Consider the following 576,716-nt stretch of genomic DNA (forward strand, 5'->3'; position numbering starts at 1 on the left):
ACAAGCAAAGTCCATAAGAGATGATTAATTAGTATTTATCATGATTAACATCGGAATGTAATATTATACATACACTGTAGAAGATAAAATGGCTTGCAGTAGGAACCAAATAGTGTTGCATATTGAGTCGCAACCCAACAGTTCCCATGAAACCAACGTCGTTCAAACAGCTCAGTACCAAAACTCACAAGATCCAAAATGGTGATTGTCAAAACTTACATGTTCCATGGCCCATTAACAAAACTCACATGATCCATAATATAACCTTAAATACTTGTAATTTCTCAATAAGCAAACATAATCTGAAATATACATAATGATTTATAGCCATTGTTCTTGCACATACTGATGTCAATATATGGGACATGTGCATGACGCATGTAAAACACGGTTTTAATCATTTGTGAAAATTTATGTTTTTGGAGCATGTGAGTTATGCTTCTAACCTACCCTTTTCATGTTTATACTTCTCTCCTTGTTCACTCCCTCCCCCACCCTCCCCCACTCCCCTCTCCATCTAACCTTCTGGCTGCACCTAGCTGCCATACCCTCTCCCCAAGACATCTCTTAACACTCCCACAAGAAGCACTTTACCATCTATAACCCCCATCCTGCTACACCTCCCCCTCTTGCCCGAGCCCCTTCCATAACCATAGCTTACTTGTTTAGCAGTATTTTCATTATGCCTGTGTGTGTGTGTGTGTGTGTGTGTGTGTGTGTGTGTGTGTGTATTTTCGTTATGCCTGTCTGCAACACATCATCTCCAATATATGGAGAGTAACAACCTATCATTTCCATAGTACTGTCATTATGATTATGCAAATACTTTATTATGAACCAAGATTGATCTAACTTTGCTCACAGCTGCCCACAGTTTCCCATGTCAGGATTAGCCCAAATAGGGAAGCTTATAGCAAATCTAATCCCCAGTAGCACTAGCTGCTAATTAGTAATGAGTAAAAATTACTGTACCAGCATCCAATAAAAAATAGTGTCTAATTGTAACTCAGGTGAGAGGAAAGAAAAGTCATTATTGTGATATGCTGCCCCTACCCCATACTCCCACTCACCATTAATTTCCATTAATTTATCAGGAGTTCCTTGACACCCTCTTACCCATTGCACCTGAAATTCTCTGGGATTTTTTTTCCAAATTTGAGTAATCATCCTGATGAACATTTACATGAATTTTACATAGATGAACATTTAAAAGACTTTAGAACAGATATTCTGCCAGTGTCTGTAAGGTTCTGTAACTTCAGTCAGTTTTGATGGGATATTTTCCATACAATTTAACCCTAGCAGGCATTAATAAATAATTTAGCAGAAATATTAATACCTTAACCCTCCATCCATGGGCAATATTGATGGGTGCATTTAGCTCTTTCCAGACAATTTTACAGGGCCCATTATTATTGTGTCAAATCTTATATCTGCTCTGTCTGCACATCTCAAATTGTGATTTTTCCATCAATTACTTTTCTGTTGTACTGGAACATAAGAGGCTGCTATTTTCCCATAAAATCTTTTTCTTTTGCTCTGGCACACTTGAGGTTACTGTTTTCCTATCTGTAATATTGTTAGTCACATTTTTTATGTTCTCTAGTCTCATACATATACTTACACATATACCTCCTGGTGGCAGCAGTTTTGTATTCATATTCCCAAGCTTGTGCATAGAACCTTCCTTTAAGAAATGAACTACACAGAAAACTTATCAATAAGTTTACTCAATTTTTATAACACTAAATGGATTTTCATATTTTCCTGATTATTTATGTTAAAAGTCAATTAAAAATCAACTCAAACACAAATTTTTGGTTTAGTTGTTATATTCATATAATTCTATCCTTGCAGCTATTCTATTGTTGAAAAAAAGACATGCTATTTTGCATAAATAAATAGGAAAATATACCTAGGGTCAGCAGGTTAAGATACTGCTCTCCTAGGGGGAGGGACACTGTGGTACAACTTTTTATATTTTGTTAATTATGCTTGAACTGTGTGTTCCTCACAGTTCGATTCCTCTCCCTCTTAATGTCACTTGCAGCATTAATTTCAATTCCCGCCATGCACCATCTTTTGTTTACTAGTGATTCCAAGGAAGCACTGTGTGATCTGCATGGGGCAGTTCCTTGTGGCACTTGCAGCATGGGGGAGCAGAGGGCCACAGTGTGGCGATTGGTTGTGAGTAGTGCAACGATTGTCGATGCTTGATGCCCAGTGTGGATGTGGCCTTGATAAGGTTGTAATAGAGGTGTCTGATTCAAGACGTTATGGAAATTCAATCAGTCTATCAGTTCTGTTTCCTCTATGTTCCTGGTGTGGAAGCAAGATTGTGTCTCGGTACTGGCAGTTATTTGTTGGAGTGTGCATCAATCAAAGTGAGACCTATCAGGCAAGATTGCATCCCGGTACCAGTAGCTATTCATTGGAGTGTGCACCAATCAAAGCAAGACCTATCATACACCTTTGTTCAGTGGTGATTGACATTCACATTCCACTAAAATGGTGATTCAGTAACCCAGCCGTATTGCTTAAGTTATTTGTTGTGACTACTGTTGACTGTTCCTATCAGATGCTTTAGTATTCTCATCCATTTCTTCTGCTGTGTGCTGTTGGGCTCATTTCAGTGTTAATATTCAGCCCAATGTATTAGAAATGAATTCTTGTTGTCTTGTGATTGAGTCCTGGGTTTGTTTGAATTGATAACTAGGATGCCCCATCACTCATGATACACATCAAGCAACCAAGATAAATATGACTTAAATTTGCATTTGTATAACTTGTTTATCCAGTTTTCTATGAGATTATAGTTAAGTAGTTAAATGACTATTTTATACTTTAAATTATGTAAAACTTGTCCCGCCTGTGAAATGGATTTTTGACATGCGATGTTCTTCTTTTTTGGGTTCTGGTCAAGTCTACATTATGTTGTCTTAATGGTCTGCTAAGTGCCTCAACACTCACAACAGTCATATGGGGTATATCTAATTCATTACTTCTAGGTTTGATGCCAAGTTGTTCCTCGAGTTAGGTTAATTAATAGTAATTTCATTCGGTTGATTCCAGTCCTCTGATTTCTTGAGTGACAACAGGATCTTGTATTTTCTACCCTTATTCTGGAAGTGTGAATGCTTGTAATCTGCAAAGATTTAATGGCGGGTCTCTACCTATATGCCATTACAGTTGCCCCGCTCCTGGTGGCTGTTACAGTTTCTATCGTGACCTGTTTGTTCTTCAGCCAGTGGCATCAGTTAATGAGTTTAGCACCATGTGGAGGTCAGTATTACCCTTTCCTTACCTGCCTCAGCGTTAGGCAGGGGTTTAATTCCTCAAGCTAGCTTTAGGCCAGCACTGGTCCATTAGGATTCCTTTGATCTTATATACAGTTTTATATAGCTCTAGAGAGTAACTTATTGTGGTAGAGTTTATTCAGTTTGTTTTATATGGATAATGTGATCCCAAAGTGATGGTTTTTAAGTCATTTGTAGCCCCTTTTATATCTGAATTGTTCAGGCTGAAACAGCGTTGTGTTAGAAGCTGGTTTATATATATTTATAATATCTTTAAATTTGTTGTGCTGTTTCCATGATTTAATGTATGTGCCCCCTTTAATGGGTGCTAGATTTATCCTCTCTTATTTAGTGTTTAAGTAAGCCCACTGAAATATCACTCTTAAATAAAACTAACTGGTTCGGCGGCTTTCTGTAACACGTGAATTTGCTTAGTTCTCTGTGTTCTACAATTTACCTCATCAAAAAGTGTTTCAGTGCTATAATGTATACCAGGCAAATCTGAAACAAGTTGTTCTCCAGTTTAACTGCTTATTCCCTAATGTTCGTGGAATTTAAAATTTCTAAATTTGCGAGCCTTAATCTGTTTTCTGTAAATTGTTGTCAGTATAGCTGTGACATACCTAATCAATTGCAACACATAACTGTTGGTGTTTTAACTGGTTGTGTTGCAATAAATGCAAACTTAATGTGAAGCTTGTGAGTGATTCATATTCCCCAGTTCCTCATCCTCAGTAATGCTAGAATAAATATTTTTTATTAAAGCTTGTGCTAAGATTTTTTGGTGAGTTACTGGGACAGTAACGGATATAGATAGATAGACTGGGAGGAAAGAAAAGAGGCACTACAATGCTAATACTGCATGCCAGAGATAGCAGCTCATGTTCCCTTCATACATGCATACAAAGTGCTTGGAATTCTGAGACCTGTTGCTATCCTTTTCTGCCATGGCTCTGAGGATAAAGAAAAGAATTTGCTCTCGATTTGCTTAATCATCTTGTGAGACAGACAAAGAAGTAAGTTGTTTATTGTAATATTGCATGGTTCCAAGTTGTAATCATACTAAACTGTCCAGATTGTGGATGATACTGACATCATTAACAATTGCAGTGGGCAAGGGAATAGGATTATTGCATTTCATCAGAAATAAAACTCAAGATGAGATCTTTATCTTTAAGACTTCATTACCATTATCTTTACCCATGTTCATAGGTATATGCAGATTGTGGATTGGAGGGATCACTGGACAGTGGATCAGCAACAATAATTTGCACTTTGGATCAAGCGCTGTTTGGGAAAATTTTCATTTAGCTTCTTAAAGTACAATACAATATTTGCTGGCCATTAGTCAATGATAATGCTGACTCTTGGACAAGGCTTCTCTAGTTTTCTTTCTTTTCTTTGTTACTCTGGCCTCCTTTGTCATGAATTCAGCAGCTTTTTCACCTTCACTAAAACATTGCGTGTCCACCTCTGGAAGCTCATTTTTCATATTGTCTACAGTTTTGATGCTTAGTCTGCTCATGGTTTTGAATCTGCTTGTTACTCCATCATTAAAAATATATTATGACATCCATCACACCAATCTGAAAGGCTGACATGTCAACAAATGCAGTTGGAGGCAAGTGCTTCCAAATGCAACTACTGAAAGCTTTTTTGGATTCTGCATTTTGACATGTAAACATTTTTCCAGGAATTTATAATTTGAAAGACCTCTGTATTTTGGCATGAATTCTACCATAACAGTTTCCGGCATGGGTTGTGCATGTGCATGTTTTCATCCTTTTGCTTCATATCTATTATACTGGCGTCATTAAGTATTATTCCTAACCTCACTTCACTGTGACATAACAATTTCTACAGTTTTAATATGATTTCCAACAATACACTTGTGAAGATTACGATAAAATGTATGACTGCAATTCAGTTTATTAGTTTTTGACATTTTGTCATGCAAAATCTTTGAAATACATCTAAAACAATCACAACAACATGTTGCCAACGTAACTGCATGCAAAAAGCACAAATAAACTGAAGGAAGCTACTTGTATTGACAGAAAGGTCAATTTCAGTAAATCCCTGCTGACAGTAAAATGTTGGCACCATAATTAAATAATGAGACATTTTAAGCAAGATTTTGTGTTTTTCACCTCACAGTAGCACTTGCAGCCTCTGTCCTCACTTATTTGTTGTATATATTCTGGTCTCCATCTTCCTCTACAATTTTTAATCTCTGCAGCTCCCTCTAACACCGTGGAAGTTACTCCCTGATATATTAAGGTATGTTCTATCATCCTGTCCATTCTTGTTTCCATTGAGTCTTTTCTATATATCTTTTCCATCACTAACTCTGCAGAGAATCTCATCATTCCTCCCTTCTCTCTATAGTCCATGTTTCACTACCACACAATGCTGTGCTCCAAACATACATTCTGAGATGTTTCCTCCTCAAATTAAGGCCTATGTTTGATTGTAGCAGACATCTTGTGCCCTTCTAGACACTTAAAAAACACTCATCACATCTGCTTCAAAAAGGCGCTTAAACACAAAAATATGAGTTGTATATTGCACATAAAGTACGTATTTGGAGAATGAGGAAGATACACAGAATTTTATTAAATAAAACAGAAAATTTTCATTTTTTGAACCCTCATGATGTCCAGGTCCCTTAAAACAATTAACAGAAAACAGTACTTTTATTTTGACAATTGCCATCCTTTCCATGTCAAACGTTTCCTCTCATACAGCATTGGCATTCAAGGCAAACACATTTGTTCAGATACAGAGATACATCACCTTTCTCACCTCAGTCTTCACTGGACATAATTACAGCATCACCTCAGCTCAAAAGCATATTTCCTCAGTCATCACATCCAATTCTGGTACTGCTGATCCCTTCAAAAACCAGCTTAGGAATACATCTGTTGTCACAGTTTCCGGCATGGGTTGTGCATGTGCATGTTTTCGTCCTTTTGCTTCATATCTATTATACTGGCGTCATTAAGTATTATTCCTAACCTCACTTCACTGTGACATAACAATTTCTACAGTTTTAATATGATTTCCAACAATACACTTGTGAAGATTACGATAAAATGTATGACTGCAATTCATACTTGAAAGTATTTATCAGCTACTTTGACAAGCCTATATCTCCCTAAAATCATACTGTGAAATGATGTCCATTCCATCAAACATTTTGTCCATGACATTTAGAATAGCTTGTCATGTCCCTGTCAACATCCACAACTTCCTTCTCAGACCTCATGCTCCTTCCCCATGTAATTGCCTTCTCTGTGGTTCCTAATCCTGTGACCACCTCCACTGTAAGGCTTAACCTGTGCACCCTCCTGCCATCATGTATACCAGCTATGTAGATGGCAAAACATATTCTATCAAAGGGAGAGCTACCTGTGAAATGACGCATCTCCTGTATCATCTGTTACATAAACACTGTCCAGCTTTTTTTTACATTGGTACGACTACCACCAAATTATCAGTTTGAATGAATTTTCATAGGCACAGTGTGTATGCTGGCAACACACAAGTATCCTGTTGCAGAATTTGTTCTGCAACATGACAGTCTTAACCTCAGTGCCTGTTTCACCACACCTGCATTGGGTTACCCCAAAATACCATTCCATACCTTATTACTGACTCAAAGCAGCTGTGATATACTACTTTTCTTATGGCCATACTGGTAGCATTGTACAATATCCTCATTATAAAGCTAGGCTATTTAATTTATTTGCAAGGTTCTGTATATGTGATCCCCATTATAGATTTTTATCTGGTTGTATTCCTAGGAATTTCACACAGTTAGCTTCCTGCAAATCCTGGTTTCTGCGACTGACCTGAATATGATTTAATTTTGCTTGTTTTGTTTTAAACTGTATTAACTGAGTTTTTCCCATGTTTAATTTTAACCCATTTACATCAAACCAGGTATCTAATTTTTCTAAAGTATTTAATACGGCTTGTGGAATTTGGTCAGTACTGTTACTTTCAATGATTACAGCTGCCATCTGCAAATAAAGCTGAGTGACACTCAGTATTAAGTGGCAGATCATTTATGTAAAACAGAAACAAAGAGACCTTAGACAGAACCTTGGGGCACTCCATGTGAAATGGTTTCCCATTTTGATGTATAAGTTTCTGTCTCTGATTATATAACCACTCTTTGTTTTTCGTTGGTTAGATAGGACTTAACCATTCTAATACTGTGCCCCTGCATCCACACTTTTCCAGTTTCCAGAGTAGCAAGGAGTGATTCTCACTATCAAAGGTCTTTGAATGGCCACAAAATATTCCTGTGGCATGCAGTGAGTTGTTTAGAGACAAGCTAATTTTATCAGCTAAATTATTTATAGCAGATACTGTGATTTTGCCTTTTTGAAATCCATGCTGATTTTTTGAGATTATTTTAAATTTTTCTATGAAGTTTTGAATGACTACCTTTTCAAATATTTTTGATAGTGAAACTTCCTGTGAGATTAAAACTGTGTGCCGGACTGAGACTCAAACCCAGGACCTTCGCCTTTCGCGGGCAAGTGCTCTACCAACTGAGCTACCCAATACGACTCATGCCCCGTCCTCACAGCTTCAATTCCGCCTGTACCTCGTCTCCTACCTTCCAAACTTCACAGAAGCTTGATAGTGATGGAAGAAGAGAGACTGGGCAATAGTTTCCCATATATTCTTTTGTGCATTTTTTGAATAGTGGCTTAATTACTGTTTACTTCAGTGTGTCTGGAAAATAACCTTATTGAAGGAACTGGTTAACAGTTATAGTTAGTGGCTGCACAAGTATTTAAGAGACTGTTTTTAACACTTTTGTTGGTATCCCATCCCACCCTGCTGATGTTTTACATTTTCTATATCTTTTGCAGTAGATGTGGTAAATGTACTGAAAAATACACCTTCAAATTGCTCACAGTTGAAGAAATTTACGTTACCTGGGTAATCTTCTACATTGATGTCAGATTTGTTTTCATTTATAAAGAATTCCTTAAATAATTCAGAAATTTGAGCAGGATTTACAATACTTTTACCCTTTGTCTTGATCTCACTGAAAAAATTCTTCAACACCTCACTGCCCAGCAGCAAGATTTCACAGAAAGACAGCAGGCTCCTGTGACCATTTTCAGTCAAGAAATGAAATTATATGGAGACAGAATGCTGCCAACAGATACATTTAAAACAGAGATGCATGAAATGTGGTTAATACTGAATTGTGAAGAGAAAAAGCAATAAAATTCAAAGTCATCATCACAAGATCTCTGTTGAGACCCAAATTCAATTACATCATCTGCTTATTTTTATCAATCACAAAGTCAGTTTTCAGACAATATGGATTCTGAACGAAGTTGGATGCTGCAGATAAGCCTGTAGCCTGATCAGCATTATTTCACACCTACATTATGAGATCTGTCCAATTCAGTATTTGAGACAATGTTGTACATTGTGGAGCCCTTCTGACTGTAAATTAGTCTTGTTTACAGTTTCTACTGCTACAGCTGGAGATTCTGTGGTGCATTATAGACTGGATTAGAAACTAAGTCTAATATTCATAACAGGAAACATACTAAGAGGTAATTCAAAGGGACTTGAAAACAGTGCAGGCCAATTTAAGTCCTCATTCACAAGCAAAGTCCAGTCCATTATGTCTCAAAGTTCTGTCTCAGATAGTATAACCAAAGACTAAGTGGTAACACACTCACCACACATTATGAAGATTGCATCTCAAGTAACTCATACCAGCTGTGGGCCAGCTTATGTGCTGGACTCTGTTTTAGACCCATCAGAGGGCACTCCTGATGAACAGTGCCCTCTGCCTAATGCTGCCACATGAGTTGCCAATAATGCTACGCCATTTATTAGGATGGAAGATTAGGGGTTAACATCCTGTCAAGCATGAGGTCATTAGAGATAGAGCACAAGTTTAGATTATGGAAGGATGGAAAAGAAAACTTGCTATGCTCTTTTCAAACAAACCATCTCGGCATTTGCCTCAAGTGATTTTAGGAAGATCATGGAAAACCTAAATCTGGATGGTTGAATGGGGACTTGAACCAGCATCCTCAGATTATCACATCTACATTATGTTTAATAGCATTAAAAAAACCAAGGACTCTGAAAGGTGCCAAAAGTAAGGGTGTTCAAGAGATCTTGTTTATTTATTTTATTTATTTATGTCATGTTCCGTAGATCTTATATTGTGAGCACGTCACATGAGATGTGGAACAAGTCAAACATACAAAACAACAAACATACAAAAAGATAAAAAACAGTCTTCATTAAATATATAAAAAATGTTCTTCCTAACTGCATATAGTTATTACAAAGTTTAGAGGAAAAACAGATATTTTACATATAACAGCAGATTTCTTTGAGTGTTAATACAAAATTTCATGTTTTAATTTGGAGAAAAATTGCAAGCACATTTCTTTGTTAACAAGGTGGATAATTCTATCTAAATGCTATTTCCCTTTTTGCATCATAAAACTCTTCTAATATATAAACAGACATATTTAACAAATATTCCTTTAGTTTTGGTTTAAAAAGAGATACATTTTCTCTTAAACATTTTATCTGGTCAGGGAGATGGTTAAAAATTTTTGTTCCTGACCATTTGACACCTCTCTGAACAACTGTCAGGTTCTTAAGTTCACAATGAGGATTTTCTTTCCTGCTTGTATTATATTTGTGATAGTTCTTATTTGATGGAAATTGTGCAGGGTTCTTAATTACAAAACACATCTGCGAATATATGTACTGGGATACAGTGATCATTATTTGCAGCTTTTTGAAAAGGTTACAGCATGATGTCCTAGGGGGTACTCTGCACATAATCCTAATAGCCCTTTTCTGGGCCACAAAAATTTTCTTTGCCGAACCTAAATTTCCCCAGAAGATAATTCCATAACACACAATGGAGTGAAAATACCCATAACTTCATAGTGGTTAAATCTCGAATGGAAGACATCATTCTGATAGCATACATAGCCAAGCTCAATTTTTTTAGGGTCTGTTGTACATGGAAGGACCAGTTCATTTTGCTATCAATATGTACTCCAAGAAATTTAGACACATCCATTCTTTCTATTGGTTGATTTCCACATGGTACATTTATTTCTCTCACTTTTTTTATTTTTGTATGTAACTGGATAAAATTTGTCTTACTTGAGTTTAGAGAGAGACCATTAACACTGAACCAGTTAATCTCTTCAGAGAGTATGTTATTAACTGACTCCTCGAAATTAACATCTGATTTTCCACTCATGAAGATGGTGGTATCATTAGCAAAAAGAGTAAATTTGCAAGGTAGGCTTGCACACAATGGTATATCATTTATAAACATAAAAAAAAAAAACAGTGGCCTCAGAATTGAGCCTTGAGGCACACCACAACTAATAGAAGTCCATTCAGACTAAGTGGAGGTATCCCTTGACTCATCTGAACTGTTTAAAATTACTTTCTGTTTTCTTTCCTGAAGATAAGATTGCAGCCAGTTATCTGTGACCCCTTATTCCAAGTAGTCTGGCTTTCTGAATGAGAATGTGGTGATCTACACAATCAAATGCCTTTGATAAGTCACAGAAAACACCAATTCCTACCATTTTTTGATTTAGACATTCAAGTACTTCACTTGTAAGTGCATACACTGCATCCTCAGTTGAACAGCCTCTTTGAAAGCCAAACTGGCTCTTGTTGATATGTCTGTTCATTATGAGGTGTTCAGTAATTTTATTGTGCATTAATTTTTCTAGAATTTTAGAGAAGGCTGTTAACAGTGAAATAGGGTGGTAGTTAGTGAGCTCATCTCTCTCACCCTTCTTGTGTAGGGGCTTCACAGTGGCATACTTGAGTCTTTCAGGAAAAATGCCTTGTTGAAATGAAGCATCAAAAATATGGCACAGAATATCACTACTCCATATACCTGAAAATTTCAATAAATTATTGGATACATGATCTACTCCTGCAGAGTTCTTACACTTTAAAGACCAGATGACTGTTTGAATTTCCTCTACAGTGATAGGATTAATGTACATTTCTGGTATTATGTATCCTGACATAAAGTCATAGCTTCCTCAACAGAGGGCCTACAGCCAATTTGTTGGGTTACTGACAAGAAATGTTTGTTAAAAATTTCAGCCACACTTTTTGGATTTTCTATTAAGTTACCCCATGCTTGATTTTTAGGTCATCTGTGTCGCTTGTGTTTCTCTTTGTCTCACTTTTTATAATGTGCCAAATTGTTTTCATTTTATTATTAGATTTATCTATTTTCTGCTTATAGAAAAGGGCTTTTGACTTCTGTATTACTTTCCTTAAAATTTTGCAGTACAATCTATAACGATTCCATTTTTGTGTATCATTAGTTGTTCTGATTTTAGCATAAATTTCTCTCTTAGTTCTGCATGACTGTTTAATACCTTCTGTGATCCAAGGCTTACTTACGGAGTTTAGATTAATATTTTTGACTCATTTCTTTGGAAAAGATTCTTCGAAAAGGGCAGAAAAATCATTTATAAAATAGTTAAATTTGTCAGTAGCATTATCAATGTTGTAAATAAAGGACCAGTCCATTAGCTGCAACTTACAGCTGAAGGATTCTTTTGCCTCTTTGTTCATTATTCTTATACATTTCCACTGGGGAGATAGTTTAACAAGAGGGTTAACACTGTAAAGAGTGATTAATTGGCCATCATGGTCTGTGAGACCATTTATAACCTGGTTTACATTAATGTTCTGGTATCAACTTATATTTAAAAATAAATTGTCTATCATAGTTTGGGAATCTGGTGTGATTCTAGTGGGAAAATTGATTACCGAATTCAGATTATAAGGGGACATCACATTCTGGAAGTTACTTCTATTGTTATTATCAGTCAGACAGTCTACATTAAAATCACCTAAGGCTACAATATCCTTTGTTTTTGAAAATAAAACTGACAATACCTGGTCCATGAGACTAAAAAACATTTTTATATTTCCTGATGGTGCCCTGTAAACACCCAGGACTATTAATGAATTGAGATTAGTTTTATTTCAGTAGCACATGCTTCAAAATGTTGGTCCATACAGTATTTTGTAATGTCAGTTACTTTGTAATCAAAATTTTCCTTAACATATATTGCCACTCCCCCCATTTCTTTATTTACTCTACAGTATTGGGCTGCTAAGCTGTAACTTGGTAAAAAGGGCATGATGCAGTTGCTAGTGACATGGTGCTCAGTGAAGCACAATATCTGGGCATTATTTATACAGTCTTTCTCATTAATGTTGATAAGCAATTGGTCTAATTTTTAGGGAGGCTTCTCACATTTTGATGAAAATTTGATAACCCTACCTTCTTTACTTTGTCAGTGCCGTTATTTCTTGACTGAGATTCCAGAGGACTCTGCCTAAAGTCATGTGGTAGTAAACACATTGGCCATAGACAAGGTTGGAAAGTCTACATGGAAAATACAGTTATGCTTTCTGTTGTGGTTACATAAAATATGATTCAACTGAATTGTATTGTTATTACTAACCATTAAAGAATAAATTTATTGTAAGTGAGAATAAGAACTGCAAGAACTTTAAAGAGGCCTCTACAAGATGTTTGTTTACCTAATTCTCGTAGCAAGCCTCCTCTGTCCACTTCTGCTAAATGAATGTATTTTATTTTCTTAAGCTAGACAGCCACAACTTCTTTTAATTTCAATTTGAATTTATTATCATCCATTTTATCGTATACGTGGTATAGGAATTGTCATATGGAGAGAGAGAGAGAGAGAGAGAGAGAGAGAGAGATTACAAGTTATATTTTTAGCAATTAAAGGAAATGTCATTTTCTTAATTACACTTTAACATTTTCTTAATTACACTTTAACATTTTCTTAATTACACTTTACATATTTTGTGTTCTTTTTACATGCAAAATGAAAAAAAAACCAAGGTTTATATAAACGTTCATACAACAAAAAGAATCGATAAAGGGAAATAACATTTTTGTAGTTACACTTAAACACTTTCTTAATGACACTTTACATACACTCCTGGAAATTGAAATAAGAACACCGTGAATTCATTGTCCCAGGAAGGGGAAACTTTATTGACACATTCCTGGGGTCAGATACATCACATGATCACACTGACAGAACCACAGGCACATAGACACAGGCAACAGAGCATGCACAATGTCGGCACTAATACAGTGTATATCCACCTTTCGCAGCAATGCAGGCTGCTATTCTCCCATGGAGACGATCGTAGAGATGCTGGATGTAGTCCTGTGGAACGGCTTGCCATGCCATTTCCACCTGGCGCCTCAGTTGGACCAGCATTCGTGCTGGACATGCAGACCGCGTGAGACGACGCTTCATCCAGTCCCAAACATGCTCAATGGGGGACAGATCCGGAGATCTTGCTGGCCAGGGTAGTTGACTTACACCTTCTAGAGCACGTTGGGTGGCACGGGATACATGCGGACGTGCATTGTCCTGTTGGAACAGCAAGTTCCCTTGCCGGTCTAGGAATGGTAGAACGATGGGTTCGATGACGGTTTGGATGTACCGTGCATTATTCAGTGTCCCCTCGACGATCACCAGTGGTGTACGGCCAGTGTAGGGGATCGCTCCCCACACCATGACGCCGGGTGTTGGCCCTGTGTGCCTCGGTCGTATGCAGTCCTGATTGTGGCGCTCACCTGCACGGCGCCAAACACGCATATGACCATCATTGGCACCAAGGCACAAGCGACTCTCATCGCTGAAGACAACAGGTGTCCATTCGTCCCTCCATTCACGCCTGTTGCGACACCACTGGAGGCGGGCTGCACGATGTTGGGGCGTGAGCGGAAGACGGCCTAACGGTGTGCGGGACTGTAGCCCAGCTTCATGGAGACGGTTGCGAATGGTCCTCGCCGATACCCCAGGAGCAACAGTGTCCCTAATTTGCTGGGAAGTGGCGGTGCGGTCCCCTACGGCACTGCGTAGGATCCTACGGTCTTGGCGTGCATCCGTGCGTCGCTGTGGTCCGGTCCCAGGTTGACGGGCACGTGCACCTTCCACCGACCACTGGCAACAACATCAATGTACTGTGGAGACCTCACGCCCCACGTGTTGAGCAATTTGGCGGTACGTCCACCCGGCCTCCCGCATGCCCACTATACGCCCTCGCTCAAAGTCCGTCAACTGCACATACGGTTCACGTCCACGCTGTCGCGGCATGCTACCAGTGTTAAAGACTGCGATGGAGCTCCGTATGCCACGGCAAACTGGCTGACACTGACGGCGGCGGTGCACAAATGCTGCGCAGCTAGCGCCATTCGACGGCCAACACCGTGGTTCCTGGTGTGTCCGCTGTGCCGTGCGTGTGATCATTGCTTGTACAGCCCTCTCGCAGTGTCCGGAGCAAGTATGGTGGGTCTGAGACACCGGTGTCAATGTGTTCCTTTTTCCATTTCCAGGAGTGTATTTAGTCATCTTTTTACAAGCAAGATGAAAAAAGACAAAGGTTTGTAGAAAAAAATCAAAAGATGAGCATGATCTGTTTAGATAGCAAAAAAATTTATCAGTATTATATAAACCTTGACCTAATAGTACCCTCGTTAATTCTTTTTTAAATATATGTAAACTTTGTGTGTTTTTTTTATTTCTTTTGGTAAGGCATTGACCATTATTTTGGGTAAATACATCACATTATTTTGGAACAGGGCTTTTGAATGTATGTTTCTGTGGAAATCATGTCTGTTTCTGGTTTCATAATGTGTACTTCACTGTTTAGAGTAGAGAATTCTTGAATTGACTTGAGGATACATACTGATTCATAGATGAATAAACTAGGGAAGGATAAAATTTTCAACTCCTTAAAGATCCCTCTACATGGATCTCTGCAGGCAACAGCCTTCAGAATACAAGTAGCTTTTCTTTTGGAGCTTAAAACAAGAAGCTTCATTTTATTTCCATGAACTGTCTGACTACTGTACCATCTTCAGATAGCTTCACTTGTTTTATTACAGTAGTAGATTCATCAGCAGCATGTCAGCCACTTCTGCATTTCATAAGAATATTTCAGCAGTTAGTGCTATTTTATATGCTAGATGGATGACTTGTGAAATATAGAAAATTATGTTAATGTGCATGAAATACTATATGAAGTGAGTGAGTTTTTATTTATTTATTTATTTATTTAGTGTCCATATTATCACATTCATGATACTCAACTTATCAAAGTACAGAACCGTATAAAATATTACATATTTACATCATGTACAAAATCTTATCATTGGTATCGACACATTTGTATAACAAAAACATTATTATGCTTACGTACATACAGACAGAAGAAAAGCTTGAGAAACCCATTGGTTGGTTTTATTAAAACTATTAAATACCAGTACTTTAGTTAACTAGACATAGTAACATACAGCACAAAATCTAGGTACATATTTACACACATACATGGATGAAAGAAGTTTGGTTATATCTAGGTATGATTGATAATAATGAATTTTTGTTTAGAGACTTATGAAGTAGATCTACAGGTTTGAGCAAAATTCCAGGTATTCGTTAATGCTGTAGAAGCTGTTGTTTATTAGTAGAATTTTTAGTTCTTTTTGAATGTATTACTGTATGTTATTTTTTTATGCTATCTGGCAATGCAGTGTACAGAATTTTTGGTTTGTAAACAGCACTGTCGTGATACATTGTGCACTTACATTTGTTCTCACTTAACAGCATCTAATCTCTTATGGTCCTTGTACATTTCTGGGAGGATGCACCAACATTTCATTTCATAATATTCTTCATGTCTTTTGCAGTTCCTTATATGCACTTCACATTTAATATTTTAGTTTACAATGCAAAGATCATCCATTAACCAAATATATCACTCATCTACTAATGAGTAAAGACCTCAACTACCTTTTGTTAATAAGAGAATGTCTGTAGGAAATGCAAAATCTTAATAACAGAACGAATAATTTGCCTGTAAGAGTGTGTGTTCAATTTGGTCTCTGTCCATTTTATTCCATGGTAGGTATTAAGATGTTAAGGAGTGCAAGTTTATAGGGGTAAGAGTAACTGTTCATAGTTCTGCCATGTCATGTTTAACCTGTGAGAATATCTCAAGGAGAACCTGCAGATGTTGTTTTTAGAACGAATTTTCACTTTTCAGCAGAGTGTATGCTGATTTAAAACTTCCTGGCAGATTAAACTGTGTGCCAAACTTGGGCTTGAACCTGGGGCTTTTGCCTTTTGCGGGCAAGTACTCTACTGACTGAGCTGTCCAAGCATGACTCACAACCTACCCTTATAGCTTTATTTCCATGAGTACTGCATCTCCTACTTTCCAAACTTCACAGAAATCCTCCTACATACCTTGTGGCACTAGCGCACCTGGAATAAAGGATACTGCAGAGACATGGATTAGTCACAGCCTGGGGAATTGTTTCCAGGATTCATTTTTATTTTGCACTGATTTCAGACCTTGTGGCAGATTAAAACTGTGTTCCAGACTTGAACTCGTACCTGGGACCTTTGCCTTTCATGGTAGAGCACTTTCCCACTAAAGGCAAAGATCAGGGTTCAAGTCCAAGTTTGGCACATAGTTTTAATCTGCCACAAAGTTTGAAATCAGTGCAGACTGTACTGCAGGGTAGAAATTCATTCTGAAAACAACTTCCAGGCTGTGACTAAGCCACATCTCTGCAGTACCTTATCTTCCAGGAGCACTAGTGCCACAAGGTATGCAGGAGAGTTTCTGTGAAGTTTGGCAAGTAGCAGATGAAGTACTGGTGGAATTAAAGCTGTGAGGGCAGGTTCTGAGTCATGATTGAATAGCTCAGTCATCAGAGCTAGTCCCCAGATTCAAGTTCCAGTCTGACAAACAGTTTTACTCTGCTAAGAAGTTTACAAGCTGCAGAAATTGTGTTGTTCATCAAGAATGTATTGAGGGAAGTTCAAAATGGTTCAAATGGCTCTGAGCACTATGCAACTTAACTTCTTAGGTCATCAGTCACCTAGAACTTAGAACTACTTAAACCTAATTAACCTAAGGACATCACACACATCCATGCCTGAGGCAGGATTCGAACCTGCGACAGTAGCGGTCGCTCGGGTCCACACTGTAGCGACTAGAACCGCACGGCTACTCTGGCCGGCATTGAGGGAAGTGAAGATGTGAATGTATATTTCTAGTTCAATGAGTTGGTCTATTTCCTTGTCTTTGTCAGTTGTACGTCAAATCTGTAACTTACGTTTTACAGCACAGTATCCATTTTGTCCATATGGCTGGCAAATGTAAGTTTACTTAAGTCTTTTAATGTGAAAGCATCCATGTTCTCGTAATGCCTTGCATTAAAGTTTTTACCTGTCTGGCCGAGATAAAAACTGGGTCAGTTATCACTAATAATTTGATGTATTTTTTAAGATCTAAGTTGGTTGTTTTGATGCTGAGTTATGTGCTGTGTTAAACCTTGTCATTGATGGGAAAGATTATTTGAATGCCTGTCCCATGGAAAATACATTGGTTGGATAAAAAGTAGTGGCACACTCCCATTACATGAAGGACGTGTGTCAAATGGAATGCACAATCTATGTAGCTGATAGCAGAAGGACAGTTGAAGCAGTGCATCAAACAGTGAAGACCTTGTTGGAGCCATTTGTAATGTGTACCATCTGAAAGTGTAGAAGACCAATTTGAGTGCCCTGACAAATGGTCACTGCAGACTCAGGTTCTCCACACTGAGAAGAAAGTGGCAACAACTTATGGCATTGCATCCCATCATCTTTAATGTCAATCCATGATGTCACATGGCAAACCCCACACAGGCACTCATGCATACATGGGGGTTACCATCAATTCAACTGTCACCCTCTCCAATATATGATGAATCATCTGAAGATTGGGACTCCTATGAGACAAGGTTATGACAGCATTTCCAGGTTTTTCATGTGGACAATACAAATGTGTGTTGGGCTTTCTTTCTCTTCTGGTTTTCACTGAGAATTTATCAGTCATTGTGCCATTTTGCGCCTTTGTAAGAACCAGCCAGATTAGCATTTTATGAAATGTGCAAGCTTCTCTCAACCTATTACTGTGACAGAGCACATGTCATTGTGACATTGTAGAATTTTACCATTGTCAGAAATGCCCAAACCAATCTTACAAAAAAGCCTGGGCTTGCAGAACTACATGGGTTGAGCTATCATTGTAAATTTGTCACTAGTAGCCATCATGAATCCTATGCTGATCACATGGTGCATGATGTTATTATTTGTATGGCCCCAAATAGGGAATTCCACAAAAAAGTGCTTCAATGTGAGAATCCGATACTTATGGATGCACCCAATATGGTACAGTTCTTAGATTTCTGCATGGGGGAAGATATTGAAAGGTACTCAGACAGCCCCTGTTAGGCACAGTGCAAGCGTTCAAGATGATGAGGAAGCCACTGGACTAGCACAATCTTCAACTCAGTGGGACTTGGGGCAGCATCAGCTACAGGCACAGCAGCACCAGGCCACATCACATCAGCAGCCGCGTGGCCCCCTTCCATCTTGCTCATACTGCTTCATCCAGCATGAGTGTGTTGCATGCCCTAAGCATTCGGCTGTTTGCAACAAGTGTCAAAAGAAAGGCCACATTGCATCAGTGTTTAACTCTTGAAACATGGCGAATCAGTAGTACTGATGGACATAAACTGTATCTCTTCAATGGCTGTTTCACTGAACAAATTGTTTATTGACTTGTGTTCATTTAATAAATCACTAAAAATGCAAGTGGACACGGGAGCTGCAGTGACTTTACTAAATACACAAACATACACCGCTTGAGCTCATCTCCCTCACACAGGTTTCATGAAAGTTGGTTAGCTACAGTAAATGGCAGATTCCTATCCTAGGTCAGTTCTCCACTCCTGTCTCTTAAAAATCTGCTGTTTGCCCTCTCACCTTCCTTGTTGTGGACTGTTCACATGCTGCAGACCTGTGTGTGTTAGATGCATTTAATTCTTTCAGTTTCTCCATTGCCAATGAGTTAAATTTATTGTCTGATCAAGTTCGGTTTCAGCAATTAGAGTCCCTCTGGTCTGAGTTTCTGCCTCTGTTTTCCCGTGCCCTCAGTTACAATGTAAGAGTCCACCTGCCCTCTTTTTTTTTTTTTTTTTTTTTTTTTTTTTTTTTTTTTTTTTTTTTTTTTTTTGTCTCAGCAGGTGCATTTCACATTGCGTGACTCCATCATGGCCAAATTAGACCATTTGACATTGCTTGATGTCATTCAGTCTATTTCTTCCAGAGAATCAGCTACACCCCTGGTCATCATTAAGAATCTGTTGGATAAGCTCTGCAGCGACTTCAGCATCACAATTAATGCACAGTCAGTGTATGTCCTGACATTTCAAAACTTTTTTAGACTGACAGTCTCTGTGCCTGTCTACATCAATTACATCAATGGTATTGTTGTTTCAGGTACTTCCACTGAAGACCACATTAGAAATCTCTGATTGCTCTTTTCTGTTTTGCGGTCTGTGGTTCTCAATTGCACCCTTACCAAATATCAATTTTTTCACCAGTCAATTGAGTACCTAGGTTTTGAAGTTTCTCACACAGGTTTCAAGCCATTGCATCACTATGTTGACACAAATGTGGCTTTGCCATAGCCGACCTCTGTTAAGGAAACTGCAGGTGTTTCTAGGTAAAGCAGTGTACTATTATATGTTTCTACCAGGTGTGTCCACTGTTCCTCATCCCGTGTCTGTCAAGCAGCACATTGTTTGCAGCAGTGGGCTCTTCCTCTCCCATTATTGACATCAGATCCATTACTGGCTGACAGCACAACACACCAATGCAGATGCCTTATCTCACCTTCCGACTGCAGTAGACCCAACATTTGATCAGGATGAGGTGCTTTGTTTCTATTTAGATTTTGAGAACCAGAACACAGTCGAGGGTTTTTCCCATCACTGGTGTCATGACATTATCTGCCATCACTATGGATTCTGCACTTAGTTAGGTCTTCTCCTTTGTGCAGCATGGTTGCCCAGAAAAACCCTAGGCTGTTTCTCAGATCCCTTGCATAATTACTTACTCCACCATTTATTTTCTGTGTTTGATTATGTTCTTTTGTTAGGTACAGAGGACACTGCTCTCTAGGTTGCAATTCCTGCTTCCTTACACTGTAATGTACTGCAGCTTCTGCATATTGGTCATTGGGGGACCTCTCACATCAAAGTTTTGGCCCAGAGGCATGTGTATTGGCCAGTCATAGATGGGGACATTACACGACTTGTTGCTGCTTGCATTCACAGTGTTTAGGAACAGGTGGCCCCATTGACATCATTTTCCACTTGGTCAATGCCACAGAACCCATGGGAGCATCTACACATCAGTTTTACTGGGCTCTTCCTGAATCAGTATTGGCTCATTGTACTGGATGCCTATTCCAAGTTTTCCTATGTGGCACATTGTTGTGGGACTTCCATAAGCCATGGTTACCAATAACATCTGTGTGTTGTCCGCACTTCTGATGGATAGGTGTCCCGTCACTTCAACCAGCTGCAGCCACACACAATGGGGCCTGCTCTGAAGGGCCCACTGCCTCCCCCACTGCCACCACTTCTGATGCCTGTTCCTCTGTCACAGACTCTCCAGCTCACACTGCAGTGGGAGCTGCTGCCTGGCAGATCATTGTGTGGGGTTACTCCTCGGCCCCCAGTCCTCGACTGCCATCACTGGTGTCACTTCCACTACACCTAATGCCATGGCCAGTGCCACTGCCTCCATTGCTGAGTCCTGTCTGGCCATCATCTCCAACATAACAGCTGAGGCTTCCAGTGCTGAATTCTGAGCTCGATTAGGATGTCACTATGGAGATGCCACCCCTGGTCCTGCCCTATGGTCTCTCATCAGCAGGGGGACAATGTGCTAACCTGTCCCCTCATCACTTCTGCCCCTACACACTGGTGGCCGCCCACCACATGCTGTAGCAGCCACCATCATCAAGTGATGACATGATCATCAGCATCATGAGTGTCAGTGCTTTTTCAGTATCAGTACTTTTTTTTCTGCACCATACACTTCTCCGTGTGTAGTGTTTTTTATGCATGTAAGTATGTGGTTTTTCCACCCCCTAGATGGGAAGGGTGATGAACCTTCATTCACAACACACACAATTTCAGAGATCAAATTTCCACACAGATCACAGTCCCACTTATAGATACTGCATGTGTCACTCCCTGGCACACTCTGGTGGGCAGCCAAAGAAACAGCATTATTTAAGTGACCACAAACAAGTGCTCACCTATTCTGTGCCCTGTATTACTCTTGTCCAGCCAACACATTCAGTTCTATGCACAACCTGTACCTTACCTGCTGCTCCATAAAGTACTATGTCCTATAAATTGTGTTTCTTCTTGCTTTAGCAAAATGTATTTTCCAGTGTTTACTTCTTTCATATTGTTTTCTCACTATTTGTTTTAGGAATGAGTTTCGATATGCCTTCTAGATTAAACATAAAAATTCCAGTTTCCTTAAATCTTGCTATCAAATTGTGACTTCTTTAGTCACTGGAAAGCATTAGGTCGAACATCTTCTTGAGTTTGGCAGAAAATCTGTCCTTCATAACAGCTTCCATTCTTCTAAAACTTTTCACCACTCATCCTTCAGCAGATGGAAGTAAGTCATGTCAAGGGGCTGGTATAGATGTGTTGAATTAGGTGGTAGTAATATAAATTTAATGCTATGCTTTGTCCATTCTGCAGAACATTTGTAGTGATATGGGTTGAAAAATATCTCCTTTCATAGTTTGGTGTCTCCTTGGTCAGCTTTCAGGCCAGTCCCAAAACATGTTGTTGTTGTTGTTGTTGTTTTTGTGATCTTCAGACCAAAGACTGGTTTGATGCAGCTCTCCATACTACTCTATCTTGTGCAAGCCTCTCCATCTCTGAGTAACTACTGCAACCTACATCCCTCTGAATCTGTTTATTGTATTCATCTCTTGGTCTCCTCTATGAATTTTACCCCCCATGTTTCCCTCCACTACTAAACTGGTGATCCCTTGCTGCCTCAGAATGTGTCCTACCAACTGATCCTATCTTTTTGCTCCATTTTTTTCCCACAAAAAAACCTGTTTAAACAATTTAAAAACAAATGCCTGATCGTTATCGTTCACCACAGCCTTAGGAATGCCAAACAAGTAGAAGATGTTGGTGAGATGTCTGAGAGTAATAGCAGCAGTAACCCCATGGCTAGGAACGAGCCAAGCAAATCTTGAAAACACGTCAACGGCTACAAAGAAGTAATGGTTACCTTTCTTAGTCCAGGGAAGGGATCCCACAAAATTAATAAATATGTGATCCATAGGGTAATGTTCGCGCTTGGATTGTAACAACCCACTTCGTGGGTTGTTATTGGGTTTTCCCCTTCTACAACAATCACATTCGCCAGTCAAACGCTGGATATCCCTGTTCAATGATGGCCAGGTGAGAAGAGCTCGTATTTTTGCCAAGGACTTCCACAGGCCTAAATGCTCACCCGCCAAAGAACTATGGAAGTAATGAAAGATGAATCACAGTAACTCAAGAGGCAAGCAAATTCTGAATTCTCTGGGTTCTCCCACTTGTTTACACAATACACCATTCTTTAACGAAAAACTCGACACCTCCTTTCTGGATACCAATTGTCTCATAATGGGTCCCCACAGTGGATCCTATTTCTGCTTAATTTTAAGGTCAGCAAATAATTGAGACACTTCATGCAGAACAGTACAAATTACATCAAAGCAGCCACTGGTTTGATCGCCCTCAGTGCCATCTTCTTGTTCAAACATATGACTGACCTCATCAGCTACCTGGTTTTTGGAGCCTTTATCGTGGTGCACCTTAAAATGAAACGCCAAAATCCAGACCTCCCACCTGGTGATTCTACCAGTTGCCCTGGGCCTGGCCAGGATCCAACTTAACATCTTATTATTGGTCTCTAAATCGAACTCCCTATGTTCCAGATAAAACTAGAACTTTTCTAGGGTGAAGAAAACAACCAGTGCCTCACTTGTGCACAGAATAATTCAGCTCAAGGCTGGCTAACCTTCTTGATGCAAAAGTTAAAGGACGTCTGTGACCATGGTCCTCCTGGAGGAGAACTGCAGCAGTCCCTGCATTGGACACGTCAGTCTGGACAATAAATCTTTTGCTGGAGTAGGGTACAGCCAACGCCAGGGAGTTGGCAATGGTGGTATTAATAGCTTCATAGGCACACTGTTGGCTTTCACCCTATACAAAATTTTCCCCTTTCCTGCACAAATTATTAAGAGGGGCAGCAAGCTGAGCAAAATTGAGGATGAACCTATAGAAATAGTTGGCCATTCCATTAAATTTAGCTACCTCTTTCTTAGTCCTCCGTTTGGGGAACCTCTTCAAACCCTTTGTTCATTATTGGCCAATGCTAATACCATCCCCAGAAACCAGATGACTCAAAAATGAAACCTGACACCCTGAAAGAGTAATCTTTAACCCAGCATCCCGAAGCTTCTAAAGCACCTGTTTAAAAAGGACTAGGTGCTCCTCAAATGAACCTCTGTAAATGAGCACATCGTCAAGGTAGTTAAATACACAGAGGAACTTCAAATCAACTAAGATATGATACAATGAACGAGAGAGAACAGCAGCTTCCTTGGCCAAGTCAAAGGGCACCCAGTTGAACTCATATAGGTTTCACTCGGTGCAAAAGGCCGTGATGTTCTTCGATTTTTTGATAAGAGGGATCTGATAAAAGGTTTGATTCAAGTCAAGCATAGTGAACCACTTAGCCACAGAGAACCATGTAAAACAGTTGTGAAGGTCAGGCAAGGGGACTGATTCTAAGCCATCCCTTTTATTCAGCAGCCTATAACCTATGACCAGCATATAGTCCTGATCTTGAGCCTTGGGGACAAGAAAAATGGGTGAGGCATAGGGAGAAGTAAAACGACTGATTAGCTCGTCCTGCCACATATTAGTTAACTTAAGCCTCGAGATTTTCACTTTAGGGTGCGAAAGTCGACAGGGAGACTGCCGAACGGGAATGTCATCAATCAGATATATATCATACTGGATCAGACTAGTTACTCCTAGCCTATTAGACAAAACATCAGGAAACTCGACCAACAAATACAACAAATGCTTAGCCTACTCTGACTGAAGATGAGCCACATCAAATTCGCCAGGCTCGCAGCTTACTGAGTTAGTCACACTTGGACGGCGACGGGAATAGAGGGCTATCTTTTCGCCTGGCGAGAATTTAAAGAAGACGCCACAACTAGCAAAATCGAGGACCGGTTTGATTCTTTGAATAAAATCGTACCCAGCAACAAATTAAAAGCTATTAAATTACCTATAACGACATTCAGACCTTTAGCTGCTTACTGGCGTTGATAAATATCAACAGGGACAGTTGAAAAATGTGTGCCTCAACTGAGACTTGAACCCAGGACCTCCTGCTTACATGGCAGGAGCTCCATCCGACCTTTATTTTTTTTATTTTTTATTATCACTTTGTTCGCTTTCGTTCGTTGCATCTGCTCGGAGTGGACGTCGTAAGACACCCATTTTAGTTCGTCGTTGATCGATTAACTCAGTTTTTTTATTACAGAGGGCAGCTAATCCTCTGACCAAACACGCTGAGCTACCGTGCCGGCGACGACTGAGTCACTGAGCGACTGCAGGGTCTTATCTCTGGCATGCTTCCCATGAGACCCACGCTCCCAACTTTCTGTCCAAACGTTACATTTGCAGTGCCCCTGCCCACCATACACATTACTCGCGGCAGTCAATCAACCAGTTCCCGTAAGAGTTTGGGCAATGTGAGTGCATCTGCACTGAAGAAGATCATTGGCCAGTAAGCCTTGCAATATGAAGATGGTATCTGTTCTTTCAGGAATCGATAGATTGACTGCCGCGAGTACTGAGTATGTTGGGCAGGGGCACTACAAATGTAGTGTGTGGACAGAAAATTGGAAGTGTGGGTCTCACGGGGAGTGTGTCAGATATAAGTCTCTGCAGTCGCACTCTCCTCTGTGTCCTTGGTGGCTCTGTCAATAGAGTGTCTGCCATGTAAGCGTGAGGTCCCAGGTTTGAGTCCCCGTTGGTGGACACATTTTTCAACTGTCCCCGTTGATATTTATCAACGCCTGTAAGCAGCTAAAGGTCTGGATTTCATTATAATTTAATTCTTCGAGAGCTGCAAGATCACCAATGGCATCTGTACAGATACCAGCTTCATATATTCATATAATTAATAGCTAAGTTCTTAACAACTAAGAGAGTAACTGGCTAAGAGGAACTGCAAATGGACAAGCTGCCAAGCACCTCGCCAACCAGAGGAAAATCTTGCCCATTGCCTACACGACATCTCTGAGGGCCGCGGCACACAGAAGGTAATCTACACAAATTGCCAAGCTCTAAATACCACTTATAGCCAGGTAACAAGACACATTCCAATAATGCACACAGAGGTTCCTGTCTGAGACGGATGCAAATGTAAGGGAGGGATGATCTTCTCGCACTATGGATACGTGCACACCAAGGAGTTGACTTTCTCTGACACATACGAGCTCGCCTGCACCACAGGGTCATCTGTTAAGCCTCAGGCCTCACACCACTGGACATTCACATACAAGGTGGTCATGCATGCCACAACAATGCCTATGCCTGACAGAATCAAATTTGGGACAAAGGTTTGTTGCCAAACTGACACCTACGTTTAGCTGCTAACCAGCAAAAGTGAGGGACTCAATAGAATCTGCGAGAATCATCGAAGTTGGTGGCATAGTGAGAATTAATCAAACATCAACAATCTGCGGGATGTGTGCCCGCTAAGATGTTAGAAATACTATCAGATTCAGTAACATACATATCAAGGGCCAACATCGCTCTTCGCATCTGCTCCATGTTTTGGATCAATGGCTCCAATGATGCTTGGATCTGCAATAATATTGATGCATACACACTGACAACTTTCTGTGTATAATAAGAGCCCCCACCTTCCCTATAGTTTCCTGACGTCTCAAGGTTTCTGACACCATGGTACCCAATATCCCTTTAGCTAAAGTATAACGCAAAGACAGGACCACATGACATGGTATGCATAAGGAATCTGCATGAGATTCAAATCGCACAAGTAACCAGAAAATCTCTGCACTTGATTTAAACTATCAACAGACCGTTCTGAAATACTGATCGGGAGACACATAATAGGACTGGGTAACTCAGATAAGTGATCAGAGGGCAAACTACCTAGACTTCACTATGGGACTTAACATCTATGGTCACCAGTCCCCTAGAACTTAGAGCTACTTAAACCTAACTAACCTAAGGACATCACACAACACCCAGTCATCACGAGGCAGAGAAAATCCCTGACCCCGCCAGGAACTGAACCAGGGAACCTGGGCGCGGGAAGCGAGAACGCTACCGCACGACCACGAGCTGCGGACTCACTAACCATGACTGAGTTGATTACGACTTGAAATTTCCTGCCCCGAGCCTACATCCTAGGTTTCTAAACCCAGGGATGTTGCCCTAACCTACAAATCTCTTATCCAGTCACTCAATTGCTTAAGTCTCTCATGATCGTTCAGCTCAACATGGCGCAAGTATAACAAGCAATTCCCTAAATGCGGCATATGCGCTTGAATCCTATCGACCTTCCTAGTTGTAGGTTGGCTGTCTTACAGAAAGGAAAGAGTTTGCTGTACCTCATCCAATGCAGCTGAAACAATAAGAAGAGGGGCACCTGCCTCCCCAATGATATCTGCTAAAAGATGGAGTGTCCTGTCCGACCCTGCACACAAGCTAGCCATCAGTTCTGGTGTGTTATCTTCAGCTAGAAGTTGACAAGCCTTCAACTCATATTGTAAAAATTCTTTGTTTAAATGTGAGACTCTGGGACATCCTCTGGAATCAATGCTAAGCAATGACTCCCTGAAAACAACTAGGTATGAATACAATACCTTAATGGAGAAATATGTTCTTGCAATAATCACACAAAACAACAAATGACATAAAAGAGTGTGCTCTGCGTATGCAAGTTGATTTATACCTCTTAACTAGGCTTGGGATAGTTTAAGGAACACCATGGAAGTTGGACCCCCACATTTGTCATCTGTTATTTCGTGTAATACATTTTTAACATTACAATTTACAAACTTATTAACCTACTTTAAAGAACACTTCAAAAATTATAGCATTAAAAACAGGATATGAAAAATGGAAGTACAGAGATCCCAAAAACAAAACTGTTATATCAACTGAGTGTGCGTGTAAGCAGGTTCAACAAACAATCTTACCAATCAGATAAACGGCAGTAACAGACATTAAATGTACTAACAGTTACACAATTCATTAAAAATAATTTTAACAATTGTAGCGTTAAGAACATGACTTTAAAATCAGAAGTACAGTGTTCCCAAAAACAAAGGTTACATCAACTGAACGTGGCTTCAAAGAGGTTCACCAAACAGTTCTATCAACCAAATGATTTACAATAACAGCTGTTGAATACACTAACAAATTCAAGCCTAGCTGACTGTTACACACTTGAACAACATTCATCCAGACCCCTCGGTTGCTCACAAGAGCAACTAAGGTCTTTGGTCGAAGTGTGTGTCTTGTTGGTTTGGTGGGGCCTGTGGGGGCCAGTTGGCTGAGGGGTACGGGGCCGGCAAGTTGTGGCTTTTCGGGGACTTCGGCTGTCTGGCGCAAGTCCCGAAGAACAGCGTAAGGTTAAATCCGTTGGGGCAAGACTGACCGGCTCTCTTAAGAATTCGTAGCGACGGGCGGCGCTATTCCTTCTCACCTAAGTGGAGTCAAGTGTTCTTTTCTTATTTTGACCACTCGATACTGTAAGGCCATGCCTGCGTTATATGGAATGTGGTCTGTTATATTAATGCACCTACCAGTGTTCAAGTGTATGACCATTGGTCAGTGTTACTGATCTCGCTTTTTGATCTGGGCCATATTTCGTGCAAGTGTAAGAGTACTCTCTGTGGTGGGTTTCGTGATGGGAATAATTTGTGGCTAATTCTGTGCGGGAGGCAAGGTGGTACATGCGTATATTTGTGTTATTGAAGTGGGTGCTGAAATGACTTGAGAGGGAGTATTATTAGTTTTAAGGAGTGTTAAATTTAACCTATTGGTACCTGTTTGCTATTAATCTACATAAGTCCTTTCACTCCCCGGTCAGTCTTGTGTGAAGTTTTATTTCCACATATTACTGTTCCCATTTCATCGGTGTTGGCAGGACAGCTTTAGCGCCAAACAGCACGTTCCTGTTCCCTGAGCGCAGAGCAGAGGCACGTTTGTTTGTTGGTGCGGCGCAGTCCAATCGTCGCATGGTGTCCGGGTTGGTCGCCCCTACTAGCTGCCTCTGTGTGGCTCAAGATAAGTAAAGTCGATACTTCCATGTGTGCCGTGGCGGAGTGCCGCCGTTCGTGCAGGAACCGGTAGTTACATCTGTTTGGCGAATTTAAGGAGCTCAGGAGCTTAAGGCGTGTTTGGCGAGCCTGAGTGTTTGGTCGTTATACCTCTGTAGTTGTTAACGTTTAATTTTTATATTTTTAAATGCCGTAAGTTTGGAAATAAAAGAAGGTAACATCAACTAATATAAAATAGCTTTTTCTTGCTTTCAGTTTTGCAAACTTTGTTATTACATCTTTTGAATTTTTGATCAGCAGTTTCATGCTCAGTTCCAAAACAGCCAAATAATGAAAATGACTTTCTGTAATCGAACGTAAAAAGTTTTCAACTTAAATTTAGAGAAACCCTTTTCACCACTCGTTAGCAATATTCTCAGAGACTAATAAGATTTAGGGCAAGATTTGACTTTGTAATTAAACTGAGTACATTGTTTAGGCCACCTTTTTTGCTCAAAAGTGCGAATAATGTAGAAATTTTCTCTGATAATCCTACCCCATTTATGTCAACAGATCACCATCACTTAAAATACATTCTAAATTCTTACAGTATCTTAACTGCATTTTCTTGGATATGGTGTTTAAATCTTATACATTTTATAAGAATTGAAAATGATTACTATGCTTACTACGATTACTAAGTTGTTCATACCTATCAGCTAGTGTATGTAATGACTGATCGATTACAAAATTTAAAAAAAAATATTTTATATCGTTCCTATGGATTTTTGATCGGTTTCTCTCGTGCTTTATAAGAGAACTTTCTTTTTATTCTTACAGCAATTTCTTATGTGGATGGTGCCTGACTGCCGCTCGTCTTACCGTGAGCCACATAACAAATCAGACAAACGTGCGACAATGCTGCGGAGTATTCTGGCCATCATAGCGAAAAGCGCAGATCAAACATAAGCTCTCGATCGCGCGGCGACAGACGTCATCACAACAATGAAAATTTACGTAACCGAGGCGACGGAAACCAGTTGCATGTCTACAACTTACATTTTCTGCTTGCATGCAATAATATTTTTCTATTGCTTAATATTTAACACATCAATATTTTTCTCACTCTGACAGCCACAATGGCGCTCCTAAATTTTGGCGCCCCGGACATGTGTCCATATTGGCCGCCCCTAGGGCGACCTTTTTGGGACTGATATCTTCGGAGTTGTAGTATTTTATTAGATTCATCACTTAAAGTTCTTGAAACTTTATAAGGAGGCTCTCACAGGACAGTTGACGACTACACTGAAGAGTCAAGGAAATTGGTACACTCGCCTAATATCGTGTAGGGTCCCTGTGAGCACGTAGAAGTGCCACGACACGACGTGGCATGGACGCGACTAATGTCTGAAGTAGTACTGGAGGGGACTGACACAATGAATCCTTCAGGGCTGTCCATAAATCCGTAAGAATACGAGGGGGGTGGAGATCTCTTCTGGACAGCACGTTGCAAGACACCCCAGATATACGCAATAACGTTCATGTCTGGGGAGTTCGGTGTCCAGCGAAAGTGTTTAAACTGAGAAGAGTGTTCCTGGAGCCACTCTGTAGGAATTCTGGAAGTGTGGGTGCCGCATTGTCCTGCTGGAACTGCCCAAGTCCTTTGGAATACGCAATGGACATGAGTGGACATGACAGTATGCTAACGTACGTGTCATCTGTCAGAATCGTATCTAGACATATGAGTGATCCCATATCACTCCAACTGCACACGCCCTACATCATTACAGAGCCTCCACCAGCTTGAACAGTCCCCTGCTGTTATATAGGGTCCACGGATTCATGAGGTTGTCTCTATACCCCTACACACCCATTCGCTCGATACAATTTGAAACGAGTCTCGTCTGACCAGCCAGCAAGTTTCCAGTCATCAACAGTCCAATGTCGGTGTTGACGGGCGCAGGCGAGTCGTAAAGCTTTGTGTCGTGCAGTCATCAAGGGTACACGAGTGGGCCTTCAGCTCCGAAAGCCTATTTCGATGACGTTTCGTTGAATACTTCGCACGCTGACACTCGTTGATGGCCCAGCACTAAAATATGCAGGAATTTGCGAAACGCCTGCATTTCTGTCACGTTGAACGATTCTCTCCAGTCGTTGTTGATCCCGTTCTTGCGGGACCTTTTTCCGGCCGCAGCGATGTCGGAGATTTGAATGTATTTTAAGTGATGGTGATATGTTGACATAAATGGGGTAGGATTATCAGAGAAAATTTCTACATTATTCGCACTTCTGAGCAAAAAAGAAGGCCTAAACAATGTACTCAGTTTAATTACAAAGTCAAATCTTGCCCTAAATCTTACTAGTCCCTGAGAATATTGCTAACGAGTGGTGAAAAGAGTTTCTCTAAATTTAAATTAATGAAGTTGAAAACTTTTTACGTTCGATTACAGAAAGTCAACTTCATTATTTGGCTGTTTTGGAACTGAGCATGAAACTGCTGATCAAAAAATTCAAAAGATGTAATAACAAAGTTTGCAAAACTGAAAGCATGAAAAAGCTATTTTTTATTAGTTGATGTTACCTTCTTTTATTTCCAAACTTACGGCATTTAAAAATATGAAAATTAAACGTTAACAATTTCTGCTGTTTTGCACTGGTTGATTATCAAAGTTATGTTATATGCTTCTTTCTAAAAATATGCTTGTATTAAAATTTAAGTAAAATGACTTGATTTTCATTGAAAATAAAATTATTATATATATATATATATATATATATATATATATATATATATATATATATATATATACAATAGGGGGCAATTTATCTTTTCGTCTGGGGCGACGTAAGCGCTAGAGGGGGCCCTGAATGGCTGAATGGTGTTTAGGCATTCATTCTTCCTGCACTCTGTATGTGAATGGAGCAGGAAGAAGCCCTAATGACTGGTACAAAGGAAAGTACCGTGTGCCATGTGCTTCACAGTGATTTCTAGAATGTGAACTTAGATGTAGAAACGAGGATGAAACCTAGTGTCAGTACATGATTCACTCCTCTCGAATAGATCTGAGGTGGACACTGGACTCAAAATGTACGAATAACAGACACTGGTCACCATCAACTTTACCACATATCATCACTCCAACAGAACTGAGGCGTGTTTTGAGTCTTGAGATACAGCGTTGGCTATTAAAATTGCAAGAGTGGGCAGGATATCAAATAATGAAATTTTACTTATTGTATGAGGGACGTTCAATAAGTAATCAACACATTTTTTTCTCCTCCAATTTCTGTTGAAGAAGGGCAGAATTTATTTGGGACATGGTGAAAGTTTCCCGCTTCAGCCCCTATAGTTTCATTAAGTTCCGAGAGGAGGCGACCCTATGCATTAAACTGGCGTCTGCAGTGGAGGTGCGTTCCAGTCACAGAGCTGCCATTGAGTTTCTTCTGGCGGAAAACAAGAGTAATACAAATTTTCATAGGTGCTTGCACAATGTCTATGGAGAGCTGGAAATGAACAGGGGCACAGTTAGTCGCTGGGCAACGGATCTGTCATCATCACTGCATAGTCGCGCAAACTTGTACGATCCTCCTTGTGCAGGCCAGATGCACGCAGCTCTCACTCTTGCAATGTTGAAACGTGCGGACCCTCTTACTCGTCCTCCCTCATGGTGCGATGGTCAACTCTGAAGTGTACTGCGTTACACCCAAGAAATTGAAGAAATGACTTCAGCGTGATAATCGCTACTAAAAAACAAACGAAGTTCTCCTTCTCCATGACAACGCAACAAGGCATCACACAAGTCTGTGCACCTGAGAGCTCGCAAAACTTTATTGGACTGTCGTTCCTCATCCACCTCACAGCCCAGATCGTGCACCTTCCGACTTCCATCTGTCTGGCCAATAAAGGATGCACTCAGCGGGAAGCAGTATGAGGATGATGGGAAGGTTATTGATGTAGCGAGATGTTGGTTCTGACCTCGACCTGTAGAGTGGTGCCATGCTGGCAGACAGGCCCTCCAAGTAAGGTGACATAAGGCTGTTGCACTGAACAGATATTATGTTGAAAAATATGATTTTGTTGCCAAAAGAATGTACTATAATCCTGAATAAAACTAACCTGCATTACTCTTTGAACACCCCTCGTATGTATACATGATTCCTTTTGTATGTCACTGGGGACACGGAGGATGTGAAATTTAGAACACAGGGTTGCCACCTCCGGCAGCTAACTCGAACAAGGCTCAACATTGAGTCAAACTGAGTTTGGATGACAGATACAGGCATGTAATTGGATGCTGCTTCATCTCTGCTACTCGCAATCCATGAGCAGACGTTTTCATTGGATGAGAGATCTGAACAAGGTGCTAGCCAGGGAAACAGTCTGAGATGCTCTGTATCAACGCATTGCAGAACAGTATGGGCAACATGCAGTCTCGTGTTATCTTGTTGAAAGATAACGTCATGGACACCTTGAGGACAGGGTAGAGCCACCATTCTTAACACATTAGAAATGTATCAGCAGCTGTCCAAAGTACCAGTTGTGTGAACAGCAGCTGAACATGCTATGTACCCAGAGGCACACAATACCATCACACTAGGGCCTGGGTCCATATGATGATAGTGAAGAATGCAATCAGGCAATGTCCATTCTCCACTGAGGTACTATGTGAAACACCAGTACTTGTCTGAAAAGTCAATATGGTGCCAGTCCCCATAGCCAGTATTGTTGTCAGGCACAACATTATGGTTGCACCACTCCATGATGCTGCTGAAAAGGCACCCCCAACAGTGGTCAGTTGGCCACCCTGCTGATGTGGTGCTTTCAACATTGTTGTACTGTCCATGTGATGCTGTATGTGCAAAAGATGCCATGGGATCAGCTCATATCATAAAGCCCAGAATATACGTAACTGATACCTTTCAACTTGCCTTGGGATAGTTTAAGGGAAAACATGGAAGGTGGACCGACACAATTGTCATCTGTTATTTCGGGTAATGCATTTTATTACTTAATGACAATATTAACATTACAATTTACAAATTTATTAACCTACTTTAAAGAACACTTCAATAATTATACCATTAATAATGAGCCTATGGCATTGGTGGCCGGGAGACCCCTCGCGGGGCGGTTGGGCCGCCGCTCCACAAGTTCTTTAACGCCACTACGGCGACTAGCGAGTGAATGAGGATGAAATGATGATGAAAGACACAGGCAGAGAAAATCCCTGACCCCGCCGGGAAGCGAGAACCCTACCGCAAGATCACTAGCCGCGGACAATTATACCATTAAAAACAGGATACGAAAAATGGAAGTACAGACATCCCGAAAAAAAAAATGCTGTCACATCAACTCAGCGTGTGTGTAAGCAGGTTCAACAAACAACCTTACCAGTCAGATGAATGACAGTAACAGACGTTAAATGTGCTAACAATTGCACAATTCATTTAAAAAACAACTTTAACAATTGTAGCGTTAAAAACAGGACTTTAAAATCGGAAGTATATAGTTCCCAAAAACAAAGGTTTCATCAACTGAGCGTGGCTGTAAGCAGGTTCAACAAACAATTCTATCAACCAAATGAATTACAATAATAGCTGTCAAACATATCAACAAATTTCAAGCCTAGCTGACTGTTCCACACCTGAACAACTTTCATCCAGACCCCGGGTTGCTACCAAGACACAGCACTGGTTGAAGCTGTTGGGAGGCCGCTGAATAATGCACAAAATTCCCTACACAATAAACTACACAGTGCTTCAAACAGACAAACCAGAAAGGTATAAAATTAAAACATAAATTGCCATCCATATATTGCAACCAAATATTAACAACAAGGCGTAATTAATACACATTTTCCCAAAATAGAAGATAAGTTGAAGTACATGCAACTGAAATCCACTTGAATTTGATGCAGACCGGCAGAGACTTTGACACAATCCTTCATAACTTAACAAGTGCGCAAAATAAAAAAAAAAATGTAAGCCAGCCGGTGTGGCCGAGCGGTTCTAGGCGCTACAGTCTGGAACCGCGCGACCGCTACGGTCGCAGGTTCGAATCCTGCCTTGGGCATAGATGCTGCACCAGATACTTTTTGTCTTATATAGCTGTTGTCACGGCAGCGCCGTATTCTGCCTGTTTACATATCTCTGTATTTGAATACGCATGCCTACACCTGTTTGTTTGGCGCTTCGTGTATTTTCAGGTGTCTGCCGTTCAGTTTTTTGGGCATCTCTATGACGCTCTCCCGCTGGTCAAACAAACCTGTGATCTTTCTTGCTGCCCTTCTTTGTAAATGTTTAATCTCTCAAAATGGCGCAAATGGCTCTGAGCACTATGTGACTTAACATCTGAGGTCATCAGTCCCCTAGAACTTAGAACTACTTAAACCTAACCAACCTAAGGACATCACACACATCCATGCCCGAGTCCCCTAGAATTTAGAACTACTTAAACCTAACTAACCTAACGACATCACACACATCCATGCCCGAGGCAGGATTCGAACCTGCGACCTTAGCGGTCGCGCGGTGCCAGACTGAAGCGCCTAGAACCGCTCGGCCACATCGGCCGGCTTCAATCTCTCTGTTAGTCCTATCTGGTATCTCTGAGCGTGAGATTAAGTTCTTGCTCTCACAACTAGCAGCGCCACATCCCTGCAGCAGGCAGCGAGTCTACAGCAACGGGTAGAGGTACGCACTCTCTCGCAATTTCACGTCACCTCCAGTGATCACATTTTCCCTGGAGCTGAATAAAGAACAATTCACACTGTCCATCACGTCACGTCCCGTCAAAACATTCTACAACGCATTTCAAATAGCAGCATCCACTGCGACCCTCCTGTCCTTCAAATCATGTCACACGCTGTCAAGACTTCTCGGGAAGAAAGTTTTGACAGCTGACGTCATCCGTCTGTTGTTGATCACATGACCCCCAAGTTCATTTCCTCATAATACACGGCCATGCTCAGATCTCCAGATTTCGTTTTGACATGGGCCTGTTGTTGATATAAGTTGTATGTTGTTTATTATTTGTTACAAATTGTTTCGTTTCTTTACTTCTTTTGTTGAAATTTGTAATAAGTGATGGAAGATTAATTGAAGCAGCGAGGCAGCAGCCTGAATTTTACGACATGAGCGTACTAAATTACTTTCCCTCCATTACATTTATAAAGTGGATTTTTATTCATACCGGTACCATATTTAATATTTTGCATTGTAATGGATAGAAATATGACTGCAACATAATTGAAAAAAGTGCTGTGGGTAGAAAGTGATAAACGTAAATGTCGTGTGACTAGGGCCTCCCGTCGTGAAGACCGTTCGTCGGGTGCAAGTCTTTCCATTTGACACCACTTCGGTGACTTGCGCGTCGATGGGGATGAAATGATGGTGATTAGGACAACATAACACGCAGTTCCTGAGCGGAGAAAATCTCAGATCAACTTGCGAATCGAACCCGTGCCCTTAGGATTGACAGTCTGTCGCGCTGACCACGCAGCTACCGGGGGCGGACGGAGTGTGATAAGTAAGTAAAACTTATTTCTATTTTGTCAGGCATTACTAATGCTTCGTAAAGAAATGGAATGAAACCTGTAGGCATTGCAACAGTGACAAAATGCCTTTTTTTGCAAAGTGTACATCAAGAAATGTTTATTATTATTCTGGATTTACAATGTGAGTACATTTTTCCAGCACCTATTCTAGATTACAGTAAGTTACTAATTATTGTTCTCCACTCTTCTCTATTTGTCCATAAATCTTCAGTAATGTTGTTCTTCCTCATTGCTGACTGAACTCCCTGTTTCCATGTATCAGGTGGTCGTCCCCTTTTTCTTCTTCCAATTGGTACCCAGTCGATTATGCATTTTGGTAGCCTTTCCTGTTCCATTCGTCTGATGTGTCCATACCATTTAAGTTGTTTGTGCTCGATGAAATCAATAATTGAATTTTTACATTTCATCTTGTCTCTCAAGAAATGTATTAAAGTTGTTTGTTTATGTATGTGTTAGTGACAAGCTCATTGATTGTTAAGTGACTCTCTGGATTGTGTGTGAAACAGTTTTGCAAGGATAAGTGGTCAATATTTATGTGGTTTCGATAGCTAACCCCACTACAAATAACTCACTTGAGCTAGAAAAAGGCAAATACAAGATACAAAGAAAACCTATGCATCTTGAAGGAGAAGGTATTGAGGCAGATATAACTATTACACAAAAATTTGCACGGGACTGGCAACTAAACTTAACCTAAAACAGACCAATTTTTCCAAGAGATGTGATACTGTGTTCTTTTTAGTAATTCCGCGGCAATTTGACGTAACGAATGAAAAAACTGGTGCTTCAACTTTCTAAAATATAAAATGCAAATTCTTCTTCCTCGAGCTTATAGTTGTGTAATTTCCCTTCTGTACCATGTAATGACATTTTTCGGATCCACACACTGTTTTGCATTGTAAAATGGAACTGCTGATAGCGAAGAAGCCAGCGTGGTACGGGATGTGTACAATATGAATTGCTGATAATTAAAATATTTGCAGACTTACAAAAGTTTGAAGATTAAGCCAAAAGTTTTGCGGTCACAATAAAAACGTGAGCCGCAAGAATTTAAAAAATGAGCCTCCACCAGCTGAGATGCAACTATCTCATCAAACTGACTGAACTGAAAAATGTAGAACTGTTCATTAATCTAGAAATGAAATGTTGTTACCAAAAATGTTTATGAAATTTACATATCTTGTCGATCTTCATTCTTAAAGTGTAGCTTCGCTGCAAATACTACTGAGCTCTTCTGCAGTGCTAGTGTACAAAACTCATCCAGTGATGTACGAAATAAATTTCAGCTGAAGATTTTCCACAAAATTACTTCATCATCACTTGAGATGTTCGGCGGTGCAAAATATACAAGCAAGTTTCTATATGCTGTACTGTTTATGGTTGGTAACAAACTGTCCTCCTACTGTAGGCAAACCGTTGGTATTTATATGATTTACAACAAACACTGACAGTCAGAATTTACAAATTTTAAGAGATGACAATTAGAAATGTGTAACAAAATTAATCCATAGAAAAATAATTCTTTATAATTTTGTGTGGATATGGACATAATTTCGTTAAGAATTCCGAAGTAATTTACAAGCTTCCAGAAAATAACAATACATACCGCATTTTAGTTAATTACAGTCGAAAGAAAGAACGGAAAATATTCCTGCCGTGTGTATGAACTCCAGATAATATGTGTATCAAAAATAGCTAGGCGACTTACCGAAAAAAAGTTTAATTTGCAAAATACCCTTTCTACCCATCGGCATAACAAGCTTAGATCAATTACTTAGTAATTATTGAAAACACAGTATTTCTAGCGTGTTCACGAACTTGTTACTGAGTGCAGAGTACAATAGCAAATTCAGATTTTGCGTTAGTTGCCTCAAACAGGTTAATTGCTGGTATATGGGCATTGTAGCATTGTGATTTAAACAATTAATTAACATAAAATAAATGTACACTCTGTTCAGGAGGTGGCAAAGGGTACCCAAGGTGCTGTTTTATTACAGTTGTTTTGCACTTCTGTCTTCCTTCTCTGCAAACCATTTGATTTCCATAAATGTCATTTTCGCACAAATATTGGCTACAGTATCCACGTATATATGATACCACATTTGGTATTTGGCTATGTCCTCTTTGCTTATAAAAATAGTTGAAAGTTATCTTGCGAATCTCGCAAGTCCCGCGAAAAACAGTTGAGAAAATCCACGCGACTTAAGATCACGTGACCTGAACTGACTTGACGTGCCCTGCCGTGACGGACGTGATGGCGGCCTGACGAACAGTATGAATTGGCCTCATAGCTCCCCAGCAAGTGACAACAATTCAGTCTTGTATCGATCCCTATCTGCTTACCAGGTACGCACCTGCTACCATTCTGTTGGCAATCTATGCTGTGAACTCGGACTAGCGCAAATTTGTCTGGCTGGATTTCTCATAGCATTACAATGGACTTGGACGTCGGTGCTTCACAGATCTCATCCTTTGCGTAATCATCGCCAACCAGAATCCTTTTTTATGCACCACACTTATAACTGAAACATAATTGGTAATTAGTGTTTATGTTCAAACAAAGAGCATGAAATACTGTTCCAACAGTGACGACGTTTCGCGATAGTTCCTAAAATTCATCAAATCTCAGGAGGAATGGCACCAAAAACAGTTAACATTACAGAAAGAATGACACCAACAACAGATCATAATGCAACAGAAACCCATCTTTGATTCAGCAACTGCTAATGGCATCTCTAGTGCCGACCTCGGTATTGCCAGTTATGCCCTTGTTCCTTTCTTTTTGTCTGGTTCCTTTCAAGAGTTTTATCTTTGCTTCTAAGCTCCTCCAGTTAGACGACACATATACACTGTCATTTCCCAGAATGTGTCAGTTGTTGCCAGATTATTACCATCACAATGCTCACGCAATATTCACTAAGCTTGAGTTATTTGGGTCCTGCATGGATCACGGAACGAAATGGGTTAGGACAACCCTCCTACGCAGATTCCCTCATTCAGGACTGATTTATCTGTTATGCCCCATATACAGTAGGCAATTTCACACATAGGGCTAAGTTGAGATCCATCTTTAGAAGAAGTCCTCAAAGTTGCACAAAGTTTCTATTCAAAGGAACCTTGTGTGGGACCATTCTGCAGTTTCTTCATTGAATTCGGCAGGACAGACAAACAACTGACTCACTCGACGAGAGTTTACTAGTAAACAACACTGGCCGTGCCATGACTTTCACTGGTACAAACAAACAGAATCCGAGCGCTGAGGACCGAAATCAGTCATTCTCTTCTGATTCTAGCACTCTCCGCACTTCAACCTACCGAAATCTGCAGCTGCCATCCTGCCCTGGTTGTTTTAGACAACACGGTCACCACAGATGCCTTAGGTGTGATGAAATGTGCCTCATTGCCAGAAATATGTCCATATAGTTCTGGAATTATTCGTTCCATAAAATCACTGCAAGCGGTCACGAGCAGGATTCGGTAAATAAAATGGGAACTGTCGTAAACCACGAGACAGGCACATGACAAAAGTTAATAACTGAAATACAAATTTTGAACAATCTGATAGTGTTCCAAGTTGATACAGGAACTTCAGATTCACTATTAAACTGGACGACATACGTCAAGTTGAGTTCAACTTGTTCGAAAAAAGTTCCATTCTACAATAGACACTAACCTCATATCTGATGCGACATGCAAGTGCATGCCACGATACATCACCTTCATTGTTATTAGTTCCATTGCAACAGACAATATCAGTATACCATCGATGAGAGTACACCTTACTTCCGCCAAAATTCTCTTCCAAGCTTACATCAGCATCTACCTTCATTGTCAGAGTTTTTTTTCTCTGGAGCTAGGATTTGCCAGTGAGAAACGGGTCAAGATATACCTCCAACCCAATACAGTCCCCCATTTTGCACGGTCATGTCCTTCACGCTACGTTTTGTATGAGGACATTAAAATCAAGCTCGACTGCGTCCAACAACAACAACAAATACTCATACCTATCTCATTTAGTTCGTGCATGTCCACTTTTGTAGTGGTACAAAAAGCAAATGGCTCCCTCAGACTGCATGGAGATTTTAGATGGTTAATTCCCAGGTGGTGGTTGACGCCTATCCTATTCCTTGGTTTAAGGATTGCTTATTACTATTAAAAGGCGGCGAATGTTACCGTAAAATCAATCTTCAGAAGGATTCTTGCAACTGCCTTTGCATCCAGACTCTAACCAGCTCCTCATTTTGGAAGCCCTATTTGACCTCCACTAATAGCAACAGCTACCTTATGGCATTCCTATCGTCCCTGCCATTTTCCAGAGATACTTTGAACAACTGAATTGAGAAAATTCACTGGGTGGTAACTACCTCAAAAACGTGATCGTTACAGAGTTTAACACCTGCGAGCATCTCGAAACGTACACTTACTTTCTTCCACCTTACAGAAAGCCGGTCTCAAGTGAAATCTGAAGAGGTATAATTTTTTCAACATTTTGTCAAGTATCTATGTCCCATCATAAATAACAAGTGGGTACTTCCAGATAAAGACCATGTATCGATACGGATGACATGCCCTCACACTGCAACTTAAAGTAACTACAGTCTTTCGTGCCGAAAGGTCAACTAATACGGAAAATTTGTAGCTCAATGTAGTACAGGCTGCAAAACATCTCAGCGCCCTTAAACGAAAAAGGTTGAGCTTGTTTTGTCATTCCCGTGTGACAACGTGTTCTGCAATCTTAAACGATCCCTGAAAAGGGCGTCTTCTTTGGTGCCTTATTCCCCTAGAAACAGCGCCACGCGTTCATAGTAATAAATCGATTAGTCAGAACACCTGACAACGGTCATTTTGAATACGAAAAATATGGCAAGTAGCATGGCTACCAGTCGGCAGTGCAGTTGCTGAAAAATCCATGATGGTGCTTACGGAAAATTAAAAAATGCGAGATAGCGCTAATGGGAAATTTGAAAATGCAAGATGGTGACAGTGGGAAATTTAAAAATGTAAGATGGCAGTGGTAGGAAATTTGAAAATCAATGATAGCGAAATTAGCTCAGTTGAACTTTGTATCCTCTCCCCTCCCCTCCTCTTCACCTTCCCCTTCAGCTGCCCTCTCCTCCATTTAGAGCATAGTATTTTAGCAGTCAAAAAACCGAAAGAGCCAAAAAATGTAGCCTAAGAGCAGCCATCTTGGCCATGCTCAGAAGTATCCAAATAATTTTAATTTTTTGCCCCAATGTTCTAACTGCAAAAACAGGTCAGCAATACAAAAATACATTGCCACAATATTATTTTCACATAGATATTTGTCAAAATTTGTGGTTAAAAATTACTGTGGACTCTTAGAGCAAGAGCTTCAATGCAGTTACCATGTTTAAATAGTTACAAAAGACATGTGGTTAAAAAACATCCTAAGCGGGTAGCTGATATCCCAATTTTAGGCCTAGGCATTATATGAGCCATTAAAGTAAAACAAACAATCACAGCACAGTATATTACCAGCCATTAAAACGAACAATTAAGATGTGGAAATATTTAATTTGCGGGTCGATTGTGCCTTATATTAAATGTAGGCCTAAGAATGGAACATCATCCACATGCTTAGGATTGTGACGAAGCAGTTAGTCAAAGACTATCACGAATAAAGTGAAGTGTAGAGTATCTTTGTTTTCTGAACTCATGTTTTCTTCATGTGTTTGTTCTTCCCGCCAGTGCAATGTATGTTCTGTTTAGTAATTATCTTCTTTGTAGTTTCTCATGTTTTCACATGGTAATTTAATAAAGTGAGTGATTTTAATATCGTTAATGCCTTATCGCTGATTTACATACCCGAAGTGGTGACTCTGAAGGAGGCCACAGAAGAACAAAAACATATTAAATGTGAGGGTACTCAGCCATCTTGTTAGGGCAGTCGTTGTGCAATTCAGACGATGTGACTTCCTTTCCTCCAGTGGCAACAAATGTTGTACAAGTGCCGGATACTTTGCGTGATATGCAGCCCAAGGGCAATTCACATTTTCGACGTTAACATCCAATAACTTTTGAACAGTGAAGTTATTGGCTATAGAGTCTGCTGAATTCTGACGTCACTGCATATCTCTGGTGACTGAGTGTGAAGCATCTGAGGCAACGTCAATTGCCTATCGCTATCAAAAGTGCTGTGATTTCAAATGATAAAATGAACTCGGACTCCCACTTACTCATTGCTGATCAGCTGCATATTTTGTTGCATGACAATGCGCGTGGGGCCCCACTAACTGGCATGGTGTTACGAATGTGGTTACAGTGGTGCCATTAGAGAGGACCAGCTTCCACTGCCTGAACAACTTAACTCGCTCCAGCGCAACTTGAGAACTCCAGCGGCAATTCTGGCAAACCACAGCGAGTTCCAGCACCACACAGTACGCCAACCATCGCAGATGTCGCCACGACCTCTGCAAGCAATTACGCAACTGGTGTTGGTATTGTTTCCATTTCATATGACTGGCTAGAAAATGCTCTCCTTCGTGCAACTTTCCAAACGACACCAGCGACCGGGTACAGGTACGACTGGTCACTCTAATGTGAAGTGCCTATGCTCCAACATCACAACAAATAATGGATCTACTGTTTCATATTGTAACGTATCTTTCCTTATTGGCAGGTAAAAGTGAGATAAATATTTAAATTAATAAAAAATACCTGTGCATGAGTATGAGTTTGTCTGAGAAAAGACACATTACAAATACGATGGCATGAGGTCATTGGTGACCTCACGCACAAACACACACACACACACGCACGTATAAAATTATTTTAACACATTGAACCGTTACATTTTTTTTTTTTTTGAACATGTAGGGCATCGCTGTTACATTCTTGCGATGTATCAGACCCTGATGCTTATTGACCAATACTATCGTGACTTCCACGTAAAAATCAGTAATGGAAAACAGATTTGCACGTTAGGCTTGTGGAAAATAGACTATTAAAACGACACAATGCGATAAGCGATCGTTTGCTTTTCCGAGAAATAAAGTGAGCACAATTTCCTTGTATATTTGCCTGAAACATCAAAAATCATAAAAGAAGTTCAATAAGTGATATTAACAGGTTCGTTACAATAACTGCGGATATCGATATCTATGAATAAAAATATTATTATTCCATAAAAATCTATAACGCAAGGATTTGAACAACGTACCTTTTAGTACGCCGAATGTCAGAACAGAAGTGAACCATAAGAGGAGAAAGTCTTCCCTTCCTTACAAACTCATTTGTTTCTTCAGAAAAATAAATGCAGTTTATTTGCAGAGGTTTCCTTTTTCCGTTCCATACATTCAGTCGTTGAATTCTTCTTAGATTTGTTAGTCAGTCAGTGATATTATATATTACTCATGGTACATGAGTTTTTACAATTTGAAAGTTTCTTCGTAAAAATGTATAAATAACGAATGAAACGTTTTTAAGACGATCCAGAGTCAGTTCGTGACAATCAAACTCATGAAGACGCGTTCTTTCCTAATATCAGAAATGACTCTACACGGTGTGTTAATTCCACATTCTGCTGTTAACAAATGGTTCAAAGGGCTCTGTGACCGTAGCAGCAGCGCGGTTCCAGACTGAAGAGCCTAGAACCACTCGGCCACAGCGGCCGGCCTGCACGTACCGAGCGCCAGTTAGTTTCCCCTCCAGAAACACCAAAGGTGAACGGAAGTTGTAGCTTATCGCTGCCCAGACCATAAGGTATGGTGTGGGGCCAGTTTGTCTTGGATGAACGCATTCTGTGACATGGCTCTTACCAGGTCCACACTATATGTGTTAAGGACCATCACTTGAGTCCCGTTCCTAATAACCAGTTGGAAACAGTTTTTGTTGACATGTCTGGGCTCACAACCGCTCTTATCTCTGCTGTGGTAGCTGTACGACCTGCCACTGCTGCGCTTACATTATGATGATCCTGCTGGCGTCTATGCGGCATGGACATTCAGAATCTCACATACAATGTGTGAATGCCCACCCGATTACTGATACTAGCTTCGTTGCTCATCTGAGACAGCCTACCCAACTTGTGTGGCAGTTCTCTGAAAGGACCATCTGCCACTTGGAACGCTACAATCTGACCTCTTTCAAACTCGCTCAGCTGACTGTAGGGAGCACGAATGCCTCTCCATGGCATGGCTTCCTGCTTGCTTCACACGTTTGCTTCACACTGAGCCTTATGGCTGTGAGCATTCCCTATTAAAGGGTATACACATATGGCGCTCTGGCAGCTATGCCAATACGCTATCTGTTGGTGCACACGTTGAAACCATTATCAGTTCATCCACTGTCCCCCAGGGTGGCATATGCCGTCGTTGGATCAAAATCGATATCGTCTTTCCAGGTGTACTAATTTTTTTTCGGTTATAGCCTTGAGAGACAGTTCAAGAGTCCACAGTAATGTTTTGGGCAACAGTTTTGATGGATATATGAAGCACCTAGCATCAAAATCGCCCAAATCACAAAATATACAAAAATCTGTTAGTGTTACCAATTTAAAGTAGAAGTATATCACTGTCAGGTGAAACAAGAAAATACTAAAATCGGCAATTTATTCGTTTTACAAAGCATTGAATTCTTTGTCTTGCAACAGAGTGTGCCGAGTTTTGCTAATTTTCTTTCAAACGTCGACTTTCAGTTCAGAACAGGATCTTTCTAATTGATATAGACAGCAAGTCCCTTCAGTTGGACCGATGACCTCAGCAGTTTGATCCCTTAGGAATTTACACACATTTCCTTCAAGTTGGTTGCCCCACAGTCACTCTACACTCGGGTTCTAGCCCTGCTTCACGTGTCACTGGGGCAGGTTGTGGATGAAAATCTTGGCCCAACGCTATACTTACTGGTCAGCCATTGACAAATAAATCGAGGCGCTTGTCTGCTCAAATGCTGAATATAGGTCCCAGCTGACATTCCCTCCAAATTTGGTTTCATATTGGCTCCAGCCCCCTCTTCCTTGTGTCCAAGTTCATTAAACAATGTGGCTCATTTTCCCAATTCGATGTGGCTACTTATCGTTTACTCTTTCTCACAGTGTCTATGTTCAGGATATGTTCCATGATGAAGCTATCAACATTTAAAGTACTCATGCAGGTGTTCATGATCAACATCCCCCATAGGCCATGATGACTAGTAACTCAGTTTATATCTACCCTCTTTGTGTTTTATTCTCAATATGACATTCTGCATCACTGTACTAATCCTTTTCATCCTCAGTGAAACAACTAGGTGCAGCAGATGGTTCAAAGTTTTAAGTAAAAGATGAAGGCAGTAATACAGTCTTCTCCCAGCAAAGGAAATTTAACCATTTTTTGAGCAGTTACAGGGTCATGCGTTTCACAGACAAGAGCCCAGTGGAACTTCTGCACAGCAGTGACCCCATACCATCCTCCATCTCCTCTGGCCACTAAAACATTAGCACCCTGTTCACAGTATGAAGGCTTTCACGACCGGATGACATATCTTCTGGTAAACCTTCCGGGATGTAAGGTCGTGGTCCATGAAACTCTTCAGCTCCTAACGTTTCGTCCAGAGCTGCGCTGGACATCTTCAGAGGGGTGTTTCTCCTCCGGTGAGTCTTGCCGACTCACCGGCAAGACTCACCGGAGGAGAAACACCCCTCTGAAGATGTCCAGCGCAGCTCTGGACGAAACGTTAGGAGCTGAAGAGTTTCATGGACCACGACCTTACATCCCGGAAGGTTTACCAGAAGATATTAGCACCCTGTACCACAACAATATAGGTTCCATAAGGGAGACCAAGTATGGGTATGAAAGTTAGGGCTGTCTCTGGGATGGGTCACTACCACCATCATCAGTGGCCAGGGCCGCCACCATTACGATACGGGTGCCACCAGGCTCCACTGGTGGCGTTATAAAACCAGCTGTGGCACAGTCCTTCATATGGACCGTCCAACCCTTATGCACAGTGGCCAAACCATGAATGTGGCATTCACTTCTCCTCCTCCCCAGCTACCACCTTAGCAGCAGCAACCATGGTAGAGCCATCATAGTTACTGTCATTGCTCTGTGAGGACCACGGAGTGGTTTCACACTCTGCCTCCAAAACAGCTAACCCCCCGCCCCCCAACGTATCCTAGTGGCACTCCACACATCCTGCCTGGCCTGATGACAGGGCTATCGAGCAGATCCACATAGATCTCCTGTTCTCATCCTGCCACTCATCCAGGACATCAAAAGGATGGACACCCACATATAATGAAGGTATTGCCCCTACCTCCTCGCTGCAACAGGTACAAGTTAAATCTTTCTGAACCTAGATAGCTTCTTGGTTGGGTGGGAGGAGGGGGGGGGGGTCGAGGGATGCTGTACCTGATCTCATAGTACGAGGCTTGTATTCACTCTCACAACTGACAGGAGGTCTCTCTATAGAGTCTGAGGCAGCCAACCATGGCTTTCCACCCTCCAGTGTGGAGTTCAGCATGTTGGATCAGACCACAGAAGATGCTGCATGAGGCCTGCTATGGGCTTGGTTACATGAGAGGTCCACAGCGTCCAGAAACAGCATCAGCAAACCCTCAATATATGCTGCCGCTCAGAGACTTGCGGAGGCATATCTGTCACACTCGTCTGGTTCCAGATATCAACACTTATTGCCAAGAAGATTGAATGTAAATAAAAAATAATAAAGGACACTTACATCGATGGGCTGCCTTCTTTTGTTGCACTCAAACTGATCTCTGGTAAAGAATCACTTGAGCATTTCATGCCATCCCAACATCCCATCACATTCTGGAACAGAAAAAACTACCCACACATTGACAGCAGCTCAGTCTTGTATTCATACCTGCACACTAGCCAGATATTCCCCTGCTACCATCCTACTGATGGTCTATGCTGTGAACCTGGACTATGTTTGATGTTTTTCTTGCTGGATTTCTCATAGCATTACAAATGTCTTGGACTTTTCGCATAGACTTTCAGTACTTCACAGTGTTCATTCTTTGTATAGTTGCCATCAGCTAAACATTTGTATTATAGTCCGCAGCTCGTGGTCGAGCAGTAGCGTTCTCGCTTCCAGAGCCTGGGTTCCCGGGTTCGATTCCCAGCGGGGTCAGGGATTTTCTCTGCCTCGTGATGACTGGGTGTTGTGTGATGTCCTTAGGTTAGTTAGGTTTAAGTAGTTCTAAGTTCTATGGGACTGATGACCATAGATGTTAAGTCCCATAGTGCTCAGAGCCATTTGAACCATTTGTGTTATATGCTGAGCTCATAACTAGCGTGTAATTAGTGTTGTGTTTGGGTTCAAATGAAAGAGACAGCAACCCTGACCCAACACCCACACACCTTTGGGCAATAGTCAAGGATACTGGGTTCCACAAGTGTTTTGCAGACAATGTCGTTTGTAGACTAACTGCATTTTCCGTCATTCTGTCAACGACTCGAAATCTACCACCTACTTTATCTACGACTAACACGAGTGGTGATTCCATTTCATATCTCTACAAAATATTCCTGACAGTTATTTGTGTGAGATAAATGAAGTCCTGTTGTGTCTCATTGATATTGACAGTTGTAGGATGCTAGGATTTGTAATTTTGTGAAGTACACAATTTTATGTTTCTGTATATTTAATGGAAGCTGCCAATCTTCAGAACACTTGGAAACCTTATCAATACCTGACTGAATATTGGCGCGCCTTTTGCAGACATTGCTCCTATGTAGATAACCTCATCATCTGCGAAAAGTCTGAAGTTACTATCAATTTAGTTAATAAGATCATTAATATACAACGTGATCAGCTAGGACCGCAACACACATCCCTGAAGTTACTTCTACAACTGTTGATGACTCTCTATCCAAGATAATATGCTGCATCCTCACAACCAAGAAATTATCAATCTAGTCACAAATTTCGCTTGTTACCCTGTATTATCGTACTTTCGATAATAAGTTTATGTCTGGCAGTACCTACTTGCCTTGACCCATGACTTTCAGTATGTTTCTTTGTGAAACGCACAAGTTGGGTTTCACTTGATAAATGTTTTAGGAATCCATGCTAGTAGACAAGGAAAGCGTCATTCTGTTCATGATACCTTATTATGTAGTACGTCATAATATGTTCTAATAGCGTACAACAAATGAATATCTCAGTATTCTGGACGATAATTTTGTGGATCACAAAAAAACCCTTCTTGTAGACGGTCGTAACCTGCACCGTACAGAGGGTCGAGTGGAGACACCTCTGGGTGAAGTGAGGATAGCTATTAGGAACGTGTGAAGCGTCAACGACGCTAGTAAAATACTATTAGAGTTCAATATTTTATTTTCAGTGTTTGCAAGTCGTCGTTCCTTCGCACCAGACTTGGCTGTTGCTCATTCAGCTGCGTATTGGATTGTAGGTGATGTCTGTCGAGCCAACTCAGCGGCTGCATGCCCAGATGTCAGGGAGCCTAGAGCCAGTAGTGGAAGCGCTCTATGGTGCGGTGTTGTCAGAAGACAGTCAATTACTCCATCAGCAGATGGTAGGTGGTGAGTAGCGTGAAGTTCATCAGGTGAAGGCCGTCTTTTTGAGTACATCTTTGGCTAGTTCATAGACTGTGCTGGAGCATCTAGGACATATAATCACTACAGTATTGTAATCATTGAAAGGAGTACTATTAAAGTGAGTGCCATCAATCCCTGTGATCAAGTCATGACGAGAGCTGGAGGACTGGAGTATTTAAATAGAGCTAGCATGAGGCTATGACCCAAGGCTTTGTTCGCAGTGACTACATGTGTCCACAGCTGTCTTCCAACTACTAAGCATAATTTTTTGTTTAAGGGTCTATGGTGGTGGTTCACGGTGTGGGTTCCTGTAGTCATGTCCTAGTTCATGAACCACGGGCAACGTATGAGTGGCCAGGTAAGTGGTCCCGACAGTTGGGATACCAGTTACTTTGGAATAAGGCTGGGCATCTCAGACATATTCTGAGGCGTGGTCACCTTTGTGCTCATACGGCAAAGACTACCAAATCCACCGGTTAGTCCCTCAACCGTTAGGGATAAAACCCAATGGGACTCGGGGCAAGTAAGGCTTCCCTGGTACTTTAAATATGATGCTGGCAACAATCAGAGCAAAATGCCTCGGACTTTTGGAGGTGACGGAGTCCCACCTCTAACTGACAAACCAGGGACTCCTAAGATACGACTTGGCAAACAAATGGTAATGAGATGGGGAGCTATTAATGTCAATGGGGGCTACTCTGGGAAGAAGGTAGAGCTGGCAGAGGCTGCAAGTAAGATGGGGCTGGACGTTTTAGCTGTTAGTGACATTCGGGTAAGGGGTGAGAAAGAAGAGGAAGTGGGAGAATACAAGGTCTACCTGTCAGGAGTCAAAGCAGGAATAGCACAATGGGGTGTAGGGCTTTACATCAGGAAAGAAATGGAACCCAGCGTAGTTGCAATAAGGTATGTAAACGAACGACTGATGTGGATAGATTTGACAGTGTCTAGCAAGAAAATTAGGATTGTGTCAGTATATTCGCATTTTGAAGGGACAGCTCAAGATAAGATGGATAGTTTTTATGACACACTCAGTGATGTAGTTGTTAGAGTAAAGGACAAGGACAGTGTTCAGCTCATGGGTGATTTTAATGCCAGGCTTGGAAATCGAACAGAAGGGTATGAAAAGGTTATGGGTAAATTTGGAGAGGATATGGAGGCCAACAGGAACGGGAAACAACTCTTGGATTTCTGTGCCAGTATGGGCTTAGTAATCACAAACTCCTTTTTTAAACATAAGAACATTCGCCGGTATACTTGGGAAGGCAGGGGAACCAAATCTGTCATTGACTATATAATAACAGATCAGGAATTCAGGAAGGCTGTGAGGGACACACGTGTATTCAGGGGCTTCTTTGATGACACTGATCATTATTTAATCTGCAGTGAAATTGGGATTGTGAGGCCGAAAGTGCAGGAGGTCAGGTCCATATGTAGGAGGATAAGAGTGGAGAAACTTCAGGATAAGGAAATCAGGCAAAAGTACATAACAGCGATCTCAGAAAGGTACCAGTTAGTTGAATGCAGTCAATTACAGTCATTGGAAAAGGAATGGACAAGGTACAGGGACACAGTACTAGAAGTGGCTAAAGAATGTCTTGGAACAGAAGTGTGTAAAAGTAGGATGAAGCAAACAGCTTGGTGGAATGACACAGTCAAGGCAGCCTGTAAAAGGAAAAAGAAGGCGTATAAAAAATGGCTACATACTAGAACTCAGGTAGACAGAGAAAGTATGTTGAAGAAAGAAACAAAGCCAAGCAGATAATTGCAGCATCCAAGAAGAAATCGTGGGAAGACTTTGGAAACAGGTTGGAGACTATGGGTCAAGTTGCTGGAAAACCATTCTGGAGTGTAATTAGCAGTCTTCGAAAGGGAGGTAAGAAGGAAATGACAAGTATTTTGGACAGGTCAGGAAAACTGCTGGTGAATCCTGTGGATGCCTTGGACAGATGGAGGGAATATTTTGAAGAGTTGCTCAATGTAGTTGAAAATACGATCAGTAATGTTTCAGATTTCGAGGTAGAATGGGACAGGAATGATGGAAATAGGATCACATTTGAGGAACTGGAGAAAATGGTTAGTAGATTGCAGTGCAATAAAGCAGCTGGGGTGGATGAAATTAAGTCGGAACTCATCAAATACAGTGGAATGTCAGGTCTTAAATGGCTACACAGGATAATTGAAATGGCCTGGGAGTCGGGACAGGTTCCATCAGACTGGACAAAAGCAGTAATCACACCAATCTTTAAACATGGAAACAGAAAAGATTGTAACAACTACAGAGGTATCTCTTTAATCAGCGTTGTGGGTAAAATCTTCTCAGGTATTGTTGAAAGGAAAGTGCGCGTATTAGTTGAGGACCAATTGGATGAATATCAGTGTAGGTTTAGGCCTCTTAGAGGTTGCCAGGACCAGATATTTAGCTTACGGCAAATAATGGAGAAATGTTATGAGTGGAACAGGGAATTGTATCTAAGCTTTATAGATCTAGAAAAGGCATATGACCGGGTTCCTAGGAGGAAGTTATTGTCTGTTCTACGAGATTATGGAATAGGAGGCAAACTTTTGCAAGTAATTAAAGGTCTTTACATGGATAGTCAGGCAGCAGTTAGAGTTGACGGTAAATTGAGCTCATGGTTCAGAGTAGTTTCAGAGGTAAGACAAGGCTGCAACCTGTCTCCACTGTTGTTCATATTATTTATGGATCATATGTTGAAAACAATAGACTGGCTGGGTGAGATTAAGATATGTGAACACAAAATAAGCAGTCTTGCATATGCGGATGACTTAGTTGTGATGGCAGATTCGACTGAAAGTTTGCAAAGTAATATTTCAGAGCTGGATCAGAAATGTAAGGACTATGGTATGAAGATTAGCATCTCCAAAACGAAAGTAATGTCAGTGGGAAAGAAATAGTATAAACGGATTGAGTGCCAAATAGGAGGAACAAAGTTAGAACAGGTGGACGGTTTCAAGAACTTAGGATGCATATTCTCACAGGATGGCAACATAGTGAAAGAACTGGAAGCGAGGTGTAGCAAAGCTAATGCAGTGAGCGCTCAGCTACGATCTACTCTCTTCTGCAAGAAGGAAGTCAGTACCAAGACTAAGTTATCTGTGCACCGTTCAATCTTTCGACCAACTTTGTTGTTTGGGAGCGAAAGCTGGGTGGATTCAGGTTACCTTATCAACAAGGTTGAGGTTACAGATATGAAAGTAGCTAGGATGACTGCAGGTACTAGTAGATGGGAACAATGGCAGGAGGGTGTCCACAATGAGGAAATCAAAGAAAAACTGGGAATGAACTCTATAGATGTAGCAGTCAGGGCGAACAGGCTTAGATGGTGGGGTCATGTTACACGCATGGGAGAAGCAAGGTTACCCAAGAGACTCATGAGTTCAGCAGTGGGTAGGAGGAGTCGGGGCAGACCAAGGAGAAGGTACCTGGATTCGGTTGAGAATGATTTTGAAGTAATAGGCTTAACATCAGAAGAGGCACCAATGTTAGCACTGAATAGGTGATCATGGAGGAATTTTATAAGGGGGCTATGCTCCAGACTGAACGCTGAAAGGCATAATCAGTCTTAAATGATGATGATGATGATGATGATGATGATGAGGGTCTATGGTATATTATTATTAAAAGACAGATTAATTCAGCCATGAATTAAGTATACTCTCGGTTATGGAGTCCACCAGAGCCTGGAGCTTTGTACAATTTTAATAATTTTGGCTGTTTCTCAACGCCACTGCCATTAATATCTAGTCATTCACCTTTGTATTGAGGCGAGAATTAAATTAGGGTCATACTCCTAGATTTAATACTCCTAGATTTTGTTTTATAAAGGAACATTTGAAGAGCAGAGTTCATCATTTATGCTTTTGATTTGCTGCCTCCAACTTCAGGCGCTGTCACATCCATGGAAGTTTGGACACTAACTCCAGTTCCACTAACAGCCTTCGTATGCGTCCAAAATTATTTTGGGTTTCTTGCAGGATCTTTCAACAGTATTTTTCTGTGGGAAATGTTGAAGATTTCACGCACTGATCTGTTGTTAGTAACACATATTTCAGTCAGAGTTCTATATCTATAGCCCAACAGTTTGTTTGATACCTTTTGTTAAGATATCTACTTGGTGTGGCCGAGTGGTTGTCTGGTGGAGGCAGTGGGTTGGTACAGAAGATGCAGGCAGCCAGTAGTGACAATTTATTGGCTGCTAGACTAGAAAGGCGTAGATGCAGCGTCCACTGAAGGCGGGCAGTGGCACAGTTGGCAGCCAGACTGTGACGGCAGGCGAAGAGACTCTGGTGTCAACGTATCCCTCAATGTGGCATGGTGGTGACCTCGCTAACAGTGCATAGTTTCGCACCATGCAGTGTCGGAGAGCACGCTTCTGCACTCGTAACTGTGGTTGGTACAGGCCGACGTGTGGCTCCAGAAATGGAAGGTGGTGGCTCAGGATCAGACTCAGGACCTATGACTTGGAGATGACGGCAGATGCTGGCGGCCACGGTGGCTGGAGCTGAGACGACGTCTGCTCGACGTCTGGCCCATCCAGACTGCGACTGGACCCCACAGATGTTGCCAGCGAGATGATGGGTGGACATTAGCGGACAGGCCCAGCAGTGTCGACGTACCCTGCTTGGGCAGACAGATGGCTTTTATACATGTCCAAGTAGGACTCGTTGCATCTGTCACGTATGTGCCTGATAAGCGCAGTCGAAATGTCTCGAAACGCATGTCATTACCCCAGCATGTGAAGCATGATTACAGAGTCGCTGCTTGGCACAACTGCTGAGCTCACAGATGTCGGCAAGTGGCTTGATTTCGGCAACAGACCTCTATTTTGCCCGCACCACTATACTCCTCCCTTCCTGGAGTAATTCGGCCCACCAAATTCTTGAATGGCTGAAGTCTGACTATGGCAAAGATGCTGTTTCTACAGGTCATATTTTACAAAACACTAGTTCGGTTACAAGTTCTAAATTAGATACCGTATTTCTGCATGCTGTATTCTTCGTTCCCCTACTCATATCTACTTTACTGTCAGAGTTACACATTCTTAGGTTCAGACACTGAGTCTTTGTTCCTTGTTTCTCCACTTTTTCTCTTCACTTCGTCGATATTTCAGTCGTTTCCTCACTCATGCCCATGTTCCCAACACAGACATGCAGGTCAAAGAGTGGTAAGGTTAGGATTTGGGCTACGCTATGCTTAGGGTTGCAATAAACTATGCATATTGTCATCAACATGATGAATGCGACCAACGTGTTTGTTCCAACTACAATGAGCTGATACTCGATAAGGTACTCCTTTACGTGTTCCAACAGATGTTCCACTGATACGCAGCCATTCTGGGGATGAAGCATCTGGTACAGGGAGGCTAGAAGGCTTAGGTCTAGGGTGTTATTTAGAAAAGCAATGTTTCGCTTAGGCAGAATTTCGACGGGAAAGTCTGGTAGGTACAGAAGCGAGTTGACGTGTTCAGTGTTGTGACTCTGGAGATGGTAGTGAGCAGTAGGAAGGTAGGTGCAGAAATATCTCAACTCGTATCACTACATTGATCAGCAACCCTCACTCTTGCACCTCTAAGTCCTGTCTGCTACCAAGGCGTCCTTGGTTGTAACAGGTTCAATGACGACCGCAGTATATGCTACTGCAAAGAACCAATGCTACCCGATATTTGGAAGAACTCGTGTACCCTGCATTGAATCCTTATTTAACGAGTCCCCGCTAGCTATAATTTACTAGTTAATTTCTCTCTTTACCACACACAGACGTCACACTATTGAATCGCCATGTAATAAACTTGTACAATAGAATTACCAAAATCTTCCTTCTGAGCAGACCCCTTTAACAAATCTTTTTTTCGCTGCAAATGGCCCTGTTCAATTGCTCTCTTATGCTCGGCATTTCCTCTCTTATGTTAAGCGACTTCTTCACTCGCCGCTTTGGCGCATCATTCGGAACTTTGTCTTTGCAACAACAGTTCGCCTTACGTTGTCCCAGAAAACACCCTTAAAACTATGCTCACATAAAAGCCGCATACGCTACTACCACACACAATATGTTGATAGGTAGTTCCACTTACTTCCCTCACTTTAGCTCTAATCAGATATTGAATCCTTCTACTACTGGCTATAGTACATCACGCAAATCGAACCTCAGAGATTTTTTCTGCACTTTAATTGCTTTGTCCTTCGTGACAGAAGAACCTTGTGGCTCTTTGTCACTGGCGATAGTTTCCGCTAGCTGGAACAATGTCCCACCAAGTTTCACCGCGCATTGCCTTAGGTCAATTTGTCACTACGTTCTCTCACACCTCCAGGGCGTATTATGTAGCAAGTGCCATAACTTCTGTGAACCTCCCGATCCTTAGGCACACATTCCCCAGAGTATTCAGCCTTGTCGGCCCGTTCATTAACATTACAGACACGTTTCTTCTTCCTCCCCTCTCCTCCCCCTTCTAAGGCGGCGGCGCTATCACATGGGGTGACGAGTCTGCGCCCTCTGGAAATAAATGCTTCAATGACCTGTCACTTAATAGTCAATAAGGTTCAAATGGCTCTGAGCATTATGGGACTTAACTTCTGAGGTCATCAGTCCCCTAGAACTTAGAACTACTTAAACCTAACTAACCTAAGGACATCACACATATCCATGCCCGAGGCAGGATTCGAACCTGCGACCGTAGCGGTCGCGCGGTTCCAGACTGTAGCGCCTAGAACCGCTCGGCCACTCCGGCCGGCAATAGTCAATAAGGAAAACTGGTACTTTTGCAGACGATACTAATGTTATAATAAACTCCACTGGAGAGAAAGCAGTTGAAGAGTTGGTAAATGATATTTTCCAAAGAGTTATTAAGTGGTTCTCTGAAAAATGGACTCTCCTTCAGTTTTCAAAAAGCACACTACATTCAGTTCTGTACAACAAATAGTCGTAACACATGAACAGTAGTCTGTAAATAGGGTAGAATGTTTCAAATTTTTGGGTGTATATCTTGATGATAACATGAACTGGATGAAGTATATTACTGAACTTCTCAATTAATTATGTTCAACTACTTTTTCTCTTCGTCTAATTTCTAATCTTGGAAACAAACGCACGAAACTTCTGACACATTCTTGCACATTTCCACTCAGTAATGTCTTATGGAATAACTTTCTGGGGTAACTCATCACATGTGTCAACAGCAGTCTTCCAACTATTGAGATAGATTTTTGTTTGATGGTCTATGGTACACTATTTTTCAAAGAGAGACTAATTCAGCCATGAATTAAGTATACTATCGGATATGGAGTCCACCAGAGCCTGGAGCTTTGTACAATTTTAATAAATTCAGCTGTTTCTCAATGTCACTGACATCAATATCTACGGTCATTCACCTTTGTATTGATGCGAGAATTAAATTGGGGTAATTCTCCTAGATTTTGTTTTTTAAAGGAACATTTGAGAAACAGAGTTCAGCATTTATGCTTTTGATTTGCTGCCTCCAACTGCAGTCCCTGTCACATCCATGTAAGTTTGAACACTAACTTCGCCTCAACTAGCAGCCTTCACATGCGTCCAAAGTATCCGACAGTACACTTAATTCCTGTGACCACTGTGAACCAAGGGAAGTACTGATAGCAAGAAAAGCGAGCAGTAAAAATAAAATGTGGTGTTCATCTACGGACATCATGTACGTACGTATTCAAGGAGCTAGGCATTTTATACTGCGCCGTCACAATACATATATTCGCTTATGAAATTCATCATAAATGATCCACCAAAATTTGAGAATAACAGTGATGTCCATACCTATAACAACAGGGGGAAAAATGACCTTCATTATCCATTGTTAAAGCTGTCAGCGGCTCAGAAAGGAGTTCAATATGCAGCAATAAAAATTGTTGATCATTTGCCCAATAACATAAAACGTCTTACAGGTAGCGATGCAAGTTTTAAATGTAATTTAAAATCAGTTCTCCTGGACAACTTCTTGTATTCTATTGACAAATTTCTGCTTAAAAATTGGAAGAAAGTAAAAAAAAAAGTTGTTGCATCAGTAGGACTAAAAACAATGTGTTCATTAATGTTAACGCTAACCCTATATACATGTCCTGTAAACTGACTCCTTCCACATCATTTCCTTAAAATGATCGTTCAAACGATCTATGGAACGTGTAACTAACTGACTCACTAACCTGTACTACTTCAATACCCACATCTGCAATACAGTCAACTTTGTCGATAGCTTCCTGTGCACGTTATGCTGTATCTGCGACGAACTTACTGTCGGCAGTTCCACTCCACACAACAAAAATCATCGACTTACGCAGCTCGCTGTACAGGCTCAGGTTCCACGGCCTCTAAACAACACTCTTTAATCACCCAGGACCGTAAATACTACAACACCTGAATCACCCACGTCGCTGTCCACACGCTTATTTACTTCAATACAGCACACACTTCGTCTGGCACTACAGACGATTCAGATTCCGCATTTTTACAAGATATTGGAGCTGATAATTCTACATTTTTCGCCTTAACTTCTACAACACTACTACTTTCCGCATCCATGCAAGTACTGCCCTTATTCCTTCATTCAGTCCTCTTCAAAATCCTCATATTCCTTATCGCCGTAGAAACATACGAGTCCCCGTTTCTATCCCACCACTCGTCATATTATTTGCCTCTCATCCACATACTCCGGAGTAAGTCCACTGCCCAAACCTTTCTTTTCTCCACCATAATTGCATGGTCTGTTCGCATAGCCTTTATTTCCCTCGTTATACACGAAGTGTTTCCTTGCAACCGAGCTATCTCAGCTGCTTAAATGTGGCACTGTAACGACATGATTAGCCTCTTACGAAGGTCCGCCTCGGCAGCAGCGCCGTCATGGAGCTGGGTTCGATTCCCAGCCGAATCGGATATTTTATCCACTCGTGGACTGGGTATTGTGTTGTCTTTGCGCTCGACTCTTCGTAGTTGACATTCCACTATTGCGATGGCTGTGTGAGCACGTCCCGAAAGCCAAGACATAAAAAAATTTAAAAAATCTTTACAAACCACACAAACAACAACAAACGACGAGTACAAAACGGAACGACGACAACACTCAAACGTAAGACTATCCTAACACTCAATTTCACCTCCTGAATCGCTACAAACGATTAACATCTTACACGCTTTTAGACAATGAGCCGCACCCTTTGCTCATCATAACGCACAATGAGCGTAGGCGAAAACTACCTTTCATATTCAAACTTCCTTGGAACACTGTCTTGAGTTTATTCACTGCCATTGTGCCCATCTATTACTATCACAACCGTAAAATAAACTCCAGAAAAGGAAAAAAGGAAAGACAGAAAATTACCGTACAGGCCCATACAAATAAAGAAAAGAACAAAAAGAACCGTAAGTCGACAGTTGCTTTCTGCACCCCGGGGAAGTGTTGTAAGACCGCTCTTATTGTTTGTATACATAATGATCTAATGGACAGGGTGAGCAGCGATCTGCAGCTGTTTGCTGATGATGCTGTGGTGTTCGGGAAGGTGTCTTCTCTGAGTGACTCTGGAGGATACAAGATCACTTAGATGAAACTCGAAGCTGGTGTGATGAATAGCAGCTTGCTCTAAATGTAGAAAAATGTAAGTTAATGCAGGTGAGTAGGATGAACAATACCGTAATTTTCGAATACAGCATTGATAGAGTACTGCTTGAAACAGTCATGTGGGCAAAGCGATATGAAGTGGAACGAGCATGTGAGAAATGTGATAGGGATGGCGAGTGGTCGACTTCAGGTTATTGGAACAATTCTGGAAACGTGTGGTTCACCTGTAAAGGAGACTGCATGTAGGACGCTAGTGCAACCTGTTCTTGAGTGCGATCCCCACCAGTCAGGAAGGCACTGAAGCAGTTCGGAGGCTTGTTCCTAAATTTGTTACCCGTAGATTCGATGAACATGCGAGTATTACTGACTTTGTGAACTCAAGGGCGAATCCATTAACGGGAGACATTATTGAGAAAATTTAAAGAAACGGCATTTGAGGTTGACTGCAGAACGATTCTAATGTCGCCATCGTACATTTTCCTTAAGGACCACGAAGATAAGATCAGAGAGATGTGGGCTCGTGCGTAGACATATAGGCAGTAGTTTTTTCTCGCTCTCGGTCGCAGGTTCCAATCCTGCCTCGGGCATGGATGTGTGTGATGTCCTTAGGTTAGTTAGGTTTAAGTATTTCTAAGTTCTAGGGGACTGATGACCACAGATGTTAAGTCCCATAGTGCTCAGAGCCATTTGAACCATTTTTTTTCTCGCTCTAATTGAGTGGAATAGGAAAAGAAGCGGCTACTAATGGTACAAGTTACCTTCTGTCACGCACCATACTATGGTTTATGGAATGTATACGTAAAAGTAGATGCAGATGTATTTGCACTGTTTCTTAGTAGATGTAGATGTATTTGCACTGTTTCCCAGAACGCCACTACTGTACCGCCAATGTCATCGTCATTGTTCGAAGCCTCCAACAGATCTTCTGACACCACTTGTAAAGGTTTAGAAGATAATTAAGCACTTGTGACAAACAATTTATTAATGTCTATGTAGGACAAGCGTATGTGCAATGTCCACAGAAAGCGGGCGGCGGCAGGGTCGAGATGGCTGGGGAAGAGACGACGATTAGTTAGTTAGTTAAATGAATGCTCCATAGATCATTTTTCATGACAAATCGTAATGATGTGGAATGAGTCATTTTACACTCACATCGCAAACTAATTTGTACATACCGTACATGTAACCATATGTACAAATTAGTTTGCGATATTAATGTAAAATGACTCGTTCCACATCATTACGTCTCTTCCCCAGCCATCCCGACCCTGCCGCCGTCCGCTTCCTGTGGACATTGCACATACGGCACATACGCTTCTCCAACCTAGAAGTTAATAAATTGTTTGTCACAAGTGCTAAACTAAATTCTCGTCCAAAGTAGTGTCAAATCTCTTCTAAAGTAGTGTCAGATCTGTTGGAGGCTTTGAAATATATATTCTTCTACGGAACAGGAGTTGACAAGGAGAAACTTTCTCAGTTTATTTTCAGATTTTACTTTGCTATGTCTCTGGGTAAGCGATCAAAAATTTTTATTGCAGCGTTGTGCGTCCCTTTTTGTGCTAAAGACAACCTTAACGTGGAGTAATGAATGTTATTTTTCCTTCTGGTATTACGTGCGTAACTGTTCATTTTTAACTGTAGTGGATTATTTACAATAAAATTCATAAGGGAATAAATGTATCGTAGAGTGAAGCTGTAGTCAGAAAGCCCAACTCCTTAAACAGAAGTTTACAAGATGATCGTGGGTGAGCACCACATGTTATTCTTATAGCACGTTTTTGAGCAATGAAGACTTTCTTTCTTAAAGATGAGTAACCCCAGGACGTTATTCAATATGACATTATTGAATCAAAATATGAAAAATATGTCAACTTATTAATTTGTCTCTCTCCAAAATTTGCAATGATTCTAAGTACAAATGTGGCTGAAGTAAGTTGTTTTAGGCATTCCAAATTGTGATTTTTCCAGCTCAAATTCTCATCGATATGGACATCTAAAAATTTTGAAATTTCCACCCTATTTATTATTTCCTCACTATGTGTTACATTTGTCAATGGTGTAGTACCCTGAGATGTGCAAACTGAATATTGTGTCTTTTTAAAATTGAGACTGAGACCATTCCCAGAAAACCAGTCAATGATGCTTTTAAGATCTCTGTTAACCATTTCTTCTGTTTCCGTTTGTATACTTGGACTGATTGCAATACTAGTGTCATCTTCAAAAATAACTAATTCTGCTTGTTGTATATTGGACACAAGATCGTTTACATTATATGAGGTACAATAGTGGTAATAAGACTGAGATTTGGGGAACCCCGTACGTAGTTCCTCCCCAGTCGAAATTATGTCCCCAGCCTATTTTGGCTCACTTACGAAGTTCGACGTTATGCATTCTTTTGGTAAGATATAACATCATCCGTTGGTTGTCTACGCCATCAGTCCCATAAAACTTCAATTTTTCTAGGAGAATACTGCGATTCACGCAGTGAAATGGCGTAGATAGGTCACAGAAAATACCAGCTGCCGCTATTTTATTATTTAATGTTTGTAAAATATGGTGAGCGAAAGTGTAAATGGTGTTCTCAGTAGGGCAACTTGAGAGTTTGTTGTTAAACTTCTACTCGTGTTTGTAAGTTTCAGGTTGGTATCTAAGAAGATGTGTAAAACTTATTTTGACATTCAAATACGTAAATCTCAGAGCAGGACGGCAGAACTGTGTTAAAACTAACGTCTGATCGGAAATACAGTATGTGAAGCTCACGGTACACGATGCGATATCCACACTAGCCAGTACATTAAACAATTCGTCTACGAGAAAGTAATCCGTTTTAATGAGATTTACATATTCCAGCTGACTGCGAAACAAATGATGCAGATTAAAATGCTGCCCCTGAATATTGCTAATCTTTATCTTTAATGTTGTAAACAGTCAACGTATCGGAAATGTTATTCTAATTACACAGCAAATGAGCATAAAATGTAACGCATCCGACTTTCTGATAAACTGCTCGAAAACTTACAAGAGAGCACTTTTCTGAAATATTTTACTGATAAGAATCCTCAGAACTGGTACGATATTTTCATATATACATTCCGACAATCATTTACCTTACAGTGGACATGAATTTTGATGATAATTAAATTTACTGGCCTACCAGCGAGCACGGAACGCTCACTGTAGTGCCATCTGTTACCATTAAAATAACGATGAAACTGTTCAAATATCAAATTTCATTTACCGTATTTGCGATGTGCAATGCAAGAAACTATCTTATCACTTTTCATAAAAATGCTTCTGCAGCATACAATTCACGATCTGCAATTCAAGAGTACAGACCCACTCATAAATGAGGAACTAATTTAACAATTGATAAATGAACACAAAGTCTCCAAGTTAAACTATGCTTCATTAAGCCATAACAACAGTACATCCTTTCATAAAGTTCACAGAACTACACAATTAGCAGAATATTTCTTAATAACTTTCTTGCGCATAATTGCCTTCCTTGACACTTATTTGAACTATCAGACAAGTCCATGTGCTTCACTATAAAAGTTCTACAGCAAACTTTAACCACACCCAGTGTCCCAAAAATAATAAATTACACAGTTACAAATATATATTTTAAAAAAATTATAAATTACCTTAAAAATTCCTCTTTTAAAATTCCTTCATACAATCTCATTTCCACAAAAATTTTCTCAGAACATATTACTACAAACTCCTTTTCAAATACTGCTGCCTCCACTGCACGGCTAGTCAGCTTCCCTCCTTCTCAAAGCAAGTACACAGCCAGACTGTCTAACACACACTGACTCACTGTTACTCTACAAAATGAAGTAAAATCTCTGCCAACACCTGTGGTCTCAGGAACAGACTGACAAAGAATATGTTACATCGATACTATGGAGGTTGAGTACATTATCAAATTCACAATTTCATTCACATTTGTGGCCGAAACTTCTTGAAAATTTTTTGTGGAAATGAGATTGTATGAAGGAATTTTAAAAGAGGAATTTTTAAGGTAATTTATAATTTTTTTAAAAATATATATTTGTAACTGTGTAATTTATTATTGTTGGGACACTGGGTGTGGTTAAAGTTTGCTGTAGAACTTTTATAGTGAAGCACATGGACTTGTCTGATAGTTCAAATAAGTGTCAAGGAAGGCAATTATCCGCAAGAAAGTTATTAAGAAATATTCTGCTAATTGTGTACGGCACGGTGGCGATCTTGCTAGCGGTGCGTAGTTCGACTTCGTGCAGCGTCGGCAGGCATGTTTCTGCTTTCGTAACTGTGGTCGGCACTGGCTGGCGTGCGGCCCCAGCGTTGGAAGGCTGTGGCCGAGGCCCAGACTCAGTAACTCGAGGCGGCGGTAGGCGGTGTCAGGCCGCGGTCGCTGGCGCTGAGGCGACGTTAGCACGATCTGGCTATGGCTGGTTCCCGCAGATGGTCCAGACCTTGAAGACGCACGGATGTTGGCGGAAGACAGCTCACAGAGGACGCCGATTCGAAACGCAGCGGTGTTGGATGACTTCTATACACGGCAGGACAGGATCTGTTGTTGCGGGTCACGCATTCGCCCATAAGCTCCGTCGAAATGTCCGCCAGTCGTTACCCCAAGTGCTGAGCTCGCATGTGTTGGCGAGTGGCTTGGTTTCAGCCAAAGGCGCTGCTTGTGACCGTGCCACTACACTATTATGCAGTAGTCTCCGTTTCCTTAGAAGTTTATTTACAGTGGCTACATTCCATGGAGGGACAACCCACTCCCCCCCCACCCCCACCCCCCAACAAAAAAAATCATGAACTGTCTTACTAGGTACGTAACTGTCCATTGTATTGTCAATAATTCTTTTAAATTTGAGCCACAGTTCTGCATGCTTCGCTCTTAAGGTAAATTTTCAAGTTCCTGATTGAGATGCTGTCTCTCTATCTAGTTTGCTGAAATTACAAATCTCTCTACTCGGTTTAGTTGCCCTTCGTACTTTGGCAATCACTGTTGCTGCAGCTCTCTCGTAATCTCTGACACCAATCTCAACACTGACATCCCCAAAGAGATGTGCTCTATTTCTTGCCACTAGACCCAATCAACTTCCATCCTGCGAGCATCTTTCTAATTATCTGTACTAGATAGTTTTCAGAAAAGGCTTTTAGTAACATTTTTTCAGGATGTCTTGTCTAATCACCAGTTAATGAACTGTAACTATCCAATTTGATTATTGGATGATTAACGTCTCCATCCATAATGACTATATGACTTGGGAATATATGTACTAGCTATCTCAAGCTTTCTCTAAAGTTTTTAGTTACTTCTGGGGGCCAGTCTGGTGGTCAACAGAAAGATCCAGTTACAAGATTATGTCCACTGTTGATACTGAGGCTTACCCTGATAATCTCACAAGCAGCTGCTGTTTCTATCTTGTATCTTGGTAGCTTTGAGTTTCTTATTTACTACAGTAAAAATATGAATTCCACTTCCCATTACCCTGTCATTTCAAATACACTTAAATTTGCCCCATAAATCTCAATGTTATCAATTTTTAGTTTTAGCAGCTTTCTGGACCTTCTGTTATGCGAGCTCCACTACTTTTCAGGAACACTTCAGATTTTGTTGCTAACGTTTTTGCAACTGATCATTAGCATTTTCATACTCTTGGCTGTTGGAGGGGAGGGGTATTTCTTTGGATATAATGCTGATATTGTGTGGTCTCCTACAGCTGTTGTTATCTGAACTGGATGGACAGTCACCTAATCTAAAAATGCCTTGTGTGCATCCCACACACATCAGCCACCTAGGTACGCAGAGACTAGTTTAAGGAAGCGCTACACTTCTTGTTGCGCAAGTAGAGGAAGCTGCAGCCTAGCTTGTCGCAGAGCCTTCAAAACCTCTAATTCAAACGTTCCATTTACCTCAGAAGTAGGGGATCACAATCAGATCTGCAGAGTGTGAACTTTGGTGAAACTCCGTGAGCAAGGCTAGTCTTCTCTGCCAGTTACTAGAATGATCTACATATGACCTGGGAGCTTAGACAGTAGGCATAGTTTGTCGAGTTTACAACACAGTCTGCAGTTGAGCACACCTCGTTCCCTCAGTGGCTACTGGAAAAGCCTCTTGACGCGTTGAAAGAGGTCTCCAGTGCACCTTTCGATGCAATCGAGTCCAACAACATACACTCCTGGAAATGGAAAAAAGAACACATTGACACCGGTGTGTCAGACCCACCATACTTGCTCCGGACACTGCGAGAGGGCTGTACAAGCAATGATCACACGCACGGCACAGCGGACACACCAGGAACCGCGGTGTTGGCCGTCGAATGGCGCTGGCTGCGCAGCATTTGTGCACCGCCGCCGTCAGTGTCAGCCAGTTTGCCGTGGCATACGGAGCTCCATCGCAGTCTTTAACACTGGTAGCATGCCGCGACAGCGTGGACGTGAACCGTATGTGCAGTTGACGACTTTGAGCGAGGGCGTATAGTGGGCATGCGGGAGGCCGGGTGGACGTACCGCCGAATTGCTCAACACGTGGGGCGTGAGGTCTCCACAGTACATCGATGTTGTCGCCAGTGGTCGGCGGAACGTGCACGTGCCCGTCGACCTGGGACCGGACCGCAGCGACGCACGGATGCACGCCAAGACCGTAGGATCCTACGCAGTGCCGTAGGGGACCGCACCGCCACTTCCCAGCAAATTAGGGACACTGTTGCTCCTGGGGTATCGGCGAGGACCATTCACAACCGTCTCCATGAAGCTGGGCTACGGTCCCGCACACCGTTAGGCCGTCTTCCGCTCACGCCCCAACATCGTGCAGCCCGCCTCCAGTGGTGTCGCGACAGGCGTGAATGGAGGGATGAATGGAGATGTGTCGTCTTCAGCGATGAGAGTCGCTTCTGCCTTGGTGCCAATGATGGTCGTATGCGTGTTTGGCGCCGTGCAGGTGAGCGCCACAATCAGGACTGCATACGACCGAGGCACACAGGGCCAACACCCGGCATCATGGTGTGGGGAGCGATCTCCTACACTGGCCGTACACCACTGGTGATCGTCGAGGGGACACTGAATAGTGCACGGTACATCCAAACCGTCATCGAACCCATCGTTCTACCATTCATAGACCGGCAAGGGAACTTGCTGTTCCAACAGGACAATGCACGGCCGCATGTATCCCGTGCCACCTAACGTGCTCTAGAAGGTGTAAGTCAACTACCCTGGCCAGCAAGATCTCCGGATCTGTCCCCCATTGAGCATGTTTGGGACTGGATGAAGCGTCGTCTCACGCGGTCTGCACGTCCAGAACGAACGCTGGTCCAACTGAGGCGCCAGGTGGAAATGGCATGGCAAGCCGTTCCACAGGACTACATCCAGCACCTCTACGACGTCTCCATGGGAGAATAGCAGCCTGCATTGCTGCGAAAGGTGGATATACACTGTACTAGTGCCGACATTGTGCATGCTCTGTTGCCTGTGTCTATGTGCCTGTGGTTCTGTCAGTATGATCATGTGATGTATCTGACCCCAGGAATGTGTCAATAAAGTTTCCCCTTCCTGGGACAATGAATTCACGGTGTTCTTATTTCAATTTCCAGGAGTGTATATGTGGCTACAGATACGATTGGTTGTCAACATCTTCAGTTTGTGGTGTAATCGAGTCCAATACCCTATATGTAGCTGCCGAAACCACTGATTATTGGAAACTACAGCATGTGATGTAATCAAGTTCAACACTTTATACCTAACGCCAACATTGGGTGCTGATAACCGCAGCAGGGAAATCAGAAGTAATGTTAATTCACTTTTAACTATAACTAATATAAATTTGAGCTTTTAGATTCGTATCTTACGTAGTAACTATTTTGAAGACGATTAATTTGAAAATGTAGTTGTATAAAACATATGCTACAACTTGTACCGAGCGTGGTGGCGCAGTGGTTAGAACACTCGACTCGCATTCGTGAGGACGACGGTTCAATCCCGCGTCCGGCCATCCTGATTTAGGTTTTCCGTGATTTCCCTAAATCGCTCCAGGAAAATCCCGTGATGGTTCCTTTGAAAGGGCACGGCAGAATTCCTTCCCCGTCCTTCCCTAATCCGATGAGACCGATGACCTCGTAGTTTGGTCTCTTCCCGCAAAACAACCCAACCCAACGGCTTGTAATAATATGTAATTCAGCTTTTACGTATCTTTCTAAAATTTACAGAAAAGTAAATCAACTAATTTGTTTACTAATAACATGAATCCTGTCTTTGTCATAACGGTAAAATGTACTGTAACAATTATTGTAAAGGAAACCATTGTTCGGGTGATATTTGTGACCGCGACGTGCTTGGTTTAAGGGCGGTTCGAACTCGTTGTTTGGCAGAAGGAAACTGCAGATTTATTTTATTGCAAGGAGGTTGTAATGTACTTGTGAAGACGAAACGTCCTGTCGCTTTGAAGATTTTTAAGGCAAAATGCAGAACAGAGAATTCAAAAGAATATTATGTAAGCGAACCACACAGATTTCTGAAGAGAATTGCAGGTTCTTCTTAATTCAAAACCTGGCACAACGTTGGTCACCATTGAAAAAGACAACAAAATCATTATATAATGAGATAAATATTAGATTATAAAATTATTATAGTGAACATGTTCTCTTATGATCTGCATTGAAACATGAATATTGAAGATACATGACTAACTTCTGTACTTTGACTACTCATTACATCCTACTACGAGGAGTGCTACAACCTGAAGTCCCGTCCCACTCCTTATGGTTCAAATGGCTCTGAGCACTATGGAACTTAACTTCTGAGGTCATCAGTCCCCTAGAACTTAGAACTACTTAAACCTAACTAACCTAAGGACATCACACACATCCATGCCCGAGGCAGGATTCGAACCTGCGACCGTAGTGGTCGCTCGGTTCCAGACTGTAGCGCCTAGAACCACTCGGTCACCTCGGTTGGCCCCATTCCTTACTGCCTGTTCCCTATGGCAGGCTGTTCCAGTACTGTCGCATGCGGCTATGACCCCCACGAACATCCGTCAGCTTTCCCTTGGACAGACGCAGTTACATACACTTCGTAACAGAATTGAACGGTCACTTTTTCGAATCCCCGTAATTCCCTCCCATTGCGACCCAGGAGTTTGAAATTTGCCCCAGAGGTGTCTGCAACCTTCCTCTGGAATGACGCAAGAGCGGCCTGCAACGTCACTCTCTGGCTCGGCAATGCTTCAAACTGCTAGGTGTCGACACGTGCGAAGAAAACGCCACTGCTCAGAAGGCCATGTTGGCTGTATGGTGGGTCAGTGATGTCACATTGGAAGCAATGCTCACCATAATTCTACCCAACGCCAACGTGGACGTGTCAGACGATGAGAATGTCGTCACAGCCCCTCGTAGCCAAGTTTCACTCCTTCGTTCGATGTCTCAGCGATGGAGGTCAGAAAGGCGACACCCAGCGTTCAAATCCCGCGGTTTCTTATGAGCGGCCGAGGAAAACGTTTCAGACAGACCGCCGCTCAGAACCGACTCGAAAAGGCCTGAGGGTGTGGCATAAAGGGCGTCAATGAAACTACCCCTTCCCTTAGGACGTTGATCCCCATACATCTCGCGGTTGAAAACGACAGTCCGCATTGCAGTGAGCAACGGGAAGATGTTCTTCACAACCTTTGACACTGCTGATACCCTCCGACATTTCAACCATTCTCTAAGGATACTGTGGGGCTGCATACTGACTGAACGTGATCGCACCTCTTTGGAGAGGTGCGTGTCCGCAATTTTTGCTCTTGTGTACAGTTTTGAACCACTTGGGATCGTTCAAAAGTATTCGAAAAAATTTGAACGTGATCCGAAGTACCAAAGGGCTATGCTTTTTCAGCGCCCCCTGTTTTACGACTTCCTGTGGCGTGATACGAGCGAGTGCAACATTAAAATGTGTGTGAATAAAACAGAAAAGGGTCCCTCTATGACCCCAGAGATCGACTACACCCTCGGTCCTACTCGCACAACTTTTTTGAGCATTTGTAAATGTACTTTCAGAAATTTCGACACCAAATGAGACAGACTGCTACTCCAGGCAACCCCCTCGACACCTCTTTGGTGCGATTCGCCTGTCTTCAGGCGCTAGGGTAGCCGCGAGGCTGAATTTCTGTCGAAGTTTCTGAAGATATACAGGGTGTTTCAAAAATGACCGGTTTATTTGAAACGGCAATAAAAACTAAACGAGCAGCGATAGAACTACACTGTTTGTTGCAATATGCTTGGGGCAACAGTACATTTTCAAGCGGACAAACTTTCGAAATTACAGTAGTTACAATTTTCAACAACAGATGGCGCTGCAAGTGATGTGAAAGATATAGAAGACAACGCAGTCTGTGGGTGCGCCATTCTGTACGTCGTCTTTCTGCTGTAAGCGTGTGCTGTTCACAACGTGCAAGTGTGCTGTAGTCAACATGGTTTATTCCTTAGAACAGAGGATTTTTCTGGTGTTGGAATTCCACCGCCTAGAACACAGTGTTGTTGCAACAAGACGAAGTTTTCAACGGAGGTTTAATGTAACCAAAGGACCGAAAAGCGATACAATAAAGGATCTGTTTGAAAAATTTCAACGGACTGGGAACGTGACGGATGAACGTGCTGGAAAGGTAGGGCGACCGCGTACGGCAACCACAGAGGGCAACGCGCAGCTAGTGCAGCAGGTGATCCAACAGCGGCCTCGGGTTTCCGTTCGCCGTGTTGCAGCTGCGGTCCAAATGACGCCAACGTCCACGTATCGTCTCATGCGCCAGAGTTTACACCTCTATCCATACAAAATTCAAACGCGGCAACCCCTCAGCGCCGCTCCCATTGCTGCACGAGAGACATTCGCTAACGATATAGTGCACAGGATTGATGACGGCGATATGCATGTGGGCAGCATTTGGTTTACTGACGAAGCTTATTTTTACCTGGACGGCTTCGTCAATAAACAGAACTGGCGCATATGGGGAACCGAAAAGCCCCATGTTGCAGTCCCATCGTCCCTGCATCCTCAAAAAGTACTGGTCTGGGCCGCCATTTCTTCCAAGGGAATCATTGGCCCATTTTTCAGATCCGAAACGATTACTGCATCACGCTATCTGGACATTCTTCGTGAATTTTTGGCGGTACAAACTGCCTTAGACGACACTGAGAACACCTCGTGGTTTATGCAAGATGGTGCCCGGCCACATCGCACGGCCGACGTCTTTAATTTCCTGAATGAATATTTCGATGATCGTGTGATTGCTTTGGGCTATCCGAAACATACAGGAGGCGGCGTGGATTGGCCTCCCTATTCGCCAGACATGAACCCCTGTGACTTCTTTCTGTGGGGACACTTGAAAGACCAGGTGTACCGCCAGAATCCAGAAACAATTGAACAGCTGAAGCAGTACATATCATCTGCATGTGAAGCCATTCCGCCAGACACGTTGTCAAAGGTTTCGGGTAATTTCATTCAGAGACTATGCCATATTATTGCTACGCATGGTGGATATGTGGAAAATATCGTACTATAGAGTTTCCCAGACCGCAGCGCCATCTGTTGTTGAAAATTGTAACTACTGTAATTTCGAAAGTTTGTCTGCCTGAAAATGTACTGTTGTCCCAAGCATATTGCAACAAACGGTGTATTTCTATCGCTGCTCGTTTAGTTTGTATTGCCGTTTCAAATGTACCGGTCATTTTTGAAACACCCTGTATGTGTAATGTGCTCACAACACTTCGTGGCGGAACTAAGGGGCCATAGAGGGACCCATTCCCATTATATTCGCCCGCATGTCAATGTTGCATCCCTGTCCCCCGTGATCACGCCACAGGATGGCGTGAAACAGGAGGGGGTGAAAAAGCAGAAAGCTCTTTGCTGTTCCGGATCACGTTCAAATTTCGTCCAATGTTTTGAACAGTCCCTAGTGATTCCAACGAGTGCAAGAGAGCAAACGCATTGCTGTCACGCTGCACTCCAAAGGGGTGCTTCGGTGGGGATGTAGCCACACAATATCCTCTGACAAATGTCTGAAATGTCCGACGGTGTCAGCAGGGTTAAAGGTTGCCAAAACACCGTCCTATTGCTCATCGCACTTCGAACTGTCGTTTTCAACCGGGAGATGTGTGGGGATCAACGTCCCAAGGAAGGGGTGGTTTCATTGACGCCCTTTATGCCACACCCTTAGGGCCTTTTCGAGTCGGCTTATGTCTCAATTTTGTAAGTCTTCATGTAGCACAGGCAAATATTATTTAAGTGGTACAATGCAACAGCAGGCAAGGTGATTTCCAGCTGCTGTGTGATGATTTTGGCACAGAGAAAGGTGCAGCCCACACAGCACGTGGCTCGGTATCGAGAGTGAAGCCAGACCGATGCCGCCCAGAATCAATCTAACAACTGCAAGCGATTAGAAGTCAATGTGATGGGGAGCAAAAGAACAGCCAGTACCTGATGAGTCCATCTATGAAGTCGAGTGGTGAGTGGCGCTAATGGCATAAGAGAGGCCCCAAAGACAAGGTCGATGGGCTTGCTGTTGTTGCCTTGTGTCCTGAAAGTTTGTTTCTGGCTGTATGGAGAGAGTGCAGACATTGATGGCAGCACGTGCTGCGCAAGGTGTCTGGCATACAGTGCTTTATTGCTGCGTGTCTACTGACACCAAATAGAACAGTGCTATGGTGCTTACAGTGGCTATGATTCTGTACTTACGGATGACGTATTATTACTGCCCCTAGCTGACTTGTGTGTAGTTGACTCTGCTTGGTTAGTTAAACATGACGGCTGTGCTGTTGGACCAAGTTATTATTTCAATGTTTCATATTGTTTGGAAGGGACTTAGACCGTATGAAACTAGAGTGTGATTTCGGAGGTTTCTGTGGTCTATGACCTACACTATTTTTTCTGCTGGTTATGGTATCATTAGTAAGGCCTTTTTACTCATAAATGTTGTTCATTCATTGTGGATTTTAATTGCTGTCATGTGGATCATAGGCATTTTCCGAGTATAATTGACTACTACTGCTTTTCATATCACTAGTATTGGATTTCCACTCGTAAGATGCGCTATTCCCTGTGGGTTTAACAGCTTTTACGTGAATAATACACAGTTACCTCTATTACTAATCAAAATAGTTGCAATTATTCTGCATTTATTCAGCAAATCTTTCTATGCTGTTCTTGAATATAAGCTATACGTGTATCGGACTGACCCGACAGCCAATCCACTGTGACTTGTAGCCGAATAGCACGAGTTTAAGCTCACGCAGACTGGCGTGAGGTCTGGAACAGATTAAGGAGTTGAGTCTAATAAATAAAGTACGGAGTTGATGTAATACTTAACTTTAATCCATAATTGGAGAACATCGGTCTGACTGTACAGGCTTTATAATCTCAATATAAACTGGTAATGGCGCCTTGCTAGGTCGTAGCAATTGACGTAGCAGAACGATATGCTAACTATCGTCTCGGCAAATGAGAGCGTATTTATCAGTGTAGCTTCGCTAGCAAAGTCGGCTGTACAACTGGGGCGAGTGCTAGGACGTCTCTCTAGACCTGCCGTGTGGCGGCGCTCGGTCTGCAATCACTGACAGTGGCGACACGCGGGTCCGACGTATACTAGCGGACCGCGGCCGATTTAAAGGCTACCACCTAGCAAGTGTGGTGTCTGGCGGTGACACCACAATACGCATCACTTTGAATAATATTTCTGTTGCCAGCTAGTGTGGCTGTGCGGTTCTAGGCGCTTCAGTCTGGAACCGCGTGACCGCTACGGTCGCAGGTTCGAATCCTGCCTCGGGCATGGATGTGTGTGATGTCCTTAGGTTAGTTAGGTTTAAGTAGTTCTAAGTTCTAGGGGACTGATGACTATTGATGTTAAGTCCCATAGTGCTCAGAGCCATTTGAACCAATATTTCTGTTACTTTCATTGTGCATTATTTAAGAGATTTTTCATCAAGGTACTGACGTTTCTGAGTATATTTTAATAGAAGATTGGTCATTTCTCTTGAACTGTCTTGATGATCATGTTGTTAATAAATTGTGTTTGTCTGTATAATGACAAGAAACATATCTGTCCGCATAACTCCATCACTTCCTCGCCTCAGTCTATGCTGCTGCTAAACCTGCCTTACCAAATGGTGACAGAGTATGGCTGTGTATTGTGAGGACCTATAGCTATTGTACAAAGTAAGTTTTGGAACTGTTTCTGTTTGCTTCTTTGCTGTTGCAGTATGGCTATCAGAGATGTTCTTAGGAAGGGGTCGCTGTGGATGGATGAATTGGCCTACGAGGTCACCATTAATGGACAGTTCCCTGCAGTTACAGTACACAAGTTGACCCAGAAGTTTTGGCAGGTATTGGGAGAACCAGTTTACTTAACTTCTGAGGCAGAGCATGACGTAAGTGCAGGTAGTGCAAGAGTGCAGCTAGCTTTGGCCACGACTGTTTCCTTTATTACGTCTCTGAATAGGGAAGTCTCTTTGCAGCCCCAATTGAAGCGTTTGGAGACCAGGATAGTTGAGGAACTTTGAATTTCTATGTAAGGAAGGGAAGAGCAGTGATGTGGTGGACTGTCTACAGATAAAGGTTGCCCAAACAGAGTTAACCTTAAACAACAGCTCGTCGGCAGTGTCGATACTGGATAATAGAGTTGTGGTAAACATAGAGCAGGGCAGTGAAAGTTATCATGGTCAGGAATTAGAGGTTGCACATATTGATATGAGCAACTGGGCTGCACAATTTTCAATTGGGAATGGCAAAAGAAGGTTAAGTGTTTTTGGTTGACAGAATTTGTGATACTGTTCAATTTTTTTGTTACTTGCTGTCATTCAGTGAGAAGAAAGATGCGTTTAGGCTCTGAGATACCTAAATTCTGCAGATGTTGTATCTTACTCAGTGAGTGGCCAGCGCTTTAGTACCGCGCGAAACTGTTGAAGATTTTCATAGACAGATTTTCCAACAAGTAATCTCTGCTAGGCCAATACAATGTTTAATTGATATGCATTTTTATTTGAGAACAAGGTGATGTGGAACTGTTGGTCTGGGAGGATGTACATGAATAGAGTAAAAAATGCATCAAGAGCCTTGTGTCTTTTGTACACTGAAAAGGAAGTGCTATCAAATACTGTAGAGGGAATTAATCCTTTGCACAATTCATGGATCATATTAGCACAATCACCCATGAACTTCAATGACTTGGAAACTTTGGTTCATAAAATCAAAGAAATTAGACATGTTGATAATTGTCAGAGAGCCAGTAGAGAATTGGAGACAGTAGGTAGGGAGCCTGAAAGACAGTGTCCACAGCGCATTAACCAGGTTGGCTGTTTTGTTTGTGGGGGTTAGTGACATTTTATGTGTGATTGTCCACTAGCGAAATGAGGTAATGAAGAACCGGAGTGATGGTATCATAAGGGTGCAACTTGGGTGCGCTGATTGGTTGCAGCTTTGGGTGAGGGTAAATGTGTACAGGTCCTACAGAGGCTTCAGACTCCATTTTTATGCTGTGAAGTTAATAATGAGCCAATCTGTTCCCTTTTAGACACATGTTATTCTGTAACTGTTTTGGAAGAGAGATGGTTTAAATACCACCAGTCAGCATGTGAATGATTGGAGATGTACCAGCATCCATTCTCATATGCCACTGTTAATTTTACTTCATTGTGTGTGTTAGGATGGATGAAGGCCAAATTGTACGAGGGTCAGTCCAAAATAAATGCACACTATTTTTGTAAAAATACAGTTTTCATTCTGCATATGTGAAAGTTTTACAGTGTGTAGATACATCCTTCCCACTTGTTTTCAAACTTAGTTCAACCTGTTCCCATGAGTGGCGCCGTCACACCATTTTTTCAAGATGGCTGCTACACTTGACATTCGTCAGAAGCAACGTATTGTCATAGAATTCCTGTGCTATGAAAACGAGACAGTGGGAAACATCCACAAGAGGTTGAAAAAGGTTTATGGAGATGCTGCTGTTGATCACAGTACAGTTAGTCAGTAGGCAAGCAGGTTACGTGTTGAAAGTGGGCATGGCAATATTGAGGACTGTCCTCGCAGTGGTAGGCCTTGTACTGCACACACTCCAGACAGTGTGCAAAGAGGTAACGAATTGGTGACTGCTGACAGACACATGACAGTGAACGAATTGTCACACTACGTTGGGTAGGGGAAGGAAGTGTTTGCAGAATACTGAAAGTGTTGGCATTTAAAAAGGTTTGTGCCATGTGGGTTCCCAGGATGTTGAAAGTCAAGAAACCATGGAAGCGATCATAAAACTTGGATTGACAACACTGAAACACCCACCTTACAGTCCTGACCTGACTCCATGTGACTATTATCTCTTTGGGAAACTGAAAGACTCTCTTCATGGAACAAGGTTTGAAGATGATGACTCCCTTGTGCACACTGCCAAACAGAGGGTCCAACAGGTTGGTCCAGAATATTACCGTGCAGGTATATAGGCGCTGGTTCAAAGATGGTTTAAAGCAGTTGAGAGGGATGGAAATTATGTGGAGAATTGAAAATATTGTTCCTAAATGATGTATCTACACACTGTAAAACTTTCAAACATGTAGAATAAAAGATGGATTTAAAAAAGAAATAGTGTGCATTTCTTCTGGAGTGACCCTCATATATGTACCATGATCATTGAATTACTAATAGGTCAGAGATTGTTTGCTGAATTTATGTTAGGTTAAGATGTTATCTGTAGTACCAGGCCAATCCTGATCTGGAGAAAATACTATTATACACCTAAATTTCATAAAAATCTTACATTTTCATTTTATAAACATGTGGAGTTTCTGTCAGCCTCTATACAGAGAAAGGAAGCTGTTGATAACAACGTATATTTAGATCGCTTACTGTGGCATCAGAAGGAATGAGCGCATCCTGTAACAAGCTCACTGGTGTATTGACTGATAAATTGGGGTTTAACTAATCTCATTCAGTACAGGATTAAGCTCATGAGTACAGTTCTACAACCTTATCATTTGTCCCTTCTGTACATAAAGGAACTCAAGAGTCTCATACAGGAAAAAATGCTAGAACACAACATGATCTGCCCCTCCACATCTCATTCCACAACTATTCTCTTGGTGTACAAACCTTCTGGCAAATGTAGGCTGGATGTGGATTATTATGAGTTAAATAAAAAGGTTGTCCTTATTTCTATTCCATTGCTGAATTTGCACACTAGGTTTGCTTGGTTTGCGGATACCAAACTTTAACAACATTGGATCCCAGATTCTATTTGGTGGGGGTTCTTAACATATTACTTCAGTCACATTCTATTGAAATCTGTTCAAGTTCAGTCAAATACCATTCGGATTTTAGCTGGAGCCAACATTCTCTCCCAGTTGCTGGTTTCGATATTTTCAGATATCAAATTTAAGTATGTGTATCACTACCTAGATTATTTGATTATTATGTATATCACATGAAGGAAGGATTTGCTTATTTAAGGAGAGCAGGTTTAACCATGAAAAATCACAAGGTTAAGCTTGCATTTCTGAAGGTGGTCTTTCTGGAATATGTAGTCTTCTCAGGGGGAAGGTTGACCCAAGTTGAACACAGGTTTTTAGGGAATGTTCCCTCCTGTACAAGCCTAAGGAGGTGTCAAGGTTTATTAGGTTGCTTAATTTTTCAGAAAATTCATTCCCAATTAAACACAGCAATTTGTGCCCCTGAATGCATTGAGGAGACAGGAGGTATGTCTGAATGCAGGGATTCCCAATAAGCTTAAAAAGTGTTGGTGTGTGCTCTTGTATTGCCAATCCTGTGTTCTGATAAGCAATGTATTGTCCAGACTGATGCTTCATCGGCTCGTGAGGGAGCTGTTCTTCACAAAGAAGATCAAGACGGTTGGTAGCCTATATCATATGCCCCCCTTGGTTTGCTGCTTACTGAGAAAAAGTATTCCATATACAAGCTCAAGGCTCTGGCTGTGTTATTTGCATGTGAGAAGTTTCTTTTATATGTGAAGCCAAGGCCATTGTTAATCCGCCTCAAGATGGGTCTTGGCATGCTTTAAATGTATGGGTGGGATAGCAAGAAGCGTTACTTGTATAACTGCTTTTCAGTTTGAAGCCAAACATGTAAGAGGTGCATACAATATTAATGCTGGTGCTTAAGTAGAATGTTTCAGATTCATACTGAATGAGACAGAAGTGAGAGAGTGGGTGAGTGGCTCCCAAGTCTGAATATGTTATCTTTATTTTGAAGGAATTTCCAGCTGTATTTAAAGGTACCAGTAGATACCATTAATGGGATGAAACACAAGGACAGATAAGAGAAAGGGATGGGACTCTTTATTGTAAGGCCAGGAACAATCATCACCTTAAGATCATGGTTCTCACACCAGTCGCCATTGGGCAGACAGCTGGATTTATACAAAACTTGCACCAAGCATAGTGAGGAGTTTATTTGGAAGGGTATGGAGTCCAACATAAGAAAAATGGTATGGCCTTGTAGGTTGTGTTCAATCAGCAAGCTGTCACAGGTTTCACGTCCTGTGAAAAAACAATTGCAAAAAGTATGTATGAATTTTGTGGGCCATTTTCACAGTCATGTCTGGGAAACAAGTACACATATGTTTGCATGAATACCTTTTTAAGGTTTTCTTGGCTGTTCTGACTTGCACAACCACATCACAGGTGGCTACTAGTTGTGTGAAATTTTTGTTTGGTAGTTTTGGTCCACGTCAGGTTCTTGTATCAGATATCACTACAGTGTACACTTTTAGAGGTATCAGGCAGTTTCGTCTTGGTCTGGGTGGGGAGACACTCTACTACCACCCTCTATAACTCAAATCCCTCATTCACTGAAAAGGTCAACTGGACTCTTCATGCTGCATTAATAGGGTAACACCATCATGACACACCATACTCAGCGGAATAAAAGTTCAAATAAAAGCAATTTATCTGTATCAGTCACTTTTTATTTTCTCCCACTTCAATAGCTTATAATCTCATCTTCAGGTGGAAAACAGTGATATCTTGTTATACGTGTACCAACTGGATGCTGCTAGTTGTTTGTTTTGGGTTCATTTTGCTACAGAAAGTACAACAATCATTGTTATCATCATGTGGCACTAAGATTACATATTTGAAATGGTGGAGCTACTTACAATCTGTTCCAGTATACAGTGTAGGGTTTAATATGCTGGACCAAATTTTAAATAATTCCATGCCATTTCAAATGTATAATATTAGTGCCACATGATGATAACAACTGCTTGTTATACTTTTTGTAGCAAAATGAAACCAAAACAAACAGCTAACTGCATCCAGCTTGTAGACATGCAAGAAGATATCACTGTCTTCCACTTGAAGAGGAGAATATGAACTCTCAAAATGAATCATGGGAGAAAATCAAAAGTGACTGATGCAGATAAATTGTTTTTATCAGAACTTTTACTTTCAAAAGAGTCACCGTTTCCTTAAAAATCAGTTCAGCATGTCAATATAAGGTCATACCCAGTGGGACGAGACCTTGGAGTGATTAACGTATCATTTCATTGCTGCCAAACATTAGGCACATACAGATACTCCACCAAGGCTTGTGTTCGTCTCTTGGCCAAATTCACCACTATCTACTGGCTGGTAGGACATCTCCTGAAGATATTCAAGAGAAGTGGTAGCCAGGAAAAACATTAAAGCAGCACAGAGGCAGGAAGCTGAACACTATAATAAGCGGAGATGGCATTAGAAGCTCAAATAGGGGATCAGCTTCACCTGAGGAATTTTGCCAGAATTAGTAAGGTGGAGCAGAAGCTGTTGGAAAGTTATAGCCACAGTTTCAGGGGCTTTGCCAAATTCTTAAATTTCTTACTTCTGCATCAGTTCTTTTAAAGGATATGGCAACAGTAAGGGAGTGTAATGCTCATATTTCTTGGCCTAAAGTAGCTTGTGGCATGGTTGGTGTATAAAATGTATTTTTAGAATTATTGACCCTTGCTGTGGAATGTTTTGTAAAATGCAGCTACATCTAAAAGATGAACTAAAATTCTGCTTTGTTTGGACTGCAGTGAGACGTTCTTCCCTCAAAGAGTGAAAGAGAGGGTGCTAACCAGCTTCAGCAGGGGAGATTTCATGGTGTGAAGCAAGTTCTAGCAGGTGGTGCCATGGCTGCAACATTTCTTACCTTGCCAGGAGGGTGCTGCTATCAAAAGCAGAGCTGCACCAATGCCACCCAGGAAGCAGCCACAGTGATGTGAAGTTGGTCACTTGGGGATAATCAGAATCACCTGCATTTAAAGTCTGCTACTTTGTACTCAATTGGTGGTTGGTGGCTGATGACACAAGAGGTCCCAAAAGCAAGAAGGACAGACACGTCAGTATTGCCTTGGCATGCTGAAGTCTACTCCTATTTATTCAGAGAGAGTACAGACAGTGAAGGTGGCATGTGCTGTATGTTCCATCTAGCACATTACTTCCCAAGGGCCTGTGAAAGTTTGTTTTTAAGTCTGCCCAGTAAGCAGCAGACAGGGACCAAAATGCAATAGTGCTATATAGCTTACAGGTGTAGTGATTCTATATCAACTGGCCACATAATACTGTCTTTTAACTGATTTATGTGTAACTGGTTCCAATTGCACCAAGTTATTACTTAATAGTTTCATGTTCCCCCCCCCCCCCCCCCCCATGAACCATAGACCTTGCCACTGGTTGGGAAGCTTGCGTGCCACAACGATACAGATAGCCATACCATAGGTGCAACCACAACAGAGGGGTATCTGTTGGAGGCCAGACAAACATGTGGTTCCTGAAGAGGGGCAGCAGCCTTTTCAGTAGTTGCAGGGGCAACAGTCTGGATGATTGACTGATCTGGCCCTGTAACACTAACCAAAATGGCCTTGCTGTTTTGGTACTGCGAACGGCTGAAAGCAAGGGGAAACTACAGCAGTAATTTTTCCCGAGGGCATGCAGCTTTACTGTATGATTAAATGATGATGGCGTCCTCTTGGGTAAAAAATTCCGGAGGTAAAATAGTCCCCCATTCGGATCTCCGGGTGGGGACTACTCAAGAGGACATGGTTATCAGGAGTTAGAAAACTGGCATTCTATGGATCGGAGCATGGAATGTCAGATACCTTAATCGAGCAGGTAGGTTAGAAAATTTAAAAAGGGAAATGGATAGGTTAAAGTTAGATATAGTGGGAATTAGTGAAGTTCGGTGGCAGGAGGAACAAGACTTTTGGTCAGGTGAATACAGGGTTATAAATACAAAATCAAATAGGAGTAATGCAGGAATAGGTTTAATAATGAATAAAAAAATAGGAGTGCAGGTAAGCTACTACAAACATGATAGTGAATGCATTATTGTGGCCAAGATAGACACAAAGCCCACGCCTACTACAGTAGTACAAGTTTATATGCCAACTAGCTATGCAGATGATGAAGAAGTTGATGAAGTGTATGATGAGATAAAAGAAATTATTCAGGTAGTGAAGGGAGATGAAAATTTAATAGTTATAGGTGACTGGAAAAGGAAGAGAAGGAAACGTAGTAGGTGAATATGGATTGGGACTAAGAAATGAAAGAGGAAGCCGCCTGGTAGAATTTTGCACAGAGCATAACTTAATCATAGCTAACACTTGGTTCAAGAATCATGAAAGGAGGTTGTATACATGTAAGAACCCTGGAGATACTAAAAGATTTCAGATAGATTATATAATGGTAAGACAGAGATTTAGGAACCAGATTTTAAATTGTAAGACATTTCCAGGGGCAGATGTGGACTCTGACCACAATCTATTGGTTATGAACTGGAGATTAAAACTGAAGAAACTGCAAAAAGGTGGGAGTTTAAGGAGATGGGACCTGGAGAAACTTAAAGAACCAGAGGTTGTACAGAGTTTCAGGGAGAGCTTAAGGGAACAATTGACAGGAATGAGGGAAAGAAATACAGTAGAAGAAGAATGGGTAGCTCTGAGGAATGAAATAGTGAAGGCAGCAGAGGATCAAGTAGGTAAAAAAACGAGGGCTAGTAGAAATCCTTGGGTAACAGAAGAGATACTGAATTTAATTGATGAAAGGAGAAAATACAAAAATGCAGCAAGTGAAGCAGGCAAAAAGGAATACAAACATCTGAAAAATGAGATCGACAGGAAGTGCAAAATGGCTAAGCAGAGATGGCTAAGAGGACAAATGTAAGGATGTAGAGGCTTATCTCATGAGGGGTAAGATAGATACTGCCTACAGGAAAATTAAAGAGACCTTTAAAGAAAAGAGAACCACTTGCATGAATATCAAGAGCTCAGATGGAAACCCAGTTCTAAGCAAAGAAGGGAAAGCAGAAAGGTGGAAGGAGTATATAGAGGGTCTATACAGGGGCGATGTTCTTGAGGACAATATTATGGAAATGGAAGAGGAGATAGATGAAGATGAAAAGGGAGATATGATACTGTGTGAAGAGTTTGACAGAGCACGGAAAGACCTAGTAGAAACAAGGCCCCGGGAGTAGACAGCATTCCATTAGAACTACTGACAGCCTTGGGAGAGCCAGTCCTGACAAAACTCTACCATCTGGTGAGCAAGATGTATGATACCGATGTAATTCCCTCAGACTTCAAGAAGAATATAATAATTCCAATCCCAAAGAAAGCAGGTGTTGACAGATGTGAAAATTACTGAACTATCAGCTTAATAAGTCACAGCTGCAAAATACTAACGCGAATTCTTTACAGACAAATGGGAAAACTGGTAGAAGCCGACCTCGAGGAAGATCAGTTTGGATTCCATAGAAATGTTGGAACACGTGAGGCAATACTGACCTTACGACTTATCTTAGCAGAAAGATTAAGGAAAGGCAAACCTACGTTTCTAGCATTTGTAGACTTAGAGAAAGCTTTTGACAATGTTGACTGGAATACTCTCTTTCAAATTCTGAAGGTGGAAGGGGTAAAATACAGGGAGCGAAAGGCTATTTACAATTTGTACAGAAAGCAGATGGCAGTTATAAGAATCGAGGGACATGAAAGGGAAGCAGTGTTTCGGAAGGGAGTGAGACAGGGTTGTAACCTCTCCCCGATGCTATTCAATCTGTATATTTGGCAAGCAGTAAACGAAACGAAAGAAAAGTTCAGAGTAGGTATTAAAATCCATGGAGAAGAAATAAAAACTTTGAGGTTCGCCGATGACATTGTAATTCTGTCAGAGACAGCAAAGGACTAGGAAGAGCAGTTGAACAGAATGGACAGTGTCTTGAAAGGAGGATATAAGATGAACATCAACAACAGCAAAACGAGGATAATGGAATATAGTCGAATTAAGTCTGGTGATGCTGTGGGAATTATATTAGGAAATGAGACACTTAAAGTAGTAAAGGAGTTTTGCTATTTGGGGAGGAAAATAACTGATGATGGTCAAAGTAGAGAGGATATAAAATGCAGACTGGCAATGGCAAGGAAAGCTTTTCTGAAGAAGAGAAATTTGTTAACATCGAGTATACACTCCTGGAAATTGAAATAAGAACACTGTGAATTCATTGTCCCAGGAAGGGGGAAACTTTATGGACACATTCCTGGGGTCAGATACATCACATGATCACACTGACAGAACCACAGGCACATAGACACAGGCAACAATGTCGGCACTAGTACAGTGTATATCCACCTTTCGCAGCAATGCAGGCTGCTATTCTCCCATGGAGACGATCGTAGAGATGCTGGATGTAGTCCTGTGGAACGGCTTGCCATGGCATTTCCACCTGGTGCCTCAGTTGGACCAGCGTTCGTGCTGCACGTGCAGACCGCGTGAGACGACGCTTCATCCAGTCCCAAACATGCTCAATGGGGGACAGATCCGGAGATCTTGCTGGCCAGGGTAGTTGACTTACACCTTCTAGAGCACGTTGGGTGGCACGGGATACATGCGGACGTGCATTGTCCTGTTGGAACAGCAAGTTCCCTTGCCGGTCTAGGAATGGTAGAACGATGGGTTCGATGACGGTTTGGATGTACCGTGCACTATTCAGTGTCCCCTCGATGATCACCAGTGGTGTACGGCCAGTGTAGGAGATCGCTCCCCACACCATGATGCCGGGTGTTGGCCCTGTGTGCCTCGGTCGTATGCAGTCCTGATTGTGGCGCTCACCTGCACGGCGCCAAACACGCATACGACCATCATTGGCACCAAGGCAGAAGCGACTCTCATCGCTGAAGACGACACGTCTCCATTCGTCCCTCCATTCACGCCTGTCGCGACACCACTGGAGGCGGGCTGCACGATGTTGGGGCGTGAGCGGAAGACGGCCTAACGGTGTGCGGGACCGTAGCCCAGCTTCATGGAGACAGTTGCGAATGGTCCTCGCCGATACCCCAGGAGCAACAGTGTCCCTAATTTGCTGGGAAGTGGCGGTGCGGTCCCCTACGGCACTGCGTAGGATCCTACGGTCTTGGCGTGCATCCGTGCGTCGCTGCGGTCCGGTCCCAGGTCGACGGGCATGTGCACCTTCCGCTGACCACTGGCAACAACATCGATGTACTATGGAGACCTCACACCCCACGTGTTGAGCAATTCGGCGGTACGTCCACCCGGCCTCCCGCATGCCCACTATACGCCCTCGCTCAAAGTCCGTCAACTGCACATACGGTTCACGTCCACGCTGCCGCGGCATGCTACCAGTGTTAAAGACTGCGATGGAGCTCCATATGCCATGGCAAACTGGCTGACACTGACGGCAATGGTGCACAAATGCTGCGCAGCTAGCGCCATTCGACGGCCAACACCGCGGTTCCTGGTGTGTCCGCTGTGCCGTGCGTGTGATCATTGCTTGTACAGCCCTCTCGCAGTGTCCGGAGCAAGTATGGTGGGTCTGACACACCGGTGTCAATGTGTTCTTTTTTCCATTTCCAGGAGTGTAGATTTAAGGGTCAGGAGGTCGTTTCTGAAAGTATTTGTATGGAGTGTAGCCATGTATGGAAGTGAAACATGGACGATAAATAGTTTAGACAAGAAGAGAATAGAAGCTTTCGAAATGTGGTGCTACAGAAGAATGCTGAAGATTAGATGGGTAGATCATATAACTAATGAGGAGGTATTGAATAGAACTGGGGAGAAGAGGAGTTTGTGGCACTACTTGACTAGATGAAGGTATTGGTTGGTAGGACATGTTCTGAGGCATCAAGGGATCACCAATTTAGTACTGGAGGGCAGCGTGGAGGGTAAAAATCGTAGAGGGAGACCAAGAGATGAATACACTAAGCAGATTCCGAAGGATGTAGGCTGCAGTAGGTACTGGGAGATGAAGAGGCTTGCACAGGATAGAGTAGCGTGGAGAGCTGCATCAAACCACTCTCAGGACTGAAGACCACAACATCAACAACAGTTTCATGTTGTCCCTGAGGGATTTTGAACATATCAATCTAGGATGCAGTTTCTCAGCCATTTGTGGTCTAGGATGCAGTATTATTTTGTCTGCTTTTTTTGCATTAACTAGACAGACCTTTTTACTGATAAGGTTTTGTTTTTTTTCTTTCTTCGTTGCATATCTTAGTAGCTGTTATGTGAATCATAGACATTGACCTTTGTTACTCACAGAAATGAACAGTTGTACTTCTACATTTTTTTTAACATGCCATTACATGATGCTCCTCAATATAAGCCTTAGAATATTCACTATCTAAGGGTTCTGCTATATTCATTGTGTATTATTTAAAATACTTTCTGTTAAGATTCTGTAACTACTATGCTCATTGTTACAGAATAATTGTTACTTGTTTTGAATTATGACTGTGTCACTTCCACTGAGTCTATGCTGCTGCTAAAGCTGCTATACAACAGCTTACCAACAGCAATCCTGTTCTTGAGAACAGCATTTACAGTGGAGCCACATTGAGGTTGGTACTGTATTTCATGGAACAGTAAACATATATCTTTAAAGTAAGCTTGCCAATTCTACTTTATTTTCTGGATCTGTTATACTGTAAGTATTACCAGTTCTCTTGAAGAATTGTTGTGATTAACTACAGCAAAGTCCTAGTTATTGTCACAAATCAGAAACTTGGGATAAGAGTTACTACTTCCCTGAAAATAGTTGGAACTGAATTAATACTAGTCATATGTACAAGTTAAGTTCTGATAGTATTTGTGTTGTCAGTATTAAAGGGAGTTGGAATGCCCTATCCCGAAATTGTTAAATTTAGTGACTTGGCTTCCCTGTATTTCAGGACATGAAACTCTTACAGGACATTAAACTGTAGTTCTGAGGCTACTGAACTTTAATAATGCATTCCAGCCATTTCTTTTGGAAATACAATTTTTTAATTACATAGTTAAAATTTTGTGTACTTTCTTTGTACATTATCAAAAATAATTTTAATTATATGTAACATTATGTTCTTCTTTGGTTCAGTAGACTCAGGATATCTATGTTATTACTCTAAGAAAATTTGTGTAGTCTACTCAAAATAGTTTCTGAGATTCAGGGAAAAATGCAACAGAAAACTTAAATTTTCAGGAATGGCTTTTAAAGTTCCAAATGACTGTAACTCACTTAATATATGCTTAATTTTTTTTTATTTTTAATTGCTCCTAAACACCCTGCACCATACTGTATATCATCCTCTTGATCTTTTTCAGAGTGTTTCCTTCTTTTCTTCTTTCTGGACTCCTTAGTGGCCAACAGTGCTTCATACTCTGCTTTATCAATGCGAACCTTGTCCATCTGTTCAAGTTCTCTGATGCAGTTTGCTCCAGGGTTAGTTTCCATATGCTATTTCACCCTAACAATGTTTCCATCATTAAAAGCAATAACAGCATCACTGATTCCCCACTTTAGTGTCTTCATTCCAACAAAAACATTTTTTGGTAAATGAGTCCATATAAAATTATTGAACAAATCATTGGGATTTTGAGCCTGACTACGCAGACACTTCTTCAGTAATTCAGGATTTGCCAGGTCTCTGTAAATAGGTTTTATGACATCCATGACTGCTGCTGAGATGGAATATTTATGTTTGAGTGCTGGGTTTTGCGGTAATTGCACCATGAATCGGGTCCAGGAGGGCAAAGGTAGTGTACTGGTTTTTCATCTGTTGACAGTCTGTGGAGGAAGGTAGTCCATACTGCCTGCTTCATTTTCAACAAATCCTCAATATTATTTCTAATGGCCATTCCATAATACTGCTGTAGTTCATCAATCATTTTGTCTGTCAGCCTGCCTCTTATGGTCTTCCCATCAGAAAGATTCTTGTCTCTGAAACTTTGTTTCATCTTCCTCAACCTGGTGCCTATCCTCTTCTGGACATGACTAACACTGTTAACCTTTATAACACAGCAATCCACAGCCTTCTGTATAAAAAATAACCAATTTTATTAGATCTTGAAGTAATGGACGTAAAAATTTTAACATTTCAAATAGTGTAGATTATATTTTAAAAAATAAAATAAAATATTTCCCATGTGAGTTTATAAGTGATATATGTATCATTTTATTCATAAAATTTCAAATTTTATAATGAGATAAAAATCCAAAAATGTGAAAAAAAATTCCATTCTAACTCCCCTTAAAGGACATAAATTTAATATATGGGAGACTGTACTTCTTACACAGTTTTATTAAATCATTTGTAGTTTTTAACTCAGTTGTCCTTCATTTTAATTATTAATGCAAGTACGCAATGCTACAGCAAGGTAACATTGAAGGAATCCAGCGCTTGTATCATACACCACCTCAAGGTCATGTATTTCCATCATTAACAGTATAAATGATGATGACACAACCCTAACTGCCTTTCCTCCCACCACTGTGTCCAGTACTACTAATGCTACTGAATGTCTGGGATGTGTGCTCGTTCATACAGAGGACAGTTGGTGTTTAACACAGTGCCTGCTGCCAGTTGCAAATGGTCAGTGTCAATGTCCACTTGGTAGTACATGTCAAATGCAAGCAGTGATAGTAAGACACAGACAGTTTTTACAAATGACATGGCAACAAGGCTTAACCCTTTTTTCTACTTCAGTGATTTTACTTTGTAATCTCTTTTGCAAAGGTAAAACTTGTACTTATGACAATAAGTAAAAACATAAATGGTAAAACATGCTGTTCATATTAATTTTACTGAAACTGGTTTCAGCAAATTAAGTAGATGATGCAACAGCTTTTGGCAGAATACGATAAGGTTTTTCTGCACATTGAAACTGCAGAAGATTGCTCATACAAAGTGTCTTCCCTAAGTATTCTCTTATTGTCTGTCAAATATGACTTCTGCCTTTTTTCGTTCACTTACCTGATTTATTTTTCATTTGTTTACCCTAGACTAGATCTCATTCTTTGCCAATCCTCGCTTAATTTCCTAAGCACTTCATCCTTAATTTCCTCTACCATAGATATTAACAAGAATTACAAGTAATTTCACAGTTGCAGCAGGACATGTTATTCGGGTTTCCCCAAGTCCCAAAAAATAATTACACAGTAAGTGATCTAAGTAACTTTCAGCACTTGGTTGTATACTGCACTTTTTGACTCTTTTAACTGCTCTGAAAGTCGATTGATGATCTTATATTTCCAGATTTTTTCCCACATTTAATACCTGACACTAATTTTTAATAATAATTACATGCTTACTGTTGCAAATTGATGATGCAAGTAAAATTACAATTTAAAATTATGTATATAAAGTGGACAGAAGCAATCTGAAAATGTTGTAAGGATGCTGCAGAGGAGGCTGTGCTGAGAATTAATTGTTAAGACAAATATTTGATATATTGGCCATTTCCAAAATATTTAGCATTGAAGTTAGCCAAGCAGCTCATTGAGCATGCAATTTCAAGCAGCCTGTCAGGGACAGTGTCACCAAACTTGTTCTTCATTTGGTTTCCTCATATTGAACAAATGTAGCTTTTGTTCACCTAGCTCAAATTTATCACTTCATAAAAAGGCACATTTTAACTGGTACTGAGCACCTGAACAAGTGGTAATTCACAGACCCACAGATATTTGTCCATCTGCAAAAAGTTTTAGCTCTTACAAGTGCTTGAATTCACATGCACAACAGCCCCAATATTAGAAATATGTTCTTGGAATTCCTTCTGCAGAATGATAAAATGTGTTATTGGCTTGCAAATTTTGAAGCAAAACACTAAAATAAAATTGCTCTTTGACTCTTTAAATTGTTGGTTATCCATCATAGTTTGGCAACAACACTTGTTATTATCTCCTGAGAAGACTATATCATAGTTCATGACATCAAGGCACAGGTTTCCTTAGTATTCCTGAAGTGAATGTCCAGATATGCTACAACTGGCCCAGTGTGGCTTAGTTTCTTTCAAACCTCACAATGAGATTACTGGCTAGCATTTTTTTCTATTTGTGTCTCTGAATTTAGTATTAGAATCTGCTGCATAGATGAAAGAGTATTACTTGGCAAAGCAAACCAAAGACCTCATAATGGCAGCACCACTGTGTTTATACAAGAGAAATAGTGGAGCAATGTCACGCACTACATGTCTGCATCTGCCACTGAATTAAATGCGCACACAGAACAAGAGCACAAACAGGAAGAAGACTGTATTCATCTTATTTTTGCTAATCATAATGCTTTATTAGCAGTATCCATAAGACTACCTTCTATGGTGATATCGCTACCTTTCTCAATTGTTTGTTGGTTCATCACCTGTAATTTCAGTCATGGACAATTATGACAACTCTTTGTTTGAATCCATGCTGACTGGTATTATATTGTCAGTTTCTCCATTCATCAAAGCATCACTCTTCCAATAGTATCCAAGCTATTTTTAACATGGCATACCACTTTTCTAAAGCCTTCTAATGTCACTGCATCAAAAGCACGCACTATTTTTTTTTTCCAACTCTGAGAGTGATATGCTTCAAATATTGCAACTATGGATCTTACTCTTTGCAAGATTCCAGATTAGTTGCATCAGATTTAGGTCTGGATGGTATGGTTCACAGTCAGAGAGGACCAAACCAATTTTACTGCAAAATTGTGTCAATGGAATGAATAGGCGCAGGTTGGTTTTCTTTAATTAATATGAAAAATTCAGCTTTTCATAGATCTTAATCATAAAATATGTTATTACTGACCAGTGCAGGCTGAATTATGTTTTTTTGGCAAACCAGCTTTATTCTTCTGCTTCTTGTGATATAGAGTTTTGTAAAATAAATAAATGAAAAAAACACTGCACTTCTAGGAGGTAAAGCTGGGTCTCTATATATCTTTTTAAATTTTTGCTATCCATTTCAGTATGTCACTGAAATTCATTTCATTACCTGGCATGGGCAATGATTAAATGTTGGCTGGCACTTTTGGTTGGCAGCACTCTTCACACATGGTCAATGAGCCAACATGTATTCACTGTGTAATGTATATGATTCCACATTTTGTTTAAATAAACCACTGGTCACCCAAATTCAATAGCTTTATCTAAATAAATAAAAATCAATTGTCATATGTTTGAAAGATTGTCACTTGAGAATGGCTTTACTAATTTGGCTGATTTTTTAAAAATTTTGTTTGTAATTGGCAGGACAATATTTTTTTTAAAGAAAATTTTTGTAAAATCCACTGTAAAAGTCAGAAATTAAGATGGTATTTTTGGGTGAAAGTGCCAATGAAAGAAATGCGATGGTCATTTTGACACTTCTGCTGTCACATGTTTTCATAACAAAATAATTGTAACATTCAGTTTGACAGTTCTGCTGTTGCATATTTTCATAACAATTGCAAAAAAAGAATACAACTGAAAGTGAAAGAATTTTCAGCAACCTGCCAGTGGTGATCATGTCTTTGGCATGTTGCAAAGATTGAATTCATGTCAATTGTTGGTAATTTAGGTTTCCCAAACATCCAATTGATTTCAGTTTGCAGTTCATTTCTTTGGAAAAAATGCCAGCAGTTGGGCATACATGCAACACACACCAACTACAAGATCGTCACGTCAATGAGACTGGCAAAGAGTATAGACAGTGTTTGGAGGCAAACTGAATAAGAATTTCTAAAGCATGGTCCATTATGACTCCCGAACAAAGAATTCTTATCTATTTTAAATTCATCATCATACTGAAATGGTTGTGTTTCAATTAACACAAAGTCAAGGAAAGATTCAGTTGATGAATCTGTTCTCAACAAACTGACAACAAGCCTTATCTATTAAAAATATAGACATGTTATACAATAAACACTTTCTGTGAAACTGGTCACAGGAAAGAAAATGTGTGGTTTGGTTTCCTTTGCATAGTCATTTTTAACAGAAAACAGGAAAGTTGTGTCTCAGGCTAAAACCATGCAAAACACTGTTGTTTAAAACTACTATCCTCACAGATCCAGCAGCTGGAAAAGTCTCTCTCATACCTCGTGTATTAATGAATGCAACTGATTTACCCATTCATTTTGACTTCTCTTCTCGAACAAGATTCTGTTTGAAAAAAAAAAAAAGAAAAAAAAAAACAGAGAGAGAGTGGATGAGGAGATGGACAGAGAAGGGGGAGGAAATGAATATAAAGAAGGGGGAGGAAGATATGGACAGAGAGATGAGGGAGGAGGAGATGGATAGAAAGAGTGTGGGATGAGAGATGTACAGGGAGTGGAGAGAAGGTGACGGACAGAGACAGAGGGGGGGGAGAAGGAGAGGGACAGAGAGGGGGGGAAAGAAGGAGATTAGGATGTATATCTGAATCACACACACATTTTGCAACTGCAAAGCATTGCTGGATTTATTAGTTATTTCATAGAAACTGTATGACATATACCCTTTTTGGAACTACTGTACCTTCTCTTGAGCACATGTGATTCATTTATTCTGCCAACTAAAACTAAACCCCATAGATAGAGCAGCAAACCTTTTTACTCACATGCAAAGACATTTTTCATGACCACCTTCCATAGTTTCACAGTGAGGTAACAATATGCAACAGTTTCAACTGGTATATGTCTGAACCTAGTCATAGAGCTAAGATGGTTCCTGCTACATCCAGGTCTACAGATTGCTTCATTGATTAGTACATTCTGATGATGACAATTATTATTATTATTATTATTATCATTTTCTTTCACTACAGTTGTACCAACCTGTGACATGGTTGGCTGAGAATGTTTCATAGGAATTTACTTGCATCAACGTTTTATAATATGTCTTGGTTGTCATCTGTTATATCATCACACATTCTGAATGTTAGAACTTTAAGTAATTTCCCAGTCATTCATAATGTTGCTGTCTGTTATCTTAAAACCACACTTAAAAATCAGTAGGATATGTAATGACCTTCAGAAATTTGTTTCATTGCTTTGTCACCAGGCTGTATTCATGATGCTGCTGAACTGTATCATTCTTTGTGTTTTCTTGTAATAACTATTAGTCTCTAGTAAAAAATAGATAAAACTAATTTGGATGTATCCTCTGCCCAGACTAAAATGTAAGCAACTTTCTTCTTAACAAAGCTCACATGTCTCAAGGTGCTCCTGCAATTTTGCAGTTGTGTAACTCATTAATGGGAATAGCTGTCTAGTGTATTTCAAGTGTGGCCCAAGGAATATAAGTTTCATATGAAGCTGTTTTCAGGAAGTTTTTTGAGAAATGAGTCTTCTAACAGAAAATATGTTCAGGAATTTAATTTGTTTCTGGTTTTCTGCCATCACTGAATTCTTGTGGACTGGTATACCATCAATCTCTGTAAATGTAATTTGTTGAATGAACATACCATTCTGAACACTACCAGTGAAGGTATGATATGCACATCTAGGAATTTTTGCCCCTTTTGACATGGGACTGAGTAAATCATAAATTGTAGACATGTACATCACTGTTTAATAAGTACACACCTGTTATTTGTAACTTTTTTAATGTCTGCTGATAAGATCCTGTACAATGTACACTGTAAATGGCAAAATTTCAGTACAAAATCAGTATGAGGCATAAAACACCAATATTTACACATATGAACAAATAAAAGTTCTCTTAATCATTTCAAAGTATTCAATATTACAGAGTAATTTGCTCACATTTCTTCATACTTACATGATTTGAAATTCAGTGCAAGAGAAATGCAGTTCTACTTGAGCAAGTGAAGGAATTATCTATTATTATTTCATTGCAGGTGATAAATTATTCCTGATCCTATAAGAGAAGGCAATGTGGTGAAACCAAAGACCCTACATATTTCAGTTGTTCATTATTATGTGCAATTTGAAGAGCTTCAGCTTTAGTAGCAGTCTCTACCACTTTACTGTCAGTCACAGAAGGAAACAGGGAAGGTTTTAATACTAGCTTGGGAATTTATATTTGATAGGTTATTCATGAAAGTCAGTCGGTGTAAAGGGCTGAATGAGTATCATGAAACCCAATATATAGCAACTACTCTACTTCTTACACACAATACATTTCCATACATCAACTGTGCTTATGTTTCAATTTCTTTGTGTTTGTAATATATAAATACTTTGAAAAAATTATTATGGAGTAAAATAAGTCTGCAGCAATTCAAAAAGTGAAAGAATTTTTCTGAAATATGATAATTACACATATTGAGTACCACAGGTAGACATGAACATATTAATTTAGCTTCACTATGTACAAGTGACGGAGATCAGCTGGTTTTTTTTCCCCTTCATGCTGCAGACAAACAACTGTTTATTGTGCAAAGACATTTTCTCACTCAAACAGAACAGTAAGCTAACATTATTTATCAGTGCATAAGCTCATTTCATTATGTTTATTAAACAAATAATTATTGGTCTCAGTTACAACTCAACTTGATTTACCAACACAGGTAAATTCACCTTTTAATCTGTACAGAAAATTGTGACTAGACAGAGTGACTTACAAGCAATGACAAAAATACTGAACCCTATTTATGTATATACACATGACACATTTGGCACATTAAATTTAATATTTAAAAAACTGGAGCTGCTGCTGAAATGTCAATGTTAACTTGTTTTCTCTCATTCAGACAACAATCCACATAAAAAAGCACCACTCGGAACAACACACGTAAGTATTTTCTCACATTTACAATGTCTCTTCCACATGCATTCAAACACTTAAGGAAAATATTCATTCTTCTACACTTAAAGAATACTGACCTATATAAAATATATACATATGATATGTTATAGGGTAATGTCATTTTCTTAAAAATCAAGTCAGACTCTCAGTGCGCCAGTGTGCAACACTCACTGTCACACACTCTTCACTAAACCATAGTGACATTTCGTTTCTTCCTGTCTCCGCTGCTGACAGAGCTTAAAGAGCCCTGCAAGCTAGGATTGAAAGGAACCAGAGATCCATTTCTGTGGTAACCTGCCGAAGTTGAGAACGTACCAGGATGGACACCATAAATAGGGCCAGATGAATATACAGCATTATTACTTGCAGTATATGCTGGAAGTGGTGGAACTGGGGGTGGCATTTGGTTACCACCATTGCCTGATGTTACTTCTTCATCAGCTCGTCCTCCGTATGGGCTGTGCCTTCTCTCATGTTCATGCAGCAGCTGTGATGCAGTCCAGGACTGGTAGGGGCTGAGCGTTCTGCCACCGCGAGTGATCGTGTTGCTTCCACCATTGGATATTGTACTGATGCCACTGACGCTGTTGGTTGATGGAAGAGCGACTACATGTGGTGTCATGTCTCGCTGTTGCTGAAGAAGCTGTTCATGCTGTTGCTGCAACATCTGCTCCTCCTGCTGCAACTGTGACACACTGAATCTCTTCTTTTCTTCAGATATGGTTGCTTCATACTGAGGAGGCATGCTGTCTGGCTGGGGTGGAGGGGCTATTGAATTGTTGCTGTTGCCATTGCTTATGTTGCCTGGTGATGATGGCATAATGGTGACAGGAGTGCTAGGAGAAGTCACTTGCTGTTTACCATTGCTAGTGTGTTTGTCTTTCCCCTTCTGCTTCTTGTCAGAATTGCCATGGCGACGTCGTAGGATGCAAATGTAGCAGTATACAATGAGACAGATGGTCAGCAAAGCCAACCCTCCAACAATGGGCAATATCAGTTCCAGTCCAAAATTTTCTGCTTGGGCTATACCTGGTAACACTGATGCAGCATCTGTATTCTCATTTGGCCATGATGAAATGTCAAAAGTGGAAGTCGGAAGGGTTGTTGGAGGAGGTGGAGGTGGAGGGGGCGATGGAACCATCACATAAACCCAATTTGAAATTGGTCCACTTGCTGGTCCATCAATACTCTCTGCAAATGCTCTCATGCGAATGTACAGTGGCAAATCAAGGAGAGAAGGATTTCGAGTGAAGTCCAATGTGAACGTTGTTTCTGATCCTGGAGTTAATGGAAATGGTGTACCGTAGTTCCATATCTGGCCAACACTATCATAGTGTTCTATGATATCAGAGAGGCTGTGTGCATAACGAATTTCATAGTGTGATACAGGGGTAGAGCCAACGTCTGGTGCCGTCCATGTGAGCCGTGCCTTTAGATCAGTTGGTATTATTCTTGCTCTGAGGTCTCCAATACGCCCCAAAATTGGATCGATACTGATGTCTTCTGGTCCAAACACAGCAGAGATTGGTGGCAGGATCCTCTGGAATGGAGATAGTGGTTGCACAGCAGGGGTGGGCACCACACTGCCACAGCACTCTGAATCTGAAACAAAACAATATATTCAGAGTGATGTGTGAACTTCATATTAAAACAAGATAATTAATGTGATTTCATCAGTGTCTAGTTTCTGTCTGTCCTTCTTTTATCTTCTTATTAACTATTGTCTTTGCCACTCATAATTACTGATGGTTTACAATCACATCTGCTCCTAGTATTACATTACTGAGTATCTTCTTATCCTCCGCTGGCACTGCCATCCATAATTTAAATCTTTTGTGATTTTCTTATTAATCCTCAGATAGTCCTCTTTCCTCCAACTGTTTCTTCTGTTCACGTGGATAAAGGAATTTCTGGTTCCAGAAGCTAGGATTTTTACTAATCTTTTGTTTTACATCAATGCATGCAGCTACCTATTAAGCAGAAGGTTTTTCTGTCCCTATTTGACTTACTGTTACTTACATGTTTGCTCACTCTATTTCTTCCAAGTCTTCCATAACCTCTATACCACAGTTTCCCTCATCTAGCCTCCTTCACCACAGACAGACTTGCTTCCTCTTATCTTTATTTCTCACCCTAATGGTTTTCTTTTTATTAATAACTGAATTATATTATCTTTCTTGAGATATTCACTCTTCCTTCTCTTCATAGTTTATCATCTCTCATCTCATTTTGAATGATCATTGTTGTCCTGATTCTCTGCTGCTCCAGCTTATGGATGTCTATGGCCATTTTGCCACCCATTTAGCCACAACTAAGTTTCTAACTATGTTCTCTCACAACTTTTTATCCCCTTCTTTTTTTAAATTTTTTTCTTTACCGCAACACCACTAACTATGATCCTTCCTGAATCTTTGCTCTGAGTTGTTCTGTTTACAACTTTTTTTACATCTGAGTTAGTAGTAAATTATTTTTGCTATCCGCTAAGTTTCATTCATCAAAGGTAGAAGGCACAGACAAATATTTTGTCTCATTTACAAAAAATGAGACACACACAGTGGATGTAATAAAATTTAGGAAAACCTGTTGCACAAAGAAACAACGTTCCAACTTTTGGCATCAACCTCAACAGTCAATGTGGAAGACATTCAAGAAGTCAGCATTTCAGAGTTAAAATTTAAAAATTCATTGTACCTAAAGGGAAAGTACAAGTAGTTAATAGTTAAATGTAAAAGCAACTAATTTCACACTATATTTAGACAACACTGGGATATAGGAGACATGCATGAAGGTGCCAGTATTTCAGAGGGAACATTTAAAAATTTAGCAGAGGTGTAGGGAAGGCACAAAACATCAGTAGTAAAAGGTACAAAGAACCACTTTCAAAATGTATTTAGATAACGCTGGAAGGTATGAAATATAGGTCTGAAGGAAGATGTCAGATAATTTTTCACAATAAGACATCATTAAAATATTTCCGACAAACCAATTTTTAACGTTCGAAAGAACATTTTACATCAGCTTAATGTTAAAATTTTGATCAGTTACTACATTTGACACTATAGTTGATGTAATTAAGCAGTACTCACATGGTTCAGAAACTGCTATATCTTGCCAGGAATAAGCTGTGTTGCCATTATCCATCACAGAAATTTCAAATGTGTACATTCCCTCTGCCTGTGCAGTAAAGTACCTCGAATATACACCATCACCTTTCGTAATGTCAGGATCTGAAAACATAAAAATTATAAGTATAAATAAAAATTTTAAAAAACTGATCTACTTTCACACATAAAATATGGCTGCGAGATATTGCTTATCACTATGAACTTGAGTTTCTCATTCATTCTGCAGGTACAAGACATGGCAGTTCAGTTGTCTTCCAGTACTACAACTAAGAAAAGTGGAAGTCCAATATTCCCCTTCCATGCACATCCCAATATTCTTAATAAAGTTTCAAACATGAATTTTAAACCCACCTCCACTTCCAGTATCCAAGAGCTCAAATTTATCTCTGTGAGCACCAGAACCATTTTTACCAGGATAAGTTGCAATGACTTCTACTCTGGCTCCAAGCACTGGGTAGTCACCTCGTTTGACCTTTAACATAAACAGAAAACTTATAATTTTGATACACAGAAAATAATATACATTTACAAACACAAATAATTTTTGTTACTTAAATTTCTAAGAACAAGACCTTATTTCAGAAGGGAAAACTGTAAACATTCCTAAATGCAACTTGCTACAATTGGATACTTCAAAAAATGCTTATAATGGGGCAAGCATTTTGCTCCTTTCACAGACAAACTTTTAAGATTTTTGTGGAATTCCATTCCTTTGCACAATTCTACTCCAACGTATGTTTAGTCATAGTTATTGTAAATGTTGTCCTAAAGAATTTTGTAAATACATATGTAGCTGTGTCCAAATTGTGACTCTTCAGGCTTTCCCAATGGATCTGTTGCAAATATGTTTATTGGGTTTGCTGCCAGAATGTATTGTGTAAATCCCAAAATATTTCATCGTTGCACTGCTAGACATCTTCAGGTTGTGGTAATTATCAAAATTGTCAACAGAGACAACTTTTATACTTTACGTCAAGAGCTGGTGGATTAAGAAGTTGAGATGCTTATCTTTGCTTGGTTCTCATGTTTGAGATAAATCATGTACTAAAGAATGGGCTTATAACTCAAAACCTAGGTCATACAAGAATAACAAAGTTTCTGAAACAAAGCTAAAAAACAGTATTATGTAAAATAAGTGTTTCTTACTTGACAGGGCTACAGCTACAATTTCAAACAACAGAATAAAAAAGGTTCTCCTTTTGTGAATCCCATACTACACAGCCAGACTGAACATATCATTTTATGAGAGAAATATAGAAGTATAGGACAGATAACACAAGTATTTGTAAAGTATAAGAGCAGGAGCATAGTTTTATTCAGCACCTCAGGGGACACCAGTTAACACTACCTTTTGAAACACCAGTTAACAATTCTATTTTCTTATATTTAGTATTCAACAGATTAGTGTATGTATATGTTAACTAATTGGACTAGTGCAATATTTGTCTTATCATTGTGAATTAACAAGGATTGTAAAATATGAAGAATAACCAGCTCTTCAGCAGCAACTGAGCAGCAGTGCTGCTGCATAGTGGTAGCAGTCAGCATGGGCCAATGCGGTGGTGTCACTGCCACAGTACAGGTTGTTCTTCATATTTCAGTGTCCCTCTTAATTCATAGTGATTAAGTAATGCTCTATCAAATGAGTAGGTAAAATTCTGCTATAAAAATAATTTCATTTGTAAAGTGAAACAAACTGGCATTTTGCTACGATACCAGGCATCACATGAAAGATGTGAGCAGTATTCATTGCGGCGACAACAGCTACACACTACAAAAATTAAATTGCAAATATCTGCCAAAATATCACCAAAAATACACATGACAGGTCTTATGTGAGACATGCCATACATATGGTACTAAGATCAGCAGTTTTATTTTTATTTATTTAAAATCTTTTAGTACTTGTAAGGAAACTGCTGTAGAACAGTGTGTACTGGTGTCCTCATTTCTGAATTTCCCTACATCTAGGCCTTACTAAAGTAATATATTCAACAGAAAAAGCAACGAAGTTACATTTAGCGATATGAAATTTCATACACAATGAACTGCCAGTTTTCAGATGGTTCAAGTGCCTATTACTATCTGTGATGCTTTGGTTTTCTGACAAAAGAAAACTCATTGACAGCTCTCTGCTTGGAATCTCCTATACAGACGCCATTTTGGGAGCTACGTATAGCACCACCACCTACTGGAACTTCAATAAAATTATAGGGGCTCATGCAGAAATATTCCATGATGTTCCACAACAGATTCCTCTTTTTTAACTGGAAAAAACTTTTAAATGAGAAAAAAGTGTTTCCTTTCTCACTGAACGCCCTTAAATTTACTTGTTTGCATCTCCTGATATGGCATACCTAATCAGTATGCAGTTTAATATACAAATTTATTCTTATGACAAATATAATAATAAAAATAACTAAAAATTATGAATTAAAAATCTGTGAACAAATTCCATAGTCCAGTGGCCTTCACCCTCAACTCACCTCAGTGTATAAAATTAGTGGAGTTTTTCCTTCACTAGTCCACGCCCGAGCTCGCACAACAAGTGAAGATCGTGTCCTTGGTGTTGCCATGACTTGAACAAAATGTGGTTGAGGATTTCCAGGAAATCTTTCTATTTCATATGTCCAGGTTCCAGTCTGTTCAAACAAAAGATAATGCTATATTTCTTGTTTACATTAATTTCTGCAAGCATTGTTCAATCATTTATCATATGATTTAAATGTAGTGCTTTGCTGAAAATTTGTCTTATGTCATGACAAAATACTTTTCTTATTCATTATCTTTTATTCATAACTTGATGTTAAGTATCTACAAACAGTTCAGTTTTTTTTTCCTGGTGAAAAATGATGTATAGGGACTTATATCATAAGAGACACATATTGAGAGTAGCTATGTTAGGGAAATTTACTAACTTTGGATGTGTCAGACACCAGTGACTGGGATGAGCCTAGCAGAACTATCTGGTACATTTTAAAACCTGTGAGGACATTTCTTGTGTTCAATAGCATTTAGAAATGAGCAGTGAACCCACAGCTTTGAAAATGAACCAAGAGGAACTAAAGAATGAATAACAGTGTTGATTGTCTTGTCCATATAGCTCCAGAAAATGCAGTTGCCATGGCTCCAAAAGTTTTGATACCTCACGGAATGTCTCTTCTGTCATTATACAGTTACTGTAGAAGTGAAGGGTGGACCCATTTGCTAGGAATATTTCATTGTAACTGTGTGAGTGGTATAAATAGTGCATAACAGGTACACAAAGAAAGAGAGACTTCACAGCAAGAATGTGAATTATGTTTGTTAATTTACAGTCTGCTATGCATCGCTCTGTGACTTATCCACAAGTACACTGTCAGGAAAAATGGTCTGCATGAGAAAAATACATCTGAAACAGTGAAATCTTTGACCCAGGATGATGGTTCACTTTTATGTAAAATACCATAACCAATCCTTTTTGTTGATTACAGTGGTTACTCTGAGATCAAATGATAATTGCAGACTATAACACAGAAAACTCTAAAATAGAAAAAAAGGTGTGCAAGAATTTCAGGAGCTGAATGGTACATATTCCATTAGCTAAAATAATAATAATAATAATAATAATAATAATAATAATAATAATAATAATAATAATAATAATAATAATGATGATTATAATCATAATAATAATAATAATACAAGATTTCTATTGTCATTATCTATAACTATCATCTTAATCTGGAATGTTTGCTTTATGCAATCATTGTTTGAGAGAATCTTCCTGGCAGATTAAGACAGTGTATCGGACCGAGACCCAAACTCGGCACCTTTGCCTTTTGTGGACAAGTGCTCTAGCAACTGAGCTACTCAAATTGTTTGAGAGCTTCATATGTAACATCACTTACTTAAATATACAAACAGGTCATAAAGTCTTAAATGTGGAAGCTTCATTGTTATCCTGGTCTCTTTTTTCTGAACTACTGCCCATTCCCTATCGCCCCCCATACTTTTATTGTTTTAGTTATCTCTTAAATATATGCAATTAAATATGTACTAATTTTGTTCCAATAATCTCACTCTAAAAATCTTCAAGTAAGTTTTATAAAATTTTCATTAGCTAGTAAATTTACAATGAGTTATTATAAACCCGAACTAATGTTAAAGTTAAAGTAACCTAATTTTTTAACATGTAATTGTTTGATGCATCAAAAAAGAAACACTGAGACAGCATATTATTTTACAGAAATGACAATTCACTGACCTCATTTAGATTTGCTGGAAGTGTAAGCATTTTGAAAGACAATAATGAATCTGATCTCCTTGAATAAACTATCTGTGAAGGACTTGTGAGGGACATTCTTCTTATTAAAGGCATTTCTGAGTTGTGGGTATACACATTAAACTGTGCAGGCTCGCCAAGCGATTCTTCCAAAACGAAACTGCCAGTCACACTGCTACGGCCGTCATCAGAAAGTTCACGGCGATGAACCTGTAAAGTACATAATTATGTTTCATTTTAACTGCTGGAAACTACTTTTAGATCCATGTCTGCAAATGCAACCAACTGATGCATAACCATATTTATTCCATGAACAACAGCATATATCATAATTTATTATGTTAAATTGTCATACTTTTTATCTGAGACTAACTTGTAAGATACGACTTGAAAAAACAGACTAACAAGCATAGAAAAAATCATATTATCAACATTTTAGACAGGAGAAGAGTGTGTACACATCAGCTAGGGAAGAAGGAATAGTGGGGATGAGGCATGCCATTTAGGAAACACTCATGTGAATCTCTTGCTATCAGAATTTTAAAAGTATTCCTTCATCAGTTGAAGAAAAGGGAACAGAGAATAGCAAAGGTATAATGTGCAAGTACTAGAGGGAAGTGAAAGTCACTCCAAATACTTCATTAGGAGAAACAAGCAAGAAAGTTGCTTTCTCAGGAGGAAATTTCCAAAAGCTAGAGACTCAACTGAGATTTTTCCAATAGTGGCTCGTGAGCTGTGCTCCAAAAGTTACTGTTTTGCCTCTTCTATATTGAAATTTAATTGAAATCAAAATTTGGTATTATCAGAAGGCATGGTCCTTACTAAGAACATAAAATACTCACCTCAATTGGCATTACACCTGGTCTGCCTTCATAGTATTGAGAAGCAATGCTGAATAGGATATTAGCCAATTTGAAGTACGTTGTAACATAAGAAGTGGCCATATTATAACGTTGTTCCTGAACTGTAAAAGCTTCCCCTCCTGTAGCATGAGCAAGTGAATTCAAGGGGGCTGATCTTGCTATGTTTGGATAATTTATTGTAACCAGCCTCACACCAAAACTGACAGCACGAGGCAGTAAAGCATTGAGTTCTGTGACGTGATCCATGCCAGGTGCAATAATTATGACAACAGAACTTGCAGGTCCTGCTATAGTAGCTCTGTCCTTCAGCATCTAGAACGAAAGTACACACATAAATGATTAGCTGCTGATACAGTAAGTACTGTAGCTTGGTGCTACAGTGAATCACATTTTTGCTTTAAAATAATCATAAAAATAATAATAGTAATAATAACAATTATCTTTGTTGATTTTAAAAAGGTCTTTGATTCTGTTGACAGAGAAACACAGACAAAATAATTCTAGAATTTGGTGTAAAGTCTAAATTAGCAAATCTAATTCATGAAACATACAGATACAGGGGATAGAATGAAATTTGCAAGAAAAACAATTGTCTTTCAAAACACATGCAGGTGTAAGCAAGGTCCCCAATTCTTTTTCACTGTGTTCTAGAAAAAATATTGAGAATTTTGAATACAAAAGTGAATGAATATAAGATTACACAAATAGGGTTGGGAAATGAAAACAAAAATATTACAACAATGTCTCACAATTACAGATGACTTTGCTATACTTTCTGACAATGTGACATCTGCAGTAATACAAATTAAGCTTTTAGGTGAAATAGATAGTATATAAAATATGTGGCATAACTGAAGATCTTTACAATAAAAAGTTTTTTCTAAAAATTCAAAAATAATACAGTAAAATACCATAGTGAAGCAAGAACATCTATTTGCAAGTGACTGTCTAGCATTAACTACAATTTAGGTAACTTGGAAATGCCAGAATTTCTGTATACAAACCAATGTATAGCATTAAACTACAATCTAGTAAACGAGAAATACCAGTTAAGTGAATCACGAGGAACATATAGGCCCACGGAAAACTATGGTATGTTGGAAATTACAATTTAACAAAGAAATTTATCAAAACATAGGGAACATCTCAGAAGTAATGAGAAAAGGAAAACTGGAATTATTTGGACATTTATATCAAGTGCAAGACAGTAGATTAACAAAAAAAAAATTTCAAATATTTGTCCAATAAAAAGTCAACATCAGGTTGGATCCACAAAATAAAAAAGGATTTCAGAAAAAGTAATATTAAAGCCATAGAAGCAAATGACAGAAGTGCTTAGAGAGTAAGTATTGAATAAGGAAGAATTCCTTGATAGAAGGTTGGAAAAAAAAAGAAAGAAAGAAAGAAAAGCTAGTCTGAAGCGGTCAGAAGACAGGAAGAAAAAGTATGGTTAGTCAATGGAAGAGTACTGGGAGAAAACAAAGAACAAGGGACTGAAATCAGCACGTGGTTTTTAGTTGGTCCACCCAAGAAATTAATAATAATATAGTGATAACAACATACCAGTTTTGCAATTGCAATTGCTTTCATTCATCTTTTATATTCTTAAACAAATCGTAGTAGAAAAGCATCAGTATGCAATTCAAGGCAATTACAGTAAAAGTTACAGCAAGGGAATAAACAGTAGCGCAAAGAATATACACTAAAGATACTAAAATTTCCTTTTATCTCTACTGTATCTGCAATGACAGTCTATCAATAAATTCTGGTGTATCATAGAAGACATCATCCAGAGCAATCAGATACTGGGAAAATTAAGACAAATAAGTGTTTTTTGGAGACTAGCAGTAACATCGCTGGGGTGTGGGGAGGGAAGGTGGGAGAAGAATTTAGACAGGCAAAAGCAGAGGAACGACATACATTCCATAAGGGACAGAAAACTGGCAGATGGGTGGCTTCTCTGTCTTTCACTGTGTCATTTCTTTAGCATCTCATCTATCCTCATACATTCAGCCTCCCTTGAGAAGAGATGCCATTTCCTTTTCGAACCAGCTCTGGATGTCACAATTCTGGTGACAGCTACGTTAGTAACCTTCTCCATGCCAACATGTGTTCACATTTATATTTTACTTTTTTAATTATTTCGCTCTAAAATCACTTGCAAGTCATGTATAAAGAGGTACTATTTCAGTATGGGAGTACTTACATCGAGAGCCTCTCGGACACCACAATGCAGGCAACCTGCCGAATGGGATTCTCCTGGTGTGTAAGGAATGGTTGCAGCTAGAAAATCCCTCGTAGTCACACTGGTTAGCTCAGATAGCCGATGTACTCGATTTGATGCAGTTTCATTGCAAAGAACGAGACCAACTTCTGTGTTAGCTGGGAGATCGTATACCAGCCATTTACGAACTGCTGTACGTAGGAACACCCAAGATTCCCTGACGTGCATGGCCATTGTCTCCTCGACAACCAGAACATATCTGGTCAGTTTCCTCTTTTTGTACAAGACAGATGGAGTTGTATTTGTCATGACGGATGCATCACCAACACTGTAAATATTAAGACATGTAATTTAATGATCCTAGAATGTGGTAAAATTGTACGTTTCTGATATCTGCAGCTTCCATTTACAAAAAGTTTCTGCATACGTAATAACAACATTAAATGCTATTTCTGTGAACTGCAGAAGAAACGCAGTTTTTCTTGTGTTATATACACAGCCGCGCGGGATTAGCCGAGCAGTCTGTGGCACTGCAGTCATGGACTGTGCGGTTGATCCCGGCAGAGGTTCGAGTCCTCCCTTGGGCATGGGTGTGTGTGTTTGACCTTAGGATAATTTAGGTTAAGTAGTATGTAAGCTTAGGGACTGATGACCTTAGCAGTTAAGTCCCATAAGATTTCACACACATTTGAACATTTTGTTATATACACATACAAAATTCGCCTTATACTGACCTGTTGATAAAATCTGGGTGTTGAAGGATGACATCCATCACACTTCTCCTTTCGCATATGAGATTGTGTTTTGTCGGAGCATGTTTATTGTGCGTCTGGGAGTCACAGAATTTTGTGATGTGTGGAGATTCAGAAGCGAACATAATTGATGATTTTGCATCAGCATGAACCATGTTGCTTGTATTGTATACAAGATTAGGATCATCACATATCCTGAAATAAAAACCAAATTTGTTATTCGAGTCATTGAAGTTTTCATGAAACCTGAGTTTGTATTGAGTATTAATTTCGAATCCAGAAAATACGATGTACCGGTATTTATGTGACAGAGGTGCACAGAGTATATTATTAACGTATAACTGTAACATATGTATTTGCACCATTCATCTACTGTACTTAATAACTGACGAGAAAATTCTCAGACACAAATTATATTTTTCAATCTATGCCAGTCTGAAACAATGCACATTGCACGTTGATCATTAAAGTAACATAGTGGATATTTACCCCATGTCTGCTATTGGCAAGTCAGAACAGCCGGTCACTTTACTCTTATTCTGATCGCCGTAGTAGCAAGTGGGGTAGACTGAGTCGCCGTGATATCCAGTTTCATCGAACACTCCATACCTGTACTTGGTCCACTCTCTCACCAGAGAGCGGGCTGTTGAGAGAATAAAAACAAAGTATATTAGTCATCATTTTTTTGCGTTCGTGAGTTTGGGAAAAAGAAAATTAATGAAATTTACATGTAGAGAGAATGTAATGCTACGCTGTATCCATTGGCGTCCGCAGAAATTTGTTCGGGAGGGTGCGGGCAAGGTTCTAAAATTGGCATTTTATATTATACGGTTGTTTCCAAAAGCGACAGTACGGTCTCACTGCGATCATCCAGGTAATACTAGCGCACATTTGGTTAAAAAAAGGATGTAGCGGAATCACTGTAAATCACTTGTAAAAATGTATGAGAATTATGTGACGAATAATAATTGTGCTCCAGATTTGAGGAGCAACTAACCCTCACCCTCCCTCTTGCGGACGCCTATGGCCAAATCATGTGCAAGACGTAATATTGCAATGAAAGAAGTTGCTAAGTTAAGTGTGCTAGTTAAAAATCAATCATAAGTCTCTGTACAGAAGTGAATCCAGTAACGGTTATTATTGGTGTCTTCACTGTCGAGAAATTACGGCTTTGGCGGAAATCTGACAACAGGTACAGACTTGCCCCAAAATTCAGAACTCATATATAAGAATCCAAAAAGTTTTATATTGTTGCAGCCGCATTTCATATTTCTGTAATACGAGAGCGGCAGTGAGCAAACAGGCAAATTGGCGACATGTGCCGGAAAAGCATATGTGGTGCGTAAAACTCATTCGCACAGTTGGCCGTAATAAAGAGTATAACGACACTTCAGAACGAAGTTCGACATAGGTCCACCAAGTGTCAACCCCATTCGGCGATGGAATACAAAGTTGAAAGCTTCAGGATGCCTCAGCAAGGGGAAATCAATGGGTCGAGCTGCAGTGAATGAAGAAACGATTGACAGCGTGTGGGCAACTCAGGCATATAGCCCACAGAAGTCGACAACAGAGACAGAGAGAGCGACAGACAATGCATTTACATGCGACACGTCTTCCGCAAGACTAAAACCGAATTGCGGAAACCGTTTTTCGCTGTCGCGTTTACCTGTGAAGCCCTGAAGCGGATTAGCTAGCCCTGTTAAATATGGCGCCTGGAAAACAGCTCTTACAGTTTGTGATTTAGCCAGCACAATCGCTATTTATCTTCAATTAGACGAGATATAAACAGCTTCAGTCTAATATTTCTACTTATCCTTCACCGTACAAGAAGCCACTCCGTCCATATTAGCCGAAAATTTGTAAAAACAAGACGAACTCTGACAGCCCAAGCACGTTTCAAAACCAGCTGCTTTTACATAGGAGCGAAAATCGATTGCGAAATTGTAAAACCGGCAACCAGAAGCGGATTTCCAGAATCGATTTGTATACCCACCCAGAAGCGGTATTGGGAAATCGGTTAACGAAATCCTGTTTTGGGAGCCCCACATAAACGGGTAAGTGTGGACTTAATCTACCAACAGGGATGGTGCTCCATCCCACTTCCATCATGATGATACTGAATCCTTAAACAGGAAACTGAGAAGCCGACGGGTCGGTCGTAGTGTGGTTGATAATCAACAATTCATGTCATGGCCTTCACCTTCTTTCAACTAAACCCCGTGCGATTTTTTGTGCGGAAGTAAATGAAAGATTCGGTGTTTACGCCTCCTGTACAAACAAACCTACCAGAACTACAAGTTCGCATCAACAGTGCTTTTGAACAGACTGATAGGGACATACTGCGCCGAACATGGGAAGAACGTGATTATCCACTAACCTGCAGAATCAGTAGGGGACACATATGGAATACTTGTAATATGCCAAAACAAAAACTTTTTAGTTTTTCTATGTATATGTAAAGTCCTGTGACAGTACGAGAAGTTGTATAGCTACAGCAAATCTGTAAAATCGTTTCAGTCATTTACAGTAAGTTAATAACCTTGTATTTTAATTCGTTGTTGGCCACCGCAATAACAGCCGCCACAAGGCGAATACAGATGTTTTTGATATCCATTAGTAGATTTCGCTATTGGACTTAAAAAGTTTCTCTCTCTCTCTCTAAGAACCTTGCTAATAAAGACTGTGTCCACTGAGCGAGGTAGCTCATTGGTAGTATACTGAAATGGCATCTGGGAAGACCATTATTCAAATCTCCTTTCGGCCATCTACATTTAATTTTTTCCTTTGATTCATTAAATCACTTAAGGCAGCCGCTGGGATGGCTTCGTTGAAAAATGACACGGCCGATTTCTTTCGCCATTCTTACTCAATGCGGACTTCTACTCTGCATGTACTGGGCTCGTCGTCACTGGCACTATTGGTTGTTTGATTGATTTGGGGGGGGGGGGGGGGGAGAGGAACAAACAGCGAGATCATCGGTCACTGGCACTACTGTAGTGTCTGAGGATAGGAATAGAATGCCTTACATGTTATTGTGTATAAAGCTGATGACATGCTTCCCTTCATGGGTATTCTACCACGGAATTGCCTCCGCAGTTACAATAGCCAAATAACTGTTTTACCTATACGATAACAGCGTACATGCTTGAGGGTAAAGTACGCTGTCTAAAACCTGATTGATGGCAAAGCATCTTTGTTAAAGAGACCTTAGCATCCCATTTCAGCTTCTTCCAGTCTGTTCCTACAATTTCCTTTCTGCAGCCCACCTTTCATTTCTCACTTCAGAAATGTTCTTGTAATGATATCAAAATCTGATACCGGCAGACATATTTTACAAAAAACAACTCTCTTCTACTACAACTGTTATTTCAGCTTGTTTTATCCATACCGTGTAATTTCGCTTCCTAGACTACACAGCTGGATAAATGTGTAGTGTGTTATTATCCTCCCATCTACCATTATTACTTTTGTCTTTCGCAGATGAATGTGGAAAAGGAATGAACCCACCACAATACAAACTGCCTACAAGTATTGTTACCTATTTGTCTAATTAATCGGAATGAAAAAGTGTAGAATGTCATAATAATAGGAGAGTGTATTGGAAAATTTTGCGTTTTCGGCTCGGGTATGCAGACTAATAACAGATAGGAATATACGAAAAGTAACTATATCTTCCTTTATTTCTTAATAAAAGACTTCTCATGGAATATAATTTAAGATCCAAACAATTCGTTTGTCTGTAACCAACGGTATAGGCAAAAACGTATACATCACGCAATCAATATTCATTTCTCGTGAATGCCTCTCGACAATCGCTCCGCCAGTACACAAGAGTGTAACAAGTGCTGAAGACAGTTTAATGACACCTCGCAGAACTACTGCTAAGGAGTCAAGATTAGCGAAGTGAGTTACATATCCGACTCACTTGTCTTCTTTTTATGTCGCCTCATCAGATTCTTCTTCATTGACACTGACGCGTTTCGCAGTCATTATTTACAGAATGTTAGGAAGAAATGGAATGTTGGTGATCTTATCTTGAAGAATTAAACATTGTATATTAAATCAGAATATAGATTTGTGTAATCGTATTTCATGTCCTTGAGAGAATTAGTGGACTGTATTTGTATCTGAATAGGTTTAGGAACTTTTAATTTGTTACGAACCTAAGTTCTTTCCTTCTAATAGCTGACGGTAACTCAAATAGATGAAGTCTCCGGGCTGCCCACATCCTTGTGATTGCTGTGTCCAAGTACTGTCTCCGAACACGGGATGCGGGACGCTGACCCGGACATCTGCTGTTTCGCCGCTAGAAGTTGTCACGTAGCGGGGTGAGCAACTGTCGGCCCAGGCGTCAGGGAGCAGCACCGTCACTGTCCTCAGGTAAGCTCTGCCCTCTAGCGCCGCGTGGAGGAACTGCGAGGCGCCGGCCAGTGAAATCTGGAAATAACACAAGCGCAATACGTTAATGGAAATGTTAACTACTATTATGAAGTACGCTTATCTTTCAAATTCGAAACTTGATGATCATATGGATACTGTAACAATGAGCTTCAAAGGAAATCATGTTTTGTTTGAAATATTCTGACTGAAATGAACAAAAGATATCGTTCGAATTCGGATAATTGCTAAGATACATAACATCAAAAATTGGTGAAGAGTTCTGGTTTGAAGACACTGCCACCCCGCTGGAAGCCTGAGAACTCGTCACCAGCTGTATACGCCGGGAAAGCATACATCCATATTTAACATCAATAACGCCAAACACATTTTAGGTCCACTTACGGGCAGTGGTAACAATAAAGAGGAATTGAGATTACTTTTCGCAGATGACGTGGTGTAATTAATACTGGCAGCGGAAAATTAGCTGATAAATGAGAATTTATTCTGATGAGACAAAAAGCTCTGAATGAAGTGGCTAACGAACGATTTGTGCGATGTGCGTATACGGTGAGTTCACAATAAATACATTATCGAATGTAGGCAATGAAAAAGCCACGTAACTCAATTTTGTTAAATTTTACAGAAAAGCAAAAACTGGTTTTTTAAAAATATGTTAAGTTGTATAATGTTACTATACGTGTAACTGTACAGTAGAATCTTAGTTGTTGACAGATTAGAGAAATCCGGGCACTTTCAAATCTCTCTTTGATATTGGCGTTACGGGTTACCGATGTCACGAGGTTTTCACAGGCAGAAGGATTCACGTTTTACAGGCAGAAGGATTCACGAGATTTTAATTGTTTGCCATCCACATTTGAAATATAGTTAATGTACCACGGAGAGTCGCTTGCCTTCTTCTAGACGAAACTGGAATACCAGTAAATCTCCGTTTCTTTAACACATTTCAATCGCTGTCCGTAGAAACTACGAGCGCGCATTTATTGCCGTTAACTGTCGGCGCTCGGAGAATCTGTAGTTCTCTTTATCGCAAACGTTTATTGTAAAAGTTTATTGTAATAGTTTGACTGAAGAGGAAATTCTGAGGCTGCTCGAAAAATCTGGATCTGAAATTGACGATGATGTGTTTGAAACTGAAATAGTTCTTCTGAAATACATGGTGATTATAATGGTCAGTCATTGTGTTTAGGTATCATAATTATATTCTCGGCAGTTTCAGTGACACATATCATTTATTTTGAAGGTAACAACGAGTGTACCGAAAATGAAAATGGGCCATCAGATGTATTAAAAGAGTGTGAAGCTCCCATTCAACGAGGCAGAGGCAGAATACAACAGCAGGAGTCCCAAAGCAACGTTGTTGACTGGGTAAATGACGATGTTCAACATCAATTACCGCTGTTTGAAGGCATAAGTAATGTCTTGGCACCTTTGAACGCCGAAAGCAGTGAATGTGATTGTCGGAGCGTCTTTGTTGACCCAAACGTCAAAAAAACATAAAGACAGAAACAAACCGCTACGCTGCAGCAACAGTTTCCAAATTGCGGAGGCAAAATAAGATAACTTCCACATGTCACTTTGGGCCAATTAGTCTGCCGTGAAACTACATGAGATGTATCAGGTTTTTGCTATAATTATTTACATGTGCCTTGTATACAAACTAAATGTTACGGACTATTGGAGCAATGAGCTAATGCTGATTCCTCTTCACCTGCAAAAATCACGAAAAGAGACAGATTTAGGTCAATTCACTTTATGCTTCACGTGAATAACAATGATAATTACATACGAATGGTCCTATAAACAAAATCCGACCTTTTTTTTTTTTATAACTTTGTACTGAAAAGCAAGAACAGTTTTTATCCTGGCGAGACTCTCACAGTTGATGAAGGTTTATGTCCATTCAGAGGGAGAATTCGATTTCGGGTATATATCAAGAACAAACGGAGCAGGTATGGTATAAAATTTTTCATTCTAAGTGATTCAGCAACAGGATATGTTTTGAACAGTGAAGTGTGCATTGGTGCAGGTGAAAAAGACAACAGTGCTGATTCAGTGGTGCTACGTTTGTGCAACAGTTATCTACGTAAGGGTCACACACTGTACATGGAACGGTTTTATACTTCTGTAAAATTATTTGGAAGATTTTTTGATGAGGGTACATCTGCTGTTGGCACAGTAATGAGAAACAGAAGAGGCCTGCCACAGGAATCCAAACAGAATAAACTAAGAAGAGGTGAAGCAGTATTCAAGAGAAAAAATTCCGTGCTAGCGCTTCACTGGAGAGATACTAGGAAAGTGTTTGCCCTTTCTACCAAAGATAGAATGACAAGTAGTGTTACAAAGACAAAATCCAAGGCTGGAATGGTAGAAAAACTGAAGCCTGATCTCATACTTGATTATAATAAAAATAAAACCGGCGATCATGGAGATCAACTAGTGACCTACTATTATTTTCAACGACGAACAATGAAATGGTGGAAAAAGGTATTTTTTTCATGTAGGTATTTATGATGTACGTGGTCAATTCTTAAGCCGCGCGGGGTAGCCGTGCGGTCTCAGGCGCCTTGACACGGTTCGCGCCACTTCTCCCGTCGGTGGTTCGAGTCCTCCCTTGGGCATAGGTGTGTGTGTTGCCCTTAGCATAAGTTTGATTATGTTAGATTAAGTAGTGTGTAAGCCTTGGGACCGATGACCTCAGCAGTTTGGTCCCAAAGAACTTATCACAAATTTCCAATAAAAGGAAGGAAGGAAGGCAGTCAATTCTTACATTCTGTACAAGAATCTTCGGCCTGTCTCTCACAAACGAACCAGCTTGTTTAGTTGCATGGTGAACCTGGGAAAACAAATACTCGAGCAACCAGGTGAAGCTTTCAACGAAGATGAAAAGCAGTGTTCAGCAGCAAACAGGCTAACAGCAAGGCATTTCCCCACTCACGTCCCATCGACAACAAGCAAGAAGTATGCATCAAGATACGGCATTGTTTGCTCTGAGAAGGGCGCACACAGTACTGGCAAACGAATGAGAAGGGAGACCACATGATGGTGTGAAGAATGTAATGTAGGATTGTATCTGACTGTTTCAAGCAATACCACACAAAGACAAATTTTGCTCAAAGAAAAGAGCTGTATAACTTCAATGAAATAGTTTTGTACATTTATTTTATAGTAAATTCTGATGTATTGCAATTACAAACTGTTTTCCACCTCTGAATCTTTTAATTATCAAAATAGAATGATTCTGTAAATATGTGATATGTTTCAAAAAACTTCAAACAAATGTTGAGATGTAGGATGACAAACAAACATCAGTTGATAGGTTTTGCTTTTCTTCATTTTCTTTTGGTCAGGAGTCATGCAAAAAAGGTGCAAAAGTGTACGACTTCTAATGGATTGCAGCAGTCCCTGTGGCCCGACTGCAATGTGTTAAATAAAGAATCGAATTCATTCAGTGTTTTATAATGCGAGCACTCATGACGTCATATCTTCTGAAGTAAGTGTCATACAATCATATAAATTTTCAAGTACGGTACATTCAGAGGTATATGTTGATACTATCTGTAAAATGTGTTCCGAATAGAGTTAGTAGCAAAGAAGTAAGAAATTAAAACGTCACGCGTGATGTAGAAGCTTTGGTGCATGACAAGCGAAAATTTAGCATACGATAATTTTTTTCTTTGTTTTCTGTGAGTGTCAGCGAGAAAAGTTCCGAAATGTTTTGAAGTTACATGTAAAGTTTGTTGGAAGTCGCTAAGTGCTCTCAATCTAGGTGAATGAAGTCCGAGTTTATGAGTGCTGTCAGTTACGTTGCCTCTAGACAAACAGAACTTTTAACGTCAGGTTATACGTCTTAATGAGTAGATTATGACAGCTTTTTTAATTCTGTCACTAATTACGCGAAATGCTATCAAATTTCTGTTACCACCGGAAGGAGGCAGGAGGATCTGCAACGAACTGACGCATGGTGCAGAGAATGGCAATTGAATCTCAATGTAAACAAGTGTAATGTGCTGCGAATACATAGAAAGAAAGATCCTTTATCATTTAGCTACAATATAGCAGATCAGCAACTGGAAGCAGTTAATTCCATAAATTATCTGGGAGTACGCATTAGGAGTGATTTAAAATGGAATGACCATATAAAATTAATCGTCGGTAAAACAATTGCCAGACTGAGATTCATTGGAAGAATCCTAAGGAAATGCAGTCCGAAAACAAAGGAAGTAGGTTACGGTACACTAGTTCGCCCACTGCTTGAATACTGCTCACCGGTGTGGGTTCCGTACCAGATAGGGTTGATAGAAGAGATAGAGAAGATCCAACGGAGGGCAGCGCGCTTCGTTACAGGATCATTTAGTAATCGCGAAAGCGTTACGGAGATGATAGATAAACTCCAGTGGAAGACTCTGCAAGAGAGACGCTCAGTAGCTCGGTACGGGCTTTTGTTGAAGTTTCGAGAACGTACCTTCACCGAGGAGTCAAGTAGTATATTGCTCCCTCCTACGTATATCTCGCGAAGAGACCATGAGGATAAAATCAGAGAGATTAGAGCCCACACAGAGGCATACCGACAATCTTTCTTTCCACGTACAATACGAGACTGGAATAGAAGGGAGAACCGATAGAGGTACTCAAGGTACCCTCCGCCACACACCGTCAGGTGGCTTGCGGAGTATGGGTATAGATGTAGATGTAGAAGCCGTCAGATAGGCAACATGCAACTGGTGTCGGGTTTGGCATTTCAGGTACTTACCTATATGATATACAGATCCATATGCGCCACGAAGGCTAATATGATCTTTCAAGTGTAGAGCACTCTTCGCCCAACCTCGTTCGGGAATTCGGCTGATGCGACGAGCAAAACGAGGGGAAAAAAGGGCTAGGGGACAGTACTCAAGCACGTCTCTCTCCCCAGTCCAAATTCCCGTTTGCCGCACATTGCCTGTGTGCAGTTGCGGTAAATCACCCTGGCAGAGTGGCGTAGATGGTTACTGCATTTAGCTTGTAAGCAGGAGTCCCGCTTTCGAATCTCTGGCTTTCGTACAAATTTTCATTTGTCTCCGATGAATTCCTTCATTGCCCAAATGCGGCAGAGATCGGAATTTCTCCTTTTGAACAACGCAGATACAATGAAATAGGTTCACGCGAGCACAGAATCTGAAAGTATTTTCTTTTGTGTTCCAGTGATACTCCGTAGACGCCGTAATGTAGTTAGGCACGAGAAGGTATGCGAGGCTGTGTAGCCGCATCGACGTAGTACAGAGATGACCGGTGTTTGGCAGACCGGCACGGAAGTCGGCCGGCGCTCGCAGCCGTCGCAGCCAGGTGTCGGCTGTTGCCGGTGAGTTACGGCGGCGATCGTCCGGGTCGTTGGCGCGCGTCGTTAAAGATAAGGAGCCGCGGCTGCCAGCTCATTTGTCGCGGGCCACTCAGCCGCAGGGCAGATACCGGCAGTCACTGGGGGTGGCCCGTCATCGCCGAGGCGAGACAAAGGGCTGCCTGACGACGCCTGCGTCTGTAGTCCCCAGAGGCGAGGTTGATTCTGGTACCACTATCATTTCTCCCAATCCTGTGCCCCTCGCGAATAGTGCACGGGAACAAACCTCCACACGAAGACTGGTGGAAAGTAACACACTACCCGTCTCCTCTTTGAACGTATGGTCTCGAATCATCAACAGTGAATCTCTGTGCTCTTCTCTCTTTTAGTCCTCTACCGTTAGAGGGGGAGTTGGTAGAGGTTATTGTCGCCTTTGGACATTTCCTCCTCCTTTCTGTGTGTTGTTTTTGTTACTGTGCTGTTGTAAGTTGCTGTTTGTTGAGAGTTGTTGGTTGTTCTGTTTGTGCTACTGCTGGAGTAGCGACTTGGGTCTTTTATATCTATCCCTATGGTGTTCATATTGCCCAAGGGTGTTTATTAGGTCGTTATCTGAATTCCGCGCCGTGGCGTAGAACACTTCTGCCAGGGCACGGAATCGTGTTGTGAGTGGCTCTATGTCTGCGGCTTCATGTAGGTCTGCCGCGGGGAAGCGCGTGAGGACGTGTAAGGCCCGTCGTAACGCTCTATTTTGAGCCTTCTGTAAGCGATCTATCGTCGATCTGGCTGCGTAGCCCCATACAGGGCACGCATATTCCAGTATCGGTCGAATTAGACTTCGATAGATCGCTACTCCTGTTGCGGGGTCGAGGAAACTGGTGCTGTTCAAGACAGGGTACAGAATCTGCATCCTGGCGTGAGCCTTTCTGCGAAGTTCCTCTATGTGGCACTTCCATGTCAGGCGTCTGTCAAGTGTAACACCGAGGTACTTCGCAGAATTTCTCCATGGCAAGTTCTGTCCCTGCAATCGTAGTAGTTGGTATGGTCTTCTTGGGGGTCGGCGTTTCCCATAGCGTCTGGTGAGGAGCATGGCTTGTGTCTTCTCTGAGTTTATTGAGATGCGCCACTGCTTGGCCCAGTTTTCCGTCCTGTTTAGGGCGGTTTGCAGACGCCTTGTAACCAGGTTCCTGTTTGTCGAGCAGGAGAAGAATGCAGTGTCGTCTGCGTATTGTGCAGTGTGTACATGCTGAGTCGTAGGGATGTCAGCAGTGTAGACACCGTAGAGGACGGGTCCCAGGATCGAGCCCTGGGGCACGTGCGATGCACAACGCCTCTTTTATAGCGTCTGTCAGTGGAGTTTGTCGAGCATCTCCGTTACGCTCTCGCGCCGACTAAACGATCCCAAGATGAAACGCGCCCTCTTCGTTATATACTCTCTACCTCTTCTATTAATCAAACTTGCTAAGAGTCCCAGACTAAAGCGCAGTACTCAAGAATCAAGTATTTTGTAAGTAACTAGAGTAAAACAGAAGTGATTTCAGGCGTTCCCCAAGGTAGTGTTATAGGCCCTTTGCTGTTCCTTATCTATAGAAACGATTTGGGAGATAATCTGAGCAGCCGTCTTCGGTTGTTGGCCAGATGACGCTGTCGTTTATCGACCAATAAAGTCATCAGAAGATCAAAACAAACTGAAAAACGATTTAGAAAAAATATCTGAATGGTGCGAAAAGTGGCAGTTGACCCTAAATAACGAAAAGTCTGAGGTCATCCACATGAGTGCTAAAGGCAACTCGTTAAACTTCGGTTATACGATGAATCAGTCTAATCTAAAAGCCGTAAATTCAACTAAATACCTAGGTATTATAATTACGAACCACTTAAATTGGAAAGAACACATAGAAAATGTTGTGGGGAAGGCTAACCCAAGGCTGCGTTTCATTGGCAGGACACAGAAAATGTAACAGACTTACTAAGGAGACTGCCTACACTACGCTTGTCCGTCTTCTTTTAGAATACTGCTGCGCGATGTCGGATCCTTACCAGGTAGGGCTGACGGAGTACATTGAAAAAGTTCAAAGAAAGACAGCACGTTTCGTATTATCGTGAAATATGGGAGAGAGTGGCACAGAAATGATACAGGATTTGGGCTGGAAATCATTAAAAGAAAAGCGTTTTTTGTTGCGAAGGAATCTTCTCACGAAATTCCAATCACCAACTTTCTCCTCCGAATGCGAAAATATTTTGTTGACACCGACCTACATAGTGCGGAACGACCACCACGATAAAATAAGGGAAATCAGAGCTCGAACGGAAAGATATAGGTATTCATTCTTTCCGCGTGCTATACGAGATTGGAATAATAGAGAATTGTGACGGTGGTTCGATGAACCCTCTGCCAGGCACTTAAATGTAATTTGCAGAGTATCCATGTAGATGTAGATGTAGATATTGGATGAATTACATTGCCTTGAAACTCTTAACAAACTTGAATCTGGCATCCGGTTTCCCTACAACTTGTTTTAATTGTCATTCCGCTTGTGTCGATCCACACGGTTACTCGTAATTATTTTACGGTTGTTACTGTTTACGATGAACCTCTTCGCCTATTTACACGCAATGCGACATTTATTTATGTTCAGAGCCAACTTCCGTGCCCTGCATCTGTCATCGATACTCTGCAAGTTTCCGTATATTTCTCTGCAGTTTTTGTCCTTACAACCTTTCTAAAGACAACAGCATCACTTAACAGCCATAATTCAGATAAATACGTTAAATGGACGATTTATTCCTCGCTCATGTTAATTAATTTGCTACGCGACAAATCCGTTGTATCTTTATAAAAGAAAACCCTTACAACAACGACTGTTTCTTATCCAAACGGGTTCTATTATTGCATCAACTGACAGAAATGTAAAGTATTGATATTAAAACTAACTACAACGGAATTGTTACGCGGTAACACGAGGTGCTTCTCGGCTACCTGAGAAGCTGTAGAGTGCGGAAAGTGCATGGCCGCGGTGTCGGTAGGAAGTTGCGCGCCAGTGGCGGCGGAGCCGGGTTCCGGCGTAATGCGTCCAGCGGCAGGTAGCGGGGAGTTTTTCGAAACTTCCGCCCGCAGTTGGCGACGTGCGAAGCCCCGCGAGCCAATGGCAGCCGCCCCTTGCTGCGTATACCTGCTGTTGCTCCGGTAAGTACCGCGCTGCCACGCCCCTGTCTCCCAACAATGAGGGGTGCTCCAACCGACAAGCCGCAACCTGTTTGTAGCACCTCCGTTACCGGCCGAACACCTGCGCACAGTGCACGAGAAAATACCCATGGCGGCTCTCAGTCCCATCGCGTAACAGTCCTAACCGACAAAAGCCCGTTCCCAACCCACTGAACGAAGCGGCTGCACAGCAACAAGTTTAACAATCGATATCGTGTATAAATTCAAGTGTTTGTGGGTGAAGTTAACGATAAATGCAAACCCACGCATCGCCAATCAACGATTTTTGTATCCGGTGCTGCCCTCTGTACTCCCATTACGTGCTATACTGCCTGTAGCTGACAGGTGTTGTAGTTGTGGAGATATGAGCATATGAAGCGCGCACTATCACATCTTGGTGATCATAAGGGCATCTTCTGTCTCTTTCGCTTCAATATACTTTTGAAGGGAAAAAATTGGCTCTGAGCACTATGGGACTTAGCATCTGTGGTCATCAGTCCCCTCGAACTTAGAACTACTTAAACCTAACTAACCTAAGGACATCACACACATCCATGCCCGAGGCAGGATTCGAACCTGCGACCGTAGCGGTCGCGCGGTTCCGGACTGCGCGCCTAGAACCGCGAGACCACCGCGACCGGCGGGAAAAAATTCATTCCAGATTGTTCTGTAACGTTCTGCAGCTGTTACCAATACTCTCGTCTGTTAACGAATGATCTCGAATGCACCTGAATACTCTCGAACGCTCTACGACTACAACACAACTTGTATACGACAGATATAATCGCGCTGACCCGCACCCTGGCAACATCGTCTTAACCGGTAAGTTGTCGGCCGCGCAGCCCGTGACATGGCGCGGCCACTCCGAATTAAAGCGAACTGCGTCTGGAAAATGTGAATTCCATTCACCGCTGTAATAGCTATAAACGGTGTTAATGTTTTATTTTTACCACCCGTTGTTCGTGTTTTACATTGCTCTTGTCCATTCTACAGGGTGGGGCAAATTAAACGCATGGATTTTAGTTTGGTAATAGCAGTGGAGGGGACCGGTTGGTCACCCTCGAGCATTGTTATTCTGTCGGTTAGAGCATCCAGTTTCACGAACAACGGCGCAGTGGACCGTTTAGTATCGTATTTTCACTGCCGAACATAATCTGAAAAGTAATGAATCTGTTATCACCGTACAATCGCTTGTCCGTACACTGTTCAATGTTGCGCGTAATGGTTCGATATCTGATCGCAACACAATACTTCATTGGGTTAACTCATTTTGCACAGCTGAATCTGTTATGAAGAAGAAGTCGACTGGTCATCCTCGTACGGCGCGAACTCCAGGAAATATTGACAGAATAAGAACGTCTGTTCTTCGTCCTAGCTGCCGCACTAGGCAGCGTGCTCTGTTTCGGGCATGTCTCGTCATTCGCCACATCATATCCTGAACTATGACTTATGGTTACACACTTTTAAAATTATGATCGTTTCAGAAGCTCCACGAATGTGATTTTGACGAACGGAGACTCTTTTATGAGAAAATCCTTGATGACCTTCTATATTCACGTCTACAATCTGCAAACAACCATGAGGTACATGGCAGAGGGTACCAGTTATTAGGGTTTCTCCCTGTTCCATTCACGTTATGGGCCGCGGGAAAAATTGCTGTTTGAATCCCTCTGTGTGAGCAGTAAAAAATGGTTCAAATGGCTCTGAGCACTATGGGACTCAACATCTTAGGTCATAAGTCCCCTAGAACTACTGAAACCTAACTAACCTAAGGACATCACACACACCCATGCCCGAGGCAGGATTCGAACCAGCAACCGTAGCAGTCCCGCGGTTCCGGACTGTAGCGCCAGAACCGCTAGACCACCGCGGCCGGCTACGAGCAGTAACTATTCTAATCTTATCCTCACGTTCCCTACGTGATCGATACGTAGGGGGTTGTGGCATATTCCTAGAGTAATCATTTAACTGATGACGTTTTGTTAATGATGAGCGATGAAACTGACTTTCACTTGGACGGTTTTGTAAATAAGCAAAACTGTTGCTATTGGGCACTAGTATAACAGTGAATTCTGGCCCTCATGTTCCAATGCTACGCGATTTTTTTGCAGCCACAACATGCAGCTTTGGGTATCAACATGGCACAAACGTGGTTCCAACAAAATGGAACCACAGCCCACACGGCTAATGCACTGACTCATGGCAGCTGTTCGAGAAATGTTTCCTCTACACTTGAGCCGACGTTTCGGCTATCTCCTCTCGCCTGTACGCTCGACGGATCTGTCTGTTTGCGACATTATTGTTATGGGGCCATTTGAAATGCAAAATCTGCGGCCGCTGTTCTCACTCACTCAATGATCTGAAGGCTGCATTACGTGAAGAAATTGCTGGCGTTTCACAGGACGTTCTTCAAAGGTTATGCAGAACTTTAACGAAAGACTTTTAGTGTGTGCGCACAAAGAAGGACGCCATCTTTCCAATGATATCTTTAAGAAATCATTGTAATTCTTCAAGTGGGTCACCGCAGTTCTCAACCTGGGTAACTTACAGGTTGTTTGGTGTACATACATTGTATGTGTGATTAATATAAGCCTAACCATATTAATCTGAAATTCAATAGTTCTTTTAGCGCCATGCTGTGTTTGGAGTGTATCCTTTATTTCCTGAAAATACCTCATTCATGTAGGCCACTGTGATGCCGTATTCAGTAATTGTAGCTATGTTGGCTGGCCGAGCGGTTCTAGGCGCTTCGGTCCGGAACCACGCGGCTGCTACGGTCGCAGGTTCGAATCCTGCCTCGGGCATGGATGTGTGTGATGTCCTTAGGTTAGTTAGATTTAAGTAGTTCTAAGTCTGGGGGACTGATGACCTCAGACGTTAAGTCCCATAGTGCTTAGAGCCATTTGAACCAGTTTTTTTTATTTTTTTTTATTTTTATTTTTTTATAGCTATGTTGTTGTTGTGGTCTTCAGTCCAGAGACTGGTTTGATGCAGCTCTCCATGCTACTCTATCCTGTACAAGCTTCTTCATCTCCGAGTAACTACTGCAACCCACATCCTTTTGAATCTGCTTAGTGTATTTACCTCGTGGTCTCCCTCTACGATTTTTACCCTCCACGCTTCCCTCCAGTACTAAATTGGTGAGCCCTTGATGCCTCAGAACGTGTCCTACCAACCAATCCCATCTTATAGTCAAGTTGTGCCACGAAATCCTTTCGCCACAATTCTATTCAGTACCTATTCATTAGTTACGTGATCTACCCATCTTATCTTCAGCATTCTTCTGTAGCACCTCATTTCGGAAGCTTCTATTCTCTTCTTGTCTAAACTATTTATCGTCCATGTTTCACATCCATACATTGCTACGCTCCATACAAATACTTCCAGAAAAAAATTCCTGGCACTTAACTCTATCCTCGATGTTAACAGATTTCTCTTCTTGAGGAACGCTTTCCTTGCCATTGCCATTCTACATTTTGTATTCTCTTTACTTCACACATCATCATCTATTTTGCTATCAAAATAACAAAACTCATTTCCTACTCTAGCTCCCTCAGCATCACCTGATTTAATTCGATTACCTTCCATTATCCTCCTTTTTCTTTTGTTGATATTCATAAATGTAACGAAAACTAGTCCAGGGGAAGATTCTAGGTAACCGTTCCGCTGGTTAGTGACCCCCCCCCCCCCCTTCCGGACAAAGATGCGGCTGTAGCCTCACGAGGGTTCGTGCGTGAGCGCTCTGCCCCCGCTTCAAACGTCGAAACATCTGCCTTGACGAGTCTCTGGGCGAAGTCACCAGTCGGCCACAATGCGTTACGTGGGACTTGAAACAAAGGACCTGAGTCACGCGCAGCTGGGACGCCCAGCGCCGTTCATAATGCCCGACTGGCGCACTGGTCGAAACAAACCCGACACAGCCGCTCCCTCGACTCGGAATTCAAATCAGAGGCAAAAGAGGTGGAAGGGAGCGGGGCGAGCAAACGACCCTCCCCTCTCCGAACCGACGTGGCGGGCGGGCATATACTCGTATGTACCCGCTCATGCTGCCGACATATCACCTAGCGGTACACAACACACACACACACACACACACACACACAAGAAGGATCGCTATTTCTCGTTTCTGCTGTTTTGCACGAAAAATATACGAGCTAGTATATCTCTTTTCAACAGCTGCCTGTGACATGCGACCATGTTTACCAAGCCGAATGTAATAACTCGCCCGGGGACGCAGTCCATCACTTTTTTTTTTTTTTTTGCATCCGCCGCAGATTTGCGTTAACAGATCCAAAAAGGATAGCGTAGCGCGACAGCGAGACGAAAAACACGTCATATTGTCACTCTGACCGGCATCGCGCATGGCTCGACAAGTTCTCGGAAACACCAGTTGCGGCAGCGTCAGTTACTTTTTTTCCTGCCTTTGGAGAAGCTATCACTCATGCACCTACCACATAAAATCTTCAGAAGAAGTACGCAACAGTTTCTGAGCTAACATTTTCTTTTTTTTTCATAGTTCTACGTCATCTAGTTAGTATACCAGAAATTCTGGGGCATATTTACTCCGCACCTTTCGTTGACAGAAATTTTTGGGCGCAGTTCTGCGATAATTAAACGCCGCAGAATTGCGACATCTTTGCGTGTGGTGCCTTATTCGATCTTTGGAGTCGTGCTCCAGTCAACGGTCCGCACAAAAGAGACAAAGGAACTGATCATTGTGGAGGCAATCTACAGCAGCGTCTCGTGCAGAACAGATTTACCGATTTGTTCACAGATGCTGCCGCCACAATGGCACATAGTGTTCCACTAAATGTGACTTTTAAAATAAATGTTAAGTGTGACTAAACTCTAAAATCTTTGAAGTATTATAGTTTCTTTATCTTAAACATACTACATTAAATGATGTTTTAGAGCTAATGTTCGAGACACTAACAAAATAACAGTGCTAAGGAACATCATCTGTGAGTAATTAGAAATATATCATGCGACATCCGCACAGAATCACTGATGAAAAACAACGGAGAAACGGATCGAAAGAAAGAAGTAAAAAAAAATGGTTAGTGTCGCTGCGTCTAGATCGCGGGGTCCCAGGTTCGAACCACAGCCGAGCCGGAAATTTTCTTCGGTCGGGGTCCTTGTGTTGTCATTTCACCTCATCATAACGACCCGCAAGTCGCCGAAGTGGCATCAAATAGAAAGAGTTGCGACAGGTGGCCGAACAAACCCAGACATCTCCCTACCAGTAATATCATACCATCATTTCGTTTTATGGACGACTGTTGTTTTCGCCCGCAGCCCATTGCGGCTCCTGTTGAAAGTTGGTAACAGCGTTGCCGGCTGTCGGGTATCAAGTCTCGCCGACTTTGCCGTAGTGGCAGGCGCTACAAAAGAAGCTCAGTGTACTGTGGAAAGGTTTACTTTGAAGATTCCGAGGGCGTATGTTCCAAGACGTGTCACTCGACATATGACTTACTGCCACATACACGACCATGACGATTAAATCAGAGAAATTCAAACTCATGCCGATGCTTACCATCAATCGTTTTTCTCGTGCACCATTCGTAAATGGAACACGAAAGAACGAAAAGATAATGATGCTCTTAGTACCCCCCTATCACTCTCCTTACGGTGACGTGCAAAATATATACGTGTGTACAAATGTCTTGGGGCGGATTTAAATATTCCTCATTTAATTCTTTCCTAATAGACTTCGTTTCCGCATTCAACTTTCTGATTTACAAGCCACTACAGAATGCACGACACAGTTACTTCGTGCTAACATCGGCCATTTTGTGCCCTGCTCAATTAGTGTATTGAGAGAAGGGAAAAAGAACGTATTCTGTACTTGCTCGAGACCCTCTTACCTTATTCACATGACTTCATTACGATATACAGGGTGTTCCAAAAAGGTACGGCCAAACTTTCAGGAAACATTCCTCACACACAAATAAAGAAAAGATGTTATGTGGACATGTGTCCGGAAACGCTTAATTTCCATGTTAGAGCTCATTTTAGTTTCGTCCACCTACGCTCAATGGAGCACGTTATCATGATTTCATACGGGATACTCTACCTGTGCTGCTAGAACATGTGCCTTTACAAGTACGACACAACATGTGGTTCATGCACGATGGAGCTCCTGCACATTTCAGTCGAAGTGTTCGTACGCTTCTCAACAACAGATTCGGTGACCGATGAATTGGTAGAGGCGGACCAATTCCATGGCCCCCACGCTTTCCTGACCTCAACCCTCTAGACTTTCATTTATGGGGGCATTTGAAAGCTCTTGTCTACGCAACCCCGGTACCAAATGTAGAGACTCTTCGTGCTCGTATTGTGGACGGCTGTGATACAATACGCCATTCTCCAGGGCCGCATCAGCGCATCAGGGATTCCATGAGCCGGAGGGTGGATGCATGTATCCTCGCTAACGGAGGACATTTTGAACATTTCCTGTAACAAAGTGTTTGAATTCACGCTGGTACGTTCTGTTGCTGTGTGTTTCCATTCCATGATTAATGTGATTTGAAGAGAAGTAATAAAATGAGCTCTAACATAGAAAGTAAGCGTTTCCGGACATATGTCCACATAACATATTTTCTTTCTTTGTGTGTGAGGAATGTTTCCTGAAAGTTTGGCCGTATCTTTTTGTAACACCCTGTATACACTATGTTCGGAAATTCTCGTTACAAACCTCTAGGACCTGTAGAGGGGAGTGAGTACATAGTGTTTCAGAAATGTTCCATTTCAGTTCTATGGCGGTTCAGATGTGTAACATGTCCACATCTGCGGAAGGAAAGAGTACAGTTTCAGAGCCGCTTGTCCTGGTATGCAACGAGTAGTCAGAATGACGTTTAATATGTCAGACGGTCTCCTTACGTCACTTAACGTCTGTCTTGCTACGAGACTCCTGTAGAGACGGAGGACGATTTGCTGCCACGAGTTCTGGCCAGTGCAGTAGAAAATGAAGAGACATCAGGTGGGACGGAGAGTGTGTACCAGAACGTGCTTCCTTGATACAATGTCCATAACAACGTTGGTGGTCGCCACTGAGAGCTGTTGTTGTAATGCATCAATACCGTTCCGTACTCACATACGCTGGGCTCTTTTTTGATCTGGAATAACGTAAACACGCAATGTTTAAGTGTTAAGTCAAATAAGTGTGCTTAAGTGATAAATGGATGTTTCGTTATGTTACCTTCCGAAATGTCACCTAATAACTGTACTGCCTCAGGGCTAATTCAGTTTCTCAAGCAGAAGTAGATGAGTTAAAAATCTGAATTGAAACTGTCCTAGAACAAAATATTATGTACTCACTCCCCTCTAAAAGTCCTAGAAGTTTGTAATGGGAATTTCCGAACATCCTGTAGAGTGGAGGTAACAGAACAGGCGCACAGTCTTACTCGCTTATCTGATATTCATTTTATAAACTGAAACGCCTTTTTCTTGCAGCAATCTATATTTATTTGTATTCCACACGCGGTTCTCCTTTTGCATTAATGAATTTTCAGTGGATATAATATTTATTCGTTTTTCTTGCCATAATCTGCATTTCTTCTCGTCTCGTCATTGGAGATGCCGTAATGTAACAGGTTAAACACGTCTGCAACATAAGTAAACATACGCTGCAGCTCGAAAGAGACATTTCAGTTTATAATACGAATATTTGTTCAAGGATATTCATAAGTACCTCCGAGTTTTCGAAAGGCGACTGCATGAAAACAACACGACTTACAGCAAATGGACACATATCAACTCCCGAGTCTCTCAACTCGCATACAGGCGTTGAAAATGGGCACCGTTTGAGATGCGGCTGACATCGTTACGTGTGTTCATTGAAGTTGCTGACCTGAATTGCTGACCTGAATTGCAGTTGTTTTGTCTTCCCGTTTTGACACGCCAACCACCTAGCGGTGTGCTCTGCAATTACGCTACGGCGCGTGTTACGATATGTGTAATGTTTCTGTGTGTCCTGTAGTTTTCGCATTGTCGTCTTCTGAAACCTTGGAGGTAATTTTGAATAACCCTGTGTATTTGCTGCAGACAATGGCTACACTAACAGTCTCGGTTCTCGAAGTTTCACGAGAACGACGTCGATCGCTCTTCTTCTAAAGGTTTCCATTTAAGTTCCCCGAGCATTTATATTGCACTTTCGCATAGACTGCATCATTCTATTACGATCCTAGCAGCATGTTTTAGAATTGTTCCAATTTCTGCGTTCAATATCCAATATTTTGAACGCAGGTATCATTGGTGATAATTACATTTCACTGTGTATCGAGCGTAAAAAAAGGAAGTAAAATTATTCTTTTTACCTCCTGTCACGTTGACGTTAGTAGAGACGGAGCACAGATCCGCGCAGTTCCCTTTTCGAAGGAACCATCCCGATATTACTCTAACCGATTTAGGGAAATCAAAGAGCTAATGATTAGACCAGGTACTTTTTTACCACTTTTTCCCAATTGTGTTCCTCACATTCCTGGATATATCTAAGCTGACAAAAAAGGAGAAGCTAATACCAACACCACTTTTTTACCCTAAACTTAGAAAGAAGTTCCCAGTCCTTTCCCCCCTTCCTACCAATAAAGACGCCAGTGAGGTCTACCAAACAGGAAAGGAGGCTACAAGGAAGGATTTTTAATTTTTTGATTTTATTGTATTTTATTTATTTTTTATTAATCCACCTCCGTCGCACCAGCATGTCCTACAAGGCTACAGGCCGGGTACGAATCGCCGCCCTTCCCAGTACGAGTCCAGTGTCTTAACCACTGCACCACTTCGCTCTGACTCGTAGCGTGAAACACCAGAACGCAGTCTAGTTGCTACGAGACCGACCTACTTAAAATATACGCTCCAGCCTACGATATGAAATTTAGTTGGGGTGGTGGGGAAGGGGGGGGAGGCTCGTAGGAGGGATTAGAGGAAGGGGGAGGGGGGACGAGGCGGGTGGCGAACTGAAAATACATCTGTGTCCCATTACCGGCGCTACAGAGCAGGGCAATTCCGGACTCCAGAATAGCATTACAATAACTTAAGTATTCATTCCCAAATTCCCCGAGCAGGGCTTATTACGGAGCCGGCCTTTCAGAATTAATGAAATGCGGACCAGAAGAAATTTATGCGAAACTCCCTTAAAGTATCGCCCGCACTTGCGGGGCAAAGTTGCGGCGCGTTCTTTGGGGCCGCCTAATGATTTAGTGGCTGGCGGACTGGAGTGGAGGCTGTTCTGCTCTGCGACCGCCAAGTCCCCCCCGGGCGCCCGCTCCACAATTTATATCGATAACCGGCGCCGCGCCGCGACCACGGGCCTTTAAATCCGCCTTCGAGTGCAAGCTGTTACCGCTGTGTTTCTTCAACGCCGTTTCGTAACTCGCCCCGAGTTTTCGACGTGTTTCTCTTGTTTTTGCGTCTTCGTGACTCTTTTGAAGTAAGGCAGGGCGCAGAAGAACTCGTTCTCTCGAACTCTACAAACTAAAGCTTTGCACAGTAACAATACAAAGATGTGTCTACAAATATTTTATCCTTGCATTTGTTCGGTAAAAAATGAACGTCAAGGAAATGGCAATTTGGCAACAGTGTAATCCTAAAACCGTCACGAAATCTTTCCACGATGGACTTATTGTATTAAATGTTCTCGGTGCACTTGCTGTATTAGTTCCCTACGGCAGTACCCATCAATGTCTTCGTCAGAAAAGTAATTGACAGTCAAAGAAGTAAAGGAATCACACATACATGAAAGATGCAGTAGTGCCAACTGTGACCACAGAGTAAGAATATGAAGTGAGGATACAGATGCACAAAACATAATTTTTAATGCTAAGATGCATTGGCTCCAAAGACACGTGACTTTGTGGTACTGATGTATAAAAAAAAAAAAGTAACTGATCCTCCTTTTACGCACTTAGATTTTCACCTGTAGCAGCTACAATTATTCGCCACTTTTGTTAGTAACAAATAAATGTGTAGAAAACACTTCAAATACTTGTAATATTAAAGTTTATGTCTCGGTGCCCAATGTAAACAGTGTTGTACCGAAAGTCACCTACTACTTGATGGCGGATTGCCAGTACGGTAGGGAGAAGCTAGTTTAACCCGAACCTTACTAGAGGATTTCACCACAGATGTGTAATTAACTAATGTTTAATTACAACTGTTGTGGACTGACCCGACAGCCAATCCACTAGGACGGGTAGCCGAAAGGCACGCGTTTAAGCTCACGCAGACTGGCGTGAGGTCTGGAACAATTAAAGGAGTTGAGTCTAATAAATAAAGTACGGAGTTGATGTAATACTTAACTTTAATCCATAATTGGAGAACATCGCTCTTGTTGATACATTATATAATCTCAATATAAACTGGTCATGGCGCCTTGCTAGGTCGTAGCAAATGACGTAGCTGAAGGCTATGCTAACTATCGTCTCGGCAAATGAGAGCGTAGTTGTCAGTGTAGCATCGCTAGCAAAGTCGTCCGTACAACTGGGGCGAGTGCTAGGACGTCTCTTTACACCTGCCGTATGGCGGCGCTCGGTCTGCAATCACTGACAGTGGCGACACGCGGGTCCGACGTATACTAGCGGACTGCGGCCGATTTAAAGGCTACCACCTAGCAAGTGTGGTGTCTGGCGGTGACACCACAATAACAAACCGTACTCAGAGTGACATGTTTGTGATAAATCTTCAATGCGACGCGGCGCTGAAGCGGAATAGTGTCATAACACGCCAGATATAATACGAAAACAAAAATTCAATATGGCGGCTCCAAAGTTCTTCATTTGTCGACTTCTGTCGAGTTTCGTGCTCGCATCAAGCTTTGTGTAAGAGACGTCGCTTTCCACTAAGGTTCAGGTGACAGCAGTGCGATATGATCACTCCACAGATATTCCTACACTATGACTGCGATCAGAGACTGCACTGCAGGCAACGATGACACGTCACGCGTAACGTCTTTTGTTTCCATCTCAATGTATAATATGGGACTCCTGTGCAGTGTGCAGTCCGTCGGTATCAAGTCCTGCTTTTGGCCGTATTTGTATTAAAGTTGTCCATACACTTTCTCTCACCTCTCTGCAGATTGAGTCATATGGGTTTGAGCGTGGGATACAATCAGCGGCTGCGCAAACAAGATACTTTGCTTATTCGTAAGGTAGTTCTCAGCAACAGCAGATTGATGTACTTTATGCGTATCAACAGTTTAACTGAAGGTTTGATGAGTGCGTTATTCGCAAAGAGCAGTGAAAGGTAACAGCTTACTGTTACATACGAAAAACAAGAATGAACTAACTTATCTAGAGGACAATTTGACACTGGAACTACGAGGCCAACGGGCACTGGATGGAAAAATTAGCCGGAAAGATTGCCCAGGCAGAATGCCATCTGCAGCTGCGCTTTTTATCCGCAGCAGACTCGCCCTGCGAATCCGGGTAGAATCGTAATCATTTCCGACGATAGAGCGGAAAGCGAGCGTCTGTCATGGGCGAAGTGATATATTGACGCAGAAGAGGTCATTTTGGCGCTAGTTACCGACTTTGCGAGGAAGAACATCAATCTGCTCACGCGAAAACTCCATCACAGGCATGACGTCGATTTCCTGGCCAACAAATATATATTTAAGAAAATTTTGCCGTCAGCTGTGGTCTGTTACGAAGCCCGATCTTATGAAAGTAGGAACTATTTTCAATAAATGACAAAGGTACTTTATCAGGCCATGAAAAGCCTTGCACACTGTCGCCCAGCGAAAAGTGAAAATATAAATTTTGGAACTTTGTTGGAGTGGGCTACTTTCTGTTACATCTATACAAATTGTATGTTTATTTATTTACTTGTTTTATACTGTATATATCTTTATGCCCAGCTACGGAGCGCGATTAAACTTATTTCGCTGTCCATGTTCTCGTATATCTAACACTTTATTAACTACCACTGATGCTATTAGTTAAAGCTATAAATGTACCTCTGTCCTGTAGAATTTTGTTTGTAATACTTATTTCCTGAAGATCTTTTACAATTTCAAGTATCCAATTGTTTTTAACGTTCATTGAGAGGTAAAGGTAGAAAATTCTTTTGCTCACTATATTATCGTTGGTATTTGACATTGTGAAATAGGGAGATAGGCGATCTTTTATGTTAAAATCTGTGGATAAAAATCCTAAGTCAAGTTCGCAAAAATTTCTTTATTGATGACTAGTTGCAGCTCATTAATCAACCATCTTCTCGTCAATAAAAATTACTACTTAATTCAGTGTGTATCAGCCACATGGCATTACACACTCTCATAATCTGTTGAGTTGTTCTGCTCTTGTCATGTACATACTAAAGTAGGCCATCAAGGTTGCTGCCTTCTACTTTAGTATGTAAATGACAACAAGAGCGATTCAGCTGTACAGGTTATGAAGATATGTAATGCCAGGTGGCTGGTATGCACTTACTTTAGTAATAATTTTTGTTGATCTGAAGATGGCTCTTCAATGTGATGAAACTAGCTATCAATAATAAAGCAGTTTTCTTTGCAATCTTGACTTATGATTTTAATCTACAAATTTATCTGTTTCATCGCACATTCTGAGAACGTGGCCATAACATTTCAATCTTTTTCTCCTGAAAGTGTCTCCAGATTTTGATATACGAGTATATCGTTAGCTTTCCATCTCATGCAGCAGACCTCTGAAACGAGTGTCTCTCTTGTTTATAAAAAGAAAGAGAAAAATATCTTCAGTGGGTGTGCTGAAATGTTACTTATTTCTGGCGTCCCCGCGAGCACGCAGAAGTATGCTCTGTAATGTTCATGTCTGGGGAGTTTGGTGGCCAGCCGAAGTGTTTAAATTCAGGAGAGTGTTCCTGAAGCCATTCTGTAGCAATTCTGGACGTGTGGGGTGTCGCATTGTCCTACTGGAATTGCCCAAGTCCGTCGGAATGCACAGTGGTCACGAATGGATGCTAGTGGTCAGACAGGATGCTTACATCAGTGTCACCTGTCGGAGTCGTATTTATACGTATCAGGGTCGGCCGCGGTGGTCTCGCGGTTCTAGGCGCTCAGTCCGCAACCGCGCGACTGCTACGGTCGCAGGTTCGAATCCTGCCTCGGGCATGGATGTGTGTGATGTCCTTAGGTTAGTTAGGTTTAAGTAGTTCTAAGTTCTAGGGGACTGATGACCACAGATGTTAAGTCCCATAGTGCTCAGAGCCATTTGAACCATTTTATACGTATCAGGGGTCCTATATCACTCCAACTGCATACACCCCACACCATCACAGAGCCTCTACCAACTCGAACAGTCCCCTGCTGATATGCAGGGTCCATGAATTCATGAGGTTGTCTCCATACACGTTCACGTCCATCCTCTCGATTCAATTTGAAACAAGACTCGTCCGACAAGGCAACACGTTTGCAGTTATCAACAGTCCAATGTCGCTGTTGACGGGCCAAGGTGGATCCTAAAGCTTTGTGTAGTGCAGTCATCAAGGGTATACGAGTGTGCCTTCGAGTCCGAAAGTCTATATCGATTATGTTTCGTTGAATGGTTCGCACGCTGACACCTTTTGATGGCCCAGCATTGAAATGTGCAGCAATTTGCGGAAGGGTTGCGCTTCTGCCACGTTGAACGATTCTCATTAGTTGTTGTTGGTCCAGTTCTTGCAGGTTAGTCTTACGGCCACTGCATTCCTGATATTCACGGTACACTCGTGAAATGGTCGTACGGAAAAATCCCGATTTCATCGCTACCTCGGAGACACTGTGTCTCGTCGCTCCCGCGCCGACTATAATACCACGTTCAAACTCGCCTAAATCTTGATAACCTGCCATTGTAGCAGCAGTAACCGATCTAACAACAACTGCGTTGCCGACCGCAGCGCCGAACTTTGCCTGTTAACGTATCTGTGTGTTTGAATACGCATGCCTCTACCAGTTTATTTGGCGCTGCAGTGTGTAAGTATCTTTAGAGGATTACTTACGAAATTCCTTGATAACGTTTAAATTGAGCGTGAGGCCCATTTATTGAACTTGAAATATCAACGATGAAGCATTGTAATAACAAGGGATTGTCGTGTATGATTGAGGACTTTTGGAATTCACGAGCCGTGCGACTCAGGAGTCCCCAGAGCAATCCTACAGTTTGCAAAGCTACAGGGCAGGGAGCGGTAGAACTGTTTGAAACGCTGCGGCACGCTACTGTGCCGTCCTGCCATGACGTCTCGACTCGTGATGCGGTACAGAAACACATAAGCGAACAAAATGTGCGACAGGTTGTGTTGCGCTGCCAGACAGCCTCTCCTGCGTCCCAGTGGCTTGGGCTCGTCGCTTGCACTTGCAGCACCTACTCGAGAGGGTCGGCCCCGGGCGGGGTGTGTGCCGCGACTTGTTCGGATTTAGGAAGGGGGGGGGGGGATGGGGAGGGAGGGAGGTACCGCCGGTCTGGCCTGGATAACAGTTGGCGCAGCATCTGCCGCTGTGCGGGCTGCCTGATTTATCGTGCACTACACAAAAGGCGGGGTGGAGTGTTTTAGCCAAGTGCTACAATGTGGCGCCCCGCGACGCAACTGCGGCTAAATGAGCTTATTCATCGCGAGCGCGCGGCTTCCGGGCTCAATGGCGAATGAGCCACGCAGACTGCGGTCGATCCCGTTTCTCACGGCCCTGGCCACCTGTTCCTGCTTCGCTCCACCCCTTCGCCTCCCCTGTCCGTGTTATTTCCCCTCTATTTCCGCCAATCAGATTTGCTTGCTCCACAGTGTCAAGTGCGCGAAGTATGTTTCCATTAACTGTATGCCACCAAACACTTGATCGAAGATGGTAACGATAAAGCGAAAGAAGGGAGGGTGTGTGTGTGGCGGAGGGGGGGGGGGGGGGTTGAGCAGTGTGAAGACGACAGATGCGTGGCCAAGATCAAAAGCTGCTGCAGTGGTGACATTATCGACGTGTTTGCCACGATTTATTCCACTTCCTCGTGTCTTAATCACTTTACTGAAACTTCGCTTTTGTGCTGCGATGACGACTAAGGGAACAGGGAACAAAACTCGACGACACAGCACCTTCTCTTTTGGGGAATATTAACTACTTCACGGCTTAGTATACAGTGTTTCGAGGAAACTTTTAGCTCTTTAGTACATAAAATGCCTCATTTGTGACTCTCGTGAATCTGCTGGAAATGTTGTACGTTATGTTCGTTAATCTAGAGACATGGCTTGTACTCACAACCAGGCAGGTAAATGATGTTGGTAGGTTGAGGAACAGTTACATCTTCGTACTTTATGATAGTTTCTATTCGGATTCAGCCGTTCGAGCTAGTCTACTTGCGAGTAGAAACGTTCAAGCAACATCTTAATTAGATCGTTTCAATCTGAACTAGGCCTGAGGCCGACGTGAAAGAACAGAACTTTTCCTGCAGTTTCCTACCAGACCAAAACTGTGACCAGAACCCGGAACCTTTTGCCACTGGCGGGCGAGTGCACTACCGACTAAGCTACCCAAAACAAGAAGCACAGCCAGCCCGCTTTCACAGCTCTTCTTCCGCCAGTACCTCATCTCGTACCTACCAAACTTCACAGAAGTTCTCTTGCATACCTTGCCAGACTATCACTTTTGGAAGGATTTACTTCCCAGAGGAATTGACTTATCCAAATCCTAGAGGATTATTTACAAAATTAATTTTTCCTTCTCAAGCGGAGTATGCGCAGAATTGCTATTTTCTCCGCAATATCTCTTCCTCCCATAAGATATACAGGAGAATTTCCGTGAGGTTTAGAAGATAGGCGAGAGATACTGGCAGAAGGAAAGCTGTGATGTCGGGTTGTGGGTAGCGCCAGTCGGTCGCGCTGTTGCTGGAGATAGGCAAAGGTCCCGGATTCGAGTCCCAGTCCAGGCAAAGTTTCAAACTGCCAGGACGTTTCAAATCAGCGCACAGTTCGCTGCTCAGAGGAAAATCATTCTATTGATCCCTAGAATTTATCACGTCTAGTATGGGGCCCACTTTGTCTGGATTTGTCAATTTTCATTTCCATCATTTACTTTGTGGGCGCTTGGCTTAGGCAGAAAAGTCGTGTGCGCTATCTATCAGCGAATAGTATAAACTTTGTTCTGTGTGTTATGCATTTTAACTGTTTTGTGTTTAAAATTCTCTGACGGGGAAATTGGCGTTCAGTGCAGCGTTTGCCTACACGAGTACGGGAAATCGTCTAAAAACCACACTTGGCAACACAACCAGCACGTAGTCAATCCGCCGCATCGGTCCTGATCCCTGCGGTGCTTCGATATGAAATTGAAAGCATGATAGCATCTTTTGGCCTGTGCAACTAAGCAACCGCTTCCTTCGCGTCACGCCAAAGGGACACGCGTGCTCTCTACCGTGCTGACGCACTAGCTCAATCTAGGTCGTTTACCACAGGATGGCCATCCAAAAACAAGTGCTGTCAGTCACGTGGCATCTGAATGCTATGAGCATTTGCCAGAGTTGGATATGACTGTCATTGATTGTGTTATTCTCTGTTCTACCACCTTAGAAGAGTCAATTGTTCAAATTTCAAATACATACTCCTTATTTCTTATTTTCTTGCATGCATTTGAGCTGTCAAATTTGGCGTGTTAAAATAAATCATAATAACTGCTTGCTTAAATGAATCGGTAATTTCTGGATGAACCGTTGTGTTTCCTTGTGGCCTGGCACCTTACCACTGCTAACACACCGTTCGCCAACGTATTTCAGATTCATTTTTAAAGGAACACAGCGCCGTTTGACTCTTTCCTGTTTATTTAAGCACAAACCAGGTGTCGGCTTTGATGGCATTTTGAAATATTTGCTATAAGCGAAAATTGCATACAGTAAGACCAAGTAAAATTTCAAAAGGTGCAAAATGTCTTAAACAGTGAATATAAATTGGTGTATAAGTACGAAATATGTACTTACATTCTACGTCTTTTACATATATTGCAGGACACTTAACATGTTATCATGCTAAAAGTTGGCCATAGATAAAGAAAAATATTGGCTGCCCACGAAATGCAAAATGTAAAATCACCATATTGTAACAGATCAGTAAATAATCGTGGGAGCTTGTAATATTTAGCAGAAACGGGCTTACTTTGGTAAATAAAAGATGAGAATATGTCCTTAAAAAGCAATGATAGTGAAGTCAGAGAGCAGCAGTAAAACTGAATACTAAAATTGCAAAGTGACATAGATATATGACTATTAATGTTAAATATCTTCAGGCTCCTCGCCCATGACCTTGCCGTTGGTGGGGAGGCTTGCGTACATCAGCGATACGGATAGCCGTACCGTAGGTGCAACCACAACGGAGGGGTATCTGTTGAGAGGCCAACAAACGTGTGGTTTCTGAAGAGGGGCAGCAGCCTTTTCAGTAGTTGCAGGGGCAACAGTCTGAATGATTGACTGATATGGCCTTGTAACACTAACCAAAACGGCTTACTGTGCTGGTACTGCGAACGGCTGAAAGCAAGGGGAAACTACGGCCGTAATTTTTTCCCGAGGGCATGCAGCTTTACTGTATGGCATGGAGAACTGCATCAAACCAGTCTCTGGATTAAGACCACAACAATATCTTCAGGCTATGTATAATTATCTTTGTGGTTGCACTGTGCTCCGTCATCTTTGCAGTCAACATGTATACATCAGATCTCCAACAACTGTAAGTGAACCTGCACTAAGTTGGATGAGGATTAAAGTCTAAAAGGAACAAAACGAAATAAAATTCAAAGACAGTGGAAGTGCCCTGCAATACATGTTAAAGACATAAAATGTGACTACATACTGTATTTCGTAATTATACGCCAATTTATATTCACTCTTTAAGACATTTTAAATCTTTTGAAATTTTACGTGGTCTTACTGCACGCAATTTTTGCTTTTAGCAGATACTTGAAAAGGCGTAAACGCCGAAACGTGGGTTGTACTTAAACAATGAAACAGTGAAATGGCGGTGTGTTCCTTCAAAACCTGATTATTTCAGATTCACTCTGGGTACGGCTCATTTCTCTGTCTCCCAAGCTAGAGAGCTGCGCCTTACGCTAGCTATATGAGCGGCCAGAGTGGCAAATTTATCCGGGGAGACGTTTTTACGGCTAACGAGGGCATAGTTGGCTGTCCTCGGCGCTCTCTGTCAGCCAGCGCAGAGGAACAGCTTAAGCGAGGACCGCTCCTCGGCGATCAGTGCTTCCAGATCTCCGGAGCGGCCATTACGCTGCGTTCCGCACGGACGGAGCCGCCGCCGCTCCAGCTCCAGCTCCAGCTGCGCGCTGCGCGGCTGCGTCAATCAATCACCGGACGCCGAAAATAAAAATGAAGACGCCGCGCCGCGCGCAGTGGGCCGCAAAAAGGAAACAGCGCGGCGGAATGCCGGCCGCCGAGCCGGCGGCTGATGTATGGCCGGCGATTAATCACCACTAAATGATTATTCGTAACAATTCTGTTAGGCCGGGCCCGCCGGATTTGAATACCGTGCGCCGGCGCGGCTGTCGTCTGCGCCATTGTCCTGTCCCGCCGCGGCCACCGCCGAAGAACTTAAATTGGCCGTCGGCGATTGTTTTTCATTTCCCTGCCCGGAAAGTTCGCCGCTGAGAACCCGCGCCGCCGTTATTAAGTGCTCTGAGACGAGAGCGGGGAACCCCCTCCACCCTCCCACCCCACCGCCCCTCCCCCCACCATCTCGTTCTGGCTCCTGTGCAGTGGGTGGCCAGCCGAGGAATTATGCGGAGCGCGATAAAACTTTAATTGAGGACCGGCGTACAGAATTTAAAGAACGGAATCGCCCGCCAAAGACGTGGGGGGTGGGTGGAGTACAATATAACGAAAAAAAGGAAATAACACAGAAAATCTTACTCGGGTAGAGGGAATGGGCAACGACGGTCACGGATTAGCGATTTAGAGTCTCGGAAAGAATTTCGGAACTTGACCGTTTGCGGCGCCCGCTACGTAGCTGAGGCGAAAAAGACCACTGAGAGAACTTTGCACGCTTTTGCGAAAGTTCGTCGCAGTATTTCTCGATCTTGCGAGCAAGTAGTTCATGCCAGACGACAGTTTTACTCCGGCTAACTTATTCTAGAAACAACTAATGAAAAGTCGTGCAATTTAAGCTAAGTTGTTTCACGTTTAGAAATACTATTGCTGTTTGTCTGTCACATCTTTCACCTCTGTCAGTGTTTCTTAACACTGTGGTGCACGAATTTCACTGCAGTGGACAACTTTTAATGGTCAACTCTCTGGCGGTTTCAATGAGCCATGAGGCTGCAAATGCATGCAGGACGCAACACCAGTAGGGAGTGCCCACGTCAGATAACTGTGTGCATTTTCAGCCTCAGGACTGATTGAAAATGCCAAAGAAGCGACCATTAACAGCTGTCCACTGTAGTGGACACTACGCGCCACAGGGTTAATATGAGCAATTCCGAGTTCCATCACAACTATTGCACTATAATTGGTTGCGAGTATCAGTTCAGAGGACGGGAAAGCCGCACCGAGCTGCTTGTCGTATGAATCTGAGACCCCTGTTTGTCTCCAAGGATCCCTCTTATTTAAATACACCGCTTCTATCTAATAACTGGCGTTACGAAAATGACGTTGTGATGGGGGTCACAAGTCAAGTGTTGCCTGTTTGTGGCTGGTTGGGCGAATTACGTAATATGCAAAATTCTGCTTGTCACCATTTTGGAAGATTTTGTTCTGGGGTCAGATGGACTGATTCCTATGTCTCGTCGGATGAGGATATGGGACGATAATGGTGTTGCGCTGAAAATTTTTTATTATTTGGTGTGAATGATCTGAGGGATTTTGTCAATGTCTAGGTTGGTGTACAGAAGAGGGGGGGGGGGGGGGAGGAGTAAACGCCGCGCTTAAGCTGAAGCGTCTCTGCCATTGTGCGCACAATGTCAAAGAGGAACACTTCCCGCTCACAAACATATTTGTATGTTGGAGTTCAACTGATTTCGTAAGTATTGTCGTTAGTTAGTCCTGTGATTTGCATGTGAAACTGTTCTGAGTGTGTGCAAGCAATATCAGGTTGTCCTGTTGGCTGTAATTCTCACTACTGCTACAATTAAGGAACCTAATTAGTGCTACATGCTTCCCTCACAATGGAAGTCTGTTGAGGATTCGGCTGTCGAAACGGTGTTTAAAAGCTGGACCAGTTACAGAATGTAGCAGTAGCGGCACGCAACATTTACTGCCCTAAAGCACTGTTGTGCTCAAACTAACCTCCAGGTTGACGACGGCTTTACCTTACTATCGAACCACCATAGTAGTGCTCCTTCGTTTCGTTGAGCAACTACCGGCGTAAGCTGCGATAGTACCATTGAAAAAAAGAGATGGTAAATTATGTCCCGATTCTCGTCCAGTCGGAGTTTGTGCTCCGTTTCTGACGACTTTGTCGTCGTTGCGACGTTAAACCCTAATCTCATTCGCTTTCCTTCTTCTTTTATTTTCACGGCGGGAGTCGTAAATATCATCGTTCTTACAGAGCTGACTTACCTCACGAATTGCGATAGCGTGAAATTTTGTGGTCTGCAAAAACTTTTAATCCGCAACTAGGCGGCTCTACTTGGCAAGTTATTATTTCGTATCGGTCTGAATACCGTATTTTACTACAGGCTAATAGCTGCAGCGGCCCACGCGAGCACCGATTAGCTGGAAGAGGTGCGCCTCATGCGAACGGAATTACGCTCTTCCAGCAGACTCGAGACCTACACGTTACCATGTTCAAGCACAGAGTCTGCGGACCTCTCACACAAAAATTTTCCTTCCGATCTGCAACTCGGAAAAAGTAAAGTAGAGTACCTCCGTTTCTGAATCTCATCAAAATTAACACGATGCATTTTGGCGTGGACGAGGTTGACTTGTAAAAACGTTGGATTCCCAAGCCCTATTCAAGAACGGAGTGCGCCATTCGTTTTCCGTGACTAAAATAATGATTGTACAGAAACTAAACGGAACGCGAATGTTGCCTGTACTCTTCCAGTTCTTCGTTCCAATTAAGCTCTGCGGAGCGAAAGTCTGACACTCAGTCCACCATGACGTGAAGTTGAAATTTCAACACTTGCGCGGTGACGGCCAGGTGCTCCCATCGAAATAGCAGTTATAATCGCACTCCACAACCACACTAAGGAAGGAGAGACTCTGCCACTCCTCGTTCGCTAATTGGTTAAAATTTTCCTTTGCATTCTATTAATTACGCCTCATAAGATGGGACTAATCCATTAAATAAGACGATGGGGAAAAAATTTATCGTTCGTGACGATCACCCAATGAGTGTTCCGTTCCTGACGACCTCGCTCTCAATGCGACGTCAAAAATACGTGCGTAGATGAGGCACGTAATGTCCATGTGGCATCGTAATACAGAGGTCACTGATTCGGATCGTTTTAATAATTTGTTTTGTTGAATAATTTTCTTTTCTGCTCCTAAAACTTGTTACCATTCTGTTTCGATAAATCTAATAGCAGTTAGTCTCCCCCGCTTTTACGTTGGTTTACAAGTACAATTAAAGATATACGTCACAAGTTTTACACTTATCTTATGCTGAAAAATGTAGGTCTAGGATATTAATTTGGAGTTATATATTTGTTCACATGCCTCACACGACGCTACCTGTTATGTGTGTTGGTACTTGCAGTTTTACATCTACCGTGCGTTCTACAGGTTTTCATCTGCAAACAATGAAACTTTTCAATTTTTATGTTTTCGTCCATTTCAGACTGACAATCGCAAAATATCGCGTTATTTAACTTTTTACTTACGATTTTTTTATGCTGTAGTCTTGCTTCTCATATGTATTTATTGTGTAATATATGAAGTAGAGTAAAAAATTGTCACCTAATTATCTCTCCTTTTACACGTAAAAAAAATGTTGAAGCTGATAATTCATAAAACTTACACAAGATGCTACCGCCAAATAACAGTTTTACGAAGGAAAACAAACAACAAAGCTCACCTGAGATAGCACAGAAAGTGCTTAAGTACGTTTAGGTAACAAAAAACTAATCTAACGGTGTGTTGCATAAGACGAAATATTCGTTCCATTTTTCCTAGCGAGTGTAGAAAATAAGAACTATCTGTACGTAGCCTATCACTAAATTAAAGTCCCCCGCAGCGTTTATATGTCTATATGTGAAGGCTAATCTCAGAACTACGTTTTGTCTAGTAGGTAGACTTATTTACGAAGAAAGTTTGTGTATATAACACAAATATTTGGTGCAAGCGTGGATGATGCTGATCGTGTAGGAAGCCATAGACATTGGCGACTGACGACCATGTTCAGGCAGCCCAGAAACTGATTCGTAGAAAGCGCAGGTTTTCCACCAACGAGGACATTAACGCAGCCATTCTCGGATCGCTCCGTGACCAAGGAGCGGATTTCTATCGTCGGGGAACTGAGCGATTGGTAGAACATTCCGACCATTGTTTAGAGAGACTTTGTGAGTATGCTGTGTCACGTTGAGACGTAGTGCAGCGGTCAGTAGAAGTTTTTGGGTCTTGACAGCCTCCTCGGGTTTACTGCCGGGTTCTAAATTCAATATGACTCGATATTTCGGCGAGCCATCTGTCCTCCATCTTCAGTAGAACGCTGTGCTGCCGCTGAGTGCCGCTGAATACTGACGCCACGGCTGCCAATCGTCGTCCTAATAGGCCTCGGTACCGTACACGATGCATGCGCCGCTCACCACAGTTGCTTTCTACTAGGTACTAGCTGCTGCCTCTAGTAGAAAACCGACGCCAGTATCGCAGTCAGAGACTGCAAACACTGTTGTGGACTGGCAAGACAGCCAATCCACTAGGAGGAAGCCGAAAGGCACGCGTTTAAGCTCACGCAGGCTGGCGTGAGGTCTGGAACTGGACAAGGACGTTATAGAAGCAAAGAACGTACGTAACTACTGGAATACTTAACTTTAATTCATAATTGGCTGAACATCGCTCTTGATGGTACATGTTTTACAGCATCATTAGTAACTGGTAATGGCGCCTTGCTAGGTCGTAACAAATGACGTAGCTGAAGGCTATGCTAACTATCGTCTCGGCAAATGAGAGCGTAATTTGTCAGTGAACCATCGCTAGCAAAGTCGGCTGTACACCTGGGGCGAGTGCTAGGAAGACTCTCTAGGCCTGCCGTGTGGCGGCGCTCGGTCTGCAATCACTGATAGTGGCGACACGCGGGCCCGGCGTATACTAACGGACCGCGGCCGATTTAAAGGCCAGCACCTAGCAAGTGTGGTGTCTGGCGGTGACACCACAAACACTGTTCCAGAACCCGGAAGTACTGGCAGCTCTCAGAGTCTCGTCAAATTTCATCCCGTGACCCTCGTTTAAAAAATTTTCCACCACCGCCGCTATTTCAGGCTGATGTAGCAGCGTGTAGCGGCGATGTTCCACCCCCCTGTCGTGAACTTTGAGAGCAGAACGGTCGTTGTAAGCCTTGCGTCATTGATACGGAGTTCTGTATACAACAGGTATCTTAAGCTCCAGATCATCTTTGACGTAGCCGAGTAGTGCCATAATTTGAAAGGTGGACAGTACACAATGCTACAAATTCTTAAAGTTCTTCCAGTGTTAAACGATAAAGCCCCAACACAAGGAATGAAGGCCACAGATCTCCTCTTCATGCACCTCCGGATATGATCCAAACTCCATAGCCTGACGAATCAGCTTCTGAGAGTTTCCTTAAACACTGCCGTCAAATGTGTTCGTGGGTACTGTCATGTTTTGTAACGGTATTTAGAAAGACGCAACTGAAATTAGGTTGGCACATAATTTCATTAATAAAGACGTGAGTTTCTCTCTGAGCAGGATATGGAACCGAGTAGTATCCCGCATCAAAACACATCACTCTTCGGTGCAGCCTACCAGAGTGTCTGAGGGCAGTCTTTGAGCGCTGTGTATCATTAGCGGCAGTGTTTTACTGGGGGCGGCGCCACCAGTCCAGTATAGGGGTGCAGCAACTGCGGTGCGCGCCGCATGCGCCGTGTACGGTGTGGAGACAGCCATCTGTCAGCAGGAGCAGCGTTACACTCCGTATCCTATCCTAACGCAACTTCAACCAACTTGCTTTCACAGATAATGAGATCTGCCCCAATATTTATCCCTCGTACCAACTTTAGCTCTCCCCCACCTATCTCACCGCATCCCTCCTCATCCATCTCCATCCCTTCCTGCTTGTTATCAATATCCCATACACACACATCAAATCCTTCCCCAATCTCTATCTTTCCCAACCTCTGTCTTCCCACTAACCTTCTCGACACCTACTCTCATCTACATAGTTTTCCTACAACCCTACGGAACATATTCTCTTCTGCCCAAAATGCGTTTCGCCCACTGGTTGATCTTCAGTTTTTTTCTAGTAGAATTTTACCATTCTATAATCTGTTTCTAAAATGTATGAATTTTCGTTGTTTAGATGCTCGTCTTTGATTTTTATTTTAAAATAGTAAACCAGTTCTAATGTTACAAAATTGTTAAGGCTTTCGTGGCCACTTGTTGACAAACTGCCAATTGGCTTCTGTCTCGGGTTCTTCGGCCGACGTTCATCTAATGATTTTTCTGACGTTTCGCCAGCACGAGTGGCTGGCATTGTCAAAGCTTCACCCTCCATTGCCGGTGGTGAACTGGAGGCGAGCTCCAGTTCACCACCGGCAATGGAGGGTGAAGCTTTGACAATGCCAGCCACTCGTGCTGGCGAAACGTCAGAAAAATCATTAGATGAACGTCGGCCGAAGAACCCGAGACAGAAGCCAATAGGCAGTTTGTCAGTTCTAATGTTCTTCATCTCATCCTTTTATAAATGCTCTCGGCAGAAGAGCAGAACATTGTACCGTTGACAGTCCACCCTCCGCCCACATGTGGTGAGGGGGATGAAACCATCAAAAAAGGGAAAAAAATAGGAGCGGTCTCCTGAAGGTGGTGGACAGATGGATCGCCGAAACATCGTGTTATGTTGATTTTACAATCTGGCAGGCAAACCAACGGGTGACTTTCTTTCGCAAGACCCCTCGTACTAGAATTTGAAGTTAGTGTTCAGTTACCTAACCTTGTTCTCTAAATTTTAGTCATAACGATTTACACGACTACCTTGCAGGACCTGCTTGAAGTCGGGCTAAAATCGATAAGCTACTTGACAGAGTCCGATGCACGGGCCGGAATGTATGCGGTGCTCGGAAACCGCCTCCCCGGTATGCATCCGCGTAAAGCCCAACAAAACTTATTTATCGTACGCGTCACACTATGTTCCTTGCGTGTTTCCATTTTCTCAGATCCCTGAAAGGAGACGTACTGCTGGCCCGTGCTGGTGTGATTAGGCGAGTCACGGAAAAGTGTACTCAGGTCTGCGAGGACAAAGGAGCAGATAAATAAGGAGCGCGGTGTGCCGTGCCGTGCCGCAGCCGTAGCGCTGGTTACGTATTCCGGCGCTCGCTGCCCGCTGCACCCTGTGGCCGTGTGGGACGTCAGCGCAGGCCAGCCTCAGAGTCTGCGCAGGGAGCCAGCCTGCCTGCCTGCCTTCCTTCCCTTCCGAGAGCGGAGAGCCGCCGGACGTCCGGTTTCCATTTAACGCACGCCGGGCAGCGCCGGCCCGGTAATGTAGGCGGCGAGTTCTTTCTGCCGGAGTTTACGCCGCGTGTAATTACAGAGTTATGGAAATTAATTAGTCGCCGCAAAGTTGGCCGCAGAATGCACCGGCAGCGGAGGCGGAGGCCCGCTGAAAAGTTGCGGCTGTGCGCGACCCCCAGCGGCCAGGTTGGGAGACACAGGGGTGGCGTTGCAGCGGCCGGCTCGGCTCTTCCAGTGTTGACTCGTGCTCCAGGATGACCATCCTCTTTTTGGTTACCAACTTCAATCTGTTTGGTCGGAGTACAGCAGTTCTAGCAGGCGTGTGCGTTACAATCATTAAAAAAATCATTTATATCTGTACTCTGAAGACCACGGCAGAAGTTGCTTGCCGGCCGGAGTGGTCGTGCGGTTCTAGGCGCTACAGTCTGGAACTGCGTGACCGCTACGGTCGCAGGTTCGAATCCTGCCTCGGGCATGGATGTGTGTGATGTCCTTAGGTTAGTTAGGTGTAAGTAGTTCTAAGTTGTAGGGGATTGATCACCACAGCAGTTAAGTCCCATAGTGCTCAGAGCCATTTGAACCATTTTTTGAGAAGTTGCTTCTCAGTATTTCGTTCCATTCACGTACATAGCATGGCAAAAAATCAGTGTCTAAACGGCGCTGCACGAGCTGTAATCAGCGCAATCCTGTCCACGCGATCTCTACGTGAATGATTTCTTGGGGGTTGTAGAACCAGTGTACAGAATGGTTCAGAAGAGATGGGCAGTGTTGAAGGATATGACAGAAATGATCAAATGTGTTCAAATGTGTGTGAAATCTTACGGGACTTGACTGCTACGGCCATGAGTCCCTAAGCTTACACACTACTTAACCTAAATTATCCTAAGGACAAACACACACATCCATGCCCGAGGGAGGACTCGAACCTCCGCCGGGACCAGCCGCAGAAATGATAATCCGAAACAAGAAAGACATGTAGACGTGGGCTCTGGAACGCATACCGAAAGAGCTATGGGCAATTCTTGATCTTCGATGCTGTGAAACAAATCTCTTTTACTGCAAGCCCTTTTAAATGGTTCATATGGCTCTACGGGACTTAACTTCTGAGGTCATCAGTCCCCTAGAACTTAGAACTACTTAAACCTAACTAACCTAAGGACATCACACATATCCATGCCCGAGGCAGGATTCGAACCAGCGACCGTAGCGGTAGCGCGGTTCCACACTGTAGCGCCTAGAACCGCTCGGCCACTCCGGCCAGCGCAAGCTCTTTCGCTTTCCACATTTTGAGAAGTGGTAGTATGGACCAAACCAGGAAAAATATGTCTAGTAAACATATGCTTTAAAATGCATATCTTAAGAACTATGAGCACTTGATCGTCTCCGCTACTTTGAAATACAACTCTTCTGATGAACATGTGCTCATACCTTTTATGGTAAGCATTCTAGAGCACATGTTTACTAGACATAGCTTCCTTGTTTTGCTCCATACTACAAGTTCCCAAAATATGAAAAGGAAAGAGCTTGCAGTAGAAGAGATTTGTTTCATAGTATCGTAGACCAAGAATTGCTTATAACTCTTAAGGTATGCATTTTAGAGCCAATGTTTTCTTGACCTTTTTGTTTCGGATGTTCATTCCTGTCATGTCCCTGAATATTGACGTCACTTCTGAAACACCCTGTATACACTTCTCACTTACAGTTCCTTCTTGGAAGTTGTTTACTTTCAAAGTAAACTTTTGTCAACCGATCTCAATAAAAACTTTAAGAGGTTTTGGTCTTACATAAAATCAGTAAGCGTTTCGAAATGCTATATTCATTCACTCGGTGGCCACGGAAGATAACATGCAGAAACGGAAGATAACAGACAGAAGGCCGAAATACTTAATTCCATCTTCCGAAAGATTTTGACAGCGGTAGGTCGTAAACGGTAGCACGGTACAGTCTATAGGTATCACCTGAAGATGACAGCAAGGTACGCTGTCGAAACAACTACAGCCAGTTGGACAACCGAGAGCAATACGAACAACATTTTTCTCTTTGAGCGTTATTTCTCTTATAAGTGTTCCTGCTGCCTCCCCCCCCCCTCCCAGCCCCATTTTATTCAAGCATACAATCTATTTCCGGGTCCAAATTTTTTTCCTTTCTTTGTATCGGACTCTAGTCTGAGCTGTAATAATGCCGCAAATAACATGCCAAAATCGTCTCAGCTGACGTCACATTAGAAACTGCGCCACTATGTAGAATTTGTGGCGCCCTGCGTGAATGAAAGTTCACGGTGCCGCTGGAGTATACCACAAGCTGTGGCGTCACTTCAATTGCGTGTGTGTGTAAACGCGGCGTAAGAGTTCGTAGTGGAGACAAATGATGAAGACGAGTAGCGGAAGGAAGAGGCACTCCCAGCAGCAGACAAGGCACTAGCGGTTAGAGTGGGCCCCCAGGAGCGGCGGCGCCGCAGGCTAACCGCACTGCAAACAGTCGGCCTGGCCTGTTAGTGAGGACAAAGGCGGGCACACACTGGCGCCGCTGGACGAGGAGTAGAAGGCTTTCAGAAAAACAAAGGAGCCAGTCGCGGCAGGCGGAGGAGGAGCAGCAGCAGCAGCAACAGTCGCCGCGCGACGCCTCGCCGCGTGTTTGCCGCCAGTATGGCGGCATGCGTAACGCGCTTTTGTGGGGACCGCTAAAAGCGGACAGCGACACACATCTGTGTCAAGCCAGGCTTTTGTCCCGCCCGCTACGACAGCAGTGGGAGGCAGGAAACGAACGCGTTTCCAGTCCGCTTCCAACGCGTCGGAAGCCAAATTCTATCGCGTTCCGTGTCCTGCGGATCTTTTCGCAGTTCTCAAGCCGTATCAAGTCGAATTAGATTCTAGAGTACCCGAATGAAATGGTTATCATCACTCTGTGCTTAAAAAACAGTACACAATGTTGTGATACATACGGCTAAGATGATTTGTGACAACGACCGTCTAATGACCTGACCATAAGTTCGTAGGCTTCCTCGGCCGGTGTTAATTTGAATGAAATTGTTTTGGACCGCAAGATCCGAGATCTGTTGAGGCCCACGAAGGATTCCATAGATGCCCTCCACACTTCTGTTTAACAAGATTTCTATCAATCCTGGCAACAGAAGGTGTTACCAATACTTCGCTTCCCACTGTGCGTATTGAGGCAGCCTTATCTCATGGTCGCCATCGACAAAACAGCTGGGGATAACAATATTATATGTGCAAAAATGGAAGCAAGACAAGAAGATGATGATGAATACGCCGTCCCAAGAATCTAAATGGGAAGACCAAATGCCAACTCTGTCGGTCAATGGTGCAACCCGAGCTACTGTACGGTTGCATCGTGTGGAGCGCCTGCCGCGGTGGTCTAGCGGTTCTGGCGCTGCAGTCCGGAACCGCGGGACTGCTACGGTCGCAGGTTCGCATCCTGCCTCGGGTATGGGTGTGTGTGATGTCCTTAGGTTAGTTAGGTTTAAGTAGTTCTAAGTTCTAGGGGACTGATGACCTAAGATGTTGAGTCCCATAGTGCTCAGAGCCATTTGAATTTGAACCATCGTGTGGAGCGTTACTTGTGACGCAAACATTCGTCCAATACTGCCGATCCAGAACCGGTGTCTGCGATGGACTCTGGGGGGCACCAAGATGGACTCGAACACTGGAAATCAATGCAACTCTCCATGAACAGTTCTTGAAGGACAAAACTGAAAAGCTCGCGGAAAGGTCCAATAATCCCGCTGACCGAAATCCACAAATTGCCCTTCTAGCAGGGCGGCCGAGGGTTTTTGCCTGGTTTTTCACTTCATAATAACTTCTGATGACGGGAGATATACAAACAAGAACTGCAATATCAAGATTATTACAATCGGAAGTTACGGCGGGACTTTGTGAAATACGTTACATATTATAATGGCACGGCACGTAAATTTAATAAGTGCTGCACAACGACACAGATACATGACACTATTTTTCAACATACTTACCAAGTCTCTGTAAACAATGGCAGAACGTTCTACCAATCGATCAGTTCTTCGACGGTAGAAGTCTGCTCCATGGTTATGGAGCAATTCGATGTGTGAACGCCCTCATCATTGGAAATTCCCTTTGTCCCCTGGTGTTCTTTCCGAAAAAGTGGAAATCCCATGGCACAAGACTATACTTACCGATCAGCATCATCGACGTCTGTATAGCCTTGGTCAAATTCTTGGCACCATTTCACTGCGGCTGGATGCGACATAGCATTTGGTGCATATACTGCTAGAATTTTACGCTGAATCTGTGTGAAATTTAGATTTTCTGCCCAAAAAAAAAAATACTGTGCTGAGTACTTCAGCTTACTTTCTTTAAGTCGCTACATATATTTTCTCGTGCTTCTTCATCGCCTTATTCAGAGTCTTGCTTACTTACAAGCGAGCGTTATCCGCAGCTGCACATTAACGATCGTTAGAAACAAGCATGTTACTGTCTTCGGTCTTAATCATTCTTCAGTAATGCATTCATTTTCGTTTTCAAAAGCGCCAAATCAGAGGCCTGGGGTCTTTGATCTTGATCACTCCTCGGTAATACATTGATTTTCGTTTTGAAAAGCGCCAGGTCACAGTCCTGTTTCCTTTCGTTCATAATATCTGAGTAATTTTAATTGTGAGCACGTGCCGTACAGCGGATGGTCATTGACACTTCGAACCTACGAGCACACAAACACCAGAGGCGCACGAATTGAACACTACAAAGCTAAGAGTGATTGTTCGAACGTTCATCCACTGTGGTGGACGAGGACTTCTGGAGTGCAGTTTGGCCGTGACTCATATGGGCGTTTCCGCTGGTTGAGGACTCGGGGTACAGGTAAACATTGACTTCGTGAACTAGTGTTTTTTTCTGGAAAATTGGCGCAGTTTTGACTGAGCTCTAGAATTTTATTCAATATGACAGTACTTACACATCGAGATGATTATTTTCATAAGAATTGAGATGTAGCCAGATAAAGTAACTCTGCCTTAGGTCGAAGGAGATACGAAGAAAAGATCGGCCATTGTGAGATCCAGATGCCTATGCCGTCGTCTGGATACCAATATCGAAGGCAAACGGTTAGCAAATTTTTCAAACAGCAGCAACTACTTTTCCTTGAAGCAGTATTCTCACAATTCTGATTGCACTTCACTCCACTACTCGCACTAAGGGAACCTGAATAGTAGACAAAGTGCTCATTACTCAGTGCACCACTATGAGTGGTTAAATGGCGCAACTTTTCCGGTCTTCCTACCAAGGCCGCTCCTAGCACATCTAGTTCAATACTTCACCTGTTAGAGTCCGAGGAACAGGCCATAGCGTCACTGGCGGTTTGATCTGTTCTTCCCAGTCCTACGCACGACGCGGCACTTACATCATAACACCATATGTGAAATCGGCTGTATTTTTGTCCCTTTAACTTCCTCTTTCCAGCAGTCCGTCCCCTTAGCTGTTGGGTGAGCGCGTCTGACTGCTATACAGTCGGTCTGGGCTCAGTTGCGGGCCATGTCTGGGATTTTCTCCGCTCGGGGACAGGATGTTGTGTTGTCCTCGACAGCCGACGTTCCCCGGATGGAGACTCCCGTCCATCAATGCCATTCGGTCATTTCTTTCATTCATTTCATTTTCTTTCCAATAAACGCAGAATTTGCTGAACCGCTGCCACGGGATCAGTCGTTGGCTTTGGTATCTCCCGGCGCCCCTTTGTAGTACACTGTATATTCCAACATGACAACGTCATATCACGGCTTGTACCGAGCGTCCACATTAATGGTCCATCAGAGTCCTCCAGCGGTCAATAACAATGGACTGCGGGACGGGCAGGAGACGTTTCGCGCGACTTACATATCCAGTGACACAAGGTTTCGCGATAGGGAGGTTAGACACACACAGATGGATCCGCGCGGCGCATTGACAACTATGGATTGGTATTTCAGCCAGCCTGAGGGTGATTTTTAGATGGTTTTCCACGCTCGTTTAAGCAAATGTTTGCTGGCCCCCAAAATTCTGCCTCAGAGGATACGATACACGCACAACAATAGTACAAAAATGCACAGAACAACGTTTACACTAATCACACAACTTCCTTGCCTTAGGTTGCCTTGATGACCATGACATCAGGGAGACCACCCAGCTACGAAGTTAAATAATGAAATAAAATTTGCCCAAATCTGCTAAAGCGGACGCCGTAACAGACTTGATAAACGCTACAGAAATGAAGAATCTGCTGAATTCTCTTTAAAAATTCATTTGTGGGATTGTGTCAATAAAATTCATTAGTGTGAGGGTATCAGTGTTTTCAAAGTTGTTTAAATGTGTGTGAATACCTGAGGGACCAAACTGCTGAGGTCATCGGTCCGTAGACTTACACACTACTTAAACTAACTTATGCTAACCACAACGCACACAGCCATGCCCGAGGGAGGACTCGAACCTCCTGCGGGAGGGGCCACTCAATCCGTGACACGACGCCTCTAACCGCGCGGCCACTCCGAGCGGCTGTTGTCAAAGTTTGTGACAGGACTCGGCATTCTACAGCGTCGTCTCTTGCCCGAGCGAAACGATAACGAAAAGGCGTATTTTCCAGCTGGGCTGATGGTATCGAATTAGCAACCAGCGCTGAAGTGTGTCTGTGTGGCAAACTGTCGAGCAAAGTCGCCGGTCGTCTTGAAACAAAAGGTCGGAAAATCGGTGTTTGGGCCTGGAGGCAGCCACTCGCCTCATCGCCCTAATGGGCAGCGAGTGCTGCCGGAGGAGCAGCGCAGGCCGGTCAGCTATTTAATGGCGTCATAACTCTGCCCGAGCAGGCGGCGATCCGCTTTATTGCTTCCGCCGATTCGGCAGCGGCTGCGCCGCCGCTTTCTGCCGTAATCGGCCGTAAACAGCGCGGCACGGTAATGCCCTCGGCGCGCCCACCTGCCGGCGGAGAACGGCTGCGATTAAACGCCCGGCCGCGCCGGCGACCCGCCAGCCCGAGCCTTCGCTCGCCAAAGTCGCGCGCCTCTGTTTGCATCCTGCGGTAGGGCCTACCCGTCAACTCTGGCAGGTCGTCTTAATTAAAGTGCGACGACCACAGATGCGCAATCGAGACACTGCGCATCAGTGTGAAGTTCGTGAGCATCTCGACTGTTGCTCGCATAAACACTGTTAGAAGACGGTGTCTTCTTCAGCACACCTGTTTAACCACAGTTGTCAACTGGACACACACCAATTTTCCCCTTCCTGTGCATTTCCCTTACACAGCTACAAAACCGTCGTAAATTTCACTGCTCCAGATTTTATTCAAATGAGGCCATAGTTAGCACACTGGACTCGCATTCTGGAGGATGACGGCTCAAAACCAGTGTCCGGCCATCCTAATTCAGGTTTATCGGCCGGGGTGGCCGAGCGGTTCTAGGCGCTACAGCTTGGAACCGCGCGACCGCTACCGTCGCAGGCTCGAATCATGCCTGGGGCATGGATGTGTGTGATGTTTAGGTTAGGTTTAAGTAGTTCTAAGTTCTAGGGGACTGATGACCTTAGAAGTGAAGTCCCATTGTGCTCAGAGCCATTTGAACCAACCAACCAGCCAAGGAAGCCATATTTTATAGGTTATGCAATAGCGAATTCCAATTATGAGATCTCCAATGATATGTTACATACAAAATAAATACAAAATGCCCTATTTTGTAACCCATATAGACGATTTTACTGCCATAAATGTTATTGACAAAGAAGTATTAATTTATGTTTTGTACGCACTAGTTACAAATTATTATAACTCCAAAAATATCTTAATGAGGAAAGAGTCTTCTGCTTTAGAGACTATCATTGCAATCCAAGCAAGACCTGTCTCAGTCTTCTGCTCAAATTACTTTTGAACAACGGTTACTGTCATATAATCCAGAGATCGCGGTGCCACACCAAAGTCGGCAATGCGAATCGATACCACAGACGTTAGTGGTGGCTCACTGCAATCTGCAGCATCCAGTGGGAGGCACTCCAGAAAACCACGCCTCCTTCTCAGCATAGCAGCGCCCTCGCGCCTGAGGTCAACCAAGTGTGAAAAATGTCATAGCTCAGCCCAGGTCGTGACTTAAGCTACAGCAGTCAACATCATCGTGTACGACAGTGACAGTCTAAGTTTCCGATTAACTTCAGTAATGTCGAACGCTGTACATCAAGAGAACAGTTAGTTAATTAGTGCATCAAGTGATGCTTTGCTAGTAAGTAAGAGTTGTAAATTATCCTGAACTTCGGTGGTAAGAAAGTTGCGTAAATATTTTATTCATTTATGTAATAAAGGGAACTAGTTGGGTTGTTTGGGGGAAGAGACCAAACAGCGAGGTCATCGGTCTCATCGGATTAGGGAAGGACGAGGAAGGAAGTCGGCCGTGCCCTTTCAAAGGAACCAGCCCGGCATTTGCCTGGAGCGATTTAGGGAAATCACGGAAAACATGAATTAGGATGGCCGGACGCGGGATTGAACCGTCGTCCTCACGAATGCGAGTCCAGTGTGCTAACCACTGCGCCACCTCGCTCGGTAAAGGGAACTAGTATTTCATGTGCTCTAATTTGATGTGCCTTCTCCGAGAGCAATGAAACAACCCACAGTTTGGATAGACCAAAGTAGTTTCAGTGCAATAATACTGCATTATCAGACGCTATTTTGATATTGTTTCTTTCGGCAACTAGTTTCGACTTTCCATTCTTCAAGCCTGTCGAACGAGTGAAACCAAGCTCCTCTCGTGCATGTATAAGACAAGGCAACAGTACTGGTATCTGGTTCCAAGCTTCTTGAACATGTGTGCTCGTCACACGTGTGACAGCAACGAACAGTTCGTTTGACAGTTGCTGTCACATGTGACAGCAGCCGGTTGCCGAGTAAAAAATACAAAAATAACAGCTGTCGGTATAGTGTTATTACATTTCACCCACCTGCCGCTGTCCAACGCTGCTGAGCTCAAGCAGGAATTACATTTACTGAAACTATTTTCGTTTGGCCGCAACCGTGTGTTACGTCAACAGTTAATCAAGAATTTTTTTTTTTTTTTTTTTTTTTTTTTTTTTTTTTTTTTTTTTTTTCGGAAACGTAAGTTCATTTACCCCATATTTCGATGTCATGTGCGAAAAGAGCTGCGGACGTTTGTGTTCAGGTCAATGGAAACCACTGGTCGAACTCAGTTGTTCGACTACTTATAAGAGATAACATATTATTTACTGAAATGTTATGCCCGTAGTGGGAGGACGACGGCCAACAGCAATAAAGCCCTCGAGTTTTACACGGAACCTGTTCCGCCTTCGCTTAAGCTCGCCAGTGAAAGAGAAGGGCTTACTCGGCAGCTGGCGACTGTGGGTGCGGCGGCAGGGACCATTCAGAAGGGCAACAGCAGAATTGGTTGTTATTGCGCCGCGGAGACGTCTCGCAGAGAAGAGCCGGCGGTGGCCGCAGCAGGATTGAATCAGGGCGGCCGGCGCTGCTCTGCTGCCCCATTGTGTTGTGCTGTGCTGTGCTGTGTTGTGTAGTGCCGCTGCTGGGCCGTGTTGTGCCCGCGGCGCGGCGGAAAAGGTGCTCAATCAATAGCGCGGACGGCCCCCGGGAGCCGCTCGGAGGACGTGCCGTGGCCGCAGAGCCCGGTAACGAGGGGCGGCCATCTGGTACCCGCCTCCACTTTGCCTGGTACCGCTGACAGAGTGGGCGCTGCCGGCGCGCCGGGACAATAGAGCTGTCTGCGGGCTGCGGATGCGTCACCGAGACGGTCGGACAACCCCTTCTACTAGTGCCGCGAATATGGAAATTGCTCTCTCTGGCGATCGTGAGTCACATCTGAAGAGAGAGGAACGAGGAAGAGATGTCGTTCCTATTCCCACCCCCACCCCCTTCCCCCGCCCGACCTCCCGACATGTCACCGCTGGGGATGCTCCAGGGAGAAGAAGTTGACTGTGCCGTAGTGTGGTGGAATTGGAGGCTCACCAGATCTTGCCGAGCTCGCTCTTGTTCTAGTGAATGTTATGTTTTTCTGATTTTCTTTGCCGGCCGGGGTGGCCGAGCGGTTCTAGGCGCTACAGACTGGAACCGCGCGACCGCTACGGTCGCGAACAATCCAACTCGCACGTACAAAACAGAATGTTTTAAGTTTGTCATAATTCGTTGTCATCGATATCAAACACTCGACGAGTACAGTCTGCGTGATTTGTGCTCCGTTTTAATAAAAGGTAGTTTTTCTCTCATCTCAACGTTTATGGCGTCGTGTCTCCTGAACCGAGGCCCGCGACAAAGACAAATGGCTCTGAGCACTATGGGACTTAACTTCTGAGGTCATCAGTCCCCTAGAACTTAGAACTACTTAAACCTAACTAACCTAAGGACATCACACACATCCGTGCCCGAGGCAGGATTCGAACCTGCGGTCGCACGGTTCCAGACTGTAGCGCCTAGAACCGCTCGGCCACCCCGGCCGGCGACAAAGACATACCTGGGGCGTAAGTCACAGCACTTGACACCGCAGGTCTTGCGAGTACCAGTAGCCGTCTTCGGCGTGGAGCCAGTAACGGTTTCAGACGAGTTCAATAATTCTTGACTCCCTGTTTAAACGCATGCAAGTACTCGATAGCACACGACAATTTTAAGACTTTTAGTGGGTGCATTTCCAATAAAATACTGATTTCTCGTGGCTCCTTCACGGAGCCGAGTGTTCGCGAAGAGTAGCGGACAAGCCGACTACAGTGGCGTCAGAAGTTCGTTGCAGCGCCCGTATATCTCGTTGGCCCCGTCCTGAGCTCATGTAGGTACGTTCAGTGGTGTACAGGGTGTCCCAGGAGGAACGGTCAGTATTCAGGTATGCGACAGGAACGATTACTCGAAGCAAAAGAAACTACTAAGCATGGGTAAAGTCAAGCGCCGGTACGCCAGTAGGGAACGACAGGGAAGAGAAGGCTGTGAGAAGAAGTCAGCCAATCGCACGCTGACCGACCTCCCTTCCAGGACGACAACGCGACAGCAGCGATCCGTAGGCGAAGAGGACATAAGCGCTGCGCCCGGCTGGTGGAACCCACTTGGATAGCAGCTTCAATGTCAGCCACTTCGATAGCAGCGTCAACGATAGCCTCTGCATTAGTCATCTGTACGTAGTACAGACTTGTGGTCGTCTGTTCTGAAGGAGACTCATTATTGTGTATGTCGCCTTTTGCTTGCGACACACCTTTTCTTATTTAAAATAAACTCATTAATACGAGTTGTTTGATTGTTTTTCTAGCGAACCGAGTAGCCAGGATTCCTAGCACAACAAGCTCTAAAACGCATACTTTACTCGTAAGAGCTATGAGCACTTATTTCATCTTCGATACCGTGAAACAGATCTCTTCTACTGCAACCTCTTTGCTTTCCACATTTTGAGAGATGGTAGTATGGACAAAAACAAGAAAAAAATGTCCACTAAACATGGACTCTTTAAGTGCTTACCTCAAGAACTACGAGCACTTGTTCATCTTCGCTACCGTGGAAAACATCTCTTCTATTGAATAAGTGCTCGTAGCTCTTAAGGTAAGCGTTCTGAAGTCCATGTTTAGTGAATAATTTTTTTCTTGTTTTGGTCCGTACTACCACCTGTCAAAATATGGAAGGCAAAGAGGTTGTAGTAGAAGAGATCTGTTTCACGGTATCGAAGATGAAAAAAGTGCTCATAGCTCTTAAGGTATGCACTTTAAGAGCCCACGTTTAGTAGACATTTTCTGCTTCGGCTGATCGTTTCTGTCATATCCCTGGATAATGCCAGTTCCTCCATGGACACCCTGTCTACCTCAGAACCTTAAAACAATAAGTCAAGTATTGGAAACTGTGTATACATCTTCAGGCAGCGTAACTGGTGGCACGCAAATTACATAAACTCTATACTTCCAATATTTGAGTGTGATAGCACTTCGCAATTTCCCAGGAAACTTTAAACATAGTTTTCAACTTGTTCCAAAGCTTTCTCACCGGCATATTCTACAAAATAATGAAAGGAGAAAAAGTTACTCGTTTATTACGTTTTCGCTGTTCATGCATGAACACTTCCATCGTCGGTACGGCATTTTAATAGTACTCCGTCTGAACATATCTCGGCAGACCCTAACGGTACTGATCGACGGCAGTGTGACCCTCAGCCTATAGGCGCCACTACATGAGGATATGTAGGGGCGTGTGGTCATCAAGCCGCTCACCGGCTGTTGTCAGGTTTCGTGACCGGAGCCGCTGCTTGTCAATCAAGTAGCTCCTCAATTTTCCTCTCAAGAGCTGAGTGCAACCCGCTTGCCAGCAGCGCTCAGCAAACAGGACGGTTACCCACGCAAGTGTTAGCCAAGCCCGAGAGCGCTCAACTTGGTTGGGTGGGGGTTGTTTTTTGGGGGAAGAGACCAAACTGCGAGGTCATCGGTCTCATCGGATTAGGAAAGGACTGGGAAGGAAGTCGGCCGTGCCCTTTCAAATGAACGATCCAGGAATTTGCCTGGAGCGATTTAGGGAAATCACGGAAAACCTAAATCAGGACGGCCGGAAGCGGGATTGAACCGTCGTCCTCCCGAATGCGATTCCAGTGGCTGAACTTGGGTAATATGACGAGAACCGGTGTTACCACTGCGGCAATAATAATATATTACTTTCCAACTAGTAACTCTGTTCGCAAAAGATTTAGCAGGGGACATACACATATACCACTCAATGTATCTGCAAAATTATGTAATTATATGACGCATGGTTTATGAGAAAAAAAAAATCTTTTCAGAGTTCGTCTTTTTCATTAGTTTATTGGTGAATAGTTCGGAATTAATAAAACCGACGTAAGTTCGGTTTTACGACTTCAACCATCAAGGTTTGACATCCTTAACGTCAGTCATTAAGGGGCTCCGGAACGCCCTATACTTGCAGTGTTAAAATAACGCTTATAAATTACATCTTTCCTCACAAAGTATTTGAGGTAGGAAGTTGAACTTTTTACAGATTATTTATTGGAATATGGGCTACAACTTAACACAGGGATTTTACAAAATTTTAGTTCAGTAATTAAAGATGATTTTTTTTTCAATTGTAATGAAAATTCACATTTTTTTGCAATTTTTTATTTATATGTTCAAAAATATACAGTTTTTTGGAAAAAGTCTGTGTTAAATTATGCAGAAGGTACTGTGTAACATTTACTGAAAGTTTGAAACAAATATGTTTGGAAGATCCTTAGAAAACATGTAATTAGTATGAGAAAATAAAAGTTTTGGGAATCGAGCGACAAAGATTGGATTAACTTTTTAGTGCATTCCAGGTCCATAGGATGGATTATCTTCATCCTCTGCAAACTCCTCCTCCAGCTTCCTCTTGTTCCTCCTCCTGTTTACTCTTGCTTGTATTTCTAGACTCTTTACAGCCCTGTCTGCAGCTCGAAGGCGTTCCTTGTCTAAAGCAAGCATCGCTCGTACCATGTTAGAATGTTATTATTTACAGTAATAACACATACCTTTGGCTTTCCAACATTTCTCCTTTTCTTAAAAGCCTTCAGAGGATTTCTAATAACTTTACTTTTACTCATTATTATACTTCAACAAAACAGAGACTCAAGAAACAGAATTAATTACGAATATTTTCGAGATAACGACAGAGTAAATAAACGTGAAACAATCGACAATCACACCAGCGATATATATTGAACCATCACAGGTTAGCCACAACACATACTTTATCTCACGTCACTAAAACGTACCTGATGAACACGGACGTTAATAATAACACCATTTGACAGCAGTTTAACAGCGCCACAGTGGGTCACGCCCATGTAGAACACATTTCAAAAAAAATTTAAAAATAGTTGTAGTCTTTGGAATTGAATAAATTATATATCTATTAAAAGGTAATAGTCTGCAGATTCGGAGAACGCAAAAAAGTAAAAAATTGGAATTTTCATGATTTTGAGCCTTTCCGGAGCCCCTTAAACACTTCAACTCACTTGCAATCACACGTTTCAAAGTGTTTTGTACGTAGGAGTGGAGGGACTAGCTCGCCACTGGGACTGAAGTGCCCGCGCGCTGTGCCGGCCTGTGCAGCGTGCCGTGGCGAGTGGGCCAGCTGTGCGGCCTTCCGCCGTCAGCGCCCGGAAGCCTCCAGCGGGCCCTGCCACCGCCGCCGCCGCACACGACTTCCTGCCGGGGGCGTGACTGCGCCAGCGCCTGGGAGGTCCGCCCCCAACCGCAGCGCACGCGCCCGGCCGGCGGCAGAAACTTCTCCGCCGCAGTGGTTAGCGAGCACTTTTAAAAGTGTTACATGCTAAAGGCGCTCCCCGCCTGGTTGAGTACACCGACAGAACGTTCGCAACTCATATAGTGGCACAGATGGAGTCAAGAACAGAGAAAATTGTCGCAGGCTGAAGCGTCTGGAGGGGGCAGGGGGGGGGGGGGGGCAATCACGTCGAAACCTTCCCTTTCGTTAGCGTAGAGCTATCTCTGCAAGAAGTGCAATTCCAACGCCGAAACCATGAGGCGGTCAACAACCAGACGAGGTTTCCCGAAGAATGAGTCGTTCATTCTGCAGCGCAAACTGCGCTGTTATGAATCCAGGTGGCAGCAGCGGAGTCCGCGCTGTTATGAATCCAGCTAGTGCGGCCTTTGCGACCGAGCGGTTCTAGGCGCTTCACCCAGGAACCGCGCTTTTGGTACGGTCGCAGGTTCGAATCCTGCCTCGGGCATGGATGTGTGTGATGTCGGTTTAAGCAGTTCTGTCTAGGGGACTGATGACCTCAGATGTTGAGTCCCATAGTACTAAGAGCCGTCTGAACCATTTGAATCCAGCTGGCAGATTAAAATATGTGAACTGCTCCGGAAATCGGAATAGGGTAAGCCAGACGACCGTGTGGAACATTCTCCATAATAGCTGTTACTACCCTTAGCACTTACAGCGTGTGCAGGGCTTACTAGCGACAGGCTTTCCTCATCGGGAACAGTTTTGTCACTTGTTTCTTCACCAGGCAACCACGATTCCGGGATTTGTGCCATCCATCCTATTCACAAATGAGGCCACCTTTACTCACATTGATATCTTCAACTTTGATAACAGTCACCTGTGGAATAGTATGCAGAATCCCAATGGTGGTGCTCCAGACCGCTTCGCTGTTAGCGTCCGGGCGCATCTCAATCGTGTCTTCCCTTGGTCGATGGACCGGACGAGGAGTCCAGTTGCATGGCATGCTGGTTCACCGGATCTCAAGCCGTGCGGTTTCCGGTTATGGGGCCATCTCAAAAGTGTCGTGCATGCAGAACCCATTCCAGATTTGGAGACACTGGAGCAGCGTATTCGTGCTGACTCTGACACTGTTCGGATGCAGCCTCGCCGATGTGTACGTGCGAGACACAACACGCTACGGCGCGTACACGCCTGCGTCGAGGCACGTGGAAACCATTTTCAACACATACTGCAACTGTGGCTGCACGGTATAGCGCGTATTAGACCTAAGTCTCTGTAACAATGTATGATTGAATAAATGGTCTCTAGCATGCAAACGGTGCATTTCCGGACGGAAGTTCATTAGACCTGTTTTGCGCCGTATCCTCTCATCGCTGAATCCCTAGAGTTTGTACACGGTGGAAAAGAATCACCCTGTAAAGAACAAGGGTGGCTACAACCCATATCAATGTCCAATAATTTGTATTCGTACAGTGGTGATAAGACAGTGTATACTGTAGTCAGCAGATGTGCAAGATGTGGATAGAATGCCGATAGGCGAGGAGTTCCATTCTCTTGTCTCGTGCAGCAGAGAGTATCTCGGGGAGCGCTGCGAGGCTGAGGGGAAGGTTGCGGGCAGGCGAGGTTTTTCCGGCGCCGCACTCTTCCCCTCTCCAGCACGCTCTCCTCCGGGGCTGAGAAGCGTGCGAGGGCTTTTGTGGGGCGGGGAGTGGAGTGGCCGCAGCCCGTCCAGGACTCGGCGGCAGCGGCGGCGGACCTGCGGAGGCAGCCGCGCCTCCTCCACAATGGCACTCTGGCGCGCAGGTGCCGCGCGCACAGCGGGGCAGCCGCGAACACGTCGGCCAGCACGTGAACGTCGGTGTCTCGTAAGGCCCGACAGCGGGCGGTCAACTAGCCGCAAACGCCAAGTGCAAAGCACTGTAAAAATAGTATCAGAGGCTCGGAAGGGAGAGGGGACTCACTGATGATGACACACTAGACGAAAACGTGGTTTGTCTTACGAAAAACACTCATATTTCATTAACAACAATATTAGATAGATTGCTGTCATTTAATCTTTCGGCTAAGGTGTGAATGTGTGTGTGTGTGCGTTTTCTGTTTCGGAAGAAGGTCCTTTGGCCGAAAGTTTACGCGTATAGCAGTGTTTTCCTTGTTCCTATATGCTACTCAGGGTCTTCTCTATATGGGGATCTACTCTTTTCATAATGTTGTTGTTATTCCATCCTAACTCATACTTCATTCGTTTTGGTAGTTACATCTGTGAAAATCTCAGGAAGAATGGCTTAGGTTTCATCTACATCTGATCGATTATGATAGATAAAACGGGTGGCAGATTTCCGTTTATCGATAGGATACTGGGAAAACGGATTCAGTCTTGAAACTGATAACAAAATCCATCCTATAATACTGTTCGCGAGTGTGGGTCTCATACCAGCTAGGGCTACCAGGAGATATTTAAAATATTTTTTCACTCCATTTACTGCAAGCTTAAAGACCTGTTGCGTGGTGTTTTAAAAGAGGCAGTACATTTTACAATTTACATCATGTAATAACTTAAATTTTCGCATATTAGAAGGAAAAACTGTTTTCAGCTAAGGAAAATCACTATCGCGAATCACAAAGTAAATGAAACAAAATAGGAACTACAAGTTAGTTAAAGGAAACAGGGGATGTTGAGTAAAAATATTGGTAATTCAGAAGAGAATAACAGAAAGATGAAAAAAATACATAAAATGGTTGATGGTTGCCGCCACCGTCTGTCATCGCAAGGAAACATAGTGAACGGATACTAGGAAGGACAGCACAGGTTTGTCTGACCAACTGGAGAGTGTCACCTAAATGCTAAGAAACCTGAACTGATTGGTGCGTGAAGAAAGAAGGCAAACTTTTTTAAGGTCTCACACTAGGATAAATGTATTAACAGTTATGACGATTACTTTTAATATAATAAGCAGTTTACTTACAGTTTCATGAAACCTGCATTAACTGAGGACTCTTGGAACATACTTACAGTTCACCCCCCCCCCCCCCACATCTCTCCTATGACTTATGTAGAGACCACGAAGAAAAGATTAAACAGCTTATAGGAGACATTTAAGCATTTATTTTCCCCATCTTCCGTGCGTGAATGGAACGGGAAAGAAGCCCCAACAACTGGTACAATGGGAAGCAGCCTCTACCACGGACTTCACAGTAGTCTGTGGAGTAGGGATGCAGATGTAGATTACTCGGGTAGTTACACTAACATGCTTGGTGGAAAGTCGTTTTAAAACTACACTAAGAGATGAAAAGTATCCGGAACCTCCAAAACATACTTTTTCATATTACGTGCATTGTGCTACCACCTACTGCCAGGCACCTCGTATCAGAGACCTCAGTAATTATTAGTCATCGTGAGAAAGCAGAATGGGGCGCTCCGCGGCAGTCAAGGACTTCGAATGTGGTCAGGTGACATTGGGTGTCACTTGTGTCATACGTCTGTACGCGAGATTTCCACACTCCTAAACATCCCTAGGTCCACTGTTTCCGATGTGATAGTGAAGTGGAAACGTGAAAGAACACGTACAGCACAAAAGCGTGCAGGCCGACCTCGTTGACTGACAGAGACCACCGACAGTTGAAGAGGGACGTAATGTGTAATAGGCAGCCATCTATCCAGACCATCACACAGGAATTCCAAACTGCATCAGGATCCACTGGAAGTGCTATGAAGTTAGGCTTGGGGCGAGGAAACTTGAATTTCATGGTCGAGCCACACATCACGCTGGTTAATGCCAAACGACGCTTCGCTTGGTGTAAGGAGAGTAAACACTGAACGAAAGAAAATTGGAACGTTATCTGGAGTGACGAATCACGGTACACAATGTGGCGATCCGATGGCAGGGTGAGAATATGGCGAATGCCCGGTAAACGTCACCTGCCAGCGTGTGTAGTGGCAACAGTAAAATTTGGGGGCGGTGGTGATATGGTGTGATCGTGTTTTTCGTGGAGGAGGCTTGCACCCCTTATTGTTTTGCGTGGCACTATCACAGCACAGGCCTACATTGATGTTTTAAGCACCTTCTTGCTTCCCACTGTTGAAGAGCAGTTCGCGGATGGCGATTGCATCTTTCAACATGATCGAGCACCTGTTCATGATGCACCGCCTGTGGCAGAGTGGTTATACAACAATAACAATCCTGTAATGGAATGGCCTGCACAGAGTCCTGACCTCAATACTATAGAACACTTTTGGCAGGTTTTGGAACGCCGACTTCTTGCCAGTCTTACCGACCGACATCGATACCTCTTCTCAGTGTAACACTCCTTGAAGAATGGGCTCCCATTGCCCAAAAAACCTTCCAGCACCTGATTGAACGTATGCCTGAGAAAGTAGAAGCTGTCATCAAGGTTAAAGCTGGGCCAACACCATACTGAATTCCATCATAACCGATGGAGGGCGCCACGTACTTTTAAGTCATTTTCAGCCAGGTGTCCGGATACTTTTCATCACATGGTGTATATTTGTACCGTTCCTCTCTCGACTAACGTGCTGGAATCATGAATACCTAAAACTTTGTCGTGATTTAGTAAGATATCTCTTATTTCTAAAACGAAGACATCAAAATATTTTTGCATTCGAAGGAGAAAGTGGTTGGCTGAAATTTCACGAAAATATTTCGCTGTACTGTAAAACGCCTTCGTTTATATGATTGCCTTCGCAACTCATTCATACACCTCTGATACTGTACTTCGTGATGACAATGAACGAGTCTCTTTGCTTTCAATTATTTCAGAAGTTTTCAAAAATTTTGTATATGTTGAGATTCGCACCCTCCAGATGCTTAATAAACGTAAACGTGATTCGTAGAAGGCTGTAATGCGATTTTTATTTAACTGTCTGATTAATTTCGACTAAGCGTCATTGTCAAGCACATTTGTAACATCTGTATTTCATGTCATTTTCAAATTGCACCTAAAAAGTAGCCATATTCCGTCACTTTACGAAAGGATCCACACTACAGTGACACCGTTTAAGATCGTATTCTGAACTTCGGCCTATGTACAACATCATGTGAGGTTTGCGACTTTACGAGTATGTGCAATTGAATGAAAACTGTGGCTATCGACTGTACAGGTTGTCCAGGCTAAAAGTATACACAAACAAATCCTTGTCACGGAGGAACTTGACATTTTGTGTTCTTGGGTAAATACGCAATCGATGGAGGCACTCTCCGAGATATGATCCTCAGCATTTCGTAATCAGCGCTGAGTCGCGTGGCGCATGCGCCAGTGAGAGAGCACACATATCTCGGTAAGTTGGCGAACTGTGCAGGTCCACAGATTCCTACCGACGTCATTTTCCAGCAGGATGGGGTCCCCGTCCAATAGGGATGTTATCACATTTCTCCATGAGACATTTCTTGAGCGTCCCATTGCCTGATGCCTCAGTCTCCCGATATGGATTTCACTGCATGAGGGTTTATCAAGGTTCGAGACTTGGTAGATTTGAGACAACGGATCTACGCTGCAGCAGAGGCCATAACACATGTCATGCTAATGAACATATGGGCAGATGTGGAGTACCGTTTGGATATCTGTTGAGTTACAAAAGGTGCCCACATTGAACTGTACCAATGTGCATAAAAATGTTTGAGCTCCTGTGTACACTGCTGGGCAGATAAACCTGTAAACCTTAACAGGTACTGAAATAGGATGTCTTTGTATACCTCTAGCCCGGACATGCTGTATGTCCAATCGAAAGAAAACCACTATTTTGTTTACACTTTTGATTCGTATCTTCTCGTCACGCAGACAGTAGCCAGAGTGGTGATGTAAAACATGTGTGTGCCACATTTGTGATGTTCCTGCCAAGACTTGAGAAGTGGGAATAAATAAATCTTTCAAAAGCCACTGGCCGCAGTTTTACTGTATTTACATTAAATCAAGAATAGGGTGTCGTCGTTTCCCTTCTCATCTAAGGGGCCCTGCCACTAATTAATTTACTTACTGAAGCCACTCAAAACGTACGATATGCTGCCGTACAGCCAAGAACCGCGGTGGTGCTCTATTCAGTCAGCGCCGCGTCGTGTTGTTGTAGCGCGGGTTCCGCAAAGCGAAAGAGAACGCGGGCCAGTAACGACTCGGACAGGTGGCCGTTTAGCGCCGGACGCCAGCGCAGATTGCATCAGCCGGCGGCTTAGCCCGGGACTCGGCAATCGCTCCGGTGGAGATAGCGCGCCGGGCCCGGAACAGGCGTCCAGCAGGGGCGACGTAAGCGGCTTGGGATCGCGGTCCAAGTTAATCCCCGGCCACCACTCCGGCTCACCTCGGCCGAGCTGGCCGCGGGAACAATGCGTCACACTTAATGGCGCCTCGATGTAATATGCATCAGCTAATTCCGTTTAAATTTACATACTGACCATCCTTTAGCGATAGTGGCGCTGTAATTGAATCAAAACACACTGGTTATTTTAGCGACGAGGGCAGGTGAAGCGGACGAGGGGGGTGAGAGGCTAAAAAAATAGAAAAAGGAAGGGTAATGTTACGGAGCGGTCGGTGTGCGCGATAGCAGGGGTGTGCGCAGGCGCTGCGAGATAGGGGAGGGACGGTTTTGTTGCCGAGTTATCCGGCGACCACATGGCCCTAATCCGACACAGTGCGCTATGAATAACGCTTTAATTTAGCTGCGGTCTCGCCAGTAAATCAGCGGCCGGGTTGGCTGGCGACGCCACGGCGGCGGGCGCTCGGCTCTCGGCGGTCAGTAACCCGAGCCGCCGTCAGGTGGCCGGCGCAGGGTGTGCTCTGGAAGCCCTACGAGCCCTGCAGCCCTTCGTGGCCCCGGCGCCAGCTGTCCCCGGCCCTCTGCCGCACTCGTCCACCGTGCTGCTATCGGCAGGTAGTCTATTGTCCTCGACACCTAATATTCGCTGCATTCCAAGTACCACAAGGCATCGCACCAGGACCACTTTTCTTCTTTCGCTAATCAGTCACTTAGGATCGAGCAAAAACACTTGTTACTCTTCTTTTTAACACTATATCCTTTAATAAAGAAAGCAGACTGCAGTTGTAAGAGTCGAAAGGTATGAAAGGGCGTGACATAGGCTTGTAACCTGGCCCTGATGTTATTCAATTTGTGCACTGAGCAAGTAGGAAAGGCAACCAAGGAAGACAATTGAAAAATGGCTCTGGGCACTATGGGACTTAACATCTGAGGTCATCAGTCCCCTAGAACTTAGAACTACTTAAACCTAACCAACCTAAGGACATCACACACACCCATGTCCGAGGCAGGATTCGAACCTGCGACAGTAGCAGTCGCGCGGTTCCGGACTGAAGCGCCTAGAACCGCATGGCCACACCGGCCGGCGAAGACAATTGAACTTCAGACAGAAGAAATAAGAATTTGTGGTTTGCTGATGACAATGTCATTCTGCCAGAGACAGCAAAGGACTTGGAAGAGCAGTTGGACGGAATGAATAGTGCCTTGAAAAAAGATTGTAAGATGAGCGTCAACAGAAGTAAAACAATGGTAATGGAGTGTAGTCGAATTGAGTCAGGCAACGCCGTGAAATCTATGTTAGGAATTGAGAAAGCAAATGTAATAGATGAGTTTTGCTGTTTAGGTAGTAAAATAAATGATGATGGCAGAAGTAGAGAGGATGTAAAATGTAGACTGGCAATGCAACAAAAGCGTTTCTGAAGAAGAGAAATTTGTTAAATCTACCATACTTTTGTTACGAAGTCTTTTCTGAAAGTATTTATCTGAAATATCGCTTCGTACGGAAGCTTTTTGAATTTTGGTCTTACAGAAGAACGCTCAAGATGAGATGTGTAAACTGATTTACCGATAAGAAGGTAGGCTACTAAATGGATATGGGAAAAAAGAAATCTATGGCAGAACTTAGGTAAAAAAGAGGGCTCAGTTGATAGGATATATCCTGAGAGATCAAGGAACAACCAGTTTGAAACGCAGGGAAGTGTGTGTGTGGGTGGGGGGGGGGGGGGGGCGACGAGGACAGGAGGGGGTAAAATAAATTTGTAGAGGGACACGAAGGCATGAATACAGTAAGCAGGTTGAAATGGATGAGGGTTGCAGTATTTATTCACAGATGAGCAGCGTTACATTGATACACTAGCGTTGACAGCTGTATCAAACGAGTCTTTCGACTGTATACCAATACAGCAACATTCTTTCACGCAAACGAGTGAGTATTCTTCAGTTGGTCCAACCATATAAGTTATTCAGTCCTTCTATCTTCTTCAACAAAACCCTGGGCTTTTTTATAGTCTTTTCTGATGCCATTTCGATTCTGTAAATTTGGCGTTCCTCAGCATTTTCTTCGCATGCATCGATGGACAGTAAATTTTCAGCTTCAAAAAATGGCTCTGAGCACTATGGGACTTTATATCTGAGGTCATCAGTCCCCTAGAACTTAGAACTACTTAAACCTAACTAACCTAAGGACATCACACACATCCATGCCCGAAGTAGGATTTTCAGCTTCGATAGTGGATGGGCACTCCCTTTAAATGCTTATCAAAGAAAAGTCTATCTACAGCGATTAAACTTCTCGGCAAACCGGAAATGAAGTGGAGTGAACACGTAACATCAGCTTAACGAGAAGTTTATCGTACCTAGAACAACCGCACTGATGGCAAAAATCACATTTATTGGTGACCGGTTACAGTTCAAAGGCGGACCATCCTCAGACCGTACTCCAAAGTTGATACGTAGGGCAGTTGACAGCATCTAGAGACTTCTGCAGTTCCTGCTCTGTGGACCCGTCTCTACACACCAACTCTGGAGTACAGTCTAAATATGGTTCACCTTTGAACTGAAAACGGTCACTAATAAATGTGATTTGTGCGATCTAGACTGTTTTTCTTAGTACAATTGTGAAACTGCTCGCTGTTTTCCCAAATGTTTTCGACAATACGTAAGAAGCTTATTAACAGGCTGTTGCAGTTCGGAAGAGCAACTCCAAATTGTCTATGACATACACGAAGTGCGTCATTACTGTGTGGGCTTCCCAGAATGGAAGACACAGTGATCCATTAATTACTGAGTATGAAAATGCTCAGCGTCGAGAAGCCCGCTAACATGATTTTGGGGTCTGCCGGACAGCAGCACCGCAGCGGCACTCGCAGTTACAGTCAACTAATAATCGCGTATCAGGAAAGAGGGACAGGACTCGCAGCTTGTTAACTGGTTGGAGGCTGTGCGCGCGCGTGAAAGCATCAACGTGTGACGGAAGCCGCGAAAGTAGCTGGGAAGCGTGTTAAATATGAGACGTAAGCCAGGCGGCATATGCGCCTTCCGCAGCCCGTGGTTCCGGAATATTGTACGCCGCGGCGGGCTTCATCCTCGGCCTGCCGCGGAAACCCCGCTCGCGCCGTCGCCTTCCTGCAGCTGCTCTGCGCCCACCGACAAACCGCTTCTGGTGGCCCGTCCGTTGCTCAGGCCGCGGGTAAAACAGTGCCCTTGTAAGTACTCCGTCAAGAGCTCAACAGTAATACACGTGGCGTCTGATTTGTCACAAGCGACCATGATACATTTCAGCTCTCGTCGTGACCAAAAAAAATTAGACTTACCACAGATGTAATCACCCTATTTCTCGTGGCGATGTTCAGGTGAAGACTTGGTATGTTCTGGCTGGATGAAACAGTTCCAGTGCGTGTGGGTTCTTCCACATGGGTTTAGTTTTGAAGTCAATTGAATTTATGTTAGACATACATGATCAATGACACAAATTTAGAACTGTCAAATTCAGCTAAATCTCTGTATATAAAAGGCTATGTCCCGCCTGACTGACTCACTCGCTGACTCAACATTGGGCAGCACAAACCGCTAAGGATAGAAGAAACTTAAAATTTGCAAAGAGTGTTGCTTATACTGTGGGCGTCTTCTAAAAATATTTTTTTTCTTTTCTTTGAAATTACATCCCTAGTGGTGTGAAATTGGGACTGAAAAGTTCCTGAAAATATATTGTTACTAAGGTAATCTGAGCCAGACTTAAGAAAACTGTTATTTGGTTTCTCGGTCAGAGATAAAGAAATACCTGTTTCAGCATTTTTGGGAATTCAGCCACTAAGAGGATAAAATAGTGGAGAAAGTTGTTTTGAAAATAAATAATTATTAAAGAACTACTAAAGCGCTTTCAAAACTACGTCTATCAAAATTGGTATTTGAGTTCTCGGGTAGAAAAAAAAATACGTCTTTCAGCTTTTGGGAAATTCAGTCTCCTAAGGGAATGAAACGGGGAACGAAGAGTCTTGTGAAATTATTTTATTATGAAAGCATTTTCAAAGCTAAATCTATCAGAAATTGTTTTTGGCTTCTCTGTTATAAATAAGAAATACATATCTCACTGTCTCTGAAAATTCAACCCCTAAGTGTCTGAAATAGAGGACGAAAATTTTTAAGCAACTTTTTAAGCTAAATCTACGGAAATTGATATTTCACTTCTCTTTTAGATAAAAAGAAATATATGACAGGAGATGAAGAGTTATATGAAAATATTATCACAAGAACGCAAAAGACACGATGAACAAATCTCTACAGCTTCAGCTATCAGAATCGCATTTTGGTGAGAAGTACATTCGGAAAAGACCATGCTTCGATGGTCTTAATTAGCGTGAAAAGTATTGAAGGTTTGGCAATTTGTGAACAACATAAAAATTCTATTAATGAAAAACAAATACAGTCTGGAGACCGAAGAGCTTTATATTTAATTCAGAGAGCAACACGAGAAGATTGTAAAGTAGGCAGTTTCACTAGTGGACTTGTTGTACCTTTTAAGTGTACTGCCAATAAAATGCAGTCTTCCGTTCATCAAACGTACAGCATATTCGATACAATTGTTGCAATTTAAGTCGGTCCTCAATTTAAGCCTACGCGAGCGAAGCAGCGGATGCTTAACTAGCTGGTGATATTGTAGTTGGGACCAACTTAATTTGCAACAATAGTATCGAATATGCTGTACGGATGTTGAACGGAAGACTGCATTTTATTGGCAATACACTTGAAAGATACAACAAGTCCGCTAGAGAAATTGCTTACGTTACAATTTCGTCGTGTTCCTCTGTTAGTTAAATACAAAGCTTTTTGATATACCGCTGAGAGAATTCGTCGGAATGACACGATATTCCGAGAGTTTCATGCACCGTAAGACAGGCAGCTGAGTTTCCAACGCACACATCCAACTGACGTAATTTGAGATGCCTGTCTTAAGATGCATGAAATATTTCACTGACCAGTTTTATTTTGCTACTCTTGTATTAGTTTGGCTACACTAGGTTTTACTATCCTGCGGCAGCGTCAAAGGCGGGAAAAACATGGAACATGACACCCTGTCCACAGTCTTTCCCTTTATTTCGCCATAGCCTTCAATAATTTTCTTTTGCCCATCTTCGAGAGTAAACTAGTACTATACAGGGTGGGGGAAATACAAGTGACCCGGACGAGTGGGTACGATTGGACGTGACTGCATGCATACAACCACACCCCGTGACGAGCACGCTACGTGTAAGCCCGCACGTGATCCACACCGGTTCAGAGCGTAGTGCGGGCTGTGTGAGTGTGAGTGTGAGTGGAGCATAGCAAAGGGGACGATGGCAGTCACGTTGAAATAGCGGGTGTTCGTTGTGGTAAGTTACGTGACAAGAAAACAGTGGAAAAGGTGTGTTCAGTTGTTTTGTTAGAAGTTTAATTCTGTCAAAGTGCCAGCGGAGAGTGCCAGGGAACGTGTAGTCCGACAATGGCGTCAGAACCAGGAATGGTGGTTACTTTCAGTATCTGCTATAGTCAGGTTAGTACCGTATTTGCTGTCGTCTGCTGCGTTTCTTCGTACCCTGGAACACTGTTCTCCAGGCCTGTTCCATCTGCCCAACCCTCTGTTAAAGTTAGTTGTGAGTGCCTAAGAAAAATGCAGTTCTGCGTTAGGAATGTAGCCAAGAGTGTAATGGGTGTGGAAAAACGTGGCTGGTACTACTCAACTAATGTTTCTTTCTCATCACCTACCACTGTCGGAAATCACACAAGAGCCACAGAACTTGTACTGCCGAATGGAACAGGCCTGGAGGTCGAATTGCCGGCGACTCGCTTCGTGAGAGATTAAAATAACGCCGGCTACAGGCTCCTATAACTTCTGTTCGGCACAGCACAGACACGTTCGACCTGAAAGTAGAGGCAATATTTTTTTGCATGCAGCGCAGCACTCCACAGAATCGGATTTATTTCGCCTTTTAGTATTTATCGCTCCGATTTCATATTTAAAACCTACCCACACCTGGGATATGGCGCAAAAAAAAAAATTATTCGATCCGCCGCTATGCGGTTGCCGCTCTGCCCGAAATCGTCGGCTTCTTACTAACACGGCTCGCGCTTCGGCGGAGAATATCGTTAACCCGCCGAGGTCGCAACAAGGTGGGGCGAAACGCAGGTGGAGCGGCAGCTCTGGCGGAGAGAAAGACGCATTTCTCGGGAATAAAGTTTACAACTGCGTCTCCGCCCAGAGAGGACCCTAGAAATATTCGAACGGCGAAAAGTTTCGCATCGCAAGGAGGGCGGAGAAACGGGAGCTGTTGGCGGCCGTAAGAGCGGAGAAATAGAGGGGGAAAGAAAGAAAGACGGAGAGCGTGGGAGAGGACGGTAACTTTTCGTGAATTCAAAACACGGAATTATAAAGCAGCAGAAACTATTTTTCTTACGTATTCGCCGAGGGGGCCGGCCGCCCACAGTCGCGTTCCTTTTGTTTTTAAGCGTCTCGGCGGCGGCGGCGGAGTTGGCGTGTAGGATCTCGTTTCGCGTATCGCCTTCCATACGGAGCTCTCTCTCTCTCTCTCTCTCTCTCTCTCTCTCTCTCTCCGGCTGGGAGAGTGCGGGGCCGGGTCTCCGTTGCGGCATTAATACCCCAGACGGTCCAGAAGCGGCAGCGCGGGCCAGCTAGCCCGGAGTCGCGGCTAGCATTAACATAAGCCGGGCACGACCGCGCGACAGATTTCGCGGCACCGCATGTCCGCGCGCTGCGTATCCCTCCGATCGGCGGGGTAATGTATTCGCGAGGGAGCCGGCGCACCGTGGAGAAGCGCCCGCTCGCCTCATTTAAAAGTACGATACGGCCGCCAGGGGGCGCCCAGCTGCGATATCTTCATCTGCCGCCCAGGAGCTGCGAAATATCGCAGTGGGGGCGCGGCGCTGGGGGGCAGTTCCAGCAGGAAGGCAACCACCACGTACAAATGGTGCCCGAAGGGGTGTCGTCCGGACTCCTTCAAAATCTACCCTCTGTTCTCGACCAAATGCACCAAGGCATTTGTGAGGCTCCTGGAGAAGAATCCAAAGCTAAAAGGGAGAAGGACACATACACAAAATAAGACAAGTTTCCAGTGGAACAAATGGAACATGAATTCACCAAGTGCGTCTTGTTATTATCAAACATCACTTCGAATTAATTGATATCCCCGTGACCCCTGCCCACCTTAGCGTGTGCTCGCTCATTAAGTAGCTCCCTTTCCCACAAAACCTGAAAACAACTTTGTTGGTCGCTTAATATCACTCACTCCCGACTTCACAAGCGCAACACTTCTGAAACCTCAACTGCATCGACCAACCCACAGGCCCGTCGCCTCCTCTCCTACCCTCGAAACTGTCGCTGCTGACTCTCAATTTCCCAAGCAGCCAAACCGCTGCACGACATTATTGTAGCATGCAGATCTGTCGGTCAGTCAGTCTAAATCGGGTCTAGCGCCCGTCACGGCGTTCTTTATCTTCTTGTCGTAGACTGACAATAGGTCAGTTCCACATAGACAATGAGATGATAGTTTTACGTAATCAGTCAGAGACAGAAAAGAGGCACCGCATATCATCATGTGCTCGTTGAAAAGTTTGACATAGCTTTAATGGCTAGCTAGAATTAAGGTTGGGTGACAGGTTGCTGAGTAACATAGCCTGAGTGTATAGCACAGCACGAGGTCTAGTTTAGGTTCAACGGTGACAATCTTCTTTGCAAATTGGCGAAGTCGTCGAATGTGTATGTCAAAACATGTATTCTCTCTGACTGAAGGTGGTTTTGATAGACTGACCTCTATCACAGCCCAAGGTCTAGGTTAGCCTGAAAGGTGATAATTTCGTCCTGTTTTGGCGAATACAACGAATGTGTCACGTAAAGAGAAGCTTGGTCTCGGATTGAAGACTGTGGGAGTGTCAGTGCCGTACCGAACGTGTTGTCAAAACAAGCTTTCTCTCTAACTGGAGATTGCGGCGATAGACTGATCTGTAGCATACCCCGAAGTCTAGGTTGGATTCAGGAGATAATTTGGTTGTGTGTGTTGGCGAAGGCAAGATATATTTTACGCAAAAAAAAAGCTTTGACTCGGATTGAAGGCTGTAGCCCGACGTGTAGGTTAAGTTCAAAGGTGACAATTTTATTGCGAACTGGCGACGCCGTCGAATGTGTGCGTCAAAACAAGCATCTCTGTGGTGACAGACTGATCTGTAGCATAGCCCGAGGTCTACTCTTTTTTCGGAGTGGCGAAGCTGACGAATGGGTACGAGAAAATAAGCTCTCTCTGAATGAACCTTGCATTCATAGTGCTATCTGTAGCGTAACCGGAGGCTTTGATTACACTGGAAGGAAACTGTGAGTTGCCGAAGCTAAGTAATGTGATTTCATGTCACGAATGTGAGATACAGTTGCTGAAGAGTTCATATAAGTATTCAGTAGACACTCAACCGTCGGGGAATATGTACTTCTCACATCCTGGTGGGTTCTCATTTCCGCCATATCTTACGCAACACTCGTTTACTACGGCAGATGTCGTATTAACTCCGGCGAATACAGTCGGTCGCTGCTCTCTTCCGAGAAGTATCTGATTGCGCATCTATACTGACGTGACAATGTGACAATATTCCTACCCCTGCTGGTACGCCAGGTAACACGTCGTCTGGCCACTATTCTCTCATTCGCTGCGGAGAACCAGCAGCTAACATTCACCCCCTCACGGCGAGCGCTCACAACACTGCTGCACGAACACTGGCCACGATCTAAACTTTTACCAAATAATGCATTAATTTCAAGCTGAAGTAGAAGTTTCAGTTGAGGAAGACTGCAAACAGCAGGACGAGACAAGTGAAATATTGGAGGAGGTGAGAAGCAGTAGAACAGAACTGAATTAGTGACGGCAGACGGACTCGGCGAGCTAATCTAATCGAGGCGCTCGGAGCCGACTGGGCAGCGGTGCCGGACCGGTCCCTCGGCCGTTCCCTGCACGTGGCCCCCACATTGCCTGCGGTCACCGAGCACGAACGCCGCGCGGGCCGGGCAGGCAGCAGCAGCAGCAGCAGACGGCAGCGGCGCGACGAAAGAAGCGGACCCGGCTAATGCCATCGGACACGGCCCGTTTAATGGCGTTGTCTGCCGACGGCGGCGCCGCGCCGTCGACGGCTGAAAGCGCGCCGGACAGAAAGCGATTCGGCGGCGCGGCGGTGCGCGCTCGGCCGAATATGGGATCGCAGCGGCTGCGCGGTCCGGCTGGAATAGGTTTCTCCAGTCGCCGGCCGCTGATCCTGTTTTCCGGTCGCCGGCGGCGCAATCCGAATGGCGGCTGGCGAGTGGAGAGCGGTACGGTGCGGCAACCGCAGACCCGCGGCTAAGAGAGGCGCTTCAGTTCTGTGTCCAGCCACGACCAGGGAGGCAGGTCCGAGAGAGGGCGAGCACTATTGCGTCTAGAACAGCGAGAGGGAGGCGAGGGCCGAGACGGGCACGAAAAAACAAAATGCGCAGAAGAGGAATGACACCACCGGTTGATCATTCTGTACCTATAAAACGAACTTTTTGGTCATTAGTCCTCTGACTGCGGTGATGCGGCCCGCCACGAATTCCTCCTGTGCCAAACTTTTCATCTCAGAGTAGCAACTGTCACCTATGTCCTCAACTATTCGCTTGAGCTATTCCGCCCGCATCTCGTGGTCGTGCGGTAGCGTTCTCGCTTCCCACGCCCGGGTTCCCGGGTTCGATTCCCGGCGGGGTCAGGGATTTTCTCTGCCTCGTGATGGCTGGGTGTTGTGTGCTGTCCTTAGGTTAGTTAGGTTTAAGTATTTCTAAGTTCTAGGGGACTGATGACCATAGATGTTAAGTCCCATAGTGCTCAGAGCCATTTGAACCATTTTTTGAGATCTCTTGTCTTCCAGCACAGTTGTTACCCTCTACAGCTCCCTCTGGTACCATGGAAGTTATTCCGTGACGTCTGAAGTCGTGTCCATCACGCTGTCCGTTCGTCTTGTCAATCTTTTCCATACAGGGTATTTGGAAATTCTCGTTACAGATGTCTAGGACATGTAGAGCGGACTGTGAAGACAATGCTTTGAATATCGAAAAAAATAATCATAATCACTTTGAATCTCGATCTGCTCATTCGAGATATTTTCGCTCTTGCTGAAATTAGGCCCTTCCACGGCATGGATTGGCGCTTAATTTTTGGATCATAAATGAAAATCCAAGATTCTTCACATGTTATCACTCTTCTCAAGAAATTAGGATCATTGGAACATCTTCACGAGCTTCTTCAGGTGCGGACAGTTTTCGGCGAAAGTTTGGCGCACACTTTTCTCGTGTTAAACTGGTTATGTAATATTTGCCTTACGCATTCTTTGTCAATTGCTACAGTTTCAGCACTCGATTGAGTACTCAATCGACGATCAGACGGAACCAGATTACCTAATTTTTCGATATTCGCATCTGTTTTTAATGTATAATTGTGTCCCGGGCATGAGTCATCTTGACCATCATGGAAACGCTTGGACCACTCAAAATCTCGCGTTCGTGATAAACAGTCTTCGTCATATAGTTATTTTGGTAAAAGATAGATATCAGCAAGAGTTTTTTCATGTGAAACTTCACGACAATTCGTTACTCTATTACGAAACTTATAATATTTCCTGCAAAAGAAAATAACAGCTCTTACACAAACAAAGGCTACGGCCACACCGATTTGTCTACAGTCACCAGAGATGCCGCATTTCACTGAGAAGGCTTCACATTTCGCAGCTATTGGTTGTTCATCTTTGGTGCATGCCTCCTACTCTGTGACAGCATCAATCTCGGTATTTTATAGCCACACCTCGTACATTTTTTTATTGTGGGGATGAACTACGCCAACGTAACAGTAAGAATTTGGCTGTCAAATCTTTCCCATCTCTTCTGAGCTCTTCACGATTTCCAAAACTGCCCCCGGCTAATCCTCTCCTACGGACGTTTATTTTTGTCACTGACGCTCCACATCCAACATCGATTAGGACCACGCCACGGCCTTCAGTTCGGCGAGATGACCGCTTGGACAGTGCGCTGTTGCAGCATGGCGGCAAGAACCCGAACCAGGCGGGCGGGGTAATTGCTTAAAATGGGGCCAGTGTTAGTTCAAAGCAGTAACTGTAATCCCGTTACGCTGACGTGTAATAGGATAAAGCCGTAATAAATATGTTGCGAATTGGTTTTGGCAGTGTGCTGCGCGGTCGCTAGCTATATGCTGTGTATTAATAACGACAGCAATTTTGCAGTTTTAATAAAGTTTCAATGTGCCACATTGATTCGGCCCCGCGCGACGCAGCGACTGCGAGCCAGCACTGTCCGTTAAGCGAGTGCGACCTTACACAACCATTGAAGAGACCCGCTGTAAGTGCGCCGTAGTCCGGAGCGCTTAAAACAGGGAGTTTATCGACTCAGCAAAGTAATGGACTGGTTGAGAACATGATTAAGAACGCGTCAAGCTACTACTGCATGCCCAAAGTAGCAGGCTGTACGAAAAACTTTAAATTCGTTTTTCGTAGTCCTGTGGAAGAAGAGAACCAAATTACTTAATTAAAGACTTTGTTGCACAGCACATATATAAAGCTAAAGGAGTGGTTTTTTTGAGAAGTTAATGCAGTTTACGCAGGTTTATGCGTGTGTCATTCTGAAAACAAAATCACCAATACGCTATTACATTCCTCCCATGTTTGAGTGTGCTAATGATTTATCCAGGTAAGAGAGTACTGTTGTTGCTCCATTTTATGATTACGTAACCTTCTATTTTACTGTTTTTTATTATTTTAGAGCCACTTTTTCGTTATACAACGGGCACTCACAACTTGTTCATCTGATGTCAACAAACTGAACCATACTGTGAAACCACGTTGCTTTGTGCAAGTGGCTCGTGTGGTCTATCTATATTTTCGATGTCATGTTATGTTGATAGCATTTATGAGTATTTGCATTTGTTCTGTTACGAATGATGATGATGAATGTGTTTGGTTTGTGGGGCGCTCAACTGCGTGGTTATCAGCGCCCGTACAATTTTCCAACCTTTGCTCAGTCCAATTTCGCCACTTTCCTGGATGATGATGAAATGATGAGGACAACACAAACACCCAGTCATCTCGAGGCAGGTGAAAATCCCTGACCCCGCCGGGAATCGAACCCGGGACCCCGTGCTCGGGAAGCGAGAACGCTACCGCGAGACCACGAGCGGCGGACGAATCTGTTACGAATGGATCTACATATTTATATCACCATGTTCAAGAGCCTGACTAATGCGCTTCCATCACAGTCGTTGCAGGTCTACCTGGTGACGATTTACGACAGAAACCAGTCGAACATAATGAATTTTTCAATATAACAGCTTTAGGCAGTTAAGAAATGTCTCCTGAATCTAATGCTTGCCATATCTTAAGAACTTACCATTATCGAATATGAATTCGTTCGTCTACATCTGCACACATACTCCACATCCAATATCCTGTATCCTGTACCATTACTGGTAGTTTCCCTTCATATTCTACTCGCAAACAGGGCTAGGTAAAAAGACTCTATACGTTTTCGTATCACCCGTAATTTCTCGTATGTTATCTTCGGGGCCCCTACGCGAAATGTATGTCGGCAGAAGGTGGATCGTCCTGCGGTCAGCTTCAAATGGCGGTTCTTTAAATTTTCTCACTAGTGTTGTTCTCTCCAGGGATTCTGCTCTCTAGGGATTCCCATCTGCTTTTCCGGAGCATCTCCGTAACACTTGCGTGTTGTTCGATCCTACCAGTAACAAATCTAGCAGCCCGTCTCTGGATAATTGCTTCAGTGTCTTCCTTTAGTCCGGTGTGCGGATCCCAAACACTGGAGCAGAACTCAAGAACAGGTTGCACTGGCGTCCTACATGATGCCTCTCTCGCAAATGACCACACTTTCCTAAAATCCTCCCAGTAAACCGAAGTCGACCATTCACCTTCCCTACCACAATGCTCACACGGTTGTTCTGCTTCATATCGCTTTGAAACGTTACGCCAAGATATTTAAACGATTTCATACATTTTGTTCAGCAGCTGCAGTGCGTGTTTTTTTCGTCAAGATAAAAAATCAGTCGGCATCTGCAGAGAAATTTTTGATTTCACTTTACCGGTCTCAACACATTAATCTGGCATCTTTAGAAGTTTGGTAAAGGCTTAAACAATAGGTAAGCCGACGACAGATATGGGTCGGAGGATAAACACATCCTACAAAGGTTAAGTCAAAAAACATGTAAAAAATTAATTGAAAACAAATGTAAGAACGTCGAGCATCACACATATATAAAAAAAAATCGTTAAAAGCAAGCGTGAAATAGTTGAGCATCAAAAAATGACATACTTTCGTTACAGAACAATAAATGATGCTCAACTACTATAACCTGTTTAAAAAAAAACACTTTCCAAATTCACGCAGATACACTGTTACGTGATACCATATGTGTCCACCTGAATCTGTGTATCCAGGGAGACCTCGCTTCTCAGAATACTCAGCAAACCATGAACATGTTTTGCAACAGTTCTGTGGAAGTCTGTCTTACTTTGATGCTTTCCGCTCTTCCTTCAGCGCGAAAAGAAAAGAAATTAATAAGTTCCACGACATTTAATATTTACCGTTAACCCAACTGATTTGTTAGTTGGAGTGTCAAGAAATTGATCAATAAATGCCAATGGGATGCGATAACGTGAAACAGGAAAGGCTTCATTTCGAAATTGCAAAAGTTTACGTTGGAACAGAAGTCGTGAAACACATTACTTCTTCCAGCTTACACCTCGCAAATGAAAAACAATTTCTGGATAACTATTTTTTTTTATTGATGATGACCCGCTTCGGTTTAACTAGCAGATCATCTTCAGATCTGCAATAGTGCCTACGATAATTTAAATAATTAAAAAAATAGTGTTGGAGAGGGTGTTTTTCATTCATTACAAAACTGAAGGGGCATGAAAAGGAAGCAGCGGTTGAGAAGGGAGTACCAGAGTTTCACGCTGTCCCCAATGTTATTCAATCTGTACATTGAGCAAGCAGCAAAGGAAACCAAAGAAAAATTTAGAGTAGGAATTAAAGTTCAGTGAGAAGAAATAAAAACTTCAAAGTTTGCCGACGGCATTGTAATTCTGTCAGAGATAGCAAAGGACTTGGAAGAGCAGTTGAACAAACTAGACAGCGTCTTGAAAGAAGGATGTAACATGAACATCACCACGGCGGGTAGCCGCGAGGTCTCAGGCACCTTGCCACCGTTCGCGCGGTTCCCCCCGTCGGAGGTTCGGGTCCTCCCTCGGGCATGGGTGTGTATCGGTTGTCCTTATCGTAAGTTAGTTTAAGTTACATTAAGCAGTTTGTAAGCCTAGAGACCGATGACCTCAGCAGTTTTGTCCCATAGCAACTTAGCACCACAAAAAAACATCAACTAAAAGAAAGCAAGGATAATGGAATGTAGTCGAATTAAATCAGGTGATGTTAAAGGAAGTGGATTAGAAAACAAAACACTTAAAGCAGTAGATGAATTTTATTGTTCGAGCAGCAAAGTAACTGATGATGGCCGAAGTCGAGAAGATACAAAATGTAGACTGGCAATGGCTTGAAACGCATTTCTGAAAAAGAGGAATTTGTTAACATCGAATATAGATTTAAGAGTTAGGATGTCTTTTCTGAAAGTATTTGTGTGGATTGTAGCAACTTATGGAAGTGAAACATGAGCGATAAACTGTTTAGACAAGAAGAGAATAGAAGCTTTTGAAATGGGTGCTACAGCAAAATGCTGAAGATTAGACGAGTAGTTCACATAACTAAAGAACAGGTACTGAGTAGAACTGGAGAGAGAAGAAATTTGTGGCACATCCTGACTAGAAGAAGGGATCGGTTGATAGGACACATTCTGAGATATCAAAGGGTCACCAGTTTAGTACTAGAGGAAAGTATGGCGGGTAAAAATCGTAGAGCGAGATCAAGAAATTACGCAAATTCAGAAGGATGTAAGTTGCAGCAGTTATTTGGAGATGGACAGGATAGAGTAGCACGGAGAACTGCATCAAACCGGTCTTTGGACTGATTCCCACAACAAGAACAGCCATTGAAGATCACAGTTTCCTGAGACATTCCGTCTGTTATATCTATAGAATTGAGCAAAATTAGAAAAATATGGGCATGTAGAGAGGAATCTATCTTCTCACACACCAAATGCGAATCCAACAGGAAAATAGGGGGGGGGGGGGGGTCGGTCATCGAAAATGGGGGAATGATTAAGGCGCCCAAAGTATCCTCTGCCACCCACTGTAAGGTAGCTTGCGGAATACTCACGAACACTCGTCCCCCTAGATAATTCCTAAGCGAATGGTTCACTTCATATCTCTGCTCGTGTTGTGTGCAACGGGACGCACTGCTTCCTCGTGCAGGCTTGGTTGGTTGGTTGGTTTGGGGAAGGAGACCAGACAGCGTGGTCATCGGTCTCATCGGATTAGGGAAGGATGGGGAAGGAAGTCGGCCGTGCCCTTTCAGAGGAACCATCCCGGCATTGGCCTGGAGTGATTTAGGGAAATGACGGAAAACCTAAATCAGGATGGCCGGACGCGGGATTGAACCGTCGTCCTCCCGAATGCGAGTCCAGTGTCTAACCACTGCGCCACCTCGCTCCTCGTGCAGGCAATTCACTTGCTGCGCTGCAGGTGAGCACAGTATGGGCACGGTAAGGCAGTGCGTGAGCAGCAAGTGTTTCGGCACCTGAGGCGGCGACCGGAGGGGCGCAATTTGGCCGCCAGCGGGCCACAGACGCGCGCCACTTGCGTAGCGCGTGCGTGCCGCCGGCCACCGACAAAGGGGCGTGCGTGCGTGCGGCGAGGTGAGCGCGGGCGCGCGTGATCGATACGGCCGGCGGCTCTGCGCGGCTGGCGGCTGGCGGCTGGCGGGCCCGTAAACACAAAACACTGCCGGGCCTTTATTGCCGCCACCCGCGCCCATATGGCGCCCACCGCAGCATCCGCGCTCCCGCCGCCATCACCAGCCGTCCGGCAAAACAGCGCGAGCACCGCCGGCGCCGTGCATCTGTCAGAGCGGCTGTCCCGCAAGGATCAGTACCGCGCCCACTTTTACGAGTGTCACCGCTGCTGTTTCGGGAGACATTTGCAATTTCGTTTTTGTAGTGTGTAGGTGTGGTCAGGCCAAACTAGTACTGTTCATCTAGTCTCTCGTGCGCTGCCAACTAAGGATGGCCAAAATCGACCGGTTAAAACCCGATACCGTTATTTTAGTTCTGAACTACCGGTATTTTTCGGTGTTTGTTTGCTCTCCAATATAACAGGTGATTTTTTAAATTTAATAATAACCGAATAAAAAACCGAAATACCAGTTACCGATAACAGCAGAGCAAAGATTTTTCGTTTTCAAATAAATCTTTTTTTATTAAGAAAAGGAGTAGTTTTTTATTCGTAAAGTTTGCATTGGTTTGAAATGTTGCGTTATTATACACAATTGGAAAAGCGATCAGAGCAGTTTTGTTATCTGACAGACACATTACATAAGAATTGGTACAGCATTGCCGAGACAATTATGTCTCTGCCGCCATGAGTCGAGGCTTAATGTACGGTTGCACCTGCAGTGCGCAACACTTGTCCCCATCTGGTCTATATGGTAGTTTCTGTCTGCTGTCACCGGTCATCCGATGTATTACGCAATATCATCGACCTTAGTCTCGAAATATTTTCATGAAGCGACATAGTAGTGAAGGACAGTTGTTCGTTTGCTTTAAAGGATTAAAGATTTCTCTTCCATTTCTATGAGATAATAAAAGAGGAAGGAAATTGAAGTAGCAGTAATAAATTAAAAAGTTAATAAGGTTCAAATGGCTCTGAGCACTATGCGACTTAACTTCTGAGGTCATCAGTCGCCTAGAACTTAGAACGAATTAAACCTAACTAACCTAAGGACATCACACGGAGTGGCCAAGCGGTTCTAGGCGCCACAGTCTCGAACGGCGTGACCGCTACGGTCGCAGGTTCGAATCCTGCCTTGGGCATGGATGTGTGTGATGTCCTTAGGTTAGTTAGGTTTAAGTAGTTCTACGTTCTAGGGGACTGATGACCTCAGAAGTTAAGTCCCATAGTGCTCAGAGCCATTTGAACCAATAACCGGTTTCGGAGTGTTCTTCCTTTGCAACTTAAACCAGTTTTCATTATGTTTGTTGTAATCACAATAAAAGTTGCGGACCTGATCCAACTCTAGCATGCTGAAGAGTCAGACACAATACTTTATTAAAACTGAGCACCGGTTTTGTATTTGTAGCCATGATCAGATGCAAAAATTTAGTAGCGTCACATAGGCGCATAGTGAATACACACTGTACTTACTGTACTGTCCTGTGCAAACGAGAGCATTACTATATCCGGATGAAAAATTTACGAGCTTCAATAGGAATGACTTTGTTTGCACACGGCATCTGCACATTTGAAATTCGACGGTACCGGTTTTAAGAGATCCCTGCCACTACCACACACCTAACGTGGTCACGCAAGTTTTAATTTTCCTAATTGCTGAGGATATTGCGAGTCGGCGTCGGCCATTATACCGTGTTAGTCGTAAACTAGAACAGCTACACAGATAAGCCAAAACATTATGACCACTGCCCACCGCGACGTCGGATGCTGCCTTGTTGGCTGTGCGGGCACGTGACACTGCGGTAGCAAAAGTGTGTAAGCGGGGCAGACACGGACGAGGGATCACCCCACCGAAGATACTGCCTACAAAGGGGAAATCCATTGAGATAAGCGACTCTGACAAAGGCAGATTATTGCTACGCAGAGCTTGTGAACGAGTATCCCGAAAACGGAGAAGCTGGTCGAATGTGCACGTGCTATAGTCGTGAGCATCTACGGGAAGAGGTAGAAAAATGGTTCAAATGGCTCTGAGCAGTATGGGACTTAACTGCTTAGGTCATCAGTCCCCTAGAACTTAGAACTACTTAAACCTAGCTAACCTAAGGACATCACACACATCCATGCCCGCGGCAGGATTCGAACCTGCGAACGTAGCGGTCGCGCGGTTCCAGACTGAAGCGCCTAGAACCGCCCGGCCGCTGCGGCCGGCGAAAGAGGTAGAAGGACAGTGAAACAATCACTAGGCACTAAATGGCTGGACGTCCGAACGTGGGGTTCGGATGCTTGTCTGCTCTGTAAAGTAGGATAGATGGTGATGTGTGGCATCTCAGCCGAAAGAGCACAGTGCTGGTGCACACACAATTGTTTCGGGGCACACCGTTTACCGTACATGTCGAGCATGGAGCTCCGCAGCACTCTACCCCTACATGTTCACATGCTGACGCAATGACATCGTCAATTACGACTGCAGTGGGCACGGTATTGTCGGCATCCGCCCGTCCAGCAATGCAAACGTGTCGGCTCTTCGGGTGAATCACACTTTTGCTACATCATGTCGATGGCCGTCTTCACAAACGCCGTCATCGAACGGCGGCTCGAAACGTGCAGCGCGTCATGGACGAACACTGATGGGAGCAGTATTATGCTATGTGGGAGAGATTCCCCTGCGCTTGCGTGGGACCTATGGTACTATGTAAGACACCCTGACAGATGCGAACCACCTGCATCCCTTCATGCTTGATATCTTGCCTGGTCGTGAATGTCATCTTTCAGGTGTATAATTCGCTGTGTCTCGGAGCTAGAACTGTGCGACTGTGTTTTGAGGAGCATAATAGTGAACTCACGTTGATGTCTCGACGACCAGATTCACCTGATGTAAATCTGAAGGAACCCATCTGGGTCGTTATCGGGCGCCATCAACGCGTACACAAATCAGCGGCCCGTTATTTACGCGAATTACGTGACCTGTGCGTAGACATCTGATGCCACATACCTCCACAAACCTACCAACAAACTGTAGGATCCCTGATACGCAGAATCAGTGACGTATTTCATTCCAAACACGGACAAACAAGCTATTAAGCAGGTGGTCATAAAGTGTTGGCTCATCAGCGTACATGTAACACTGAACATGCACCAGAAGATACAACTACAAACGTCGAGAAATCGGTATTGCGAATATGCAAGGATTTCACTACTTGACTAGCTATTCCCATTCAGGTATACGTTCATCAGTTTTACCCATTTTAACATCTGGATTTTTCTACTTCAAAGCTTCCAAACCACGTATATTTATTAGGATTTTTTACATATTTTCTTGTCCTATACCGCCCCTTTCGTTTGTACCCATGACAGTCAAACACCTAGCAGATGTATGCAGCATTTGATGGTTCTTTGTCCGCAGCTCGTGGTCGTGCGGTAGCGTTCACGCTTCCCGCGCCCGGGTTCCCGGGTCCGATTCCCGGCGGGGTCAGGGATTTTCTCTGCCTCGTGATGACTGGGTGTTGTGTGCTGTCCTTAGGTTAGTTAGGTTTAAGTAGTTCTAAGTTCTAGGGGACTGATGACCCTAGATGTTAAGTCCCATAGTGCTCAGAGCCATTTGAACCATTTTTTAATGGTTCTTTGTAGAAGATGCTGGTTCACCTTGCCTGTTTGGAATTTGTCGCCAGTGTGGAATTGGCGGGGAGATACAGACTGGCAGTCCCTCGAGGTTGAGGGTGTTTCTGTTGTTGTGGGAGGCGCAGCGGCTCTGTGCTGACGGCCAGGTCGTGGGAACGCCCGCCTTACCTGCCGCCCCCACGGCACAGTACCGGGACCGGCGCCGTCTCCGCGCCGTACCCTGTTATTTCGACTCATCGCGCCGGGACACGCCCTCGGCCGGCCGGTGACCTCGCTAATGGACGGGCGGACGTCGCCACCCACCCCCCTCCCTTCTCCCCTCCATCCCTGCATGGGACGCGCTGCTCTTATTATTATTTTATTCTCTGCAGCCACGCTATTTCACCCCACCTCCCTCCCCCGCAGACCGGAAGGGGGCGGAGTGGGGATCGGACGGCACTAATAACGCCGACTGCGCATCACCCCCTCCCTACCCCCGGGCCGTAGGCGGGCTCGAGGCTAATCGGAACGAGCACAGCCGGCCGACCTGATTAATTTATTTGCCGGCGTAGCGCGGAGAGGTCCCGCGAGGAATCTGCGAGAGAGTGAGGGCTGCCGGACGGAACACGGCGAGCATTCCGGGGCGGCTGCAGCGCTCGGGGCCGAACACATTTCATCCGGAGCTGCCAACCACCGGCAAATAGCCAGAGCTACCGCCGACTACCTCGGCAGTCGTCAGCCGAGCGACGCGTCGCTCCTTTGCCGCTGCGGGTGCCGGTGGCAGAAATATTGTGCTCTGTACCTCTCCCATTCCTCCCCTCGTTCCCCCTTCCGCTTCCACAGCTTTCCGCATCGCGCGACTTCTACGCCAGTGGTGCGCTCCCGCTATTCTTTCCCTTCTGAAGCTTCCTAGATTATTTTTCCTTCCAATAAACGTCGGCTCTGGCACACGGCATCGCCCTTTTAAAGTCGCGTGCCTTTCTTTGTGTCCAGCTGTTCTCTTGTCCGAATATCTTATATTACATTTTGCTGTCTCATCCAGAAGGTACGTGACGCTGCGTACATGTAAGGTGCGTCCAAAGAGAAACGTGGCTGGAGGCTATAGAACGAAAACCGCTGATGCCGTTGCCTACGGAAGAAGGTGTCATCCCTGTCCGAGCGCTACGGCCCCTTGCCGCTAGAGTAACATGAGCGCACACCGACGCGTCGACAGACAGAGCACGCGCATGCATCAACCGTCAGCTGCACTCAGTAGCAGTAGTTGAAAACAGAGAAGAGGAGGCACCAAAAGAAGAGCAAGTGGATGTAATGTGTTTTTTTTACAACGGAAGGAGTCTGGAGAACGGACACTCACCGAACAATGGCGCAAATGCAGATGTCCGCTGCAAGTGCGACGCTCAACCCCACCTCTGGGGCGACGGCTGCTATCGCAATTCGTCGGTCTTCTATGAGGAGCGCAATCACTGGCTGGTCAATGCGGTGTGGCGTTCCATATCGTGCGTCATCGGCCAATTACATCCTTCGTCCCCTGAATTGCTTGTGCCTCGTCTTGACCCTTGCAAAGGACATGCAGTGCTCTTCGTACACTTGTGCCATTCTTTGATGAGTTTTCGTTCCCCGCACTCCTTACGCTGTCAGAAAACGCACTACACACGTCTTCGCTCCTCTTTTGAAGCCTCTGTCCCACTGTTTACTACGCTATTGCGTGTAGTGGATGATTATTGCTTGCACGTGCCCGCTCTGTCGCCTCGTGAGTGGCGATTCCGGGGCCTTATGACTCTGGTAGGGCAATGGCATTACGATCCGTTCAGCAGTTTTCATTTTACAGCGTCCGCCTTGTTTCTCTTTGAGTGCATCTTACATAAGAGTGCCGTATTGCGTACGACTAGGCTGCAGCATAGTTAACGTCAGACTACAGAGAGGGCGCACACAACAGCTATGCTACGCATCTGTCTTACAATAGACAAATCGTTCCCAAGTGGACATCCATCCACCAAACACGAATACATGCAGACACACGGCTACACTCCAGAGGTCTTGTCACGGTCCGCGCGGCTTCCACTGTCGGAGGTTCGAGTCCTCTCTAGGGCATGAGTGTGTGTGTTGTCCATAGCGTAAATTAGTTTAAGTTAGATTAAGCAGAGCGTAAGCTTAGGGACCGATGAACTGAACAGCTTGGTCCCATAAGAGTTATCACACACACACACACACACACACACACACACACACACACACACACTCAGGAGGTAGTACGTCAAGGCAATCGTCAGACAGCATGTGTCTGGACTCATTTACTGTCACTGCCAACAGCGAAACAGACGTAATACAAGTGATATTACTAATCGTTCACTGAATTTAGCAATATACAAGGGTTTAAAGACAGTGAAAGTAAGTCTAGAATGATACCGCTACGCAGTCTTCATACGTAAGCTTTGTAAACTGTCTGTTACTAAATCGCTGCAAATTCTTGCTAACACGGATAAAATAATTTTGGGTATTGGGCCTCGTCACTCTAACCACTAAAAAACAGCTAAATTGACGACGTTTCGATCGGTCATCTTCAGGGCGGTTCACTCCTAATCTGTGTTGCCTCCTATTTTTGCCGTAGCTGCTGTCTACCCATATCCGATCCTGTGGCGAATCTGTGTAGTTGCTACGTGCAAGCAAGCCACCTCATAACATTAACTACTTCGATGGCAGGGCGTTCGTATCCTACCACAGTTATATGTTTGATGCCAAGTGCATTTGCGAATACTTTTTTATATGTGCCTCAGTCTACCTTTGATAGAAATGATAAGCGATTCTGATGCAAGATAGCCTGACTTGCGACAGTTACTGCCGTTACATAACTCCGGAAGTGCTCTCCGACAGATAGAAAGGTAAAGCAGGTGTCGGACTTCTATTCACTGGTATGATACTGGGAAAATGAAGTAAATGGACACAGGATATACCTTAAAAAGCACTCGTATGTCCAGTCTTAGAATAATGCTCAGCTGAACATTACACGTAACTGAAAATCATCATCTAACCGATTTCAATGAGTTATCTTGGCACCACTTTTCTCCCGCCTTTGAGTGTACCGACTACATGTCAGCCAATCACCGTATGAACTGTAAATAGTCACGAACCCTAGAACATAGTGGGAGTTCGTTGTTATTTTCGTTATGTACTACACCTTTTTCTTTACCGAGACACTCGACAACGCCTTTTCAAGCCGAAGCTAGTTGTGTAACTAAGAAGAAGCGTTAATAAATACTGCTGCCTAAGTGAAAAAAAAGTTGCCTTCAAACTGTTAAGGCAGCTCTGAACGGTTTTGAATTTTATCCAAAATATTGTCGCGTAGTAAGTCCAGACCTGTACGACACCACCATTCCATTGGTTTTGGATTAAAATGCTCGAGGTCTCCTCCACATCTAGCAACGAAACACGAGGCGGAAGCGGACAGTGTCAGGCTGCGCAGGTTTGTTCGAGGTTTCGCGGTATTTGCCCTAGTGCAACATAGAACAGTTTTCTGAGGCATTATTTTTCACGTTGCTTGAAATATGTTGAAAATATCCCTTCAGTCCCTGTTCTATATACGTAATTTCCACTGAAGTTAATACAGTGTGCCTGGGTACAACTTTATCATTTCACTGACTTAAAAAGTGCCCTCCCGTGTTTCTCAAACATTTCATTACTATCACTCGAACCTCTTCAAGACTACACCTGTCCCTAGATCAAGTATTGAGTCAGGTTGGGAAACGAGTGCAAGTAGCTTGCGTTGAAGTAAGATGAATGCAGTGTGAAACCCAGCAAAAGAACTAAATTTTCAGTGTTCAAAATAGTTCAAATGACTCTGAGCATTATGGGACATAACTTCTGAGGTCATCAGTCCCCTAGAACTTAGAAATACTTAAACACACATCCATGCCCGAGGCAGGATTCGAACCTGCGACCGTCGCGGTCGCGGTCGCGCGGTTCCAGACTGTAGCGCATAGAACCGCTCGGCCTTTTCAATGTTGAAAACACATTTGGTAAGTTGGAAGTCACATTAGGTGTCTGAAATAATCGCAAGACTCAGCGGATATCGCTACAGGAACGTTTAGCAGCGAATTGTTTCCACGGTCTCACGTTGAGTGACAAATCTTATGGTGGTCCTCCGGTCTTAATGGTCGTTTTGGTGATTGCTAGGGAGGCAGACCAACGAAGGTAAGCCAAAACTGATGAAATTCACGGAATTGCGAACAGATGACGCGAAAAAAAAAAAACCAAGGTGGCATTAGCTTATTAGTACCTCTCCGGTAGATATTCGTTGCAATCGTCGTTAACAGCTCGCGTTGCTATTGCTTGAAGTGTTGTCACCGGGTGTGACGTACAAGAGCTCGGTGGCTGGCGTGCGGCGAACTGCGGCAACCGGGAGAACGCAGTACCCGCTGACTGCGGGACGGAGCGGCATTCGCTCCGCGGGCCTCGGACACACTTTCACGTCGGCGGCGATGCTACGGGAGCGTGACGCCGGCACTGCGCCTCGCGGGAACGAAAGCGACAGCCGCCACCGGCGCATTCTGACGTCTGCCAGCAGCGTTCGAGCCACCGTAGACCAAGTGGAAAGTTGGACGCTTCCCAACAAAGAAAGAGAAAAACTGAATGTTTTCGAAAGAAAAGTGATGAGAAAAATCTGATGATCTATATAGGAGAATGACCTGTAGAGAGTTGGAAAGAAATTTATCGTCCAGAAATTAAAAAGCAGCAGATTGCAATGGGCTGGGCATTTGGCTAGAACGGAAACCAACAGGATTCCTAAGAAGACATTTGAGGGCTCTCTACAAGCAACAAGACCACTGGGCCGACCTCGCCCACAGTGGAAAGACGATATAGGAATCTCCGCAGGGTGGAGAGAGACAGCGAGAGATAGGAGAAGATGGAAGCAGATCGATGATGCAGCGCGTGGTCTAAAGGACCTGTTATCGCTTAAAAGAAGAAATAGAAGCAGTTTGACATGCAGTGCGAATCCTTAATGGACACAATTTCTTCACGTATCGCCAGTCTCAATGTAACTTCTAGCATATTAGATAAAATGTATGTAGCAGACTTATTAAAATTGATGACCATCATGTGCTTTTATCAGATTATGTTTTTGCGTAAATGATGACTATATATACGCAAGCCCACAGTAGCGACATCTAGGGAGGGTGTAGGCAAACAGGTTTCTGGATGCTACTGTAGTTCAGTAGCTAGTTGGCAATAATCACTATATGGACGATATGGCCTATTCTACACCATATTTTAAATCTGTGTGACGATGCTATGCTGATTATATTTATATGTTTTGACGATGCCATTATGGCCATATCACTTTAGGACGTAGTGTAAAAAAGGTACGTTATACCATAATTTATCTGTACATTTCCCTGGTGTATGACAATGTATTGTGATACATATTGCTGTTTTATGTTAAAAGACACACTGCTCACTAGATGTATATATTTATATATTTTAGATATGAAGATCATCATCTGAAGAATCATCGTCTGAAGAATTCATTTGTGATCAGAGACTGGAATAAAAAAGCATTTTACAGTACTGGATCACTGTTTGTACACGCGATTACGTCGCACTTGGTGAGGACAGCTATATCGCTGTATCGCGGCGGCAGAAAGCACTCGTAGCCCAAAGACACTGGAAGCGTGGCTCAGTGGGCGCGCACCATTCGGTCCGCCAGATCGCGCGCGACCGCTGTCGGCATCAGACGGAAACTTGCAGTTACGCTGCGAACTGTGACGCCTGTGGGATGCTTTCAATATGTGATACCACAATCCCCTGCCATGCACTTAACAGCTGTCTGCACAGTACTGACGTAAATGTCGGGTTTGACACCTAACTCGGAGTGCAGGCAGTAGACTGCAGAGTTGCCAGACGCTCAAAGCAGCTCTCTCTGGATCGCGGTCGCGAGATCTCGCCCGCACCTGCTGCAAATGAGTCTTCCCCTCCTTCTCCCCCCCCCCCCCGCCCATCCCGCGAGAGGGTCCGGGCGCCGGCTGAGTGACCGCGTGGGAGTGTGGGGGCCGGCAGGTGCCCGGCGCGCATTTGCGTGCGCTCCCACAGCGCGGCGCACCTGATGGGTTATTTCCAGCCGTGGACCGGCCGTAATTCGAACCAGCGAGAGCGGCCGCCGCGCCGGCTCCCGGGCGGCAGTGCCGGGCCGGGTCGCCGGCGTCTTCCTCCCAGCCGCTGCCTTTAATTTCCGCCACAGGCATTTTTTATGTCTTCTCCAGTCCGCGATCGCTCCGAATGGTGTGCGGCCGAAAAGAACGGGGAGAGGAAAGGGAGTGGGGGGAATAAAAGCTGGGGAAAGAAAAGAAAAAGGCGGCGGGAAGACGTTCTTAAGAGAGCATATCTCTCGTCCTCGACGACGCAGGAAATGTGGCTCTGTGATTTCGGAGGCGACGTTTATCTCGCTCTCCTCGCGTCCGTTTCTGGCCTTTTCCGCCGAAGTGTTCGCAGCTGCTGCGTCTCGTCATCTGTTTGATGGCTTGTTGGACGACTGACAGAACACTAAGGAGCTCCACAGGAAAAAGCGTTGGTTCTGTCAGTCCGTGCTCCGTTGGGTTTTCTTTCGTCTCGTTGAGTCGTCTTAGACAACGAAATGGTCGGCTAAACGTGACGCTATCGCTTTCTTCACCACGTATGTCCAGCTCATCGTCTTCTCTGTCACTAAGTACCTGGTGGTTACATTTGAAATGCAGCTGCTCACAGTGACCCAGTGTGGACTGTAACTATCGTACGGTACCGAAACTTGGTAGATATTCTGATGTGTTAATGCGAAACGGATTTACATTTTGCCCACTAGGTGAAAATCAGGCGCAGTGAATGCAAGAAAGTAGTATATAAATGTTTCCATGTTTAATGGCCTAGGAATGGGGCGTGAGCAGAAAAAGTCAAACAAGTGAGAAATACATAATGTTGATTTTATTATTAACCACTGCTCACACGGAGACACGTGATTATGTAAAGCGCCAAATATGCACCTGGTGGCCAAAATTGGAATTTTTTTCTTTTTTTAATTTTTTTCCAGTGCCGGCCGCGGTGGCCGAGCGGTTCTGGCGCTACAGTCTGGAATCGCGCGATTGCTACGGTCGCAGGTTCGAATCCTGCTTCGGGCATGGATGGGTGTGATGTCCTTAGGTTAGTTACGTTTAAGTAGTTGTAAGTTCTAGGAGACTGATGACCTCAGAAGTTAAGTCCCATAGTGCTCAGAGCCATCTGAACCATTTTTTTTTCAGCGTAAATCGCTTACTCATATCGTATTAGCATATCTGTCGAGTTTCACAGCCATACGATAATTACTGCCCACATTCGACATCTGTGTGTAGCTGCACTTTAATTACAACCACTCAGTATATGTCTTGATGTCCATTTCCTGCTAGTGATAGCCACTGATCCGATTCCTTTAGGTGTGAGTCAGTCAATACGAAATACGGAATGAAATCGATACCACACACACAGTGAAATATACACAGTCTCCATCAACACTCAAACCACCTTACGGTCTGTGGCGGAGGGTGCTTTCTTAACAACTGTCGCTTCCTCCCTTTTCCTGTTCTACTCGCAAATGATTAGCAGGAAGGACGGCGATTGTTGGTAACCTTGCGTGTGAATGCCAGGCTGTCTGATTCGTCTTTTCGCGAAATATTCGTAGGAAAAAGCAAATGTGAATTTCTAACGAAACGCGTCGCACTTCTCTGCTTCCTCTGTCAGTTCTGTCTCGTACTCATCCCACACTGATGAGCAACACTGAAGTAAGGCAGTCTGACTTCTGCCTTATCTGAGACTAGTTCTATGCGCCCTTTGTACTTTCAATCGCTCCATCCGGATTCTCTTCAAGCAATGTACGTACAGAAAATCTCAGTATTAGAAATACGCTGAAGATGGTTAACGAAAGCTCTTCTCAATCAAAAGATTGCTGTGAAAACCACATGGCGCTGCTCCTGACACTTCACGAAAAACACCAAATTTTCGCTGTACCTGTACATAATGAGAAGGACAATCAAACAATTTAAAAAGAGATATGGAAAAATAATGTATATTAAGCTGAGTGAAAGTCCAAATTCGCAACAGCTGTTCATTGTGTTTTCACTATATGACGACCGGTTTTATACCCTGGAAGTATACCTTCAGATTATATAAAACTAATACCTCATGCGACACGAATTCCAAGGTGCAAGTGCGCATAAAAACATGTCACTTCTCGGTAAAATCTTGGATGAAACGACAGATGGGCATCCCATCCGAGCCATGCATGATCAGTAGTACATCTCCAAATGACGCATGGTTCGGATCGCATGCCCATCTACGGAAGATGGGCTTTACCGAGGAGTGCCATGTTTTTATGTGCACTTGCACCTTGCAATTAGTGGCACGTGAGGTATCAGTTTCATATGACCTGAAGATATACATCCAATGTATGAAACCGGTCGTCATACAGCGAAAGGACAAGAAAGAGCTATTGCGGATTTGGACTTTCACTCAGTTTAATGTAGAGTGCTTTACCATCTCTGATTTTAAATTGTTTGATTTCACACTATGTACAAGTTACTTAGAAAGGATATCTGCATGGTGCGAAAAATGGCAATTGACCCTAAACAACGGAAAGTGTGAGGTCATCCACAGGAGTGCTAAAAGGAATCCGTTACACTTCGGTTACACAATAAGTCAGTCAAATCTAAAGGCCGCAAATTCAACTAAATACCTAGGAATTACAATTATGAACACCTTAAATTGGAAAGAACACACAGAAAATGTTGTGCGGAAGGCTAACCAAAGACTGCGTTTTATTGGCAGGAAGCTAAGAAAATGTAACAGACCTACTAAGGAGACTGCCTACACTACGCTTGTCCGTCCTCTCTTAGAATACTGCTGCGCGGTGCGGGATCCTTACCAGATAGGATTGACAAGAGTACATCGAAAAATTGCAGAGAAGGGCAGCACGTTTTGTATTATCGCGAAATAGGTGGGGGGGGGGGGGGGGAGGGGGGGGAGAATGTCACTGAAATGATACAGGATTTGGGGTACACAAAACAAAACAAAAATGCGTTTTACGTTACGGCGCAATCTTCTCACAAAAATTCAGTTACCAACTTTCTCCTCCGAATGCGAAAATACCTTGTTGACGCCGACCTGCATACAGGTAAACAATCACGATAGTAAAATAAGGGAAATCAGAGCTCTGTAAGAGACTGGAATAATAGAGAATTGTGATGGTGGTTCGATAAACCCTCTGCCAGGCACTTAAATGTGATTTTCAGAGTATCCACGTAGATGTAGATGTTTAGCCGTGCTTGCCCGACCTATACAGTTATTTGTATTTTCTCTGTACCTGTTTCTTTTGGCTCACTCGGTTGCGTTAGGAAGGGGTTCCGTTTCCCACCACAGCTGCGACGCTCAGTTCCGTTTTGCGGAAGCCGACACGGGAGGCGATACGCCTGCGAACCCGCTGCCGGGTATATAGGGTTTCAATAACACGTGTCGCCCGGTACCGGGCAGCCGTCGCGTCAGCGGTGCGAGAGACTCTGCCGCGACCGCGGGCGCGGGCGCTGCCGGAATAGCGAGTGGGTCGGTGTGGCCTCGCTCCCACAAAGACCCCGCGGCTTTATCGCCGGCTCTCGGCGTGCATGCGGAACGAACCGCGCGCATCGTTCGGGCCAGGGCGGTCACGCAGCACAGCGCCGAGTCACGAACCCCTGACCCCGGCCGCGGCGTGCGCCTCTTCTGCGGCGCGATTTATTGGCGCTGGCCGGGCTGTGTTTGTCTTTAATTCGGCGCCTCATCCCTCTGTTTATTCCGCGCAGACGGCGCCAGACGTGAGCGGAAATTTTCCGTCGCGGTGCTGCCCGGGGCGGACCGAGGTGGTGGGGCCGCTCACGTATGGATTCCTCACGCCTCCATACTTGCTCCACTCATCCTTCCCGACCCCTCTCATCCTTTTTTTTTTTTTTTTTATTCCCTTCGCGAATCTTCCTCCCGAAGCAAAGGCGGCTGCCGTCCTTCCGTGCACACACACACACACACACACACACACACACACATACACACACACACATTTAGCCGTCTTTCTCGTCGCCCACTCGCGCCCACCGCAAACAAATCTCGTTCCTGCGCAGATAATACAGCTCGCGGGGCACGCCGCTCGGCCGGATTTGCTCGCGGCCGGAATATTTACCCGATATGGCGCCCACTTTGCATATCGGGGGCCGCCAGAGGCGTCACTCCGTCGGCCCGAGTAACGTGAGATTCCGCCCGCCTAATAGGGGAACCCCCACACTCCCTACCGGTGCTGCATTAAACCTCAAACGCCGCCGTGCTATCGGCCCATCTCTCTTTTGTTTCCTCGGACAGTATGGACGCCGTTTATTAATTGATAGCCGGCACGAACATCCCGTTATTCCTCGTGTTGACTGCTCCTTCCGCTGTTAAATAACGGCCGAGTTGACGGAGCGAAATTGGTGCTAGCAGCACGCAACCTGCGGTACCCTCAGAGCGATAAGAAGGCTTGATGATAAAATGCACGCAGGTACAGTTCCGCGATGTGACGTCGCTACAACAGAAGCTCCAAAATTATGAATTCCATGACAATGTTTTATTACAATGACCCTATGCCATTGTGCTAGTAAGTGGTTAATTTCCTGGCATTGCCACGCCTGCAAGGATGACGCTTTTGCCTGCTCTGTGTTACCAGATTTATGACCACCGTTTTCTAGGTCGACGTAGGGGATTGTAGTTCAGGATTCCGTCTCTATATTCAGCTATCTCCTCATTAATAGGATACACATTCAAATCATTACTTGGATGTTACAATTTATAATTAGATCTCTTCTCGTGCAACGCTTCACACTCCTCAAGAATCTGATTTCTGCTGCTTTTGTTTTTTTCTGTCATCTTTCTTTTCGTTCATACAACTTTCGCTTACACGTGTTAAACGTATGGTTGAATAACTGGGTCGCACCTCTGTACTTTCTTATCATCTACATCACTGAGTGCGCCATCTTGGTGAGTCCCCCACTGCTTACAAAGCCATAGTAAAGCATCTTGTTTAGAAGTCCCTCAGCGCTTACAACACCTACGTAAAGCATCTGAATATGGACTTTACATCTTCACCTCTGATTCAAACATTTAGAACTTCTCCGTCCAATTGTATGGGTCCCTTTAGCAGCATGGAAGTGTGTCTTTCGTCTGTAACAGCAATAACGCTAATAGACGGTCTCACGACGAAAAGTAATGCGGAAGTTAGTTAGAGACGGAACGAAGGCTAAGATTTAAGGAGAATGGGAAAGGAAGTTGGCCGTGTTTTATTTATAGAACCATCCCGATATTTGGACCCTGATTCTCCCTGAATACGAATCCAGTGTCTCCTTCACTGCTCTTAGTAGTTCAGTAGGTACGTGTCTTTCATACAGCTAACTCATTTCATAAAAACCATAACACTCTGTAATCAGAAGAATACATAAGTTTATTTCTATGTTTAAGTTTTAATCTCAGATGAATCAATGCTCAGATGGAAACTGCACTAGATGCAACGTGTCTGTGATTGAGCTTGTGAAAATTAAACTTCACGATTTGGTCTTAAAGTGGCGGTTGACGGGTTATCGTAACGACAAAATTATACTCTGTCGTAAAGTAACAGTACTAGTTGATGCATTCGTATGAAGTGATAGGTGTACGATATGTGGGGAGTAGTCAAAAATAGCTCTGAGCACTATGGGACTTAACTGCAGTGGTCATCAGTCCCCTAGAACTTAGAACTACTTAAACCTAACTCACCTAAGGACAACACGCACATCCATGCCCGAGGCAGGATTCGAACCTGCGACCGTAGCGGTCGCGCGGTTCCAGACTAGCGCCTAGAACCGCTCGACCACTCCGGCCGGCGTGGGGAGTAGTCGCTCGGAGATGAAGTTTCTCATTATAATCAGTTCGTGTAAGACAAAATGAACTTTTTATATACAGCCAATGTTGCACCCACACTTTCATGTAAACGAAAACAATAAATCTAAATTTCTCTCTGGTCCTATACTCAATTCTGTGTCGGTGCCAGGTATATTGATCTGTCACCTATCGCTTGTACCACCTCTGGCAATGGGTTTTTAATGAAAAAAAATGCTAAGTTTCACCGACGTTCGAGGTCCAAATTAACCTAAAGGCCCCTCCACCCACCCCCACTCTGCCCCATAACGCTCGGGAGGGCGGCAGCAATGTAACACCTCCAGTAGGAGCACGATTACTGAATCGGAGACTAAGAAAGTTGAAGTATCTGAAAAGTGATGCAGTAGAAAGAGCTTGCAAACATCCAGGCAGTTAAAGGACAGAATGAAGCGGTACTAAAAGTACTAGGCGAAAAAAAAAGACTACGGAAAGTTAAATTTATGGGTATTAGGGATGGAATTCTTTGAGGCTAGCGACTATCTTACAGGTGTTCTGTCTGCTTCGACGACATTTTTATTCGAACAGGTAATCGGACACGGGGCGTTGCGGCGGCACGTCTCCGTCTTCAGGCGCTCAATCGGTGTTGATAAAAGTGGTAAAGTGAAGACGGCAGTTTGTTTACACGAGACAGGAAGGGACTCGAGTGGGCGGGTAACGCACAAGACGACCGGTCCGCGAGGTCGCGACTACGACTGCGCCGGGGTCAGCCGCGCCGTACCGCTGGCTCCATTGTAGAAGGATGGGCCGGGGGGGGGGGGGGCGAGAGGAGGAGGAGATGGCCACATAACGGACCGGGACGCAGCGGCTAAAGGTCGCCAGCCATCCCGCGAGCGGCCGCTGCCGCTGCTGTGCCCGTGGCTGGCTGGGGACGCACACTTCCCATCATGGATTGCAGGCAGCTGACCCGCTTACGACACCACACCCGGCACGTTGGACTTCTCTGCCTGGTGCAGTATGCTAGTGATAAAACAGTCCCGTCTCAAGTCCCGCCGAATAGCCGCTACTCTGAGTAGCTCAGGACGGCACAAATAGCGGACTTTGAATGCTTGTTGCGTAAGACGTGTCTGTGTGTGTGTGTGTGTGTGTGTGTGTGTGTGTGTGTGTGTGTGTGTGTCCTTCCTATCCGCAGTTAAGGTTGATATGACCTGATTAGTGAAGCTATTTTAACATTCTCGTTTTCTTTCAACGGTTTCCTTTCTCAGTACCTCTCCTCGCATATAAATTACCTGATGCTGTTGTGTAAGCCTCTTCATCTCTGAATAAGTTCTCCAACTTACATAAGATTGAATCTCTGTACTGTATTCGAGTTTTCATCTCGCTGCACCCCACCCCCACCACCTTCCATATTCCCATCCATTACCAAACTGACTATGACTTGATGCCTCAGGATGTGCCCTATCAACCAACCTCTTCTTCTAGTCAATTTGTGCCATAAGTTTCATATAAATACCTATATCGTTAAAAAACTGCAATGCAAAGACTAATGTGTACCTATATCCAGACTGCAATGGGTATTAAGTGCAGATATTTCTATTGGTGACTCAGGACTGTGCACTGAACAACATTAGATCAGTATTCATGTTATCTGCAGAGTAATAATTGTAGCTATTACAAACTGTATGTTTTTAGGTCAGTTAGTACCTCCAAATATATGTCGCAAGAGCAAGTCATTAATGATTATTTTCCCCTAGGCAGCAGGTATGCTGGACACATGAAGGTAAAATAGTTTCTCCATACCTACAGGTGTAGTCCACTTAGTGATGCAATTACAACCATGCGAAAAATATCATGTCGTAACGTTGGTTCCATGTTTGCAGAAAACTGTTCGACGCAGAGACAAAACAACCAGCGCACTGATGTGTGTATATATTAAGCTACCACATATAAAAATCTCTGCACTTATAGCCCTTACATCCTGTACGACACTAAATCTTTCTTCATATCCTTCTCCGTTTCCCCCGGGAACAAACGACCCTGTACCCTGCGTCTTATCGAAAGCCACTTTACATTCAAGAGGTCATTAAAGCTTTAGCTGTTATCAACGGCGTAACTATCCTCTCGGCATATTCGAGATGTCTTCCTTCTGTCTAACAGTCTCAACTTTATCATCACCCCTACTTTACTTCTGTTTTCTTTCATCTCCTCTGCTTAATTCACAGTACTATTTCTCGCTCTTCACCGAAACAGTCTTTCCAGATTTCATTCCTCCTGTATTGCTATCATGCATTTTTGTTACTCTCTGCATAAATACCGTACTCTATACCCATTTGAGCCTACTCCATTACCAAACTGATGATTCCATCTAAGGTTCAAAATGTGTCAACTGATCCCTTCTTTTAGTCAAGTTGTGCCACAGACTGCTTTTCTCTTCAGGTCGATGCAGTGCCCCCCCCCCCCCCCCTCCATCGTTATTCAACCCACCTATCTAATCTTCAGTTTTCTTCTAAAGCTCACGCAATGTGAACATTGTAATATTAACACATTAAGCATGTTTTTGGTTAGATCTAAACTGTTCTTGCAAGCTGACCTAAGTAAACATTTTGCAAGTGCATAAATTGCGCAGCTTTAAGTACCACTGGACTTCAAAAAGTTAGTTGCGCATTATTATTATGGAAGGCCACAAAGTTTTATTGAATGCTGTATTATACTACAGTGTAACACAAATAAGTGACACTATTTTTCAACATAGTTACCAACTCTGTAAAGAACGTCGGAAAGTTTTACCAGTCCTTCAATTCTTCGACGAGAGAAAACCTCTCCTTGGTCTCGGAGCTATGTGAGTACCGCAGTGTGAAAATCTCTTTCTCCACATACGTTCTTTGAGCTTGGCGAGGTGATAGAAATCGTACGTTGCACGATCTGGACTCCCTGATCGGCATCAACCACGTCTGTGCGGCCTTGGTTGCTGTCACACTTACGTTTCCAGTTGCTGCGCCGTTTCACTCGCGCAAAGTGATCCACCTGTTACGCGTGCTGCAAAAGAACTGTGCGGGACACTCAGAACAAATACTCTCTTTTGTAAATGCGCCACTCTTGTTGAGCGACGGTCTTAGCGTGGGACGACATCCGTAACTCACTTTTAGAAATTCCGCGGTATCTTATAAATATCAACTCTTGAGTATATTTGGTCAATTTGAGACCACTAAAGATGCTTCGATAATTCGCCGACTTTTTTTATCGGCTTTCCTCGGCATTACTGGAGATGTTGATTACCTAAGTGTTACTTGTGTTACAACATGGATCCAATTGGTGCCTGCCAACAGTGACGCACGCATCGCAGGTTCAAATGGTTCAAATGGCTCTGAGCACTATGCGACTTAACTTCTGAGGTCATCAGTCGCCTAGAACTTAGAACTAATTAAACCTAACTAACCTAACGACATCACACACATCCATGCCCGAGGCAGGATTCGAACCTGCGACCGTAGCGGTCACGCGGTTCCAGACTGAAGCGCCTAGAACCGCACGGCCACACCGGCCGGCCGCATCGCAGGCTTGCCCAGTAAATACACTCGTCAAATACGCACTGAGTACTCTGATAAAGTCGCTATCCCGTTTACGGCAAGTTACTCGAACTGTGCCCCTGTAACTAAGTGAGAGCCGCCTAGCAACGGACCGCTGCTTCGCTCCCGGCGCCACGAGAGAACAAGGGGTGCTTTGTGGCTGACGATTGGCGGCCACTTCCAAAACAGAAGACGCCTGAGTGGCTGCTCTGTACCGGCCCGCCACTTCCGACAGTTCGCTAAAACGTACAGAATGCGGCACCTCGGCTGGCCGAAGCTTTCACGGCTGTAAGGAAAATCGTCTAACAGCAACAGCAACAGTGAAGCAGCCTGTATGAGGTACTCTTTAAGACACGCGTCTGTTAACAAACAGTGGCGTGCAGTCAACCGCAGACCTTAGCGGAAGGCACTGTGGCTCCAGATTTCGTGCAAACGGTCTAAATGAATCGCTTTGTTTGGCTTCGGGGCCCACGAGATCTACAGGGCATGAAACGAACTTGTGACGTCACACTAGTCGGCTTGCCCGCCACACTTCGCGAACGAACGGCTCCGTGCAGGGCACATAAGAAATCAACAGGTAATTGAAAAAATACCCACTAAAGGCTGTACCTTTGTCATATTCTGTCGATAACTTGCTTGCATTTAAACGCACAGCGAACAATTATTAAACTCGCCTAAAACAGTTACTCGTTCCCTGTCAGACACGGCTGCTGTGACTCGTAAAAAGTGTGGTGTCACCGCCAGACACCACACTTGCTAGGTGGTAGCTTTAAATCGGCCGCGGTCCATTAGTACATGTCGGACCCGCGTGTCGCCACTGTCAGTAATTGCAGACCGAGCGCCACCACATGGCAGGTCTAGAGAGACGTAATAGCACTCGCCCCAGTTGTACGACGACTTTGCTAGCGACTACACTGACGAAGCCTTTCTCTCATTTGCCGAGAGATAGTTAGAATAGCCTTCAGCTAAGTCCATGGCTACGACCTAGCAAGGCGCCATTAACCATTTCTAGAGAGAGTCTCACTTGTATCATCCAGAATGCTGTATACAAATGATAGATTAAAGTTAAGTGTTCCAGCAGCTACGTACTTTTCTTTAAAGCATTCATTACGCATCCTGTTTCAGACCTAACGCCAGCCGGCGTGTGTAAACGCGTGCCTTTCGGTTACCCGTCACTGTGGACTGGCTGTCTTGTCAGTCCACAACAAAAAGACCTCACGTGATGTAACACACGTGACGTGAGACTCGGGTTGGCTTGCAGTTCGAGTGTCTTAAGTGTAAGTGTCTCGTTTTGGTGACTATAGTGAGTGTGCTACAGAAGAATGCTGAAGATAAGGTGGGTAGATCACGTAACTAATGAGGAGGTATTGAATAGGATTGGGGAGAAGAGAAGTTTGTGGCACAACTTGACTAGAAGAAGGGATCGGTTGGTAGGACATGTTCTGAGGCATCGAGGGTACACAAATTTAGCATTGGAGGGCAGCGTGGAGGGTAAAAATCGTAGAGGGAGACCAAGAGATCAATACACTAAGCAGATTCAGAAGGATGTAGGTTGCAGTAGGTACTGGGAGATGAAGAAGCTTGCACAGGATAGAGTAGCATGGAGAGCTGCATCAAACCAGTCTCAGGACTGAAGACCACAACAACAACAACAGTGAGTGTGAGTATAGTCTAGAGTCGTTTTTGTGTTGTGTAAATTACCATTTCCTGCCCACCCACGGGTACAACCACTGTCCGCTATTGTAGTCGCCACGGCCAGTTTCCGGCTGCGGGGCGGCGGGAGAGTGTTATCGACCTCTCAGCTACCGATGGACTGGTACTTCCCTAACCCACTTAAATGCTGGACGTACCTTCACTTAGGAGAGGTGCGACCAAGTAGTGCATCCAGAAACATAGTCGAACATTATCGTTTTGGTGGTTCAGGTGTCATGTCGTGGGCATGCATAGTATTGCATGATCGTCCTGACCTCCAAATCTTTGAATATCGTTCGATCATCCGTCAACGTCATTTTGACGCTGTACAACTTCCACATGTGCAGCTTTACAGGGATGTATTTGGCCCTGAATTCATTTTTATGGATGACAATGCGCGACCACAACGAATAGTAAAGCTCTTGTAACGAGGGAATATTCGGCGAATGGACTAACCTGCCCGTTCCCCCGACTTAAATCCCACCGGACAAGTGTTGGATGCATTGAGCAGACGTACTGCAGCACGACCGCCTGTACCAACGACCGTCCGACAGTTGCAAACTGCGCTCGTGGAGGATTGCAACGCCCTCACACAAGGCCTCCTCACCAAACCAGTTACCAGCTCGGGACCATGTTGCACAGCATGTATTGCCGTCCGTGATCACAAAACCTATTAAGAACCATTCCAGCATTTTGTAGTGTCCAGGAAACCATCACGAATCTGCACTGCAGTTCCTTCTCTAAATCCTCGCACAAACGAAAAAATGGCTGACATCGAAATAAGTGTCCAAGGAATAGAAAAGCAACTGGAATCACTCAACAGAGGAAAGTCCACTGGACCTGACGGGATACCAATTCGATTCTACACAGAGTACGCGAAAGAACTTGCCCCCCCTTCTAACAGCCGGGTACCGCAAGTCTCTAGAGGAACGGAAGGTTCCAAATGATTGGAAAAGAGCACAGGTAGTCCCAGTTTTCAAGAAGGGTCGTCGAGCAGATGCGCAAAACTATAGACCTATATCTCTGACGTCGATCTGTTGTAGAATTTTAGAACATGTTTTTTGCTCGAGTATCATGTCGTTTTTGGAAACTCAGAATCTACTATGTAGGAATCAACATGGATTCCGGAAACAGCGATCGTGTGAGACCCAACTCGCTTTATTTGTTCATGAGACCCAGAAAATATTAGATACAGGCTCCCAGGTAGATGCTATTTTTCTTGACTTCCGGAAGGCGTTCGATACAGTTCCGCACTGTCGCCTGATAAACAAAGTAAGAGCCTACGGAATATCAGACCAGCTGTGTGGCTGGATTGAAGAGTTTTTAGCAAACAGAACACAGCATGTTGTTATCAACGGAGAGACCTCTACAGACGTTAAAGTAACCTCTGGCGTGCCACAGGGGAGTGTTATGGGACCATTGCTTTTCAGAATATATATAAATGACCTAGTAGATAGTGTCGGAAGTTCCATGCGGCTTTTCGCGGATGATGCTGTAGTATACAGAGAAGTTGCAGCATTAGAAAATTGTAGCGAAATGCAGGAAGATCTGCAGCGGATAGGCACTTGGTGCAGGGAGTGGCAACTGACGCTTAACATAGACAAATGTAATGTATTGAGAATACATAGAAAGAAGGATCCTTTATTGTATGATTATATGATAGCGGAACAAACACTGGTAGCAGTTACTTCTGTAAAATATCTGGGAGTATGCGTGCGGAACGATTTGAAGTGGAATGATCATATAAAATTAATTGTTGGTAAGGCGGGTACCAGGTTGAGATTCATTGGGAGAGTCCTTAGAAAATGAAGTCCATCAACAAAGGAGGTGGCTTACAAAACACTCGTTCGACCTATACTTGAGTATTGCTCATCAGTATGGGATCCGTACCAGATCGGGTTGATGGAGGAGATAGAGAAGATTGAAAGAAGAGCGGCGCGTTTCGTCACAGGGTTATTTGGTAACCGTGATAGCGTTACGGAGATGTTTAACAAACTCAAGTGGCAGACTCTGCAAGAGAGGCGCTCTGCATCGCGGTGTAGCTTGCTCGCCAGGTTTCGAGAGGGTGCGTTTCTGGATGAGATATTGCTTCCCCCTACTTATACCTCCCGAGGAGATCACGAATGTAAAATTAGAGAGATTAGAGCGCGCACAGAGGCCTTCAGACAGTCGTTCTTCCCGCGAACCATACGCGACTGGAACAGGAAAGGGAGGTAATGACAGTGGCACGTAAAGTGCTCTCCGCCACACACCGTTGGGTGGCTTGCGGAGTATAAATGTAGATGTAAATGTAGATGTAGAATCGCTGTGACTTCAGTGATACTATTGTCTTTGGATACGATCTGTTCGTCTTATTGCCTATTTCTTTCAGTTACTGTCTGTACTGTAATACACTCTAGCAGTTCTTTGTATGTGTGGTCGAAGTTTCAAGCTTCTGACAGCGAGATATAATAAGAAAGTTACTTGTTAAGTCTTGCGCAATGGTCCGCTTCGGTAGCTGCATTGACAGCGTGGCAGATTGGTAAGAAAAGAGGCCCGAGTTCGATTCCCAGCCGAGTCGGAGATTTTCTCCTGTCAGGGAGTGGGTATTGTGCTGTCCATACGTTCGTATCGTCATAACTGGCATTCCACTATTGAGCTGGCTGATGGGCACGTCCCGAAAGCCAGTAAATTGAGAAAAAAAGTCTTGCGCATCAGTACATAAACACCCCACAGCTCCGTTTTAGTAAGCCAGTGTTGGTTTCGTTCACAGCACCTGCTTGCGCAGCAAAATGGATCCAAAAATGTTGTGCTGGACCCTGACAACTTGCAAGTCTCTGAAACAAGCTTCTCTACTTATGTAATTTGTCAAATACATTTTCATACTCTCGTTAATTTAAAATCCAAATATATGGTTCGACATTTTCAATACATAGTTACAATCCACTGTTCTCACATTTCTCCGTTTTATGTAAAAGAAGTTCTTTCTTCAAAGTTCTTCAGCGTTTGACAGCAGCGAACATTTCTTTTTTTCGATAATGACGAGGTGTTTCAAAAAAATGGTTCAAATGGCTCTGAGCACTATGGGACTCAACTGCTGAGGTCATTAGTCCCCTAGAACTTAGAACTAGTTAAACCTAACTAACCTAAGGACATCACAAACATCCATGTCCGAGGCAGGATTCGAACCTGCGACCGTAGCGGTCTTGCGGTTCCAGACTGCAGCGCCTTTAACCGCAGAGATGTTTTATTACGTGTTTCTTACTCCTACAGAATAAATTCTACATACTTGATCTACTCTCGACTTATGCACTTGTCTTTCATACGTTTAGTATTTCACGTATTGACCTTGTTACTGCTGTTCCTTATAGTGTGTTTTTAAGGGTACGTTAAGTGAAATAGTAACCTCTTTTAGCATTCCGGATCTTCCTTGCTATTAACAAGTCTGCCCGAACATCAGCAATGGTTATGCTTGACGAACTTCTGTTTATTTGCCTTCCCCCGTTGGTTAGACAGCCTACAGTCTCAAGAGGAGAGGATGATGGATTACAGTATGTGTGTGTGTGTGTGTGTGTGTGTGTGTGTGTGTGTGTGCGTGCGCTTGTGTTTCTGTATGTGTGCGACTGGCAATCAACGGCTCGAAGAAACCATTCCGAGGTATGCACCGACAGTCACATTCGGTGATGGTACTGACAAATCTCTCCTCTATCCATCATCTCTTTATATTCTTCTTTAAAAAAAAACAACAAAATTTTATTTATATTTCAACATTAATTATTGGTATTTTGAAAAGTATCATTCTTTGTAAATGTTGCAGATAAAAGAAAAGAAAATAAAACTGTAAAAAGATGAAAAACGAAATTGTAAGATGTACGACCTATTTTAAACATCAGGTAACAGGTCTATAATTCGGCAATAAATAAATTACAGTATTGGGATGTGCTGCTGTTATTGTGTGTTTGTTTGTCAGTCAGGTTTTCAGCTTTTATCGCATTGACTACGCCCTATACAGTACACTATTTTTGCCAACAAAGTTCGCAGCAGGAGTCGCCACAGGTCATCTCACGATCTACAGCCTGTATCACAGTACTGAGTGTCTTTAATTCTTCCGCTCAGGGAAAAAGTACTTCTCAAGTCTAACTAGCAGTACTGGCTCGCGCAAGAAGTGAACGCGGACCTGGGCTCGGGTAGCCGGAAGCTGCTTCCAGCGTGACGTCACCCGCTCGCCGGCGCGCTGCAGCATTCCCGCAGTGCGAGCGGCGCCTCCAGCGTGGTGCCTGCTTCGTCGCCGTCTGCCCGGAGTTATGGCGCCCCTTTTGTGGGGGACTCACTCTTCTGAATGCGAAAACAACGTTAAACCCGACTCGCGCAACTTAGTCTCTTTCAGAGGCAATTTCTGCGGCGCACCGAGCAGTATTTTACGTGCGCGCGCCGCACAGACCTCTCCTTTGGCGAAGATGTAAATTGAATGATAAAAACTTTGGGCTTCCACTAAAGTTTTAGCTATTACGGTCACTGCGCCACTTTCGTGCGCTTATGAAATTAATTTGGGAGAACTTCGCAGCTAATAGGCTGAGAGCGTAAAAATAGGTGAAGGAAGCCGCTTCGTGTTCGCAGTTGCTTTTTTTTCTCCTAATAGCAGACCACGTCCTTACCGCTCTCGGAACTGCGAGTTCTAATACAGAGAGGGCAAACGGCGGGAACTGAACGAAGTCCTGATCGATTTTAATAAGTCACTAACTGAATGGGGTTCGTTTAACAGTTGACTTGTTAATAAAGTTTTTCATTATTAGATAAGAAGTTGGGACTGGAACTAACCTAACTAATCCCAAGCGACCAGTTTGCCCTACTTACTACAAGTTAAATGAATGCTGAATGATTTTTCATAATGAAAAAGTGTGGTTTGATCTCATACCATCTTCGCTGGGACTGGCAGAAGAAATCTTTTCGTTGCTTTGTTGAATATGCTCTCTTTCATCGTCCTCGTACCAACATAGGTATAAAATAACTGGGCATGAAGATAATTAATGTACCCCGTGACAACGTAATTTTTTGAATCTGTTACAAAAACACGAGCTCGCTTCTCTCTGTCCCCGCGCCTTTACAGATCCGCTCAACGAGTTTAAATATCACAGAGTGACCATGTCTGAAGCAAACTCAATACCCGTCCGCCATTTCGTCCGTAGCCAAGGGCCTCGTCCACTGTGTGACGCCTCTTGGAACTGATTTTGACTAACTTCAGACAGATCACGCTAGCCTTATTTTTTTCTCAAAAAACAGTAAACAGTGGTGATTTCAGTGTACACTGGCAGCAACGAGGAAAGTTTTATTCGAAATATGGATAAGCTTTTTGGTTGTAGATAAATCTGCTAAAGCAGTATAGTTATTAAGTTACAGTCTCACTATTACTATTGGTGACCCATTTGAGTATCAATAATTTTTTGGAAGTTCGCTTCTGGGCTCTAGTTGTGCGATTTCACTTTTGCAAATGTTGTGGAAAATTAAATACAGTTGATCATTTGTGTCTTACACATATTTCTCTTCAAAATGATTCGAGAATATGATGCAGCTCGTAGTTCGAAAGAGTTTGCTCCGTTTCATGTTTGCTGCCCGTCTCTACTTTAGCGTCGACTCGTGTAATTGAACGCTAAACACACTTCAGGCATGTTTAATTTATATTTCGCTAAACAAATTGTTAAGAAAAATTAAACGATTCACCAAATAAACCAGTTCAATTTCCCCACAGACAAACGACAGACGCTCCTGTCAATGTTCTGAATACCGTCAACATGGCGGTCGAGTTAACGTTGGTGTCCGCATAAGAGCGCTATAAGTCGTGTAAGACAAGTTGAACCTGCCTCACTTCACTTATTTTAAGACACCTGAAAGTGAGACGACAGCAGAGATAAAACAGCTCAAGTCAGCGTTTAATCGACATTAAAGCAATTTCATGTATGCAGTGCGTTTATAAACGGATGTAAATACGTCAACAATGAGGACCTAAAGACAGGCGTTTCAAAAATATTACTCATCGATCTTCTTCAATACCTCTTGCATTACCATGTACAGCACGCACATTTCATTTTCCCGAAAATACTCCAGGTTTTCTATTCTCTTACGTCAGGTTCTGGTTACTACGCCTTCGGACAATTTCTCAGACTGAGGCAATTTCTTCTTTCCATCTGCAGCACAGTAGAAATCCATCGAATGCAAACAGTTTATTGCTGTATAGTAATAGGAATGACTGTTACTATTCAAGTGTTCCTTCTTCGCAATAGAGAGGTACATAAGAATTATGACATAATTAGGAAGTACGATACCACGGTCGTTGTGCAGCGTCTTTCCTCTGGTCACAGCGGCAGCGCAGAAACGTACCTGAAACAAGAAGAGTACACACTTGTTAATTTCTGTACACGGTCAACAGAAGATGCATATATTGCAGACAACGTAGCCCAGCTATGTTGCCTTGCATTGTGGCCGGCCACACGAATTGCAGTCCCCTGTCGGCAACATTGCCGGCCACAGTTATGGGGCAATGTTTGCGGCTGTACATACCCGTGCCACAAGAGTTAACAAGGTCCACACTATTGTCGCGAAATAGTTGAAAGCTAATTACTGAAAGCGAGTGCACCTCGCTTGCATTTGAATTCCATCGGAAGAAAAGCAAAGTAAAGATAAATCGTACTTTATGGATACTTTTTTTTTCTTTTTAAGTAAGCGAACCGCTTCTGAAACTCTTCGACGGGTGCTGGACACATATCTCCTCCAGACCACTGAACCACAATTTTAAATTTATCGTAAAAGCAATTGATCCAAGGACTATTAAGATTAATACCAATGACAAATCTATAGATTACGTGTCTTGGTGCTGCAGCTCTGTCGGCGTGGGAAAGGAAATGCAAGGCTTGACAGTGAGCCACACGAAATGCTGTCCACCATTGCAACATCTCACTGACGCCTCGGTAACTGCTTGTAACAGCACCATAAGCAAAATTACCAGATCGTGCCGCAGTGCGGTGCAGTCACATTGGAGCAATGTTGACGGTCCCATTATTGTAGTGACACATTTCCGTAAAATATGGCCCCTGTAAAAGCGGCTTAAGATACGAGGAAGGTTAATGCGCATGAGTAGCTACTTTTTATCTGTCACGAACGCTGCCAGCTGTACCTAATTACCCGCACATGCACCAAAACGATTCTCTGCGCTGTATGCTCTCCACCAGAGCCTTATCGTTGCCTCGTTCACGATCACGTGGCTCGACCGCGTGGTCTGACAACAGATCAATGGCGGCAAATTCCAGTCATCGTCACAAACGGCCGATAGTCGAAACTGTAGCCACCCGAGAGGACGAAACTTAACACAGAGTCCGACTCATTCTTACGATGAGTATAAAGCCACAACATGTTGCAAACAGTTTTCAGTTCTCTTTATTTTCACACCAACGGTGAATTAAGTGAGACTGTATGGCCGCGTGAATTTTATGGCGGCCTTCACTGCTAAAATTTATCCCTATTTTGTGACAATGTGGTTTTTCCTCTTTTACTTTTCATTCTCTAACCAGAAGGATAGGGCAATCTTTTCGCGATTCTACCTAATGCAGAGTTCTGTTATTTTCCGCCAAATCGCAGCGAGCTGGGTGTAGAGAGGAAAACGCCCCAAGAACTTTTCCAGAATCCGGGGGCTCAACAAGCCAGACAAAAATTTGAAGACCTAATGTGTGTGTAGCTGAATTAAGTCCATGATTTGCTCCACATGTTTTTCCCCCCTTATTAGAGCAGAGCGGGCTGGTACAGAAGTACGTTTATTAAAGCGAAGTATTCCAGCAGGCTAGGATTGGGTCAAGGCATTCACAGCTGAGAACAATTGGGAAGCCAATTGCCTGGTAGCCAACGGACATGTGCCGGGGTGTCACGAAGGTGGCGCTGTGAACTTGTAGGTGAGCAGTCCGTCCCAGACATTGAAACAGGCGTCTGTGGGTAACTCGTTCTCTTCACTGAGCAGTTTATCAGGTTCCTTCCTTCTAACCTGCCAAAGTCTGCTGCGAACACAGACATGTAAGGTAGTTAAAAACTCTTGCCCCATAGCAAAAAGTCTACGTTGGTGATAGGCGTGTTCAGGGATATGACAGGTACGATCATTCGAAGCCAAAAAGTCTAGTAAACATGGACTCTAAAATATATACCTCAAGAGCTATGAACACATCCCCATCTTCGATACTGCGAAACAAATTTTTTCTACTGCAAACTCTTTGTTTTCTGTATTTTGTGAGGTAGTAATACGGATCAAAACTAAGTAGAATAGTCCCGTAAACATGGGCTCTATAGTGTATACCCTAGGAGCTATGAGTAATTGATCATCTTCGCTACCGTGAAACACATCCCTTATACTGAACAAGTGCTCATAGCTACTAAAAGCCTGCATTTTAAAGCCCGTGTGTACTGCACTTTTTTGTTTCAAAAAATCTATCCTGGCACCCCCCTGAATACCACTTTGTCCTATGGCCTAAAGAATACTCAGTAACCATTGTAAGGTTTGTCCTAAGAAACATGACTTTTGAGTTACCCTGTATATTAATAGGCAAAAATGGAATCTCAATGCGCCCACAAAACCTTGACATTAACCTACTATTGCCTTCAGTATTGCTGACACCGCAAGGGAAACCTCTTGGAGCATGTGCCTTTTTCTTATCGTTACGTAGATAGTTACTTGGAAATATTTTGAACATTCTACAGTCACTGTCTCCTCTTCTCATCCATCGGTACATCGGTACACTGGCTGGTCGAAATAGATCACTGCATTGTAAAAATGCTCATGCGGCAGTGCCGTAAAAATACGTAAAAAAAGACATGATTTAACTGAGTTGTAATCGCAATATCAAAACTGATAATATAGGGTCTTTAAAAACAAGAGCCAAATATTGATACACGAGGTAGTATTGGCTAAAAGTAGAAGAAAAGATTCTACAGTGGCATGTCCGGAAACCAATAATTGTAAAGATATGGGCCGTTGGAAGATCCGCACTTCACAGACTGCATTTTGTTTACAGATGAGGCAGAATTCATAAGATATTGCATAGTAAATTACCACGCAGTGCACGTGTATTCAGATGCAACTACTCCAGCGTCAGGAACGCTTCGGTACCAACATACGAGCAGGGACAGTCGATGATAGACTCATGGGGCCATCTACCCACTTTATTCCTTCCTTCCTCCGCCAAAACCACATCTCAAATGCCTCTATTCTTCTTTCCTCTCACTGTCCATGTCCCTGCTCCGTATAATGCCACGCTCCATATAAAGCACTTGGCAAACCTCTTCCTCAGGTCCCTGTCCATGTATCCACATAGAAGGCACCTCTCCTTATTAAATACATCCTTGGGAATTGGTAAACGTATTTTCATCTCCTCATTGCATCTCATGTCTCCCATTATTTTGCTTCCCAGATATCTGGAAGCACTAACTTCTTCTACATCTTCCTGTGCTAATTTTATAGTTGTTCCTACTTTTCTTGCGATCTTCACCAACCATATTGTCTTTTTATGAATTCTCATTCTAAATTCTTCACATGTCTTATTTAATTATTTTAAGATTCCAGTCACAATTCTTTCACTCAGCATATCATCCGCAAAAATCGAATACATTTTATCCTCCTACCGCCAACCCACACGTCTCTTTTTCATTTCAAACATTTCTGAATAGTATATTCGAAATGTATGTTAAACAGAATTGGGAAGAGACAAGAGCCTTCCCTTACTCCCCTTCGAAATGTCCTTTCCACTGTCATCTTGTTGCCAGTCTGTATTTGCATTTTGAGTTGTAGATATAGACTCTTAATCAGCCTTCAATGCCTTCAGGCGACTTCATTCTTCCTTAAGGTGTCCATTAATTTATTCCACTGTTCTCTACCAAAGGCATTTTCCAGGTCAATGGAAACTGCATAAACTTCTCCTCCTCTTTCAATGTACCTCTTATCTATGACTCTCAACAGTCCAACTGCATCTCATGTGACTTTCCCTCTTCTAAATCCATACTGTTCGTTTGCAATACTTTTTCTAGTTTTCTGGCTATGGGGACATTTAACGGCATTGGTGTACGCCCGGCCCATCGATGATGTGCAGATGTTACAGGAGCATGTGACCAATGCATATATGGCGCAACCCCCAATGGAGCCAGGTGTATTTTAAACAGTGCACGATTCACTGCGAAGAAGGCCTTATGTGTAAGGATACGTGGTAACCACAGGCACCACCGTTTATAGTGTCAAATGGTTCAAATGGTTCTGAGCACTATGCGACTTAACTTCTGAGGTCATCAGTCGCCTAGAACTTAGAACTAATTAAACCTAACTAACCTAAGGACATCACACACATCCATGCCCGAGGTAGGATTCATTCGAACCTGCGACCGTAGCGGTCACCCGGTTCCAGACTGAAGCGCCTAAACCGCACGGCCACACCGGCCGGCCTTTATAGTGTCAGCAGATAGGTTTGAGAGTACAGAGTGGCCCATATTGCAACAGTTATTTGCTTCAAGGCATATCATTATAGGAAGTTTTCTTCTAGTTTTGACCAATACTAACCACCTGCAGGAATTTGTGACACATTTTTTTAAACACCGTGTAAACCTGAAAGTTTACGGAATCGTCTCTAGGAAAGCATTAATAGCTAAGCGGTAGACTGAGACACGCAGAGCCGCACAGTGCCTGTTGACACTACTTTGCACGGGCGGAGGACGAGGCGTGGTTCCAGCGAGGCCCCTTTGTTCGTCAACAGGGGGTGGCGTGGCCCGCCCGTGCTAGCGGCTTGATCTTGCGGCGCCGTCTTTTGTCCTCGTAAATTGGTTAGAAGCTGTGCTCGCTCACACTTTGTTAATAATGGCCGGCCGGCGGCTTTCAATTAGCCGCCAGCGTGTTTCGTGCTCTTCAATTTTAATTATCACGCGCCGCGCCTTCGAGGAACGGCAGATGTGTGTGTGTGTGTGTGTGTGTGTGTGTGTGTGTGTGTGTGTCACGCAGTTCGCAGCCAATTACTCCCCTCCGACGCCGGCACAAAAGCCTGCTTGCCGAGTGAACTGTCAAAAAAAACTTCCGTTTCGTGGACAGGTAGTGGGGCTATCAAACCAGCTCTCAGCGGCGCCAAACGTAACGCTTGGAACGGTAATGGCCGGCCACGGTGGTCTAGCGGTTCTGGCGCTGCAGCCCGGAACCGCGGGACTGCTACGGTCGCAGGTTCGAATCCTGCCTCGGGCATGGGTGTGTGTGATGTCCTTAGGTTAGTTAGGTTTAAGTAGTTCTCAGTTCTAGGGGACTTATGACCTAAGATGTTGAGTCCCATAGTGCTCAGAGCCATTTGAACCATTTGAACGGTAATGGAGCGCTAGAGGGTCCACTCCGATGCGAGAGTACGGGGCTCACTTTGCAGGCCAAGGCGAGGAAGCGCAGTGAAGTAACGAACAAAATGGCGACAGTGAGGTGCCGCTCAGAAGTCGGGCGGGAAAGGCACCAGCTGACGCCACAAGTACGGCATGGCTGTTCAGCTAGCGACACTTGGAGCCAAGTTTCCCCGACGTGGTTATTACTGAAGGACCTTTCACTGCTACGACAGTGCTTTGTTCTGCTACACTTCGTAGAATCCTACACAGTTACGAGGCAACTTTTATGGTGGAAAACCCTGTGCGTGTTTAAAATGTGTTACCCTGGCCCAGGAACAATCAAGAAACGGACACGCCTTTAAGACCGAAGCTGAAATTACTGCGCACAACGGAATGACAACGTGAAGATTTTATGGCTATGGCTGTGGATCATAAACTGGAGAATCGCTTAGTATTCAAATGTTCAATGTGTGTGAATTCCTAACGCCTCAAGCTGCTGAGGTCGTCGGTCCCTACTTAAACTAACTTATGATAAGAACAACACACATACCCAGGCCCGAGAGAGGACTCAAATCTCCGGAGGGAGGGGCCGCGCAATCCGCGTCATGGTGCCCCAGACCGCGCGGCCGCATAGCGTTAAATCTGATATTACTGGAAAGTGTTAAAAGAAACAAGCTTTAAATGAACATTTTAATTTATTCAGTTAAATACTGACATTAAATGCATTTACCTATGAAAGAACTTCAACTGATACAACAAAATGTACCTTCAGTGAATTAACCCAAGTAAACCTGCTGCTTTTCAGTGTTACTTGATAAGTAAGTGAGAATGTGCTCTTTAGACACAACTGACATTATAACATTACTGACGACCTTCTATTCCAACAAACACAGTGACTGTTGGTCTCATTGAGGAAATCATCCGTCCATTAAAGCAATGGAACAGGTAGCCAAAAGGGATCTGAGCAAGTGAAGTCCAAGGGTTGTCCTACGATACTGTTGCAGCTAATAAAGCTCACTGTAACATTTCAGCATGAGATGTGCACAAACATGCCGTCATCCCTGTGTCTCTGTGGAACAGGGTGAGCATCGTGTGCTGTCGACACAAACTCTGGAGGCCAATCGTCTGAAAAGATGCGCACCATGCCCACCTTCCATACGCTCGTGTTTCAATCCCACTATCAAGAGCTAATATTCTATCTGAAACGTACAACCTGCTCTTTTCTTCCCACTGAAAAGGACATGCCCACCAATCTTTGCGTAAGAACATTCAGCCAGCCAGTTGTGTGATTCCTTCTTGCATAAATATGCAGCCACGAGAGCATGTCGTATTAAAACGCCAATGCCTTTCCGATCCGCCCTTCTTTCTCAAAAAAGCTACTGCTTCTGGTCCATCTTTGTGACATCACAAATATTTTTACCAATCACGAATTTTCGAGCCCAGAAATTAGCCTCACATCAGCGATTCTTTGAATGTAAAAAAATATGCATCCGAGGCTTGGCTCTGCAAATCGCATTTCTTTAGGAAAGTTATCTCCAGAAGACACTCTTTAGAACATGGGAAAGAATCGGCCTACTGATGACAAAGTTCCTTCCCTGCCCTCTGTTTGGCGGCAGGGCTGGGGGCGGCTCGTAAACGCACAATATTTCTGACCCCAGGAGCTAGCACGGCGAGACGACATTCATGGAGACAACCCCTGAGGCCACCTACTTGTGTGGATGCTAGAAGCTGCTTCTTTCGTTACGTCGGACACTGGTGTGCCTGTCCCACATCCAGCATTCTGCTCCGATCCCACGCTCGCTCAAATGTAAAAAGAAAATAAGACCCATACCATATTAAATGTAGTTAAGATTTGAAGTTAGTCAGAGGTCAGTACATAAGAGTCCAATCCGCTTTTGTAAAGATAATCATGAGCATATTCTGCCCCCTCATTATCATCTAAGTGGAGAACTATATTCATATGAAATGAAAAGGGACACGCCACATTTCTTGCCATTTTTCAGTGAAATTCATAACACTTGTCGGAAGAAAAGTGCATATTTTACTATGGATTTAACTGTACCATGTGGTCAAAAGCTGGGCGTTATTCTGCATATTAACGGAAAATCTCCGCTAAGTACACAAGCCATGGTAAGAGAGAGACAACTAGCAGAAAAACATGTAATTGTGGGAAACGATCAAATACCCGACAGGGACGTCACATGTGGTATCGTAGATGAATATACATAAAGTTAAAAAAATGAACCAAACGATGTGAAATAATAATCATGTTTATGATACTCTTTGTGTATACATAACCATTCACATAATTTTGAAAAAAAATTCTTTACATAGCATTGTACGACGGACAGAGATAGTAGCATGCCGCAGTGATCATGGTTATTATCTGGTACTTAATTTCTGAGGTCATCAGTCCCCTAGAACTAAGAACTATTTAAATCTAACTAACCTAAGGACATCACACACATCCATGCCAGAGGCAGGATTCGAACCTGCGACCGTAGCGGTGGCGCGGTTCCAGTCTGTAGCACCTAGAACCGCTCGGCCACTCCTTCCGGCTATTATCTATGACCGGGAGTTTCTTATTCGTGATTAATAAGTTAGCTTCGTAAAATACAAGTATCAAACTGGGCATACATGATGCTGATTTGCCTATGATAGTGAAAAGTTTCTTTCGTGATTAAATTTTCACAGAATGTATGTTCTAGCACAAAATCGGTATGTAATGTCAGAAGTCGGTTAAATAGCGTTTCTAATGATACTCCATCCGTTCCTGTATGATTATTATATAAACTGAAGGTGGAGGACGGAGAAAGGAAAGGGAAGGGAAGGAATTGACGATATCAGCTGCATCGGCACTTCGTGCGTAATCATTGGCGACGTGTGAACATGTGTGCCGGACCGGGACTCGAAACAGGAATCTCTTGCTTACTTTTTTTCATTTCATTACTTTATTTTCTTTAATATTTCAGGTGAGTGATTTTTCTGTTGACTTGAACGGTGTAGAGAAAGGTTTTTCTTTCTTTGTTTTATGTTTTAAGAAAAGCATAAAAAGGGATATATTTGCAACCGCCACTTTGGCCCTAAAAACAAAAATACCTGCAGCACTTCAGACGTTGTCTCCGTAACTACGTCTGTCCCAACAGTTCTACATAAACTCAGGAAAAAGGAAAGGAAAAGAGGGAGAGGATAGCAAAAATGTTACAGATTATTTTTTGTTTTCCTCGGACCTGTGGGGTGGTCCACGAAAGCCGCCCGTAGCCGTGGAGAAATCCGTGCACGTCTTCTCGAAATAAAGGGGAATACCGTTGGGGATCTTAGTAACGAAAAGGAAAGCAACAACTGTTCCTCTGATCAACTGCTCATTGCATGGACGATCCAGCTGCAGGGCGGGTCGTAGTTATTAGGCAGTGCCGTCAGGGCACAGTATTTATAGTGAATGAACGCACTACATCGGTACGCCTCACGGCCCACTTACATTCCTACTCAGCCCCACTTCTCCGCAGTCCCATGTCCTCCACGCTCGCTAATTTTAGAATTTGTAGGTTGGACGATATTGTGCATCCGCCATAAAGATTGTGGATTCATTGGCGATCGAGGCGAATTAATTATATGAATGCGTGGTGTCTGTTCTGTCTGAAAGAACACTCCACACATTCATAAAATACCTGTACGTTTACTATGTGTTGAGAAAAACAGATGTTGACTACAGAAATAATATATATGGTACTTATATTTATCATCTCACATCGTAAAAGCAGAAATTCAGTGGTACTATATTAGCATCTCAATATAAATTAGAGGTGATTGGTAAGATCTGTACAAGAAGGTAATACGATGACGAATGTGTCACATGCATAACAACCTGTGACACGTAGACTTGGGGTTGTAAGGCCGCCTGAAGATGGCGCCGCGAGCGCGGGAGAAGCGCAGTGCGGGCGGAGCATTTGTGACGCAGGAGCAGCTCCGCTCGACGCTTTACGAGCGGCCGGGCGGATGTTTTCGGCGCGGGCCGTACGCGCGGTCACGCAGCGCCCGCGTCGTGACGCCGCGGCCGTGTAGACGTGATGCGCCGCGGCCGGCGCGTGACCGGGGCGACGCGGCCGGCCACGTTTTTTGGCCGATAATCGCTTTTGGCGGGGCAGAGCATCTCCAGTCACGACCGCCTTCGCTTTCCGCCCGCCCCCGCCGGGTGGCCTTCCCACACGCGGCCGGCCCCCATTCTTCCTCCGCGGGCGGCGCGCCCGTATCGCCGGCCATCGCATCACATCGCATCGCACCGGCGCGCCTGATTACATCTCTCCGGCCGGGCTAGAGCGCCACGCCCGTGCGCCCCTGGACCAGATAAATGGCCCGTGGAAACGCCGGCGCATCCTCAGCAGTAATAACAAAGGCAGCGCCACAGGCCGGCCACGGCCTGCCGGACTTTCCATTTCGGCGATCGCCGCCCGCCTTCATAACTCGGCAACCTGCACCGGCACCTTCAGTTGAGCCCATGCACTCTCGGCGGCGGCGAGTGTCCTTCAGCCGGATTTCCCTAGCAGTAGCAATTTTGCGCCGCGTATAAAGATATAGCTGAACGTTTTTCTACAATTCGCATGAGTCTGGACAAATAATCCTCTTCTCGTCGTCCACTACCTCAGTATCTGGCAGCGCCCAGGTATGTATTTATTCCAGTGTTCTGTAATCCATCTCCGTTTTGCCCCTCTTTCTGCCCATCTCTCTTCTTCTCCCGCTCTCCTTGTTCTTCTCCTCCTCTTTACACTCTCCGACTATCTTCTCCTCACCTCTCCCCCTACCCATCACCTCCTCATCCCTTTTTCTGTCCATTACCCCCTCCCCCTCTCTCTATCTCCTCGTTCCCCTTTCTCTTGCAAACTCTTGTCCCCCTATCTCTAGCCATCCCATCCTCTTGCCTTTCTCTGTCCACCTTCTCCCCACACCTCTCTCTGCCCATTTCCCCCTCCCCTCTCCGTCCATCTCCCCCCCGTCTGCGTCCATCTCGTTCTCTGTCTATCTCCCACCTCTACCCCCTTCTCTTTACGCGTTATCACGTTCACCGCAATAGGACGCTGGTCATCCTCCCCCACTGCATTTCTTTCCAGTTCGTAAGTGATATGTATGTCCAAAATTTGGTTGAAATCGTTGAAGGAGTTTATGACAAGCTTTTTATCCGTGGCTTTGCCCGCTTAGACACATGTCAAATATATTTCACATATATTTAACGTATTTCACACACATATTCGTATTTCATGTGCATCTCCAGCGAATTTCGTCCTGCAATTTCATTTTCAAGCAGCTTGATGTTTATGACGTCGTATTTCCTGAACTAGACACATCAAACAAAGTTTTGCATCATCCCGGTTCCCAGAACTCCTGAAGATATACGTTGAGTGTGTTTCGGAGTGAACCAAAGCGATGTTGTGCGGACATGGAGGAGATACAGAGAGAGATTATAAAAAGTTGATGTAATCTTTCCAGTTGCAAATTAGTATCAACTGTATAGTTTTTTTGGATTTAGTATTGTCATTTTTTCGAGGGGAGGAATAAAGGGGATAGGTGTCAGAATAAGTCAAAGAGTGAAAAGGTAACAAGTAGAGGGAAAAGTGTTTTGAAGGAGAGTAGCGACAGGAAGAACAGTCAACCGGGAGAACTGTCCGGAGAAAATCAGGAGTCTCTAGGTATCTGGTGGGGGATGTAGAGATGGGAAAAACAATGCAGTTGTAATTAATGTAGGTCAATCTAAAGATGCCTTGTGTTAGGTGAAACGCGCGTCAGGAATAAATAAAGGGATAAAACCGATTCTGCAGCCAAGAGGCCGCCCGGTGTGCCTGAGCGGTTCTAGGCGCTTACAGCGCGACCGCTACGGTCGCAGGTTCGAATCCTGCCTCGGGCATGGGTGTGTGTGATGTCCTTAGGTTAGTTAGGTTTAAGTAGTTCTAAAAAAAAAAATGGTTCAAATGGCTCTGAGCACTAGGGAACTTAACATTTGAGGTCATCAGTCCCCTAGAACTTAGAACTACTTAAACCTAACTATCCTAAGGACATCACACACATCCATTCCCGAGGCAGGATTCGAACCTGCGACCGTAGCAGTCGCGGGGTCCCGGACTACAGCGCCTAGAACCGCTCGGCCACCGCGGCCGGCAGTAGTTCTAAGTTCTAGGGGTTAATGACCTCAGATGTTAAGTCCCATAATGGTCAGAGCCTTTTTTTTTTTCAGCCAAGACGTTTTCGCCTCAGAAGTCGTGTTGTCAACCCGCGGCAGCCAGCAATGTAGCTTCGTCTAGGAGGCGGCAAAGTCGCGCCAGTAGCAGAGAGCGCGTGCGGGACATCAAAATGCATCGGAACAGTGGCGGCTTTTGCGTCGGCACAATATTCTAGACGTTGGTCGCCGACGCTGTTAATCAACAAAACCGAAAAAAAAGCTGAGAAGATCTGACGGGGAATTTGCGCAGCTTTTGTCCCAAGTTACAGTAGCTGCAATGGATCAGCCTACTTGTAGCTGGGAACATCGCCGGCGGTTAACCCCAAGTGGGAGGCCGTGCCGGAGGACGAGCAGCCAGCCTCTCGGGGAGTCAACCTCGCGAGAAACCGATGGTGCGTGAGATGCGTTGCTTTATGTCGGCCGCCCCTAATGTTGCGTGAAGGGTAAGTAGGTAGGAGGCGCGAGATAAGTCGCGGTGGCAGCGGGCCGGCCCGTCTATCGATTACGGCCCAGGAGGAGAGCGGTGTCTGCCAGCGGCGCGTCCCGCTCACCCTGGCCTAACCTGCAGGGCAGACGAGGGCTGGCGGCGACGCGCGGCCCCGCCCGCTGTGGCAGCCAGCCCGGAGGCGCGCCGATAAATCCCGCGAGCCGGCGTAAATTAAAACGTAACGCCGGCGCAGAGCGTCCATCGCGGCGGCACGAGTATCGGCGTAACACGCAGCGGCACGCGTTCTGACGCTTCTGACGCGCCGTTACACGCCGCCGACACGGCGCCCAGCTATCGCGCACACGACGCGAGTAAAACGCGTCGCCAAACACACACATAAAAAAAAGAAAAAAAAGTCGGCCGTGCGTGTAGCGACAACCCGCGCGCGCGTTAGCTGTGTCCGGGGTGGACGGATGTGGTTGTACCGCCCTGCCTGCGCGGGGGATGGGGAGGGGACAGTGGGGAAGCGGGAGAGACAGAGAGAGGAGTGGGGCTGTGCTGAAATTTGACCGTGGCTCATAGCGTGTCCATCGCAGTGCGAGCAGAGTTCCACGTAGTTTGCATTTTTGCTATCTGCCCTGGCTGCAGTGTTCTGCAGCCAACTGCTGAGTCAGATTTTACGTACCAAGAGCTCGCCCAGCCCCCCCCCCCCTCCCTCCATCTCTTCTGCCCAAACACAGAATTGTATGAATATCATTGTTTTTTCAAGGTTAAATATTCTACGCTATTAGGCCGCATCATGTTCTGCAGCTGCCTGTGGACACAAGACGAGCCCGAAGGAGATCCAGGCAGAGCGATCCAAACGTCGAAGAAATTAAATAGGAACATGACGCGGCCTAACACCCTAGAAGCTTTTCCTTGAATGACAACAGTACAGAAAGCCGTCAGTTTGACGGACCGGAACCGGCGGCGAAAAAGCGGAACTCCAATACTCCGAAACTGGCGGAAGAGGCAACCCAACCTAGTCTAGGAAGGGGATTAAACCTAGCAATACCAGCCCACTTTCCGTAACGTGTATAATCAAGGGGGTTGGGCGACAGAAACTCCACGCCCACTCTAAATGAAATTTCAAAAAATTCTTTAATTGCTCTTCACTTACACTGAGGCGACAAAAGTCAAGAGATATCTCCCGTTACCATGTCGGATCTCCTTTCCCGAAGCGTACTGCAGCAGCTCGACGTGGCATGGATTCAAGAAGTCGTTGGAACCGTGTATAATTGGGAAGTGTTGCTGGTGCTGAATTTTGTGCACGAACTGACCTCTCGATTATGTCCTACATATGTTAGATAAGATTCATATCGGGCTATCTGGGTCGCCAAATCATTTGCCCGAATCGTCCCGAATGTTTTTCAAACCAGTCGCGAACAATTGTGGCTCGGTGATGGCGCATTGTCATTCCCAAAAAATTCCATCGTCCTTTGGGAACATGACAGTCCACGAGTGATTATAGATGGTCTCCAGGTAGCCGAACAGTCAATGATTGGATTAAAACCAGCCGACCAGTTGCAAAGGATAAAGTAATCTTTACCTAGGTTTCGATAGATTTAAATCTATCTTCTTCAGAAGGCGGCCTGAGGAAATGAACATCGTAACTTATATGAAAGGTATACACATAAGTCAAGATTAGAGTTAACATATATTAAGAGAATCTTGTGTTACTTAACGATCAGCTGAACCTTGCCTGTAGACAATTTTTTGAAGGCTTTAAACCCGTACTATTTAATTCATAACATTAATGTTGATAACCTCAGTAGTCTTTTTCCTCAGGAAGCTATAATGCACTTTCATATCTCTAAGCTCACTACTCTTTATGCAATGTGATTTTTCTCATGTTATATGGCTGCCACTACATCGGCCCTCATGTAATTCTCGCTTATCCTAAAACCTCGGATCCCAGTGAATGTGTATTAACTAGATTGTGGACCAGGTTTCGTAATTTATGTCTTAAGATGCCATTACTGTTTATTCTTAAAGTTTTGACTTATATACGTTCTGTGTGCTTCACTAATATGGTAATATAATTTAATTTGGCTGTATATGCCACGACATGTAACTCATGGCGTATGCGCCACCTGCCTTTTTGATGTATGTTTTTACGTTATTGTTCCTAAGGCTCCCACATTGTCATAATGGGAGTGTTAAATGTTTTCCTTTTATTTGTCACTCTATCTAAGGACGCAATTAATATTTATATTTTACATGTTGCTTCAGTACGCCAATCGGCACATAGTACGCGACCTGAGCGCCACCTGCCCTGGCCGCAGTGCTACCACGCAGGCCGATTTTACTCAGTTGCTTATGCGCTCTCCAACTTCCGTGTACTTAATTTTATTTATCTGACAAACCCTATTCTCAGGGCTATATTTTATTTGGACTAATGGAGCTATGGAGATGTTTGTAAAAATGGCAATGACATATCACTCCATGTTAATGTAATACTGTAAGTACAATTAATCCTTCTCATATTTTGTAACACAAGATTCTCTTAATATATGTTAACTCTAATCTTGACTTATGTGTATACCTTTCATATAAATTACGATGTTCATTTCCTCAGGCCGCCTTCTGAAGAAGATAGATTTAAATCTATCGAAACCTAGGTAAAGATTACTTTTTGCTTTGCAACTGGTCGGCTGGTTTTAATCTAATCACGTGGAACCGTTGCTGTTGCGCAGTTATGTTTAAAATAAGTCAGTGATTGGTTCAGTTGGACCTGTGGACCCAGTCCATTCCATGTAAACACAGCCCACACCACCACCAGCTTGCATAGTGTCTTATTGACAAGTTGCGTCCGTGGCTTCGTGGGGTCTGCGCCACACTCGAACCCTACCATCAGCTCTTACCGACTGAGATCAGAACTCATCTGACCAGGCCACGGTTTTCCAGTCGTCTAGTGTCCAGCCGATGTGGTCACGAGCCCAGGAGAGGCGCTGCACACGATGTTAGCGAAGGCACTCGCGTCGAACGTCTGCCGCCATAGCCCATTAACGCCTATTTTCACCGCGCTGCCCTTTTCACATTGATTACTGCGGTTATTTCATGCAGTTTTGCTTGTCTCTTAGCACTGACAACTCTACACAGACGGCGCCGCTGTCGGTCGATAAGTGAAGCTCGTCTGTGACTGTTTTGTCCGTGGTGAGAGGTAATGCCTGAAATGTGCTATTCTCGGCACTTTCTTGACACTGTGAATCCCGGAATATTGAATTCCCGAACGATTTCCGAAATGGAATGCCCCGTGCCTCTAGTTTAAACTACAACTCATCGTTCGAAGTCCATTAATTCCCGTCGTGCGACCATAATCACGTCGAGAATCTTTTTACACGAGTCACCTGAGTACAAGTGACATTTCCGCCAATGCGCCGCTCTTTTATACGTTGTGTGCGCGATACTACCGTCATCTATATATGTGCATATCGCTGTGCCACGACTTTTGTCATTTCAGTGTACGTTAACAACATACTTTTTAAAGAGATACTGACGTGTAATAAGGGTCCAGAACCTGAACATAGCTTTTAGTACATTCATGGCAAAACCAACGCACTGCCAATAACCCAAACTACAGTGGATACCTAATGACGACAGCATAAAAAATGAAAAATACAAATTTAGTTATTTGCGTTGAGTTTTACTCACAACATACGTGTATCTCTGCTTCCTCATCAGCAATTGGCCCGTGAACAACACAGACCATTCCTGTCCTGTACAGTTACTGGTGACGAGAAATGGTGTCTTTATGCTAATACAAAGGCCCGCATCTCGTGGTCGTGCGGTAGCGTTCTCGCTTCCCACCCCCGGGTTCCCGGGTTCGATTCCCGGCGGGGTCAGGGATTTTCTCTGCCTCGTGATGGCTGGGTGTTGTGTGCTGTCCTTAGGTTGGTTAGGTTTAAGTAGTTCTAAGTTCTAGGGGACTGATGACCATAGATGTTAAGTCCCATAGTGCTCAGAGCCATTTGAACCATTTTTGCTAATACAAGGAAAAGAAAGGAATGGTTGAGTTCAAACACAACAGTAACTACCTGTACAGTGATCTGCGCGCATCCACAACATATAATGTTACGTATGTGGTGGAACAGCGACCGTGTGGCACACTATGAATTTCTTCCCCGAGGTGTAACTGTCACTGCTAATATTTATTGTCTATAACTGAGTCGTGCAAGGACAGCAGTCAGGAAGACTGCGTGAAGCGATGCTTCTCCATGGTCAAGTCCGCCCGCCTTCTGCTAGACTGATTAAAAGCACTATACAGGAGTTAGGTTGGAAAATGATTCTGCACCGACCTTATTCACTTGATCGTGCACCCTCAGATTTTGACCTTTTTCCCTTCCGCATGAAAATGCGCTCCGAACATTGCTCGACGAACTCTTCGCCCCAATACCACGTGATTCCTATAGTCGCGGACTATAACTAACTTAAAGACATCACACACATCCATGCCCGGGGCAGGATTCGAACCCGCGACCGTAACGGTCGCGCGGTTCCAGACTGTAGCGCCTAGAACCGCTCGGCCACTCCGTCCGGCGAGAATATAATACCATTGATGTATAAGTCTCTGTTTGTGTATATGTTATGTTTTTTTTTTAACTTACTGGAAAACGCTTTCCAATAGTATATGGGGCGGCAGTTCAGATTTCCGTGAAATTTGTGAGCTAAATCTGCGGCTAGCGCTCTTTACTGTGCGTGAAATACCGGATATTCAAACGTCCGCTGAAAAGATTGTTGGTTCCTTCAGAGGGGAAAAGCGCCGCGCTACAACGGTGACGCGCGAAAAAAAGAGACGGCGGAGAAAGCAGAGGAGCAGGGTGGGTTGTGGGTGGAGGGTGGGGACGAAGCGATCGACGGGGAGCAATACAGAGCCGATAGGGCGGAATGTTTGCGCGTCACACAAGCGGCTGCGCCTAGGCGGTCGGCGGCTGGAATAGGACTCGGCGGCAGGCGGCAGTTGCGCTCCTGGAGTCCAGCGCCTGCCGGGGCCCTATTGCGGCACGGCTCACGTGGCACGGCTGGAGAGGCGAACTCGCAATGGACGCTGCAGCTGTCTACCGCGTAGTCGCCACTGCTACCTGAAATCTCTTCCTGCGGGACTCAGGGGCCGCTACCTGTTGCAACGATAACAATGGCGCTATGGAAATCCCTCCGCAGATGCTTCTTCCAGCTGTTACACTTTATCAGGATTTACAAGTACGGCCGGATGTAAGGGACAGAGGAATACAAACGTACTCGGATGTGATTTTCGCACGGCGATGCGCTGACGGCGTCACCTCTCTTGCCAATCCTCGTATACCCCCTACACGAGATGTGTGAGAGAAGTAATGAAACTGATAAAACTCTGAGCCGTCTGGCAACGATGAGTTGTTCCACTTGTATACACGAGAGTGTGCGACCCTTCCAGGTGCTCAGTCCGAGTTTGAGCACCGTAAAGGAATCAAATGATTTTGGAGAGTGCCATCAGTGAAGTTGTGTTTCTGTTGTGCGTTACCAAAAACGTACAGTGGAGCTTAGAGCAATGTTATGTCATTACGTTTCGTGTTAAACTTGGGAATCGGCGAGTATGACCTTTGAAATGATGAAAAACACCTATGGGAAATATTCCTTATCAAGAGCACAAGTATTTCGCTGGCACAAATCATTTTTGGAAGGCCGAGAACGCGCTGAAGATGAATTTCGCTCAGGGTGATCTTCAACTTCAAAATCCGACGGGAACGTCGAACGTGTGTGTGCTCTTGTGAGATCAGACCGAAGTTCAACAATAAGGATGATATGTGACCTGGAACGCTCAGGAAAATGGTGAGTTGTGTGAGAACGGACATAGCAGACAAATACGATATTGCACAGCCTGTGTTATTCTGATTACGATGCAGAGTTTCTATTGGCACGCATGCATGTCCAAAGGAACAGGCGCTGCGGCAGCTACAGCCGTTATGAAATAAGTTAAATGAATTCGCAAATGAGCTGTAGATGGAATGACGACAATGAAAATTTGTCTGGACCGGGAGTCGAACTCGGATTTGCCATTTATCGCGAGTGGTTACGATGCAAAGCTTCTAAGTCAATAAAATCAAAAGATATGGCCATTTATATCACATACTTTGATACTTGAAAGCTTACTCATCGAAGCCTACAGGATACCTCCCAATGACCTAGAATCATAAAAATCGCAAGAAGCGAAGTTTCACACTACAAATGAGGGAAAAAAATCCGAAAATTGTTAATTTTTAATTATATCATACAAAAAAATAAAATATTTGTCATTAGTTATCAGACTGTCTGCCCATCCGTCCGTGTGTCTGTTAAGACCCTTTTTCTCAGCAACGGGTATCCGTATAAAGATGAAATTTATGTCACATATTAAGGTCTACGGACCGTTAACGGTATAATCAATGTTAGCTTCTAAGTCAATGCAATCAAAATATAAGCCTATTTACGCCAAGTATTTTGATAATAGCAAACTAACTGATCAAAACCTACAGCTGGTCTAGATTCACGAAATTTGGCAAGAAACAAGATTTCACACTTCAACCAAAGAAAGAAACCTGAAAATTGTATATTTGTAATTATATCACACGAAAATTTTTTGTCAGTTGTTATCTGGCTGACTGTTCGTCCCTCTGTTAAGAGCATTTTTTTCTCAGAAACGGGTAGACAAGTTGAAATTTATGTCAGTTAGTTACATGGCGGTTTAATAAATGTAAGCTTCTAAGCCAATGCAACCAAAAGATACGGCCGTATATATTGCGTATTTTGACACTCGCAACCTCACTTATCGAAACCTACATGTTATTTCCAGTTAGACTACAATCAAAAAATTCGGCAAAAAGAAAGGTTTTACAGTACAAGTAATGGGAAAAAATCATAAAAAGTTAATCTGTAATTATATCACACTAATAATATTTCTTTCACCATTTCTTATCCGACTTGAAATTTAGAACATTCTCGAAAGTCTTGGAATTCCTGGGACCGATATCTTGCCAATATCAATGTCGATAACAGGCAAAAAGCGTCAAGATCTTCGATTCCCAAAATGGTTGAACTCTCTATGTACAAAGAGCGTTCAAAAAGTTTTAACAGTCGTCTCTAACTTTTTTTATTTTTTGCAGGAGAGAATTAAATTTTTTGTGAACATACATGGAACATTCAGCTATAAGTTGGTGTATAAAAGTATTTTCTTTTATTTACACGTGAGCCATAATCGACCATGAAGTAGATGTCAGGTTGATACAACGGTCGGTGATGGAGTTCCTCTTCAAGACCGGCGATGACTCTGCCACATCGATTCACAGGAAGTTGCTCCCTGCTTATGGGGAGGACACAGCGGATCGCAGCAGTATCCAGCGGTGGTTGCAGAGGTTTAAAGAAGGTGATTTCTGTCTACTGGACAATCCACGGTGCGGTAGACCATCGACGGCAGTGAGTGATGTGAATAAGGAGACCATTGGTCAAATGGTTCAAATGGCTCTGAGCACTATGGGACTTAACGTCTGAGGTCATCAGTCCCCTAGAACTTAGAACTACTCACACCTAACTAACCTAAGGACATCACACACATCCATGCCCGAGGCAGGATTCGAACCGTAGCGGTCGCGCGGTTCCAGACTATAGCGCCTAGAACCGCTCGGTCACCCCGGCCGCCAGACCATTGATCAAATCATCCAAAATGACAGATGTGTGACGAGACGACAGCTTACTGAAATGACTCGGTTGTCAGTGGTACAGTCACTAGGGTACAGATAAATGAAAATGATGAGGAACAATGTGTGTGAGGGTCTCATGAAGACCTTTACTGATGAGTGGAAACAGTGTTTTAACGGCGTCATTACCCAGGAAGAAACATGGTAGTTTCTGTCCGGACTTGAGAGCAAAACCCAGCCCATGGAGTGGCGGCATCCGGGTTCTCCTCAAAAGAAGAAACCAAGACTTTCACGTACAGCAAGCCGAAAGGTGATGGCCTCCTCCTTCTGGGATCAGTGTGGTGTCATTTTAATTGACTTTTTGGAACCTGGCTCCACAATTAACGGGACCGTTAGTTTTTCATTGGAAAAGTTGCGACGTGCCATCAACACCCACAGACTACAGGGTCAGCTCATCAGACTACACCATGACAATGCCAAACCCCATACAGCCCTTATGACGCTGGAGAAAATCAGGAAAATGGGTTGGAAAATTGTTCCTCATCCTCACTACAATTCGGACTTGGCTCCATCTGATTTTTACCTCTTTGGTCGTCTGGAGGCCCACTTGCGCGGTAAAACATTTGATATTGAGGAAGACCTTATTCCCTGGGTCAGGGAATGGTGTAACAGTCAATCCCCAGAATTTTTCCAAAGTGCATTTACATCACGGAAGGGACGTTGGGCCAGATGCGTCACAGCTGCAGGAGGCTACATTGAGTACGCTTTATATAATGCCAAATGTTCCGAATATGTTCACCAAAAATTTAGTTCTACTTCTGCAAAAATTAAGAAAATTAGAGACGACTGTGCAAAACTTTTTGAACGCCCTTTGTACATGATTTTGCACGGAACCCTCAGCGCGCGGGTCTTACTTGCACGTGGCTATTTTCTTTTTTTTTATGCTGTCGGCCGCTTTTGAAGTAGCGTATTCACTCCACAGCCGACGGAATTACACAACAGAATTATTGGCAGTAGTGTTCGCGAACAGGTGGCGGTATATTGGCGTTCCATTAGTGCATTACAGAGGCGCCCATATAACTGGCCGTGCGCTGTGCACTGCAGTGTAACGCAGGCCTTCTGCAAACTGGAGCCCGTAGTTGTATATGCAATCTGCAGCAGTAATTCTGGCACAACAGCGCTCCGGCGGTCATAGCCTATACCCATACATAGCAGCCACTCGGACACTGGGTTTGCTGTATTCCAGCACATTCATGTCCAGTGTATAGCATGGGGGTTATACATTCACAAGCTGTAAATACGCAAATATACGATGCTTTTAGGGGTCTCATGTTGACTAAAATCACCTACATCTACACACAGCGAATCAGTGTGAAATGCCTGGCAGGGGGTACTTTTTATTGCACCGTGTATTAAGATTTCACGGAGCGAGGGAAGAATTCCTGCTCGTACGCCTCTGTACGAAGTGTTACTTCGGAAATTACATCTACACTATCCCAAATTTTTGTAACTCTGTCAGATACTGCAAAGGACTTGGAAGATCAGTTGAAGGGAGTGGATAGTGTCCTAAAAGGGGGATATAAGATGGACATTAACAAAATCAAAACAGGGATAAGCGTGTGTAGTGGAATTAAATCAGTTAATGCTGGGGGAATTACATTGGGAAACGAGACACTAAAAACAGTAGATGAGTTTTGTTATTTGGCCTGCAAAAGAAGTGATGATGGCCGAAGTAGAGAGACTACACGATAGTAACATCTGAGAGCATCCTGGAACATTCTAGAAAATATTCGACCCTTCTGGAAGAGTCTACAACATTCTACAAAACTTTGTAATATTCTAGAACATTTTGTCTCGAACATTCTGGATAATCTAGGCCTCTTCGTCACTCGATTCGCTGCTGATGCACGGAGTACCAATAAGAAGTCCATTAGTACGATGCGCTCTTTTGACACCCATGTGTTGGAACCAAACCCCTGCAGTTGCAAATTGAAACCTTCTTCTTGAATGGAGGCATACCATACGACGTAATGTCATTGGGGCTGTGGTAGATGGGTTGCGGAGCTGTTGCAGTCTGCACGGACAAAACGTGCAAAATATACATTTGCATATCGATTTTGTGACACCTCATAGCGCGGAAGGAGAACTCAGTTGGAGTTTTATTACCTGGCTTACAAATAGAGCTGCCGTCTACTGAAACTACTTTTCGGAAGTTTTGGTACAGTACATAAGTGACGTAGTAAATGGTAGGATTATCGCTGTATGGATAGAGTGGGTAGGGAAAGAAACACAATTGAATGTGTGAGAGAAGAATGGCAGACAGCGACGCCTCTTTGTTTTTTTTCTTTGTTTGTTTGTTTTGCATATAATTAGAACAGCACACCATTCAGTGTTAGTTCACTGTGTATTTCAGATCCTTAAAAAATATAAATTTCGTTCTATAATTTAAAAAAAGCTGCTCGCGTAACTTCCGCGCTTTTATGTAACCAAAAGAATTTCTTTTTATGCTACTACAGGTGACATGCAAAAACACAAAAAATCTACATAATTATTGGTATTTTGTACTCAACAGAACATTGTTCATCACAATCAAAGGAAAGAGCTCCCTTTAATAATTGATAAGTGCAAAAATTGTTATGAATAATAGAAATATGTTTTATATAGGTTCGACCAAGAACTGATGTTTGATATGTTCTATTTTTTGTTTACCTTTTTGAGGAAATTTCAATTTCTAGCGCAATACGATGAGTCTGTATTGTTTTTTATTTTTCTTGCAACATCTCCGTATTTCACGTTACAAACCAACAATTTTTGAATAAAAGCTGAATTAAACATTAACTACTTCAGTTTTGGTATAAATACTATTTGAGCAACAGACAGGAGGATAATATGTAGCATTATTCAATAGGCTACGTGGTCCTTTTATTTCCTCACCCAGTTTCGAGGAGGTTCACTGCATCCTTTTTCTAGGGGAATCTAGTAAAACACTGATCGCACATACAAACAAAGCGATCGAAATAAGGTGACGCCCAATACGTATGCAACACACGTAGTGTACAAGTAAGGCGGTTATGACTTTATAACTGAGCAAAGGAATTATGAAAACTACCGTAGTTTACGCTTACTCACGATAGTCTACAGTAATCTACGGTAGGTTTACAACTCTACTTACGACACTGTTCCTAGAGCAACTGTGTGTGGCAATATTTATAACGAAATAATGTACGTGTCGAATAACGACCAAGTGAAATATCGGTGATGACGTACAATCAGCGGATGGAGCTCGTCCCGTTATGGGTACAGTGGGCCAGCAAAGAGGGAAGTGGTGCGAGAGGAGACGCAAGCGGTGTACGTTGTGCGCTGCTCTGCGCGACGCGGGGGCGTACGGAAAGGTCAGCCCTACGGCTGAGTGGACAGCGTCCGAGCGTTAGGGTGGCGAGGGGGGGGGGGAGGGGGTGTCAGCGTCAGCGTCAGCAGGAGCGGAGATAATATCAGCCGCAGCGTGCAGCACGCGGGCTGATGTCCGGCGAGGGTCGGGAGCCGCGGGACCTAGTTCGCTCGAAGCTCGCACAGATGGCGCGCGCGGTACGGCCGCTGAGGCGCTGAGCGTCCGGCTATGCCAGAGCAGAGGTGGTGCTCGCCGTGATGACTGCAAATAAGTCAGAAGGATGAGTCGGTGACCTCGTCATTTCTCAGGCCGTGCGTCTGCGAGGGTAGAGATATTAGAACGACAGACATATTACTACTGATCATTACGTCTGAAGTAGTATGGAGTAAACCCTGAACATGGAAAATCTCGTTCGACCGAGAGTATAGTAAGAGTCGAAGAAAAAAATGGTTCAAATGGCTCTGAGCACTATGGGACTTAACATCTGAGGTCATTAGTCCCGCAGAACTTAGAACTACTTAAACATAACTAACCTAAGGACATCACACAGATCCATGCCCGAGGCAGGATTCGAACCTGCGACCGTAGCAGTTGCGCGGTTCCGGCCTGAAGCGCCTAGAACCGCTCGGCCACCGCGGCCGGCTAGAGTCGAAGAACATGAGAGGATTATCTACAGAAGGTGTCCCATAAATATTGCAACAAACTTTGAGGGCTTGTAGAGGGAGCCTTGAGGAACAAATCGAGGATAGGAACTCAAGTCCGGAAACGTCATCCAATTGCGCAACAGATCGTCGAAGTTACAAGCGCCTGCCGTTAGGCTACCCCTTCGCCAGCAAATGTGACTCTGTACGCTGCCAGACCGTAGGCGGAACGTCTCGCAATGCCGTTTGCTGTTCAGTGATCGCGACAGATTGCCTCGATCGCCACTGGAGAAGATGGAACTAGCTCCTTCGGGGGCAGGCCTTGTTTTCTGTGAATACGATACTCGGTTGCCTTGGTGGATGACAGTTCCGGACAAAGCGTTTATTCACAGTTTATTTTTCTCCTTTAACTGAAAAACGATGGAGATTTTAGAGGGTTCAAGGAGAAAAATGAACTACAGATGGAAACCTGTGCCTCAAACCGTCATTCAACAAGGCAACAGAACATCGTCTTCACACGAGACAAAGGCCTGTCTACACAGCGGCGGGCTGCCATTCAGAACAGCAGCGCAGATTTCGAATTCCCCTTGCAATAGTCTGATTTCCATTATCCGAGTTCTCAATCAATCACTGATGAAATTTTCTCCGCTTGTCAACTGATCAGCGTCGTCGTTTTGAAGCAAGGTGTCAACGTGTCGTTCTCGCTTCCCACGCCCGGGTTCCCGGGTTCGATTCCCGGCGGGGTCAGGGATTTTCTCTGCCTCGTGATGACTGGGTGTTGTGTGTTGTTCTTAGGTTAGTTAGGTTTAAGTAGTTCTAAGTTCTAGGGGACTGATGACCATAGATGTTAAGTCTCATAGTGCTCAGAGCCATTTGAACCAATCAACGTGTCACCTACACGTCATGTTCTTCTCCTGACGATGACGAGTAGGAAATGCGTTGAAACGTTATTTCTATATAGACGCTGACATTCGACCGATGAACCGAGCAGATTTCATCTGTGAAATTCATTGAGAAACTCTGCATTCCCGAACTGCTATATCGTGAATAGCAGTGTAGTTACTTTACCTAGATCAGAACTATGCTTGCCTAGTAACATATCTCAACGATTTTCATTCAAAATATATTGACAACGAATATAAAGCTAAAATATCGCAGGTTGTATTGTAGGAAGAACGAAACTAACTTTTAACGTACTGTCAGTATTCATCTGAAGATGAATTTAGGTGGAAACCTGTAGCGACATATTTTAAAATTAAGTACGTTGTGTTGTTTCATACCATTAGTAGTCGCCGCGGAATCAGTCCACATGGAGATAAATACCCATTTATCAGTAAAAATCGAGAGTCATTGTCGATATATAGTTTATTATGTTTAAATTTTAATGACAGCTCAGACTCGCCCGTGTCCTGGAAAAAGCTGATAAGACAACAGGTGCAGAAAATCTGTTCATCGAGTGCAGTTGTTTGGGTTCTTAGCAGCATGAATTACTAAAGAACTGATATCTCTAACATACAGTAGGAATAAAACATTACCACGGACCATTGGCGAGTGTGTCTTGCGCAACTGCAGAAATCACACAGCTTGTGGCACGTATCTGCATCTTCCGTCCCTTTGCCCGTCCCTTCATAAGCAGTCATTAAGGACGAAATTGCCTTTCTTTGGAACATACGATATAAGATGCACGATTTTCTGAAGGCAAAGATAATTAGTCCCCCTGGAAGCTTGCATGACTTCGTTAATTGAAGTGTCAATTCCATTCCGCAAAAATATATAATTAGGACTATTAACTATCATGTACCTAACAAAACAATAGAACTAATAGAAAGTAAGACTGCAATAATAAGAAACCATTTGAGAATATGGCTGTAATGTTCTGCCTTTTCTTATTTCTCCGAAAGGCAACAATGCGTATTATTTCCAACGCCCCAGCTCGCATAGGCTTCTCATTTCGCAGTTGTTGATCATTCTACCACCGTTGCTGTAGTCGAAATGAAGCAGAGGAGTAACGCAGTACTCTGGATTGCAGGGAGGTACTCGGGGCATGCGATTCCTAGCTCCACAGAGATTAAAAGGAAAGGAAAAGAACATACATTGGAGTCAGCGCGTGGGACTACTGTAGATTAAGGTTAAAAGAAATGTATTCGGAACTGCGAATACTGTTAGATTTCAGCTGCAGGATTTGTTCTTGACAAACGAAAATTTGTGCAGAACCACGAGTCGAACCCAGATTCCTCGCTTTACACGAGCGGTGGCAATAACCACTTCGGCTGCCCGAGCACGCTTCGAGGACCGACCCGAACCTCCACATGGCACGGAGTGCCCACGTCCTGCACTCGCGCAATTGTTGCGATTCACGCACGGGGAAAGGCGTTATTATTACTTGTCGCGGCCTGTCCGGGCATGTAATACTATTTGCAGTCTCGCACAGGCAATGCAAATAGAATTACACTCCTGGAAATGGAAAAAAGAACACATTGACACCGGTGTGTCAGACCCACCATACTTGCTCCGGACACTGCGAGAGGGCTGTACAAGCAATGATCACACGCACGGCACAGCGGACACACCAGGAACCGCGGTGTTGGCCGTCGAATGGCGCTAGCTGCGCAGCATTTGTGCACCGCTGCCGTCAGTGTCAGCCAGTTTGCCGTGGCATACGGAGCTACATCGCAGTCTTTAACACTGGTAGCATGCCGCGACAGCGTGGACGTGAACCGTATGTGCAGTTGACGGACTTTGAGCGAGGGCGTATAGTGGGCATGCGGGAGGCTGGGTGGACTTACCGCCGAATTGCTCAACACGTGGGGCGTGAGGTCTCCACAGTACATCGATGTTGTCGCCAGTGGTCGGCGGAAGGTGCACGTGCCCGTCGACCTGGGACCGGACCGCAGCGACGCACGAATGCACGCCAAGACCGTAGGATCCTACGCAGTGCCGTAGGGGCCGCACCGCCACTTCCCAGCAAATTAGGGACACTGTTGCTCCTGGGGTATCGGCGAGGACCATTCGCAACCGTCTCCATGAAGCTGGGCTACGGTCCCGCACACCGTTAGGCCGTCTTCCGCTCACGCCCCAACATCGTGCAGCCCGCCTCCAGTGGTGTCGCGACAGGCGTGAATGGAGGGACGAATGGAGACGTGTCGTCTTCAGCGATGAGAGTGGCTTCTGCCTTGGTGCCAATGATGGTCGTACGCGTGTTTGGCGCCGTGCAGGTGAGCGCCACAATCAGGACTGCATACGACCGAGGCACACAGGGCCAACACCCGGCATCATGGTGTGGGGAGCGATCTCCTACACTGGCCGTACACCACTGGTGATCGTCGAGGGGACACTGAATAGTGCACGGTACATCAAAACCGTCATCGAACCCATCGTTCTACCATTCCTAGACCGGCAAGGGAACTTTCTGTTCCAACAGGACAATGCACGTCCGCATGTATCCCGTGCCACCCAACGTGCTCTAGAAGGTGTAAGTCAACTACCCTGGCCAGCAAGATCTCCGGATCTGTCCCCCATTGAGCATGTTTGGGACTGGATGAAGCGTCGTCTCACGCGGTCTGCACGTCCAGCACGAACGCTGGTCCAACTGGGGCGCCAGGTGGAAATGGCATGGCAAGCCGTTCCACAGGACTACATCCAGCATCTCTACGATCGTCTCCATGGGAGAATAGCAGCCTGCATTGCTGCGAAAGGTGGATATACACTGTACTAGTGCCGACATTGTGCATGCTCTGTTGCCTGTGTCTATGTGCCTGTGGTTCTGTCAGTGTGATCATGTGATGTATCTGACCCCAGGAATGTGTCAATAAAGTTTCCCCTTCCTGGGACAATGAATTTACAGTGTTCTTATTTCAATTTCCAGGAGTGTGTTAGTGAAGCTGACTGTCTGATACCAAAGCGTAGCTGAAGCAAACTAGGTTGGATTTGGGAGCCAGCAGTCGCAGTGCGCAGGTATTATGCGGCTGACGGGAAGGCTGCCAGTGACACGCGGTGTTTGCGAACCGGCGGCGGCAGCTGAAAAAGGCATCGAGACCGCCGATTGCGCGCTTAAAACCAATTAATTAGCGGCGCCGGGCGGCCGCGTATGTAAATGGAGCTGTCGGAAGAGATCCAAAACGGAGTGCCAATAACACGGCCGCCCACAATTAATTACAGCGCGCGCTTCGTGCCGCGGCGGCGGCGCGCGGTGGCCCTCTGCTGCCGAGACGCCGGCAGCCGCGCTGCGTAGCGTAGCGTCGCATCGGCGGAACGCGCCGCCGGCAGGTGGCCGCAGCCGTTTACACGGTACCTGCTCAAAGAGGCAGCAGGTAAGGCATCCGCCTCAGAAACTAGCTGTTACTGGCGGCTACGCTCGCATATCAGTAGTTTTGTTATGTGTGATACATGAAGGTAAGTAAGTAAGCTACTGCACGTGCAGTAACGTCAGCTACTCTCACGCGTCTGCCTGTTCGGTTAAGCGTAGCACGACGCATAGGCGCGCCCTCGGTTCCCCGAAGCACGACGACGTGACACGCATACGGCACACCTGCCGAGCGGTGCATGCAGACGGCAGAGCTATACAGTATAAAGTATGTACATTACACAACAAACTCAATAATTTTGTAACATGGTTTGTGTTCATTGTTGTAAAAAAGTGGCTACATACTTTCGATTATTCATTTTTTTTCTTTTAGTTTCTGCAGTAGCCTATGTTCATTCTCAGGGTTCAGACTATGTCAATAAAATTTTTTATCGAAATCGCTTCAGCGATTTAATCCTTACGTTAATACAAGCATTTTGATTGAAGAGTTTTTAGCAAACAGAACGCAGCATGTTGTTATCAACGGAGAGACGTCTACAGACGTTAAAGTAACCTCTGGTGTGCCACAGGGGAGTGTTATGGGACCATTGCTTTTCACAATATATATAAATGACCTAGTAGATAGTGTCGGAAGTTCCATGCGGCTTTTCGCGGATGATGCTGTAGTATACAGAGAAGTTGCAGCATTAGAAAATTGTAGCGAAATGCAGGAAGATCTGCAGCGGATAGGCACTTGGTGCAGGGAGTGCCAACTGACCCTTAACATAGACAAATGTAATGTATTGCGAATACATAGAAAGAAGGATCCTTTATTGTATGATTATATGAAAGCGGAACAAACACTGGTAGCAGTTACTTCTGTAAAATATCTGGGAGTATGCGTGCGGAACGATTTGAAGTGGAATGATCATATAAAATTAATTGTTGGTAAGGCGGGTACCAGGTTGAGATTCATTGGGAGAGTCCTTAGAAAATGTAGTCCATCAACAAAGGAGGTGGCTTACAAAACACTCGTTCGACCTATACTTGAGTATTGCTCATCAGTGTGGGATCCGTACCAGATCGGGTTGACGGAGGAGATAGAGAAGATTCAAAGAAGAGCGGCGCGTTTCGTCACAGCGATATTTGGTAACCGTGATAGCGTTACGGAGATGTTTAACAAACTCAAGTGGCGGACTCTGCAAGAGAGGCGCTCTGCTTCGCGGTGTAGCTTGCTCGCCAGGTTTCGAGAGGGTGCGTTTCTGGATGAGGTATCGAATATATTGCTTCCCCCTACTTATACCTCCCGAGGAGATCACGAATGTAAAATTAGAGAGATTAGAGCGCGCACAGAGGCTTTCAGACAGTCGTTCTTCCCGCGAACCATACGCGACTGGAACAGGAAAGGGAGGTAATGACAGTGGCACGTAAAGTGCCCTCCGCCACACACCGTTGGGTGGCTTGCGGAGTATAAATGTAGATGTAGACATTTTCACAAATAAGTATGAATGCGATATTTCAGTGCCTGTGTTATTCTGATTACGATGCAAAGCTCCTTTAGACATCCGTGCATATCCAAAGGAACTTTGCGTCGTAATCAGAATAACAGAGGCACTGCAATACCGTATTTATCCGCCGATACCGGGCAAGTGACTGACAGGTACAACGTCTGACCTGGAGGGGAAATATACGTAACTGACGTACGAGTATAGGTCGTAGACGCATGGCTGAAGACTTGTGAAACTTTGGGTCTGGCCTGAGTCGTGAACGGATAGCCAATTGGTAAGGTTCGCGATAAGCGGGAAATACGGCTTCCAGTCCCGGTCCAGCACAAATTTTCATTGTCGTCATTCCATTCTACAGCTGATGGTTATCCTTGTTCTCAGTTGCGAATAGCTTTTTCAAACAGTACATTTTTTTCCTGGTTCTTCAAATCGACAAGTAACTTGTACTACACACTTTATAAAGTAGCGTATGTTCTTCGTCAGCATCCAGGCTATCTCCATATGATTTACGATAAAATAATTTTGGGTATTGGGCCGTGTTACTGTAACTAGTAAAACAGCTAAATTGGCGACGTTTCGACCGATTTGCTGCGGTCCTCCGCACCAAATTTCATCAAAAATCGGTTCAGCGATTTAGTCGTGAGAAGGTAACAGACAAACACAACTTTCGCATTTATAAAACTTTAAATTATTGCCACGCGTTAATGTTACCTGTGAAAACCTCATGAAAAATCGTTTAGTAGTTTTGGAGATTAGCATGTTCAAACAGACATGATGGTTTAAGATAAAATTTTAAAATAAATTAGCCTTTCCCGTGATCCGATTTTGATGAAAGAAAGCATATATATTCTCCCAAGTAACGCTTAAGTCATCTGTGAGAACCTAATAAAAATTCGTCTAGCAGTTCTGGAGATTAGCGTGTTCAAACAGACAAACGAGACACGTCGGTTTTGCAATTTTATTATTAGTATGGATATAGATGTAGATTAAACGCACTGTAAGAGCACACCAGGTTGCACGCGATAGTACTTAAGTCGATGCTGTGAGTGCAGTGAATATAACCGGGAAGTCACCGACGCCGGAATTGACTCGTAGACAGAGGATGACCACAAGGAGTGGATGTGTCGCCAACAACGTGACAGCTATGTCAGTACCAACAGAATGAATGAAAACTTGTGGGTTACTCATGTGGGTCTCCCAACAAAAGCAGGTTACGGACTAGGAACGGTGTGTTTGATCCGTCAAGACCCATTGGTTGACAGCACTGGGACTGCGGATGACGGCACTAGCATATCTGTGGAGCCATCTCTAGGCTGTTTTGAGGATGATGCGAGCTTCGTGGAACTCGAGTTCTACAGGTTTCGCATCTTACCCTCAGCAATCGGCGACTCACTCGCAGAGACGTCAGTAATGTTGGCACAGATCACATTTGTAGAAGTCTGCAACAAGGGCTTCCTGAAGAATGTAATTTCATTAACCCTGAGGTGTCCCAGTAAGGGGACAAAAAATAGTTCAATTGGCTCTGAGCACTATGGGACTTAACTGCTGTGGTCATCAGTCCCCTAGAACTTAGAACTACTTAAACCTAACTAACCTAAAGACACCACACACATCCATGCCCGAGGCAGGATTCGAACCTGCGACCGTAGCGGTCGCGCGGTTCCAGACTGTACCGCCTAGAACCACTCGGCCACTACGGCCGGCGTAAGGGCACCCCCCAGGGTTAAGATCAGGAACTACTTGTAAGCCGTCTGCTGCGATGGAAGTGTAAATGATCAACAAAAATGTTATATGTACCGTGGTTTAAGGGTTTCTGTGGGTTTTCCTTTTTATTTTATATTTAATTTCACCAATTATTATAAATGCTTAAATTACGTTACAGCTAAGGAATAGAATGTTTAGCACTTTTAAGTAATACTGGTAAGTGTACAGGGTGTCCCAGAAATGTTGCGACAAATTACGATGGGAGAACAAACCGAGGACAGGATCCCGTGTCCGTAAACTTTATCCAACAACGCTACAGATTTCGAAGTTACAGGCTCGGCGCCTGCCACTAGGCTACCCGTTCGCCAGCAAACGTAACTTGATATGCTGACAGATCCTAGGCGGAAATGTCTCGCTATGACGTTTGTTATCGCAACTGACTGCCACGACCGCCAGTGGAGGCGATGAAGCTAGCTAGCTGCTGCCTAGCAAGGCCTTGTCTCCTACGAATGCGATGCTCCATTGCCCCGAGCGATGAGAGTTTCGGAAACTGGTTTCCAACGGCACTTTTTATTTTTCTGCTAGAACCCTCTAAAATCTCCAGTGTTTTTCGGTATAAAGGAGAAAAATCAACTGAGGATGGAAACCTGGGTCCGAAACCGTCCCCCACTGAGGCAACAGAGCTTCGCATTTATGGGAGGCATGGTCTTTCTACGCGACAACTAGCTCCATCTTCTCCACTGGCGATCGTGGCAAGTAGTCACTATCTCGTACCGCGAGGTTCGTCAACAATCGATTCTTGATCTTCCTAAACTAAACAACATGCAATCTGGAGCCGAGGCAAAACATTCTCTCAAGGCACCCGGTTCAATTTGCCATTAAATATTTGAGATCTGGAGTGGGGTTGTTCCAGCTGGTTACAATGCGCTTCCTAAGACCAATTGGGAAGATGCTTGCAGAAGCAGCAGTATTACTAACTCCTGCCAGTCGCTAGCGGGCTACGACAAATAGAACAAGCGTACGAGACGTTGCCACCCTGGTTGCACGTGGAATCTCTTTTTCTTGCTTGTTATACCACGCAGAGCTCCAAACAAAGTTCGTCTGTGGAAGGAATGATGTTAATCTTGTTGTAAGGTACCCTACTATGGGTTCATCACTTTACTCGTCAGATCATGGTCCGGTACTCTGATTAGACTCTTTCAGGAACGACTCGATTAAATACGTATGCATCGCGCGTTTTGCCCTCCGAAATAGCGTTTAGCGCGTTCGTTCCGGCATCGGCGCTCGGCTAATTAAGCTGGGAAGAGTTCTTTGCAGGTGTGGACACTGGACCGGAACCGCACGTGATCCCATTCCCCCCGTTAACTCGGCGCATCGGTAGTCCGCACTCTCAGTTAAATTACTTTTTTGTTTCACAATCAACAAGTCTGTAACGAAGTTGGCTTTCCGTTGGGGATAAAGTATGTAGATTAGCTTCAGTGTTGCACCAGACGCAACATAACAGAGCAGCGCACAGTGGTAGGTCAATTTCTCTCACTTACTTAAAACTACGCTAGAATGAAATCTGAGAGAAAATTAACATCTAATTCAGATGTTCTAGTCGAAAGGTATGAAATGTCATCTGCGGTTACGATTGTCTGCGTAAGCAGTCCAAAACGTCGAAATGAACTATATATTCATTGGCGACTTTACACTGTTTCCAAAGAAATGCAGAAAATAATAAAATTATACATGCCTAAGTATCACTTACAGCCATCAAGCTCTAGCCGATTCCTATTGTTTAATACGACCAGTATTTCGCCAGAGTCTCGTGCTGGCTATGAGAACACTTATAGCTTCGAACTCAGTAACTTAAATTGGACACGTAGATTTACGTCCACAGATTCTCGTATCAAGTATGCGCGTTCTCATAATGCATAAACCACCTCTGTTCTTGGACAAATATGCTTAATAAGTTTGCAATCACTGAAGTAGACTAAACGAAATTAGTAGCTGCACCGACTGGTTGAATAAGAACCGAAACTCAAGGAAAAGCGTATTGCTATTTCTCATATTGGTCACACAGCAACTGTTAGTAATTTTTATTGAACCATAGTACGCGTTGCACCAAAATCTCTCCACAAGGTACCCGGCGCTTAGGCCACTTTCAGTTGCCCACAACCGACATTGTTGTTAATTACGCTACATATAAATGCTTTAAATGTTTTATGGTACTTCTGATATGTCTCATACAGTTGTGAACACTTCAAAGTGGCCTAAGGGCCGAAAAGGGACTTTTGGTAGAATTTTGGTAGAACCCAGCACTGTGATCCAGTGAAAAGGCATAGTGATGATGTTGAATTCAATAGCCTTTTGTTGTTGTTTCTTACAACAGTCGTCGTCTTCTGCATCTCAGCTCCTATACTTTTCCATCTGTTCCATCTTCTTCCTGAAAGACGTTTGAATTCATTGCATTTTTAATACGTTGCATCCATCGTCTAGGTAATCTTCCACGTTTTCTTCTCTCGGCTGGTGTCCATTCGTACTCTTTTTTGCTATCGGTTATCATCCACTCGTTGGAGGTGACCTAGCAGATTCATATTTTGCTGTTACGCCATCGGAAACAATGTCTTTTTCTCGTATTCTTTCATTTCTGACGCGTTCCAGTATGGATATACGACGACTTCTTCGCCAAAAATCGATCTCTAGGGACATGAGTTTATTTTTCCTCTTTTTGGTTAGCTCCAATATTTCAGCGCCATACGTGATGATACTCTCCACGACTCAATTCCACAGAAAGGCCTTCCTCTTACTTGTAATTTTTTCGCTCCATGGCAAGGAGTTAAGTTGGCCAATTACACTTTTTCCATGCACAAATTTTATTTGCGATGTCTTGTATGCTTCCTTCATTTATTGTAATAGTGGCGGCCAAGTATTTAAATAGTCAGACATTTTCAATTTTGCAGAACACTACACCCAAATTTTCTCATTCATCTTCTTCCACTACCATGTATTTCACCTTTTTGGCGTTTAGTGTCAGCCCACATTTTTCTTCGTCCAGTTTCCTGAACATATAGCTGCAGTCGTTTTCGTCTTACGCTGTCGGGACCTGGTCATCGGCGAAGAGTGAGGTATATAGTATTTCTTTTTCTACGGGTCCCTGGTTCAATTCCCGGCCGGGTTGGGGATTTTCTCTGCCCGGGGTCTGGGTGTTTGCGTTGTCCTCATCATTTCATCATCATCATTCGTGGCAGTGGGTAGATTGGACTGTGTGAAAACTGGGACTTTGTATGAGCGCTGATGACCGCCCAGTTGAACGCCCCACAAATTAAACATCATCATCATCTTCTTCTACAGGAATGCCCACTCCACCATATTACAATAAACATGCTGACACAGCTTCAGATTCCAATAATACGTTATTTGTGGTACTATACTCATCAAATTACGAGAATTAAAACAGAGCTCTGTTTTAAGTAGTGCAAAAGCATGTTTTTAAATATTATAAAGTTTAGTCGGATTCGAATCAGACTGCCGACGTGAAAACCGTGGTTAAGATCTTCCGATGCTAAAAATCGCGAACTGATGTCGTAAAGCATATAGTTTGTGAAGAATGAACATATGCTGTCGTAAGGAACTGTGCTTACGTTCGACATGTTTTGTGGAGGATGTTGCCCAAACGGCAATGACGTCTCGGGAAAGCAGACGGGTGTATCACTGTTTCGAGACAGCGGTGGTCGACCATTAATGTGAGTGCTATCGTACTGACTGAAAAGCTGTTCTTACGAACTAAAAATGATCTTCGCAAACGGCACATTTACCATCTAATCCACGAGTAATAGACATGCTTTACTCTTACTAAGAGTCTTGCAGACTAGCTCCTAATAATTTACCACTTCTTTTTTTTCGGTCTTCCACTCCAATAAGAAACTGTATAGCTCACAGTGTTTAATTCAAGTTTGCGAAAATGTAAAGTGTATAGCTGTATGCCCGCCCGCCTTTCAGCACAACAAATTTTGAGCCAATGAGGATTAGGGCTACTTGTGTTCACTTACTTCATTAGCTGTGTAATTTTTCCCCTTTTCGGACACGCGTGGGCCCGAACTGATAATAATGCACGAAAGGAGAAACAAAGGGTACTGCGGCAGAGAAAACAACTCGTGACCCGCTGTTAGCCCTGCATTTAAGCTCTCGCTTGCAGCTCTTGTTTTTTCGCGCATTATCCAGTAACCAGCGCGCGGAGCCGCAGCAGAAATAACCCCTACATGCAGACAGCAGGATAATATAAAGCTAACGAAACAACGGAAGCGGAACAATCTTTTATTTATGAAAAAACACACTTTGTGCATTTTAATGACATTATTTGGAGACAAGAAGACTCAAGTAGCGGCCGTTACTTCCACACTGCAGCCCTGAAACCGCATGCGTAAAATGTCAGTGTAGATGGAACGGCTCAAGTTCTTTTGTGCTTCCAGTTACTGTTTTACAGATCTAGGATGACATAAACAGAAGTTTCAATACAGGTGTCACCTGAGCAATACACACGAGTTAAATGAGCTAATTACGTCATGCCTGCACGAAGAGATCATGTGTGTTGAAAACGTGAAAACTGGTTAAAAGGTGTCAGCGCTAAAAATGATTGATAAATTTACAGCATATGTGATTTTTTATTAATACAAATTTTGTCGATGGCCATGAAAGATGTGGAAATAGGATCCCAAACAAGGACTAGCTGTGAAATGAATTCCAGTGAATAACGAAGCAAACTGAGAGAAACGGGCATTAACAGATTCTTACGATTATATGGCTCTTCTGAATGTCACACGCACGAAAAATCAATATGAGAAGGACTTGGACGCCTCACGTAATGCGACTCATGTAACAGAGAGCCATTTTGTCTGTGTGACACCCAATACACGATCCTGATACTCGAAGATCGCAACACTTTCAAAGTAAAAGATACACCAAATGCTGCAAATGATCCGGCGAAAGGACATCTTATTATTAAGGAATTTGAAGCCCTTATGTATCAGCATCTTCATATCTTCAACACGTTTCCGCTAATCTGCTCTCTTCAGTTCGATTTGTCGCCATGCTCTGATTCTGCGAGTTTGTACGTCTTGTTCCACGCCGCCATCTAGTTAGTGCTTTCATAGTCTTCCAGTCTCTGTACTTGTATTCATCCTTTACTCACATATTTTCTGCTTTTTAATCACCTATTTTCTATTCGTCTTACAATGCCAACTTCCTGACAAGGCAGTTCAACTCGGAGTTCATTCAAGATATCCTAAAATGGTTCAAATGGCTCTGAGCACTATGCGACTTAACTTCTGAGGTCATCAGTCACCTAGAACTTAAAACTAATTAAACCTAACTAACCTAAAGACATCACACACATCCATGCCCGAGGCAGTATTCGAACCTGCGACCGTAGCGTTCGCTCGGCTCCAGACTGTACCGCCTAGAACCGCACGGCCACTCCGGCCGGCTCAAGATCTCCAGGAACCACTGTTATCCCGAACTGATCTCGCGCAGAATGTTGCGTTTAAATATTCCCAGCTGTTGCTCATCAGTCTCATTAACGTCCTTATATTACATCCGCACGTTATAACAAGCCTCATGGTGACTTTATGTGCCGGCCGCGGTGGCCGTGCGGTTCTGGCGCTGTAGTCCGGAACCGCGGGACTGCTACGGTCGCAGGTTCGAATCCTGCCTCGGGCATGGGTGTGTGTGATGTCCTTAGGTTAGTTAGGTTTAAGTAGTTCTAGGGGACTTATGACCTAAGATGTTGAGTCCCATAGTGCTCAGAGCCATTTGAACCATTTTTTTGACTTTATGTATTTTCAGTTTAAGCTGTCTATTCATTATCCAGGAGTCCAGTCACTTCTTAAACGTGTGTAACGCTTGTAACCACTTAAGATGCGCAGTTTTATTTCACTTGATAAGGACTTTTCCCATCATTATAGATCGTAGCCCAGTGTTGCAGAACTTTTTTGTTCAAGTGCCAATACTGACAACGTCTGGCGGTACCTCGGGTCGCGTATGCACAGACCTTCTTATGAATTGGTCACCTACGTAAATTGGTGTTTGATGAGAGCCCAATAGACTAGTTATAGCAACAGGGTGATAAGCTGGCCGCCGGCACTAGAGTACTGATCGATGAAAGGCGACACCATTCGAACATTTAGACTGTTCTGTTGAATACAGATCCCTGTCAAGCTCACCGATTCCGTAGATGTGACAGCGTAAAGGGCTGAAGATCTGTTGTTGCGTTGTCTGCGTGAGTGGATGATTAACTGATAAATAACAATAACTGTATTTAAATGCGTTATACAATATCACGATCACAAATGTTTACTAAATGTACCGAATGTCGCTTTTTCTTTTACTCATTACGTTGTATTGCAGAAACCTTAATTCAATTTAATCTCCCTGCCCCAAATACAGGGTGGTTTCGTGATGACCCTACAGACTTTCTGGGATGATGGAGATGGGTAAATGTATCAATTTGAGATCAGGAATCCTGGTCCGAAAAGGACCGCGTCGCAAATTAAAAGCGAAAATCGTTATGATGCCTCTGACAGTGGAATACTTGAACCGGTACAGTTGATGCTAAGACTTACGGTAGTCAACTTTCAGAGGTGGTAGTACAGACCAAAACGAGAAAAAATGGCTACGTAAACATGGGCTCTAAAACGCGTAACTTAAGAGCTATGAGCACTTGTTCATCTTCGCTACTGTGAAACATATCTGTTTTGTTGAAAAAGTGCCCATAGATCTTAAGGTATATAGGCCGTACTTTAGAGTCCATATACTAACTCCTCCAAAATCTTTGGAACTAAAGAGAGTCCAGTGGAAGAGACCTGTTTGACAGTATCTAAGACGGAAAAGTGCTCATACCTACATGCATTTTACAGCCCATGTTTACTAGACTTTTTTTCTCGTCTTAGTCCATACTACCACCTCTTAAAGTTGACCGTCCTACAATGTTAGGAACAGTGCTGGTACGCGCATTCCACTGTCAGAGGATCATAACGATTTCCGCTTATAATTTTCGACTCTGTCGTTTCCGGACCACGGTCCCTTAACTCAAATTGGTTCATTCACTTCATTTACCCGTCTTCATCATCCTGGAATATTCGGAACATCATCACGAGGTATGACCCTGTATGTACCGCATTTGAAGAAGACCGTCATTCACGAATCGGTGTTACTCCCATCTGAAATCTGATCGCTACGAGCCGCGCACGCCTGTAAGTTTTCAATACTGGAAGACAAATAATAAAACATTTCCCGTGTCACATCATCTACTGCCGTTGTGGCCGCGTTGATTATCCCTATGTCCCTGAGGTAAGGGGCCGAATTCACCAACGCCAAATAAAATTAAGCACATGTCAAAATACTACTGTCTTTGTATTTTAGTTTGTTATTGAGCAGGAAATTTGGAAATTTGTGGTAAGGTACGATGTGACCAAACTGCTGAAGTCGTTGGTCCCTAGACTTACACAAGACTTAAACTAAATCTAAGGACAACACATATGCCCATGGCCGAAGGAGGACTCGAACCTCGCCGGCCGCGGTGGCCGTGCGGTTCTAGGCGCTTCAGTCCGGAACGGCGTGACTGCTACGGTCGCAGGTTCGAATCCTGCCTCGGGCATGGATGTGTTTGATGTGCTTAGGTTAGTTAGGTTTAAGTAGTTCTAAGTTCTAGGGGACTGATGACCTAAGATGTTGAGTCCCATAGTGCTCAGAGCCATTTGAACCATTTTTGAACTCGAACCTCCGAGGGGAGGAGCCGCATGAACCGTGACAAGACGCTCTAGACAGCGCGGCAATTGAGCAGGAAAACAACAGTCTTAGGAAGGTCTTAACATTAGCTGACGTTTTTCGATTCGGCTGAGAAGCGAAGGCTGCACTTCAATCTGGCTGCCGTTTGACGATCACTGTCACAGTGAAATTTCTGCTACTGGTAATTCGTGCAGACTGTTGCTCTGTTTCCTTGTGTATTTCGTTTACGTTTAATTGACGTCAGTGTCTGGTAAGCTTCGTTCAGTGACACTCATTGTTCTTCCTTGAAAGTCTCTTCTTCGACTAATGGAGCATGTATGAAGAGCAAAATAGACGAATTGAATTATCGATGAAATACTAGCCGGCGGGTAATGTTTAAGCGACTCGCAACCTGTGTCCCTACAGTCGAGATCACGCGCAGGTAAACGTTTCAGCCGCATAATATAGATACACAAGGGCCGTGCAGCTGTTGTTTGATTAACACGACGTCAAATGTTGTTTCATAAATGAGTGATGGCACAATGCAGCGCGATCAACATTGTCATTGTGGAGCGGGGTGCCGGACGCGCACGCACGCACGCCACGGGCAGTATTTGTGCATACACATGCATAATAGAAGGCCGCCCTCGGCTGCTGCGTCCTTTTCCCAGCGGACAGTTTTAACGTCGCGGCCTGCCCGCCAAATGCGGACAAATACCGCTCCGGGCAGACCCGTGGCAGGCGCCTGCCGTCCCCGGAGGGAGGCGAGATACAGAACGGTGGTCCGCTGACATAGCAGGAAGGCTCTAGAGGCGTCGGGCACACCAGAGGGTAATGTTCTAGGCCGACGCGAGTACTTGCGCCGATTTCAGAGATGGTACAAACAGTACTCTTACACTTTTGATGGCGATTCCGTTGTCAAGCAAGAAATCGTCAGTACTGAAAACCCACTGAGAAACGGAAACGACCTACAATTATTAAAATAATTTTTATTATGGCACTAAGCACTATGGACTTAACATCTGAGGTCATCAACTACTTAAACCTAACTAACCTAAGGACATCACACACATCCATGCCCGAGGCAGGATTCGAACCTGCGACCGTAGCGGTCGCGCGGTTACAGACTGAAGCGCTTAGAACCGCTCGGCCACACCGGCCGGCAATTTTTATTACCCGACATAATTAGGCTTGGTTGGTTGTTTTGGAGAAGGAGACCAGACAGCGAGGTCATCGGTCTCGTCGGATTAGGGAAGGACGGGGAAGGAAGTCGGCCGTGCCCTTTGAAAGGAACCATCCCGGCATTTGCCTGGAGCGATTTAGGGAAATCACGGAAAACCTAAATCAGGATGGCCGGACGCGGGATTGAACCGTCGTCCTCCCGCACAATTAGGGGGCTACATTTTTTAGATTACCGGTTTCGATCGGCATAAGCGGTTTGTTAGCTAGTTACTTATTACAAGTTCCACAGATTGTTTGAATGATTCGTTTATCGAAACTATGTAGAATGGGCGAGTTTACAGGATATGCATAAACGATTAGTGTTAACATTAATGAACACATTATTATTTTAATCCTACTAATGCGGCTACATATAAAACAAGTTTTTTTGACGGACAGTTTTTAGTAGAAATTCGACCAAGAGAAAGAGTTGTCTCGAGGAAATGATTTTAAGTTTCCTTTAATTTACGTCAATGGTCACAAACTTTTTGTTAACAGATTACCGGTTTCGGTTTATAATGACCATCGTCGGATCTGTTTTATAAAAACAAAGTCCTATTGTACTGCAGCCATAGTGGCATCGTCAGATGTTAAATTTTAAGTTAGATTTAAAACTCGCTATGCTACCTGTCAGACTTTTTATGTTCTGAGCAGTTGGCGAATAATTTTTGCTGGTGCATACTGAACTCCTTTATGAGTCACTGGCAGCTTTAAAATCGGTAATAATGGTCGTTTTTTCCTCTAGTGTTGTATGCACTGACATCGCTGTTCTTCTCAAATTATAGAGCATTTATCGCAAATTTCACTAGTGGTCATCTTCAGCTACAAAATTAAAAATGAAATGTTGTATATAAGTTCAAATATGATACTTAAAATACATTCAGAATTAAAAAATATTTCGATAATGAAATTCTATAAGTAATTGCTGCACATGAGCACCATATGTTCCAATTAATTTAAAAGTCTTTCCCACCAGTCTTCTTAATGGAATGATGCAATTCGCCTCAGTTTTCTCTCATGTAGCAACCTTCCTTTTTTGAATGGCACTTCACCCAACGCTGTCATTTAGTTGTTAAATATATCCAATTTCTGGCTTCCCCTATCCTCTGTAACTCCGCATAACACTATGGAAGTCATTCCCTGATGTCTTAACAGATGTCGCATCATCTTGTCCCTTCTTCTTTCCAGTGTTTTCCACATATTTCTATCCCCGTCCATTCTGCCTCCTCATTTCTTATCTTATCTTATCAGTCCACTTAATTCTCGCCATCCATGTGTAATACCAAATATCAAACTCCAGATATCAAACTCCTTAATCGTCTTTTTTACCGATTTCCCACAGTATACGAGTATTCACTCTCATGTAATACCGACCTCCATACGTACGTTCTCAGCAATTTCTTCCACATATTGAGGCCTCTGTGAGATGATAGGAGGCATCTTTTTAAGAGTAATTCCCTCTCTCCCTGTGCCTGTTTGCTACTTACTTCGCGCTTGCTCGGTCCGGATAGCGTTATTTCGTTATTGTCGCCTTCGTAGCCCCTTGTTTTATTGTTATGTTTATTGCTAATCTGTTTACTGTTACTCCTCATCTTTTCGCTAGATGTTTGAATAGAGCAAAAACAAGACTCCCTAGCAATTATGCAATGGATTTTTGTCGGTATTTTCAGTCAAACGAAAAATCAGAAACGAACTAACTGGTTATCAAATTGATCAGCGTTAAGTCCAGTTTTGTTACATGCTTGAAAGTAATCAAGGTAATTACGAAAAATGTAATTAGTGATTTCAGGACAAAGCGAAATATTTCACGAACAGCTGCTATTACTACCTATGTAAATGAAGTGTCAAAAAATGCCGCAGCATAAATGTAAACTTCTTAGCTTTCTATTGATCTGTATACTCTTAGTAATAATAAAATACCGATCGGTATTAAATATATTACACAGGTTGCAATCACATTAATGTCACCACCTCCTATGTTGGACAGCAACGAGCAATAACCAGTCTAAGACGCAATAATAGCAATGGAAGGTAAATAAAGCGCGTGGAGGGAACGCGGAAAACACTGCTGTCGTTGTCGTAATGCGGAACTCCCAAAGGATATAATCATTGGGATTCGGGCCAAGGGCAGTAGCATTCCCAAAACGGTTGAGTTTAAAAAAGATAATTATTCAGGCTTTTGACAGGTGGTCACATTAGTATGATTGGGCAGTGTATAAAAAGCACGTACTGACGTTTGCCACGTCACAAATTATGCCCGTGTCGAGCACCTGTAATGTGAGCTGAATACTTGGAGAGATGCACCATCAACCGATTGTTGTTGTTGTTGTTGTGGTCTTCAGTCCTGAGACTGGTTTGATGCAGCTCTCCATGCTACTCTATCCTGTGCAAGCTTCTTCATCTCCCAGTACCTACTGCAACCTACATCCTTCTGAATCTGCTTAGTGTATTCATCTCTTGGTCTCCCCCTACGATTTTTACCCTCCACGCTGCCCTCCAATACTAAATTGATGATCCCTTGATGCCTCAGAACATGTCCTACCAACCGATCCCTTCTTCTGGTCAAGTTGTGCCACAAACTTCTCTTCTCCCCAATTCTATTCAATACTTCCTCATTAGGTATGTGATCTACCCATCTAATCTTCAGCATTCTTCTGTAGCACCACATTTCGAAAGCTTCTATTCTCTTCTTGTCCAAACTGTTTACCGTCCATGTTTCACTTCCATACATGGCTACACTCCATAAAAATACTTTCAGAAATGACTTCCTGACACTTAAATCTATACTCGACGTTAACAAATTTCTCTTCTTTAGAAACGCTTTCCTTTCCATTGCCAGTCTACATTTTATATCCTCTCTACTTCGACCATCATCAGTTATTTTGCTCCCCAAATAGCAAAACTCCTTTACTACTTTAAGTGTCTCATTTCCTAATCTAATTCCCTCAGCATCAACCGACTTAATTCGACTACATTCCATTATCCTCGTTTTGCTTTTGTTGATGTTCATCTTATATCCTCTTTTCAAGACAATGTCCATACTTCAACTGCTCTTCCAAGTCCTTTGCTGTCTCTGACAGAATTACAATGTCATCGGCGAACCTCAAAGTTTTTATTTCTTCTCCATGGATTTTAATACCTACTCCGAATTTTTCTTTTGTTTCCTTTACTGCTTGCTCAATATACAGATTGAATAACATCGGGGAGAGGCTACAACCCTGTCTTACTCCCTTCCCAACCGCTGCTTCCCTTTCATGCCCCTCAACTCTTATAACTGCCATCTGGTTTCCGTACGAATTGTAAATAGCCTTTCGCTCTCTGTATTTTACCCCTGCCACCTGCAGAATTTGAAAGAGAGTATTCCAGTCAACATTGTCAAAAGCTTTCTCTAAGTCTACAAATGCTAGAAACGTAGGTTTGCCTTTCCTTAACCTTTCTTCTGAGATAAGTCGTAAGGTCAGTATTGCCTCACGTGTTCCAGTATTTCTACGGAATCCAAACTGATCTTCCCCGAGGTCGGCTTCTACTAGTTTTTCCATTCGTCTGTAAAGAATTCGTGTTCGTATTTTGCAGCTGTGGCTTATTAAACTGATTGTTCGGTAATTTTCACATCTGTCAACACCTGCTTTCTTTGGGATTGGAATTATTATATTTTTCTTGAAGTCTGACGGTATTTCACCTGTTTCATACATCTTGCTCACCAGATGGTAGAGTTTTGTCAGGACTGGCTCTCCCAAGGCCGTCAGTAGTTCCAATGGAATGTTGTCTACTCCGGGGGCCTTGTTTCGACTCAGGTCTTTCAGTGCTCTGTCAAACTCTTCACGCAGTATCGTATCTCCCATTTCATCTTCAACTACATCCTCTTCCATTTCCATGATATTGTCCGATTATGTGTCTATTTTCTGTATGTCTTGTAGTTTCCGCGCAGCCGTCTTCTGATTATTATCGTACGACGAGCTGAAGAGTCAGTGAACGCAGTACCGACGAGCCGTCACTGGCTGTCGCTTGTAGCCCGATACAGCAGAGAGAGGCAGGCGAGCTGACGCACGGCAGCCGACTCGCGGCGGCCCAGCAGCCGGCAGTGAATAATCGATGTCCCGGGAGCGGCGGCCGCCAGGGACGCCGCCGCAGCCGCCCGCCTCCGGGGGCTGTTTGTACGCGGGAAAGCGAGCCGCCCCCCGCCCCCGCTGCGCCTGTGTACCGCCGACAAGCATTTACTGACGCACAATGACGGCGCGCCGTCACCGCCGCCGCCTGCGACACGACGGCCAGCCAGCCGAGCCTACGCATAGGCAGCCAGCCCGTGGGCCGCCTTCCGTGCCCGCCTACGCAGAGGCGCGCAGCCACAGAAGTCCACACCTTACAGCAAGTGCGACTTACACGAGCCACGCTCATTGGACATTAAAACGCGTTATCGCTCCTACCTTCAAAAAAGGTACTAAAATTTTGGATGTTTATTTATTTTTTATTATTTATATTGGCAGGTATAGACTTTAAAGGGGCCACAACGAGACCATGGAATCTTTCCATACTCAGCAACCGTATACAACCGCTCGCTCGTAGAAAGATCATTACCCAAAGAGTGAAAAGTTGCTCAAGTCATACCAATACCGAGACAGGAAACAGGAGTCATCCGCTGAGTTACGGACCCACATCACTAACGTCGATTTGCAGTACATTTAGGAACGTATACCGTCTTCGAACATTATGAATTGTCTCGAAACAATCTATTGAGAAATAGCCAAACGTATTCAGAAAATATCGTTCTTGTGAAACACAGCTGGCTCTTTAGTATCACGAACTAATGAGTTCTATCGACTGGGAATCTTAAATTGGTTGCACATTTTGAGATTTCCAGAAAGCTTTCCACTCGGTTTCTCGTAGGCTTCTAATCATATTGCGCGCGTACGGAGTATCGCCTCAGTTGTGCGACTCGATTCTCGAGTTCCTGTCAGGGAGGTCATAGTTTGTAGTGACTGATGGAAAGTCATCGAGAAAAACAGAAGTAATATCTGGTGTTCCCCAATGAAGTGTTATTCGCCCTTTGCTGTTCCTGATCAACATAAACGACATAGCAGACAATATAAGTATCCTCATACATTGTTTGCCGATGATGCTGTCATTTACCGTATTTGAAAATCATCATATGATCAAAACCAATTGCAAAACGATACAGACAAGATATCTGTATCCTACTAAAAGTGGAAATGCAGAGTAATGAAATTTCGGAAATGCATTTGTCTAGGTAACATGTTTAAATATGAATATTGCAAGATCAAAGGTTAGCGTAGGCGCGAGATAAGCCATTGCAGATGTGAAAGGCTTGTACATTAATAACCGGTGTAAGCGCCAGAATGTTGAATGCAAGCGTGCAGACGTGCATGCATTGTTTTGTACAGGTGCCGCATGTCAGCTTTGTTCGAATGGAGTTCCATGCGTTTTACACTTGTTCGGTCAATACAGAGACGGTTAATGCTGTTTGTGGATGAGGCTGGAGTTGCCATCCGATGATGTCGCATATGTGTTCTATTGGAGACAGATCCGGCGACTGCGCAGGCCAAGCCAACATTTCGACTGTCTGTAGAGCCTTTTGGGTTACAACAGCAGTAAGTGGGCGAGCGTTGTTCTGTTGGAAAACAGCCCCCGGAATGCTGTCCATGAATTGCAGCACGACGGGTGTCACCAGACTGACATATAAATTTGCAGTCAGAGTGCGCGGGATAACTGCGGGAGAGCACCCGCAGGCATATGAAATCGCACCCCAAACCATAACTCCAGGTGTAGGTCCAGTCTGTCTAGCACGCACACAGATTGGTTGTTGAACCTCAACTGGCCTTCTACTAACCAACACACGGTCATTACTGGTACCTAGGCAGAACAGACTTTCATCGGAAAACCACCGAATGGTGCCAGGTTCAGATCTGACTTTGACGTAAACCAGTTCGTAACAATTCTTTGTGTCACTGTGGTGCAGGTGCAGATGCAGCAACACGATGGTCTTCCCTCTCGATAGTGCCACGAAGCCGTTCGGAGCTCGGTCCTCTTGCGACCGTGCATTCTCGTGACCACCGCTGCCAGGAAACATGTGCAGTGGCTACATTCCTGCCATGTCTTTCTCCGCAGTATCGCTAAAGGAAGATCCAGCTTGTCATAAGCCTATTAGACGACCTTGTAGTTGTTGATAATGGCGTCTTTGTCACCTTGAAGGTATTCTTCAATAACATCAGCTCACCATGTCCAATTTCAAAGGTAACTGACGCTCACAAACGTTACAAACACGTATTTAAAACAAACGTGATCCTCATAGTGGCGCTGCTAGCGTCACTCTTACGCGACTGGCGCGAAACATGAATAGACATAATCTTTCGAGATGTAGAAACACGCCTACCAACTTTCGTCTCATCAACACGATCAAGCATGCAGAGGACCTGGTAGTGCTCGGCAAAAATCAGAGACAGCTGCAACACATGATGGACAGTTTGGTGGAAACGGGAAGAAAATACGGCATGGAAATCAAAATCGAAAAATCAAAAGTGATGCGCATATCAAAACGAGAGAAACATTTGAAGATAACTGTTGACGATCGGGAACTGGAAAATGTGAATCAGTTCACGTACCTGGGAAGTTCTATCACAAAGGATGCCCACTGCTCCAACGAAATCCGAGCAAGAATCGCCATGGCCAAATCTGCTTTCAACAAAAAGAGGACTCTGCAGACCAGCAAGTTGATTTTGGCATTGAGGAAAAAACTGATAAAGTGCTACATTTGGAGCATTGCACTGTATGAAGAAGAGACATGCACCATGAGAAAGAAAGAGAAAAAATACTTAGAGAGCTTTGAAATGTGGTGCTGGAGGAGAATGGAAAAGATCAAGTGGATAGATCGCATAAAAAATGACGACGTACTGCGGAGAGTAGGAGAGAAGAGAAGTATTCTGCGTACAATTCTTCAAAGAAAGGCCAACTGGATTGGACGTATATGAGGGACTCGTACATGATGTCATCGAAGGGAAACTCAGAGGAAACGCAGGACGAGGAAGAAGAAGAATTCAACATCAGGACGACATGAAAGATGGAAGGAGATACAACGAAGAAGCTGAAGACAGGGAACACTGGAATCAGAAATTCTCCGTACGAAGACATGGATCTGCCACTACGCAGAATACTACATAATAATAATAGCACGACTTCTTCTTTGTGTTGCGATTGTTTTTCCTTTAGTGTGAACAGGAGCGTATTCACCTTTTTGTGCTCCGATAGGAGTATTTTCCCGCTAGTACAGGGTGATTCAAAAAGAATACCACAACTTTAGGAATTTGAAACTCTGCAACGACAAAAGGCAGAGCTAAGCACAATCTGTCGGCGAATTAAGGGAGCTATAAAGTTTCATTTAGTTGTACATTTGTTCGCTTGAGGCGCTGTTGACTAGGCGTCAGCGTCAGTTGATGCTAAGATGGCGACCGCTCAACAGAAAGCTTTTTGTGTTATTGAGTACGGCAGAAGTGAATCGACGACAGTTGTTCAGCGTGCATTTCGAACGAAGTATGGTGTTAAACCTCCTGATAGGTGGTGTATTAAACGTTGGTATAAACAGTTTACAGAGAATGGGTGTTTGTGCAAAGGGAAAAGTTCTGGACGGCCGAGAACGAGTGATGAAAATGTAGCACGCATCCAGCAAGCATTTGTTCGCAGCCCAGGAAAATCGACTCGCAGAGCTAGCAGAGAGCTGCAAATTCCACAATCAACTGTATGGAGAGTCCTACGAAAAAGGTTAGTTATGAAACGTGAACGTCAACTACACGAGGCGATGGATCGGCTGCCAGGGAGCCCGTGACAGAGCACTTCATCACTGGCCTCCAAGAAGCCCTGATCTTACCCCCTGCGATTTTTTCTTATGGGGGTATGTTAAGGATATGGTGTTTCGGCCACCTCTCCCAGCCACCATTGATGATTTGAAACGAGAAATAACAGCAGCTATCCAAACTGTTACGCCTGATATGGTACAGAGAGTGTGGAACGAGTTGGAGTATCGGGTTGATATTGCTCGAGTGTCTGGAGGGGGCCATATTGAACGTCTCTGAACTTGTTTTTGAGTGAAAAAAAAACCTTTTTAAATACTCTTTGTAATGATGTATAACAGAAGGTTATATTATGTTTCTTTCATTAAATACACATTTTTAAAGTTGTGGTATTCTTTTTGAATCACCCTGTATTACGTTTGTAATGTACGTCGGCAGCTGGAGGAAGCTGTGGCGAGAGCATTGCAGCTATGGCGTCGCGCGTACTCGTCGGCCTCCGGTGTACCACGTGACTCCGCGGCTAGGACGACAGGCCAACGTCCTGGCCGCGCCGCGTCGTTAGCGCACGTACGAGCCGGCGACCAGGCAGGCAGAGGGGACGAGCCATTCCTCGCGAGCCTGCACACTTCTTCTGGCCGGCGGGCGGCGGAGGCGTCCGCGGAATCCCGGAGCCGGCCGAGGCCGCGCCTGGTCTAGGCTAGGCCAATACCTGTCCAGCCCGCCTGCCTGGCCTCGGTTGACGGACGCACTCCGCCGCGCCTCGCCGCGACGCTTAATAAGCCGGTACGCGGTACACGGCGCGGCTCCGCGAAACGGCGCGGCCCGGCTAATTACCGCTCGCTCTGCGCCGGTCTCCCGCTTAACACACTCGGAAAAACCTGCGCCGGCGGAGGCGGTGGCGGAGTCTGAGGCTATAGCCGGGCACCGCCGCGGCCATCAGCGTAAAATGGACGCGCCGACGACGGAGCTATTTTACGACCGCGTTATGGCGCTCGTCCCGGCTGCGTGTACACCGGCACTATTTCCATACGACCCGCGCGAGACGCTCGTTTAATATTCTCGTATTTTCAACTCGCAGTCCCCGCGCCGTTTATTTCTCGCGAAGGCATTTCAGGAGGCGCATTAGGACTGCCGAGGTGTTATGAAGCCGTAAAGGAGGCACCGGCAACGTGAAGCGCAATTCAGGCGTTTGCTCGCACTAGCTTCTCCTCCTTCTAAGGAGGAACGACAGCAGTGCGTCGATCTACGGTGGGTAGTTTCCGCCGCGGGGTGCCCGTCAGTGTCACAAACCACGCCTGTTTCCCTTTTGATTTACCTTCCAGTTTGACAGCGTTAAGGAAGCACGTTTCTGCGAAGACGCCTGATTACCGGACAGACTCGCCTGAAGGCTGTGCCACATAACGTACTCAACACTGTCCGACACGGATCCATAGGGGATAGGGCCGCGGAGTCGGAGGGGTGGCGGGGTGGGCGGGGAAGCGAGGTGCGGTAAGGGTGGAAAACTTGAAGACATTATCCGACAATATTTGTCTTTATTCTAGACGTCCTGTAGTTTTCGCTCTGTCGTATTCTGAAATCCAGGAGGGACTTACATTTTATTTATTTTGTTTTTATTCTTACTACACTACTGGCCATTAAAATTGGTACACCACGAAGATGACGTGCTACAGACGCGAAATTTAACCGACAGGTAGAAGATGCTGTGATATGCAAATGATTAGCTTTTCAGAGCATTCACACAAGGTTGGCGCCGGGGGCGACACCTACAACGTGCTGACATGAGGAAAGTTTCCAACCAATTTCTCATACACAAACAGCAGCTGACCAGCGTTGCCTGGTGAAACGTTCTTGTGATACGTCGTGTAATGAGGAGAAATGCGTACCACCACGTTTCCGACTTTGATAAAGGTCGGATTGTAGCCTATCGTGATGGCAGTTTATCGTATGGCGACACTGCTGCTCCCGCTGGTCGAGATCCTATGACTGTTAGCAGAATATGGAATCGGTGGGTTCAATAGGGTATTACGGAATGCCGTGCTGGATCCCAATGGCATCGTATCACTAGCAGTCGAGATGACAGGTATCTTAAGCGCATTCGGGAGGACGACGGTTCAATCCCGTCTCCGGCCATCCTGATTTAGGTTTTCCGTGATTTCCCTAAATCGCTTCAGGCAAATGGCGGGATGGTTCCTTTGAAAGGGCACGGCCGATTTCCTTCCCCATCCTTCCCTCACCCGAGCTTGCGCTCCGTCTCTAATGACCTCGTTGTCGACGGGACGTTAAACACTAATCTCCTCCTCCTCCTCCTTAAGCGCACGGCTGTAACGAATCGTGCAGCTACGTCTCGATACCTGAGTCAACAGATGGGGACGTTTGCAAGACAACAACCATCTGCGCGAACAGTTCGACGACGTTTGCAGCAGCATGGACTATCAGCTCGGAGACCATGACTGCGGTTACCCTTGACGCTGCATCACAGACAGGAGCGCCTGCGATTGTTTACAGCATCACGATGGTCGCATCCGTGTTTTGGGACATCGCGGTGAACGCACGTTGGAAGCGTGTATTCGTCATCGCCATACTGGCGTATCACCCGGCGTGATCGTATGGTTACACGTCTCGGTCACCTCTTGTTCGCATTGACGGCACTTTGAATTGTGGACGTTACATTTCAGATGTGTTACGACCCGTGACTCTACCCTGCTTTCGATCCCTGCGAAACCCTACATTTCAGCAGGATAATGCACGACCGCATGTTGCAGGTCCTGTACGGGCCTTTCTGGATACAAAAAATGTTCGACTGCTGCCCTGGCCAGCACATTCTCCAGATCTCTCACCAATTGGGACCGTCTAGTCAGTGCTGGCCGAGCAACTGGCTCGTCACAATACGCCAGTCACTACTCTTGATGAACTGTGGTATCGTGTTGAAGCTGCATGGGCAGCTGTACCTGCACACGCCATCCAAGCTCTGACTCAATGCCCAGGGGTATCAAGGCCCGTTATTACGGCCAGAGGGGGTTGTTCTGGGTACTGATTTCTCAGAATCTTTGCACCCAAATTTCGTGAAAATGTAATCACATGTCAGTTCTACTATAATATATTTGTCGAACGAATACCCGTTTATCATCTGCATTTCTTCTTGGTGTAGCAATTTCAATGGCCAGTAGTGTAAAATCCCTCTGTCATGTTAAATGTTGGATGTTAGAGCATCTTACATTTAGGCACGGGAGGGCGTGACACAGTAAAAAAACTGTGGCACAGCTCATACCTCCTCCCACTCCCTCCAACACCCCAATCCCAGGAAACAGAACCGAGGATCTGCATTTCAACAGTGCACTCACCACACGAAGCTTCCACAAGCAAAAAATGTTCAAATGTGTATGAATTGTTAAGGGACCTAACTGCTGAGGTCATCGGTCCCTAGACGTAAACACACTACTTAAACTAACTTATACTAAGAACAACACACACACACACACACATGCCCGAGGGAGGACTCGAACCTCCGGTGGGAGGGGCCGCGCAATTCGTTCCATAACCAAATTTGCACGGTAAAAACACACATAATGCCTTATAGGATAGCCGCAATCAATGATTTTTACAATGTTACTTATAATCCGTATTGACTGCCAAATGTTTATTCATATGACCGGTTTCGGTTCCTCTGGAACTATCTTCAGATCTATAACGATTACTATTTCTCGAATGCAAACCTTGTTCATCCTATCTAATCAACGTCAAATGTAGGAGATCGTACGTGATATTTCGGTTACACGAGTAACGCGTCCAAATACAGCAACTTTCACATGCTGCGACACATAAAAGTGGTTGGCAGAATGCACGTCATTTATATTAATTATACCACTATTACCGACATGTGGCGCCTGGTACATTTGTTACATTACATATGCGCATACTGTATTCAGTAGATTTAGCCTTCTGTTAGGTATATGGCCATTATACGCTACCCAGTCGGGCACATAGGTGCTTGGGTATTTTTCGGATTATTCATTATTTAAGTGCTTTCCTTTCGTCCAAGAGGATGGAAAAAAAGTGAAGCAGGTAGGAGCATAGTCTGACTTTGCACCCTGCATTTTTGAGTTTCTAGATCGACTGCAACTTAACTAAAGTTTTCGGTGGGATTGAGCCTTACTATATTTATCTTCTGTACTATCCACATTTCGGCTTTTATGGCATTATCAAGTACAATGCTAAAAGTTGTTAGACAATCATTATTTCATATCTGTTAAGGCAGTTCGCACAGTCAAATGGCAGTTTACTCTTTTAAAAAGTATTAACTAAAGTAGTCGGCAAACCTTACGATGGCCGTTATGCACGCACTTTCCCTATTTTCTTATGATGTAGCACGCCAGTCTGGTTACACAATTTGACTGTAAAGTGGTTCGATGGAGCCTAAGCCGATCATAACCTTGGAAATATCTGCAGTGTACAAGGACAGCAAAATTTGTTGTAGTAGCTGAAGTGTTCGAGGATTTTAAACAGGTATTTTACAAGGAGCGCGGTACGGCGGAATTCGTCAGTACAAGCAGCAAAGATCCTCTGAAGCGTTACGGGAACGAGAGAGCTACTTTCGCTCCGAGACGCCGTGTACAAGTCTGGCTGGCACTTAGCTGGAAGAGCTCCGGTGATGAACGTACCGGTTTCTTCTTTTTTTTCTCTCTTTTGTCTGCTGCGGGCTCCGCGAGTAAGTTAAGGGTCCCGTCCCGCATAAGGAGAGCAGCGGAGCAGAACTGCGACCAGTCACGAACCGCCCGCTGCCCTGCCGCGCCGCGCCGCGCCGCGCCGCCCGGGGGAAACGGAAAGGAAGCGGCCGGCGGGGCTCATTAAGGCGAGGTTCGGCCGCACCTGTTTGAGGGCAGCGGGGCTGGGAGGTCACCGGGGCCGGCCGGCATTAGCGCCTAATACGTTAATGACGGGCGGCCACGCGAGCTGGAAAGGGGGGGGGGGGGGGGCGGGCGCAACATCCATTACGGCGCCGCCTGCCTCCGAAACTCTGGGGGCGCAAATCCGCCGCGCCTGTGATGTGGTCGCCGCGGTCGCGGTCGAGTCGGCGCCTCCGACGCCTTCTAATCTGCCGCCCGCAGCGGCGCCGGGGGCTCGGGTTCCGCGAGAGCTGCTGATAAGAAGACTGGAGGCGGACTGCGGCCACTGCAGGGCGCTGCGAGGTAAACTCCGAGGAGCGGGCGACGTAGGCTAACGAAGGGATTGCTTGTTCGTAGAGCTCAACACGTCGTTCTCAACCGCGCAAAGTCGATAATTCTTACGGCAATTTCGCGAGTACCCAAAGGGACTGCTATATTATTCATTTATTGCAAATTTAAATACCTGTTGCTTCATATTTTAAAACAGGTCGTACATGTTACAGTTCTTGTTTCTTGTACTTTATTCTTGTTTTTTGTACTTTATTTTGCTTCGCTTTTATCTGCAATATTTGACAAAGAGTAATACAGGGTGATTCAAAAAGAATACCACAACTTTAAAAATGTGTATTTACTGAAAGAAACATAATATAACCTTCTGTTATACATCATTACAAAGAGTATTTAAAAAGGTTTTTTTTTCACTCAAAAACAAGTTCAGAGATGTTCAATATGGCCCCCTCCAGACACTCGAGCAATATCAACCCGATACTCCAACTCGTTCCACACTCTCTGTAGCATATCAGGCGTAACAGTTTGGATAGCTGCTGTTATTTTTCGTTTCAAATCATCAATGGTGGCTGGGAGAGGTGGCCGAAACACCATATCCTTAACATACCCCCATAAGAAAAAATCGCAGGGGCTAAGATCAGGGCTTCTTGGAGGCCAGTGATGAAGTGCTCTGTCACGGGCTGCCTGGCGGCCGATCCATCGCCTCGGGTAGTTTACGTTCAGGTTTCATAACTAACCTTTTTCGTAGGACTCTCCATACAGTTGATTGTGGAATTTGCAGCGCTCTGCTAGCTCTGCGAGTCGATTTTCCTGGGCTGCGAACAAATGCTTGCTGGATGCGTGCTACATTTTCATCACTCGTTCTCGGCCGTCCAGAACTTTTCCCTTTGCACAAACGCCCTTTCTCTGTAAACTGTTTATACCAACGTTTAATACACCACCTATCAGGGGGTTTAACACCATACTTCGTTCGAAATGCACGCTGAACAACTGTCGTCGATTCACTTCTGCCGTACTCAATAACACAAAAAGCTTTCTGTTGAGCTGTCGCCATCTTAGCATCAACTGACGCTGACGCCTAGTCAACAGCGCCTCAAGCGAACAAATGTACAACTAAATGAAACTTTATAGCTCCCTTAATTCGCCGACAGATAGTGCTTAGCTCTGCCTTTTGTCGTTGCAGAGTTTTAAATTCCTAAAGTTGTGGTATTCTTTTTGAATCATCCTGTACTTTTTTAAAAAAACAAATAATTTGAGGTTCAAATATAAGCAGAATTTCAGTAACATATACAAAACTGCAACCAGTCACTTTTTTGAATAATTATGTTTTATTCCGTGAACCGGTTTTCGAACCTTTTCAGGTTGATGTTCAGATGGTTTCTGGAAGTTACATCATTATTGCTAGCATAATGCTGGATGCTGGCCTGCGACATTATAAGCGGCTTTTGTCGGTTAGTGTGCACCTATCTGTCTCCATTTTGATGTTCATAATGGTTCAAATGGCTCTGAGCACTATGGGACTTAACATCCGCGGTCATCAGTCCCCTAGAACTTAGAACTACTTAAATTAACTAATCTAAGGACATCACACACATCCATGCCCGAGGCAGGATTCGAACCTGCGACCGTAGCGGTCACGCGGTTCCAGACTGAAGCGCCTAGAACCGCACGGCCACACCGGCCGGCCCATTTTGATGTCCAATTCTTATATCACTACACACACTTCCACACAAATTATATTAATTTACATACTGACAGCGAGATTTTGATGAAACTTCCTGAAACCATCTGAACACGAACCTGAAAAGGTTCGAAAACCAGTTCGTGGAATAAAGCATACTTATTCAAAATAGTGACTGGTCGCAGTTTTGCATAACTTACTTACATTCAATATACAGTCACGGTCCTGAACCACCCGTAATGGATAACATAGTAAACAGAATTTTGTTGTTTTAAGCAGAATTAAGAAAACTGTAAAAAGATCATAGGATAGGGGGAATTTGTTACTGCCTTCACCGGTTGTGACTGGCGGTGAATACCTCGGAATGGTTTCTTCGAGTTATCGACCGCGATTCACAGCAAAATAGTTTATAGTTTATGGATGTCCACCTTATTGCATGGACGAGGGACTTACCTGATGATATACAATGTGTTTCAGAAGTGATGGTTAATATTCAGGGATGTGACAGGAATGATCATTCGAAACAAAGAAGTCAAGTAATACAAGTGCTCTAAAATGCATACCTTAAAAATTATGAGAATTCGTTCATTACAAGAGTTGTATTTCAAAGTAGCGAAGATGAACAAGTTATCACAGCGCTTAAGGTATGCATTTTAACACACATGTTTACTGGACATTTCTTTCTTATTTTGGTCCACATTACCAGGTCCCAAAATATGAAAGCCAAGAGCGTGCGGTAGAAGAGATTTGTTTCACAGTATTGAAGATCGAGAATTGCTCATAGCTCTTAAGGTGCGTGTTTTAGAGCCCATGTTTAATTGAATTTTTTATTTCGAATGATTTTTCTGTCATATATGTGAACATTGGCTTCACTTCTGAAACACCCTGTATATGGGAAGAAGTACCTCCACAGCTGTATCTTGAAAATTCCTTTATCACACGACTAGTTTTGGCGGAAATGAGCCGCCATAACTAGTCATGTGACAGAATAAAGGCATTTTCAAGATACAGTTGTGGTGGTGATTTTTCTCATATGGATTACAGTTAGTACTACAGAAGTGGTATTGCAAATCGTATGTATTAACATTAGGTATCCATCCGTGTTTCTTCGCTAGATTGCCAGCACCTTATGCTACATTTACTCTAGTATTCGCTGTCCTTAACTATTATTTGACTGACAAGTACAATCTCTCAGTGCGTTTTGGCATTTCTGTCTGATTCATCGTTATGGCTGTCTTATTTTCTGTTACATCTCATCTTCCTTCTCCTCATGTTCCTCTTCAGTGTCATCTTTTCGCTGTCACTGTGTCTGTCGCTCTTCACCCTCTGGTGATTGTTGTTACATTGGAAATAAAAATGTGTGATTGTAGTGTTCACAGGTAGACTTCACGAGCTATTTTTGAAATACGAACTGTTTGTTAATGCATTTAATTGTGCCCACTGTTATTCGTCTCTTACTGCTGTGTTTCTATGTATGTAGAGGGTGACAATTATTGAACTGTATGAAAGAAAATCATCATAACTTCTGAACACTTTGCATTAGGACGTTCAAACTGCACGGATGGCGGGGCATGATGGCGATTAGTATGTACATGTAGGTTTGGTTTAACGACCAAGCGCACTTTCATTTGGATCAGTTCGTCAATAAGCAAATTTCGCGATAGAGAAGTCTCTTCACCCTCAACGGTGCACAGTGTCCAGTCACAGAATAATCGGTGCGCTTTTCCTAGATGGCACGGTGACTACGGAACGGCACGTGAAGATTTTGGAAGATTATTTCCTCCCCATTACCCAAAGTGACCCAGATTTCGGCAAGATATGGTTAATGCAAGACGCAGCTCGATCCCACCGAAGCAGGACAGTGTTAGATGCCCTGGGCAGCACTTTGGGGACCGCGTTCTAACTCTTGGGTACCCAGAGGCCACTGGCACGGGACTCGATGGGCCGCCATATTCTCCGATCTCAACACATGCGACTCCTCCTTGTGGTGCTGTATTAAAGACAAGATGTAGAGCAATAGCCCCAAATCCATCACTGACCTGAAAACAGCCATTCAGGAGGTCATCGACATCAACGATGTTCCGACACTTTAGCGGATCATACAGTATTTCGCTATTCGTCTATGCCACGTCATCGCCAATGATGGCAGGCATATCGAACATGTCCTAACCTAAATAAGAATATCTGTAGTGAGGTTTACATGTTGAATAAAGGGTGTGCACGCCGTAGTTTGTAACTAATTTACGTTTTTTTCATATAGTTCAATAATTGTCACCCTGTGTGCCTGTCTGTTTCTGCGTAGTAGAAGTGCAGTGTATGTCTCGTGTTCGGGTGTTGCCCTCAGAAGAAGACAGTGTGTTCTGGGGAACCTTCTTCTCCGCATGTGAATGTGTCTGTCTCAGACTCACGCGGTTTAAGTGCGTGAGATAAGGTCCGTGTCTAGTTGAGAAATGTACCATACCGCGGGTGGGATCGATATGTTTCATTCTCAACCACTGCCTTATGTCAGGGACAAAGTCGTGCAGTCTACGTCCCTTATAGAAAGTGACCCTATCGGTACGCTAGCTACTGTGTGTAATTTATCTAGTCTCCCCATCAAGAAAATGCTATAGCGCCACTACTGTTTACGATTGGACTGTTGTCAATGTAACTTCGTAGACAGGTAGAAAAAAAATTTGTAAACTGTTATAGTTTATCTGTGACAGATAAAACGGCAAGCAGCGTATATTAGTGTCGTTTGTGATCAGCATTGCTACGAGCCCTGGTGTGGTAAGTAAGAAAAGAGTGAACAGCGTAAAATGTTGACTGATCACTGTGAAGAACACGGAGATGGCGCGTACTCGTGTGAGAGAATATTATCACAACCTGGCAAAGTTTGAAAGAAGCCTCATTGTGGGTTCCCATTTGCTCTGCTGGTGGAATTGTGCAATATCAAATTTGTATAGCATTCGGATGTGACAGTGGCCCAACGTTGGACTGCACGACAGTGTGGGGGCAGGACAACTCACTGTCAAGGTTCTGGTAGACCAAGTCTGAACACCACGAGCGATAATCACCGGACTGCGCACCGTACACATAGTAATCCCGTCCCACCTGTGCCTGCCACGTAACATTCGTGAGTCGTGCCTCACCTTTCCACGAAGACTGGCATCAGCTCAACTAGGGAACCACAATCACGACCGTAAATTGTGATTCTGTGTAGATGTAGGGCAAACGATGTGTACATTGTAATTACCACCTTTCGTTTCTCGTGACGAGCTACACATCTCTCGTCATTTTTATTTTCCGAGCGTGATGACTGGGCGTTGTGAGATGTCCTTAGGTTAGTTAGGTTTAAGTAGTTCTAAGTTCTAGGGGACTGATGACCATAGATGTTAAGTCCCATAGTGCTCAGAGCCATTTGAACCATTTATTTTCCGAGACTCTTGACCTCGTGTATGCGGCAATTTAAGACCGAGTGAAAGGGTACAGTACCGCCCGACATTGAAAATAGGTACAACATACTTCATTATTCTTGTCTGAACAACATATTTTTTCTAATAATAACTCAATCTCAATTAATACAGCGAAGCCGGATACCAGTGTGGGAAAGAATGACAATTTATTTAATTGATCACATGTGCACTCCCACAACAATAAATCCCTACTTCCAGTTTGGTGAGATCTGTAAAATGAATGAATGTATGGTCGTCTGCTAACCGCAGATAGTGAATGTGAATATATGATCATCTTTGAGACGATCCTTTGGCCACCTTTGGTGGAACCAAAGAGATGAAACTTACCGGAGCTTTGAGCGCCTGAAATGTGGCTGACCAATACGTTAGCATGGTCTTCCCCCACCTCGACAGACGTGCGAGATGACCTGAAGAACGGCCATTTTTCAGCACTTTGCCGCTGGATCTTCTGCTGTTAAGACCTGTTTTAGTTGCTCCGTAAAGACAAAAGAGTGGAGACATGGTATGCATGTGGAATATATTTAAGAGTAGTTTGAAATAATAATTTCTCTATTTCAGGAACTTTTGTGGGGAGAATTAAATGTCAGGCAGGTAATATTAATTGGAGTGTAGTAATCTTCGGACGTGACCAACGGTCACAATGAAACCACGTGTAGCAATAAGTTGTAATACTTCCGTGTGCTTAAGTTAAGCTGAATTACTACCGTGTGTACAATAAGTTGAAATATTTAAGAAATAGCGTGTGTACCATAAGTTGAAATATTTAAGAAATGGCGTGTGCAGGACTTGAATTTAGAGACGAGTACTTCCACGTGGTGAGTACTGTGTGAGTCTCAATCTGTGTATGAGACAAAGGATAAAGAGAAGTACTCGTCCATGGTATCAGTTGAGGACTCGCGTGTGTGATGAATACGTTCTTAATATTACTTTGCGTGATATGATTCCGTGTGACGCTAGATTCAAACTCTGAGAGAGAAACAAGGTGAGTCGGCCGTCTATCCAGCAACGCCACTTGGCTTGCACTGCACAGGAAGACGTCCATATATCTCCAGAGTTCATAGTAGGAAAGTAGAATTACGAAGTGGGGCAGTGTCGTGTGAAACTGGGATAAATATTAATTGAAGTGGGAAAGCTGAAAGTGATAATGTTGTGACTATTACCTGTGTAGTATTTCATATTGTAGTGTGGTGTATGTCATGTAATTTGGGTATGTGTGGTTTGCATGGGAGAGTAGCGAGGTAGTTTCAAAAGATTAGTGGGTTATGCTTGTTCCTTCTGTACCGCTCGGTCTGGAGGAAAGTTTCGTGAAGATGATTGTGAGAGTCGAAGTGTGAGAAATAATAAAAGATCCACCATCCTATCCAGAAAGTGCACTGTAGCGTTAAATAATTACGAGACCACCAATGTAATGCCATGCCCACTGGGCGGAATTTCTCATGTGTTATTGTTGTAGGTTATAGAATTTGTGTGTTTAGGTTATAGAATTTATCGGAATAAATAAGATAGTGAAAAGAAAAAGATTGGTGGACTTTTCCTTGGAATTGTATGTTGTCATGATGTCCCGAATTTATAATGTGCGCGCCATTCATATTCAGTGCGGTGGCCACGTGCTGATAAAAGCCGTTAAGGAAAAGACATAAAGAAATGTGGTATTGCCAGTGCGTAGTGAACAGTCTGAGTTCTGCAAATCACTGATAGTCAGATGCGTGTTTCCGTTGAGTATTATTCATACAGGAGGATAATTTGTAACTTAATTGTGAGTACGAGAGTTCATGTTACTCGATAAATAAGAATGAATCCACTCGCTTGGCAGACCACTCATCTTGCAGGTCCGACTGCTTGATGCCACAGTATGAGCAAGGCATGTGGGTGCCTCTCACGAGGACAGTTCCTATAGTTGCAGATTGGTCCGCTAATACAACAACTTCCCCAGTGTGGATGCTAGCGTGTGAATGCACCTCCTGCAGTCGGATTCTGCGCGCCGTTCTTTTACTGCTGACATGTTCCAGTACCACATCCAGTACATAACGGTCTGTTGTGTTATTACGTGTTGGAGGAGCGGTCCTGGCGAGGCCTCCCGTCGACGCTCGGGACGTGTCTTGCGGGGCGTTTCAGTTCGGACCCTCGTCTGCGCCAGAGAGCGGAGCTGGGCGCGTCGGGTGTCGGCTCATCAGAGCGCTGTGCGAGGTGTCGGCGCCGGGCCCAAGGAGTGCGGTCCGTGGGCGAGGCGCGGTCCATTGTTCTGCGGGATGCGCCGGCAGCCATTGTGTCCGGCCCACGCCTACGCGGCGACCTCTGGCCGCGTCGCTCACTTTGCCAGCCGCAGCCACCAACCACTACACCGGCCACCTCGCCCTTGGCGCGCTCAATGTGGGGTGGAGGTGCGCGCCTGCCTTCCGCTCCGCCGTCCGCTGTGCGCGTTCCACCACACGCGGCCGTTCCCGCTAGCCTGGGGCGCGTACGTGCAGTGTACAAAAGAGCTTCGTCATCCTCTGGCAGCCGTAGGTCCTGGAGGAGCTAACGACTGGAAGAAAGCGTGTCATTCTCCTAGTTTTCAAGAAGAGCACGTCGTAAACAACCCCCCGCCCTCCCCCCGCCCCCTTCTGGCCACTGTGCTCTGATGTCGGGTAAGGAGACGACCCCAAGCAGTCGCCGTTAGAGATGGAGGATCCGCTCCTGAACTGATTCATAGAGTTGAATCTTTCAAAGGAGTGAACAATCAGTGATTCAGAAAAAAAGAACGGTAGCTCCAAACGTTTCCCACGGCAGAGAGAGAGAGAGAGAGAGAGAGAGAGAGAGAGAGAGACGGAGCATATCAGCAGCGCCTCTGCTGGTCAGAGTACAGTGCACGCCACACAACACAGCCGGCGGCGGCCTCTGCCCTGCTTCTACCTTGGCTGCCTGCATTGTGCAGTGCCCCATTGGATTTTGTGTTTCACATATGCCGTGCCGTCTCTGTGCATCCTCTGCCGCGTGCAGTGTCTCGCGCAGCTTAACTTAGCATCGCAATCGGTCAGCGATCGTTTCAGTCGCACATCCTGCCCTCTGGGCAGTTGACGCGAGCAACAGGACAGAGAGCCTCCTAGTGGAGAACATAAGAACTACTTGCAACAACCTGCTCGCAAGAGAACGGACGATTTGTCTCGGAGCGGGTGACTGGTGGCCGTTCACCGCTCCCCCCACCCTCGGAACTCGCCCGCTCAACGCTCACCCCACCGTTCTCGACTCTAGCCAGAGCATTGAGCAAAGCAACTCAGGTGTCACTCCGGTCTCTGCGGTCTTAGCCCATGCAGTAATACAGCTCGCGGCTCGACCTACTCGGCTCAGCGCCTTTGCATCGGAGTTCGTCTCTACTGGATATTGTTCTTCGTAGTAATACCGCTATGTATATTACATTATTATGTTATGTATACATCATTTGTTTTTATTTTATTTTTATTTGTTTAAACTGATTAGATTAGGTTCCTGATGACTCCTCCTACTATAGGATTTTTATTATGGACACTCGAATTTACGCTTTAATTACGAGCGAACTGATAAACGTATTTCAAAATGTGATACACCAATATTTTCCTTGTTTTATTCTGCATAAGGCTATATGCAGCACTTTAGTCTTACAGTCAAATTTATATATTTTTTTCTTATTCTGGTACGGGTTTTGCGATTTTAGGCGTCTTCGGAAGGAAACGTTCACTTTAAAAATATATGGCTTGCGATGTATTTGTACGAGGTTAATGAAATTTTAATACATTATAGTCAAATATATTGTTAATGTAAATCTCAAGTTACAACATTTTCCGATCACCCAAAAAACCACGATAGTGCAAAATAAATCAATAATCAAAAACTTTGTCATATCGTGGAAATTTCAATAAACAATACAAAATTCTTACTCATTATCTGTGTTACTTCAAAACAGGATCAAATAAGATCAAAATACAGGTATAGTACTGGAATAAACCAAGTTTAAAGGGCAATGTGCCTTCCACTTATTTTCTATTGTGAATGAGTGGTGAGTCATGAGAAAGAGCTAGTTCATTTCAGGGAGTGAACAGTTCTGATCCGATCTCTGAAAAGAACAGTTTTGCCCATCTCTAGTCGCCGTACCGCTGTGGAGTGTGAGATTTTGTGTCGTGGAGTCCTGTCGAATGTGGTTGCCTTTGCACCCGCTATTTGACACGGGTACCTTCTTGCCTGTTGCACAATGTAGCGATCAACTAGCAGCTGACCGTGTAGAGCAACTTCTCGACTTCGGCCATCAGTTCATGTGGCTCGGAACGCTCTCTGCACACACAAAACAGTGCTGTGAGCAGTACCAAAACTCCTGAGCTACGCTTGTCACACTTCGTACTTCTTCCAGTTTCCCGACGACTTTTCCCCGTGTGAAAATGGTTCAAATGGCTCTAAGCACTAAACACCTGAGATCATCAATCCCCTACACTTAGAACTACTTTAACCTAACTAACCTAAGGGCATCACACACATTCATGCCCGAGGCAGGATTGGAACCTGCGACCGCACCAGCAGCGCGGTTCCGTACTGAAGCGCCTAGAACCGCTCGGCCACAGCCGCTGGCCCTCGTGTTAAGTCATCCAAATGTCCCTGGGCCGTGCTGTAATGAAGAACAACACCACAGTGCACGGTAGCTGCTCCCCGATTGACAAACACGGTCTTCTCCCGTTCCTTCGACTGTTTTGTGTTGCGGGACCAGCCTCATCCGGCGCTATACTCACGCTGGCCTCACACCACGTGACGTCCAACTCTCTGTACATGACTGGGATACCATTGGCGGCGCCCTCATGCACTTTCAAGTTATGTTACTTTATCTATTGCATTCTTAAGTACTGAAGAGGACTCTAGGTTTATTTGTATTTTTTTTTTTCATCCTACACAGGGTGTAACAAAAATGTACGGCACAAATCCCAGGACACATTCGTCACACGTAGGTGAAAAAATCATGTTATATGAACAAGGATCTGGAAACGCTTTCTTTCCCTGTTATGACAGGAGATATTCAGTATGTCCTTCGTGGGCACTGGGACATGCATCAACCCGCCGTCGTAGTGAATATCGCAAGCATTTATGTTTGCATGGAGTACTGTGTACGGTTTCGGTGCCTACCATAATACGGGCACGAAGCCTCAGAACATCTCGTACTGGGGTTCCTTACACATGGTACTGGGGTTCCTTACACAAGAGCTTTCATATGACCCCACAAATAAAACTCGAGTGGGTGTAGGTCCCGTGAGCGTGGAGGCTACGCGACTGGTCCGTCTCTATTTATCACCTGTCACCGAATCCGTTGTTTAGAAGCCAACGGACATTAACACTAAAATGAGGAGGTGCTCCAACGTGCATGAAGTACATGTTTTGTCGCACAGCTTAAGGCACATCTGCTAGTAAACCGGGTACAGCATTCTCTAAAAAATTACGATAACTTCGTCCGTTGAGCCTGGATGAAAGAAAGTGCGGCCCTACCAAGCACTCACCAACGATGCCGGCCCGAACACTGACAGAAAATATTTGTTCATAACTTGCTTCAACAGCTGGACGGACATCTGCCCATATATGCCGACCGTGAAAATGTAGATTCTGGTCTCGTCGAAACGACGTCTCCTCTGTGAACAGCACCGTTGGACTGAAATTACGGTTGACAGTTTGTTGAATAAACCATACGCAGAAGAGTACTCGTGCAGGTTCAAATGGTTCAAATGGCTCTGAGCACTATGGGACTTAACATCTTAGGTCATCAGGCCCCTAGAACTTAGAACTACTTAAACCTAACTAAGGACATCACACACATCCATGCCCGAGGCAGGATTCGAACCTGCAACCGTAGCAGTCCCGCGGTTCCGGACTGCAGCGTCTAGAACCGCACGGCCACCGCGGCCGGCTACTCGTACAGGAAAATCAGCTGCTGATATTGGCTGCACACGGTGTAAACGATATGAGACAGTCATGTGGTCAACACTCAGTGTCGCAGCTACATGTCTTGTACTGACACTAGGGTCGTCGTCAACTGTATGAACAACTGCCGGCTCCCGTTGCAGTGTCTTCGCTGTTCTAGGCTTCCCCGGTCGCCAAGTATCACGCTTAAATGTCCCACGTTCCCTAAGTCGACGATCAATGGCTTCGAACGTTTTCCTGGCGATGCACCTTCGTCCTGGAAATCTCTCCCAGTACAAACGATAAGCGCGGGCGCCACTGCCGTCAGCTAAGCCACGTATCAAATGAGCATCTGCCGTCTCTGCATTTGTGTACACCGCCACTGCTCTAGCGTAGTCTGTGATTAACTCTACGCAGTAACCCGCGTGCTTGCTACGGTCGTACTGATCGCTGGAACAGTTGGTGATACCTGTAAAGAGGCAATGACGTACGTCGCATGGCAACAGGGACATGCAAAACAAAACACTGCGGTGCACAACGTAACCAGAAGTCGCCAAGATTGCGTGTTGTTCATAATTCTAACGTTCTGCTCTTGCGTGTTTCCCACGATTAATGAGTTGGAGAAAATGAGTTGTAACATGGAAACAAAGCGTTTCCAGACCCATGTTCATATAACATAATTTCTTCGTCTACGTGTGAGGAATGTGTCCTGCGATTTGTGCCGTACGTTTTTGTTACACCCTGCTCGAGTTATCTGAAATCGCTACATCGGGATCTAGAAAATTGTGCTACTTGTATGTGAGAAAGGCTCGTGTGTCGTGGCGGGAGAGCTCACTTGATAAGAGCGTACGTACTCGGTTCGAGTCCAGCTCCGGTGCACATTCTCAAGTCGGTCAGGAAGTTTGAGTTCGCGCCGCTCCCACTCGGAGGGTCGGTGGCGCTAGTGTCTGCTGCCGTGGTCTGCCGCTGCTACAGGGGAGCCAGAGCCTACCCGCAGAGAACCCCGATGGCGACCGGGGCCAGAGACGCCGCTTCATTAGCGCCCGCGCACGGGTGGACGCGCAGCGGACGGAATGGGATTAATAGAGGCGTCCAGCCGCCGCGACCGCGACCGCACGCCCTGCGCCCTGGGAGGCGCCGGCCGCGCTGTAACGAACTGCGTTAGTCGCGCAGCCGTCGCGCCTCAATGGGGCTTCGTTAGGGGCTGCGATTGCCGGCCCGCCGCCTGCTCGCACTGCCAATTACAATCAGGTGCGTGCGCGGCTCTGCGGTCGTGGCCGTGTGTTTGTGCGGCGCCACTCTTCGCACTGCGCGTCCGGCCAACTACACCCTCCGCCACCGCCTCCGGTCACCGACCCGTACGTACCCCCTCACCGCGGCTGGAGAAACTACGGTTCACGGCTACCACGCAGCGTACTGACATTCCGCCCGTGGGGACTGTGTCTTTATCATTGTCACCCGTGTACCGTTCAGTCTTCCGCAGAAACGGTATTATATATCTGGAATTGCATATTTTGTCATTCGACGCGAAGTAGCAGCCAGAAAAGAAAAGTCCGAAGCAAGAGCTCCAGAAGCCTATACTCTGCTTAGCTAAGCCTCAGACTACAGAGGGCCTCCCAGTACTACTACAGCAACAAGAAAACAAACGTGGCGCGCTGGAACCCAGCATCTGGAAGAGTTGATTATACTTGAAGAAGGATTTCCTGGTGGCCACACAGATGAGTGGACCATCAGGATGGCACTCAACCGACTCGTTCTGGTGTCGCAAGAAGCAGAACTGATCTCCAGACATGAGGTCCCAGTGTCGCCTACACACACACTCCTGCACCTAAGCCAAGTTCTGGTCTGCAATCGTCTGTTTACAATGTTTGTGTTTGGTTCCTATTTAACTTGTGTGTCCACGATTTTTGCTTCTTGCCCGATAAATGAATAATGGTTGAAAGCTCAAAATGTTAGTCTGTTTCAGGGCGGAAACAGTAGCGAGAACATTTATACAAAAGGGCCGGCGGGTGAACTTCGTTCCCGCAGAACAATGGCTGACCAGGAGGTAGTGAGTTTTGGTGGGCCGTATGAGGAGAGAGGGAAGGACCGTCAGCGAACGAAAGCGATCTCCTGAGGAGTGGGGGACACTCAACGGATGGAGAGAGAGATCAATAGCGACAACGGTGACCAGAAGCAGCGGCAGCGCCCAAACGACCGCTCCATCCATCAGCATTCCGCTACATTTCCCCAGCGGGTAGGCCGCCGGCGTAATCTTTGGCTCCCGGCCGTTGATGGCGTAATTTATCGACAGGCGCCGCCCGGCCACGAATTCTTTCGCGATTGAGAAATCTGTCAAATGGAGCGGACGTCGGTAAGTAGCTCTCCTCGTGGCCCGACTCGCAATAAGAAACGTCCTGTGGGAGCCGGCATTGGCTTCGGTCGCAGCACATTGCTCCCGCTGGAATGACTAGGCTGTAAAAATGCGACCCGCCAACTGCTCGAGGAAAGCGCTTGTAGTAAACGAGTCAGAAGTGGGTGTAATGTGGGGTCTCGACGGATACTACGGCACAACGCTGTGGCTGACGTTAGGGCGCGTTCCTGTACGCAGTAATGTCGAAATCTGGGTCTGAGTAACTAGATTTAGTTCCAGTACTTTTTTCTGGTGGTGTAACAGCATTTCGCTGCAATGTCTCAAAAGGTGTCGGCCATTATTGCAGCTCGTCTACGACAGCATGGCAGGGTGTACCCTGCAACATTCAGCGAATCATTGAAGAATTCGACACCATTATGCAGTTCACATGTCCATAAGAAATTCTGAAAATGATTCCCGCCGCAATGTATTTTTTAGGCCTACCGTGACATCCCTCGGTCCCTTTCCTCGCCTTAACCTCATATGAATGTTGGCAAGTCAGTTATACACCATATGGATGTATGCTTTGTCTGTTGTGATCCACCTTTCTTCGTTGCTAAAATGTCTTTCATTAAAGTAGATTGCTGCACTTTATCCACAGTGGTAACCGACTTCGTTCGATCACATTTTAACATAATTTTTCTTCGTTTTTAGTCGTTCGACCTAGGATACTTCGCTTATAAGAGGTATGCTATCCTTTCAAACAACGACTTAATCATTTCCAATAATTTTATTATAACAAATCGTACAAAAACCGAAGCCGGCCTCTGTGACCGAGCGGTTCTAGGCGCTTCAGTCCGGAACCGTGCTGCTGCTACGGTCGTACGTTCGAATCCTGCCTCAGGTATGGATGTGTGTAATGTCTTTAGGTTAGTTAGGTTTAAGTAGTTCTAAGTTCTAGGGGACTGATGACCTCAGATGTTAGGTCCCATAGTGCTCAGAGCCATTTGAACCAATTGTAAATTATGGCACTTGCGTCGAGACAAATACACACATAAAAAAAAAAGTTTTGCATCACCTCGGTTCCCACAACTCCTGAACAAAGACGTTGACTGTGGATATTGTATCACAGACAGAGACCCTTTGGCTGTTCAGGGATCTCACTGAACCCGCCCAAAGATGTAAACAACCATGCATGAGCAGCGCCTATTAGAAGGAGGGGGTCCGACAGCCGATCAGTTCGTCATTCCGCCAGGAAGGCACGGCTCGTGTTACCTGTAGCTCAACCATGCCTAGACGGTCATACCGCGGTTCGATCGCGTCCACATTGTTACTCTGTGGCAGGAAGGGCTCTCAACAAGGGAAATGTCCAGGCGTCTCGGACTGAACAAAGCGACATCGTTCGGACATGGAGGAGATGCAGAGAGACAAAAACTGTCGATGACATGCCTCGCTCAGGCCGCCCAAGGGCTATTACTGCAGCGGATGACCGCTACCTACAGATTATGGCTCGAAGGAACCCTGACAGCAACGCCACTATGTTGAATAATGCTTTTGGTACAGCCACAGGACGTCGTGTTACGACTCAAAACTGTGCGCAGTAGGCTGCATGATGAGTAACTTCACTCCCGACGTCCATGGCGAGGTCCATCTCTGCAACCACGACACCATGCAGCGCGGTGCAGATGGGCCCAACAACATGGCGAATGGACCGCTCAGGACTGGCATCTTGTTCTCTTCACCATTGAGTGACGCATATGCCTTCAACCAGACAATCCTCGGAGACGTGTTTGGAGGCAACCTTGTCAAGCTGAACGCCTTAGACACACTGTCCAACGAGTGCAGCAAGGTGGAGATTCCCTGCTGTTTTGGGGTGGCATTATGTGGGGCGGACTTACGCCGCTGGTGGTAGTTGAAGTCGCCGTTACGGCTGTACGATACATGAATGCCATTTTCCGATCGATAGTGCAACCATATCGGCAGAACATTGGCGATGCATTCGTCTTCATGGACGACAATTCACGCCTCCGTCGCGCACATCTTGTGAATGACTTCCTTCAAGATAACGACATCGCTCGACTAGAGTGGCCAGCATGTTCTGCAATGAGCCCTATCGAATATGGTTGGGATAGATTGAAAAGAGCTAGCTGTTTGTGGACGACACTCTGAGGGATCTACGCCGAATCGCCGTTGAGGAATGGTACAATCTGGACAAACAGTGCCTTGATGAACTTTTGGGTAGTATGCCACGGCGAACACAGGCATGCATAAATGCAAGAGGACGTGCTACTGGGTATTAAAGGTACCGGTGTGTACAGCAATCTGGACCACCACCTCTCAGGGTCTCGCTGTATCGTGGTACAATATGCAATGTGTGGTTTTCATGAGCAATAAAAAGGGCGGAAATGATGTTAATGTGCCGGCCGCTGTGGCCGAGCGGTTCTAGGCGCTTCCGTTCGGAACCGCGCTGCTGCTACTGTCGCAGGTTCGCATCCTGCGTCGGGCATGGATGTGTGTGATGTCCTTAGGTGAGTTAGGTTTAAGTAGTTCTAAGTCTAGGGACTGATGACCTCAGATGTTAAGTCCCGTAGTGCTTAGAGCCATTTGAATTTTTGATGTTTATGTTGATATATATTCCAATTTTCTCTACAGGTTCCGGAACTCTGGGAAACGAGGCGATGCAAAACTTTTTTTGATGTGTGTACAAGGAAACGTACACCCAAATGTCAATTGAATCCCAAAATGAACTGAAGACAAAACTGCTGTCTACAATAGCATACGAACCTTCATCTTGCTAGTAAATCATCTGCAGACGTACCAGTCTTCGGAAATTTTCGAATGTTATTGTATTCGTTAATGTAGGCACTTCTAATTTCAAATTTTTAATTTTTGCTTTCACATCTGTCACATCACATTCACGGACTAACTCCCTCATACACTCGACAATTTGTGGGAGTGCTTTTCTTTCAAATCAGAATCTGTGTACTACTCGCTTTATTGATTCCACGAGCAGCTTCATATAATTCCAGAATTGCGAAAATGCATCTGCCGATATCGTTTTTAACATTTATTTTTCAGTGCGAAAATGGAAAGACGCTGAAATCGAGAGGAGAACAGCACAAATTATTCCAACGAAATACCAGTGGAGAATGCTGATATTAGAAGTACAGTCACCAGGAAGCAGCAGAGGGCGAAAGCTAATGGTGTCGAGGGACGTAGATTTTCAGCGGCATGGCAGAAAGCGTGATACGAGTGCAGCGACGCCGCTGAAAACTGGGTGTTGCTTCGTTCAGCTGTGGTGCCACTGGCCACTGAAGTAAACCACGAGCAGTGGCGTTCCCTGCGAGAACGCGGCTTAACCCCAGCTATACCAAGACATTTTCCACTTCGCATATTACCAGGGAGGTGGGGTACTTTATGTCCACCCTAAAAAATTTTGAATCGTTAATTGTTTTTAGATTACAAGTATATTAACGACACACTGTCTAAAGTCTTACTGATGTGTAAGTAGGGTCCACAGCCTATAACGTGTACCACCAACTTTATGACTACCGCAAAAATTTTTGAAAAATGTAAATTTCGTCCGTTGTTGTTGACTTCTAGTCTGAATATACTTTTTAAATAGATAATGATGTGTAAGCAAGGCCCTGGAGATGGAAGTACTGACAACGACTTTCAGAAATTATGGTATCTGGTTGAAGAATTCATTAAAAAAATTTTTTTCAGAAATTTAAAATATAAAGTAACTGACTAGGTTAGAATACTTTCATCAAAAGATGGGCATAAAGCCCCTCCCCCCATCTTCATGGTACTAAGAGGGTTAGTGCTTGTAACTGAAATTCGGCGCTGTGACGTCATAAAACTCTATACGTCCACTCTAGTTCTCACGATAAGACCTGAGGAGGTCCTCGCATTGAGCAGTGTCGTTAAAGGGAGACAGGTGATTTGAGAAATCCAAGCGATCCGTTACAACGCTAGTTTCTGTGGACTCGGCTATACAAAGGGCGTCAGACTTGGATCGGTCTGGTGGCTGGACCAGTCCCTGGTGCGTGCCACTGGAAGCTCGCCTCCTCAACTTCCTGATGCCCTGCGTGTGGGGGTGGACGGGGGAGGGTCGTTGTAATTTGCGCCCGTCTCTGCCTCGCGAGCGCAGAGCAGCGCCAGAGAAGGAAACAGAAGAACGGCGCCAGAGTGCCGCTCGCTCGCATCCCGTCCGGCGGCGAGCACGAGCGCGCGTGGCGCGTGCCCGCAGCGTCTAATTACCCGGCAGTCCGTGCGCGGCGCCACCGTCGCCAGTGGCGGGGCACGCCGGGGCTTTTTTACGCCAGGCGGCAGGCGCCGACGTCGGCGTCGCGTCTATCCGGTTACGCGCGCAGCGAAACACGCGGGGTCAGGGGCCACCGACGAGCCGTGCGATCTGGAGGACCGCGCCGTGTCCGCTTAAAAGCGTCCCTGTCGCCTCTCTGCGCTGCCGTCCCCAGGTACACCGGAGCTCTTCCGTCGTTTCGTTTTCTTTCTCGTTTTTCGTAAAAGTAGACTTAACGGAAAAATAATTAAACATTTTTCAGTAAACCAAAATTTTTTTGAAATGGGGCCCGAAGAACAAGCAAGTTTTTCAGCTGATAGTCAACAACTGATAACATTTGTTTCTCTTTGAGAAGTAATTTCCAGCATACATGTGGTCTCATTTGCAAGCAGTACCAACTGCACTCACTACATACATCGCTAACTTCTTCGTCTGCGACCTGATCATACGACACAACATGAACTACTCTCCTGTTTTATCTTGGAAGTGTATCATCTAATTACTCGAAATCGACTGGCACTTCCAGACATTAGGCGACTCTATATACTCTTCGTAATTCACTTTCTAATCGTTATTAAATAATTCCTGACTGCTCTCTGTCATTGTAAACTACTCTTACATAATATTTTAGGTTAATTTAATTCTAAATCGTGCACAAATTGAACTGCAATACCTTCCTCATCCACATCCAAAGCATTTTATATTCTGGGCACCTGCAGCCGTTAAAAGGCATGATCTTAGGCATGATCTTAGGAAGGACTCCGCTGACAGCTGGTAAAATTGTTGCTTTATTGATACACAACCGGTTTCGTGTCGCATTATCAGGTGCAAAATGGTTCAAATGGCTCTGAGCACTATGGGACTTAACTTCTGAGGTCATCAGTCCCCTAGAACTTAGAACTACTTAAACCTAGCAAACCTAAGGACATCACACACATCCATGCCCGAGGCAGGATTCGAACCTGAAACCACAGCGGTCGCTCGACCACCCCGGCTGGCTATCAGGTGCAACTATGTTAACAGGCCATAGCTCCTACTCAGAATGTATTATTCAGTGAATATTGTCTACCTTACATTGCAACTTCGTCACAATTGCTGGTGGGTGGATCATTAATTACAGACCCTTGCTTTAAAAATGTCCGCAGCTCGTGGTCGTGCGGTAGCGTTCTCGCTTCCGACGCCCTGGTTCCCGGGTTCGATTCCCGGCGGGGTCAGGGATTTTCTCTGCCTCGTGATGATTGGGTGTTGTGTGCTGTCCTTAGGTTAGTTAGGTTTAAGTAGTTCTAAGTTCTAGGGGACTGATGACCATAGATGTTAAGTCCCATAGTGCTCAGAGCCATTTGAACCCTTCTTTTTTTAATGTAGCTGCATCGGTGTGAATGCTGGACAATCTAGTGTTGGGAAGAGTAGAAGCGGTCCGTACAATCGTCTAAGACTTCCCAACAATGGGTTACCCTGCCGTCACACCTACGCAGACAAATTTTTAAAGCAACGGTATTCGGAATTCTGCTTCACATCATATATTTTATGAAATTATTTTAAAGTTTTATGTAGTATATTTAGGTACGTTTAGTTTGAATGTGCATCCAAGAAAATAAGAAACAATATATATATATATATATATATATATATATATATATATATATATATATATATATATATATATATTGTATATTCATTCCTGCATGCAGTGACTGCTGTCTCTGTGTGTAAGCAGTATTAACTCGTCGGGAAGCTGCACTGTGCTATACTTTCATGAATAAAAGAAAATAATAAGCGCGCACACACACACACACACACACACACACACACACACACACACACACACACACACAGTATACATACTGTTTCTTATTTTCTTGGGGCTATTGATAATGACGAGGCAGTGTCAAACGGTATAGCCAATACACAGTTTTGTGAGTACTGGCTGAAATAAACTTTGTTGTGGAAATTAATGTGCTCATTGAAACTATCAGCCTGTAACATGACAAATATGAACACATAAGAATGTAGAGCGGAACCTAGTCAGTTGGCGTTCTGTTAACTCTACCTTTAGGCAGTCTATGGAGAACTTTAAAGGCAGCAGAAATAAGTGCAAAAATTATACAATCCAAATAAAATTCTAAGAAAAAATTAAAATTTGCAGAGAGTTACCACATGGGGTGCAAATTATAAAAGGATTACTTCAGACACGAAGCATTTCATCCACATTTTTAAAAAAAATATGCACAGCAGAAGGCCGACAGGAACTCTGACCTGCCAGTATTCTAAAAGTAATCAACTATTGCACATAAATTTTGTTTAACTTTATGCACATTTGGTTGCGTACATGACAAATGTGCGCGTCTGTATGTCTTTCATGTCCGTGTTATTTCTCATGTCTGACGGACAAGTGAACGAATATAAGAATCAGTAAATTTTGACGCTTACTACTTTGTAATAAGACTGACTGTTAATGTTCTTCCGATGTGAGAAATGTTACCGTTTTTGCTGCAAATGATTCCGCTCGTGCTGCTTTTGTTAAGTGACAGGCGTAGCCGTGTGTGGAACATACCTGGAACAAAACAGAGAACACGTGTGAAAAGATTTTTCAGATTCTAATAGCTTTAAAATTTGAAAAATGTCTGAGAGAAAAAAAGGGCAGCTTTAATAACTAAAACTCAGTAGGCTATAAGCACCGTTTCTTTGAAGTATTTCACCATCCCAAATTCACAATACATTGCTATTAAGTCTTTTTGTTGCATCTAGACCAAGGAAATAGTCTAAAATATTGATAATAAAAAATATTATTTCTTACTAAGGCACAGCTTCACACTACGGGTTTTAATAACTTGCGTTGGATATCTGGCAATGAATACTTAACAGTACAGTGGTAACGCTTCAGTGGATGGCAGAACATACTTCGTACGCCACTTGTCAGATGTCATTATCACGCACAGCGGAAAAAAATTGTCTTCTTACGTTTGGACTGGCCTATTTTCTGTTAGTTTATATGAGATATACGTTGAAATCAACAGAGTGGTTGCTTGTTAGAAACAAGTAAAGTATATAGCCAAGAAAATAAGAAACAACAGTATTAAATATTTTGTACATTGATTCCTGCATGCACTGATTGCTGTCTCTGCATTTAAGTAGTATTAACTCGTCGGTGAAGACTGCACTGTGCTATACTTCCATACTGTTTCTTATTTTCTTGGGGCTAGTGATAATGACTAGGCAGTGTCAACCGGTATAGCCAATACACAGTTTTGTGAGTATTGGCTGAAATATTCTGGAGTGTCTTTAGGGCTGTGAAAGAAATCGTGAGAGAGGGGGGGGGGGAGAGGGAGGGAGGGAGAGGAGGAGGGGAACGAGAGAGAGGGGGGAGGGAGGGAGAGGGGGGAAGGGGGATGCAAGAGTCTTGTAGAAGAGAACAGTGTGAGACCAAGTCGTAATGAGGTGAACAAATGGCTCTGAAGAAATTCAAATAAAATCCTCATAGGACCTGATGGTATTACATGAATTTACATCAGCTGGCACTTACATCGTAATGGCAAAAAGTCACTACGGTGATGCATCTCAATAACAGGTGGATAAATGGAAAGCTACAACGGTCTACAAATGGGCAGTGCGTAAGGCATCAGGACGGACCCGAGCACCTGGGAGAGTAACGCCGGTGCGAACACTGTCATACACATGTCATCTAGAAGTGGTGAAGCAGAAACTGAGGAACCATAATTGTATTTTTACTAAACTGGCAGCTATGTCATGAGAAAATTTCTCGCCCTTGAAATCAGTCTAGTGGGAGCCAAACGACTACCCATTTGGGAGGATTGGGGAAGGACCGGGCGATCACCTGCAGCCTGGACAAAACCACTTCCCCAGCTACCGGAAACTGGCCCTGTGTCCACAACAGCGAATAGGAGGAGCGCCGCGCGCATCTCGGCCCGGAAGTGGCATGTCGTAAGTCTGCGATGCCGCAAGCGGCTGTAATGGAACGACCTTACCAGGCTCGTCGCACGTCAGGCCGCGTACCATTCACGAGAGGCCACTAATACAGGAACAACACCTGTATAATTAATAACCCATACATATCTTTGCAGACTCCGGCTCCTTTCTTAGTGACTAACTCGTTGGTGAATTTGGATTATCAATTTCATTTTGAGTTCCCCCAAATATTAAATGCAAATTGACCACTAATTAAAAATTCGGAGAAAACAACAGACAAATCACTGATGTACTGAGGAGCAGTCTAAGTGTATCTGATTTCGAATACGATCATTTTGAAAGGATTTAATTATGTACTCAAGATGGCGGCAACTCTTGAATTACGATAAAAATTCAAACAGCTGTTCTTCTTCCTCGAAGTGGCGCAGTGATGCGAACAGAACGTGCTTTGGCATTTGGACTCCCTACCCCTCCCACCGGTTTATACTAGTCCTGCTTTTTCTCTTTTTTCTAATGTCGGATGGTCAGAAGTTCGAGGTCTGTGAGGTCGCAAAAACCGCAGAGCACAGTGGCCCCAGGTCCTGTTTGCAAGCTTATCTTCAGATCAACGGCACCAGAAGAGACGAATCAGATGCGAACGTGATATTCATTACTTCGAGTTTCGGCGTCGTCGTTTCCAATAACGCGAGCGACTACGTTGCGCTGTTGCTGCGTGCCGGCCGGTGTGGCCGTGCGGTTCTAGGCGCTTCAGTTTGGAACCGCGTGACCGCTACGGTCGCAGGTTCGAATCCTGCCTCGGGCATGGATGTGTGTGATGTCCTTAGGTTAGTTAGGTTTAAGTAGTTCTAAGATCTAGGAGACTGATGACCTCAGACGTTGAGTCCCATAGTGCTCAGAGCCATTTAAACAGTCCGAGGCTAGGGTTTAGATTTGGTGAGTGTCTGGAAGAACGTCACCTGCCATCATGTGTAGTACCAACTGTTACACTGTGGGGTTGTTTCACGTCGTTGGCCTGTAATTTCTTACAGCCTACGATGCTTGTGATAATGTTAAGTAAATATTTAAACTTCTATTAGTGTTGACTGTTCTGACCATGACCTTCGCCGTTTCACTTACTGGGATCTCTTGTACGAGGTGCATTCAAGTTCTAAGGCCTCCGATTTTTTTTTCTAATTAACTACTCACCCGAAATCGATGAAACTGGCGTTACTTCTCGACGTAATCACTCTGCAGACGTACACATTTTTCACAACGCTGACGCCATGATTCCATGGCAGCGGCGAAGGCTTCTTTAGGAGTCTGTTTTGACCACTGGTAAATCGCTGAAGCAATAGCAGCACGGCTGGTGAATGTGCGGCCACGGAGAGTGTCTTTCATTGTTGGAAAAAGCCAAAAGTCACTAGGAGTCAGGTCAGGTGAGTAGGGAGCATGAGGAATCACTTCAAAGTTGTTATCACGAAGAAACTGTTGCGTAACGTTAGCTCGATGTGCGGGTGCGTTGTCTCGGTGAAACAGCACACGCGCAGCCCTTCCCGGACGTTTTTGTTGCAGTGCAGGAAGGAATTTGTTCTTCAAAACATTTTCGTAGGATGCACCTGTTACCGTAGTGCCCTTTGGAACGCAATGAGTAAGGATTACGCCCTCGCTGTCCCAGAACATGGACACCATCATTTTTTCAGCACTGGCGGTTACCCGAAATTTTTTTGGTGGCGGTGAATCTGTGTGCTTCCATTGAGCTGACTGGCGCTTTGTTTCTGGATTGAAAAATGGCATCCACGTCTCATCCATTGTCACAACCGACGAAAAGAAAGTCCCATTCATGCTGTCGTTGCGCGTCAACATTGCTCGGCAACATGCCACACGGGCAGCCGTGTGGTCGTCCGTCAGCATTCGTGGCACCCACCTGGATGACACTTTTCGCATTTTCAGGTCGTCATGCAGGATTGTGTGCACAGAACCCACAGAAATGCCAACTCTAGAGGCGATCTGTTCAACAGTCATTCGGCGATCCCCCAAAACAATTCTCTCCACTTTCTCGATCATGTCGTCAGACCGGCTTGTGCGAGCCCGAGGTTGTTTCGGTTTGTTGACACACGATGTTCTGCCTTCATTAAACTGTCGCACCCACGAACGGACTTTCGACACATCCATAACTCCATCACCACATGTCTCCTTCAACTGTCGATGAATTTCAATTGGTTTCACACCACTCAAATTCAGAAAACGAATGATTGCACACTGTTCAAGTAAGGATAACGTCGCCATTTTAAGTATTTAAAAATGTTCTCATTCTCGCCGCTGGCGGTAAAATTCCATCTGCCGTACGGTGCTGCCATCTCTGGGACATATTGACAATAAACGCGGCCTCATTTTAAAATAATGCGCATGTTTCTATCTCTTTCCAGTCCAGAGAAAATAAATCGGAGGCCTTAGAACTTGAATGCACCTCGTAAGTGGGAACTTCGTCGAATGCTTTCCGCGGTCAAGACTGAGATCACAGTTAAATTACCGGCAGCATACAAACTTGCGCTCCAGAAGGCACAGCCCGTCGCTGCAGTGTGACAACCCCTGCGAACGGTTTACAACCGCCCGACCGGCGTTTAGGACACAGGGGGGGGGGGGGGGGAGTTTACACAGTGTACAGGTCCTTGTTCTGCAGCGAATGTGTAAGCCCGCAGCAGTGCGGCGTCGATCGGAGAGAGCCTCGGCTGAACAGCGGCGGTATCCTCGCACCTGCGCAATTACGAGCGGCGAGCGTGACCCGCTTCCGATGGGGTTCGCCTTGAAGCCTCCGCCGGCGTGTCGAGGCGAGCGGGCGCCGCAGAGGAGAGCAGCGGGCGCATCTCTTTCTCTCCCTGTGTGTAATCGCCGCGACCCGCGGGTCGCCTCTTCCTCTGCTGCGATTGCGCGACTCTGCGCGTTGCGCAAGACCCGGCCTCGCATCGCCGCAGACGGTAAGGTCCGCCGGGTTCCCACAGCACCCGTCCGCGTGTCGCAAGCGGCGCCCGCCAGTACCCGCCGGCGTCCGGCTGGTTCCTGCCCAGCGGCGCTTCGCACCGGAGGCCCACTCGATGGCACGGCACAGCACACGCAGCGCTGGAACGCCGGCAGGGCATTTGGAGACGCGGCAGAGGCCGTCGCCGGTAAAAACGGGCAGCGCACGGCTCCGCGCTGCGTACCGTTAGCCCAGCCGGTAGCAGGACGCGGCCGGCATATCCACCGCAGCGACAGCAAGAGGTGGGGAAGGGCGGGAGGCAGATCCTCCAGCATACAGCGTACGGTGTCGTGACCCGGTGGCAGCCGTCCCTGTCGCCGGTGCGAAGTGGTTCCGGTGCAGTCGACTCTTACGAATTCCAACATCGATATTTCAAATTCCTCCACAAATCGTACTTGTCAAGTCCTTAAAAAAACAAGTCTCGATAAATCGTTCAAATCCTACACTACCTGTTAAAAAGTACCCGGAAGCCTACACTATGTTTTCAAAAGTATCCGGACACCTGGCTGAAAATGACCTGCAAATTCGCGGCGCCCTCCATCGGTTATGCTGGAATTCAGTAGGCTCAAATGGTTCAAATGGCTTTGAGCACTATGCGACTTAACTTCTGAGGTCATCAGTCGCCTAGAACTTAGAACTAATTAAACCTAACTAACCTAAGGACATCACACACATCCATGCCCGAGGCAGGACTCGAACCTGCGACCGTAGCGGTCACGCGGTTCCAGACTGAAGCGCCTTTAACCGCACGACCACACCGGCCGGCCGAATGCAGTACGGTGTTGGCCCACGCTTAGTCTTGATGACAGCTTCCACTCTCGTACGCATACGTTCAATCAGGTGCTGGAAGGTTCTTGGGGAATCGCAGCCCATTCTTCACGGAGTGCTGCGTTGACTACAGGTATCGATGTCGGTAGGTGAGGCCTGGCACGAAGTCGGCATTCCAAAACATCCCAAAGGTGTTCTATAGGATTCAGGTCAGGACTCTGTGCAGGCCAGTTCATTACACGGATGTTATTGTCGTGTGACTACTCCGCCACAGGCCGTGCATTATAAACAGGTGCTCGATCTTGTTGAAAGATGCAATCGCCATCCCCGAATTGCTCTTCAACAGTGGGAAGCAAGAAGGTGCTTTGACAGTGCCACGCAAAACAACAAGGGGTGCAAGCGCCGTCCATGAAAAAGACGACCACACTACACCTGGAACAACCGACAGTGTCCTACTGAAATGTGTTGGTGTACTCCTATGCGATGTCCCACAGGCAAGTACACTGATCAGCCAGAACATTATGATTATCGAACTACTATCGATATAGACCCGTCCTGGTGATAGCAGCGTCACTTGCGAGGAATGACTGCTAGTCAGACACACGCACGGTGCATATAGTATCAATGAGCGTGCTCTCTGTGTGTAGACTGGGCAAGGCGCGCGATATATTGACTGAGGGCAGGTTGTGATGGACCGGAGGCTCGGCACGAGCATTTCGGAAACTGCACCGCTTGTCGGGTGTTCCAGGAGTGATGTGATTGAGTGTCTTCAACACATGGCGCGACCAAGGAGAAATCAAGCATTTCTATGTCCATACTTTTAGCAGGAGGTCTCTGGGACGACAGCCGTTTACTATCGTGACAAGTTATAAGATCAAAATAGGATAATATAAATAGTATAGAACTGCAGCGAATACGTCACCGGCCACCCCAGTGCCAGGGGCACTCCCACTGGGATTAGCTCAGTGGGAACGGCCAAAAAAGTAGGTTTGTATCTATTCTGGCACACATGTAACGCTGCAGGTAGAGTAGTCATAACAATAACAACTATCAGCAAGTAGTATCATAACAAAACAAGCTAAAATTAAGGAATATCAGACAAATAGTAACATAGAATAGTGAGTATGAAAGATCAACCCCCATAGTGGTGATGGAGTGTAGTAAGAAAAACCTGTAGTGTTAAACATTATAGTAGCTGCAGATAGAACTTAGAAATAGTAAAATATAGGACCTACTAATGTATTTAGGTAGTAGGTTACATTGTAACATGATAATGATGAAATAAAGATTTTTTTTTCAAAAAAAAAAGCCACCTACAGCCGTCCTTATGATTTTATTTTATTTTGTCGCTACCAGTTTCAACGCTTCAGTACTTCATCTTCAGGCTGTTTTTGATACGAACAGGTTGATATGATCCCCATGCATAACACATCTGTTGCCAGCATAACTAGATACGCAGATAATGTGTCAGCACTCCAACCATCAACTGCCGACTACGCATCTTGTAATGCTGGCAATAGATGTGGTATGCCGGCCGCGGTGGTCTAGCGGTTCTGGCGCTGCAGTCCGGAACCGCGGGACTGCTACGGTCGCAGGTTCGAATCCTACCTCGGGCATGGGTGTGTGTGATGTCTTTAGGTTAGTTAGGTTTAAGTAGTTCTAAGTTCTAGGGGACTTATGATCTAAGATGTCGAGTCCCATAGTGCTCGAGCCATTTTGAATTCTTTTGATGTGGTATCCATGGGGATCATATCAGCCTGTATCGCATCAAAAACAGCCTGAAGATGACGCACTGGAACGTTGAAATGGTAGCGACAAAATAAAATAAAATCATAAGGACGGCTGTAAGTGTTTTTATTTACTTGTCAAGGAGAAACCACGTTCTGACGTCGTGGCGTTGGACGACGGCTCCTCAGTACAGATGTCGGACGTCGTAGGCTCGGCAGGCTGGTAACACAGGATACGCGGCTAGCTGTGGCGGAACTAACATGAGACTCTAGCGCGGGGCAACGCACAACGCACAAACGCTTCTAACGATGGGCCTTCGCAGCCGACGACCCAAGTGTGTGTCATTATTAACACCACTGAAAAGGGGAATTGACCATCGTCACTGAAAATTAGCACAGTGGCAGAGCTTTGCATGGTCTGATGAATCCCAGTACCTTCTTCATCATGACAATGGGATGGCGCCAATCGATGGTCTTGCAAGGGAACAGCTTCTTGACGTCTCTACTGTGGTGGAGACAAGCTGGCGGTGGCGCCATTATATTCTGTGTAGCATCCTCGTGGGCATTCACGGGTCCAGTGAAGCTCGTGCAAGGCACCATGATGGCTAAGGAATACCGTACACTGCTTACAGACCACGTACACCAATTCACGATCCCGCCGTGATATCCCGACGGCAGTGGCATTTTTCAGCAAGATAATTTGTCACGTCACAAGGCCACAAGCGTGATGGTGTGATGCGAATTCCAACTGATGTGCTGCCCAATCCCTCGCCCCCTCCTCTGCCCGCAACTCACAAGATATGAACTCGATCGAACACATTTGGGATGTGACTGAACGAGGCGTCAGAGCTCATCGTTCCCCTCCCCAGAATTAACAGAAATTAGGTGACTGAGCCTGCCGCTGTGACCGAGCGGTTCTAGGCGCTTCAGTCGAGAACAGCGCTGCTGCTACTGTCGCAGGTTCGAATCCTGCCTCGGGCATGGATGCGTGTGATGCCAGGTTAGTTAGGTTTAAGTATTTCTAAGTCTAGGGGACTGATGACCTCAGATGTTAAGTCCCACAGTGCTTGGAGGCATTTTCTAGGTGACTGGTGAGTGCAGATGTGTTGTCAGCTCCCTGCAGCGGCCTACCAAGGCGTCATTACTTCCATGCCACGGCGCGTCGCCGCTGTTACGCGAGCCAAAGATGGACGTACCGACTGTTTGGTCGTAATGTTCTGGCTCATCAACGTATTTTGTGCTTACTCGACTGCTGTACGCAACTGTATCGGACCGTAATAAGTCACCAATGAAGCGTGTTACAGTTGTAAACAGGGCAGCTGCGGAGGCGGCGCGGCTCGGGTGCAGCGGCGGCAGCAGCAGCAGCTGTTGGGTGGGTGGGTGTGTGGGTGGCGCGCCTTGGCCACGGTCCAGACGCCACCGCGGACCCCGGAACGCGCGCTGGCGCATCGCGCCTCGCGGCCAGCCGTATTTCCGGCGGCGCTATTTCGGCCTTGGGGCGGTCGGCGCGGCGGCGGTGCCGGCCGTGGCCACCCACAGCAATTCCAGTCCTAGCCGGCCCACGTGCAGCACTGGTCACCGGCGACCCAATCTCCCCCTACTGCCCAACCACTGTCTATAAATAATGATTTCCTGCCGCCCGTGTCGACAGCTCTCGTCCCATGTAATTTCAGCTTCGCAGCGCAGTCTCCGTTCCCTCCCGCTGAACGGTCTCTCGGAACATACACTACTGGCCATTAAAATTGCTACTCCAAGAAGAAATGCAGATGATAAACGGGTATTCAATGGACAAATATATTATACTAGAACTGACATGTGATTACACTTTCACGCAATTTGGGTGCACAGGTCCTGAGAAATCAGTACCCAGAACAACCACATCTGGCCGTAATAACGGCTTTGATACGCCTGGGCGTTGAGTCAAACAGAGCTTGGATGGCGTGTACAGGTATAGGTGCCCATGCAGCTTCAACACGATAACACAGATCATCAAGCATTGTGACTGGCGTATTGTGACGAACCAGCTGCTCGGCCACCATTGACCAGACGTTTCCAATTGTTGAGAGACCTGGAGACCGTGCAGGCCAGGGCAGTAGTCGAACATTTTCTATATCCAGAAATGCACGTACAGGACCTGCAACAAGAGGTCGTGCATTATCTTGCTGAAATGTAGGGTTTCGCAGGGATCGAATGAAGGGTAGAGCCACGGGTCGTAACACATCTGAAATGTGTTGGCCTGTTGGGCCAGTGGCCGATTCTCCGGCAAGGTCCCGACAGTCACAGAGGGCGGGCCTATTAGTTATAGGGAGCTCCAACGTTAGGCGGGTTATGGAGCCCCTCAGGAAAATAGCGGGTAGGTCGGGGAAGAATGCCAGTGTGCACTCGGTGTGCTTGCCGGGGGGTCTCGTCCGTAATGTGGAGGAGGCCCTTCCGGCAGCTATTGAACGCACTGGGTGTGACCGGCTGCAGATAGTAGCACATGTCGGAACGAATGACGCCTGCCGTTTGGGTTCTGAGGCCATCCTTGGTTCCTTCCGGCGGCTGGCTGATTTGGTGAAGACAACCAGCATCGCACGCGGAGTGCAAGCTGAGCTTAATATCTGCAGCATAGTGCCCAGAGTCGATCGCGGTCCTCTGGTATGGAGCCGTGTGGAGGGTCTAAACCAGAGGCTCAGACGACTCTGCGACTATAATGGTTGCAAATTCATCGACCTCCGTTATTGGGTGGAGAACTGTAGGGCCCCCCTAGACAGGTCAGGCGTGCACTACACACCGGAAGCAGCTACTAGGGTAGCAGAGTACGTGTGGCGTGCACACGGGGGTTTTTTAGGTTAGAGGGACCCCCCCCTTGGGCGAAACGATAAAATACCTGACGGCTTACCAGAGAGGACATTATCATCGTTGATAAAGAACGTCCGTCCTCAGAGACCAAAAACAGGAAAAGTTAACGTAATATTGGTAAACTGCAGGAGTATCCAGGGCAAGGTTCCTGAATTAGTATCTCTTATTGAAGGAAATAGTGCGCATATAGTATTAGGAACGGAAAGTTGGTTAAAACCGGAAGTGAACAGTAACGAAATCCTAGACACAGAATGGAATATATACCGCAAGGATAGGATAAACGCCAATGGTGGAGGAGTATTTATAGCAGTAAAGAATTCAATAATATCCAGTGAAGTTATTAGCGAATGCGAATGTGAAATAATCTGGGTTAAGCTAAGTATCAAAGGTGGGTCAGATATGATAGTCGGATGCTTCTATAGCCCACCTGCATCAGCAACCGTAGTAGTTGAGCGCCTCAGAGAGAACCTGCAGAACGTCGTGAAGAAGTTTCGTGATCATACTATTGTAATAGGGGGAGACTTCAATCTACCAGGTATAGAATGGGATAGTCACACAATCAGAACTGGAGCCAGGGACAGAGACTCTTGTGACATTATCCTGACTGCCTTGTCCGAGAATTACTTCGAGCAGATAGTTAGAGAACCAACTCGTGAAGCTAACGTTTTAGACCTCATAGCAACAAATAGACCGGAACTTTTCGACTCCGTGAATGTAGAAGAGGGTATCAGTGATCATAAGTCAGTGGTTGCATCAATGACTACAAGTGTAATAAGAAATGCCAAGAAAGGAAGGAAAATATATTTGCTTAACAAGAGTGATAGGGCACAAATCGCAGAATATCTGAGTGACCACCATCAAACGTTCATTTCTGAGGAAGAGGATGTGGAACAAAAATGGAAAAAATTCAGAAACATCGTCCAGTACGCCTTAGATAAGTTCGTACCGACTAAGGTCCAAAGCGAGGGGAAAGATCCACCGTGGTATAACAATCATGTACGAAAGGTACTACGGAAACAAAGAAAGCTTCATCATAGGTTTAAGAGTAGTCGAATCATAGCTGATAAGGAAAAGCTGAACGAAGCGAAAAAGAGCGTAAAGAGAGCAATGAGAGAAGCATTCAACGAATTCGAACATAAAACATTGGCAAACAATCTAAACAAGAACCCTAAAAAGTTTTGGTCATATGTAAAATCGGTAAGCGGATCTAAATCCCCTATTCAGTCACTCGTTGACCACGATGGCACCGAAACAGAGGACGACCGAAGAAAGGCAGAAATACTGAATTCAGTGTTCCGAAACTGTTTCACTGCGGAAAATCGTAACACGGTCCCTGACTTCAGCCGTCGCACGGACGCCAAAATGGAAAATATTGAAATAAACGATATCGGAATTGAAAAACAACTGCTATCACTTAGTAGCGGAAAAGCATCCGGACCAGACGAACATACCCTTAAGATTCTACAGTGATTATGCTAAAGAACTTGCCCCCTTTCTATCAGCAATTTATCGTAGATCGCTGGAAGAACGTAAAGTACCTAGCGACTGGAAGAAAGCGCAGGTCGTTCCCATTTTCAAGAAGGGTCATAAATCAGATGCGAATAATTATAGGCCTATTTCGCTTACGTCAATCTGTTGTAGAATAATGGAACATGTTTTGTGTTCTCGTATTATGACGTTCTTAGATAATACAAATCTCCTTCATCATAACCAACATGGATTCCGCAAACAGAGATCATGTGAAACTCAGCTCGCCCTATTTGCCCAAGAAATTCACAGTGCCGTAGACACTGGCGAGCAGATTGATGCCGTATTCCTGGACTTCAGGAAGGCATTTGATACGGTTCCGCACTTACGTTTAGTGAAAAAAATACGAGCTTACGGAATATCGGACCAGGTTTGTGATTGGATTCAGGATTTCCTAGAAGAAAGAACACAACATGTCATTCTTAACGGTTCAAAATCCGCAGATGTAGAGGTAATTTCGGGAATACCGCAAGGAAGCGTGATAGGACCTTTATTGTTTACAATATACATAAATGACTTAGTTGACAACATCGGTAGCTCCGTGAGGCTATTTGCAGATGACACGGTTGTCTACAAGAAAGTAGCAACATCAGAAGACTCGTACGTACTCCAGGAAGACCTGCAGAGGATTAATGCATGGTGCGACAGCTGGCAGCTTTCCCTAAACGTAGATAAATGTAATATAATGCGCATACATAGGGGCAGAAATCCATTCCAGTACGATTATGCCATAGGTGGTAAATCATTGGAAGCGGTAAGGCGCCAGGTTGAGATTCATAGGAAGAATTCTAAGAAAATGTGACTCATCGACGAAAGAAGTAGCTTACAAAACGCTTGTTCGTCCGATTCTTGAGTATTGCTCATCAGTATGGGACCCTTACCAGGTTGGATTAATAGAAGAGATAGACATGATCCAGCGAAAAGCAGCGCGATTCGTCATGGGGACATTTAGTCAGCGCGAGAGCGTTACGGAGATGCTGAACAAGCTCCAGTGGCGGACACTTCAAGAAAGGCGTTACGCAATACGGAGAGGTTTATTATCGAAATTACGAGAGAGCACATTCCGGGAAGAGATGGGCAACATATTACTACCGCCCACATATATCTCGCGTAATGATCACAACGAAAAGATCCGAGAAATTAGAGCAAATACGGAGACTTACAAGCAGTCGTTCTTCCCACGCACAATTCGTGAATGGAACAGGGAAGGGGGGATCAGATAGTGGTACAATAAGTACCCTCCGCCACACACCGTAAGGTGGCTCGCGGAGTATAGATGTAGATGTAGAATGTAACGTCCACTGTTCAAAGTGCCGTCAATGCGAACAAGAGGTGACCGAGACGTGTAACAAATGGCACCCCATACCATCACGCCGGGTGATACGGCAGTACGGCGATGACGAATACACGCTTCTAATGTGCGTTCACCGCGATGTCGCCAAACACGGATGCGACCATCATGATGGTGTACATGGTGAATAAAATCCGCTGCAGCTGTAATTTCTGAATTCCTTTCCTTACATAAAGGAAAGTATATCACCCACATTTCAGGACACTAATCTCATCTTCAGGTGCTACTGTAACAGTATAGCACCTGAAGATGGGATCAGTGTACTTGCCTTTATCCAAATGAAGAAACTTTGAAATTACAACTACATCGGATTTTATTCATAAAAAACAATGCAAGTAACAGTTGTTGGTATACCACAGAGAGTACATTACGTCTCTCGGAACAGTTTATGCCGGTTCAAATGGCTCTGAGCACTATGGGACTTAACATCTGAGGTCATCAGACCCCTAGAACTACTTAAACCTAACTAACCTAAGGACATCACACATATCCACGCCCGAGGCAGGATTCGAACGTGCGACCGTAGCGGTCGCGCAGTTCCAGACTGTAGCACCTAGAACCGCTCGGCCACTCCGGCCGGCAGTTTATGCCAGTGTTCGACGGTGGAGTAAAGTGCAGCTTGATTCACAGTTTCATCCAGCTGCACAACTTCGAAATGGTCTGCTTGGTTGCGATAATACAGCGTTAAGTAACTCGGCTCGGAAGTGAGTTATAAAATACAGGATGTCCCAGAAGGAATGGTCAGTAATCAGGGATAGGACAGGAGCGAGCATTCGAAGGAAGAAAAATCTAGTAAGTTCAGTACAAAAGCCGGCCGCTGTGGCCGAGTGGTTCTAGACGCTTCAGTACAGAACCGCGCTGCTGCTACGGTCGCGGGTTCAAATCCTGCCTCGGGCATGGATGTGTTTGATGTCCTTATGTTAGTTAGGTTTAAGTAGTAGTAAATCTAGGCCACTGATGATCTCAGGTGTTAAGTCCCATAGTGCTTAGAGCCACTTGAACCATCAGAAGAAGGGATGGGCTTCACAGTAGCGTAGGTGAACAAATGCACATAGCTCTTAAGGTATGCATTGTAGGGCACTTCTTTACTAGATTTTTTGTGTTTTACTGATTCTCCCAAACAATGTAAAGGAAAGAGCTTGCAGTAGAAGAGATTTGTGTAACAGCCTATTACTCGTAAGATATGCATTTTTAGAGCCCAGGTTTACTAGGTTTTTTTCTCCAGATGATCTTTCCTGTCAGATTCCTCCTAGGACACCCTTTGTACAGGGTATTTATAAAATGTTGTCCATTAATGTAAGTATATGTTTCTGAGGCCAAACCATTAAAAATGGTTCAAATGGCTCTGAGCACTATAGGACTTAACATCTGAGGTCATCAATCACCTAGAACTTAGAACTACTTAAACTTAACCAACCTAAGGGCGTCACACACATCCATGCCCGAGGCAGGATTCGAACCTGCGACCGTAGCGGTCGCGCGGTTCCAGACTGAAGCGCCTAGAACCGCTCGGCCACAACGGCCGGCGCCAAACCATTACAAAAAGGTCATATGAACATGGTCCGGAAGTCCTCCGCTAACGAATTACAAGAAGAATAACCTGAAGTGATCTCTGATAGTGCCTTGGTCTCCCATTATAATTTTATTCCGTCAAATATCTCTTCATTGCCAAATAATTGGCTATTCTTAGATGCCTCAAGATGTATCCTATCAACCGATTCGTTCCTTTAGTCAAGTTGTTACAGGAATTTCTTTCTTGCTCAACTGGATTCAGAAGCTCCCCATTAGTTATTTGAACTACCCGTCTTATATTGAGCATTCTTCTTTAGTGTCATATTTCAAAAGTTTCTAGTCTCTTCTTGTATGAGATGCTTACCATACACATTCCATTACTATATTAGGCTACAATCCGCATAAAGACCTTCAGAGAGTATTTACCAACACTTAAATTTATGTTGGATATTAACTTCTCTTTCTCAGAAACACTTCTCTTGCTATTTCTAGTGAGCTCTTTACTTCTGTCATAGTCTGTTATATTAGTCTCCGAATATGGAAATTGATCTAGTATCTTCAGTCGCTCATTTCATTATGTAATTTACTCAGCAGCACATGATGCAATTGGGGTACATCAGCCGCGTTTTACTTTCGCAGAAAAGTGTCTTACAATCTCTTTTCAAGACAGTATCTACTCCGTTGAACTGATTTTACAAGTCATTTTATTTTCCTTGATGGTATTAGATTGTCATTGGTAAACCTTTAAAGTTTTTTTTTTCTTCTTCCTTCCTTTCACAAATTTCTGCTTACTTTCATTTACCGCTTGCTCTGTGTGCAGAATGGGTAATGTGGGTGGACAGGTTAAGGGCTCTGATATACTCCTTTCTCAACTGCTCCCTCATTTTCGTGTCCTTCGGTTTTTATAGCTGCAGTCTGGTTTGTGTGCAAGCTGTAGATAACCTTTCGCTCCCCCATTGTTATCCCTAATAATATCTGCGTGTTTCCAAGAACACCATCAAAAATCCACTTTAAATCTACAGTCGGTGTAAACGTGCGTTTGCCCAGAAATAAATGTTTACTCCCACTTGCTGTAGTATGGCGGCGTGGGGAGCACACAATTGCGTAATAAGTGATTCCCAGGAACGCCGTCCGCGAATTACGGCAGAGAAGGAAGAGGGAGAAAATTGCCATCAGCTTTCCATTTGGAGTGTCCTTAATTCCGCTATAGTGTAGAGCGGACTGGCCACCGCATAACCGAGCGCGAAATTGCCTTTTATGTCACCCCCACGCGCCGTTCAATAGGAAGTAATCACGCAGGAGTAGGCCCGGGCTCATCCCTTATGCATTAGCCGACCACAAAGAATCGGCCGGTTCCTTCGTGATTGACCACTGTGGGTGCTAGAAGAAGCGGGGGTGGGCGGTGGGTGGTGGTGGGGGGGGGGGACGGCAAGTCGGTAGGCGGTATGGGGGAGGGACGGGACGGGGGTGGGGGACCGATAAAGGGCCGCGCGGGCCTCAGCCATTATCCGCAGCCGCACGCCCCCGCGCCGCGACGCCGATAAGGAATTAAACTGTTATCTGGGGGAGCGGCGCTAGATCAGCGCTCACGTGACTGCTCCGCCGGCCGTCTTTATCCCGCCCCCGTCCGAGGCGCTTCCGGGGGGGAGGCTTTAGTGCCGGAGGCGGCAGCGGGAGCGGGGGCCGTGATGAACGCCGGGGCAGAGCGCGGATTTACGGGCCTAGCTTGTCTGGGCCGGCCCGCGGTGCGGGCGGGGTTATTAACAGGGGCAGGTGCGGCGCTGTTCCGCACAGCACGGCTCGGTGTCGGGGCGGCTGTACTGCTCCGACAGTGCGACGTACAGCCCGCAGCGGCGGTTTCGGATTCTGACCAGGAGGGCGATTCGATGCGAGCAAACAGAGTTGCTGTACCTGGATCGGAATAGCAGGAGTGATTGACAGACACGGAAAGGGGCGGTGTTGGCGGTTCGCTGTTAGCCGCACGCCAATACGGCCGCGGCAGCTACAGTGTCCTTTAAGCTGCGGCCGGCGAAGCTTTGTATTCAGATAAAGTCGAGGAAGGCTCTACCAATTCCTCTGTCTGAACTGCGCAACTTGTTCGATAGGCAGAAGATCATTTATAGTGAAGGTGGAGGGAGGAGACGTGGAAAGAAAGGGAAGGAGCTAATGTCATCAGCTGCATCGGGACTTTATGCGATATCCGGTGAGACGAGTGAAATTGTGTAACGCACCGATACTCGAACCCAGCACGTCCTGCTTCCTACTAGCACTGCGCTATCCGGAAGCAGTGTTCATAGGATATGCTCGGAATATCTCGATACGCTCCCCAGCCGACTCACACTCCCACCTAGCGTCAACTATCCGCTGGAGGTCGAACTTAAATGTGCTTCTGCACTGAAGTTCGTGGATTGATTGCCCATCGCCGTTGGTCCCGCATAAAGTCGCGATGCAGCTGATATCATTAGCTCCTTGCCTTTCCTTTCCTTTCTCCCCTCTCCACCTTCAAAATGGTTCAAATGGCTCTGAGCACTATGGGACTTAACTTCTGAGGTCGTCAGTCCCCTAGAACTAAGAACTACTTAAACCTAACTAACCTAAGGACATCACACACAACCATGCCCGAGGCAGGATTCGAACCTGCGACCGTAGCGGTCGCGCGGTTCCAGACTGTAGCGCCTAGAACCGCTCGGCCACCCCGGCCGGCTCTCCACCTTCACTTTACTTAATATGTACCACAGCTGCGAATTTCGCGTAGTCCGAAAGAACACACACTAAACATTCGTGTAATAGGTACAAGAGTCGATGGACCTAACGTGGTGTACCGGTAAGGTAGACTCAAGATGCTCGGAACAATAACTGTAATGCCATCATTTTTGTAATCGAAGGTGATCACAACGTATTTCATGTCAGTCGCAATCACAAAATTTGTGTTTACGATCGGTTCTGCAGAAATTACAACGGTAAACTTAAAGCCGAATTAGAAATGTGGAATTTAAAAATCGTTTCTCTTCTGCTTGACTGAGCATACTATAAAATAAATATACAATAAAATATGGTATACACCCTACGATAAGCAAATGATTGAAAAGTTTCGTTCTCATACTAACTAAAACGCCAGGAGTTTGCGAGTATATGGGTGACATACACGGTACATAGCTTCTCCTCCCACTCCTAGCGCTACATGTAAACAGATTTCCCTGAATGTAATAAAAGTAAGATTTATTTATTATATAGTAATAAACAATTTATTCAGTAATGATGGAGACAAAGAAAAGAGGTGTTCTAGTGAACTGTTTGGCATTTCCTCAAGATCTTGCTATTCCTACTGACTGCGTAACAAATGTGGTGATACAGATCAGTCTCTTCGAGGAGGTGGCTAACAGAACAGGCATAACAATCACCTTAGAGAAAAACATATCACAAACATAAAATATTAACAAAATGTTTAGTAAGAGTTACTGAAAAAATAGAAGTATTTAAAGAAAATTAAATATTTTGAGGAAATGGTCCAAGAAAGAGGCTCGGAAAAATCTACTATAAAGGATGGGAAGAACGTATGGCACCACGAAGAGTGTTTACGCCAAAAAAATGTTTATCTATCAAACGTAAAATAGAACACTGTAATACAGCGATGAACCCACCAGCGAATTAGAAGGTGGATAAAATAAAAACATAAAAGAGAGAAGAATTATAAAGAAATGCTGAGTCCAATAAAAAAGGCAGACTCTTGGAAGTTAAGAAGGAATGGTAAAATTTATCAAAGATAAAAATGAAACAGGACTAATAAAAAAGAGGAGACCGATAATCTTCTGTTACTTATACAGACTGGATGACAAGAGACTAGCTACACACATATCCTTAAATACCTTAGATAAAAGAAGTAAACTTAAAGCTGGATCCAAGACGTCAAGAACCATTCACAAAGAAACAACGAAACAATGGATTGGGACAGTTTACAAATAGAAATGCTACAGATGGAAGGATTCAAAGGCAGGAAATAGAGAAAAACTAACTACTGTGCGCATCTTAAACTGTCTAATGGAAAGGGAGCGAGATCTGTTTCATATAAAGCTGCTTTCCAGAGCCTTGTTCTGTCATTTCCGTAAAAATCAATACTTAGTAATACTGTTTTCAAGAAGGTCCAAATCGCAATGCATGTTACCGAATAGAAGCAGATTGCGATTTGAACTGTTCATGAGATCAGTTCTGATTATCAGTCGCTTCTGCTTCTTAGACACTGTTGAATTCGTTAATGTTATATCTTTGACTGCACACAATCCTGCGCCGCCATGCAGCACAGGGCAGCAGCCCGCAGGCAGCGCTGCCAACTGCCGCTTCCAACACATGGTGGCATGACGCGCCTAAATGTATTATGAAAAATGTTTTGATTTCACGCGTCCAGATGACAATTAATGCCGCTAATAATTCATGAATAGTAATGGTTTTATCTCATGAATCGAACAGCTGCCGGTTCAGTGAAGCCCTAGTACGCACGAACGGATGTTAAAATATCTCTTCCAGTGTGACAGCGGATATCTGTGTAAAAATATGCCACGCGGAATTGACCAGTGATTACGAATAAATATTCCTGCCACCTCTCAGTACTGTCAATAATAACACGGTAACACGCGCGCGTCATGCATTTTTGCGCGGTTTCCGGGTGCTGTGTGATGCCCAGCTTCAGACTGACAAGTGTTATTTTCATATAAATCAGCTTTCATTGCTTTAGGTCACATTAATCCACTTTGTGATTATGTTCACTTTTACTTTTTACAGTTTTTGCTGCAGTCGCCACACATACAGATCATTCTGTCCTAGTTTGTTGAATGTAGCACTAGGAACGTTTCCTGTATTGCTAAATGAAAACTATTTACTTGTTTTATAAATAAAACCGCCTCTCCCTGCTGCCACTTAATTTATTTATCCCAGACGCGTTTCGCCTTTTTCTTGTTCTAAAACATCGTCAGTGGGATCTATGACGATACAGTTTTGTTATTTTTAGATTATTAAACAGTTCACGTCGCGATTTTTTATGTAAAAAAGTAATTACTTACGATTTTCTGATCTGCGTATCCTCTCATCTGGTCTGGAGGTCGCACTACCACTTTACTACTGACATATACGCACAGCTTTGCGCTCTGGTCTTCTTCACACTGTTCATCATGTTTCTCCTTCTTTTTTTGTGGTGCACTATTGTTCTTTTGCCACTCCATATAACTATTTTGTCGGAGACTGCTGTTAACTACGTAAATATTGCAACACCATTACGTGTTTCCTCCTCTTTGGCGTGTTTAAATATTTGTTGCCAACCTAACGACGTACATGTTCACGAGTAACTTCTATTCATGATGTTTATCATGATGAGAGAGAGAGAGAGAAGAGTTGAAGAGTGGTGTTTTTTTTTTTTTTGGGGGGGGGGGGTTGGCCGTTTTAATTGTATGGTGTTGAATATGAAAGTACTAGCTGTTAGCGAGTGGTTGAAAGCTTTGGTGACAGCTGATTTGACTTTTCGTTCCAATATTCTGTGGAGGGCTCATGGATAAGTAAATGTGAAGATGTTAGGTGGTATTATTATTATTACGGTTGCTATTACTATATTAATTCTCTATGCGAGCGTTATTCTATTATTTTATCTATTAGTGTAAATAATGAATTGCTTGGCATGTGTACTTGATCGTTCAACAGGGCTTTCCTTTCTGCTTAGGTTTTCTGTATGTGGTAATTATCTTGCAGGGTCAGGAGGTGTTTTTACTGTTGATTCTAATTACTTTCATGTCATCTTCTCTAGTGGTTGGTTTGCGGTCATGCTCTCTTTGGTGTTCTAAAAATATGGAGTGGTTTGACCAATATTTCCAGGCTCTCATGCGTTTTTTGCATCTGACATCAAATGTTCTATCTATTAGTCCTATGTATCTGTCTTCTCAAGTGTTACATTGCAGTTGATATATACCTGCTGACTGGTATATGTCTTCGTTTTTTGTCTGTTTGGGAGTGTATTTTTATATAGAACCGTCGGTAGTGTATGCTATGTTTATTCTCTGTCTTTTGAAAATGTTAATGATTTTATGGGTTAGTTTGTGTTTGTATGTAATTGTGTACCATATTACTTTTTCTTTCATCTTTTTCTGATTATCCTGTGTAGTTGTGATGGGACTGCTTGTCTGTGTTTGGTTCTGTTGTGTTTATTTATGCACTGATTTTCAAAAATAGCTAAATTATGGCCTGAAGACCATCTCTAACTTGGCATCCTTACGGATATACTTTACAATGTGCTTCGTAAGTGAGCTGTACATAATAATAACATTTACAAAAAATTACTGCTGCATTGCTTCACGTCACATTTATTTTTATTTTTAACAAGACTACGTTTTCTATTGTCACATCATTATCATCGGGTGAATGAAGATACTTTTACGTCGTATAATTTGCTTGTGACATACACGTGTGCTGCCTATTTGGCAAAGAGCTCTAATACATGGAAGTTATATGTCGCCTTGCGCTGCTGGAGAGACATCAATGTTATTTAAAGCACTAAATGGTTTTATACATGATTACTGCACATCTAGACAAATACACTTGCTTTACGTTGCCATTGGGAACTCCACCTGTTTGTCGCTACACACTTACAGTTTAAAGATGTTCCTCTATTCGTGATACCGTACAGCCGCCGACTTCGCCACAACAGGCAAAACTTAGTGTTGCATGTCTGCGACTCTTCGCATTGTAACCTGACTGCAGCAGCAAATGCATTCCGCACGCTGTGAACAGCAGTGCACAGTCGATAGGAGAGGAGTAGTGCGCTCTTATCTTATTTCCGTGACCTGTTTCAAAGGTTTAAACTTTAATTGTCGGGCGAAGTTATGCGGACTAATACGACATGCACGGGCTGTGTTACGTGTCACTGTTCAATAAAAGAACGCAGTGCCCACAGCTTACCCCAGAGTCATAACACAACATATAGAGTACATGTTGTGTTAATACAAGTAAATCCGTTGGATCATTGATGTTTAAACCTCTGAAACGCGCCGTGGAAATTATTAAATTCAGACTGCTCAGATTCTTTCACTCGATATCAGTATGTCATCAAATCTAACCACAAATGTTCGCATTTAAGTTTTACGCACTTTGTTTAATATCTTCTTAGATAATTTAGTTACAATCTGCTTTCAAAGAAAGAGCAGAAGGAGTGGTGCAATAATACTTTGCTGGATAATTAAACTGTATACGATTTGTTGTTGACACTTTGGTAGTACGTGAAAATGAAAAAGGCAGTTAACATTATGTTACAAGAACTGAACACCAGCGTTAGAAAATGTAAAATGGAGATAAATGTGAAAAAAGTCGAAGATAATAGTATCTAAATGCCACTCAAGGAAGATAAAAGTTAGAGGAACAAGCTGATAACTAAGACAATGGCTTTTACAAAGCAATCAAGGAAGATAAAAGTGAAAATCTATGATGAAGTTAGTCAAACAATTTGACAACTTCATTTACGTAGGACACAACAGAACCCGTAATATGTCAAGTAATCAAAAAATAAAAACAAGAGTAGCTACTGCAAAAAAAAAAAAAAAAAAAAAAAAAAATGTTTTACAAAAGGAGAAATGTTACCTGTCGATCATTAAATATACGATTAAGGAGAAAAATAGCGTTGTCCTGTGTGGTGCCGAAACATAGACACTGCGATAAGAGACGAGATGTTGGTTTGGAGATGAAGGTGCGAGATGGATAGATAAAACTCTACATTGTGTTAAACACAGAAAATGAGAAAAGGCAAATAGTGGAAACAACTAAGAGGAAGAAAAGATATTGGCGTGGAGGATGGATGAGAAGAGACTACACAGGAAAGGATGTGCTAAAGAGAACGATGACTGGTAAGAGGACTAGAGGAAACCTGGGAAGAATGGAGATTGTTGAACATATTGTGGTGGATATGACTTATGAGCGTTGGCATCATCATCGTCGTCGTTAAACGCTAACCACTTTCATCGTGCAGTGCGAGGATTGGAATGTGTAGATTACGATTTGTGCACGTGAAAGCTTATAGGAATGCGACGTCGTGGCCGCAGTGGATGTCTTGGCGACACCCCACGGCGAGTGTTTCTGGAGGCGGCTGCCACTCGTCTCCTGGACAAAGGCGAATTTCTGTAGGCCGGGAAAGCCCCGGACACTCCCGGCCACCTGCGCGTAAACGTCGGGCAGACTTCCCACTCAGGCGACATTTGAGGAGGCCGTGTCTCTGCCAGACGAGCGTCTCACAGTGGCAGGAATGTTTACCACCAGACGGCAGCTGGAATGGTGGCGATCAGTTTCTAACCGCCCTGGACTCATCATCTCTCCGCAGTGACTTCCCAGAATTAGGGCGATCCCTTCGTGGGATTTAATTCCGTCCGACGCTCTTTGAGGACACTGCAGTTTCACTAATACCGGGTCTCACCCCTTCCCTTCCTCGTCCGTTTGCATATTCATCCTTAGCAGCACAAACGCACAGCTGTCCCCGCATTACGCGAGGGGACGCAAACTCAGAGGGCGACGTCCGCAGCGTCTGGCATTCACTATATGCCACTGTGGAGTGCGAGTTTAAAGGCTACTGCAGCTGAAATATCTAGCAATAATTTGAGTGTGACTTCACTTCACCCTTTCGGCAGAGATACCTCAGTGCTACGCAGCTACCCCGCAACATATTTGCGAGTAAATCGGATCGTACGCCGTAAAAATCGAATTCTAGTCACTAGTGTGACGTGCTGTGTTTAAGACAGTGGAATAGAGGAGTGGTCCTGAAATCTCCAAGTACCGTGCGATTCAAAAAGAAAGAACAAATTTCATTTGTTTATTACAGACAAACTATAAAAGACGGAAACACACTGTGCATGTCACTGGATAGAGGAAGCCTCCAAGTTAAGACACAGCTGCTCTGTCGTCTGTTTGTATAACATGCCGATCACACTACAAGAAAAATCATTTTAATTGTTGTAATTTGCATGAAGTCAATACATTTTCAAGTTCAACGTGTATTCCGCCGTCGATTCAGCAAGAGGCCGCCTCTGCACCAGCAGATTTATGACTGACATACAAAATTCTTGGAAGCTGGTTGCATATGCAGAGGAAAGAGCACTGGTCGGCCAGAAACGTCTCATGAAAATGTCGAGCGTGTCCGAGACGCGTCCACACGGAGCCCTCTGACGTCCACAAGGTGGAGCAGGCCAGGAACTTCAACTTCCTCAAACAAAGGCGAGGCCCGACCTGAAATGACGCCTGCATATGAAGCCTTAACAAGTCGCAGTTACTGCAGCAATCGCGTCGTGGCCCGACTATAATAGAAGGTACGAATTTTACATCTCAGTTCTCCATAATATGGCAGAGGACACTTTTTCCGAACGACTCATCTTTTCGGAAGCACCGACGTTTCATATATCGGGTAAAGCAAACCACCATAATGCAGGGTTTTGGGGGTCAAAAAATCGTGTCGTCATCGTCTAGATGAAAGAAACTCACCGTAACTGAATGTCTTTTGTGCAATGTCTATGCCGGCCGGTGTGGCCGAACGGTTGTAGGCGCTACATTCTGGAACCGCGCCACCACTAAAATTGCAGGTTCGAATCCCGCCTCGGGCATGGATGTGTGTGATGTTCTTATGTTAGTTAAGTTTAAGTAGTTCTAAGTTCTAGGGGACTGATGACCTCAGATGTTAAGTCCCATAGTGACCAGAGCCATTTTTGCAATGTCTGTCCATAAAGTTTATGGAACTTCCTGTTTTGCGGAAATAATTGTGAGAGGGATGTCATACTTGGACACGCTGCAAAATTGGCTCTTTCCTCAACTACATGAAGATTCCAATGACTCTATTTTTATGCATGACGGCGGCTCGCCTCACTTTCACCTGCGTTGTCTTAAGAATACCGTTCATCAATGTTGGATTGGAAGAGGTGGACAACAAGATGTTCATTGCTTTTGGCCTCCCATGTCAAGAGACCTCACACCTTGCGATGTTTTTTTTCGGTGGCGGTACATATAAGACAGAGTCTTTGTCCCACCTATAGCAGCTACTCTTTAAGAACTGAGAAATCGAATTGTTGGAGCTATTGATTTAATAAACAGGGAACTGTTGATTTGTGTGTGGCATGAAATGGGCTACCGTTTCGGTGTTTCTCGACCAACGCAGGTGCTAATGGTGTATAGTACAATGTCTGTGCAAAAATAAAACTTGTCCAGTGATGATGATGAATGATAAAATAAGTTTTATCTTATATGGAAAACTATTGTGAAATTGTGTCGCACTATTTGTAATGGAACATTTATGAGCTGATGTTGCTACTAACTAGATATGGAACTCCTCTTTTCGCCTTATAACAGGCTCATCCATATTGGAGTTTTTATTTACGTGTTCAACAGGCAGAACAACGTGACTAGTATATGGAAAAGAGAGCTGATGGGCGTTTTAATACAACTAACGTGGGAATTTCACAGCCATCAGTTTTCGTAAACTCTGTGATTTGCGGGCCAGATACAGCCGGCAACTGCCGCCGGAGAATGCTCTGGTTCGAAATTACGACGAAGAGCACGTTTCGTGTGATGTACCAGTTTGTTTCTAACTGCGCTCTAAGCACCACGAGAACCACGTCTAGCGCGCTTAACTACGAGAAACACGTCCTTTCTGTGAACGGCTTTACCAACAATTGTTCTTCCAGCGGACCATTCGGGACGTGATCAGGTTGAAAGCGACAGTGGTACACAAAATATCCTCCGTCGCATACCGAAAAGTGACTTTTACTTTGTGCAGTGCATCTACTATGAATTTTGACACACGACCATTAAATAATATCTACTGCCTTTGCAAAGACACCAGAGAGATATTACTGACGTTGTGGTTGATAATGAAAGCCAGATTGAAGAAAAATCAAGGCTCGTTCATGCGATTTGTAGACCTGGGCAAAGCGTTCGACAATGTAAAATCGAGCAAGACGTTCGAAATTCTGAGGAAAATAGCGGCAAACTATAGGGAAATACGCTTAATATACAGTATGTAGGCCGGGGGCCTGGGTGGCCGAGCGGTTCTAGGCGCTACAGTCTGGAACCGCGCGACCGCTATGGTGTGTGTGATGTCCTTAGGTTAGTTAGGTTTAACCGTTTCTAAGTTCTAGGGGACTGATGACCTTAGAAGTTAAGTCCGATAGTGCTCAGAGCAATTTGAAGCATTTTTTACAGTATTTATATGAACCAACAGGCAACAGTAAGAGTAGAAGACTAGAACAAGTGCACGGATTAAAAAGTGTGTTAGATAGGATGTAGTTTTTCGCCTCTACTATTCAATCTATACATCGAAAAAGCAATTTCGGAAGTAAAAGAATTGTTCAAAAGTGAGATTAAAATTCAAGGGGAAAGGATACCAATGCTATTCTCAGTTAAAATGAAGAAGAATTAGAGGATCTGTTGAATGAAATGGACAATCTAATGAGTATAGGATGAGGAGTCTGAGCGTAACTCGAAGAAAGACGAAAATCATGAGAAGTAGCAGAAATGAAAACAGCGAGAAACTTAACGTCATAACTGGTGATTACGAAGTAGATGAAGTTAATGAATTCTGCTACGTAGGCAGCAAAATAACCCATGACGGTCGCAGCAAAGAGTACATAAAAATCAGACTAGCACTGAAAAAAAGAGCATTCTTGGCCAAGAGAAGTCTTATAGTATCAAACACAGGCGTTAATTTGAGGAATAAATTTCTGAGAATGTACGTTTGGAGCACAGCATCGTATGGTATGAGAGCTGGATTGTGGGAAAACCGGGACAGAAGAGAATGTGATGTTACAGGAGAATGTTTAAAACTGAGTGGACCGATAAGGTGAGGAATGAGGAGGTTTCCACAGAATCGGCGAGGAAAACAGTGACAAGAAGAAGGGACGGGATGATAGGACATCTGTTAAGACATCAGGGAATGAGTTCCATAGTAATACAGAGAGCTGTAGAGAGAATTGTAGAGGAAGACAGAGATTGGAATACAGCCAGCAAATAACTGAGGACCTGCGTTGCAGTTCCTACTCTGACATAAAAAAATGATGCTCTTGCTAATTGCTTAAGGGTGAGACTGTAGTCCGAGTTTCTGTATGGTAGACGGTCTCTCACAACGTCAGATTCATCGTTCAGTGGTACAGTACCGGACTACGTGACGCTACGCCGACGCTCCGTCTAAATGACCTAGTAGATAGTGTCGGAAGTTCAATGCGGCTTTTCACGGAGGATGCTGCAGTATACAGAGAAGTTGCAGCATTAGAAGATTGTAGCGAAATGCAAGAAGATCTGCAGCGTATAGGCACTTGGTGCAGGGAGTGGCAACTGACCCTTAACATAGACAAATGTAATGTATTGCGAATACATAGAAAGAAGGATCCTTTCTTGTACGATTATATGATAGCGGAACAAACACTGGTAGCAGTTACTTCTGTAAAATATCTGGGAGTATGCGTGCGGAACGATCTGAAGTGGAATGATCATATAAAATTAATTGTTGGTAAGGCGGGTACCAGGTTGAGATTCATTGGGAGAGTCCTTAGAAAATGTAGTCCATCAACAAAGGAGGTGGCTTACAAAACACTCGTTCGACCTATACTTGAGTATTGCTCATCAGTGTGGGATCCGTACCAGATCGGGTTGACGGAGGAGATAGAGAAGATCCAAAGAAGAGCGGCGCGTTTCGTCACAGGGTTATTTGGTAACCGTGATGGCGTTACGGAGATGTTTAACGAACTCAAGTGGCAGACTCTGCAAGAGAGACGCTCTGCATCGCGGTGTAGCTTGCTTGTCAGGTTTCGAGAGGGTGCGTTTCTGGATGAGGTATCGAATATATTGCTTCCCACTACTTATACCTCCCGAGGAGATCACGAATGTAAAATTAGAGAGATTAGAGCGCGCACGGAGGCTTTCAGACAGTCGTTCTTCCCGCGAACCATACGCGACTGGAACAGGAAAGGGAGGTAATGACAGTGGCACGTAAAGTGCCCTCCGCCACACACCGTTGGGTGGCTTGCGGAGTATAAATGTAGATGTAGATGTAGTACGAAGAAAACCACAGTACTGTTCCGTTGACGCGGATGTGGATCGACCTTTACTGGATCGAATAGTTATCGAAGAGTGTATTCTGAAGCGAATGGGTGGTGGGGCAGGTAGGTGCGCCTCTGGACTGCTAACAGCCGCCTGATGGCTAGCATCGTGGCGGCCGTTTCCGGCGGGCGGCCATCTTTTATGTATGAGCAGCCGCGGCATGCCGGCTAGTCAGTCCGCAATACGCCGAGCTGCGCGCTGCGGCCGGCCGGGGAGGGCGCGTCGGATTGCGGGCGTGCCGCGCGCGTTACGCCCGGTTTACGCTGCCGTAATTGCCGCCGCACGTCGCGTCCCCTGCGTCTTTCTCTCTCGGCAGTCCCTCTATCCGCCCGGCGTACAGCGACGTACTGCGGAATGCGGACACTCCCGGCTGCGTCAGCGGACGGATTTGGCGCGTCAACTGTCAATGGAACAGGGGAACGACTACACCGAAAGCCTCTACGGCGGGGAGGAACTATGTGGCCGCGTGATAGGAGAAAAGGGTCTCCATTTGGACAGCAGAGGGGATCCACCTCCCGTGTAGAAGAGGACCTTCTCTCTAAATTACTGAGAGTTTTGGGAGAGGGTGGCATAACAAAACTACTCCACCTAGTGTGCAACATATATAAGAAGACGATATACATTCAGACTTCAAGACCAATAAAATACAATGGCTATTCGGAAGGTAAGGTCCGATCGGTCGCGAAATCGAAAGCACATTGAAAATGAAAAATGTTTCATCTACATATTCCAACTATTTACTCGTATCTGTAAGGACACCATTCCTAATGAGACATTTGTCGTAGCATTGTACCACTTTCCAATATCCTCTTCTTAAAATGCAGCCGCCTATGCTTTCTGCCAATTCTTTACACTGACATGCAGCTCGTTGTCTGTTCGAAAATATTGTCTTCACAGCCAATAGCTCATGTGAGCAAAAGTGAGAATCACAGAGAGACAAGTCTGAGCTGTATGGTAAGTGATCAAACACTGACCACAGAAAACGGTGTAGCAGCGCCCTTATTGCTCCTGCAAAGGACGGCCGAGAATTTACATGGAGAAGGAAATGCATGGTTCAAATGGCTCTGACCACTATGGGACTTAACTTCTGTGGGGATCAGTCCCCTAGAACTTAGGCCTACTTAAACCTAACTAACCTAAGAACATCACATACATCCACGCCCGAGGCAGGATTCGAACCTGCGACCGTAGCGGTCGCGCGGTTCCAGACTGAAACGCCTAGATACGCCCGGCCACACCGGCCGGCTATATGGGGAAGGAAATGCATGACAATTACGTGATTTAGGTTGCGTGAAATCAGGCGAAATCTCTGAAAGGCACCAGTACTTGGCGGAAGACACCGTTTTCTAGGCATCTTTACGTGCTCGCTGTGCGCTCAGAACTGTAAAGAGCAAAGTGACGCGATCGACGGGCGTGCTAGAGACACTGCCCAACACATCTATGCAAAGCTTCATCGGATTTTCACTGTGGTTTCCATTTCGCGACCGATCGGACCTTATCCTTGTATACTGAACATGGTGGCCGGCACAGTGGACTCACATTTGAGAGGACACCGATTCAAATCCGTGTCCAGCCATCCAGATTTGTGTCAGGTTGGTTCCTTTGAAAGGGCACGGCCGATTTCCTTCCGCGTCCTTAAAACATTTCGTGCTTGACGTCGATGTCGATGGGATGTTAAACCATAATCTTACTTTTATTTACGAAAGTAATAAATTCATTTCTAAAGAAAGCACGTACTAACAGGTGTGGATACTACCGAACCACCACTTAAAAAGTCAAGCTTGCAAAGTATTGACCAGTTACTTACAAAAGAGTGGAAAAACTGGTAGGAGCTGATATTGGGGAGATCAGTTTGGAGTCACGAGGTATGTAGGAACACCCGGCGCCATACTGACCCTACGACTTACAGGTTAAAGATTGCAGCAGTTGTATGTTTATAGAAAGCTTTTGACAATGTTGACTGACCTACACTCGTTGAAATTTTGTAAGCACCAGTGATAAAATACGCGGAGTGAAATATTACTCATAAATGGTACGGAGAACAGACTGCAGTTGTAAGAGTCGAAGGACATAAACGAGAAGCACTGATTGGGAAAGAAATGAAATAGGGCTGTAGCCTATCCGCAATGTAATTCAAACTGTGTTGTGACAAAGCAGCAAAGGAAAGTAAGAGGAAGGGAATTAAAGTTGAGTGAGAAGGAATGAAAACTTTGAGGTTTATCGATGACATTGTAATTCTGTCGGAGGCGCCAAAGGACTACGAAGAGCAGGTGAGCGGGAATGAATAGTGTCTTTAAGAGAGGTTATAAGATGAAGAAAGGATAATGGAGTATAGTCCAATGATAACAGGCGATGCTAAAGGAATTAGATTAGGAAATGAGACACTAAGAGTAACAGATGAATTTTTGCTATTCGTGCAGCTGTCGATGATCGAAGTAGAAAGGCTGTAAAATGCAGAGCGCAATAGCAAGAAAATCATTTCTGAAGAAAAACAATTCGTTAACATCGAATAACATTGAAGCGTTAAGACTTTTTTTCTAAAGATATTTGTCTAAAATGCAACCTTGTACGGAGGTGTAGCGTGGACGATACGCAGTGAATACAAGAAGAGAACAGAAGCTTTTGAAAAATGGTACTAGAGAAGAATACTGAAGATTAGATGGATAGGTCTAATGACTTTGTAAATCTAACTGGGGAAAAACAAATTTCAGTGAGAACAACGAGATCGTTTGATGGGCCACATCGTGAGCCATGAGGGAACTGTAAATTTGATAAAGGAGAGAAGAGTGGAGGAGAAAATTGTAAAGGGAGAAATGTGCATGAATAACTTAAGCAGGTTCAAATGGGTGTAGGTTACAGTAGTTATTCGGGGATGAAGAGGTCTGTACAGGATATATTGGAGGGGAGAGCTGCATCAAGCCAGTCTTTCGGCTGAAGACCCCAACAGTGTACCCAGCATTAGAGGCAGAGTCTGGCACAGCTTTGGAAGACATACCATCACAAAGCGCAAGCGGCATTTCTTAGCGATTTCTAAAATCAGTGGGGTAAGTGGTAACCAAAAGAGTATTTAAGTTGCTTTGTAGAATATGTAAGACTTCAGAAATACCATCGAGCTTTCGGAAACATCATCCACTTTCTACAGTAGTGTCACCCTTTCTCTTGGACAGTACCGAAATGTATGTTACAAATACCAGCCAGTTGCGTCTGTTCTCCCGAGAGGAAAAATATTGGTCAATTTACGAGCATTAGTTTCTTTTGAAAGACTCTAAATTGACTTTTGTGGGCTGCATCGAATGGCACTCCGCGTCACCTTCCGCTTGCGTCAAAGGCGTGCCCTGAACACAGAAGGCTGTCGCGATGAATGGGCATCGCGTGATTACGAAAGCTATTGTCGAAGAGCCGCCATTGAATGGAGGGGGTGGTGGGGGGGGAGGGGGAGGGATAAGCAACTCGTGAAGCTGTAGGCAGACCACCTTCATGACAGATATATCGTGGTTTCGCTCCAGCTGACGAGTACAGTCAGTCTATTTCGTTATAACGCCAACTTCCGGGATACTTTGCCTCATACAAAGACCGCTTTCATCAGCAGCTTCAGCATTCGTTTGGAGTTGAGCTCGATAGATTTAGGACTGCAGCCGCTGAACTGTTTAGGCACACAAGGGAGCGTCCGCACGAGTGGTGTGGAGCTAAACTGTCGTGTAACGAATACACTGTAGCTCTGTGACTCGCGGACAGAGGCATAGCACTGATGCAGTGGGCGCGACGGTGAGTTCGTCTATATCTCTCAAAGTTGACTAATGTTTCTTCGTGACGACAGTGCGGTAGAATACTTTCAGAGAGATATTAGGGGGAGTTTCGAGTCTCAATATAAGCTCTGGCCTAGCTCCATTTTGGGAAAGCCATGTCAAAACACGTAGACGAGTCATCCGCTGGCGAGGAGAACACGACAAGTGCCATAACCCGAATTCCCAGAAACTTCGCTCGGTGGAACACGTGTCTCGGTTTATCCGAAGACAATCTACCACTGCTGAGAGAACTACCGACACAGTTTTAAGGGCTTTCTGTTCCTTTTAGCGCATCTCAAATGAAGCGATGACAAAGCGGCTGGCGACGCAGACTGACCTGCGCCCCACGTTCAAAACCCCGACGCCCGCAGCTCGCGGTCTAGTGGCTAGCGTTTCTGTCTCTGGATCACGGGGTTCCAGGTTCGATTCCCGGCCGCGTTGGGGATTTTCTCTGCCCGGGGACTGGGTGTTTGTGTTGTCCTCATCATTTCATCATCATCGTCATTCGTGATAGTGGCTCGACTGGACTGCGTAAAAAATTAGAGTGTGAATAAATTGGGGCTTTGTACGGGCGCTGACGACCGCGCAGTTGAGCGCCCCAAAATCCAAACATCATCATCATTATTATTATTAAAATCCCAATACTGTTTTCATTTCATTTATTTTTTCATTTATATACCAAAGCGATTCTGCCATTAAGCGACTAGAAATTCATAGATGAAGATGGATACCAGTCTATTCGTCGAGAGCAATTCCTTCTAAGTGTACGTCACTCTCTCAAATCTGCGGCGTACACTTTTACCAGGAAAAAAAAAAAGTTTCATCCGAAAACGGCAGAACTGCACAACACAGCAAACGGATAGCACAACTAGACACACACAGTAAAAATCCGTGCATTGATTCCTAATCAGCTGCAAGAGCCGGTATGCGTGGTTTGTAGCGAAATTATTATCAAAGTGTGAAATATTCAGCAATGTTTGCGAGATTCATACGACGAAATGTGACTGTGGCGAACCTGCCTTTTCGAGATGCTCACTGTGCTCGGAATTTCTCTGTTTCAAATGTTTGTACGATCGGCATCACCCAGGAGAACACGTAAATCTTCCTGAAGAATAAACATAAGAATAAAATATAAGCACTGATACAAGAATGAAATTTATAGGAACATGTGAAATTAAAGCCCTGAAATTACTGTACATATACATTATATGATAAATGTACGCCATTTATTGTGGAAGCCAGATGTAATTTTACAGTTTACATAACGCCACTGAATCTAACTTGAGAAGAAACATTTGTGTAATAACGCTTATATGGGCATGTGTAGAAAAAAGAGAAAAGGAAGATAAAAACAATAACTGGGTTTTGAACATGGGGTGAAAAAGTGTGAAGCCGTGGCGTTACTACTGTACCGCCAGTTCAGTCGAGCTTACCGCGCAATAAAAGGTGTCTAAATTACGTCTAAAACTTTGACTGCCGTTTTCTGAGAAACGGTGCAGTATCTTACTCATAAACAGAGATATGCGTCTGGTTATTTTGACCCCTCTTCCTCTGAGCGAAGTTTCTGGAAAATCGTATTATGGAACTTGCTGTGTTGCACTCGTCAGCATTGCCGCATATAGTTCGCGCCTGCACGTACACAACCCAACGGAAAGAGTGTCAAAGCGGACTTCCCCAGAAAATCGTGTCAGTGACTTCAACGAAATGCTCGTACGTATTGATATCTGACGCGTCAAAAATGGTGCCCATACTGTACACCTGTAACATGAGTTAAGACCTGGGGAGATACTCTGTTCACTGACATATGTCATGCAGCCATCTTATGAAACTACGGATTTGTGATTGGATTGAGGAGTTCCTAGATAACAGGACGCAGCATGTTATTCTCAATGGAGAGAAGTCTTCCGAAGTAAGAGTAATTTCAGGTGTGCCGCAGGGGAGTGTCATAGGACCGTTGCTATTCACAATATACATAAATGACCTGGTGGATGACATCGGAAGTTCACTGAGGCTTTTTGCAGATGATGCTGTGGTGTATCGAGAGGTTGTAACAATGGAAAATTGTACTGAAATGCAGGAGGATCTGCAGCGAATTGACGCATGGTGCAGGGAATGGCAATTAAATCTCAATGTAGACAAGTGTAATGTGCTGCGAATACACAGAAAGATAGATCCTTTATCATTTAGCTACAAAATAGCAGGTCAACAACTGGAAGCAGTTAATTCCATAAATTATCTGGGAGTACGCATTAGGAGTGATTTAAAATGGAATGATCATATAATGTTGATCGTCGGTAAAGCAGATGCCAGACTGAGATTCATTGGAAGAATCCTAAGGAAATGCAACCCGAAAACAAAGGAAGTAGGTTACAGTACGCTTGTTCGCCCACTGCTTGAATACTGCTCAGCAGTGTGGGATCCGTACCAGATAGGGTTGATAGAAGAGATAGAGAAGATCCAACGGAGAGCAGCGCGCTTCGTTACAGGATCATTTAGTAATCGCGAAAGCGTTACGGAGATGATAGATAAACTCCAGTGGAAGACTCTGCAGGAGAGACGCTCAGTAGCTCGGTACGGGCTTTTGTCAAAGTTTCGAGAACATACCTTCACCGAAGAGTCAAGCAGTATATTGCTCCCTCCTACGTATATCTCGCGAAGAGACCATGAGGATAAAATCAGAGAGATTAGAGCCCACACAGAGGCATACCGACAATCCTTCTTTCCACGAACGATACGAGACTGGAATAGAAGGGAGAACCGATAGAGGTACTGAAGGTACCCTCCGCCACACACCGTCAGGTGGCTTGCGGAGTATGGATGTAGATGTAGATGTAGACCCGGTATATCACCGAATTCGAGTGAAATTTTAGCCTTTCTTTTATACCATTTGCTGGGCCAGTTCGTCAGAAGGAAAGTCTAAACGTTAGAGGTCGTGCGGTGCGGTAACCCACAGTAAGCGGCAGCCGTGCGGCCTGCCGCGTGTTAGAGCTACGAGTAAACTGCGAGTGGTTACTCGTGTAGACGAAACGCCGGTTAGCCCGTTTTACAGATTCATACGGTAATAGATGAGGGCTACAGCAAGTGTTCTGCATTATCGACGACCCGCGTGAATATTGGATGCTCGTCCCTACATGATGCACGCGCTGCCACGTGCAAGCGACGCAAGCGCATGTAAACGCCAGACGGGGCGCCTGCAAGCCGCGGTATCAGAGCACCTCCGTATGGCAGCCAGCTGGCTGGCAGAACTGGTGCTCTTGTCCGCCTGTCCTTTCGTTAAGACATCTTTTTCTCAGGAACATGTTGAGGTATCATGTTGAAATTCGTGTCAGGTACTAAGGTCTCTTGTCCCTTGGCGGTGTAAAAAATTCAAGCTTCGAAGTCAATGAAATGAAAAGGTACTGCCCTTTATGTCACATATTCTGACACTTGCTAATTCACTCATCAAAAGCTGTAGGGTACTTCCCGTTGACCTAGGCTCATAAAATTTAGCGAGAGGGGAGGTTTTACAGGACAGGTAACAGAAAAACTATCCGAAAACTGTTAATTTGTAATTATATCAGCAAGCAGTAAAGGAAACAAAAGAAAAAATCGGGGTAGGTATTAAAATCCATGGAGAAGAAATAAAAACTTTGAGGTTCGCCGATGACATTGTAATTCTTTCAGAGACAGCAAAGGACTTGGAAGAGCAGTTGAACGGAATGGATGGTGTCTTGAAGGGAGGATATAAGATGAACATCAACAAAAACAAAACGAAAATAATGGAATGTAGTCGAATTAAGTCGGGCGATGTTGAGGGTATTAGATTAGGAAATGAGACACTTAAAGTAGTAAAGGAGTTTTGCTATTTGGGGAGCAAAATAACTGATGATGGTCGAAGTAGAGAGGATATAAAATGTAGACTGGCAATGGCAAGGAAAGCGTTTCTGAAGAAGAGAAATTTGTTAACATCGAGTATAGATTTAAGTGTCAGGAAGTCATTTCTGAAAGTATTTGTATGGAGTGTAGCCATGTATGGAAGTGAAACATGGACGATAAATAATTTAGACAAGAAGAGAATAGAAGATTTCGAAATGTGGTGCTACAGAAGAATGCTGAAGATTAGATGGGTTGATCACATAACTAATGAGGAAGTATTGAATAGGATTGGGGAGAAGAGAGGTTTGTGGCACAACTTGACCAGAAGAAGGGACCGGTTGGTAGGACATGTTCTGAGGCATCAAGGGATCACCAATTTAGTATTGGAAGGCAGCGTGGAGGGTAAAAATCGTAGGGGGAGACCAAGAGATGAATACACTAAGCAGATTCAGAAGGATGTAGGTTGCAGTAGGTACTGGGAGATGAAGAAGCTTGCACAGGATAGAGTAGCATGGAGAGCTGCATCAAACCAGTCTCAGGACTGAAGACCACAACAACAAACAACATCACACAAGAAAACTGTTTCTGCAGCAGAGAAATTTGTTAATATCGAATATAGATTTAATTGTCAGTAAGCCTTTCCTGAAAGTATTTCTATGGAGTGTAGCCATGTATGGAAGTGAAATATGGACGTTAAACAGTTCAGACAAGAAGAGAGTAGAAGCTTCTGTAATGTGATGTTACAGAAGAATGTTGAAGATTATATTGGTAGATCACGGAACTAATGAGGAAGTACTGAGTATAACTGGAGAGAAAAATGGTTCAAATGGCTCTGAGCACTATGAGGACTTAACTTCTGAGGTCATCAGCTCCATAGAATTTAGAACTACTTAAACGTAACTAACTTAAGGACATCACACACATCCATGCCCGAGGCAGAATTCGAACCTGCGACCGTAGCGGTCGCGCGGTTCCAGACTGAAGCGTCTAGAATCGCTCGGCCACCACGGCCGGCTCCGTGAAGGCGTGACCGGAGTACTTGCTTGCTGATGACCGTAAGGCATCATGCAGACTGGACTTCAATGGGAAGTAAATGAGCACACGCCGATCGCGAGGCGGCACACCAGTCAACATGGAGGTACTTTCCCTCAACCAAATTCGATGATCTGTTCTGCTGTAGAGGGTCGTAGATCGCCCTCGTGAACGTCAAGTGCGTTGGCAGTATGGCAGTAGGTCGTAGCTCAGTTCGAGGAAAAATGGCGGAGGTAAAAGAAGGGCGGCGGGAAATCCGAAAGCTGGACAGGTGCTGAGAGAGAGCGTGTTGCGAGGACCTCCAGCAACAGGCTGGTGAGAAACGTGGGACAACGGCGCCACGGCACCGTATGGGAGCCTAAACTGCCCCTGCGCTGCAGGAGGGTGAGGGTCTCGTGCTTTATCTCGAACAGCACGTGTGTCACATTCAAAAACGATTCGTTTCGTGTTATATGGTGCAGGCACGTTCCTGCGGACATGGCTACATAAATGAAAAATTAAAATAAAATAAATAGAAACTTTAATAGAGTTTCGAACACGGGATGCAAATGTAGAGGCTACGGCGCTAGGCACTATGTGACCGGTTAGGCTGAGCTTATCGCGCGCTTATGGAATCTAAATTACGTGCAAAACTTTGACGGTTATTTTCTCAGAAACTGTCAAGTCCCTACGGATAAGCAGAGACATGTATTCGCTTATTTTGGCTCCTCTTCCACTGAGCGAAGTTTCTGCGTAGTTGGGTTATGGCACTTGCCGTGTTCTCCTTGTCAGCGCAAAAAAAAGTGAGTGGATTCGACCACGGCGGCAACGGGGACTTAGCTTCACGCCACGGAAGCTCCGAAGGTGGACGGACAGAAGAACCACGCAAAGTGCGGCGCATCTGTATGCGAGAATTCTGGGGCGGCTGTTTGTGTCATAACGCGCCGCCTTCCGAATGCAGTTTAGCCAATGAAGCGGCTACCAGACAGCGATACCGGCGTACAGGACACGTGACACGAGTTTTTGTTTGGCGCCGGCGTAGCGTGCAACTGCGGGGCTGAGGCGGGAAGAAGCGGCGCGGTCACGCAGCGGCGGGCGCGGACAAAGGAGTCCGCAGCCGGCGCTCGAACCGCGGACCCCTACCTGCGCCGCCGCATTCCTGCCGCTTCCGGCGCGCAGCCCGGACCGGACCGAGTAATTTACGACGCGCAGGCGCACGAGACGTACGCACACCACGCACTAAAAACGCCCCGGACCGTACCTCGCACCACCGCGGCCGCCTTTTGTTTTCTTTCGCTTTTCTCTCTCCTTTTCTTTTAGAGGACGCCGCGATGTGGGCGCACCTTGTCGATCGCCACCTCTCCTCTTCCTCGGACGGCCACTCCACTCGGTCCGCACGATTCTCCCGCTCTCTTGCCGCTGAAAGCGACGCGCGATCGCTGGCACACACTTTGCGCAAAATGTACCCTTCTTCCCTCTTCTGCTCCTTATTCTTTTTACGCAGTGCCTGCGAGTTTTACAACGGCACGCCTGCTCAGTTTAGCGCAGCGGACGAAGCGCTAAGCGGATTCTGAAGCCTCCTCGACCGTCTCACCTGGAACGAAACGACACGGCAGCAGTTTTAGTACCCGACAATATTGTGTGCGCGCGCTCTCGCATGATTCACGCCTTCTGCGACGCTTTGTGTAGAAAAATCTGCTCCCTTTTTTACCTGCCCTGTTTTACCTGCTTCTTGCTCGTCTTCCCGTTCAGCATGTTTACGATCGAGGTTTTCCTTCGGTGGTGCGCAGAAGATAGCTTTTCCCGATCCGCATCAGATTTGCTCGTGAAAATATCGAGCGCCCTTCTGATGCCTGCGAGGTATTACTCACCGGAAGAAAGACATAAATAACGTGAATCTTATGTCTACATAGTTCCGTATATTCTCGGAAGGGGATAAGCAACCCCCCCCCCCCCACCTCACAGAGGGACGAGAGAGAGAGAGTGATAGAGAGGAAGGCAGAATCATTCTCCCCGTATTTTCTGTTCCGAAATACTACGTGATGAGGTATGGAAAAAGAAACGAAGCTCCGAGTTTTATGTCAATATTAACGTTATCAGGAATGAAAAAGTGGCTTATAATAATGCAAATATCCGAAGACACGGTACTCCAAATACAGGTTCATCACCCTTATACAAATTTTCCATTCCCTCTTCAAAATGCAAAAGGAGCGAATTTCTGATTCACATCAAATTTGTTACGTCACTCAGACATTTCGCTACCACTGTGTGAAGACACGCAAGAAAGTTCGTTCACGCAAATTTTAATATCGATTCTTACGTGTGACCCCGTCCAGTTTCGAGGGACTATCTTTTGCTTCCTGTACATTTGACAATCGTGTAACGTCTAAAATTAAGCAGCAAGAGTTCATTTTATTTAATACAGCCGATGCAAAATGCGTTTAGAGAAATCATTTCAATTATCAACAACATTTTTAATATGTTATTGAAATGGCTGTCTAATATTCACACACTTCTGTAGAACTGAAACATGAAGTGACTGCGCCTGGTTCGTTTTTGTTGAGTAGAAATGAGTGTGGAAGCAACTAGTAGTGTTTGCGAGGTTTTTCATAAAACGTTGTCCAAAATCACCGAAGTATCATATACGCTACATTTTGTAGTGCCTAGACGGTACGAAACTCCAATAAAAACAGTGTTACGCTAGTTTGCATCACTTTGAATTTATCGAAACAATATGCTACGCATAAAAGAAAATATCACAGACAGTATGTACCGTTTTTTATATATATATATATATATATATATATATATATATATATATATATATATATATAAAACAGACTTCAGGATGAGAATGGTTTCCCAGAACGAGACCATAATGCTTACTTTTTAGTGTTCAAGCGTGAATAATTTCTATTAAGGTAATAAACTAAAGGCGCGGATGGAGTAACGTACTTTCACGGACTGTCGAATTGCTAACCCCACAAAAAGAGAATAATTCACTTCACGTAACAAGAAAATCTAATGTGGTGTTAGTTCCTGTGTTAGTGTATGGGTGCAAACGCTCGACCTCCTTCAAGTAAGAAATACATTACGAAAATATAAACTGCAAGTGAAGTTTCCCACGTTGGTAATATTTTGCAGCAGAGTACCTGGAATCAGGAATAACAGCGTTAAGATAAATCTGTGTGTGCCACCAGTAAGACGAAAAAATAATGCATAAGCAAGTTTAATGCGGAAATTATATTCCGTGAATGCCGGAGGCAAGATTTGCGAAACACAACCTGCGTTACATCTTTTGACGGATAAGAGACTGAAGACAAGGTAGGAATTATTTCGAGGTTTTTCGACAGAATATATCGTATGGTGGCATCGATGTTACAATGATGTACTGAAACATGCATTGATCGATTGTTTTTTACAACTGAATACGGATGTGGTTTAGATATGCTAACCAAAACTTTCACAGTTGCCAAAATAATTTATCAGAAATTATAAAAATTTGGTGTTCGAAAAATTCCAAGGCTGAGTGCCACTTTAACGTAGCTAGAGCCGTACCAGAGGCAACAAAATCAATGCACGAAATTCTCTCGGAAATTTTCGGATTCAGAAACGGGCCACTGGCTTTAAGTAAAACCTTTAGTGGTCATAGTGTTTGGCTATACATCGAACTTATTACAGTTCTTCCTGCGCAGGTGGGATACACAGATGTTACGCATAAATTCCATTTGAGCTGTTGTTGCTACAATCGCTCGCGACCGTGTAAATCGCGGAACTGAGCGTAATGTTGGACCAAGCCAGGTGACCATGTGACGTAGAAGGTTGCATCTACGTTAACTTCCGACGAGGTGTGTACTTCACCAAATTTAGAACCAAGCAGCAAAGAGTAAAAAATTTCAGATTGCTGCTGCAGATGCAGTACGGTGCGCCAGTGCCACACACCGAATACGATGGTCTTCTCTCTCGGTAGTGCCACGTGGCCGTCTACAGCCCGATCGTCCTGCGACCGTACAGTCTCGTGCCTACCGCTGTCAGAAGCCATGTACAGCGGCTACATTCCTGCCAAGTTTTTCCACAGTACTGCAATACGCACACCCAGCTGCTCGTAGCCCTATTATTCGACCTCGTTCAAACTCAGTGTGATGTTGATAAAGGCGTCTTTGTCGCCTTAAAGGCATCTTGACTAACATCAACCCACCATGTCCAATCTGAGAGGTAATTAACGCTCACAACCTTTACGTCGTGTGTTTAAGGCAAACGTGATTTGCTTGCTGATAGTGTCGCTGCTAACACTACTCTTATGCGACTGGTGCGAAATTTGAGTCGACATAAACGTTCGTTTATGTCCCACAAGTCCTTGGTGTTGCGATTTTTTTCCCGTTAGTGTATTTCGTACCTACAGACACTGTGCATTTTCAGTAACATTTATGTTAATATAGCGGCTACATAATATAATATTAAATCGTACAGAGTAATTATACTGTTCACAGACAAGTGACAGCATTTTACTGGACAAGGAGGCATAAACATTGCGATTTTTGCGCCGTTGCTGACGTACACTCCCCGGCACAGATCCCTCTCCGTCGTATCGAGAACGGGGCAGTCGTTTGTTTTACTCCTCGCGCGGCCTACAGGTAACATGGTCCACGGATACAGGCCCCGTGCGGCGGTGGCCCGCCTTGTAAGTTTAAACAGTACGTGGGATGGCCATTCCGCGCAGGACACCAGCCGCCTGTCGACATGGATATGCTCTCGTCAGCGCGGCACGCACCCGTCGCAGCAGGTGCCAATAAATTCATATTTATGGCCTGCTTTGCCAATAAAGCCGCTCTTTGTGTCTCTTTTCAGAAAAGAGCCACTACGGTTGGGATTAGCTGCCTGCATACCGCGCACGGAGTATGTCTCCGCTTACAAAATTACGGGCAAGCACCTTTTGTTCCGTTTTTACGGTGAGGGAAAAGAAGCTGGAGAATTGCTTAAATAATGGTGAAACAACGTAAATAGAGATTGTCGCTGCGGCATGGTGCCCTACGAGTGTAGTCTGATAAGTCTGGTAAATCTCCATGAACGAATGGAACCTATATGTTGCGCCTTCATGGTTAGTATGCTTGACTATTGCAGGGATCGTGTAAAGAATTTGAATAATGTACAGCTTACAGTCCATTACTGACAGCCATTTCAGTTGGTCTGAGTGTGTTGACAGCTATTGAAAATGGAGGAGTTTCGTGCCGTTATGGAACATTCTTATTTGAAGGGTTGGACTGCTGCACAAATCAAAACAGAATTGATGAAGTTCACGTCGAGTCTGTACCGTAATTGAGGACAATTTTCTTTTGCATTAATGAATTTAAGTCCGCAGCTCGTGGTCGTGCGGTAGCGTTCTCGCTTCCCAAGCTCGGGTTCCCGGGTTCGATTCCCGGCGGAGTCAGGGATTTTCTCTGCCTCGTGATGACTGGGTGTTGTGTGATGTCCTTAGGTTAGTTGGGTTTAAGTAGTTCTAAGTTCTAGGGGACTGATGACCATAGATGTTAAGTCCCATAGTGCTATTATAAAAATATGAATTTAAAAGTGGTCGGACAAGCACCGAGTACGGGGCGCGCTCCGGCCAACCAAATGAGGTCACCTCAAAGAAAATCACTGACAAAATTCGTGATATGGTAACGCAAGACACGGTACGCATCTGAAGAGAGCGAGTGTATAATACCCTACAGGAGAACTGGCTGTGAAGAAACTGTGCGACTGCTCACGGAAGACCAAAAACGTACCCGGCACAACATTTCAACACAATGTCCGGCGATGCCTGATCGCAATCCGCAAGGCATTTTGCGCCGATTTGTGACTATTGATGAAACCTGGGTTCACTATTACAAACCAGAGTCAAAACGGCTGTCGGAACAATGGACAAATGCGGTGAGAGTGTACCGAAGAACACAAAGAACATTTTTTCTGCTGGTAAGATGATGGCCACCGTTTATATAAAGAGTCCTAAGGAATAACACTCCTAGATTACTTGGAAAAAGGCAGAACCAAAAGTGGTTCCTATTATGCTTCGTTGGTGGATCGTTTGAAACACGGCTGGAAAAAAAAAAATCCAAGGTAGGCATGCAGAAAGTGCTCTTTCACCAGGAGATGCACCATCCCATACATCAGCGATAACAATGGTGAGAGTGCATGAATTTGGCTTTGAATTGGGTTTCTTATCCACTCCATCCAACAGACAGCCTGACCTTTTCCTGTTCCCCAACTAAAAACTCTGGCTTCCTGGAGAGAAATGTTCATCAAGTGAGGAAGTTTTAGTTGCAGTCAACGAGTATTCTGCAGTGTCTGACAGAACCTATTTTCCCAATGGGATGAAAAAGCTGGAGGATCGCTGGACCAAATGTGTATCCCTCAAAGAAGACTATGTCGAGAAGTAAGGTGAGTTGTCTGAACGAAACAAAAATTTTTTCTTCATTTTTTTTACCAGACTCACCAAACGATAATTTAAACAATACATGTGATCGGTCTTCCGTGCAGGAGCCTGGCGGGAGACACGGATAGGCTCTCGTCAGCGTATCATTCAGCCGTGTAGAGATGGGCGAAAATCTCGATATATCAAAATATCAGTATTTTTTATAATAATATTGATGTATACCGCCGGTATCTAAGTTAAGGGTACATCGATCAATCGATATTAGATATTGACTATCAAAACTGATATTTTTGTTGGCTGTCTTTTTTTGACTCATAGGCACTACAATTCTCACCGGCAGATTCCTTATCCGTTCCAGCCACCTAACAGGGAATGTCTCACAATGAGATTAATTTAATTTCATATTTGATACTACAAGTGAGCACTAGATTAGAACAGGAAAGCCTCTGTACTGTATAATCAGTAAAGTTTGTTACTTCCGTCTGTCTTTTCTACCACTGTAAATGACAGGTACGAGGTACAAAACGGTCACCTTTGGTGACAGCACGAAATGAGGCTGGCGGCAATTGCCACTCGCTGCTCCAAACTAAAAGGCAGAAAGTGCGCTCTCCATTCCCCTGGAGTGCCTGGATCAAGAAAAGAGACACGCACTGTGAAAGTAACGTACACTCGGCACAGAAGTCACACACATTACTGCACTGGTATTTAATGGAAAATGGACTCTCGTTGTCCAAAATGTTTGTGGTAAGTACAGTATTTCATGCGCAGACCAAATATCGGAAGTGTTTCCCTTCCGACAGTTCTCTCAAGTGAAGATGGGCCAAAATAGCGATATTTTTGTCTCGATAATATCATTGTCATTTATAACTCTTGTGTCGATAATATCATTTATAAGTACTGATACAATATATATCGATAATTTTTAAAAGCTCGCTCATCCATCAGCCGTCACAGCAGGTGCGAAAAAAATCGTATTTATGGCATCCTTTGCCAATTCGGCCTCCCTGTGTCTCTCTTTTTTTAGAAAACAAAGGTAACTGTGGTCAGAATTAGCCGCCTGCGGACGGCGCACGGAGCGTGTCTCCGCTGACGTTTCATTAACTGGCAAGAAAATTATGGGCAAAACTGCGAGTTTTGTTCCGTTTTTACGCTCGGGGAAAACAAGGTGGAGAATCGACCAAATAACGGTGAAAGAACCTGAAATAGAGATTGTCGCGGTGGCCTACATACCAGCACGGTGGCCGCCGTTAAACGTGGACAATGGAACGACACGAAAATTAATGTACAGCCGGCGATTCTTATCGCCGCTGGGCCCTTTGTTCCCGCACCAACGACGTGGCACCTCTGCTTCTATGGATCCCGCCGTAATCCCGCTGTCTCTCCCCTTTTAGCGGTTCCGCCTCTGCCTCGTTCGTTCTCGCCCCTCCCCTCCCCAACCCCTCTTCCGACGTTCCGCCCACATTGAGCGAAGTGTAACGCGCCGCCCCTCCCACCTTCCCGATTTGTAAACAATTCATCTACATTATTTATCTCGCGGCTGTTTCTAATGGCGCGAGTAATTATGAGGAGTGTTTCTCATTTAGATGCGGGGCCCGGCGCGGCCAGATAAGCGAGTGAGCGGCGTCTCTCGCCCGCAACGCTCGCCGAGGTGCCGCTTCCCGAAGATGCCGCTACCCCTCGGTTGCGAAACGCTTGCGGTGCCCCGCCGCGTTTAATAACCGCGCAGCAGCAGCGTGTATCTGCTTTTAATTGCGCATAAAATTTAATTCCGACGCTGTCGCTCCGATTGCCAGTCCCCTCGTAATAGGTGCCTCATTAAGGGCGCTATCCTCTGCTCCTGAAAGTCACGAATCCTTCGCCAGTAGCCAGCTTGCCTCGTCGTCGTCGTCCTGTACCGCGCCGCGTCTGCAGTTTTTCCCCGGGCGAATTAAGCGGCTGAGATACTGCTTCAATAAACGAAACAAGCTCTAATGCAGCGAAAAATTGGTTCTCCAACAGGGCGGGCTGCGATAACAGCTCCCCGCGACGCACGACCCAAATTAACTCTGTGCGCTACGTCGGCCAGCGGGCGAATTTATGTCGGAGACACTTTTAAAGAGGGGAGAGGCACGAGAGGGGTTACCCGCTGCAACGTGAGGTGAGGCTGGCCAGGTGGGCGGGAATAGAAGAGGCGATGATACCAGACTGTGTATAACGGCCACCCAAATATCATGATACGCAATCAGTTCGCATGGAAACTAAGTAAATTGCTACCGAGGTGACTGGACAACGCATCATGGACTTCTGGCCAGTCGCTTTCACAGATGTTTATGCGTAGCGTTAAATTTTTCGTCTCGTTCAGAGCCTTCTACTTCTTCTTCTTCATCTAATCGAATTGTTCGCAACCTTTCTGAATAAACCTAGACAGGGGATAGTGGGTATAAATGCTGATATCTCTATTGGTGGCTGAAGACGCTGTACTGAACAACACTGCATCAGTATTTACATCATTTGCAGACTAATAATTATAGTAATTAGGACTTGTATATTTTCAGGTTGGTTAGTAAGTCCAAGTACTTGTGGTAACAGCAAGCCATTAATGTTCATTTCCCCCTGGGCAGTAGGCAAGGTATTGAAAGCTGGATGCATGGATGCAAAATGGTTGGCCTCTACTGATAGGCGTAGTCCACTTAATGTTGCAGTAGGAATATATATATACATACACTCCTGGAAATTGAAATAAGAACACCGTGAATTCATTGTCCCAGGAAGGGGAAACTTTATTGACACATTCCTGGGGTCAGATACATCACATGATCACACTGACAGAACCACAGGCACATAGACACAGGCAACAGAGCATGCACAATGTCGGCACTAGTACAGTGTATATCCACCTTTCGCAGCAATGCAGGCTGCTATTCTCCCATGGAGACGATCGTAGAGATGCTGGATGTAGTCCTGTGGAACGGCTTGCCATGCCATTTCCACCTGGCGCCTCAGTTGGACCAGCGTTCGTGCTGGACGTGCAGACCGCGTGAGACGACGCTTCATCCAGTCCCAAACATGCTCACTGGGGGACAGATCCGGAGATCTTGCTGGCCAGGGTAGTTGACTTACACCTTCTAGAGCACGTTGGGTGGCACGGGATACATGCGGACGTGCATTGTCCTGTTGGAACAGCAAGTTCCCTTGCCGGTCTAGGAACGGTAGAATGATGGGTTCGATGACGGTTTGGATGTACCGTGCACTATTCAGTGTCCCCTCGACGATCACCAGTGGTGTACGGCCAGTGTAGGAGATCGCTCCCCACACCATGATGCCGGGTGTTGGCCCTGTGTGCCTCGGTCGTATGCAGTCCTGATTGTGGCGCTCACCTGCACGGCGCCAAACACGCATACGACCATCATTGGCACCAAGGCAGAAGCGACTCTCATCGCTGAAGACGACACGTCTCCATTCGTCCCTCCATTCACGCCTGTCGCGACACCACTGGAGGCGGGCTGCACGATGTTGGGGCGTGAGCGGAAGACGGCCTAACGGTGTGCGGGACCGTAGCCCAGCTTCATGGAGACGGTTCCGAATGGTCCTCGCCGATACCCCAGGAGCAACAGTGTCCCTAATTTGCTGGGAAGTGGCGGTGCGGTCCCCTACGGCACTGCGTAGGATCCTACGGTCTTGGCGTGCATCCGTGCGTCGCTGCGGTCCGGTCCCAGGTCGACGGGCACGTGCACCTTCCGCCAACCACTGGCGACAACATCGATGTACTGTGGAGACCTCACGCCCCACGTGTTGAGCAATTCGGCGGTACGTCCACCCGGCCTCCCGCATGCCCACTATACGCCCTCGCTCAAAGTCCGTCAACTGCACATACGGTTCACGTCCACGCTGTCGCGGCATGCTACCAGTGTTAAAGACTGCGATGGAGCTCCGTATGCCACGGCAAACTGGCTGACACTGACGGCGGCGGTGCACAAATGCTGCGCAGCTAGCGCCATTCGACGGCCAACACCGCGGGTCCTGGTGTGTCCGCTGTGCCGTGCGTGTGATCATTGCTTGTACAGCCCTCTCGCAGTGTCCGGAGCAAGTATGGTGGGTCTGACACACCGGTGTCAATGTGTTCTTTTTTCCATTTCCAGGAGTATATATATATATATATATATATATATATATATATATATATATATATATATATATATATATATATATATATATATATATATATGAAAGTGCCACACTTAAAAAATATCTCCACTTACAACAGTTCCACTCTGTATATTACTAAAACGCTGCCACAAAACCCAGACCTCTGAACCACCTGCACTGTAGCGACAACAAAAATTCGATTTCAAATATTTCACGTAATTACTGATCAAATTTTAAATGCTGTCATAATCTGCTCGTTATAAGTTATAAACTTATGTTAAAAGTGTAACACAATAAGGCAATAATGACAGTTAGAAATAGTGTCATTTCCTCTAGGTAGTGTCAACTGACGGCGCACAATTTACCCGGACTATACTCTTCCGGTAATGAGAACACTTGGCGACTTCCAACAATGTTTACTTGTAATTTCATACTGTACGCGAAACATTTTCTCTCTGACACCCCCTACAAAACGATGAAAGGAAACAATCTCGTCGCTTACAGCATTTTCACTGTTCATTCAGTCAAACTTCAGCTTCAGACATGAAGTTTTAATTTGTGACTTCCTTGCTGCCGCCTCTATTCGCAACACAGTTTGCAGACCGTACCCACGTGTAGCACTGAATGCTACTGCACAATTCTATCACTGTACGACACATAGTTCAGTAGATACGTCGTCACGAACACTAAGATGTATGAAAAACTAACTTTTGCTTAAAATTCCTGACGGTGCAGCATTTGAGGACCAAGATCTCATTATAGGTGACTTCTGCAGACGGGTGGAAGTAAAACGAATACGTTCACTACGTAAACAAATAACTGTTTCACAACTTTGTTTCGAAGTTAATGAACTTAACAGATCTGGTATCTATTAAATTATTTTCTTCTATTACTGGTACGTAATGCAATTAAAAGTTCAAATTAAAAGCAATCTCAGTGACATACGACGGCGTGCTTTAAAGCCATTGAGCATAAAAATGCCAGACCACACACGAGCGTTGCGACACCTGCAAAAATTCGACGCCTTGGGGTCACTGTCAACGACCATCCTCCCACTTAGCCCCATCCAATTACCGTCTGGTACCAAAACCTAAAGAGCTCCTCGGAAGACTTCGTTTTGATAGTGATGCAGCAGTGCAAGCAGAGCTGAAGTTGTGGCTCCGTCAACAATGCCGAACATTCTACAGTTACGGTGTCAACAAATTGTTCTATCGTTGGGAGAAATGCGTTCGTTGCCAGTGTGATTATGTTGAAAAATAGCATTACAGCACGCTGTTTCCAATGCACCGACTTGGGTGCGTTATATCCCGCCGCGTTACACGCCACCATAGCATGCCGTCTCACGGCAGAGGGTTGCAACTTGCGTGAGAAACACGGAAAACACGACGGAGTAATATGCAGGACGTGTACTGCCGCTTCCGTAAACTCCGCGCAGGGATCAATGTCCGGGGAAGAGCGCATATACACAGTCGTTTGTCCCGCTCTCCATTTGAGGGTGGAATAGGAAATTTTGGCCTATCGTAGATGTAGATGTAGATCAAGATGTAGCTTTCTGCAGTGGTTCACACGAGCTATTCAACATCAGTGATCGTTTATAACACGTCCCATTTCGACTTCTCTCCTATCCTGACATATGGCGCGCCACAGCTGATTAATGTACTGTTTCGAACAGAACGTATGGTTTCTCCAGCCCAGTGCTGTACAGATACTGCAGGGAAGGAACGCGCGCCGATCTTAACTCACAAGAGGGCGGCGGTGAGAGATTGCCCCTCTCGCCTGGAGCTTTTTCGCTTTACGCTGCACCAAGAGGGAGCGTGACTGTCCCGTATATATTACAGTAAATTTCGCGTTTAGATGCCGCGTTGCGGTTTCTGTTTGTTATTGCCCTTTAAGACTCTAATGACCCGTGCGCGGCGCATCCGCTCGCCTTCATAGCAGAAAGGGCGACTTCCGAAGGGACGCGATGGCGAAGGTGGGTGCACGAGGAGGGGGGGGGGGGGGGGAGGGAATTCTGTGCGCCTGCAGCGAACAAGTGCTGCGAATATACGGCCGCGGGGGCTGGGAGGGGGTGGAGGAAGGTGAGGTATGGGACGGCTTTTGTACGTATATATATAAAGTTGCGGGGGAAGCAAGCTCCCGCGAACGGGAAATGCTGTCGATGAATATTTCAACGAACGGAGAGGATTTTATTACGAAATTCTTCGTACGGGTAACAGAGGAAGGCTCCGTCCGCACTTGAGCAGGCGTTATAGGGATTCCTGGTGCCGAAAATTTATGCAGGGTGATGAGATCTCTTCCGCTGGTTTATTACTTACGGCAAAATTCCAGCGCCGACCTGTTGTGGAAAGTCTGTGCATCCTAGAGCAGGGTGCCTAGTTTCCCTGAAGCGGTAAAAGTTAGTGGATGCGGCTGCCTAGCTCCGTAGTCACCCCCATCACCTGTGATGCATGCGGATTACTACCCCGCAGGTTGTCGCATCTTGCGGGGCTGTTTCCATGGCCTTCTTAACCATTGCGGGCTCCAGTAGAAAGGGGGATGCGAGTAATGAAGCACGTGAATACGATCAGTATGCAGGTAGGGTAAGAAGAAAAGCAACGAAATAGCGCAGTCGTAAAGTAAATCTGGACTGCAAGTGGCCATCTCCCGGCTTACGAGAAGAAAGTTATACGAACATCACTTCGAAGTGACAGTACCGATATCATACATAAAACTAGAATTACTCTGATCTGTGTTCTCGTTATTGCCAGGTAAAACATGTCACTTTAGGTTTAGAGCATCATTTTGTCGTTAGGAGACTATTCAAAGGCCTAACGTCCGTTCAAATGGTTCAAATGGCTCTGAGCACTATGCGACTTAACTTCTGAGGTCATCAGTCGCCTAGAACTCAGAACTAATTAAACCTAACTAACCTAAGGACATCACAGACATCCATGCCCGAGGCAGGATTCGAACCTGTGACCGTAGCGGTCGCTCTGTTCCAGACTGTAGCGCGTAGAACCGCACGGACACTCCGGCCGGCCTAACTTCCGTGAAGTCACCTAAGTGATGTATTGCCATTTGTTGCCGATGTTTCGCAACTGGTATTGTTGGAATGTTTACACCGTAATGAATGAAAGTTGAAGACTTATCCTCTACCAAGTGCTAACTGAAATTTGAAAAAAAAGTTACATATAGTCTATATATTCGTATTTCAAGTGAGAAGTGAAAGAAACACAGAACAAGAATCTCAATTATACGTAAAAATTTTACAGACCTCGCAAATGTACATCGGACTTGATCACTCGATCATTAGGGAACAAACAATTCAGAATTACCTGGAGGGAAAGATCGGCAACAACGCAGAATGTCTCATCGCTGACTTCACAGCATTTTGGATGCACTTGATGTAGTAATGTGAACGTATTGCGAATGGTGACCGAACGGTAATCTGCGGCTCGGAGCGTGTAGCAGCACCTTCTACCTGCTTATCAAATCGACACAGCATTGGCACTGTAAAAGTCTTCTTTGAAATTCTGAAGGTACCAAGGGCAAAATACACGGAACACGAGATTATTTACAACTTGTGTATAAACCAGATTACAGTTATAAGAGCCGAAGATAATGAAATCAAGCAGTAGCTGAGAAATGAGTAACACGGGGTTGTAATCTCCCCCCCCCCTCGCGCCCCCGCCCCTGTCATACTAAATCTGTTCTTCGTGCAAGCACTACAGGTGTACCGTCACCTGGAACGCTGAAATTTAGTTAATGTTGTGTATGGAAAAATAAATGTAGTTATGTGTCATCTATATACTGAAATAGTCAAAATAAGCGGTATGCTAGAAAGTCCTTCATAATGAGCTGTTGCTGTTTATTCTGTGGTTCAACTGTATTTGTTTGCTACCTGTCTACCACACATTGGGTTGATTTTGTACTTATCTGCACGGTGGAACACACAATAGATCTTGACGATGACTTCATTTAACAAAGTCTAATTATAATCAACATTGTTGTAATTCGTAATGGCTTACGGCCGAAATAATGACAGTAATATAAAATGAAGAAGTTGTGCAGTCGAATGGTGAAATCTTATTGAAATACGTGGTGTTTTGCTCTTGTTCTGGAAGCGAAAATCTGCGGACGCATTTTTTTTCAGGTCAATATATGTAAGTGTCTTTAACAGTACATGTATGTATTAAACGTAATTGTGTGTTCCTTCATTTCATCTCTCCCTGGTAGGGAGATTCTTTTGGCCGTTTGCCTTCCGTTTGTCGTAACGGCACAAAGGCAGTCATTACGCTAAACTTGGAAACATTAATTATTTGTGGGTTCATCCGACAAGACAGGAGATAGTTTCAATCAGTTTTACTTAATACTGAAGGCCATTACATTAAAGTTAGACTGATTACAATCTGAATTTTGAAGGCCATTACATTAAAGTTAGACTGATTACAATCTGAATTTAAGTGAGAATAAATTTCAATGTTCTAGCCTGTACCAGTAACAATAACGTCGCAAAATAACAATGAGATAACAGCTTTCGTTACAAAGGAGAAATTTATTTAAACTGAAATACTTAAAAGCATTTCATCGTTAAAAATCAGGTCAGAGCGGGCTATTATCATTATGATCGTTGTCAAAATACAGCTGCGTAGGTGGTTGTATCGTCTCTCTTCATAGCATTGTTTTGTACCGTACAATATTGATATGATTTTTTAACAAGCAACGTGTATGGTATATGCTGGGTGCGTATTTGTTTTGGGATGCGAACTTCCGCAAATAACTACTTTAATCTGTTTTCGCCTATATAGCGCATTTCGTTATTACCAGCACGTAAAACTGACGATTTATGCGAACATGCCAAAACTCATAAGGAAAACCATAACACAATTAACCCTTTACGGGGCCCGCGGTGTCATTTCTGTTCACGTGCATGATCCATCTTGTCGCATCCCGACGCGCGCCACCTGCCATTATTTATATTTTCAGTACCTTCCCATTCTTCACTGCAGTAAACCCTCACTATGTTTCCATCATCCACCAGTCATCATCTGAGTCTTGCAAGACATTTCTGACCCCACGCCCACCTAAGGCTTAAAGAAGCGTGGGGTGATATACAGGAAATCAAAAAGAGATTTGGAAGGTTTTGTCGATAGCATTGTAATTCTGTGAGAGAGAGCAAAGTATGTGGAAGAGTAGTCGAACGGAATGGACAGTGTTTTGAAAATAAATTATAAAAATATCATCAACAAATGTAACAGCCGTGTAGTGGAAAGTGTTCCTATCAAATTTGATGACGCTAATAAGAAATCATATTAGAAAGTGTTAGACCGAAAGTAGTAGGCAGGTTTTACTACTTGGGCGAGAAAATAACTAATGACGGAATAAGGAGAGACGATATAAAATGCAGACTGGAAATAAGAAGAAGAGTGTCTCGGGAAAAAAAAGGAAATTTGTTAGCATCGAACATAAATTTATGCGTTAGAATATCTTTTCTGAAGTTATTTATACAGAGCGTAGCCATCTACGGAAGTGAAATGTACAAGGTGAGCAGTTCAGACGAGAGAAGAATAGAAGCTTTTGAAATGTGCTGCAACAGAAGAATGTTGTAGATATGTGGATCGAATAACAAATGAAGAGGTAGTGAATCGAATTGGGATGGGAGAGGGGGGGGGGGAATTTATGCCACAACTTGGCTAAAACACGTGATCAATTGAGAGGATACATCCTGAGGCATCAAGTAAATGTCAGTTTGGTAATGAAAGGTAGCGTGATGGGTAAAATATTGTACAGGGAGACCAAGGCTTCAATGCAGTAAGTGGATTCAAATGGATATATGCTACAGCAGCCACGCAAATGGGACAACCACAACAACATTAACAATGTAAGCCGTAGCGCACACTAGCCAACCACGATATTACAGCACTTGGCCTCCTGTGGTCATTATCAGAAACAGGCGGTGATGCCACAGTAAATAAGTACAGTGTTCACTAAGGAAAACGCGTTGCACTTTGAATGATTTCAAGACAGTTGTGCATATACTATCAAGTGTTTCGGCCTGTCGTCGTGAAATATCATTGCAAAAACTCGCGATACGCCAAAGCATGGTCATTCCCAGATGCAGTAACATCACGCTCGACTAATAGCTTATGTGCTCGAGAATTGTCCGTTCTGCACGGGTAGCGTATACAGAGGGGCTGCTATTAGCGCTACGCCGTAGTCCGGGACATTTATGAGGAAACTTCCTGTCTGGATGTCGGCGAGCGCTGACAGGGACCGTAAAAAAGATTAAGGAGCGCCGTAAACACTCAGGTAGTGCAAGTGAGGCCATCCCACACGGCACAGTGAACGGAGGCCGCGCGGAGAGAAAGTGCGATGAAACTTGCGAAGTCAGGCCGCAGGCGATTCTTTGATCGTTACTCTCACGATCAACATCGAAACATTTCCTTGTAAATACGGCAGAGGAGGTCATTAACGATTAGAGGGAAAAAACCTCAGTCGCGACGAAGATACGTTGACGGCTTAGCATAACAAGTGACACAAGCGTTATACATTCGTCCGACTGACAAAAAGGCCACAGGGCAACTGGATTTTTGTTATTTTTTAATATTTATGCCACGCGAAGTTCAGACCACAAATATCAATCCACCACAGCAGCTCGATGCAGCCGGCCGCAGTGGCCGAGCGGTTCTACGCGCTTCAGTCCGGAACCGCGCGATTGTTACGGTCGCAGGTTCGAATCCTGCCTCGGTCATGGATGTGTGTGATGTCCTTAGGTTAGTTAGGTTTAAGTAGTTCTAAGTTCTAGGTGACTGATGTTGTCCCATAGTGCTCAGAGCCATTTGAACCATTTTTGAGCTCGATGCAATTCTCAAAAATTCTGGAGAAAAGGGACTTTGAAGATTTCCAAGAAACCTCAAAGCACTGAAGTTAAATAAATTTTAGTGGCAAGCCACTTGACTCAGTCCGTAGTGTCATAGATTGATAATCCGGTAAGCATCGGATTGCTGGTTCGAGTCTTACTAGGGTCTTCTTTTTTGTTAGATTCGAATACTTACATCTAAAATTTATCAAATAAAGGGTGTTCGGAAATTCCCGATACTAACTTCTAGGTATTGTACAGGAGAATTAGTAGATAATATTTTGAACTGAGACTCACGTCTGCAAACACACCGTTTCCGTCCTACGGCCGTTTCAAAACGTTTGATAGGTAGGTATGCAACAGGGTAGTCATGGTGAGGGGTGCTTAAGTCAGATCGGCTGATGTCATGTGACATTTATCCTACCTCTCTGACCTGGTTCGAGCTTCCTTCGAGTTCGAGGCAACATGGTTGAGTACACGTTTGCAGAATATACCGACATGATCCTTCTCTATGCTGAACCTCACGGCAGTGGAAGAGCTGCTTGTCGCGTTTATCAGGATCTTTAACCACAACGTCCAACTCCATAGGCTTCGGGAAAAGGGTACCTTCACCGTCAGCAGGTGAGGAGTCTGTGGTGGCCCAAGGCGACGCCGAACACCTGAACTGGAAGAGGTCATACTGCATCACACTTAAGAGAACCTCAACGCGTGTTCCTGTGGTTATTAATGAACTGAATTGTAAAACACGTGATGTACTGGGTCACGCCTGATAAATTATTTGTAAAATTGGTTGCATTACCAACATGTTTTGAAACGTCTGTGGCACAGAAACTGTACCTTTCAGGACATGGTTCCGACGGAAAATATTTACTTATTCCTCTCTACAATTCCTATAAGTTTTTAACGAGCTTTTTCAATCATGTTAATTAGTTGATCAATATATCACTGGTTGGAATCTTGCTATGATATTTTCTGGGCTAGTTGTAATGCTTGAATACGAATATTTACTGACGTTTAAAGGGCATGAAAACCGTCCTACTACGAGTTTAAAAACGAATACAAAATTTCCATTGAAAGAAAAGTGCGTACATATGACTAGGCTGACCTCATTACCCGAATCATCCAGTGTTTTGACATTAACGGTATATGATTAATCCCTCGTGATGAGGCTCTCCTCATATTTTTAATTATATCTAGTACAGACGAAGCAGATATAAAGGGTCGCAGTAAAAGTTGTGCATAATGCCACCTGACATTTAGTGACGAGGTACTGCAGTCGATTAATTACTGGAAACGGCATAAACAGATCATACGTGAATGATGCTATTTTCTATAGGAAGGTTCCAGTTCCAGGAGCAATTAACACGAAAACATGCAGAGGATCGACAACTGCTGCAGAACTAGCAGTAGACAATATGTGTAACGTATTGCGTGTAAATAAGGGAAGAGATCCTTGTCTGTTCGATGATACTATTGGCGAGAAATCACTTCAGAGAGTAACAACCGTAAAATACCTACTAGGGATCTAAAGTGTAACGTGAAAAGGTTTCTCTGAGACGTCAGACAGTCGCAGTCTCTCTTATCGCAACCTGTTTCGTCGACCACGATCAGAGATGCGACAACAATACTTGCAGAAGACACTGCAAGCAACGAATAACACCAGGGTCGAAACATCGATAGTTAAAACGAAACAATTTTTTGTTTTGAACGCAGTCTTGTTTCTGCTATACAACAGAGTTGATTGAGGTCAAGAGTTGTTAGTATCCATTGCAAGTTTATGAACGTTGGTTAACAATATCCAGAGAACCAGAGCAATTGAGGAAACTGAAGATACCAGAAGAAGACTGCCACATCATACTAAGAAAGTGAGTGATTATTATTAAACAAAATATGTGACCGACCGGCCAACAAACGAAGAGAATATTGGCTTACATTGGGTTATCGTTCTCATCACGATGGCCACAACACCCCATAGCAAGTCTGTGAAGAACAACTTTAAAAGATCTTCATATTTTTAAAACAGTCAGTATGGCTTTCAGGCGAAATGCTCACGCAAACCTAGGATATGTCAGGGCGAGATTCATTGGAAGGATGTTAAAGCAGTATAATTAATCCACGAAAGAAATGGCTTGCAAAACACTTATTCGACCATTTCTTGAATTTTGCTGATCAGTCTGGGATCGTTACCAGTTTCGATTATTAGAAAAGAGAGAGAGAGAGAGAGGGAGGGAAAGAGAGAGAGAGAGAGAGAGAGAGAGAGAGAGAGAGAGAGAGAGAGAGTAGATCCAACGAAGAACGGCGCGTTTTGTCGGGGGTTCTTTTAGTAAACGCGAGACTGTTACGGAAACGGTCAACAACTCGAGTAGCAGTCGCTACAAGAATAGCGTTGACGTCACAGAGAAAGTTATTGTTGACATTCCGATAGCTGTCGAAGAAGAATCTGGCAACGTATTTCTCCGCCCCACATTCGCCTCCGGAAATGGCAATGTGAGAAACGAAAGAAATTAGAGCCAACAGGGAGACGAAAGTGCTGCCAAAGTCCACGAAGTACACAAACGTTGCGACTTGTGCATAAGGTAGGTGGGCCCCAACGTGGTGTAGGCAAGCGCAACGCGCTCCAGGGGTCGTTGTCGGCTGTATCTGGCTCGTAAATCACACTGTTTATGAAATGGACGGGGGTAAAATTCCTATATTAGCTCTACTGAAACGTAAACTTCCTCCGTTATCCATACCCTAGTCAGGATGTTATAAGGCAAAAAGGAAAATACGATGTCCAGTGAATAAGGATATCGCTCTAGAGCCACCGTCATTTTTACCCTAAAAACTAACTGGGACGGTTGTTTGCCACCACTTCAAGTTCCGCTCACGAATAAAAATTTATTGCGCTTCTGATCCTTTGTTAAAAAAGAAAAGAATAAATAAAAAGGTACAAGAGTTCAATACTTTTATTATTTTTGTTTTTATCTTTTTTTTAAAAATCTTCTTCCGGAGGTGTCCACAGCAGCCAGATGGTGGGATGTCCAGGCCGTCTTCTCGTGCAGCGAGGGTGAAACACACTATAATTACCGTTGATGTCTGTCATCAGTCCAGCATGTGCTTTATCCGCAGTCTTTTGTCCCAACCGGTACACTCCAATGGTCTGGGGCTCGCGTAAACAACGATCCCAAGTATTTCGCGTAGAGCGGAAAAAACGACGACTTGCGCCGTAAAACCGTGTAGTTGCTCGTTAAATAGAGCCAAAAATCTAACAACCCTGCGAAGCGCTCAATAAAAAGTATGACAATGCCATACCCTTAACCCACACCGTGGCGTTATGACAAGTAGCAGGGTCGGGATGGATCAGTTCGGTGGGCTCTACGGACTGAGGCGTCCGTCGCAGCAACAATGCGAACACGCGCCGTGTGAGGAGCCAGGACTCGGCAGCCGCATCACAAAAGAAACGGTGCATGTCGGTTCCCTAAACCGCCCACAAAAGTTCGCCAACTATGTCTAGCGTGTTACAGTTCCTGAAAGAATGACGTTACTAACTGAAAAATACTTATGACAAATTACACCAAGAAAAATGCGTTTTTAATGGTTCATCAATGTGCCGTTGCCTTAAGGGGCTCCGGAAAGGCTCAAAATCATGAAATGTTCAATTTTTACTTTTTTGCGTTTTCTGAATCTGCAGACTATTACCTTTTAATAGATATATAATTTATTCAATTCCGAAGACTACAACTATTTTTAAATTTTTTTTGAAATGTGTTCTACATGGGCGTGACCCACTGTGGCGCTGTTAAACTGCTGTCAAATGGTGTTATTATAAACGTCCGTGTTCATCAGGTACATTTTAGTGATGTGAGATAAAGTATGTGTTGTGGCTAAACCTATTTTCAGAGACTCAGCAGCACCTGAACTGTTGAAAAAGTGTATTCACGGAAAAACTCAAAACCCCAATGAAAGTGTAAATAGTGTTATATGGTCGAGAATCCCCAAGACTGTATTTGTTGGAATAGAAACACTTCACTTTGGTGTGTATGATGCTGTTGCGACTTTCAATGATGGCAACATTGTAAGGTGCAAGGTATTTAGAAATATGGGAATGAAGATAGGTTCTAACATGGTACGAGCGATGCTTGCTTTAGACAAGGAACGCCTTCGGGCTGCAGACAGGGCTGTAAAGAGTCTAGAAATACAAGCAAGAGTAAACAGGAGGAGGAACAAGAGGAAGCTGGAGGAGGAGTTTGCAGAGGATGAAGGTAATCCATCCTATGAACCTGGAATGCACTAAAAAGTTAATCCAATCTTTGTCGCTCGATTCCCAAAACTTTTATTTTCTCATACTAATTACATGTTTTCTAAGGATCTTCCAAACATATTCGTTTCAAACTTTCAGTAAATGTTACACAGTACCTTCTGCATAATTTAACACAGCCTTTTTCCAAAAAACTGTATATTTTTGAATATATAAATAAAAAATTTCAAAAAAATGTTGTGAATTTTCATTACAATTGAAAAAAAATCATCTTTAATAACTGAACTAAAATTTTGTAAAATCCCTGTGTTAAGTTGTAGCCCATATTCCAATAAATAATCTGTAAAAAGTTCAACTTCCTACCTCAAATACTTTGTGAGGAAAGATGTAATTTATAAGCGTTATTTTAACATTGCAAGTATAGGGCGTTCCGGAGCCCCTTAATACGGTATACTCTCGTAATATGCAAGTAACAACAATTCTTTAACTACGAATATGACGTCTCTCGCCATTTTATTACAACGAATCATACAGTTAACGGCTGGTTTTCGAGAGCTCTTTAATTTGCTGGTGCCCAGATACGGCATATATACATAAGGGCTTCAACTGAAAGCCAATATGGCACCTCGCGACTCTGTACTAGGGTGATGGGGTACATGTGACGTAGGTGGCGTTCTGCCGTCCCACTGGTCAACGTTAAACACACGTTTAGAATATATGACGTGCTAGATATTGTTTTGCACGCTTAACAGGATTTCCCAACGTGTTATTCCACGTTATGACGTCAGAAGCAAGGCACGCTCGCCGTTCGAATGCACGGTCCGTGTCATCGTCTTAAGATAGCTTGTAAATGAGAGACGTAGATGATGGACATACGTTGTACGAGGAAAGAAGGAACAAGTGGCTTTCCCAGTTGGAGCGTCGGTTGACTGTGACGGAAAACGCCGCGACAGCAGAGCTGCACATTTCGAGCGAGACGTGCCGACAGGTGCCTTCACTCTGGGACGCGGCACTCTCTGCCACCCCCGCGCTAATGGCGGCGGCGGTGGTCAGGCTATTGTCGGACAGAGGCGCCAGCCTCGACTGGGGCAGCCCCCACAGCGAGTGGCGACCAGATCGTATCTCCGGAGTGCCGCGGAATGCGGGCCACGCTCTCCTCTCGTCAGCTCCCCGCTAAGAGAGGCTCCAGCAGATAAGGAGACACTCTGCTGGAAAGCTGGAGAGCGCTTAGTGCCTCTAAAGGCTAACGGGACCGCTGACCGCCGCGGCAGGCACGCGGAAGCCTCCCAACAATAGCTGCCGAGGTGTTTACCGCTGCGACCGCCAGCAACTTGCAAGCAGTGAGGCGTAGGCGGTCTCCAAAGTTAACAGCGTTCCACGCACGCACTTGGCTGTACGTGACAAGAACAGTAAACAGAGAATATTTTCCTGATGTTATGCAACTAGTATTTATTTACTCATTAACCGAGTTTTCGGCGTCCTCAAATTATGATTACACAAATTTAGGCGTCTAACAATTTATGGGAATATGAAACATAATTATCACTTAATCTCAGTCGCAGATAAAACACGTGGCAAACTTTGGTTCACTGGTAGTGCACAGAAGAAAATGGTAGCTGAGAACGGATGCCTTTAGTTTACAGCTGATCTCTGAGAGCACAACATACGCCAACATGAGGTGTTCTAAGAAGTGTTTTATGTTTTTTAGTGCATGGTTGCTTTTGACAGTGCCTAGTGGCATAGAAGCTTTAAGATATGCTATACTACAGGACGAAATAAATATCTTTATACTATTAAAAAAAAACAATGGTCTGCAAAATTGCATTTATTTGGTCACGAACCGGCCTTCTGATTCTCAGGCCATCTTCAGCTGACAACTGAGTGTCGCAAACACATATAAACATGATATGTTATTTACACAGATATTATTTGTACACAAAATACGAAGGTGACAACTGTAGCAAACACAGATAAACATAATGTGAGATTTATGTAGATATTATATGTACAGCAAATACAAAAGTGACAATGTGTTTACTTAGAATACATAAGAAAAATATTACAATAATTGCATTAATTGAAAAAAGGGTAAACAAAGTTTTCGATGAAAAAAGGAAATGAATAAAAAATACATCACTTCTGTACACTGACAACAGCTATCACTCGACAATTTCAAAGCCTGGTGCAAAATTGCATATCTTGGAACATTTCAGACAACCTTGGAGAAAAGTTAAGTATCGCAACCACAGACCTTCATTTTATAACATCAATAACACACAGAAAAATTTTATTTGATAGTAAAGACAAGCTGCAACCCTTGGCACAAAATTGAGTATATAAAATAAGTTGCAAGCAGTGTAAAAAGGTGCAGACTGGCCAGTCAGGCAGAGTTGTGGCAATCAGGATACGTGACCATGAGGGAAGCTGGCGACTGAAAAAGAAGGATTCGTGATCATCTTTTAGTAGATAACCATGATGTAGAATGCGAGCTTTTACAGTCTCTAAAAAAAAAAGCAGAAATCTGACCCTACTAGAAATAATGGACATCAACAAACATGATAAAAGGTGCCAGCCTACTATTAAATGATCAGATTTCCATTTTCCCGCATGTTAAATTAAGTTTTCGTTACAAATACTAAATTCAAACTCTAAATTCATTTTATTTTTCCTCATTTGTTATATGTAGCTCAACATAAAAACTTTCTTTATCCCCTTTTTTTAGTTAATGTAATTGTTGTAACAATTTTCTTATGTGTCGCATGCAAGCACTTTCTCACTTTTGTATTTTCAGTGAAAATAATGTCTGTGTAAATCGCACATGATGATTATCTGTGTTTGCAACCTTCATGTGTCACCCGAAAATGGCCTGCCAAGCATAAAGCCGGTTCGTGACCAAACAAATATAATTTTATAGAACATTAGGAAGCTTTTCCTTTTTAATATTATTATTATGTTGTGCCAAACACCGACGGAGAATTCGGTAAATACCTTTATACGGTTGTCAGTACGTATAGTGCAATGATTTACTGGTTGACTTCCTTGTTTTATAACCGATGGCTTCACAAAAGGTGCCCAGGCTATATTCATCCAGTATTTGAGAATGAGAGCACTTAGTAACTTTGAAAAAGGGTTAAACGTAGTTTCCAACCGCGTCCAGACTCTTCATTTCCATATGGCTCAATAACAAGAAACCAACAGAACCAACACAGTTAGGGTTTCGTGTATTCAAACAAAGTTTTCATTAGAAACATGCACCAGAACAGCTGCTCATAATAATTAATGTTTATTAACGACTGACTGTTTCGGGATTTATCACCACTGTTATGTACCTGCAAATATAATCTTCGCGAGATCGTGTATAAATGCAGTTGTCATTTATATTAAAGTGCCTATACTGTAGTCTCGCCTAGAATGATGTGCTGTCCGTATTACGGTGTTAGGGGACTGTCGGTGTTTTGTTTAGATGGTAAATGACGTAACTGTATTGAAAATAATACGTTAATTACGTTTGACAGTTCTGCTCTTACGACGTTATAAGTTTACAACGGTTATACAGGTGGACAGCGATATTGATTTATTAACTACATTCTGTCACCATTACTGTTGCAGACATTATTTCCGAGCCGGCCGGTGTGGCCGTGCGGTTGTAGGCGCTTCAGTTTGGAGCCGCGTGACCGCTACGGTCACAGGTTCGCATCCTGCCTCGGGCATGGATGTGTGTGATGTCCTTAGGTTAGTTAGGTTTAAGTAGTTCTAAGTTCTAGGGGACTGATGACCACAGATGTTAAGTCCCATAGTTCTCAGAGCCATTTGAACCATTATTTTCGATTTATCCTTCTATCGTGTTCTAAAAGTTCAATAAATATTTCAGGTACTATTTGTGTCCAAATTCTCTGCACACGTTTAATATTTCCTTTGGGTATTTTCTTGTGCCTATAAAGATTTCCAGTTCTTTAAGAATGTTCACTGCAAGACCTTATGGTATTCTATGCAGAATTTGGAGTGTTTTCGATAGCATGAGCAATGTGGGCCTGATTTTTCAAATGTAGAAAGAAGCACGAACTATTATACTCGCTGTTTCTAATGTGTTCTTTACATATGACGTTAAAATTTCTTCGTGTTTGGCCATTGCAAAAGTTATTACAGATGTTATATATATATATATATATATATATATATATATATATATATATATATATATATACGCGTGTGATTTTATATATGCCTGGGTTATCATACGCAGGTGTTCTAGTGGTGGCGGAACGTAAACTTATTGAAACGTTGTTGTTGGTTGGAAAGGGCAAGTTGAGTACTCGGAGGTGCTTGACAACGGCGATAAATGCCAAAAGTCTGTCATTAATAAAGACTAATTATTATAATGAACTATTCTGGTGCATCTTTGTGATAATCATGCCATTATCTGACTACATTGTGCTGCTGTCCCTAAAGAAGAATACGTAACACATTTACTCATTTGTAAAGAAATGAGACGTTTGAATCTGTTCTGTACACATGGGAGTTCGATTCATTAAGGAACTGGGAGTAGAGGGAGGTGAGGTTGCTGGTATCAATTATCCTCCATCAGCCAGTCGCAGCACTGAAAAACCTGAGTTGCTCGGTGAGTGCTCTAAAGTTTCTTTGTTAGGCTTCCGTCGGAGACTGTGCACACCTCTGTCAGCAGACGTTGCTGACGCAGCACAGTTAAGCGATGCCACTATCTGTTCAGACTTCTTCCGAAGCCTCCTGCTCATCAGCATGACTAAAACCCATACGGCACCGTTCAGCGTATTCAGCGGCGATTGGAGGTCGGTACCGGATATAAGACAAGCTATAGTCGTAGCTGCGTGACATACTTGCTGGAGGGCCTTCGGCAGGAGCTTGGCGCTCGTAAAGCAGGCTGTGGTCCCGCCGCCGGCTGTGCTCTGCTGAGTCGGTCCCCGGATCCCTCCGTAAACCCGCCCCGCCCCGCCCCGGCGCGCCTTAATGCTCCTCCGCCAGATGGGACGCGGCCGTGAGCCTCCGTGGAAAGATTTGTGTGCGGCGGCCAGGCATTTCCATCCCGCCTGCGTGGGGAGGCTCCCCGCTGACTTTAATAAGCCGGAGACCCCCTCCCGTCGCAGTTATTGCCTCTATTATCATTTTTCTTTGTGTGCGCTAGGTAATAAAATACACGGCGGCTACTGTTACCGACACGGGAGGGCCGAGTAGGACTCGAGTAGCGCGCTGTCCCAGTCCCGAGATGTATGGTTTCAATCGGACGGACACACACATACACACAGATGCACAGATGCGTCAGTCCTGCCGGGAGATCCGCCGTAACAAACAGCTCTCCAGGGTACACTGCGTGTTGTCGGCATATGCTGTCTCTATCTGCTCCGGTAGCCCTTTGGCATCTGCAAAATAACACTTCGCAACGTAACTCACTTGCTAGGGGTTCTACAGTAGTTCGCTTTTACGAAGAGCTAATATGAGCTTCACCAAAGTAGTCCGGTCCTGACTGTATACCAGTGAGGTTCCTTTCGGAGTGTGCTGATACAATTGTTCCAGACCCAGCAATCATATTATGCAACCGCTCGTTCGTCGGAATTTCCTTACCCACTGACTGGATAGTAGCACAAGTCACATCAATACCCAAGAAAGGAAATAGGAGTGATCCACTAATTTACAGATCCATATGACTAACGTCGATTTTCAGTGTGGTTTTGGAACATATAGTGTGTTCGAACATTATGAATTACCTCGAATAAGACGATTTATTGACATATAGTGGGCACGGATTCAGAAAACATAGTTCTTGTGAGACACAAACAAATAAATGTGTGTGAAATCTTATGGGACTTAACTGCTAAGGTCATCAGTCCATAAGCTTACACACTACTTAACCTAAATTATCCTAAGGACAAACACAAACACCCATGCCCGAGGGAGGATTCGAACCTCCGCCGGGACCAGCCGCACAGTCCGTGACTGCAGCGCCTTAGACCGCTTGGCTAATCCCGCGCGGCTTGTGAGACACAACTAGCTCTTTATTGTCATGAGGTAATGAGTGCTATCGACTAGGGACGACAACTTGATTCCATATTTTTACATTTCCAGAAACCTTTTCACACCGTTCCTCATAAGCGTCTTCTAATCATAATGCGTGCTTTCGGAGTATCACCTTATTTGTGCGAATCAATTATTGAGTTCCTATCAGAAAGGTCAGAGTTCGTAGTGACCGAGAGAAACTCATTGAGTAAAACGGAAGTAATATCTGGCGTTCCCCAAGGAAGTGATATAGGTCCTCTGGTGTTCCTGATCTACGTTAACGTCGTAGGAAGCAGTCTGAGCGCCCCTCATAGACGCTGTTATTTGCCGTCTTTTAGTCATCAGATGATCAAAATAACAACCATTTAGACAAGATGTCTGTATGGCACGAAAAGTGGAAACTGACTCTAAACAGTGAAAAATGTGAAGCCATCTACACGAGTATTAAAAGAAATCCGTTAAATTTCTGTCACACGATAAATCACATAAATGAGAGTTACGTAACTGCGTCACTGTTGTGGTCCTGCTATGGCCATATCGTTAATGTGTCTTCATTTACCTATTAGTTCTTCATTCCGTGTGATTCTATTGTTCTTTTTTATATAGCCTCTTGCACTACGCCCATTTGTTCTTCATCATGCACATCTGCTAATCTTGTTTATTTATGACCGTCAGTATTCACACAAAACACCTGTTGGGTATTGTTTGTATTTGCCAAGCTGTGAATGTGTCAAAAGCTTTGCGGCGTGAAGTAAGTAATAATGAGTGTCGGGCGACAGTAGCAAAATGCATGAGATGTTACAACCGTCCTTCAACGCACTCAAAGACTGATATTAGTCTTGACCACTGTATTTATTAATTTTATATTGCGTTACGCATTTCAGCCTTGCGCCATTCTGAAGGGCTCAAAAATATATATAACACATTCTTAGGTAAAATGAAACTGAATTTCTAAAACATGTCTACTTTACTTAAAGACATCTGAGAATAGCTTAAGACCGAAACGCCTAATGCTGTATAAAATTAATAAATACAGTGGTCAAGACTTTTATCAGTTTTTGAGTGCACTGCGAGATAATCATACATCTAAGGCGAAAACATGTCCTTCAACAGGAAAGAGAAGTGATTAGGGGCACAGGTGGAGACATCAACGACACGACAGGCGAGCAACTCGATTTCCGTACGCGCTCTAGCTTGCGAAAGGCTTGTACCTGGGTGAGTTCGACAACTGACGCCTTGGCAGCAGCTGAGAGCGAATCACACACCCAAAACGGCGCGGTCACGGCTAATTACAACCGAGTTAAAGCCGTAAAGCCGCCGGACAGCGCGCATTAGACACACCTCTGCTATCCGGCAGTCGTTTTCTTCTCTTCACTGGTGGTTAGCGACAAGTGCCTCATTACGAAACCGCGTTCTTTCCCACAAGACAAGGAGGGGAAAAGGAGAGTCGCCGCGCGGAGCGTATCATCACGGCTTCCCGCGTCCGTAATCAGAGTCTCCATTGCGAATTCCAAATGTGTTAATGTGGCCTTTAGCGCACTCTTATTAGCTGGTGCGGTACGTCCTTCACGTGCTTATGTAAGATGTATGAGATGTAGAAGAAGGTATTTACGTGTCATTTGGCGTGCCTGCGGCTCTCCGCGAAGCTTGCAAGTGACATTTAGGCGGAAATAAAGCTTACGCGTTTGTACATGCCAGTGTAAATGTCGCACAAAGAATTCCTTAGTTTCTTACGACGGAATAAAGGAAGGAACGGTGCTGCATTGTAAATACTTATTATTAATTGTAGGGGACTGCAGGTCAGGAAAGGTCAAAATCGTAATTTTAGAGAAAAGTGTTACAAGAATTACCTGTGTTACTATTGTTGTTATTAAGTGATTTCATTGTAATTAGTTAAATTACTTCTACCTACACAAGCAAAACAGGAATACTACGGTGAAAGAACTGCAGAAGTTAAATGTCGGGGAATTAAATATCATGAAGATAAACACAATGATGTAAAGGCATAATATCACAGATGAAGGAAAAACACTATAAAATATCTTTAAATTTGGGTAGTTGAACTTTTTTTATCAGCGCAGATGGGAAGATAGCAGAATAAATTGAGGTCGAGTCAGGCAATATTGCGATCTGTGTATTCAGAGTTTTTGCGGTATTCAGATTCAGATGTAACAGTGGCCCTATGTTGGGCGGCATGGGAACCTGAGGGCAGACATACTCATCGTCACATTTCTGGTCAACTACCACCGACCGCCACCAGGGAATGTCGTCGTATTGCGCACCTGCGCCTGCCATCCGAGAAGAAGTAACGGACTGCCTGCAACATTCCATGTCATCCCATACCACTGGCCGTAGACTACCAGCAACCAGGTTGGGCAACTACTGTCCGATGAACAGCATACCGTTAACGCCACAATGAACGGCTGTCTTTGAAGTGGGGCCGTGTGCGGGAAGCATGGACTGGTGATGAACGGCGTCCTATCGTGTTCAGCGATGAATCGCTGTCCTACAATACCGCGAGTGACAATCGTCTGCAAGTATGGCGGCTACCTGGGGAGATGCCCCATCCTTCCATTCTTTAAATGAGAAGCACGGCAGTTCAAACGTGTGTGTGAATTCCAAAGGGACCAAACGGCTGGGGTCATCGGTCCCTACACTTACACACTACGTAAACTAACTTATGCTAAGAACACCACACACGCCCATGCCCGAGGGCCGGCAGGAGCCGCGCAATCCGCCTCAAACAGCGCGGCCCCTTCGCGCGGCTAGCACAGCAGAGCTAACTCGTGGCGTCATGATGTGGGGAGCCGTCGACTGTGACTTTAGAGGAAGACTAGTAGTGACTGAGGGATTTCGGAGACGCAACAATACGTGACAGGTATTCAGCGTCCTCGTATGTTAACCACTCATGCGACATTATTGTTAGGCCTTTTTTCAACAGTACAGTGTTCGTGTCTCTATGAAGTTTGTGCTTGATACTGATGTGCCCCCCCATGGTTAGCAAGATCCCCAGATCTGTCACAGACAGGAGTGTGTGGGGAACCATCTCGGACATCAATACCGTCCCAGTGCTAGTAGTTAGGACATCAAGAGCCAGTTACGTCTATGTGCGAGCTGGCCTCAGGAGATGAAATAACGTCTTTATAACTCCCTACTCAACCGAATCAGTGCCTGGGGTGCAAGGTTGTACTGATAACTGGACTCACACCGACAAGTTCTTTCTGAAACTGACTCGATTTTGTAATCCATGAAATAACATCACATACACTCTCAAACCCTAAAGTTACTTCCCTCTTCCACATCTGGGTGCTTCACTTCTATATCAGGCTGTGTAAATAAATGGAACGCGAAGAAGCGTTAATTACTAATGCAAAGCGAGGAAGCCTCTGCCATGCACTTGACAGTTGTTTGCAGGTGCAGATCGAGCGTACTTTGGAACAGTACAAAGCTGCCGGATGTCCTCATACAGGGTGTTTATAAATTAATTATACAAAAACATCCTTTAACTGTAAAAAATGTAAATAACTTACAGAAATTTAGGATACGGCACTGAACACAGTATATATTCAAGTTCTGTTTCCGCCTAACACCGTTAGTTCCCGACGTTGCTGCTACGCCATTCACGAATGAGTTATCCAACAGTCATCATGGACTAGTATAATGGTGCAGAGAGTGTTTAAGTTTTCATGAATCCAAATGTCCCATTACAGTTCTCCTCACAGACAAACTGTTATTAACTCGTCCAATCGTTTCACCGAAACTGGCTCCACATAGGACTCCGGGTCAGGGTCGGCCAGCAGTCTATGACCTAGCAACTGAAGACTGGCACATCGTACCATTATTGAACATTATCTAACGCCTCAGTTACAGCAGGATATGGGCACAGAATTTATTTCCAACAAGAAGGCGCGCCACAACATTTCATAGTGAAGTTGTAGCATACCGACTTGGAATGGTACAGTATCCTGGCCACCACGATCACCTGATTTAGCCCGGATGGACTTTTGTGCATGTGGTTACATTAAAGACACAGTGTTTGTTCCTCCGCTCCCGGGAAATGCTGACGAGCTACGACAACGGATAGCACAAGGAGTTGCCAACACACATGAAAGACTTGATTCATAGGACTTGGCAAGAAATTGATTGCAGATGGACATTTGTCGTGTTAAAAAAGGTAGCCACAATGAAACATTCGTAACTAAAAGTTGAATATGTACTGCACTGAGTGCTGTATGAAACATTCCTGTAACTTATTTGCCTTTTCTACAATTAAAAGTTACTTTTGTATATTGTTGTCGTCTTCAGTCCGAACAAAGGTTAAATGCCACACTCCAAGCTACTCCATCTTGTGCAAGCCTCTTTATATCCGAGCAACTACTGCAATCTACACCCTTCTGAATTGCTTACTGTATCAATCTGTTGGTCGCCCTCTACGATTTTTACCCTCCACACTTCCATCCAATGCTAAATTGGTGATCCCTCGATGTCTCAGAATGTGCCCCACCAACTGATCCCTTCTTCTAGTCATAACGTGCCACAAATTTCTTAACTCCCCAATTCTGCTCGGTACCTTCTCATTAGTTACGTGATCTACCAATTTAATCTTCCACATTCTCCTGTAGCACCACATTTCAAAAGCTTCTCTCTTCCGGTGTAAACTGTTTATCGCCCATGTTTCATCTCCATACATGCCTACACTCCATACAAATATGTTCAGAAGAGACTTCCTGACACTTAAATCTATACTCGATGTTGACAACTGTCTCTTCTTCAGAAACGTTTTTCTTGCCATTGCCAATCTACATCATTTTATATTCTCTCTATTCTCTCCACTTAGGCGATCGTTAGTTATTTTGCTGCCCGCAAAAAAAAAAAAAAAAAAAAAAAAAAAAAAAAAAAAAAAAAAAAAAAAAGAAAGACAACATCTCATCTACTACTTTATATGTTTCCTTTCCTAACCTAATTCCCGCAGCATCACCTGATTTAATTCAACTACATTCCATTATCCTCGTTTTGCTTCTGTTGATGGTCATCTTATATACTCCTTTCAAGACCCTGTCCATTTCGTTCAACTGCTAATCCAAGTCCTTTGCTGTGTGTCGCGATTACAATGTCATCGGCAAACCACGGACTTTTTATTTCGTTTCCCCGGACTTAAATTCTTACTACAAATTTTTATTTTGTTTCATTTACAGCTTGCTCATTGTACAGATTGAATAATATCAGAGGTAGGCTACAACCCTGTCTCACTCCCTTCTCGGCTACTGCTTCTATGTCCCACGAGTCTTGTAAGTGCCATCTGGTTTCTGTACCAGTTACTGATAGCCTTTCGCTCCCTGTATTTTACCCCTGCTACCCTCAGAATTTCAAATGGTTCAAACGGTTCTAAGTACTATGGGACTTAACAGCTGAGGTGACCAGTCCCCTAGACTTAGAACAACATAAACCTAACTAACCTAAGGACATCACACACCTCCGTGCCCAAGGTAGGATTCGAACCTGCGACCGTAGCAGCATCAGAATTTCAAACAGAGTACTCAAGTCAGCATTGTTTAAAGCTTTCTCTAAGTCTACAAATGCTATACACGTAGGTTTGTCTTTCCTTATCTTCTGTGAGAAATTGTAGGGTCAGTATTGTCTCCGGAATCCAAACTGATCTTCTGCATGTTAGATTTCTACCAATTTTTTTGCCATACTTCTGTGAAGAATTCGTGTCAGTATTTTGCAACCAAGATTTATTAAGCTGATAGTTCGGTAATATTCACAACTGTCACTTTTCTGTAACTGTTGTTGTTGTGGTCTTCAGTCCTGAGACTGGTTTGATGCAGCTCTCCATGCTACCACTATCCTGTGCAAGCTTCTTCATCTCCCAGTACCTACTGCAACCTATATCCTTCTGAATCTGCTTAGTGTATTCATCTCTTGGTCTCCCTCTACGATTTTTACCCTCCACGCTGCCCTCCAAAGCTAAATTGGTGATCCCTTGATGCCTCAGAACATGTCCTACCAACCGATCCCTTCTTATAGTCAAGTTGTGCCACAAACTTCTCTTCTCCCCAATCCTATTCAATACCTCCTGATTAGTTATGTGATCTACCCATTTAATCTTCAGCATTCTTCTGTAGCACTACATTTCGAAAGCTTCTGTTCTCTTCTTGTCCAAACTATTTATCGTCCACGTTTCACTTCCATACATGGCTACACTCCAGACAAATACTTTCAGAAACGACTTCCTGACACTTAAATTTATACTCGATGTTAACAAATTTCTCTTCTTCAGAAACGCTTTCCTTGCCATTGCCAGTCTACATTTTATATCCTCTCTACTTCGACCATCATCGGTTATTTTGCTCCCCAAATAGCAAAAGTCCTTTACGACTTTAAGCGTTTCATTTCTAATCTAATTTCCTCAGCATCACCCGACTTAATTCGCCTACATTCCATTATCCTCGTTTTGATTTTGTTGATGTTCATCTTATATCCTTCTTTCAAGACACTGTGCATTCCGTTCAACTGCTTTTCCAAGTCCTTTGCTGTCTCTGACAGAATTACAATGTCATCGGCGAACCTCAAAGTTTTTATTTCTACTCCATGGATTTTAATTCCTACTCCAAATGTTTCTTTTGTTTCCTTTACTGCTTGCTCAATGTATAGATTGAATTACATCGGGGATAGGCTACAACCCTGTCTCACTCCCTTCCCAACCACTGCCTCCCTTTCGTGTCCCTCGACTCTTATAACTGCCATCTGGTTTCTGTACAAATTGTAAATAGCTTTTCGCTCCCTGTATTTTACACCAGCCACCTTCAGAATTTGAAAGAGAGTATTCCAGTCCACATTGTCAAAAGCTTTCTCTAAGTCTACAAATGCTAGAAACGGGATAAGGTATGATGACCACTAGACCATACTGGGGACCGCATGCCAGGGACGATCCAAGCACGTCAGGGTCCACAGGGCGGAGCAACACGGTATCGAACGTTACCCGGCAGCAGGTTTTGATTTCCCTGGTGTGGAGAAATTTATTGCTCCGAACGCTCTTCTCTTTGGTTGCCGTTTTCTTTTATCTCACAGTAAAGTTATTTCATTTAGTTTCATGATGTTTATTCTTTCACTCCCGGCTTCCTCGAATCTTTTCCGAGTGCGGACGTGTGCTGACTTTGATCGACGTGGGAGGAGGAGCGGCCGTGGCGCGCAGAGTGGCGCCCGGTGCGGCGAGTGGACGCAGCTTTAATTGGAGCTGTCAACGGCGCGCCCGCCGACAGTAATGGCCGCCTTTGTGACGAGCGGGCCGGCCGCTGGCCGCGACACTCCATTAGGCGGCTCAAAGCTGGCGGGGCGAGCTTCAGTCTGGCTCTGGCGGCGCCACTGAGCCGATTTGCGCTCCCAAGACGGGGGGTCACCGGACGAGACATCACAGCAGCGCACAGCGGCGCACTGCCGCGGCGCCCCGCCTACACGCCAGTTCTTGATGCTGCGGCCTTTTCTGTCAAAGGCGTACTTGTCACATGTCTTCTTCTTCTTCTTTTAGTGGTTGAGCCGTAGTTGCGTCCGAAAAGCGCGCCAGGCGGAGTGCTTTGGCTTCGCGTCTAGTGTTTACGGTGGCGCTTTCGGTTTGGCGCGCTGTTTGGATCGCTACCGCCCTCTGGCGGGAGGTGGAGCAAGTGTACGGTCGCTTTTTTTTTTTTTTTTTTTTTTTTTTTTTTTTTTTTTTTTTTTTTTTTAATATGCGGTGGTACTGAAGTCTGATCAACTTCGTTGATTTTTACTTCTGTAGGGAATGGAAGGGGTAAAAATTTTCTCTTTATTTATTTATTCTGCTTTCAGCTTTAGTTTGGGCACACAGAAGGGTCCTTTAACTCGCTGCTTTTGGTGTGTATTTGAAAACATGTGTGGAGAAGTGCTAAAGGACGATATGTCCTTAAATTATGGAGAAGTACGTAGGGATATCATTTACGGAGGCTCAAATACTATCGCCTTCGGTACTTTATATTTGTGGTTGCGTAAGGGTTCTACCGTACCTACTGTGGTGAGTTGTGGTGTACTTTCACGTATCATGTCCAACTTCCGAAATAAGGTTCGTGCCTTCTCCTTGACCTTGTCTGAGAGGTAATATTCGCTTAAGGCTCGATGAATGTCATGATTTCGGATCCACCATTGGGCTCCTGTGATCCATCGTAGGCAGTACGGTCGCGTGACGATCGGGGAGTACGTACTGGGCTGTGACCAAGAGAGGTGGTGGCGCGAGCGGGGCCCTGCTGTTGGCAGTGGTCAACTGCTCGCCACTTGCTTTGGTCGCCCTCTTGGCTGTGAGGGGCTAAGTCTGCCTTACCCGCATGTACGTGGCTTATGAAGCTTACAAACCGTGGTGCAGGAGATCAGCGCGTGGGTCCGTGTGTCTTCTTACGGGCCGTTGAAACCACTGGCAGCGGTTGGCTCTGACGAGCATAAGAAAGTGCAACGTGTTCCCGCCGCTGTGGTGGAGTGTGAGGAGTACTGTTTTAATGTAACAGAGTTAGTTATATATATAAAAGGGGTTTTTCAAGTTCTAGTGAAGTGTATGAGTTTCTTCACTAGTGGTTCGTTGGGGTCTTCCCACCACAGTTTTCATTTGCCTGTCCGCGGGAATGTGGTAATTGCTTCTTGTTAGGGCCGTTTCATTCACACCTTAATTGGGTGTTTTAGGTTCGGTGTCGTGTGTCTCTGTGGTTCAGAGTCTGTACAGGCACCGCCCTTGCTACATCTTCTGGTTTTGGGTGACTCGGCGAGATGGTGGCTCGTAATGCAAGTTTTGGGGCTGATCTGCTGTGGCCCTGTAGACCGACTATTCTGATCTGGGCCCCTTTAGACGTGTCACTCCCTCAGCGAGCTAAGGAAGATTTTTTTGGGAACTGCCTTTAATGATTTTGAAGGTTTGTGTGTTGGCTTATTCACATTTATCTTGTAACAACTGACAGGTGTCCCATCGAACATAGGCCGGTGTGAGGTGGAGCGTACACCATTAAGTTAAGTAGTGGTTCTGATTTTGTACATATGTACTGTTTGTGTTTTCCTTTTCTTTTTCGTTTATAAATGTATAGCTATGGTGTTATTTTAATCATTGACAAAGGTCTTCTTAGCCACTTGTGGGTTTTATTGTTTTTCTGAAGAAGGTGTAGTTATCTACGCCTAAACCTGGGTTAACACTTAACACTAGGTGCTTTTTTCGCAATCGGGGCGGGTTTTTAGTTTTTTAATATATTAACCAACGATTGCTGACGCGCTGCGGTGTTGAAGGTTCTTAACTTAGTGTTTTAATGCCTGTTTCTAGAGTCCGCACTTACTGACGAGCAGGGCACTCTAGTACACCAGGGCTCCGTATCGACTACAGCTGGTGGCTGCACAGAGTGGACACTGTGGACGGTGGAACGCGGCTGCCAGCGTGCGAGACACGTGAGGGTGGAGGCGCGGGCGATGGCCCCCGTGGAAAGCCAGCCCAGGAGCCGGAGGTCAGCGCAAACAGCGCGGCGCGGCGCGGCGCAGGCCAGCACAGCACGGCCGCTTCCAATTACGCCAGCTGTCGCCGGCGAACAAACACGGCGGCGTCGCGCGCGGCATTAGCCCAGCCCGGCTGACAGATTTAAATCGGCGCCCGAGGGCGGCCGCCCCGCGGGCCATTAATCCAATTATCGCCGGCCGGCCGGCCGCTGCGGCGCGGTTTGCGGAGGCTAAGCCTGCGGCCGGTGACAGCCACCGGCTGTTGGCTGTGTGGCCTGCCCCGACTCTGCCGCCGCCGTACCGCTGCGTGCGCCGCGGCCCGCGCGGGAGGCCGGCCACCCAAAACACACGTGCACACACACACACACACACACACACACTATCTCTAACGAAGCCGTACGCGACTCCTGGTACTGGCCAGTGCAGCCGTTGTAGGATAATACTCGCGGCTGGGGATTCTCAATCTCTCGGAACTACACTGAACAACACAATTAAAGGATTACTTTTTCGAAACCCTGTAATTGTCTCCCATCAGGACGCACAAGTCTGAAACTTGGCTCTGCGATGTCACCCTTGGGCTCGGCGACACTTGAAACATTCAACTGTCGACACTTGCGAAAAAAGTCCAGCTTTCAGCATTTCGTGTGAGGTGTAACGCGAGTTAATGATGTCACATTGGCACCAAATTCCACCACAGTTCTGCCCAACTAATGGACGTGTAATTGTACGGGAAGGTCGTCACACTCCTTCTTAGCCACATTTAACACCTTCTTTTGGCGTCTCTGTGATAGAGCCCAGAAATGCGTTTTTCTTATATGTAGACGAGGAAAACATTTCATACACACGGCTGCTCCGAATCGACCAGAAAGGCCACAGGGGTGGCATAAAGAGCGTTGATTCTCACACATTTTGGCCTCGAAAACAACAGTTTGCAGTGCGATCAGCAACAGGAATATGTTTTTCACTACCTTTGACAGTCCTAACATCCTCAACACGATTCATCTCTTGTCTGAGGACATCGCGGGACAGAAACCCCAATGAACGTCCGATTACAGTGCGACCGCAATTTTTTTGCGATAGTGCACAGGGTGAAACCACACACAACAGTTTAAAAGCATTATACAAAATTTGAACGTGCTTCGAAGCAGCAAAAGGTGGTTATCGATTCTCAGCCCTCCTGTTTCGCGCCCTTCTCAGGCGTGATCAAGGGGAACTGCGACATTGACACATATGTGAATAAAACAGCAAAGTGTCCCTCTAAGACCATCCTGTTTCGCAGTGCCACTCGCCCGCGTTTGTCGTGTACTTTAAAAATGTGCATGTACTGAGACAACCTGTGATCGAGTCCTGCGCCCTTCCAGACAGTCAACCACTTGATACTCTGCTGATTCCTCGTGCCTACTAGCAGCAGCAGCGTAGCTTGCCCACAGGCGTCTAGGACTCATTGTCACTGTCTGTCTCTGAAGAGGTACATTTTAAAAGTGCTCAACAAATATGGACAGGTGGCACTGAGGGTGTCGCCGAACTGGATGGTGTTAAAAGAACGCTGTGCCATTTTATTCACTCATATGTCAGTGTCACACCCACCATGATCACCTCATACGAGGGCATGAAACAAAAGGGCTGAAAAAGCAGGAACTTTGCTCCTTCAGATAACGTTAAGATTTCGTCGAATGGTTTTGAGTGGTTCCACCCTCTGCAGAGCAAAAACTGCAGTTGGGCTGCACTCCAAGGAGATGCGATCACGTTCAGTGGGGTTTCTGGTCAAGCTGAGAAGCTTTAAATCGCCCTCGGGTTGTCAACTGTGTCAAATGTTGTCGAGAACGTCGTCTTGTTGCTCATCTCACTCATCATCATCATCATCATCATTTAAGACTGATTATGCCTTTCAGCGTTCAGTCTGGAGCATAGCCCCCTTTATACAGTTCCTCCATGATCCCCTATTCAGTGCTAACATTGGTGCCTCTTCTCATGTTAAACCTATTACTTCATAATCATTCTTAACCGAATCCAGGTACCTTCTCCTCGGTCTGCCCCGACTCCTCCTACCCTCTACTGCTGAATCCATGAGTCTCTTGGGTAACCTTGCTTCTCCCATGCGTGTAACATGACCCCACCATCTAAGCCTGTTCGCCCTGACTGCTACATCTATAGAGTTCATTCCCAGTTTTTCTTTGATTTCCTCATTGTGGACACCCTCCTGCCATTGTTCCCATCTACTAGTACCTGCAATCATCCTAGCTACTTTCATATCCGTAACCTCAATCTTGTTGATAAGGTAACCTGAATCCACCCAGCTTTCGCTCCCATACAACAAAGTTGGTCGAAAGATTGAACGGTGCACAGATAACTCAGTCTTGGTACTGACTTCTTTCTTGCAGAAGAGAGTAGATCGTAGCTGAGCGCTCACTGCATTAGCTTTGCTACACCTCGCTTCCAGTTCTTTCACTATGTTGCCATCCTGTGAGAATATGCATCCTAAGTACTTGAAACCGTCCACCTGTTCTAACTTTGTTCCTCCTATTTGGCACTCAATCCGTTTATATTTCTTTCCCACTGACATTACTTTCGTTTTGGAGATGCTAATCTTCATACCATAGTCCTTACATTTCTGATCTAGCTCTGAAATATTACTTTGCAAACTTTCAATCGAATCTGCCATCACAACTAAGTCATCAGCATATGCAAGACTGCTTATTTTGTGTTCACATATCTTAATCTCACCCAGCCAGTCTATTGTTTTCAACATATGATCCATAAATAATATGAACAACAGTGGAGACAGGCTGCAGCCTTGTCTTACCCCTGAAACTACTCTGAACCATGAACTCAATTTACCGTCAACTCTAACTGCTGCCTGACTATCCATGTAAAGACCTTTAATTGCTTGCAAAAGTTTGCCTCCTATTCCATAATCCTGTAGAAAAGACAATAACTTCCTCCTAGGAACCCGGTCATATGCCTTTTCTAGATCTATAAAGCATAGATACAATTCCCTGTTCCACTCATAACACTTCTCCATTATTTGCCGTAAGCTAAAGATCTGGTCCTGACAACCTCTAAGAGGCCTAAACCTACCCTGGTACTTTAAATATGATGCTGGCAACAATCACAGCAAAATGCTCATCTCACTGAAAACTATAATTTTCGGCAGCGAAACGTTTGGCAATCAACGTCCCAAGGGAAGAGTTGATTTCATTGATGCCCTTTATGGTACCACCAGAGGCCTCTTACTGTTGAGACTGAGCGGCAGAGTGTTTCAAATGCTTTCCTCGACCTCTCAGAAGAAAACTGCGTGATTCCAACGCTCGTGGTCGCTGTTCTGACCTCCATCGCAGAGGCGTGAAAAGGAGGTGTGAAATGCAGCTAAGAGGGGGTGTGACGACCTTCCATTGCCTTGCACACCCACAGTGGCTTTGGGTACAAGTGCGGTAAAATTTGTTGTCAATGTGACAACAGCGGCCTCGCGGGATCTGAGCCACGTCTCCAACGGCTCTCGACTACAAGCACCCTCTGCCGCCACAATAAAGGATAGCCAGCAACATCCAGCCACTCCACTTGCGCTTGGGGCTATCTACTCTCTTCGCTATGACACCATTCTTCGTGCTTACTTTAGAGAGCCTCATCCTTTTTGATACTGTGATAGCTGAACTCTGTTTCTTGCTCCTTATTTGTGATGAGTCTTTGTACTCTTGGAGAAATACGAGTTATGTAAACTGAAGGCAGAGGAGGGAGAAAGGAAAGGGAAGAGACTTTTGTGGAATGATCAGTAATAAATGGAAATGTGTGCAGGACCTGGGATTTCCTGCTTACTAGGCAGTTGCGTTAACCACTGCAACACCCGGGCACAGTGCTTATCGCAGCTGTGCGGACTATCTGACCACCTCTCGGCCGACCCACATTCCCATCTGGAAAGTACAGACACCACGCATTCATATAAATACAAGTTAAGTAAATCTTCTATTCGCTAATCATTTCTGTTCCTGTCCAGCTTTCCTATGGCGACAGCTGCCACACAGCTCTGCAGCCTACCTCTCCTTACCAATTTGTACGAAGTCGTGCACAACACACCTCGCATGACTTCGGAGCTCTGGCTTTTTTTTCGGATGTGTCGACACATTGCTGTTTGAAGCGTCGGCAAGCCTAAGGGTGACGGCGGAGGACGACGCGCTTTCACACTATTACAGCGTTGGGCCAAGTTTCAAACTTCTGTGATCAACGGGAGGAAATGACTGTTTTCGAAAAGGTTGCACAGGGTAGATTAGTCCTTTTTGGGACCTGTTCATTTTTATTAGTTCGTAGTTCCTACTTCTGTCTGACTGTCGTGCCCGGCCGTACGAAACTAGGGGAAGACCGATGTCTCACTCACACAAAAAAATTGACAGATACGTACCAATATTCGACTGCGCTCAGATGGATGTATTCTGGGAAGTGTCAGTGTTACGCACCAGTTGCAACGCCTCTGCGACGACTCACCTGCAACAGAGAGAGAGAGAGAACGATATGAATAAGGGGTCTGCGTCGGGGCGAGAGGAATGACGTCACAGCCGGCGGCGGCACGCTACCGCCGCGCCGCGCTGGCTTTCACGGCGCCCACCAGAGCGGGAAATGAGCCGTCTGCACGCCCGAGGCGGCCACCACTGGCAGTCCGGCTACGGCTGGCGCCTCTGACAGGGGAGAACCGCTGGGGCGGGGGAGGGGGGCGGGATTGCGGGGCGCCGGGATAATGCGATCCGCGTCCCGGTCCGGCCCTCTATCGGGATTACGGCGAATTAGTTCGGAATGCGGCGGCGCGAGATCTCAGCCCGGGGCCTCGCGGTCTAAGCGCTAAGCGAGCAGCCGGCGGCAAGGCGTGTGGCCTCGGTGGGCTCGCCTCCGGCCGCTACCCCCCCGACACTACCGACCGAACTCGCTGGCCGCTGCCACTGTGCGCTGGCCAGTGGCGATTGTGTATTCGGGCACTTCCTGGACAAGCAGAAACGCTTCTCGTGAATGTAATTACTGTAGGGTCAACTGAATCTACCGATACCAGACGCTGACCCTTGCCTTTGATGAAATGATGTTGCAGCGTGAGAAGCATCATGTACCTGAACAGGGACTGGATGGAAGACTAACAATATTTAATCTGCTTCTGTGTTACTTTTTGCACTGTAGGTTGTGGTGACGTACTGGTCCGTAGCTTAGACTGAGATCTAGGTTACGGTGGAAGATGACACTTTGGTTGTGAGCTGTCGAGGACAACCAATATGATTTCGTGAGAATAAATGTAATTTTATGCACACTGAATTCTGCTGAGCTATTTGCCCGCCTTTTGGATGACATCATGCATCAAAGCAGGATGGTATCGAGAGGTTCAATACATCACTTGCTGACAAGTAACTTCTCTCGTTAATCAGCTGTGGTACTCTCTGTCCCTATCGTCCCAGTTCCATAAAAAAACATTACAAATCGCAATTACTCACTCACTTACACACACACACACACACACACACACACACACACACACACACACACACACACCACACTTATTCACGTATGCACAAACAATGAGAGAGAATTAAACGTGACAGAGGAATAGTTTTACAAAACTTCTACTGAGAAGCAAGACAATAACATGAAGAAATACAGCGACCAGTCACTTTTTGTGTAGCTTTATTTTTCTCAAGGTACGTTTCGGGCTTCCACCATCTTCAATTGGTGTAATAGATTCATATATTTGCCAATAGAACTATTTTATTGACTGTATTTTGAACACTACAGCTGCCCTACACGATCTTCTTTGCTACCACGTTTCCAGAGTAGTATTTTACGTTTAAGTCATAGTGGGGTACACTCATTTTTGTTCTATACGCTCACCACAAACAATTCTACGTTCACTGAAGCAGGGCAGCATTCGCCATTTGGACAGGAGACCAAAGTAAGCCTGTTAACACTATTACAGTTTTCATGTATTCATCATCTCAATTTATTGCCAGATCATCAGCGCAGTTGAAGGAAGTATATTTTTATTTTCATGTGGCTTTATAACAGCTGGCATCCTATCATCATGAGAGGATGAAACCTCGAACAATTTCTACAACCATGTTACAACTAGATAAGTTCACAGAAGTGAGATGTTAAGTAGTGGCATGGTTATCTTTGGCTGTTCAGAGCTCCAGGGCTCTCGTGGCAGTTCAGTGGGGTCCACATCAACCGGCAAGCAGAGTCGCGCAGAGTTCTAACGATTGGCGAATATCGTACAGAAAGATGATTCACTTTACTCATCTTCTTGTTTCCAATTGGGCATATTATTTTTATTCAGTCGAAAATTCTAAATCTTTTTTTAAAAAATCAGACAACCAGTCATTACATTTTGTTAACTTGTCCACGGTGAGGGCCATATTGTATGAGGGAGAAATCTATGTGCGTCAACGGATTCTGGACTTACGGACTCTCCTGTGTAGGCTCTTCAGTGACTCTTGTGAAGTTCTGTATTTTTGCATGTTGATACCTACTTTCTTCAGACTGACAGATCACTTGGCCAAGACTCCTGTTTTTCAGTCTGAGCTTTGGCCAGAACCTCTTGTTGAATAAACTGTCATTTGTGTTTGGATGCTTCTCATATGTCATTTTTCTTGACTTTTGTGATCCTTGGTGTGGTAATGTGGGCCTCACGTTCCAATTGGAAATGCTGTAATAAATGCACGAGTTCAGTATTTGCTATCTCGTTTCGTAACCATTTAACATGCTTCCAGTATGCTCCAACTATTCATACTAAACACATTCACATTATAAGGCTGCTCCTTCCCTGTCCACTGTGTATGTAATCTACATCAACACTCCGCGACTCGCCTTTAGGTGTGTGGTGATGGGTACTTCTGGCTCCACTATCTGATCCTCACTTGTCTGCTCCATTCACGAATTGTGCGTGGCAAGAACGACTGGCGGTTAACTTCCGTATTACTGCTGATTTCTCGGATTTTCCTCGTCATTATTCCGCGAGAGGTATGTGGTAGGAAATAATGTGTGTCCAGACTCTTCCCGGATCATGAGTTATGAGTAGAACAGGTATGTACATGGCCCAGCGCAGTTCAGCACCAAGACAGGCAGTACCGCCATATGGAATGGAAAAAAATCTCCTTTCAGAAAGATCGGAAGACAAAGTCTGCTAAAGAAAGAAAACGATTCATTTCGTCGACACTGGCGAGACAGTATGGGGAACAGAGCAATGGAGTGTCAGTTTGCCTTAGAAGAAGACCACACGCCAGTGGGATATGTCTCATCTTTTATATTTACGGTAAGTGAAGTTCATACCTCAAACATTGCTATCCCAAAGCTTTTCGATGTAGATCTCAGCAACTCCCGAGAAAATCGACTTTGAAGTTTTACGAGGATATCTAATACCTTAAACCCAACTAAATGTTTCGATGGTTCGCGTGGCTCTTTGGTGAATGCTTGTCTTCCATGCGGGCAGCTCGGGTTCGATTCTTGTTCAATGCACCTTTCTAAAAATGGATGCATGTCCTACGAGCATTTCCGTGAAGAGCAAATATATATAAAGATGAAAAATACGATTTGTTCTTGGTTTAAACGATCTTTATTAACTATGCTTTATTTAAGATTGGTACTAAAGAATTTATATTTGCAATGAAAACTGGATTTTTGTGTGCGATATGGAATTATAAACAAGAAGACGTACATTTTTCATAAAATGACAACCAGATGTGTGTTAATTAACATATATGTGATGAATTTTATATTAAAATGACGTAGGTATTCGACCTGAAAGGAAAAAAGGCGAGAAAAATTTCAAAAACGAGACTCGAACCAGCGATCTGATGAGGAAACTGGACGATTCTTTTATTTCGTCCGTCTCAGTTGCATTGATATAAAATTCAGTTGTAGTGGTTACCGTTTTCGAGCTGACACGCCCATTTTCAAACCACACATCTTGCTATTAACCGTAATTATCCATACGATACGATGCCAGAAGTCACGAACAGCTTCTGTACAGCAAAGTATACAGCAAGCAACAGTTACCCCCACTGATCTTAGCCTTCGTGTCCGTTGTAACTCACTGATACATAGGCTTAAGATTAGTGATGGTACTTGTTGCACGCTCCGTACTTTGCGATTCACGGGTCCCGAGCGGTACCGTTTTTTCCCCATCTTCATGTATTTTACGCTTCACAGAAATGCTCGTTGAACATGATACCTGTCGGCCAAGAATCAAACCCAGGTCGGCTGCGTGAAGGGCGAGCATTCCATCGCAGAGCTACGCAATCCATCGAAGAGGTTAGCTTGTTTTAGGTATTAAAGACGCTCCGAAATTCGATTTTGTCAAGATTTTCTGAGAGATGCATGGAACCGCTTTATGTTGTTGATATTTGGGGCCCAAATTTCACGTACCATAAATATTTAAAAAAATACTAAAATCCGTTCGGCAGGTGGTCTCCTCGTTAGCGACAGCCGCATTACGTTACGATTTTGGTGAGACAGGATGAGAGACAGTGCAATAGACCGACATTTATGTACTTAGTGGCTATGAGAAAAAATACATAATATCATGCAGCTGATAAGAATCATGCGCTTGACACCGAGGAACTTATCTGTTACTTGAAATAACTGTGTGGCTTGAAGATGGTCGCTTGACCGGAATGTTTACCCATAAGTAAATACACTTTACAGCAGCTATTTGTGTCTTCGTGATGCCGTCCTTTAAGAGCCAAAAACTGTTATATTGCACAAGCCTCTTGGGCTAACAGCAGTCAGGATGCTCGTTCGATTCACTACGATTTAAAGTACGTGCGATGTTCTGTTCACACACTTTAAGCGCATAAAGACAGCTGCATTTTTACAACGCACGTGAATCATGCGCTGCAGTAAACGTCTTTTAAGCAACACGGTGCCCCAACTGATGGGGCCGGTTAGGAAGAGAATCAGCGATCGCTGCTCGCTTGAAATACGACGCCATTACCACGTTTCGGAACCCGCTCGCCATAAAAGTGTGTAGGGCGCTCGCGTGCCGCTGCCGGCCGACCACGACAAAGGCGTTGCCCGGGACGTCTGCAGCTCCGCTTTTACTGTCCCGAAGCGCAGCGCCACAATAGCGGCACGACGGCACGAGGTGTTCGATTAATAATCGGCGAGCAGCAACTGGCGGTAAACCGCGACGAGAGGCCAGGTTGGGGGGCACTTAACGTCGGCCGAGGCGTCCAGTAACTCAGCGCGGGCGGGGGGGGGGGGGGGGGGGGAGAGGAGACTGGAGCAGCGCAGCAGAGTGCCCGGCTATCTGAAACACGAGCGCGCTTAAAACGCCCTACCGCCACCGTTCTAAATCGCGCCAGTTTGACTAAGTGGAGCGATAAGCCGGTGGGGGCTTTGTTTATCCGGACCTGTGAGAGATTACATAAATGGGGCCCTCCCGTAGGCCGTTACGACCTGTAATGTCGCTCCACGAAGGGGACGCTGCGACTGGCGATAGACGTATTCCATTGGCGAATGCCAAGAAGATGGTCGCACTTAAGAGTGTAGAGATTGGTGCCCCTCCTCTGGTCGATATACTAATCGAGTAATCCAACAGATTATGCCTTTGCTCCAATTATGTCTCTGGTCTCCACACGTGTGTGGATTTCTTGCTCAGCTGTGACTGTTCATGCCGTTACCTGCAGAACCAACAGTGGAAGTTGTCGTCTGAGGAATACAAGAAGAACGAGAACCATCGCCTTTCTATACACTAACCGCCTGAAATACACGTCCACAGTACGGCAAATTTTCAAATGTGTGTGAAATTTTATGGGACTTACCTGCTAAGGTCATCAGTCCCTAAGCTTACACACTACTTAACCTAAATTATCCTAAGGACAAACACACACACCCATGCCCGAGGGAGGACTCGAACCTCCGCCGGGACCAGCCGCACAGTCCATGACTACGGCATGCAGGCGAAGCTCTAGAGGACATCGACGCAAGAGAGCAATTGAAGACAACCTGGGATGCATTAGAAGCTAGCAACCATACACGTAAACGTATCCAAGTTATACAAAGCTGGGTGACATCCGCAACTATCTTACGAAATTTGTAAGCAATACACTTTGCTGCTTCAGTCTCGTTTAATAGCTGTTACACACTGAGATAGTATGGGAAAGAGAGACTGGGAGGCCAAGCATGACGAAAGTGGCGGCTGAGCACACGATCATCACCGAATGACGCACGCAAGAGATCTTTCACGCGTCTAGCAATACGGGATGGAGCGCCATGCGGCATAAACATCGTACGTTCCAGCAGGTGTTTCTGATTCTCTCTCTCATTACAGCTCCTTTTATACACGATTGTCATGCGCAGTCACTGACGTTTTGCTGTCCAGTGCCATGTGTCTGACATTTTGTGAAATTTTTTTTGTTCTAATAAAACCCCATGCCATTCCAAGCATGTGTGTTAATTTTTAGCTCTCTATCTACATTATTCCGTGGTTTATTAAGTTTTCAAATTTATTCTGACTTTTTGATCACCCGGTATATCCAGTTCCAAACTTACTTAACAATTTTCCGTTTAACCAGAGCCAAAGCAGCATGTGAATAGGTACTGCTAGTACTGTACAATACTTCCGAATCATGGAAATATCCTGCTTGTTTTTAAATTACACGCAGAATTCATTCATTTTCACATTTAATATAAGACTGAGATAAATTGAGCACTCAAATTAACTTCCTCTACCAGCTAGGTGAAGATTAGATGGGTAGATCATACAACTAATGAGGAAGTATTGAATAGGATAGGGAGAAGAGAAGTTTGTGGCACAACTTGACCAGAAGAAGGGATCGGTTGGTAGGACATGTTCTGAGGCATCAAGGGATCACCAATTTAGTATTGGAGGGCAGAGTGGAGGGTAAAAATCGTAGGGGGAGACCAAGAGATGAATACACTAAGCAGATTCAGAAGGATGTAGGTTGCAGTAGGTACTGGGAGATGAAGAAGCTTGCACAGGATAGAGTAGCATGGAGAGCTGCATCAAACCAGTCTCAGGACTGAAGACCATAACAACAACAACAACCAGCTAGTATTTCAATACCACTTGCCTCCTGAAGTTTTAACAGTAGCTACCTGCACCGATCGCAATTTAGGGTACAATCCGTGCTTCTCAGTATAACGCCAGTCGCACCAGTTGCGAGCACCGAAATTATGCTGGCCAACGCGTTAGCGACGTGGAACTTGTGGAGTCTGCCGCCGCGGAGGCAGCAGTATCGCGGACAGCGGAAAAAATTGCGGCGCGCGTCCGGCGGGAGCTGGCTGCGGTAATATCGCGGCGAAGGCAGCCGTCACCTCGCATTACGTCACGTCACGTGACGCGGCCTGCCGCGGCGGGGAGTCCCCGGGAGACGCCCGCCCCGCTGGGGGACCAGCGCCGTCCGCGCCACTTCCCGCCCGCCGCCTTCGCGCTGTCGCTTTTATTTCTGGCGCGGCGCCCTTCACGCCTTCTGGGAGGCGAGACTCCAAACTACCTGCAGACCGCGACCCGACGCGGCCGTCCTCACACCCCACGTGCCGCCAACTTTGTTTCCATTATCTACTGGCGTAAATCGCATTGACGAGCGACAGTGAGCCGCATTCGGTAGCGCTCAGTTCGCATTCGCTGGTCTTCTCTCGTTTTCCTCTGGCTGTCGGTCTTTCATCTAAACATAAAAAACGATCGCGTCTTTTCCGCTTTGGCGCTAGCACTACAAAAAGATTTCCTCTGCTGTTTTTCGAACATTCGCTGCCGCTCGTTCGTGTTCCTCTCATTGTCGGTCTTTCAGTGAACGGTCAAAGGAAGTTTGCGCCTTTCCGCTCGCGCGCTAGCACCAAGGACGGCGTTATTCTGCTGTTTTTCCATTGAACGTTTGTTGTTGCATGAATCACGAGAGGATGGAGTGGTCTGAAGAAAATGTTATATGTTTCTGGTGGCAGAGTATAGATCTCGTGAGTGCTCGAGAAACCCACAGCGCTACTGGGAACATGAGAAAGCCATCGATAGATGCTTGCATCAAGTGGGAACGGTTAGAATAAGCACAAGCTTTGTACTTATTTTTATTAAAAAGTAACAGCACAGGAAATTTTCTGGAAGTGATTCTTGAAATGTTCCCAGTGTAACGAGTATTCCATGAAGTTTCGGGTCTGCACACTGATGACGTCGTCTTCTTGCCACGATATTTCTTCTGACAACCATGCGCGAAGGCAGCCGCTACATGAGGGACCTCTGTCGAGTTCCGCGCCCTCCTCGGATATTGCTCCATTCATGACGCTCAGGCGCGGGCGTAATGGTGATACAATATAAGCGCGCTCTGCCTGAATGCAGGTTCGCGGAACTAAAACAATTAGTAAAATAAAAAAAAATTAGTAAAATAAAAAAATAGTAAAATAAAAAAAATATATGACTAATGATACATCTAATAACAGTTAATTTTACTAATTTGACGTCTGAATTTTAGCTCCGTGAGCCCACATTCCTACAAAGAGCGAGCAGATGAAGCAGTATTCGAAAAGCGCGAAGTTCGACAGAGGTCTGTCGTGTACCGGCTGTCTTTGCGCATGTATCTCCGTCCCAGATTTTGGTATAAAATTAGCGATGTGAACTACCAATCTCCACTCAGAAACTCTCGCCTGAAGATGACTTTGTGTTAGCCGAAATACCGTAGCAAGAAGTTGACGTCACCTGGCTACATTCTCAAAACTTCATGGAATTCTCTTGAAAACAAACAAGTGGGATTATGAACTATTACGCTGATTAAGATTAAAAAATTATGAAAGACCTGACATTCTCGTTGCTTACGTTATTGTAGCTGTAATTATGCAGCTGACATACTACCGTTATTTCAGAGGTTTTAATGTAATAATTCCAATAAATAAAAAACCGTTTCACCTCGATCACACTGTCTGTCCTCTAACAAAGTATACAGCAGATTTTATCAAGTAACTTATGAGACAGGTTGAACGGGGGTTATGTTTTTCAACTTTCGAACGGTCGCGAAATTAAAACAGTGAAAACCTGGTAATGGTTTGCGCCCGTCTATTGTGCCCGTCGCACAGTGAAAAAACTGGTTCAAATGGCTCTGAGCACTATGGGACCTAACTTCTGAGGTCATCAGTCCCCTAGAACTTAGAACTACTTAAACCTAACTAACCTAAAGGCATCACACACGTCGATGCCCGAGGCAGGATTCGAACCTGCGACCGTAGCGGTCGCGCGGTTCCAGACTGTAGCGCCTAGAACCACTCAGCCACTCCGGCCGGCGCGCACGGTGAGCACATAAAGGTGCATAGAAAACGTCTCCCAACAAGTGTGAAGTCTTGCTGAGAGGTTTCGCCTGATTTCATGCAACCCACATAACGTAACTGTTATGGGTTTACTTCTTCATGACAATTCGCGGCGGTACACTGCAGGAGCTACAAAGATGTTCCTGCAGAAGTGTTTGACCACTCGCTATACAGCCTGGAAGCGACTCCCTCTGATTTTCCTCTCTTTACTTACATGAAAGGCTGGCTATGAGGACAGCATGCTGGTGCAGACAAAACGCTGCAGACCAGTGTAGAGAACTAGTGAAAATCACAAGCGGATGCGTTCTATGACATTTTAGAAAGTTGGTACCACGCCACGACAAATGTCGGTAAGTCGGAGCGGCGATTACTTAGAGAAGCTGATAGAAGGTTTAGCTAACTATTTCAAATGAAACCTTTTTGATTTTTACTGTGTTTTCCATTTCGCGACTTATCAGAACTTGAAAAAAATTGCCCACATAAAATGAAGGAAAATCTATATTGATGCTACTATTACTGTACGATCCGTCAAAAGTATATCTTTTTGGTACAATTTGTTATAACTAAATATCAAATAACGAGATCTATGGTTGCAGCCTCCTGTGTAAAGGAGCGTTTAAGAGTAAGTAAGTGGGCGAAAGAGAAACGAGACCGAGGACCTGTATGTCGTAGCGTGCTTTGAAATTTTAACTGCATCGTTACGCCGTCAAGTGGCAGAGGATCGACATTTCACTTTCGAAATGCAGCACGTAGAACGGAAGCGGCCGTGTTGGCGGTGCGACAATCATTGTACGGCGTGCGTTAGTGGGCGGCACTCCACCACGTTTCCCATCCACCGGATCAGGGCACTCCGGCGCAAATATTAAACAGCTTTCATCGCAACATGACTGCCACATCTCGCTGCGCCCCAATTGCGTTCTTGAAACAAACGCAGAACGCAATGCCAACATGATTACGCTGTATTATCCGCAATAGTGAGCAGCTGAAGAGAACGTGTATTGCGTATTGAAAAGCGTTTGAGCGTCATCTGAAAAAAAAAGAAAAAAAAGTGAAAGAGAGGATTAAAAGCCGAAAAAACTCCCACACGTCCTATTGTGCCATGTTAGCCAGCCAGTATTTGTGTGAGTGTATGTTTTAGTAGTTGTGTGTGTGTGTGATAGAATTATTACAAGTGAGACTTTTGTTTACGCTTTCAGTGGGAAAACAATAACATGTTGGCGGGATGTTTCTACTAGTGTTTTCATCTAGACGACGGCTTGTAAAAAATCATTATTGCTCTCCGCCTGAATGATGATATCACTATAGCGCTAGATCCTTAGTGTTGCTGAAGATGGAAACGTTCTTTTTAATACTATCCTAACATTAACCCACCCATTTTAGACCACTGAAGAGGCAAAGAAAATGGTACACCTGTCTAATATCGCGTAGGGCCCCAGCGAGCACGCAGAAGTGCCGCAACACGACGTGGCACGAACTCGACAAACGTCTGAAGTAGTTCCGGAGGAAACTGACACCATGAATCCTCCAGGGCTGCCCGTAAATCCGTAAGAGTTAGAGTGGGTGGAGATCGCTTCTGAACAGCACGTTGCAAGGCATCCCAGATATACTCAAAAAAAAAAAAAAAAAATGGTTCAAATGGCTCTGAGCACTATGGGACTCAACTGCTGTGGTCATAAGTCCCCTAGAACTTAGAACTACTTAAACCTAACTAACCTAAGAACATCACACACATCCATGCCCGAGGCAGGATTCGATCCTGCGACCGTAGCGGTCGTGCGGTTCCAGACTGTAGCGCCTTTAACCGCTCGGCCACTCCGGCCGGCAGATATACTCAATAATGTTCATGTCTGGAGAGTTAGGTGGCCAGCGGAAGCGTTTAATCTCAGAAGAGTGTTCCTGGAGTCACTCTGTTGCAATTCTGGACGTGTGGGGTGTCGCATTGTACTACTGGTATTGCCCAGTTTCGTCGGAATGCATAATGGACATGAATGGATGCAGGTGATCAGACAGGATGCTTATGTACGTGTCACCTGCCAGAGTCGTATTTAGACGTATCAGGGGTCCCATATAACTCCAACTGCATACGCCCCACATCGTTACAGGGCCTCCACCAACTTGAACATTTCCCATGATCCATGGATTCCCGAGACTGCCTCCATATCCGTACACGTTCATCCGCTAGATACAATTTGAAACGAGACTCGTCCGATCACGTAACATGTTTCCAGTCATCAACAGTCCAATGTCAGTGTTGACGGGACCATGCGAGGAGTAAAGCTTTGTGCCGTGCAGTCATGAAGGGTACACGAGTGGACCTTCGGCTCCGAAGCCCACATCGATGACGTTTCGTTGAATGGTTCGGACGCTGACACTTGTTGAGATGATGTTTGGTTTGTGGGGCGCTCAACTGCGTGGTTATCAGCGCCCGTACAATTTCCCAACCTTTGCTCAGTCCAATTTCGCCACTTTCCTGGATGATGATGAAATGATGAGGACAACACAAACACCCAGTCATCTCGAGGCAGGTGAAAATCCCTGACCCCGCCGGGAATCGAACCCGGGACCCCGTGCTCGGGAAGCGAGAACGCTACCGCGAGACCACGAGCGGCGGACCCTGCTGACACTTGTTGACGGCCCAGCACTGAAATCTGCAGCAATTTGCGGAAGGACTGCACTTCTGTCCCATTGAACGATTCTCTTCAATCGTCGTCGGTCCCGTTCTTGCAGGATCTTTTTCGGCCGCAACGCTGTCGGAGATTTGCTGTTTTACCTGATTCCTGATTTTGGTCATACGGGAAAATCCCCACTTCATCGCTACCTCGGAGATGCTGTGGCCTATCGCTCGTGCGCCGACTATAACACCACGTTCAAACTCATTTAAATCTTGATACCCTTCCATTGTGGCAGCATTAACCGATCTAACAACTGCGCCAGACACTTGTTGTCTTACATTGGCGTTGCCGACCGCAGCGCCGTATTCTGCCTGTTTATTTGTCTCTGTATTTCAACACGCATGCCTATATCAGTTTCTCTGACTCTTCAGTGTAATTACCATAGCTGAAAAGTTACTGGGTAGCCACCACACAAGAAATTATCGTCTTAATAAATGTTTTTGAGCCATGTTTTTGGATACGGAAAGTTAGAGAGCATAGTGATCTTTCTCCTGCGGGCCACTGACTGGTGTCTCCTGTATTAGATGAGTTTGGTTAAAAACAGTTAATCTTTACAGAATGGAACCCCTATGTATAAAATAGCTTCAAACGTCTGATTATTTTACAAATGAGTTAATGTTCTGAATGGTCTAGAAAAGTTTTGAAATTATGTTTCAGGTTTGTTGGAAATCGCTAAGCAGTCGTTCTGAAATGCTGAATGAGCCAGGGTAACTTCCGCTCAGTTTTAAGAAGAGTTATTTTTTCACGCATCCCACTGATTATGCCGCACAGTGATATAATTATGCAGGTAAATTCAATGGTATATGTAAACAGTGAGAACAAATCTTTTGCAAATTACAGAACCAGTAATGAACACGACCGGGAAGAAGCGTATCTCATTCTTTAGACATCTGATGAGACCAGCAGAAAACAGAATTTGTAAGGGAATAATAGAAAAAGTGTGTAATAGTAAGAGCAACATGAAATGGATCACACAAATTAAGGAATATATAAGATAATTACAGCAGATGACTTAAAAAACAAAACAGACAAAACCAAAATACTGCATAGACACACAAACCAGGCTAAAAAGGAATATCAATAAAAGAGCTACAGGAAGAGTGGTCTCAGACGAAGAAACAGAGAAAATAACTGAAAAAATGACAAAGTATCGGGCAGATAGAAGAGTAAGACACCCTTCAGCTAATAATAAATTACAATAGTCCCTGTATAACCACTGCACAATTGAATTGTCTTATTGAAATATTATTGAACTGTACTGTATTAATGAATAACAGCAGCTGTATAAACATTCGAATAACTGACTGGAGTGGTTCAGTGAAAGCTATAAAATACAAATAATAAAATAATAATAAAGATTTAAGAAATTAAAACGACGTCGGTGATGCTGAAGTTTTACTGTATGAACAGCGAAGATGTAGGAAGCGACAACCTCTTTTCCTTTCATTATTTTGTGGTGTGTGTCAGCGAGAAAAAGTTTCAGAAAGGTCTGCAATTGTGTGTAAACTTTGTTGGAATTCGCGAAGTGCTCTCAAATACTGGAAGAATACGGCCCGGGTAATTTGTGCGCCGTGAGTAACGCAGGTCATGACACTGACAATACTAACAACGAAAATTCTGCAGCGCACAGTTTAAAAACCATTCCTATAAAGTTGGGTAAATATGTTTCCCTCTAGACTGGCTCAAGTAGCGAAAGTCTACTTGTAACCATCCTGTACATCTCACATGTATAAAATGGGAACTAGTAAGATTTGAAAAATAGTCAGCAGACATTTGAAAAATAAAGCTTTCAGAGATACGTTATATTACATAATAGTGTCGCCCTATCAGTACTATTATATGAAAGCGAAAAAGTGGAAGTAAAAAGGAATCGAAAAATGCATATCAGAGTATGGAGATGAGGTTCCTAAGAGGTGTCAATGGATATAAAAGAACAGACAGATGCAGAAAAGCTGATATCAGATATGAACTAATTTTATACGGCGTAGAAGAAAAGCTGAAAGAAAGCCAGGGAATGTAGACTGAACACCAACGAAGAATTGACACTAAACAATTACAGAAGGGAGACCAGGACTTCGTTACTGTTTGTATTTCCTTATTTTGCATTGTAATTGTTCAGTATCAATTCTTCGTTGGTGGTCCTTCTACCTCAATAGAAGTAGCAGAAATAGATAAAATGAAAAGAATATATCTACAGACGCAATGACCAAACACGACACAGAAATACTGAAGAAAATACTGGGTTCTAAAAGAGATGCAGCGAAATGGATGGGAAGAACTAGCGAAGAACCATACCAGGAGAATGAGGACAATATCAGCAGAAATCAAACTGCAAAGAGAGAAGTATGAGCGCATATGATCACAAAGAATATGGATACAATGGCGAAAAGAGTGAGCGAAATACCGGGGAGGACGAGAGGAAAGACAGGAACGAAGTAGGCTGTTGAACTCACGACGGATTGGTCGGAATTGGGGATCGAAGTGGAAGGAAAGAAAAAGTGGGGAAGCAAGTACACACCGACCAATGTAAGAGAGATCGATGACAGAGAAGGATGCAGGTGAAGGATAAAGAGACACCGGTGGACCTGACAAGAGAAGAGGTACTCGAGATTTCGGTGAAAGAGCGATAGAGAAGAAGAGAAATGATAAAAGTTTCTGGGAGGAGCAGAAGAAAATGCAATTAACGCAGGGGCTATCCGAGGACCAAGAGGCTGTAGCGGAAGAAAGAGAAAAGGGAGAAGAGGAAGAAGGAAAACGATACCCCAAAAGATCGGCAAAAAATGGGACCTGCAACTGGTAGTAAATTACGAAAAAATCTGAAGTGAAGAAGAAGAAGAAGAAGATATGATCCTTGGAAATACAGGGAAATAATCCTGGGCACTCCACCAACCACTCACTCACTCATTTTTGGAGGTGACTACCGCCAGTCTCGATAGTGGGCGGAAAAATTTATCAGGGGATTTTGCAGCCATTTTAGGCCAGATACGAGTCATGAAGGACTACGGCGCGTGGACAATTTGACGATTTTTCACACACACACACGGCGGCCCCAGCTGTCTTCCGTATCAGTACACTCGGGCCATCACGAGTGGCGCGAGTTAATCTGAGAGCGCGGCCCAGACAACAGGTCGTTTGTCGGGCTGGAATATAATCCCCCATTCGCCTGCCGACACAGAGGGTGCTCTCCGGCTGGCCGCCCCCCCCCCCCCCTTCCCACTAACGCGGCCATATATTAGGCTTAACCGATTACCATACCGCGCGGCGCCGGCCGGAACGGAAAACTGTAACACGGGCGATCGGCGCAAGCGGGCAGTGAGCCGGTATATATAAAACATCCCGCCAGGCAGCCGGGCTCGGCGGACCGCGGTGCGTACACGCACCGACCCCCGCCCCGCCCCCACGGAAACTAAATTATGTAAATAGGCGAGCGCCGCGCTGCGGCCGTGCGCCGGGCCGCCGGCTCCATCCGTCTTGTGGGCGCTGCTGGCCGGCAGGTGCTGCTCGATCGGGCCGCCGGGCCGCGCATGCATAATTCGGGCCAGCAGCGCTCGGCGAGGACCGAGTCGGAGGCTGTGTGTCCCGCATTCCTCCTGTCCAGCGACGCATCCGAGCTCTCCTGGCCTCACTCGTAAACTCCCTCCTTTCTGCCTAAGTGTCGCTGTCGTCAACACCGTGCGTGTAGAAAGTAGACAGTAGATAGTGTCGGAAGTTCCATGCGGCTTTTCGCGGATGATGCTGTAGTATGCAGAGAAGTTGCAGCATTAGAAAATTGCAGCGAAATGCAGGAAGATCTGCAGCGGATAGGCACTTGGTGCAGGGAGTGGCAACTGACCCTTATCGTAGACAAACGACCGTAGACGGAACGATTTGAAGTGGAATGATCATATAAAATTAATTGTTGGTAAGGCGGGTACCAGGTTGAGATTCATTGGGAGAGTCCTTAGAAAATGTAGTCCATCAACAAAGGAGGTGGCATACAAAACACTCGTTCGACCTATACTCGAGTATTGCTCATCAGTGTGGGATCCGTACCAGGTCGGGTTGACAGAGGAGATAGAGAAGATCCAAAGAAGAGCGGCGCGTTTCGTCACAGGGTTATTTGGTAAGCGTGATAGCGTTACACAGGCGCTAGATATTTGAGAATTGGACTAATGAAGCTACTATATGTATGAACTAAGGTTTCGTTTGAAGCGCCGTTTATGCGTCCTTTAATCAATTTTAAAAGTCCGAGTCGTCGTTTTCCTTTCGCGATAATGTTGTCCATGTGATATTTCCTTGATAATGTCGTATCCATAGTCAACCCGAAATATTTAGGTTTCCTTTCTGATGTTGTTTCTTATCCTCATAACTTTAACCTTACGTCTTCAGTTGTTTGCTTTTTTACTTCTTGTACAATTTAGTGTCTGAAGATAAGAAGTTGACTTTTTTGGGCATTACGTTTTACGACCGACAGGCGGAGCCATTCTTCTAGTTTTTTGATGTATTGCAAATTCTATTGTTTTGTACCCTCTGTCTTCTTTTCGTGACACATTGTGGTCTCAGTACGATGCTAAACCTTCGTTCTAGCGAATCGGCCGAGACAAATATCAGCAATGTGTGTACTACATACTAACGGAGATAATATGGCTCCCTGTGGTATTACAGCTTCCGGGATAAAAATCGCAGAACGTTTGTAACCTATTGTGACGTTGTGGGCCTGTCATCTAGCACTGGCCTGATAAGCTGTACAGTTTGGACGGAAATGCCAACTCTGTGCTGAGCTGCGCCTCTCGGAACTTAAATTCACTCCTCACTTTCCCCCCCCTCCTCCCCCCTCCCGCTACCCACATCTCACATCCCGCACCAGCCCGCCGCCTCCCCCCCCCCCTTCCTTCCTTCACGCATGAGATATTTTTCTCTGCCAAATGAAACGGAACATAGGAATCTTTTTTGCCGGTCAATTGCGTGTTCGTAGTTACTGGAATTCCTTGGAGACAATAGCGGCCGGAGGGACGGAAGTTCCCGCATCCGGCTCTATTTCTGTCGAGGACAGACGCAAACCAACGACAAGTTATTAAGTGGACGAGAACTTTCTGTATCTGTTGTCAACTTTTCCTTCGCGAAATGTTACTCTTCTTTCCCCGCGAGCTCTTGTGGTGGAATTTCTCACAACTGAGGGGTATGACGTAGATGGAGCATGGCAGAATTACGTGTGCTGGCACAGCTTAGGTATACTTTTCAGCTTTTTTCTCCGCTGATTACATCTTGTAGTTTTCTCGACGACGCGGTGATGGGAGGTAGACTGCTGTAGTTCCCGAATGTAACATGTCGCCAAATCATTACTGCACGACTTCGGACGAATGTTTTGGCGAACTATTGGAAGTGATGAAAAAGGAAAATGTATTGATTTCATAGAGAAGATTCGTGCGATCCAGCCCTAAACAGCAGGCGTATTTTTTTCATCCGAACCTGCCTGTCGCCCTTTATCACGTCACAACAATGGAAATGGCAAAGGCATGTGTTTCATGTCACCTGCCAGAACGAACTGACTGACAGGCTAGGCAGTAAATGGGGATGGACCTTAGGCATCCATTCTTCGCATGATTCATGCGTTAAGTGGAACTCATAGAACAGAAAGTACGCTCTGCTATCCACTTCACATTGGTTTGCACGGTATCGATGTAGATGTAGCGCTTGTTGTCAACTTTTTCCATCCCGTTAACGGACGGGAGTGTAGCCTTGTAAGGAAGGGAAACGTTAACAATAAATCAGACAAGAAGAGAGTAGAAGCTTTTGAAATGTTGCGCTCCAGAAGAATGCTTAAGATTAGAAGGGTCGAATGCATATCCAATGAAGAGGTACTGATAAAATTGAGCACGAGAGAGATTTGTGTCTCAACGTGAGTAAAAGAAGGGATCGGTGATGCATCAAGGATAGGTTATTTGGTAGTGGGGATAAGTGTGGGGCGGGAGGGTTAATTGTTGAGAGGTTGGAACTGAAGTACATTCGTCAGTAAGAGATGTTACTTACACAGGGTAAAAATTATTTAAACCGATAAACTCCGGGAGACTGCGCAGGTCACCAAAACAAATATTTTTCTCTAATGCCATAATTTCCTTTGAGCATTATTTAATCCAGTAGATAGCGTATTCACTCTTCAGTTGTAATAACTGATTTGTTTTTCTAACAGTTCCTGTTGCACCGTTAGAGCAAATACATCACTCGACAGTTGTAGTAGCTGTTTCACATTCATATTTACTTGTACGTCTTGACCCAGACCAATACTTGTTTACTAATGCAGCGGTACACCTGGAGTGAGACACTGATGTCACTGATAGCGACGGGGTCTCCTACATCCACAACTCGTATGCCTGGAGTGAGTTTAATCCACATGCTACATTTACTCACGCTCATCAAGAGCCTACGTGAAGGTGCGAGCAAGTGTTGTTGTGGCTGCTTAAATGTGCCGCGTTTCCTACCTAGGCCATTAAATGGCAGTCAACATCACAATTTCCTCGTCAGAGTATTGCCAGAACTGCTGAATCACGTGCCACTCGCTACGTGACAGCGCACGTGTTTCCAGCATGATTGGGTGTGGGCGCATTTGTCGTCCTGTGCGGCGATTCTTGAACCGATCGTTTCCAGAAAAGTAGAATGGCAGTGGTGATGCTGTACCATGGGCTACTCTGGACTTTTTTGTTATGGAGGCAAGATGCGCAACCTTCTTTGCAAAACCGCTGTTGAATCACAAGAGGATCTCGTTGCTCGGATAACAGCAGCAGCAGGAGAAATTATTGAGGACACTCCTGCAGTCTTTGACCGTGTACTTCCGGTGTAACCTTGGTTCGCAAGTCAACAGATGCACTTAGAACTTCTACTGTAATTGAGGTAATTGTATTTTGTTAATGTTGTCTCTTGGTAATAACGGCCGGCGATTGTGGCCGAGCGGTTCTAGGCGCTTCAGTTTGGAACCGCGGGCCTGCTACGGTCCCAGGTTCGAATCCTGGCTCGGGTTTGGACGTGTGTGATGTCCTTAGGTTAGTTAGGTTTAAGTAATTCTAAGTTCTAGGGGACTGATGATGGTTCAAATGGCTCTGAGCACTATGGGACTTAACTTCTGAGGTCATCAGTCCCCTAGAACATAGAACTACTTAAACCTAACTAACATAAGGACATCACACACATCCATTACCGTGGCAGGATTCGAACCTGCGACCGTAGCGGTCGCGCGGTTCCGAACTGTAGCGCCTAGAACCGCTCGGCCACTACGGCCGGCGGGACTGATGACCTCCGATGTTAAGTCCCATAGTGCTCAGAGCCATTTGAACATTTTTTCTAGGAGACTGATGACCTTAGTGTTAAGTCCCATAGTGCTTAGAGCCATTTAAACCATTTTTTTGCTAATAACGAATTAAAACTTCTTTGTGTTACTTTTAGTCTACTGTATGTAAGATGTGATATCCTCATAAAGCCGGCCGGAGCGGCCGAGCGGTTCTAGGCGCTACGGTCTGGAACCGCGCGACCGCTACGGTCGCAGGTTCGAATCCTGCCTCGGGAATGGATGTGTCTGATGTCCTTAGATTAGTTAGGTTTAAGTATTTCTAAGTTCTAGGGGACTGATGACCACTGCAGTTAAGTCCCATAGCGCTCAGAGCCATTTCGACCGTTTCTGAACCATCCTCATAAATTGGCACTCACAAGGAAACACATTAGAAATAGAGTTTTCAGTGTGCCATGCAACCTCCTATAGTCTGTTGGTTTAATTAATTTTCACCCTGTATACCACCAGCGGCTACACAACTAGAAAACATTTGTTCTGAACGCAATCTGCGTTTGCTGTAAGAGAGCGTATTTCATTCCTTTTATAATTACAACGATGCTCAAAGTCTTAACGAAACATGTAGTACAGACTCAGCGAATATACTTTTCGCACCGCAGGGATACACCGTGTAAACAACTTGAGGACTGTTCGCACAGTGCAGCAAGTTTATCTGCGTATCTCATCACACTGCGATGTTCGTGACGCAGCTGCTGAAGAGAGCGAAGGTTACGCGCCGTGGGGAGGAGTCGAGCGAGCGGCTGTACTGCAGTTACGGGACTGCGAGTGCAGGATGCACACGCCACGGGGTGAGAGAGGTTAGTAAACAGCGATGCCAGCCACTAGCCAAGGCCATGAACGCACGCAGCACGGCGTCTTCCGGGTGCCGGCGTTTGCGCAAGGCCACATTGTCCTGCTGCTGGCATCAGCTGCAGAGACATTATGCAGGCAGCGGTGGAGGGGGGAGAGGACAATCATATATGACTCATACCTGCTGCAATTGCTGTCGCCGGAAGAAACTCCGCACGCCTACGCGATCGCTCTGAAGCAGACAGGTCCAAAGACAGAAAAGTCGGGCTCGGCGTTGTATTTCTCCGGACATTTTGCCCTAAAATGGTTCAACTGGCTCTGAACACTATGGGACTTAACATCTATGGTCATCAGTCTCCTAGAACTTAGAACTACTTAAACCTAACTAACCTAAGGACAGCACACAACACCCAGTCATCACGAGGCAGAGAAAATCCCTGACCCCGCCGGGAATCGAACCCGGGAACCCGGGCGTGGGAAGCGAGAGCGCTACCGCACGACCACGAGCTGCGGACTTGCCCTAAAAGCCGGACTGCCCATTTTAAGTGCAAATAGAGTCAGCTTAGTATTTTCAGTCGCCTATAAGTAATCAATTACAATCAGGTTTTCGCGCGATATCAATCTTAAACGTGCTGAAACTAAAAAAAAACAATCAGTTAACAGCCTTATAATTTGGCTGTTATGATAGCAGCTAGGTGCCCAGGCTACTCAGTTGTTGTCTTCTTCCTAATACAATGTAGCGTCAAAACAAACTAGTTTTTTCTTTAAACAAAATAAACACTTATCTGTTCTGGGACGGAAAGGAAGTTCAATAACTTTGTCACATCATACAGTTTCCTGCATTAGTCAGTTATTTATTTTGTGACTACGCGTTTCGATGGTTTACACCATTATCTTCAGATGGAGAACTGTTTGTTTGCATAGGTAGTGTTAGTGAAGAGAACAAGCGCCTTTTCATAGTAGCAGACCAAGGGCAATGTAGGTAATATTGCGTCTTTTGATTGTTGGTAGACTCATAAAAGTTCTGCATACTGCCGCACCTCAAAACACGCATTGCTTTTGATCTCCTACTGAGGAAAGGCGTCTGTTCTCTTCACTAACAGCAGCTATGCAAATAAACAATTCTCCACCTGAAGCTAATGGAGTAAACCATCGAAACGCGTAGTGACAAAATAAATGACTGACATCCGCACCCTATAAAATGCTGTACTTTATGGACGAAATATTCATTTGGTCAATTCAATTAGATTTCTAAAGAAGTAACAATAATCTGTAGTTCAGTAATATTATTTCTCATGTAACCCCCCACCCCCTCCACTAGGATATTATATTGCTTGGAAATCGTTTCGTAAAACTCTTGATCGGTTTGCATATTATTGCGTTCCTTTCTCCACTGGGTGTTTACGGAAAAGAACAGCCTTTCGATAAGATTCTGCGTTCTGATCTGATTTGAAATAAGCTGCACACTTTTCACGAGCCAAAAGTATTTTAAACGCACAGTCGCCTTTTTCTTTGTTATGTGAATTCAGTGAAATTTTGCTAGCAGTCAAAGAAATTACTGCATCCAATTTAACGATTTTTCTGGAGTATCATTGGTTAGTATATCCCATTTATTCTAATTACCCGCGCTTACGTCTTTAGCTTGGAATGGGCTTTGGTTGTGCGTTCTCTACTTCGTCGCTAAATAGGCTAACAAAATCTGAGGGGGGACTCGAAGGGTTTTTGCTTTGAAGGGAACGAGTGTTTCTTCAGCGTTGATGAGACAAGAACGTTGTAGTCGAGGAGATACATCAAGGACAGTGTAAAGACGGTATAGAAGACAGAGTGAACGGAAATCTTTGCACTTGTCTGCACGTAGCCAGGACAGCCGTACAGAAGATGGTGAAACATGATCAAAAAGTGAAACGTCACACGCAGTCGTTCGTCACCAGTTCCAGGAACCGTGAGCTTTCTTTGCAGGATAATGTCGCTGTAATCAACAGTTGAAAATACGAGCCTTTGAAAAACTCTCATTTTACGATAAGAAGGGAAGAGCGTTTCCACATTATTGTAAGGCATGACGAATGCTGATACCTTCTTGCACGCTGCAACTATGTGCTAGGCCGGCCGCGGTGGTCTGGCGCTGCAGTCCGGAACCGCGGGACTGCTACGGTCGCAGGTTCGAATCCTGCCTCGGGCATGGACATGGGTGTGTGTGATGTCCTTAGGTTAGTTAGGTTTAAGTAGTTCTAAGATCTAGGGGACTTATGACCTAAGATATTGAGTCCCATAGTGCTCAGAGCCATTTGAACCATTAGCCAACTATGTGCTCAGTGAGTTCTTTTCAACTTTATGCTGAGCGAGAGAAACTGATTTTTGTCTTTTTTAGGACTAAAGATGGTAGAGATTTCCGATATTTCGGGATAATGAGCCTTGAATGATTAACTAGGACCATTTAGGTTTCAGATGGACTGAGCTGTAGCCCTACATTCTGTACCCATTTTGGTGGTGCACACGGACCATCCTCGAAATTCTCGACGTCTGTCTTCAACTTCATTGGTTTTGCATTTAGCTGTATCTGGAAGTCGTCAGCACACCTGTGTACTTAGAGGACGAAACTGATGATGCAACATGACAAACAATGGAAGAAGTAGAAGAAGTATACGACTTAAGACTGAACCCTGAGGGATGCCTGGTAGGCTATTGGAAAAGAAATGTATTCTTTTCGTCCGTTCGAGAGAAAAACCGGAAAGAAACTGGAGAGGCACTGGAAGAAAAATTGGGGGGGGGGGGGGGGAGAGGAGCAGATGCAGCGAATAATAAGAATACCCTCCCACCTGTGCTATAGATCCGCACCAACTTCTGTATGGTTGTACCTGCATCGTATGTTGTAAATTTCTGTTAACTCGATTGGCGGACTATCTTCAACTCTTCTACGAGTTCGTTTCCACCGGGAACAGAGTGTCCCGAGCAAAGTTTGCGTGCGTAGGGACAGCAGAGTGCATAGGGAATCATTGGGAAGTGCGTTAGGAGCAACAGGAAGTTGGCAAGTGTGCCGGCCCGGTTCCCCGAGGCGAAGCGAAGGGGCTGCGCGGGCCGCCCAAGTTGAGTGCGCAGGCCCTGCGTTTCGGCCGCACTTCGTCGTCACGATTGCCTGAGCCGGCGATCGACGAGGCCGCGGGAGACGGACGGAGGGCCGGGCGCCACCAGAGCACCGTCCAAACTCCGTCCTGGCAGCTCTCCCCCTCTCTTTCTCTTTCTCTCTCTCTCTCTCTCTCTCTCTCTCTCCCAGTCTCCCACTCCAAAAGACCACCGCGGGATTCCATCACCACCACTAAGACTCTGGTGCCTCTTCGGTCTCACCTGAAACTCCTCCCACGCAAGTGCCGCTGTACAAACGGCATGCACCTGAGAACAGTACGGATAATGCATTCACGAAAAGTCAACTCTGGGTTCAAACTCCTGTGGCCCTACTGCTTGGTAAGGGTGTAAATCGTCCATCCATCCACCCACCCACACATACACACACACACACACACACACACACACACACACACACACACACACACACTGGAAACTTGTAGATGGACAGTCTCTTCAAATTCATATGACACGAGAGCCCTTGCACAACTGTTTGGATTCTACAATCATATGAGATTTTTCCCCTTGTCTTCATAGTGCTGGCTGATAAAAATCAGGACTTTGGCATATGAAGTGATACATCTGCTGGAGCAAAATATGTCCATATCTCTATATTTCAAATAAAATTACTTTGCGAGTGACATATGGGCCCCCGTCCGTTCATGGGTGGACAACGCAGCTATTATGCTGAGGACCCCAGTTCGATTCCCAGCACTACCGTGGAGAGAGGACGAGAACGGGTTGTCTTGTGAAGCTAAATTAGAGGCTATTGGCAGAGAAATAACGGCTCCAGGTCACGAAAATCGATAACGGCCGGCAGAGCGTCCCTCCATACCACATCGAGTGACGCAACGGCAGAGGATGACACAACTGTCACTCGGTAGTGACAGGTCCGCCAGGGCCTGTGGACGGAGTTTCTGTTTTATGATTGACAATTCTCAGTAGCGGGAAGCAGTGTTGCCGGTCAACAGTCAGCAACTCTTGACACGGGCCGCGCGGGATTAGCCGAGCGGCTGGTCCCGGCGGAGGTTCGAGTCCTCCCTCGGGCATGGGTGTGTGTGTTGTCCTTAGGATAATTTAGGTTAAGTAGTGTGTAAGCTTAGGGACTGGTGACAATAGCGGTTAAGTCCCATAAGATTTCTCACACACACACACACACACACACACACACACACACACACACACACACACACGTTCTTGACACGGCTCTATGGGCACGTGTAGAACAGGCAAAACCGCGAGCACATGGCGCTCAAGAAAGAACTACGGTTAGCTGTCGGCTAGCCCCTACCACTCGGCTCACTGACACGTCACTCACGAAGTTAATTTAATCGACATACAGTGTTTCGTTAAGTGGTTACATTTTTACTTTATTTTATACACAAAATTAATTCCTCTAAATCTTCGAGAAATGGGAAGGAACTGATAACATATTCTCGGGTGATCAACCGAATGGAGGCGCCGTCGTGTTGCAACGTTTCGATGATTTTCGCATCCATCATCTTCAGGCGAAGTTATGGATCGAAACTCATCGAAATGTTGCGACAAGACGACGCCACCACTTGGCTGATCACCCGAGATGATTTTGTCACCTGAAGAAGACGTGTACGAAATTCTTCACAACGGTGCGACAAGACAACGCCATCACGTGGCTGATCACCCGAGAGAATTTTATCTGTCTGAAGATTATGGGTACGAAACTACTTGAAACGCCACGACAAGACGACGCCACCACTCGGCTGATAACCGGAGATTTTATCATTGGGATAAGCTGAGAAGCCCCGCAATCACATGGGGAGGATATCCTCACAATATTTGGCTGAGCAATCAAAATTTGGGTAGGCCTATTGAGATTCGAACCTCTCTCTTTATGAGTTACTTCAGCTACTGCGCCATATCGTTGCGTAGAAGAGGTTTCGCCATATGAGCAGGTCAGGGCAGAACTGTTGGCTTTTATCGAGTCAACCTGTGGTGTCACCGCCAGACACCACACTTGCTAGGTGGTAGCTTTAAATCGGCCGCGGTCCATTAGTACATGTCGGACCCGCGTGTCGCCACTGTCAGTAATTGCAGACCGAGCGCCACCACACGGCAGGTCTAGAGAGACGTACTAGCACTCGCCCCAGTTGTACGACGACTTTGCTAGCGACTACACTGACGAAGCCTTTCTCTCATTTGCCGAGAGATAGCTAGAATAGCCTTCAGCTAAGTCCATGGCTACGACCTAGCAAGGCGCCATTGACCATATCTAGAGAGAGTCTCACTTGTATCATCAAGAACGCTGTATACAAATGATGGATTAAAAGTTAAGTATTTCAGCAGCTACGTACTTTTCTTTATAGCATTCATTACGTATCCTGTTCCAGACCTCACGCCCGTCTGCGTTAGATTATAGCGTGCATTTCGGCCTCCTCTATCTACAAGGTATTGGCACATTTGCCAATACATCACAACCAAGTAGTCGTTAGCGGTTCAGAAGGAAGTCGGGCAGGAACAGCTTCCAATTTTTTGCCGAAACGTCCAAATACGGCAGTACATCGGCGGGCAGCGTCTACCGTGGACAGTAGGGGGCATGGCACACAGGGCTCTATTGCGTTGCGGCTGGTTAGCCGGGAGCGCCGCAGGCGGCGGGCAGACAGACAGCGTCACAGGAGACGCCGTGTTTGTCCTGGAGGCAAGGGGAGAGGGGTGGGGTGTTTACCGCTCTGACCGGTGTTTGTGCTTACTGCGAGTGCGCGCTGCCGTCAGGGGTCCGGAGGAGAGCAGTGCGCAAAGTGACCACTGCGTTCAATGGGTAGCTGTCACGCCGAATTTCCAGAGGAAGAGGCATCGCATACTTGGGTTCCACACACTGTCTTATCAAAAGTATCCGGACAACGCTACGCACTGCGGAAGTGACCACTAGAAGTGGAAAGGTGGACCTGTCAGTATAAAAGGACGCAGGGAGAATTGAGTTATCAATGGAGAAGCAGGAACACCAGAATGGACCTTAGAACTGAGTGACTACGAATGCGGACTAGCCATCGGATGTCAATTCTTCCAGAAGAAGAATTTGGGCATTTGTCACGTATCTAGGCGGGGTCAGCATGGCTGCTATGGGCTTGGCATGGATAATTTCAGGGGTGGCCAGATGCCCATTCTGCTATTCCTCGGGAGAGAATGTGTGTACCCCACCTGTCTACGTGTAGCGTTATCCACGTGAACAAGACTGCGAACGTATTCTAAATGTTCGCGAATCGTGTTACTGTGACGGGAATTGGCTACCAGCTCGGTATCCACCTAGTTGGATGTGAGTGACAGCCTGAAAACCACATCCAGGCTGGCCGGCACGCCAGACCTCGTCATGCGTGGATTCGATCCTGACCAGAAGCACCTGCCCGAAACCTGGAAGCGGTGCGCTAACTCCGGCGGGTAGCCCTCGGATGTTACCTGAGTAACAGATCCGCCAGGGACGTTTCAACCTCCCTGCAGATGACGAAAATGCCTGTTGGTGATCAGATTGAGAGACGCAAAGGAACAAGCACAGCTATATCAAGACCAGGGAGAGGTCTTGTACCAACAAACAGAGACCATCAGGCATTGCAGAGGGTGGTTGTATAAATTGCACGAAATCAGGGTAAGGAATCACTTGTGAGTTCTAAGGTGTTACCGACAGTCGAGCTAGCGCAGTGCCTGACACGAAAACATATGTGTCTAAAAAAAAAAAGCCATTTAAATAACAATAAAACACAACTATATTTAATTATGAAAATTTAATTAAAATAGAAAACATTACATGGGTAGTCTTACAGAAATTAAAATGGGCTATCATATTTTTTGAAGGCAACTATTTACTGTCAGAAGAATTTATTTTATTAATGTTATGCTTTAACTTTTCTTGTAATATAAGAAAGACAGTTACTCTTCCAGAAAAAAAAATTATCTTGACGTAGGGTCGTAATGCGTGTAAATTAGAATTTATTACTCTTTGGAAGCATGCAGAAATTGAAAGATCTTCACTAATTTTCAGTGTCTTTTATCTCCTAAGTTAATTCTGAACAAAGAAGCCCGTGGGTGGAGAAGATTCTCTCATTGGGTGGAGTGCTGTCAAGATAAAAAAAGAGACGCTAATAAAGTAGCTGTATTATTTTGAACACATTAATTGTAAGTATTTAAACTGAACTATTTGATCGTGAGTAAGAAAAAAAGAAAAAAGAATAAAACGCATAAAAACGAATTGTACCCACGCGGTTGGCTATTTAAAAATACGCAGGTTTTCCTCAACTATGGTACGTAGGGAGTAAAAAAGACGTGGTGACAGTGGCCGAGTAGCTCCTCATAAGCCACAGAATTCTCTAATCTATGCGAAACGACGCTTCAGGTGGTGTAAAGAGCGGCGGATGAATAGCAATCCGATGGAAGGGTTTGGGTTTGGCTAATACCCGTAGAACGTCACCTATCATCATGTGAAGTGCCAACAGTGATCTATGGAGGGTAGGGCGTTTACGGTACGGAGGTGTTTTTTGTAGTTTTGGTGTGATCCCCTTATTGCACTTAAAATGCTAAATGCTGAAGGATATAAATACATTTTACAACATTGTATACTGCTTACAGTTGGGGAACAGTTCGGACACAAACGGTTGTTTGTATCAGCATGAGACATCTGTCAGGCAGTGGTTCGTAGACAGACAGTGGTTATTAGACATTAAATGAAATGTACTGGCCTGCACAGAGTTTCTACATGAACCCAATGAAACAGCTTTCGGCTGAGTCAGAACTTGGACGTCAGCCCAGACCACTTCGGCTCTTGAGGAAAAATGGCCTCCTATCCTCCATAGAAATTCAGACACCTCACACTGAAAGCGTCGCCAGCAGAGTCCAAAATGGTTAAAATAGCTCTAAGCACTATGGGGCTTAACCTCTGAGGTCATCAGTCCCCTAGAACTTAGAACTAATTAAACCTAACCTAAGGACATCTCACACATCCATGCCCGGGGCAAGATTCGAACCTGCGACTGTAGCAGCAGCGTGGTTCCGTACTGAAGCGTCTAGAACCGCTCGGCCACAACGGCCGGCCAGCAGAGTTCAAGACACGATAAAAGGTGAAGGGTGGACGTATGCTACATTAAAGTCCATGGACGGGGGTGCATTCAGCAAACAGCTGTTCCGGCCTTTGTCAGTTTTGGTGACCTGGAGCCGCTACTAATCGGTCAAGCAGCTCTTGAACAGCTTTCACGAGGCTGCATGCGCCTCTACCAGCCTTCCCACCAAGGAAAATTGCCTCTAGAATAGATGCATCAGAAAGATTTAACGGATACACTTTTCTGTTGCGCAAATACAATACCGTAATTGAAACTACAAAATCCTTTTGTGAACACCAGAGGATACGTTGAAATTTCGAAGCATAAACGGAAGCAATATCATGTGATGCGTAGCCTTTGTTCGACCGTTTTATCCGAAACGCTTGCCAGTATATATTCTGACACACGCTCCGGGGTAGGGGAAAAAGAGAGAGAGAGAGAGAGAGAGGGAATGGAGGGTGGAGGCAGTTTATAATATGTCTGCTCTTACAAACGGCGAAACACCACCTGAAACCAGGAAGCCAGCCGTTAAATTCGAGCTCTCGCTCACGTCAGTCCAGCGAGTGAGGCACACGTCATGTCAAAATGGCTGGCACACAGGATCAGATGTCTCAAAATTTCATGTTGCAGGGTTTAGGGAACACGCTGTACTAGCGAGAGAACGCGCTCTAATGGGAGACTGACTCACCATTTGTAAATATATAACGCTCTCGTCAGTTTTCCGTTATTTCTGATATGTCTACATAAAATAAAAAAAGGAAATCTCACCAGTTAAGTCATAAAACACGTTCTTTCTGAGTTTCCTTGAATCACCTTGAAAAGACGGCGTGGAGCACTAGGTGTTTAAGATGCAGGTAGACATCGTCCCGAATAGAGGTCCATTATCGAGCTAAATTCAAATATTCGTGTAGAATCATTTTTTGACAAATGTAAGGAAGCACAACAGAAGCTGAGCAGCTCAAAATGAGGCTACATACTCAAGTTGCTCAATTATAGATACGAAACTCGTAGCAGAAGATACTTTCACGAGTTACATCAGAGTAGGATCACTGCTTAATGCAGTGAAAAGTGGCGATAAATTACGAATCACTCCAAGAAATTATCACGGACCTTTTGGAGAGATACAGAAGAAACGAAAGACAGTTGAGCAGTGCATGAAAACAAACAATCCAGAACGTTGCTGTTAGCTAGGAGTAAAGTATCAATAAATTAAAGGTCGGTTTTAATATCGCAAAACTGTAGTCTCTTGTGTGACCGTCCCATGGTGTAATACAGGGTATTTCACGCAAAGATAAACACTTCATAGATAGAAGACACAGTACAAGCAGAGAATATGCAAGCAACTGGTGACTGAATTCCAGCCCTTTCCATCATACAGTAATATGACTAACGGTTTATACATGGATTCCCTAAAGCTGATGCCAAGTGAGAAGCAGTCAGATTAAAGTGAATGTTTGGATAAAATATGAGTGCTTATTGACCAGAGTGAATGTTAGTGGCAAAAGTCTTGGCACGCCTCGGAGCATCTGAAGAGCTTAGGAATATTGTAAATCACTTTATACTTGTCCTGTTTTCAGTAAAGAACACTTAGGGGGCAGAGAAAATGACTGATAGAAGTAGTTCGGCCGGCCGGTGTGGCCGTGCGGTTCTAGGCGCTTCAGTCTGGAACCGCGTAACCGCAGATTCGAATCCTGCCTCGGGCATGGATGTGTGTGATGTCCTTAGGTTAGTTAGGTTTAAGTAGTTCTAGGTTCTAGGATACTGATGACCATAGATGTTAAGTCCCATAGTGCTCAGAGCCATTTGAACTTTTTTTTTTTTAAGTAGTTCGTGCATTCTGTGTCAGAAACCTTCACTTGTTATTAAGGAACACCGCATCGCCATAATGGCGTACGAACACGGATTCGATTGTGTACTCAATTCTAATCTATTGCTATTTTCTGAAATTTCGACCCTTGCTGTATTTTTTTGAGGACCGTATTGATCTAGAAATCGTCACCCTCGGTGTTCGGTGTCCGATTTTTTTCTGGTGCTTGGCTTTAGCCTCTGGTGATGCTTTCTCTATGGCTGCACCGCGGGTTTGATTCCGCAAATTACTGCAGGTTCGCCTGTACCTAGGAAGCGTGACAGTCCTCATATCGCCCGAAGCAAACCCAGGAAGGGCCCAACAGTTCCAATATGTATCGAACGCCTGGAAGAGAGTCTATATGCGGACTAAATATTTTTTACAGCAACTCAATGACGCAGACTATATATCATCAAATTAACGGTGTGCGTCTAGCTTCCTCTATGTTACCGACATTTATTTCCCTACTTAAAAAAAAAAGTCGCATGGCTGCCGCAATTGTACTCGGTGCCATTGTTTTACCATTAACGCTTTGTGCGGAACTTTTTTGTTGTCCCTGTCAACACTGAGGCGCCATCGTCGAACACCGCTTTACACTGCGTACCCGTCGATGAACAGTTGTCAACACAGGGTATGTGACGCCCCCATCCCCCTTTGTCGCTCTCTCTCTCTCTCTCTCTCTCTCTCTCTCTCTCTCTTTGCCACCCACCCACACATCCACACACCCACACACTCACTCACTCACTCACTCACGCACACACACACACACACACACATACATACACACACACACACACACACACACACACACACAAAGTACCTTCCTCTGTCTGTCTGTCTGTCCTTCTCTCTCTCTCTCTCTCTCTCTCTGTCTCTCTCTCTCTCTCTCACGCACACATACGTGTACTTCCTAATTAACCACTATAACTCCACTCACTTGCTCCACTTTTCTCAATTTCCTTTTCCAACATTTCCAGCGACAGAGCCCCTGCCAATCTTTATACACTGTAACGAAAAGAAAGAGAGAACCCCATTATCCAAGTGAGACAGAAATCGGTAGACTTTATGTACATACACAAACAAGTTATTACCGTTTCAGGAACACTGGATGATTTATTTAAGAGAAAGAGTTTCACAAATTGTGCAAGTCAGTAACGCCTTGGTTCACCCCTGGTCCTGATGCATGTAGTCATTTGGCTTGGCATTGATTGATAAAGAGTTGACGGATGTCCTCCTGACGGATATCGAACCAAATTACGTCCAACAGGCCGGTTAGTTCGTCAAATTCCCGAGATGGTTAGCCCGTAATGCTCCAAACGTTCTCAGTTGCGGAGGGATCCGACGAGGATCTGGCGAACACGAAGACGAGGAATATAAACTCTCGCTGTGTTCGGCGGGCGGGCATTATCTTGCTGAAATGTAAGGCCAGAATGGCTTGCTATGCAGGGCAACAAAATGGAGCGTAGAACATCGTCGAAGTACCGCTATGCTGTGAGGATGTCGCGGATAACAATCAAAGCGGTCTTACCATAAAAAGACGACCATCAGGTTGGTATCCCACTGATGCTCGGGGCGTCTCGACACATCTTCGGCCACGAATCTAATTCACTGGAGTAGAATTGTTTTCAGTGATGAGCCCGCTTCGAATGGAGCCCCAATGACTAGCGGGCAGCCGTGGGGTACCAACGGGACTGTCGCTTCAGCCGGGAGTGACGGCCTGGGGTACCATTTCTTTTAAAAGCAGGACCCATTTACTTGTCATTCGCGGCACACGTGTAACACAGTGGTACGTCGACTATATTCTATTCCCCGTTTTATTTATCTTCACGGCAAGCCATTCTGGGCTTACATTTCAGCCAGATAATTCAGACCCGCACACGGTGAGACTTTCTGCTGCTCGTCTTCGGGCTCGCCAAGCCCTACCTTGACCTGCAAAGTCACCGAACCTCTTCCCAGTTGAGAACGTTTGGAGCATTATGGGCAGGGTCCTCCAACCGTCTCGGGATTTAACGATACTACGCATCTACTGCACAGAGTGTGGCACGATATCCCTCAAGAAGACATCCAGCGACATTGTCAGTCAATGCCAAGTACAAGTGCCAGAGATGGACTAAGCGTTATTCACTTGCTCAATTTGTGAAGCTCTTTCTCTTAAATAAATCATATAATTTCTCTGGTATGGTAATCATTATCTGTACGTGTGAAGAGAATAGAAGCTTTCAAAATGTAGTGCTACAGAAGAATGCTGAAGATTAGATGGGTAGATCACATAACTAGTGAGGAGGTATTGAATACACTCCTGGAAATGGAAAAAAGAACACATTGACACCGGTGTGTCAGACCCACCATACTTGCTCCGGACACTGCGAGAGGGCTGTACAAGCAATGATCACACGCACGGCACAGCGGACACACCAGGAACCGCGATGTTGGCCGTCGAATGGCGCTAGCTGCGCAGCATTTGTGCACCGCCGCCGTCAGTGTCAGCCAGTTTGCCGTGGCATACGGAGCTCCATCGCAGTCTTTAACACTGGTAGCATGCCGCGACAGCGTGGACGTGAACCATATGTACAGTTGACGGACTTTGAGCGAGGGCGTATAGTGGGTATGCGGGAGGCCGGGTGGACGTACCGCCGAATTGCTCAACACGTGGGGCGTGAGGTCTCCACAGTACATCGATGTTGTCGCCAGTGGTCGGCGGAAGGTGCACGTGCCCGTCGACCTGGGACCGGACCGCAGCGACGCACGGATGCACGCCAAGACCGTAGGATCCTACGCAGTGCCGTAGGGGACCGCACCGCCACTTCCCAGCAAATTAGGGACACTGTTGCTCCTGGGGTATCGGCGAGGACCATTCGCAACCGTCTCCATGAAGCTGGGCTACGGTTCCGCACACCGTTAGGCCCTCTTCCGCTCACGCCCCAACATCGTGCAGCCCGCCTCCAGTGGTGTCGCGACAGGCGTGAATGGAGGGACGAATGGAGACGTGTCGTCTTCAGCGATGAGAGTCGCTTCTGCCTTGGTGCCAATGATGGTCGTATGCGTGTTTGGCGCCGTGCAGGTGAGCGCCACAATCAGGACTGCATACGACCGAGGCACACAGGGCCAACACCCGGCATCATGGTGTGGGGAGCGATCTCCTACACTGGCCGTACACCACTGGTGATCGTCGAGGGGACACTGAATAGTGCACGGTACATCCAAACCGTCATCGAACCCATCGTTCTACCATTCCTAGACCGGCAAGGGAACTTGCTGTTCCAACAGGACAATGCACGTCCGCATGTATCCCGTGCCACCCAACGTGCTCTAGAAGGTGTAAGTCAACTAACCTGGCCAGCAAGATCTCCGGATCTGTCCCCCATTGACCATGTTTGGGACTGGATGAAGCGTCGTGTCACGCGGTCTGCACGTCCAGCACGAACGCTGGTCCAACTGAGGCGCCAGGTGGAAATGGCATGGCAAGCCGTTCCACAGGACTACATCCAGCATCTCTACGATCGTCTCCATGGGGGAATAGCAGCCTGCATTGCTGCGAAAGGTGGATATACACTGTACTAGTGCCGACATTGTGCATGCTCTGTTGCCTGTGTCTATGTGCCTGTGGTTCTGTCAGTGTGATCATGTGATGTATCTGACCCCAGGAATGTGTCAATAAAGTTTCCCCTTCCTGGGACAATGAATTCACGGTGTTCTTATTTCAATTTCCAGGAGTGTAGAATTGGAGAGAGGAGAAATTTGTGGCACAACTTGACTAGAAGAAGGGGTTGGTTGGTAGGGCATATTCTGAGGCATCAAGGGTTCACCAGTTTAGTATTGGAGGGCAGCGTGGAGGGTAAAAATCGTACAGGGAGACCAAGAGATGAATACACTAAACAGATTGAGAAGGATGTAGGTTGCAGTAGCTACTGGGTGATTAAGAAGCTTGCACAGGATAGAGTGGCGTGGAGAGCTGCATCAAACCAGTCTCTGGAATGAAGACCACAACAACATCTTTACGTGTGCATCACATAAACCGATTTCCATCCCATTCAGATTATTCGTTTGTAGTGCATATTTTTTTGTCTTAAGACTGTACAAATAATGGAAAAAATGGTAAGCCCTTGAATAAAAGTAAGTGAGGATACAGTGCTAAACATTCTTCTACACACTGACGATATTACTATTATAAAAAAAAATGAAAGTGTGAAGCAGCTTGCGCTGTCTCGTTTGTTTTAGCAGAGGTAATTCTTAATGGCGCCAGTACAAGCAACAAGCAATGCCTCAGACGGAACGTGACGAGAAAGAGGAAACTTGGTAAGAAATTTGCTATTATAAATGAAATTAGCAGCAGTCTGAGTGAGAAACGTGAGCGCTGGAAACAGTTGAGACCCCTGAGGATTCCGGTATTATGACGACCGCGACATTCACGTCAGTGTCGAGACAGCTCGTGGGCCGGCGACGAGCAGCGTCGTAAGAAAAGGTCTGAGCGGGAAACGGAGGCCTAATGCGATTTAGACAGGCCGGGCGTCGGCATTAAAGCGTGCCGGAGACGCAACAGTAGACAATAAAGCGGAGCGCGGCGTCGCAGTGTACCCGATCTGGGGGACCCTACGGGGGCAAAGTTGCGGAATTACCGAACAAAGTTTTATCCAAGTTTTAACTCGCCAGCTAACGAGGTGGAACAAATTTCGCTTACAAATATACTTATGCAGCGCGACAAGCTTGGCGAAATTAGATTTGTTAAGTTCCGAACACTCCGAAATTTCGAAGGCCTCGCGGGAAATTCTTCTCGCAGTGAGCGGCAGCTGCAAGGGCATGTCTAGCGACGTGGAAGGCACTCGCTGCAATCTTAACAGCGTTGCCCTTTCCTCTCTAAGGTCCCTACACGACGACCAACGTGGGTAGTAAAGATTGGCTGTCACGCTGGAGCAGAAGTTCGTCAGCTCTTTTCAGATATCCAGGGATGGAAAGGAGTGAAGCACTTAAAACCAACACGATGGGGCCAGTATCTGCGTGGTCTTACAGTATAGGCTCTAGCATCACCCTCATATATATATATATATATATATATATATATATATATATATATATATATATATATATATATGTGTGTGTGTGTGTGTGTGTGTGTGTGTACGTACGATACAGTATGCTAGTGACAAGGTGGAAAGGGCAATGGGTGTGGACAATGTCCTATAACGAACAAATATGTAGATGGTGAATCAAGAAGCAAAAGGTCTTCTACAACTAGTACAGAACTCACTGTCGTAAGTCGAAGGATATGTAAGGGATACAGCAAATGAAAGCGGTCTCAGACAGGTTTGGAGCCGACTTCCCGTGTTATTCAGTCAATGCACTGAGCAAGGGAAACAAAAGAGAAATTTGGAAAAAGATATCGAAGTTCAGATGTAAGACACAGAAGCTTTAAGATTTGCTAGTGGCATTGTAGCTTCCTTAGAGATGGCAAAGGCATTGGAAGAGCTGTTGAGTGGAATCAAAAGCGTCTTGAAAATATCGCGAAGGATGATCATAAAAAGTAAAACAAGGGTAATGGAATCTAGTCGAATTAAATCAGGCGATGCTGAGGGAATCAGAGTAGGAAATGAGACGCTAAAAGTAGAAGATGAGTTTTACTATTTGGGCAGCAAAATAACTGGCTATGGAGGGTACAGAACGCACTTTGGCAATAGTATAGATGAATTTCCGAAAAGAAATACGAATTTGTAACATCGAATATAAGTTTAGATGTTTGGAACTCTTTTTGGAAAATATATTGTCTGGAGTGTAGCCTTATATGGAAGAGAAACGTGGGCGATAAGCAATTCAGACAAGAAGAGAAAAGACTTTTGAAGTGTTGGAGAAGAACGCTAAATATCTATTGTTAAATGGAGGACTAATGAACAGATGCGGAATCTAATCGGAGAGACAATAAATTTATGCCACTACTTGACTAAAAGAAGGGGTCGGTTGATAGAGTACATTCTGATGCTTCGTGGAATAGTTAACTTCGTAATGGAGAGACGCACGTAGAACAAATACTGCACATGCACACCAAGGCTTGGCTACCACAATCATGTTCAGATTTATGTAAGCATGAAGATGTTTGCAGAACGTGGACTAGAGTGAAAAGCTGAGTTAAAGCTGTCTTCAGACTGTCTGAATTGTTTCACTAAACTGTATAGTATAGAGGAATTCATCGTGGACTGGTGGTACTGATCCTGGCTTCCTGGTTGATGATTTTTGTCAGTAACGCAGCTGTAAATCATAATGAGAAAGTCTGTTGTTGTTTAGCGAGCAAGCAACCGACTGATGGGTCAGAATGTTACAATCCAACTTCACTTAAAGACTAATTGTTCTATGCATTTTTTGTAATAGATTATGAAGCGAGGACAGTCACTGTGTTAAGAGGAGTGACTAATTTACAAACAAACGGCTATCGCAAAGTCGCAGCCGGTTATTCCGTCAGAGAGGAGATAGTTGCCGGATCCAGGCAAGAACTAACGACAAGGCGCTGGGTTGATCCGTAGTGGCAAACAGCGCAGTTTGAACACGTTGCGAGCCCAGAGCGAGGGCAGTGACAGCTGCGCGGTGTGACGTATTCGCGTCCGCGTTCCCAGGCTGGCGTATCTCCGCTTCCGGCCACATGCCGGAGCTATCAGCGATGCCCGCTGGACGCCGAAGCTCGCCCGTCGCCTCGCTAGGGAGCGCCGGCTAACAGCCCAGCCATTCCACCGTGGCCACATACCGCGCAGTTTCTACGGCAAGGTGAGCCAGCGTCTTCAGTAGCCTATTACCACATTCAGATTTTAGGGCTGTATGACGGAAGAAAGGTCCATCTGTCTGAAGTTCGGATGCAGGACTCTGCGCTATGAATAAGTGGAGATCTACTGCTCCTGAGAGTTGGGCCGTAAAGCTACAAACAAGACTGACAGCTGAAGACGGAGCCAAGCATTGGAAACGCATTGAGATTTTAAATATAATTTTATTAAAATTCACGTTGCTTTGTTTATATACTACCGAACTTTTCGGATTAGCGATAAACTGCCAGGCAATAGCTAATTTATTATTATTTCGAAGAAATCTGACATTTAATAGCTGGCTACTGAGTATTTTTGCCGCTTTAGGAGATTATCAAACAGTCATAGACACAGCGTTTATAAACATGGTTTAAGTACGACATAAAGGCTGTTTAACAGTTCCGACAACGACGTGTGGACCTCTCAGAATAAAATTGCCTATTACGAAGGTGTCGGATGGGACCGTTGGGTAATTTGCTGGTCATTTATTACAAGAAGGCCACCTTCGCGAATGTCAGTTAAAAATGGCCGTACTGCGAATCTTTATCTGAAATTAGTTGCTAAGTAACTCGGAGAAGCTTTTAGGGTCATCAAGGTCATGTATGGTTCACATTATCGACGAACGGTGCAAAGAGAACAGGTTCCCACGAGGCCAATAGGGTGTTAATCCCGGAAAGAAGTCTGCTACTAGTTACTCCGTCCGAACAGGTCTTGTAAGGTCCAACGGTACCTACCGACCGCCGTGTCATCCTCTTCCGATAGGCGTCACTGCATGCAGATATGGAGCGGTCTGCAGTCAGCACACCGCTCTCCCGGCCGTTGTCAGTTTTCGTGATCGGAGCTGCTACTTCTCAGTCAAGCAGCTCCTCAGTTTGCCTCACAAGGGCTGAATGCACGCCGCTTGCCAACAGCACTAGGCAGACTGGACGATGACCGATCCAAGTCTACCCAAGCCCATAGCGCTAAACTTCGGTGACCTGACGGGAAACGGGGATACCACTGCGTCAAGGCCGTTGGAGCTACTAGTTAGACACCGCTTTAATCTATGAAAGAAATTTCTGGAAGTATAGATCTGATGTACAGCATCGCTGTAATCGAACCCTACCTGTGGCCGTGCAGAAAACGAAAACATTCGTAACCTGCTCACTGTTGCTGGCATATGCCTCGGGATCAAGTTACCCTGTTCTCTGTGCACAGTTATTTGCCCTGTTGCTTTAAAGAAGAAGCTGAAGTACTTCCTTCTGTCACCCTCATAATGTTTCGCTTCTTTCCCTTTTATGGGTCACGGCACTTCCTTCTCTCTTCACTAACTACGTTTCATCGCATTCCTCTACCTCAACCTGTTCCACACCTGTCACGTCCATTGCCGCTACCTTCCTATAATTTTTGCTACTGTTGTACTTCTCATGAACTGCGATTATATCTTTGCTCTTTCTGCACTACAGCAATTAGTAAATGTTTTTAATGTCGTCCATTAGATATAACTTATAAGATGAGTATCGTAACGATTGTGCTACAAATTTTGTATAATGTAGCGAGAAGTAAGAGATAGTCTGATAGCTCTAATCCTTCCATCTTAAAGTAAATAAATTGAACAAAAGATAAATAAATAAATTGTATGGAACTCAGTCACAGACCGTGGGAAAACCGGAAAAGAAGAGAATCGAAGTTGTTGAGATCTGTTGTTACAGAAGAATGCTGAAATTTAAATCGAAAAGAGGACGTTCTCTGTAGACAGTTTCTGATGTTTCTGAGGAACAGTCATACAATAATTTTTAAATAAACACACCGCCATTTGACTGTTCTGTTGTTTATTTAATTATGACCCATATTTCGGCCTTTTATGCCAGTTTCAAGAGACTAAGTTACAGTCATTAACAGATACTGCAGGAAATCAAGCTCAAAATTGGCCATAAATTGGGAAAATATATGTTAATGACATAATCTCAGTCACTTGAAAATGGCATAAAAGGCGGAAACCTGAGTCGTAATTAAATAAACAACAATACCGTCAAATGTCGGTGTGTTCATTTAAAAAAGTTGTCCGTAGAATCGGCGAGGAAGATCAAGAACCCATTACAAGAAGGAGCGAGATGGTAGGATATCGGGGGGCAACTTCCATACCATTACTAGGCGTCGCACGTAGAAAAATGTTGTAGGGGATTGAAATATATTGAACAAATAATTCAGGATGTTGGATTTATTGCGTCAAACAAGTAAGAACGACTAAAAAAGGGTGAACTCAAATCTGAATTCCTTTTCGCTTAGTAAATGCAGTGTTAAAGGTAGAGATCGTCTCGGAAGTAAAACACAAGGCACCATTTTGATATTTGTGGCAGTTTACCACAAGGGTCGCTTCTCGAAACTGCTCGAATTTCTGTCGAGAAACGGAAATGAAAACAAAGATCGCTGTGGAACAATCGCAGACTTTGGAAACGACCATTTAATAATTGATATAGAGAGAAGCAGTCTCTCCATTTTTGTTTTTCCGTTTTATTTCACATCTCTGCATTACGATTGTAGTTTTAACTAGAACCGTAAAAGAGAAGTTACGATGGAATGGGAGAAAGGTTAAAGGGAGGTCGTTGGGTAGAGAACCTGCTACTCGCCTGCTGTTCGCTGCAGTCCGACAGCAGAGCCGTTTCAGAGAGCAAACAGCGCCAATTAGACGTAAATGATAACGCCGCAGTCCAAGTAACGCGATCGTCGATACGGGGCGGGCTAAGTACCGCGCCTACCTTTTAACCCCTCGGCGCGATTACTGGCGGCTCCCGATGCTCCGTGTTAAAGCATGCGCAGCAGCGCAAATATGCCAGCAGGTGTTTCCACCTCCCCATCGGCCGTACCGCCCCAGCCACACCCCCCGCGGGAACTACGGCCGAACTTGTCCCCACAGCGCGCGCGCGCGCGCGGGGAAATGGCTGCGTGCGGAGGTGCGTGCGTAACGAGCATTTTGCGTGCAGTTCAATTACGCAGCGGGCACTCTCCCTGGAGCGCCTAAAAGGCTGCGCAGCTTTTGTGCTTCACGCGCGCTAATCGCGAGAGATGGACCGTTAACCTGACAAGCAGCGCCTCTTTTTGCAGGAATTACGGCGGGTGTGAGAGGTCCTCAGAGAATTCTCGTCTCAGTGTGTGGCGTTCCGCCCCGTTATTTAACCATCTAAGTACGGACATTCACGTGCAGCTGCCTCTTTCTGCTCCCACCAATACCTACAACTGAAATTATTTGGGTCGTCATGTTTACCATGAAAGGTTCACCCCGTGAGAAAAGGGTACTTTTTTACCATTTTTTGCCACGTTTTTTTATTTGGTCGCTTTCTTGACTGTCTGTCCGTTCAGTACAAATTTTTCATCCAATATTGAACTAACTTCCAGATGAGCAAGAGTTCTGAAACTTTCATCATAGCTCTGAACTGGACGAAAACGCAATATTGACTCGCCTTCTTGGCAGTCTGTTTGGTAGCAGTGCGTGCGGAGTTGAAAAGGTTTGGTAACGTCAACATCTCGGCAGCCCTGCAGGACTGGCTTGTTGTACAGGTGGAATCAGAATGCGTTCCAGTCGGTATGCGAGGAGAGGAGCAGAGTTGAGCAGAGAGAGAGAGAGAGAGAGAGAGAGAGAGAGAGAGAGACAGAGAGAGAGAGAGGCGAGGTGGGTATCACTTACTTGTCTGTGTGTTCAGTACAAAGTTTGCAGTTGATTTCAAACTTACTTCCTGGTGAGCTATAGCTGAGCTGAAATTTTAAACATATAACTGATGATGGTCGAAGTAGAGAGGATATAAAATGTAGACTGGAAATGGCAAGGGAAGCGTTTCTAAAGAAGAGAAATTTGTTAACATCAAGTATAGATTTAAGTGTCAGGATGTCGTCTCTGAAAGTATTTGTATGGAGCGTAGCCATGTATGGAAGTGAACCATGGGTGACAAATAGTTTGGACAAGAAGAGAATAGAAGCTTTCGAAATGTGGTGCTGCAGAAGAATGCTGAAGATTAGATGGGTAGATCACATAACTAATGGGGAGGTATTGAACAGAATTGGGGAGTAGAGGAGTTTGTGGCACTACTTGACTAGATGAAGGTATCGGTTGGTAGGACATGTTCTGAGGCATCAAGGGATCACCAATTTAGTATTGGAGGGCAGCTTGGAGGGTAAAAAACGTAGAGGGAGACTAAGAGATGAATACGAAAGCAGATTCAGAAGGATGTATGTTGCAGTGGGTACTGGGAGATGAAGAAGCTTGCACAGGATAGAGTAGCATGGAGAGCTGCATCAAACCAGTCTCAGGACTGAAGACCACAACAACAACAACTCAGATCTGGATGAATGGCTCTGAGCACTATGGGACTTAACTTCTCAGGTCATCAGTCCCCTAGAACTTAGAACTACTTAAACCTAACTAACCTAAGGACATCACACACATCCATGCCCGAGGCAGGATTAGAACCTGCGACCGTGGTGGTCGCGCGGTTCCAGACTGTAGCGCCTAGAACCGCTCGGCCACCCTGGCCGGCTGATCTGGATGACAAAGCAATATTAACTCGCTTTCTTGTCTGGTGTCTTTTCCCAATGAGTTAGAGGCTTAAAATCTTCGGCATAATTCAGAACTAGATGACAATGCAATATTAACTCTCATTCTCCTCTGGTGTACCACTGCCATTTCGCCCTTTTCCTGTTCCAGTCGCAGATGGTTTGCGTGAAGAATGATTGCTGCAAAGTCTTTGTGTGAGCTCGAATCAGTATAATTTTTACTTTCAACTTTTTTTCGCGAGATTTGCGTAGGAGCAAGCAATACATTGGTAGAGCCATGTGAAGAGAATCTGAAATTTACCACATGTCTCTGTTTTAACGACATCAGAATGTTTGAAATCGACTGAAAAAATTTACATACATACAAGACTAAAAAGCAGAAAATAATTATTTAAGTAAAAATGAGTTTTTAATATAAGACATTTTTTGAATCGGACTAAAATGTAAAAAATAATTTCTCCGAGTCGTATACAGATAGTCCTGAAAATATGTGATAGTGAATTTTTAATAGCTGTGAAAATACTTGTCAGCTTTAAAACAGAAAACGTGCGGTCCATGGAATACACAATTGATGTATGAATAGTCCACGTCGTTACTATTAGCTATTGCTTGCATTCCAAGTTTTTCGATTTAAACGTTAAAAGTATTTAAAAAGATATTAAAACACACACTTTTATATAATTTTTCTGAACTAACTGTATGGGTTTAGGAATCGGTCTGGGATCTTGTAGGCTGATTTAAAAACATGGTGTACTGAGAATTCAGTTTTATTTACATAAGTTTTTAAATAGAAATAGCAGGCCCTTTCGTTTCAAAAGACCCAGCAATCAATTCATATGATTGGTGAACTGCAGGGAAATCAACGCCAGAAGATTGATAACAAGTTATATCCATCAGGTACAATGATTACGGCATATAGTGAACATAACGACAACACAGACTTCCTGAAAATATAAATTAAAAGTGAAGGGATTTTATGATCCTCCGTTAATTTTTAACGTCTCCGTACTATTACACACTTAGAAACACAAGACTCACTTAGCCTCAGAAAAAGTAAATAAAATCGAATAGCATGACTGGCCGGGGGACCCTTAAGGGCAAGTTCAGGGGCCTAACTGGAAACGTATTCCGTATCCTCCGCGACTGCAAGCACCTTCCTTCGCGAAGTATGAGAGCTCGTGTGTGTGTGTGTGTGTTTGTGTGTGTGTGTGTGTGTGTGTGTGTGTGTGTTTGTGTGTGTAAGTGTACCGTGTTAAGTGCAGATGACTGATGACTGTAACGGTGACTGTGTAGTATGGTGTCGTGTATGTATCGTATGACGATAAGAAACTCTTCCCTTTAAAGCACAGTGAGGACTGTGTTTGGGTACCCTTACTGCCAATAACACTGGAACAGCTCAGGGAAAGCATCAATGCTGCTATGGTGACCACTGATAGGACGTTGCTACACAAGGTATGGAACGAACTGCAATGTCGATTATACGTGTGTCCTGTGATTTGTAGGAAGTAAAATGCAAACTTGGTGAGTTTACGTTTCTATTCATGCTTCAATCATATTTGTACACGTAACACTTTGGAAAATATAGAGCGTTGGAAACGAATGAATCATTTATAGCAGCCCCGTATACTGAGTTAAACATTCCGAGAAAGGTCCCGCCTAAGCTACCACCGCAATTCAAGGCTCCCATCGTAGTTGTTTGTGCGTGCGAGCAGGACCATTGTCCAAGTGCGCGTGCGTGCCTGCCTTACCAGGGACAACACGTACTGCGGGTCAGACTCCACAGCCGACAAAGGCGCCTCGTTTTCCGAGCAGAACGGCCACCGGTCCCGCAGGGACTGGCGCAACGTCTAATTTCCACGGCTATAATTAAACTTTTCCGGCTCTCCTTATTAACTTTGTAAAGCGCAACTCGCGATGAATTTATCATAGGAACAAATGCAAGTTCCGTTGTAGAAGACCACCTGAAAGCAATTTCTTACCTTTTTTAGATATCCTTCTTTTTTAATTTGTTCTCTTTCGTGATAGTAATTACTCAGTTTCTTTACGCTCGGGCCGTTTGCCTTGTGCGCCGGTTAATTCATTTCGATGAAGTACGTTCATTTGTTTTCGTCACGATTATTTCTGCAGGGAGCGCACCTGTTGGAGCAACAGCGAAGTAATGCCGTTTCTATAGGCGTGAAGCACGACACTTCTGGAAAGACAGTGCAGAAAAGTCGCTCGAACCGTTAGGGAGAAGCAGGAAGGACCACGGAGAAACGGAAATGAGGTCAAACGGCAGGCTGTGGAAGGCAAACAAAGCTCCGAGTTGGCGGGTGCTTGACTCTAGGTTCCTTTACAGGCATGGCAGGTGTGAATAGGAGTAGTAGAAATTTTCCACATCTACCAACAAAACCGTCAGGTCCTAACCGTCGAGGGTACGCCGTGCATCTCAGTACAGACTGACGGATCGTGGGACGAGAAGAAGGTTCCATCCTCAGTGTTTGGCCGTGAAGCGAAGGAGATGTCCACAGATGGCCCTGACGTTAGCCCCATTTGGGCATCAAAATGTATCAATGGCAATAATTCACATACGTGACTTCTAATTTTCTGCGCCTCAATCTTCCCACAAGGCGGCCACTTACATGGAGTGTCGGGTAAGCCACAAGTCTGACCACTTTCGGGCAGTGCACTTCACATGAGCTCAATAGCTGATTATCATGTTTCCTGTGATTATGTTACGCAATGAAGATGCATTACTAGAAATTGCACTATAACACTAAAATTAAAATGAGAAATGTATACTGATTTATTACATATGATGAAAAGTTGTAAATAACATAACACAATACAATTTGTTCTTAGATCTGAGCAGATTGCTGCTCAATCTGGGACTGACTCGAAGCTGTTCAGATGCCCTCCCACCTGGAACAGCCAGATAGTGGGACATCTTCTATCAAAAACCTCTCGTGTTATCTCTTAACTTCTTCGTAAATAATCAAATAGTTTCTTTCTTCTTCTCCTCAAATTTATGTTATACCAGTAATAAATCATTATTGATACTCTTCTTTCATTGCTAAAAACAAATTTTGTTAGAGATATAGAACAATGCACTGTAACAAGCAAAACCGTAAAGTACACGACCTGCTTTTTAAAATAGGCATCAGTTTTTGAAATATGGAATAAATGAAATGAAAATCTGAAAATTCGTGCCGGACTGGCTCTCGATCCCACATTTCTCGTTTTACGCGAGCGGCCGTCTTCACCTTCTACGTCGTCAGAGCGTATTTCCCAGCCCCTGCCGACCGAAATCCCCAGCCTGTTACTCACTATTGACGTAGCGGCTACTACCCATGAACCCCATACTCGCAGTCTGTGACTCCCTAAGATACCGGCCATGGTGTGCGTCCGCACTGAAATACAGAATAGTTAAATTTATTTGTGTACATTAGACGTAACAGTACTTTTTAGCATTTTCTCTTCGCGTGTTGGAATAACAGTTTTATATCACAGTTGGTAAAAGTATGAATGCACTGACCTCCATTTGGCCCCAGAATACGGCATTGTGAATTAAAGAGAATGTGATTTATGTTTCCTCTATAATGCCTTATTATTGATTGCCATAAATTCGCTTATCATAAAATCATAGGAGATCATCCTAGCGAAGATATGAGCTGCAAATGGGGAAATCCACTGAAATAAACAACTTTGACAGGGCAGATTATTATTACGCAGAGCCTGTGAACGAGTATTCCGAAAACGGTGAAGCTGGTCGAATATTTATGTGCTACTGTCGTGAGCTTCTACGGAAAGAGGTAGGAGGACAGTGAAACTACAACTACGCGCTAAATGGTTGGACGTCCAAGACTCTTCACAGGACCTGGGTGTTGGAGGCTTGACTGCTCAGTAACGTAGGGTAGATGGTGGCCTGTGGCATCTCTTACGAATGAGCAAAATTCTGGTGCACGCACAAGTTCAAATGGTTCAGATGGCTCTAAGCACTATGGGACTTAACATCTGAGGCCATCAGTCCCCTAGGCTTAGAACTACTTAAACCTAACTAACCTAAGGACATCACACACATCCAAGCCCGATTGGAACCTGCGACCGTAGCAGCAGCGCGGTTTCGGACTGAAGTGCCTAGAACCACTCAGCCACAGTGGCCGGCTGCACGCACAAGTGTTTCGGGGCGCATCGTTCATCGTTCATAGTTGAAAATGGAGCTCCGCAGCACTGCAAATGGATTCATTTTCGTTACACCAGCGGTACTACGTCACAGACGGCAATGGAGGGTGAAGCTTTGATAATGCCAGCCACTCGTGCTGGCGAAACGTCAGAAAAATCATTAGATGAACGTCGGCCGAAGAACCCGAGACAGAAGCCAATAGGCAGTTTGTCAACAAGTGGCCACGAAAGCCTTAACAATTTTGTACAAAGCATTTGTTGATGATCAATAGCGTCCAGTTCCGGTTAACGATATAAAACGTTCCACAAGGTTGCGCAAAGAAATTATTAAGTGTAGAATAGAAAAGTTAACCACAATCTCCACGATAAGAAATATTTATTAACAAAAATATTAGGTTGGTGCGTAAGTTCGTAGCGTTTTTTCATAATATCTATTAAAAAAAACAGATGCATATAACGAAGACTTTAGTCATGAATAATATATTCTCCTGCACTATTTACAACAGTCTGCCAACGCTAGGGTAACTTTTAGATTTCGCGACTGTAGAGATCACATGGTTTTGAGGCGAAGAACTCGTCGACCCATGTTCTGAGGGTATTTTCAACCAGAAAGCAAGTTCCTTGAAGGTTGCTCGATGGTGAGTGGAAAAGATGAAAATCTGATGGGTTGGGATCAGATGCATAATGTGGTTGCGGAATGACTTCCCAACCGAATCTCTGTACAGTGTTTTTTGTCAGTCTAGCAAAATGAGGCGGGTATTATCGTGGAGTAACCACGCCGCCTTTCTGGTCGTTGTCCTAGGACTCCGTCTGCTAGATGCCTTGGTCGTTGACAATGAATGTCAGCAGTAATGGTTACACCACGGGGAAGCAATTTACAGTACATCAGACCGTTGCTATTCCACCAGATGCGTAACGTTATCTTGTGTGGATGCGCGCAGGCCTTCGCACGGGGAGTTGCTGCTTTGCTTGGTCTCAACCATTCCTTTCTTTTCCTTAAGTTAGTATGAAGACACCATTTATCATCAACAGTAGCGATACACGACAGGAATGGTCTGTGTTGTTTAGGAGCCAATGATGACGAGCAAGCAGAGATGGTCAAAAAAAAAAAAAAAAAAAAAAAAAAAAAAAAAAAAAAAAAAAAAAAAAAAAAAAAAAAAAAAAAAACGTTCAAATGGCTCTGAGCACTATGGGACTTATGAGGTCATCAGTCCCCTAGAACTTAGAACTACTTAAACATAACTAACCTAAGGACATCACACACATCCATGCCCGAGGCAGGATTCGAACCTGTGACAGTAGCGGCCGCGCGGTTCCAGACTGCAGCGCCTAGAACCGCTTGGCCACTCCGGCCGGCAAGCAGAGACGCACATGTGGCCACGCGCTGAATTTTCTGATTTTGCCTTAGAGGATGTGATACCCATATATCCGATTTCTGAACCTTCCCATAGGACGCAAATGTCGCTCGACGAGTGCATCACATTTGCCAGATTTCGAGTGCCCTGGCGCGGATCACTCTGGATTAAAGCACTTACTCGATCTTCATCAAACCCGAAGTTCTTCCTGAACGTAAAGAGTCGCTAATATCAAAACGATCCTGCTTAAAACGAGAAAACTGTTTTCTGGCTGAGTTCTGTCCCACGGCATTATCCCTATACACGGCGCAAATGTTTCTGGCTGTCTATGCTGCTGTCACCCCTCTATTGAACTCAAACAGAAGAATATGTCGGAAGTATTCCGATCTCTCCACTTGGCACTCCATTTTCTAGCGTCCACAACTCCATTCACTGTCTCTAAATGACAAAGTGAAAACACGTGAACTCAAATAGCAACAGTGATCCACAAATTTAAAAAAAATGACAATCGATAAATGAACCCATAGCAATTGCAATACCAACAGGCAGCCGGCCGGGGTGGCCGAGCGGTTCTATGCGCTACAGTCTGGAACCGCGCGACCGCTACGGTCGCAGGTTCGAATCCTGCCTCGGGCATGGTAGTGTGTGATGTCCTTAGGTTAGTTAGGTTTAAGTAATTCTAAGTTCGAGGGGACTGATGACCTCAGAAGTTAAGTCCCATAGTGCTCAGAGCCATTTTTGAATCAACAGGCACAAGATAAACGCTACGAAATTATGTACCAACCTAATAGTTCCTTAATCATGTTGAAGGAAATAAAGTGTCATTGCGCTAGCATCCAGTTTCAATACGGAACCGTAGAGTTTCCTTAACCGAACCGTAGAGTTTCCTTAACCGAACTGTTGATTTACGTATACGGTATGAGCACTAAGACTCTCGCTGTCACGTCGAGGTTGGCTGGAGTCTTCCAGAGCGCGTGACGGTGGCCCCCGTGTGGGGGGGCCGGCAGTGAATAAACATACGGCCAGTGGCCGCTTTCTGGAGAGCGCCGAGTTGCTCTCCAGCGCACGTAGCGTCCCGGTGGCCCCCTTGTGTGGTGGGTCTCCCTGGCAGCCACTGCACGTCACGGCGCGCGCCGCTGTTCCCCGTGACACATTTGCCGGCCACGCGGAGAATTCGGTATTAGCGGGCCATCGCCGTACGGCTGCGTGGCAAAACGGATGAAATATAGTTTCTTTATTCGAGCTAAGAAATATGGCATGTGCTAGGACTCGCTTCAACTTCTGTATTTACATTCATACTTCACATCCACTCACTGCGGTGCGTGGCACCTCATAAATCTGCATCTGCGCTCGGAAAACCACTTTGTGGTGTGTGGCAGAGAGTACATATAGCACCATCTTCCTGTTCCATCCGCTGGAAGAAAGACTGTCTGTTAAAAATGACGAAATTACTCCAGCTGTATTAAGGTGTTGGTTTTATTGGCAACTAGTTTCGATGTTGTTACATCATCCTCTTCAGGCCCATACTTGTTGCCGGCCGCGGTGGTCTAGCGGTTCTGGCGCTGCAGTCCGGAACCGCGGGGCTGCTGCGGTCGCAGGTTCGAATCCTGCCTCGGGCATGGGTGTGTGTGGTGTCCTTAGGTTAGTTATGTTTAAGTAGTTCTCAGTTCTAGGGGACTTATGACCTAAGATGTTGAGTCCCATAGTGCTCAGAGCCATTTTTGAACACATACTTGTTCACAGCAATGGTATGTGTCTAACACAAGTAGTCAGTGGTGAGATACACGTGTTCCATGCGGAAGGCAAGTAGTAACATATGAAGTTAAAGCTAGTGGTTCAAACATCGTAGCAAAGACAACTACGATCTTTGAACCACTAGCTACTAGTTACTGTCGAAGAGCAGCGTCAGCACTGAAATACGACGCTCATGTGAATATAACGTCCATCCAAAATACTCCAAGACTTTTTTTTTTATTCCCGGCCTATAAGAAGTGGCAGCTTGAACTGACAACTGCAAACAACCGATATGTATTCGACCTGTCAGTTGTGAGCAGGCTGTTTTAAGCACTGGACCTGCTGTAGTCGTGTGTCAACCTTGTTGTGCCACAAATCGGAAAACAGCGACATCTATAAACCAATGTTCAAGACACTGACTAGAATTTTCTGAAGAAGAGAAAAGTGTGTTCAAAAGTTTCTATCGCACAGCTTTACTACCAAACAAAAAGAAAAACGGATGGACGACAGCCGCGTCTAGACTGAAATGCAGAACACGGACAATTCTTTTCTGCAAAAATCGTCACCGGTGACGATATCTGGTGTAACCAGTACAAACGTACCACAAAAACGCAAGGTGCAGATCTTCACATGGAGGATCAACGCTTTGAGGAAGATATGCGACAAAGAGCGCAATGTGACGCGCAACTTGAACAACGTCCAGAAGAAGTACTTCTGTGAAAATTCCACATGGTTGTATGAACGTTCTGTGCGTTCTACTCCTCATGTGGGGAGAGAAAATGTAGAACACGTGAAGCATTCAAAACCACCATCTTACCTATTCTTTATTTGTTTTATACAGTCCTGAAACTTTTCGTAACTACGGGTACACTACATGTGACAAATGCACTCTGTTGCATGAAGCGACAAGCTTCTATATGTGACATAATTCCTTTCTTATGGAACATAATTGACAAATTTCGTCCGCAGAACGTGACGTATTGGATACTAAAATTATTCTAATCAAAGCACCTTAAACAGAAATATTAAGCTACTTCTTCTTCTTTTTCACTTCTTCAAGTACACTTACAATTTGTTCCGTCTTCTTGTGGTTTACGACTGATTACTCGTTTAACTAATCTCTTTTTTCCCCCTCATTCTGTTGAAATGTTGTTTCCGTTTTGAACATCCTTTCTCTATTGTTGTTCATTTATACTGCATATATTTACTTCTCTTATAATGTTGTTTTGTATCTAATCTCTGGAGGTACATCCTCTTACTTTCCCTAAAAGTTCCAGTCACGTCCAAAATTCACTTCATTATTTTAGAATAGCAGACGCCATTTGTTTCTAATTTTTAACTTTGTATCCTTCCTTATCTTGCCACACAGTGTTCTGTGTATTGTGTCGTACATAATTTGAATCTTATTTAATTTATTAGTAACAACGTTTTGAATTTGATAACTACGAGCGGCATTTAGTAGGTAATGAATCACATTTTTGTTTCTGAAAGGAAGTTGCTTTTATTCAGACTATTCCCCACTCCTTTCTGTACAAAACCCTATTTTTCAACGTAATCTCAGTTCAACGCCAGGCCTTTCGCCACTTTACTGGGAGGGGCTGTATGCCAGCGTTATACCACTCTACCGGTCGACGCCAAAGCCAACGTCTTGCTGCAACAGTAACCTCTCGATTTTCCACGTACTCCATCCCACGGTGTGCATCGTTCATTGGGCCGGAAAGATGGAAGTAGTAAGGTGCGAGATCCGAGCTCTAGGTCGGTCGAGGAAGAAGAGCCCAGTGAACTTTTGTGAGTTCCTCTCGGACGTGGATACTTGTGTAAGACGTCCAGTGGTGCCTTCCTCATCTCGAACGAGAGTGTCCGCACGTCCCAACACTGCAGCGGTCGTAGCTGTGTGCGGCCGGCTGGAGCGCGAGGGATCCGACAGGATTCTGCGACCTTTTTACGACGATGACAGACAGCTCGCCCAAGAAGTCACCATACTCTCGTTCACTGCCTCGTCTCTGTGGACGTTCTGAAAGCAGCTACGAACATCTGCGATGCCGTGGTTTCCCGCCAAAATAAATTCAATGACACGTCTCTTCTTGGAACACACCTCTGTCTTAGGCGCCATTTTGGAGGCTACGTATAGCACCGCCACCTATGAAACTATAGCGGCTGAAGCGGGAATATTTCACAATTTTCACAACAAACTCCGAACTTTTTCATCTGAAAATGGCCGAGAAAAAAAAAATTGTTGCCCTAGTTATTGAGCACCCCTCGTAGAATCGCAGCTTGACAGCTGAAAATGTGACTCCTGCTCTGCTGAACGTTCGTCCAGTACCGTTCTGGAGCGAACTGGAAATTTCCCTTTGAAGACCGTTAATTTAGATGTTTTTACTGAAGCTTTTAGACGGTAATTTCACGGATTTGATTTTGGCAATGTATTGCAAACTGAAGGTCATTTTCTGCCTTCTGAATAATTACTTGGTCATATGTAAAGAGCCGACTATGTACGTGCGTCCATTCTACTATTAATTTAACAACTTATCCAACTTCCCGATTCTACTAACAACCACATCTGTTTATCGAATGAAAATTGTAGCACACCTCTGCTGATTTTTGTTTCGTCCTGTCTCCTCTTTCCTTATTTTTAATATATTTTTTGTATGCTATAGATAACAATTTAAGTGCGAGCATTAACAAGAGCTTCAACTGTCCTCCACTTATGAGCAACGCCTGCACTAAGAGTTAAAACTGATGCTACAATACCTGCCACAGTTAAATGGAGAACTAAAGAGGAAGGACGATTAGAGTTCAGCGTCCCGTCAACGACTACGTCATTAGCGACGGAACGCAAGCCGTTACAGAGGAAGAATGGAGAAGGAAATCGGTTGTATCCTTTTCAAAGGAGCCATCTCGGCGTGTGCCTTGGTCGCTTATGGCCTCCTCGTTGACCAGACGTTAAACTCTCCCCTCTCCCCTTCCCTCCTTGCACGAGTCGAAGTCAGACGCACGAGCACTGCCCGCCAACCTAACTCGTTTACCCAGTGTTTGGCCAGCGCCGGATAATAATGTCGAAGTGCGACCAAACTTGGGCGCCGGGGAAAACTGCTACAAAGTTGGGCTGCCGCTGCCGCTGTCGCCGCCCGCCCACCCGCCAGAGAGGGTATCATCTCCGTCTGCGTGGCGCGACACTCGTCCTGTCGAGCAGCGGCCGGCGGCCGGCGGCGTTTTAATTAAATGAGCGGCCACGGCGGGCCGTAATGCCGGAGGCGGTATCTGCGCTGCGCCGCTCCGCTCGCCGCCGGATTACGGCGGCAGCCGCGGGCTTGACAGCGCGACTTCGCAGCGCCCGGACGCGTTCATTTTACTGTCTGCGTTAAGCGCAGCGGTGGCGCTGAGGTTGGGCTTCCACTGTATAAAGGAAACACCGAACCAGAAAGGAGTGCTAGTCTGCTAGCAACGGCGCTCAGGCTGATGCCGTGGTCCTTCACTTCAGGACGGCAAGTCACACCGCCCGTACTTGCTTGCTTGCCGAGTATCGCAGCAGATTTCCGACTGGATTCAAAAATTCCTATCATACAGAACTCAACACGTCACTCTCATCGGAACAAAATCGACATATGTAAAAGCAATTTCCGGAGTACCGCAAGGAAATACACTCCTGGAAATGGAAAAAAGAACACATTGACACCGGTGTGTCAGACCCACCATACTTGCTCCGGACACTGCGAGAGGGCTGTACAAGCAATGATCACACGCACGGCACAGCGGACACACCAGGAACCGCGGTGTTGGCCGTCGAATGGCGCTAGCTGCGCAGCATTTGTGCACCGCCGCCGTCAGTGTCAGCCAGTTTGCCGTGGCATACGGAGCTCCATCGCAGTCTTTAACACTGGTAGCATGCCGCGACAGCGTGGACGTGAACCGTATGTGCAGTTGACGGACTTTGAGCGAGGGCGTATAGTGGGCATGCGGGAGACCGGGTGGACGTACCGCCGAATTGCTCAACACGTGAGGCGTGAGGTCTCCACAGTACATCGATGTTGTCGCCAGTGGTCGGCGGAAGGTGCACGTGCCCGTCGACCTGGGACCGGACCGCAGCGACGCACGGATGCACGCCAAGACCGTAGGATCCTACGCCGTGCCGTAGGGGACCGCACCGCCACTTCCCAGCAAATTAGGGACACTGTTGCTCCTGGGGTATCGGCGAGGACCATTCGCAACCGTCTCCATGAAGCTGGGCTACGGTCCCGCACACCGTTAGGCCGTCTTCCGCTCACGCCCCAACATCGTGCAGCCCGCCTCCAGTGGTGTCGCGACAGGCGTGAATGGAGGGACGAATGGAGACGTGTCGTCTTCAGCGATGAGAGTCGCTTCTGCCTTGGTGCCAATGATGGTCGTATGCGTGTTTGGCGCCGTGCAGGTGAGCGCCACAATCAGGACTGCATACGACCGAGGCACACAGGGCCAACACCCGGCATCATGGTGTGGGGAGCGATCTCCTACACTGGCCGTACACCACTGGTGATCGTCGAGGGGACACTGAATAGCGCACGGTACATCCAAACCGTCATCGAACCCATCGTTCTACCATTCCTAGACCGGCAAGGGAACTTGCTGTTCCAACAGGACAATGCACGTCCGCATGTATCCCGTGCCACCCAACGTGCTCTAGAAGGTGTAAGTCAACTACCCTGGCCAGCAAGATCTCCGGATCTGTCCCCCATTGAGCATGTTTGGGACTAGATGAAGCGTCGTCTCACGCGGTCTGCACGTCCAGCACGAACGCTGGTCCAACTGAGGCGCCAGGTGGAAATGGCATGGCAAGCCGTTCCACAGGACTACATCCAGAATCTCTACGATCGTCTCCATGGGAGAATAGCAGCCTGCATTGCTGCGAAAGGTGGATATACACTGTACTAGTGCCGACATTGTGCATGCTCTGTTGCCTGTGTCTATGTGCCTGTGGTTCTGTCAGTGTGATCATGTGATGTATCTGACCCCAGGAATGTGTCAATAAAGTTTCCCCTTCCTGGGACAATGAATTCACGGTGTTCTTATTTCAATTTCCAGGAGTGTATGATAGGACCGTTACTATTTACAATATACAATGAAGATCCAAAGAAACTGGTACCGCTGCCTAATATCGTGTAGGGCCCCCACGAGTAAGCACAACTCCCACAACACGAGATGGCATGGACTCGATTAATGTCTGAAGCAGTGCTGGAGGGAACTGACACCACGAATCCTGCAGGGCTGTCCATAAATCCGTAAGAGTACGAGCAGGTGGGAAGGCATCCCAGATATGCTCTATAATGTTCATGTTTGGAGAGTTTGGTGGTCTGTGGAAGTATTTAAAATCACAAGAGTGTTCCTGGAGTCACTCTGTGTGGTGTCACCGCCAGACACCACACTTGCTAGGTGGTAGCCTTTAAATCGGCCGCGGTCCGTTGGTATACGTCGGACCCGCGTGCCGCCACTATCAGTGATTGCAGACCGAGCGCCGCCACACGGCAGGTCTAGAGAGACTTCCTAGCACTCGCCCCAGTTGTACAGCCGACTTTGCTAGAGATGGTTCACTGACAAATTACGCTCTCATTTGCCGAGACGATAGTTAGCATAGCCTTCAGCTACGTCATTTGCTACGACCTAGCAAGGCGCCATTATCATTTGCTATTTATCTTGTGATGCATGTACTGTCAGACCGATGTTCACCAATTATGGATTAAAGTATTCCAGAAGCTACGTACCTTTATTACTAAACTCAACTCCTATAACTGTTCCAGACCTCACGCCAGCCTGCGTGAGCTTAACGCGTGCCTTTCGGCTACCAATCATAGTGGCTTGGCTGTCTTGCCAAGTCACAACACTCTGTAACAATTCTGGACGTGTAGTATGTGCACAAAGGACATGAATGGATGCAGGTGATCAGACATGATGCTTACGTACGTGTCACCTGTCAGAGTCGTATCAAGACTTATCCTGGTTCCCGTATCCCTACAACTGCACACGCCCCACACCATTACAGAGCCTCCACCAGCTTGAACAGTCCCCTGCTGACATGCAGTGTCCATGGATTCATGAGGTCCCGCGTCCAACCATCCTGATTTAGGTTTTCCGTGATTTCCCTCAATCGCTCCAGGCAAATGCCGGGATGGTTCCTTTGAAAGGGCACGGCCTACTTCCACCCCCGTCCTTCCCTAATCCAATGAGACCGATGACTTAGCTGTTTGGTCTCTTCCCCCCAAACAACCAACCTGGATTCATGAGGTTGTCCCAATACCCGTATACGTCCATCCACTCGCTACAATTTGAAACGAGACTCGTCCGACCACGCAACATGCTTCTATTCATCAGCAGTCCAATGGCCGTGCTAGGGGGCCAGGCGAGACGTAAAGCTTTGTGCCGTGCAGTCATAAAGGGTACACGAGTGTTCCTTCGGCTCCGAAATCCCATATCTATGATGTTTCGTTGAATGGTTCGCACACTGACACTTGGTGGTGCAGAACTGAAATCTGCAGCAATTAGCGGAATCGTTGCCCTTCTATCAAGTTGAATGATTCTCTTCAGACGTGGTTGGTTCCGTTCTTGCAAGATCTTTTTCCGCCCGCAGCGATGTTCTAGATTTGGTGTTTTACCGGGTTCCTGATATTCACGGTGCACTCGTAAAAAAGGTCGTACGCGAAAATCCGCACTTCATGGCTACCTCGGAGAGGCTGTGTGCCATCGCTCGCGCGCCGACTATAACACCACGTTCACACTCACTTACATCTTGATAACCTGCTATTGCAGCAGCAGTAACCGATCTGACAACTGCGCCAGACACGTGTTGTCTTGTGTAGGCGTTGCCGACCGCAGCGTCTGTTTACATATCTCTGTATTTGAATACGCCTGTCTATATCAATTTCTTTGGCGTTTCACTGTATATAAATATAACGCTCTAGTAGAAAAAAAAATGGTTCAAATGGCTCTAAGCACTATGGGACTTAACATCTCATGTCATCAGTCCCCTAGACTTAGAACTACTTAAGCCTAACTAACCTAATGACATCACATACATCCACGTCAGCGGCAGGATCGAACCTGGGACCGCAGCAGCAGCGTGGTTCCGGACTGAACCGCCAAGAACCACTCGGCCACAGCGGCCGGCATAACGCCAGAAGATAGTAACGATTTTCAGAATAACCTCCACAGAATTGACGAACGGTGCAGGCTCTGGAAGTTGACACCGCAAATAAATGTAACGTATTACGCGTACACAGGAAAAGAAATCCAATACTGTACAGGTAGACTATTGATGACAAACAGCTGGAAATAGCATCTACCCTAAAACATCTAGCAGTAAGCATCCAGAGAGATGTTCGGTTGAATGACCACATAAAACGTTACCCTTTTAAACCCTTTAAGGTTGAAGGAATTGTAGTTTTTCACGGATCTCAATGTTTATGACGTCACATCTCACGTGCTACGCACCGTACAATAACAGCGAAAATGTAGCAAGCCGTAGACTTCATTCTTTTCATTATCTTGTGGGAGGTGTCAGTCAGGAAAAATTTAGGAAAGGTTTGAAATTATATGCGAAGTTTGTTGTAAGAGGCTAAACGTCCTCAGTCTCAGATATTAGATGAATATCCCCGCTCCATAAATGACGCTGCCCAAAGACTATACACAGTTTATAACTTCAGTACTTGTCCATTTGTGTTAAAGTTTTTACGTAAAATTATACTTCTTAATCATAAGATTATGGCAGCATTTTAAATTCGTTCGGTAGTTATAAGCAAAACTGAAAACAGATTTTTCTTGCCCCCTCCTTAGATCCGTTAGTTAGGCAACTAGCTACTGGAAATGTGTGATCCTTTTAGTAATGTATTGGACATTGTCTCACTGCATTTTGTGTATAATTTTCTAATCATTGACATGATCTTTTCCAGCAAGAACCAAAATGTTCTAAGATCATTCGTATAAAGAGTCATCGTCTTCCATCGGCTTCCTAAGCAATTCACTGCGAGATTTTTGACGTCCAACAAATAATTCTGTTCTTCCTTTCCGTTACTCGAGGTTACGATGAAGATTTAGGCTCTGCTGCCGCTTACAAAGGCACGATGCGCTATCCTGACGTTGCTTCAGTGGAACTGTCTGGGGCACGTGCTACAGAACAGGCAACTTGTAGCGCGCGACTTAAAGCACCACATTATCCGGACAACGGCGACTTGGCAGCGCGGTTTCGTGTCGCACACCTCAACTCGGCAAGACTAGGCAGCGCGCGGCTATTGGCAACGTGTCGCCTGGTGCTGCACCGCTGGAATTCCGCCTCTAGCCGGCGCGCCTGGCCGGAGTGCAGTGAACCTCGGCGGCAGATGTTGCGCGGAACCGCCTCACGTGGGAGGCGTGGCGAGGCGGGCACCGTGGGACACTTTAATTGCAGCGGCGCGCCGGCCAGACGTGTGCCCAAACCACGGGGCCAGGTGGGCCCGCTTTTGTTCCCGCCGGTGAGCCTGTCCGGAGAGGGGAGGGGCACACCACTATCCGACTCTACTGTGGCGGACCTGCTGCACTTCATTCATACACTACTGGCCATTAAAATTGCTACACCACGAAGATGACGTGCTACAGTTGCGAAATTTAAGAGACAGGAAGAAGATGCTGTGATATCCAAATGATTAGCTTTTCAGAGCACTCACAAGGTTGGCGCCGGTGGCGACACCTATAACGTGCTGACATGAGGAAAGTTTCCAACCGATTTCTCATACACAAACAGCAGTTGACCGGCGTTGCCTGGTGAAACGTTGTTGTGATTCCTCGTGTAAGGAGGAGAAATGCGTACCATCACGTTTACGACTTTGATAAAGGTCGGATTGTAGCCTATCGCGACAGGGGTTTATCGTATCGCGACATTACTGCTCGCGTTGGTCGAGATCAAATGGTTCAAATGGCTCTGAGCACTATGGGACTCAACATCTTAGGTCATAAGTCCCCTAGAACTTAGAACTACTTAAACCTAACTAACCTAAGGACATCACACACACCCATGCCCGAGGCAGGATTCGAACCTGCGACCGTAGCAGTCCCGCGGTTCCGGACTGCAGCGCCAGAACCGCTAGACCACCGCGGCCGGCTGGTCGAGATCCAATGAGTGTTAGCAGAATATGGAATCGGTGGGTTCAGGAGGGTAATACGGAACGCCATGCTGGATCCCAACGGCCTCGTATCACTAGCAGCCGAGATGACAGGCATCTTATACGCATGGCTGTAACGGATCGTGCAGCCACGTCTCGATCCCTGAGTCAACAGATGGGGACGTTTGCAAGACAACAACCATCTGCACGAACAGTTCGACGACGTTTGCAGCAGCATGGACTATCAGCTCGGAGACCGTGGCTGCGGTTACCCTTGACGCTGCATCACAGACAGGAGCGCCTGCGATGGTGTGCTCATCGACGAACCTGGGTGCACGAATGGAAAAACTTCATTTTTTCGGATGAATCCGCGTTCTGTTTACAGCATCATGATGGTCGCATCCGTGTTTGGAGACATCACGGTGAACGCACATTGGAAGCGTGTATTCGTCATCGCCATACTGGCGTATCACCCGGCATGATCGTATGGGGTGCCATTGTTTACACGGCTCGGTCACCTCTTGTTCGCGCTGACGGCACTTTGAACAGTGGACGTTACATTTCAGATCTGCTACGACCCGTGGCTCTACCCTTCATTCGATCACTGTGAAACCTTACATTTCAGCACGATAATGCACGACCGCATTTTGCAGGTCCTGTACAGGCCTTTCTGGATACAGAAAATGTTAGACTGCTGCCCTGGCAAGCACATTCTCCAGATCTCTCACCAATTGAAAACGTCTGGTAAATGGTGGTCGAGCAACTGGATCGTCACCATACGCCAGTCACTACTATGATGAACTGTGGTATCGTGTTGAAGCTGCATGGGCAGCTGTACCTGTACACGCCTTCCAAGCTCTGTTTGACTCAATGCCCAGGAGTATCAAGGCCGTTATTACGGCCAGAGGTGGTTGTTCTGGGTACTGATTTCTCAGGATCTATGCAGCCAAATTGCGTGAAAATGTAATCACATGTCAGTTCTAGTATAATATATTTGTCCAATGAATATCCGTTTATCATCTGCATTTCTTCTTGGTGCTGCAATTTTAATGGCCAGTAGTGTATTATTTACCGTCGAATGGCCAGAGGTCCAGCATCCACAGTTGTTACATATATTCTATTTTATGTACCAGTCGCAACAGCTTCTCCTATGAATAAATAATAGGACTGCCGGTTTCGAAAAATATTCGTGCAGGCGAAATTTTTCCACTTTGGGTGTAGTGTTAATCACGACCTCGTCTTAGTTCACTTTCCGCTTAAAGAGGCGTTTTAGCGTGTTTACCCAGAGCAAGATGCCATATGCCTGAAAATGGCATCCAGCACACACGACTAGTAGTAGTAATAGTAGTTTTATTCATCTGTGGATCGCTTTTGCACGGATCTCGGAGATGTTATGGTATTGCAATTTAAGAACTAATACATTCATGCAGACATGCATTTACATAGTTACACAGGTAGTTTGACCAGAATGGGGAAAGCAGTCGTCCCCAGGAATATAGTGCGAGGGGCGTTTAGTAAATAATGCAACATATTTTTTCTTGTCCACATTCGGTTCAAAAAATGCGCAGTCTGTTGTCGGATGTCGTGGAATATTTACGCATCGACCCCTATAGTTTCTTGAACTTCCGATTGGTGGCGGAGCTACACGTAGCCTTCAAAATGGCGTCTATGACGGAGGTGCGTTCCAAAGCACAGAGTTGTCATTGAGTTTCTTTCCGCGGAAAATCAGAGCATTACAGTTATTCACAGGCACTCACAGAATGTCTAAGGGGACTTGGCAGTGAACAAAAGCACAGCGAGTCGTTGGACAAGGCGTCTGTCATCATCGCAACAAGGTCGCGCAAACCTGCCCGATATCCCTCGTGCCTGCCGGCAGCACACAGCTGTGAGTTCTGCAACGTGCTCCCTCACCAGAAAAATGCAAATCAACTTCTCCATTACAACGCAAGAATCACACAAGTCTGCCGAGCTGAGAGGAGGTCACAAAACTTCATTGGACTGTTCTTCCTCATCCACACTACAACCCGGATCTCACACCTTCCGACTTCCATCTGTTTGGCACAATGAAGGGCCGGCCTCGGTGGCCGTGCGGTTCTAGGCGCTGCAGTCCGGAACCGCGGGACTGCTATGGTCGCAGGTTCGAATCCTACCTCGGGCATGGATGTGTGTGATGTCCTTAGGTTAGTTAGGTTTAAGTAGTTCTATGTTCTAGGGGACTGATGACCTAAGATGTTAAGTCCCATAGTGTTCAGAGCCATTTGAACCATTTTGGACCACAATGAAGGATGCACTACGCGGGAAGCAGTACATGGATGATGGGGAGATTTACTGATGCAGTAAATCGTTTGCTCCCACGTCTACCGGTACAGTGGTACCATGTGGGCAAAGAGACTCTCCCAGAAAGGTGGCGTATTAGAGAGAAAGCCGGTTCAACTCCCCTTCCATGCACTGTGTTTTGGGTTTTTCGTGAAGTTCCTAAACCCCTAAGGCGAGTGCCCAAATCTTGTTTTCCCTCCGCAATCCGAGTTTCGAAGGGATCTTAAACTCTGTTTTTTGCACTTTTTTTGCTGCATGTAGGTATGATCACAGTGTATCACCTAATGTCGCGTTTTCTGTTGGTTATGAAATAATTTTTACTGCTTTTGTCACTTTTCGTAAATACCTACTACCACGATGCGTTTCGGCAGCATACAGCTATCATCAGGTACATTACAGCTACTTGCATCTGATGATGGCAGCATGCTTGCGAAATGCGACGTACTAACACAATGGGACTAAAGATGTAAAACTTATTTCATAAATTCTATAATATAGTCGATGACCTCACCAATTCCAGACAACAGGGATAAACTAAAATTTTGTGTTGTTGTTGATGATGATGACGGCATCGAGGAAAGAGTGTGAAAACCAGCAGTGCAACATGATCTAGTCTATCGAATTACACTAAATCCGACTTTCGGATCACTATCAAACGTTTCACATGCCGTGACCCACGCTCTTAAATGCTCGGCAAGTTTACTGACAACGAGCAGCCCACTTTGCTTAATCGCGGAGGCTTGGGATGCAACCCAGGACTCTGGCGCTAAGTGTGGTGGTCGGCAACCGTACGCCAGCACGTCTCTTTGCATTGCCGACAGAGAATTCGAGTTAACTACTGTCCAGTCGGCTGTCTCCACCCAAATTTATAGAAATAAAGTTGCCAAGGGTGGCCTCAATGTCTTTTCTTCAACCGATCAACAATCGGGTGTCATCAATCCAGAAAGTAAAAATCTGCACAGTGCGGTTAATTATGATGTCTTAACGAAGTAAAAAGTTGCGCTTCGATGTTGCCAGGCTACGTTATTGTGAATCCTAGTGGTAACTCCTTCCTGCACGATACATAAGCTGCCGAGCAAGATTCGGTCGCATGAATTCCAATAAAAATTTCGACGCTACAAGGCGGCAACGGTAATGACAGATAGTGAAAAACACTTAGCGCGAACAGCGAAGATGTGCATAATGGAGCTCCTGGGAAAGTTTGCCTCGTAACAAGTGAAATTCCTCGGATACTTGTTCTACGGAAGTGGATGCACGCCACCAAAGAAACACGCAGATGCCGGCGGGAGTGTGCAGCGGCTTCCCAGACAGCGGCGATGCACAAATTAGCCCCGACCTTGAGCTGTCCATCCGGGGCTCGGACTCGTGTTCATTAGGTCGCCGTGCTGTTTAATTCAGAGTTTCCAGCGAGACGGTAATTACGCCATTACGGACCGCGCTACTGCTCTTTCTTCTGGCGGTGTTTCGTGTCGACGGAGGCAAATTCTCGAGAATTCGTGGGCTGTTAGTCAACTGCTTCGTTATGCCGTCAGGAGCAGGAAGCGATTAAGCAAAGTGGGCTGGTCGTTGTCAGTAAACTTGCCGAGCATTTAAGAGCGTGGGTAAAGTTTCATAATCATCTGTAGCGTCCTGAACGTATCGCACTTTTCGCGTGTCTGAAGAATCCGCCAGTTCGCGCTCTTTTTTGCGAACTAAGTGGGAGCCCCGTAGCATTTTTTCATTGACAAGGTTTAGAGGCGCACGTATCAGCTGAATAAATCGGAAACAGGAACAACTGATCTCCGGAAGCTATTCGTGTAAAGCAACTGACGATTGGAAAACCGATTGTGGACCAGGCTTGCAAGCGATTTGAACCTTAACATGTAGACTTGTAAGCGAAAATTGGTTTCCGGCATTCAATTTTCGCCTTACGGCGTTTCCGAGAAGCGTCGTCAGTGTGACTCTCTTCCCTGTGTGGCCCCAGATGACACGCAACTGTCTCCGCGACTGGTTAAGTAGCATGACGCGTGTGTGAGGCCTAGTTGGTCTTGCCACGTCAAAGCAAACTAGAATTTGTAACATGTCCATCGTCCTGGCGTCTTGAGGTGAATTCATGGTTCCACCACAGAGGTACCACGTGGACCTTGAGACTGCTTATTTCGCTGTGAGGCTTTAATGAAACTACAATGAAACAAACTTAGGTTGTTTCTCCCCAAAATAAGGGATGGCAGCTTTTTTTATTATTATTATGCACTTTTCTTCAGGTAAAGAAGCTGACACTTACAGGAATCACTCGCAAAGATACGAATCTTTGAAACTTCCTGGCAGATTAAAAGTGTGTGCCGGACCGGGACTCGAACTCGGAACGTTTGCCTTTCGCGGGCAACTGCTCTACCATCTGAGCTACCCAAGCACGACTCTCGCCCCGTCCTCACAGCTTTACTTCCGCCAGTACCTCGAATCTTTCTTTTTGTGTTGGTCAAAATTAAATCTTCTTCACTTTCAGACTCAATAACAAACATTATCTTCATATGAATAGCAAAATTACGCTTTCCTAAACATAATACTAATCTGCATTCTTAAATGAGCACTGCAGCCACATCCAGCTTAGCAACTGAAGTGTACTCCCTCCGTTTTAACACTGGACTGTTTGACGTGATCCACGTCGCTAGTCGGTCATTCGGCATGAGCCGACGACAAACTTTCTAGTTATTCAACTGTTTACTGAAAGTTAACATTAAAATGATGATTTGATTATGTAACGATAGTGCAATATTAAGAGAGCTTCGTGTATTATTATGAACGTCTGAATATTAACTTAGCAATAATCAGTAATCAGAAATATGAGTTTTAATGCACAGGCCAGAGGATAATGCCTCCATCTCCCATTACAGCTGCCAAACAGAAGGCAAGTTTATTCCATTCTGTAACTGGGTACAAGCTGTTGCTCTTCTGTCCTACCTTGTGACATCAAACATCAGCTACTGCACTTTTTCTCAGTTGAGATATGATATCCTTACACATACAAAACGAGATGCATCTATGTATGTGTGTAAGTATGTATGACCTAAACCACTGAATTCATTTCAACTAAATTTGGTACAGAGAGTGCTTTCCATATAAAATCAACAGTGTGTGGGTTAGGAGCTCCTAGCTCTCATAGGCTCAGAGCTACGAACGAAATGTTTCCTTTCAACCCCTGACATGTAGGATACCCCGCACAACAGGAATGCTGTTCAGGTAATATCGGCACGCCATGCAGGGGCTACATAGGCAGATGGGCACTGATGAGCAGAGAAGGAGGAGGAGCTGTTCAGAGAGAGAGGCAGGGGAGATGGATGGAGAGAGAGTGGGAAAGAAGGAGAGATGCAGGAGGCAGGGGAAGATGTAGAAGGGTAGCTGGCAGGTGTGAAAGGAAGAGAGGGAGGAGATGGACAGGAGAGGGGAGGAGGGTATGGACAAAGAAAGGAAAGTATGGTTGGAGAGAGGGGGAGGAGAAGATGGACAAAGAGAGGGGGGAGGAAGAGATCGAGAAATTTTGGAAGAGAGAATGGTCAGACTGAGGTGTGAGGATGAGATTGAGAGAGAGATTGGGGAGGAAGAGGTGGACACAGAGATGGGAAGGAGAAGATGTGAGCAATATATGTGCTGAATGTGTATGCGAGCAAAACTACAGGGAAAAGCCCAGTGAGGAAATAAAACTATGGCTCCAAGAGGTAGAAAAGTTACAACCTTTTAGGTAGTTGTATCGGACGTGAACGCAGAAAGCGCTGCGTGGCGTCCGGGCACGGGGCTTGCCTCTGTCCGTAAACAGGCGGGGGCCGTGCAGTATTCACCGCCAGCCTCGGCTGGAGCCGCTTTACGCCCCGGAGGCGTCGACCGGGCTCCTCCCTTTAGTGGGTGACGCCGCCCGTCATATCCCTCCTCAGCATACCCCTCGGAGCGACGAGCCATCTTCGGGGCTGTTTATGGAGGCGCGAAGCGCGAGAGGGCGCGGAAACAGCACCCCGCGGGCGGCTGAGCACGAACGTCAAGGGCCCCGTCGTCCTTAATCAAGGGCCGCGTCCCCCGTCGCGGTTACGTAGTCATTATGACGCGAGCGGCTGCCGCCGGCCAAACTGAATATCGAAGTCAGCAGCGGCTAAATGCGCGCCGACGGATGTACGCAGTAGTGCTGAGGAAACCTCGTACCACAAAACAGCTCTGTGTCAAACCACGACTTCTTGACAGGAAGGAAGTGGGACCCGTTTCACCCATCCGCCTGTCCCACCAACGCTCAATAACGGATACATCCGTGATAACTTTGAAAAAGTTAGATGGGCTGATAAGAAATGAGGAGGTTCTACTCAGAATCGACGAGGATGGAAATACGTTGAAACCATTGACAAGTTTAAGGGACAGGATGACAGGACGTGTGTTTAGACATCATCAACGGGGAATAACTTCCATTGGTCTTGAGGGAGATGCAGAGGGGAAAAACTGTAGGGGAAGACCGAGATTTGAATATACAAGTAACTGAGATCGTTGGCTGCAAGTGCTTCTCTGAAGGAAGAAACAAGGTCAGTGTTTAACGCCTGGACGACAACGAGGTCGACACGCCGTTTGAAAGGAATCGCTCCGGCGTTTCCCTGGAGCAATTAAAGGAAATCGCGGAAAACTTAAATCTGGATGTCCGAAAGAAGGGACTTTGAACCGTTGTCCTCCCGAATGCCCATCCAGTGTGCTAACCACTCTGCCATCTCGCTCGGTGTGCTACTCCGAGAGGAAGATGTTAGCACTGGGGAGGAAGGTGTCAGTCAGAGGACTGATGACTCAAAACAAGCAAATAAAAGTTCGCACCTGCAGATACGCAACCCGACTGCCAGATTCGCAAAGCGGACTGCCTTCTTGCATCCGGAACACATCGCGTCAACGACTTCCACTCACTAATTTAAACTTGCCACATCACACACGAAGCCCATACTAAGCACCTGTAATGTGAGTTACAAATATAAAAAGATGCTCTGCCCATTGGTATATGTCAGTTTTCAGTATGTCTTCTAGTTTTTCTGCGGTTCTCTTCTGAAACCGAAGAGGTACTTATGAATAATCCTGTGCTTCCTAGGTCCACCCGCCAGCCCCATTGGAAAACAGAAAGGCGCGAAGCATTCATTTCACATCTCTACTTCTAAGACATTAATTAAAATAATCATCATTAATGTTTCTGAAATAAAACATGGTCACAGCATTAAGCTCTAATCGATCGCTGATCAAAGTGTACGGAAGCTTACAATTGCTTGATCTTTAATATCTGTGCAGATACATCGAATGTTAGTCTCAGTATATACTCGTGATATGTACTAATTTTCCATGGAGGACTAAGGAAATATGGACTGGGAGACGCTGTGCAACACAAAGGAGCAATGTGTCAGAACCACAACAACTGTTTTCACAGAAAGGAAACAATGCGCGTTTCATCCGCCGCGTGTTCCACCAGCGGGTCTCGGAGCGACCAGTGACTGGTAAACGCACAGCAGATTTAGAGCGGACGGCGACGTGGGCGAAAAGCAGAGACAAAGCCCGCTGCTGCGTGATTAGGCGTAATATTCTTTCTTGTGTACAGGCAGCTCGTTTCGTGCAAAGTCCTCGCCTATGATCTCTTATTCATACGTCATCGGCAGCCGCGCGCGCCTACACATCTCGGACGATATCGGCTTTCGGGAATTACTCGCAGCTGTGGATTTTTTTTTTTTTTTTTTTTCGCAGAGCCCATCAGCTCAAAAGAAGCCAGGGTTTTCGGATTTTGCTCTCGTTATCTGTCGGCGCTTTCTCACGTCGCGTTCAGTGGCGTGTTGAAAAACTCTCTGTCTCTCTCTCTCTGTCTGTCTCTCTCTCTCTCTCTCTCTCGCGCGCGCGCGCTCACACACACACACACACACACACACACACGCACACGCACGCACACGCACACGCACACGCACAACGACACGCGGAGGTACTCGTTACTCATCGCCGGGGTACTCGCGGCGGTCTCATTAATCATGGAGAATGTGCCAGTCGGTCCCTTTTGTGCCGGCGCCCCCTCTGGCTTTTCTTTTTTAGCCGGGAAACAGCGGACAGACTGCAGTGACGGCTCGCTGTGTGTACGCTCCATATCTGCAAACTGGCGCTGATGTCTTCAGCCTCCCGACCCCATGTGTTCCGGTGGACGGCGCCCACCTCACTAGCTTCTTCTGTCTCGGAGCTTCCACTAATGTACAACTTTTCCGAAGTCCTGTCAGTATTCTTCGTTTCTTAACGTAGCCCAGTTCGCTGAAGCAGAACGCGTCAACTAGATTTAGACATGTAGTGTTATGCCGGAGCCATTTTGCGATTTCCTGTCAGAGAGGTCACAGTTCGTAGAAATTGGCGGAAAGTCATCGAGTAAAAAGAAGTGATCTCAGGCGTTCCCCAAGGTAGTGTTATAGGCCGTTTGCTGTTCCTTATCTACATAAACGATTTGGGAGACAATCTGAGCAGCCGTCTTCGGTTGTTTGCAGATGACGCTGCATCCACATGAGTGCTAAAAGGAACTCGTTAAACTTCGGTTACAAGATAAATGAGTCTAATCTAAAAGCCGTAAATTCAATTAAATACCTAGGTATTACAATTACGAGCAACTTGAATTGGAAAGACCACACAGAAAATGCTGTGGGGAAGACTAACCAAAGATTGCGTTTTTTGGCAGGACACTTAGAAAACGTAACAGACCTACTAAGGAGACTGCCTACACTACGCTTGTCCACCCTCTTTTAGAATACTGCTGCGCGGTGTGGGATCCTTACCAGGTAGGACTGACGGAGTACATCGAAAACGTTCAAAGAAAGGCAGCACGTTTTGTATTATCGCGAAATATGGGACAGAGTGTCACAGAAATGATGCGGGATTTGGGCTGGAAATCATTTTTCGTTGCGACGGAATCTTCTCACGAAATTCCAATCAACAACTTTCTCTTCCGAATGCGAAAATATTTCGTTGACCACGACGTACATAGGGAGAAACGATCACCACGATAAAATAAGGGAAATCAGTGATCGTACCGAAAGACATAGGTGTTCATTCTTTCCGCGCGCTATACGAGATTAGAATAATAGAGAATTGTGAAGGTGGTTCGATGAACCCTGTGCCAGGCACTTAAATGTAATTTGCAGAGTATCCAGGTAGATGTAGCCCCTGACGGCCGGCAATCCATATTACACCACAGAGGACGGGGTTGTCTATGTCCAAGGCGTACCAAAAGCACCATAGTAAACACCGGCTATTTAAAATAAAAAATAAAAATAAAAAAAACTTTGCCAAAACCTGAATGGCTCGAGACAGCTATTTAGGGGCTAGAACCAGCCCCGAAGTTCAGTTCACTCGAGATGCCGACCTCGTGGACTTCTACCGCTGAAGATTACGTCTCTGAATTGGACTTTTGCTGTGTGTGTGTCTTACCACGAGCCTTTGTTGAAGATTGGAAGTGAACTTTTTGTTTGCCTCAATTAGGAGACTTTTACTGGTATCGTTATGCCGTGCCGGCAGAATCGAAACCGGGACCCCGTGCTCGGGAAGCGAGAACGCGACCGCGAGACCACGGGCTGACCCCGACGCAGAGGCCTTCAGTGTATAAAAGAATACAAAAATCCGATTGCTGTGTGGTCTCCTTGTAAGTGACGACTAGACCCCTTCGCCCTCGAAAGAGTCGTGACGAGGGCAGTGGTCACGTTGTCGCCGTCTGGTGCGGAGTCGCAGCCAGCCACACGTATTGTCCCGCCTCGCACGCGCCGTGCCCAGCGCCGCCCGCAGCGCGCTCCCCGCAGGTCCGGTCTCGACGCCGGGCAGGGCCGAGCGTAGTTGTCGATGCGGGCCCCGTCGCGCCGCCGCCTGGTGACCCAGTTGCCGCCCGTTTTGGCCGACCCGCGGCGGCGACCGCCTCACAGTGGCGGGACCGCTTCTTGCCGCGCCGCCACGTCCCGCTACGGACGCCGCCGCTGGCTTATTCCCTCAGCGCGCGGCCCGCGGCCGACTTGGCGCCGGTCGCCGGAGAAATCGGCCGCAGCCCACATTCCGTACCGCACGGCGCGGCTGGGATGGGACGCACGCACCGGCTGACGACGCCAGCTTTCCCCGCGACCCGGCGCACCCGCAGGTCACGCATCGCCCGCGCGCCTGCTCGCAGCGAAAGCTCCGCGCTGTTTATACGACTCGCCTACGGAGTACAGCTCACTCGACAGCCACCCTTTCATACACAAAACGTTCATCTACATCTACATTTATACTCTGCAAGCCACCCAACGGTGTGCGGCGGAGGGCACTTTAAGTGCCACTGTCATTACCTCCATTTCCTGTTCCAGTCGCGTGTGGTTCGCGGGAAGAACGACTGCCGGAAAACCTCCGTGCGCGCTCGAATCTCACTAATTTTACATTCGTGATCTCCTCGGGAGGGATAAGCAGGGGGAAGCAATATATTCGAAACCTCATCCAGAAACGCACCCTCTCGAAACGTGGACAGCAAGCTACACCGCCATACAGAGCGCCTCTCTTGCAGAGTCTGCCGCTTGAGTTTGCTAAACATCTCCGTAACGCTATCACGCTTACCAAGTAACCCTGTGACGAAACGCGCTGCTCTTCTTTGGATCTTCTCTATCTCCTCTGTCAACCCGACCTGGTACGGATCCCACACTGATGAGCAATACTCAAGTATAGGTCGAACGAGTGTTTTGTAAGCCACCTCCTTTGTTGATGGACTACATTTTCTAAGGACTCTCCCAATGAATCTCAACCTGGCACCCGCCTTACCAACAATTAATTTTATATGATCATTCCACATCAAATCGTTCCGCATGCATACTCCCAGATATTTTACAGAAGTAACTGCTATCAGTGTTTGTTCCGCTATCATATAGTCATACAATCCGTCAAATGTCCCCCTGTTTCTCTCATCTTAATCCTGTGCTGCATGATATTGCCAATTGGCAACAAACTGTAATTTTACTTGTAATGTTAACTCTTCCAGGCCCTCTGGCTATAGTAGTCTACATTAAGTTTTACTATGTCTTAGCTGCAACCGAAGTATTTTTTCCCAGAGTAAACCTGAGGTACACATTTGTGAATGTTCATCCTTCTCAACATGACAAGTGCTGCCAAATATTGGGCATCGCTATGTAAATACCAGCAAGTTCATGTACCAAGCGCAGCAGTTCGTGACCACCAGAATAAACGGATGTGGTTGCTTTCCTATATTTCACTGAATATTGTTATTTTTATTTTGCATAGTAATTATTGAATAAGCATTTTACTACTTATTGCAATACAGGACATTTTGTAATTAATTATTACAGTCCACAAAATGAGGTTGAGAGTACAAAGTATATTTTGAAAATGGGTGCATATTTTTGTATCAATCTTGCATCTATAAATAAAATCATTTTAAAAAAATCACCTAAGAGCATTACCACGTAAATAAAAATATTCATTTCTCCAGAAAAAGTTCAGGTCTGGAAGGGTTATAGGAAAACACTCGTACATGCATGATGTTGCCATATGGCAATACACAGTCTGGCTGTATCGAGCTACTCTGTGTTTAGCGTCACTGAGTTGGCAGAAATACTTCAAAATCGATAATCTTTGCTAAGGTTGAGTGTACGTAAACACACGCAAATGCAGTCGAAAGAGTAAATTATTTCTGCCACGTGGATCATATCTAGTAAGATATTAAGGTATGTAAAATGACGTTACTGATAGCACAATTTCCTTCTCTCTCTAACCGAACGATTAATAATTAATTAATGTTTCGGTTTGAAGGGCTGTGGCAACAAACCTAAAACAATGAATAAATAAAAATTTCTATGTGGAACTAGTTTCATAGTATTTTGTGTGTCAGACTTCCCCACAGCAAATTTTTTCGCTGAAATTGGTTTCCTAAGAAAAGTCATGCAATAGAGTTTTAAGAGGGCGTTTCTCTCTGAAAATTCCAAAGAATTGATTTTTTTTTCTTTTCTCGGCTTAGAATGTTCTATGGGATGCCTGAGTTATTGTAGCTTTCATCTTAAGTTCGCCTGGTACTTCGTTGTCGAGTTACTACAAGACGCTTTCTGAGAAAAGACTCTGAAAATTATTTCCAGCGGAAAATAAAATACTCGACATCGCAACCAGTGCGACAGCTTGTAATTTCAACGACGGCCTTACAGGTACCACGGAAATTATGAGCGTGCTGGAACTTGGGATCGCACCAGCCTGTTACAACATCTGCAGAAGAGCGAGCGAGAAGCGTATCGAAGCAGGACAGCAGCGGATGACGTAAGATGCCAAAGACGCCTGCAGGCCACCATGGCCACGAAGATGTTGTGGAAATATATACCATCAGCCGTTAGTTTTGAAAACTCTATTTAAGCTACTACTTTCAACGCTTCAGTAGCGTGTTCTTCTGGCTCTACTACACCGAACGTCCGGAGCATTCCAGTCGTATACGTGCATAATACAGGAACTACTGCAGTAACTGAATTTTACAAATCTTTCGAACAGTGTTTGCTCTCCATACATGCAACATCATCTATCAAAAAAAGTGACAAGAGCCTCCGACTAGTAGCCTAAATAGAGTATACAAAAATAACGGCTGATTGTATATATTTCTACAACAGTTCGACCGCCATTGTACTTCAGTTCTTATTTCTATGACGGATTTACGAAGAAGATGGAGATGACCTCTTTTTGGATCTGGAAAAGTTGTTCAATGGTCCAGGTACCGGTGACTAGAGGCATGTTTAACTTAACAACAAAGAATGTCACCCAGAATTTTAAATGCGTTTTTCTCGAAACAGTTTTTTTTTTCCAAACTGGAGGGAAACATAACTTATGAACGGTACATACGATACTGATCGGTATTTGATGCCGGAATTCTAAATTGAATTGCTTTTCAGCGTATCTAGCCGTTTTGCCTATCTTTAAAAGCGTATTTACGATGCACGCTCTTGCCTTGATGTTTTGGGTGACGGAAATTACTTTTGATGAAGGTTTCTCGGGTCTCCAACCGGGTTATAGTGTTGAGATATCGCGACGTTTCGGGAAGTGTCATACTACCAATCTTCTGGCGAAGAATTACTTTTGTTTCAAGACGTCACCATTTAGTGGAACTTCACATTATTCAGTTATCCTATGTATACTGACAGACAATGTATTGCAAATGACTCATACAAAATTATTTTGTTGCAGGCTTCGGGAATCCCCGTGGATGGCCAATCCTCCGGCTGCAAGGGGTCCTTCTACCTGATGCAGCGGTTACAAGAAGCGTCGATTGTGCACACAAAAATGAGTTCTTAAAGGCAAAAGTTTAATGATAAATACTATGTCATGACATTTAACATTACTTTTTATTTTACTTAAAAAACACGAAAATCACACACATTTCATGCGCTCATAGAGGGCTACCCCCTTAATTCTTATATTGGTATCTGTCAACTTGTCTGATGACCTGACAGAAGAAGAAATTTGAGTTATGGATGAGGTAGGCGATACAGGATTACAGTCAGAGTTTCGAAGAGCTCAGGAAGACTACAGATCTAATAAGAGATAGATAACACTCCATCGGAATTTCGAAAACCATTGGGGGAAGTGGCAACCAAACGAAAACTCAGGTTGGTGTGAAGACTCTATGAGACTCGCGACATGCCACCAGAGTTTCAAGAAAATATCATCCACCCAATACCGAAGATAGTAAGAGAAGACAAGTGCGAGAACCGTCGCACAATGATCTTAACAGCCTATGCATCAAACTGCTGAATAATGTGCAGGAGAATAGAGAATTGAGGATCTATTAGATGACGATCAGTTTGGTCTTGGGAAAGGTAAAGGCACCACAGTCAGTTCTGACGATGCGCTTGATGAAGAAAAATCAAGGTGCACTCATAGGATTTGTAGGTCTAGAAATACGGTTCCACAATGTAAAACAATGGACGATGTTTGAAGTTCTGAGAAAAATAGGAGTAAACTACAGGGAAAGACGAGAAATACGGTGAGCGGCAAAGGCAGGAGACCGGGGAATATTAAGATAGGACAAGTTGTTAATAGCCCAGTATGAGCATTTAAGTATCTTGGACGTACGATCAATGAAGACTTGAGAAGTCATCAGAGATGAAAACTCACGTTACTGTAGCGAAGGAGGCATTCAAAAATGTTTCAAATGGCTCTGAGCACTATGGGACTTAACATCTGAGGTCATCAGTGCTCTAGAACTTAAAACTACTTAAACCTAACTAACCTAAGTACATCACACACATCCATGCCCAAGGCAGGACCGTAGCGGTCGCGCGGTTCCAGACTGAAGCGCGCAGAACCGCTCGGCCACACCGGCCGTCGAGGTATTCAATAGAAAGAGTAGATTATTATGTGGTACACTAGATAAAGGTCTGAGGAGGAGACATGGCACCTGTTCTGTCTGAAGTGTGGTAACTGTGGGGCAGAAAAATGGCCACTGGACGAAAAAAAGCTGGAAGTATTTGAGATGCGGATATGCAAGAGAATGGAGGGGATACGCTGGAAGGAATTAGTGTGTAGTGGAAGAGTGATGGAAAGGGTTGGTAAGAGAAGAAGACTGCTGCAGGTTGTAACAGGAAAGAAGAAGAACTGGAGGGGGCATTCGTTGAGACGGGAGCACTTCCTGACAGGCGCTTTGGAAGGTCGAGTTTGTGGGAGGAATTTGAGAGGAAGGACGAGATACAAGATGACAGGGGAATTAAAGGGAAGTTGAAATTACGCGGAAATGGATGTCAGAAGATAGGAGAGCATAGAGAGTTATGTGCTAAAAACTTTCTAAAGCCAAGATCGCGTAGCTATTTCTTTATTTACGACAACCTGTTTCAACAGACTTTGCTGCCATCTTCAGGTCTTCAAAAATATTTGTTCATTTTGTGATTGAACCTCGCGTCAGGTTGCCATGTTATCTACTAACATTTAGCAAATTATACGAAGGTCTGACAGAATCTACTAAGACGACAACTTGGCGTGAGGTTCCAACTCAAAATGAACACGTTTTACAACGAAAATTTTTTAGAACCTAAAGATGACAGCAAAATATTTATGCGATCTTGGTTTTAGTAAATTTTTCCCAAGTAAAACAGATCGCTCCTTCTGATTTCTCAATATGAGACAATTCAGTAGACAGTTACGATGTGAAGACCTGCCTTGGGGCGGAACGCTAATGACTGCAAATTGAGGCGGGGTTTGTTTACCTCCGAATTACGGACAATAAAGCGCATGATTCTTACGGGCACGCGAATATTAACTAGCTCGCCATTTACTTGAACGTCCAAACAGTTTTCTGAGGCTCCGATATCATATATGGAGAAAGAACTGAGTGTAGTATCACATGCCGAAGTCGAACTGCTGTAAATATTGGCTACCGACAACCGATATAGGCACCGAATTTTTTTTCCCTCTCCCTGTCGGAATTCTGCGGCAATGTGCGGGTTGAGGAGGGTGGCTGTGTCCGTGGGAGGGGGTGGGGGTGAGACAATTCCTGCGGTTTAGTTTCCAGGCCCGGCGGCGTCGTCGGCGGCGGCTGCGAACCCCACACGGCCCAGTTTTGATCACATCGGAGCGGAGCGCAACGCAGTAAACTAATTTATTCCAACTCCCCTGTGCGCCGCACCTCGCAGCGCTTGTTTTGCCGTCTATATACACAGCACGGGGCGCAGCGTAACAACAGCGGCGGCCTCGCCAGCGGACCGTGCGCTTCCCCGTACGATCCATTAAGTTCTAATTTTAATGCACGCCTCTGTGTCTCAATATTTTTGTATTAGGTAACGGTAATTTACGTGGCGCTACGACAGAGGCAAATGAGCGGGAACAAAAACAGAGCGCGGTGCGCGCAGCTGCGCAGTCGGGGGCGGCCGTGCTAAAGTGATATTGCGCCCTTTGTTTTCGCGAGCGGCGATAGAACACAGTGAACTGTGTGTGATTCAGTTGCTGGGCGCCGCGGCGCCGCGGGAGGGAAGATGCGAATACGGCGGTGAAAAATGGGAGCATACGCACACGTGCACAGTCGTCTCCGTGGTTAGTGAATTACCGACAGGCTGAAGTGTACGGTGTTTCTCAAACACTAGAGAACGCATAATCTCATCGTAGCCGCTACCACTAACGTCAGTATGACCATAACAGTACGGAATATTTGTTCCGAAAATGTAGACGTGGCGTTCCAAACAGGCCGAGGTGGAATAAAAATGTTGTAAAAACCTGCTCTAGACCTGTGGCCTCGGACCGCAAATAGGCACTAACTTCTGGATGTGGGGCAGTGCATTCAGAGCAAAAGAAAAGATAAGCTCCCAGAAATAACTCGGGAAAAAGCACAATTCGGAGTTTTCAGCAGCTCGTGGTCTAGTGGCTAACGTTGCTGTCTCTGCACCACGAGGTCCCGGGTTCAATTCCCGCGTCGGGTTGGGGATTTTCTCAGCCCGGGGACTGGGTGTTTGTGTTGTCCTCTTTATTGCATCATCATCATCGATTGTGGAAACATTGCACTATGTAACAATTGGGACTTTGTACGGGCGCTGATGACCGCGCAGTTGAGCGCCCCACAAACCACACATCATCATCATCATCATCACAATTCGGAGCCAGATATCAGGAAGAAGCAGTAGTGCTTAGGAAGTAACCAATGTTAACAGGGTGAAACATATCTACGAGATGGAGGTGTTAGGTAAATCTTCTTTAGTGTACTAGTGTTTATATCAGCTCTCGATACTATCACATTTAAATTATGCGACACATGTGATCGCACATAAGTAATTATTTCGTTCAGCATGTGTTGTAACAAATAAAAACCTTTGTTTTGAGCTACAGTCAAATACAATATGCATATTAACTGATTGTAACAAAGCTTCATCATCACATCATTTATTTTAAAGTAACGAAAGTAGTTAAAAAAAAGAAGGAGAAAATAATGATCCAAAAACACTTTTTATACTGTTTATTAAATAAGTAAAGCTCAAGATGTCGTCGAATTTTTTTAAAGATGTTTCACGCTAAACTTTATTATTCAGTATTTAGTTATCAGCCGCCTGATTGTAACAATTTCATTAAAACATTTTATTTAAAGAAATATAATAAAATTATGATTCCAACAAAGCGTGTATTACCTAATATTTCTACACGGATTAAAGTAACTTGTCTTAGCCTCGATATACTTCAACTGAAACGTCGTTTTCTCCACTTCTGACAGCACAGTTTTCTTTTTCCAAAAATAGTTTGTTTGTGCAGCTACAGACGATAAAATTTCACATTCTGGAATATTACTTTGCGAAATACAACATTGTCAAAATTAATGCTTTCATTATAAATTTATTCAAGTTACAAAGTTTATGTATAGAGAAAATTCTTGCAGGAAATGCGAGATATGGCTATGGGCGTTGTGCCTCTATTCTGCGAATCTCTGTTAAGCTTTTGATCGGTGAAGATACTATGTCAGGGTTTCTGTGGTAAACTTACCACCTGGGAGATACTATGCAATTCGTCTGAAAAAGTTTGTCATTTGTCACACTGGTCTGTAGAAGTTGTGTCATAAACAGCTGATATGATGTTAATAAATGACGAAAAAGGCGGAAAAATAAGTTTCGGTCGTCATTTAACAAACCTAACCTTAAGACAATGAGTATGAGGCAAGAGAGAATAATAAGTGAAACATATTTCATTTGCAATTATTTCCTCCCAAAGATAAATAGGCAGTGCAAGAATCGTGAATATTTATACTTAAAACGCACTTACTGCCAGAATGAGATTTTCACTCTGCAGCGGAGTGTGCGCTGATATGAAACTTCCTGGCAGATTAAAACTGTGTGCCGGACCGAGACACGAACTCGGGACCTTTGCTTTTCGCGGGCAAGAGCTTCTGTGAAGTTCGGAAGGTAGGAGACGAGGTACTGGCAGACTTAAAGCTGTGGGGACGGATCGTGAGTCGTGCTTGGGTAGCTCAGTTGGTAGAGCACATGCCCGCGAAAGGCAAAGGTCCCGAGTTCGAGTCTCGGGCCGGCACACAATTGTAAGCTATCAGGAAGTTTCGCACTTACTTCGTTTGATGACTAACTTTGTTGCTTGCTGATTGGGTTTGAATTTTACTACGGATACCTTGAAATATTAAAGTACCACAAACAAAATTTAATAATTCTGCTAAAGTCCGCATTAAACTACTCAGACGAGAAGAATAGAGCATATGAAACCAATTAAAAGGTAGAAACTAGGCAGCTGTTGAAGGCCGAAAACCTGGTCATACAAAACTAACTAGTCTACAACAATAGGAACTGTTCCATTTTTAATAAGGATGAAGCTAAATCATGCGAGGACGGGCTTGCAGTTATGGGATTTCCGCCATTTCCCCTAAAAAGCTAAAGGCGAATGCCGAGTTGATTCCTTCTGAAAGGGCGCAGCCGATTTCTCCTATCCGACCTAGTGTCTGTTTCTAATGACTTCGTGTCATTTGGACGTTAAACCTTCATCTGCCTTTATTAAAGATCCGTCTGTGCAATCACAAAAAATTGCATATTTCTGTCACCAAAACCGTTTCGTTTTAGTGATGTAAAAATCGTCAGTATTCTGTAATTATCATATTTTCAATTTTATTTGCTTTGCTTTGTAGATCTAAAAACAGTTCGTCGCAAATGATATTTAAGTGTGATTTTGCTTACGGTATTTTATGTCCGATTTTCGATCGTTTCAGGAAGTGTCATCTGCTTGCATTTTTTTAGGTATGCCCTCATTTAGCACTACTGTTTCTTTGTGTTTTGTACTGTAATGCCACACCTTGATGTGCTGCTTGTACCTTGTGTCAAATATCAAACGTATATTTGGTCACATTACCAGTAATAGGTACCAGACAGTTGTTTCGTATCTGGTTTTTGCTTTACTTATTGCACGTGTTTTTCTATTGAATTATTCCTTCAGGCAATGCTTCTCAGTCCCGTTTTTTTGAATATACGTGGGCTATTCTTTAAAAGTCTGATCGGCTTCGGGATAGAAACCATAGTGAAACTCAAAAAAATTTTTATTTGCGACATTTGACTACACCTTCGAGCTACTTCTCTACACAGTCACCGCTCTGACTTGGACATTCGTAGTAGCGTGGTGCCAACTTTCCAATACCCTCGTTATAGAAGGAAGTCTGTGATATCCCACAATTCCCTACAGCTCATTGTCTGTTCCAAAATGCCATCCTCATGGCCAGCGGTTCCTGTGAACGAAGAGGTGAAAGTAAGAGGGAGCCCAGTCCGGCTGTATAGAAAATGATCAAACGCTGCAGGAGCATCTTCGTAGTGCCTGAGCGTGCGGCCGAGAACTGTCATGAAGAAGGAAACCCATGACGGTTATGTTAGGTAGGCTGCATGAAATCAGGTGAAACTTCTCAGCAGAACGCACTTTGCGAAAGACACTATTTTCTTGGCAGTTTTATCTGCTGATTGTGCGCTCAGAACCGAAACTGCGACGTGACGGGATAAAGGGGCATACTAGAAACGCTGTCCGATATGTCTGCGTGTAGCTTCACCTGATTTTCACTGCGGTTTTAATCTCGAGACCGATTGGGGATTAAAAAAATAGCCATCGTATTATCTACTTTGTTGCGAGTTTATTGTGGTAGATCGTTGTATGCCATTTCATTGTGATTGTGCTGATAGTATGTGTTAGCGTGTTTTTTTTCTATCTTTAAAGCAATTCTCACACATTTTTAATTCCACTACACGTTTCGATTACTTCGGATCATCTTCAGACATAAGTATTTGCGTAAGCAACCGGTCTTGTCTGTGTCATTTGCTTCATTGTTTTGTCAAGTTTATTTAGTAGTACTTCTTTGTATCCATTTTTAATTCTACCTGTTTTATTGTATTTCATTAAAGTTGCACCTTCAGTAGTTGTAAATCAATTGCAGACACTATTAATACGTGAAGTCTTTCAATCGTGTGCCACTTCAGCGATTTGCGTGTCGCTAATTTAACCCAGGTATGTGATCAGGAAGGATTGATGGTCAGGAAGTAGACGAAGTTAAGGAATTCTACTTCATAGACAGCAAAATAACCAATGACCGACGGAGCAAGGAGGACACCAAAAGCGGACTATCACTGGTAAAAGGGGCATTCCTGGCCAAGAGAAGTCTACTAGTATCAAACATCGGCGTTAATTGGAGAAAAAAAATTGTGAGAATGTACGTTTGGAGCACACTATTGTACGGTAGTGAAACATGGATTGTGGGAAAACCGGAACAGAAGAGAATCGAAGCATTTGAGATGCGGTGTTACAGGCGAATGTTGAAAATTAGGTGGACTGGTAAGGTGAGAAATGAAGTTCTGCGCAGAATCGGAGGGGAAAGGAATATATGGAAAACAGTGACAAGAAGAAGGGACAGGATAATTGGACGTCTGTTAAGACATCAGATTGAAATGGCTCTGAGCACTATGGGACTCAACTGCTGAGGTCATCAGTCCCCTAGAACTTAGAACTACTTAAACCTAACTAACCTAAGGACATCAGACACATCCATGCCCGAGGCAGGATTCGAACTTGCGACCGTAGCGGTCGCAGGGTTCCAGACTGTAGCGCCTAGAACCGCTCGGCCACACCGGCCGGCAAGACATCAGGGAATGAGTTCCACGGTATCAGACGGAACTGCAGTGGGCAAAAGCTGTAGAGGAAGACAGAGACTGGAATACATCCAGTAGACGTAGGTGGCAATTGCTACTTTGAGATGAAGAGGTTGGCACAGGAGAGAAATTCGTGGAGTGCTGCATCAAACTAGTCAGAATACGGATGACTAAAAAAAGAAATTTGACCGGGTAAAAGGGGACCTACAGTTTATTGTGGAATTCGAACCACGCATCGGTCCTAGCGACTCCTTACATAACGGAGAGGTGAAGCCTGGATTAAAGCAGATTGAAAATATCTGTGGCCCAGCTGAGATTTGATCCAGCGATCTCTCGGTTTTTAGGCAGGCACTTCATCGTTTGATCACCAGCTCCGACACGACCAGCGCTATGGCCGCCTCCTCCCCTTCTTTCGAACGAATTTAAAATAGATTTTTTCCGAAGATTCAAATCTTCAAGAAACAGTCTCGAAGAAGACCGTTGGAACCTGTCGTAATTATTCCGAAAGCATCCCATTGTAGCTGCTACGAGCTGCGGAAGTCTACGCACTTGTACAATAACCTGGCTTACTGTTCTACGAATAAGGGGGAGGGGCAGAAGAGGGTTCGTGCGACAAAGAAGACCAGCCGGAAAGAAGAGACACCGGGGACGCTGCCAGGGGGGCAGAGAACGCGAGCAGGTCGCCGTGGGAGGAGCCCGTAGGACAGGACGAGTGTTCGCGGCGGCTCGAGACGCGTCCCGCATTTCTCTCGGCGGCTGCCGCTGTACACCGGTGCTCCGCTCCACGTCCGGTCGGTACAAAGGGCTTCCTTTGAGGGCCGCGAGACAAGCGCGCCATTGAGCAGCGGCCGCGGGCAAGGGTGGCCGGCCGGCTGCTCCGTGCTAAGCGCTCAGGTTGCCGCCGGCGTTCCCACGCACTGCACTCGCGGCACACACAGGCTAAGCGGAACAGCAGGTGTTTCGCCGCCACGGCCCACCGCGCCGCGTAGCTGCCGGCTCGCGAGCTAGCCTCAGCGCTGCGCTCCAGCTGCGTTTCGGTAGCTGTCCGATAGCTGCACACGCAAATGGGACGACATTTACAACAGAGCAGTACGGTGCGTCGCCTCATGCGCGTAAATTGTGCCGGGTGTTCCTTAAGGAACAGTGTGGCGACCGTTGCTATTCTCAATGCGCAACGTGTCCAGACAGTATGCTAACGCGTACAGTGTCGGCTGCAACTGTTTTTCGGTGATTCGCTCTGATTCTCTCAAATATATTGCGACCACAGTTCTGCACCATCCTTTCCGAGCAGAGTAACTGAATGATTTAAGTAATGAAACACTGCACCACTTACGTATTTTCTCATGGTTGCAGGTGCCCTTACGAACGTCTCCTCACCGATTTGATTGATATTGACAGCGTGAGTAGGTCACGACTAGGACTTCAACACATGTAAGCAGAAAGACGCAACTCTCAACCGTCTTGGAGAAAATCAAGTTTGAAAATTTTAGGCATACTTACATAGTTTGTACTGCCTCTAGCGTTCAAGGCCCCCCCCCCCCCACCCACCCCCAGCCCAGCCGAGCGACTATGTGTTCAGCTTCGTAAGCGCGAGATCTTTGTTTTTTTTTTTTTTTTTTCATTCCCAAGTAATTCTAACCACAGATTTATTATGACTGTGCAGAGGGCAAAATAAGCGTGTTAGGTAACAAACTTCGGAAGAAATTTTTGAGCATGTACGTTTGAAGCATAGCATTCTTTGGAGGTTAATCACAGACTGTGGGAAACTAGAAAATAATCGAAGCATTTGAGTTGCAGTACTGTATAAGGATGTTGATAATTAGGTCGTCTGAAAAGAACGTTCTCTGTAGTAATTCGATAACGAAGTACCAGGCGATCTTAAGGTGAAGGCTACAATAACCCAGGCATCCCAGAGAACATTCTAAGCCAAAAAGAGAAATAAGTTTTTTGAAATTTTCAACGGCCTCTTAATACTCTATTTCATGACTTTTCTTAGGAAACCAAATTCAGTGAAAAATTATCTGTAGGTAAGTCTGACACACAAAATACTATATAACTAGGTCCATTGGGCTACTCAATGAGGAATTAACGATATCGTCTCTTATTAATTTGGTTGCTGTTGGTATTTCAATCATAACAAAGAAAGGTTTCGTGTTCAACTTCTTTTGCCATGGATAATCCAGCTACGAGTTAGCTTATCTAACACACTACAGAGGAAATGTGAGAAGTATTACTGGTACTTGTGGTTACGTACTATCGGACACTGTCGTTCATTTAAGTAGTGCCACAAATCGAGGACTGTCACTGTTACCAAGCAAGTGATGAATGGCACGGCCGCATATCCATTTCACAGAATTCGTTTTCCCTTCCTTTCCACGATGCATTTTGGCCCTCCGCCCTTGTTAGTTCCGAGAGGGAGAATGGGACATCACGGCCAGGTCTCAGGTTGCGACCTCTGCCCACTTTGCCCCCCTAGCAATGACAAAAAAAAAAAAAAAAAAGACAGAAACAAAAATAAAAAGAAATGGTCTAGTCCACTGACTGACTAATTCGGAATGCGTTGGCACCGGTTCCATTCCTGCTGCTATATTTCTATTTTATTTTATTTCTCACAATGTTAAACTATTAATTATAAAATATAAGTACTTTTAAACAGTTCAATTCATATAGGTAAAATTAATATATTAAGTTTAGTTACGGTTACTACCCTAGACCACCACATTGTAGCACATTGGCAAAATTTTGCCGGGGCGCCACTGTTCTTGTGAAGAAGTTGGACACACGAGATGTTAAGCAGACTGTGCAATGGTTCTCGCACTATTCTGCCCTTGGTATCTTCGAGATTGTTTGGATGATATTTCTGGGGACGTGTGGTCCACTGTTAAAGAGAGCTGCAATTCATACAGGGTAAGGAGAGGGAATTTTGATGCGGTAGGAAACAAATGTAGGCCGCTCTCAGGCTGCCTACCGTCTCCTGTGCGGGCGCCATACATCTCCGACCAGCAATTCCCTGCCGGCGACATAATTCCCGGTGTGTGTATCAGCCGCGGCTAGGGAGGAGAGAGTTGTGCAGGAAGGGGCTAATCCCCAGGCACGGTAATTTCCCAACGCGCGATACGCCTCGGCGGGAGATTTATGGAGGGAAAAAAAAAGGGCAGAAAAACCAAGGGATGGAAAAATAGGCAAAGGATAACAGTTTTCTCTGGCGGCGAGCGTGTGCGACTGCGTCGGCTTATTTCGCGTGTGAGCGGCCCTCCCTCGCGTACGGAATTGCTCGCGTCGGCCGCGGGGGGGGGGGGGGGGGGGGGGGCTGCAGTTGAGTGCAGGGCGACAACTGCCGCCCGCGTTTTGAATAAACCAATCAGCGGGGTCGGCCGTCATTACGGCCGGCCAGGGAAACAGCTCAGTACAGCACGGCAGGGCGCGCAGCGCGGCCTGAGGGGGGTGGAGGTGGGGGTGGCACGCGGTTGGCTGCGAGAGGAGACCGCGTGATTCATGCCGCGGCCAGCCGGTGTTTTATCGGAGTCGAACTGCCGGTCGATAGCAGGTGCCCGCTGTGAGGAATGCGGTCGACCGAATCCGGGCGACCTGCGCGCCCGTCAGTGCACTGTAGCGTACAGTACGTGTGCCAGCCATGTGTGGGGCCTGTCACAGTATGGTCGCGAGAAGAGCCTGTGTTTTCTTTTTTTCTTTTGCAACCATCATACTCCATCTCCACCACTCTTGTGTAAATCGTTTCATTTGTTCGTAACTCATGCAACCAACACCTTCTATAACTAGTCTGGTATATTCTAATCTCTATCTCCCCCTGCCACTATTTGCCCCCTCTATCGCTGCTTCCAACGTCAGAGTAACTATTCCTGGATTGCCGCAACAGATGTCCCACAAAACTCTCTCTAACCTCCAGGAATGCAGGCTTTCTCGGCGAATTTCGATGATGAAGTGTTCTTTGGTTATCAGACCACTCAAGGCGTCGTTCTGCGGCAGCGTTTCGACAAATCTCCTACTCTGACAGGAACTCGACACTTCGCCTGAAGATCACGTGTAGGAAACTTGTCGAAACGACGCCTTGACTCAAAACCGAAAGACTTCATCATCATCATCATCATCATCATCATCATCTCTCTCTCTCTCTCTCTCTCTCTCTCTCCTCTTCCCGTAAGAGCGTTGCGTAGACTTCTCTGATAAACTACTCATTTTACCAGGTCTCCACTCCTCCACGTAATTTTTAATGTTGTGTAACGTATCATGAGATGCCGATCAGTTTAGGTTTCAGAAAGGTATAGGGACCAGAGAAGCAGTTGTGACTCAGTGCTTGTTAATAGAACCATCACTTAGAAAAATCAAGGCACATTCATAGGTTTTGTCGACCTAGAGAAAACGTTTGACAATGGAAATAACTCAAAATGTTCAAAATTATCAGAGAAATAGGAGTAAGCTAAGTGCTTCCATGGTACTAGAAAAAGTAAAATAATAATAATAATAATAATAATAATAATAATAATAAACAAAATAGCTGTACTTCAGCTTCAGTTATCGAAACATTGTGAACATCTCAGCTTATGCTGGCCAAGGCTTTCTCTAGGTTCACGGATGCTAGAGATGTATACTCATTATTTTGAACCTCTTTTCGACCGCTAAACACTACGCGGTATTTTTGGCCTATGTTGCTCACACTCCTTGGTACTTTCCAGTTCACCTGCAATACGGGTGAGTGTCTAGCTTCTGACGAGTCGTAGCGCAGTTCACAATTGCAATCATATTCCAGTTTCGCCTGTTAGGTACCGAAGCAGAGCACTCAGAGCTTCTGGGATTGGCGAAGTGTCGCACGCCGATTCACGACTGGCAGTAATTAGCGTGATTTGCGGCAGGTGCCTCTGCAGAATGCGGCTGAAACTTGTCTTGAAGAAAGAAATGCATGACATTTATGTTGTGTGGACTGCATAGCTTCAGGCGAAATCTCTCACCAGATACACGCACTTGGCGGGGGCCACTGTTGTTTTAGGCGTCTCTACGTGATCACCCTGAACTCTGAACTGTAAAGAGCGACTCGAATCGATCGATAGGCACACTAAAGACACTGCGCAACACATCTGTGCGAAGTTCCATCGGATTTTCACAGTGGTTTCCATTTCGCGTCTAATCGAACCTTACTTTCCGAATACGCATCGTACATCATCAGGAGAAGTCGATTACAACGTGATACGGCAGCATAATTGATATTAAACTTTTCCACTGATTCCTAGAAATTTCATACCATTCTAAAAACCGTGTAGCAGCTCACGTGGGCTGCTATATGATTTTTAGAATGGAGTGAAATTCCTAGGAAACAGAGGAAAAGTTTACTATCAATTGCACTCCAGTATCACGTTTTAATTGTCAACGGCCTTGCTGCGGTGGTAACACCGGTTCCCGTCGGATCACCGGAGCTAAGCGCTGCCGGGCTTTGCTAGCACTTGACTTGGATGGCTGACGATCCAGTCTGCGGAGCGCTGTTGGCAAGCGGTGTGCACTCAGCAGTTGTGAGGCAAACTGAGGAACAGCTTGACTGAGAAGTAGCGGCTCTGCTCTCGTAAACTGACATGCAGCCGGTAGTCCCTCTATATCCGTATCCAGTGACGCCTGCGGTCTGAGGACGACACGGCGACCGGTCGGCACCGTTGGGCCTTCGTAGCCTGTTCGGGCGGAGTTTAGCTTTTATCGTGTTGTAATTTACTTCACATTGTGATGAAACTTACGGTGTGAAACCGGTCGTGCTTTCTAAATAAAGTAACCATATATACACACCTGGAAATGGAAAAAAGAACACATTGACACCGGTGTGTCAGACCCACCATACTTGCTCCGGACACTGCGAGAGGGCTGTACAAGCAATGATCACACGCACGGCACAGCGGACACACCAGGAACCGCGGTGTTGGCCGTCGAATGGCGCTAGCTGCGCAGCATTTGTGCACCGCCGCCGTCAGTGTCAGCCAGTTTGCCGTGGCATACGGAGCTCCATCGCAGTCTTTAACACTGGTAGCATGCCGCGACAGCGTGGACGTGAACCGTATGTGCAGTTGACGGACTTTGAGCGAGGGCGTATAGTGGGCATGCGGGAGGCCGGGTGGACGTACCACCGAATTGCTCAACACGTGGGGCGTGAGGTCTCCACAGTACATCGATGTTGTCGCCAATTCGCAACCGTCTCCATGAAGCTGGGCTACGGTCCCGCACACCGTTAGGCCGTCTTCCGCTCACGCCCCAACATCGTGCAGCCCGCCTCCAGTGGTGTCGCGACAGGCGTGAATGAAGGGACGAATGGAGACGTGTCGTCTTCAGCGATGAGAGTCGCTTCTGCCTTGGTGCCAATGATGGTCGTATGCGTGTTTGGCACCGTGCAGGTGAGCGCCACAATCAGGACTGCATACGACCGAGGCACACAGGGCCAACACCCGTCATCATGGTGTGGGGAGCGATCTCCTACACTGGCCGTACACCACTGGTGATCGTCGAGGGGACACTGAATAGTGCACGGTACATCCAAACCGTCATCGAACCCATCGTTCTACCATTCCTAGACCGGCAAGGGAACTTGCTGTTCCAACAGGACAATGCACGTCCGCATGTATCCCGTGCCACCCAACGTGCTCTAGAAGGTGTAAGTCAACTACCCTGGCCAGCAAGATCTCCGGATCTGTCCCCCACTGAGCATGTTTGGGACTGGATGAAGCGTTGTCTCACGCGGTCTGCACGTCCAGCACGAACGCTGGTCCAACTGAGGCGCCAGGTGGAAATGGCATGGCAAACCGTTCCACAGGACTACATCCAGCATCTCTACGATCGTCTCCATGGGAGAATAGCAGCCTGCATTGCTGCGAAAGGTGGATATACACTGTACTAGTGCCGACATTGTGCATGCTCTGTTGCCTGTGTCTATGTGCCTGTGGTTCTGTCAGTGTGATCATGTGATGTATCTGACCCCAGGAATGTGTCAATAAAGTTTCCCCTTCCTGGGACAATGAATTCACGGTGTTCTTATTTCAGTTTCCAGGAGTGTAGGTCCACACAGCGGTGCTTTTTCCTCAACATCAAATCAAACCTTATTTTTTTGGAATTTATGGTGAAATGTCCAGCCAAATACTAGAAGCGCTACATATCCAGCATCGTACGCTTTTGCCATGTTTATTCAAGTGCATTAGAAGTTCGTAAATGCCAAAGGTGGTTTTCTAAGTTCTAATTCGATACTTTTGATCTTTGCGACTCGCACCCACCAGGAAGACCAACAACTTCAGACAACGAGATGTTAAGGGCGGATGTCGAAGGGAAATCCGAGTCGAGGTCTTGTCAAAAACTCTCAACCAACCTTTTTCGACCATCCAGGATCATTTGCGACAGACTGGTAAAGACAGACAAAGCTAACCTATCTGCGTCATGCAACTATTTGCTTCAGTGGCAGAAATACAGAAGTGCATTTTGCTCATATCATCTAGGACGATCCAAAAGGCAAAAAGCAGTGGTCTCTTTACCGAATCGCCACGAAGTACAGCTAAGTCAGGTTTGAACAAAAAAAAACCTTTATGTGTTTGGTGGAGTATTCGCGCGGTCGTTCATTTTGAAGCGCTGAAACCTGGACAAACAATGAATGCAGGTCTTTACTGTGAACAATTACAGGTAATACATTAATTTTGTTATTTAAAGGTGCCCAGCGGTTGTGTACAGAAAAGACGATGATGCAAGACCGCACTGCGCAAGATGAACCCTCAAGAAAATTAACGAGTGGAGTTGAGAGGTACTGAATTATTCCGACTGCTGTAACATTTCATATGTGACAAAAATTGTGAAAATGTGAATGATGTCCAAAACGCCAACTGCAGATATTTTGCTCAAAAACAAATTGATTTTTATGGATCTAGCACTGAAAATTTGGCCATTAGATAGCAACTGGTTTACAACGAGGTTGATTACATCACTGCAGAAACTTGTTAAGAATTTATCTGTTTGAGCTTAATGTTAAAAACAGACATTAGTTTCCGGTCGCCCTAATATTCTGTTCCGTTACTGCCATACTCTTCTTTCGTATCTCAGTGGGCAGCGGGTCTCTCTAGTCTGCAGGGGATCAGGTTTCAATTTCCGGTACTACCAGAAATTTTTCTCTGCTGTTATGACTGGATCGCAAGGGGCGAGAACGGTGAAAGTTGATGACTCAAATACGAACGGTAGGAACGCTAGCAGAGAGAATTAAAGTTGAATTGAAAATTAACTGGCTGATTGGTTTACGGCGTCAGTTTCGTGTACGTTTCTATAAACGGGAACACTGCCTTCCGGCGTCGTGAATTAGTAAAGATGCAGTCAGGTAATTGTATTAGGCATTCTGTGGAGTCGACAAGGCGGAATGTCGATCCTTGCAGGACATCCGGCGACAATGAAAGAGAGGTCGGAGAGGGGTGGGGGACAGGGGTCACTGTCACGAAGCACGCGGCAGGGGGCCTATTTCGCGAAACGTCGGGGGCCATTACTCGAAAATCATTGTTTTGCTCTCGCCGATCGGCACAGCGGCAAATTGCTTTCCTTTCGCCGTGGGCGGTGATGGTCGCGGAATCGATGAGAGTGACAGAGGGCACAGTGGCAGGAGTTGGGGGTGGGGGAGGGGTGGGGGCGGTCAGCGCACCGCTTAATAATAGCGCGGGTCCTCCCACTGACCGACGCCGACTGATAGACGCCGTCACGCGACGCCGGCCGTCAAAGCACGCGGCGCCGCCTCATTGGAGCGTCTTAAACCGCTCCGGCAATGGGCCAGCACCACGACAGACAGGCGGGCCAATGGGCTTGCCGCTCTGGTGTGACGTCAGAGTCCGGGACTGGCGGAGGTCGTTACGTTCGGTTAACATAACAGTGTTGACAGAGCGATATGGCCACGCAAGTTGGCCACACATAATAACAGTGACTTCGCGATGTAATGGAAACAAGACGTTTCCGAACGTTGCTCGCTTTTTACCTCATCTGTAGCGAATTAACGGTGCCACCATAAGCTGCTTTTAGTGAACAATGCTTTATTGACGATTAGTTTCAATAGAAACTAGATTTATAAAATCGACTTAACATACATAGTAACAAATACTCATTTGGTAGAATAGGTTAAGTCAAGAAAATTTACACGAAGGCCTTCGTTACTGCTGTCATACTTTCTCCACATCAAATATCAACAAAGGTATGTCAGGCTTTACGAATAAAAGCCGCGGCCGACCCGGCTGACATTTGAAAAGTGTCAGTATTAGCTTATTACTGTTTTCTGTCACTATTATCATCTATACATATTGCATGACAGCTTTGAGACGTGGCGCTCATTTTGCGTACTAATAATGACACTGTCTTCTTGACAACAAAATATCTATTTTATGTCTTCCTTACGCATTTTGGCACTATCAAAGGAACACAATGCTGTCGATACATCTACATCTACACGACTACTCTTCAGTTCACATCAAGTGCCTGGCAGACTATTTCTCTACCGTTCCGCTCTGGAACCAGCGCGCCGGAGAAACGCACACATACAGTAACTCTTTCCGAATGTGCTCTAATTTATTTTGTTACAACTATTGTTCGTTATGTAGGTGGGCGGGAACAAAATATTTTCGCATACAGAGAAGAATGAATTACGTGAAAGTATTTCGCCGCAATGGAAAAGTCTTTGTTTTAACGTTCACCATCCCAACTTGCGTATATCCTGGATACTCTCCGTCCTAATTAGCGACGGAAAAAAACGTGTCGCCCTTCTTTGAACCTTTTCGATGTCCTCCGTCAATCCCATCTGTTAAGGATCCTGTACCGACAAGCATAGCGTACACAGATTCTTTAGTAGGTGTGTCGCATCTTCTAACTGTTCTGTCAATAAATTAGTCTTTGGTTTGCTTTACCTGCAACATTATCTATGTGACAGTTCCAATTTAAGACGTTCGCAATTGTAATCGCTACGTATTTAGTTGAATTGACAGTCTTTAGAATTGTGTGATTCTTCGTGCAACCGAAATTTAACGCATTTCTTCTGGTGCTGTATTACCTCACACTTTTCATTATTTAGAGTGAGTTGCCGCTTTTCTCACCGTACAGATACAGCATCTAAATCATTTTTTCTATAGGTTTTGATCTCCTCACGACCGATGATACAAAATATATCGTTAAACTTGTTGTTATTAAGCTTGGTAAGGATAAGTTAGACGCTATACTTTGTGTCAACAGTATTCTGTTGCTTTGAAATTGGATGGAATACGCCGCCGTTTGAATGTATATTTCTGCATATTTTCTGTGTACAGTCTACATTTTTGCTTTCAAGCCATTATGGAGTACAATGATCTGAAACCATTAACTTATTCTGCTGTGTACTGTGCAGGATGACATATTATTTCACCCCGTTATCGAGTACAATGTTATTAGATCGTTAATATCATTTTACTATGCTATGTAATGTCAAGATCTCATATGCACAATTCAACACATTTGATTAACATGATATAAGTCGTACAATATCAACGTCTTGTAGGAATGTAGCTGATTATCGTATAACGACACCATGTCTGGAAAAATCACCCAAAAGCAGAGAAGACTAACATTAAAATATACATTTGGTCTAAGATCCATGTACTCGATAAAGGCGTGAAAGCCGGAACCTAGACTGTACACAGGCTTTATACAGAGATAGATGGGTTGGATAAAAAATAGTGGCAACAGTGTCACATCACGAAAGATGAAAGTCAAATGGCATGCACGATGTCTGTAGCTGATAACAACGGTCACTTGAAGTAGTGCAGCGAGCTGCGACTTCTGTCTTTGAGGCAACTGCAGTGACTTCTGTCTACAAGTGAGGGAGTCCAATTCAAGCGCCCTAACACTATGTACAGGAAGCCTATTACTGCAGTTCCTTGCGACATCACCTTCGTCCCGCACTGAGGAGAGAGCGGCGGCACCTTCTGGCACTGCATCCCATCATCTGTCCAAGAGTACCTGCGTACGTGAGGGTGTTAGGGTGGGCGATACTGGAACAGACACCGTATTCGCCCGACATGTCCGTGAGATTACGACGTGTTCGCCAAAATGAAAGAACCTCTTCGTGGCACGCGCTACAACAGAAGACATCATCCGTGCCATACGACGGTCCTTGCGAGACATCGACAGAGATGAATGCACTGGCGTAACGTCTGTCAATAAAGTCTGCTATGAGCTACAACAGTGTTACCACTACTTTTTATCGAACCCTCGTATACAGTCAAGTGACGGTGCATTCCTTCGGTGTATTCCTTCAAGAAATACTGTATGACTGTGCTTCAGCATCATCTAAAACTTTTTACGTATGAAAGAAATAAAAAAATAATTGTGGTCAAGACGATAGCTTGATTATTAGATCTCATTCTGCATGAAGAGCCACTATGTTGTATGGAATGACAGTGCTATGGAAACCAGCTACTCCTCTCGAATAGCACCAAGGGAACAGCCGGACTGCCTCTCCATCACCGTCAACTATCAATCTCGTTCACTCGTTGAGAGATTCGGGATTAAACCAGGACCGCGGAGCGACGTGTGCTGGCGGAATATTGGACTGCATCCCTGCGCAGCAAACGCTGTCCACTGAAAATCCCCGCACTACGAGAACTGTCGGCAGTTGCAGCTCGGGAGTTGTTTAGCGAGCTACGCTGTAGTTGCGTCGCTAAGCATGATTTACACAACTATTCCATTACCCGCGCTGTTTATAACGGGAAATGGGAAAAACTTGCTAACGCAGGGTTCGTGCGGAATTAGTGGGAACGCCGCGGCTAGCAGACGGGACAGTCGGCGTTTTTAGCGGTTTTTACTACGCCGCTGATTAGCTCAGGCCGCGTCTGTTTGTTCTTCCCAGGGGCGCCGCTGCTGCGGCGCTGCTGTTTGTTCCACCTGCATTCCGCCAGTGCGGCGCACACAAATAAGGCGCAACAAATAAGGCGGGAAAAAAGAGCGCATAAGGGGGGAGGAGGGTGTGGCCCGCTGCCGTTGCAGTTGGGCCTCCCGGTCTGCTAATGTAGTCGAAATAACGTCGCCGGCGAAATGGGTGTGAGGGGCAGCGGCCGGACTTAAATGACTCCCCGCGAGAGGTGGGCGTCGGCCACAGAGGGCGGTAAACATTAGCGCCGACACAGGCGCGCTGCTCGACAAAGCACCCTCGCTGCAAACAGACCCGCAACGCCGTGACGCCACAGCGCGCAGTACGTGGCACAGCAGGAGCGCGCCGTCAGTCTGGGACGGTGAGTGACCACCCGCGCCGCCCCACCGCCACACAGTCAGCTCTGAGGATACGAGCACGTGGACGCTGAACTACAGTCTGTCCACAAAGAGAAAATCCTGGACTCCCTAGTTCTAAATCGGCAGAAGTCGGTACAAGTCGGTCGACTTCGGCACTCTCAGTTTTTGACTTATCGTTAGGTGCAGCTCGCCCGACATACGAGTAACAAATAGCTGAAATCGGAAAACGGTCAAGTGATGTCCCACGGTCCTTCTGAAATCGTGAGTCAGCCACGCTGTGTGGTGCGATTTTTGTGTCCGTTGTGAAAGAATCGATCGCAGCAAAATATGTGTGACAAGCAACACTATACATTGCTCCACGTTTCATTTGCAGCAATTTAAGCTGTGTTCTTAGGTCTCTACCTAACCACATCTTCTAAAATCGTGACGTGTTCCGAATCAACAGCAACGAGTATAAATACGGTATAATGGCTACTCTTTCCATTTGCAACAATTTAAGCTCTGCTCGTGAGATCTTGTCTATCCGCACCGTCTGAACTCGTGACATATTCAGAAATAAACAGCCAAGTATTTGTGACAGGCAAGAGTGTAAATGTCATTTATGCTGTACTCTTAGATTTCTGGCTAACGTCACCCATCGGAAATGGCGAAATATTCGGAAAAAGACGGCCAGACATTTGTGACAAGAAGAAATGTAAATACATGAATTTTTAACATGTTGCAGCCCTGTCAGCAACTGACACACATTAACATGTCAAAAATCCGCCTCAGTTGCGAAATATTACTGGTCTCTTCCCAGGTTTCAGCTACAGTAATCTAGCCTTCAGAAGCATAAAAGAAACGAATACGTGCCAGAATAAGGCACGGTCAAACATAAAAAGCTAAAATACCGTGGTACCACGCCAAGCTACGTTACTTAGCTGAGGAACAGCCCCGGCCCCACTTCGTGGAAAGCGGTCCGTGAGCTGCGGACGCTACGTTGGAACTGACTGTAAATACCATTTACTAAATGTAAATACCATTGCTGGCTGTTTCATTCGCAGCATTTATCATTTGTCGTTTCTTAGTCGGACTGTAGTCACGAAATGGAAGAAACTCATCGGAGAGAGAGCTTACATGTAAATAACGGAAAATGTGCTACAAACGCGAAGATATATGTATTTGGTACTATCCAGGATGCGAATCTACAACCCTCTGTTCTACAACTCCACGTCTTTAACCACAGCGATCACTACCAATCTTGGGCTTAATTACTGTGCATGTTAACATTTCCATAAGAATTTTACAGAAGAAGTGACACTAACTGGGCTTTAATTACAACAAATTGTGCCTAGGGTGACATGTTTGTGATAAATTTTCATTGTGCCGTTGCCTGAAACTACGTACTCGTACCGTCATAACAAGTAAGTTAGACCTATTTACGATGAACTCAATATGGTGTCTCGTAGGTAGCTAGCAAGGGACGTCACGTGACCCTAATGTCAGACGCATGACAGCTACTGTTGACTCTCTGTACCCTGAAATGCCAGTTGGTTATTATTGTTTCTGGCCCAGCTGTCCCTAAGGCTGAGTCATGTTTTGTATTCGTCCGCTGCCAGCCTCAACAATCTACTACAAAACCTCGAAGTTCGAAGTGATTCTTGTGACGTGTTGTGTTGTTACCATTATGTTCGTGGTGCCTGACACACATAGCTGCATAGACACGCCTCGACGAGCATACAGCTTTTTCAGTGTGGAAGCATACCATCGTGCGTCTCCTTACGAGAGTACAGTGAGATGCAATCAAAGAGGAAAACGAGTGAGGTTACAATATCAGCGGTGAGCAGCACTTGGAAATTTGAGTCGGACGCAAAGCGTGTCCAGACGGCCGAGGTGGCTGGCGCGACCGTTCACGAGAAGCACAGAATCCCGGTTTGAGTCCCTGTCCGGTCACGAATTTTCAAGTGCACCTGATGAATAATTTCAATGCCCAAAGCTGCTAGGTCATACAAATTTCCCTTTAGTGTTGTGCTGCGTCACACACGACTACATCTATTGGTGAGTCACGAAGCGGTTCCCAGCCCGTCACGGGGAGCGGCAGACACACTTTCCACTCGTCTGAGTACGCCAGGTGGTAGTACTTCACGCAGCACAGCAAGAAAAATCATTAGTCATGTCAGAGATTGTCACGGGCAGGAGAGCAAAGATAAAGAGTTGCTGCTCCCTCTCTCTCAGTGACGTACACAGGAGCAAGCTTCAGCACTGTAAGAATAATTCTGAAATTTTTGCGAGCCAAAATATCTTAGAGTCTTTAATTTTGTGTGGTGCATAAGCAACTTGCGAAACATCAGCCGAATCGGTTAGCATTACGAAATAGATTCGCATTCTGCGACTATGTACTGACGTCAGCTGTTTGCGACACAAGAAAATTTTTGTCGAACCGGGGACTCGAACCTGCATTTCCCGCCTACTGCGAGCCTGCACAACTTGGGCTATCCGAGAACGCGTCTAGGACCGATCCAAACACCTTATATCGTCATTTTCGCCCGTCGAGACAAGGATACGTCAATGATGGTTACAATTCCTGTAATTGTACAGTGTCTGTATCTTCAAATTCAAATATTCTATTACGAAGAGACACACTGTAGAAACACGATCATTGTAACCATCACTACTAAATCAGTTAGCGTTCCCCTTTGTCGTTGCTCATCGCTTGGGCGAGTGAGCTGTGCTGGTTGCCGAACTGCCGGTGTGCAGGCGCTGCTCACCGGCAGGCACGCTGTTCTCTGCTCCGTCTGCAAACTGCAGAGCGGGCGGGCAAGTTATTTCGCTCTCTACCCAGCCACGTCACTAGTAGCACCTGCACGCTGTCTGCAAACGGTATACTGACCCTTCCGCAGAGCGCATTATGACCCAGTGGCAGTGCAGTGTCCGAACACGCCACTGGAGCATCAGTTTTTAACCTGGCAAGATTAGGGCTGTCAGCTCCTTCAACATATTTTACATTACACTCATTTCGATAAGGGTGTTATCAGTTCCATTTACTAGACACACACACCCCAAGAAAGCATTGTATCACCTCTTTACGTCGAAATTAAGGGCACAAAAAAAAAACTGGCTGTGAGGCATGCATGCTGGCATATAATCTTTTGCAACGTGTCCATATCACGAAATAAAAAAAGAAAAGTGTGGTGTCACCGCCAGACACCATACTTGCTAGGTGGTAGCCTTTTAATCGGCCTCGGTCCGTTAGTATACGTCGGACCCGGGTGTCGCCACTATCAGTGATTGCAGACCGAGCGCCGCCACACGGCAGGTCTAGTCTAGAGAGACTCCCTAGGACTCGCCCCAGTTGTACAGCCGACATAGCGAGCGATGGTTCACTGTCTGCATACGCTCTCATTTGCAGAGACGACAGTTTAGCATAGCCTTCAACTACGTCATTTGCTACGTCCTAGCAAGGCGCCATATTCAGTTACTATAATTACTATGTATTCTGAACAGATAATATTGTGAATCACGTACCGTCAAGAGCGACGGTCATCATTAATGGAATAAAGTTAAATATAAAACTAATTACGTCAGCTTTCTGAATTCTCATTCCTTGTCATGTTCCAGACCTCAAGTCAGTATAGTTCTTCCCTCCTCACGCCAGCCTGCGTGAGCTAAATCGCGTGCATTTCGGCCTCCACTCGTAACACGGTGTTGGCTCTTCTGCTAACACAAAAAAAGAAAAGGAAATTGTATAATGGGAATATCGTCTGTTTGTCGTAGGGGGTTTCCGACAGTGATCGTGAAGAGCGTCAAGACGTGGAGGAAAGTTCCTTGCTCGGATGCAGGCTCGAATCCGTCGTGGCACACCGTCGATCAAGCCAGCACTGGCCCAAACTGTCCCCCTCTTCAATTGCGGTTCTGCGTAAATCGCACACAGTATTATGCGGACAGTACATCGTGACAGTCGGCTGCGACCGTAAACAAAAGAGAGCTTAGACTGCACGAGGTGAGAGGAGCGGTGAAGGGGAATAAGTCTCGCCTCCCCCTCGAAGGACTGCCGTCCTACGTCTGCGTTCTGTGCTTCCACTAGACCAAAACTGACACAATAGTCATAGGGATCCTTGATTCCTTTTGTTGTGGTGAGAGTCGCTTTCGAATCCATTTATGCATTAGCAGTTGTCCCTTCACTCATTTCAAAATAAGAAAAAAAAACAAGCAGTCCACAAAACAAAGAAAATTGGAGCATACAAAGCATTTTGTAGTGGTTACAGCGCAATCGTTTCCTGCGGTTGGTACTGGCAGTTCAGACCCGCGTCTACTGGTATCTTAGCAACCACAGTTCAAAAACTCTCCACTTAAAACGGCTACGATAGTGTCCTTATAACACCTGGTCGTTGTCGACGTCCAGAAACAGATCGTTTCAATCGATCCCACACATGTTAGATAGTATTGACATCCGAGGAACAGGCACGCCACTCCATTCTGGTGGCCCTAGCACGCTGAAGAAACGTGTTCAGGAAAACAGTACGATGAACACGCGAGTTATACATCGAGCAAGACGAACTTGTCACCGAAATGTTGGCAATACCGTCCCACTTAAGGCTGCAGAATCTCGCCCCGTGAAGTACTGATATTGCCCTCAACAACCACGAGAGGTGTATACGGTGTCCCCATGTAATGCCACATCACACCACCACAATCACGATGTTGCACGTGTGGGTGACAGAGTGGAGACGTTCGATGTTACTGAGTTTTCTCAAAGCACGTTGTCCGCGGTGACAACAGTACAAACAGATTTGCGTTTCGCCCGTAAACAACTGGGGCGTCCATTCTGCACGACACCTTGCCCGCCTGCAGACGTGTAAACAGATGCGATACATGACGTACTCCAGCCTCTTCGAACGCCGAATTCAGTTCTGAGGCGCTAAGAACGCGGTTACTTTGACTCAAAAGTCGTAGACATCGATCATCCCGTGCAACTGTCGAACGTGAACGGCACATGTGATGTAATTCCTCAGAAATAAGTGTCAATTGGAGCTGATTCCATGTCCGCAACACGCCATTTCGGCTCCGGCGCGCACTTCGGACAACTTCCTTGGTTGACAAGCCTTCTGCGCGTAACGCGGTGATGCGGACCGGAGCGTTGCACGCGATGATGGATGTTCACTATCCTGTCTCTAATGCGTCCCTGCTGGTGCTTTACTTCCAACTGAGATGCTGCAGTAAAGTCGAGTGCTCCATTCCGTCCAAAAGTATCGGTCATGCGAAGTGTGTGGATGTTTACAGAGAAGGTCAAGGGTGACCTTCTGGTGGTACAGGAACACTGAGAAATTATTACAGAGCAGAAAAAGTCTGATTAAATTCCTTCGTGAAAAGTAAAACAGTAAAGACAAATTAGAGGCAGATAGATTTGAGCTAGGAGAGATGGCAGCAATGAGCATGATAGGAGTAGGAGAGAGAGAGAGAGAGAGAGAGAGAGAGAGAGAGAGAGAATGTGTCAGAACCCAACTAATCCATACAAGGGAAAAAGTAAGAGGATAACTCAAAAATGGAAAGGGAAAGAAGCAAAAGATGGGAGCATCTACTTTATTTTTTCATAGGGGGCAAATCGCCTCATACGTTACGTTTTGGGGAAACGTTAAGAGGTTGAAAGAACGAAGTATCTCGGCTTTTTCTTTGGTCCAACGAGGCGCTAAATTTTGCGTTGAGGGCAGGATAGCTTGTTCCAGAGATGAATGTTTTTGTTTAACGTGTGGACACAGCTAGAATACTAGACGAGCGAGACCTTGAAGAGATGACACGTCTGCCGGCCGAAGTGGCCGTGCGGTTAAAGGCGCTGCAGTCTGGAACCGCAAGACCGCTACGGTCGCAGGTTCGAATCCTGCCTCGGGCATGGATGTTTGTGATGTCCTTAGGTTAGTTAGGTTCAAATGGTTCAAATGGCTCTGAGCACTATGGGACTCAACATCTTAGGTCATAAGTCCCCCAGAACTTAGAACTACTTAAACCTAACTAACCTAAGGACGTCACACACACCCATGCCCGAGGCAGGATTCGAACCTGCGACCGTAGCAGTCCCGCGGTTCCGGACTGCAGCGCCAGAACCGCTAGACCACCGCGGCCGGCGGTTAGTTAGGTTTAACTAGTTCTAAGTTATAGGGGACTAATGACCTCAGCAGTTGAGGCCCATAGTGCTCAGAGCCATCTGAACCATTTGACGACACGTCTAGAAAGAATGCTCTGAGGAAGCACGAAGTGGACATAGCGTGTGCAGGTCACGTTGTTTCGCCATTAACAGACATAACTTAGTGTATGAAGCAATGATGGATGTAGCAGATGCAACTAACACAAGAAACGCACACGAAATGAATCTCCGCAAACCAGCGTACACTGCACTGTGCTCCTGGACGGAAACACAATTTACTCACCCTGTATGGCAGTTGCGGCGCTCTCCGCCCCCTGTCGCTGGTCGCTCTTCAGTTTACCGACGATACACGGTAGGCGCGGCCGTCCGCAGATGATAACAGCGGCCGGCCCGCTGGCGTTGTGACTCTGGTCAGAGAGGCCGTTTATCCCGCGGTGCCGACGGCGGGCGCTGCGCGCTGCGGAATATGTTATGTAATGGGGTACCGGCGCGGCCGCGCTAATATATCGCCGTCCTCGGTAGCGGCGCGGTCTGGCGCGTACACCCTACCCTACCCTAGCCAGGACGGCGGCCGTAATTTATTAACCCGCGCGACATTCGTACACGCTCGCTCGTCTATACACAGGGCGCATAACTCTCCCGCGCACGAGCAGTAATCGCAGGAAACAGACCTACTTTCGTGGTGGCAGGGGGGGGGGGGGGGGGCAGTGTGCGCCCGCGGTCTGGCGACGTTTGTCATGTCCTCCACATAACTCCGAGTTTGCTTCAATCTCGCCCTAGTGCCTTTTCGAAACTGTTGTTATCCATAAGCGTAGGCATGATGTCTGTCGAGGCAGCGACGAAACTGATGTGATACATCGTAACTAAACTGAAAAAGTACTCTCCTTGTATGCATGTAGGGAGTGTCACGTAAGACCCCATTTATTTCACGAACTGTTAAAGACATCGAAACAAGATTGCCGGCCGCAGTGGCCGAGCGGTTCTAGGCACTTCAGTCTGGAACCGCGCGACCGCTACGGTCGCAGATTCGAATCCTGCCTCGGGCATGGATGTGTGTGATGTCCTTAGGTTAGTTAGGTTTAAGTAGTTCTAAGTTCTAGGGGACTCATGACCTCAGATTTTTTTTTAGTAAATGATACTCTCCGTCTTATACAGGGTGTTACAAAAAGGTACGGCCAAACTTTCAGGAAACATTCCTCACACACAAAGAAAGAAAATATGTTATGTGGACATGTGTCCGGAAACGCTTACTTTCCATGTTAGAGCTCATTTTATTACATTAATCACATTAATCATGGAATGGAAACGCACAGCAACAGAACGTACCAGGTGACCTCAAACACTTTGTTACAGGAAATGTTCAAAATGTCCTCCGCTAGCGAGGATACATGCATCCACCCTCCGTCGCATGGAATCCCTGATGCGCTGATGCAGCCCTGGAGAATGGCGTATTGTATTACAGCCGTCCAGAATATGAGCACGAAGAGTCTCTACATTTGGTACCGGGGTTGCGTAGACAAGAGCTTTCAAATGCCCACATAAATGAACGTCAAGAGGGTTGAGGTCAGGAGAGCGTGGAGGCCATGGAATTGGTCCGCCTCTACCAATCCATCGGTTACCGATTCAGTTGTTGAGAGGCGTACGAATACTTCGACTGAAATGTGCAGGAGCTCCATCGTGCATGAACCACATGTTGTGTCGTACTTGTAAAGGCACATGTTCCAGCAGCACAGGTATGAAATCATGATTACGTGCTCCATTGAGCGTAGGTGGAAGAACAAACTAAAATGAGCTCTAACATGGAAATCAAGCGTTTCCGGACACATGTCCACATAACATCTTTTCTTTATTTGTGTGTGAGGAATGTTTCCTGAAAGTTTGGCCGTACCGTTTTGTAACACCCTGTATATGACTATGTCGGAGAGCGTAATATTTTTTCCTACACTTGTAATCATCTTCGCGACTGAGTTTAGGAGTCAAGCTTGACAACTCACAAAAACAATGAAACAGCAAGTGTTATAAATGGAAATGGAAGGTTGCATGAATGTGTTAGGGAAAGTATTACGGAGCGTTCCATTTGGTAATGGACACCGGTGCACCGCTGATGGCGGCAGTATAGAACGGTACAACTGAACGATCTGTCGAGCCGCTAGAATTACATAATCGAGCTAATATTGCGAAAAGTCCAGCCTATTAAAAAAAGGACAGAAAAAATGGAGCAGGAGAATCAGCTGTTTCCTGTAAACTGGTGCAAAGTAATTGAGTTCTCGTTGGCGTTGCTCTGCTGTTACCGCAGAAGCCGATTTTGCTGACAAACAGTCTCTGTGACGACAAAGCGGGCAGCGCTGGCGTTATGCCTGTCTCGGCCGCGAAGGCCAGCAGCGGCACCGACACGTCATTATAATTTATCTTCCCCCTGAAGGCACGCAGGGAGTTCTGCGGAGCAGATGGCAGGCGGCGAAACTGACCAGGTTGCAGTGCGTGCGTGGCCTCAATTTTTTTCCAGGCACGCAAGCACACGCACACACACGCACACACACACACACACACACACACACACATTTCTGTGATGTGTCGCACTACCGTTTTTCGTGCCACGAATTATTATCGACACTATAAAAAGTTTATTTTCGTAATGAATTAAATAATCTACTAGAATGAGATTTTCACTCTGCAGCGGAGTGTGCGCTGATATGAAACTTGTTGGCAGATTAGAACTGTGTGCCGGACCGAGATTCGAATTCGGGACCCGAGTTCGAGTCTCGGTCCGGCACACAGTTTTAATCTTCCAGGAAGTTTCTTAGATAATATACTGTTTGGCTGTACGTTTCATTTATGCGCATGTATCAATCGTGAAATGGATGGACGCAGCGTACCTGCAAACCAGGACGATAATAAACATCGTACCACGATCGTGGTACTTATTGGTCGGGCGTTTTATTCCGTGTCGTCGGGACCTGCCTTGGAGATATGGTGCTTGCCATAGAGGAAAAGCGGTCCTGACGATACCTATTCCATCACGGAGACCATAGAACACTTGTTATACAGACACTCAATTGGAATCTGTTAAATAAGACAAACCGTCTTAGTTCATATCAATACAATTGTGATGTTCCAAATAAAGATTTACTCTTTTATCGAATGGTTATTGTAAAAAAGAGTACAATTTACGATACGTTATCATCACGAGCATCGTATTTATTTTGAGAACTGGATGTTGGATTTGTACTCTAAACTTCCAACATTAACTGGAGTGCTGCGAGAAACAAAGTTCGATAGGAAGGGGCTGGCGAATGTGCTGAAATAATAAGATAAGCAAGACTGAATAACAGGAAATCTTTGCTCCCGATCAGACTTAAGATTACCACTCGATATCTCGGTGAAGAACCAGCAGAACGGCACAAACTGCGCTTTGGGATCATTGTATAAGGTGGGCACAGTTGATCCAGCTGTTGATAGTTATTAGTACTGTCTTCAAAAACGTAAGCTATGAACCTTTGAAATATATTACGTGATGCAGTAATCTGGAGGTACATCTGGATTAAAAAAATACTGTGGCAGACATTATTAAAAAAAATTGTGAGAGTCTTCTGTTATACGTTGCGATTGAGACATACAAAAAGGATTGTTATTTTCATAGAAGACCTACCCTGCTGGATTTCATGGGAAAAAGGGGAGTGTATTCGCTCGGATGACATTCAGAGCAAATGGAAAGACGAATGACAATTGGCTGACCGGCTCCTCTAGTCATTATTATTATTATTATTATTATTATTATTATTATGTGGCAACAAACAGAAGCGTTACGTCAAGCAGTTATCAAGATGGTAGCGTTTCACCTTTTATCTCTGGGTTTCTACTGCAGCTTCATTTAGAGCTGTTTGTGAGTCGTGGTTTCCAAATTACACCAAATTTTTAACTTTTAATAGTCAAGTTGCTCACCAGAACAATGTTAGCTATTGACCAGTTGTATTTAAAGAGAGAGCCAAATGAAAACTGCGCAACTGCAGGGGGAAGTCCATCAGCCGTCTGTGAGAAGTGTAATGTTCAGTTTGTGCGTCCGGAAAAAAAGGAACTCTTTTGCAGGGGAGCCACGATGACTAATAGCTGTAACAAATTCATACGCACTTTCACATATATATACATGCTTGCATGTTCGAAGAAACAGACACTTCCGACGATATACAGCCATATTAAATTCAAGAAATGTATTCGCTAACTGCGAATATGATCATACCATACAAATTGTTGGTGATATATGAAAATCTGACTCGGGACTCGAACCCGGAGTTCCTTCTTACCACGAGCAGGTCGCCTTAACCACATCGCCTATCCGTGGACGCCTCTCGGACCGACCCAAACCTCCATATACGACAATGTCCACGTCCTATGCAGTTTATCGTCGGTAGTGTCTGTTCCTTCCCACATGCAAGCATGTCCGAAGTACATTGTAAGGTACCATACAGACATTGCAAACTACAGACACTGGAAAACTGTCTTACGTGTCCAACAAGGCAAACACGACGAGAATAACACTCTCTCTGTGCGAGTATCACACGAAAGTTGTGCGAGCACAGAGTGTGCATACTGTGATATTCGCAATTTGCGAATACATTTCTGCAAGTATATCTGTAATTAGACATTCTTGTTTGAGAAATCCGGAGTTGCCCGTGTCAGATTATAATATTGCACCAATCTAGATATGAGATGCACACAGACGTATATCTCGTTAAGAATATGAATGGATGCAGTTATCCTGCGAGTATGGTAGTTCGGTCGCGGCGCGTGATAGTACGTGAGCGTGGAGGGCAAAAATCGGAGCAGTAAATACTCTTAGGTAAAGGGACATAATGTATGACTTAAGAACTTTAACTATACGTGAAAATGTTTTTTATTGTTTCATTCACAATGCACAGTAACGGTAAGAGTCCTTAACGTGTTTCAGCAAAACTGTGGTGGGTGGAAGTGCGTAATAGTGATTGGCAGCTACCTCAATATAATGCGCGAAGTGGAATACTTAGTTCTCTTAGAAAAAGTTATAGTCTCTATAACTTTTGTGGAGGTAGTAAGTTCCTATGGGACCAAACTGCATCTATCCCTAGGCTTACACACTACTTAGTCTAACTTACACTATGGACAACACACACACACCCATGCCCGAGAAATGACTCGAAAACCCGACGGGGGGGGGGGGGGGAGGGGGGTCAGCGTACGAACCGTGGCAAGGCGCCCCAGACCACGCGGCTATCGCTTTTGAACTTACGCAATGCTCGCTTATACAATCCGTATCCTGTTCCATCCGTACTGGCATTAATATTACGTTACGGAGGCATATTTCACCGCGGGCAGCACTAAGGGGTCAATGCAAAGTGACTGAGGAAAACACCCTAAACTATGAAAACGATTATACTAACGAAGAATAAGCGAAATGTTTATCCCAAATCACTGCGGTGTACCGTTCGATTATTCATCTTGGTCTATTTGATATTATTAAAGTCTCCATGACAAAACCTAGAGAGCGTCGTATTATGTTGGACGGGTGAAACAATAAATGCACTTTCTCATGTACGATAAAGTTCGTAACTCACAGAGTATATAGCTTTAAGAGTATATATTGTTCTGTATTTCGCGGATTTTTGCTCTCCAAACTCACCCACTGCTATGCACCGCTACCAAACTGCCCTGCTAACAGCATGGGATCATGGCCTATCTACTGCCACAACCACGAGGGGGTGGCAGCCGGCGATGACGGAGAAACGTTTGTCAGCATTTACACATACAAGCCTTTTACAGATTAGTCATTTTGGTTTAATGCACCAGAATCCTTGAACTTCTATTGTATCATACAAAGAAGAGCCAAAGCAACTGGTACACCTGCCTAATATCGTGTAGAGCCCTCGCGAGCACCCAGAAGTGCCGCAACAAGGCGTGGCATGAACACGACTAGTGTCTGAAGTAGTGCTGGAGGGAACTGACACCATGAATCCTGTAGGGCTGTCCATAAATCCGTAAGAGGGGTGGAGGTCTCTTCTGAACAGCACGTTTGAAGGCATCCCAAATATGCTCAATAATGTTCATGTCTGGGGAGTTCGGTGGTCAGTGCAAGTGTTTAAACTCTGCAGAGCCACTCTGTAGCAATCCTGGACGTGTGGGGTGACGCATTGTCCGGCTGGAATTGCCCAAGTCCTTCGGAATGCACAATGGACATGAATGGATGCAGGTTATCATACAGGATGCTTACGTACGTGTCGCTTGTCAGAATCATATCTAGACGTATCAGGGGTCCCATATCACTCCAACTTCACCCGCCTCCACCAGCTTGAACAGTTCCCTGCTGACATGAAGGGTCCATGGATTCATGGGGTTGTCTCCATACCCATACACGTACATCGATACAATTTGAAACGAGATTCGTCCGACCAGGCAAAATGTTTCCAGTCATCAACAGTGCAATGTCGGTGCTGACGGGCCCAGGTGGGGCGTAAAGCTCTATGTTGTGCAGTCATCAAGGTTACACGACTGGGCCATCGGCTCCGAAAGCCATCATAGGTGATGTTTCGTTGAATGGTTCGCACACTGATACTTGTTGATGACTCAGCATTGAAATCTGCGTCAATTTGCGGTAGGGTTACCCTTCTGTCACGTTGAACGATTCTCTTCAGTCGTTATTGGTCCCGTTCTTGCAGGGTTTTTTTCTGGTCACTACGATGTTGGAGATTTGATGTTTTACAGGATATCTTATATTCATAGTACACTCGTGAAATAGTCGTACGGGAAAATCCCGACTTCACTGCTATCTCGGATATGCTGTGTCCCATCGCTCGTGCGCCGACTATAACACTACGTTCAAACTCACTTAAATCTTGATAACACGCCATTGATCTAACAACCGCGCAGACACTTCTTGTCTTATATAGACGTTACCGACCACAGCGCCGTATTCTGCCTGTTTACGTATCTCTGTATTTGAACACACATGCACATACCAGTTTTGTTGGCGCTTGAGTATATACATATAAATTAGTTATTTTAGTTTAATCCATCAGAATCCTTGAACTTCTATTGTACCATATATGTAACGCTATGAAATATGTTACGTAAATGTGACTTATATGCCATTTTTAACAAAATATGTTTATTGTGTTGCCTTTGGTGTTTAACAGTTCTGCTCATAGAAGCTTAAGGAGAATACTTGTAGAGGAGACGTGGGAAAATTGCGAGGTGTGGAGAAGTGGCAGGCAAGGTCTCGAAGCACGGCGTAGTTCACTGCCAGTGGTATAGTCGGTGAGTGGGCGGGACCAGCGCCACGCTACAGGCAGTGAAGGCGGACAAGACGTCTCGCACACCGCGCTAACGAGCTCTGAAATGACGAGGCGCGAGTAGTGTATGTATGTATGTATGTATGTGTGTCTGTGTGTGTGTGTGTGTGTGCGCGCGCATTACATTGCACCCAATTAAGGGCGTAGAGGAGCAGCAGTGCAGAGTAGTATAGCGTCGAGGTGCCACATGTGAAAGAAAGCGCTGCAAGGGAAAATCGGGGAAGTGACGGGGAAAGGGGAATAGTGGGCCAGCCAAGGCGAACGCGGCGGCGGGCATTTTCGCGTGTGGGGTGGCCGCAGAGGCGCACACGCAGGGCGCCACGTCTGTCCCGTGTCCGGCGGCGAGCGGGCCACAGCACTGGCAGCCAAGCGTCCAGCCGACTGAGAGGGTGCCAATTCCAGCCCACAAGTGCTTTTTTTAGTAATTTAGTTTTACCTTGGGGAGACGCTACAAAAAGAGAACCCGAGAAGATGCTGAGAAGAAAAAATTAAATTTGTCGTTGCGGTCGTAATATATCCCGAAAAAAGAGAAAAATCCGTTAGTAATTGCATGGAGACAGCAGTGCTTAATTTTTTTCCATGGATGAGAACGTAATGCAATGCGAGTGCGCCACGGATGCGTTGTAAGGCTACTGCTATTCAAAGCGAACGCATCGTCCCGCGTAAAACGGACACCACAGGTAATTCACCAACAGTAATGGATGGCGCTACACTGAAAGTTACTGCGTTTTGTCTATTTTAAAAGAAAGTGGACAGATCAGATAAGACAAATTTTATGATTATTAGATTAAAAGTAATTAGATATTAGATAGCATTAGATAATGTTTATTAGGATTTTTTGCGCTTCATGTAGGCTGTGATGTCGACGTGTTCAACGGCAGTGACACTACTGTGTCTGCTCTGGGCGTAGTCTTCTGAGTTTATTGACAGCAGGACGCACTAGAGGTAGGAAGTGTAATTGGCAACTAGTCGTAGTTTCAACTTAATTCCATAGAAATAGTTAATAACGTATGTACTGAAGAAGATCATTAATACATTATGCTTCAACTAATGCCACAGCAAAGACTGTACGACGAAATTGTGGTATACTTTTCTGTTTCATCTAGTACTGTAGCTAGCACGGTCTGCCATAATCGCCCGCATCTCGTGGTCGTGCGGTAGCGTTCTCGCTTTCCACGCCCGGGTTCCCGGGTTCGATTCCCGACGGGGTCAGGGATTTTCTCTGCCTCGTGATGGCTGGGTGTTGTGTGCTGTCCTTAGGTTAGTTAGGTTTAAGTAGTTCTAAGTTCTAGGGGACTTATGACCACAGCAGTTGAGTCCCACAGTGCTCAGAGCCATTTGCACCATTTTTTTTTCTGCCATAATCACAAGATTGTAAACCATACATATGATGGCAAATAACTAAATAAATAATGTTGATACTGTGGACGTATTCAGTTTCCAACGGTTTTAGAAATACTACAACAAATTTTATAGATACATATGTACATACTTGCCGGTTCATGCAAAGAAAAGACCTGTTCTGTTAAACACGACATCATGTTTCTACGCTACGATGCAGTGCTGCTAACGGTTAAATTTGGTTTGTTGGTTGATTTGAGGGGGGGGGGGGGTGAGGGTGGGAGGTGCAAACAATGAGATCGACGGTCCCATTGAATTAGGGAAGGGTGGGGATAGAAGTCGGCCGTGCCCTTTCAAAGGAACCTTCCCGGCATTTACCTGAAGCGATTTAGGGAAATCAAGGAAAACCTAAATCAGGATGGCCGGACGCGAGTTTGAACCGTCGTCCTCCCGAATGCGAGTCCGGTGTGCTAACCACTGCGCCACCTCGCTCGGTGCTGTTAGGTTTCAGTCAGAAAACAGCAACGGCCATATAGAGCGTCTCGCGTTATATTGCTCTTCCTGATATTCCACAGATTGTTCAAGATGTCGAAACGAGATTTTTGGCAGCTCTTAGGCAGCAGAGAACCGAATGTGTACAGTTGTGTAGAATTTTTATACATAAGAGAAGTGAAACATCCTCGTTTCAAGTGAAAAATCTGAACAGTATACACTCTTTCGCGATATTTTTGTCGTTGAAGGTGTATATTGAAGATCAATGAAACTAATGAAAGATGGGGAGGAGAAGTGTGGTTAGAAATCTGGGTGAAAGATGAGATTCACTGATGACATTATCCACACTGAAAGAAACATTTGTTGGATGGAATAAACAGTCGCATCAGCACAGAATATGGTTACAGAGTAAACGAAAGGAAGACAGAAATTATTATGGAGCACCAGAAACGAGATTAGCGACGACGTTTATACGAAAAATAGGGGCAAATTACAAGACGAAGGCACTTTCTGCTGCCTTGGAAAGGAAGTCGCGGATGATAAATGAAGCAAGGAGAATAAAGAAACGGACTAACATAAGAGAAGGCGGCATACCTGGCCAAAGGAAATATCTAGTGTATATCACTGGCCTTAATTTGAGGAAGAAATTTATGGAAATGTGTGTCTGAAGCACAGCGCTGTGTAGACGTGAACCATAGGCTGCGGGAAAACCAGAAACGATGGGAAGTGTATGAGATTGGTGCTGTAGGATGTTGTAGTTAGATGAAGTGATTAGGTACGCAACGAGTATGATCTCCGACGTATTAGCGAAAAAAGCAATGCATGAAAAACACTAACAAGAAGTAAGGAGAGGGTGACAGGGTGTGTGTTAAGACATAAAGGAATAATTTATGGTTCTTGAGGGAGCTGAAGAACGTAAAAACTGGAAGACAATGCGGAGTTAGGAATGCACCCAAAAAATAATTGAGCAGTTTGAGCGCAAGTGTAACTCTGAAATATGTTGGCATACGAAAATAAGGCGTCCTGGGCCGCATCAAACCAGTTAGATTGATGACAGAACTGCCCACGATTGAAATAGTGTGGGGTAGAGGTGGAGGACAGTATGGTAGTTTGGGGAGTACGAATGTAGATACAAAAAACTGCGACATAAAATTTTAAAAACCCGATCGTGTCAGAAATCTTTAAATATTAAAGTATTTTAAGCCAGAGTGTACGCGAGTGGAATGCGAACCACCTGCAGTGGTACGAAACATTCTGCGCCGTAGACGTAGGTGTGTTTGGTGACCCCGCCTGTGGTGGGATGGCAGCCATTGCCGGTGCAGTACGGCACGCGCGCCCCTGTAATTGGACCAGCCCGGTAGCGACATAATAATGCCACCTGCGGTCAGCCACACGATCCCACAGGCCAGAGCGATGGCAACGGCGAGACCGAGACGCCCTCCCCCTTCCCGTCTCACCGCCTTCTCGCCAACGCTACAAAACCTGGCGGGCCGGCCAGGCCACAAGAACGCGCGTCTCTTGCGGTCAGGGAAACCTATGAGAGCAATTAGCACCCAGGGCGTCGCGAGCGCGGAAGACACTTGTGGTGGCTGCCGGCAGGCGGAGGCACCGCTGCCCGCAACGGCGTTGCGCGCGGCGGGTTGCCTACGTGCACTCGAGCAGGCGCGACCCGCTGCGTCGAGGGCCTCGTTGGGTGTTTGGTGGCGGTCAGCTTTGCCGCTGTTTGCATGCTTTACCGCTGTTGCGCGAAAGTCCATTAACGCGTCACAACACTCGCACCGGATTAACTGATGGAGTGGTTTACGTCGGCAGGTAAATGTAGCCGCATATTGAAGTAGCGCGTAATGACCAAAGCGTGCACCTAAACTAAATTACTGATAAACAACAAGGAAGGAAGAGCACACTGCTACATACCGTCGATATAGGGGTTATTAGGGGCGAAGCAAACAACGCTTGGGGCAAACAACATCGCTTTTCTTTCAAAAACTGTACCGACACTAATAAAGCACAGATCAGCAGGTTGAAACAAGTTTCATTTATTTACACCTCGCTAAAATGAACTGGGGAAGCATTTTGTGCTCATAGTGAGAAAGTAATTACCGGAGTAATCAGTATAAACAACCTGTAAACGCTAAACGTGCTTAATAAAATCTGACAGTCCCGAAAGCTCTTTCATTAAGTTGAGGTTCTCATTAAGCGGTGGAACTTGTCATTCCGCAATTCGTGCGCAGTAAAGTAGCAACGTGAACTGAGGGAAGAGCTTGTTAACGCGCTTAAAAAATCATCTGTTTTCAGCAGACATGTGGTAGCTGATCACTGATGGCAGAAAAATGGCGAAAAGTTGGCAAAAATCTCGTTCAGGAAAGGACGATGACTCTCACGAACAAAATCCTTCGCAACAAGATAAGTGCCATCTTCCAAAGAGGATTCTTTCCAATATCTGATGTCATTATTTTCTGCAGGTAGGTACGGAACTATTAATTAATTTTCTCAAATATTATCGCGTGTTTACCTTTGATGACTCTTCTACGACATATACGAACTCATTGCGTCCGTGAGTCGATAGAAGCTACATCGTATTTTTTAAAGAGTTTATTTGAGGAAGCTCTATGCGCAGATAGACGTAGGCACGTTTCAGAATGCGATGGGAACGTTGGGGGACCACTGAAGACGTGTTTCAGCATGGGAAAATCTTCTACATACACACAGTCGACCTGGGCGTTAGTTTGAACGTCGTTGCGAAGTGTGTAGCGTCTAGTGAATTAGCAACTGTGACGATTCCAAACGCGGAAGAGAAATAATTGATTTCAAAGGAACCGAAAATATATTAAGTTTGTATCGCACCAGCGTGATTTGTTTTTACTTGTCTTTTTTTCGGCGTATCTGTAAAAAGAGACATAAATCTCTCTATAATGAGAGGTTTATGTGTCTCCCGTTAGCTGTTAATTCCTTCAATGAGGAAAACTATTAATCAGAGTTTCGTATCAGGTAAAAGTGCGATCAGTTTCCGTAATAATATGGACTTTAAAATCTTGTAGGGAGTCAGTAAAGCAGTGGAGCTGTAGACTGCAACGAACGCGTATTGTCTCTCGTACGAAAACGTTAACAGTCTGCAAAAACTTTTTTTCGCTCTATATAACAGTGAATACTACACATGCATCTTTCGGATGATTCATAGAGGGGAAGATTTTCTTGAATAGAGGTTTTTGGATTTTTTAACATCAATGTGCGAAGTAATTATGAGCTTACAAGTTTATACTATCAACCACAATGCAGAACGAGTATAATTTAAACTGCTAAACTGCATGCGTCATCTTTAGATGGAGGTCACTACGTCTATAGTCACAGGAGTTAGGGAGCTTGAAAAAGTTAAAAAAACTCTTTTAGACCAATGGAAACGTGTGAAATCAGTTGCAAGATTATTAGTTTATACGCCTAGCCCCAATGTTATTAAATCTAGGCATATACATTCAGCAAACAGTAAAGGAATTCAGGAATAAATTTCGAAGTGAAGATATTAAAATTTTGATGTTTGCCGATGACGTTGTACTTCGGTAGGAAAGAACTAAGGACTTGGAAGAGCAGTTGGACGGAATGGATTGTGGCTCGAAAAGAGGTTACATGATGGACAAGAACAAAAATAAAAGAAAGGTAATGGGAAGTAGTCGAATTAAATAAGATGATGCTGAGGGAATTAGATTAGGAAATGAGACACCAGAAGTAGTAGACGAATTTCGTCATTTGGGCAGCAAGGTGAAGGATAAAGGCCGTAACAGAGAGAACATAAAATGCAGACTGACGTCAGGAAGAAAAACGTTTCTGAAAGAGAAATTTGTTAACATGTAATACAAATTCAAGTGTTAGGAATGTTTTCTGGAGGTATTTGTCTGGAGTGTAGTCCCGTACAGATGTAAGACGTGGACGATATACAGTTCAGACAAGAAGAGAACTGAAGCTTTTGAAAAGTGGTGCTGTAGCAGAATGCTGAAGATTGGACCGGTACATCGAGTAACTAATGAAGACGTTGAAAAAAAAGAAAAAAGGGAAAGTCGGATGTAGGCTGCAGTAGTTACTCGGAAATGACGAGGCTTGTACAAATAGCATCGAGAGCTGCAACAAAGCAGGTTTCGGACTGAAGAAAACAACAACAGAACCGTGAATAAAGACGAGTCTGTTCGGCTCCGAATAGAGATTAGGACATTGAATTAAACGAAAATATAAAAGTTCTGGTAGTTGCTCCTTTTTTTTTCTTTTCAGTTCAGAACACGTGTAAAAAAGATCTCTGATGAAGGCCTTGTAATCCGAAAATGTCCAACTAAATAAATTAATCCTCCAGAACACATAAAATATTGTGGTTTTCACCTATAATTATGTTTTTCATACAAGAAGCAACAGAAGAATCAGTAACATCACAGCAAGTGTTATATATGTCATAACAGGTGAGACGGAAACGGCTTTCGTGTTTGCGACGACTTCCAACGTTAGGCCTGTCTTGTATTTGACCAGTGCACCGTAAATATGACGGAAGTACTTATCTCCTGATAGGAAAATGTTACAAGAGAAACAGAGACACCGCCGTGTGAGAAAACAGCAGATTTGGTAACAGGGCAGCGGTTATGTCGGGCGCTCCAAGTGTGCTACTGAATACGATTGTAGTAGATGCCAGTACAGCGTATCTCTCGTTAAAAACGTCGAATTATCTATAATCTGTCGAAATTAGTGCTGAACGCTTACTGATTACGTCTGAGAAATGTTTATAATCTGTTGCAATTTCAAAGTATTGCCTGGGAGGTCGTTATTCATTTCGGCGTATTCGTTAGACGCTGGTTACTGATGTCGTCTCAGTAAACTGAAATCTGTCCAAACACAGTGTTTTGCATACTGGACAGGGACGAACGCTTGGCCTCTTTACACAATAATTTTACGATAATTTAGCGACTCTAACACTACCTAATTGTCCTGGCATTTCTTTCTCCCGAGGCGCGTACGATGCCGGGCCTACGCCAGCTGTCATTAATTCTTTATGTACAATATCCTCTTCTGGTGAATACAATTTAAGACTGCAAATTGCTATATATATTTTACGTAATGAAGTGACCGACTTTAAACTACTTCTGATACAGTAAATCGTAACATGCACTATTAAAACACCTTATTCTCATTTATTTTGTCATTCTTAATTCCAGAAATGAATGAGGCTGGGTACCGAAGAATAAAACATTCTGAGTGTGGAACGAGTGTCGTGCGACTGACAACGAACTGAACGAGTCCCGTCTCTTCATTTCCCTAGCCACACGACATTTCATTTCATTTCAACTACTGTGGACCTGAAATCTTGTAGTAGTAAAGTTGCTCTTTTGTTGAAGTGTTCACGCCTGATCTTAAAACAGCGCAGATCGCCACTTACTTATTTTTGGAAAGCGATTTTAGGTCTACAAAACTCCTGAGACAGTTACGTGGTTTGCTCTTCCCAATACACTGACACCTACTGCGATCATAATAGGTAACGCAGTTGCAGACGCTTCAGTGGTAGGACACAGTAAGTCGTTTGAGGCATCGCAGAGATGCTGGAAAAACTCAGCTGCAGGCGGTCGAAGATGGACGCAAACTTTCCCGCGATAATGCACGTCCGACGAAGCAGATTTAAATTATGACTAGAAAATTACTACGACCCCTTACGTATAGCTTTCATAGAGACCGCTAGGGCAAGCTTGCACTAACTGCATACGCGGAGAAGCGTTTAAATATCCTTCCTGCGCTTCATACACGAACGAAAAGGGCAGAAACCTTAATAACGTAGTACAATGGGAAGTAGTTCAAAATGGTTCAAATGGCTCTGAGCACTATGGGACTCAACTGCTGAGGTCATTAGTCCCCTACAACTTAGAACTAGGTAAACCTAACTAACCTAAGGACATCACAAACATCCATGCCCGAGGCAGGATTCGAACCTGCGACCGTAGCGGTCTTGCGATTCCAGACTGCAGCGCCTTTAACCGCACGGCCACTTCGGCCGGCCAATGGAAAGTAGTCTCTGCCACGCACTTGGCAGTACTTTACAGAAGCTTCCGCAGCAGCGTTGATGTTGTATCTAAGAGACGAAGGTTCTGTATCTGAAACAGCACAACTACGTAACGATCGGGACTGCTGTTAATCTGGTTCTAGTGATCAGACGCTGCTCTTCCTTAGACAATAAAATTTTTCACCTACGTACTTCGCAAGTCAGCTAGGACTTCGTTCCGCGAATAGCAGGGGCAGCAGCGCAGAAACAGTGTTAGCTTAGCCTGAGGGCATAGCTTGTTCAACGAAATATTGTGCCATCCGTTGGAAGCGTTTGAGGGTAAGTGTGGCACAGTAACCAAGGATGGACAGGCTTGGGTTCGAACCTCTCTCTTCCCGAGCAAGGGTTCCACGACTGCACTTCGCTGCTAACTCGCCTACGCACATGAATACAACTGCCGCCGTTCGTTCAGTTTTTCGCATTTCTGAGCCGACAGCGTTTTGTCGAGTTGGAAACCGCACACTTTACCGTGCTGAGCTACTGGGTGCCACGCAATGCTTTTCGTATACAGCGGATAAGGGGAGACATTGCGAATGACAGGAATTATATTGAACTGCGCTCTACATATCCGCTCTCCTGACGCTATACTTTGTCCTCGACGGGGAGTCCCCTACACGCACAGTATCCTCCAGTAATACCTGGCGTGCTCTTGGGCAGCGTAAGCTGGCGATTGTTGCCTGTGTCGTACATCGACGATTTAGAGGATAGTACGAAAGCCTGCATTCGCATGTAGCGGGTAACGTGTTAACTGCGAACCATGTTTACGTCCCAGATTACGAACGCTGTTCAATGTGGCGGCCATCTGCATCCGCGATAGCCTGGAACCACACTAGAAATACCATTTCACAATCGTTCCCATCACTTTTCGAACGGTGAGCCATGCAACGTTCAGCTGTCGTGACACGGCACATGCACTGCTTGTAAACCGCACACGTTCTCATCCATAGCAACAATAACTTCTTCAACAATTTGTGGCGCAATTTGGACGACGGGCTTTCCCAGGAGCAATTCCCAAATCGCCATTTAATTAGAACTTTCGAATCGTGTTCCTCAACCTCAGTGCGGAAAGAGGGGCCTCTCCCATTTCCCGTCGGTACCGGCGACGAGCAGAAGCACGATTTATGCTCTCTCGATAGAACAGCTTTACGAGTAAAACCCTGCTCACCTCGCGCAGATCCATTTTGACTGTCTGCAACTGCAATGCACACTAATACTTGTGTTTCAACCCTACGGAGCGATGCCAGAATCGGCCGGCGCCTAACGGCAAGTCATGACATCTAACGCTACTAACAGTGCAAATCACGTAGCATACACTATCTGAACCTCATTCCTATAAAGTTTGGTACCCATGCAGCAAATAACGTTCGTCTACACTGGCTCAAATATCGAAAATTAAAACCATCTTGTAGATGGCGAGACGGCACTTCACATTAGGCTTCTTCCAGGGGTGTTGGAGTAAAGATGCCTTTCCACAGTTTACCAAACTGCGGCACCCAGCATACACATCCAGCGCAAAACGCATCTTTATGACGAGTCGGCGTCACTTTAGTTAGAAGACAGTTTTTACTATCAGGAATTTATATACGAGATACAAAAACTGCATAATATCGTGTTACATCTCGACAAAACATCAGGCTGGCTCCTAGACAAGAGAAATACAAAACTGAACACCTCACGAAATTAAAAAAGACGGTATCTTTATGACTGTAGAATTATGAACCAGAAATAGAATCAGCCATATGATACAAATATTTATGAGAGTAGAGGTATAAATTGGACATGTAAATAGGCTCACTGTATCAAATGGAAGGATACGATTCATTGGTAGCGTACTGGGAACTGCAGCTTGTATACGACACAGACTGCTCACTTGGACGAGCAACCGAGAATGCTGCTTGATCTCTGTGGGACTAGCATCAGGTGGACGAACAAGGGTCGTTGAGCGTGTTCGTAGAACGGTCACAGGCTTGTCTGAATGGCGGGGGAGAAGCTTACGAACAGTTATCCTTCCCATGCGCTCTCCGCGAGTCTCAGAATCGTAAGGGACACGATTTTCGATAGCGGCTGAGGTAGTCAATCATACAGTCAGTCACACCCCTTACGCATCGTTTGTTCTCTGGAAATTTCGCAGGTGAACGCGCCTTTTCAGGCAGGAGGCATATTTGTTCCACAATACCCAAGCGTTGCCGCAGACGCACCTTTATGTGAAGTTTCCCGGCAACAGTGAGTGGCTGTTCGATTTATTTGCTCAGGGTGCCAGTAAGTACACACGGAGTCAGTAAAAAGTCGGTATCGCCATGTTCTGTCAGTAACATTAGTTAGTAGGTTGTATCATGGCTCGAATAATTATTAAGACGACTGCAAACTCATATGACATGATGGTGTAACTTGGAAAAGGAAACCTGCGATGGAAAACTTCTGTGTGAAAATGTAACTAAATTTAACTGAGATCATGAGGACGCTTGACTCTAACCACTGTTAGTAAGTGTGTTACTAACGAACGAAACAGATGAAGTAAATGGCATGAGCTGTTATCCTTTTTCATTTAAAATTGAAGAGCTGATACTATTCATAAAGAAAAGGCAGACGTTTCTGTTTTAGGAAGTTCGGGGAGGTTTCATACGAAGCGCGTTCTCTCTTTTGCCCATCGCTTACGGAAGTCCCAAAGCAGCAAAGAAAACAGTTTCCTTTAAGATTAAGGGAGGGAAGTTACGAGAAAGTATCCCCGCCCTTGTCCCCTTTTCTTTAACTGGAAGTATGCGACTTTTGTAACGTTCGTGTAATAATTTATTATTTTGACGAGAAATTAGATGTATCAAAAATAGTCACATTACCGGTTTCGGTAAATATGTGCCATCTTCGGATGTGCGTAATACACAAAGAGCTTCTTAGAGATATAAAAATATCGTTAGGCTCTTCGAACATCATAAAGTCGTTTAACATTTCAATGAATGTGCAGCATATAGTCATATAAAAGATTAGATGTGATGATTTGACTTACGTTCATTGAAATGTTAAATGACTGTATGATGTTTAACGTCCCTAACTATATCTGTATATACGTAAGCCGATTTGCAGTAGAGTTTTGAAACATCGAACATAATGAATTACCTAGAAGAAAACGATTTATTGACAAAGAAGCAACACTGATTCAGAAAATACCTTCCGTGTGAAACGTTCTCATGAAGTAATGAGAGCTATCGACAGGGAATGTCAACCTGATTCCATACTCTCAGTTTTCCAGAAGGCTTTCGACCCAGCTTCCCACAGGCTTTCTAATCAAATTGCGCTGCTCTGGAGTATCGTTTCAGTCGTCTCACTGGATTCGTGGTTTCCTTTCAGAAAGGTCACCGTTCGTAATAACTGACGGAAAGTCATTGAATAAAACAGAAGTAATATCTGGCGTTTCGCAAGGACGTGTCAGTGGCCCTCTGCTGTTCCTGATCCACCTAAAGAATTTAGGAGACACCCTGAGCAGACCTCTTAAATTCTTTGCAGATGGTGCTGTCATTTACCGTCATGTAATGTCATCAGGTGATCAAAATGATCTGCAAAATGATCCAGACAAAATATCTGTATCGTGCGAAAAGTGGCAATTCACTCTAAATAATGAAAAGTGTGAAGTCATCCACATGAGCACAAAAAAATGTCCAGTAAATTTCGGTTACACGATAAATCACGCAAAGTAAAGACTGCGATTTATTGGCAGAATACTTAGAAAAAGTAACAGGTCTACTAAAACATTGCTTACACCGCGCTTGTCCGCCCTCTTCTGGAGTACTGCTGCGCGGCGTGGGGTCAGCATCAGAGGGGGTTGACGGAGGACATCGCAAAATTTCAAAGAAGGGCAGCTCGTTCTGTATTATTGCAAAATAAGGGAGACATTGCCACGGACAGTCGTTAGAACAAAGACGTTTTTCGCTGCGGCATGATCATCTCTTGAAATTTCAATCACCAACTTTCTACTCAGAGTTTGAAAATATCTTGATGGCGCTCACGTAAATAGGGAGACGTTATCATAATAATAACATCGCAGTTCGCACAGAAAGATTGAAGTGGTCATTTTTCCCGCACGCTCTTCGAGAGCGGAAAGGTAGATAAGTAGCTCGAATGTGGTTCGATGAATGCTCTGTCAGACACGTCATTGTAGAGGAAATAAATTTCTCGAAAGAATACACGATAATTGCGAATATTTTGTGAATAAAATCGTTTAGATCGTTTAATATTTGAGTTTTTGTATTACGTAGTTTCGGTTACCGCCATCATCAGGTCAAAACATACAACTTGTAAAACGAGGTTCATTGTCAATACCACTGAAAATTACGCCTAATCGAACCCTCAATACAGTTATCGTCCACATTAGGCGTAGACTTTATTGATACTGAGGCTGAATTGTGTTTTACAAGTCCTGTTTTTGAGCTGATGATGCCAGTAGCCGAAACGACCTCATAAATAAAGTCAGTTATTAAGCGCTCTCGACAGTTTTCTCCGCCTTTTTAGTGTAGCGGTTCTCTCGGTGCTTTCACAGAAATTATAAGAGGCGCGAGTCGACTTCCGCAGCCCGGCGCCTGGCGCTCAAGATTACTCTGCGCCGCGCGCACCGGGGACTTTATGGCACCGCCGCCGTACTTTCCGGCCGCGCATTAAAATTCACGCCTTTACCGAAAGCTGCTGGGCCGGGCAGTAAAGCCACGCGAGAGCGCCGAGAGATTGTCCCGGGCCCTCAGGCCTCCCTCACTCACCCTCTCCAGGGAGAACGGACGACACGGCGATCGAGCGCCGGCGCGTGCCGCGGCTGGAAGCACTGGACAGATCCAGTCGACGGCGACGCTTCGGCCGCGGCTAGCAAAGCTTTTTCCTCTCCTCCGTGTGGGGCGTCTCCTATGCTCCGCATTGCAACCCTCTCACATACATTATGTCTCGTAGTTGATTACCGCGTATGAAACCACAGAAAGGCGCAGTTGTGCCGTCAGAAAAGAAACTTTCAACTTCATCTGCACGAACATAACTACTTTGTAATCCACGCTTAAATGTTTCGCAGAGAGTTCGTAGTCGAGTTTCAAATTATTTCTCGACCGTTGTTCCGTACAGCACGTGGGTTAAATGAACCCCTAAGGCTTGTCTTACGAGCTCTGATTTCTCTTATTTTATTACAATGATCATTTCCCCTTGGCTAGGTGGGAGTCAAGAAAATATTTTGGCATTCAGAGGAAAAGATTGGTGATTGAAATTTCATGAAAAGATCTTGCTGCAACGAAATAAGCATTTTGTTTTAATCGCTGCCATCCTAACATCCTTATCCGTGACACTCCCTCCTGTTTTACAATAATACAAAACGAGCTTCCGTTCTTTGAACTTTTTCGATGTTCTCCGTCAGTCCTGTCTGGTAAGGATCCCACACCGAGCAGCAATACTCCAGAAAGGGATGGACAAACGTAGTGTAGGCAGCCTCTCCAGAGATTTGTTCCATCTCTTAGTGTTCCGCCAATAAAACGTAGTCTTTGCTCCGCCTTATTCAAAACATATTCTATCTGAAGGTCCCAATCTAACATGTCTTTCTGACCCCTAGGCGATCTATTGCATACCCGAAATTCTTCAGTACTCTTGTCGACGAATTAACACTTTTTGTTCTAGATCAACTACAACTTTTCGCAATTCCCTTTTAATTTTCTGAAGACATTATTAGATTGTAAACGACTGCACTATGTGCAAACAATCTAAGAGGGCTGCTCAGATTGTCTTCTAAATTGTTTGTATTGATTAAAACAGCAGAAGGCCTATAACACTTCCATGGGAGACCACAGATATTTCCGTTTCACTAATGACTTCCCGTCAATTACTCGGAACTGTGACCTATCTGTCAGTAAATTACGGATCTTGTAGCACAACTGAGACGTTAGTCTATATAAGCGCGCAGTATGATCAGAAGCTACTTACGAGGAACGGTGACAAAAGCCTTCTGCAAGTCTAGGAATTTAGAAATTAGATCGAGTATTAACTACTGGTAAGACGTGTTACGGTCGAAGAAAGCCATCTTCACGTGTGAAATATGAGGAGTATGATAGCTACTAACGGCATTGGTTTTGACGGCTGCACCACCTAATGCTAGTGACAGCTATCGCACTGTCTGTATTGCAGATCTGAAACCGTCGTACCAATAAATAATACGCGACGTACGCAGCGCTTCGTGTATAAAATTGTCTGTTACTAATTTGGCCAGTCTTGAGTTTACTCCGACGTATGACAAATTCGAACAACTTATGGGAATGCAGACGATTGCCGTCTTCGACAAATGTGCCTACGAAATAATTGGTTGTTCACCTATCCAAACGTCGGCGGTTGTCGAAGACGTCATCCGGCTGCATTCCCGCAAGTTGTTGAACAACTGACGTAGTTGACTGCCTGATTCTCGAGCAAAATCGTCACCATAACTAAGCGTTGAAAAAACGAACTTATCGTTTTCGTTGAACTATCCGAATACTAACACGTGCGTGCAGCATTGACGACACATCTTAGAGTTATCCCATCATGTAACACATTTCTGCACAGCTTCAGAATCGGTTATACGCGTTTCAGACAAGTTAAATCTCTGTCATCAACTGCTTTAATGGTAATTACTAAGAGATGCGTGTATCGTGTGTACAACAGGTGTATACAAACTGCATATGATGTATACACTACAAGAAATGGCGCCTGTCACTTCTGGAAACAGAGCCACAAGTTACCCGAGTCCACTTCTGTATTAACTGAAGTAACTCCATGTGGTGACTGATGTATAACCCTCCGAAACGAGTGGTGGAGATAAAATAGTGATGGTTACAGCCAGCTGTATTAGTCATAACAAGACGTCTTTTCAATGTAAAGAGGTATGACTCCTGTCACTGTTTTAACATTGTCGTCATCGCTATACCACGGAATCCTCAGTCTCCAAATATTACGCGTTCCTCTCTCGTAACGGAGCGCGCTTGTAAGTTACCACGCTAGCGGAATCACGACGTCATTCACAGAGTCCGTAACAGATGTTTTTGTGCATTTAGAAATATTTATTGCAGAGTGGAAGTTGGTTGCTGCAAAAGTCACTAGAGTACTTTCGACAAATACTGTGAATTTGCTGACGGGTTCGTCCGTTCAGATGCGTGAAGACCGGCTGATTTTTCTTGCTTAAATTTAGTTAGTATTTAGACACACAGGCTGCGTTACGTAGAAAAGTTGATGATTCCTGTCACTTAAATTCCGTTGCAGAACCTATCGCTTCGTATCCCGACGAGACGAAACAGTCATGTACAGTACCGATCTTTGCACTTCCAAACGTTGGTCCCATGGATTACAACGTTACGTATTTTGTCGTGTCTTATTTTCCTCTGACGCGAGCTTCGACGTATTGTTGCGTGTTGGTCCTATGAATTTTCTAAAAAACGTGGCTCCACAGCTGGATGAATTTGTAACGTTGTCTCACTACTGTTGCGACAATCGGGCCATTTTCGAAAACTTGAGCTGAAGTAAGTTCCGCCAACAAACAAGTCTGCGTAAATCACTCATTGTCAAAAATTACAAGAAAATCGTGTATTATTTTGAGAAATCATGGCCACTCAGGGGAATAAATACATCTAAAAAGGTCTTTCAAAAGACAGTCGAGATTGCAACATAATACAATGTTTATGCACTGACGTACTGTCGCGTTTCAAAATTATCTATGTTACAATGTCACCGTTTGTGGCAAACGATAATTTATTTGTATGCTGAGCTACAATTCTTTCCGAATTCTACTGTTAGTAATGTGGCATGTAGGGATACGATACATCGTTGTGAAGGTAAACAGTCACATTTCTATAGCTCGCTAAGGTGGTTTTATAGTTTCGTGCCTCGACCTGTGCGAAACCAATCAGCACGTACAATACTGTTCTTCCGACATGAACATTGTGTGAAATCGTTTAATGGACTCCGATATTACGTACTTGGTTCGACAGACTGTTAGATTCGAAAGCTCTTTTTTTTTTATCACGACGAATATTTGCAAGTCTACAGTAACACAGAGGCGCCAGTAATCATATTGGCAAGTCGCTGGTGATAAAGCACAGCGAATTAAGCGGTACCAGTGGATACGATAGGTGATATATATATATTTTTTCCACACTGAACATTTGCTGGTTAATTTGTCGCGACACTTTCGCCCTGCGGCGGACACAGACATCACTTGTTGCAGACACTTTGACGGCGTGGCGGAGCGGGGCCTACCTCCAGGTTGTTGAGGATGGCTCTGCAGTTGTCGGCCGGGACGGAGTCGTCGATGGCGACGATGACGCCGTCGTAGCCGCCGTTCTTGAGCAGCGCGGGTCCGGCGGTCACCTCCCACGCACAGAGCGCGACTGTCACCGCCGCAACCGCAGCGGCCCACAACAATCCACTGCACGCACTCGCCATTGTCGGCCGGCGACCAGGTCACACGCACACGATAAAAAACCCGCAGTTTGCTTCAGCTGTCATGCACTATACGACGACTTCCGCAAAAAGAAAGAAGTTGCAAATGAGAAACAGGAGGGATGGAAAAAAAAAACAAAGTTACTTTCGTCGAGTTTCGCCGGCCACTTTGCGTATATTAGTCACAGGGGTCGTTTCGGTTCTTGTCGTTAGTCTCGCATCGTGCGAGCGGCTATCGTTGCTATAGCGACGTGCCGGATGCGGTCGAGCGTGTCGGTGCGTCGGCGGTCGGACAGGCGGGAGGACGTACGGAGATGTACTTGGCCCTCGCAACCGACCACGAGCGAAGCAGCGCCGCTACTGCGAGAGCTTTGCCGAGCGCGCGCCGCCGTGCCGCCGCCGCCAGCGCCGCTACGCGGCCGCCTGCGGAACCGATGACCCCCCACCACGCGCTACTGCTAGCCCCACCACCGCCGCCCGCGCCGCGCGATCGTCGCTGGCGTCGGCAGTAGCTTGTGCCTGGCCCAGAAGCGCTCCGCTGCGTTTCCGGGCTGTTGCAGGGTGCAGCGGAACTTCGTCAGGGCCGTTGCGTCGCTGGCTGGCGTAAACCGGACCGAACGACAACTCTCTCTGATGTAAACAGTAGCGTAGCTTTCGCGAGCTGGATTCGGTCGTGTTCAGTTGCATTCGCTACTGCTCGCCCGCGTGAAGCTCATTTTACTTTATCTGTCCGCAGACAGAAGTTTTTCAGCCCAAAATTTGAATATGTCCAATGCTTCCTGCATTCGCTACCATAATTAATCGAGAATTCATTTACTGCTATAATTCGGACAGGTCAGCACATATTGTATGTCACAATCACGTTTGTCGTCGTGTTCGTCTGTAAGGGCCCACTCGGTCAGTTTTACCTTTACTGGTCTAGCGCCCGTTGACGCTCGTGCAAATCGACCGTCTTAACTTGTCACTGTTGTGTATCTTCTGTAGTGGAGGGTAGTCGTTTGAGGCTCTGTGATTTCAGGAACCTTTTGTGGTATTCAAGACTTCCATGTCCAGAGAAATGTCCTTATAAGATGTGGCGTTCATCACAGATATGCTTAAGCTTCACGATGCTTTCACGCTCATTTCTTATTCTGTTAGTGATTCCCTAGTCCAGTTCACTCCGTCGTAGTTTGCCAAAAGCGAGCGGAAGCGGGTAATTACCGCCCTCCTCCCTCATTGTTCTGTGGTTTAATAAAACCTCTACAAAAACTAAATGTCGTTTATTTGTTGTTATTTTAGAAAAAGAAAGTGCTCAAAGAAAATTCTTTTCCATTGTAAAGTTTAGTCAGGCGCTAATGTTGGTTAGGGTGGGCAGGGGAATGGGGAAACTGGGTAGTATCTGATTTCACTCAGAAAGGTTGTGAATGCCTGGTACAGTACATCGAGTGGTATGGGTTTCACGCAAACGATCGGCATGTCACATTTAGGCTTACGTTGACCCTTTTAGAATTTACAGATCTGGAGTACAGCGGCCAAGCATACTCAGCCAGTCTCAGAATTTTTGATCTTACGCCTCATTTGCTGTTAGCCTATTTCCTCTGTATGTTATTTATTGCTGACGGGCGCTCTTGTGCCAGTGTATCTACTTCAATGAATGGTCTGGTACGACACCCAGGGTGTCGTACCAGATGTTGGAGTTTCAGTAAACCATCAAATGAAGTTCGCGTCGTCTCCGCTTCAGCGCTAACGGCAGTTAAAGCCTATTCGTTTGGCTTCCTGTTATTTCTGTTGTTGACACGTGCTGCGTGGGCGATTTAGAGGTTTGAAGAGATTGTAATGTTGTTGATAGAAGGATCTAAATATCGTATATGCTTGTGGGGCCCAAGACATCCTCGGGACAAATGCCGAAGGAAGAGAAATGTGATTAGCAGAAAACCGCCGAAGCATTCAAAGTTACAACCGGGGAGATGAGAAAGACGACAAATTCACTACAAGCTTGCATTAGACGAGAACGTCATAAGCGAAAGCTTCGCACTGCTTTTTTAAATTGTTTTTACAGCACTCCGCCTTAAGGCCACAAGTTACCCATCGGAACCATACGACCGCCGTGTCATCCTCAGCTGAGGATGCGGATAGGAGGGGTGTGTGGTCAGCACACCGCTCCCCCGGTCGTTATGATGGTTTTCTTTGACCGGAGCCGCAACTATTCGGCGCTACTATTCGGTCGGGTAGCTCCTCAATTGGCATCAAGAGGCTGAGCGTACCCCGAAAAATTGCGACAGTGCTTAACTTCTGTAATCTAGCGCGAACCGGTGTGCCTATACTATGTCGGTTAAAATTTGAAATGTACGAAAGACCCTATCATTCCCGTAGCTTATCACTGTTATGTTAGAGATTTTTGGTTCTAAATAAGAATGATTTACTTGGGATTATGCTGCTTTCTAACAAAATATATAGTATATTTTATTAAGTAGACTGTGTGACAGGTCGATTGGATATTTCAGATTTCGTCCATCTTACTTTATTCATATTATATTCCTTATACGTACTGTACTAAAGTCTTTGTACATCGGAGATACAGCAGTTACTGAAATGCTAAACAACCACCAACGTTCATACAACTTGCGGGTATGTAGGCGAGTGACGCCGTCGACACGTGACTACTCTGTTGTTTTGAGGGCCGGCCTGTGTGGCCGTGCGGTTCTAGGCGCTTCAGTCTGGAACCGCGTGACCGCTACGGTCGCAGGTTCGAATCCTGCCTCGGGCATGGATGTGTGTGATGTCCTTAGGTTAGTTAGGTTTAAGTAGTTCTAAGTTCTAGGGGACTGATGACTACAGATGTTAAGTCCCATAGTGCTCAGAGCCATTTGAACCATTTGTTGTTTTGAGGGCAAAAATCAAATGGTTCAAATGGCTCTGAGCACTATGGGACTCATCATCTAAGGTCATCAGTCCCCTAGACTTAGAAACTACTTAAACCTAACTAACCTAAGGACATTACACACATCCATGGCCGAGGCAGGATTCGAACCTGCGACCGTAGCGGTCACGCGGTTCCGGACTGAAGCGCCTAGAACCGCTCAGCGAGAGCGGAAGGCGTTTTGAGAGCAAAATTGCAGCAAGTACCTGCTGTGAAAGTGAATTTGAAACATTTTTTTTCACTATCGATAACTTCTGGCGCGGTCGTCTTTAGTTTGTGGTGGCGCTAGTGTTCGTAGTATGTGTTATATTTCTGGAAATGCTTTGCAATTCTACGTTTTAAATCCATTTTCACGGCGTTTACTTGGTGCAGTATTGCCTTGAAAATGCAAGGTGGGCACCTGTCGAAATATCGGTGGTTGTCGATGACGTCTCTCGCCTGGATTCCCCTATGATATTTGACCTTTGTATTCGCCGGGAGAAACGCAAGTCCAACCACTAATGTAAATGTCTCCAGTTGCTAATAAGCGGATTGTAGATGTTGATCTTTATTCCGGTTATGTTGACCGTCAGCAATTGGTGTTGCCCTTTTATATTTCGTTTTAGATTTTAATGAGAAGCGAGAGAAACAACTCAAAAAACCTGTTTGCAAACCTCTGGAATAGTTCCAAGGAAAGCTGCAACTTCAATCCAGTGTTACATGGACTACATCCACGCGTTTCACGCTTATGTACAAATTCAGACTTCTAGGCTCCTCCTTTCCCAAGTCATTTTCCTTGCTTCGTCCAAAACACTTCATCTCCGTGCAATGTAACACTCTCTGGGTATAAGTTAGACTTCATCACTCTAACAACATCGTGGCGTACACTGCGTACCGATTACTGGCGCCAAAAAACAACAACGCAGCTTTCACATGCTGTGTTCGTTATCTCGCGTTGTCTTCCGTTCCCTCTATTGGGAACGCTTGTTGGCATGCGCAAGAGATTTTTAAAAATTGGCGAATTGTCTGTGAATGCTCGTTTGTAAAGCAGGCTTACGAGAAGTTCCGTGAATCTTTGTGTAATCGACCCATTTCATTACGAGTATGCAGCCGCCGAAACTGCACTTCTCGAACCGGTGTTTTCTGTGATAGTAGATACATACAGGCCGCGCACACCCCATCTCTACCGTGTTAAGGTTTGAAATCAACATCCATCTCCTGTGACAGAAAGCAAAACCCGAATTTCTCTTACTACGCACTATGCAAAGTGTAGCGGACAGTTTTTCTCATTTGTAGCTGAAATCAAGACCTGACTGTAATGCTAGATAAATTGGAAATTGAAGATAAAGGGGGAGAAAGGAAAGGAAAGGAAAGATAATGATGACATCAGCTGCTTCGGGACTTTATGTGGAATCAGCGGTGATGAGTGAAAATGTGTGGTGGAGCGGAGCTCGAACTTGGGATCTCCTGCTTACTAAGCAGCTGCTTACTAACCACTGCGCCACCCGGACACAGTATTAATCGTGAGTGCGCAGACTATTTCGTCACGCTATTCGATAAACCCACATTCCCACTTAGCGAAACCACTCACCCACAGACCACATCCACGTCCTCCGTGCTCGCTAATCTGAGACCTCTTGCTGGAGGTCGAACGTAAATGTGCATCGGCACCGACGGTTGAGGATTCATAGCCTATTGTGGGGTATCAGTTACATGAGTGCATGGTGTGTGTCGTTTCGGGCATACCTCGGCACACTGCCCGGTCGACCCACGTTCCCTCTTCGCAGCAGCACTTACCCGCAGTCGCCGTCCATCAAGGAGTATCAATTATATTGCGAGGTGCCGGAGCTAGCAGTGTATTTAACACTAAATTCTTCTAGAATCTACATATGTAAATGATGCTCTAGCCCCCCCGCCCCATTCTAACTCCGACTTTTGCTGTTGCACAAGGATTAAAAAAAATACGCGAACTGACTCTAATCAACCCTGCCAGTGGAGTAGAAGAGAGTTTGGCACCTGCAATAATTTAATTTGATAAATAAGTTAAATAAACGAAGGTTTCATTAACATAGTGAGGAATGATAGGGTTGCTCTACCGATTAACAGAATGAAAGTTCTGTCCAAAATAACAATATGATTTATTAAGACTAAACACAAAATAATAAACAAAAACACATGAAACGTTTACAATACATCAAATTGGTTCAAATTGGATACTCAAACAAACGCTGTGAATGTGAAGTTGCCCCTAAACTAGATTGTGAGGATTATGACGAAGTGGTATGTGGAGCCAATTCCTTGCAACTCAAATCTTAAGAGAAAACACATAGCCAACCCAACATTAATTGCTGCTACCCAAGACAGAACAAAGTTAGAAAAAGACGAACAGGCGCGCTCTGCTAAGCTCTGATTATCACCTAGGAAAATCCCTGTCTGTCGGTGCTGCACATACCTTACCAATCTGTCTTCTTAACTGCAAGAACACGATTTGGCGTACCGGAGGCGATGGCTGGTTGCTTCGACGTCCTCGACCGAAAGGCGAGAGCCGACTACCCCGAGCACCCATACAGGCCGAACACACAACATTCCCGCCCCCACAACAGTGGCCGTGATTAAACGTTCCAATCAGCAACTCGAAAACCGGCGGAAAATTCCACTCTATTGCCGGAGCACTACCATTCCACCAATGGAGATTCTTGGCGCCAATTTCTGCGCTGATTTTGCTACGTCACGGAGCTATGCCCTGAGCAAGCCAATCACAGTTACTATTTTGCAGAAAGCGCGGGAATCTTCTCGCCACAACTGCCTGGGTACACAAGTCATTCCCACGCCTCGCTGGTAGCCCGCCAGAAAGTGATTTCGCTAAGTTTCTGCGAAGTAACGGAACCTCTAGCCCAGCCGCTACTTCACACCACTCCGGGCGTGTCTTTTGACAATGTCGGCGTCTGCAAAGCATTCACTCGACTTCCTCACACCCGTCGGCTTAACCCTTTCCAGATCAGCAGTGCCCGCCTGTCACCGGACCACCCGGGTGACGAGAGACGCTGTGTGGGAAGTCCGCGTGTGAAGGAATAGCAACATTTCACTGCATGCAATTAGAGAGGAAAATCGTAAGATAGAAAATGAGAGGGGGCTCATGCCACCTCTCAATATGATGACATGTCCGAAAGAACAGACACCACGCATTCATATGATTTTACTGTGTAGCTTGTTCGCTTTTGTCTCGAGGTCTTCGGCCGACATTTGTTTAACAATTTTTCTGACGTTTCGCCAGCACGAGTGGCCGGAACTGTCAAACGGTTACCCTACAGCGGAGGGCTAAACAAACGTCGGCCGATGATCCTGAGATAAAAGGAACAGGCAATATGTCAACAATAGGTCGCGAACACGTCAACAGTTTGGTGTTGATTCGACCAGTCGAACGACTTGTTGTACTAGTATTGCAAAAGTAGTGGTACATTTAAGCTAATTTTTCCGAAATTCCCGGAATTAAAGGGGTGGTTATCGTGAGACTGTGATAAATGTTTTGAAACATTATACCGACAAGTGTGACACGGAGAGCTGCTGATGCCGTCTTCTGCTACAGCGTCTGCCGCCCTGCTCATGATACGGTGGCATGAGGTCGCAGTGTAGTGAAGGTAGGGCGCTTTTATCGGTGCCTTCTTGCGCTCGCACCACCCTCTGGGGTTGCAATTAGGGCCAATCGCAGCGTCGCGTGACCGACGCCGACGCGTCTGCGGTGTCGTGAGGTCGCCGCCGAGATGCAAGGTAGGCTTCTGCCACGGCTAGTGCAGTGGTAGTCAATCTAACACCTATCACCCGCCCATTAGTGGTGGTTCAAGATTTCATGGTTTGCAGTAGGCAATAGGGGTTTCAAAACTATTGTCATTAGGTTCTCATAAAATTTTGACATAAGGTATTTGGGAATTATTATTATACACTGAGGTGACAAAAAAGCCATGGGATAGTTAGTGATTTGCACATACACAGATGGCTGTAGTCTCGCTTACACGCCATATAAAAGGGCAGTGCATAGGTGGTGTACTCAGGTGATTCGTGTGAAAAGGATTCCAACGTGACTAAGGCCACACGACGAGAGTTGACAGACTTGGAACGCGGAATGGTAGTTGGAGCTAGTCGCATGGGGTATTGCATTTCGGAAATCGTTAAAGAATTCAGTATTCCGAGACCCACAGTGTCAAGAGGGTGCCGAAAATACCAATTTTTTTCCATTGCCATCGCATTACAGTGGCGTTTGCGCCGAGTTGTCAGTGCTAACAAACAAGCTACACTGAGACAAATAAGCGCAGAAATCAATGTGGGACATACGAAGAACGTATCCGTTAAGACAGTGTAGCGAAATTTTGCCTTAATGGGCTATGACAACAGACGACCTAAGCGAGTGCCTTTGCTAACAGTACGACATCACCTGCAGTGCCTTTCCTGCGCTCATGAGCATACGGTTTCGACCGTACACGACTGAAAACCCGTTGCCTGGTCAGATGACTCTATTTCAGCTGGTAAGAGCAGATGGTAGTGTTCAAATGTGGGGCAGACACACGAAGCCATGAACCCAAGGGACTGCGTTAGATGATAGTGGCTTCATATTCGTGTGGGCTGTGTTTACATGGAATGCACAGTGTCTTCTGGAGACCATTCGCAGCCATTTACGGACTTCATGTTCCCAAACAATGACGGAATTTTTATGGATGGCAATGTCTCATGGCACCGGTCCACAACTGTTCGTGACTGGTTTGAAGAACGTTGTGGACAGTTCGAGCAAATGATTTGGTCACCTAGATCGCTCGACATGATCCCTTCGAACAGTTATGAGACACAATCGAGAGATCATAACGTGAACAAAATTCTGCACGGGCAATAGTTAACGCAGTTGGTTAGGCAGCTTGGTTCAATGTTTTTCAGAGGAGTTCCAGCGACTTGCTGAGTCCACGCCACGTCGAGTTGGTGCTCTACCTCTGGTAAAAGAGTCTGACAGGATATTAGGAGGTATTCCAGGAGTCTCGCCGCCTCAGTGTGTGTTTTATCTCTGCTTTACAAATTTTGTAAGCTAAAATGACTTCCCTATTTTATAAATCTCCACTATTGAAGAACCGATCGGTGGTTATAATATTTTACGACTAACACAGAAACAAAAGTGGGCGATAGGTAAAAAAAGGCTGACTACCCCTGGTCGACTGTAAGAAAGCGAGACGGATACTACTGTGAAAAAAATGGAGCGACACTAGCACCCCGCGCGACGAGAAAGCGAGGCCTTTGTTATCGCCACACGCGCGCCGTAAGGATGTTTGTCTTTAATCCTTTTTCAGATAAGTTTACGAAATTGCAAAGAGAGCGTAACGATCATAAGATAAACATAAAATAGTCAAACCTCATAAATGAAATGATATTAGCTACACTCTAGTCAAGAAGAAATATTTTAGAAATTACACTCGTTTCTATCATTCCCACGTTTTACCATTAAAGACTTCATGATCTGGTTTAACAACAAAACAAGAGAATCTTTTTCATTTGTAAAAGATATGAAAGGTAGGAAGATTAATGTTTAACGCCCCATCGACATTGAGGTCATTAAATACGGAGAAAAAGCTCCGATTAAGGAAGAATGGCGAAGGATATCGGCCGTAACCTTTCATAGCAACCATCCTGGAGTGATTTAGGGAAATCACAGAAAACTTAAATCTGGATGGCCTGACGGGAATTCGAACTGTAGTCCTCCCGAATACGAACCCAGTCTGCTAATCTCCGCCCCGCTGCCTTGCTCGATATTGTTTAAAGAAAACGTTGATCCAAGGATTTTTTATTTTTTTATATATTTTTTTTTTTTTAATGCATACGCTTATCTTTCGTCAATTGGTTTCTGCGATATTTCGGTAGCAGTTTATTCTTAGTATCACAGGTACTTTAATTTCACGTCGTAATTTTGAACGATGTATGATGATTTGCACGTTGTTATACTTCACTCGCTTCTGTAATATATTAACACTTCATCTTCGAAGGACGCCTATGTTGAAGATTCTGTGTTTCTGACGTTTGTGGCTCTGATGCAGCAACAGCTGTGAAGTCGATTTGAACTGTAAGTTCTGTGTTATTGTCTTCTGCGTTTTTCCATCACAGCTTGAGAGGTGGCATGAGCCCCGCCCCCCCCCCCCCCTCATATTTCTATCTTACGATTTTCCTCTCTAATTGCATGCGGTGAAAAGTCGCTATTCCTTCACACGCGGACTTCCCACGCAGCGTCTCTCGTCACCCGGGTGGTCCGGTGACAGGCGGGCTCTGCGGATCTTGAAAGGGTAAGCCGACGGGTGTGAGGGAGTCGAGTGAATGTTTTCCAGACGCCGACATTGTAGAATAGCGGCGGAGACACGCTCGCAGCGGCCTGAAGTAGCGGCTGGGCTAGAGGTTCCGTTACTTCGCAGAAACTTAGCGAAAACACTTTCTGACGGCCTACCAGCGAGGCGTGGGAATGACTTGTGTACCCAGGCAGTTGTGGTGGGCGAATTCCCGCGCTTTCTGCAAAATCGTAACTGTGATTCTTGCTCAGGGCATAGCTCCGTGACGTAGCAAAATCAGCGCAGAAATTGGCGCCAAGAATCTCCATTGCTGGAATGGTAGTGCTTCGGCAATAGAGTGGAATTTTCCGCCGGTTTTCGAGTTGCTAATTGGAACGGTTAACCACAGCCACTGTCGTGGGGGCGGGAATGTTCTGTGTTCGGTTTGTATGGGTGCTCTTGTGGGTAGTCGGCTCTTGGCTTTCGGTTGGGGTAGGTTACAAGACTGAGCTCTCGCTGCTCTGGTCAGCCTGCATTCCGTTGGCTGTCTAATATACTTTTATTTAATTGTAACTGTTTGACGAAGTTGCTGAAGTTTCGACTTCAACGTAACTTTCCGAGTACAGTTGGCAATTGAGCGTTTTGCGTACAAGAGGCCTATGTTGTCTGTCTTGAGCTGTTTTGGCTAAAGTTGACTGTATCGGAGTTACTGGGTGACTTCGCTTGTTAAAATCAATCACTGTACCGTCAGTGATTGTGTGGCGAGCCTTCTTCGTCTCCCTCAGAGGCGCATTTGTATTGATAGGAAGTCTTTAGTCTGAAACAACCAGACCAGGATAATTTGTTTCGGACTATACTCGCGACATTATCATCACCACGACGGGACGTCGAAGCAACCAGCCATCGTTTCCAGTACGCCAAATTGTGTCCGTGCAGTTAAGAAGACAGCTTGGTAATGTACGTCCGCAGCACCGGCAAAGCAGGCAATTTTGCTAGGTGATAATCAGAGCTCAGCAGGGCGCGCCTGTTTGTCTTTTCTAACTTTGTTCTATCTTGGGTGGTCGTTGTCTGAGTTCTCACTAATGTAGCAGCAATTGATGTTGGGTTAGCTGTGTGTCTCTCTTAAGATTTGAGTTGCAAGGAATTGGCTCCACATACCACTTCGTCATAAATGTCACAATCTAGTTTAGGGACAACTTCACCTTCACAGCATTTATTTGAGTATCCAATGTGAGCCAATTTGATGTATTGTAAATGTTTCATGTGTTTTTGTTTATTATTTTGTGTTTAGTTTTAATAAATCATATTGTTATTTTGGACGGAACTTTCATTCTGTTAATCCGGAAGAGCAACCCTATCATTTCTCACTACATTAATGAAACCTTCGTTTACTTAACTTATTTTTCAAATTAAATTATTGCAGGTGCCAAACTCTTTTCTACTCCACTTGCAGGGTTGATTACAGTCAGTTCGCGTATCTTTTTAATCCATGTGCAACAGCAAAAGTCGGAGTTAGAATAGGGGGGGCTTAGAGCATCATTTACATATGTAGATTCTAGAAGAATTTAGTGTTAAATACACTGCTAGCCCCGGCACCTCGCAAGGTGTGTGGTTCTTCTCTCTTCTCCGACTGTTGTGATGCACATAAAGGATCTCTTCTTGCTTGAGGTTATGTCTTCTACAGTTTACTATTGATTTTATGGTCCTAAAAAGAAGCGTTCATCTTCTTTAATGCTTGTAAGTTACAAGAGAATCGTGACTAAACAGTCCTACTTTGTGATGACCCTCCAGGTGCTTAAAGAACCTAAACAATAACAAATGTGCTCTCTACTTTTAGTTACTCGTATAATTTACTGCACCCTTCTGTGGAAATCATGTTGCAAATCAATAGAAAGAATACTGTTCGCAATCATTAGACACTGTTTTCAACAGTGTGGCGTACTGGTGGCTTGGAGTGCTGCTGTCGTAGTGTACGACAAAAATGATGTCTCAGCATACAAAAAAAATGATGTCACAGCGTATGGCAAAAATGTTGTCGCAGTATATGAAAAAAATGACGTCGCAGCATACGACGAAAATGATTTCGCATCATATGATAAAACCATATCGCAGCATACAACAAAAATGATGTCACAGAGTACAACAAAAAAATGTCACAGCATACGACAAAAATGATCGAAACTGTTGCGACTGTATGTCCTTTTGTGGTTCTAGGATGCCGGACACGCTTCGCATTTGCGCTGTGGGGTTGCGGACATATACTGATAATTATGTCGACTGACGTGGTCAAGTTCAAGTGGCTCTGAGCACTGTGGGACGCAACATCTGAGGTCATCGGTCCCCTAGAACTTAGAACTACTTAAACCTAACTAACCGAAGGACATCACACACATCCATCCCCGAGGCAGGATTCGAACCTACGACCGTAGCAGTCACGCGGTTCCGGACTGAAGTGCCTAGAACCGGACGAACACTGCGGCCGGCGATTGACGTGGTCCTCGGAAGAATCGGCGAGGTGAGTAACACTGACTAGAAGAATGAACTGCATGACAGGACATATGTTGAGCTATAAGGGAGTAACTCTCATAGTACCAGAGAGTGCCTTATAAGGCAAAGACTATAGGGGAAAATAGAGAATGAAATACACTCCTGGAAATGGAAAAAAGAACACATTTACACCGGTGTGTCAGACCCACCATACTTGCTCCGGACACTGCGAGAGGGCTGTACAAGCAATGATCACACGCACGGCACAGCGGACACACCAGGAACCGCGGTGTTGGCCGTCGAATGGCGCTAGCTGTGCAGCATTTGTGCACCGCCGCCGTCAGTGTCAGCCAGTTTGCCGTGGCATACGGAGCTCCATCGCAGTCTTTAACACTGGTAGCATGCCGCGACAGCGTGGACGTGAACCGTATGTGCAGTTGACGGACTTTGAGCGAGGGCGTATAGTGGGCATGCGGGAGGCCGGGTGGACGTACCGCCGAATTGCTCAACACGTGGGGCGTGAGGTCTCCACAGTACATCGATGTTGTCGCCAGTGGTCGGCGGAAGGTGCACGGGCCCGTCGACCTGGGACCGGACCGCAGCGAAGCACGGATGCACGCCAAGACCGTAGGATCCTACGCAGTGCCGTAGGGGACCGCACCGCCACTTCCCAGCAAATTAGGGACACTGTTGCTCCTGGGGTATCGGCGAGGACCATTCGCAACCGTCTCCATGAAGCTGGGATACGGTCCCGCACACCGTTAGGCCGTCTTCCGCTCACGCCCCAACATCGTGCAGCCCGCCTCCAGTGGTGTCGCGACAGGCGTGAATGGAGGGACGAATGGAGACGTGTCGTCTTCAGCGATGAGAGTCGCTTCTGCCTTGGTGCCAATGATGGTCGTATGCGTGTTTGGCGCCGTGCAGGTGAGCGCCACAATCAGGACTGCATACGACCGAGGCACACAGGGCCAACACCCGGCATCATGGTGTGGGGAGCGATCTCCTACACTGGCCGTACACCACTGGTGATCGTCGAGGGGACACTGAATAGTGCACGGTACGTCCAAACCGTCATCGAATCCATCGTTCTACCATTCCTAGACCGGCAAGGGAACTTGCTGTTCCAACAGGACAATGCACGTCCGCATGTATCCCGTGCCACCCAACGTGCTCTAGAAGGTGTAAGTCAACTACCCTGGCCAGCAAGATCTCCGGATCTGTCCCCCATTGAGCATGTTTGGGACTGGATGAAGCGTCGTCTCACGCGGTCTGCGCGTCCAGCACGAACGCTGGTCCAACTGAGGCGCCAGGTGGAAATGGAATGGCAAGCCGTTCCACAGGACTACATCCAGCATCTCTACGGTCGTCTCCATGGGAGAATAGCAGCCTGCATTGCTGCGAAAGGTGGATATACACTGTACTAGTGCCGACATTGTGCATGCTCTGTTGCCTGTGTCTATGTGCCTGTGGTTCTGTCAGTGTGATCATGTGATGTATCTGACCCCAGAATTGTGTCAATAAAGTTTCCCCTTCCTGGGACAATGAATTCACGGTGTTCTTTTTTCAATTTCCAGGAGTGTATATCCAAAAAACAGTGGGTGTCCACAGGTGATACATGTGTACAAGAATGCGGAAAATGCGATTCACAAAAGTATCGTGCAATACGCTTTACATCCAGAATATTATAAAATACTCTGAGCTCATACAGAATGAGATATCTCGAGCAGTATCACATCCTCCATCCCAGCCATCCTGTATTCCAAAAACATCGATGATGTGAAATGCAACTCTCTCTTTTCTGTTATAACACCCAGAAAGCAATGCACCAACACAGACAGGCAGATACAGTATTTGTTAGCCTCCCAAAAGCATTTGACACAGTACCACACGAATATTACAGTCCTCTACGTATCGCCGCCGTAGGTATCGCAAAGAAACGTTACTCTTATAACAATGGCACAGAGGCGTTTAAGCACTCTTCCCGCGGTGCGTACGTGAATGGATCGGTACAGACCATAAGAACTGGTACAATTCCGTACAGTTCACAGTGATTTGTGGAATGTGGATGCATATGTAGGTGTAAAGGGTAATGCGAGATGAAGTGTTTGGCACACGGGGGAAGTGAAGCAGCCTCGTGAAAACCGTTTCAACTGTCTGGGACATTCTTTCATCTGTGACTGCCAGCGATTCCAGTCAAGTGGCCGATTGTATTCAGCAGACAGCAGCTCCACGAAACACGAACTCAACGGCTTAAACAAGCGGCCACGAGAGGACTACCGTGCTGGGAAAGGGGGGTGGGGAGGTGGGGGAGGGGGAGGTGAGTACAGCTTTGGCAGTTGTGGCAGGTGCGCCGAATCACTGCTCTGCTCGTGATGTAGCGGATGTTTCCGCACATTGCCTCGAGTGGCACTCCCACTCTCAGAGAAAGCACCAGTTCGGTCAGAGCCGGCCAGGGGATGGCGAGCTGCGGCAACTTGAAGGCGGTCCTTTTGCCCTCTTTGTTTGGTGTAAACTCTGGCGTCAGCCAAAGCCCGGCGTGTTGCGACCGCAGACAGAGTGGGCGTGGCCGGCCGCCGGGGATTACCTGCCAAGAGTCAACAGGGCGGCCCTTGCCCGGCTTAGGCCGCATTACCGCAGGCGCAAGGCGGGCCGGCACGTTTAGCGCACTGGCGCCTGCACCCCCACCCCCACCCCCACCCCCGCCACCCTAACAGCCCACACCAACCTTGGCGGCCGTTGTTTGTGTGTCCACTCCGCCGCCTTCGACTTCGGCCTGGCGTGGCCTCCCGCTGTGAACCCAGGGCCCGAACCGTCCATCAGGAAGAAACGTACCGTGCCCGCCCCGCCCACCTGTTTACCCGGAATGCACACATCTTGGACGGTTATAGGACTTATTGTTGTGGCCTTCAGTGCGAAGACCGGTTTGACACTGGTGGCCACGCTAGTCTGCATCTGCATGACTACTCTGCAATTTCGGCGACCTTGTCTCCCGCATTTCTCTTGATCTCCCGTATTATTTTTTAAATCCTCCCATCTCCTTAAGTAACCTACTCTTGCTCCCATATATTTTGTCAGTGTTCCTTGCTACACTCGTAATTCAGCGAAGTGTTATCGGTAGTTCTAATTCCCTGATCAATAGCTCTGGAAAAATTTTGGTATTATAATCGATGCCATTGTCGTCATATAGTCTGTTTTCTGTTCGTGCTTCTAAGCGAAGAAAACTGTTTGGCTCAAGGGAATGCATGGGGCGGGGAAAGAATGACAAAGCAAACGCGTTAGAGTTATCATGAGAGGGGGAATGTTTACTTATATCTCGGTCAGTACTCTGGCAACATAACGAAGCGCTTGCCTCGAACCGATGAGCAGCCGTGGTATAAATAACGCACGGGGGTAACAAGACTCGCGAAAGCGAGTTGTATAGACGTTCATGTTTAAACACGGACGTTGCATTACTTATTTCTCAATTGTCTCGCACAACACAACAACATTTAACAATGCTTCGAAAGAGCCAGTACTGACAGATCGAAACAGCCAACACAAAATGTTCCGATGTGTGTATCTTCTTTCCGTAATCGTACCTACTGTACCGATCAGCGCTCATGTGTGTTTTCTTTTGCTTCTAAAGTCAATAAATTTTTATCGGGTGCTTTCGAAGTGAAAATGGAGATGTAAACACAAAACAGGTTAGTTGTTTTATGTTGGTATCTCCATTGTCACTCATTCTAAGAAAATGCAGTATAATTGTGCAGTTGAATTTTATTATGAATAAATCTCCCTTACAACTCTCTTAAAATCGTGGCCAAATGTCGGTCATCCCCCTTAAAGCCATGATCGAATGTTGGTCGCCCTGTCTGCAACCCACAATTAAGTGCATGGCAGAGGGTTCACCGAATCACTTTCACTCTATTTCTCTTCCGTTCTGCTCTCGAACAGGACGCGGGATAAACGAACAGTTATATTAGTCTGTGTCAGCTCTGACTTATTTTATTACGATGAGCATTTCTCGCTATACAGGTGTGGCGCCAACAAAGTATTTTCGGATTTCGAGGAGAATATTTCATGAGAAGATCCTGAGGCACCGAAAAACGCATTTGTTTTAGTGTTTCCACACCAATTGAAGTATCATATCCATTACTCTCTTTCCCCTATTTCGCGATAATACAAAACGGGATGTCCTTCTTTGAACTTTTTCCATGCCCTCCGTAAGTCCCATCCGATTCAGGTCCCACACAGCGCAGCAAGTTCTCCAACAGGGGCCGGACAAGCGAAGTGTAGGCAGTCTCTTTAATAGACGTGTTTAATCTTCTAAGTGTTCTGCCAGTACTTCGCAGGTTTTCGTTCGCTTTCCCCACACCATCGTCTATCTGATCGCTCCATTTTTTGCTGTAAATAATTGTAATCCCCAAGTATTTAGTTGAAATCACAACCTTCAAATTTGTGTGATTCATACACCCATGCGTACGATTTCATACTTTCCATTTTTTAGAGTTAATTGCCACTTTTCGCAGCGTATACGTATCTTGTCTAAATTATTTTGCAATTGGTTCTGATCGTCTAATGCCTTTAGAGACAGTAAATGACAGCATTACTTGCAAACCATCTGCAAACAACTTGCGAGGGCTGCTTAGATTGTCTCCCAAATCGTTTATATAGATCAGGACCAGCAGAGGAGCTATAACACTTCCTTGGGCGCCGCAAGATATCACTTCCGTTTTACAAGATGACTTTCCGTCAGTTACTACGAAGTGTGACCTTTCGGCCAGGAAATCACTAATCCAGTTGCACAACTGATACGATACTCTGTGGGCACACAATATGATTAGGAGTCGCTTGTACAGAAAAGGGTCAAAAGCCTTTTGGGAAATCTAAAAATATGGAATCAATTTGAGATCCCCTGTCGGTAGCATTCAGTACATCGTGTGAATGAAGAACTTGCAGTGTTTCACAAGAACGATATTTTCTGAGTCCGTATTTGTTGTTTGCCAATATATCGTTTTCTTCGAGATGATTCATAACGTTCAAGCGCAGTATATGTTCTAAAATCGTACTGCAGATCGACGTTAGTGATACGGATCTGTAATTAAGCAAACTACTCCTGTTTCCATACTTGAGTACTGGTGTAGTCTGTGCAGCTTTCCAGTCTTTAGGTGCGGATCTTTTATCCAGCGATTCTGTTCAAGCCTCCTTATGTCTTATAGCTACTGCAACCTACAGTCATTTGAATCTGCTTACTGTATTCAACCCGTGCACTGTCTACACAATTTTTAGCCCAAACACTCTTCTCCATTAACCAAACTGATCATTCTTTCATGCCCAGTACGTGTCCTATCAACAGACCCCTTCTTGTAGCCAAGTTGTACCACAGATCTCTTTTTTCCACAGTTAAGTCCATCGTTATTTATTACTCGATCTGCACTTCTAATCTTCAGCATTCTTCTGTAGCACCACTTTTCAAAATCTTTTGTTCCCTTTCTATCTGAACTGCTTATCGAACACGTTTCACTTCCGTGCAAGGCTACATTCCAAACGAATGGCTGCAGAAAAGACTTCCTAACGTTTAAGTTTATATCAGATGTTAAAAAATTCCCCTTTTTCAAAAATACTTTTCTTAGTATTGCGAGTCTGCATTTTATATCCTTTCTACTTCAGCCATCATCCTGTATTATTTTACTTTTAGGCTCTCATTTCTCAATCTAACTCCACCTGCATCACCTGATTTAATTCGACTACATTCCATTACCTCTGACGTTTGTTGATGTTCATCCGACGATATCCATTCCATTCAGTTGATCTTCAAAGACATGGACCGTCTCTGGCCAAATTACAACGCCATCATCAAAACTCAAAGTTTCTATTTATTCTCTCTGCCCTTTAATTCACTTCTCAAATTTTTCCTTGGTTCCGATTACAAGTTGATCAATGTACATAGTACATAACATTGGGGATAGGCTACAACCCTGTCTGACTCCTCCTCAACTACTTATACCCTTTCAAGCCCTTTGATTGTTGTAACTTCAGTCTGTTTTCTGAGCTAGTTGTAAACAATCCTTCGCTTCCTGTATTTTATCTCTGCTGCCTTCAAAATTTGAAAGAATGTATTTTTGTCAATACTGCAACAGCTTTCTTTAGCTCTACAAGTGCTATAAACGTAGTTTGGACCTTTTTCAACCCATCTTCTAAGTACCAGGATAAGTATTGTCCGGCGTCTTTGTAAATTTCTCCAGAACTGAAACTGATTTTCCCTGAGATTGGCTTCTAGCAATTTTTTCACTCTTTTAAAATTTCGTGTCAGAGTATGGTACTATGACTTATTAAACTGATGGTTCTGTTAGTATTTGCACTTACTTTTATTTAAATTGGAATAATCACTTTCTTCTTGAAGTCTCGGGGTACATCTTGCACACCGTGAGGAATTGGTTTGTCATGTCTCTCCCTCTCTCCCAGTCTTTCATTTTAGGTCTTTCACAGCTCTATCAAAAGCAATACAACTACAAATATTCGAAGCTGTGAAAGTAGCAAGACAGCTATTCGTTACGAGGTCTTAAGAAAAAACTATTCCATATTTTGAGAGGTTATGGTCTGGACTAAAACAAGAAAAAATGAGTCCTGTAAACATTGGTTCTAAAATACGTGCCTTAAGACCTATGAGTACTTGTTAGTCTTTGCTATGATGAGAAACATCTCTTCTACTGCAAACTCTTTGTCCACGTATTTCGAGAGCTGGTAGTGTGGACCGAAACAAGAAAAAAAATGACCAATTAATAACGGGTCTAAAATGCATGACTTCAAAGCTATGAGCCCTTGTTCAGTAGAAGAGATAGGTTTCATAGTAGTGAAGATTAACAAGTGCTCATAGCTCTTAAAGTGTGCATTTTAGAGCCCAAATTTACTGGACACTTTTCTCTTGATTTGATCCATACCACCCACACTCAAAGTATAGAATACTTTTTTAAACACCTTGTACATTTTGAAATCAGTTGACTTCCTGATTTACTGTTGTTGATTTCTGTGTGGTACTTATGAGCGAAAGCTCCATCTCCCCATTTTCCAAGATTCACTTGACACTTTTCGTCATTGCCCAACTCGTGGGGTCAGGGCAGGGGTGTTGTAGAGCTTCGTTATTTTCAGCTAAATGTAGCTGCAGAGTGGGATGTCCCAAATGGGAATGTTTGGGACGGCTTTTCCAGCTCCGGTATACGCATGAGGACCAAAGGAAACCTCTCGAGAACTGTGGTTGGGCTGGAGGATTGAAAACATTTTAATTAATTTCCTGATGTTGTCCCTTGTCGCAGAGAGAAACTACAGCAGTGTGTGTGTGAGTGTGTGTGTGTGTGTGTGTGTGTGTGTGTGTGTGTGTGTTATACAGTATGTGCTATGGCCGATAGTATGAAACAAACTACAGCGAGACAAAATACATGGTCCGGTATATGTTCGACGTCGACGTTCAGTAACTGTTCGCAGACGGCAGATGGCAGCACTAGCAGTGGAGGGTATATAAAGCTTGTCGTGGGGACGCGGAAAACAGTGCAGTCGTCGTAATCCGGAAACCGAGTGATACATCTAATATACTAAACTGCATGATGATTGGCTATGGGACCAATGGTCGAACGGTTTCCGCAACGGCTAGGTTTGGAAACTTTTCGTGTACCTCCGTGGTTAAAGTATACCACGCATGGAAAAATGGCGCTGTCCAAAACCGGCGCTGAGGCATCACGGTCCATGGACGACATGGGTGAACAACAGCTGTGGATATGTGTACGGGCGAACAGTCGAGGAACTCAGTGCCCAAATGAACCAAGGGGCTACTCGTCAGCAACTGTTCAGCAAACGTTGCTGCACATTGGCCTCCACAGCAGGCTCTTGGGACATGCACCAGTGATTTTCATCAGCGACAATGGCTGGGATTTGCATGCCAGTACTAAACGTCCACTGAGTGGCGACAGCTGGCCTTTTCAGATGAATCACATTTTAAGCTCCATCGGACAAATGGCCGTTGGCGTGTAAGGGCCTGCAAGAATCGTCGGAAAGAGAAGGGAGTGCTATGGTCTGTACAATGTTTACGTGGCATTCCCGAGGTGATCTCGTCATTCTGGAAGGCATAATGGAGCATCACAAGTATGCATCTACCCTTGGGGACCACGTCCACCCCTAAATGCAGTTTTTTTTTTCTTCGGCACCATGGCATCTACCAGCAGGACAATGCACCGTATCGTACAGCTCACACTATATGAGTTTATCATACTGCCCCGGCCAGGGATTTAAACCCAATAGAGAATCTGTGAGACCACCTTGATCGGGCTGTTCACGCCACGGATCCTCAAGCGAGAAAACCCAATGCAGCTGACCACGCCACTGGAGTCGGCACGGTTCTACATCCCCGTCGGTACTTGCCAGAACCTCTCTGACGCTCTTCCTGCACGTCCGCGCTGCAAAAGGTAGTTATTCAGGCTTCTGACAGGTCACTGGAACGAGTACATTCATGTTGCGAGACTTTGTTTTACAGGTAATCTTCTAAGCTGTTAGATTTTATGTCGTACTGATATTTTGATAAGGTTTAGGAGTGGACTTGGATACTCTAAAGTAGAATTTGATAAGTTACACAGCAAGACGGATAACCACAACTATTCGATTAATAAGTTGCGATTAAGTAACTGTGAATTCTCATAAATCGTACCGACTGAACTTTTACCCTTGTTCAGAGTGGATGACAGCATCTAACACTCGAACGCAGCGTCTGAAGATCTGCTGTCGAAACGCACTGTGTTTTGTAAATGAAATAATAAGGGAAAAAACACCATGTAATTGCGAATGAATGTGCCATCTGAACGTGAACATCGTTTTTAGAAAACGGAGTACAGAAGCTGAAACTCGTCCACAAAGGGCTATCTCTATGGTTGTTCAGCAAGCGGCCGGCTTTCCCGCGAGTATAGTCGACGCGAGCCCCGCTCTGCGCGGTGCGCCTTTTTCTCCGCCTTCGACCGACGGCGCGGCGCGCAGCACAAACAGGCGAGCAGAGTTCAGCCACACAATGTCGGCGCCGCAGCAGTCACAGGCTGAAAAAGAGGGCATCAGGCAGCAGCGCCTGCGTCTCTCTCGAGTCCGGCTGCTGCGCAACCGCCACATAGTCGGCGGGGACTCGCGCTCGATGGGCAAACAAACGACCATATCGGCTATCGCGTTAATCAAAACGACGGAAACTCGTCGTCACAAACAGCGATCCGGTGAGCTATAGCCCTTCTCTCCCGACCACTCTGCGAGACTCTGGAACGGGTTCAAATGGCTCTGAGCACTATGCGACTTAACTTCTGAGGTCATCAGTCGCCTAGAATTTAGAACTAATTAAACCTAACTAACCTAAGGACATCACACACATCCATGTCCGAGGCAGGATTCGAACCTGCGACCGTAGCGGTCACGCGGTTCCAGACTGAAGCGACTTTAACCGCACGGCCACACCGGCCAGCAGACTCTGGAACGTTTTTGATTCTTACACAAAGTGTTTTTCACCTGCGACAGCATTCTCTTTGAACGTTTTTGCTTCTAACACAATAAGTTTTTCATTTGTGAGAGCATTATTAACTGGATACAGGGTGTAAGGGGATGTGTTCGATGACGGTCAGTTTGGAATTAACAAAGGTACTCGTAAAGGCACGCTGCGGTTGATAATGGAAGCAAAACTGAAGAAAGATAATCTACATCTACATCTACATCTACATTTATACTCCGCAAGCCACCCAACGGTGTGTGGCGGAGGGCACTTTACGTGCCACTGTCATTACCTCCCTTTTCTGTTCCAGTCGCGTATGGTTCGCGGGAAGAACGACTCTCTGAAAGCCTCCGTGCGCGCTCGAATCTCTCTAATTTTACATTCGTGATCTCCTCGAGAGGTATAAGTAGGGGGAAGCAATATATTCGATACCTCATCCAGAAACGCACCCTCTCGAAACCTGGCGAGCAAGCTACACCAAGATGTAGAGCGCCTCTCTTGCAGAGTCTGCCACTTGAGTTTGCTAAACATCTCCGTAACGCTATCACGGTTACCAAATAACCCTGTGACGAAACGCGCCTCTCTTCTTTGAATCTTCTCTATCTCCTCTGTCAACCCGACCTGGTACGGATCCCACACTGATGAGCAATACTCGAGTATAGGTCGAACGAGTGTTTTGTAAGCCACCTCCTTTGTTGATGGACTACATTTTCTAAGCACTCTCCCAATGAATCTCAAACTGGTACCCGCCTTACCAACAATTAATTTTATATGATCATTCCACTTCAAATCGTTCCGCACGCATACTCCCAGATATTTTACAGAAGTAACTGCTACCAGTGTTTGTTCCGCTATCATATAATCATACAATAAAGGATCCTTCTTTCTATGTATTCGCAATACATTACATTTATCTATGTTAAGGGTCAGTTGCCACTCCCTGCGCCAAGTGCCTATCCGCTGCAGATCTTCCTGCATTTCCTACAATTTTCTAATGCTGCAACTTATCTGTATACTACAGCATCATCCGCGAAAAGCCGCATGGAACTTCCGACACTATCTACTAGGTCATTTATATATATTGTGAAAAGCAATGGTCCCATAACACTCCCCTGTGGCACGCCAGAGGTTACCTTAACGTCTGTAGACGTCTCTCAATTGATAACAACATGCTGTGTTCTGTTTGCCAAAAACTCTTCAATCCAGCCACACAGCTGGTCTGATATTCCGTAGGCTCTTATTTTGTTTATCAGGCGACAGTGCGGAACTGTATCGAACGCATTCCGGAAGTCAAGGAAAATAGCATCTACCTGGGAGCCTATATCTAATATTTTCTGGGTCTTATGAACAAATAAAGCGAGTTGGGTCCCACACGATCGCTGTTTCCGGAATCCATGTTGATTCCTACAGAGTGGATTCTGGGTTTCCAAAAACGATATGATACGCGAGCAAAAAACATGTTCTAAAATTCTACAACAGATCGACGTCAGAGATATAGGTCTATAGTTTTGCGCATCTGCTCGACGACCCTTCTTGAAGACTGGGACTGCCTGTGTTCTTTTCCAATCGTTTAGAACCTTCCGTTCCTCTAGAGACTTGCGGTACACGGCTGTTAGAAGGGGGGCAAGTTCTTTCGCGTACTCTGTGTAGAATCGAATTGGTATCCCTTCAGGTCCAGTGGACTTTCCTCTGTTGAGTGCTTCCAGTTGCTTTTCTATTCCTTGGACACTTATTTCGACGTCAGCCATTTTTTCGTTTGTGCGAGGATTTAGAGAAGGAACTGCAGTGCGGTCTTCCTCTGTGAAACAGCTTTGGAAAAAGGTGTCTACTATTTCAGCTTTACGCGTGTCATCCTCTGTTTCAATGCCATCATCATCCCGGAGTGTCTGGACATGCTGTTTCGAGCCACTTACTGATTTAACGTAAGACCAGAACTTCCTAGGATTTTCTGTCAAGTCGGTACATAGAATTTTACTTTCGAATTCACTGAACGCTTCACGCATAGCCCTCCTTCCGCTAACTTTGACATCGTTTAGCTTCTGTTTGTCTGAGAGGTTTTGGTTGCGTTTAAACTTGGAGTGAAGCTCTCTTTGCTTTCGCAGTAGTTTTCTAACTTTGTTGTTGAACCACGGTGGGTTTTTTCCGTCCCTCACAGTTTTACTCGGCACGTACCTGTCTAAAACGCATTTTACGTTTGCCTTGACCTTTTTCCATAAACAGTTTACAACTACAATACCGATTGCTGCTTGGTCCCCGCATGTCCTGACTTTGCCCCGCACCCTTTGAGGCTGTTGCCCTTTCTGTACTTGCCCGGGGCCGTCTAACCTAAAAAAAACCGCCCAGTCCACGCCACACAACCCCTGCTACTCGTGTAGCCGCTTGCTGCGTGTAGTGGACTCCTGACCTATCCAGCGGAACCCGAAACCCCACCACACTATGGCGCAAGTCGAGGAATCTGCAGCCCACACGGTCGCAGAACCGTCTCAGCTTCTGATATTCAGACCCTCCACTCGACTCTGTACCAAAGGTCCGCGGTCAGTCCTGTCGACGATGCTGCAGATGCTGAGCTCTGCTTTCATCCCGCTAGCGAGACTGGCAGTCTTCACCAAATCAGATAGCCGCCGGAAGCCAGAGAGGATTTCCTCCGATCCATAGCGACACACATCATTGGTGCCGACATGAGCGACCACCTGCAGATGGGTGCACCCTGTACCCTTCATGGCATCCGGAAGGACCCTTTCCACATCTGGAATGACTCCCCCCGGTATGCACACGGAGTGCACATTGGTTTTCTTCCCCTCTCTTGCTGCCATATCCCTAAGGGGCCCCATTACGCACCTGACGTTGGAGCTCCCAACTACCATTAAGCCCACCCTCTGCGACCGCCCGGATCTTGCAGACTGAGGGGCAACCTCTGGAACAGGACAAGCAGCCATGTCCGGCGGAAGATCAGTGTCAGCCTGGGACAGAGCCTGAAACCGGTTCGTCAGACAAACTGGAGAGGCCTTCCGTTCAGCCCTCCGGAATGTCTTTCGAACCCTGCCACACCTCGAGACGACCTCCCACTCTACCACAGGTGAGGGAACAGCCTCAATGTGGGCAGTATCCCGGGCAGCCACAGTCGTAGTCCGATCGGGGGATGCGTGGGACGAGCTGCCGTCCCCGACAGACCCCCATCCGGACCCCCACAGTGATGCCCATTGGCAACAGCCTCAAGCTGTGTGACCGAAGCCAACACTGCCTGAAGCTGGGAGTGAAGGGATGCCAACTCAGCCTGCATCCGAACACAGCAGTTGCAGTCCCTATCCACGCTAAAAACTGTTGTGCAAAGAACGTCTGAACTAATCTACAGAGAGCACAAACAATTCGACACAAAATTTAAACAGTTATTAAAATACAAGATTGCCCAGTAAATGCAGTAATGCTGCTACTTGCGCACTGCTGACACTGCTCGGCGGCGGAAGGAGGCTACGCGAATTTACACTATTCAGGTACTAAAACGCGATGCTACACTCTCAAATACTATAATACGCCCGAAATTTATGAATTAAACAATGCAAGTACCAATAACACGCAAAGAAATTAAGAATTAAACTATGTAAAAAATAAGTGAGCTAAAAGTATACGACTTGCTGCTGCAGCTGCTTATCCAACGGCGGCAGGGAGCACACGTTCATAGCATTTATCAACCTGGAAAAAGCGGTCGACAGTGTCAGATCTCTGCAAATCACACTTTAGTGGCTGGCAGAGTATTCGTCGAACCACCTTCGCAATAATTAGTGAAATGGCTCTGAGCACTATGGGACTTAACATCTGAGGTCATCAGTCCCCTAGAACTCAGAACTACTTAAACCTAACTAACCTAAGGACATGACACACATCCATGCCCGAGGCAGGATTCGAACCTGCGAAGGTAGCGGTCACGAGGTGCCAGACTGTAGCGCCTAGAACCGCACGGCCACTCCGACCGGCTTCACAATAATTCTATAGTATTCAAATATCGAGTAACGCGCGGAAAAATCGGACACCAACATCTTTCTGTGCGAGTTCTGATTTCGCTTATTTCACTGTGATGATCATTTCTCCCTATGTCGGTCAGCGTCAAATATATACTGGGCTACAACATTGCTTTTGCCGTTTTTTCTCAAAGTTCGTGGCTTTATTGTGAGCATCTTACAAAAAATTTACGTTTCAAAGTATTGGCCATCGCTGGCCAATACTTTCTTCCATCTTTCGGGCAGCATACCAATCCTGTTGCGGAAGAACTGCGCGTCTTTCGAGAAGATCCATGCATCGATCCAATTTTGCAATTGTTCATATGCCTCGCTCAGGCCTCCCAAAGGCTGCTACGCGAGTGGATGACCGCTACCTACACATTATGGCTCGATGGAACTCTGACAACAACGCCACCATATTGAATAATGCTTTTCGTGCAGCCACAGGACGTCGTGTTGAGACTCAAACTGCGCGCAGTAGGCTGCAAGATGCGCAACTTTATTCCCGACGTCCATCGCGAGGTCCATCTATGCAACCACGAGACCATGCAGCGCGGTACACGTGGGCTCAACAACATGCCGAATGGACGGCTCAGGATTGGCATCACGTTCTCTTCACCGATGAGTGTCGCTTATGCCTTCAACCAGACAATCGTCGGAGACGTATTTGGAGGCAACCCGGTCAGGCTGAACGCCTTAGACACATTGCCCAGCGAGTGCAGCAAGGTGGAGGTTCCCTGCTGTTTTGGGGTGGCATTGTGTGAGACCGAGGTACTTCGCTGGTGCTCATGGAAGGTGCCTGACAAATAAATAAAGCCTATGGCACAGAACTGCAGCGCTATGCCGCTGATAAAACAAAATACAATTACGACACTCTTATGTTTCATTAAGAAGAAGTAGGTCTTGTACAATATCTGGCACTGGAAGCACGTATATTTTATTAACTGGCACACCGCCATATTTGATGTTATATGAGAGTTGCGAGTTGCAATCTCACTAGGCACTCGACTCTGTAAAGATTCTATATTTATTTAACTGTAGGCTTATTCGTTGAATATATCTGATTTAACTAACTGTGTAAACTTTTTTATGTTTACTAGACAGTCACCTCTGTACGATGTTTTGACATGGCTGTCAAATTATTCTAATATTGAGATTTTGAGTCCGCACCAACCGCACCAGTCCTTGGAACGATTTAAATACGAATTCCGATTGTTTCACGGTCAACTACGAATAACTTTGCATTTACGAAAAAGCCATTGTCAAGCGTCTGATACCAAATAATTAAACGTCCACGTTCTACATAAGCAATAATTAATTACAACCAATCACTATCGTACATATACAATAATTAATATTTTATTTTATTTTTTATTTATTTATTTTATAGTAGCCTTCGTCCGATTGGCAAAGCGGCGGCGGGCTTTATCGTGCCATTGGATAATTCCGTCCGAAAGCATTCCTGGGAGTCTTGACTTCATGCCGCCTCGCAGTTTCTGCAAATTGTCTTCGTAGCGCAGCGCGCTGATTGTGGTTCCACGCTCGAGGAGCTCGACGAGCAGAGGACCCCTGCAGTCGAAAAAGGAAGTCGTCGTGACCTGATCGGAACTTGTGTGAACAGCTTCCGATTTCTTTGATGGGAGAGATGTGGCTTCGCCGCTTGCCCTTAAGCTGTAGTATGGAGTCATCATGTTGCACGATAATAACAGCCACCACATAGCCAGTGGGACGAATTCTACGCTTCAGCGATTTCGTTTGGAAACACTGCCGTATCCTCTGTACAGCCCGGACCTTTCAGCGTGTGATTTTCCCATGTTTGGTGACCCGTAGAAAGACATGCGCGGACGTCTGTTTCAGTCGGACGACGATGTGCAGAGGTTGGTGCGGTTGTGGAAGCGTCAGCGGCCGACCACGTACTACGAAACAAGAGTTGATCGTCTGGCTCCCAGTGGGATAAATATCTAAACGCGTTTGGTAATTACTTTTGAATGGAGCCATTTCATGGTCCCGTTGCTGCGGATGTTCGGTTGTCGTTTGACTGCCCCTCATAACTAGTCAGCGTGCTGCACTTTGCATTTTTCTTTTTTTACACTGTAAAAATAGATGAAGTTTCTATAAGTGCTATGTTCTAGGGTATTCACAAAGTCTGGATACATAAGGAATTCTAATACATTCTAAAGAATATTCTGCATTCTATAAATATTCATGAATAAATAATAATAAAATACATGAGGGTATATTTGATCCGTCGTTGTAATTGCAAAAATTCATGATTTTTTCACCAGATGCGTTTTGCTTTATTGAGGTAAAACATCATCAGTGGTCTGAAATTGTTATTTACATTTTGATTTGCTTTTTGGATCGAAAAACAGTTCGTTAAGAATAGGTTGATTTGTACTTACGGTGACACAAATGAAGAATTTAATAATAAAATAAATTTTGCTGTTTCGGGACTGAATGATGCCTCTGTCTAAAAAAGAACGAGTGGAGTTTGTATCCTCAAATGGCCGAGAAGGATGGTCGTATCACAAAACTGCGGAAGAGTTTAAGCCTCGACTCCCTCATCGTCAACCTATTTGTTTTACTGCTGTTGGGAAATTAATCATCAAATTTAAAGAAACAGTTAGTGTGTTGGACAAACCACGTTCCGGACCACCAAAGACTTCAGACGAAACGAAAGAGGCTGTCTTGGACAAGGTTTATGCTAGCTTCGTCTGACATCCACAGAGAGTTGGGTGTTCCAAGGTCAACCATCCTCAAAATCCTGGTAGAGGAGAGGTTTCATCCGTACAAGTTACAGATGTTGCATCACTTATATGTCCCCGCAAGAGATTGGTTGAAAGACCTTTTTCTTCACTGGATTGGGAGAGAAGGTCATGTGGAGTGTTCCCCTCGTTCGCCAGACTTTTGTCCCCTTGATTTCTTTTTCTCGGAAATGTTGAAAGAGAAAATTTACTCGATGAAGGCTACAAATTTAAACCTGACAGAACGCATTACCAGTCAGCGTCCTAAAATCAACGGCAATTCTGACCTATTCCGTAGAGTTCACGTTAATTTTGCAAAGTGCATCTAATTATGCAATGAAAAGCCGGAGATACTGTTGAAAATATTGTTTATTAAGACTGAAGTGACTAAAACGCTGTTTATTATTTATTAAAATTCCCTATGTACCCAGACTTCATGCACACCCTGTCCATCACAGCGAGAGACCGCAGTTTTAATCCACTGAAGACGCGGTCTCTGATGTTGAGGGCTCCTGTTCCACTTTCACTCACGGAAATTAGGCAGACAGTCACGGTGCTCACATGTACTAGGGAACCAAGAATAGGCGACGGTAGACTCGGAGAGGAGATGTGCTGACCGTGAGTAAACGCTGGACAGGCCAAGCAGAGAGGTGTACTAATCTGCAACAGACTGCGAGTCGACTGGTTTTGTGGGACACTGCGGAGGCTGACGTTAAAACGGGACAGACGCGTGGGTGGGCCACACTGCTGCCGACAGCTGCAGAGGAGTGCTGTTACAATTAGGGAGCTGCCAATACTAACGTGTAGGACCGCTACCACGTGACGGTTGCTCCAGTTCAAATGTAAACTCTCCATAACAGGACGTGTAAGTAAGCTGTGGGCACTATACTAGCAGTTTCCAGAAAATATCAACAGGGCTATCTAATGCTCAATTCAGCTACTGTTCCTCTTTTCTAATATTTTTTCTCGTCTTTTTGAGTGAGTAAGCTGTTGTAGACTTAACTGCTACCTGATTCTGCGGTTACTACTCAGCGCAGTTTGAGACTATGCACATCCACTTCAAAATTCTGTGAGTGCCGCCTGCCTTATGAGGTGCGTATGCTGTATGCGGAACGCAGTGCTCGGAGCGAAATTGTGGTGCATTGCCCTGCTGAAGTTGCGCATCCTCTACGACCTGCTATTGGCGCATAAACTGACGCACGTGATCTGACCTATGTGTACGCATGATTCTGAATCTACGTCTACACTCTGCAAGCCACTGTAAAATGCACGGCGGAGGGGACGTCCCGTTGTGCCAATTATGAGGGCTTTTTCCCGTTTCTCTCACGTAAGGAGGGTGGGGAGAAGGTTTGTTTAAATCCCCCAGTGCGTGCTGCAATTAACCCGATCTCGTACTCTCTATCCCTATGGGAGCCACACGTACATGGTTGTAGTATATTGCTAGAGTCATCATTTAAAGCCGGTTCCTGAAACTTTGTAAACAGGCTTTCTAGGGATAGTTTACTTCTGTTATCAAGTGCTTGCAAGTTGAGTTTCTTCAGTAATCTGTCACACTCTTCCACGGGTCAAACAAGCCTATATGCATTCCTGCTGCCCTTCTTTGTATACTTCAGTACTCCCTGTTGGTCGTATTTGGTACGCATCCCACGCTCTTCAGCACTGTTCTAAGACGGGACACAACCATGTTTTGCAAGTAATCTCCTTTATAGACTGATTGCATTTCTCTAATAATATACCACCATCTTCAACTACGACTGAACCTATGTCATAGTTACATTTCACATTCCTTCAAATTGTTACATCCAAGTATTTGTATTTGTTGCTCGATTAAAATCCATCTTGACTGTGCATTAACACACCATATTCTTCGAGGTGTTAAATGTTATTTAACTTACCGTCCAATTTGTGCTTCTTTCCCACGGACTTAATAGCACGTACTCTTCTGCACCACTTTGTTCCTTTGTGAACCATGAGGCTCCAGTTCGACGTAAACAACTCCCGTGTTTGAAATGAGTCCTCTTTCTCACCGTGGAGTAGATGTGCTCGCGTTTAGTAAATTAATTTAGAGAGTTACTGAGTTCTACGGGACCTCGGAAGCCAGTCACGCTCTGACCCAGTGAGTTTCATGTGCCGTAAGCAGACTTTCTTCTAAATGCTACCTTTGTTGTGTGAGTCATTAGTATGAACGTGGTACGTGTGATTATGATAAATTGTAACCAGTAATTTAGCAGACTTGCCCCCGCACGTGACGGCTCAGTTTTTGCGTTGTATAATGTACCATATATCGAGATTCACGCGCCAACATTCCAAGTAACTGTGTTTTAACTTAACGTCAATGTGGAAATAAATGTTAATTATTGCTAAATTTGTTGCTACTACATATAACAGTGCCATTCCGCTTCCTAGTCACGATACTTAAAATCAGTCAATTTGCGCCTCCCCGTAATAAGGTTTCAACGAAATTTATCATAATTATGGCGTGTCCAATACATGGATTGGTATTTTATTAGATCATGAAATGATCTGTGACATGGTTTATAGAATTAATATTTAAATAAATTTGGCCCACTAATAAGGAATTTTGTGGTTGGTACTTGTTTGACGCAAGCGAAAGTAGGCTGTACTTGATTTGTTATTCTTGGGATTTAAGACGTCAGATATTTCGCGAAGGTGATCCTACCAGTACCTTGCAGCAGTAAAAGACGACAGGTATCATTCACAGTCATCAATCCGAAGACTGTTTCGAACACCACAGCGCCTTACTAGGCGTGGTTTTGTTGGAGATGATCTGCCATTGTCTTCTTCAGACCTTTAAAACGGACTCGCACAGAGGGTTACAGGAGGCTTATTGTTTGATGTGGGTTCCGAATCACGGTGTAACTCGGCATTTTCCATATCAACAAACACTGCCAGAGCTGAAAGAAGTGGCAAGTGAGGGATAAAAATTCTAGGCCCGACCGAATAATATTTCCGATTAATATATGATGAACTATCAGTGCCCCATATTAATCCATTACGCTTACTCAACCCCCCCCCCCCTCAACGATTCTCAAATAATACTAATGGTAATAAAATCCATGATGAAGGATAGGAGTCATCATCAACGAAGGAAAGTTTCGCAAACGTTAACAGTCAATACACCGCTTCCAGCTGCTTACTAACAACTTACGCCAAGAATCTCCACAAAAAGAAAATTGTATAAGAGTTTAAAGTAACTAGATAAACGTCACACAAAATCACTACACTTCCATTTTTCACAGAAATAAGTGCAGTATACTGACATCTACGAATCCTCGCCAAGTCAGTTCAGTTAAATACTGCTGCCAGCTAGTTAACGATTCAACACTCTCATATTATGTCACTTTATACTCATCTTGTGCACACTAAGCTTCAACTTAGAAAACCGAAACACGTGTGTAAGTAGACTTCAATGCACAAGGACAGGAATGCAACCTATAAATTACAATACCCTTTCTGTGTTGGAAAACTAACTTCGGTAACGTTATATATTAAAAAAACACCACATCAGCTCGAGAAACAGTATAGTATACTCGGACCATAAATCACTTCAAAAGGAATGAGGCATCATTTCCACGCCGACATCCAAGAGGACGGCCTCAAGGAGAGGCCATGAACGATAAGTTACAAGTGTGAAATGAGATACAGGGGCTCTGATGTAAACTGTTCAGTGTTCTCCTGCCTGCAGCTGGAAGATGCGGCCCGTTTTAATCGTCGTCGTTGCGACGTGATGCGTCAGCTGTGGCGAGCCATACCACTGTGTCACTGCAGCGGCGTGGCTGGCGGAACATTTGTCGTGCGGGTTGCGTCGCGCCACAGCGCAGGCGCTTGCCATACAGCAGGCCTCTCCGGTTCGTTTGCGGTTGAAGTTGTGGCTGCGTCAATTTTGTTCAGGCAGCACGATGCAGTGACGATTAAAACTGAGCGGCTCCATGGTCTCTATTGCCAACTGAGTCAGCTGCTTCCTACTCTCAACTGTACTAGCATGTGCAGAGTGCAAAAGTATAGGTTACGTGCAGTTAACTGTTAAAACGTGACCTTTCATCTGGAAACTTGTACAGTATGTAAATACGGAAGAACACGTGGATACATTACAAAAATAAACGCTGAGATATTTGAGCAAGCAAGGAGCTCGGATTGCTAAGGTATCAGGTCAGAAAAGCACTTTAAGCAGAAAAAAGACACAGCCATTACATAAAAAAATCCACAACATGTTGTAGAAATTTCTTTTAACGTGTGAAATTAACATGGCAGATTACTTAATATTTGAATTTTATGTTCGGTGATGAATTGTGGGACTGTAAACCTTGAGCTGACTCAGGTGGTCCTTTTACTAGTAAATCCAACAAAACGCAGTGTGACAAGAAGATTTTAAATAATCCATGTTGCCACATACACGCATAGAGCGTCAAAAAGCATGTAATTTAGGACACTGCTAATGCCTGTAAAGACAGGAAGCCAGAATACGAAAGGAACGACAGTAAAACAATGTGAAATGTAGATCAAAGAAATACAGGGTGTACATAAAATCCGGGAATACTTTCAATTATTTATTGCACAAAAACTAAACATTGTACATATGTCACTTTTTTTTTTCAAACTTTCGATATGCGAACCGTGAGTGACCCAGCAGACGACAATACGGTAAATGAATTCTTGCCATTCCCGTCCCAGCACGGCATCATCGATTGTGGCAGCCGCTTCCCGTATTCCCTACCGGAGCTCTGCTACATCACGTGGTAGAGGCGGTACAGGCACCAGATCATTAATGTGTCCCCACAGAAAAAAGTCACACAGAGTGACATCTGGTGATCGGGGAGGCCATTTCATGAAACAGTGACCCCTTCTTCTGCAGCACAGCCGATCCATCGATGCGGCAACTCCGTGTTCAGGTATCCACGAACTTCACGATGAAAATGGGGTGGAGCCCCATTCTGCTGAAAGATGAACGGGGATTCCGATTGCATTTGAGGCATAAGCCATTGCGGCGACATATCCAAGTAGGAGTATCTGATGACAGTGCTCTTAACTCACAGTGGGACGTCCGCTTCTATTTGCCGGGCACAAGCAACCCGTCGTAGCGAATTTGTTGTGACAGTGGTAAATGGCCTTCCTTGTTGGTGGCTTCTTTCCGTTCTTGGTTCTAAACATGCGTTCAGCAGCTGTATCACACTTGTTTTTGTCGAACTTCAACACACAGAAAGCTCGCTCCGCACCTGAACTCGCCATGTTTGCGACTAGCGCTGACTATCGGCAAATTGCCAAACTACGCTGCGGCGGTATACATGAAAAAAAAAAAAAAAACTTTCAGGGTTTCTCTTCAAAATGACATATGTATAATATCTGAACAATGTTTGGTTCTTGTGGAATAAATAATTGAAAGTGTTCCCGAACTTTACGTACACCCTGTACTCCCTGACCGCTCGTAAATAATGGAATAAAATGCAAGTATCAGCCAGGGAACAGGTAGCTATATACGCAGCTTGATTTTTGAATTGAGATTACTGTAGCTAGTTTAATAACACAATACATACACTCCTGGAAATTGAAATAAGAACACCGTGAATTCATTGTCTCAGGAAGGGGAAACTTTATTGACACATTCCTGGGGTCAGATACATCACATGATCACACTGACAGAACCACAGGCACATAGACACAGGCAACAGAGCATGCACAATGTCGGCACTAGTACAGTGTATATCCACCTTTCGCAGCAATGCAGGCTGCTATTCTCCCATGGAGACGATCGTAGAGATGCTGGATGTAGTCCTGTGGAACGGCTTGCCATGCCATTTCCACCTGGCGCCTCAGTTGGACCAGCGTTCGTGCTGGACGTGCAGACCGCGTGAGACGACGCTTCATCCAGTCCCAAACATGCTCAATGGGGCACAGATCCGGAGATCTTCCTGGCCAGGGTAGTTGACTTACGCCTTCTAGAGCACGTTGGGTGGCACGGGATAGATGCGGACGTGCATTGTCCTGTTGGAACAGCAAGTTCCCTTGCCGGTCTAGGAATGGTAGAACGATGGGTTCGATGACGGTTTGGATGTACCGTGCACTATTCAGTGTCCCCTCGACGATCACCAGTGGTGTACGGCCAGTGTAGGAGATCGCTCTCCACACCATGATGCCGGGTGTTGGCCCTGTGTGCCTCGGTCGTATGCAGTCCTGATTGTGGCGCTCACCTGCACGGCGCCAAACACGCATACGACCATCATTGGCACCAAGGCAGAAGCGACTCTCATCGCTGAAGACGACACGTCTCCATTCGTCCCTCTATTCACGCCTGTCGCGACACCACTGGAGGCGGGCTGCACGATGTTGGGGCGTGAGCGGAAGACGGCCTAACGGTGTGCGGGACCGTAGCCCAGCTTCATGGAGACGGTTGCGAATGGTCCTCGCCGATACCCCAGGAGCAACAGTGTCCCTAATTTGCTGGGAAGTGGCGGTGCGGTCCCCTACGGCACTGCGTAGGATCCTACGGTCTTGGCGTGCATCCGTGCGTCGCTGCGGTCCGGTCCCAGGTCGACGGGCACGTGCACCTTCCGCCGACCACTGGCGACAACATCGATGCACTGTGGAGACCTCACGCCCCACGTGTTGAGCAATTCGGCGGTACGTCCACCCGGCCTCCCGCATGCCCACTATACGCCCTCGCTCAAAGTCCGTCAACTGCACATACGGTTCACGTCCACGCTGTCGCGGCATGCTACCAGTGTTAAAGACTGCGATGGAGCTCCGTATGCCACGGCAAACTGGCTGACACTGACGGCGGCGGTGCACAAATGCTGCGCAGCTAGCGCCATTCGACGGCCAACACCGCGGTTCCTGGTGTGTCCGCTGTGCCGTGCGTGTGATCATTGCTTGTACAGCCCTCTCGCAGTGTCCGGAGCAAGTATGGTGGGTCTGACACACCGGTGTCAATGTGTTCTTTTTTCCATTTCCAGGAGTGTAAATAACATTTAAAGAAGGAAATTAAGGCGTCACTTTAAACAGCAATTAATAAAGTTAATGGCATGTGGAATAATCGGGTCTACTGCCGGATGTTTGTATCGCTCTGGCACAATATTTCGGCCACGTAGCTCCTTGCCTTCTTCAGGTGCTACCTGTCTCTCCCACTGTCACTGTGTTCATCCATTTCTCTTGTTCTCCCTTACCACTACATTCTTGTCTGCCACTTTCACTGAACCTCTGTCCCACTGCCATTGTCTTTGTTCCATTGTTTTTCTCTCCATTGCCTCAGTCTCTTTCTTTCTCGCTTACATTTTGCTTTTTTCCTCTCTAGCTATCATTGTCTCCTCTCTACAAATGTGTTTGGGAATGGTTTGCTCGGGGTTTTGACCCCTAAACCGGCAAACTTCAAAGCGTGTGTTTGTGGGATGGGGAACTGTAGGAAAATTTTTTCATGTTAAAGTACACTTGTCTGGGGAGAGAGGGGGGCGGGACCCAGACCTCCAAGCCAATATCTGGTCTTCACTCATATCTCTTTTTATTTACACTGTCGAATCTCTTGTTCCCACTGCTACTGTCTCCATCCATCTCTGTATTACTTGCTATTACTAATAGTGCTATGAGGTGGGGACGCAGCCATAAAATCTCTCCCACTACATGGCACAATTTTGAAAGACACCTATAAGATGGCTGACATGGGGGCACAGCCAAGAAACTACATGCTCTACGAAAAATAGCAGTAGGGGCCAATTGGAACGCTGGATTCTGAAAATTTAAACCGAATTTTATTTTGTGGCTTCAGTAGCCTATGGGAAATGATACTTGGCTAGAGATCTCTTATCTTGCTAAAAGGCTTCTACGAACAGTACTGTGTTTTTTCGACAAAAAGTGGCCATCCCAAGTCCTGCCTGGAGATCATGGGATGAGGAGTTGAATGCTTCTCTGTCTGAGGCTGTGACTTTGCCTCGGATTCTGAACATTTTTGTGGCAGCCAACTCCTCTTAAAAAGATTCTTATCCTCTGTTGTCGGCTCACAGGCTTCCAATTGTGCAGTCCCTTCGTCGTACTAAGAAGAAAAGTGAAGAGAAATCAATAAAAAGGAAGAGTCACTGGATGTACTGAAACTTCATTGCAGTTATTATGCGGCATCAGTTATCGATTACTTAATCAAGAGAAATGAGCACAAAAATAATCATAAATATGTTGGGTGATATTATCAGAGAATTTTTTTCCAGTAATTTTTGTGTTTGCAGCCAGATCCCATCAACATTCTGCCACGATATTTCGGCCCAGAGACGTCCGGCCATCCTCAGGTGAGTAGACAATGTACTGAAGAGACCTGATGCAGTCACGGTATTTGTAGCGAATTCCACGCATGCCAATCGTACTGGCGGTTTACGGCAGGTGCGGTAGGAGGTGACATGCGCGAGGCAGCTAAGTTCTGTGTGCTGCCCTCACTGATGAAGTAATAACAAACTAATCGCTTAGTATCGACTGAGCATGTCGATTGCGTTGTGATCGCAAAATTTTAATAACTGGATTACAATTTTTATCCAGCTGAAAGCCATTATCACGATTCATCAAATTATCGTTATTTAATAACGAATTTTTTGAACATTCTGACGTTGTCGCTATGGGGAGTCCCTTATCCCCTGTGATGGCCAATCTTTTTATGGAAGACTTTGAGGAGAAAGCTCTTGAGTCTGCCGTCATAATTATATCCTACGGTTTTCAGGCGTTACGTAGATGATACTTTCGTCGTATGGCCTCATGACAGAGAAGAACTGGAAAAATTCGTTTGTCATTTAAACTCTTTACAAGAAAACATCAAGTTTACTGTGGAGATTGAGAAAGATGGGACTTCACCCTTTCTAGACGTGTTAGAACGACGTAAGAACGATGGGTCTTTGGGACATTCGGTGTACAGAAAACCCGAAACCCGCACATATAGATATATAGCTTCAGGCGTCCAGCCGCCATCACCCCGCACAAACCGCCGGTGTTCTTAGTACATTAATTCAACGGGCGCATGTAATATCGGATGCTGATAGCCTTCACGAAGAATTAGTGTATCTGGAGAAGGTTTTTAAAGAGAATGGTTATCCTTCGCGTCAAATACGGAAGGCTATGCACAATTATAATAACAAGGACCAACGCTCTGAGGAGACTGATGACGACTACAAATCAACTGCCGATAACGTGTCTTCTAAAATAGGCAGATAAGGAGAATAATATTAATTCCATCTTCCGTCGATCAGCAAAGACCAAGGCCTTAGTAGGATCCGTTAAAGACGATTTACAACTGAGGAAGGCGCGTGTTTATAAAATTCCCTGTGAGTGTGGCTTTGCATATGTAAAGCAGACGACACGACCGGTCGAGGAGCGCTGTGTAGAACACGAAAGACACACTCGTCTTTCCATGGGACATTCAATGGAATACAATAATACCAAAATTTTGATACCGGTTTCCAGCTTCTGGGATTCAGTAATTAAAGAATACATGGAAATACGTCTTGCTGATTATTTAATGAATCGTGATAACGGCTTTCAGCTGGGTAAAATTGGAATCGAATTATTAAAATTATGTGGTCACAACGGAATCGACATGCTCAGTCGATACTCAGCGATTAGATTGTTCTTACTTCACCACTGAGGGCAGCACACACAACTTGACAGCCTCTCGTATGTCACCTACTAAGGAATGCGCCGTAACAAGTACGATTCTCACGCGAGCAGTTCGCTATAAAAACCACGACTGCATCAGGTCTCCTCATCTTCGGCGGAACTCGTGCGAGTGGCACCACTTCGAGAATTGTCCAGTCCAATTGTCGAAGCGTTAGGGTTAGCAGCAGGTGCAGCACCGCAGCGCCAGCGGCAGTCACAGCCATAGGTCTAGCAGGACCTACACCACCACCAGCACAAGCAGCAGCACCAGTTCCAGCAGCAGCAGCAGCATCAGTTCCAGCACCGCCAGAACCGGTCACAGCACCAGCAGTGACAGTTCTAGCAACCATCCCCCCAGTGCAATGCCAGTCACCAGTGCAGCACTTGAGGCAGCCGCACCTCTACCCTGCCAACAGCCCCCCCCCCCCCCCCGGTCGCCGCCAGGTGACGTCATCGCCGTTCGTCGCAGCCTCCACCAGCCTGCAGCCAACGCCCGTCGCAGCAGCAGTGCGGGGCCCAGGCCCGGCTCCCCACCGCCACAGCAACGCAGCAGCCACATTCTGTGGGCTCCTCCCAGACATTATCGTCGTCTGTGTCTTTGTCTTCCTCGTCGTCTTCGTCTCCTTCATTGTTTTCATATATTCCACTGTCATATCCATCCCAACAATCTCTGTAGTTTACAGTCTCCCTCCGCTGCAGCCACCACCATTACATGGTGCGCCCAGGCCAACCCTCCTGCATCCATCCCCGGCCCCACTCCTTTTACTCTCCCTTCCACCCTGCAACCCGACCCACACCCTCTACAAAGACTGATCCTCCCTCCCCTTCCCCCACCTCCCACCACTCCTGCATCCGCAACCCCACCACGGGTTGTGGTGTGTAGAGCCAAAGTGCATGCCGTCACTTCCCCACCACCACCACCACCACCACACCACCACCACCACCACCACCCCACCCCCACCACCACCACCGCCAGCTACAGCAATTGGACCTTCCACCTTCTGCCACCAGCCTGTAACTCCCATCCCCCAGACCACCTCCCACACTGCTCCCAAGAAACAACCCATCACCACCCCCACACATTCCACCAACTCCAACAAAACCATCACCCCCCCCCTCCCTCACCGCTGCCTGCAGATCTCATGGCTCTCACCCCTCTCCCACAAGATTTTTCTACCTCTTCTTCTCCACCTAGCCATACCTAAATCCTCTCCTACCCAGACACCCAACTCCTGGAAGCCCACAACCTCACTCTCCTCCTTCGTAAATACTATCCTAATGCCCCCATCTCCCTCCTTGTCCCATGCCAAGACTGTCCTCATCAAATCCAACAGACCTATCCTTCACACTGATATTCTTGCCCAAATTCCAACTATCCACTTTGGTCCTAAAGCCACCCTCACCTCTGCTCAGCCCAATATCTCCTCCAGTCAGCTGCAATCTCCTCGCCACCTGCCAACCCTCACCACTGTGATCACCAAGATCAGCCCAGCAATTACCTAGGCCGAGGTGTTGGCGGAGCTGAGCTCCCATCCTGACATGGAAATTTGGTCAGCATGCTGCATCAACAATGCCACCAGCCCCACCTTCTCGATGAGGGTCTTCAGTGAATCTGCCCCCTCCATCGACTGCCTCCTCAAGGAGGGAGCCCCCATCTATGTCTTTAACACTAAATTCTTCTCGAATTTTCATATGGAAATGATGGTCTAAGCCCCCCTTTTCTAACTCCTACTTTTGCTGTTGCACATGGATTAAGAAGAAATGCGAACTGACTGTAATCGACCCTGCAAGTGGGTGGAAAAGAGTTTGGCACCTGCAATAATTTAATTTGATAGACATTAATTAAATAAAGGAAAGTTTCAGTAACGTAGTGAGAAATGAAAGGGTTGCTCTACCGATTAACAGAATGAAAGTTCTGTCCAAAATAAAAATTTGATTTATTATTACTCAACTCAAAATAATAAACAAAACACATGAAACATTTACAATACATCAAATTGGCTCAAATTGGATACTCAAACAAATGCTGTGAAGGTGAAGTTGTCCCTAAACTAGATTGTGACATTTATGACAAAGTGGTATGTGGAAACAATCCCTTGCAACTCAACTCTTAAGAGAAACACACAGCCAACCCAACATTAATTGCTGCTACAGTAGTGAGAACTCAGACAATGAACATCCAAGACAGAACAAAGTTAGAAAAGACGAACAGGCGCGCTCTGCTGAGCTCTGATTATCGCTTAGCAAAAATGCCTGCTTTGCCGGTGCTGCGGACATACATTACAAAGCTGTCTTCTTAGCTGTAAGGACATGATCTGGTGTACTGGAAGCGATGGCTGGTTGCTTCGACGTCCCGTCATGGTGATGATAATGTCGCGAGTATAGCCCGAAACAAATTGTCCTGGTCTGGTTGTTCCAGACTAAAGACTTCCTATCAATACAAATGCGCCTCTGAGGGAGACGAAGAAGGCTCGCCACACAATCACTGACGGTACAGTGATTGATTTTTACAAGTGAAGTCACACAGTAACTCCAATACAGTCAACTTTAGCCGAAACTGCCCAAGACAGACACATCTTGTAACGTACTCCGACCGAAAGGCGAGAGCCGACTACCCACAAGAGCACCCATACAAACCAAACACAGAACATTCCCGCCCCCATGACAGTGGCCGTGGTTAACCGTTCCAATCAGCAACTCGAAAACCGGCGGAAAATTCCACTCTATTGCCGGATACTACCATGCCGCCAATGGAGATTCTTGGGGCCAATTTCTGCGCTGATTTTGCTACGTCACGGAGCTATGCCCTGAGCAAGCCAATCACAGTTAGGATTTTTCAGAAAGCGCGGGAATTTGCCCGCCAGAACTGCCTGGGTACACAAGTCATTCCCACGCCTCGTTGGTAGCCCGCCAGAAAGTGTTTTCGCTAAGTTTCTGCGAAGTAACAGAACCTCTAGCCCAGCCACTACTTCAGGCCCCTGCGAGAGTGTCTCCGCCGCTATTCTACAATGTCGGCGTCTGGAAAGCATTCACTCGACTCCCTCACACCCGTCGGCTTACCTTTTCAAGATCCGCAGAGCCCGCCTGTCACCGGACCACCCGGGTGACAAGAGACGCTGCATGGGAAGTCCGCGTGTGAAGGAATAGCAACATTTCACTGCATGAAATTAGAGAGGAAAATCGTAAGATAGAAATATGAGAGGGGGCTCATGCCACCTCTCAAGTGCTGTTTGAAATACAATGCCCAACTTACCCACGACTGCCAAGATCCTCCCATTCCTTGCACTGCAAAGCGCCCAACTTCCTCTGCCACTGCCCCAACCTAGATATCCCCTCTTCCTGTAACACCTGCAACCTGCCCCATCCCACATACTCACAGAAATGCAAGTCCAAACCCCCCCCCCCCCCCCATCATTCCCAAGCTTACCATTCCCGTCCACCCCATCGACAACTCCACCCACCCCGGAAACATCCTTTGTCCTCTGCCCATGGCTGAGGACATTATTCGCTTTGTGACCATCATCCTTCAAAACATCTACCCCTTTCAGCGCACCCATACTCTACAACAAAACTCCCTTGCCACCCAATCTGTCTTTCACCTCCACACCTACGTCACCTACTCCCACAACCAAGCTCACTTTACCTTCTCCCGTCACGACACCCTAGTCTTGCCTCCCAAATATGGTGCAACAGCAGCACTGCATTCTGTTCAACAACATCCGCTCCCTCCCTGCCAACAAACATCTTCTACTCCACACCATCTCTCAACACCACATAGATGCCTTCATCCTCAATGAAACCATTCTCCAGCCCCCTCACTAAAATACTGCAACCAGGTAGTGCTTATAATCTGGAAGCCCTTATCTCTGTTTACATTGGAAACACTGTCCTATCGTCCGGGAAAAATCACGAACTGCCACAATGGATTTGTTTGTGTGCACACAGCGGCCACGCCCCTAATTGACTTTTGGTGAGATCCTTTAGACAGCTCCTTGGTGTACCAGCTTGGAGGAGGCTTTTCTTGTTGGTCCTAAACCAAATGCCTGCAAATTGGAAATTTGTGGTAAGGACTATGGGATCAAAGTGCTGAGGTTATTTATCGGGCCCTAGGCTTACTCGGGGGGGGGGGGGGGGGGGGGGGGGAGCTACGAACTGCCTGGAATCATCCGCGACACTATCTGCTTGGGACCCAGGGCTGCTCGCGTGAATCATGTGGGTTGGCAGTCTACTCTCCTGTGGTCACTGTGCAGTAAGTCACAGGCGAAACCAATATGGAAGGCTACAGTATGTGTACGTAAGGCACCTCCCACCCCATCTAGCTGAATGGTGCAGCAACTGTTTATAGGTCATTTTTGAATAACACACTGTTGGTTACTAAAATATTACTTTAATGACGCGTTTCGCCTTTGTAGGGCATCATCATATTATCTAAAAAAACATTAAAGTGAAAAATAATAGTAGTTATATGGCTGTATAATGTACAGCTGTAATAAAAATCTGAAGAAGTTTAGGGATATTCGTGGAACTATTAGTCTGTGAAATTAGCTTGTGTCCAGATCCAGCTAACAGGGGTACGTGCCTCGACCATGAACACGACTTGTCAAGCAAATCTTACGAAGAAAGAATAACCGAAGTAGTGGTAAGTCAAATAAATCGTTAAGGTATAAAGGAATACACTGAGGTGACGGAAGTCGTGGAATATCGTCTAATATCGTGTCGGATCTCCTTTTGCACGGTGTAGTCCAGCAAGTCTTGGCGTGGAGTCCGTAAGTCTTTCAAAATCCTCTGCAGAAATAGTAAGCCATGCTGCCTCTATATCCGTCCGTAATCACCAAAGTATTGTCGGTGCAGGATTTTGTGCACGAACTGACCTGTCGATTGTGCCCCACTTATGTCCGATGGGACTCATGTCGGGCGATGTGGGTGGCCAAACCATTCGCTCGGTTTGCCCAGAATGTTCTTCAAACCAAGAGCGAACGACTGTGGCCTGGTGGGATTACGTACTGTCATCTATAAAAATGCAATCGTTGTTTGGGAACGTGGAGTCGATGTATGGCTGCAAATAGTCTCCAAATAGCCGAATATAGCCATTTCCAGTCAATGATCGGTTCAGCTGGACCAGAGGATCCAGTCCATTCCATATAGACACGGCTCACAGTGTTATAGAGCGACTATCAGCTTCCACATTGCGTTGTAAACAACTTTGGTCCACGGCTCCGTGGGATGGGCGCCACACTCTAACCCTAGCATCAGCTTTTACCAACCGAAATTTGGAGGTGACCAGGGAATCATTTTCCAATCGACTAGAGTCCAACTGATACGGTGGCGAGCCCAGTGAGGCGCTGCAGGCGATGTCGTGCTGTTAGCAAAGGCACTCTCGTCGGTCATTTGCTGCCATAACCCATTAACGCCAAGTTTCGCCGCTCTGTTCCAACGCATATGTTCATCGTATATCCCACATTCTTTTCGGCGGTTATATCACGCAGTGTTGCTTGTCTGTTAGCACTGACAACCCACACGTAGACATCGCTGCTCTCGGTGTTTGAGTGAAGGCCGTCGGCCACTGCATTCTTCGTGGTGAGAGATACTGCCAGAAAGTTGGTATTCGCGGCATACTCTTGACACTGCGGTTCTCGAAATATTGAATTCCCTGACGGGTTCCGAAATGTGATGTCCCATGCGTCTAACATCAACTACCATCGCGTTGAGTGTTTGTTAATTCCCTTCGCGAGGCAGTAATCACTTCGGAAAACTGCTCACTTGTATCACTTGAGTACAAATGACTGCTCCGCCAAGGCACTGCCCTTTTGTATCTAAATCTACATCTGTATCTGTGTATAGAGGTAACTGTAGATGTACGCGATACTGCTGCCGTCTGTATATGTGCATATTGCTGTTTCCTGATTTGTCACCTCATTGTACCTTCAACACAGTCGTGTCAAGGGCTCCCGTAGCGCAGCGATAACACCACACTTACTGCCCTGCTGCCCTGCACACATGTTGCTTCACTAAACATGGTAGAATGAGAATCATTTATTACAATATAAGACGTCGAGCATGTACACAGTCGACCAGTAGACTGAGCACTGCATAGAGTTAAGTAGCGGGAACGCATGCAGATGGCGCTCGTAAACAGTTTTCACACTGTAACTAAGATTTATAATTAAAATTACAAAATTAAACAGCAGAAGTACTATGGACGAAGAACAATAATGTAGTAATGAGTGCGACGGGCTACACATTAAAAATTAAAAAGATTTAAAGAAAGATCAGTCTGCTTTCCGCAGCGCTGCGGCGAGGACGTCTTGTTTACGTCCCGTCCGCGCGGTCGCGAGTGTCCGTAGTTGTTTACTACTGCGTTGTCGCTACTTTAGAGTCCATCACTACCGACGCAACATGGCACATTCATACAGACAAACCACCATCAAGATCAGTTTTCAACCTGATCATGCACGACCGCGAGCTTCTGAAGTGGAACGTTTTCTACGTGACGACGTTAAAATTTAACCGCGAGATATAATTGGTATCCATCTCTCTATCACGAGCAGTGTTGTCTACGTCAAGCTAGTAAGTGACGAGGTGTGCAGCAGAATCGTGCGCGCACATGCGAACGATCTCAAATTCTGATGGCCATATTGGTGCGGTCTCTATCAATCACGCGGGGCTTGGCCTCCGTACGATACGCGTCTTCGAACTCCCTTTCGAAGTACCACCGGACGTAGTCACCGCGGCTTTCCACCCCTACGGCAGAGTGATCAGCCATATGGCCGAAAAATGGACCACCTTCACAACGTACCCCGTTCTTAACGGGGTGCGACAGATAAAAATTGAACTGACCAAACATGTTCCGTCATACCTTGTCATCGGCGGATGTAGGGCGATCATTATGTATGACGGTCAGCCACGCACTTGCTCTGGTTGTGGCCAAGAAGGGCACGTCCGGTCCGATTGTCTCCGACGACGGCTTACTCAAATCCCGACAGGTGAATCTATGACTCCTTCTACGGTGACGACCCTTCCTCTCCATTACGCCGAAGTTACACGGGCAGCAACCCTTTCTGATGCTGCCCGCGTTAGTCCGATAGCCGCCCCCGATAGCGAGACCATGATGGCTTCTGCAGTACAGGATCCGGCCTTTACAATGGCGCCCCCACCTGAAGATAATCACCGACTGACCTTGTAAGAAGGCGTGGATGCTAGGATCGACATTGACCCACGGGTTGTGCCGACAGCGGCTTTTCTTCCAAACACCGGAGCAGCTGAAGAAAATCACCCACATTCAGATACTGAAGCACACGTCCGTAAACAGCGTTCCCCGCGAAAACACAAGAGACGGCGGCGTGCTCCATCGGACGATTGTTTGCAGCGCTCGTCTGACATGGACTGTGGAAATTCCGACGACGGTACCGGCGGTACAAAGGCCGCTGTAACATCAAACTCAACAGATCGCCGTGGTGACGGCTCCAGCCCCTCCGACCCCACAGAACAACAGGATCACAAGCAGACAGCCGCTGCCGATTCCCAGCCAGCAGAGCCGATGGATTCAGCGACGAGTGCCGCAGCAGCCACTAACAGCCACCAACAGCCGATGGTATTTCATGGCGACTGGGCGGACGACTGTGAGGAACACTCCTTGCCCATAGTGTCGGACGACACGGGGGGAACTTTACCCCACCAATGTTGATCCTTTCCCGCCATCAGTTACAGTGACGAGACAGCCTTACAAGGGTATTGATGGCCAACATGGATGATATGGATAGACCTCAAACTTATCGCGTTGCAACTATAAACATCAACACTATACGGTCGCGCGCTAAGTTATCCTTGTTTCAGGATATGTTGAACTCTGCTTCCATCGACATAGCCCTTCTCCAGGAAGTGTACGTCGACGACTTCCCAGGCATGTACGGTTAGCCGGCCGGTGTGGCCTTGCGGTTATAGGCGCTTCAGTCTGGAACCGCGTGACCGCTACGGTCGCAGGTTCGAATCCTGCCTCGGGCATGGATGTATGTGATGTCCTTAGGTTAGTTAGGTTTAAGTAGTTCTAAGTTCTAGGGGACTGATGACCACAGATGTTAAGTCCCATAGTGCTCAGAGCCATTTGAACCATTTGCATGTACGGTTACGATGCTTGCGTCTCTCCAGCTTCCCCAACAGGCAGCGGTGTCGCTGTACTTCTTCGGGAAGGGATAGTGGCGGACGGTATCCTGTTTCTGCCTGGGGAAAGAGGAATGGCACTCACAGTACTGGGTGTCCGCCTTATCAACATCTACGCACCTTCCGGGACGGACAAACGTCGCGAACGTTCACGATTCTTTGCGGAAGACGTCGCCCCGCTCTTCCAAGGCCGCCACGACCATCTGGTGTTTGGAGGTGACTACAATTGCGTACTGGCGCCCAGTGACCAACTCCCACGACATAATCCGTGCCCGGAACTCGAGACGCTAATTCGAGACCTGCAGATGGTGGACACTTGGGAACATCTTCACGGCCATCGACCGGGATTCACGCACTTCACGAGTCACTCTTCCAGTCGTATCGATCGGATTTATGTCTCACGCTCTCTCGCCGCTGGAACACAGGATGCGGAACTGTGGCCTACAGCATTCTCGGACCACACAGCATACATTTGTGCAGTCACCCTGCGGTGGCAACAAGTGTGGAGAAGCCGCAGCCCGTGGAAATTAAACATCGCTCACCTGTCGTACCCGGATTGCCGCCAAGCCGTTGAGGATACGTGGCATTCGTGTGAAAATCGCCTCCGTGCATATCCCACAACGATCCGCTGGTGATTGGACTGCGCCAAACCGACAATGGAAGAGGCCTTGATGGACGAAATTACAGAAGAAGAAGTGATCGACGCCATTAGAAAAGGAGCTGTCAACAAGTCACCGGGTCCTGATGGCCTCCCCTTGGAATTTTACCGGACTTTTCATTATTTATTAGCCTCCCGATGGACGGACATCTGTCGCGAACTACTAGCCCCGGACGGGCCGCTCCCTGCGGCCCTTGTGGAAGGGATGATAATTCCTATTCACAAACCGTCCGGTGACTCACGACTGCAGGACTACCGCCCGTTGACGCTATTGAACTGTGACTTTAGATCTTTTCTCGACTGTTGGCGGCGCGGATACGCCAGACCTTACGAAATGTTATCTCACCCGATCAAACGTCATTAGGAGGCGACAATAATATTCAAACAGCACTCAGTGAATATCGTGACTTGATCTCACTGGCGAGGGCATGTCGTCTGAAGGGTGCACTGGCGGCAATCGATTTTAGTCAAGCTTTCGACCGCGTGGACCACGACTATTTGGAAGCGGTCCTCCAACATATGCGGTACCCACAGCCATTCGTCACTGTCGTCATGCGACTACTCCGTGGCGCGACATCTAAGGTGATCGTCAACGGTCGACTTTCGCAGCCCCTCACCATTTCTCGATCGATACGCCAAGGCTGCCCTCTGTCCACTTTACTTTACGCTGTGGCCATAGAACCTCTCCTCTGCGGCCTGCGCCAACGACTAACGGGTATGACGTTACGAGGCCACACTTTCCGATGTAAAGCGTACGCTGACGACCTGGTGATTGTCATCCGCAACGGTGACGACACCGCTAGCGCACTGAATTGGATAGAGAAATATGGCATGGCCACTGGCAGTCGTATCAACGTCGCAAAATCGGTGGCTATGAACATCGGGGCTGGATTGTCTGAGAACAGTGTCACCCCTTTCCAGCTCAGAGATAGTTTGAAATGTCTCGGCATTGATTTTACAGACGATATACGACGGACCGCTGCTCACAACTTTAGACGGCTTTTACGAAATGTTCGGACTGGCATTGCCAACAACCGCCTACGAGCCCTGGACATCGTCCAAAGGACCCAGTATGTTAACACACATTTAGCGTCACGCATTCCGCACATCGCCCAGATATTACCTATACCGGTGATGTTAGCTCGCCGTATACTTGCGGCTTTTGGGTCCTTCGTGACATCAGGAATGCTTTTCAAGATCAAATATGAGACTCTCACCATTCCCCCGGATCGGGGAGGGCTTGGCCTTTATCACGTTCATGACAGAGCGGTCGCCCTATTTGTGAGCACATTAGTCAAACTATGGCACCGCCGTCCGGACAGTTTGACCAGTTTGTTAATAGAAGAACTAGCACCGCCCTCCCTGTTGCCGCCTGTGCCGATGCACCACGTCCCCTCCTCGCTCTTCTACATCAGTGTCTTTTACCTCGAACTCAGTTACGTTCGGCTTGCCTTACCAGCGCTTCACCTGGCGACGGCAAAGGTGGTTTATAGGGTCCTGCAACGTGGACGACCCGATAACGTCGTGGAGAGGAAGCACCCGAACGTCAACTGGCGAGTAGTGTGGAGGACGATTCACCACGTAACACTGGACACTGACGTCACGGCGATGTGGTATATCACTGTCAACGGTAAGCAGGTGACCAGATCAAGGCTACATGCGATCCACATGGTCGACTCACCCACGTGCACGAGCTGCGGCGTTCAAGACAACGATGAACACCGTCTTAGCTGTGGCGAGTCTACGGCAATGTGGCACTTAGTGAGGCAAATGTCAGCATACTTCCTTCGGGTAACGCCGAATCATATCGACCCCAAGACTATCCTATTCCCGGATGACATGTATTACCCACGCACTAAAACTAATGCTATGACGTGGCTTCGTGGACATGCAGTGCATTATTTGTTTCAAGACGGCACTAAGGACACTTTAGACTTTTGGAACTACACTCCTGGAAATGGAAAAAAGAACACATTGACACCGGTGTGTCAGACCCACCATACTTGCTCCGGACACTGCGAGAGGGCTGTACAAGCAATGATCACACGCACGGCACAGCGGACACACCAGGAACCGCGGTGTTGGCCGTCGAATGGCGCTAGCTGCGCAGCATTTGTGCACCGCCGCCGTCAGTGTCAGCCAGTTTGCCGTGGCATACGGAGCTCCATCGCAGTCTTTAACACTGGTAGCATGCCGCGACAGCGTGGACGTGAACCGTATGTGCAGTTGACGGACTTTGAGCGAGGGCGTATAGTGGGCATGCGGGAGGCCGGGTGGACGTACCGCCGAATTGCTCAACACGTGGGGCGTGGGGTCTCCACAGTACATCGATGTTGTCGGCAGTGGTCGGCGGAAGGTGCACGTGCCCGTCGACCTGGGACCGGACCGCAGCGACGCACGGATGCACGCCAAGACCGTAGGATCCTACGCAGTGCCGTAGGGGACCGCACCGCCACTTCCCAGCAAATTAGGGACACTGTTGCTCCTGGGGTATCGGCGAGGACCATTCGCAACCGTCTCCATGAAGCTGGGCTACGGTCCCGCACACCGTTAGGCCGTCTTCCGCTCACGCCCCAACATCGTGCAGCCCGCCTCCAGTGGTGTCGCGACAGGCGTGAATGGAGGGACGAATGGAGACGTGTCGTCTTCAGCGATGAGAGTCGCTTCTGCCTTGGTGCCAATGATGGTCGTATGCGTGTTTGGCGCCGTACAGGTGAGCGCCACAATCAGGACTGCATACGACCGAGGCACACAGGGCCAACACCCGGCATCATGGTGTGGGGAGCGATCTCCTACACTGGCCGTACACCACTGGTGATCGTCGAGGGGACACTGAATAGTGCACGGTACATCCAAACCGTCATCGAACCCATCGTTCTACCATTCCTAGACCGGCAAGGGAACTTGCTGTTCCAACAGGACAATGCACGTCCGCATGTATCCCGTGCCACCCAACGTGCTCTAGAAGGTGTAAGTCAACTACCCTGGTCAGCAAGATCTCCGGATCTGTCCCCCATTGAGCATGTTTGGGACTGGATGAAGCGTCGTCTCACGCGGTCTGCACGTCCAGCACGAACGCTGGTCCAACTGAGGCGCCAGGTGGAAATGGCATGGCAAGCCGTTCCACAGGACTACATCCAGCATCTCTACGATCGTCTCCATGGGAGAATGCAGCCTGCATTGCTGCGAAAGGTGGATATACACACCACTAGTGCCGACATTGTGCATGCTCTGTTGCCTGTGTCTATGTGCCTGTGGTTCTGTCAGTGTGATCATGTGATGTATCTGACCCCAGGAATGTGTCAATAAAGTTTCCCCTTCCTGGGACAATGAATTCACGGTGTTCTTATTTCAATTTCCAGGAGTGTATTTGCAGGATCGACATTACAAGATCCTCCGTAACCCAAAGTATCGACAATATTTTTCCAATTTTTTGTGGAGTGCGTTCCACGACCCTCCACGTAGCTGGAACATCACGGGTAAGAGAAGCTAAGATTACAAGACGATGATAGAACACTACACGGTACAACGTGGGATCTACTTTCATCATTACGAGAAGTCATGCCTGGATGATACAGCAGATGGAGAGGTTCGTTGTGAACCCTCACACTCTGTAGCAGTATTTGCCCCATTTCCTCTTTTTGTCCCCGATGTGAAAAGGTCTTCGCAGTTTTTATTTTCCCATCCAGTGCAAGATGTAGCACTGGTAAATGGTGGTAAGGATTCCACCCTCCAGTTTTGTTTCATGGTTTCCTTCGCCCCGCACTTTGCTCTCTTTCTTTATGCCTTTTTCTACAACTATTAGCATGGTTTTAGTTATGTGCGTCCCCAACTCGACCCAACGAGTGCACTTACTAGTTTTCAGTTCCTTACTGTTAAAAAAATACAAAAAAATTAAAAAAAATTAAAATTAAAAAAAAATTAAAATTAAATAAATGAATAAATAAACTATAACAAAATCACAAGGTGTATAATTGTGCATCCTTTGTACCACATATCCCCAGGATGGGAGGGAGGAGACATCGTGGCCAGGCCTCGGGTCGCGACCCCAGCCCACCTTGCCTCCGCCAACCCACTACCTGATCCATCTCCCCCCCCCCCCCAAAAAAAAGTGGCCGGCGACGGAACTTCAGTATCCTTTTAATTCTGTTGGTGTTTTGTTTACTTAACAATAAGATACACACGTGAAGAAGTTTTTTGTTTTTATAAGCACTTGTAAAAAAAAAAAGAAACATTTTTAAATTGTCGATTACCGATGAAATATATTAATTGATACATAAAAATCTTGCATTTGGGACACTAGCCCAGTCAAAAAATAAATAAATAAATAAATAAAAAGGTAAACAAAAGCTAAAAAAAGCGGTAAAAAAAGATGGCCAAAGCGGTTAAGGGAACTATTCGTGTAAAGCGAAAAATCATAGTTCGAGTCCCGGTAAGGCAAAAAAAAAATTTATAGCGCACCAATAGGCTAAGTTCATAGTAGCACGCGGTGCGGGTCACAAAACGGAGAAAGTGGAGCAAAATATTCGGGTATCACCGCATAAACATTAATTACAACGATAAAAATCCTGTTTGGCACTTGATATGTACAAAGTATAACAGAAAAAAGTTTTAAAAAATTAAAAATGTAACATAAATATACATATAGGATCAAAAGCAGCCATAAAAGAATTGACATGCACTAACTTAGAAGCTTAAAATTTTTGCACTGCCAAGGGACCATAGATCTTAATATGTGACACAAATCTGAACGCGATCCCGAAAAGAGGTACCCGAGGGAGGGAGTACCAACCAAAGGCACAAAAACAAGTGCCCATGATTAAAGTGGTTAGCATAGACAAAGGGAGCTTCATTTCTTCTAGCAAATAAACGCCGATGTTTTGAAATGTTTGGACGACACTTTTCCTCGTTTCTTTCTCAGAAGCTTACCGTACTAATTTCTACAATAAATTTGCTTTGATCATTAATAAACGTTGACATTATTAACATTGATAGTTCCTCAATTATGACACTGTGTCCTGATTTTTTGGTATCACGAATGGTACCTCATAACCTCACTCTCACCGTTCACTACTGGCCTAAGTGAAATGTCGTTGAGTGGACGTTCCGTCTAATGTGAACACACCGCCACTTTATAGTGACGTCACCTTCCGTGCCGTCGTGTTCCATTGACGTACGGAGTGAATTGACCTTAACATGTAGTCAAATAGAGGATGTTTATAAATTAATTATACAAAAGTAACTTTTAATTGTGAAACAGATAAATAACTTACAGGAATGTTTGATACTGCACTGAATGCTATATCTTTTCAAGCATTATTTACAAGCCTTCAGTATGGTTACGTTTTGCTAACACGACAAATGTTCCATTCGTAATGAATTTCCTGCCAAATCCTATGAAGCAAGTCTTGATGTATGGTGGCAACTGCTTGTGTTATCCACTGTCGCAGTTCGTCCCGGAGACGGTGGAACAAACACTCTGTCCTTATTGTAAGCCCATACACAGAAGTCCATCGGGGTCAAATCAGGTAATCGTGGTGGCCTCAATACTGTTCCACCACGTCTAAATAGCTCAAATGGCTCTGAGCACTATGGGACGTAACGTCTGAGGTCATCAGTCGCCTAGAACTTAGAACTGCTTAAACCTAACTAACCTAAGGACATCACACACATCCATGCCCGAGGCAGGATTTGAACCTGAGACCGTAGCCGTCACGCGGTTCCAGACTGAAGCGCCTAGAGCCGCTCGGCCAGATCGGCCGGCCCACCACGTGTAATCAAGTCGTCAGTTCCCCACGGAGACACGGACAACGTCACGACGATAAGATCATGGCCCTCCCTTGCTGAAAAATAAATTCTGTGCCCGTATCCTGAAGTAAGTGAGGCACTAGATAATACTCGAGCACGTCCAGATACGATATGCCAATTACAGTTGACTCAGCAAAAAATAAATGACCGTAATACATGGTACAGGTTACAGCGAAAAATAAATAAATAAATAAATTCACCTTAGGCAAGTTCCGTACATATTCGATCACGTGACGTTGTTTCTACTCACCTCATTTCATTTTGCCGCAGGTATGGAAGGTGACTTAATCACTGAACACAGTGTTTCTACACAAAACTCAGCTCGTTTTTCTTTGTAACTTAAAGTGACAGGGAGTCTGAATGACAGACATTTCCATAATACCTTCCACACTGTAAAACTGGGCATATTCAATTCTAGACTGGCATGTCCCGTTGAGTTAGCCACTCTTGTTCAGTTGCTGAATCAGAGACTTCTGGCCGACCCTGACCCAGCTCCCTATGTGCTACTCAGCCAGTTTCGGCAAAAGGTTTGTACTGATTACTAACAGTTTGTCTTTGAGGTGGTGACTTGCGATGTTTAGCCCTAGATTACCTCTGAACTGTTATAGCGATTTTGGATACACGAAGCCATAAGCATCACTGCGCACACTCGCACCGTTATACGACCCCGTGATGACTGTTGGAATGATTCATTCGCTCATGCGGGAGCGTCAGGAACTAACATTGTTACGCGGGAATAAAACTTGAAGCTATACTGCACTGAGTATAGTATCAAACATTTCTGTAAGTTATTCACACTTCTCACATTTAAAGGTTACTTTCATATAACTAATTTATAGACACCCTGTATTTGTTAGTTGTGCCGTAGGGTAGAAGAGCAAGTATTCCATCACAGCAGTCCTTCTAGACGATACTCCAGCGTTGTGCTGTCCGTAATCCCTCCGCCCTACCGCTTTCCGCCAGTTATCCGTGTTTACGGCTGACGGAGGCGTATAATCTGAAAGCTGCGCCCGTTAATGAAACGGGTGCTTAACATTCAAGTTAGCTTATCAGCGACGCCGCATTCATTTCGGTTAATGTGGAGGGAAACATTAGATACCACGAAGTGAATGGACTCTGACGTAAGAGAGGCAGCCATGGCGTAGCGAACACTGTGTGCCCGCTGCCGAACGAGGGCGTTTGATTCCACTGATGTCATCAGCGTTACGCCTCCGCTGGCAACTGCCGCCTCTGGTAATCTATGTCTCATGCTACGCTGATCACGACTTCGACATTCCAGTGACTATTTCTCTGTGAGAGAGAAGGCGTATCAGATATGGATACCCAACACACACAAACACACACACACACACACACACACACACACACACACACACATACACACACACACACGGGCACACACGCTATGACACAAGTGTACATATCACGAACACACGCAATACGGGCAAGAAGAACACAGAGCAGCACGGAATGGACCATTCGTTACAATTGAGCATGTTCATAAGTATTTCTCGGCTTTCGGAAGTTAACTGCACAATTACAAGACATTTATCAGAGGCTAGAGCGTCTATCAAAGTTTTTAACTTAGGTTACAGGTGCTCAAAGTGGCACCGTTTGTGACGCAGCAGTGGGCGCGGTTCAATGAAGTCGCTGACAAACTGTGTGGCAAAACGCGACAGCAGCACGCTTTGTGAATCTGTTCATTGGATTGACTATCTACAGGTGTGAATGAACTAATTCTATGCAACAATACGGAATGGATGGTTTGTTTATACGTTCCGACACGCCTGGCGTGTATTACAAATAGAAACTTGCACAGATGTTCGGTCCACTGATAAATCTCATTCTTAGGATTCCGTGGCAAAATCGCTGAAAACGGAATCTTTATCGCATCACTTTGTTGTCCGTCTGTCCGTCCGTCTGTTAAGACCACTTTTCCTCAAGAACAGGTGAAGATAACAACATGAAATTTATTTCAAACACTAAGGTCTACGATCCTTTGGCGGTGTAAAAAATGTAAGCTCCCACGTCGATGCAAGCAAAACATACGACCATCTCACGTACTCGTATTTCGATACTAGCAGCTCACTCATCAAAACCTGTAGGGTATTTCCCTTTGACGTAGAATCATTAAAGTAGACAAGAAGCAAGATTTTATAGGAAAAAAATCAGAAAATTCTTGATCTGTAATTATATCACATGAAAATATTTTTTTCGCATTTATTGGTCGCCTGTTTTTCGGTCTGTCCGTCTTAGCAAGACCCCTTTTCCCCAAGAAAGTTTGGAGGTATCAACAGAAAATTTGTGAAACACTCATATCTACGGTCTTCTGGCGGCGTTAATAATTCAAGTTTCTAAGTCAATGCAGTCAAAGGATGTGGCCATCCTCAAAGTATTCCCCCTTCATATATATATATATATATATATATATATATATATATATATATATATATATATATATATGGCTATGAGCACTATGGGACTTAACATCTGAGGTCATCAGTCCCCTCGACTTTAGAACTACTTTAACCTAAGGACATCACACACATCCATGCCCGAGGCAGGATTCGAAGCTGCGACCGTAGCAGCAGCGCGGTTCCGGTCTGAAGCCCCGTCAAATATAATACATTTATGCCAATACCTTTTTCAAACTTGGAAGGGCTGCTGGAAGTCACTTTTCGTAATGGTATTCACCTCACCTCAGCAAGAGTGTGACGGAGAAAGCAATGTGCATCGATACATATTAGTTACGGGCCCTAATATTCAAGCTGATAGCTCATTTTTCAACCTTGGTAGGTACTCCACGCCACTTTTGTCAAATGATATGTTTTTACCGCCTGGCATTTGTTTCCTTAGACTGACAGAGCACTTGCCTTTGACTCTGTTTCTCAGGGTAAGATTTTAGCCAACTCATATTTTTGTAAGACTTAAGGTTTGTAGTTTTGCGTTTAAACGTTGCTATATGGATATTTGTTGCACCCTCTGTGATTCTTGGTGTGGTCACGCGGGTCTCATGTTCAGGTTGGAAATCCGTTCATACTATAAAAATGAATGTATGTATCTGTGAATCTATGTATGTTTCACGTATCCTCCCAAACCTCTGGACAGATTTCATACAAATTTGGTACACATATCTCTTACTGTCTGGAAATCATCGCTGTAGGACTGAGAAGCACCTACCTATCAAAGGGACGGGGGTGTGGGTAGAAAAGCAGTGTAGCCCACGACGTGCGAATAGACGTACTTCTGTTATCCAGTATTTGAGAATGAAAACACTTAGGAACTTGCAGGAAACTGTACATATAATTTAAAAACCTGTTCGAAACTTTTTGTCGTTGAAAATCTCAGCAAAATGATTACAGCAAAGAAGTTTATCAGTTACTAAATTTTCATTGTTTGCCGGCCGGAGTGGCCGAGCGGTTAAAGGCGCTTCAGTCTGGAACCGCGTGACCGCTACGGTCGCAGGTTCGAATCCTGCCTCGGGCATGGATGTGTGTGATGTCCTTAGGTTAGTTAGGTTTAAGTAGTTCTAAGTTCTAGGGGACTTATGACCACAGCAGTTGAGTCCCATAGTGCTCAGAGCCATTTGCACCATTTTTTTTCATTGTTTATGCAATAAAACTGCCACTGGAAGCAGGAAACTTTAATTTATTTCTTTTTTATCACTAACTGTATTTGCTACACATTTTCCAGACAGTATCCACATACGCTGCTGAATAACCTACAAAAATATATCATTTTACGACACATAGTTCAGAAGTTTGACGTCATAAATACTGAGATGCGTGAAAAATGTGGCATCATGTATGACATCTTAACTTATTACCTCTTTACTACTAAATCGATTCGCAACAAATGTCGTATGCAGTGTCCACATATGTCGGTGAACGTGCCTTTAAAAATATATCAGTGTGTGGCACACAGTCCAGGATACATCTCGTCATGAACAATCAGATGCGTGAAAACCGTGGCATCATGTATGACGTCTTTATTTATTACTTCTTTATTACCAAATCTATTCCCAACACATTTCGCATACAGTGTCCACATACGTCGGTGAATGTATCTTTAAAAATATATCAGCGTGTGACACATGGTGCAGGATATATGTCGCGATAAACTCTGAGGTGCGTGAAAAACTACCGTATCATTTATCACTTCTTTACTGCTAACTCTATTCACAAAACGTTTCACAGACCGTAGCGACATATACTACTGGATCTACCTGCAAAATTATATCACTGTACAGCACGCAGCTCAGAACATATGGCCCGCATCTCGTGGTCGTGCGGTAGCGTTCTCGCTTCCCACGCCCGGGTTCCCGGGTTCGATTCCCGGCGGGGTCAGGGATTTTCTCTGCCTCGTGATGGCTGGGTGTTGTGTGCTATCCCTAGGTTAGTTAGGTTTAAGCGTCTGCTTTCCGCAGCGCTGCGGCGAGGACGTCTTGTTTACGTCCCGTCCGCGCGGTCGCGAGTGCCCGTCGTTGTTTACTACTGCGTTGTCGCTAGTTTAGAGTCCATCACTACCGACGCAACATGGCACATTCATACAGACAAACCACCATCAAGATCAGTTTTCAACCCGATCATGCACGACCGCGAGCTTTTGAAGTGGAACGTTTTCTACGTGACGACGTTAAAATTGAACCGCGAGACATAATTGGTATCCATCTCTCTATCACGAGCAGTGTTGTCTACGTCAAGCTAGTAAGTGACGAGGTGTGCAACAGAATCGTGCGCGCACATGCGAACGATCTTAAATTCAAACACTCTGATGGCCATATTGGGGCGGTCTCTATCGATCACGCGGGGCTTGGCCTCCGTACGATACGCGTCTTCGAACTCCCTTTCGAAGTACCACCGGACGTAGTCACCGCGGCTTTCCACCCCTACGGCAGAGTGATCAGCCATATGGCCGAAAAATGGACCACCTTTACAACGTACCCCGTTCTTAACGGGGTGCGACAGATAAAAATTGAACTGACCAAACATGTTCCGTCATATCTTGTCATCGGCGGATGTAGGGCGATCATTATGTATGACGGTTAGCCACGCACTTGCTCTGGTTGTGGCCAAGAAGGGCACGTCCGGTCGGATTGTCTCCGACGACGGCTTACTCAAATCCCGACAGGTGAATCTATGACTCCTTCTACGGTGACGACACTTCCTCTCAATTACGCAGAAGTTACACGGGCAGCAACCCTTTCTGATGCTGCTCACGTTAGTCCGATAGCCGCCCCCGATAGCGAGACCGTGATGGCTTCTGCAGTACAGGATCCGGCCTCTACAACGGCGCCCCCACCTGAAGATAATCACCGACCGACCTTGCAAGAAGGCGTGGATGCTAGGATGGACATTGACCCACGGGTTGTGCCGACAGCGGCTTTTCTTCCAGACACCGGAGCAGCTGAAGAAAATCACCCACATTCAGATTCTGAAACACACGTCCGTAAACAGCGTTCCCCGCGAAAACACAAGAGACGGCGGCGTGCTCCATCGGACGATTGTTTGCAGCGATCGTCTGACATGGACTGTGGAAATTCCGACGACGGTACCGACGGTACAGAGGCCGCTGTAACATCAAACTCAACAGATCGCCGTGGTGATGGCTCCAGCCCCTCCGACCCCACAGAACAACAGGATCACAAGCAGACAGCCGCTGCCGATTCCCAGCCAGCAGAGCCGATGGATTCAGCGCCGAGTGCCGCAGCAGCCACTAACAGCCACCAACAGCCGATGGTATTTCATGGCGACTGGGCGGACGACTGTGAGGAACACTCCTTGCCCATCGTGTCGGACGACACGGGGGGAACTTTACCCCACCAATGTTGATCCTTTCCCGCCATCATTTACAGTGACGAGGCAGCCTTACAAGGGTATTGATGGCCAACACGGATGCTATGGATAGACCTCAAACTTATCGCGTTGCAACTATAAACATCAACACTATACGGACGCGCGCTAAGTTATCCTTGCTTCAGGATATGTTGAACTCTGCTTCCATCGACATAGCCCTTCTCCAGGAAGTGTACGTCGACGACTTCCCAGGCATGTACGGTTACGATGCTTGCGTCTCTCCAGCTTCCCCAACAGGCAGCGGTGTCGCTGTACTTCTTCGGGAAGGGATAGTGGCGGACGATATCCTGTTTCTGCCTGGGGCAAGAGGAATGGCACTCACAGTACTGGGTGTCCGCCTTATCAACATCTACGCACCTTCCGGGACGGACAAACGTCGCGAACGTTCACGATTCTTTGCGGAAGACGTCGCCCCGCTCTTTCAAGGCCGCCACGACCATCTGGTGTTTGGAGGTGACTACAATTGCGTACTGGCGCCCAGTGTTCAACTCCCACGACATAATCCGTGCCTGGAACTCGAGACGCTAATTCGAGAACTGCAGATGGTGGACACTTGGGAAAATCTTCACGGCCATCGACCGGGATTCACGCAATTCACGAGTCACTCTTCCAGTCGTATCGATCGGATTTATGTCTCACGCTCTCTCGCCGCTGGAACACAGGATGCGAAACTGTGGCCTGCACCATTCTCGGACCACACAGCTTACATCTGTGCAGTCACCCTGCGGCGGCAACAAGTGTGGAGAAGCCGCAGCCCGTGGAAATTAAACATCGCTCACCTGTCGTACCCGGATTGCCGCCAAGCCGTTGAGGATACGTGGCATTCGTGTGAAACTCGCCTCCGTGCATATCCCACGACGATCCGCTGGTGGTTGGACTGCGCCAAACCGGCACTGAGGCGAACGTTGATAACCTACGGTCGCGACCACGCTACTTGGCGAAGACATACACTCGACTTTTACTTCCGGGTCCTGCGCGATTGCGATGCTATGGCGCCGTCTCCGGAACGACAAACGGCGGTCCACCGTGCTAAGGCTCAGATCCTCGCTCAAATGCGACGCCACCTAGAGGGGGTAGTCATCCGCTCGAGGACGCAGGATCGGATACCGAGCGAACGCCCGTCAATGTTCCACGTCCTTCGTGAACGTAAACGACGCCAACGAGCGCTGATACGCTTCATCGACACGGAGGACGGTCGTCGCCTCACCACGCAACAAGACATAAACACAGCGTTCTACAATCATTATTCCCAACTCTATTCCGCTCAGACCCCTGATCTGACAGCACTGGAGGACGTCTCTCAGACGATTTACGGCACCGTCACCCCGGTAATGGAAGAGGCCTTGATGGACGAAATTACAGAAGAAGAAGTGATCGACGCCATTAGAAAAGGAGCTGTCAACAAGTCACCGGGTCCTGATGGCCTCCCCTTGGAATTTTACCGGACTTTTCAATATTTATTAGCCTCCCGATGGACGGACATCTGTCGCGAACTACTATCCCCGGACGTGCCGCTCCCTGCGGCCCTTGTGGAAGGGATGATAATTCCTATTCACAAACCGTCCGGTGGCTCACGTCTGCAGGACTACCGCCCGTTGACGCTATTGAACTGCGACTTTAAGATCTTTTCTCGACTGTTGGCGGCGCGGATACGCCAGACCTTACGAAATGTTATCTCACCCGATCAAACGTCATTAGGAGGCGACAATAATATTCAAACAGCACTCAGTGAATATCGTGACTTGATCTCACTGGCGAGGGCATGTCGTCTGAAGGGTGCACTGGCGGCAATCGATTTTAGTCAAGCTTTCGACCGAGTGGACCACGACTATTTGGAAGCGGTCCTCCAACATATGCGGTACCCACAGCCATTCGTCACTGTCGTCATGCGACTACTCCGTGGCGCGACATCCAAGGTGATCGTCAACGGCCGACCTTCGCAGCCCCTCACCATTTCTCGATCGATACGCCAAGGCTGCCCTCTGTCCACTTTACTTTACGCTGTGGCCATGGAACCTCTCCTCTGCGGCCTGCGCCAACGACTAACGGGTATGACGTTACGAGGCCACACTTTCCGATGTAAAGCGTACGCTGACGACCTGGTGATTGTCATCCGCAACGGTGACGACACCGCTAGCGCACTGAATTGGATAGAGAAATATGGCATGGCCACTGGCAGTCGTATCAACGTCGCAAAATCGGTGGCTATGAACATCGGGGCCGGATTGTCTGAGAACAGTGTCACCCCTTTCCAGCTCAGAGATAGTTTGAAATGTCTCGGCATTGATTTTACAGACGATATACGACGGACCGCTGCTCACAACTATCGACGGCTTTTACGAAATGTTCGGACTGGAATTGCCAACAACCGCCTACGAGCCCTGGACATCGTCCAAAGGACCCAGTATGTTAACACACATTTAGCGTCACGCATTCCGCACATCGCCCAGATATTACCTATACCGGTGATGTTAGCTCGCCGTATACTTGCGGCTTTTGGGTCCTTCGTGAGTTCAGGAATGCTTTTCAAGATCAAATATGAGACTCTCACCCTTCCCCCGGATCGGGGAGTGCTTGGCCTTTATCACGTTCATGACAGAGCGGTCGCCCTATTTGTGAGCACATTAGTCAAACTATGGCACCGCCGTCCGAACAGTTTGACCAGTTTGTTAATAGAAGAACTAGCACCGCCCTCCCTGTTGCCGCCTGTGCCGATACACCACGTCCCCTCCTCGCTCTTCTACATCGGTGTCTTTTACCTCGAACTCAGTCACGTTCGGCTTGCCTTACCAGCGACTCACCTGGCGACGGCAAAGGTGGTTTATAGGGTCCTGCAACGTGGACGACCTGATAACGTCGTGGAGAGGAAGCACCCGAACGTCAACTGGCGAGTAGTGTGGAGGACAATTCACCACGTAACACTGGACACTGACGTCACGGCGATGTGGTATATCACTGTCAGCGGTAAGCAGGTGACCAGATCAAGGCTACATGCGATCCATATTGTCGACTCACCCACGTGCACGAGCTGCGGCGTTCAAGACAACGATGAACACCGTCTTAGCTGTGGCGAGTCTACGGCAGTGTGGCACTTAGTGAGGCAAATGTCAGCATACTTCCTTCGGGTAACGCCGAATCATATCGACCCCAAGACTATCCTATTCCCGGATGACATGTATTACCCACGCACTAAAACTAATGCTATGACGTGGCTTCGTGGACATGCAGTGCATTATTTGTTTCAAGACGGCACTAAGGACACTTTAGACTTTTGGAACTATTTGCAGGAACGACATTGGAAGATCCTCCGTAACCCAAAGTATCGACAATATTTTTCCAATTTTTTGTGGAGTGCGTTCCACGACCCTCCACGTAGCTGGAACATCACGGGTAAGAGAAGTTAAGATTACAAGACGATGATAGAACACTACACGGTACAACGTGGGATCTACTTTCATCATTACGAGAAGTCATACCTGGATGATACAGCAGATGGAGAGGTTCGTTGTGAACCCTCACACTCTGTAGCAGTATTTGCCCCATTTCCTCTTTTTGTCCCCAGTGCGAAAGGTCTTCGCAGTTTTTGTTTTTCCATCCAGTGCAAGATGTAGCACTGGTTAATGGTGGTAAGGGTTCCACCCTTCAGTTTTGTTTCATGGTTTCCTTCGCCCCGCACTTTGCTCTCTTTCTTTATGCCTTTTTCTACAACTATTAGCATGGTTTTTGTTATGTGCGTCCCCAACTCGGCCCAACGAGTGCACTTACTAGTTTTCAGTTCCTTACTGTTAAAAAAAATACAAAAAAATAAAAAAATAAAAAAAAATTAAAAAAAAATTAAAATTAAAAAAATTAAAATTAAATAACTGAATTAAAAAAAGAGGTCCTTGGTTCAAGTCTAACCTCGAGTGAGGAGTTTATTTTTTTTTTTATTTTTCAAAGAAAAAAAAAGATAGAGCGTCTGCCATTGAAAAAAAAAAGTAGTTCTAAGTTATAGGGGACTTTTGACCACAGCAGTTGAGTCCCGTAGTGCTCAGAGCCATTTGAACCATTTTTTCAGAACATATGAGATCATAAACATTGAGCTGCGTGAAAATGAAACTGCAGGGCGAAATTCTCTAGAGATACGGGTCAAACATGTGTACAAATACAAGTGAGACATGTTAAATATACTTGAAATATATTTGCCACTTGCTTATGCGAGCAAAGCGATGGGTAAAAAAGATCATCCTAAACCCGTGGACCCAATATAACCGAACTGGGTGCTCATGTTACTGCCTGGAAAGAAAGAAATACTGTGAGGGCAGGAACCACCAGTGTCCTATTGGTGTGAGTGTGATACTTGGAGAGAGACCGGGGGAGGAGGAGATGGACAAATAGAATACTGAAATAAATATATATCAGGGCAATGTCAGGTTCTCAGCTAGTCTGCGTTGTGTATTTGCGTGTGTCTTGCACCCATGTAATACGCTTCTAGCGTCCTGCAACTAGTCAAGTTGTTCTTGTTGTGGTTTGATGCAGCTCTCCATGCTACTCTATCCTGTGCAAGCTTCTTCATCTCCCAGTACTTACTGCAACCTACATCCTTCTGAATCTGCTTACTGTATTCATCTCTTGGTCTCCCTCTACGATTTTTACCCTCTACGCTGCCCTCCAATGCTAAATTTGTGACCCCTGATGCCTCAGAACATGTCCTACCAACCGGTCCCTTCTTCTTGTCAAGTTGTGCCACAAACTCCTCTTCTCCCCAATTCTATTCAATACCTCCTCATTAGTTATGTGATCTACCCATCTAATCTTCAGCATTCTTCTGTAGCATCACATTTCGAAAGCTTCTATTCGCTTCTTGTCCAAACTATTTACCGTCCATGTTTCACTTCCATACATGGCTACACTCCATACAAATACTTTCAGAAACGACTTCCTGACACTTAAATCTATACTCGATGTTAACAAATTTCTCTTCTTCAGAAACGTCATAATAAACACATTATAAGGCACATCGTCATCTTGTCCACGTGGATTAATAAAAGGATAGCACAATAAGTGCTTGGTTCAAGGCAGAAAAGCACAAAGACGGATAGCAGCACCACATGAAATGACAAAGAAGCTGCGAGTGTCCGTGATACTTTCAACCTTTCACTTTGCAAGGACTACTGCTTTATTTTTCAATCTGTTTCACTCTTTCATATGTTTTCATTCAATTAGTCTACAGGCCATGAGTAATTTTTGTTAGTTGTAGTTTAACCTAAGCGAGACCATAAACAAGAGAATGCCTTTTGTCATTCCCTACATAGTTTAAAGTAAATGGTTTCTTTGAACAGGGTACGGCCGATCATTCATTGTCCTTCTCGAATATGTTTCTTCTCCTTCTCTAATAAAACGTCTTGGACGGAACGTTAAGCGCTAATCTAGGTTTCTTACGATATCTCTCTCTCTCTTTCTCTCTTTATCTATCTCTCTACCCTCATTATGATCCGAATTTGTATGTAAATAATCCCGTTCTGCGCAGTATCGTAATGGAGGTGGTTTTACCGTTGCCTCCCTCCGACCTATTACATGTTGACAGATGTGTATCTGTGTCGTGTGGTGACTGCGACAGGTGCTTGTACAGTGTAGTGCTGCGTTTGATAGGAGAGAAGGTGAAATCCAGTGCCATCTCACACGTATCCCTCTGCAGTAGCACCAAGGGTGCGAACCGGGTTTAACATCCCCATCCGACGGACGATCACCATTCACAGTTCCACAAGCCCTCACTACCTGAGACACTGCGGAGAGATTTGGAATCTAATCTAGGACACTTGCGGATGTCTGGCGATCACGATCTCTCCGCCACCAATTCTGCCCTTCCTACTGACCAAACATAGGAAGAACAACGTCTTCTACCATCAGCAAACAGACTCGAGGGCTACTGAAAAGTCGACTGCAGAGGCGGCTGTTTGTGTATAATAACGGCAATTAATGAGTCTTTGCGTGACGACGTTGAGGGTACGCTAAGTAAATCAGGGATGTTTAATGTGAGAGAGAGCAAAGGAAGCTTGATGTACTAATAGAGATTTGGAGTGTGGAAAGCCGGGTGGAGGAAGTGGTGCTCTATTCATCTACATCCGTATATGTACTCCACGAGCCACCGTATGGTGCATGGCGGAGGGTACCACCACCACTACTAGTCATTACTGTGGTGTCACCGCCAGACACCACACTTGCTAGGTGGTAGCTTTAAATCGGCCGCGGTCCTTAGTACATGTCGGACCCGCGTGTCGCCACTGTCAGTAATTGCAGTCCGAGCGCCACCACACGGCAGGTCTAGAGAGACGTACTAGGACTCGCCCCAGTTGTACGACGACTTTGCTAGCGACTACACTGACGAAGCCTTTCTCTCATTTGCCGAGAGATAGTTAGAATAGCCTTCAGCTAAGTCCATGGCTACGACCCAGCAAGGCGCCATTAACCATATCTAGAGAGAGTCTCACTTGTATCATCAAGAATGCTGTATACAAATGATGGATTAAAGTTAAGTATAACCTCAGCTACGTACTTTTCTTTATAGCATTCATTAAGTATCCTGTTCCAGACCTCACGCCCGTCTGCGTTAGATTATAGCGTGCATTTCGGCCTCCTCTATCTACAAGGTGTTGGCACATTTGCCAACACATCAATTACCTTTCCTGTTTCAGTCGCAAACAGAGCGAGGGAAAACCGACTGTCTGTAAACCTTTGTGGGAGTTCTAACAGCTCTCATGTTATCTTCGTGCTCAGTACGCGAAACGTACGTTGGCGGCACTGGAATCGCACTGCAATCGGCCTCAGATGTCTGTTCTCTAAATTTCCGCTATAATGCCTCTCGGAAAGAGCGTCGTGTTCCCTCCAGGAATTCGCACTGGAGGTCACGAAGCGTCTCCATAATACCTGCATGCCTATCGAAACTACAGGTAACAAATCTGACAACACTCCTCTGTACTGCTTTGATGTCTTCCTTTAATCCGACTTGGTACGGGTCCCCAACACTAGAGCAGTTTTCAAGAATGGGTTACACTAGCATTCTGTGCTCCATCTTCTTTACAGGTGACCCATGCTTTCCAAAAATTCTCCCAATAAAACGAAGCGAGCATAGCCCTTCCCTATTACCAACCTGAGGTGCTTATTCCATTTCATATTGCTCTGATATTTAATTGACGTGTGTGTGTCAAGCAAGCCTCCACTGATCACAAAAAAATGGTTCAAATGGCTCTGAGCACTATGGTACTTAACATCTCAGGTCATCAGTCCCCTAGAACTTAGAACTACTTAAACCTAACTAACCTAAGGACATCACACACATCCATGCCCGAGGCAGGATTCGAACCTGCGACCGTAGCGGTCGCGCGGTTCCAGACTGAAGCGCCTAGAACCGCTCGGCCACCTTGACCGGCCACTGATCACACCAACTAGGAATTTTGTCTAAGTCACTTTGTATGCTTCTAATCACTCAACGACGGCACCTTCCCGCGCACCACAGCGTCATCAACAAACAGCTATAAATTACTGCTCATCCTGTCACATAGATTATGTATGTAAAGAATAAGAGCAGACCTGTCACACTTCCCTGGGGCATTTATGGAGTTTCTCTTGTCTCTGATGAACACTCGCCGTAGAGGACAAAGTGCTGGGTTCTATTACTTATAATGTCTACTAGCCTATCACATATATGGGAACGTAAGTCGAATGCTTGGACATTCGTGTCAAACGCTTTCCGGAAATCTAAGAATATGGAACCCGCTTGTTACTAAACTGCCTTTTGCCCTCGATCCATTGTTTGTAGGATATCATGTCAGAAATAGTCAAGCTTAGTTTCCCATGACATATACTTTCTAAATTCATGGTGATATCTGGAAAGGAGCTTCCCTGTCTCAAGGAAAGGTATTACATTACTCTGTAGACTGCAGTCGTGGTATAGGCCACACAACTGTAGCAGCTGGAAGGAAAAGAATGGTTTGATTTCTCAGTTAGTAATTAAATTGAGGGAATATGAAAGCTTTCAGTGTGAAGTATAACTTTGAATCTGGTGTCACACTGTAGTATGCAACATATGTTAACATTCTTGAGAATTCAAACAGGCGGAAAAAATGCAACAGCAAAAAACAGTTAATGTAGAGTAACGAAATTTCGAGAATACGTCGGTCTATGCAGAATATTTAAGTGCTTAACAGTGCAAGATCACACGTTAATGAAGTGCGAGATGAAACATTGTAAATCTGAAATGCTAGTACATTAATAAGCAACACGTGTAGCCGCAGGTATGTTGAATCCAAGCATGTAAAAGTGCATGCATTGAGTTGTACAGGTGCCAAATGCCGGTTTGTGGGACGGAGTTCCATGCCTGTCACACTTGGTCGGTCAGTACAGGGACGACTGATGCTGGAGTTATCGTCCAATCATGTCACATATATGATCGATTGGAGACAGATCTAGTGATCGAGAAGGCCAAGACAACATGTCGACACTCTGCAGGACTTTATGGTTACAAACGCGGTATGGGTCAAGCGTTATGCTGTTGGAAAACACCTCTTGGAATGCTGTTCGTGAATTGCAGCACAACAGGTTGAATCACCAGAGTGACGTATAAATTTGCAGTCAGCGTGCGTGGGATAACAGCGAGAGTGCTCCTGCTCTCATACAAAATTGCACCCTAGACCATAACTCCAGGAGTAGGTCCAGTCTGTCTAAAACGTAGACAGGTTGATTGAGGCACACATTTGGTCTCTTTCCAACCAACACACGGACATCACTAACACCAAGGAAAAACCAGGATTTCATCAGGAAACACAACAGAGCCCCCACTCTGCCCTCCAATGAGCTCTGGCTTGACGTAACTGAAGCAGCATATGCCGGTGGTTTGGGGTCTGTGAAGTCCACGCTACAAGGACATATAAGATAAGTTCTGACTCGTTATTACATCAGCTGTGTAACTGACATAGTCTTTTACACTTAGTTTAATTCAAGTGCATGATGGGTGATTTGGTAGAACCAATGGTGTAATAGCTCAGGGTAAGGAAGAATGGGAGCGTACGCTTGTACCACCCCGTTTTCCTTCCGAGAAGCTCTTGAGAAGCTCTTGCGCTTAGCCGTGGGAAGGGCTAGCGGTCTTTGTAGAGTTCTGCGGTGAACAGGCGCTGCAGCTTGAGAGTTGCGAACCTTGAAACGCGGTCTTGTCCGGCGCCTGGCCGTCGCGACCGAAGACAATTCAGCGGATTCCGCCAGCTGTTACCTTGTTGACCACGAAGACACCGAGTGTTCCCGCGGAAAGTGTGACTCGACGCGGATTAGTAGGTTCCCTTTTTGTAGATGAGGTAGGGAGGCATTCCAGAAGCTTCGACACCAAAACCAAAATCCATGTCGGAGATTGGACGGCGGGCGCAAGAAAGCGACTTCCAGAAATACGATGCGCCAGCCACGTTTAAAGGGAAGGGGAACCGAAAGTTCCTGCAGCAGAGAAACGTGGCCAGACAGCCGTCCTCCGCCTTAGAGCTCGTCCAGACGGGACGCGCTCTGTGCAGAGGTCTGAGAGCCTCCAGCAGCGCTATCGGCGCCATCCTCTTCGAGAAGCAGCGCTCTGCACTGCTGCATTTCTACGATTACGATGAGGCAGCGTACGCTCTGGCATTGTAGATACATAATGATAAATTGCTGAGATCACAAGTACTATTCCTTCTGCAGTGACATTTGCTTAATCGGGTAATAATTTCTTCTGATATTTCGCACAACGGTGATGTCAGACACTCCGAGTGTATTACCAGAACGTGTGCGTTAAACAGTGCAGAGCTAAGCAGTGAAGGGCCAATACCAATACAGGGAAAATTTGTGCTCTATATTATTTCTGAGAATATTAATTTTGTTAGTGATTTCGATGTCTCTGGGTTCAATCTTAAATAACTGTGATGAAGCTAAATGCATTTGCTCTTTCGTAGGTACTAATCTATCCTGATCATTTAATTTACCTGTGTTTGATTTATTTGATGTAGTGTAGCTTTTGAGTCAGGCAATGTGTCTACATATAATGACCAACTAATTATCAGCAGGATAATTCTAGGAATTGGCCAGGCAAACGATAGGCATTTTTCTATAATAATCTAAATAAGACTAACCAACTTTTACTGGGAGTACATATATCAGAGCACCCATCACATTGCATTATAAAATCCGTTGCGTTAAATAAATCTCTTGTATGTACCTATGGACAAACTCCGTGTCACTAGACGGAAGAGTGAACGTTAGAACATCAGTATAAATTTTCGACTGCCATCCGACGTGTTACGTAGCTACAGGGCCATCGGATGGTGGGGATGTAGCAGTTTTAATATCACCCGACCAATTACATGAAGAAAGTCACAAGACGAATAAATCAATAAGGTTCGGAACCGTCGCGTTCAAATTTGAGCAGCAGTCAAGCCGACGCGAAGCGAGACGCCTTTCCTACGCAGTCGTTGCCTGGCACCCCTACAGGATACCCAAACTTAACGGCAGGAGATCTTGCGGCCCTGTAGGCTAAAAGCCGCAGGAACCGTTTGCTCCCCCCCCCCCCCCCTCCCCACGGTTAGGTTGGCTATAGGAGCTACATATCTTCCAGAGTAGGCACACCACTCTGCTGTCTCTGGAGAGACGCTCTTCCAACTCCTTTCCCTTGCGGCCCTGAGAGGGAATCCCACATCTTGGCGAGTCTCTAACGGCACCAGTTCATTACACATATTACGACGGTAGTATGAGTTCCCGCCATTTTTATTTTACATGAACCTTGGAAACAGTCTTAGATAAATTTAGATCCGTAGCAGATAAATCGCTTTGGGATGAAATTTTTCGTCAGCCGTTGTTACGCGAGTACGCAGCTTGCGCCAAGAGATGGCGGTATCATGCACTCACCTATGCCGGTGTGTTTAGGATTGTCACGCTGCCGCCCGTTGTCTCTGCAGTCTGTTTTTCTCATGGCCGACCAACATCTCTCTTCTTAGTTACTCTCAATAGTTCATCTTGTTTGACTGAACATAACTCTATAGGGACTGGACGATCATTATTCTAGGTTTTATTTTGTTCCTTATAAACTTGTGCTACGAAGAAACTGCTTGCCGACGAGTAATCCGGAATTGTGTGTTGATTTCGTTGAATAACATAATAAGGTTACCTAGTGTTTAAACTGTTCTTAATGATCAATTTACAATGAGGGGATATAAGCTATAGAATAGCGATATGAAAATATGCGGTAGTATCGCCTACACGAGGTAGGGCCTATAAAAGGGCAGTACGTTGGCGGGCCTGTCTTTTGTACTCGAGTGATTCGTGTTAAAAGGTTTCCGCCGTGACTCTGGCCGAACGACATGCTCTGAACGCGGAATGGTGGCGCTAGAGGTATGGGAACTCCATTTAGGAAATCGTTAAGGAATATTACGAGATCCAAAGTGTCAGTAATGTAGAATACCAAATTTCAGGCATTACCTCTCACCATGGTCAAAGCAGTGGCCGACGGCCTTCGCTTAACGACCGAGAGCAGCGTTTTGTAGAGTTCTCAGTGCTAACAGACAAGCAAAAAAAATGCCGAAATCAATGTGGAACGTACGACGAACCTATCCGTTAGGACAATGCGGTGAAATTGGGCGTTACTGAGCTATGACAACAGACGACCGACGCCAGTCCCTTTGATATCAGCACGACACCGCCTCAGCGCCTCTCCTGTGCTCGTGACCATGTCGATGACCCTAGACGACTGGAAAGCCGTGGCCTGGTCATATGAGTCCAGGTTTCAGTTGGTAAGCGCTGATGGTAGGGTTCGAATATGGCACAGACCCTACGAAGGGATGGATCCAAGTTGCCAACAAGGCACTGTGTAAGCTGACAGTGGCTCCATAATCGTGTGGTCTGTGTTTACCTGCACTGGACTGGGTCCTGCTAATCCGATCATTGGCTGCAAATGGTTATGTTCAGCTACTTGGAGACCATCTGGAGACATTCAGCCATTCATGGACTTCATTTAACTAAACAACGATGGAATGTTTATGGATGACAGTGCGCTGTGTCACCGCGCCACAGTTATCGTCACTGGTTTGAAGAACATTCTTGATAGTTGATTGGCCATTCAGATCGCCCGACATGAATACCGTCGAACATTTATACGAAACAATTGAGAGATCAGTTCGTGCACAAAATGCTGCACTAGCAACACTTTTGCTGTCATGGACGGCTACAGAGGCAGAATGACTCAGTATTTCTGCAGGGGACTTGAAACGACTTGATGAGTCCATGCCATGTCGAGCACAAGGATGTCCGACAAAATGTTAGGAGGTATCCCATAACTTCTCTCATCTCATTGTAATTGCTTGTCTGTTCCCAGAATGAAATTTCACTCTGCAGTGGAGTGCGCGCTTACATGAAACTTCCTGGCATATTAAAACTTTGTGCCGGAACGAGATTCGAACTCGGGACCTTTAACTCTTGCGGGCAAGTACTCCACCAACTGAGCTATCCAAGTGCAACCCAGCACGCGTCCTCACAGCTTGTCTCTTACTGCCCCTTTAGAGTTTAATTTATTCTGTTAACAGAGACACATCAGGCACGAAGAGTCCAGTACCTGCTCGGTCAGTGGACAGATCTGCAGTTCCGATTTTTTTACCTGCTAACCAGGTAATTATAACATTTAAGACAGTTTATTAATTTACTTAATTATCGTCTCTTCAGAATACAAGAGCTACTCTGTTATCCATTTACAGGGTGTTTCAAAAATGACCGGTACATTTGAAACGGCAATAAAAACTAAACGAGCAGCGATAGAAATACACCGTTTGTTGCAATATGCTTGGGACAACAGTACATTTTCAGGCGGACAAACTTTCGAAATTACAGTAGTTACAATTTTCAACAACAGATGGCGCTGCAAGTGATGTGAAAGATATAGAAGACAACGCAGTCTGTGGGTGCGCCATTCTGTACGTCGTCTTTCAGCTGTAAGCGTGTGCTGTTCACAACGTGCAAGTGTGCTGTAGACAACATGGTTTATTCCTTAGAACAGAGGATTTTTCTGGTGTTGGAATTCCACCGCCTAGAACACAGTGTTGTTGCAACAAGACGAAGTTTTCAACGGAGGTTTAATGTAACCAAAGGACCGAAAAGCGATACAATAAAGGATCTGTTTGAAAAATTTCAACGGACTGGGAACGTGACGGATGAACGTGCTGGAAAGGTAGGGCGACCGCGTACGGCAACCACAGAGGGCAACGCGCAGCTAGTGCAGCAGGTGATCCAACAGCGGCCTCGGGTTTCCGTTCGCCGTGTTGCAGCTGCGGTCCAAATAACGCCAACGTCCACGTATCGTCTCATGCACCAGAGTTTACACCTCTATCCATACAAAATTCAAACGCGGCAACCCCTCAGCGCCGCTACCATTGCTGCACGAGAGACATTCGCTAACGATATAGTGCACAGGATTGATGACGGCGATATGCATGTGGGCAGCATTTGGTTTACTGACGAAGCTTATTTTTACCTGGATGGCTTCGTCAATAAACAGAACTGGCGCATATGGGGAACCGAAAAGCCCCATGTTGCAGTCCCATCGTCCCTGCATCCTCAAAAAGAACTGGTCTGGGCCGCCACTTCTTCCAAAGGAATCATTGGCCCATTTTTCAGATTCGAAACGATTACTGCATCACGCTATCTGGACATTCTTCGTGAATTTGTGGCGGTACAAACTGCCTTAGACGACACTGCGAACACCTCGTTCAAAATGGTTCAAATGGCTCTGAGCACTATGGGACTCAACATCTTAGGTCATAAGTCCCCTAGAACCTAGAACTACTTAAACCTAACTAACCTAAGGACATCACACACACCCATGCCCGAGGCAGGATTCGAACCTGCGACCGTAACAGTCTCGTGGTTCCGGACTGCAGCGGAACACCTCGTGGTTTATGCAAGATGGTGCCCGGCCACATCGCACGGCCGACGTCTTTAATTTCCTGAATGAATATTTCGCTGATCGTGTGATTGCTTTGGGCTATCCGAAACATACAGGAGGCGGCGTGGATTGGCCTCCCTATTCGCCAGACATGAACCCCTGTGACTTCTTTCTGTGGGGACACTTGAAAGACCAGGTGTACCGCCAGAATCCAGAAACAATTGAACAGCTGAAGCAGTACATCTCATCTGCATGTGAAGCCATTCCGACAGACACGTTGTCAAAGGTTTCGGGTAATTTCATTCAGAGACTACGCCATATTGTTGCTACGCATGGTGGATATGTGGAAAATATCGTACTATAGAGTTTCCCAGACCGCAGCGCCATCTGTTGTTGAAAATTGTAACTACTGTAATTTCTAAAGTTTGTCCGCCTGAAAATGTACTGTTGTTCCAAGCATATTGCAACAAACGGTGTATTTCTATCGCTGCTCGTTTAGTTTTTATTGCCGTTTCAAATATACCGGTCATTTTTGAAACACCCTGTATATTATTTCTCACCGGTTAAAGTCAATTACAGAATAAACATTGAGATGAAACGCCAGTTAGGTCAAGGTAACTGCCAAAAATGAAATAAGTAGTGAGCAAATGATAAGGTAATGTGGCAAGGATAGATTAGTAAAACTTCCAGCGGTCTGCTAGAGGCAAGGAAGTTATGACAGTGCAAATAATTTATTAATTGCTCTGCAGGAGCAAGGAAATGGTGCACTGTTTTCAGATGCCACAGATTGCCCGGAAACAGCCAAGCCGCGTTTGACGCACTAATTCCCTTCCACCCACCGCCCAGACATGGTAGCTGTACGCGATGTAACGGCGCCTCAGCTCTACTCTGTCCGCGGCTCGTCGTGTAGTTTTCAGCGTTGCTGCTTTAAATCATTGGGTCCCGGATTCGATTCCCAACCGGGCCGGAGATTTTCTTTGCCCAGGAATTGGTTGTTTGTGTTGTCTTAATCATTTAATCTCACCATAAAGACGCCAAGTTTGCCGAAGTGGCGTCAAAAAGACTTGCACCAACTCCAGACGGTGTCTCCCGGCCAATATGACATCATTTCATTTCAGCCCAGCTTTGCGCTCGAGCTATACAAGCGTGCCATTTCCGTGCGAAACATACTCGCCCATTCCTGTCGAAGTTGGCCAGAGGGAAAGAATGAAGGAAGATTACGGTTTAACCTTCTGTCGACGTCGAGGTCATTGGAGACGGAGCACAAGCTCGGACTGACGCATGGCTGAGGAAGAGAGACGGCCGTTCCCTTTTAGGGGAACCATGTCGGCATTTGCCTGGAGCGATTTAGAGAGATCACGCAGAACGGCCGGACGTCGATCTGAACCTCCTCCCGAATGCGAGTCCACTGTGTTAACCACTGCTCCATATCACTCGGTATTGACCATTACAGCTTAACGCTGCACGAGAGCGAGAAAAGTTCACAGCGTCATAAGTTCGTTAACTTGGTGAGCAATTGGCCAAGGAAGCAGACGTTTGCCTGTAGTCATCAATGTCAAGGAATGCAATTGTAGGTTGTGGTCAAGTGCTGTTGCACGATGCATCTGTGCATCTGGTTGATCGCTTACTGGCTATAAATAGCGAAACAAGTGCATTTTGTCTCACTGTGGATTTAGGTTAATCAAGCTTGAATTAAAGTCGGTGCGTTGTATGCCTGAGTAATGAAAACCACTCTGACGGAATAAACCCACAACTGAAATCATTTCTTTACCGTCCACTTTTACAATGAACCAAGTCACATTCTGGATATCAATTAATACTGCTTACAGACATAGTCTGGTGGCGAGCCTTTAGAGATGCCATGTGTTCATGTGTTTGTTATTCAGGAACTTGCTTTTGCCTCCTAAGTCACATTAGAGAAGCTCAAACAAAGTTACGGATGTATGTATGTGAGACAGAACATCTGGAGCTAGAAAAAGCTCACGTTCTACCAGGAATGTAATGGAATGAAAGGCATTAGTGGTCTCACTATTGCTGTAGACAGTTTAGCATTCGGTTGTAGGAAGAGCACCACGAAGAAATACGTTCAGTAGCTTCGTAAGTGCTCCTTGAAAGTCTGATCCTGGAGGGTCATAAAATGTATGTCATATGAAGGTGTGGTCGGTTTAAAGGAAACGAAACAGTGTGAAAGATTTTTTGTGTCTTTTTGTGAGAATTTCAACGTAATGAAGAAGGCACAATACCTGTAAACATAAAAATAGAAAGTGCTATTCTGTAACATTAGTATCTAAAAATTTCCGTGATTTATATTTTCCGATTGGCAACGGCCTTGCCGCAGTGCATACATCGGTGCCCGTTAGATCACCGAAGTTAAGCGCTGTCGGGCGTGGCCGGCACTTGGATGGGTGACCACCCAGGCCGCCATGTGCTGTTTCCACTGTAATACTGTAGCTGGATGAGCAACAAAAACTCAGAAAGTGCTATGAAATTATTGCAGTGTAAGTCAATCTTACGTCGAAGTTGTTGTTTGCCGCATTACTGGAAGTACCGCATTTATTAACGCTCTGATGTTATGATAAGAAGAAGCCGCGTTCCAAGGTGTGTGGCTTGGAAATGGACACCCACTACGCTTCTCCCTGCCCTGACCGTGTCTGTTGTAATTCATCTCCTACCACAGGCATTATTCGACCTTCTCTTCGCATCTGCTGTGAAGTAGATAATAAGTGGCGATAGATTAAGGGCTAAAGGGTGTAGAACAACTCTATTTCAATAGAAGTCGACTAAAGAATTAATATGTATGACTTAATAAAGAGCCACAAATGAAGCTCATAGCAATACCCACGAAGGTACGAGTAGCTCTGAAATTGGTGGGAAATGTGCCTGGATACAAAACAGTTGTTACTGGACCGGGATACAATGTACGGTCAATCAAGAAAAACCGAATCCATAATGAGAGGGTAAAATGAGTACAAAATGAAGAAATAATCTACATCTACATCCATACTCCGCTAGCCACCTGACGGTGTGTGGCGGAGGGATAACGTCTACATCTACATTCATACACTCCAAACTACTGTGAAGGGCATGGCAGAGGGTACTTCAAACTGAACCAGCTATCAGCTTTTTTTTTTTTCTTCCATTCACTTATAGAGCGAGCGAAGAACGTTTAAATTCTTATTGTCTTCAGGATCCCGGTCGGAGCAATACGCTGGGGGTTGTAGTATACGTATTCTTACAGTCACCATTTAAAGCCGTTCTTGAAACTTTGCAAGTAGGCTTTCTCGAGATAGTTTGCATATATCTTCAGGTGCCTATCAGTTTACGTTCTTCATAATCTCTGTGACATTCTCCCACGGGTCAGAGAAACCTGTGGCCTTTCGTGCTGCTTCTCTGTATGCTTCCAATACCACGTGTTAGTCCTTTTTGATACAGGACCCACACACTTGAACAACATTCTAGGATGGGTCGCACCAGTGCTTTGCAAGCAACCACCTTTGTTGTCTGATTGAATTTCCCCAGTGTTCTACAGTAAACCATAATAAACCAGCTACTTTATTCACGGCTGAACCTACTTGTACTGTTTGTACTGTTCCTAGGTGTTAGTATAACTTAACCGACTCCAGTTGTGACTCGTTGATACTTTGCTCATGGGATACTACGTTATTTCGTTTCGTCAAGTACACAGCTAACAGGAGTGGCTTGCTTACAGCACCCCTACCGTCCGGAAATGAAAACACTGTTTATGACATTCCTACTTTTTTAATTTAAAACAAAAAATACCTCTCAAATTATTACCGATTACCTGGGTTACGCAACATATAAGGATTACGGCAACCAGCGTTGGTTACGGTATTTCTTATATGTAGCGAAGTCCACGTAATCGAGACTATGGCGAGAGATTTTTCTGTTCTACATTAAAAAGTACGAATACCGTAAGGCAGTCTTCTCATTTCTGCCGTTGGCTGCCGTAGCGCGGTAGCAGCGCCCCTATCTGTTATGTTCGAAGGTATAGCACCCGTCAGTTTAAAGTTTATGGATAACGTATTTCAACTCGGCGCTAAGCTTCCCGACACGCCGACGCAGTAAATTACACATCTCAAAATACGCCTTTTCAAGAGACAGTAAATATTATCACACGTAAAACTGTCAAAATGAAACACAAGAACAAAGGACTGCAAAATGTGTGAAAGGTACAATGCGAGCGCCTCGTTCTTTTCCGCGGGCCGGATTGAAATCAGTCGGTGGCCACATGCGGCTCGAGAGCCGACGGTTGCCGAAACGTGGCCCAGCACCTTAACTCTCTCAGACCTAGCCCCCCTAGCATTTCAAAACATAAAAACCACGAATCACATTGAAATTGAACTTAATGTTTTCATACAGGATTATAACTTACAGCCTAAAAGGCTTGTTACTCCCTAATTAACCTAACTCTTGTGTGGGGATAGTACGTGGGACGTTCAATAATAATGCATGTACATTTTTTTTCTTGGCCAGTTACGGTTGAAAAAATGCGGCATTTGTTGTGGGACATGGAGGCTTATTCCTGGACGGACCCTCTAATTTCATGACGTTCCTATGGCTGACGGCACTATATGTACCGTTCAAAACTTAATTAGTAACGGAGATGTGTTCCAAGGAGAGAGCTGTCACTGAGTTTCTTTTGGCGAGAAAACCAGAGCGCTGCAGATATTCAGAGACCTGGCAGTGAACAAAAGCACGGTGAATCGTTGGCCGAGGAGTCTTTCATCATCAAAACAAGATCGGTAAAATCCACCTGGTATCCTGCATGCCGGCCGGCGGCACATTGTTGTGACTCCTCCAGCGTTGCAACGTGCGGATACTCTCAATGGTAGTGACCGACGGATCACAAACACCTCGCTGCTCAACAGGACGACTGTGTTGGTACACTTATTCACCAGTTCGGGTACTCAAAGGTGTGTGTCCGCGGCCGGCCGGTGTGGCCGTGCGGCTCTAGGCGCTTCAGTCTGGAACCGCGTGACCGCTACGGTCGCAGGTTCGAATCCTGCCTCGGGCATGGATGTGTGTGATGTCCTTAGGTTAGTTAGGTTTAAGTAGTTCTAAGTTCTAGGGGACTGATGACCTCAGTAGTTAAGACCCATAGTGCTCAGAGCCATTTGAACCATTTTTTGTGTGTCCGCTGGGTTCCTCACCACCTATCAGGAGACCATAAAGACCACCTGTGCGGAACTGCTTGACGGCTAGGAGGCTGATAGTGACAATTTTTTGTCGAACTTCGCCACAGGCGATGAAAGATGGGTTCATTACTTCGAACCGGAAAGAAAGAGACAAATCAACGAGCAGCCTCATGCTACCTCTCCAAAAACTGCACCCTCAGCCCGTATAGTCATGACGATGGTCTTCTGCGACTATGAAAGGGCTATTCTGTTTGATATCCTCCCTCGTAGTGAAATCAACTCGGAAGTGTGTTGTGGTACCCTCAGAAAATTGAAGGAGCGACTTCATCATGTTTGTTGCTTCAACAATGCAAACGCAGTTATCCAACTCCATGACAACGCAAGGCCTCCGACAAGTTTGCGCACCCGAGAGAAGCTCATAAATCTTCGTGGACTGTCCTTTCTGATCCAACCTACAGACCGTGTCTCGCACCTCTCGAGTTCCATCTGCTTCGCCCAATGCAGGATGCACTCTGCAGGAAACTGTACGTGGATGATGGGTGAGCCGTGCGTGGCTCGTGTTCGTGCCATATCTCATTTGACATCCTGTTTTTACTCTACTACCACCTCGTTATGTTAATTTCAATTACTGGTGTCACTGAGTTGCTGCCTTGCCTGCCCGTGAGCGGCAGCACCGGCGCTTATCGATATAAGCCCTGGCGTATTATCTTTGCTGACTTTGATGGCTTCCCAGTTGTCCTGTGTTGGGAGTTAGTTCGGATCTGCCAGTGAGTTGGGAGGCGCTAGCAGTGCAGTTCGGACCTGGTAGTGTTTGAGTTGGGGCGCGGAGATGTTCAGTCGGGGTGCGGCTGCAGTGAGGTCCGGACAGCCACGACTCGCCCGACGGTTGCCGATAAATATCACTTGAGTGCGGACCACCTTGGTTGGTCGTCGGTCGGTCGTGTCGGACGACGTGGCCGGCGATCGCTTATGGGTTGCCTGCGTCTGCCCACTCGTGATTCGTCCTTGTTATTGCACAGTCACTGCCGTTAGTATTGTGTAGGCCTTTGTGCAAGTGTTCATGAAACTGTGTGTAGCTTGTGATGTCGACTGCTCAGTTATTTTAGCGCTGTCTCCGTGCTGATGTGTGGCAGTCGGTCGGTTGGCGTGGATCAGCCAGAAAATCTCCGCGTGGCGCAGTGAGCCGGGCGCTTACGATTGCTACGAGGTTCGTGGCTCACGACCCAGGACATCAAAGCTGAGTGGTGATTTAATTACTGAGGTCAGTCCGTTCACATTGTGCCGTTGGATTCCATGGTTGACTGTCGGGGGTATTCCCTAGTTGGCGAAGGTTTGGCCACCATTCGGTGGAGTTTAACTGCATTTTGGTTATTTGAAGTCCAAGTGCACCAGCGGAATTTTCTGCCTTGTGGCCCTTAGCATTCCGGTTACCTGCCCTGGTCGGCAGTGTCCTTTCATCACCGTGTTGTCGCTGTCCAACACGTGTGTGTAGTTTTGACAGCTTATGCATGCTTGGTTGTGGGCGGCTACGCCTTTTACGTTTTGACATTGGAGTTCCTTGTGTACTGGTCGGCTGGAAAGCAAGTCGTCTTGTCCGTGGTTCCGTTGACTGTCTCTTGGTTTGGTTGCCGGCGGATCGGATATAGTTGCGCCGACTACCTGTCTCCCCTAAGCGAACGTTAGTAGTTCAAGTGCAGACCGACTCCCGGAAACTTCTGAGCGCCGCTGGCTGTACTGCCCTTTCTTATTGGTGTTTGATTGTGCATTTTAATGGCTCATAGCCATGGTTTTAATTTGTATACTTTTAGTTGGGTTTTGCGTGTGTGAAATCTTATGGGACTTCAGTGCTAAGGTCATCAGTCCCTAAGCTTACAAACTACTTAATCTAAATTATCCTAAAGACAAACACACACACCCATGCCCGAGGGAGGACTCGAACCTCCGCCGGGACCAGCCACACGGTCCATGACTGCAGCGCCTGAGACCGCTCGAGTTGGGTTTTAAATAATGTGCTTTCAGCCGTTTTAAAATTGAAAGTTCCTTACTTCTCAAGTCTTGCATTGTTTGGGCCTTCTGCCTTTTGAAAATTCATTTAAACTGTGTTTTTCAATCATGGGTTTTCAGCCGTCTTAAAATTAAAATTCCTTACTTGTTAAGTCTTAGATTGAATGGGCCTTCACCCTCATTTAAATTATTTTGGATGAGCCGTTTTAAAAATTAAAGAGGTTGTGCCCTTAATGCATAAGATAGTGTGGCGTATTCAGCCGATAACAAAGTTCAAGAATTTGTACTGTAATGTTTAATGAAATAATAAAATTGTATGTTCGAGTGTAACTGACAGCCCTTGTTTTGGCCCCTTTCCACAACTTATACTATTTGTCTTCTCCTGCTGGATCAGGAGGGCGTTTCAATGGGGAGTTTATTGATGCAGCGAGACGTTGGCTCCGACGTCAACCAGTAGACTGGTAACATGTGGGCAAAGAGCAAGGTAGTGTAAGGCCGTCGCACTGAGCGAAGATTATGTTGGGGGAAAAAAAATGTACCAAAAGTGTTGGGAACAATGTGGTGTATTCGAATCCTGAATAAAACCGACCCAATATTGGAAAAAAGTGTAATGGCTTCAAATGGCTCTGAGCACTATGGGACTTAACTTCTGAGGTCATCAGTCCCCGAGAACTTAGAACTACTTAAACCTAACTAATCTAGGGACATCACACACATCCATCCCCGAGGCAGGATTCGAACCTGCGACCGTAGCGGTCGCGCGGTTCCAGCCTATAGAGCCTAGAACCACTCGGCCACTCCGGCCGGCAAAGTGTAATGCATTACTTGTTTGACTCCTCTTGTAGCTTGCTACCGGTGGAAAGTGTGTAGCATCATTGTGTGTTTCGGGGGGCGGCATGGGAAGACGCCACATTGGGCTGGTGTTGGCCCCAGTTGCGACGGGTCTCGCTGTCAGCGCACGCTGGCACCGCCTGTGCTACAGCAGGCAGACGCTGTGCTGGCGACGCTTTGTGGCGGCCGCAGACTACTACCTGCTGCCTCCGGCCATCCACGGTCTCAGAGACTTGTCTGTCGCGGTGTGGAGTGTGTGGGCTCGCGCACTGCCACACACGGACCGCCAGAGCGCTGGCAACAAGTGGCCGCCGCGTTTTAAAGGCCTGCTGCCGTGGCCGGTGGCCCGTGGCGCAGCCGCCGGAAGTGCGGCTGGCGCGGTGCATTGTGGGCGCTTCCGGCCGCAGGTGCGGGCCGCGGCAGCGGTAAGGCACAGGTCGGCAGCGCAGCCCGCCGCACTCCCATATTCTGTGTTCTCCGCTCCGCCCCTCATTATAACGACACCACTTGTTCCGCTCCACCGCATGCCCGTAGGACAATGTGCGCGTGCCAAAAGAAACACGTGCTGCTACGTTGAATGGTGGGCAATTCATATCACTACGGGCATCCAGAAAGTAACAATACAAAAATTGTTAAAAATGAAAAAAAAGTATTTTGTAACTAAACTTACACGGTGTGTGCCGAAATATGTTATTATTTTTCTATGTAATTGCAGTTGAGATCAATGCACTTTTGAAGCCTGGGCCCCACATTTCGTTTACGTTCATCGTATACCGTTCGCTCCACCTCCTGAAGCCACTTCGTCAGTCTCCGTGACCGCCTTGTTGTGACCAGAAAAAGCTATTTTCGTCCAGCCACAACTGGGGATTCTTTGACTGCACTGGGAGAAGGCTCATCAGGTTAGAATACAGGACACATTTTACTTGAATAATGATAACAAAACTAGCTGCTGTATTTGAATCCAAAGTCATTCATTCTTTTTAACACATGCTACAAGTTTCGACCCCAAACTGTGTCATCTTCTGTCCCCGAGCATAAACTGGCATCCACGACTTTTTCCATATGCACTGGACAGATGCCTATGCAGTGGGCCAAAATTAACTGGATTCCGTACCTTCCATGTCAACTGCCATAGAAGCTACATAATCCATTATATTTTGGCCCGCTGCATAAGAATCTGTCCATTGCACGTTGTGGATGGTAAGCTATGCTTGGGACCTGAAGATGACAACATTTGGTGTCGAAATTTGTCACGTGTATTATAAAGAATAAACGACTTTGGGGTCAAATACAGCCACTTGTTTTGTTATCATTATTTAAGTACTTCGTGTCCAGCACCAGCCCCACTTTCCTTTACGGATTACCAGAGATAAGAAATATTAGTTCACATTATTACATAAATGAATAAAAGGTTTATTTAACTTTGATTCAGATCTTTGCCACAAGATTGCTTGATAAGTTACAATTGTTACTGACTATTAAAGCATCATTTGGTGTACAGGGTAACAAACTATTCTCTTACAGGACAAAATGCAACATTTATATATTAAATTTCATCAGAAACTTCGTCACTGATCTACTCTATGATGCTGACTGCTGTAGCTGTGGTCACGAACTGGGCAGAACTGTTGCTAACTCGACACTATATTGACCTCAGCATGGGGTTGTTGCAGTGCTGCGAGGGAGGCGTGTTCTTCAAGAGCGCTTCCCATACCTCGTTGGGGACTGCAACGAGCCCTCGCTACTGCCTGTGGTATCGATTCGTGTTGCCAACTTTGATGTGGCAACGGCATCTCTGTATAAAAACACACTCCTCATGGTTCGAATGGGCTATACATCCAAGAACTCCCTCAATTTAGTGAAAACATGGTAATCTGGGGGCTTCAGGTCAGGGCACTAGGATAAGTGAGTAACATCGTCCCCTTCAATCCACACGATCAAGTCAAAATGAACCGGGCAGTGTGGGGTCTGGCCTTGTCACGGAGTGACTCACCACGAGTCTGCTTTCTCTTCCTTTTGTCTTTGATTTTTTCCTCAACTTCTGTAAGGTCTCACAATATGCTGCAGCACTGATGGACGTGAAGTCGACCGACAAGAGCCGTTCTCCTTCCCAAAACACCGGCGCTATGTTTTTCCTCTCTGAAGATTGACTTTGAATGTTTTTGGGGCTGGAGTATGGGGTTGACACCACTGCAGAGACTGTCTTTCTGAATCGGTAGTATAGCTTATTGTCTCCAGTCACAACTGTGCCGGAAATGGATTCACCTGCAGCCTGAAAAAGTTTAAGAAATTGTCGTGCTGCCGACCCGTGATTTTCGTGGTCAACATCCACCGTGCAGACAACTTCTACCCAAGTGTTTCTAACACGATTTCACCCAGGAGACTTCGTGAAATGTGTTGGAACCTTTCTTTAAGGCAGTCAAGAGTCACAGGAGGGTCATCGTTAACTTCAACCTGCTGCACAAGTTCTTCTGAAATGACAGACGGTCTCCCGCTTCTTTTTCGTCGTGGGTGTTGGTACGGCCTAGCTAAAACAACCTAATCCACTTGGTAGTATTCTAACGATTGATTATCTCGGATCCGTAGTTTTACACAAGCTGGCGTTTTGTACTGGCCCCTGATTCGTTACACCAAGTGACGAACAAAATGACTGAAGGAAACTCACACCTGCTGTAGATGAAGCAAACGGTGGGCGCACTGGATGACATATTATGCTGCTGCGACATTTCCTTAATGACTAAGGCATTTCATTTAGCCGTTACAAACGCCTAGTCGCATAGATTCTATTAAAAAAAAACCTATGTCTTACATAGCCCAAGTAATATGTTAGTGCATACGTTCGTAGCGTTTTTGTTTTGCATGTTGGTATTCCGGTAGCCATGGTCTTAGTCATCCACTGTCATTTTTTATTTGTGCTTCACTGTTGCTATTTGAGTTTATACAGGGTGTTACAAAAAGGTACGGCCAAACTTTCAGGAAACATTCCTCACACACAAATAAAGAAAAGATGTTATGTGGACATGTGTCCGGAAACGCTTAATTTCCATGTTACAGCTCATTTTAGTTTCGTCAGTATGTACTGTACTTCCTCGATTCACCACCAGTTGGCCCAATTGAAGGAAGGTAATGTTGACTTCAGTGCTTGTGTCGACATGCGACTCATTGCTAAACAGTACTAGCATCAAGCACATCAGTACGTAGCATCAACAGGTTAGAGTTCGTCACGAACGTGGTTTTGCAGTCAGTGCAATGTTTACAAATGCGGAGTTGGCAGATGCCCATTTGATGTATGGATTAGCACGGGGCAATAGCCGTGGCGCGGTACGTTTGTATCGAGACATTTCCAGAAGGAAGGTGTTCCGACAGGAAACCGTTCGAAGCAATTGATCGGCGTCTTAGGGAGCAGGGAACATTCCAGCCTATGACTCGTGACTGGGGAAGAGCTAGAACGACGAGGAGACCTGCAATGGACGAGGCAATTCTTCGTGCAGTTGACGATAACCCTAATGTCAGCGCCAGAGAAGTTGCTGCTGTACAAGGTAACGTTGACCACGTCACTGTATGGAGAGTGCTAAGGAAGAACCAGTTGTTTCCGTACGACGTACAGCGTGTGCAGGCACTATCAGCAGCTGATTGACCTCCACGGGTACACTTCTGCGAATGGTTCATCCAACAATGTGTCAACCCTCATTTCAATGCAAATGTTCTCTTTACGGATGAGGCTTCATTCCAACGTGATCAAATTGTAAATTTTCACAATCAACATGTGTGGGCTGACGAGAATCCACACGCAATTGTGCAATCACGTCATCAACACAGATTTTCTGTGAACGTTTGGGCAGGCATTGTTGGTGATGTCTTGATCGGGCCCCATGTTCTTCTACCTACGCTCAATGGAGCACGTTATCATGATTTCATACGGGATACTCTACCTGTGCTGCTAGAACATGTGCCTTTACAAGTACGACACAACATGTGGTTCATGCACGATGGAGCTCCTGCACTTTTCAGTCGAAGAGTTCGTACGCTTCTCAACAACAGATTCGGTGACCGATGGATTGGTAGAAGCGGACCAATTCCATGGCCTCCACGCTCTCCTGACCTCAACCCTCTTGACTTTCATTTATGGGGGCATTTGAAAGCTCTTGTCTACGCAACGCCGGTACCAAATGTAGAGACTCTTCGTGCTCGTATTGTGGACGGCTGTGATACATTACGCCATTCTCCAGGACTGCATCAGCGCATCAGGGATTCCATGCGACAGAGGGTGGATGCATGTATCCTCGCTAACGGAGGACATTTTGAACATTTCCTGTAACAAAGTGTTTGAAGTCACGCTGGTACGTTCTGTTGCTGTTTGTTTCCATTCCATGATTAATGTGATTTGAAGAGAAGTAATAAAATTAGCTCTAACATGGAAAGTAAGCGTATCCGGACACATGTCCACATAACATATTTTCTTTCTTTGTGTGTGAGGAACGTTTCCTGAAAGTTTGGCAAATGGTTCAAATGGCTCTGAGCACTATGTGACTCAACTTCTGAGGTCATTAGTCCCCTAGAACTTAGAACTAGTTAAACCTAACTAACCTAAGGATATCACACACATCCATTCCCGAGGCAGGATTCGAACCTGCGACCGTAGCGGTCTCGCGGTTCCAGACTGCAGCGCCTAGAACCGCACGGCCACTTCGGCCGGCCTGAAAGTTTGGCCGTACCTTTTTGTAACATCCTGTATATTGTCATTTTGTCATCTGGAGGTAGTGAATGGAGCTGTGGATGACAGAAAATGGAGGGCGAAATAGAGAAAACGGAACATTTCCGACATATTCTTCTGTTTGAGTTCAAGAGGGGGGGGGGGGGGGGGGAGGGGGCAGCGTCGAACATTTGTGCCATGTATGGTGTTAATGCCACTGGGCGGAGTACGAGAAGAAAATAGTTTTCTTGTTATAAGGAGATCATTTTGACATTAGTGGCTTTTTGCTTTCAGGAAGATCTTCGGGTTTGATGGAGATCGATTAGACGCATTAATGAACAACGATCCGAGCCAATAATAGCTAGTATGATGAGCTGTGATCATTCGACAGTTGTGTAACATTTTCATGCAGTGGGGAAGGTTCAAAAACTGGAAGTATGGGTATCACACTCTCTAAGCCAAAATCTCAAAAATCAACGGGTGGTCATATGTGAATCTGTGCTTGCTCGTCATCAATTGGTTCGCGAACGACACAGACATTTCCTATCCCGGATCGTTGCTGGTGACGACAAATGGTATCTTAATGCTAAGCACTCCGTCTTCAGGCCACGAGTGGCCTATCGGGACCATCCGACCGCCGTGTCATCCTCAGTGGAGGATGTGGATAGGAGGGGCATGGGGTCAGCACACCGATCTCCCGGTCGTTTGTATTCTTGACTGAAGCCGCTACTATTCGGTGGAGTAGCTGCTCATCACGAGGCTGAGTGCACCCCGAAAAATGGCAACAGCGCATGGCGGCCTGGATGGTCACCGATCCAAGTGTCGGCCACGCCCGACAGCGCTTAACTTCGGTGATCTCACGGGACCCGGTGTAACCACTGCGGCAAGGCCGTTGCCATCTTTATGCTAACACAAAGCTGCAGTTTCCCGTACAAAGACCTGCGCGCGTCCACAAAAGATAATGTTACGCATCTGGTGGAACAGCGACGGTGTGACGTACTACGAATTGTTTCGCCGATGTGTATCCATCACTGCTAACAATTACTGTTAACAACTGAGACGCCTTACAGGCGCAGTCCAGGAACAGCGAGCTGGAAGACGGCGGGAACTGATGCTGCTCCGCGATGACACCTACCCGTATTGGGTTGGGAAGTCATCCCGCACCTTATTCACCTGTCCTCGCTCCATCAGATATTTTTCGCCTTCTCCGATCTCTATCGAACAGCCTTCAAGGAACTTCCTTTCCGGACGAAAACGCCCTCCGAACATTGCTCGACGAGTTCTTCGCCTAAAAAAGAAAATGCTCTGAGCACTATGAGACTTAACTTCTGAGGTCATCAGTCACCTGAGGTCATCAGTCCCCTAGACTTAGAACTACTTAAACCTAACTAACCTAAGGACATCACGGACATCACACACATTCATGCCCGAGGCAGGATTCGAACCTGCGACCGTAGCGGTCGCGCTCTTCGCCTCAGTTTCAGTCGTGGCATCGGAAAGTTACCGCATTGTTGGCAGACTGTTGTAAATAGTGAAGGAGAATATATTATTGACGGCTAAAGTCTCTGTTATATGCAGCTGTTGTGTTTATTACACTTGTGGAAAAATTCTACGAAGTTATGCACCAACTCACTACTTTGATGATGATGATGATGGTTGGTTTGTGGGGCGCTCAACTGCGTGGTTATCAGCGCCCGTACAATTACCCAATCTTTGCTCAGCCCAATTTCGCCACTTTCCTGGATGATGATGAAATGATGAGGACAACACAAACACCCAGTCATCTCGAGGCAGGTGAAAATCCCTGACCCCGCCGGGAATCGAACCCGGGACCCCGTGCTCGGGAAGCGAGAACGCTACCGCGAGACCACGAGCGGCGGACAACTCACTACTTTGTGGATGTACCTCGTACGAAGGATGCAACTCCCTCTGCTAGTATCTCGGCGCACACTCACGTAACGAGAAAATGCACTTACAATGATAATTTTTTTTTTTTTTTTTTTTTTTTTTTTTGCCGTCAAGGGACGTCGCAGCACCGCTGCCAGCTAAATGCCCCTCCAATGCGACGTGCGCGTGCTGACATCGATAATGCCTTGTCGAGGCCCACGAGAAAGACCGGCTGTGCCGCGTGTCACAGCACGTGACACTCCAGGTCTCACGAAGGCCAGCAGCCGCGGCGGAGAGCGAGTAACTATTTCAGACTAGTTTAATAATTGTTGACTGCGTGTTTATCCGCTTGCAAGTTCTCGATAGCACACGAAAAAATTAAGACCTCTAGGCCGTACGTTTTCAATTAAATATTGATTTCCAGTGGGCCCTGCACGGAGCCGGGCGTGTGGTGCCCATATAGCTTTCTTCTGGGAGTGTCCACTACAAAACTTTCCTTTTTGGTTGCGAGCCGAACTCTGGAGTGTATGGCCAGTAGCCAGGTGCGAGGACGTTGGTTCAGAGGGCACAACATGGTGGCAGGTGCCTGTAGGAGGCTAATGTCATGGACCTTTGGATTACTCTATTGGCTGGATGCCGTACATGGTCGGTATTTCTCAAAGACGACTGAATAATTGTTGGTTACTTGAAAGTTTCGTGTGTGTAATTGCTGGGCCGGATTATCACTTTAATCAGTCAGATTGTAGCAAGGCCTTAACTTGAGCATACAATGATATTTTAATTTGTGTTAAAACTACGGTTAGCGGAGCCTCATGTGACTTACTGACAAATAATTTTAATGATTACATTGTATTACAATGTTAATTAATTTTAACTGGCTGTTAAGTCCAAGTTAGGTTCTCAGTTATTTGGCAAATTAATATAGAGTCCTATTTATTAATGGTCAGCTTACTAAGATTACAAGTGCTTTCGTGTTTTCATATTGGTAAAACGACCAGACCTGCAAATTTATAGCCGGCCAGTGTGGCCGAGCGGTTCTAGGCGCTTCAGTCTGGAACCCCGTGTCTATAAGGAACAATACATACGTAGAACTGTGGACAGTTGGGAATGTGAGTCTCACGGGAAGCGTGCAAGGGATAAGTCCCTGCAGTCGCGCTATTCATCTGTGTCCTCGGGGATTCAGATGGATAGAGCGTCTGCCATGTAAGCAGGAGATCCCGGGTTCGAGTCCCGGTCGGGGCACACATTTTCAGCTGTCCACATCGAGGTATATCAACAACACCTGTCGGCAGCTGAGGTTTTCAGTTAGTCATCATTTATTCCAGGGAAAAGCTGCACGGTCATCAACAGTAACAGTTCTTTCGAGAACAAGTTACTGTCTTCGTATAGATAAATATATGCTGGTTTTATAAATAATAGGCTTTAATTTAAGGAGCATAGATATTTGTTGGATGCCTTTTATCTCTTTTTCAGACTGAAATTCGTCAAATTAACAAACCTAGTGTGATCAGCTGTTTGCTAGCCTGCAACTTTCTCTTGTTAAAGTCGTGTCAGGAAAAGTACATGTAAGTCAATACAAAGAATGCTCCTCTGTCACCATCCCATGACATCAGACAGTGGTACTCAACCAAGACAAGCCGGCCGTTGTGGGAACTTTCCAAATTCGTGACTTAGGTTGCGCATTGAATGAAATAATTCACCTGCACGTTAATTTGCTGAAAATAGAGGATTTAAAGCAAAAGTACACACAAGTGTCCAAATGAACATGCAGTAACGAACGTACAGTCATATGACAGTGCCTGCTTCAAGTAGTCTGTTTTAACAGGATTTTATACCATAAACCAAAATTCACAATGTGTTTTTAAATATTTTCCGTATGGAAATAAACTCAGCCAACATGCTGTTCCCTGCATATTTGAAACGTGTTCGTCTTTTCTAAAGCAAAATGTAGGCGTGTCTTTTGACGTTTACGGGGTCTGATATTCAGATAGTGAATGGATCACTGTGAAGATGAGTGAAACGAGAGATAGCTGGTTGAGGAGTGCAAAAGAATGGGAACCACAAATAAAGTATATTTCGACACCAGCTTGTTAGTAACAATAAAACCTTAACAACGGGAAAAGTAATCAAACAATAAGATGACAGTAAGCAAAAATTTTCTTTTGTTTTAGGAAACTTGCAGCACCAGTAGTGAACAAATCGCGACACATCAGGAACGACAAAATAAAAAAAATACAGGGTAAGGCCAAATGTCAAGCGTTTCTGAAAGAGCAGCCAAAATGACTTAAGCTTTAAACAGCTGCAGAACAAACGAGTTATAAATCAAGGCTCATGAAATCGCAGTTACCCGGGAGCGGTCGCTAATTACTTTGACAAAATTTAATTGCTGCAAAGTTGGCTTAAGACCGAATAAAAGCTACGTTTTATCAGTAAGCCAAAGTAATTTAAGGTTACAAGTAGACAGAGTACAAGGAGATAACAACAGTTGGCAACTACAAAATTGTCGTAAGGCCCAAAGTCAAAAGATCTAAAGTTACGGGTAAGTAGAGTGCAAGTAGTTAACCAAAATTATTCTGAGCAACGGCACTGTTGGCCTAGAGCCCAATGATAAACGCCTACCGCAGTGAGGCAAGCACTGTTGATACAAACAACAATTAAGATTAAGAACATGAACATTAAAATCAAAGCAAGAAACACATTTTAAAATTGTACTGACGAAGTTCTTTAACAATATTTTTAAGGAAAAGATCTGTAACTTATTAACGTCTGGCGGTCATGCAAACAGGCATTACAAATGGTGAAGGTGCTTTAGGATTTGCTCGAAATTTCGTAAAAACTCAACAAGTCCATAAGTAACTGGACAATGAGTTCGTACGGCACTGTGGCCAAGCAAAGCAGTAGGGCCAACTTATGCTAAAGGACATCATTTTCTTAGTTTACTTAAAGGTTTAAAGACACCTTATAAATCAAACCACATTTAAAATTGAATTATTGAAAAACTGCTCCTGTCCCCCATACTTAGCGTCATGTGCAGCAAATATACAGGGTGGGCAAGGCCCAGCGGGTAACGTAACAGAACAACGGACACATAAACGGACAGAGGTCGCTTAAAACAAAAGGCAAATGGCAAATAATACGGATTTAATGTACTCAGCTGGCCAGCGGTCTTGCCAAAATAGATCCCCTTCGACCGTTGTATTACAAAATCTGTTTGGTTAATGTCATCACATTAATTAAGGCATACAGTGAGCTCTGTGAGAGCACAGCATCAAGTAATGGCTAATCTGTCCTGTAGTATACACACAGGGACAGAATTAAACACTTTTAAACATGAAACCAAGCACATATAATAAGTTGCAGTAAAGTTGGCTTAAGGCGTTGGAAACCTATTCAGAGTTAAACTGAATAAACACTATTTTCATAAAACGCAAGACATTAGAGAATATGTGAAGCACACGAATTACTGGTAACCTTAACAGCACTTGCGTAGAACACTGTTTTAACAGATCCTGAACACCTTCAAAACATTCGCAAGCGTGATACAAAAGGACAGGGTAATCTATCAAATGATATAACAGAATTGTCTCTTACGCGTACCGCAAGCCAACCATGCTGCTCAGTATTGTGATGAATAGATAACTGAATTTCAAAATTCAATGCACGTTGGCCACAATTCACGAAAACATGCTTAGCACCAGAATACAAACGAACGCCTTTAGCTCACTGCATTATTCCGGAGTAATCACACAAATATCAAGTAGACGCACAGGTAGCCAGGATGTGGCGTTAAGCACAAAGTTGGTGCCTGTTACCGAAAGGTCTCACCGTAGTCCACAATATGGGCGGGTAACAGTTCCCCAAGCACACTAGCTTCACGTAAATGGTCGGGCAGATGACAAATGAAGTTTCCAGCTGGCATGGTGGTTCTCCACAGACGTGCGCGCCCCATCCATCAACGTTCGGCCGATGCATGGCGCTCACACGTCCTCAGTCAACACGGACCTCCAACTGCCACTTGCCCACAGTTAGCAGTGTACCGACCTACACCCCATTCACCGCGAATTGTGTGAGCACACTTTCGGCCAAGCGTCCTTACGACCCGCGGTAAGAAGGCCAGAGACAAACATAGCGCAGAAACAGTCAATACCTAGCACACATCTGCGTCACAATAAGAGGAAAGACAGAGAGTTCTTTGTTATGAAACATCCTTGCGAGATACATTTATATCTGTTGATGTTGCAAATGGTTCAAATGGCTCTGAGCACTATGGGTCTTAACATCTGAGGTCATCAGTCCCCTAGAACGTAGAACTACTTAAACCTAACTGACCTAAGGACATCACACACATCGATGCCCGAGCCAGGGTTCGAACCTGCGACCGTAGCAGCAGCGCGGTTCCGGACGGAAGCCCCTAGAACCACTCGGCCACAGTTTATATTGTAATATGCTATGTTCTTGGAACCAGAACCAGTCGCTGGATGTTGTCGAGATACTGAATCTGGTTCGTATTCTGATGAGATCCATTTGAAAAAAAATCAGTATTGCCTGCTACGTATACTGTAGCTATAACCACGAATGCTCCAAATTTAAATTGGACAGAGCGAGCGACTGCATGGAGTGGTTCACTCAACAGCTCTATGCAATCACTGAGACTGTACATGTCTATTTACTACAAATTACAACGTTAGTATTAAGACCGGAAGAAGAATTAGCTTTTCGCTCTGCAGACATTTAACGTACTTGCAAGAAACCCTTTTAGGAAGACTATGTAAAACAGTGACACCACCATCATTCCACAGGTGTGTACTGAGGCACAGCATATTTCGGCTGCGGTGTAAACTACAGGACCGAGTCAAATGTGTCATCGTAATTCACTTTCTAAGCAATTATACGAGGGTGAGTCAAATGGAAAACTTAAATATTTTTTTAACTATTATTTATGTGCAGAAGTGGTACAAAGCTGTATCACTTTTCAACAGAATCTCCCCCACTCTCAATGCAAGTCTTCCAGCGCTAAAAAAGTGCATAAATTCCCTTAGAAAAAATTCTTTTGGTAGTCCGCGCAACCACTCACGCACCGCGTGGCGTACCTCTTCATCACAACAGAACTTCTTTCCTCCCATTGCGTCTTTGTGCTCCACTTGGTGATGAGGAATGGCGCCATTCCTTGCGCGCTCTCTTCGTTTCCGGTTGGTGGAAGTGAACCCAGGTTTAGTCCCCATTAACGATTCTTGCAAGGAAGCCATCACCCTCTCGTTCAAAGCGCCGAAGAAGTTCTTCACAAGTATCAACACGTCGTTCTCTCATTTCAGGAGTCAGCTGCCGTGGCACCCATCTTGCAGACACTTTGTGAAACTGGAGCACATAACGCACAATGTGGTGCGCTGACCCATGACTAATCTGTAAACATGCTGCAATGTCACTCAGTGTCACCAGGTCACCCGGCGGTTTTGTTTCACCATGCCATCAACTGCTGCAATGTTTCGTGGAGTCACAACTCGTTGTGCCTGACCTGGAAGAGGAACACCTTCCACTGAAGTCACACCATTTGCGAATTTCCTACTCCATTCGTAGACTTGCTGCTGTGACAAACACGCATCACTGTACTGAACTGTACGAGTGTGTAAGCAGCGAATCGATCACCTGCCATCACTTGAAAAGTTTATTAACGGGCGTTAATGATTGTACAGGTTGATTACAAAAGGACCGGTAGAATATGAATATATTCAAGTACAAAGCACTTGGAGAATATTCTGATTTGTAGTTAAAAAATTGACATGTGGTCCCTTTCCGACGCCTTTGAAACCTTTCACGGCCTTCGCCTTAGAACACACGGATTAGATCCTGCGCATGACGTTATCTCATCTAGCTTTGCATCAGATGCTCTGCTGAAAATAAGTAAAGCAGAATTGCAACTTATTACCAATATCAAAGAAATCCAGTTTGTTGAACGAGTCATTAGAGGCGGAGTTGTCCCATGTTCTTGCAGTCATGCAGTTGCTAGCAACAGATCTATATCGTATATGACTACAATACTGACGAGTCTTACATCATTTATCTCGATGTGAATAGCCCATAAAGCTTGGTAATGTTGTCCGTCTGCATCGGTTTGCTTTAGAGTGGAGGGTGTATCAGGTGATTGGAAGTAGATCCTGAATACCTTGAATATATCAGTGACTTGCAATCCGATATACGCCTTGAGCCGTGCCGGGTCGCACAGAACAATCGATTGCAAGATTGTGGTAGCAGGATACGATCTTTGGCCGTTCTCCGCTCGAGGAGTTTGACCGGCATGAAGGCTTACAGGTCGGATTTGCAGGCCGAATTGGAAGGAGCTCTTGCGGGACGCGAGGACGATTTGCCTCTGCTGTCTGGAGGCGATAGTAAACGTCTTTTGCGGAGCACAGATCTCATCCCCCGAAGACGATATTTGGTGTTGGCTCTGGTGGCGGTGGGACTCTCTAAATTTGTCTATGCCGAGCATGTGGAGATATAGAGTTCCACTTCGCTACCGGTCCATCCAAATTTTTTTTGTGAGACTCTATCTGTGGCTTTTGTGCCTCGTTTTGTTAAAGTCGTATTGCTGCGACCAGTTTCTCCTTCACGGAAGGTCTGCTGTGTTTGCTGCTTATGGGGGGTTCGCTCCGAAAGAACTGAAGTTTGGTCTTAATGGCAGTAGCTCTGTTTCATTACAGACATTAGTAGCAACTGTTTGTGAGATATGTGAAAGTTGCGTGGTCTGTTCAAAAAATGGCTCTGAGCACTATGGGACTTAACTGCTGAGGTCATCAGTCAACTAGAACTTAGAACTACTTAAACCTAACTAACCTAAGGACATCAAACACATCCATGCCCGAAGCAGGATTCGAACCTGCGACCCTAGCCGTCGCGCGGTTCCAGACTGTAGCGCCTAGAACAGCTTGGCCAGTCCGGCCGGCCGCGTGGTCTGTGTTACAGAGATAGTGGAGTTACGTTATTCAGAAGTGTCTGTTGAAATTGATAATGATTCTAGTGGCTTACTGTGGACCATGTTGAGGGCTGAACTTTTAAATACAGTGAAGTCTAATATAATCAGAGTGCCTTTTCACTGTAATTATTTTGGTTGATTATTTGTGAAACGTTTTGGTGGCGTTGTTAGTTGACCCGTCCTGAGATTTTCTGTGGTAAATTCTGCTAAAATAAGAATGTACTTTTCCACTGTAGTTGTTACGGACAGCCTGGTAAACCAAGTTTGACGTCTGAGATTCGGTTGGCTCTGAGCACTATGGGACTTAACATCTTAGGTCATCAGTCGCCTAGAACTTAAAACTACTTAAACCTAACTAACCTAAGGACATTACACACATCCATGCCCGAGGCAGGATTCGAACCTGCGACCGTAGCAGTCCCGCAGTTCCGGACTGTAGCGCCTAGAACCGCATGCCCACCGCGGCCGCCGAGATTCGGTTGCTTAGCTATTTGAAACAGTGGACTTTACGTTAGTAAGAGCTGCCTGATTCGTCACTTATGGCTCGTGTCTTACTGCAAAACAAGTTAGATGTCAGGGAGTTTGAATTTTCTTTCATTTCAAAATAGCAATGACTGTTCCTGATGCACAATTAGTACAAATAACTGTTCGCCAATTAATTTTGGGGGCGCGTAAGACTTATTGGTTGTCTCACTCCTTTAATCAGAGTGCTACACAGTTGTTAAGCGTTTTGTTGCTTATCACCATATTCGCTGACTAGGTCGATGTTTGTTTTTTATTTATTTATGTTTGGGTCGTAAATGGTAATATCATGAAATATGTGCCGTATTTTGTAAAGCAGCGCACTGTTATTAGTTTTCTAAGGTTAGTTCTTCTTCTGTTGTTATTGACGCTGTACAGGACCTGTCCCACCCACGAGCACAGCCATGGGCAGCTAGTTTACACCGCCCCACTCCGCCTGGTTATCCCCGCCTGTCGCAGGGTTCTATTGAATCTGTATATCCTGATTCTGGACTTGTGTCACCAACGGACGTGACGCATTGCTTGTATTATTACTGTTGCTCTCAAATTTGCTGCCATCAGGAAATATATTACAATTAAAAGCCAACTTAAAAATTTTGTAAATGTTCAGGTTTCGATTATGAATATGTAGCTTAGCTGACTTCAGATTACTGTTAATGTGTGACCAGTTGCTTAGTTTCTTAATTGTTTAAAAGACCTTTTGCTGATGTCAATTGCTAAATCTCATTTCCTCGTTAATATTCGACAAGTTCTTACTTGTTTTGAAAAGCTAATTAGGTGACGTCGTAAGGTTGTTGACTCTCATTTAAATATAACAATATGCATGTTTTCAAATGTGAAAGCTGCTTTCTTGCCTTCTGGCCCAGCCCTACCGCTCAACAGCGTCTTAAGCTGCTTTAAGGAAACTACCCCCAGTTCACCCCTAGTTCAAAATAAATGGCACCACCATCAGATACTAAGAAACCAAATATGTTGATTTCTACCTGGAATGACTAGGAAAGCTATGTCGCTCATTATAGAAGTGTGAAACAATGTTTACAAAATAAACAGGTTTTAAAAAAGAATCATTGAGTCATATCATTTAAGTAAGCTCCATGGATGAAGCCATATACAGAGATGAAAGATTAAAATTGTGTGCTGGGCCGCGAGTCGAACTCAGGACCCTTGCCTTTCTCAAACAGGTGATCTGCCAACGGATCTATCCACGCATGACTCAGCAAGGCGCCTCATAACTCTATTTCCGCCAGGGATTTCCAAACTTCACACAAGTTCTCCTGCGAAAGGATATTGCGAAGATTGTTTGTGGCAACATCCCACGGGTTGTGGCTAAGCCGTGTCTCCGCAGTACCCTCTTCCCTCAAGCTTCGCAGGAGAACTTCTGTAAAGTTTGGAATGTAAGAGACAAGATACTGGCGGAAATAAAGGTGTGCGAACGGGGTCGTGAGTCGTGCCTGGGCAGCTTAGTTGGTAGACCACTTGCCCACGAAAGGCAAAGGTCTCGAGTTCGAATCCTTGTCCGGCACCTGCCAGGAAATTTCATATCAGTGGACACTTTTCTTCAGAGTGAAAAATTCGCGGTCACTTATTGCTGCCCGCAAACTCACTCATCAAAACCTATAGAGCGTTTTTCATAGACCAGGAATCACGAAATTTGTACATGAAACAAGATTTCAAACTACAGTTACAGGAAAATTCCGAAAATTGTTGGTCTATAATTATATTAAGCGAGAAACTGTTTTTTCAATTGTTGTTTGCCTGTTTGCCGTCCGTCGGTTATAGCCCTCTTTTTCTCAGCAACGGTTAGACGTACCACGATAAAATTTATTACACTTACTAAGAAACATGGTGCCATGGCGGTGCAGACAATCTAAGTTAATGCGATCAAAAGGTACGGCCATTAATGTCACATATTTTTATACTCGTAAACCCACTCATTAAAAGCTGTAGAATATTTCCCGTTGACCTGGTCTCATGAAATTTGGCAGGAAGCAAGGTTTCACATTACTGGTAAAGCAAAAATGCAGATAATCTTTCATCTGTAAATATATCTCACAAAAATATTTCTTTTTTTATTTGTTATCCGACTTCAAACTTAAAACTAAAACATTCTCGGAAGTTTTGGAATTCCCACGACTAGTATCTTGCCAGTATCATGTCGATAACAGGCAAAAGTGGTCGATGTTCACGATTCCCAGGATGGTTGAACTGTGTGTATACATAATTAAGATTGTAAGGAACCATTCGCGCGCGAGTTCTAGTTGTAAAGGTCAATTCCCCCCCCCCCCCCCTCCTACTAGCTCTATAATGTGTTTCCTTCATGCAACACACAATGTTAGTGTTTCTCTTAAAGGATTTGGTTAGACTGCTTCTTAGCAGTCGCTTTTTTGCAAAAAGTTGTGAGATGACTTTTGTTGATGTGATAGAGATGAAAAAAATGTGCACATGCACAATGTGGGATGAGATTTAATGAGGAAATATTTTAATTTAAATAGCGAGGCAGAACAGGGGGCAATTTTTTAGAATTTTTTGCAGATTGCTACAGTATCAGAGGAATTTTGTACACTTTCTGAGAATACTGGTGCTGACTCAAGGAAATTTGTCACAGTTTTCGGATCGGAGCAAGTTCATACACTGTGGGACAAGTTGATACAGTGTACAATATTTACAAAGGTGGTACATTATATTTGATGTTTGTGCGTATGTATGTGTGTGTGTGTGTGTGTGTATGTGTGTGTGTGTGTGTGAGAGAGAGAGAGAGAGAGAGAGAGAGAGAGAGAGAGAGAGAGAAGTGGTTACTTTATGTGAAAGAGATCACAGGCGTGTGTAAGTACAGGTTTTTGACGTATGAAATACGGAGAGAAATGGTTACTTTCCATGAGAGATATCACAAATGTGTTTAAAGAGTAGAGTAATTGGTGTAAGAAATACAGAATAATCACGTGCATAATGAGTAGCACAGGATTGAACGTATGAAAAACGGGACATAAGTGCATACACATTTCAGTACGCCGTTTTATGTATATAGGGCATATCTGTGCCCTTGTTGTCTTTTTTAATCTTACGCCAGAAGTACTTACGTGCACACTAGTTTTACATAAATAAACCATATCTTTGACCTTAATATCTCTTTAATATTATATTAGAGGTACACACAGTATATGTTCGGAAATAACATGAGTTGACACGAGCGATATGACGCCAGGATAGATGAAGGTAAAAAAGGAAGGGAGTTGTCATTACGTTTCAAACGTGAAGATGACGTCCGCCATCTTACATAGCCTAAAACATTAGGTTCACTGCGTTTATACCTCCATGGTTCACATCGGCGATACTTCCCCATGGTGTCACTCTAAACTGCCCGTGACAACTTTCGACCGTTGAAGATATCTGTGCGCTTTAGTGTTCGTATCCCACATAGCATCTCCTGCTTGGATTGTGTAGAGACGTCGTTGGTTCATCAAAAATGCCAGCTTGCGCCGTTTACAGGTGTACCAATAGGCCCGATCGTAATCTGAAGTTTAAATGAATCACATTTCATTGTTAAGCGTAGCTTTTCAAGAAATATTTCCTTTTGTATACGTGAATTATGGTTGCGCTGTTTATTTTTATTCTTTCGTGTGTTTTTCATCGCCTTCCAAACCGCATACCGAGCCACACTATATTACACGCTTATGTGACCGCTCTGGTTGTTGGAGCAGCATCTTATGCCCTAAATTCCTCCAGCCGATAATTATTCATTTTTCACAATTCCTCCCTATTTCAGAACAACCGAAGACAGTGGTCATGTGTGTATGAGTTTGGTGTGTATGATTGTACGAGTGTGTGTGTGTGTGTGTGTGTGTGTGTGTGTGTGTGTGTGTGTGTGTGTGTGTGTCTGTGTTTCTGCTTTAGTTCTTTTCTGTAGAAGGCTTTTGCCGAAAACTTGTGTGAACACTCTTTTCGTAGTGCCTGCTGCTGGGCATATCAGTAGCAATGTAACCGCCTCACATTATAGTTGATCCCTCGTGAAGTTTATTGTAAATAACCCACTGCACGCAACAGGAACATTGATGTGTATAACTACAATACCGGAAGAAAAAATGAGCTTCATTACGCCACATTAAGATTGTCTGTAGTACAAACAGAGCTTCACAATGCTGCAACCAAAAGTTTTGATCACTTACCCAGTGATACAAAATGCCTAACAGACAGCAAAGTAAAATTTGAAACTATACTGAAAACATTTCTCTTTGAGAACTCCTCCTATTCCGCAGAAGACCATCTAATACTGTAATGTGTAAATGGCGTTGACTGGGAATTAGTGACTAACATCTGTCTGTCTTTAATTAAAAAACAAAAAAAAATAGTAAATGATCAGAATGGAGGCAAATTTACAAAAAAAAAAAAAAACTGATGTCAATATAAAATGACTCATTCCACATAATTAAGATTTATCGTGCAAATGATACGTGGAACATGAAACTAACTAACTATTGGTACGTCACAAAGCATGATATAGACTTCCATATTTTGAACACCACAAAATGAAATTCAAAAGTAAAATAAGGAGATGGTCAAAGTAGACGTATAATCCTATTGTGATATGTTTTGTTACAAAATATCAATTTTATGGAGTCTAGGCGTTCATTCCCTTAATCACTTTTATAGTACTGCGCAGTGCTGGAACATGATCATAAAATTATATCTTTTTTTTTACCCTGCAAATTTTTTTATTGTTTACACATTGAATGAAGCATCATAGGCAAGATTTCAGAACGAGAAGATGTGTAAACCACAGTGGAACTAATGCTCTGGCAATCTAATAAAATAAGAACGATATGCTGCATGGAGGTCGTACACCTCTATGAAATTCTGTTGCTTGTGACATTTCAACATTCATTTTGTTGACATGCGCAAGATACGATAGCATGCCTTGCGTCTTTCTTCATTGCACACGTTTATGGACTAGCAAAGAACACATAGGTAAATTTTTGCAAACGTTAACATTAAAAACATTGTGCACATGAGATGAAAGCTGAAAATGTAACGAACAAGGATCAGTACCAGTACGCAAACAAACATTGGTTTCGGAGTTCCAGCTTTACTTCTATCAATATAAATACAGTAAAAATGGAGTTAAATGGATTAAGAAAGCAACCATTTCACATCACACCCTTCTAGTCTTGTTTATTCAAAAGATGTCAACAAGAAACAAGTTACATTAAGGAGACCAAATTGCTAGAGCAAATACGCATTTTAGAACAGAAAAAGTTTGAAATTGCCATCGTGACACTATGCCATTCGTGTAAAAATTGTAATATTTAGTATTTAAAACAGTTGTTGCGTGCTTACGACAAGAAGCAATCGTTAACAGTAGGATATTAATGTTTTGGGCTATTTAAAATGGCGGCAGGCAACACCCATTCTGTCTTCAAAACAACGTACAGCGAAGTCTACAGTACCATCCTTCTTTTTTTACCTCCATGCATAGATACGTGACTGTCACAGAAATAAAGAATATCTTAGAATATCAAGTTGATGATATGTATTTTTACTGCATTTTTGGGGTGATATTCTTGCATCACTTTAATACAGAGTGGAGCAAAATACGTGTTACAACGCGTTTATCTACTGTCGTATCCATAAATGATTGTCACTGTGATATTATTTATTATAGCTCTGTATATTTTACAGCTCATTCACTTACGTTTCAATGCACATTTCAGAATGCAACCCATAACATTGGAACAGCGGTACTGTGAACCTACACATTCAGGCTGCTGCTGCACTTCATCCCCAAAAGGTCACTCTTTGGTGAGCAATTATTGCACAGTGCATTATTGGTCCCATGTTTATTGAGTAAACTGTCACAAAAGACAAATACAGACAAGTTCTGGAACACGAATTTCTACCGGCTGCACGCCGCAGAATGTTCTGAAACTACTGGTTCATGCAGGATGGAGCACATCCACAACATACTGTAGACGTCTTCTGTTTTCGTCAGGCGACATTCAGACATCGAATCATCACCCTGGCGCCTCGCATTCATTGGACTTGGTGTGGATTATAGTGACGATCTCAACCAGTGGGTTTATCTGAAGGACAGAGTCTTCAAAGATGTTCGTGCAACACTCCAGTGTCTTCGAACTGCAATTTCCAGAGAGAATCATGCAGCCGAAAACGATGTTCTTCAGAAAGTTATCATGAAATTCAGGGCCCTACACACTCACTGCTGCAGAAGGAAACCACTTTAAAAGCCTTCTGTATTAAATTTCAGATTGTCTGCTATAGCATAAATATGATAACAAGAATATACCACTCCTTATAACGTTGTTAGTAGACAAAAACTTTCTAACAGCTATTTTGCGGCACCGTATACTATGATCTGATTGGCTTGAAAGAGGAAGGGAAGGGGAGGGATTTCTAAGTCTTTGACATAGTTGGCTGGTTAGGAGGGGCTACAAAACAGAACTGGGCTAGATAAACAGGTATGTATGCGAATGTACTTATCATTGACATTCAGAGAAAGAATGTAATTTACAAACTAATTTTAATACTTCTTTGTGACAGGATAGAAAGAGGGGGAATGGGATGTGAGGCATAACGAACAACTGGGCCCGTTGATATTTTTATATCGACTTTTAAATTTCCCACCACCACCAACTTCGACCATTTTTAATCTCCCACCATCCACAATATCGGATTTTTAAATTTTCCACCAATTTATAAATTCCTCGCCTTTTTGT

At 44.9% G+C, this 576,716-nt stretch overlaps 1 protein-coding gene across 1 annotated transcript; it reads right to left on the reverse strand.

Moving 5' to 3' along the window:
* Positions 1 to 91,119: 91,119 nt before the first annotated feature.
* LOC126166820 (calcium-activated chloride channel regulator 1-like) lies at positions 91,120 to 476,363 on the reverse strand. The gene is made up of 11 exons (XM_049920433.1): positions 475,839 to 476,363; positions 107,688 to 107,961; positions 104,014 to 104,167; positions 103,507 to 103,719; positions 102,755 to 103,100; positions 100,528 to 100,860; positions 99,668 to 99,895; positions 97,908 to 98,063; positions 95,773 to 95,893; positions 95,383 to 95,523; positions 91,120 to 93,898 (listed from the first exon to the last, which is right to left on the reverse strand). Exons 1-11 carry the CDS (start codon positions 476,022 to 476,024, stop codon positions 92,484 to 92,486), a joined length of 3,567 nt encoding a protein of 1,188 aa, XP_049776390.1. The 5' UTR covers positions 476,025 to 476,363; the 3' UTR covers positions 91,120 to 92,483.
* Between the last annotated feature and the right edge of the window lie 100,353 nt (positions 476,364 to 576,716).

Source organism: Schistocerca cancellata, chromosome 1, assembly GCF_023864275.1.
Source record: "Schistocerca cancellata isolate TAMUIC-IGC-003103 chromosome 1, iqSchCanc2.1, whole genome shotgun sequence".
Lineage (NCBI taxonomy): Eukaryota > Metazoa > Arthropoda > Insecta > Orthoptera > Acrididae > Schistocerca > Schistocerca cancellata.

Bases quoted from the DNA above. Each gene is read 5' to 3' on its own strand.
- LOC126166820 (XM_049920433.1), bottom strand. From the start codon at position 476,024: ATGGCGAGTGCGTGCAGTGGATTGTTGTGGGCCGCTGCGGTTGCGGCG. The intron at 104,168-107,687 runs GTTCGTAACAAA...TTCTCTCAACAG, and splicing joins ATTAGAAGGAAAGAACTTAG to CCCGCTCTCTGGTGAGAGAG. The intron at 99,896-100,527 runs GTGAGTATTTTA...TGTACTTTACAG, and splicing joins CAGGTGTAATGCCAATTGAG to GTTCATCGCCGTGAACTTTC.